Raw genomic sequence first — 479,394 nt, 5'->3', positions numbered from 1 at the left:
ACACCACCACTCTGCTACTCCAAGTCATTCAGGGTGTTACCAAACCTCCCTCTCCATCCCTGACCATTTGCTTTTTATTGAGACTCATGTTGCCTACAGACATATGTTGCCTATGTGATTGTTCAGATGTCTGAAATGTGATGTGTATGTCAGAAAAATTCATCTTCCCTACTACCCATCTCTTGCTTCCTTTTTCCATTTTCTCAAATTTCATTACCATTGATCTTCTCTTGGTCCTTAAAGTAACAACCTCCTTACATAGAATGGCCTCTCCTTTTCCCCTCCCTCTCTCCCTTCAACCTTTGTTACCAGTATCTGTGTTTCTTTCCTTCTTTCCAACTTCAAACAAACATTTGGAAAGTTCTCCTGGTTTAAACTCAAAACTTTATTCCTTCCTCAAGTCTGTTCTTTCAAAATTACTGCTCAAGTTATTTAATACCAATCAGTTACATTATCACAAAAGTACTAGTATACCAAGTATTATTTTTAAAAGATAGATTTAGCAGAACAATGACAACATTTCAAAGAGATGTTTGCTAGTGATTATACATTTAAATAATAATGTTCTGTATGCATGTACTTCTTGAATTCGCAGTCCACTCAACAAAAATGGTATTAAAATTCTAAGGTATTGTTTGAAAAGTAAGTGGATGGAGAACAGCTCTGAGTTGAACTTTAACATGTATTCAGAGATTTTCCTAGTTGTCCAGACGTTTATCCTTTCCTCCTTCAAATACTGGAACCACCTAAATAAGTCCGTTGAACCAAAAATCCCATAAAATGATCACATGCTGCTGAATTCAACTGGCTGATTTTCTACAGATTTACCTATTTACCTGTAAACCAATACTTTTTTTTTTTCCTTAACAACATTTCTTTACAACAAAATAAGTCAGAGATTCCTTGAAGTTGTTTATTTCTCCCATAATTGTCCAAGGCAGGTGTTCCAGTTTGATGGCCAGGTCCTTCAGCCGTCTTGTGACTCTACCATCCCCAAGGCCTTGCTGTTAACTGCATCAAGCCTGAAAAAGGGGACAGAGCATGGAGGAGATATGTCTGCTTCTTAAAGGCCTCAGCCCTAAAAGTGGCATGCCTGACTTCTGATAATAGTCCATGGGCAAGAGCTGGTCACATGGCCACCACAAGATCCAAGGGAGGCTGGGAAATACAGTCCCTGGCTGGAGAGCCACTTCCTGGTCACCACTGTATCACAATCAATGAGTGGGATTTGGTAGACAACAACTCTCTCTGTCACGTAGGGCATTTGGACAAGTTGACAAATAATTACAGTATGGCAGTAAAGAATACGTTTAACTCGGTTAACTCAGACTGGGGGACAGGTCAAGAAAGGCTTTGGGGAGGGAGTGGCATTTGAGCTGTGTCTTAAAAGAAGAGTGAAAGTTAACGAGGTGAAGAAGAGGAAAATGATTTTAGGCAGAGAAACCATGTGAAAGATAAGGAGGTATAAAAGTATGATTAGGAGAACAAAAGTAGTGCAGTATAAGTGGATTGCATTGCAGAGCTGTGATAAGGTAAGCCGAAAGACGTGGCTAAAGAGGCTTTAGATTCAAAGGAAAACTTGCGTATTCAAAATATTTTGTAGGATGTAGAATCCACAAGGTTTGGATGGGCGATGAGGTCTGAGATAGTGAGAGGTCATACCACCTATGGCCTTGTAACCACGGGGGAAATTTTGGATTTTATTGTAAATAAGGCTAAACTAAGGACACACATGTATTTATTCAGTCACAACAACCATATTCTGCCCCTACTCCCCAGAATACAACATTTCCTAAATGGTACATGCCAACGTAGTGTACTAGCATGGGACTCATTATTTTAGAGTGACATTGACATGTTTTTTTGAATTAATGTTCTCAGCTGAGCTGTCTCATGGTGAGAAAAAGTTCACATGCAACAGAAATAAAGACAACAGGTATAGGGAGAGGAGAGAGAATGAAAATAATGCCAAACAATGCTAATGTGAATTTTTTCTAAAATGAAACGTTTTGGGTATGGTTTTGCAAAAGCCAAGCCAAGATTCAATGTTGGGGGTAGTCTCCAAAAGGAAAGTTTTCTTCTCATTTAAGATAATGGTGCCATTTCCCTCAAAGGCTGTGGTCCGATTCTTGTGGTGTCTATGACAGGCACTGGCCCAACAACTCCATGCAGAGGATTTGGGGAAGAGTTCAAGAGAGGTTCAAGAGAATTTATATTAGAAAACTCCTGCTTCTAAATAAGAATCTGGGACATGATAATCTGAAAATGCACTTTTCAAAAGAGCCCTCTTTAGACTCGAGGAAAAATTTTAGGAAAGGGGAAGGTCTCAGAGTTGAAGAGCAGACTTTGACACAGTTGCCTGTAGGATATGATATGAGAGGCATTTCTGAGAGGATTTCCTATTCAAAATGGCAACGTAGCTAATTTTGAATGGCTAATCCCCGGACCCCTTGCTAACCCCAGGAACTTTCCAAAGTGCTTCGTATTAAAATGTCATTCCATTGGTTGGGGTGAGATTTTTATCTCTTAGAGTACAGTGGAATTGCCTTTACCCTGATACGGCGGATGCATTAATAGCCGAGTAACAGACAGGAATCCCATTTTGTAGAGTGTCTCCTGAAGCACCTAACTCCACCCACAGCAGGTGCCCCTTCTCGCCCACATGAGGTATTGCAACACTTCAGTGGACAGCTCAGCTCTCCTCTACCATTTTCCTTACTTTCCTTTCCCCAAGCTCAGCAGACAACCTTGCTTCATAATTTAAAAAAAAAAAACAGTCAAGGCTATGAGGTGTTAATTTCTTGATTTTCCTGCCCTCTTATCTACATATTTACCTCCCTCTGCCCATTTCTGGGAATTTGTTTCCTCCACTCACTGAGGAAAGACACACAGATTCTACAGAATGTGTCCTGAATTTGTAGACATCTAGGCAAAAAGAGGATTTCCAAAAGGGAGGGAAGCAGGTGGCGGTGCTGTGAGGAGAAAACTGACCTTGCCCTTGGGCCCCATCTCTGGAGGGGAGGTGGTATAGGCTGGTGGTGACCAGCCAGGGTTTTAGCTGGTTTCAGTTTTGAATCGTCTCTCCGTCCCTTACTGATTGTGTAATTTGGAGCAAATTAATCTCTGAGCCACCTCTTTTAGCTTCACTTTTCTTCGGAAAATCGGAATAATGTCTACTTTGTAATGAGAATTAAATGAGATCATACAAGTGTGGAGGAAAGAAAATGTAATTTAAAAACCTAATTTCAGATGCTTCCACATGAAACGTCCTCAACAGAGGAAAATTTATCCTTTTGATTAGGAAAGCATATTGATGGGCCACCTACTTCTGAGAGGGAAAGTCCAGACCCAACTGGATCAGAGAGGTTGGGATACAGTGGGTATAAATGTAGCTTGCTCTGAGTAAAGAAGAAGTGAGACTCAAATTTTCTCCCTGAAACCCAAGGAAAGCAGTTTGGACCCTGGAACTAGAGAAAAAAGCAATGGGGGAATAAGCCCAGAGTGCTCTTCCCAACAGGCATAGTAGATAATAAAGTGATGGCTGCTTTTTCTTTGGTGCTCCAGTTTCTTGTAACCCTTTCCTGTGTCTTCAGTGAAGCTTTGCAGCTTCCTTAGGTTTGTATTAACACTGCCTTAAGGAATCAGTGGAAGGTCATGTTCAGAGCAGGCTGGGGCAGGCCACAGGGTGTCAATAGGGGATCAAGTGTTGTGTCTAGGGACTGGGAGCAAGTGGTGAGAAGAACCACCAGGAAAGTGTAACTTCCTCTCTGGCACTCCTCAGAAATATTAGGAAGGGAGCTGGACTCTCCTAGTTATCCATTTATTTGCATTTTGTAGTCTTTGTATCCCTTTGAGCCCAAAAACCTGGAGGACCTGGGGACAAGTGAAATACACTGAGTACTTTGTACTGCCACCACCTTAGAATAAGCTACCACCCCCTCTAACCTGGACTACTACAATTGCCTCTTAACTACAGCATCTTCCATTGTCACTTCCAATCCATTCTTCATACAATTGCCAAAAGAAGGTATTTTAAGCATAAAATGGATCAAGCTACCACCCTTCTTAAATCTTTTCTTTGGCTTCCCACTGGATAAAATCCAAACTCCTTATCTTGACCTATTAGGCCTGCATGTTTCCATGAGCCGCCTCGTGTGGTATCCAATGGCCCCCTTCACTGATAGTGCTCCAGGCCCCTCAGGGTCCGTACACACCCTTCTGTCTTCTGAAGTCCTCCTCCTCCTCTTCTTCACGTGTCTGGCTCATCCCACTCAGGTCTCAACACCAGTGTCACCTTCTTGGTGCGATCTTCCCTGGCCACTCTAGATAAATAGGTCTCACCCTCTGACCCTTGCTATTATCTGTTGTGATACTCTGGCTGTTTCTTCATCACACTTACCCAGTTTTGTGATTATCCATCCTTTTGCTTTCTTATTTACTATCTGTCTCCATGAGGGCAAAGGCTTTGAGTGCTTCACAAACCCCACCATGCATCTAGCACCTGCTTTAGTGCCTGAACCCTAGTATAGGCACTCAATAAATATTTGAAGGATGGATGGATGAATGAACATGCGTCCAGAGTAACACCATTCAATAGAAATATAATGTGGGCCACATATGCAATTTTAAATTGTCCAGTGGCTACATGTAAAAAGAAACAGTAAAATTAATTTCAATAATGTATTTTATTTACCCAGTGTATCCAAAATCTTATCATTCCAACACATAATCAACATAAAAATTATTAATGAGAAATTTTACATTTTTTTGTACTGTCTTAAAAATCCATTGTGTATTTTACACTGTCAGCACATCTCAATTTGACCTAGCCACATTTCAAGTGCTCAGTAGCCACATGCGACTCTTGGCTCCTGTACTGGACAGTGAGGTCTAGAGCATACTAGGGCTTAATATGTGGTAGCTGTTAGATGATAAAAATAATGCAAAGCTTCAGATGAAGAAAGGCTCATTTTGAGAGATGCAGAGAGGAGTTGTACCTACTGGCCAAGTCAACAATATACCTGAGGCTTCATTCACCTGCTAGCATCTGGAACAACAGGGAGACCTAGCGTGCCCTAATGGATGAGTAAGGCCACTGGAAGAGGAGTAAGATGGACATCCGTGCAAAAGCCCTGGCCTTCCAGACGCCACGAGCGAGTGCAGAGAGGACAGCAGAAGAACAACAGGCTTGCTGAATGGGTGGGAGGACACGGTGGACAGCAGGCTTTGCCGGAAAGGTCTCTGCCAGCAGAGTATCTCAGAATGGAATCCATCCAGACACCATCAGAGATCTTGCAGAAACATACCGTTTCTGGGGTTTGTTGGTAACAGAGGATGTAACGCTGATTTTTTTTTTGGTGATTTTTTTTCTTATGATTAAAACTTCCTTTGGCTAATTTGTGGCCAGCATGCTTCCAGTTAGGAAGTTAGAACCAGCCAATTAGGCTGTCTACTGAAGAGTTTTAACCAGTTTTCTGGGTAGGAAATTGTCTCCTAAAAAAGTGACTTTTAGATGAGAGCCTCTCACTAGATAATATCCACCACTGCATCCATGGCACAGTGCTTGGGAGAAAAATCCATTATGTATATTTAAAACTCAGTTGTAATACTCTTGAGAGTAAAATGTGTGTAGTATAAAGAGGTAAGCCACTTACTGGTATCCAAAGCAAGAAATGTCTCCCACCCACATTACGTTTCATCGCTCAATGCCATTATCATCTCTTGTCACTGTGAGTTCCTGAATCAGGGGGACAATAGGGCAATTAGTGCCAAATCACTGAGCCCACCTCTTTGCTCTTACAGAGCAATCTGGGTAGTGGATTCTGAATCGTTCTGCACAGAGAGTTCCCAAAGACGTCAGTGGAGATCTGTAAAGCAGGAGCACGTTTATGGATATTTGAGAATTCCGCAGTGCAGGTCTGAGAACCCAGCCCACAGTCCAGAGTGAACAGTTCTAACGTGTTGACTTCTCCTGAAAATGAAGACCCATTCTTTGCAAGTGTCAAAGAATATCTGCCAGTAATATTTTGTTGGAGATCCATGATTTACAAAAGTTCCAATAATTCTGGTGAGAGGTTTCCATAGTGGGGTGAGGAAGGTAAGACTCTTTCCCCAGCACGAAGAAAGCTGCTAATTTGATAAAATATCAGCTGTGTTTGACAACAAACAGAAACACGCCATGAAAGCACAACTGTTCATTTCAGACTATATTAATAGAAAAATCTGGTAAACAAAGAAGATTAGTACAAGAATGTTCTACCAAGTAGATCCAATTTCTCCAAGGAAATGTTAATCCATACTCGCTACAGGCTTTCACATTAAAAATAAAAACTGAGTCATCATTGTCTCACTGATTATTTTAAGAGATTTTATAAAGGTTAACGGGTGTTTGAGTCAAATGAGTCTTCTTTTTTATTTCTTTTTCTCCCCTTCAAATACTTATAATGAAACAAAACATTAAAATATATTTTTAAGTTCTTAAGGGGCCCTTGCCAGTTTCACTTCTCTTTCCCTCTTAAACTATATTATTATGTCTGAGCTCCAGTATATTTTCTACTTGCTATATATGCATGTATCCAGAGATAAAATACAGTATTGCCTTTACATATTTTAATTTTCAAATAAATGGTAACTACTGCTAATACTTTGTGTCTTCTTGCAGAAATTTCTGTGAACATACAAGCATGTATAATTTTTTACATACATAAGCTCATATACACATTTCCACACCTTGTGCTTTTCACTTACTATGTCTTAGATATCTTTTTATATTTACCCATGTAGAGCTACCTCATTCGACTTGACAGCTCTGAGTATTCCATGTTAGATGTACCTCAGTTTATTACCCCAATTTCTTATTAATGGGCATTTAAATTATTTACTTTCTCCTATTGCAAAAATTCCTCTATTACACATATTGCTGAAAATATTTCTGTGTACTTACAAAAGTATATTTATGAACTAAATTTCAAAGGCTGTGTTCATTTTAAATTTCAATAGTCATAACTAAATTGCTCTTCAAGAAGTATGAGAGTGTTTGTTCCCCCCTATTCTGGGTATTGTCAGATGATTTGACATTAGTCAAGCACTGGTGAAAAATGGCATTTTATTGCTTGAATTTGCAATTTTCTAATAATGTGTGCAATAAAAGCTCTTTTCATCTGCTTATTGGTCCTTTTTTATCCTGTGAACTGCCTATTCATAGCCTTTTCTCATTTTTAAAATTTGATTCCTTTTTCAAGTTGCTATACAAGTGCTTTTTTATATTAGGGAAATTCAACCCATTCTCGTATGTATTGCAATTTTTTTTACCAGTTTTTTTTTGACTTTGTTTATGGTATTGTTTAAGTTACAGAACTCTGCAGAATTTGATTCTTTCTTACTTCTCTTCCTTACTCTAGTCTGGGTCCTTGCCACTCAAAGATTTCCCATTGAACAATTACAGAACCAAAGCGGGGCATTACTAATAAACCTGCCTCACAAAATTGAGGAATCGCAGACCTTGGAATGGTTCAAACAGGCACTAAAATTTATCTGACAGGACTGTTGTGTGGAGGACAGGGAGACTGGATTTGAAGATATTAGAGTTCCTTCCACTTTTCAATAAAACCCATGGTGCTATGCAGAATCTGCTTGGAGTCATTTTCTGGAGTCTTTCAGAATGAGCATTTTTGAGTTCTCTTTATTGTCTGTAGTTACTTGCATTTACTGTAGGAGACTTTACTGTCTTGGCTGCAATTTATGCCCGTGTGGCTCTCTGGAAGTAAAAGAGGTTGGAAATGCGTGACTCGGGCTTATGGCCAACGCTCCCCTCCCCCACTCCACACCTCCTCTGCCCTCGAAGGTCCCAGCACCTCCGTGGCCCAGGTGGGGAATGAGGAGTGGGTTTGTGTGACCTGTGAGGCCTCCAAGGGCTGTTGTAGGGCCATCTGTTGATCAGCCAGAACGAAATGTACCCCCTTCCCAGCCCACATGTAGCGTGTTTGCCAGCTTCTTCTTGAAGATGGACACATTCCCTTTTCTGTTTACGCCATAGACACTCAATAAGCAGCAAATGTTAGTAGTCATAATAATCCATGGTTGCCCTGAAAAACAACAAACTCTTGAGTAAAATCAGCATCAGTGGACTCCAAACAACCGTCACGTCTCCGGCGCCTCAGAGTGAGCTTGCTATTTGGTAGCCAATGACCTTTCAGTGCCATCCTGCCCCTGGGTGTTACTGGAGGGGGACCAACTGCTTTCCCAGAGTGCTCCGGGCAGCTTCTGACAGCTGTGTTTGCCCAACTGTTTGATGTCACCTTCCTATTTAGTCTGTGGACTACATCTGAGAAAAGAAAACACAGCACAACAGCAAGTCCTAAACTGTAAATATGACATGGCAATAAAATGGCTTGTCTGCTTAGATATTGGGGATGCTCCATAGAGACCAAAACGTTGGAAGGGGGGCTAGGATAAGATTTGGAATCCCCATTTCTAAATTAAGGCCGTCAGAAGTCTGGATTTGTTTAGCATGTAAATTCCTTAGAACTGGCATTCCTCAATTGATTGGAGAGTCTGAATCTGGGCTGCTGACAGAGGGAGAGGCTAGAGGAAAGCTGATGGGTACAACAGAGTGATTAATCATCTCATTTCTTTAGAAATGGAAACAAAAGATCCTCCATCATTGTGCTGTGGCTTAGTGGTAAGGGATCTGGACCGTATCTGGAAACAGTTCCCTAGTTCTGGCACTACCTGGGCCAAGACATTTTATCTCTAGGCTTAGTTTATCTCACTTTGCCCATCTGTGTAATGGGAGGGTCAGACTTCATTAGACTGTCCCTAAGGCCTTTTTTGGCCTCTGACTCTAAGAGCTTCAGTAACCTTTGCAAAGTTAAACAGAGACCAGAAACTATCCAGGAAGCCTTGACTTTATCCATAAAAAGGGCTTATAAAGACTTTTAAAAATGTCCCCTGTGAATTTTATATAAATTTTGCCACTCCCTAAATCTTCTCTATCTTTCTTTGGAAACTAACTCCAAGGAGGGTTAGTTTCATGAATCTACTCACAGGAGCAAAGGGAATTTGACCAGCTGGAATAATTCCTCAAACTTTTAAACTCTGAGTCCAGATCTTGTCTATCACTGTCATTGATAACAGAAACAAATATATATTGAATATTTACAGTAAGTAAGAAACTTACTTTGCCAGGAACTTGATTAAAAACAAAATCGGCCCTATGCCTGACAGACAGACTCACATGGTCATTGTAGAGGTAAATTTCAGATAACAAGGTAAAACACAGGGGTGGCATTTTCTGGATTTCAGTGGAAAGTGGCATCAGGATGCCCTGTGGATGGGGAGAGCCCTGACAGGAGCCTTGAAAAAGGAGGCCTCAGTGTAGTGAAGTGAAGCTGGGAGGTACTCCAAGCCAGGAGGAATGATGCACAAGGGCACACAAGAGCAATATTTGGGAGACACTGAGCAGATGAGCCTCTGAAAGACAGGACCAGTGAAAGCGAGTGGCCAGCAGATTCGGCTGGAAGTGAGGTTGGAGGTTTTGGCAGACACTGCTAGTTACTTACTCTGATATCTTTTCTTCTCCTCCTTAGTAATCCAACCCTGATTTTTAGCTGAGCTTCTTATTGGTCAGAATTAAAGATTACTTTTTCCAAGTTCCTTTGCAGTTAAGTGTGAACATGTGGATGAGTTCCGGCCAATAAAATATTGATACAAGCAGAAATGTTCTGGGGGACTCTAGGAAAGTGCATATTTATCTTTCCCCTTTTTTCCTGCTACTTGGAATGCAGACGAAGTGGCTTGAGCTCTAGCAACCATCTTGGACCAGGAGGTGATTTGAGAATGGGTATCACATGCTAAAATTTGTAGAGAAAAAAGGAGGAGACTGGATCATTAATAATGCTTGGAAGCTGCACACTAGCCCAAGACTGCTTATCTTCAGACTTGTTTTACATGAAAGAGATTTTTAGGGCATAATTCTTTAGTATTTTTCTTTAAAAAAATTCTTTTTATTAAAGTATAGTTGATGTACAATATTACATGTTACAGGTGTACAATATAGTGATTCACAATTTTTAAAGGTTATGCTCCATTTTTAATTAAATATTGGCTATATTACTTGTGTTGTACAATATATCCTTGTAGCTTTTTTTTTTTTTTTTTTGGCCGCACCATGCAGCATGTGGGATCTTATTTCCCCGACCAAACCTGCGCCCCCTGCAGTGGAAGCTCAGAGTCTTAACCACTGGACCACCAGGGAAGTCCCCCTTGTAGCTTATTTACTTTATGCATAGTAGTTTGTACCTCTTAATCCCCTACCCGCATCTTGCCCCTCCCGCTTTCTCTCTCCCCACTGGTAACCACTGGTTTGTTCTTTATATCTGTAAGTCTGTTTCCTTTTTTATTATACTCACTAGTTTGTTTTATTTTTTAGATTCCACACATAAGTGATATCATACAGTATTTGTCTTTCTCTGTTTAACTTATTTCACTTAGCATAATACCCTCCAAGTCCATCTGTGTTGTTGCAAATGGCAAAATTTCATTCTTTTTTATGACTGAGTTGTAGTTTCATTGTGTATGTGTATATATATACGTATATATATATATACGTATATATATACACACTTTCTTTATAGTAATTTCTAATAAAGTTCAATGAAGTTAAGAATAATAATAATAGCTAACCTTTTTTTTTTACCATGTGTCCTGTATTGCAAAAAGTATATCACATGTATTATTTAATTTAATGCTAACAGTAACTCTATATGCTAGGTACTGTTGTAATCTCTATATTTCACATGAGGAAACTGAGTCTTGGAGAAGCTAGTAACTTTCCCAAGGTCACACAGCAGGTTCACAATAGAAATGGACAATACTTCCCTACTTATTTAAGCAGAAGGTTAGTGAGTTCTCTCTGTCGCCCCAGACAGGTGTAAGCTGAGTCTGGGGTGCTGAGCAGAGATTTCTAGGCTAATAGGTGGATTTATCTGGCTGGTTCAGAGAGCAGGACATCAATTTTGACTCCCAGGGGTTTTGAGGACATTTTGACTGTGCCGTCCAAGCATACTGTCTGTAGTGATATTCTTTTTAAATATATCACAGGAGAGAGTTAAAATATGAGAAATACATGTAAGTTAAAGGCAAAAAATAAACCCCCTGTTTATAAATTTATCTTCTTTCTTACAGATTCAAACAATGCATTTGGGGTATGAAGATAAAAGCTTTGCTTATGAACCATGTGTGAGTCACAGTGACTTTAGGAAATGATGATTCAGCAAATGATTCAACGAAAGTTGACAGTAAGCAAACTATTTCAAGTTCTCTTAGAGTCGTAGAGTTGGAAGGACTGTGGGATGCTGAGGGCCCCCCAGCATTCCTAATCAGAGGTTGTACAGCCGTCTTCCATACCCTTTGAGTTACAGCAACTATTACCTCACCAAGCAGGCTGCTCCTTCGTCAGACAGCTCTAGTTATAAGAATGTCTCTGTCTATGTTAACCCCTAGTCTACCTCTCTGTGACCCCCCTCGCCCTCCCTTGAGCCTCATTCTGCCATTTGGAGCTGCTCAGGGATTCTGTCTAATCCCTCTTCCACATAATATTAACCTATGACTGTGTTTCCAAGTTCCAACTCTGAACAAAAACTAAAACTCTGTGTGTGTGTGAGAGAGAGAGTGTGTGTATGTCTGTGGCATTGAGGGGAGGAAGAAGAGAAGACCAAGTCAGATCACCACTCCAGGACCAGCTGGTTCACTCTGGTGCTTGAACATGCACGTCCGAGCCTACATTTGCTCAGTGCTAGCTGGGCTTGTTACTTTCAAAGGTGATTTTGCCTAGTGCTTTCTAGCTTAGAACATCCAACTGCTCTTTCTGTTGCCTGTGAGTTAACGCATGAGGGAGGATGAGAGTGACTCCTGGGAAAGGTGTGTGTCTTCAAGTTTACCTCAGTCCATGGAACCCTCAGAGGATGGGCATCCAGATGAGCTATCATTCCAGGAAACACCTCTCTGCCCACACACTCCCCTCAACCCCCAGCACACATACCCTGAGCCCTGAATCAAAGGTAGGGCTGCTGCCACAAAGCTGCTGAGGGACAGCTCAGTGGCTCATTAAGAATCGGAGAGGCTACAGCTTACCACAGCTCCAGAGGCATCACAGTGACAGGGATACTCGAAAGGAGACACAGAGTCTGATGCTGGCGGTTCGATGTGGGAGCCCAGCCACACACATAGGAGAGAGGGCTCTGGTGTCAGCGCTGCAGCTAAATAGCCATCTTCCTTACCTTCTCTGATGGCCAGTGTCCTCATCTATCAAATTTGGTAGGAATCCCTGCCTTGCAGGCCTTAGCACCAATGTTTACTTAGTAGCTCTAAACTTCCTTCCTTTCTTGGCTCAAAATGTTAAGGTAGGAAATAACTTACTGAATATCATTAACTTGAGATTTCCTTTGTGGTTCATTATAAGGAAAAGAAGGAGAGAGAGAGAGAGAGAGAGAGAGAGTGGATATAAATGAATCAAAGGCAGCTGGGTTTGGTAGGATGAACATTGGCCCAGAAGAATCAGGACCCCTGGACTTCTAGCCCCAGGTTCTGCTGCTAACTGGCTGTGTAACCTCGGGCAAGTCAATTGACCTCTCTGGGTGGGTCTCATTTTTCTCATTTTTAAAAATGAATGCCATAAACTGGGAAGTAATTTCTAGTGTATTATACTCACAAAAATTCTAATCCTGTTCTCACTCATTCAAGTTTGTTGTGTACCTTTCACACACCGGGAACAATTTCACAGCCAGGAGCAACTCCCGAGGTCCCTGCTCTCAAGGTGCCTGTGTCCCGGGGAGGGATACAGATAATGAATAGACAGATACATGGTGATGGCTAGTTGATGATGAGAACCACGAGGGACAATAAAGCAAGGCAATGTGATGGAGAGTGGCCGGGCTGGCAGGCGCTGGCCAGCACACAGTGGAAGGAAGTGCTATTCGGGCAGCTGCTTAATGACGGGAGGAAGGGAGCCCAGTGACTATTTGGGGCAAGAATGTTCCAGGCAGGGGCCACAGCAGGTCTGAAGCCTGGAGCTCCCAGTAAGAAGGCCAAGGGGATTGGAGCCCACTCTGGGGAGAAGTGAGCCTGGAGGGGCAGGAAGCAGGCCTATGCAGGAGATTGGATCTCACTCCAGGCGTGGGGACTTTCATTCTGTTTTGGTTCTCAGAGCTGTTCAGTCCATGTGTAACAGGGAAAAACTGCTTCTCCCAGCTCCCTCCCATCTCCAGTGGTGCTGAGAGGTGAGAGGTGCTGGAGGTGAGAGAGGGAGGCTAGGGAGGGAGGTGGGCGGGGCAAGTGGGCATGGTAGGGCTCCTTGGAGAAATTGTGAAGTTGATGAGTGAAGGCAGGAGGCTGGCAAGAGAATGGCTTCCAGTTCATCTTGTATTTTCAAACTCTGAGTTCACTATTTAGAATGAAGAGAGAAGCCCTATCACATCCCACCTTTCCCTTTTCCCTTGTATTTTCTCCTCTGTGAGAACACAGGGGCAGTCAATGGCAGTGCCTATACTTTGTCTCCTAGCTTTTTTTTTTTTTTTTTTAAATTATTAGCACCTTTAATTATTATTTATTTATTTATTTATTTATTTATTTATTTAGCTGTGTTGGGTCTTCGTTTCTGTGCGAGGGCTTTCTCTAGCTGCGGCAAGCGGGGGCCACTCTTCATCGCGGTGCGCGGGCCTCTCACTATCGTGGCCTCTCTTGTTGCGGAGCACAGGCTCCAGACGCGCAGGCTCAGTAGTTGTGGCTCACGGGCCTAGTTGCTCCGCGGCATGTGGGATCTTCCCAGACCAGGGCTCGAACCCGTGTCCCCTGAATTAGCAGGCAGATTCTCAACCACTGCGCCACCAGGGAAGCCCCTAGCTTATTTTTAAAATATTTGCGAAGCCGAATAATTATGTGTTGTGCAGAAATTGTTCCCATATTATCTTCGGTCTTTATTTCAATACAACCTTTTGAAAGCAAAGAAGTAAAACCATTGCTTTCCTGGCCTCGGTGTCTCCCGGGGGCATGGCTGCATGGGCTGATACATGTGGACGTCTGCTCTCCAGAGGGGCAAGTTCAAGCCCTCTAAAACAAAGAAAAGAAATAACACAATAAAACAAACTGATAAATGAGTAAAAAGAGCCAGTCTGGGACTGGATTCATGAATCTAAAGCAAAAAGGGCAGATACTAACGATGGACACGGATCAGCTACTTCCCAGACCTCAGGTTAGCTGTCGGTTCGCCCTTCCTTACCTACACTTGGACCAAGTTGAAAGACTCGTGTTTTGCATTTTGTCTCCTCTCCCCAGTTTACCTTTCCTAGAAGTCTATTGAGGAGGGACAGCTCCTGAGGGGGGGAAGAAGGAGGAAGGAGAGAAACAGTGGGCAGAATGATGCCCACTCCTGAATTAGCCCCAAGAGACTGGGATTGGAACTTACTCTCTGCAAGGAATCTGCAAGGAATGGTGGCCCTCTGGCCACCTCTGAAAAGTCTGTGAAAGACACCCAATCTTCAGAACTAACGCCCTTTCCAGGATTATCGATGTGGACCACAGTGCACATGGCTGTCACTCCCTGACTCATAACCTTCCAAAAGCATAATCAGGGCCCATGGGGTCTGACTCTGATGTGTTCCTGAAGCGTTCCCTGCTAATCTCCTCCATCAATCCCTTCCAGCCTCCTTGGCTTGGCTTTTGCTTAAATAGGTCAGGCATATTCCTCCCTCAGGGCCATTATATTTGCTGTTTCTTCTGCCCAGAATGGTCTCCCTCAGACACTCACATGGCTCACTCTCGTTTCACTGAGGCCTGTGCTCCAACTTCACCGTATCACAGAGCTTCCGTGGCTCTCCTGACAAGCTTGCCTCACTGCCCTTCCCTCTCCTCTTAGAACTTTGATCTGTCCCCCTGTGTACTATCTGTCTTCCTCACTGGTATGTAAATTCAGGAGGATAGAGACTTTGTCCTTTCAGTCATCACCATATCCACATCACAATTCCTAGCACATTAATTGGCACTCAATAAATATTCACTGGATGAATGCTTTGGTGGGGCAGAGTTGTACTTGCTGGTCCAGCAATGTCTCTAGCACAAGCTTCGTTCATGAGCCTATGTATATCATCTGCACTAATTATATGCCCTGGTTGTGTGTGTGTGTGTGTGTGTGTGTGTGTACATGTGTATACATTCGCATGTTAAGAATAGCTCTAATAAAAGTGCTACATTTTTTGATTTTTGAAAATTGTAAAATAGGCATGGTGGCAAGTTCAGGAACCTATGTGGCCAACAAACAGAGGAAACGTTTAGGACCTCAGCCTTGAAATCTTTCACTAGGGCTCGGGTTGGCATGCCTTCCTGTTGTCCTGCTAGCACAAAGGGGAGATGCCATCCAGAACGCATCTGGCCTCTGGGCAGTGCTGAGGGTGGATCTCAAAGAGGGATCCAATTAATTTAAAAAAAGAAAAAGAAAAATAAATAATTTTTTTAAAAAGAGGGGATCTACTGAGCTAGTGGTGATAGGAACTGTGTATTGACCCAGATCTCTTTGGGGTCCTCATATCTCCCAAACAGCCTCAGGGTTCTCTGTGGTTTCAGCCACATTGGGTTGAGGAATTTGATTGCTTTTTAGCTTGATTTCTCTGTTTACATGAAGCTGTTAAAAGTCATGAAAGGACCTCAGCACCTCTGAGTTTCCTCTCTCTTCCCCAAGAGGACTAGTCCATGCTGCATGAAATACCCATAAGGCAGTACCAAGAGGAAAGTTGTCACCCGTGTGTCATTCCTACAGCTTTTGTTGACTAGGTCTTTTTAGTCTGGCTTGCATTCATAAGCAGTGACATCATTTAGCATCTGTTAATCCAAAATTCACTAAGCACATATATTTTGAATCTATTGGAACATTCAATAAATATTTACTGAGTAGCTACTATAATGCATTAAAATGAAAACCCAAATTTTGCCTTATCAGGAGTAAAATTCCAATATGTAAAGGAGGGGGAAAAATGGAGAAATTCTACTGTCAGCTATTCCTGGGGTAACCTCAAGAAAACTCCTTCCAATCACCCAGGGCCCCAAAGACCGTGGTCAAAAGACCACGGTCAGGAGAGTATTTTTAAATGTTAAAAAAAAAAAAGTGTTCTCAGGTCTATAACAATAGCTGATTTTAAGGGACTTCCCTGGCTGTCCAGTTGTTAAGACTCCGAGCTTCTAATGCAGGGGGCGTGGTTTCGATCCCTGGTCGGGGAATAAGATCCCACAGGCTGGGTGGCATGGCCAAAAGATTAAAAAAGAAAAAAAAAAAGCTGGTTTTTAAGTATTTAACGTATCTCAGTTTAAAAGCCACAGTCTCTTTAACCCTCTGGCAAACTATTGAAATTCACACTGCTTGGCAGGTAGACAGGCCAGAGTGTCGATTCAGAGAAAGGAAGGCCCGTGGTAACCAAGTGTCACATCTAAAACACCTGTGTGGGTAAGTGTGCACCTAGATGGGTCAGAGTTCTCTTGGTTTTCTGATACCGTTTATACCACTGTACAAGACAATCAAGATTCTGACCATTGAACACGAGGTGTATTTACTGCAGTGTGGTCAGTTTAGCCAGCGGCAGGAAGCACTTCTCTCTCTGGTGACTGATTTGAAGCCCAGCTGCCCTGAGAATTTGGTTTTTCTGGATCTTTTCTCAGGAATATGGGAAACAGATGGTAAGCACATAGTCGTTCTCTTTTCCATCTGATCCTCTGAGCAACTATTGAGGTTGACTGGATGGTTCCAGTGTTCAAGTCATGATGGTTCTGTTAGAAATAACTCAATTTGCATCTAGGGGTAAATAACAAAATACAACTTTTTCTAGTGAGGTATAAATTGGGTATCTTTGAAGTTATACATTTTGAAGAATTTAAAATGTCCGATACTTCTGAAAACACATAACCTTTAATGAATTGATTTTTGTTTTACCATTTCTTTTCCTTTTGTTACATATTTCATCTTTCCAGAACTGACATGTTTAATGGTAACATGATTATTTTCAACCAATGGTTGTGTAGTAATCATTACAGTAGCCTAATTGTAAAAGTCATTGAATATCAACTTAAAGACTGTTGACACCAACATCAGAAATTTATACACACACCTACACACACATGTACTTGTGTATGTGTGTGTGTTCACATGTGTGTGCGTTATATATGGAGGAGGAGAAACACTGAATTACAGCTAATATCTCCCACATGTACACTGGACATTGAGGTGATACTCATTTTTAGTTTCAAGGAGTTGTTTCCCAGGCAAATCAGTAAGGCAATAACTTACTTTTTAAAAGACCCCAAAGTGTGTGACTGAAGGCTACTCAGAGGTAAGGGGCAGATCTGAGGACAAGACTGTGTGACCAACTCAGTGTCTCAGATCCCACAGTGTCCTCCAGGGCCATTTGCTGCTGCCCTGGTTTCTCATGCCTAGCACCTTTGTATACCTGTTAAGTTGGAAAATAGTTCAGTATTCAAGGGCTGGAGGCTGAAGGTGGACCAGCAGCCAAGGTGAATCCCAGAGGTTCTTTGAGATTCATTCATTCAGTCAAACATGCATTTATCGAGCAACTATTATGTGCTGAGCTATAGATGAATAAACACCACCACTCCTGCTTATAGCCCAGTAAGAGAAGACAGACATAAGGCAACACATGGGATCCTGTTCTAACACATGCCTGGATCATCTAACAGAGGCTGTGAAAATAGAGGGAAGATGTAACCTTGTGTAATAGTTTCCTAGAGCTGTTGTAACAAAGTACCACAAACTGGGTGGCTTGAAATAATAGAAATTTACCGTCTTACTGTTCTGGAGGCTGGAAGTCTGAAATCAAGGTGTTGGCAGGACCATACTCCCTCTGAAAGCTATAGGGGAGAATCCAATCTTGCCTCTTCTTGCTGCTGGTGTTTGTAGGTAATCCTTGGTTCCTTGGCTTGTAGATGCATCACTCCGATCTCCGCCTCCATCTTCATGTGGCCATCTTCTCCTTTGTGTCTCTGTCTCTGCACATGACAGTCTCCTCTGTGCTTCTCGTCTTTTTGTGAAGACACCAGTCATACTGTTTAAGGGCCTATGCTACTCCAGTATGACTTCATCTTCACTAATTACATCTTCAACAACCCTATTTCCACATGAGGTCACATTCTCAGATCCTGGGGATTTAGAACTTCAACGTACCTTTTGGGGGTGGTTGTGGGGGGGATACAATTCCACCCATCACATCCTGATGTTCATTTTGTAAAAGTTAATGTAAAGCTTCAGGAGACTCAGTGCCTGGCCTGTTCCACTTTCTCTTTGGAGACTCATAATCTAAAAAACAACTCTTGAAAAAATTTTGTATCAGGATTGCAAGATTATAAATATTATGGGATACTTAAATGTTTTCAATCAACAAATTAACTTATAAAACAAAAACAGAGAGCAATATAATTATGTTATTCATGAGATAATTGCAGAACTTACTTAAAAATCTTAATTTTGCAGTGTACTCTAGGAAGTGGGATCCAAGTTTTAAGTTCCCTGATGAACGGCAACTTATTGTAATCCTGTCAGTTTATCTTGGTCAGCTATTGTGTAACCTCACTAGACTTAACTTCAGAGGCCTCCTCTTGAGGCCCTTTGTGAAAATGAGGCTGGGCCTCACAGATAACACAGCCCCCCTTGAAAAGAAGCCATTTTTGATTGAAATGTGCTTAGTTCCTTCCCTTCTGCCCACTGAGCCCACACACACTGCCTTTGCTCAGGCTTAGTTTTCCTCACACCCTCATGCCCCTGACTCCTTGCCAGAGGGTGGACACATTCTGTCCAGCCCACAGGTGGCTGCTATTTGCAGCAGTGAGCTCCGTGTTCAACACTGTGTTGACCCCAGGTCTTGAGCCTGTTTGCTCTTGTCTGATGACCCAAAGACAGCTCAAGGGCTCAAGACAGTTTTCTAAGTGCGGCAAGCATTCTCCAGAGACATTGTGATGGCTCCTATAATATATTCTTCACAGTTTGGTAGAGAATATTGCTTTACCTCACCACATTGCTACCACTCCCCAGAGAAATGATAATAAAAAGAACCAACATTTATTGAACACTTACCACGTATTAGGCACCGTGCTCACCTTTTTACAGAAATTCTCTCAATCTGCAGAAAATTTTATGAGGCCAATACAAATGTCTAACTCATTTTACAGGAAAGGAACCCAAGGTACAAAGCAGGTAGGTTACTTGCTCAAGGTCACACTGTTAGTATCTTTGCACTCAGGTGCTCCAGCCTCAGGGACAAGACTCTTCACTGCTCTGGCCACCAATGGAGGACAATGAATGGATGATCAGTGAGCAGGTAGATGGATGGACGGACGATAGAGCAATAGATTGGCCCCTGTACAGTGAGCTCAACTGGCCTACCCTAGAATATGTCATGCCCTTTGGATAATGTCACATCCCCACAGTCACAGACATGCTCGTGAGGCAGTAGCACACAGGGGTTAAGAAATTGGGCTCTGGAGTGACACTACCTGGGTTTGAATCCTGGCTCCATTACTTCTAAATAATGTTGGGCAGGTTGTTTGCAATTTCTGCTGCCTCTTAAGTTTCCTCTTATGTAAAATGGGATTATCATAGTATTTTACTCATGGAGCTTTAAAAGGATTAAATAAAATGATGCATTTTACAGTCAGATTAGGCCTGGAAAATAATCAGTGCTCACTAAATGTTGGCTAGTGTTAATTGTTTCAATTATTTAACAGCAATACCTTACTTTTGTCTTGTATTGATACCTCAAAGCTTTCAAAGCTTGTTATAAATGTTTTCTCATTTGAGCCTCATCCAGCCCCATGTGATACACAAGGCAAGCATTTATCTCTAGTTTACGGAGGAGGAATTCATCTCAAAGAGTTTAGGGACAAAATAAATCCTAGAGCCAAAGATAGTGAATGCAGAATGGGCTGGAAAACAGGTGGCCTGACTGGGCCCTGAGGGGTAAGGCCTACCCGGAGGAAAACTGAAAAAGTAGAGAAAAATCTAGCTTTGGCCCCTCTGTCCTCCTTTTCTCTTCACCCCTGCAGCCTGAGTTGCTTTAGGCTACTGATCCCTTCCAAAATTTGATATTGTCTTGAAGGGTTGTTTTTTACATGCCTATGGCTTGTTTAAGGAGGGCCCTTGTGGGGTTTTTAAGACCCTAAGGAATGTAGCTGTGATAGAGATGGTTCAGGCACTACCTGAGGAAGTGAAAGGGGAGGTGCACTGTAGGTACTTTGGTGTGTCTGAAGTCCAGGAAAAGTTAGGCAGGAGCCAAATCACAAATGGCCTTGCATGAAGAGCCTAAGGCTCTTAAACTTACCTTTGGATGACAGACTGCAGTGGAAGCATCTGAAGCACTAGAGGGACACAACACATTTGCATTTTAGACACACACACATCTAAGGGCTGATGGAGAATAGATGGGAGGCACGGATTCAGGGAGACCAGTTGGGAGACTGCATTGATAATTCAGGTGAGACGTATGGATTGGCCTGAATTAAAGCAGTGGCAATGGAGAAGGAGAAAAGAGGTCATCATGAGAGAGATTTACGAGGTGGCACTGAGAGTTTGACTGAATAAATGTGGAAGAGGGTAAGAACTGGAGTTGGAGGTTTTTACAGTCAGATTGTGGGTGACAGGAAATGCTTCCTAGAACAGTAGTTCTCACACTTCATCGTGCATCAGAATCACTTGGAGGGCTTGTTAAAATAACGATGCTGGGCTTCTACCCAAGAGAATCTAATTCAATAGGCTGGGGTAGGGGCCCAAGAATTTGCATTTTTAGCAAGTTCCCAGGTGATCCTAATGCTGCTGGTCCTGGGACCATACTTTGGGAACTATCCTAGAGAATGGTATAGTTACATTTTGATGTAGCTTCTAGGAAGGATTTAGACATAAGTTAGCTGAGAAGATGGAGGAGAGCATTTTAGGGGGGCTCAAAGGCATAGGCGAGGCAATCATAAGAGATCATGACTTGCTCACTGGAGTGGCCTTTGGAGAGCTTCAGCATGTTGGAGGTGAGATTTTCCTTGACAACCATGCCCCTTTGCAGTATAACCTGTTTCTGAGAACTTCCCTTCCTCATTGTGAAATGGCCATTGGATATAACGAGTCTTAGTGTGGGTTTTCCAGGTGCAGACACTGAAGATGGATTTAAGTGAAAGTACTTTATTTAAGAAGCGCAAGCAACTCCAGTAAAGAAAGGCATGTTATACAGGGAAGGGAAGGCGGAACTATTAAGCCTCAGGGAAACTGGGATCAGTGCAAAGCACACACCTCAAAATTATTCCTGCCAAGGTGAGAGGGAGATGGGGCATTTATACAAAAACTCCTGACAGGCACTATTGAGTGTGGTAGCTGGTGACCTGGGGTGGTGTGTTAATTCCTTGGCACTTCTGGTCTGCAGCTTGCTGGGCAGTACAACTTCCCTTAGTGCTGAGGAAAAGAGCCTCAGGGACAGAGATGCAGATATGGCTTTAGAAGTGGTGGAATATGTCCAAAGGGGCAAGGGACAGACTGTACATTGATAAAACACCACCTGGGGGTAATCTTGAGTTGAATGCCAAAAAAACGGTCTCTGATAAGTCTCCCAGTCTAGGCCTTTAGGCAGCGTGGCAAAGCAACAGTTAGCCTTGTAATTCAGTGTTTATTTTCATTTTGTGCATCTGGAGAAAGAGAAAGTCAGGAAGGTGAATTGAACTGAGGTAGGAGGAAGGATTTCTTTGGCTGGCTAAAGACGGCAGGAATTTTAGCCTCTGGGAATAGCACATTTTAGAGTTAATATTCTCTACCTATTCCCTACATGTAGGACTATTCTTTACCTACTCCTTATCTGTAGAACTATTCTTTGCTTGTTTCAAGAAGCAGAAGTCAGTTCCAAACTGCTAATGGGGTTTGAATTTTGTTTTGGATACTCACTTGAGATTAACACATTGCTAGCTTATTATCTCATAGTTTCTCATTATTACTTTTTCTCCCTGAAAATACCATGACTTAGGTATTTCTTTAAGTGTCCTTCCCTGAAAACCATATTTTCTTTGGCATCTAAATTAGATTTGCATTTTACTTTTGGTCCTTCTCAGTCTCTGCAGCCTTAGGTTCATTTTTAGATCAGCTGGTGTTTAGACCCTTTTGTCATCATTCAGAATTAAGCAAAATAACAGAGAAACGAAATGGTTCTGCTACCTGTTAAGCTCCTGGGGTGGTTAAATGAGGCACACCTGTAACCAATCAAGAACTGTACTAATCACATTGAAATGTCTTTTATTGGTTTCATAAAGAAAAAAGGAAACAGAAATTTTTTAGGTAAAAAGTCGTTATTAACCCCAATGGCCCCTGGGATAACTCTAAGGTGCAATGAGATGCCTCTTGGGTGTTGACCTGTCCAGAGAAATTGCTTGGTAAGTATTGGTTAGTTTTAAACTTATTATTTTTAAATAAAAATCAGGACTGTCATTCATACTTATTAAATTAAAAATATGTCGTTGCTTTATAGTGTAATATAATGGTTTTTAAATAGTGTAAAATGTTTTCTTTTGGAGATCAGATTGGTCTTGTTTGAAAGTTACTATGTGTCAATCTTCAGCTATAAATTCATCCTGAGACCCAAGATATGGAACATCTATTTATGGAAGATTAGCTGTGGTGCCTGTCACTCAGCAGCCCAAGGGGCAGTGGTGAGGTCAAGTTCTAAAGTGAACCTCACACACAGGAAGATATTTCATGCAATGCAGAGCTGAAAGGGTCATACAGCTTGCTCATTTTACAGATAAGGAAAATGAGTCCCAAAGCAAGGGAAGGATTTCCTAGAGTGAGACATTTAGTTGTCAATTAAATGACATGCAGGTCAGAGATGGGAAGGTTGGTAAACTGACTCTCTCTTCCCAGCCTTGGGTGCCAGTTTTTTTCTGTGCCAGTCCTCAGGGTATGTTTAGACCAAGGCAGGTCTGGAATTGCCACACTGGATAAATGTTAATGTTGGGATTCACAAAGTATATTCAGTGGGACAAAGTTAACTTAAATATATTGTACTATGGTTGAATACTTTTCAGACATGCAAGGAGAAACCAAAGAAGCCAGTAGATTTCTTTTCCTTCGAGGCTCTGTTTCTTGGAGCCATTACAATTGAATGTGCCTGCAAATCTCATAGAGGGGTTAGAATGCTCAGCACTTCCCACACTTCTTGACAATGGAACCCTCTTCTCATGGACCAACTTATAAGACATGATTCTCAAGAACTCCTACTGGGAAAGGCCAGTCACAATTCCCTTGTTTACTTTTGAGGAAAGGAAGCCACAGAGAAGTTTTATGGGATAAGCTTCTATTTTGGAAAAAACTAATCTCAGGGGACTTCCCTGCTGGTGCAGTGGTTAAGAATCCACCTACCAAAAGAAGAAGTAAAACTGTCACTGTTTGCAGATGACATGATACTATACATAGAGAATCCTAAAGAGGCCACCAGAAAACTACTAGAGCTAATCAATGAATTTGGTAAAGTTGCAGGATACAAAATTATTGCACAGAAATCTCTTGCATTCCTATACACTAACAACGAAAGATCAGAAAGAGAAATTAAGGAAACAATCCCATTCACCATTGCAACAAAAAGAATAAAATACCTAGGAATAAACTTACCTACAGAGGTAAAAGACCTGTACTCAGAAAACTATAAGACACTGATGAAAGAAATCAAAGATGACACAAATAGATGGAGAGATATACCATGTTCTTGGATTGGAAGAATCAATATTGTGAAAATGACTATATTACTCAAAGCAATCTACAGATTCAATGCAATCCCTATCAAATTACCAGTGGCATTTTTTACAGAACTAGAACAAAAAATCTTAAAATTTGTATGGAGACACAAAAGACCCCAAATAGCCAAAGCAGTCTTGACGGAAAAAAATGGAGCTGGAGGAATTAGACTCCCTGACTTCAGACTATACTACAAAGCTACAGTAATCAAGACATATGGGACTTCCCTGGTGGCACAGTGGTTAAGAATCCACCTGCCTAATGCAGGGGACACGAATCAATCCCTGGTCCGGGAAGATCCCACATGCCACGGAGCATCTAAGCCCGTATGCCACAACTACTGAGCCTGCGCTCTAGATCCCATGAGCCACAACTACTGAGCCTGCGTGCCACAACTACTGAAGCCCGCACACCTAGAGCCTGTGCTCTGCAACAAGAGAAACCACTGCAATAAGAAGCCCGTGCACTGCAACAAAGAGCAGCTCCTGCTCGCCACAACTAGAGAAAGCCCACGCACAGCAACGAAGACCCAATGCAGCCAAAAATAAATTAAAAATAATTAATTAAAAAAAAACAAGGACAATATGGTACTGGCAGAAAAACAGAAATATAGATCAATGGAACAGGATAGAAAGCCCAGAGATAAACCCGTGCACCTATGGTCAACTAATCTATGACAAAGGAGGCAAGGATAGACAATGGAGAAAAGACAGTCTCTGCAATAAGTGGTCCTGGGAAAACTGGACAGCTACATGTAAAAGAATGAAATTAGAACACTTCCTCTTAGAGGAAAACATAGGAAGAACACTCTTTGACATAAATCACAGCAAGATCTTTTTTGATCCACCTCCTAGAGTAATGGAAATAAAAACAAAAATCAACAAATGGGACCTAATGAAACATAAAAGCAAAGGAAACTACAAACAAGCTGAAAAGACAACCCTCAGAATGGGAGAAAATATTTGCAAACGAAGCAACTGACAAAGGATTAATCTCCAAAATATATAAACAGCTCATGCAGCTCAATATTAAACAAACAACCCAGTCCAAAAATGGGCAGAAGACCTAAATAGATATTTCTCCAAAGAAGACATACAGATGGCCAAGAAGCACATGAAAAGCTGCTCAACATCACTAATTATTAGAGAAATGCAAATCAAAACTACAATGAGGGGTTTCCCTGGTGGCGCAGTTGTTGAGAATCTGCCTGCCAATGCAGGGGACACAGGTTCGAGCCCTGGCCGGGGAGGATCCCACATGCTGTGGAGCAACTAAGCTCGTGCTCCACAACTACTAAGCCTGAGCTCTAGAGCCCGCAAGCCACAGCTACTTAAGCCTGCATGCCTAGAGCCTGTGCTCCGCAACAAGAGAAGCCACGACAATGAGAGGCCCGCGCACCGCAACAAAGAGTAGCCCCCGCTCGCCGCAACTAGAGAAAGCCCACGCACAGCAACAAAGACCCAACACAGCCAAAATAAATAAATAAATAAATTTATTTATTAAAAAAAAAAAACTACAATGAGATAACACCTCACACCAGATAGAATGGGTATCATCAGAAAATCTACAAACAACAAATGCTGGAGAGGGTGTGGAGAAAAGGGAACTCTCCTGCACTGTCGGTGGGAATGTAAATTGATACAGCCACTATGGAGAACAGTATGGAGGTTCCTTAAAAAACTAAAAATAGAACTACCATATGACCCACCAATCCCACTACTGGGCATATACCCAGAGAAAACCATAATTCAAAAAGACACATGCACCCCAGTGTTCATTGCAGCACTATTTACAATAGGCAGGTCATGGAAGCAACCTAAATGCCCATCAACAGACAAATGGATAAAGGAGATGTGGTACATATACACAATGGAATATTACTCAGCCATAAAAAGGAACGAAATTGGGTCATTTGTAGAGACGTAGATGGCTCTAGAGACTGTCATACAGAGTGAAGTAAGTCAGAAAGAGAAAAACAAATATCGTATATTAACACATATATGTGGGACCTAGAAAAATGGTACAGATGAACTGGTTTGCAGGGCAGAAATAGAGACACAGATGTAGAGAACAAACGTATGGACACCAAGGGGGGAAAGTGGCAGGGGGTGGTGGTGGTGGGATGAATTGGGAGATTGGGATTGACATATATACACTAATATGTATAAAATAGATAACTAATAAGAACCTGCTGTATAAAAGATAAATAAAATAAAACTCAAAAAAAAAAAAAAAAACTGCCTGCCAGTACAGGGGACACAGGTTTGAGCCCTGCTCAGGGAAGATCCCACATGCTGTGGAGCAACTAAGCCCATGTGCTACAACTACTGAGCCTGCGCTACTGAGCCCGTGTGCCACACTTCTGAAGCCAGCACGCACAGAGCCCATGCTCCGCAGCAAGAGAAGCCACAGCAATGAGAAGCCCATGCACCACTACGAAGAGTAGACCCCACTCGCTGCAACTAGAGAAAGCCCGCATGCAGCAACGAAGATCCACTGCAGCCAAAAATAAATAAATTTATTTAAAAAAACCCAAACTAATCTCAGGGGTAACCAAGCACCAGTCATGCCCACTCTAGGCAGCTGTCTACTGAAATGATAATTCCAGGGTGCAGCTATTTAGGCACAGTTTGGATCTGAGATTATCTGTTTAATTCAAGATCTGCAATGCCATCTTGGCCCTCCCTAAAGCATATCTTGAGTCACTGGAGAAGATAGAATTGACCCAGTTTTTCAGTGACCTCCAGACCACCTGTGTTCAATAGGTCAGCTAGACTGCCCATACCATGATGAACTGGATTTCAGGAATAGACCTGCAATTCAGGGTCTTCCTGGGGCTACACTGCACTTGAGAATCAATGGGACAATTATTGTCCACTGTTTACCCACCCATATTTGCTATATTGTCAAACATTCCAACTTCCAATGTTATGTGACTAACCATGAAAACATTGCTGATAAACTCTCTCCTCTACACTTTCCTTCTTGAAAAACAAACTGTTCTGGTCCCGCTGAGTGACAGAAAGGTGAGTTAGATATTAGTTCAAACTCTGTCAAGTGAGTTAGGCATTCCCAGACTGCTCATTACCTCACAAAGAGCGTTAAGAACTAGTTAGCTTTTTTTTTTTTTTAAAAAAAAGAACTATTTAATAAATCACTCTCAAAGGATGGCTTAGGTAGGTTGGTTTGGCATATACAGGACCTCATAAAACGCCACCTCCTTCACATAGCCTTTTCTTGCTAACTAGAAAGTGATACAGCAGCTTCCTCCCCTAAGACCAGCTCATACAATCACTAATGGACATGGAAATGTATATTCAATTTAAAAAATTGTCATCTAAGCTAGATGTACCTTTTATGTTGTAAATTATAAGGCTGCCTCTCTGTTCATATTTACATATACATGTATACACAAATACATGTAATAAATAATTTTTGAACACTAGACCTTATTTTTAACAACAACGTAATGACATATATTCAAACTAGTATTTGGGAAGTCATTTTCCTGGAAAGAAATCCACACAGACGTACATACACACACATATGCGTGCAAGGATGCACACACACATACACACGTATATTTGTGTGTGAGGGCAGGAGTTGGAGGTACTGACTATGGAGTAAGTTCAAAGCCACACAAGAAAACCAGCTTTGCTATTTCATCTTTATATCTCATGTTGGAAACTCTTTAGGAATCAGCAATTTAAGGCTGACATTTTTTGAGACCCATTCATTTGCGAAGTTTGGTTGGCAACGGACAGTAAATTGTTGTAAATTCTGATAATTTACTCCATAACAATTGAATATCTATGGGTAGTGTGTTGAAAGGACAATTTTGGGCTAGGCTGTGGAGAGGGGAGAACAGAAGCAAAACAATGAAAGCCCTTGGCTGTTCTCATTGCAATGCAGAGATCCAGAGACCCGCTGCTTCAAAGTCAGGACTCTCGGAACAAGGAAACTTAATGAAGAACACACTTAGAAGATAAACCTATGTCCAAGACCTCCAAGGAAGCAGGGACAGGAGAAAGAGAACCTAGAAATGGATCAGAAGGTAATTTTAAAAGCTCCCTCTTCCATGTTTATGTGTTTTTCATCGTAGGGAGCATCAGTAGGAGGAGGTAGGAGTATTTAGAAGGGTGAGTAGGCATATTGCTGAAATTTAGTATGTCTGATATGGATTTTGGAAAGCAAATAACACCGGGGAGTTTTGATAATTTGAGAAATTTCTTATTCATACCTACATATCCTGCTATGTTATTGAATCTGCATGTTTTACAATTGAATGTATTTAATTGTATACTGTATAATGTATTTCTGATGTATATTTGTTTAGCTACTGTCTCTACACTAAAGAGACAGTAGCTAAAGCTCTACACTATGTAGAAGAGAATAGCCATATGGCAATGTCAGAACATGCCATTTTCCACTGCTTAGCTCAGCATTCAGGGTCCTCCACAGCATAACTTCTACTTTAGAGTCTTCCATTACTTCTCTACATATACCTTACTTGACCTAAACCAGATTAATCTTCATTCCTCAAACATGCCACACACTTTCCCACCCCTATGTTATTGCTCATACTATCTACTAATGCTGGAATGCTCTTCCCCCTGTCATTTCTGGATCTTAAAGTTGTATCCAAAATTCACTCAAAAATGCTGTGTCCATGCTTTGGATTCAAGATGGCTGACTGAGCACACACATTTATTTCCACCTTTCTCAAAATCCTAATAAATTTTATGAAAAAGTTATTAATAGTAATAAATGACAAATCAATAACAGGAATAAAACATAGTATCTACTAGAAAGTCTATACAAAATCTAATTTACAGTGAAGATAAGTGCTTTAATATACCTAGAAATACACTTATACTATTAATGTGCAAGACCTATATAACGAAAACCATAAAACTTTAGTAATGGATGTAAAAAAGAATCTGGATGGGAAGATTACATTATCAAATATCAATTCTTGCAAAATAAATCTACAAATTCAATGCAATTATTAAAAAAGAATCCAAAGGTAATTTTCATGGAACTTGATAAACTTATTCTCAGTACTTCTAAAAGAACAAAAGTATAAGAATATCTAAATGAATTTTAGAAGAATGAAGGCAGCTTGCCCTACAGATATCAAAACATACAAAAGAGCTACAATAACTAAAACAGTGTGATACTGATTTAGGAAGAGTCAAATAGATTAATTGAATGAACACTTTTTAGGGAAATTGATAAGCCACTTCTAAAATTTATATAGAATATCCAAGACAGGTAGAGCCAAAACTCTCTTACAGATAATATGGTGGGAGGACTTGCTCTTCCAGACATCAAGGCAGATCATAAAGCTACAGAATTACAACAGTGTGATATTGTAGACCAGTGGATAGAATAGGGAGTCCGGAAAGAACTCATACATATATGGATAAGATTGATACCAGAGGAGGAATTTCATCAGTGGGGAAACAATGGAATTTTTAATAAAAGGTGCTAGCATAATTGGCTATCCATATGCAAAAAATAAAATTAGATCTCTTGTTCATTATATAAAAAAAAATTTCCAGATAGGTTAAACACAAATATGAAAGGTAAGACTCCTAGTATTTAGAAGAGTATACAGGAACACATCTTCATGATCTTAGGGAAGAATTTTTTTTTTTTTAATTGGAGTATAACTGCTTTACAATGTTGTGTTAGTTTCTGCTGTACAATGAAGTAAATCAGCTCTATGTATACCTATAGCCCCTCCCTCTTGGACCTTCCCCCATTCCCACCCATCTAGGTCATCACAGAGCACCGAGCTGAGCTCCCTGTGCTATACAGCAGGTTCGCACTAGCTATCTACTTTACACATGGTAGTGTATTTATGTCAGACCTAATCTCCCAATTCATTCCACCCTCCCCTTCCCCCTCTGTGTCCACATGTCCATTATTGAAAGCACTAGTCACAAAGGAGAAAATTGATGAAGTCGACTACATGAAAATTAAGAACTCCTGTTCATCAAATGTCAGTGTGAAACTAATGAAAAGAACCACAGAGAGGGGAAGATATTTATAACATATATAACCATCAAAGGATTAGTATCCTTTATAGGATACTAATAGATCAATGAACAGGGGCCAAGAACTCAACAGAAAAATGGGCAAGAGAATTAAACAGACACTTCTCAAAAAACAACAAAACATCCAAATGTCCAATAAACATAGGAAAAAGAGTTCAACTTTACTAGTAGTCATGGAAATGCAAATTAAAACCACAAGATTACATTATTTCACACCCATCAGACAGATGAAATTTAGAATGCTTAATCTTAAGTGGTGGCCAGGTTAAGAGCATACATGCAAAGAATGTAAAAAATTCTTATCAATTTACATGATAAGAATGTAAATTGGTACCAACTCTGGAAAACAGGTAGCATTATTTAATAAAGTTGAAGATAAGCATACTCCTCGACCTATAATTTACCTGCCTACTTACATACTCTGGTCGGTTAATTGTCTATGAGTACCAGAATACACGTGCAACGATGTTCATTTCATCTTTGCTCTTAACTGACAAAAGCTGGATATACTCAGTTCCCCCTCACCAGCAGAATGGATAAATAGAAGTATTGTCATATTGTACAATAATTAAATTATTACACAATAATAAACATTATTATATGATAATATTATACAATAATAAAAAACAATGACATTAAGTGAAAAGTTAAGTTATAAAAATTACATACAGCATGAATCCATTATATAAAATTTTAAACAGACAACACTAAACTATATTGTTTAGGCATGCATACAGAGGTGGCAAAACTAAAAATAAAAGCAAGGAAATTTTTACTCTCAAGGTCAGGACAGAGATGACCTTTTTGTACCTGAGTGATAGTTATATAAATGCTCACTTTACCACTGTTTGCTAAACTGTACACATAAGCTTTATACAGTTTTCTGTATATTATACTTCACAACAAAAACAAAATTAAAGTAAAAAACAAAACCCCAGAAAGTAAAAGGAAAACAAAACAAGAAAAAACACAAGAGACTAGAAACAGACATCCATGTTAATTCAATAAGTGCTAAAAGTGGCATTTCAAATTCAATTTACTTGTTAATAGTGTCGAAACTGGAAAGAAGAGATTGCCTGATTTGACTGCATATGGATTTAAAACATCTCTATGGCCACACACACCACAAACAACTTGGAGGAAATACAACACACAGAAGAAACACATGGCCAATAGCTATAATATAGTAAGAATGACTGGGGCTTCCCTGCTGGCGCAGTGGTTAAGAATCCGCCTCTCAATGCAGGGGACACAGGTTCGAGCCCTGGCCTGGGAAGCTCCCACATGCCATGGAGCAACTAAGCCCGTGTGCCACGTCTACTGAGCCTGTGCTCTAGAGACAGCAATGAGGACCCAACACAGCCAAAAATAAATAAATAAATTAATTAATTAATAAAATTAAAAAAAAAAGAATGACTATAAATCAGTGTAGGTAGGGAGATATGGGCCAATAATACACCGATCGATAAACATATGAAAAAATAACCAACTTTATTAGTAGTTGGTAAAGTGCAAAATAGAAAAAAATAATATATATATGCAGGAAAATTTTAAATACAATGTAATTGTGCAATTATATATTAAACTTATTAAATTATAAAATAATTACAAAATGTAAAAATTAAGGGGATTATTAAAACCTGAGTCTCCTTCTAGCTTTACCTTTCTTAGTGTATGACTTACACCCTCATGCTCTGCCCACAGACATTACATCTGTGTCCCAGGCCTAGAGAAGGGTGGAATGGCAAGAGGAAAACAGTATATGCCTGCTGAATCTGACCCAGCTCCTCAGTAAAATCATACCTTTCCCAGAAGGCTTATTCTCTAGAATTACACTTAAATCTTATTGGCAAAACTATGTCACAGTTTTCCCCTAACATTTAAGGAATTGAGGAGGAATGTATTTTTTAAATTAGCATATTTCTGTCCCAAACTAAATTGCAGTTCTGTTAAAAAGCAAGAAGTGCTTAGTGAACTCCTGCTGCAGGATGGAAGCACCTAGAACAGTGCCTGGTACATTGTACATAATAAATATTAGTTAAAGGAATGGGAATTTTCATATTATAATCTACATAATCCCCAGAATGACAGTGAGGGGCATCAAGATGAGACCTGAGTACCAGGAAATTCGGTTGGATAGAACAAAAGGCTCCCTGAGAGATCTAAGATGAAATGCATATAACTATAAAATGCTACTTGATGTCTTTGAAAACACCAAGAGCGGATTTAGACAGAAAGTTTGAGGTAGTGATAAGCCTCTAGAATTGTGCTGTTAACACCATAGCCACCAGCCCCACGTGACTATTAAGTTTAAATTAAAAAAATATATAAAAACTCAGTTCTGCAGTCATGCCAGCCATATTTTGAATTCTCAATAACTGCATGTGGCTGGTGGCTACCATCTTGGTGGTGCTGGTATAGAACTTTTCCATGACTGCAGAGAGTTCTATTGGATACTGCTTATTTGGAAAAATGATGCCGATGGAGAAAAAAAAGGAGAGAGAGAAAACAAACAACAATAACAACAACAACAACAAAAACTATCAACTTGCAGAAAAACAAACCCTTGTGCAGGAAAAGAAAAATAATCATAATATATATATGAGGTTCAGCTATGAATGGCCTTTTGCTAATCATAATAACGTAAACATTGAATTCTGAATTACATAAATAGAACATTATTGGGAGGATAGAGATGGGAGATGAGGCTTGTGTCTGGTGAGAGTGGGGGTTATATAAAAGAGAACTAAAGCCTGATCTTCCAAGGTGGGAACCTGACAGATAATACCAATGACTGGAAAAATCAGAAAAGAATAATATAGACCTTTTGTTGAATGTGTAGAGATAAATAACAAAAGATTCAGTTAAAAGGGTTAAAATTATTGTTTCCAGGGTGGGAAAAATAAAGGAATAGTGGAAACAGGAGGCACTGATTTTAGTAACAAGCCTTGCAAAACTATTTGATTCTTAAATGATGTGCAGATAAAATTTGGTTAAAATAATTAATAAAATCAAACTGCAGCAACAAAAACTCTTTTACAATGCCATTTCCTGCATCAAATCTTTTCTGGTCCCCAGACGTGACACTTCTATACTTTGATATTTCAGAAAGCATCATCTGAAGCTCTGCTATTGGTACCTAACTGTACCCTGCTTTGTTTTGTAGCCAATTATATAGGCTTATAACCAAACTCCTATTGATTCATAAATTCTTAGACTAACTACAGACTGGTTTCAGAAGCTTCACAATATTTTGGTATTTCAGTCTAATATAGAGTAAAGAGTAAAGAGTCCAATAAAATGTTTAAAGATGTAATAATAATTTTAAAATAATAATAGCTAACATTTATTGAGCACTTACTATGTGTAAGGCATATGATAAGAAGCTACCGATAGATCAAGGTGTCAATTGATTCTTTTTCCACAGAAGAGGCCATTGATAGGCCAGAAAAATAGAGGTGCTCTTTCATCTCGAGGGCATAACTCCAGATAAGCATTAATCTATGCCTATTTTTTACTTTATATATTTTTTATACTATATATATATTTTTAAAGGCCTGTATTATTTTTCAATTTAACACCATCTTTTAAAAAGCACATAATGAATAGTAAGTCATAATTCTTCTAGTTTGCAGCTGCCAGGTGAATGATCTCATAATCCACACAAATATTCCTTGGTCATAAAACCTATGGAAAGAAAGTGAACAGGTATAATTAATTCAGATTATAAATGATGTTCAAATTTTACCACCATATGAATCATGGAAGGGGGAGAGGTACGTATGTTTGAAATGTGACATTACTTCCTAACATTTAACCAAAAAGAACTATAACAATATGTTTAGTTTCAAATCCATATCAAGATGTGAGTGACCCATGGGGTTTTTGCCTTAGTACAGGGAAGTGGAAAGGGATTCAATCAGTGAAAATTGTCTTCAGGTAGAAAATTGTTGGATGATTTATACAAAGTCAATGTCTTACACTCTGACTTGCATAACAGAGCATTATCTTCTAGTAATTTACTGATTTCCATTTTATCTGCCCTTGCTGTTCAGAAATTGAACCCTTTTGTGCCTGCATTCACACTTTGCTTCTAGGAGGCATTTGAGTAAATAGAAAATCAGTAACCCAGTTACATATGAGAGAGGCTCTGCATTCCTAGCAGCTAGGAATGCCTAGAAAGGGAGAAGGTGATGAACATGATTTGGCATCCTCCCTGCCTGGTTTAGTAATAGAAAAATGATGGGGCCTAATCTCTCTAATTACGCCCTGTGGATACCTTACCAGGTGTCACCATCAAGTATTTTCACCAATCACTTCATTTTATCACATTTTTAAAAACTGGTTTTGCCAACTTGATGTTTTCTGGATCTTATCCCTCTGTTTCTTTCACATCAACACCTGTAACTTATCTGTGGCTCACCTGGTGAGCTGTATATGAGCGAGCATATTTATGTCCATGAAGATTGGAAAATTGACAGGAAGAAAGCAGTTGCAGAAGGTTAAAGCCCCTCAAAGTCATGCTGATTTTCTTCTAAATTCTTTTGCATGAATATGGTATTAAACAGAGCTGTAGGAAATGAGAGATTAAACATAAATTTGAACCCCATACTCTGGAAGTTAGGTAAAATTCCATTACATTTGAATACTTCTATGCAAGCAATTTGTTACCCTTTATCCTTTAGTGGAATTGATGAACAGGTGGTTTTCAGAAGATCACTCAGTATATTTAGCTCCTGAAATTTGAGCGACTCGAGATCTGATTGGCTGCTCTGGCCACATGATAATTCGGAGCCCAGGCTCCTCGCTGGCTCTTGCCTGGGGTTCTCAGGAGGGGAGAGTTGGGAGAGGCTTTGCTGCTGAGGAAATTTATTTGGTAGATTGAAGGTAAGGCAAATTTATGGCTTTTTCTGTAATATTCTTTCAGGAGATGTTCCACAACTTCCCTTGAAGTATTTTCCAAAGTTTGGGTTATAACTGGGGAAATGAGTGATGCAAATGTGACAAGGAAAGTCTGTAACCCCTTTGCCCTACTCAGACCTTACTAATACGTAACATGTAGTGTGTGATTAGAGTCGAGTCCTATATTAACCAATTTATTGCTTGACTGAGTTGGCTCTCTTGTCTAACAAATTTTTTTTTTTCATTTTTTGCCTTTTTTTTTTTTTCTAAATATATTAGTACAAAAAGGATCTATGTTCTACATTCCTATATTTATCTGGTTCTACTGGGCTTCATTTGCCTCAGAAGGAGCAACAGTTTTGCTAGCGTAACAAAACCAGCCACAGCTGGGGTATTGATTTACATGGCAAATATCTTTGGGCGAAGGGACAGCTGCTCCAAATCATCATCCACTTTTATCAAGAGAGAGTCCTACTCTCTGGCGTCAAACTAAGAAGGCCTTGGGAGATCCTTTTGCTAGTTCCTGAATTAGAAGCTTAGGCCAAAGACCCACCATCTCATATGTACTTCAATCAATGCTTTAACAATTTGTTATTTTTCAGGTTTGAACAGAGCTACAGAAACAAAACGGAAAAAATCCACACAGGCCAATGGTGTTCGGGAAGAGAATAACCCCATTGCCTTGAGGTTTCTATTTTTTCTTTTAAAGTCTGTTGACAGATTTATTTTTATGTGTTCTAATTTGAAGCATAGGATCTATTGCATGCAATGTAGTAGAACAGGATGGAGACCTAAGGCAGCCCTCCTAGAATTTTGGTGCTACCAGGAAAAACTCCAACTTTTTCTGAAAGCCAAGCTGAACTTTCACTAAAATTTTTGCTTGAAATTTTACTTGAAAATACTGTTCTCCAAGTATCTGGAAATGTAAATACTCTGTACCTTTGAATCCAAACCCTTTACCTCCCTTACCTCAGCTTCCTTTTACAACTTTAGCTAAATTGATCATGTAGCTAGAAGTAGCAATACGAAACATATTCCTGCAGGAAGCAAGAGAAAGAAATTTGAAGCCTCAGTTTTTTTAGACCTGTATTTAAATGTCTTTTCTCACTTAGCCTGCAAAAGTATATGAATATGTAGAATGGATTAGCCTTAAATTCTGTTTTTAGCATGTTATAAGATGGTTTCAGTCCTGGGGATAGATTCTAATGTATTTTCTAGTGTATAGATTCTAATGTATTTTCATTCGTCTGGAACATGAAAAGTTTGTAGGTGCCACTACTACTCTGGGAAAATGGCAGATGACGAAGAATATGAGGAGGTGGTGGAGGTAAGATTTTTTAAAATCCTGACTCTGACAGCAGAGAATTTTATGTGGCGACAATCAAAACCGTGTAGGTGAACTAATCATTCGAAAAACATATTGTCTATTATAACTTCTCAAGGAGTCATCATTAAAGCATAAGAAAGGAATATTTTACGTTCAGTTTCACTATAATTATGTGGGAGTAGAACTGAAAAGAAGTATCACTGTTTCCCACTTCTGCTTTTCTTTAAACTCTCAGAAAAAAAAAAAAAAAAGTGTGGGGTAAAGGCGGATTTTCATTTGTCTTCTGAAGCTACATTCTTCCCCACTTCCCAGACCCCATGATCAAAGGGACTGAGGGGATGAAGAGAAAGTTCTGAGAACTGAACTCTATTTCTTAGTGTCTGCACAGCCACAGAGGAAAAAGAGCTACTTACTCTTTGCTTCAATCAGCTAATTATCTACGTATAGGGCGAAATGGACCAAGTGTTCAGAATAATATATATATGAGCTTATAGACATATGGGAGATTTTATATATGTTTATGTGCACACACATACATATATAAAAGCAAACTCATGAGTTTATTTTTACTTGTCTCACAAGTGACCGCTGGAGCCACACTTCCCCACCAACTCCAATATATTTACCCAAGGGAACAAGACTAGCTTTTGCATTTGAATTTTGAAAAAAAAACAAAGATCATAGTGGGCATCTTGAAATATTCCCTCAAGATTATTGGTGGATATCTGACATGAGTTATATAAAGTTGTTAATTGTTTATTTTATATTTATATATATATTTTATATTTATTTTATTTTGTTTTTATTATGTTGTGGGTTTTCTTTACCACTTCTTGCCTTTAGCATCCATGTGATACATTGCCATTGAGTCTGAAGCTCCTTAATAATTACCCATTAAGCATGATGATCTACACATGTGAAAATCTCTAAGTGCCCAAGTTACATGGAGGCAGCTTTGAAAATCTGTGCTTTTTAATAAGAATGAAATTAACTTTAAGAGTTACCCAGAATCAAATTCAAATTGAACATGCCAAAATTTGTCTTTGGAAGATTATTTTATGGAGCAGTTTATATTTAGGTCAAGAAAATTTTATTCTACAAATAAAATTGCTTTTATTACTGAAGGATATGAAGAAGAAGAAGGAAAAGAAAAAAAAAAACCCAGACTGAGCCTCATTCAATATAATGTTCAACTTCTCTGGCTTAAATGCCAAAGGTCATGTCTTCAGTGTTCAATATTATCACTAGTGCATTTTACATACATCCCTGATGGTCAGAATAATTACTATGAAGCACTAACAAAATTATAAATTAAATTGCCTTTCCTATGATGGTAATACCAGGAATACTTTTTAGCCTCCAACTTAAATATACCTTGTCTTTCTTAAAATAATTGTGTTCATTGGTCCCTGGAAATTGTCCTTAGTGCTAGATTTGATGGATTTAACTAGATGTCATAAAAATGGAGGAGGCTATTTTTAGGCATCTCACCCTTGCCATTTTGTTCCCATTACTGCTTCTGGGTCTGACCAGCAGGTGATAAACTAATAGACTTTCTGCCAGAGAGAATTGAACCAAGGTCTCTCTGACCTCAAAAAAGATGCCATGAGAATGGGATGGTGGCAGATTTAAGAAAATGGGCAGGGAAGAATTCACAAAACAGACAGGAACTAGCTTTAAAAATATATCTCCTGGGGATCTTAGACAACTAAATAAAATTGTACTGTCATTCTGTACTCAAACTTAAACTTGGAAAGAAAGGAAAAGGCAAAGATGTACTATCTAATTAGTGGCACAGCTCTAAAAAAAAAAAAAAGTGAGATTTGGCATGCAAGTTTATGCCAACCATTTGGATAATGTTGCCGTTTTTGGTAAGCTTTTTTCTAAGACATATTTACTGATGATGAGAGCCCAGCAAAGGTAAAATTTGATGGCTACCAAAGAGCTGCTTTTACTCGGATGCTAAGAAAATCCAAAATAGTTGTGAATCATTCACTTTAGTTTAAAATTTCTTTTCAAGTCACTGATGTTTTGTGTGGCCAGAAAAATGGTTCCATGTAGATCAGCATCAAACAGCATTTCCTAAAGTGTCCAAATGATAGTTCCCATGTGATGAAGGCACAGCACATAAAAGAGATTCTCCGTCCTGTAAGAGCTTGTGATTTATGTTGCTATGTGTAAGGACACAGAGACAGAATTAGATTTCAAATTTTTGAAAAATAGTACGGGAGCAAAGAAAGCACAGGAGTGGGGGACGTTAAGCAAGTTTTATGCTAATTTTACTGCAAGTGAAACAGACCATGTGGCCTACTGACAATGGTTAAGTAATTTGATGAGAGTTCACTGAACCAAGGGCAAAAGAAAGGCCCCCGAGGGGGATTTTGCCTTCAGTGTTTTTTCCTCCCCGCAATAATATGTTTTGGTGGTAAAGAAAATATGAAGCATAAAATGTTATACATTTTGTTAACTGAGAAAATGAACCAAGTGTTTCATTTTTATCCCTTTCCTTGTATGCCTCAGCCTAAACTAGTGTTTCCTTCTGTTAACCCAGCAAAGCTGGGCGATGCTGGGGGCAGGATTCCACTCTCCTTAGGCATCTGAAACAAAATGTCAGCCAGTTCTTATCCACGTCTATTTATTGCTAGTGATGTCAGAAGTAGTTCAAAAGTAGATTTGACTTCATATCCAGCCTGCAGGCACCTCAGAGCCATCAGTGGCAAATCGCTGCCTAACTTTCCCACATTTTGTTGATGAGGAATTTCACCGTAGCAACCCTTTACAGGACCATCATGCTACTAGAAGTGATTTGCTCATCACTACAGAAGAAACTCTAATTACTTAGTACTCAGGGTGGTATAGGGATAATTGAGATATGTCTATGCCTTCGGATCTATCATTTCCATGATAACAATATTTTAAAATTTTATTCACACTGAGGTTTCTGGTTTTCTTCTTTTTTATTGTTAGTCAGCAGTGAGTTTTATCACACACAGTTCCTCTCTGCCAACCCACACACTCAAGATATTGTTTATTTTGTTTGTTTTTTAAAATTTATTTATTTTATTTATTTTTGGCTGCGTTGGGTCTTCGTTGCTGCGTGCGGGCTTTCTCTAGTTGTGGCGAGCGGGGGCTACTCTTTGTTGCGGTGCACAGGCTTCTCATTGCGGTGGCTTCTCTTGTTGCGGAGCGTGGGCTCTAGGTGCACAGGCTTCAGTAGTTGTGGCACGCGGGCTCAGTAGTTGTGGTTCACGGGTCCTAGAGCGCAGGCTCAGTAGTTGTGGTGCACGGGCTTAGTTGCTGCACAGCATGTGGGATCTTCCCGAACCTGGGTTTGAACCTGTGTCCCCTGCATTGGCAGGCAGATTCTTAACCACCGTGCCACCAGAGAAGCCCAAGATATTGTTATTATATTCTTTTCTCAGCAAACTCTATCTAGGGTACCATAAGAAAGAATTTTACTTGTCTCAAGTAAAATAGCTTCACCAGATAAGTAGCCAGCGTCAGACACTTTTCTCATCATTCTGTCTGCATCTCCTTGTCCAGTCTGAGGGCTTTCACCGTAGCTACCCTGATGTTTCACATAGTTGGAATGCGTTCCAAAATGTCAACAGCCTCCCTCATCTACTTCCTTCCTACAAATATTGAAAACCAACTGGACTAGTGAAATAAGCCAAGTGGTTCTACTGAGGCAGAGCAGAGGTGATTTCTGCTTTGGTTCTCATGATAACTTTGTTCTCTATTTATAGTATCACACAGGGGAGACAGTCTATGAAGAGGTGTGGGGGGAGGTAAGACCCAGCCCACACCTGCACAAGCTGCATGCTCATTAAAGCAGAAGGAGCCTTCTCCTCTCTCAGACTCCCAGGGCTGCCGAGCTGGCAAAAGGGAGAATCTGGAGGATCACTCACCTGTGTGCCCAGCAGCCGGTGTTAAAAGAATGAACGTTACCTGTTTTTACTATTCAGTATATCCAAGATGGCTAGGGATGGTTTCCCCTGTTACTCGTGTTGTATTTTTGGTGTAGGTGATGCTTATTAGAATAACGTCATTGGCTATCACCACTCTCTTGACTGCAGCAAAGGTATTGCCTTGGACTTGTGATTTGCACGGGGACCAACAGTTTTATTGTGTAGTGTCATAACTTCTGGGGCACCAGCTCTGCCAAAAGAGATGGCACCTCCAAGCCTTTGTTCTTGATGATACAATAAAATGCTACTTAGATTTTGGCACATTAGGAATTCTGAGAAAGTCATTTCCATAAATATTCCAAGTTGGAACTTTTCTTTTTCAAGCTCTCTCATGCTTCATTTTCTGCATGGAGCTGTTTCTCTTGAGCATGAGAAATAGTGATATGGATGGCTAACCCTGAAGCCTGCATAAAAACTAACATCAGTAGATGTTGTAAATTGGTTAGTTTCTCACCATCAACCATACATCAGTAATAATGGGCAGAGAGCAACCTATTAACAATGATCTGACAAGAGTAGGGGTAGTTGTCATAGATGTACAATTTCCTTATCATTTAGGTTTCTATTTTCATAATTGATGCTGGAACTCTTCCTTTGGTACAGATGATATAAGCTGTGAAGGAAATTTTACTATGAGATGGATTGAAGATTTAGCTACTTATCTTCTTTTCTTACATACTGTATTTTTAACCTTGGACTAGACCCAAACTTTGGACCTTCGTTTCTTCCACTATAAAGCCTGTTGTAAGAAACAACAATCTCCCACCTACCACATACGTAGGACTGTTGTGAGGCTAACCAATTACCCCATTATGTTGTCATCATTATTCTTGTCCACGTAAGCATTTATTAGTGTAAATGGCACTCCAGTTCACATTCATTTTTTTTAAAACATCTTTATTGGAGTATAATTGCTTTACAATGTTGTGTTAGTTTCTGCTGTATAACAAAGTGAATCAACTCTACGTATACACATATCCCCATATCCCCTCCATCTGGTGTCTCCCTCCCACCCTCCCTATCACACCCCTCTAGGTGATCACAAAGCACCGAGCTGGTCTCCCTGTGCTAACTGACTAAGCCAAGAGAATGGTAATCACTTGTAATATTGATGTGATTCATTTTTTCAAGTTTATCATTCTTTGTCTCATACTACAGAATGCTTAAAACACCTGCAGAACAAGCAACCAACTTTTTCTTAGAATCATTTAAAAGTTAATATTAAAGTCAAGAATTTGAGCTTTATTTGATTGTCTTCATTTTTTTGTTCCCTGATCCCAGTTTGCTTTTACTTTACCCATGCAGTTTAAGAAGATTTTTAAATGTTTGAAAATATTTTTACTTTTGATTTTTTTTTAATTTATTTTTTATTTTTTTAATGCTATTCTTGTCTGCTTACATTCCTTTTATTTATGTATGTATGTATGTATGTATGTATGGCTGTGTTGGGTCTTCGTTTCTGTGCGAGGGCTTTCTCTAGTTGTGGCAAGCGGGGGCCACTCTTCATCGCGGTGCGCGGGCCTCTCACTATCGCGGCTTCTCGTTGCCAAGCACAGGCTCCAGACACGCAGGCTCAGTAATTGTGGCTCACAGGCCGAGTTGCTCCGCGGCATGTGGGATCTTCCCGGACCAGGGCTCGAACCCGCGTCCCCTGCATTGGCAGGCAGATTCTCAACCACCGCACCACCAGGGAAGCCCTTACTTTTGATTTTTATCCTATCTTAAAGTGTTCCTTTAGGCAAATGGAATTTTAAGGTAATGTTGCAAGTCAGTAAAGAGTAACCATTTTATTCCATGCAATCTGACACAATCAGCATTCAGATTTATGTCACACAATATGCCTTCACATGGATATAGCATGTGATTTCCTGCTTTGGCCTGCTTTAGATGTGGAGAAGTAACACCAGGGATATCAGTCTGACTTGAAGTTAGAATAATGTATATATCAAGACTATGGTATCTCAGTTTTTACTTTCATAACAATGTTGTCAAATTTTAACATAACTGCATGTCAAATTTTCAGACAGTAACAGAAACCTATGAAACTACGACAACAAAGACATCTGACTATGGGCAAGCAGAAACTTCCAAACCGGCACGGGCACAGCCAGTACCAGGAAAGCCGGTGGAGAGGAAGAGAATCATTCGAAAGAAGATGGACTGTTCAAAGTTCATGACCCCTTACATTGCACACAGTCAGAAAATGCAGGATCTCTTCAGCACAGTAAGTTTCAAACAACTTCTGCTTATCTGGTTTTATTATTGAGAAATTACTGATCTCAACCAACTCTGTTTTGGATGCTGGCTGGATTTTGCTTCTCAACCATGTATGAGACAAAACTTATTTTACAGAAACATAATGTCTTGTAACTCTTGAATTCTGCTTTCAGGTAATTTACTTGCACCATTGCAGCATCAGGGGAAGCTGATGAAATTATCCCCACAAAATAAGCATAAGGCCAACTATAAAGCATTTACTGGATTTAATCACTATTTGTTAGCCAGTCTAGAATAATGAAATCATAGTTATAGATTTATAGATTTAGATATAGATTTATAGATATAGATTTAGTTGAAATCAGTTCACAGAAGCTAAATAGCACTTATCTGCACTATGTCTGAGCATGATGCCCTTCAAGTAGACTAGCTAACAGTATATAACAAGGTCTCTAGGAGATATAGTGAAAAAGAACGTGTAGTTTAAAAAACCAGGATCAGACTAAGAACTCATGTGAAACTGAGGATCAGAATGTTTTACTGTACCTTGGAACAGCAGTTTTTTAACTGTGGCTGCACATTGGAATTCCCGAGAAGCTTTAAAACTACTGATGCCCAGGCTGTTCTAGTTTAATTGGTCCAGGCAGGCCTGGGACCTGTAGAGGAGGATTTTTAAAAGCTTCCCAGCCTCTAATGTGCAGCCCAGGTTGAGAATCACTGCTTTTGATGATCCCTGGTCCTTACATTTCCATGTACAGTTCTGTAAGTTACACTGACTGGCAGCAGGTTTAGACCCCTTTGAATGGATCTAACTTGTTGATTGTCCAGAGTAGACTGAGGTCTCACTAGGTGGCCTGATTGCACATCCTCTGGAGGTTTGAAAAAGATGAAAGGTACTCAGGGGAACATCGGATTATATAGGATTAATGCTTATGTCAAAAGCATCCTTTTGTGGTTGGCCAATAAATATTCATTTCTGGTTAAGTGTTAACTACTGGGGACTATTTGGTAAATTTCTAGTTCAGATTCTTGAACGATCTAAAATTTAGGTTTTCTAAAATTTAGATTTCTAAAAACAAGATTATCGTGCCTCTTTTATCACAGTCGTATTCAGCAAAGATAGAAAAATTTATCTGTCAATTTATTGCCATAAAAATCTCATTAATTCAGACACTAATATTCAAGAATTTCTGATGGTCTGAACAAAATGTTGGCAAAGGCTTGTAATATGTTTAAAGTGATTAGTAATGAAATCAATAGTATAATTTAGATTGTTGACTATTCCACTTGAGTCTTCCTGAAGCATTAATAATCATAAATTATGCATATTATTGTTAAAGCAAGAACTCGTATATTTAGCAGAAATAATAAAATTGCATTCCTTTTCAAAATACTCATAATTTAGACTTCCCATTAATTCAGCTGGTGTCTCAGTTATCTAAATTACTGAGATTTAGCTGCAACTTCTGAACTGAATATTTTTGCATTGTATTAGCAATCAAATCTTTTCAGACTTGACTCAATTTCTATACTTATTTCCTAAAATTATTGAGGTTCCAGCTTTTTATGTGTGAATTCAGACAATAAAAATATTGAAAGAATCATTTTAGGGCATTTCCAAGACAATATTTTATAATAAAATTTCTACTGTCTCCAGTATTCAGCCATGTTTAGGAAGAACAATTAACATATCTATTTTAGTTTTTGTTGAGAATCAGGGTAGGGGACAAAAAGAGAGCTATTATAATTGATAATTGTTATAACCTGCAAGATTAAAAAAAAAAGATGGGGATGTGTGCATTGCCTGAAAGCTCTGCTGCTGTGTTGTTAGGTTTTAGGCTAATATCTGATATTCTTTTTAGAATAAATACAAGGAGAACTATGAGAAAGCAAAAGGACAGCCATACGCCATCACAACTGATACCCCAGAACTTCGCAGAATCAAGAAAGTACAAGATCAACTCAGTGAGGTGGGCTGCATTGCTAAAATAAAGGAGAGAGACATTTCAAAAATATGCCTACTACTGGGAATTTGAGGGCTTTAAATAGGTGCGGAGAGAATAAGGGGTCGAATTACTATGAGCCAGTCCAGAAATCTAGAGGAAGCAACGGCCATAGATTATGCTGCTGTAAATGTGAACCTAAAGAGATTTCTAAAAGCTTGGCTTAAAGGTGATGTGAGATGGGAGTTCCAGCTCGCTGTGATCCTCCATACTGGAGCACAGGGAGGCTGAAATTTGCCCGGGAAAGCAGACACGCAGTAAATACAGGTGCTCTGTAGATCTTTGGAGATCACAATTTTCTACCTAAAATGCAGAAACTTGGCTTTGCGATGCAGACATAGAGTGATTGGGTCAGTGCTCTTTATTATAAGATATTCTTTAATATACTCATATGTTCATGCCTGTCATGAGTTCTAATTTTACATTATTTTTGCAGGTTAAGTATCGAATAGATGGCGATGTTGCTAAAACTATTTGTCACGTAGACGAAAAAGCAAAGGACATTGAACATGCAAAGAAAGTGTCGCAGCAAGTCAGTAAGGTAAGGTCATGGGATGGTTAGCTGGGGTACTAAATAGCATGTGCATTGTCTCTGCCTGGCCTTAGAGGAGAAAACTGGACTGGCCAGATCCTGCTCACCAGTCTCACTTGAACCCATAGGCATGGTGGGCTCTAATGGCAACACGTGTCAGGGAGGCTGCACAGGTGACTGAAGTGGCCAGTCAGAGCTATGGGAGTTGGAAAGCCCAGGCCCTGCCACTCAGCTCCAGGCAGGTGCTGCACAGAATGCGGTCCCAGTGTCACCAGAATCTCTTATTTATTTTTTAAAGAAGTTGGGAGGTGAATTTTTATGAGAAATCTCCAAATTTCAAAGGTAGGCAACTAATTAAAACATTAAAAAAAAATACCATCTAAGTCAAACACATCTACCATCCAAATTCAGTGAATGACTGACAGGTTGAAACCTTTGAAAAGAATCCCTAGAGAATCAGAATCATGATTTAGTTTACAAAATTAGGCTTTTCAAGTAAAAGCTTACTAATGCAGGCAAATTATCATGGGATGTCGACATGGTCAACGTTTCCATAATTGATGCTGGTGGCACATCAGCAGGCTTTGCATGAGGACAGCTTGAGTTTGAAAGACTCTTCATAGTGCTCTCCTTTGTGCTCTAAATCCTCATGCCCTTGCGGGAGACATCAAACCAAGGTCCTCTGTTCTTTCTGTCCAGGTTTTATACAAGCAGAACTGGGAAGACACCAAGGATAAGTACCTGCTTCCTCCTGATGCCCCTGAACTTGTCCAGGCCATCAAGAACACAGCCATGTTCAGTAAGGTAAAGGCCTCTGCTCTGTCGCCACTTCTATCTTCTCGTGTCCTCCCACACGTCATGCAGAGGGATACCCCGTAAACCCTGGCTAGTCTGGAATATGGTTCCCCAACCATTTTGTGAGTAACCTTGAGACATGTGGGCCTGCAGGGATAGGGCTGGCCAGGAGGAACTGAGAAGAAAGCTCTTGAGCCAAGTAGAGGAGAGGGTCTGAACAACCGGGGAAAACAAAGATGCACCTGAGAGCCTGCTGTGAGACCCACAAAGACCCACAGAGTGTAGAGCCTGTGCTACATTTTGGATATTCCCAGCTGTCACTCTCATTAAAGCTTTAATTTTCTCACTCTTATTAAAGGTTTATTAAAGGTTTAAGCACAGCAATTATGCTAAGTGCTTCCTGGCTCCTTACATTTGCATTAGTACTTGCTGCAGGAGGCAGGTGCAGTTACAGAGGGGAGATGAAACAGAATCAGACACATCTGCCTTTCTGTAAATAAGACTTGTCAGGAGAAGCTGGAGAAGCTATTAATAAATATGACTTGGATTGAATGGAATTTGTGAATTCCACTTACCTTTGCTCTCACCTTGCCCTGGGTTCTTTATGCCATTGATGGATGAATTCAAAATTATATATTTCAAGTAAGTGTGTTCTCACGTTCTCATAACTTTCATTTTTCCCTGATTTAGAAACTTTACACTGAAGACTGGGAAGCTGACAAAACTTTGTTTTATCCATATAATGATAGCCCGGAGCTGAGGAGGGTTGCCCAAGCCCAGAAAGCTCTCAGTGATGTAAGTGCAGTGCAGTGTGCACATTTGGGAGTGTGGAATCAGGACACCTCGAATTATGTCTTCTAGCCAGAAGTTCATTGCAACTCCTCCTATAAAAAGACTAAGTGCTATTATTTCAAAGGAGTATGTATAGAATCATTATAATTTATGATGTCTAATTTAAATTAGATTTTATAATTTATATTACATATAAGTTAGTCTAATGCCCTCTTCTTACTGGTGAGGAACCTGAGTCTAAGGTCACATAAGTAGTTAGTGGCAGAGCCCAGACCAAAAACCTCGTCTTGTGATCCTAAGACCAATGTTCTTTCCGCTAGAGCATGTGTCCTTCTATCCCGCTGGCTGGAGTTAAGTTTTTCTGTGACATTAGAGTGGCATTTAAAAAAACTTATTGGGATTATAGCCACCTTCCCAAATGTATTAAGGGAACAATGTTATTGAAGGACTTTGATTTGCTATCCTAATCATAAAGTCTGAACTGTGATATGTCCCCTACTTCTGCACGGGGCACCTGACTACGTACTTGTCCAAACATCTTTGTGTGGTTATCTCACAAAGAGCTCTCGCCATTGAGTGTACATAGAGGTTATTTCAGAGTTAGTGAAAAAAAAAAAAAAAATTCAGCAGCCCCACTGGCCAGAATTTTAGTATCCTAGACCTTGAAATCTTTATTAGAGGAACTTAAAAGGCATAATAGAGCTCTTAGAATTGAGAGCAGCAGCGGCAAAGATGACCACTTGGGTCCAGCACTAGCCCTTGTTTTGAGGTAATTTATTTCTTGACCCCTTGATTTGCTAGAGGCCATACTGAAAATAAGACTGCTCTAGGCTTCAGGAAAACACTGTATTATAGAATGAGACATTGTCTTTCATTCAATAGACCCCTGAACCTCTTATGTTCAACATAGACTTAAGTCACTTGGCATCTTGAGACTCATTAGAATGCATCCTAGGATCCTATCTTGCCCTGAACTGAAGTTATACATACTCATTTGAAGGTATCTCCAACTTTTGAGCTCTATTTTTTAATTCCTATCATTTGATATCAACTGCAAGTTTAATAGACATATTTCTATCCCAGTTTGCATATAATTGATTAAAATATAGCACAGATATAATCCTATCCTTCCACATGGTAAACTAGGAAATAATGGAGGCATAACAAAATTTTAAGGCCAGCTAGTAAATGGCAGCAATTTTAATGGGAACCTTCTGCCTCTCTTTTAAGATTAGCTGTTTGGTTTTGAATCTCATAAATGTACAATGTTGTTGTGTGGCCTTTATCAAGTGATCAATAATTTTTTTTATTGAAAGTCCATTATGCATGCATACCTGGCAGGATGAAAAAGTACAAGAAATTTTCATCCTTTCCCCCTGAGAATTTAAAACCAGGCTGGTAAGACGAAAGTGTTATATAACAAACAACAAGACAAAAATAAAAAAACAAAAACAGGAAAGCCAAACCCAAACCCTACAGTCTAATATTTGCTAAGAGAAAGACAGGACATGTGTGAATAATCAGAGAAAGCCATATGGAGGTGGTGATCCCAAGGGAATAGGTAGTGATGAACAGGAAAGGCATTTTGAGGAGAGATAGTACTGGACAAAGGGACAGAAGTGAAATGAGTCTGGAGTTTCAGGGGACAAAGAAAGTGAATGCTTGCTGTGATAAACCATAATGGAAAAGAATATAAAAAAAGAATGTCTCTATGTGTATAACTGAGTCACTTTGCTGTACAGCAGAGATGGGCACAACATTGTAAATCAACTCTACTTCAATTTTAAAAAATTGAAAAAAAAAGAAAAGAAAGTGAATGCTGTGAGTGTTCAGATAGGAAGGCGCTTGTAAGAAACTGGTAGCAGGACCTTGAAAATCAGACAAAATAGCTTTGATATAATATGGTAGGCAATGAGAAGCATCATAAGATTTTAGAGAGGAAAACAACATGATAAAAGTAGAATCTCAGGAGGCAGACAGCAGAAGCAAGAAGAACTACAGTCCTGCAGCCTGTGGAACAAAAACGACATTCACAGAAAGGTAGACAAAATGAAAAGGCAGAGGACTATGTACCAGATGAAGGAACACGATAAAACCCCAGGAAAACAACTAAATGAAGTGGAGATAGGAAACCTTCCAGAAAAAGAATTCAGAATAATGATAGTGAAGATGATCCAGGACCTCGGAAAAAGAATGGAGGCAAAGATCGAGAAGATACAAGAAATGTTTAACAAAGACCTAGAAGAATTAAAGAGCAAACACCTGAAAGTAGAATCTGGAGAAATTTTGATGGACCATATGGTGGATTGAGACAGGGAACATCATGATTTGTAGAACATTATTTTAGTAACACAAACAAATCAGAGGGATGATGGAGACAAAGGAGAGGAAGAAAGGAATCTGAAGGTGGTATTTAAAAAGTGTTAATGGCATTAGATATTGGAGATAAAGGTGAGAAAGGAAACATCCATGAGTTTATGACAGACTGGTAGTCTGGGTGAATAAGGGTATAAGTGGTAAAGGTGCCTTTAGTGAAAAGAGAAATAGAGTTGAGATAATGGAAGAAACATTCAGATCAAGGCATTTGATAAACTAGAAATTTAGTTCTATTGCACAGGTGTGAGATCAGGACAAGAGATTAATATTTGAGTCAAATAATTTTTTAGAACTGACAGCTGTAGACATGAAAATGTATGAGGGAGGCAGAACAGTGTATGGCCAAGGGCAGAGTTCTGGAGGACACCCACACTTAGGACACCTGGAGAGGAGCCAACAGAAGAATGACAGAACAAAGGTCGGAGAAGTTGAAGGGGAACCAGGAAATGCCATGTTGTGTAAGCCTAGGGAGAAGTTTCCAAGAAGACTCTTAATCTCCAACTGTCTCCTTTTACCCACAAAATGGAGAGATGAAGGGTCACCTCCATGCTACTTTAGTTCTATGGACTTTGAACAATTAAAGTTGACCACATTTTTTGAGATATCTCAATAGAAGACATAATGAAGAAGAATTTATAATAACGAAGTAGAATCTTCCCATCCTTGCCTCAGAAAGACTTGGCAGTTGAGGTATGGCTTTTATTTTTGCTGCAGACCAAGTATCAGATTACCAGCATGCCTATTAATACTGTTGTCAGCACCATGAACTTCTACAATTATTGGACACAGGGCCCCAAACAAGCTGTTGTCCACAAACATACCACTGGGTAGGTTCATAGATTTTGAGCTAAGGATTTGGTTTCAGAGCCTCTCTCTCCCTCTCTGTGTCCTTAACCCTACTTACCATGTTTTCCTTATTATCTAAGTAGAGACAAATGACTTTGCAAACACTGAGAGTCTTTAAGCCGATCCAGAGTACTGAATTCTAACTAGACAGAATTCTGAACAAAGGTTCTTCAGAAATTAGGACTTCTAGATCAGAAAGTTCTTGACAGCATGTCATACTTAGTAAGCATTTCTCCTGGCAGAATGTTGCTTTCTCCTTAAGGACTTAGCTAGTCATGGAAAATACAGGTTGGTCTATGCCTAGAATAAGTCTTCACTTATTTAAAAGAAAATAAGCCATGGAATTAATACAAATACATTTTAAAATCTGTCTTTTGTATCCCAATCAACTTAGTATTTGTGAAAGCGTTTATATAGGCACTAGGTAGATATTTTTAGAATAAGATATAGTTAGACTTGGTTAAAGTATGACGAAGATGACTGTGACCTTGGAACTATCCTACCTATTTACTTTATAAATAAGGATACTGCCACATGGAAGAAGAAATCATTTGTAGAAGTCTCACAGCTGAGTAGTAGAAGAGCTGGGAGGATAATTCTCCTCTTCAGATCTCCCCTGATGGCCTCAGTTTGTAAAACACACATTCAGAAATCAGTCATCAAACCCTCGCTCCAGTCAGGTACTAGACAGGGAACAGGGTTCCCAAATGAGAGGTTGCCATCCCAGAGCTCACAATCCAAGGTGGGACAGACATGTAAACAACCAGTTACAGTGTCATCCGATAATTCCTTTAAAGGAGGTAAGGGCCAAGTTGAGTGAGATCCCAGGAGAAGGTCATCAAGACAAAAAAGGCTCAAGAGGTGAAATCATGCCTGTCCTGAGACATGAAGAATGAGTAGCAGTTTGCAAGCCGATGGGGAAAAGGTGGAGTTGGAGCTTCCAGGGAAAGGGAACAGCATGTCTGAGGTTCAGAGGCATAAAAGGACCTTGTGTGTCTGGGGATCTGTGAATGTTCTACATTGTTAGAGGCAGGGGTCAAGACTGGTGGAAGAAAAAGCCAGAGAAGTCAGTAGTGAAGAAAAAAGGGAGAACAGGAGCCATGGGGATGCATAGTTAATGGGCACAATGCTTATTTTAAGGTTAGAGAGGCCTTTTGTAGGCTGAAGGAAAGAAGCTAATGAAGAGGGAGCTGTTGAATCTGTAAGAAAGAAGAGGGGTGGCTTCTAGAGCTGGGTACCCAGGGCTACCAGAGTGAGCAGCACCCCATGTGCAGGACTCATGCCCTGCAAGGGATGCTTCCTCTGGGCCATGCAGGGGCTGGGAGAGGCAGGGATGAGGATAGATAAAGATAAGTGTGTAGCCTGTCTTTATGAAAGAGGAAGCTGAGAGGAAAATGGAGCGGATCGGACAGTGTTGGGGTTTCAGACGAGTCACTGGGAGTAGAGACCGACCAGAGACACAAAATGGGATGTTCAAGCTTCAATAAAGGCAAAGTAGCAATTGGGTACCATAAATGCAGAGTTTTAGGCACAGAGCACCAAGCAAGTAGCTGTTCACAGAACATACAATTGGGTAGACACATAGATTTCAACTAGAGGCTTGGGTTCCAGAGGCTTCCTCTCCCACCTCTGCACCTTCTTCCAGTGTCCCTTTTAACCCTGCTTATGGTGCTGTCATTACCTAATCCATAGAGTTGTGTGATTTTCCTCAGCAGCACTCAGCATCCTGGATATAAGAACAGCTGAAGTGTGTGCTTGACTTTTCCAGAGCTGGGAGTTTGTGAGCAGGTGTGATGTAAAGACAAGAGGATGGGAGTTGACGGTGCTAGTTAAGAGAATAACTTTAGTTGTAAATCATGGTGTGGAGACAAATGGAAGGGGATGGATGTAAGGCCAATAGTCTTGGAGAAGGAAGACTCAAAGAAATTGAAATCACTAGTAAAGCTGAGAGAAAGGGCCTGTAACATTTAAAAGGATAAATTACGGTACACTAAAATGTAAGACTTCAAATAAAGTGGAAAACATAGCCTTTTCTAAAAAATGCCAACAAATGGAATGTGGGAAGTAGATTAATTTGCTATAGCTCTTGAACATCCCTGTCTTTTATTTTGTCAGATTGCCTACAAAAAAGGTCACACTGAACAGCAAACTCAATTCACATCTCTGCCGGATCCTCCAGATATAGAATTTGCCAAGAAAGTGACCAATCAAGTGAGCAAGGTAAGTAAATAGGGCTGGGACACTGTTTCCCTTGAAAACTCTGCTGAATAATCTCAACCATCAGAGAAAGTAACTAAGATCAACCTAAAAACACAACACAAACACTAAGAGTATTTGTGTATATGACCGGAAAACTCTACAGCTAAAGAAACACATCCATTAACACCATGGAACCATGTTAATAAATACTCAGCCAGCTTGATGACTCAGTGATTGATACATGGGAAAGTGTTTTGAGAACTGAACCCACGTCCTGATGTCCTTTGACATTTTGACTTATGAGAGGGATACTAACAGAGTAACCAAGTAACTGCAAATTTCCACAAAGGATCTGATTGTTTTAATTCAGTGCAGACCCTGTATAGTTTTATGCTCAGAGTCAGACTTGGAGAAAATAAGAGTGCATGAGTGGTCTCTCAGATGTAGTTTGGTTAGACAGCCCTGGGAAGTGCACCTCATAATTTTTAAGGCCCTGGCAAACAGCTTAGTCTGTCTGTATTTAGTCTGGTAAACTAGCTCTGAGGAATGCAGCCCTGACAGGGAATGCAGAGAAACAGATGTTCAACTGATGAATAGATCCATGCTAAATTCCCATTTTAATTTGGCCCAAATCAGGCCACTTTCTCCTGGGATACTGCTGCTTTTAAATACTTTCCTTTGCCCTCTGTGGAGTTGACTGTCAGTTTGGTCTTCTGCTTGAATTGTGATGGGACCTCAAGATTTCTATCTTGTTTAAGTATTTTGGGGGAAAGTATGTCTCCAGTAAAGGAGAAGGAAGAAGATTACAGATGATGAAGTCTATTCAGCAATATTTTTTAGTGTCTGATATTGCAGATTACCTACTGGTGTAACCAAGGGCTATTTGGATAAAAGATCTACTAAGTACAGTAAATTTTCACTGATAGGAATACCATGAACCTGAAATTTTGCCCAGGCAGGGCTAAGCAGATATTAACTTTAGAACTAACTATTCACAAATAGATGGCCTCCTAAAAGTGTTGCTACTGTAAATAAGATTGGAGAGAAGGGCAATTAGAGAGAAGGATGGTTATTTATTTATTTTTTGGGGGGAGAAAAATAAAAAATGGCTTTCAAGTAGTCATTTAGAAAGAAAAAAATCTATTTTTAATATTTGCAACATTCTTTTACCTCATTTGAGTATGCGGGGTGGGTACTTGAAAGTGATTTTAAAAAATCTGTTTCAAACTCCTCTATAATCAGTCTCTCCACTAATTTAGGCTTGCCAGTTAGTCTAGAGCTGCACCCTTTTATTTTTTTTTTAACATCTTTATTGGAGTATAATTGCTTTACAATGGTGTGTTAGTTTCTGCTGTATTACAAAGTGAATCAGCTATATGTATACATAAATCCCCATATCCCCTCCGTCTTGCTTCTCCCTCCCACCCTCCCTATCCCACCCCTCTAGGTGGTCACAAAGCGCCGAGCTGATCTCCCTGTGCTATGCAGCTGCTTCCCACTAGCTACCTATTTTACATTTGGTAGTGTAAATATGTCAGTGCTACTCTCTCACTTCGTCCCAGCTTACCCTTCCCCTTCCCCGTGTCCTCAAGTCCATTCTCTATGTCTGCATCTTTATTCCTGTCCTGCCCCTAGGTTCTTCAGAACCTTTTTTTTTTTTTTTTTAGATTCCATATATATGTGTTAGCATATGGGATTTGTTTTTCTCTTTCTGACTTACTTCACTACGTATGACCGACTCTAAGTCCATCCCCCTCACTACAAATAACTCAATTTCGTTTCTTTTTATGGCTGAGTAATATTCCATTGTATACATGTGCCACATCTTCTTTATCCATTCATCTGTTGATGGCCACTTAGGTTGTAGAGCTGCACTCTTAACAGAGTAGCCACCAGACACATGTGACTATTGAGCACTTGAAATGTGAGGGTATGAACTGAGTCCTATATGTGTGAAATATACACTGGATCTTGGATCTTGGACACTTGGTATGACAAAAGATAAAATAACTCATTAATTATTTTATATTATGTTGAAATGACAATATTTGGCATCTATTGGCTTAAGTAAAATATATTATTAAAATTAATTTCCCACCTGTTCCTTTTTTACATTTTAAAGTATGGCTACTAGAAAACTTAACATTACAGTGGTGGCTTGGATTATATGCCTATTGGATTGCGGCAGTCTGCTGGATGCAGAGACAGCATTGGGTACTTTGAAAGCATTGCTACAACTGGGTTTGCTTTGTGGAATAACAATATGATCCAAGGGGAGGAGGACTGTGGATGAAGGTCGTTAGATTCAGCCATGGTGATAGTTATTCATCCCAGTCTCATCCAGATTTCCAACTTCTTAATGGCTGTTGTGCATCCAAAATAATAGTCACATTGGGAAGAAGTGCTTGTGATGGGTAGCAGTCCATCCAACAACAAACCATCCAGTAAGAGAGGTGTAGGGCTGCCAGGGGTGACTTAGATGTGGGACTTGCTGCCTTTCTTTTGAAGTCTTCCTCACTCTCAAGCTGCTTTGACCCATGTGTCAGTATCATTTCCTTTCTCTCCAAAAAGGTAAAATCTCCTTTATCTACTCCCTTTCGTGCTTTAATTTCTTTGCATTTCCTTGTCGGATTATGTCTCCCAGATCCACCCCTTTGTCTTACAGCCTCCAGTTCAGATTTTAACATAAGGAACACATATCTGTAATGATTATATTGCCGTTACATTCTGTTTTCCATCCTTCCTTACTATACCTTTCGGAATCAAGTCTCTCACCTTTGTCTTTGGCCAAAGCCATCAAGTACATGCCAGCACCTCCTCCTGGCTCAGCACGTTTTGTAGAGATGGGTAGGCAGGCAGGGCTGTTTGTGTACACCGTGCCTACTACAACCAGCTGGGGTTGTTACAGGAGGTTCTGTAAGAAACACTGGGAAGTCCCTTTAGCTTCTCTGTGCCTGCTTCTCTGCTTTCTTCCAGACTCGCGATAGGAAAGATATAAGATTTCAGGTTGGAATTTCCAGTTGACACTAGGTCTGGACCTGAAAGGAGAAACTGGGATCTAGAATGTTAACCTTTTGAGAAGAAAGGATGTAGGGTGTTAGAGAGAGGGCTGGGCTTCCTATAACTCAAACTCTCTGGCTCTGCGTTTCACTCATCCTTGGTACTTGTTCTTTAAAAGTGTAACAGAAAATGACTTTCTTTTTCTTTGAAGGGCATGGTGCGGGTATAGGCAGGCAAACACTTTGAGACCCCCTGGTAATGTCTGTGGACACATTCTATGAGCCAAGGAGGGGAAATTGCTCTAACCCAGCTCTGGCTCGGGCTCATGTCCCAAATTTGGGGTTAATTCTATTCCAAGAACATTCAAGCCAAGGTAGTCAGTATATCATGGACTAGGTTCAATTTAACGTAGTTGAACATACATTTATGTGGTAACTTCTGCGTACTGCATTTTGTGTTAGATCCTGAGGATTCAAAAATGAAGAAGATGTAATTCCTCTTTCCAAGGAGCTCACAGCCTAAGATTCAGGTGGTGTGGTGTTTGTGAGTTAATATGGGACAGCAGTTCAATTTTTTAATTACTTGTCAGTTCTCATTAAAATTTCTTTAAGTCTAAACCAGGAAGTCTTATTCATTGGCCTACATGCCAAATTTTGTTGTGGTGTTGCTTTCTGGATAACTAGGAGTTTTGGTAAAGCTCAGAAATTAATGGCGAAGTTCATCGGGCATGAAAATCTGGGGATGAGTGGTTTTATTATAACTATGAATTATAGAAGGAAGATGCACCCGACTCTCTCTTCCCTCAAACATCAGGGACCATCTGTGAGTTCTCAATGAACTAAGTCTCTAAACTCAGCAAAGGGAGGATTGATACCTCTATCCCCCGCACCCAACTTTCTTTTGGGTAAATTGACACTATACTGGGAGATTTGAAGACATCTGTTAAGCACCCAGGAAGGGCCTGGTCAAGATATTTTTAAAAGCCAACCACTACCACTTAATTAGCTGCCTTATTTGGCAATTCCCAGATTTTGCTTGTCTTATTTTCTTTCTTTTTTTTTATCCTAGCAAAAATACAAGGAAGACTATGAAAATAAAATCAAAGGCAAATGGAGTGAGACACCTTGCTTTGAAGTTGCAACCGCCAGAATGAATACTAATAACATCAGCACAGTAAGTAGGAATGGATCGCCAGATGTCCTTGGGTTGAGAGGGTGACCCTTTCCTGTATGACTTCTAGCCACCTGCTGCTCCTGCAATGGTACTGGAACATTTGAATCTAGGCACCTCTTCTTGGGGGTAAGACCTGTGTAGTGTTCCTATTTAGAAAGAAATTCCACAATCTTTCCTTCCTTTTGAGAAATGCTGTTTTTATTGGATTCGATTATTCTTGCCTCGGTTTTCATAGGAACAATATGGTTTCAAAGTGAGTACAGGTGAAAGGGACCCTTTTAAGTTTATTCTGTGCCTGGGCACTCGAATGGTACATTTATGAAACTGATTAGTTTCTTCCTAGATTCTCCTCCCTGGAAAACATAAGTCCTCTTTTTCTCTTCTCTTAAGTTATCTGCCTCTGGCCTTTGAGAGCTCCTTATTTGAGGTTGTCTTTCAGCCTATTATAATTTTCCCAAGTCTCTGTTAAGTTGCTAATAGTTTTTGTGATGGCATCACATTCTATCATTTGTAATCTGATCTGCAGAAGCTAAGAGGAGCATGGCTTTGGGTAACATCTCCAAATGGCCTCTGTCCTCCCGTATAAAATATTTACGTAGTTTGTTCCCACCGCAGTTCTCCAGCATGTTTAATGTCTTACAGAGGAAATACCAGGAAGACTTTGAGAAGATGAAAGACCAGATCTACTTCATGCAGACTGAAACACCAGAGTACAAAGTGAATAAACAAGCTGGGGTGGCAACTAGCAAGGTATGGGGACATTCTCTCGTTTATCTTGATGGTCTCAGTGTGGGTGAATTTCTTACAACTCTTACTTTTGTATATAATGGGAAAAAAATGTTCTTAGGGGAACAATAAGAAAAATACTTTGGGATTACAATAGGGCTACCAAATTTTTTTTAAAAAAATTGCCATGTAGGAGAATTCACAATACTCAATTACCATCTTCAGCATTTCTTAGACTAAAGGACGTTCTGATACCCAGAAGTAGAAAGGACAAAAGAATTACTCAAGAAAAAGCAACTGGCAGCCTTATATGCATATAGACACTTCACACTTAAAACTACCATCATTTTTCTATTTTCCTACTAACTGGTGAAAATATAGTCAGACAAGATACTTGAATCCATGGATCTGCTCATATACTCTATAGAGTGACTTTGGTAAATAGTCTACTCCTAGGCATTCTAAAGCACTAGAAAGAGCAATAAGTTCAAAGCCAATCAGACTTGATTCTAACCCTGGTGCTGGCTCTGGTGGAGCAGTGAAAGCAGAAAGATCACATCACTTAGGAGGCTATTTCAGTATCCAGGTGCAAGACAGTGATATTTTGGACCAGGAGGGTAGCACAGAAAGTGATGAGAAGTATTTTGAAAGTAAAGCTGACCTGATTTGCTGATGGGTTGGATGTGGGATATGAGAGAAAAGTTTTGGTCTAAGCAACTAGATGGATGGGGTTTCCCTTTATCAAGATAGGGAAGATGGTGGAAGGAGTAGGTAATTTCTTTTTAGAGGGGAGACCTGAGCTCTTCAGATATGTTAAATTTGAGATGCCTTTGAGACACCTAAGTGGAAATGTCAAGTGGGCATTTGATTACATGAGTCTGAAGTTTCAGGAGAGATATCTGGGAAGGCTGTATAAATTTGGGCGTCAGTAGCATATGGATTGTATTTAATGTCATAAGACTGGAGGCCATCAAGGGAGCAAGTGTAGACAGAAAACTCTAAGGACTGAACTCTGGAGTGCTTCCATGTGAAGACATCAGTGAGATGGGATTAGAGCAAAATTAGGAGAAAGTGATGTCTTGGGAAGCAGGTGAAGAAGGAAGGGAGTGAGCAACTGTGTCAAATGTTTCTGAAGTGGATTTATCAATGTATAGTCTCTGGTGAACTTAATAAGAGCAATTTGGTTGAATCTGCTTAGAGAGGGTTCGTGAGTGAATGAAAAGAGAGAAATAGAAGAATATGAGTGTACTCGACTCTTCCAAAGTATTTTCCTGAAAAGAAAAGAAGAAAAAGGGGTAGTAGCTGATGGATAAGTAGGTGAAGAGGGGATTTTTTTAGGTAGGAGACAAAAATAGCATGTTTCTATGCTGATAGAAGAAAAATCCAGTGTAGTGGGAAAATGTGATGATGTTGAGGGCCGGGGGAAGAAAGTGGCTGGAGTGTTGTCCTAGAATAGGGGAAAGGGGAAAGGACCTGGCGCTTAAGAGGAGGGGATGGCTTCCCCAGAAACAGGAGAGGAGGTTGAGAATCCCAGATGAAGATAGGTAGATAGTAGGGTTTGTGAAATTTCCTTTCTGGTTGTTTCCATTGTTCAAGGAAATAGATAATTCTATAAGATAGAGAGGTTATCTATATCCTCCACTCCTGTAGAACACCCCCTGCGAGTCCCCTGTCTGGGCTCTAGGGGGTGGTGCATCTGTGTTTCAGAGTGTATCTCCTGCGTTTGGATACCAAGATGATTGTATTTGTTTCTGAGGTTCTTAAATGTTGGCAGATTATCTAGGATTCCATCAACTTGTCTATATTCTCACATTACATTGCTTGAACAAATGGCTGGCACTGGAGATCATGGTCAAGATTAGGACCAGTTTCTTGTTTTCTTTCCTTTGGACATGCGCCTGAAGGGGGCTTTTGTGCCCTCACTTAAAGCTTCTGTCATAGCTGGAATTGAAGGTGCAAAGCAGGGAGGGCAGAAGGAGAAGATGAGGTTGCCAGCATTCATCTAGCCCCAGCCCCTTCCTCTTCCTCCTGCGTGTACATTAAATACACGCGTGCTCACACACATAGTCACGGATGAGGCATGAAGCTTCTAGCTTTTTTCTTTAAAAATGTGTTGGCACATAGGTAGCTGGAGGTTAAGAGATGAATGAGGGTTCTGGAGCAGCAGGTATCTGGGGCATGATATACTGTCATTATTATGATGTGCATCTTTCTTTTATTATTTCTGTCTCTCTCCCCCCACTTCCCTCCCTCTCTCTCTGAGGGCAGGGACCATGTGTTACTCTTTCTTGTATCTGTCCCATAGCCAGGAACGTAGTCGATGCCCTATGGATATTTTTGAATGAATACATGAATGAGAAGAAAAGATATCCTGAAAATGTATGCAGTTTCCCTGCTGCTGTCATAAGTTACTATGAATATTTTGTTTATGAAATGTCAAGCTGCGATTTTTCTAAAGAGAAAACCGATTTGTGGAGCTATGTCATAATATCTGTAATAGAGACGAGAGCAAAAATAACCTGGAGAGTTACTTTATCACTTTATTTCACTCCTACAGGTAAAATACAAAGAAGACTATGAAAAGAATAAAGGAAAAGCAGATTATAATGTACTTCCTGCTTCAGAAAACCCACTGCTCAGGCAGTTGAAGGCGGCAGGAGTTGCCCTAAGCGATGTAAGTATATTCTTGTCAAAAGTGTGTTTTTAACCTTAGCAGCAAGAGAGATGAAACTTCTCTCCTTCTATAATGAATAAATGCAAATAGAACTTTGCAAATACTTTAAGGTTATGGTGTAACAGTTTCCCTGGAGCTGTGTAACCACAGGAAGGCATTAGTGCCTCTGAGTATGATGTGTGTCAATTTGGGGAGCCTGTGGACTTAGTTCAGTGCGCAGGGAAATCCTCATTTACTTATAAGCTCCAGGAGCCTATGCCTTTGTGTGGGCAAAGAGTACATTGTAGGAGTTATGTTGTGATTCTGACAGAGGCAGAAGGAGACTTTGAAAGGGGAGGAGAGAAAGCTGAAGCCATTTAGTGCCCTACCCTTGTGCTCTTCAAGCCTGCTGCTAGGAGAAGAAGCAAAAGGTCCTGTGTTTCACAACTTCTCTCTACGAACTCTGCCATTTTCTACTCAGGTCTTGGCCCCAGAAACCATCATTTGCAGATAGCAGAACTTGAAAGATGGCTCCCTAAGTCTTCAGAGGAATTTCTACTTGTGGAATATTAAGAGCTTGGCTAATCCATTAGGTTTCAAATAGATTATATAAGTGAGAACTGGGCCTGACATTAAAAGACTAACAGCCTAAGACCACTTTGATTATATATCAATATATAAAGAGACTGAACATAAGATCAGTTGAGTTTTTCCCTTTTGGTTAGGCGGTAAAAGTTTTCCAGTATTTGAGGATTATATGTAGCTCTCTGTGTGAGTTAGTTGTCTTTTCTTTGTCCCTTGAATTAAGTCAGCACCACAGAAATGTGTACATGTGACTGAGGAGTGGGGCGAGTGGAGTGGCAGGTGAGAGGATGTAAATGGATCTGTTCAAATAGCTCTACTGGGAAATCAATGCAAAGCACATCTCCTGCTTCCTAAATGAAGGTCATCTTTATCAAACGTATAAAAACTGAAGTTCAAATCCATTTTGTTGAAAAAGACAGCAATATAAAAATATTGAAAATGAATAGCACTATTTACAATTTCAAAACCGAACATGAAAAAATCATGTTGTGCACTGTAAAATCCAGTAACTTTTAGAGCTAAAGATAAATCCTAGCAGAGAAGAGGAGTTAGTAGACTCTTGTATATACCTTATTTTTAAGGTGTACTGTCTGTTCGTATGATAAGGGATTTTTTCCTTGGTGGAAAGAGGAAGAGCGTGTATTTCTCTGTGTGCTAGACTTTTTCCATGAAGGTTTGTTTAAAAAAAATGAAAAATTTGCTTTTGCTCAGAGTATTCCTGTTTATTGGGGCATCACTAGTGAGGGAAGAGTATTGAGTTGGGAGGTCTAAAAGGCAGCAATTCAGATATGCAAGAACCTCTGCAACTAAGGTCTTGGTCTGAGGCAGTATAGTGGTTTCTTAATTTTTTGGAGAATATTAAAAACTTAGGCTTTACAATAATTGCTAATAGAAAAGGTTTATCATTTATGACACTCCAATGTTTGATTGTCAGTTTTTAGACAGTTGACAGGTAATATCTTTTTTCTTCTTCCTTTGTTTAGTGTTGGAAAATACAAGTGTAATAATCAGGGTGGGAGTGACAGGAATCTACTTTAACTGATTTTTTTTTCTTTGACAGAAACTGTACAAGGAAAACTATGAAAAGACAAAGGCAAAGAGCATAAATTTCTGTGAGACCCCCAAATTTAAGCTTGATACAGTTATGCAGAACTTCGTTAGTGATGTAAGCCACCCCATGGTCATTTCCTCTGTTAAATCAAAGACCCATCACTTTGCCAATAAACAAATGAAATATGTTTTGTCTTTCAGACTAAATATAAAGATTCCTACTTAAAGAATATTTTGGGACATTATGTAGGCAGCTTGGAGGATCCATATCATACACACTGCATGAAAGTCTCAGCTCAGAACAGTGATGTAAGTTCTAAGGCAATTGTTTGACTTTCCAAATAACACATTTTTAGGGCATGAATACACTGGTTGCATCCTTATGTCTGATTTCGTTTCCTCATAGAAAAACTACAAAGCACAATATGAAGAGGACAGAGGCAAAGGCTCCTTCCCCCAGACCATAACTCAAGAATATGAAGCAATCAAGAAACTAGATCAGTGTAAAGATGTAAGTCTGTAGTATAAACTGTGAATGTTACCACCCTCCACAGTATCTAGTGATCAAGATGTGTTTAATATTTTGACACTTTTGCAAACAAATGCAAGCAAGGAGTCTGTAAGAAACACAATTTATTTTTCCCTGTTGTCACCCACATGTCTCAAATGCTAATTCTAGCTCATTTTCCCAAAGAAAAGTAATCAGGAATCTGAAGATATGGGAAAGTTTCCTATATAGATGTAAGAGCATCTCTCAAAGAAACTGAAGTCTAATTAGAAAAAATGTGTTTTGCTTACTGCAAGTTTCTTTTCTTTTGGGGGATGGGGTTCTGCTTGCTTGGCCTATAGGCCAACTCGGATTTGACAAGTGATACTACTAAACGTGATTCTCTCTCCCCCACAGTACACCTACAAAGTCCATCCAGATAAGACAAAATTCACTCAGGTCACCGACTCTCCTGTTCTGGTGCAAGCCCAAGTCAATTCCAAACAGCTGAGTGATGTAAGTTCCCCTAAATATCCAAGAAATCCAGTTAGGAGGGATAGCATATCATAACTCTATACGTGAAATCCAGTGACTTGTCACATTTATAAAAAAGGCTACATAACTTTTAACAAGTTTAGCTTGTATATATTTGTAATCACCTAAAATACTTTCCTATTTAGTTACCTTACATCTTCTTGGGTGGATAACAATTATAGTAAAAGAGTTCTGCAAGGGAAACTAACGTAGCTTAATGCACTGGAAAGAACATGAGTTTTCGAGTCAGACAGAACTAGATTCAAATTCCAGCTCTGTCATTTATGACCTGGGGCCTAGGAAAGTTGTTTAACCTCTCCATACCTCATAGTTCCCTTTGATAATTTGTGGTGGTTTTGAAGATTGTGAAAGAAGATAGTACACATCCTGGCCCAGAGCAGGTATTCAGTACATGGGATTTCTCTGTCTCTCAAATAAGTTTTTGGGAAATGGAGTCTTTGAGATACATTTTATCATATGAATTTTCAGTGTGAATGTCCAAACTTGTGTTGAACTAAAAAAATGAAAAATAAAAGTAACCTCAGTAGATTATGGCCAGAAATGAAGGCTTCAGTTAGAGTATCCACAAACCATAATGCATGTGAGGGGACATAACCAGATTTGTTAGAAAAGATTTTCCAGTGAGTGAGCGTTGACAGCAGAAAGGAAGAAAGGCTGTCACTCTCAGAACCTACAGGACCAATTGTGATATATAAAGAGGGGAGCTCCCACGTATGAAAGTGCCACCTCTTTCCATTAGGGCCCTACCACGGTGACAGATGTGATAACAGCTTCAACTATCCACCATGCAGTGTCAGTAAGGCAGAGTGGCCCACCCTAGATCTGGATTTCTCTTTTGATCCTAACGACTCTGTCAGTTGTTATTTAACAAAATGTATTTTACATTTTATCTCATGAAATGTACCACACAGGATTTTTTTTTTTTTTTGTATTTTGGAACAATTCTTCTTCTGAATTGAGAACTAATTGGCTCATTCTCTCTCTCTCTCTCTCTCTCTCTCTCTTGCTCTCAGCTAAATTACAAAGCAAAACATGAAAATGAAAAGTTCAAGTGCCATATACCTCCAGATACTCCTGCCCTTATCCAGCACAAAGTCAATGCCTATAACCTGAGTGATGTGAGTTCCTCTTGCACTATGCCATGTGTTATACTGACAACTATGCTTTTATTTTTGAATTGCCTCATTGAATAAATATTTCAATATTAAAGATGGGAATAACACTTAACATTTGTATCGTGTCCCTATGCCTCTGCCAGGGTAACTTTAAACTCACCTTATAAAATGTGTGTAGCAATCTTGTAAGTAGCTTCATACAATGAGACAATCTTAATATATTTTAACCAACCCTCAAAATACCACCATTCATGTATGTCTAATTGCAAATCTTAATGTAAGCTCTTTTAGCCATATATCCTTTTATACTATACTATAATTTTCTTTCAAGACCTCATACTTTAAGATACAGTTTCATTTTGTTTATTCCCCAGGCATATAAAGTCCCTTATTTCACAGAAACGATACTTATTTCTACATGTAAGAGAACTTGCACTAACAAAGATATAGGGTATTCAAAAGGCATAAGGCCAGGTATCCATTGCTATCTTTCATTTCCAAACTTAATTTTATAGAAAAGTCAAATTACCCTTGAGGGTTTCAATTTCTTCAACAATTCTTTAAATAAGTACTAAAATTATCCAGCATCAATGAGTATTGCAATGATTCATGAAATAACCTTTTCAGAGGACTTTGAGATCAAATGAAAATGGTGCCTTTATATAATACAGAGTAAGTTAACTATAGAATATTTGTACCACTCTATAAAATATTCAGTGTTAGGAATCAAATATTAGTATGATAACTAGAATGAAGTTAATATAATGCAACATTCTCATGGAGAGTAGAGAAGCTTAATCTTAGAGAATTGGAAGATTCATCTTGAGGAGAATTATCTAAAATATGCACAATTTCTTAAACAAAGAAAATGGTCTATTTATTTTATATTAAGACAAGGTATTGGGTTACCCTCTAGTCTTTAAAGTGTGATAACATGCATATTACTTTTGCCCATTCCTGTGCTGAAATTTTTCTGTCCAGAATGCTTATAAGTATGACTGGGAGAAGACCAAAGCTAAGAAGTTTGACATTAAGGTGGATGCCATTCCCCTGCTGGCAGCCAAAGCCAATACCAGGATCACTAGCGATGTGAGTATGGCCTGGGCACCTGGACGGGGGGGGGCCTCAGCAATCTTCCTGATGAGTGAGATCTGGCACATGTTATGTCTTTGTAGGTGATGTACAAGAAAGACTATGAGAAAAGCAAAGGAAAGATGATTGGAGCCCTCAGCATTAACGATGATCCCAAGATGCTGCACTCTTTGAAGACGGCCAAAAACCAGAGTGATGTGAGTGCTTTTGTGAACCTGTCTTGTTTTCAAGATTGTGTCCCAGTCAACATGCCCAAGGGTAGTGATGTAAAAAGATTCCATATCCATGGGCTCTCTCAGTTTCACAACAATGAACTGCTGAGGAGAACTTTAGAAGTAGAATGATTCCCCAGGCTCTTGCACCTCTCATGTTTGAGGAGAGAAATTAATGATTTGTACTTGATCTCCATTTCACTTTGAAAAAACCTGTATTCATATTTAGTAGAATATTGATTGTAATTCTCAACACCTTTTGGAAAACAATGTTTTCATATTTTCTAATTGAAAAGTAACTTAAAATTGTGGTTTAAAAAGTGACTATTTTGGAAGAAAATCATGAATCAGAGATAAAAATCTTAGTATAGCTAACATTGCTCTTTACTGACTTTAGTAATTAGTATTGGCCTAGGTCTAAGATAAATATTCCATTAATTATAGGCCCAGTTGAGAATCTGATAAAAGATCTGGTCCATCTCTTTAGGAAAATGGAGTTTTTTTCACATCTTTTGCCTGACTTTCATAGAGAATTCATGGATTCCCTAAGGATTGCCTTTAGGATATCTATCATTTTCCAGTTAAAATTCTTACCATAGAGAGGCAAACATATACTATTGAAAATTACAATATATACTGTGTTTTAAAATGTTTGGAGAATCCCTTAAGAGTGGTAAGAATGTTCAACATAGCTTGCAAATATTAGCTTTTCATGATGAAAGAGAAGGGTGTTTGTATCATTTACTTTCATTTTAGCCATGTGTTCATATTGTGAGCTATTAAACCTTCTTTAAATCATTTCACATTTACTATATAGTCATATAGCACTTTAAACGTCTTATTTAGTTATTTTCTCTAGTAAATTCACACTGAATTAGGTACAGTGTGATTATATACAGTCAGTAGACAGTGCTCACATTCATAATACTATCTTCTTCACCAGTTCCTTATTTTGTCTCAACTCAAGAAACTTATAGCTCCCATTGACAGCACATGTATGTTTATCTTTGGTTTTTACCCTACCACAGAACCCATTAGAACGCTAAGTTATTAAGTGCATAATAAGTGTTCAATAAGTACTTGTTAATTGATTCATGTTGGCAACCAAAAGAGATAGTCAATGATGAGTCATTCTCAAATAATATTCAGGCTAAAATCTAAGCTGCAGATACAGAACACACATCGCTTTTAAAAAGAGTCTTTTAAAGCCATTTGGGACTAAACAACATGCTACTAAAAGACCAGTTAGTCAATGAAGGAATCAAAGAGGAAATCAGAAAATACCTCAAGACAAATGAAAATGGAAACACAACACTCCGAAATCTATGGAATACAGCAAAAGAAGTTTGAAGAAGGAAGTTTATAGTAATATAGGCCTTCCTCAAGAAACAAGACAAATCTCAAATAAATAACCCAATCTACCACCTAAAGGAATTGGAAAAAGAAGAACAAACAAAACCCAAAGTCAGCAGAAGGAAGAAAATAATAAAGATAAGAGAGGAAATAAGTAAAATGGAAATTTAATAAAACAATAGAAAAGATCAATGAAACCAAGAGCTGTTATTTTGAAAAGAGAAAAAAACTGATAAAGCCAAGATCACCAAGAAGAAAAGAGAGGACCCAAATAAACAAAATAAGAAATGAAAGAGGACAAATAACCAATACCACAGAGATACAAAAGTTATAATACTATGAACAGTTATATGCCAACAAATTGGGCAACCTAGAAGAAATGGACAAATTTCTAGAAACATACAACTTGCCAAAACTGAATCAAGAAGAAACAGATATTTGAACAGACCAATTGCTAGTAGTGAAATTGAATTTGCATTAAAAAAAAAAATCCAAGCAAACAAAAGTCTAGGACCAGATGGCTTCACAGGTGAATTCTACCAAACATATAAAAAAGAACTAATACCTATCCTTCTCAAACTATTCCAAAAAATTGAAGAAGATGGAACACTCCCAAATTCATTCTATGAGGCCACAATTACCCTAATATCAAAACCAGAAGAAGATACTAGAAAAAAATTACAGACCAATATCTTTAAGTATAGATGCAAAACTCCTCAACAAAATATGAGCAAACTGAATCCAACAGTATATAAAAAGGATCATATACCATAATTGAGTTGGATTTATTCCAGGGAGGCAGGATGGTTCAATATTTGCAAATCAATGTGATTCACCACATTAACAAAAAGAAAGGATAAAGATCACATGATCATCTCAACAGATGTAGAAAAAGCATTTGACAAAATTCAATATCCATTCATGATAAAAACTCATCAAAGTGGGTATAGAGGGAACATATCTCAACAAATAAAAGCCATTTATGACAAACCCACAGCTAACATCATACTCAATGATGAAAAGCTGAAAACCTTCCCTCTAAATTCAGGAACAAGCAAGGATGCCCATTCTTTCCATGTCTTTTTAACATAGTATTGGGAGTCCTAGCCACAGCAATCAGAAAAAATAAATAAATAAAAATAATAATAAAAAACATCCATATTGGAAGGGAAGAAGTAAAATTATCACTATTTGTAGATGATATGATACTTTATATAGAAAACCCTAAAGTCTGCACCCAAAAACAATTAGAACTAATAAATGAATTTAGTAAAGTTTAAGGATACAAGATTAATATACAGAAATCTGTTGCTTTTCTATACACTAATAATGAACTATCAGAAAGTAAAAAAAAAGCCACATTTAAAATTGCATCAAAAGAATAAAATAGGAATAAATTTTTTTTAAAATTCAAACAAAGTCACAAAATTATAATCATCCTCATCAGTTCACTCAGTCCCATGTAATTAATGTTTTTTTCATCTTGATCTTTTGTTAGCACTTTTATGAATACATCAGTTTTCCATTAGAGTTCTGAAAATGCTTATTCATTCAGTTCAGCAGTATAGTCAGTTACCAGAAACCTGTACTCGTCAGAGTCTTTGCCATGAATTCCTTGAAGATGAAATCCTTTTATAGGTACATTTTTGCAAAAGCATCAGAGTGCACCCTGAACTGTCTGTAAATGACAAAAGACTTAAAAATGACCGTGGTTTGATGAAAGTTTTGATGAAACTTGAAAACTTGAAAGATTTGATGAAAGTTCATAATAATGCAATTGACAAGGAAATTTAGTTATTTCTGAGATATACATTTTAAAGTAATAACTAGAATTATGACTTATAACATTATACCAGAACATATAAGAGTTTTAGAAATTTCATGTAATGTCTGAAACATTTATATTAACATATTTCCATACAAATAACCCAAAGAAAGTTTAGTATTAGTTGTTTTTTGTTTGTTTGTTTGTTTGGTTTTTTATACTGCAGGTTCTTGTTAGTCATCAATTTTATACACATCAGTGTATACGTGTCAATCCCAATCGCCCAATTCAGCACACCACCATCCCCACCCCACCGTGGTTTTCCCGCCTTGGTGTCCATACGTTTGTTCTCTACATCTGTGTCTCAACTTCTACCCTGCAAACCGGTTCATCTGTACCATTTTTCTAAGTTCCACATACATGCGTTAATATACGATATTTGTTTTTCTCTTTCTGACTTACTTCACTCTGTATGACAGTCTCTAGATCCATCCACATCTCAACAAATGACTCAATTTCATTCCTTCTTATGGCTGAGTAATATTCCATTGTATATATGTACCACATCTTCTTTATACATTCGTCTGTTGATGGGCATTTAGGTTGCTTCCATGACCTGGCTATTGTAAATAGTGCTGCAATGAACATTGGGGTGCATGTGTCCTTTTGAATTATGGTTTTCTCTGGGTGTATGCCCAGTAGTGGGATTGCTGGGTCGTATGGTAATTCTATTTTTAGTTTTCTAAGGAACCTCCATACTGTTCTCCATAGTGACTGTACCAATTTACATTCCCACCAACAGTGCAAGACGGTTCCCTTTTCTCCACATCCTCTCCAGCATTTGTTGTTTGTAGATTTTCTGATGATGCCCATTTCTAACTGGTGTGAGGTGATACCTCATTGTGGTTTTGATCTGCATTTCTCTAATAATTAGTGATGTTGAGCAGCTTTTCATGTGCTTCTTGGCCATCTGTATGTCTTCTTTGGAGAAATGTCTATTTAGGTCTTCTGCCCATTTTTGGATTGGGTTGTTTGTTTCTTTAATATTGAGCTGCATGAGCTGTTTATATATTTTGGAGATGAATCCTTTGTCCGTTGATTCGTTTGCAAATATTTTCTCCCATTCTGAGGGTTGTCTTTTCATCTTGTTTATGGTTTCCTTTGCTGTGCAAAAGCTTTGAAGTTTCATTAGGTTCCATTTGTTTATTTTTGTTTTTATTTCCATTACTCTAGGAGGTGGACCAAAAAAGATCTTGCTGTGATTTATGTCAAAGAGTGTTCTTCCTATGTTTTCCTCTAAGAGTTTTATAGTGTCCGGTCTTACATTTAGGTCTCAAATCCATTTTGAGTTTATTTTTGTGTATGGTGTTACGGAGTGTTCTAATTTCATTGTTTTACATGTAGCTGTCCAGTTTTCCCAGCACCGCTTATTGAAGAGACTGTCTTTTCTCCATTGTATATCTTTGCCTCCTTTGTCATAGATTACTTGACCATAGGTGTGTGGGTTTGTCTCTGGGCTTTCTATCTTGTTGCATTGATTTATGTTTCTGTTTTTGTGCCAGTACCATATTGTCTTGATTACTGTAGCTTTGTAGTATAGTCTGAAGTCAGGGAGTCTGATTCCTCCAGCTCCGTTTTTTTCCCTCAAGACTGCTTTGGCTATTTGGGGTCTTTTGTGTCTCCACACAAATTTTAAGATGATTTGTTCTAGCTCCATAAAAAATGCCATAGGTAATTTGATAGGGGTTGCATTGATTCTGTAGATTGCTTTGGGTAGTATAGTCATTTTCACAGTATTGAGTCTTCCAATCCAAGAACATGGTATATCTCTCCACCTGTTGGTATCATCTTTAATTTCTTTCATCAGTTTCTTATAGTTTTCTGCATACAGGTCTTTTGTCTCCCTAGGTAGGTTTATTCCTAGGTATTTTATTCTTTTTGTTGCAGTGGTAAATGGGAGCGTAAAATAGGAATAAATTTAATGAAGGAGGTAAAATACCAGTACTCTGAAAACTATAAGACATTGATGAAGAAAATTGAAGGTGATACAAAACAATGGAAAGATATCCCATTCTCATGGATTAGAAGAATTAATGTTGTTAAAATGCCCATACAACCCAAAGAAATCTACAGATGTTATGCAATCCATATCAGAATACCCATAACATTTTTCACAGAGCTAGAACAAATAGTTCTAAAACTTATATGGAACCACAGTAGATCCTGAATAGCCAAACCAATCTTGAGAAGAAAGAACAAAGCTGGAGGTATTATGCTTCCAAACTTCAGACTATATTACAAAGCTACAGAAATCAAAACAGCATGGTCCTGTACAAAATCAGACACAGAGATCAATGGAACAGAATAGGAAGCCCAGAAATAAACTCATGCCCCTATGGTCAATTAAACTATGACAAAGGAGGCAAGAATACACAATGGAGAAAAGACAGTATCTTCAACAAGTGGTGCTGGGAAAACTGGACAGCTACATGTAAAAGAATGAGATTAGAACTCCATATACAAAAATAAACTCAAAATCAATTAAAGACCTGAAACCATAAAACTCCTAGAAGGGAATATAGTCAGAACACTCCTTGACATAAATCTTGGCAATATTTTTTTGGATCTGTCTCATAAGGCAAAAGAAATTAAAACAGAAAAAATGGGACCTAATTAAATTTAAAACCTTTTGCATAGCAAAGGAAACTGTCAACAAGATGAAGAGACAATCTATGAAATAGAAAATATTTGCAAATGATATGGCCAACAAGGGGTTAACATCCAGCCTATATAAATAGCTCATGCAGCTCAGTATGAAGAAAACAAACAATCAAAAAAGAAAAAGAAAATGGGCAGAAGACTTGAATAGACATTTTTCCAAAGAAGGCATACAGGTGGCTGACAGTCACATGAAAAGATGCTCAGCATTGCTAATTATTAGAGAAATACAAATCAAAACAACGAGATATCACCTCATACCTGTCAGAATGGCTATCATCAAAAAGTCTACAGATAGCAAATGTTGGCAAGGATGTAGAGAAAAGGGAACCCCCCTACACTGTTGGTGGGTGTGTAAATTGGTGCAGCCACTGTGGAAAACAGTATGGAGCTTCCTTAAAAAACTAAAAATAGAGCTACCATATGATCCAGCAGTTCCACTCCTGGGTATATATCCAGAAAAGACGAAAACTCTAGTTCAAAAAGATACATGTACCCCAATATTCGTAGCAGCATTATTTACAATAGCCAAGATATGGAAGCAACCTAAGTATCCATCAACAGATAAATGGATAAAGAGTATGTGGTATATATATACAGTCGAGTATCACTCAGACATAAATGAGTGAAATTCTGCCATTTGCAACAGTGTGGATGTACCTAGAGAATATTATGCTTGTAAAATAAGTCAGACGGAGAAAGACAAATACTGTATGATATCACTTATATGTGGAATCTAAAAAATAAAACAAATGAACGTATATAACAAAACAGAGAGAGACACAGATATAGAAACAAACTTGAATTGATAGTTACCAGTAGGGAGAGGGAAGGAGAGAGAGGCAAGGGGTATAGGGGTATGGGATTAAGAGACACAAACTATTATGTATAAAATAGATAAGCAATTAGGTTATATTGTACAATACAGGGAATTATAGCCATTATCTTGTAATAACTTTTAATGGAGCGTAATCTGTAAAAATACTGAATTACTATGCTGTCTACCTGAAACTAATATTGTAAATCAACTATACTTCAATAAAAAAATATATCAGGGAATTCCCTGGTGATCCAGTGGTTAGGACTCCGCACTTCCACTGCAGGGGGGCACAGGTTCCATCTCTGGCTGGGGATCTGGGATCCCACAGGCCACACGGTGGGACCAAGTAAATAAATAGTAAATAAATAGATAAAAATAAAAATAAATAAAGCCATTTGGATCTTTGACAACCTTTTATATGTGCAGGCATGTGTGAGCTTATCTGAACTTGAACAAAAGGGTCAAAACAATTTAGTCAAAAACACTTCCACACACCAACTGCTATTGCAACATTGCTTTATCCGTTTATTTCTTTTTTTTTTTTTTTTTTTTTTATGTATTTATTTATTTATTTATGGCTGTGCTGGGTTTTCGTTTCTGTGCGAGGGCTTTCTCCAGTTGCGGCAAGCGGGGACCACTCTTCACGGCTGTGCGCGGGCCTCTCACTATCGTGGCCTCTCTTGTTGCAGAGCACAGGCTCCAGACGCGCAGGCTCAGTAATTGTGGCTCACGGGCCTAGTTGCTCCGCGGCATGTGGGATCTTCCCAGACCAGGGCTCGAACCCGTGTCCCCTGCATTAGCAGGCAGACTCTCAACCACTGCGCCACCAGGGAAGCCCTATCCGTTTATTTCTAATGAAGACAAACTGTCTTTATTTTTTTTCAGTGTTCTTGCATGCCATCAGAAAGTTTCCATATTTTATTTTCATAAACCAGGGCCTAGATTTTACAATTAAGAGAGAAATTTATTCTGTGAAACTGACTACCCATGATGTTTTAGCTGGAAGACCATATTCCCTAAGAAAGTTAAAAGATTGGATTATTTGTAAAAGGAATTTCTGCAGGAGATTTATAATGCACATCTATACTTGCTAGCTTGGATCACTGTCTTTAGAGCTTATGTGATTATAGGGAGATATAATAGGTTTAGAATCTTCCTAAAGGAAAAATTCTGGGTCAGAATTTTTCTCTCTTTTAAGGTAATTGGTGAGCAGACATGATGAAGCTGGGACTTTGACCTAATTAACACCCTGTCTAATCATTCCAGAAAACCAACCGATGAAAGTGCCTTCTGAGGCCAGTCAGGACATTTGGTTTATGAGAACACTGTATATAAGGGCCAAGGTTACTTCAGTGGCTCAATTTCATAAATTTTTCTCCTTTGAGGTCTTATAACTGCTGAAATCTGAAACTTCTTTTAAATTGTTACCAAAATTAAACTTAGTATGAAAAAACCTCTGGGGTTCTCAGTGGGGCTTATCTCTTGTCCAAAGTAGAATAGTCAGGTTGAAAAATCAGTAACTGTTCACTTAAAGATGACTTTAGAAAAGTCAAGAAGTCAAGTGTACAGCTCTATTTATGAAGTAGTCATTTTATAAAATCAGAAGTATGGAATGATGGTCATATGATTTTTGACAATTTAAAAAATACTTCTTTAATGGAAGACTCTTCAAAGGTTAGATTACCTTAGCAGAAATCATGCTTGCTAGTGGTCCTTGAAAAACCCTGTTTTAAAATAAAATAATAGCTGGCTGAATCAGAAGCTGTGGCCCATTCCTACTGTCTGACAGATCCTCTTTGATCTAAACAAAGATTTGAGAAGATCTGTCCATGCATCTGCCCATGATTTTGGGAGGGGCGGTTTCAATGATGTGAAACATATGATCAAATTTTAGGAAAAAATAACTAACTAGAAGGAAAAAATCTCTATCTTGTATTTGTTGTTTATGAGAGATCTCTGTGCTTTTCTGGAAATCCATTGAAGATTTGTGCTAATAAATGGTAATTTCCTATTCACAGCGTGAATATCGTAAAGACTATGAAAAGTCAAAAACTATCTACACGACACCTCTTGATATGCTCCAAGTGACTCAAGCTAAGAAATCTCAGGCAATTGCCAGTGATGTGGACTATAGGCACCTCTTACACAGTTACAGCTACCCGCCGGACAGCATTAACGTGGACCTTGCCAAGAAGGCTTATGCACTGCAGAGTGATGTGAGTAACCCGATTTTTTCTCTTCCCTCTTTTGAAGGTAGAAACTGAAAAGGATTTCTAAGTTGAGTGATGTTTTTGGCAATTCTCAGAAGTAGCTGCATTGTCTTCTGTATGTAGCAAGTATGTAATGGGAAAATGAGCCTTGGGATTCTATGAGAGCACGCCCCTCAGAGTTAGAGAGGCCTGGGTCTGGCAAGCACCCCATCACACTTTCCTTTTGGGAAAGTGATCACCCTTGCTGAGTTTAGAGTCCTCCTTGCAAAATTGGAATAATACAAAAGAATTGTTTTCATTATTTAAATGCATTCAAAATACTCTTAGCATGGTGCTGGGCCCTGGTGAATTCTCAGTAAACATTCACTATTATCATCATCACCATTATCATAATTATCACATTCATCATTACCAATAATTTTTTGTATAGATTGCTATCTTGCTGAAAATAAAATATATTATTTATAGCATTACTTTTTATAATAGCTGGGTTTTTTTTCCTGCAGATCAAAACTTCTTTAGGCAAATTAATTTGTCTGAGCTCTACAATTGAATACTTTATCCTAACAATTCTATTTTTTTAAATGGTAAAATAGACATAACATAATATTTGCTATCTTTACCAGTTTTGATAGTACAGTTCAGCAGCAGTTAATTACATTCCCATTATTGTGCAACCAATCTCCAGAACTTTTTCATCTTGCAAAAATGCAACTCTCTGCACATCAAACAACTCCCCATTTCCTCTTCCCCTCAGTCCCTGTCAACCACCCTTCTACTTTCTGTCTCTGTGAGTTGGACTACTCTAAAGACCTCGTATCAATGGAATTATGCAGTGCTTGTCCTTTTGTGACTGCTTTATTTCACTTAGCATAATGTCCTCAAGGTTCATCCATGTTATAGTATGTGTCAGAATTTCCTTCCTTTTTGAGGCTGAATTCTATTCCATTCTATGTGTATACATTTGGGCTATCCATTCATCTGTCAGTGAACATTTGGGTTGCTTCCACCTTCTGGCTATTGTGACTAATGCCACAGTGAACATGGATGTATGAATGTCTTCAAGATCCTGCTTTCAATTCTTCCGAGTATATACCCAGAAGTAGAATTTCTGGATGATTTGGTAGTTCTATTTTTAATTTTTTGAGGAATCACTGTACTATTTTCCATAGCAGCGGCACAATTTTACATTCTCATCACTAAAAATTCTATTTTATGCATTATCTTATTTGTTTCATTTTGTTATGTTTCTTCCTCCCAAATAGATCATAGGTTTTTCAAAGGCAGGAACCAATGGTTTCTTGATTTTTCATTCCAGTTGAAAGGCCCACACTAAAGAACAATCATCTGAATTTTGTATCTAGAGTACATGTTTTAGGTATCACCTATAGACAGACAACAGCAGTAGGTCATTATTTTAATAGCATCAAGTAACTGTCTCCCAGATAGTTCCAATTCCAAATGATAACTGCTCTCCATAAGCAAATTATTGAATATAACTATATTAAAGTGTGTTGTTAGCCAATGTAGAAACACTCTTAAGCTTACCATTACACATGAAGGGCAATATGTGTAAACACTTAATACAAATAACTGCTATCAAGTCTTATCAGAAAATGAGCAAAATTATCCACCTTCAATATGGCCTTCAGTTATAATTTGACCATAGAAACATAATACATAATATGTTCTAGTGAGCAAACATCTCACGTTTGATGATCTAAATATAACAATTTCATTTATTCTTTGAAATACAGCTTTGAATTTAGCAGATTGGAATTATAATTCCACATACTTTGGAAATAAGGATGAAGTAGAACATATGCCAACTAGAAAGAACAGTGAAAACCTAAGGGCTGCTAAAATCTCTCCCCAAGGGAATGTTTAAAATAACCTAAATGTATGGAATAAGGAAACTGGTCAGAAATCTTAAAAGCATTCTTTTGGGGAAAATGTTAACGATTTTACGAAGAAGGATGATGCTGAGTAAAGAAATGTAACCTGGGGCTTCCCTGGTGGCGCAGTGGTTGAGAATCTGCCTGCCAATGCAGGGGACATGGGTTCGAGCCCTGGTCTGGGAAGATCCCACATGCCGCGGAGCAACTGGGCCCGTGAGCCACAATTACTGAGCCTGTGTGTCTGGAGCCTGTGCTCCGCAGCAAGAGAGGCCGCGATAGTGAGAGGCCCGCGCACCGCGATGAAGAGTGGCCCCCGCTTGCCACAACTAGAGAAGGCCCTCGCACAGAAATGAAGACCCAACACAGCCATAAATAAATAAATAAATAAACAAATAAATAAATAAATAAATATTTTAAAAAAAGAAATGTAACCTTTCCCTTGGTGTTTTAGGTCACATACAAAGCTGACTACAACAGCTGGATGAAAGGTTGCGGCTGGGTACCTTTTGGATCCTTAGAAATGGAAAAGGCAAAGCGAGCTTCAGACATTCTGAATGAGGTAAAGCCATCATATCTCTGTGTGTCACAGAGATAGATTTGTGAATGTAACATGGTAAAACTTCCCAAACCATGGAAAATGCCTCCTTTACCACTTCATTTTCTAGTATTGTTGCTGAGGAAAAAAACCCCAACTTATCATGTGCATGAATTATCTCGGTAGATAATCATACCTCTTCACATCACCAAAGTCGTTTATGTTAACCACTCATGACAGAAATATTTTTAACAGCTTTATCGAGGTATAGTTTGCATACTACAAAAATTCACATATTTTAAGTGTACACCTTGACAAGTTTTAATAAATCCATATAGTTGCATAGCCATCCCCACAATTGAATTTTTTTTAACTGGTAAATGCATCTTTATTTTTCAGAAGCAATATAGAAAATGAGTAGTATATTATGAAATACGCAATATAGGAGTGAAATCAGCATGGTCAAGGGAGGTTGGACTGCAAGCTCTGTTAGGCTGTTAGATGCAGTTGGTATCAAGAGATTAGGTCAAGGTTGCTTCAACTTTGGCCTTGGGTTTCATGAGATCCCCCTACTAGTTAGGAATGGTTTTAGCAGCAAGAAAAAGAGAATACTTGAAGTTATGGAGGCTACTCAAATACTTTGCCTTCAAAATAGTCAGGAGGGAGTTGGCTGCTGGCGTAGATTCAGGGGCTCAGTGATATCAGACCCACAGTTGAATTTTAAGATGCTGCTAGCACCCCCAAAAATTCTCACTCCCATTTTCAACCCCAGACAACCACCGATCTGCTTTCTGCCTCTATAATTTTGCCTTTTCTAGAAATTTCTTTTGTATCAGGATTCTTTCACTTAGCATAATGTTTTTGAGGTTCGTCCATATCTCTACATGTGTCTGTAATATTTTCCTTTTTATTAGTGAGAGTAGTCCTTTTCACGGCTATATCACGCTTTGATTGTCCAGTTACTGGGCATGTGGATTTTTTCCAATATTTGGCAATTGTGAATTATGCATATAATGACTATTATAGAAATTTTCTTTGAAGTATTATTATACCTTATGCTATATTCTTGATGACTTTGAAGTAGTAGATATGTTGTTATTCAGTCTAAGAAGAAACAAAGGTGATCTTGGGGCTCTTAAAGCAGTCACTTCTCTGACAGCAGTTGAACATTCCCCCTGCTGTCAGGTGAATCCGTCATCCAGGAAGTTAGACCACATAAAGAAGGGTCAGAGGTGCTAAGTGAGGGTTGTCTTCCACACGCAAGTTTTTGTTGTTCTTATTGTTTTGTACTTCTGTTTGTTTTTGGTGAAAACCGCTTTATCTACTCAAGAGATCTTTCAGAAAAAATTCTGGGTTAGTGGTTTTCAGAAGTCTGAAGTTGAAAGAGGGATGCTACTATATACACAAAAGTGGGATGTATAGTATGCAAAAATGAAGAGAACTAGGAGAAGAATATAGGAATAAGGGTAGCTAGATGTTGCCAGCTCCCAATTGAGACATCTTCCCCATGGGCCCTCTCCTATGTCTCCTCAGCACTTTAGTGATAACTTATGTACTAACCTCATTAAGGCTTGCAAAGCAAAAGTCCTTCTTTTCTTATTAATAATCCATAGCAATTGCCCTAGTTCCTCAATTCCTCCTCCCTCAACTGGAGAGCTTCAGTTGCTGATGGAGTGACAAGGAAAATGACATTCCTGGGAGCTTGTTTAGTGTCATGCAAAGATACTCCAAATGTTCTTGCATGCTTTTCTGTTAATCCTTTAGAAAACTTTGTAATGTTTCGGGATTCTGCTGAGCTTTCACAGTGCCTTCTTTCACATCATAAGCAAGAAATTAAGAGAGTAAAGTCGTTCCTGAAAGTTATATTTGTCTGTACTGCCCCAAACAATCCAAAATTAAAACAATCTCTTTAAATGTTGGTTTTTGTATTGTATTCATTTTTTCCCCCAAGCCAGCAAAGAATCAAATATTTTTACATTTTAAAATCAGGAAAATTTCTTGTCCCTCCAAAATAAATTTAAAGTATTTTGATTTATTAGCCTTTGGTGAAAGTATTATTAACTTTCTCTTTTTAATTTGTCAAACAGAAAAAATATCGCCAACATCCAGATACTCTCAAGTTTACTTCGATTGAAGATGCTCCAATTATAGTACAGTCTAAGATCAACCAGGCCCAGAGGAGTGATGTAAGTGTTAATTCTCTCTGTATTTAAATGTTAACTAATACAAATACATTTGTATTCTAAATGTAATGATCACCTGTACTTATTAGGCAATCTAAAGAGACTCAGTTATATGAGCAACTGTATAATTCCCCAGGTTTTCATTAAAAAAGCACACCTAATTCATATCTTTAGAGGATTATATATATTTCAGTGATTGGGCATTGCTCTCGAGGAAAAGGTAAGAGGAGCTTCTCTTGATAACCAGAAACACAAGCCTATTTCTAGGAAAGATCAGGAAAGTGATTATAGATACTACATCATATGAAGGGGTTATATTTAAAGTCAGAGGTAAGACAAAAATCATGCTTAGTAAAAACTACCCCTAAGTCCCTTTAGTCACCCACTGCCCACAAAATATAATATAGATAGTTGGTAAATCCCACCCTATTAACTTTTCCTATGCTCAGGAAAGTGTCTGCAGGTTAACTTTGTCTTTGGGTCACTTTCCTGGGCTCTTAGCTAGGTCCCCCTACCTTAGTCTGGAGGTTCTTAACACATACCAAGAGACTTTTGCCAAGGCTAAACAGGCACTAAGATCAGACCCTGTGCAATTGCATAGGAGATCTTAAATGCCTACAAATATTTTCAGGGGAATGTGGGGAAGGCACAGAGAGTGTCTTTCATTAAAAAAACTCCTCTGTGCAATGTGATCTGCTCCAAAATTATTCTCCTGTGCCGTTAAACACTTTCCCCTACTTTATTTGTTTGTTTATGTGTTTTTTTCTCTTCCAGATTGCCTACAAAGTCAAAGGGGAGGAATTTATTCACAAGTACAGTCTGCCGGGGGACGTGCCCCAGTTCATTCAGGCTAAAGTCAACGCCTACAATATCAGTGAGGTGTGCATGTGGGCTCAGCTGCTCACTGAGGGTTAAGCCTTTTCTACACGTGGTCTGAGTTATCTTCAAATGACATTTTTCTTTCAGAATATGTACAAAGCAGACTTGAAAGACCTGAGCAAGAAGGGATACGACCTGAGAAACGATGCGATCCCCATCAAAGCTGCCAAAGCTGCCAGGCAGGCGGCGAGTGACGTAAGTCCAGCTGGTGGTCACCTGTGTGTAACCAGAGAATGGGGGCAGGTGGGCTTCTTATCCAAGTCCCCATGTCTGCTGTCCCTGACTGGAAGCAAGCCAGGCTGAAACTATTTAGAGAAGAAAGTTCCCTAAACAGATCTGAATTTTCTTGGGGGTAAGGATTTGTATAACCTTAACCAATCTGTTCTAATCAAGCCCCCTAATTTAAAATTCTCATCTATATTTCTGCAGAAATTCACATTATTTCTCTTATAGAAATAAAGACGTTACCTGCTATTGACATCATAATAACCTCCTGATGGTAAACCTTTATCTCAAAACTTGCTAAATTTCTATGAATTCCCTCTTTGCCTTACCTCTCTTTTCACTTCATTGCTTCTACAGACTGATGAATGGGCTTCAAGTGTCAGAGCCCCTAAGAGTCAGTCATTAGGTTGCATTAAAGTTAAGACTTTTGTTTCTTTTCCTATCTTACTTCAACTCAGATATGAACTGAAGTCACTTTGCTCTTTGAGATTTAAATAAAATGGACTCAAGCCCCCTCCTGCTGTCCTGCAGGAAGTGGGATTCCCTCCCCATGCTTGCTGCATTCTCTGAGGTTTTTGCTTTTCCGATCACCTCTGGCTCCTGGTTTGCACATGATGGTTTTGCTCTGGCTCACCTGGGCTCTCCTCCCCTAGATTTATTCTCTTTCTGCTCTGCATGATCCAGAGATGGAACTCAGCCCCTTCTTTTTGGTTTCCCTCCAAATCCCAAGCACAACTTTAATGATTGTTTGAAATGGAGTTGTCACTGCAGCAATGTAAATACATTAAGACTGAATAATGAATGTCCGTGTCCTAACAGCCCTGCTCCAGAATTTCTCACTGATCCCCTTTCTCTGTGGGTGATCTCCTCTAGCCACCCCACCCCAGCATACACACAAACCTTCCCTCACATCTCTGCTTCTCCGTTTCCTGGGGTTCTTCCCAAGTCTCCTCAAGGACGCTTAATTCTCCCCACTTTATTATTCAGAACCAATTAGTGTTACACACTACTGGTTCTGGGTCTCCCTTTGAATATCCAAAGACTCATTAAAATTGTACTATTACTACTACTAGTATAATTCTACTAATAAAATAGCCAGCTATTTGGCTTTAGAAGCACAGTATAATTGGTAGAGTTTGTGAAATATTTATCTTTTCATTTGTCTCTATCACTGTCCAAGTGGAACAGAACTTATTTTACTGTGTCACTGATATAAATTATAGTAACATCCCCACCCCAACCTCCCTTGGGTGGCAGAAGCAACCACAGACAACCAAATGGACTCTAAATAACATTTTAATTTTAATAGGCTCCATTTCAAATATATACAAGCAAATATCAAATTGTTTGGTTATTGAAATAATTTCTGGGAAGCTCAATTGCTCAAATCATGGTCTCATTGTTCAGTAAAACCTTCATAACTACATTAAAAAATATGCCCACCTTTGTTTCCAACAGGTTCACTACAAAAAAGATTATGAAAAAGCCAAAGGGAAAATGGTTGGCTTCCAAAGTCTCCAAGATGATCCTAAACTGGTTCATTATGTGAATGTGGCCAAGATACAGTCGGACCGGGAATATAAAAAAGACTATGAGAAGACAAAGACCAAATACAACACACCCCATGATATGTTCAACGTTGTGGCAGCTAAGAAAGCGCAGGATGTTGCCAGCAATGCCAACTATAAGCATTTGCTTCATCACTACACCTACCTGCCTGATGCCATGGACCTGGAATTGTCGAAAAACATGATGCACATACAGAGCGATGTAAGTGACATTTACTCCACAAGACAGTCCCCCTCTAAGGAGGGAGCCTGCGTGAGAGAACCCACTGCCTGGGGCACTCACTTCTCTCTTCTCTCTTTGCTGTAGAACGTCTATAAGGAAGACTACAACACCTGGATGAAAGGCATAGGCTGGATACCTATTGGCAGTCTGGAGGTAGAAAAAGTTAAAAAGGCAGGTGATGCCCTGAACGAAAAGAAGTACAGGCAACATCCAGACACCCTCAAATTTACCAGCATCGTGGACTCCCCAGTTATGGTCCAGGCAAAACAGAACACACAGCAAGTCAGTGATGTGAGTACAACAAAACAGAGGGTGCAAAAGGATGGAGGGAGGCTTCAAAAGATCAGCTCATCATTTTTATTCTCTGAGCCTAATATCTTTTCCTTTTAAAATTATTATTTTATTTCATTTAAAAATAATAATTACAATTATTTTTAGTTTGGGCACTAACATTTTCTTTTTTTTTTTTTTTCTATCTTGCTTTTTACCTTCCTTTTAAAAATGTCTTCCTTTTTAACTGCCTATAAATACTGTGTTATTGGATAAAGTATTTGAGAAAGTGCAAAAAGTTCTACCCTAGAACAACACACACACAAACAAAACTTAAGCTTAAATCCCATACACCTTATTGTGGCAAATGCATCATATTCAATTCTATATTAAGTTGCTCATATTTGCTTTTCATATATAAAATATTAGTACAGGGAAATAATACACATGAGTAGATGATTTCTCTCCTCAGAATTCATCATACACAATTATTATAGAGACTTTTCTTTACTTACGTCTTCGAGGAGATTAGTATATTGTTTGCCTGCCTGTCCATGAGCAATGTATACGCTCTGGCTAAAGACAGCTCTCAAGGAAAATTTGGTGTATGAAAGAGCTAAAGGGACACCAAAAGCATTCATTCATTAATTCATTGAATGAATGTTTTTGAACACCTTCCATGTGCCAGGCACTATATTATGTGCTGATGGTGTAAAGATGAAACAGACGAGGATGAATGGGATACAGGACAAGAGTATAAGACAAAGACATGGATAGAAACAGCATCATCATATGGAGAGACGAACGCTACAGGAGAGGCATGTGCTAAATAAGTATAAGAGGAGAGGGTAACTGCCTGCCAGAGCTTCCCTGGCAAATAAGGGAAGGCTGCATTACTGGCAAAAGGAAAAACATAATGACAGTCAAGAAGTAATGAATGGAAGGACAGTGAAGGATGAAGGATGAAGGATTGTAATCCTTCAAGACCTGATTATTGAGGGTCTTGAATGTTAATTTATACTCTGGACATTATGGGGTAGGTAACAGGAAGTACTGAAGATTTTTAATCCATGGAGTTGCATTATCAGGTCTGTGTTTTAAAAGATAATTGGCAAAAAATGCAGAGAATATATTGGAAAGGGGAGAGATTGAAGGCAAGGAGATGAATTAGAAAGCTGCTACAGAAATTCAACAGAAGCCTTATTTGGACCTAACTCAAGCAATAGCAGTGGGAAAGGAGATGTTTAGAAGGTAAAATTAACGAGATTCTCTGAATGCTTAGATGTGGTTTCTAAAGGCAGTGAGGGAGTGAAGATAGCTCTTGGATTCCTAGAAGAAATTATTTAGTATTTGGAGATTCATTTAGATATAAGCCATTTCAGATTTTACTTGTGATACATGCACACCAGTTTACATATGGTATTCCACACAGACATGCCTGGGAAATGGAGATATATATGATAAATGACAATCAAGAGATTAAAAATCTACTTGGGATTCCGATTCTGTTTTAGTTTTAGAAACTGAGCAATTTCTTTCTTTTTCATTACCAAGAGGAGGATACAGTATGATTTCTACCCCATGCACTTTGGTGTCTTTCAGACATCTTTAAAATGGCAAAATAGGGTAAATATGAAGTGGTAAACCGTTTGCGTAGGCTGGATTTACATATAAGCACCTTTATATTATGAGGAAATTATTATGTGCTTTTACTGATACAATTATAATTGGAAAGTTTTTAGGGGAATTGAAAGACTCATTCTAACTACCTCTTTCTCTCTAAGAATAAAAAACCAAAAAAAAAAAAAAAAAACAACCAAGACTTTAAGAACTATTAACTCCACTAGCAAAAATGACCTTTTCTGGCTTTAGTGAATTCTGTTATCCATGTTAGGGTTTCACATTTGAACTCATTTTTTATTCATCTCTGGCAAGCAAAGATTTCTATTTTCTTAGGATTTTTTTCTCTCTATTTTAATACAGAGTTTTTGGGTCTTCCTTAAGATAATGAGATTCTTGAGTTTCTTAAAATAGGAAGATGGCTTTGATAATTTTAAGTAATAGAAATTGTGGGGGATTATGCTAGGAATAACTTCTTTAAGCGTGTAATTAATGTATTTTCCTTTTTGTACCATCCATAATGCATTTTATTTTTGTGACTATGTTGCAGATCTTATACAAAGCTAAAGGAGAAGATGTGAAACATAAATATACGATGGGTCCTGATGTTCCTCAATTTCTCCAGGCCAAGTGCAATGCTTACAATATAAGTGATGTAAGTAGGGTTTTTGATGGGGTGTGAAATCCAGACCTGATGATAAAATAATAGAATTTTAGTGTATGACAGGGCTTTGACAACTTAGGTCAATTTTCTCCATAGCCCCCATTAGAGCATATCCCATGATGATGGTTCTGTACCTCTTGAGTCGGCCTTTTCAAGTATAGGACAACTCTAAAGGGTATAGTATTCTTCTTTGTGTCAAGCTCAACACATATTCCTCTAGTTTTCCTAGTTCTGCACATGGAGGAAGTTTTTATCCTCCAGAAAAATAAGGATAAATGAAATCCCCCCCCTTTTTTTTTATAACAACAACCCTAAAATTTCTAAAGCTAACCACCAGGTCTTTCCTGGACCTTCCTTTCTTAAGATTGAACTTCATTTTCTCCAGTTGGTTCTCACATACTGTGGTTTCCAGAACCTTTATTATTCTCCTCTGGATCCACTCCAGTTTCTCAATTTCCCTCTTCAGTATATGCCCAAACCAGACTTTGGTGAATGGTTAGTACAGAGTCTAATAATTTTATGCTATACAATTTTATGTATGATGTTTTGCTAATGTGACTTCTTTTTTTTAAATTGAAGTATAGTTGATTTACCATTAATGTGACTTCTTAAAACTGTGTGCTAAAGGAGATTCTTCTAGCTTCTATCTGGAAAAGAACAAAGCAATCCCAGCTGTTGAGGAATCAGTGTAGCTGATTACCCCACAGCATGCTGACATCCTTTTTCCTTTTCCATCGCAGGTCTGTTATAAACAGGACTGGCATGATTTAATAGCCAAGGGCAACAATGTGCTGGGTGACGCTATACCCATCACTGCAGCCAAAGCATCAAGAAACATTGCCAGTGACGTGAGTAAAAATTTTAGGTGAAATCTGGGTGATTGTCTTTTTCACAAAGTAATCAAACGGGTGCTTGTTAAAATGATGCCACATTGAAAACAGTATGTTGAATTAATGACATTTAAATTCTCCACAAAATATTGTTTTGAAAACCTGTCACTTTTTCAATGTTTTGTGATTCTTGTCAGTTGACCCCACTTGGTAGAACTGTCATAAATCTGACAGTGGCTTTCTCTCCTGATTCATAGCCCAAATTACCTTCCCTGACACATTTCCCTGACAGCCCACATTTATTTTCAGGGAGAATACCCCACCTGACGCTAACACGTTAAATTCAGATGACTGCCTGCATTATAATTGTATTAAGAAGATTGAAAAAATGTTAAATAAAATGTACAGATTTTATAAACCAAATGGGAAAAAGCCCACTTTTCTAGAATATAATTTTGATTTATTTCATCTGTAATAGAAAAAGTGTACACTTATACTTCTTCTTATCATTGAAAAACAAAATTTTCCAAAAGCACGCACACCCCATAGATTTCACTGTCACACACTATTCCAGAGGCTACACTCTTTGTCTGAGACAAGAAAAGAAAGAAACCACGTGTACAGACCATGTGGAAGATAGGGTGTAAGAATTCTACAGCCTTCCATGTAGGGATGGTACTGAAAATGTGTTCCTCAAAGCTTTGCACATCACTCTGAAATACATTTCTAGTTTAAGGAGAAAGTGACAGTCTAAAATATGACATTATCATTTTTATTTTTAGCCCTTACACAGAACTTTTTCTAACATGCCTAGAAATTACTTGATAATTCTTTTGCTTGCTAAACTCTTGTTTATAAATTTGTGCTTAAATGGCAGGAGCAGAGTGTCTTCAGAGTTTGGGTGGATTTGAATTCTCTTACATAAAAATTGAGGTTTTGATCTGTTACCTACTGTATAGCTCAGTCTACACCCCATTGCCGATCTCAGCAGTGAGAGACCTTGGACCGCAGAGCTTTTGCAGTCAGGCTTTTACTAATGAGGAAAGGTCTCGGTGGTTCCTGCCCTTATTATATAGTTCCTTAATTCATCTGCAGCTGCTTCAGCAGTGAGCTTGGAGAGTAGCTGCTGAGAAATGGGGTTGGGTGAAAGCCTAGCTACCTGCCAAAGAAGAGGTTTTTTTTTTTTTTTTAAACCATATTAGGTCAACTGAGACAACAAACATAGTAATATTTTCCATACCCCACCCCAAAGAGATCTGAGTATAAACGTCTTGCATGTACAGTTCTTTAGAGTTTCTTCTGCATCTGTTGTGTACATATCCTGGGCCAATCAGAATCGAAACCAGAAGTATTTCTAGTATTCTGTGATGTGAACTAACATGTTGGATTAGGAAAATTCACATCCCTGGAAAACCAAGAGATATATTTGGAATGTAGTCTTATATTTTGGAATATGTTATGTTTATATTAAGTGTGAAAACTTAATAGAGTTGGCTCTATATAAAGTTCCACATGCAAATCATCTATAGCATTCGTAGCAAAGAAAAGAAACTGCTCCTGAATTTATCATGATACCCATTTATAACCCAGCAGTGTTGGAAATAAATGCTTTCAGTCTAAACTTCCTGGGGTTGGGGGACGTGGGGTGTGGACTGTATTTCTTGTACAGTCTTCCAGAAAGTCACAATATTCTGAATGCCTTTGTGTGTGAATATAATCGCTCCACCTAATGTTCCCAATGCTTAGGACTTTGCTAACCAAATTCTGCCTCCACAGTATAAATACAAGGAAGCTTACGAGAAGGCAAAGGGAAAGCATGTGGGTTTTAGAAGCCTCCAGGATGATCCTAAGCTCGTCCACTATATGAATATGGCAAAGTTACAGTCTGATCGTGAATACAAGAAGAACTATGAAAACACCAAAACCAGCTACCATACCCCTGGGGACATGGTTAGCATTACAGCTGCAAAGATGGCCCAGGATGTTGCCACCAACATCAACTACAAGCAGCCGATACATCACTACACATACCTACCTGATGCCCTGAGTCTTGAGCATACCAGGAATATGAATCAAATTCAGAGTGATGTGAGTATGTATAACATTATAGACCTAGAGATGCTGGTACTGAACAGGTGATCATTTCTTCCTATTTTAGTAGACTTCACAATACAATAAGGTATTTGAAAAATGCACTTTAAAATATACAGTCATCATTGAAAGAGTAACAAAGGCATGGTAGACACGCTGTGTTTTACTAGCTTTCTGTGCTCCTATCGCAATCATTGATATTATCTTTATTAACTTATGGATCGAAGATAAAGCCATGTTCTACTAAGTACATAAGCCACCCTGGTTCTCAACAAAAAGAAATGTTTGCTCCTGGTGGGCCTGCTTCAACGGCAATATGTATAATGCAAAATAGGAGCATTCTCTATTCTTTCTGAATTCAGGAAAGTTCTTTTTTTTTTTCTTCTATTTTTGAACTCAAGGTCACACTCTCATGCATGTAAATCTATGTAACGAGTCATCTAAAATGAACCAGGAGGGCTTTGTGATTGCAGCATGACTCATGGAGAGCTGCATGGGGGAGGGTGTTTAATATTCAGAGCATTTCCTGCTGCAGGAGCCAGGTTTTTGTAAGAATCATCCTTGGTAAAGGGGAAACATTGTGTTCCTTTATTGTGGCTCAATGAGAATGTCTCTCTCCATCTGAGATGGAGGAGCCCAGGTGGACGGTGTGGGTGAAATTCAAAAGTTGTGGAGATTTCAGTGAAATCAAAAGGAAAGCCCAATTTATTGTCAAAAGAGACACTTTTTTTTTTTAGCAGTACCCGTGGAAATATGTGGCCTACATTCTCTCCTGGAATGTTAATGCACTCTAACAACAGAACTGCTTTTTCTTATGACCAAATTCTGGGTAAGAAGCTGTGTGGCAGAGATAACCAAAAGCTCCAGTATAGACACAAGCATGCTGACAGGTTGCTCTTCATTCCCCCCTGGATAGAATTACAGATTCCAGAAACAGCTCTTGAGTATGCACTAGGATATCTCCTCATCTGAGATTACTCTTTTACAGAATGTATATAAAGATGAGTACAACAACTTCTTCAAGGGCGTTGGATGGATCCCTTTTGGTTCTCTGGAGGTTGAGAAGGCCAAGAAAGCAGGCGATGCATTAAATGAGAGAAAGTACCGACAGCACCCAGATACCATCAAGTTCACAAGTGTGCCTGATTCCGTGGGCATGGTTTTGGCTCAGCACAACACAAAGCAGCTAAGTGACGTAAGTGGTTTTCCTTCAAACAGTTTTGTCCATGAATAACCCCATGACCAGTTACTCTACAATCCTTCTTAATTCAATTCATGAGTGTGCATCTATGTTAGCAAATCATCTGCTTTCAGAGGTATATTCAAAAGGTTTTACTTTTGAAGCAACTTGGGACTTAAGAAGAACAGGGAGGAGAGAAGGACGATGTTCCAAGTTTGCTTTGTTTTCCAAATGTAGAGAGTCTGTGTTATTTATAAGCAGACCCCTACACTATACATATGAAATAAAATTATTTCTATTATAATCTATGACCTTGTCTGAATTGCAAACCAAGATATTTATTGCTCTGAGTTGCAAGAGTTCTACCTAGCCAGATGAGGGGAAAGCTAATGTCCTAATCCCCTTGCAAAATCAATAGGGCGATATTCTGAGAGAGAGAGACGCCTCTGGGGAAGAGTTAAGCAGTTTGCTTTCGGAGTCATCCAGCGTCTTTTTTCTGAGCCCAGGTCTATCTGGACCCTTTTTCTTAGTCAGAGGCTAATTACAATGCTCAGTGCTTCACCTCATTTGATAATTTCAGAGTTCTAAGATACCTCCCCCGGAAAGACTGTGGTAAGTAAAAAACAAAGAAGAGAGGACTTTTTGTGTCTTTAGCCCCAGATATTCGAAGGTGGGGAATGCATTCTTTGGTTCAGATTTGAGGGTTTTCTGGATTTTATTTCTCAGACCAGTCCCACATTACCTCAGATGTTTCAAGATTAATTCTATTCTAGTGGTACTAAATGGTGTAGATTGTTCTGATTTCTTTTGTACTGACCGAGGTGTCACTTCTCCCTGTGTTTTTCCAGTTAGCTAGGAAAACCCTAAACTCACTATATTAAGTCTTCCTCATCCCAATAAATGCCATCAACATCTACCTAGTTACTTAAGCCTGAAACCTGGCAGTCACCATTAACACCTCTCCGTGTGAACCCCCTCATCCAACGCATCTACTGAGTTAGCCTCCCAAATCTCTCAGCCATCCTGTTGGAGCACTTCTCTGTCTTTCAGCTGCCACCAACCCTAGTTCTGGCCTCCATATTTCACGTGGACAACTGTAATAATCCATTACCTGGACTTCCTGCCTGGGGTCACATTAAAACCAAAAAGACTGTCTTAAGACATAAATCAAATCATGTCCTTCTTATACTTAAAACCCCTTAGTAACTTCTCCTTGAACTCAAAGTAAAATCTAAACTGTTAACTTGGTTGAAAAGGCCCTCAGCTCTGTGGCCCTGCCCCCCTCCTATCTAATCCTCCTGGGAACCCGCTCAGCACTTTCCAGCCCAGTGACCTTCAGTCCCTCAAGCTGGCCATGCCTCTTCTAGACCCAGGACCCTGAATGCTCTTCTTCTGCCCGGACCCTTCCCTTTTCTTCAAGTTTGGATGTAAATGTTACCTTTTTAGAGAGCCTTTGCTGACCCCCCACCCTGACCCTGTTCATTTCTTTCCTAAAGTTATTTTATTTACAACACATCACGAATTCTAGCTCTGTCTTACAGTTTATGTGCTATTCTCTGTTTCCTCTATTGGACTATAAGCTCCAAGAGGACAGTTCTGCCTTTTTCTTTTTAACCACTTTAAACACAGAACCTACCATGCTGCCTATTGATCAGACTGCTGTCCAATAAATATGGGTGGAATGAGCAATGAATACGTCTGCCAACACTCCCTCTGTGTGATAATGTAGCTAATTGCCTTATAAATGGAAAAACACAAACGATAGTCTTCCTTTTTAAAGGAACGTGTGCTAGATGAAACTTACATTATGTTAGCTAATACAATTTGCACGCTGCCTCCTTTGTTTTTAGTTTAACTACAAGGTGGAGGGAGAGAAACGGAAGCACAAGTACACTATGGACCCTGATGTACCGCAGTTTATTCAAGCCAAGGTTAATGCCTTCAACATCAGTGATGTGAGTATTTGGCCTGGTGCCCGTCTAGTATTGCTTACATGGGCCTCTCCTTTCCAGTTCTGTATAACTCTAGCACTGGGAATTTTAGGGGGAGCAAACTGAGTGTGGACCCTTTGAGTCTTTGATGGAGGAGGTCATTGAGAGGACGTGATTGCCAGGTGACCCTTGAGCTGGACCTGGGCAATTGGAGGCTCCTCACCCCCTCCCGTCCTTGGAATTCTGCCCACTGTTCCCACAGTGGGAGCCATTTTCAAGGACACAGCCTTGAGAGACCAATGTGTTGTTGAGACCACTTGCACTGAATCCACTTGAGGCCTAAATAAACTTGTAAGGTTCTGGCGGGCGGGTGTGAAGATCTACTTGGCTTGTGACTGCCCAAGACAACCCTCGAATGTAAGTTCCCTTGTTTAGTAAACCTGCCGCCTACCAAGCTGGAGAGGTCAGCCTGTTTTTTCAGTCTCTCCTTGCCCTCCATGTATGGGGACCAATTTGCGAACCAACAGTCTCCAGATTGGATCCTTATCATAGAATATGAGACTAGAGGCTACCATACATTTCACTTAATGCAGACTTTTCCCAACTGTGGGCTATGACTCATTAGTGGGTTATAAGATCAAGCTAGTAGGTTGTGTTCCATTTTTTAAAAAGTAAAACAAAATGGGGCAGAGAGGATTGGAAAATACAGGAATGCATAGTCTGTAGTAAGGATAAGTATTGCTATTTCTATAACTTTTGTTTCAGTTATTTGTTAAACTTCTAAACTTCTAAAAAAGTTTACCGTGATTTTCTTTAGAAACTCTTCTTTGTATGTGACTAGCATCTCTCTCTAATTGGTGGCGATGTTTAAATTTACTATTATGAATTATTTCCTTTTGCTTTTAAAGCAGATTGGTAAATTCTAATTTAAAGACATAATCCAACCTGGATAAAATTGTTCATTTCTTAAAAGATGATTTAGTCATTCTTCCTAACATTTTAGGCTCTCTTTTATCTCCAAATAAACATTTTTTTAAGTACTCATTTCTATGCTTTTGGTTTATTTAAAACTTTTTCCTGCTTTTATAAGTAATATTTAAACATTAATATTAATTAAAGCCGGGTGGTACTACATCTGAACTTTTAATTTTAGTACCCACATCTTTCTGTAAGTTTAAAATGTTTCATTATAAAAAATACAAGAAAATAAAAGCATTACATATGCTTATTATAGAAAAATTGGAAAATATAGAAAATTATGAAAAAATTAAAATCTTCTGTTATCCCACATTCAAAGCAATACCTTTCCATTGCTTTTTTAAATGCACACATATACATTTTTTACAGCAGTTGAGATCATACTGTGTATGTAGTTTACTGATTTTTTTTTTTAAAGAATAATAGATTTCTAAAAGATGAACTAATAGAAAGGGATATATTATGACATGTTTTATAAGAAAGATTTGGTTTCCTGTTTCATTCCTCTTTTAATTATGTCAGATAATAAAATAATCTTTCCTTTTTTCAAGGCTAATTATAAAGCAGATTGGAAGAAAACCCTTGCTAAGGGCTATGATTTGAGACCAGATGCCATTCCAATTGTTGCTGCAAAAAGTTCAAGGAATATTGCTAGCGATGTAAGTCTAATTTGAAAGTAGTAAACTCTCTTTATATTTAAAAAATATTTACATGGTGTATGAGGTTATATGAGCTATATTAGGAAGCAAATAAAAAATTGTAGTATAAAAATAATTCCTAATATCTTATGTACCAATGATTTTTTTATCTTAAAAATATTTAAAAACTCAGTAAGTTGTTACAAAGAAGATATTTTTTTTAACTGTCAAATACATGGAATTCTCATTAGTATTATTATTATGAACTTGAAAACTGCTTTTTATTTGGATTTTGTTAAGAAAAAAGCCTTGGTATACTAAAATATTACTAAATCAAAAAAGTCTCCCAGTATTTTAAAAGAATACAATTTTTTGATAATATAATTTCCATAAAAAAAAAAATGTGATATATGGAAAACCAGGAAGAATTATATATTAAACGACAGCATTTCAGTTACCTGCTTACTTATTTACTTAATTAATTACTTTTTATAAATTAAATTATATTTTCTTTAGGAATTGATATACCTTGATAGAGTAGAAACTCATTCATTTGGAGTCCAATATACTAATTTTTATAATGTCTTTGCTGCAAGTTACTCAGGATTATGCAAATACTTTATAAGTAATGCAAATTAATCATAGAAACAGATAATAAAAACTATGTACACCAAATACTTAATAAACTTTTCAGGAACCTTTGATCGTATTCAAAGAATCCACTTATGAATAATCTAGATATAAACTACAATTTATTCCATTCTTAATTATCCCCAGAGCAGATCTCAAGACCATCCATTGGAAATATTTTGCTAGTTGTTTACTTAAAAATACTCAAAAACTTAGGTGTTACCTAGATTCAGACTGAATTTGGCTATTGCTTAATTTGTGATATAAATTCAATTTAACACTTTAGTATTTCATACAATCTACCCTATCAAACTTCCGTCTGCCCTTCTTTTTCATATAGTTCAAATATAAGGAGGGCTATGAGAAAGCCAAAGGCAAACAAATTGGATTTCTCAGTCTTCAGGATGATCCTAAACTGGTTCACTACATGAATGTAGCCAAAATACAGTCAGATCGTGAGTACAAAAAGGACTATGAAGCCAGCAAGACCAACTATCACACCCCCTTGGATATGTTCAGTGTGACAGCAGCCAAGAAATCTCAGGAGGTCGCCACCAACACCAGCTACAGACAACCCTTCCACCACTACACCCTGCTGCCTGATGCCTTGAACGTGGAGCATTCCAGGAACGCGATGCAGATTCAAAGTGATGTATGTAGCAGTCATGAGATTGTCAGCATAAAATTAGTTATCCATTTCTAGCTGATGGCTAAGAAGAACTAGAAATCGGCAATTCCATTTACTCCATCCTAAACCTGGTTGGACTCACTGTAATCAGGGATCCTCTCCAGAATTTGGAGTTTTAGGATTTCACTCATTTGAACTATATATATAGTTTTCTTTAGTTATTATGTATATATATATACTCTAACTTTGGAAGTTAGACCCAATATATGTTGTATTCTGTGAAAGACTAACAGGTCCAAATGGGTGCTATATAATATCCCTTCCAGTGCAAAATTCTGTTAACGTTCCCCCCAAGAAAGTTAAATTTTTAAAGGAATTATTGGGTCGGGATTTTCTGTTCAAAACCACCGTGAATACAATCACTTTTATAATTAATTTTTCTCTGAAGGATAGTAGGGAATAAAAAGCAGGTTATTCTCCCAGTCCCCCCATCCTTTTTTTTTTTTTTTTCCCTCTTTTTGAAAATGAGCAAATCATCTGGTCAAAGAAACCCAAGCCCTGACTCTTTCTGAAACGAGAATTTCCTTTTTCGTTGTGAAGAACCTGTACAAATCCGACTTCACCAACTGGATGAAAGGAATCGGCTGGGTGCCCATAGAGTCACTGGAGGTGGAGAAGGCAAAGAAAGCAGGAGAGATTCTTAGCGAGAAGAAGTACCGCCAGCACCCTGAGACGCTAAAGTTCACGTACGCCATGGACACATTGGAACAAGCACTAAACAGAAGTAACAAACAGATTATGAACAAGGTAAGAACTCACCTGCTGGCCTCAGCCTCAGAACCACTGCAGTGCTCAGACCATTGAACCAGGCGGTGCCACTTTGACTTTCATCAGCGTTTTCATCTTTCTGATGGTCGTGGTCATGGCGGTGGTGGTAGGAGGGGGCAGGCTATAACCATCATCGTGTCTAGAGAGCTCCCACTTATACCAACCCCAGACTGTCTGTCAACCTCATGCTGAGTGTGTGCTAGAACCACAAAACTCTATGTAATATGTGGTTGGAGCAAGATAGCCTTTGTTGTTTCAGTGGAAGAGGACTCCCTTGTTTGATGATTTTTAAAATCATGTGTCCAGTCTCATCAGCCCATCTTCTTGCTATTTCATTCATTTTCCAATATCAAATTTAACCTCTTCTACCATGGAGATGTGAGTCTCTTCCTCTTGATAGCACATTGTAGATTTGTCCTGCTGTACAGTCATGTGCCTGCCTTCCTTGTTGTAGAGACTCTACAGTGAAAAATGGAACAAAGACAAGACCACCATTCACATCATGCCTGATACTCCAGACATTTTACTCACCAGAGTCAACCAAATCACCATGAGTGATGTGAGTAGATTAACAACAACAACAAAGATGCAGGGAGCGGGGGGGTGGCAGGGGGAGGGAAGAGTTTGAAGGGAACTAATAGTTGTGGAATATCTGTCTTCCACATGACAACCACTTTAAAATTAGGGTCCCCATTCTAACGCGACTAACAAGATGCTGGTGTTTTTCTACTTCATCATTTAGAAACTGTACAAAGCTGGCTGGGAAGAAGAAAAGAAGAAAGGATATGACCTGAGGCCTGATGCCATCCCAATAAAGGCTGCAAGAGCCTCCAGAGACATTGCCAGTGATGTAAATGCTTCCACTGATGCTTATTTAGTCTAAACGAGAAAAAGAGCAAATGAGCCAAGCTCATGTGTATGCAGGAGCTGTAATCAGCTCTGTCCAGTGTTGGTGGGACCACTGTCCCATGTAACACACAAGACACCTCCCTTCACCCAGTCCAAGGATGCTCTAATTATTTGTTCATCATTCAATGTAAAAAGTGACAGGGTCTTGTTAAAATAAGTTACTTTTAGAGTGCTTAAATTGTTTATGGGCAATTCCTAGCAAACATAGGGATGTGATCTATGCACTTTACCCGAAGATCCATTACCAAGCTCTTTCCTGAATGTAGAGGTGCACCATGAAAAGTGGTGCCTGCAGCCTTTTCCGCTGGTTACACAGCAGAGTGGGAAAAGCTGCTTTCTAAATAACCCTAAAACAACTTATTTACACATCACTTTGATTAACTCAGATGATTTTTTTCCCTCATGGACTCAAGTCTGTCAAGAAATTTGAAGTAAAAATATTTTGCTCCCAGTCCTCCCACCCCGCCAACAACTCCTCCCTTTGTAAGTTTAGAGTAGCTCTAAAACCCTACACCTATGACAAAGCTAATGGCACGTAGTTAATTATATTTTGTTCTCTTTCTTTCACTATCTTCATCACCATGTTTCTTTTCCATCCACAGTACAAGTACAGGCAAGCCTATGAACAAGCCAAAGGGAAACACATTGGCTTCCGGAGCCTAGAGGACGACCCCAAGTTGGTGCACTTCATGCAAGTGGCCAAGATGCAGTCAGACCGGGAGTACAAGAAGGCGTACGAGAAAGCCAAGACATCCTTCCACACCCCGGTGGACATGCTCAGCATGGTGGCAGCCAAGAAGTCTCAGGAAGTGGCCACCAACACCAACTACAGGAACGTGATCCATACCTACAACATGCTTCCTGATGCCATGAGCTTTGAATTGGCCAAAAACATGATGCAGATTCAAAGTGATGTACGTGACAGCCACAACATTTGCAGAGCATTTACTTTGGATAATAAGCAAATCATGAAAGACCATAAGTAATGACGTTTTGAAAATCCTGAAAGAAATTCATATGTAATTTCCCAATGAGGTGTTTCATTTTTTACCTTAGATTGCATTTATTTTTTTTAACACAAAAGGGATGAACCCTATCTATTATTGTTGTGAGCATTACTGGATGCTAGATCAGCAATAACACATGAAATTTGGTTTCAGAAAGAATGTGTTGAAGGAAATATATCTAGCAGAGAGAGTCAGAAATATAAAAAGTTCCTGATTAAGGAGTAAGAGGTAAAACAGAAAATCAGGTAACTTGAGAGGTACTGCCCCTCACTCCCAACCAGCTTTCATTTCCAGCTTTATAATTGCCTATCTTACTTACTGATGAACTAGTAAGGAGGTGATGGCTGAAACAGCTATTAGAATAAATGTGAGGAAGGCACAGAGAGTATAAAGCCAAGAATTCAGCCATAGAGGCCCTTTGGTGGCTAGGGAAAGTGAATATAAATTATGAACCAAATGCAGGCCATGCTGAGCCTGTATTTCTCTTTGGAAATGTAAGAGATGAGCTATAGCTGGGGAGGTACATAAGTACCCAAATGAAAGCAACCATGGTACAGTTATAGGGGGAAATGTCTGATTTGAGGGGAAAAAAAATGAAATTTGCACAAAGTATCAATGAGGTTTCTGGCATACCCGAAGGAGTTGTAACCATGGTGGCTGCTGAAAGGCTTATAGCAAAAGAGAGAAATGGAGTCCTCTAAGTCTTCTATTAACCAAGGGGACTTGGGGATTTTTGTAAGAAAGTTAGTCCAGCATGGTCACCTTTCTTGAGATAGTAGTCACATGGTAGATTGATCTATTTGGTATTTCTTAGCACTTTTTCTTTATGAAGGCATTGAGAGAAACAAATAAATCACAAAGATATTGCTGCTTGTTTTAAATTCCTCATGCAAGGAAATGTAAAAAAAATAAATAAATAAAGTTTAGGGATAAAAGTAATTAAAGTTGAATATACTATCGGTTGAAAACTGAAGTGGAACTTATGGAATATTAAATACCCACTCATGGTTCTTGGAAGATTTGGTTTCTTCTCATCCTCGGACTTTTCCTCTTTTGCAGAATCAGTACAAAGCTGACTATGCTGACTACGTGAAGGGCATTGGATGGCTCCCTCTGGGCTCCCTGGAGGCTGAGAAAAACAAGAAAGCCATGGAGCTTATCAGTGAAAAGAAGTACCGCCAACACCCAGACACTTTGAAGTATTCCACCTTGATGGACTCAGTGAACATGGTTTTGGCCAAGAATAATGCAAAAATTATGAACGAAGTAAGTCTTTCAATAATGTAGTGTTTCATAAGCATCAGGAATAAGCCAGGCATATCTTACATTTAATCTACAGTTTTTGATAACAGTTTTACCGCATCATAATTAATGTTTCCTCTACCTTGATAAAGGGTCTTGTAGTTAAACAAACAAACAAAAAAGATAGAAATCAGTCCTAATAAGTGCCCTCTCCAAATGCTCAATGAACCACCCTACCTAATAGACATAACAAAATAAGTATGGACTCTTTTCTTTCAATGCAGATCTTGAAAATGAGTCCCATTTGTCTAAGGCGAAGTTAGTAGAAGCTCATTATGCTGGATCAGTAGACTGTAGGGCTGATAACAGCTGGGTGTTGCAGCCCACCCCTGCTTCCTTGCTCTTTTGATGGAATAAAAGAAAACTCCTAGATTACATGGCTGTAGCAGCATTCTGAGCCAGGACCTTCTCTGGGCAATGCTGAGAGCGATAGCTCTCCACCAGTAGTTCCCTGGATCATTAATGACTCCAGCCTGTAGAAAAGCCTTACTGTAGTTTGACATAATTAGCCATAATTTGATTTCAGGACCAACAAGTACATCACCCTTGGACATCTGTTTTTAAGTTTCAAATAATAAAATAATTGCAACAACATTGGTTATATTTTGTGGATCATAATTAGAAATGCCATTGATTAACCAAAAAGGGGAAAAATAATTTGGACCTGAACATGAAACGATTGCAGAAAATGGTGTAGAAAGATAGAGCTGTATTACGCTAAGTCTCTGAGTAAATCCTCTGGAGTCTTCTGAGAAAGAATTTTGTCAAGAAGACCAACCCCTTTGAAAGGGACTTGTTGACACAAGGCAAAAATCTCAGTGCCCCTTTTAAGACTTAGAATTTAAACTACCACAAACATACATTTACTTTTTAAATATTAAATTAAGCCTTTCATTTTTTCAATGTTAAAGATTACCATTTTAAAATAATCATGCCAAGATGAGAATCACAGAAATAGCAAATGCTAACACTGAGAGGTATCTTGGTGGTCATCAGGTTGCATCCCTTCATTGCAGAGTTGAGGAAAGTGTGGCCCAGAGAGGCAAGGCACCTCCTTTAAAGACACACAGCAGGTCAATGACCTGGTCTGGACTAGAACCAGTACTCTAATGACTAACTATTGCTCTTTCCATTAGAATTGTGCTTCCAATACTATAATCACTAGCCACATGTGATGACAAATCTCAATTAATTCAAATTAAATAATATTAATAATTTGTTCTTCATTCACATTAGCTACATTTCAAATGACTGATAGCCCCGTGTGGCTAGGGACTATCGTGTTGGTGACACAGATGACAGAACAGATGACACAACATTTTCATCATTGCATCGTTCTGTTGGATTGCGCTGGTCTTGATCAGAAGTCAGAAAATTAGTTTTTGTAAATAAAATTTTATAGTAACACAGCCACAGCTATTCATTTGCGTATCATCTGTGGCCGCTTTTGCACTGCAACAGCAGAGCTGAGTAGTTAATAACAGAGATTCTGTGGCCCACAAAGCCTAACATTATTTACTATCTGGCTCTTTACGTTTACTGACCCCTGATCTAGAAGAAGACTCTAGCAGAAGTTTTGGTTTTGTTTTTTAATCAAACCTGGCTAAAACAAAGAGATAGCATTTTTCACCTATAAGATTTGCAAAGATTCAAAAAGTTGTGTGATATACAGTATTGGAAAGGGAGTTAATGTAAACTTCTAATCAACAGTTTTTGTTAATATTTGTTAAAATTAAAACTTCAGTTGCACAGTACCCTTCAGAAATCCTCATGTATGTGCAAAGATATACACACATACATACACACGGTAATATTTTTTGCAGGTTAGGGTCCCCAAAAAGAGATGCTGAGATGGAATTTGGAGTACAGGGCATTTTTCAGGGATCAGTACCAGTGAGGGGAGGACTGGCAAGAGGGGTCCGACTGTGATGCCAGCCCTACAAAGCCTATGCCAGTGCCCCAGAAGGCTCTTGAGTATATACGGCCCGCCGGAAGTGTCCTGAACTGGATGGAATGGCCAGGTCTTGGTACCGCCACTCTGATGAGTAACTGGATGGCCACCAGGGAAGAGTGTGCTCTTGAGTGAGGCAACAAAACCTTGAAGCAAGTGACAATTTGGAGGCTGTCTGCCAATAGTTGCTGCGACCAGTCCTCCCTTGAATGAGTGTCTGGGTTGTACATCTCCAGGCCCACCACAAAGATCATGGCATCATTGCTTATAGTAGCAAAAACTGGAAACAACAAATTAAATGTCTATCAATGGAGAACTGGTTAAATCAGTTGGGTTACACCTCTTCATGGAATACTGCACAGCTCTTTAAATGAATGAAGTAAATTATTAAGAGGGCTAAAAGATGTCTAACCTATAATATTAAGTAAAACAAGATGTAAAACATGTTTTATATAACCTCATTTATATTAAAAAAAGGACTATATGTGGCCTTTAATATGCATAGAAAATTTTAGGGTGGAGATGCTATATCCAGGCTATAAAATAGGAAGGCAGGACATTTTACTTTCCATCTTACATCCTCTCCACTGTCTTGTTTGAATGAGCACCTTTTTCCTTTAAATTTTTAAAAAATAAGAGCCGGCTAATAAAAATACATAAAATATTGATATTTGTGTATAATAATATATATGTACTAAGTGACTTCCTTTAAAACTTTTAAATATTAACTTCCACTGGTTTTTTCCTTCTCTTTTCTTTCTTTCTTTTTTCCTTCCTTTCTTCCTTCCTTCTTTTTTTTTTTTTCTTTCCAGCACCTCTACAAACAAGCATGGGAGGCTGACAAGACCAAAGTCCACATCATGTCTGATATCCCCCAGATTATTCTGGCAAAGGCAAATACAATTAATATGAGTGATGTGAGTATAATTCCTCCAGTTGTCATCTTTCTTTCCTACCTATTTGAACCAATAAAAACAAATTAACTAATTAATGTCTCGATTTTGAGAATGACTGTTTTGACAATGAGTGGGAACCCACAAATGAGAATCTTTCTAATCTTGCTTTGCTAAGAGTAGGAGTAGGCCTGTTGATGGGACAGCAGTTAGGAATTCAAAGGGCAGTTGGATTTTGTTCTAGGAGTAGGTACTTCTTATCAAACTAAGAGAAGTAAAGAGAATGGTTTAGAGCCCAGGATAAGAGATAAAGAAAGAGTGAATCCCAGGACTTTCTTAAAGAGTCCCTCTACCAAGCTTTTGAAATGATTCTAAAGAGGCAGTCTTGGGAAAAGTTAAATGGAAAGGGAAGAATAACATTTTGAAGAATTTAGGTCAAGCCCCGTAAGGAATGTGCAACACTTACTGTTAGAAACTGCATAAGTGTTTTATTTCACTTCCTTCCTCATCCTAACCAGTTGCCAGGAAACCCTCAAATCCTACCAGTTTTTTTTTAAAAAGATTTATTTATTATTTATTTACTTATAATAAATGCCGCATCGTGTCTTAGTTGTGGCACGCGGGATCTTCATTGAGGCGTGCGGGATCTTCATTGCAGCACACGGGCTTCTCTCTGGTTGTGGCGTGCAGTTTTCTCTTCTCTAGTTGTGGCATGCAGGCTCCAGGGCGGGTGGGCTCTGTAGCTGTGGCACATGGGTTCCAGAGCGCATGGGCTCTGTAGTTTTGCCGCTTGCAGGCTCTCTAGTTGAGGTGCATGGGCTCAGTAGTTGTGGCATGCGGGCTTAGTTGCCCCGCGGCATGTGGGATCTTAGTTCCCTGACCAGGGATCGAACCCGGGTCCCCTGAATTGGAAGGTGGATTCTTTACCACTGGACCACTAGGGAAGTCCCCCTACCAGTTTTTTTCTTTTGTTTGTTTGAATTACACAGGGATTTGGAATTGTTGACTTCTTTTTGGATTGTAGTATCCACACAATTATATACATGAAAGTGTCAATTGCAAAACAGTGAAGTCTTTTGATGTAAGAACATGGCTATTTTGTATTCTTCTCTTGACTCTTATTTGACAAAATGCATCAGTAAGAATCTACTGGGCTTTCACATTTCTAAAAAGCATATTTACAACCTAATAGAGACCAGTAGCTCTTACTTTTTCTGGTGGTTTTTTGAAGATGTTTTAATTTGTAATAGATTTTGTTTTCAAACACAGTTATGTTACTTGTGAGAGCATTTAGCCCTTGAACCACCAATGAAGCATTCTGCTGAAAGATTTAAAAAAAAAAAAAAGATGCTGCAGTGCCAGTTTACTCTTTTAAAATAAACCCAGACTTTCCTATTTAGAAGAAAACTATTTCCTTTGCCTCTCTTTCCAGAAACTCTACAAACTTTCTTTGGAAGAGTCTAAAAAGAAAGGCTATGATCTCAGAACTGATGCCATTCCTATCAAAGCTGCCAAAGCCTCAAGAGATATTGCAAGCGATGTAAGTCTGAAGGAAAGCGGTCACCTGACTGGGGGTTTCTAATCTACCAAAATAATAAGGGCTGAGTTCTAGAAACACTGAGTGAATAAAATATGAGAGAGAAAGCATGCCTGCTAACAATAGTCCCATTCTGTTCTGTGAATGCTTCTTAGCCTTGCTCTTGTGTTTTCTCTGGTATTCTGAAAAAACAGAATGCCAGCCACATTATGACCACCTTTGTACTCCATCACCAAGGCTATGGCCGGTAGAAATCCAAAGCCCTTCACTAAGTTTTCTTAAGACTTGTGTTGTTCTTGCCTCCTGCCTCTTAGGCTCTGTCTTCCTAACAGGATGTCCCAGGAAGTGGTGTGCTGGGGGTCCTGATCTTTTGTGCTCATGATAGCTGATTATTAAATAATCATGAGTTTTACAAACCTTCTCATAATAGTTTAATAGTTGTTAAACTATTGGTAGCTTGATATCAACCATAATGGGAGTACTTATACCACAGAAATTGGCAAACACTACAAATTAGGGCTTTTTTCCCCCAGAGAGCTGGTGTGCCAACACACTGTTGCCATAAATCATCACCTTTATGAAACTCAATTCTTTCATTTGGTTGTTTCCACAAGAAATCCACTCACAGTGAACATTTAATGATTTGGGGGTAATGAGAGGAGCACATTCAGAGCACTCGTTCCTTAGCCATCCCCCAGGTCTACTTTCTCTTTCCTCTTCCACCTCTGCTCTTCATTTTTCCTACCTACCCATCCCTATCCCGCTCCTACATTGTCCTGAGAACTCCAGACTTCTCCCTCTATTGTGCTGGAGTCATTTGGCTCTCCCAGCTCCTAACCCCTAACTTGTACACCCGAACCCACAAGAGATAAGCAGAATAAGAAGTTTTCCATGCATCAGGATCTCCCCATGAAAGAGGGAACTTGGTGATAAATAGTAAAATTTCTTCCCCATTATACCAGAGTAGAGAGTCTTAAAAGAAAAAAAGCTCCACAAAAATAAAGCTGCCCTAAAATTATACTGTGTATCTCATAACTAAGCCTCTTCTCATCAGTGAAAGACTGGCTGAATGATTTTTCAGGGCAACATTAAACTGCTTAGAACATTCTGCTTTTTCTTCTCTCATTTGCTGTACACTTATTACCTACTAAATGTTCTTTAACAACTGTGTATGTGTGAAAATCTGGGTGGTGTATCATCACAAGATCTATGTTCTAAGCTTTAATGACTTTAGCAAGTCACTCACCCCTCTGGCCTCAGCTTACTGTTCTCTAAAATGGGGGCAGTAACAATAACTTTGCTGTCTACCTCACAAGGTATAGTTGTGATGATCAACTTACACAAATAAATGTGAAAAAAGTGTTTTGTGAACTGTAGAATTCTATAAAAGTATCCCTTTTTATGAAATACAGAATATTGACACTAGAATGATTTCTGGTCAAGGGAACTGCTCTGACTAAATATTCAAATTTTTCTTCACAGTATAAATACAAACACAATTATGAAAAGGAGAGGGGGAAGATGGTTGGTTTCCGCAGTCTTGAGGATGATCCCAAATTAGTCCATTCCATGCAAGTGGCCAAGATGCAGTCTGATCGGGAGTACAAGAAAAACTATGAGAAAACCAAGACCAGCTACCACACCCCTGCCGACATGCTCAGTGTCACGGCCGCCAAGGATGCCCAAGCCAACATCACCAACACCAACTACAAGCACCTGATTCACAGTTACTTCCTCCCTCCAGACTCCATGAACATCCAGCTGTCCAAGAATATGAATCACATACAGAGTGATGTAAGGCTCTCTTCTTTCTGAGTGATGGTTGCATTCTTAGCATGAGAAGGGAGATTACAGGCTCCTGTGCCAAGTTTTGTATCTAAATTGATAAGGTAAAGTAGAATGTGCTTCTTCTCTTTATAGAATGTATATAAGCATGACTACAATGAATGGTTCAAAGGGCTTGGCTGGAGTCCAGCTGGTTCCCTAGAAGTGGAGAAGGCCAAGAAAGCAACTGAAAATGCCAGTGATCAGAAATACCGCCAGCACCCTAGCAACTTCCAGTTTAAGAAGCTGAATGACTCCATGGACATGGTTCTTGCCAAGCAGAATACGCATACCATGAACAAGGTAGACAGAACAGCTATCCTTCCTTGTAGCTCCCAGCCAGACAGGGCTAGCAGTCTCTGGTTCTTGTTTGGGAAATTTAGTTTGGGCCCACCACTTCTATGCAGTGAGAAACAGTACCAGAGCACTCCCCTACACCATTTTATTCTGCTCCCTACCTCTTATTTTTATTTTACTTGCCCTTCTAATTAAGTTAGAAATTATTTGTTCTTTTAAATTATTTTTTTAAGTCTGAGTTTATTTTTGGTGTCTTTTCTGAATCATATACTACTTTAGTTACTAAATTAATTTAATCTAATTCAAATTGAGTTCATTCAAATATTGTTATATTTTTTTCTTTCTTGTTTGTCCTAAAAACTTATTAAATTTTAAATGTATGCTTTTTAACTTTCTAGTACCTATACACCGTTGATTGGAACAAAGATAAAACCAAGACTCATGTGATGCCAGATACACCAGATATTTTACAAGCCAAGCAAAATCAAACACACTACAGTCAGGTAAAGCTACATAAAAATTTTGCTTGAAACTAATTGAACGTTTTAAATGATGTCATGGTATATAATTGATGTAAATGCTGAAGCAGTGGAAATGAAGGACTCAAACTGGTTAGCGTAGGGATGTTGCAGTTTATGGTGGTTTAAAGCAAGGGCTTCAGCTGTGATTATATATCCCATGGAGTAGGCATTGTGCCTGTTTTGTTTATTTCAGTACTCATTGTGCGTGGCGCAGTATAGAAAATTGATAAATAGCTGTTGAAAGAAAAAATGGCTGTTGAAAGAAAAAATTGCACCAAACACCTGGTATGAGCTTTGGCTTTGCCATTTATGAATTGTGTAATATTGGGTCTAAACCTTAGTTTCCTCATCCCTAAAACTGGGACCATAAAAGTGCCTATGACGTTGAATTGCTGTGAGGACCAAATGAGAAATTCCATGAAGGGCTTTCATCACAGCGCCTGGCACATAATAAGCACTGGATGACCTTCAGCTATTTTTATTATTGTCCAGTTTTAACATATGTACATCCATTCAATGAATTTGATTCAAAAAGATTGACTTATTTATTGCACTTTACAAAAGGCATTTCATTATCTATTACTTTTATCATTTAGATAATTAAAATATGTTACCTGACCCTTTTTTTTTTTTAAATCAATTTAACATCTGTAATCAAAATAGTGAACCTAGACTGTACTTAACTGCAAAGGGAATCTACCTAATATACTTGATATGACCATATTGTGTCTGAACAGAAAAGGACGTGATCAACTACACTACCAAGGAGGTGGGGAGTGAGTCTCAGAGGCAAAAAAAAAAAGAAGCCAGATCATGTGATGCTAAGTCATTGCTCTATTAAACAGCTTGCTTTGTTTTTATCCATATCTTTAGAGATAAGATAGATGATGTTAAAATCTGATGTCTACTCTTTAGGTACACTTTTGTTCAATAATCTGTTTGGGTTTTAATATACACTGAATAATGCTAAATAATTTCTTTAATTTTCAGAAACTCTATAAACTTGGATGGGAAGAAGCTTTGAAGAAAGGCTATGATCTCCCAGTTGATGCAATTTCTGTACAATTGGCCAAAGCTTCAAGAGACATTGCTAGTGATGTAAGTATTGTTTGAATTCTATGAGGATACACTGTTATCTGAATCCAGTACCTTAATGCTGGTAATGATTTTCACAGATAGGCCCTAACTTTCAAAATGTAATGCCGTCCCCTTCATCTTCTCCTACCCTCTTCACTTACCCCAAATTCACTCTTGTTTCTCACTGATTGAATATCAAAAAAGGGGCTGCCTGGACAGAGACTGAGCCAGAGGACCTACAAGATGCATTACACTAAGACATGATGTTTCTAGACATTACAGAAGAACCAGAGATTTCCGTTTTCCCCTGCTTGCTTGCAAATAATTTTCCTGGTTTCTATTTGTCTATTTTAGACAAATTCAAAGTGCCAGATAATAAATAACCTCAACAACCTAATGTTAATAGATTTTTCTTTGCACATATTTAAAATTAGCTTCCAGTTCTTTTTATTTAGTCCATCCTTGCATTTACACAATTATAATAAATTGGCTCAGGGTATAGAAAATACAGAAAGTGGCAGGAATTTAGGTTTAAGATCCAGAGGACTTAACTTTCCCCTGGGTATCTGGTCGAAAGTTCATAAAACAAGGATATTCACTCTCCAAGGCAACTTCTTCTGTTTTTTTTTTTTTTTCTGGCCGCACACAGTTTGTAGGATCTTAGTTCCCCGACCAGGCATTGAACCCCAGTCCATGGCAGTGACAGTGCCGAGTCCTAACCACTGGACAACCAGGGAACTCCCAAGGCAACTTCTATTTATGATTGGAAAGGGTAGTAAATTTGGTAAATAAACTGGATATAGTTCCTATTGATCAATTAAATTTTTATAAGTATTCAACTTAGATATTCTGCAAACACTAAAACATATAATTTTGTTAACCCCAAAAATTAAGCACCAAAAATTCAGAGAACTTTGGTTATAGAGAATAAATTACCAGAATTTCATAGGGAAGCACAACCTCTTAATCAAAATCTTTGAAACAAAGCAAAACAAGTATTTGGTTTGGAGAGAAAGCGTGTCTAAAGGCAGAATCTGACATAAAGAAGATGTGGTACATATATGCAATGGAATATTACTCAGTCACAAAAAAGAATGAAATAATGCCATTTGCAGCAAAGACCTAGAGATTGTCATACTGAGTGAAGTAAGTCAAACAGAGAAGGAGAAATATCGTATGATATCGCTTATATGAGGAATCTATAAAGAAATGATACAAATGAACGTATTTACAAAACAGAAACGGACTCACAGACTTAGAGAATGAACTTATGGTTACTGGGGGGAAGGGGGGAGGGAAGGGATAGTTAGGGAGTTTGGGATTGACATGTACAGACTGCTGTTTTTAAAATGGGTAACAAACAAGGACCTACTGTTTAGCACAGGGAACTCTGCTTAATGTTATGTGGTAGCCTGGATGGGAGTGCAGTCTGGGCAAGAATGGATACATGTTTATGTATGGATGAGTTGCTTTGCTGTGCACCTGAAACTATCAACATTCTTAATGAGCTATACTCCAATATTAAAAAGATTAAAAAAAAAATAAAGACAGAATCTGACAATAAATTCTAAGAATATAAGGGAAGTTTGTCTCTAATTCAGTTAATCTGTGGCACTCCAGAAGTGTTGAGAATTAATTAGATGGCGTGTTATTACCCACCCTCCAGCTTGCAGGTCAATACTTCATTAAAATGAATAGATGTGGTAATGAACCTAAAGCAGTAGTGATGCTTGAACAGTCCCCAGAAAGTAAACTCATTTTTTCATTTAATGTTAGTGCTCCCCAAGAGGTAAAGATAGTTTAGGAAATGAAATTGTGTCAATACTTTCCTAACAACATAATATTTGATAGTACCTAATTTCTTTTCACGTAAATCTGTTAGAAACTTTCGAAATCTTACCCTAAAATTAAATTACCTATAAATGAATTTCCCACCATTGTAGAGATTGTATCTCCTCTCAGTTTCAAATGGTTCTTGTATCTATACAATCTAAGGAGAGTAGAGCTATTTTTTATGAGTACTCAATTTAATAAGTTAGAATCATAGAATTTAGAGTTAGAAGATAACTTAAAGGTTATTTAATCTAATCTCCCACTCAGCATCCTACCTTCTCTCCATTCCAACTGGTCTCTGGATACTGACAAATATAAGAATTTTTGTGTCCTTAAGGGCAGGTTGTTTCCTTGCTGGACCATCTCTAATTGACGTTATCTATTTCCTTATTTCGAACATGTTACTGATCAGCCCTAGGTCTGTGTTTTAGAACACCACAAAAGTAGCATATTTCCTCTTTCACCTGATACCCTTTCAAACATTTCAAGTTTCTTACTTATTCTCCTTTGGTTTTAGCTTTATAGGTCCTTCAATCCTCTGATCATTCCACTTGTGATTTATTCTATTTTTTCAAAACCCCTCTCAAAATAGAGTGCCTCAAAACTCGGTGTTGTTTTCCTGTTTCAGGTCAGGCCAAGCAAATGAGCTTCTGATTTGCCTTTATCTGTACTCCTACAGAATCTCTTACAAAAATCTACTTTTTTAAAAGCAACTTTGTCAGATTGCCCACATTGAGCTTATAATCCACGTAAACTCTTGAGTATTTTTAGTAGACATAACCATGAAGCTGGGTGTCAAGAGAAAGTAGAACCTACTTCTGTGAAGTGTAATGTATGTTCAGCATCTGGTATCAAGTAAATGCTATTATTCCTCTCATTATTATTATCCCTCTTGTCATTGTCATCCAACAATAATGCAGTTTTTCCCAATTGAATCTAAATACTAGATTTCACTACTAATTTCTTACATTTATGTAGTTCGTTTTGACCTATCTTGGCAATATGTTGAGATCTTGTGGAATTTTGTTTCTAATTTAACATGTTTAGCTGTTTTTATGTGCATGAAGATATGGATCCCGAACAAGCCAAGTTTATGTGACAAAACTATATGGCAAACCACTAAAAAACCCTGCTGCTTATTAATAAATTGATCTACACTATTAGTCCTGTTCATCAAGTCCTGAATCTTCCCAATTTTTTTTTTTTTTTGCCATTCAGCCATACTTTTCCATCATTCCCATAAGGATATCACAAGAGCTTTATCAAATGCTACCCTAGAGTCAGCATACACAATGTCTAGCACATCCCAATATATATTTCTACCTCTAGTTGAATTTAATTTCTCATCATAACCTGTCCTGATACTCAGCTACATTATGTTTTTTTGGAAGCTTCCACCTAAGTTTTCACATTTCTTATTAAGTTAAATGAAATTCTCAGTTTTGGAAAACAAACATGCAAACAAAGCAAACTGAGTTTAACTTGCCCTGTGTTTATGTTAATAAGAGAACTGTTTTCTCCGATTTCAGTTTAAATATAAACAAGGCTACCGCAAGCAAGTCGGCCACCATATTGGATTCCGGAGTCTGCAAGATGATCCAAAGCTTGTGTTGTCCATGAACATAGCCAAAATGCAGAGTGAAAGGGAATACAAGAAGGACTTTGAGAAGTGGAAGACCAAGTTCAGCAGCCCAGTGGACATGTTGGGAGTGGTGCTGGCCAAGAAGTGCCAGACTTTGGTCAGTGACATAGACTACAAGAATTACCTGCACCAGTGGACCTGCCTGCCCGACCAGAGTGACGTTGTTCAAGCTAAAAAGGCTTATGAACTACAGAGTGAGGTCAGTTTCTACTAAATCTCATAGTTTATGTAGTACTTCATATCTCATAGGAGTAGCCATTTAATCGTAGACAGACTGAAACTAGATAGATAAATTATTATTGAATATCTAAAATGCATCTGTTTGTAATGCATAGAATCACTTGAGTCAAGGGTCCAGATGAGGATGGAATTTTGATGGCTTGCTTTGTATTTTCACAGAATTTGTATAAGTCTGACCTTGAGTGGCTGAGAGGCATAGGATGGAGTCCCCTGGGTTCTTTGGAGGTAGAAAAGAACAAACGGGTTTCAAACATCATCAGTGAGAAGAAATATCGCCAGCCTCCAGACAGAAACAAGTTCACCAGCATTCCTGATGCCCTGGACATAGTTCTGGCAAAGACAAATGCCAGAAATAGGAGTGATGTGAGTAACTCTTCAGAAATAAATAAAAGAAATTATAGTGCCTGATACCTGGTAGGTGCTCAATAATATTTGCTTAATAAATTAGTAGAACAGCACAGCATCGCATCACACAGCATAATGTTTTTTTATTTGGTTACTTCATTTGAATTATCAGTTACCCTACACTGGATCATGTAAAAATGGGTTAGTATAAATTTTGTCACCCAAATCTTGCTTGCTTATTTATTTATCCAAATCATAAAGAAAAAACTACTGAACGTATTTTTTTTCTTTGAAACTTTAATGAGTGCATTAAAGACCCAGATTTTGTTGGGATAGAGTATATGAGAGGGAGATATTCTGAGTACCTTACACAGGCACAGTGGAAATGTCATAAAGAGTATATAGTTATCTCTTTATCTGGTGGTTCCCAACCAGGGACAATTTTGTCTCACAGGGGACATTTGGCAGCACGCAGAGACCTTGTCATAACTTGAGGGTGGCATGCTACTGGCATCTAGTGGATAGAAGTCAGGACAGTTCCCTCACAACAAAGAATCATCCGGTATACAACACCAATAGTGCTGAGGTTGAGAAACTCTGATCTTTCTTAATCAGAAAGGTTAGTCCAGAACCAGGATAAAGGTATATGGAAATTCACAAGCCTTGGTTTGTTGTAGTCCTGAATGTCTTAATTGGCTCCTCTGGGTTACATGGACCATAGTAAGCATGTTCAGGAAGGAGAAAAGTGCCAACCCCTCACACTCCACACTGCACACCTCAAAGGGAAATTGATAAGTCCAAGGAACCAATGAGACTTTAAAATCTTTTTATATTGAAATAATTTCAGGTATACAGAGAAGTTGAAAATAGTACAAATAATTCATGTATGTGCATCTTTATACATACATATATCTTTTCACCCAGATTCTGCAATTATTAGCATTTTGTCACTTTTGCCTTTTTCTCTTTCTCCCCCTCCCACCTCTTTCTCTTTGCTCTGTGTGTGTGTGTGTGTGTGTGTGTGTGTGTGTGTGTGTATGTATAAGTTGCTTCCTGATGCCGCTCTATCCCTAAATGTGTATTTCCTGAAAATAAGAACATTCTCTTAGATAACCACAGTGCAATGATCAAAATCAGGAAAGTAGTGTTGAAATAACACTAGTCTACAGAATTTACTCAATTTTACCACAAGTGTCCTTTATAGAAAGTAAAAAATCTTTTCTGATCCAGGATCCAATCCAAGACCACACGTTGAATTTACTTGTCATGTCTTTAGTCTCCTTTAATCTGAACTGGTTCCTCACTTCTTTGTCTTCCAAGTCCTTGACATTTGTGAAGAGCACAGGCCAGTTGTTTTGTAGAACCTCCCTAGATTTGGGTTTGTCTAGTGTTTCCTCATGATTAGATTCAGGTTTTGTGTTTTTGGCAGGATAGCACATGTTGCATCCTCCCCCATATAGGCACATAATATCAATCTGTCCCATTACTGATCATTTTAACTTTGATTACTTGGGTGAAATGGTGTCGTCAGCTTTCTCCACTGTCTGGTTACTATTTTGTCCTTTGTAATTGATAAGTATCTTGTGGGAAGATTCTCTGACAATGTAAACACAGTTTTTCATCAGACTTTCACCCCCTAGTTTTAATAAATCAATGAGATTTTTGTTTGGGTCCCTCTGTCTTCTGTTGAAGAAAGACGGATGATGATCCCGGGACATACAAGAGGCTTTGATAAATCTCATACAAAATCCTTTGGGGGAATCCTAATCCTCCCAAGTAATTATGAGGTATAACTATATAATAAACCACATAGGAAATGAGACTCCCTAATATATAGACATACCCTGAATATGTCATCTTTTCAGAAGATAAGGGCTGTCCCCCAGTTAAACACTGAGGGAGACTTTTACAATCCAACAGGTGGAGAACTGCTGCTCCATTTGATGATGTTGGCAAAGGCTTTAAATACTTGGGTTGATTTCTTACAGGCAGGTTAGTTGTAACTTTGAAAAGGTAATCCATAATCTATATTTTTGAAGGCAGTTATGTCTCAGATGAGTCAAAAAATACTATATTTTCTGCTTATGTTATCTGCTTATGCTCTTGTAATGCTTAATTTAGATGAATCAGTAATACTGTTTGAAGTTAACTATGTCACTCACTAATCTTACAGCGCCACTGAAAAACACTTATTTCTCATTTTAGAGACTTTATAGAGAAGCTTGGGACAAGGACAAGACTCAAATCCACATCATGCCTGATACACCTGGCATTATTCTGGCTAAAGCAAACTTAATCAATACAAGTGATGTAAGTTTCCAAATTCAGCATGTGTTTTCAGAAAGCTCATTTTATTTTTATTTTTTAAAATATTTATTTATTTATTTATTTTTATTTGGTTGCACTGGGTCTTAGTTGCAGCGGGCGGGCTCCTTAGTTGCCGCACACGGGCTCCTTAGTTGTGGCATGTGAACTCTTAGTTGCGGCATGCATGTGGGATCTAGTTCCCCGACCAGGGATCGAACCCGGGCCCCCTGCATTAGGAGCGTGGAGTCCCAACCACTGCACCACTAGGGAAGTCCCCAGAAAGCTCATTTTAATTGCGCCTAAGGCAGTGAATTTATTTGGAATTTATTTTGAATACTTGAATCATTTTAATTAACAAACTACAAGTGACTTAGAGTCCTCATTTAGTGGTTTTAAGCCTGAACATCCAAATAATTGGCACTCCCTATGTCAGATAGAGTTGGAGGGATGTGCTCTCTGTTCATTATAGTCCATTATTACACATGTTGTCATAATGTAATGGTTTGTATAACTCTTCCCTATGTGGATAAGAACTTCTTGGGAGCAGAGACAATTCATATTTGATCTGCAGTGCTTAGCTAGTATAGTGCCTGATATACATGAAATTCAATAAAATTTAAATGAGTGAGCATAAAAAACTGTTGCACACACACAAAAAAACTCAGGCACACACAAAAAAAACTCATGCAGGATAATTTCATTTTTATTTTTATTGTCATCATGGCATAATCTCCTGAAAATTATGGATGTAAAAATTAATATTTTAAAGACAAGTTCTAAATTCTAATACAAACACTTTAGCTTAAATAATGTTCTGGAATAATGACACAAAGGACTAAAATATAAAAACAAGTCCAAAATCAATAGGCACTTTAAACAATCTGGTTTCTAAATGAAATGCATTAAATTAGATTCTCAATTATTTAATTATGTAACAAATCTGAAGAAGCACATTATTTCACTTAAGCTTTTTAAATTCAATATTTAAACTTTCCTCAAAAAATCTTACATTTTAAAAATTATGAAGGACTTTTGTTTCTTACCTAAAAATGTGTATCCTACTTTTGGACAGCCCTGTATTGTGAAATAGACTCTGTTTCACAATGTGTTAGCTACATAGTCCGTTAGGTGTGATTTTCCCCCACTAGAGGTGTTAGATGGGAAAAGGCATTGCTCTTAGGCTTCCCTGGTGGTGCAGTGGTTGGGAATCCACCTGCTAATGCTGGGGACATGGATTCAAGCCCTGGTCCAGAAGGATCCCACATGCCACGGAGCAACTGAGCCTGTGCGCCACAACTACCAAGCCTGCGCTCTAGAGCCCGTGAGCCACAACTACTGTGCCCGCGTGCCACAATTACTGAAGCCCATGCGCCTAGAGCCCATGCTCCGCAACAAGAGAAGCCACCACAATGAGAAGCCCACGCACCGCAATGAAGAGTAGCCCCCGCTCGCTGCAACTAGAGAAAGTCCGTGCGCGGCAATGAAGATCCAACACAGCCAAAAATAAATAAATTAAATTAAATTAATTTTTTTAAAAAAGGCATTGCTCTTTTCTAACAAAAACTTCTAATGAAACATTCAAAGTTAATTGGAAAACAGCACCTAAATGATAATTTCATTTCATTTCTCTACCAATTTACTTCTGTCTGTCTCATTCTCATAAATATTTGGGAAGAGCTGACATTTAATTTTATTGATCTAAGTAATTGAAGAGCTTTCAAGTTTAAAACAGGATCATCAGCAATCAATGAGCATAATTTCCAATTACATTTGAGTATTCTAGAGCACATATTGTACTATCCTCATGAGCTCTTAAAATATTTAGCACTTTGGATTCATTATGATGCAGATGTTTATGGAAAACAGCTTTTTTCAAAGTGATTTTCATCTCTTAACAGAAACACTACCGAATGGGTTATGAGGAGCTGAAGAAAAAAGGTTACGATCTTCCCGTTGATGCCATATCACTCAAAGCAGCAAAAGCATCCCGAGAAATTGCCAGCGAAGTAAGACTTTATCCCTTGTTTGTATTGATTGAATTGCAATTTTCACTTCAAAGCAGTCTCAATTTAATTTTAAATTGAACAGAGTCCTCCAAGTAACAAATTAAAACATAGTGAAATGATCCCAGGGATGCAGTGTGGGATGAGGATAAATTCAAGGATGCATTTATTATGTATGGAATTTTGTAGGATTTAGCCTTTAATCTTTCCTATTAAAAAAACCTTAAATCTGTGGCTCTCTACTCTTGGTGATATTTGGAATTAATGTTCTCTTTAATTTGCCACAAAGATAGTAATATAAGTTAATCTCAAAAAGAATAAGACATGGTTTCTTTTTTTTTTCCTTTAGTACAAGTACAAGGAAGGTTTTCGCAAGCAGCTTGGCCACCACATTGGTGCCCGAGAGATACGTGACGACCCCAAGATGATGTGGTCCATGCATGTGGCCAAGATCCAGAGTGACAGGGAGTACAAGAAGGACTTTGAGAAGTGGAAGACCAAGTTCAGCAGCCCAGTGGACATGCTGGGGGTGGTGCTGGCCAAGAAGTGCCAGACCTTGGTCAGTGACATAGACTACAAGAACTACCTGCACCAGTGGACGTGCCTGCCCGACGAGACTGACGTCATGCACGCTCGGCGGGCCTACGACCTCCAGAGCGATGTGAGTACTGAGGATCATAGTGACATGCAAAGGTGGGAAATCAGTGAATTAACACCCCTTGGATAAGTGGCACCAAACTCACCAGCCCCTGCAAGTGGGGCATAACATTTCTTCTTTTCCTGTGAGTGTTAAATGTCAAACCCTCCAGACCGAAAAGGAATATTGTCTGATACCCTGCCTGTCCACCAAACTATGTTTTCAGGAGTGTTCTTACCTTATTTCATATCCTTTTGATGAAAATGTTTTCTCAAGCCAGAGATAAATATTTATTGGCTATATTTGTATCAACAGAATGTGTACAAGTCAGATCTCCAGTGGCTGAGAGGCATCGGCTGGGTTCCCATTGGCTCTTTGGATGTGGAAAAATGCAAAAGGGCAACTGAAATTTTGAGTGATAAAATCTATCGCCAACCTCCAGACCAATTCAGGTTTACCAGTGTGACTGATTCTCCGGAACAAGTGTTGGCCAAGAACAACGCCATCACTATGAACAAGGTGAGCCTTCAGAGTTCAGAGAACCAAGGTAGGACTCCTAAAGCTAAACCAAAGGAAAAGAAGCATGATCAGGAGAAGAAAGAAATAGAGCAGTGAGCAACAAAAGATATCTGTCTGTCTATCTTTCTATATCTATCCATATCTGTCTACCTAATGTCGATGTCATTTATATTTTAACATTTACTTCAGTAGTTATTTCATGGTTTTGATAAAACGGTACCTTTTTATGGAAAATCATCTCTGCATAAAAGATATTCTAAATTTCCTTTTGTTAACATACAATTCAGAGTATCAGAAGGCACTCATACATATCTGTTCTACTATGAACTGGTTACTTTACTTGAAGATACGTGTAAAATACATAATGTGTATAAAATACGTAACCTTTTGTTATTTCTCTTTATAAAGTTCTTGTGGCCTTGAAGTTTCGATTAACAATACACTGAAGTTTTTTCCTGATGACATTTTATGTTCTCCTTGCTAGCGTTTATATACGGAAGCCTGGGACAAAGACAAGACCCAGGTCCACATCACAGCAGACACACCAGAAATTACGCAGGCGAGAATTAACAAAATCAACTACAGTGAGGTGGGAGCAGATGCTAATTCTATGACACTTGCATGGCGTTTCATATTTCAATTAATCCATTCCATGGTGATGTAATACTAAATGACAACTTTGTAAAGAATGTCTTTTCTTGCTCCGTGTGAATACCAACTCTTTCATTTCTCGCTTACCTAAACATCAGTCTTCAAGTAACACATATTATCATTTCGGAAGTGCACATTATAAGAACGAATGATTTAAGCAGTAACCAGAAGATTAATTAGACCTTCCTCTTTTATTAATTTAAGAAATTAACAAATGACCAAAATACGTTTATCTCCTCCTTATGCTAAATACATAGCTGTGCTAAGTGTATTTTCCATATATGACTTATTTTTCCTAAATTGTACTTTAGGGTCAAAATTTAAGATTTTTAATGTACAAGCTTTAAGTCAAGGATTAAAATCACAGTACAATCAAATAACACCAAGAGACAGACAGACAGAGACAGAGAGGATCTGTCAATATATAAATATATTAGCAAGCCCATTTCCTATTCACTTTCTGTGAGCATAGAGCCGTGTGCCCCCATATCAGAAGCACAGATGTTTAGGCTGAGAGGTCAGTCTCCTCTAGTGCAGGAGTCCCCGCCCAATAAGTCGTCATCCTGCCTTTGCTTAAGTGTTCTCAGTGACGAGGTGCTTATCTCATAAATCAACCTATTTGTTCTGGAAAGTTCCTTTAGAAGATGCTTCTCATGTATTGGGTCAATGGTTTCTCTCTGTAGACCCACATAATCCTCTAAGACCATGCAGAACCAAACTGTGCCGACTCCATAAGCGCTGTGTGCCTCCGCTGCCACTTCACCCCAGGTTCTCTTTCTAGTCCAAACATCCCAAGCTCCTGGGCATTCCTCACATGACATCCCTGCTAGAATGTGACTCTCAGAACCAAACAAAATCCTGTGAGTGAGGAATGACTAGTGTAGATAGAGTACAGTCGACATTGCATTTCCTCTTCTGGACATTTACCCTCCATTTCTGCACTCTGTGCCTTGGGGCTCCTTGGGGCTATGTCACCGCTGGTGTGCGTGGGAGTTGGGGTCAACCAAAACCCTAAGACAACTTACATGGGCTTAAACTAGGTTTCCTCTACCTTGTATTTATACATTTGGCAACTTAAATCTCAGTTCAAAGATTGACATTTATCTCTCTGCATTTTTTTCTTAGAATGAGCCTATTGGTTTAAGCCTGTGGAGATTTTTGTGAATCTAAGATTCTGTCCGATGATGTATTAGTTATTTCTTCCAGCTTTGTGCTACCAGCAAGGAAAATATTGTTTCTTTGACAGCATAAATCAATAGCGTGTTACTCTTCTGCAGACTATAACTGAGAGAATTTAAATTGATTAGCCACCACCTTAAGTCATTTTATTTTTCAGGGGTGCAAACTATAATTTTAAAGCTTATACAACTAGCTCTTAATTGTCACCCCAAACTAAAATTGTCAAGTCCCACTCTCAAATCAAAAATAAGTGAATTTTCAGCTAAACCTGCACTATAGGTCCCATAGTGTTACAGGAAAGCGTGTGCTATATGAGCAGATATTTTAAGGGACAAAGGGTCCCTGTAACTAGCCACTCAGCCTTTCTAGAACTGTCAACTCTGTCTTTGCTGCAAAAGCTCAGAGATGTTGTATGTTGCCCTTGGTTTGAAGAGGCCCAGGAAGAATGCCTGAACTGATTGCCTAACCTGCCTGGTCTGCTTTCTCTGACTTTTCTCTATCAGCTTAGTTCAATTCTATTGTGTTTCTTTCTCATTTAGGATAGGAAGATACAATGCAAATTTGATGATGTCACTCTTCCTCAAAGATTGTTGTTGGTTTCCCTTTTCCTATAGGATTAAGGACAAAGTTATCTTAGCACCAGGCCTTCATAGCCCGACTCCCAATTCTTTTCAGTCCTGTCCTGCCACTTCCCCGGGCACTGCGCGCCCCCCCTCCCCCCCCCCCCCCCCCCCGCTTGATGCCCCTGCACATTCACTCCCCCGTACTTTGATTCATGGAAGTTCCTCTGCCCTTGACCACCATCTCAGTCTATTGAAACCATATTTATCACTCAGGGTCCAATGCCAAGGTCATGCCCTCTGAGGAAACTTCCTGATTTTCAATTCAGAATAAATTGCTCCTTCCTAGAGCTCGCTCCTTTTTTTTTTAACGTTCAATCTTTTTTTTAATATTATTTATGTATTTATTTGGTTGCGTGGGGTGTTAGTTGTGACAGGTAGGCTCCCCAGCCGTGGCTCGTGGGCTCCTTAGTTGCGGCAGTCAGGCTCCCCAGCTGCGGCCCCAGGGCTCCTTAGTTGCAGCTCTCCGGCTTCTTAGTTGCAGCATGCAGGCTCCCCAGCTGTGGCATGCAAACTCTTAGTTGCGCCATGCATGTGGGATCTAGTTCCCTGACCAGGAATCAATCCCAGCCCCCTGCATTGGGACCGCGGAGTCTTGTCCACCCCTGCGTCACCAGGGAAGTCCCGTGGAGCTCGTTCTTAATAATATGGTTAAAGCACCTTTCATGGTCTGACTTTTTGGCAGCTTGTTCCTCAGGTTATCAGTCTTTCCATCAGTTCTCCCAGAAACCTTGAAGATGGGAGAGGCCTCATATTCATCTTTGTTTCCCAAGTACCAAGCACAGTCATGGCACAGAGTTGGTGCAGAATAAATGAGGATCAAATGAGTTTCCCTCCTGCCCACATTTTGCCACCCATGAGTTTCAGCTTAATTTTTCCACTTCTTTCCAAAACTGATTCATTGTTATAACTAAAAGTTTTAAAACCATGAATAATGTCTGTATATGGCTAATGTAACATAAGTTTTAAAATAAAAAAACAAAGGTGCCATATTCCATATAGGTATCCTGTTTAAGTCTCAACTTCAGCCAAAACCGCAGAAAGCTTAGAACTCTCAAAAGTGAGATTATTACAGGCACCTACCCGTGTAGAACTTGGTGAATTATTTTAGTCCTCTGTCGTTTTTGGATGTGAATGTCAACATGTAACTGATTTTTTTTTTTGCCCAAATTTAGAGTCGGTATAAACTCGCCAACGAAGAAGCAAAGAAGAAAGGCTACGACTTGCGAAGTGATGCCATCCCGATCGTGGCAGCCAAGGCCTCCAGGGACATCATCAGTGATGTGAGTTGTCAGTTTTACTCCTAGTATGTGGTCAGGCTGAAGTGACGTTTTCACTGAACTAAATCTTCTAAAAGAACTTTCCTGGCCCTTTGGAAATATATCCTGATGTATTTGTGTAGGGTTTTTCAAAAACCTAGCTTTGAGGGAAATGAAAAATTTGATGTTTACAAAAAAGTTTTATAACCACTAAGTCACAGTATCTTCAGTGAAAGCTGATCCACCAAGAATAGAGAAAGATCCATTCATGTGGAATTTGTTAGAGTGTAGCTGCAGGCTTGGAGATGCTTGTATAAAAATTGTCATAGTGCTTATAGAAAGTGTGACTCATAAACTTAAGTTCTCCCAGTGAGAATCAGGGCCTAGCTTTATATAGCATTTTAATATACAATATTCAAAAAATGCATATGACACTTGCCATTACAATTCACCCTTGTAAGATCATGGAAAGAAGGCAGTTGATCAGTGCCAGACTAGCCCAAACGTGCACCCTTAGCACTAGCTCCTGGCTTGTGGCTTGTAACTCCCAGAATAAAACCATCATCCTTTCCTGGTACCTCAGGGAATTCTTGAGGAACAGACCACTGCTCTAAAAATCAAGACCCACTATTTGGGAATATGGTAATACGCTGCCCTTTATTTTGGAAGATCATATTAGTGACTCACTTTAGTTTACGTATGTTGGACCTTTCCTACAAATGGATTTATGCCAATAATAATATATAACAAAATAATAATAACCAAGAAGTGTTGAGAAATCTGTGCTAAGAATGTTATATGCATTATGCCACTTATTTTTCATAATTACCCTAGGATGTAAGATTGTGATTATCCCTGTTTTATGGGTTGCTTAAGCAACTTGTCTAAAATCAAACTCTTAGTAGGTGATGCAGTTGAAACTCCAGGCAACCTCATTCCTTCCCACTGTACTATATTGCCTCTGCTGACTCGTTTATACTTTCTCACTCAATTATCTTTGAGACTAGAAGCATGTATTTTGGATAATTGGCTCGGATTCCAGGACAACGTCTTTGGACATGGAATAACAACACTGTTGGTCCATGAGAGATGAGAACCCATGACTTTATTAGGAGCATGCTCTAAGCAACTGGGCTGCTAGGACAGCTTCCCTAGTATAACCAGTTTCCAAAATGATGCCAAAATTTGCCACCACCACTGAATGCCTGGATCCATTATGAAACAGGAAATTCTCTTCTGTTGCTACTGCAAGTAGTCCTTGACCTTGACTTCATCCCCATAGGAACCGGACACTCATTTTACTACTTATTAAACACATCTTGTCACCAAGTGCATCTCTTTTCTGATGTACTTTTAGTGCCTAACCCATTTCTCCAAGTCCCTTGGTCCACATGGCCTCTCCACTGTGTGCATTTGCTGCCCCCGGAACTATTCCTTGTTACCAGGCCATAGGTGATTTGGGGCATACACTACAATTATATGAATTCCATCTATTTTATTACCTCTATAAGCTTCTAGGGGAAAGGAAGGATATTGCCTTGAGTTAGTGCTTATTAGCAAAAGTCAATGTACAACAGTGATATAAGCAAGATGATTTTGTACAGGCTTGTGACCTCTACAGGCTTATAATAAAAATCTGATTTGTGCATTTTCATCTCAGTACAAATACAAAGATGGTTACCGCAAGCAGCTTGGCCATCACGTTGGAGCCCGGGACGTGAAGGATGACCCTAAGATGATGTGGTCCATGCATGTGGCCAAGATCCAGAGTGACAGGGAGTACAAGAAGGACTTTGAGAAGTGGAAGACCAAGTTCAGCAGCCCAGTGGACATGCTGGGGATGGTGCAGGCCAAGAAGTGCCAGACCTTGGTCAGTGACATGGACTACAAGAACTACCTGCACCAGTGGACGTGCCTGCCCGACCAGACTGACGTCATGCACGCTCGGCAGGCCTACAACCTCCAGAGCGACGTGAGTATAAGATTTTCCTTTGGCCAACAAAACACCATGTCTGCTTTCCTAAGTATCAAAGTTCCCCCAAGGTGAGGGGAGTTGAGTTTACACAACTGAGTTCTAACTCCCTGGACTAATGCCAACTCTCTATCCAGTCACACAGACATCTGAGAGCATCATTATTTCCAAAAAGAAAGAACCAGCAAAGCACCGATTGCTTTGATGGAAACCTCTAGATTATTGATCTAGTAGAGTTGGGTCGTTCTCTATGTTCTGTTTAAAATGTTTTTCAAAATAGGTTTCTAATCTGAATATTTTGTGGATTCACAAGACATAGCAAAATGTTTAAATTTCTCAAGAATCCAAGCATTGAAATATATATGTAATATAATATAATGTATTATAGTTCAATTTTTTATTTCTTTAAGGCATATCATTATGCTTATGTTTAGTGGTTTATTACTTACAATTTCAGAATTTGTACAAGGCCGACCTTCAGTGGCTCAGAGGCATTGGCTGGTTACCTAGTGGCTCTCTTGAGGATGAGAGGAACAAGAGAGCTACCCAGATTTTGAGTGACCATGTTTACCGTCAGCACCCAGATAAATTCACGTTTTCCAGCCTTATGGACTCCATCCCAATGGTTTTGGCAAAAAACAATGCTATTACCATGAACCACGTAAGTCCTTTTTTTACTTGAGCAGAGTATCAATTTTTGTACGTGTGTATGTAAACACTGAAATCTGTCTTGATAAAAGAAAAATCACATTCAATTATTTTGCTTGGTATTAAAGTGGTTTTTAAGTAAGTGTTGTGCTTCTTACTGATATGAGACGCCTAGAGGTAAAGGTGTCACAAGTACTGACGCACAGAGCAGACTCTCTTTACTCTCATTAAGAACCAGATTCATCACTGGCCTGTACTTGTCACATCCTTTTTTTGTTTCTTTCAGCATCTCTATACAGAAGCTTGGGATAAAGATAAAACCACTGTCCACATTATGCCAGACACCCCTGAAGTTTTACTCGCTAAGCAAAACAAAATAAATTACAGTGAGGTAAGCAATGTATTCATGGTGCATGATATATTTTTTCTTGCACTGCACTTTATAGATCAAACTTACGATGATTTATGTCCATTTCAGAAACTCTATAAACTTGGCCTAGAAGAAGCCAAGAAGAAAGGCTATGATATGCGGATAGATGCCATTCCCATCAGGGTGGCCAAGGCCTCCAGAGACATTGCAAGTGAAGTAAGTGCACCTGTAGAGTTCTTTGCTCAGCTTTGGCTCAAAGATTTCTTTCTCTCTCAAAGATATGTAGTAGAGCAAGTAAGCTATGAAGTTAAGCTTCTAGCTAACAGTTTTTTGTAAGTAAATAGTTTAAAATAATGGTAATAAAACTCTCAACATAAAGGTTAACTTCTAGCTATGACTGAGTCCACAGCAACATCCATTTCAAAATACTGTCTATGCCCTGCTGAACAAAAGCACTGGCTACTTGACTATAGCTCAGGCAGCCTTTTGGCTTTTCCACATGATGTGTACTTATATACAATTGAGCTCATCATAGGATCCCTTCCAAACCCAGCCCATTCATTCCCTGTAAACCAATGAACCTACAAGGGCTGAAGGAATGGGACACATTATTCTGTTTAAAGTCCAACCATCCACGCTCACCATGTGTTTATCTCTGCATCCTGGGATTGGCTGCAGATATTTACTTACTTCAAAATATGGGTTTGCTCACATTTCTAGAAATGTTTGTCCTTCTATTTCTTTTGTCTGTGAAGTCAAAAGAATATTTTCCCTTTATATCCAAAATATGGGAAGTAACTGTCATACTTTAAAAATAAATGTTCAACGATCACAGAATGGTTAAAAGTATTAATATATACCAATATAATGGAATACCTGCTGTCATTAAAATTCATGTTTGTAGGGAATATATAATGACACAGGAAAATGTTTATATAATAACTGAAATGAGCAGGCCCCAACCCATATACAGTATGACTCCTAATTTTATTCTCTCTCTCTCTCTTTCTTGCACACACACACAAAAAGCCGTTTCCATCAGCAGTTATCACTGAATGGCAGAATAATGTCTTAGTTTTTATTTCCTTTTTTTTTTGCTTTTTATTTATTTATTTACTTTTTTAACATCTTTATTGGAGTATAATTGCTTTACAATGGTGTTTTACTTTCTGCTTTATAACAAAGTGAATCAGCTATACATATACATATATCGCAATATCTCCTCCCTCTTGCGTCTCCCTTCCACCCTACCTATCCCACCCCTCTAGGTGGTCACAAAGCACTGACCTGATCTCCCTGGGCTATGTGGCTGCTTCCCACTAGCTATCTGTTTTACATTTGTTAGTGTAAATATGTCAATGCTACTCTCTCACTTCGTCCCAGCTTACCCTTCCCCTCCCTGTGTCCTCAAGTCCATTTTCTACGTCTGCGTCTTTATTCCTGTCCTGCCCCTAGGTTCTTCATAACCACTTTTTTTTAGATTCCAAATATATGTGTTAGCATATGGTATTTGTTTTTCTCTTTCTGACTTAGTTCACTCTGTATGACAGACTCTAGGTCCATCCACCTCACTACAAATAACTCAATTTCATTTCTTTCTATGGCTGAGTAATATTCCATTGTATATATGTGCCACATCTTCTTTATCCATTCATCTGTTGGTGGACACTTAGGTTGCTTCCATGTCCTGGCTATTATAAATAGAGCTGCAATGAACATTGTGGTACATGACTCTTTTTAAATTATGGTTTTCTCAGGATATATGCCCAATAGTCTGATTGCTAGGTCGTATGGTAGTTCTATTTTTAGTTTTTTAAGGAACGTCCATACTGTTCTCCATAGTGGCTGTATCAATTTACATTCTTACCAACAGTGCAAGAGGGTTCCCTTTTTTCCACACCTTCTCCACATTTATTGTTTGTAGATTTTTTTGATGATGGCCATTCTGACTGGTGTGAGGTGATACCTCATTGTAGTTTTGATTTGCATTTCTCTAATGATTAGTGATGTTGAGCATCCTTTCATGTGTTTGTTGGCAATCTGTATATCTTCTTTGGAGAAATGTCTTTTTAGGTCTTCTGCCCATTTTTGGATTGGGTTGTTTGTTTTTTTTGATATTGAGCTTCATGAGCTGCTTGTAAATTTTGGAGATTAATCCTTTGTCAGTTGCTTCATTTGCAAATATTTTCTCCCATTCTGAGGGTTGTCTTTCCGTCTTGTTTATCGTTTCCTTTGCTATGCCAAAGCTTTTAAGTTTCATTAGGTCCCATTTGTTTATTTTTGTTTTTATTTCCATTTCTCTAAGAGGTGGGTCAGAAAGGATCTTGCTGTGATTTATGTCATAGAGTGTTCTGCCTATGTTTTCCTCTAAGAGTTTTATAGTGTTTGGCCTTACATTTAGGTCTTTAATCCATTTTGAATTTATTTTTGTGTATGGTGTTAGGGAGTGTTCTAATTTCATTCTTTTCCATGTAACTGTCCAGTTTTCCCAGCACCACTTATTGAAGAGGCTGTCTTTTTTCTGCATTGTATATTCTTGCCTCCTTTATCAAAAATAAGGTAACCATATGTGCACGGGTTTATCTCTGGGCTTTCTATCCTGTTCCATTGATCTATATTTCTGTTTTTGTGCCAGTACCATACTGTCTTAATTACTGTAGCTTTGTGGTATACTCTGAAGTCCAGGAGCCTGATTCCTCCAGCACCGTTTTTCTTTCTCACGATTGCTTTGGCTATTCTAGGTCTTTTGTGTTTCCATAAAAATTGTGAAACGTTTTGTTCCAGTTCTGTGAAAAATGCCATTGGTAGTTTGATAGGGATTGCATTGAATGTGTAGATTGCTTTGGGTAGTATAATCATTTTCACAATGTTGATTCTTCTAATCCAAGAACATGGTATATCTCTCCATCTGTTTGTATCATGTTTAATTTCTTTCATCAGTGTCTTATAGTTTTCTGCATACAGGTCTTTTGTTTCCTTAGGTAGGTTTATTCCTAGGTATTTTATTCTTTTTGTTGCAATGGTAAATGGGAGTGTTTTCTTCATTTCTCTTTCAGATTTTTCAACATTAATGTATAGGAATGCACGAGATTTCTGTGCGTTAATTTTGTATCCTGCTACTTTACCAAATTCATTGATTAGCTCTAGGAGTTTTCTGGTAGCGTCTTTAGGATTCTCTATGTATAGTATCATGTCATCTGCAAACAGTGAAAGCTTTACTTCTTCTTTTCCGATTTGCATTCCTTTTATTTCCTTTTCTTCTCTGATTGCTGTGGCTAAAACTTCCAAAACTATGTGGAATAATAGTGGTGAGAGTGGGCAACCTTGTTTTGTTCCTGATCTTAGTGGAAATGATTTCAGTTTTTCACCATTGAGAACGATGTTGGCAGTGGGTTTGTCATATATGGCCTTTATTATGTTGAGGTAAGTTCCCTGTTTGCCAACTTTCTGGAGGGTTTTTATCATAAATTGGTGTTGAATTTTGTCAAAAGCTTTTCCTGCATCCATTGAGATGATCATATGGTTTTTATCCTTCAGTTTGTTAATATGGTGTATCACATTGATTTGTGTATATTGAAGAATGCTTGCATTCCTGGGATAAACCCCACTTGATCATGGTGTATGAGACTTTTAATGTGCTGTTGGATTCTCTTCGCTAGTATTTTGTTGAGGAATTTTGCATCTATGTTCATCAGTGAAATTGGCCTGTAGTTTTCTTTTTTTGTGATATCTTTTTCTGGTTTTGGTATCAGGGTGTTGGTGGCCTCATAGAATGAGTTTGGGAGTGTTCCTCCCTCTGCTATATTTTGGAAGAGTTTGAGAAGGATAGGTGTTAGCTCCTCTGTAAATGTTTGATAGAATTTGCCAGTGAAGCCATCTGGTCCTGGACTTTTGTTTGTTGGAAGATCTTTAATCACAGTCTCAATTTCAGTGCTTGTGATTGGTCTGTTTATATTTTCTATTTCTTCCTGGTTCAGTCTTGGAAGGTTGTGCTTTTCTAAGAATTTGTCCATTTCTTCCAGGTTGTCCATTTTATTGGTATATAGTTGCTTGTAGTAGTCTCTCATGATCCTTTGTATTTCTGCAGTGTCAGTTGTTACTTCTCCTTTTTCATTTCTAATTCTGTTGATTTGAGTCTTCTCCCTTTTTTTCTTGATGAGTCTGGCTAATGGTTTATCAATTTTGTTTATCTTCTCAAAGAACCAGCTTTTAGTTTTGTTGATCTTTGCTCATTTCCTTCATTTCTTTTTCCTTTAATTGTGATCTGATCTTTATGATTTCTTTCCTTCTGCTAACTTTGGGGTTTTTTTGTTCTTCTTTCTCTAATTGCTTTAGGTGTAAGGTTAGGTTGTTTATTTGAGATGTTTCTTGTTTCCTGAGGTAGGATTGTATTGCTATAAACTTCCCTCTTAGAACTGCTTTTGCTGCACCCCATAGGTTTTGGGTCATCTTATTTTCATTGTCATTTATTTGTAGGTATTTTTTGATTTCCTCTTTGATTTCTTCAGTGATCTCTTAGTTATTAAGAACTGTATTGTTTAGCCTCCATGTGTTTGTATTTTTTACAGAATTTTTCCTATAATTGATATCTAGTCTCATAGTGTTGTGGTTGGAAGAGATACTTGATATGATTTCAATTTTCTTAAATTTACCATGGCTTGATTTGTGACCCAAGATATGATCTATCCTGGAGAATGTTCCATGAGCACTTGAGAAGAAAGTGTATTCTGTTGTTTTTGGATGGGATGTCCTATAAATATCAGTTAAGTCCATCTTGTTTAATGTGTCATTTAAAGCTTGTGTTTCCTTATTTATTTTCATTTTGGAAGATCTGTCCATTGGTGAAAGTGGGGTGTTAAAGTCCCCTACTATGATTGTGTTACTGTCAATTTCCCCATTTATGGCTGTTAGCATTTGCCTTATGTGTTGAGGTGCTCCTATATTGTGTGCATAAATATTTACAATTGTTATATCTTCTTGGATTGATCCCTTGATCATTATGTAGTGTCCTTCTTTGTCTCTTGTAATAGTCTTTATTTTAAAGTCTATTTTGTCTGATATGAGAATTGCTACTGCAGCTTTCTTTAGATTTCCATTTGCATGGAATATCTTTTTCCATCCCCTCACTTTCAGTCTGTATGTGTCCTTAGGTCTGAAGTGGGTCTCTTGTAGACAGCATATATATGGGTCTTATTTTTGTATCCATTCAGCCAGTCTATGTCTTTTGGTTGGAGTATTTAATCCATTTACATCTAAGGTAATTATCAATATGTATGTTCCTATTACCATTTTCTTTGTTATTTTGGGTTTGTTATTGTAGGTCTTTTCCTTCTCTTGTGTTTCCTGCCTAGAGAGGTTCCTTTAGCGTTTGTTGTAAAGCTGGTATCCATTCAGCCAGTCTATGTCTTTTGGTTGGAGCATTTAATCCATTTACATCTAAGGTAATTATCGATATGTATGTTCCTATTACCATTTTCTTAGTTATTTTGGGTTTGTTATTCTAGGTCTTTTCCTTCTCTTGTGTTTCCTACCTAGAGAAGTTCCTTTAGCATTTGTTGTAAAGCTGGTTTGGTGGTGCTGAATTCTCTTAGCTTTTGCTTGTCTGTAAAGGTTTTAATTTCTCCGTCAAATCTGAATGAGATCCTTGCTGGGTAGAGTAATCTTGGTTGTACTTTTTTCCCTTTCATCACTTTAAATATGTCCTGCCACTCCCTTCTGGCTTGCAGAGTTTCTGCGGGAAGATCAGCTGTTAACTTTATGGGGATTCCCTTGTATGTTATTTGTTGCTTTTCCATTGCTGCTTTTAATATTTTTTCTTTGTATTTAATTTTTGATAGTTTGATTAATATGTGTCTTGGCATGTTTCTCCTTGGATTTATCGTGTATGGGACTCTCTGCGCTTCCTGGACTTGATTAACTATTTCCTTTCCCATATTAGGGAAGTTTTCAACTATAATCTCTTCAAATATTTTCTCAGCCTCTTTCTTCTGGGACCCTATAATTCGAATGTTGGTGCGTTTAATGTTGTCCCAGAGGTCTCTGAGACTGCCCTCAATTCTTTTCATTCTTTTTTCTTTATTCTGCTCTGTGGTAGTTATTTCCACTCTTTTATCTTCCAGGTCACTTATCTGTTCTTCTGTGTCAGTTATTCTGCTATGGATTCCTTCTAGAGAATTTTAAATTTCATTTATTGTGTTATTCATCATTACTTGTTTGCTCTGTAGTTCTTCTAGGTCCTTGTTAAAAATTTCTTGTATTTTCTCCATTCTATTTCCAAGATTTTGGATCATCTTTCCTATCATTACTCTGAATTGTTTTTCAGGTAGACTGCCTATTTCCTCTTCATTTGTTTGGTCTGCTGGGTTTTTGCCTTGCTCCTTTATCTTCTGTGTGTTTCTCTGTCTTCTCATTTTGCTTAACTTACTGTGTTTGGGGTCTCCTTTTCGCAGGCTGCAGGTTCGTAGTTCCTGTTGTTTTTGGTGTCTGCCCCCAGTGGCTGAGGTTGGTTCAGTGGGTTGTGTAGGCTTCCTGGTGGAGGGGACTAGTGCCTGTGTTCTGGTGGATGAGGCTGGATCTTGTCTTTCTGGTGGGCAGGGCTGTGTCTGGTGGTGTGTTTTGGGGTGTCTGTGACTTTATTATGATTTTAGGCAGCCTCTCTGCTAATGGGTGGGGTTGTGTTCCTGTCTTGCTAGTTGTTTGGCATAGGGTGTCCAGCATTGTAGCTTGCTGGTCATTGAGTGGAGCTGGGTCTTAGTGTTGACATGGAGATCTCTGGGAGAGCTTTTGCTGCTTGATGTTACCTGGAGTCGGGAGGTCTTTGGTGGACCAATGTCCTGAACTTGCCTTTCCCACCTCAGAGGCACAGGCTTGACACCTGGCCAGAGCACCAAGGCCCTGTCAGCCACACGGCTCAGAAGAAAAGGGACCAAAAAAAGAAAGAAAGAAAGAAAAGAGAAGAAAGTTATTAAAATAAAAAATAGTTATTAAAAATTAGAAAATTAAAAAGTAATAAAAAAAAGAAAGAAAAAAGAGAGCAACCAAACCAAAAAACAAATCCACCAATTATAACAAGCACTAAAAACTATACTAAAATAAATAAATAAATAACCAAAAAAAAAAAAAAAAAAAGAAAACGGATAGACGGAACCGTAGGACAAATGGTAAAAACAAAGCTATACAGACAAAATCACACAAAGAAGCTTACACATACACACTCACAAAAAGAGAAAAAGGAAAAAATATATATATATCGTTGCTCCCAAAGTCCACCGCCTCAATTTTGGGATGATTCTTTGTCTATTCAGGTATTCCACAGATGCAGGTTACATCAAGTTAATTGTGGAGATTTAATCTGCTGCTCCTGAGGCTGCTGGCAGAGATTTTCCTTTCTCTTCTTTGTTAGCACAGCTCCTGGGGTTCAGCTTTGGATTTGGCCCTGCCTCTGTGTGTAGGTTGCCTGAGGGTGTCTGTTCTTTGCTCAGACAGGACGGGGTTAAAGTAGCAGCTGATCGGGCGGCTCTGGCTCACTCAAGCCGGGGAAAGGGAGGGGTACAGAATGCAGGGTGAGCCTGCAGCGGCAGAGGCCAGTGTGACGTGGCAACAGTCTGATGCAGGCCATGTGTTCTCCCGGGCAAGTTGTCCCTGCATCACGGGACCCTGGCAGTGGCGGGCTGCAAAGGCTCCCAGGAGGGGAGGTGTGGATAGTGACCTGTGCTTGCACACAGGGTTCTTGGTGGCTGCAGCAGCAGCCTTAGCATTTCATGCCCATTTCTGGTGTCCGCGCTGATAGCCACGGCTCATGCCTGTCTTTGGAGCTCGTTTAGGTGGTGCTCTGAATCCCTCACCTCGCGCACCCCAAAACAATGGTCTCTTGCCTCTTAGGCAGGTCCAGACTTTTTCCCAGACTCCCTCCCAGCTAGCTGTAGTGCACTAGCCCCCTTCAGGCTGTGTTCACGCAGCCAACCCCAGTCCTCTCCCTGAGATCTGACCTCCGAAGCCCGAGCCTCAGCTCCCAGCACCCCCCATCCCAGCGGGTGAGAGACAAGCCTCTCAGGCTGGTGAGTGCCGGTCAGCACCGATCCTCTGTGTGGGAATCTCTCTGCTTTGCCCTCTGCACCCCTGTTGCTGTGCTCTCCTCCGTGGCTCCAGAGCTTCCCCCCTCCGACCCCCCGTCTCCACCAGTGAAGGGGCTTCCTGGTTTGTGGAAACTTTTCCTCCTTCACAGCTCCCTCCCAGAGGTGCAGGTCCCGTCCCTATTCTTTTGTCTCTGTTTTTTCTTTTTTCTTTTGCCCTACCCAAGTACGTGGGGAGTTTCTTGCCTTTGGGGAAGTCTGAGGTCTTCTGCCAGCGTTCAGAAGGTGTTCTGTAGGAGTTGTTGCACATGTAGATGCATTTCTGATGTATTTGTGGGGAGGAAGGTGATCTCCACGTCTTTCTCTTCCGCCATCTTGAAGGTCTCCCCTCATTTATTTTTAAAATAAGTTTATTTGCAATCTGGTGACAACATAGCTTGTGTAATCTTCAAACAGAGACCTTCTGAATATATGAGTTCACTTTTCTGTGTCTTAGTTCCTTCATCTTTAACCCGTGCTCCCCGGGGCCTGACGGTGCATGCACGAGGCCACCCAGTGGTGACATGCTGACTGCCACCCCCCTCTGGAGCAGCACCCAGGGCCCTGCGGAGGCCGAACACATGAGGGCGCACGCTGGCTGAACGCAGGGTGACGCGGGGTCTGGCCGGGCACAGGGCCCTATTTTCTTTTTTGTATACATATACAAGCTTTATTTTCTAAATGGTTTACAAGATGCAGTCACACGTATTATTATTTATATATTCGGGAGGAAACATGTTTTTAATGAATAGGAAAATCTGAGCCTACTAATCATTTTATACTACAAGTTATACTAGGTGACAATCAGTACTTTTCTTCTTCTAGTTCAAATACAAAGAAGATTATCGTAAGCAGCTTGGCCATCACATTGGTGCCCGAGCGATACATGACGACCCCAAGATGATGTGGTCCATGCATGTGGCCAAGATCCAGAGTGACAGGGAGTACAAGAAGGACTTTGAGAAGTGGAAGACCAAGTTCAGCAGCCCAGTGGACATGCTGGGGGTGGTGCTGGCCAAGAAGTGCCAGACCTTGGTCAGTGACATAGACTACAAGAACTACCTGCACCAGTGGACGTGCCTGCCCGACGAGACTGACGTCATGCACGCTCGGCGGGCCTACGACCTCCAGAGCGATGTGAGTACTGAGGATCATAGTGACATGCAAAGGTGGGAAATCAGTGAATTAACACCCCTTGGATAAGTGGCACCAAACTCACCAGCCCCTGCAAGTGGGGCATAACATTTCTTCTTTTCCTGTGAGTGTTAAATGTCAAACCCTCCAGACCGAAAAGGAATATTGTCTGATACCCTGCCTGTCCACCAAACTATGTTTTCAGGAGTGTTCTTACCTTATTTCATATCCTTTTGATGAAAATGTTTTCTCAAGCCAGAGATAAATATTTATTGGCTATATTTGTATCAACAGAATGTGTACAAGTCAGATCTCCAGTGGCTGAGAGGCATCGGCTGGGTTCCCATTGGCTCTTTGGATGTGGAAAAATGCAAAAGGGCAACTGAAATTTTGAGTGATAAAATCTATCGCCAACCTCCAGACCAATTCAGGTTTACCAGTGTGACTGATTCTCCGGAACAAGTGTTGGCCAAGAACAACGCCATCACTATGAACAAGGTGAGCCTTCAGAGTTCAGAGAACCAAGGTAGGACTCCTAAAGCTAAACCAAAGGAAAAGAAGCATGATCAGGAGAAGAAAGAAATAGAGCAGTGAGCAACAAAAGATATCTGTCTGTCTATCTTTCTATATCTATCCATATCTGTCTACCTAATGTCGATGTCATTTATATTTTAACATTTACTTCAGTAGTTATTTCATGGTTTTGATAAAACGGTACCTTTTTATGGAAAATCATCTCTGCATAAAAGATATTCTAAATTTCCTTTTGTTAACATACAATTCAGAGTATCAGAAGGCACTCATACATATCTGTTCTACTATGAACTGGTTACTTTACTTGAAGATACGTGTAAAATACATAATGTGTATAAAATACGTAACCTTTTGTTATTTCTCTTTATAAAGTTCTTGTGGCCTTGAAGTTTCGATTAACAATACACTGAAGTTTTTTCCTGATGACATTTTATGTTCTCCTTGCTAGCGTTTATATACGGAAGCCTGGGACAAAGACAAGACCCAGGTCCACATCACAGCAGACACACCAGAAATTACGCAGGCGAGAATTAACAAAATCAACTACAGTGAGGTGGGAGCAGATGCTAATTCTATGACACTTGCATGGCGTTTCATATTTCAATTAATCCATTCCATGGTGATGTAATACTAAATGACAACTTTGTAAAGAATGTCTTTTCTTGCTCCGTGTGAATACCAACTCTTTCATTTCTCGCTTACCTAAACATCAGTCTTCAAGTAACACATATTATCATTTCGGAAGTGCACATTATAAGAACGAATGATTTAAGCAGTAACCAGAAGATTAATTAGACCTTCCTCTTTTATTAATTTAAGAAATTAACAAATGACCAAAATACGTTTATCTCCTCCTTATGCTAAATACATAGCTGTGCTAAGTGTATTTTCCACATATGACTTATTTTTCCTAAATTGTACTTTAGGGTCAAAATTTAAGATTTTTAATGTACAAGCTTTAAGTCAAGGATTAAAATCACAGTACAATCAAATAACACCAAGAGACAGACAGACAGAGACAGAGAGGATCTGTCAATATATAAATATATTAGCAAGCCCATTTCCTATTCACTTTCTGTGAGCATAGAGCCGTGTGCCCCCATATCAGAAGCACAGATGTTTAGGCTGAGAGGTCAGTCTCCTCTAGTGCAGGAGTCCCCGCCCAATAAGTCGTCATCCTGCCTTTGCTTAAGTGTTCTCAGTGACGAGGTGCTTATCTCATAAATCAACCTATTTGTTCTGGAAAGTTCCTTTAGAAGATGCTTCTCATGTATTGGGTCAATGGTTTCTCTCTGTAGACCCACATAATCCTCTAAGACCATGCAGAACCAAACTGTGCCGACTCCATAAGCGCTGTGTGCCTCCGCTGCCACTTCACCCCAGGTTCTCTTTCTAGTCCAAACATCCCAAGCTCCTGGGCATTCCTCACATGACATCCCTGCTAGAATGTGACTCTCAGAACCAAACAAAATCCTGTGAGTGAGGAATGACTAGTGTAGATAGAGTACAGTCGACATTGCATTTCCTCTTCTGGACATTTACCCTCCATTTCTGCACTCTGTGCCTTGGGGCTCCTTGGGGCTATGTCACCGCTGGTGTGCGTGGGAGTTGGGGTCAACCAAAACCCTAAGACAACTTACATGGGCTTAAACTAGGTTTCCTCTACCTTGTATTTATACATTTGGCAACTTAAATCTCAGTTCAAAGATTGACATTTATCTCTCTGCATTTTTTTCTTAGAATGAGCCTATTGGTTTAAGCCTGTGGAGATTTTTGTGAATCTAAGATTCTGTCCGATGATGTATTAGTTATTTCTTCCAGCTTTGTGCTACCAGCAAGGAAAATATTGTTTCTTTGACAGCATAAATCAATAGCGTGTTACTCTTCTGCAGACTATAACTGAGAGAATTTAAATTGATTAGCCACCACCTTAAGTCATTTTATTTTTCAGGGGTGCAAACTATAATTTTAAAGCTTATACAACTAGCTCTTAATTGTCACCCCAAACTAAAATTGTCAAGTCCCACTCTCAAATCAAAAATAAGTGAATTTTCAGCTAAACCTGCACTATAGGTCCCATAGTGTTACAGGAAAGCGTGTGCTATATGAGCAGATATTTTAAGGGACAAAGGGTCCCTGTAACTAGCCACTCAGCCTTTCTAGAACTGTCAACTCTGTCTTTGCTGCAAAAGCTCAGAGATGTTGTATGTTGCCCTTGGTTTGAAGAGGCCCAGGAAGAATGCCTGAACTGATTGCCTAACCTGCCTGGTCTGCTTTCTCTGACTTTTCTCTATCAGCTTAGTTCAATTCTATTGTGTTTCTTTCTCATTTAGGATAGGAAGATACAATGCAAATTTGATGATGTCACTCTTCCTCAAAGATTGTTGTTGGTTTCCCTTTTCCTATAGGATTAAGGACAAAGTTATCTTAGCACCAGGCCTTCATAGCCCGACTCCCAATTCTTTTCAGTCCTGTCCTGCCACTTCCCCGGGCACTGCGCGCCCCCCCTCCCCCCCCCCCCCCCCCCCGCTTGATGCCCCTGCACATTCACTCCCCCGTACTTTGATTCATGGAAGTTCCTCTGCCCTTGACCACCATCTCAGTCTATTGAAACCATATTTATCACTCAGGGTCCAATGCCAAGGTCATGCCCTCTGAGGAAACTTCCTGATTTTCAATTCAGAATAAATTGCTCCTTCCTAGAGCTCGTTCTTTTTTTTCTTTAACGTTCAATCTTTTTTTTAATATTATTTATGTATTTATTTGGTTGCGTGGGGTGTTAGTTGTGACAGGTAGGCTCCCCAGCCGTGGCTCGTGGGCTCCTTAGTTGCGGCAGTCAGGCTCCCCAGCTGCGGCCCCAGGGCTCCTTAGTTGCAGCTCTCCGGCTTCTTAGTTGCAGCATGCAGGCTCCCCAGCTGTGGCATGAGAACTCTTAGTTGCGCCATGCATGTGGGATCTAGTTCCCTGACGAGGAATCAAACCCAGGCCCCCTGCATTGGGACCGTGGAGTCTTGTCCACCCCTGCGTCACCAGGGAAGTCCCGTGGAGCTCGTTCTTAATAATATGGTTAAAGCACTTTTCATGGTCTGACTTTTTGGCAGCTTGTTCCTCAGGTTATCAGTCTTTCCATCAGTTCTCCCAGAAACCTTGAAGATGGGAGAGGCCTCATATTCATCTTTGTTTCCCAAGTACCAAGCACAGTCATGGCACAGAGTCGGTGCAGAATAAATGAGGATCAAATGAGTTTCCCTCCTGCCCACATTTTGCCACCCATGAGTTTCAGCTTAATTTTTCCACTTCTTTCCAAAACTGATTCATCGTTATAACTAAAAGTTTTAAAACCATGAATAATGTCTGTATATGGCTAATGTAACATAAGTTTTAAAATAAAAAAACAAAGGTGCCATATTCCATATAGGTATCCTGTTTAAGTCTCAACTTCAGCCAAAACCGCAGAAAGCTTAGAACTCTCAAAAGTGAGATTATTACAGGCACCTACCCGTGTAGAACTTGGTGAATTATTTTAGTCCTCTGTCGTTTTTGGATGTGAATGTCAACATGTAACTGATTTTTTTTTTTTGCCCAAATTTAGAGTCGGTATAAACTCGCCAACGAAGAAGCAAAGAAGAAAGGCTACGACTTGCGAAGTGATGCCATTCCGATCGTGGCAGCCAAGGCCTCCAGGGACATCATCAGTGATGTGAGTTGTCAGTTTTACTCCTAGTATGTGGTCAGTCTGAAGTGACGTTTTCACTGAACTAAATCTTCTAAAAGAACTTTCCTGGCCCTTTGGAAATATATCCTGATGTATTTGTGTAGGGTTTTTCAAAAACCTAGCTTTGAGGGAAATGAAAAATTTGATGTTTACAAAAAAGTTTTATAACCACTAAGTCACAGTATCTTCAGTGAAAGCTGATCCACCAGGAATAGAGAAAGATCCATTCATGTGGAATTTGTTAGAGTGTGTAGCTGCAGGCTTGGAGATGCTTGTATAAAAATTGTCATAGTGCTTATAGAAAGTGTGACTCATAAACTTAAGTTCTCCCAGTGAGAATCAGGGCCTAGCTTTATATAGCCTTTTAATATACAATATTCAAAAAATGCATATGACACTTGCCATTACAATTCACCCTTGTAAGATCATGGAAAGAAGGCAGTTGATCAGTGCCAGACTAGCCCAAACGTGCACCCTTAGCACTAGCTCCTGGCTTGTGGCTTGTAACTCCCAGAATAAAACCATCATCCTTTCCTGGTACCTCAGGGAATTCTTGAGGAACAGACCACTGCTCTAAAAATCAAGACCCACTATTTGGGAATATGGTAATACGCTGCCCTTTATTTTGGAAGATCATATTAGTGACTCACTTTAGTTTACGTATGTTGGACCTTTCCTACAAATGGATTTATGCCAATAATAATATATAACAAAATAATAATAACCAAGAAGTGTTGAGAAATCTGTGCTAAGAATGTTATATGCATTATGCCACTTATTTTTCATAATTACCCTAGGATGTAAGATTGTGATTATCCCTGTTTTATGGGTTGCTTAAGCAACTTGTCTAAAATCAAACTCTTAGTAGGTGATGCAGTTGAAACTCCAGGCAACCTCATTCCTTCCCACTGTACTATATTGCCTCTGCTGACTCGTTTATACTTTCTCACTCAGTTATCTTTGAGACTAGAAGCATGTATTTTGGATAATTGGCTCGGATTCCAGGACAACGTCTTTGGACATGGAATAACAACACTGTTGGTCCATGAGAGATGAGAACCCATGACTTTATTAGGAGCATGCTCTAAGCAACTGGGCTGCTAGGACAGCTTCCCTAGTATAACCAGTTTCCAAAATGATGCCAAAATTTGCCACCACCACTGAATGCCTGAATCCATTATGAAACAGGAAATTCTCTTCTGTTGCTACTGCAAGTAGTCCTTGACCTTGACTTCATCCCCATAGGAACCGGACACTCATTTTACTACTTATTAAACACATCTTGTCACCAAGTGCATCTCTTTTCTGATGTACTTTTAGTGCCTAACCCATTTCTCCAAGTCCCTTGGTCCACATGGCCTCTCCACTGTGTGCATTTGCTGCCCCCGGAACTATTCCTTGTTACCAGGCCATAGGTGATTTGGGGCATACACTACAATTATATGAATTCCATCTATTTTATTACCTCTATAAGCTTCTAGGGGAAAGGAAGGATATTGCCTTGAGTTAGTGCTTATTAGCAAAAGTCAATGTACAACAGTGATATAAGCAAGATGATTTTGTACAGGCTTGTGACCTCTACAGGCTTATAATAAAAATCTGATTTGTGCATTTTCATCTCAGTACAAATACAAAGATGGTTACCGCAAGCAGCTTGGCCATCACGTTGGAGCCCGGGACGTGAAGGATGACCCTAAGATGATGTGGTCCATGCATGTGGCCAAGATCCAGAGTGACAGGGAGTACAAGAAGGACTTTGAGAAGTGGAAGACCAAGTTCAGCAGCCCAGTGGACATGCTGGGGATGGTGCAGGCCAAGAAGTGCCAGACCTTGGTCAGTGACATGGACTACAAGAACTACCTGCACCAGTGGACGTGCCTGCCCGACCAAACTGACATCATGCACGCTCGGCAGGCCTACAACCTCCAGAGTGACGTGAGTACGGCGTCCGTAACAGGGCTGTGTGCAGACATAACTTGAACCATATGAACGTTATCCTTTGTAAACAACCCATTGGCCTACTCAAGCTAGGATTTCTTGTCCATTGAATGAGATTTGAATCAGAGTATAGTTTTATTGCTTTATTGTGGATACATTACTAGGCTTTATAAGGAAGTGAAGTTTACCAACTGGACTTGGTCTATAAAAATAAGACTGGAATTAAGCAATGTTAGAATTCAAGGTCCAACACAGGAAGACGTTTTATTTTATTCTTTTAAGGGGGAAAGAAATAACACATTTCTATTTTTAAAAATTACTCTGAAATTTGTTTTTAGCTTCCTTGCAAAACAGATGGGGTTATCATTAGCAGAATACTGCTACAACACTAATCGTTACTCTTATGAAATAAAAGAAGTCGCTGTGTCTGGAAGCTGTTGGGTCATTTCATTGACACTTTGTCCTCTCAGCACAGCTCTCTTTGTGGAGAGGTCATGTGGTAATGACAGAACCGGTATCTATTAGAAACAGAGGCACCATCTCAAATCTGGGTGTGACAAGCACATTTCCTGCAGCACATATTTTATAGATGTTTGAAGGAATTATTAAGCATTAGAGGACTTTGGAGAATAACATGAATTAACCATAATTATACATTAAATGGCTGTTCCTAGAAATTGTACAGCCTACCTGTGGAAACTCCCACATCTGTTCTGTAGCTTTCCACAACATGCAGAACCCTGTGTTTTGCAAAGAAAGGCTTTGCCTGCATATGAAAGGTTGTTAAAAACGGTTAATGTCACCCATAGAGTGACAGCATTGACAGACTGCTTGCCTCTGTCTATTTGTCAAGTGCCTTTTTGAGATCACCTCCTTCTCACGGTGACACAGTCTTAATAATGTGGGAAGCATTCGAAAGTTAAGAAGCACTCCAGAAGTGTAAAATGTTATTGGTTTCATTCTTGCTGTTGTTATTTAAGGGGCAATAACTAGTCAGCATAAGGCAATTCCAATAGGCTTTTAGTCTAGACAGTAAAATAGCTGTCTGTATGCTCTACCTAGTTGCCGTTACAGGTAAAATCCTTCAAATGATCTGGGCAAAGGTCCAATTCCACCGTTGGGAAGTAGTTATGAATACCTAATAAGTACACAAAAGTCTTTAGCAGAAAAAATGACTTAAAGTGTTAAATAAAGATATGGAAAGACAGTTCTGGAAAGGAGTCTGTGCTTCCCATCCTGAGAATTTGGTGGGGAAGAGACGGGTTCTGGACCAATAAGATGGTCATTTATTGCCCTGAATCTTGGACAGTGTTGAAGTAGTCAAAGGTCTGCCTCAGGGCTTCAGAGGTTCTATGTCATTATTACATTTTAACCTCTCTTTTTTGTTGTTAAACCAAGAGCTTTACAGATATTTTGAAATATAAGAAAAAATACACAGAAAGCAATAAGAATCCAACATAATCCAACCACTGAAAAAGCCCACTCCTGCTCATGTAATTTATATACAGATTGTTTTATGTGCTATTTTTTCGTTATTTTAACTTCGTTACATTAATGACGTTTCTACCAATCATTGATACTCTTTAAAATGTGGCTTTTAATGGCTGCAGAGTGTTTCATTTGACTGGACCTAATATTTATTTACTGACAGCCTGTAGGTCGACATATGTGTGGTTTCTCTCACTTTGGGTTGGCATTCTTTTCCTGTGGACACGAACGGTGAACATCCACTGAACTGGCTGACAGAAGATATTCATTTGGATTCCTCCTGTCTTAACAACCTGAAATATTCTATCATTTTTTTGTTACATTTTTGGGTCATTTTTGAACGTACTTCCTCTGTTAGTCTGCCTAATACAGTGAGCCAGTTTTCTATGAAACCAACAAGAGCAACAACCAGAATTGTACTTTACTGTCGATTCTATTTGCACCTTGACCCTAAATCTTTCAGTCTTACTGAAGAGTTTCTGCCTTTTTCCTCCTCACAGAATGTTTACAAGTCTGATCTCCAGTGGCTGAGAGGCATTGGCTGGGTCCCCATTGGGTCTGTGGATGTGGTCAGGTGCAAGAGAGCTGCAGAGATACTGAGTGACAACATCTACCGCCAGTGTCCAGACAAGCTGAAGTTTACCAGTGTGGCTGATTCTCTGGAACAGGTGCTGGCCAAGAACAATGCCATCAACATGAACAAGGTGAGCCCCAGCTGCCTCAAGCTTCTCCAAGATGCCAAAAGAGGTTTTTAGACTTTAATGACTAGTGGAGTTAAAATTATCCATGCAGGTGTGGGGTCACGTTTACCTCCTAAATGACGTACTTGAAATCCTCTAAGTAATTTCTATTATCCCCAGTTGTAACCCTGATAACTATCGTTAAGACTTAAACCTCCAGCTGAATACTTTATATCCTAGTGTGGTTTATTTTTCCTAATTAAATCAATAGCATTCCTGCTTTAATTGGCTTTTTGTAATTTCTATTTCAAATGGTTTTCTTTTTTTTTTCAAATGGTTTTCTATCAACATATTCTTTGATAGCACTTATACACAGAGGCCTGGGACAAAGACAAGACTCAAATTCATATAATGCCTGATACCCCGGAGATCATGTTGGCGAGGCAGAACAAGCTCAACTACAGTGAGGTAGGGGCAAAATCCTGGGGGACCACGCTTGTTTTGTTGTTATTTTTGTTGTTATTGTTTGTTTTCTACACTTTTGTGGATATTCTGGGACCTCAGCTATCATGGTACGTGCAGCTCTGTGATATGAGCACTCAGCCCATCCAACCTTTCATCTGTGGGTTGAATATCATACGCTATAGGATTCCAGGGGCAAACTGAAGTCACATTATCTTTTCCATTTATGGTCTTTAACAGTGTGGGTCAGTGGAACTGAGGAGTATTTTTGGCATTTCCAAGGCGTAGGATAACCAGATATAATACTAGCTTATTATTTATATGAAAACATTATTTGTTATTTATCTGAAATTCAAGTTCATCTGGGCATGCTATCTTTTTATTTGCTAAATCTGGCACCCCTACCAAGGGGACCTCTAATAATATGCACCTCTTTCCCACCTGGATCCTGAATAAAATTGAGAAGTAAAACAAAGGAGTGGAACTAGAAGTCAAAATCTCACATCTCTTACTACTAAAGTTAGGTTCAAGGACACATTTGTACGAGAGCCCAACAAACCTGCTAAGTGAACCTCAGAATTAGGTTCCCCATCCAGGCACAGGCCACACTGGAGCAGGACAGTCAGCTCTACCTCCCTCAGGGGTGAGTCCTGCTTCGCACAGAGAAGCAGAGGAGGGCACTGGGCATGTTCCTAGAGGAAGGAGGTCAGAGCTGAGCTGGACATGCTCTGCTATCCCATCCCTACCAATTAGATACATCAGGAAATCACTGCACCTCTCCAGGGTAAAGAGAGTAAAGGGGCAGAGATGAAATAATCGAGCTCCTTTTATAGAAAGAGAACCACAGGCATGGGGAAAAAGTGCTCTCCATTAACAATACTGATTACTATTTTTTTTAAAGTAAAATGCAGTTTTATAGGTGCATGTTTTACTAATATGATCCAGCCAAAAATTAGAATCATAAAGTTGTGATTATAGTCAAGTTAACTATGTTTTAAATTGTACTTTAATTTTTTTCTCATTTGTTTTTTTAAAAATCATAAGATATTACATGATTTTCAAAAATGTTTAAGTAATAAAGAACTAGGTAAAAGTATATAAATATATATTTTATATACAAATGAATAATATTAAACACATTGTTCTGCAATTTTTTCATTTAGAAATACGTATAGATTGATGCTTTGCCTATCAATCTATATTACTAGATTATATTAACATTAACATTATATTATGTTGATATGCATAATGTATCATATAATCTACATATTATATATATATTAATCTATAATGATATAAATAATAGATTACTCTATCAATCTATGTTAATGCTCATTGATATATTTCATTTGTTTCTAATGCTACATAGTTTTTTTTGGTAAAATATAATTTATTTACTTTCCAATATTGCTAGAAAGTTAGATTGTTTCTGGAGCCTATCCTTTTTTAAATTTTGTGATATGTCACCTGTTAGACTCCAAATTGTTGCTATCAAAACTTTGCTTAACTCTGACTTTCCTTCTATAGACTCTGTATAAACTCGCCAATGAAGAAGCAAAGAAGAAAGGCTATGACTTGCGAAGCGATGCCATCCCCATCGTGGCAGCCAAGGCCTCCAGGGACATCGTCAGTGATGTGAGTACCAACACTCCACATATGTACATGGCTGGATGGGGGTGGGGCAGAATCAGTATTACAACAGCAAGATACATCCTGGTGCCAGTTAAAGCACATTTACTGTGCTTTAAATGAAATGTTTTTCATTTGAAAAGAGCTTTAATAATTTAACTCCAGAAGATTTTAATATTCAGGTCCCATATGCAGAGGGGGTATCCTAAACTTCAGTAAAAAATGGAATTTGAATCTACATTTGTTTATATCTATAATTATAAGGCATTCATCTGCATATTTTGAGCACATAGAAATAAGAAAATGACAGAAGAGTTGGGGAAAAAGCTTGGGTACGTGTATTGGTTCAACATAAGAAAAAGATCTGGTACAGCCAGGTTCAGGAAAATTCACCCGTCCCCAAACCTGCTCTGGATTCTTGCCAACCCTTTCTTTGAAAAATTGCCTTAAGTGCTTCCTTTGAGTTCTTTTTATTTTTTATTTTTTTTCCACACACACACACTGTATTTTATTTTTACAAGAGATAAATAGACTGACACCAAGCATTGTACATGGATGACCACAACAAAAGCAACAATGATTGCAATTACCAAACATGAAACACACTCATACTATGTCATAATATTGACATTCAGTCCAGTAATCCTCCACTGTAACAGCTCCTTTACTTTGCAGTGTTGAGTTCTTTTTAAATGAAAAAAGAAAAAAAAATTTTTATAACAACCAAAACCAACAAAATAGCCTGATTTCTCTTTCCGCTGTCTCCGAAAGAAGTTCCTTTGGTAGAGAATTCAGACTTCAGTAAATATATGCTAGGATTTGTGTAATTTTGTTGCCTGAAGTGGAGAGAAGCTAATCCAGAGCCAGCTCTTACCATTGCCACCAACAAAACACTTTCTTGTAGTTATATAATCCGTTTTTTCTCCACAAGGAATCCCAACAAACCTCACCCAAATTTGGTGTCCAGTAGAGCCAGTATACAGGATGGAAACACAAGCCAGTCTATTTCAGGCATCCTGTGAAAGTTAGCAGAGCCAGATTTGGGAGAGGCGGGGTGGGCAGGGGAGTGAAAAGTTTCCTCTGAACTCAGGAGTTGTTCTGAAAATCATGTGTAAAACTTCCGGGTTAATGATTTCACTGGCCCAAAAAGATTTTTAAAAACGGCAGTTTACAACTCCGATTGATTTTCTAAAAAGTGCTGCTGCCTTTATTTCCAGAGACTTAATGTCTGCAAACCATAGAACTATGTAGTTTGGCCTGCTCCCCATTAGAGTATTGCTGTGAAGTCTCATCAGAGTTTAGGATGAGGAGATAAGTTGATATTCAGAAGATTTATTTCTCTGCAAGAATTACCAATTTTAAAATAATAAAGTTTTATATTAATAAGACTTTTAGCCCTTTTCATTCATTTTTATTTTTTAAATGACTACTGTTATTTCAGTACAAATACAAAGATGGTTACCGCAAGCAGCTTGGCCATCACGTTGGAGCCCGGGACGTGAAGGATGACCCTAAGATGATGTGGTCCATGCATGTGGCCAAGATGCAGAGTGACAGGGAGTACAAGAAGGACTTTGAGAAGTGGAAGACCAAGTTCAGCAGCCCAGTGGACATGCTGGGGATGGTGCAGGCCAAGAAGTGCCAGACCTTGGTCAGTGACATGGACTACAAGAACTACCTGCACCAGTGGACGTGCCTGCCCGACCAGAACGATGTCATGCACGCTCGGCAGGCCTACGACCTCCAGAGCGACGTGAGTACTGAGACCCATTAAACACCACTGTTGACCATGCTCATGATGATAATACATAGTAATATGCAGATAATGGCCTAGGATTAGGTAAAGCCCTCAGAAAAAAAATAATGTTTTTTCCTCTCCACCCTTAATTTACTGTGCCTTACTTTTCTTTTAGAGAGAACATAATACCATGAACTATATCCAATTGGGCTTCATATTTTAAAAGACATCAACATGAAGTTTGGCTATCCACTTTTTCCAGTCCTTTTCATTCATTTTTGAAATCAAGAGTCCTAACAGCTTCAGTAATCCTTGCTTTTGTGTTTGATCTCATCAGAACATTTATAAATCAGATCTCCAGTGGCTGAGAGGCATTGGCTGGGTCCCCATTGGGTCTGTGGATGTGGTCAGGTGCAAGAGAGCTGCAGAAATATTGAGTGACAACACCTACCGCCAGTGTCCAGACAAGCTGAAGTTTACCAGTGTGGCTGATTCCCTGGAACAGGTGCTGGCCAAGAACAACGCCATCACTATGAGCAAGGTGAGCCCCCAATGTGGGGGAAAATAAAACAGGGCTGTATGTCCTTGAGAATATCTATTACTAATAAGTTCTTTTGTTTGGTTGTTTTATCTAGCTGCCATCCTGTGTATGGTGATTTGATTGAGTTCTCTATTAGGATTCCCCAAATATATGTGGGAATTTCTGCTTTGACATTTCTTGTGAAATAGAGTTAGGAGTAGGACAGCTGTTTGGTGTTTAAATTGTTTTAAATCTATAATAGTTATACATGTTTGGTATCAAGGTTTCTTTCTCGTTGGGTACTTAGTAAGTATAGAACAAACAAGTCAGGTGCAAATCTTCATAACATTTATCAAAAAGAAATCTAGAGGTGGCATATCCAGGTACATTTGCAGTTAACAAACAGACAGACAGAATCATGGGAAGAATTTGTTGATACAGCCTCAGTACATATGGACGTGTATACATGCTTGGAAAATACTTGCTTTTAATTTAATTGGAGTGGAGGTGATCTTGTAACGAAACACACACACATTTTCTTTTCATATCTTAATCTACACTTATATTTAGTGACAATAAATATCTTGTAACATCAAAGAGATTGAAGAATGTTGATATACAGCAGACAGCCCAGATAGTCAGAAGGCTGGCTTTCAACTTTGTCATGATCTCTAAATTGGAAACCTCCGTTTACAGCAAACGTTGTTGTTCTAATTCATTAACCTTTTTATCCTTCACAGCGCTTATACACAGAAGCCTGGGACAATGACAAGACCCAAATCCACATGATGCCTGATACACCTGAAATTATGTTGGCGAGACAAAATAAAATAAATTATAGTGAGGTAAGACCATTTGTTTTGACCTGGCCACGTTATTTTGCTGATGTAGTAGAAAGGTCGGAATTATGGATTTAATTCTCATGTTGACCAATTATTTATTTATTTTTGCCATAACCTACCCTGAATATATGTATCATTATATTCAAGAATAGTTACAGCAGAAATTAACACAACATTGTAAATCAACTATACTTCAATTAAAAAACTACATAGGGAAATGTATAAATACAAAAATATCTCCATGTCAGGAGGTGGGGAAAATTCTCAAAGTCAACTATTAATGATAGAATCATATTGTAATTTTAATTTAAAAATAATTATTGCTATTTATCAGATTAGTACTTGCTTCAAAATTTGTTCTATGAGTTTTTCTTTAGTTATGTCATCTGTAAAATGAGATAAAAATGTCTATCAAAGAATTTTTGTGATGGCTAAATGGGGTAGTATATATAATATGCCCAGTGTAGAGCCTGGCATAAAGTAGCTGCTTAATAAACTTTAATTTCTTCCCTTTACTCAAGTCACCGTGAAGATTAGATTTATTTAATATGCTCAAAATAACTTCAGTTTATTTACAAGAACTGAAGTAAGAATTCTTAAATTCATCCATCTCAAAATTGCCTGAGGACAATTAAAAAAACATTTTTTTTTTACATACTATCTCCAGCCCCACTAAACTTGTCATCACAAATCTTTGCAGAATAGAAATACTGCCGCAGAAAAAGCTTCTTGCCCAATTGTTCTTGCCAAAGTCAAGAATTATCTGGTTCATTCAAGATGAATATTGATTTCTTACATGTTTTTTTGTGTCTTCATTAAACAGAAAAAAGGGCAGACTTCCCTTTAGTTTGAGAACATTGGAAATTTTAAATACTTATTTTCAAGACTTGACCATATTATTATTTTACCCCTGTTAATTACTTTTGCCTATCATAATGTAGCCCTAAAGAAGAGGCATGACAAGTGAAATGAAGAGGAGACGATTTCCTTTTGTCTAGCGTTATAAAACAGACCCAAGGACAAGCCTGATCACAAGGATTTGATTGACCTTGGCTTCAGTCATTTTTGAATGAACAATTTTTCTCTTGGCCACAGAGCTTCTCTGTTGGATTATCTTTTCCCAGACATTCTGCCTCACCCCAGACAGATGAAGTTAGTTTCTATCCCAAAGGGATAATGCTTTTAAGCCTCTCCCTTTTATTAAAATTAGGTCAGACGAGGTAGGGTATTTTTTTTTTCAGACTGCTGAGAGGAAATTGGGCTATTTTTTTAATTTCTAAAATTTTCATCTGGATTTATTTCTTTAAAATTGCATGATTATGGTAATTCCCTAAAGACTGTCTCCTGAAGATTAGATTTCAAAGCGGCCCACTTGAATTTCTTCTCAACCCATTACCAATGGTACCTTCATTCCATACTTAGCTCAGTAAAGTTTAACAAAACAAAGTAACTATATCTTATTTTTTTTCCTCTTAAACTCTTATTTACCTATTCTAGTTCTCTTGGGTAAATAACTTACCAAACATTCTTTAAAACGTAGCCTTGATGATAATAAAAGTGTTTTCTTTGAAGCCCTGCATCTTTTTCTAATGTTGAAAGAATGAAAAAAATTTGTTTGGCCTGAAGCCGCAAGATGATTCAAGCACATTTTTTCCCACTTATACATAAGGATAAACTTGAGAATTTATTCTTCAAAGGAAAAATATAAAGTATAAAAGTATTTGACTCTAGTTACAAAATGAATATTTCTAGAAATTTTTTTTTTAATTAATTAATTTATTTATTTTTGGCTGTATTGGGTCTTCATTGCTGTGCACAGGCTTTCTCTAGTTGCAGTGAGCAGGGGCTATTCTTTGTTGCAGTGTGAGGGCTTCTCATTGCAGTGGCTTCTCTTGTTGCGGAGCACAGGCTCTAGGCACGAGGGCTTCAGTAGTTGTGGCACGTGGACTCAGTAGTTGTGGCTCGCAGGCTCTAGAGCGTAGGCTCAGTAGTTGTGGCACACAGGGCTTATTTGCTCCGCGGCATGTGGGATCTTCCTGGACCAGGGCTCAAACCCGTGTCCCCTGCATCAGCAGGCGGATTCTTAACCACTGAGCCACCAGGGAAGTCCCTAGAAATTTTTAAGAAGAACAAATGCCCTTGGGACTTTATCTCAAATACATTAAATTTATTCTTATTTACTTTAGCTTTTCCTTGTAAAATCTCAACATGAAAAGAATGTGAATTGTCATACATTAATAATCTACATTAAAAACATTTAATGACATCCTTCTCAGACTCTAAAGTCATTTTAAAATTATTAATAACAAAGCACTAAATTCTTGTAATGGTTCACAAACAAAAAGACTGAATACTACTGGCATAGATGATTTGTTTAATGCAGTGGTTCTCAAGCTGTGTTCCCGTGGAACACCTGTGTTCCACCTTCTGTGTGCATCTGTCCTGCCACAGAAACTGAACAGTGGGTATTTCCCAATTCATAAAGAAATTATTATAATTTCATCAATTTTGTCCTTTTGTCTCATAAATATCTGGTACCTGCTATCCCTCTGTCTGCTAGCAATTTCCGGCAATTGACAAAATGAATAGAGAGCAAATCAGTATTAACAAAGATGTTCAGAAACAATGGATTATCCTCAGTTTAGCACTATTTGAATACAGGTACATGTTCATGGTGGTAGTGTTGTTGTTAAATAATCATATTCTCTGCTAGTAAAATTGGTCCTAATTCAAATTTGCAGTTAAATAAATAGTCATTTCTTGGTTATTTCATGAAAAGAATAAGTGCTGAGCAATCCAAGCACATTTCAGAGTTAATGACTTAATGTGTAAAATCTAGAAGGATTTATGCAAGGAAAAGTTGTGTTAGACCTGCTGAAAGTAAAATCTCAAGTTAAATAAATAGCTTGTATATGTAGGAAGTAAAAAGAAGAAAGAGATCTTTTTTTTAAAATTTAATTTATTTGAGGCTAAACATACTAGTGTTGTTCTGCATCCAAAAGTAGTCTTCCTTTGACAGAAATACATTTTTAGGGTGAAAGTGAGCACTGTATCTAAAAGCTACTACTTCTTCCTTCAGAACCTCTATCGCCAGGCCATGGAAGAAGCCAAGAAAGAAGGCTATGACTTAAGAAGTGACGCCATTCCCATCGTGGCTGCCAAGGCCTCCCGGGATATTGCCAGTGACGTAAGAGTTGATCACATCCTTACGTTTGTTACCCACAGGCCAGCCACCTGCATAGGGAATCACACTCTTGGGACACAGCTGGAAGTCTCTGTAGTCATCATCTGTCTTAACTGCCTTCATTGCACAGGCAGATAAATTGAGGCTTTGAGACAGTAGGTAGCCTGCCCAAGATTACAAGTTTCATAGAGACACACTGGGATATGGTTCCTTTGTTGCTCATCTTTTGGTCTTTGCTTAGTAAGACTGAGTGCCTTGGTCAAAGTTAAATGGACATTATGTTGAGCTACTCATGAAACCTCATGAGCTCTCCTCAGGCTACACTCAAGGCAAAGATGCCAATAAAGAAGCAGGCTTAACTGAGTTCCCCATGACTTGAGGAAGGACATAGGATAGCAAAAAAGTTAAATGTCTCTTTGCTATGGGGCCCACGAAAATCAACATTCCTTTACCCTAAAAATTAATGCATCAGGTTCCTGGACAACTTAAATATTAAAATATTAAGAATAGCAAAATTGTCCATTTTGGTAGGTTTTTCTTTGAAATCATAATAAAAATACATAACAAAATTCACTATCTTTACCATTTTCAGTATATAGTCTAGTAATATTAAGTATATTTACACTATTGTACAACAGACATCCAGAACTTTTTCATCTTGCAAAACTGAAACGCTATGCTCATTATCAACAAAAATTACCCATTTTAAAACTACTCCTTCCAGTTTATTTGTGCAGAGGACAAATTATTTCTCAGAATGCCTTAAAAAAAAGAAAATTGATGAGCCATGTAAGCACATCCCTCTGATATGTTCTCACTTGGGTCCACTCACATGACCGACTTCTGAGAAACTGCTTGTCACTGTAATTGAGCTCATTCAGTGTTCACTTTTTAATCACTTTTTTTGTGATTAAAACACATAATTTTCTAGCATAATATAAAGGAATCAATGTGGAGTTATCCTCTATAGAGGTGTGGAAATGAGCACCATATCTTCTTTTTTGGGTGAAAGCATGCCCCAGTGTGTAGCATCACAGCATCATGTTTGATGAAATTCTCCTGATGTCTTGAGGATTTCATAGAAAAGCATCATCACAGAGACAGCAACTGGGACCAGCCCTTGCCGCTTCCTCCTCATTTACTGGGTTCTTTCCTTTCAGTACAAATACAAAGAAACTTATCGTAAGCAGTTGGGTCACCATATTGGTGCCCGGATGATACATGATGACCCCAAGATGATGTGGTCCCTTCACGTTGCCAAAATGCAGAGTGACCGTGAGTACAAGAAAGATTTTGAAAAATATAAGACCAGGTTCAGCAGCCCAGTGGACACGCTTGGTATCGTTTTGGCCAAGAAATGTCAGACTTTGGTCAGTGATGTGGACTATAAACATCCTCTGCATGAGTGGACCTGCCTGCCCGACCAGAGTGATGTTATCCATGCTCGGAAAGCCTATGACCTCCAGAGTGATGTGAGTACCCCCAATGCTGCTTCTGCATACTAGTGTTAACAATAACAATAATAACAACAGCAACAATAATACTAGTGCAATAATAATAATACAGTTAGCATGCCCTATTGAGAGTAAAATAAAATAAATAATTAGGATATATCTAATATATTATCTCTAGAACACCGCATTACATACTTTATATTTTGTGATTTTGAAGATGAAAATAAAGGCAAGAGTTTTTTAAAAATCTCCCGTCATAAGAAAAAAAAGTATAGGTATGTGTGGTGATAGATCTCAACTAGACTTACTGTGGTGATCATTTCGCAATATACACACATACTGAATCATGATATTGTACACCTGAAACTAGTATATGTCAATTATATCTCAATTAAAAATGCAAATCAAGAGCATGATTTGTAAAACTTAACATTACTATGTGTTGAAACTCACAACCATAGTTGAATTTCACCTCTTTTCCCTTTAAAAAAAAAAAAGGCAAGAGTTTTTGTGACTGCAACACTTACACAGCATTGGTCTAAGTATGTGGTCTTTTGGGGAGCTATTAGAACACATTTTCCAAAGCTAAAGAAACTCTGCTCTTGTGTAAAAGTCTTGTAATACCCTCAAGGGCAGGACTGTGTTTTTACTTTTCAAAAAAGATCTTTCATCATTCCTAGTACAATCCTCTGTGCCAAAAAATGCTTAGGAAAAAAATGTACTCAGGATTCAGTAATGCTTGTTAATGAGTGATTGTGATGGCAGCTTTACCTGTTCATCAGTGCTTTTGTGTTTCTCTAGTATGATCCATTTTGTGACTGTGAATCTGAACAACTAATTAATAAAAGTGTTTCTTGTCGGTTGATTTGAAGAATTTGTATAAGTCAGACCTTGAATGGATGAAAGGCATTGGCTGGGTTCCAATTGGCTCCGTGGAAATAGTTAAAGCCAAGAGGGCCGGAGAGATACTGAGTGATAACATCTACCGCCAGCGTCCAGACACACTGAAATTTACCAGCATAACTGACTCTCCGGAGCAGGTGCTGGCAAAGAACAATGCGATAAACATGAGTAAGGTGAGTCTTCACTCCTCACCATCAGGTATAGGAATTTACCATAGAATGAAGTAAAAATTCTGACATGTTACTACATTTTAAAGATTCCTATAGGATTTACAATACCTTTTTAAATGATTTTCCCATTATAACACCATAGTTACTTAGTAATACTTCAGAATAGTAAACTGATGTTAAAAATACCATGTGCTGTAATTATTTCACAATTATAGATACTAAATTCTGCAGCCCAATTATACTTTTCAGAACTGTTCAAAAATTTTAATAAGAAACAGCAAAAACTGAGTCAATGAAATAGTAAGCTAAATACTCTTGGAAATAGTAATTTATCTACATGAAAGGTAGGAATTTATGCAACTTTAGTAATTTTATTTCTACTTTGTACAGAAGAGAGGTGACTGACACAATCAAAAGAAAAACTGTCTGTGAACTCCAAAATAATTTTCCTCATTTTTTTTTCATAGCATTTATATACTGAAGCCTGGGACAATGACAAGAAAACAATCCATGTCATGCCTGATACACCAGAAATCATGCTAGCCAAACTCAACCGAATAAACTACAGTGATGTGAGTAAACTACTGATCATATCATGAAGAGAAAGGCAAAAATGAACTATTGTAATAATATCCTTAGTGAAATCTTTTGACTAATTTATTGTACATGCTCCAGAACAACATTGTCAATAAAAGAGATAGTTCTCCCTTGATTCAAGAGATAGTTTTCCCTTGATTCAATTTTGGTCTATGTGGTAGGTCCACAAAGTAGACTAGCCTTTTATGAAGATGACACCAGAGAATGAAATGCTTTTGGGGCAGTATCCCAATAGGGAATATACTCTTAAAGCCTTCCGCTACAGGTCAGTGTGCTTATCAAGTCATTATTTTATTCAACAACGATTTAGCAGGCAGTCACTAGGTTAAAACACAGTGAGTTACCGTACTGTGTATTCTTTTGCCGCTTCATTGTGTTCTGGTTACCATTTAATGCTATTTGCAAGCATTTTCCTAGCCATCTCTTTCAGGACCAACATTTTCATCAGAGTGAGGATTCTGAAACCCTAGTCTACACAGATCAATCAAGTTCTGTGATGATAATCCATGGTAAAATGGGAGAAAATAAGGACAACGCATTGAGTTGTTCACAAATCCAAATATATTCAATTTAAAAATACTGTGTTTATTCCTTCTCCTTCTTTGGCATAAAAATGGCCTTCCTTTTATATTAAGATCGTGACAATAAATAGCTGGGTTTTTGTTTTTGTTTTTGTTTTTTTTACAGTTTTGCTTGCTTGGCAAAACAAAATTTTAGCAACCTGATGCTGATTTCCCCAAAAAACTTTTGAGATTTACTAATCAATAAAACATCAAAGTTTAAACCATGTGCCTTAAAATCCTTGAGCACCTATGAAAGTTTTCTGCAAACTCACACTAATACTTAATTTTGTGTAGTTTAAATGAGGACAGAGAAAGCTTAGTAATAAATAGCTAAAGTTTTTACGAAAGGAGTAATGATTGATCAATTCTTTTTTCTGCAGAAACTCTATAAACTTGCTTTGGAAGAGTCAAAGAAGGAAGGCTATGACTTGCGCGTGGATGCCATTCCAATCCAAGCAGCCAAGGCATCAAGAAATATTGCTAGTGATGTAAGTTGATGATTTTGAAGAGGCATTTCTTACTCAAAGATGTTAACAAATGGCAGCTTTTACAGCTTTTCTTGCCAGAAATTTAGCCTGCAAGTCTCAATTTCCTTTAACGATTCCCCCATGTACAAAGTGGCAAATGAAAACAAAGAAAACAAAAGATACTATATCCAGTATACCTGCTAATCTGTCAAAGATGGAGTTATGTTCTTTAAAAATAAGTATTTTATGAACACTAAAAATGGGCTTATATTTTTGAGCCTCAGAAGTTGAGCAGCTGATGACCCAGATGTTTGTAAAAACCATTGTTGTTAAAGACATTGGTAGCACATGTAAATCAGCCAACATAAATGTGAACTCTTTCCTACTACTTCTATCCGTTTACTCTGGCATTAAGAGAAGATGTTAATTATGCATACGTTTTAGAGTTTTGTTTAATCCTTTGTTGACCTTTAGTGAAGTTCTCCTACCAAGATGCCCATAACTGGACACAAGAACAAGTTGAGAAGTAAGCAAAGCTTTTACTCAGCACCCACTTTCCTCTCCTCTCTAGTCCTTCCCGTGTCATGAGAAACATCTCCTGAGGGTGTCCAGTACCCTCATTCTGTACCAGGGCTCCTTAAGACCCAAAGCTAGACTTTCCTTCTTCTGGAAGTGTCCCAGACCTTAGACATATGCTTCATTCCTTCCATTATAAAAACTTTTTCTGGCTGTTAACCTGGAGAAGCCCACACTGTGACCATCTCATGGTAAAATGGACCATAAAGTATTATTCTTTTTTTTTTTTTTTTTTTTTTGGATATTCTTTTTATTTTTTTTTTTTGCAAATATTTTCTCCCAACTTGTGACTTGTGTTCAGATTCTCGTGACGTTGTCTTTTGCAAAGCAGACATTTTTAATTTATTTTATTTATTTATTTATTTATTTATTTATGGTTGTGTTGGGTCTTCGTTTCTGTGCGAGGGCTTTCTCTAGTTGCGGCGAGCGGGGGCCACTCTTCATTGCGGTGCGCGGGCCTCTCACTGTCGCGGCCTCTCTCGTTGCGGAGCACAGGCTCCAGACGCGCAGGCTCAGTAATTGTGGCTCACGGGCCCATTTGCTCCGTGGCATGTGGGATCTTCCCAGACCAGGGCTCGAACCCGTGTCCCCTGCATCGGCAGGCAGATTCTCAACCACTGCGCCACCAGGGAAGCCCAATAAAGTATTATTCTTGAATTTTAAAAGTAGATAGAGTGTTAACCCAAGTTATTACTCTCTCAAGGTTGAAAGTTCAATGACATTGACAGGCAAATAAGGGAGGTATTTCCTGGTGAAACTTTCTAAATGTAGCCTGTATCCTTGACCATGGAATTCACTATAAATTCTGATTACAAGGGAAATATTCTAAAATAGTCATCATATCGAAACATTTTTAGAAAAAGCAGTCACATGTTTAAATTAAGTAGATGCTCTTTTATTATTTTTTTTATTTTTATTTTTTTAGATGCTCTTTTAAATTGTACAAGATGTTTTATCTTTACTTGTTAAGCAAATGTAAACTAGGCAGTATAGTTTAGTGGAAGGGGAAAATATTAGGAATCAGAAGCTCTCCATTCTAGTCTCAGCCCTGCTACCTGCTTATGATGTGACCTTGAACAAATCACTTAATTCCTGGAGGCTTCAGGTTTCTATTTTATAAAATGGAGTTGATAATATTAAACTTTCTCCCTCACACTAGTGGTGGGGAAAATCAAAAGAAATAATGTGTCTATGAAACTATGAAATGTGATATAAATAAGATGTCCTTATCATTAGACTTATATCTCTATTCTTTTTTCAGTACAAGTACAAGGAAGACTACCGTAAACAGCTTGGCCACCACATTGGGGCCCGAAATGTTAAGGATGACACCAAGATGATGTGGTCCATCCACATGGCCAAGATCCAGAGTGACCGGCAGTACAAGAAGGACTTTGAGAATTGGAAGACCAAGTTCAGTAGCCCAGTGGACATGCTGGGAGTGGTGCTGGCCAAGAAGTGCCAGATCCTTGTAAGCAACATAGACTACAAGAAACCCCTTCATGAATGGACCTGTCTGCCTGATCAGAATGACATCATTCAAGCTCGGAAGGCCTATGACCTTCAGAGTGATGTAAGTGGGTTTAATATTCTTTAGCAAGGTTTCAAGAAGGGGTTCTAACTTTTGTGCTGTGGAATCTTTTGCCAGTCTGGTGAAACCTATGGACAACTTCTCAGGACAGTGTCATGAGATGCATAAAATTACACACACACACACACACACACACACATACACACACACTGGTTTCAAAAGAAACCGATTACATTGAAATATGGTTATCAAAATATTATACTAAGCAAGGGGAGGGACAAATTAGGAGTTTGGAACTAGCAGATACACACTACTATACATAAAATAGATAAATAGCAAGGACCTACTGTATAGCACAGGGAACTATATTCATATCTTGTAATAACCTATAATGGAAAAGAATCTGAAAAAGAATATATATATATATAACTGAATTATATATAACTGAATCACTGCTGTATACCTGAAACTAACACAATATTGTAAATCAACTATACTTCAATAAAAAATAAAAAAATAAATTAAAAATAAATAAATAAATAAAATTAGATTATCAGGAGAAAAAAATTAAACTAAATACGTGATGTAGTAATATAGATGCTTTTTTATTGAAGTGTAGTTGATGTACAATATTATGTCACTGGTGCACAATATAGTGATTCACAATTTTTAAAGGTTATATGCCATTTATAGTTATTATAAAATGTTGGCTTTATTCCCTGCATCGTACAATATACCCTTGTAGCTAATTTTATACATAATCGTTTGTACCTCTTAATCCCCTCCCCCATCTTTCCCCTCCCCCCTTCCCTCTCCCCACTGGTAACCACTAGTTTGTTCTCTATATCTGGGAGTCTGCTTCTTTTTTGTTATATTCACTAGTTTATTGTTTTTTTAGATTCCACATATAAGTAATATCATACAGTATTTGTCTTTCCCTGTCTGTCTTATTTCAGTTAGCATAATACCTCCAAGTCCATCCATATTGTTGCAAATGGCAAAATTTCATTCTTTTTTTATGGCTGAGTAGTATTCTGTTATGTATATATATAAACGTCTTCTTTATCCATTCATCTCTTGATGGACACTTAGGTTGCTTCTATATATCTTGGCAATTATAATAATACTGCTATGAATGTTGGGGTACATGTATCTTTTCGAATTTGTGTTTTTGTTTTTTTGGATGTATACCCAGAAGTGGAATTACTGAGTCATATGGTAGTCCTATTTTTAGTTTTGTTTGTTTGTTTGTTTAATTTAATTTTATTTATTTTTTTATACAACAGGTTCTTATTAGTCATCCATTTTATACACATCAGTGTCTACATGTCAATCCCAATCGCCCAATTCATCACACCACCACCCCCACCCCCCACCGCTTTCCCCCCTTGGTGTCCATACATTTATTTGTTCTCTACATCTGTGTCTCAATTTCTGCCCTGCAAACCAGTTCATCTGTACCATTTTTCTAGGTTCCACATATATGCGTTAATATATGATATTTGTTTTTCTCTTTCTAACTTAACTCTGTATGACAGTCTCTAGATCCATCCACATCTCTACAAATGACCCAATTTCGTTCCTTTTTATGGCTGAGTAATATTCCATTGTATATATGTACCACATCTTCTTTATACATTCGTCTGTCGATGGGCATTTAGGTTGCTTCCATGACCTGGCTATTGTAAATAGTGCTGCAATGAACATTGGGGTGCATGTGTCTTTTTGAATTATGGTTTTCTCTGGGTATATGCCCAGTAGTGAGATTGCTGGGTCATATGGTAGTTCTATTTTTAGTTTTTTAAGGAACCTCCATACCATTCTCCATAGTGGCTGTATCAATTTCCATTCCTACCAACAGTGCAAGAGGGTTCCCTTTTCTCCACATCCTCTCCAGCATTTGTTGTTTGTAGATTTTCTGATGATGCCCATTCTAACTGGTGTGAAGTGGTACCTCATTGTAGTTTTGATTTGCATTTCTCTAATAATTAGTGATGTTGAGCAGCTTTTCATGTGCTTCTTGGCCATCTGTATGTCTTCTTTGGAGAAATGTCTATGTAGGTCTGCCCATTTTTGTATGGAGACACAAAAGACCCCGAATAGCCAAAGCAGTCTTGAGGGAAAAAAACGGAGCTGGAGGAATCAGACTCCCTGACTTCAGACTATACTACAAGGCTACAGTAATCAAGACAATATGGTACTGGCACAAAAACAGAAACATAGATCAATGGAACAAGATAGAAAGCCCAGAGATAAACCCACGCACCTATGGTCAACTAATCTATGACAAAGGAGGCAAAGATATACAATGGAGAAAAGACAGTCTCTTCAATAAGTGGTGCTGGGAAAACTGGACAGCTACATGTAAAAGAATGAAATTAGAACACTCCCTAACACCATACACAAAACTAAACTCAAAATGGATTCGAGACCTAAATGTAAGACCAGACACTATAAAACTCTTAGCGGGAAACATAGGAAGAACACTCTTTGACATAAATCCCAGCAAGATCTTTTTTGATCTACCTCCTAGAGTAATGGAAATAAAAACAAAAATAAACAAATGGGACCTAATGAAACTTCAAAGGTTTTGCACAGCAAAGGAAACCATTAACAAGACGAGAAGACAACCCTCAGAATGGGAGAAAATATTTGCAAATGAATCAACAGACAAAGGATTAATCTCCAAAATATATAAACAGTTCATGCAGCTCAATATTAAAACAAAACCAACCCAATCTATTTTTAGTTTTTTGAGAAACCTTCATACTGTTTTCCACAGTGGCTGCACCAATTTACATTCCCACTGACAGTGTAGTGATATATATGCTTTTTATTAACACATTAAATAAAAAGATCTAGCAGTGGGTGTAAAACTAGCTTAATTTCAAAGAACTGATGAACATAAATATGCAAGATGTCTACAACAACTATAACAGAATATGAAAATATTTATGACTTCTACTGCTGATAAAATTCCATGTAGTGTTAATACTACCATCATCTGTTGCCTATAGTTATAGCTAAAAGAAATGCTATGTTTCAGTTAGAGGTGAAAATAAAGATGTTTTTTCTATCTAAGTTCATTGATGCCAAGTTAAGAAATCCTGATTTAATGCAACCTGATTTTCCAAATGAATTTATTGCATTATCATTTTTCTGACTACTTAACTTATAGGAAATATCTATTATAGCTTGTGGAAGGAAATATAAGAATGAGTTATATATATCAAGACAATTTTTCTAAGAAGCTGAAAACAGTATCTCCCTAGAAATATGTTAAGTATTTTTGTTGTCAGCCAGTAGATTGTCCTTGGGACTCAAATACTACCTTATTGGTATAGTAGCTCCTTGTTTTTTTGATCAGCTCTGACAAGTAGTCACTTTTGGAAGAATGATAAAAGTGGTGGCATTGTAAAAAAGAGTTTCCCAAAAAGCCATAAAAACAAAAAGAATTGTTACTCTTACTTATGAGAAAAACTCTCCTTCAGCCAATTTATTTAAGTTCAAAGAAGAAACATGAAAGCGGGATAAAATATCTTTTTTTTTTTACTTGAACTACAACACAAGAAGAGGGACTGTGGATAAAATAAGTAAGAGTAAAAATATATATACTCTTTGGCTTAGAAACATGAGTATAGAATCATCTGAAAAAAGATCCCTTTTTGTTGTCCCGAGAAAACACGTGGATTCAGCGTGTGGAAGTGTTCATCCTTTCTTTATGTTATGCAATGGCTGTGAAGGCCCCTGCCCAATGAGATAGGAACAAACTATACTCTAACAGAGAATTATTCCCATACAAAGAGGTATAGGCAATCAAATCAGAGAATAAACACTTTGTATCAGGAGGCAGGCAGGAATTTCCTTAAAATGGTTTTTCATTGATGAAATCACATATTATTAGAGATTTCATAGGTCTTTAAAACAGCAAACATTGACTACCTTCAGGGACAAAGTGCTGGACTAGCCATTCTACACCAAAGTAAGGCAGTCCTGTGTCTTCCCTGAAATTTACACAAGATGCAGAATTATACACCATCTGTATACACCATGCTAAATCAAGATTAGACATCAGGCTGTGGAGGTAATTTCTACACATATTTGACATTGTTTCATTTTCAGGCTATTTACAAGGCTGATCGTGAGTGGCTGAGAGGCATTGGGTGGGTGCCCATTGGCTCTGTGGGGGTCGAGAATGTGAAGAGAGCGGGAGAAATCCTGAGTGACAGGAAGTACCGCCAGCCTGCAGACCAGCTCAAGTTCACATCCATTACAGACACCCCAGAGATTGTCCTGGCAAAGAATAATGCCCTGACCATGAGCAAGGTGAGTCTCCAGCTTTTGCCAGTTGCCTGTGTCATACCTTCCACAGACTGGGCTTATAAAGTGAGAAATGTCTTGGAGGATTTCCAGAGAAAGGAGAGGTGATGGGCTTAATTCTCATGTAGGCCTTCAACAGAGCATGTGCTTGAATCCTAGTTGGACCTGCATGCTTCTCTCAACCCTGTGTCCCCTCATTCTCTGTGTGGGTGAGGAAGTACAGCCTAGGACAGTTTCTCTGGAGTAAGGCATACACTCCTCTGAGCAGTGACCTAGAGACATCCACAAATGCACTACTTTTCTCTGCACATTCTCTTTGGCAGAGCAGACTCAAGGCATCAGCATCTCTTTATCCATCCTGTAAAAAAATATGCGGTCATTTTGCATTTTGTTCAGAAGTCTTGGAAACACAGTGTGCATAGCAGTGCCAGTGCACAACTCAAATTACTTGCTTCCAAAACCATAGGTTGTAGAAATCCCACTTTGGAAAGTGAGATGTGACTGCTGCTTTCATTTTTATTGTACAAGATCGATGATCGCTTTTTTCCTCCCTAGTGCTGGCAATCTTTGATACTCGGCTAATTTCTTTATCCAGTAGGTAGGCCCTTAATATGCACAGCTGAGATTGAATTGAACTTTTCTGAATTCTCCCACACCTGCCTGAATGTCTTCCAGATATCTGGATAGTGAGAATGAGGGCTCAATGCAGAATATGAAATTGGCTCTCAGATAGCAAACTCCAACGTTTGGGGTATTAAAACTCCAGAAACTCTATTCTATACCACACTCATCAACAGCAGTCACAGTGATAATAACAATAGGAAACAAAAAATTTGTTGAGTGCCTACTATGACTCAAGCACTTTACATATGTTACAGTTAATCTCGAAAAAATACTCAATAAAGTAATACACCAATTTCACCTCAACTTAAAAAAAAAAAAAGAGATAAGTATAAAGTTAAAAAAAATACTTAATGAAAAAGATATGATTATCCCCCTCCAAAAAATGAAGCATGTGAGGCTTTATGTACCTTTCTCAAGATCACACAGCTTGGACATAGGGGAGTTGGGTTTGACCTTGGGATTGATTCTGAAGTCTAGGGATTTCTACTATAACATAGTTCTATAGCCAAGCTCCATCCTTGAAGGTTCTGTGAGTAAGCTTGAGAGTCACTGGATGAAAAGAATCAATAATTGAGATCATGATGTTGCTTTACATTGGCTATGAAACGATCATATGTCTGTTTAAATATTGCCATGATTTACTCTCCCCATACCCTTTTGCTTCCCTCACCTCCACATAAGTTTTCAAAGGCTATTTTACAGTTAAATGAGTTAAATTTTATAATAACTGCAATGTATTGGCTTTAACAAAGGGTTTTACCTCACCTCCCCCATAGCATTTATATACAGAAGCCTGGGATACTGACAAAACCTCCATCCACGTGATGCCGGACACCCCAGAAATCATGCTGGCCAAGAGCAATTCTGCCAATATCAGCCAAGTAAGAGATTTCCTGATTGTTAAGTCAGCCTTTAGTCTAGGAGTAATTAAAATACTTTTTCCATCTTACCACCTTCCTTACTGGAAGTGGCCTATTAACTTTCTATAACTCTTTTCTTTTTCTGTTGTGTATTCTCCTCCACCTAGAAACTTTACACCAAGGGATGGGATGAATCAAAGATGAAGGACTATGATCTGAGAGCTGATGCTATTCTCATCAAGAGTGCCAAGGCCTCGAGGGACATTGCCAGTGACGTAAGTGCTCTCTGTCTAACCCCCTCGGTCTCACCTTGCTGAACAACCACAGTGCAGCTGGTGGGCCACACTTTGTAACTGCTTCCTCATATACCCCTCCAGTCACGCTTCTTACCTTCCAAGACCTTTCCCTTTGTTGTCTCGGAGAAGAAAAACACATTTTGAAATTGTAGTTAGAGTTGTTGCAGAAAAAGTTTTCAGCAGTGAAGATATATGATTCCACTACTGTTACGTTTATGACAGCATAAAACATTAGTTTAAAATTGTTCAGAGATGTCAAAATTATTCAAAATATGAAAGTCTTGTCCATTTGCTTGTGGGTTTTCATGTTGTCTAATTGTCAGCATGCATATGGTTTTAAAACTGGGCTTTTAAACATATATTCCTTATGTTTTAGTACAAATACAAAGAAGCATATGAGAAACAGAAAGGCCACCACATTGGAGCCCGGAACGTTGAAGATGACCCCAAGATTATGTGTGCCATACATGCAGGGAAGATTCAAAGTGAAAGAGAGTATAAGAAGGATTTCCAGAAGTGGAAGACCAAGTTCAGTAGCCCAGTGGACATGTTAGGCATCTTGCTAGCCAAGAAATGTCAGATTCTGGTCAGTGACGTTGATTATCGAAATTACCTGCATCACTGGACGTGCTTACCTGATCAAAACGACATTATCCAAGCAAGGAAGGCCTATGAACTACAGAGTGATGTACGTAACGTGAACTTTGGGAAAGGAGGAGTGGGAGGACATAGATTTGTTAATTGTACAGACAGTGCCTCTGTGAACAGACTCATGGGTTGCTCACTGCACAACCTCAGGGGGAGCCATTCACATTCCTAAAACAAAACCCATATTTAGGAGTTATGTTATGGGAATCAAAGAACATAGATGAAGAACCCTACTTAGGTCATGTCCTCCCTGGCCTAGATTCCAGACTATTTTCTTCATGTCCTTTGTACTGTCTGGCAATGAAAATATATTTCAAACAAACATAAATTATCTGAACATTTAAAAAATAACTGCCACTATTGTACTATATCCAAAACGCTAAACAGAGTTTCACCCTATTACAGGATGAAAATGAAATGAGATATGACAAAATATCTTTAAATTTTTTTTCAGTTATATAATTTCTTTGAAATATCAAATAATTACCATGAAATTTAGCATTATTACCATTTTATCCTTATTCATGGCTAGCATAAAAAATTATGCTTTTACAAATTACTCTGTCATGGATATTGAAACCCCTGATTCATGTAAAATCTCAGGTCCTACTTTTTTGGAACCACTATCTTCTGTGCTTATCAACCCCTCAACCCCGTGGACTTACTTTCCAAGGGATGCTATGTCTAGCACTTGGAACAATATTTCTGTCTAATGTCTCTGTAGAATGTGTACAAAGCAGACCTGGAGTGGCTGCGTGGCATTGGCTGGATGCCAGAAGGCTCAGTAGAAATGACCAGGGTGAAGGGTGCTCAACACCTGCTGAATGAAAGACTCTACAGGACACGCCCAGAAGCCTTGAAATTCACTTCCATTGTCGACACGCCAGCGGTTGTCCTGGCAAAAGCCAATTCTCTGCAAATGAGTGAGGTAAGAACCATCCTACCGCCAGGCTCTCCTTTAGCAGGACTCTCTTCTCAGAAGATGCCACCCAAACGGAGCATCTGTGGATGAAACAGAGAATGTAGATTGTTTCTCTTCAAAGACTTAAAGTGCTTGGAGCAACTCTAAGAATCTCTTAGTTTAGTTCAGTGAAGGCACATGCTAAGTAGAACTCTGACAAATGCCAACGCGCCTTTCCCCTACCTCACACACAGACTTGGAAGCACTAAAATGGAAAATGTCACTCCATTACAACTCAGGAAAGCAAATACTTATTACAAAACCTGTGGCATAATGCTACACGTTAAATGGTAGAACACTGTATTAGTCAGGGTTCTCCAGAGAAACAGAGCTAATAAGGGGTATATGAGAGAGAGATTTATTTCATGGAATTGACTCACATGATTGTAGAGGCTGGCAAGTCCAAAGTTTGCAGGGTAGGCCAGCAGCCTCAAGACCCAGGCAGGAGTTGCAGTTCAAGCCCAAGGTAGTCTGCTGGCAGAATTACTCTTGCTCAGGGAAGGTCAGTCTTTTTTCTCTTAAGGCCTTCATCTGACTGAACAAGCCCCCCACATCACAGAGGGTTATCTGCTTTACCCAAAGTCCACTGGTATAAATGTTAATCTGATCTAAAAAATACCTTCACAGAAACATGTAGAATAATGTTTGACCAAATACCTGGGTACGCTGGCCTAGCCAAGCTGACACAAAAAACTAACCATTGCAAACATATAACAAAACATTTTCCCATGTTAAATAGTTGCTAAGGCTTAATGTTCAGATATCCATCTCTATTGCTGTATTAAAATAATATTTTCCTTCTCTCCACAGAAACTATATCAAGAAGCCTGGAATAAAGATAAAAGCAACATAAGCATTCCTTCTGACATGCCAGTCATATTGCAGGCCCAAATCAATGCCATGCAAATCAGCAATGTAAGAGGCATAAATATGAAGTGTAAATGTCTTTATGGGACAATATCTGTCAGCTTATGGGGTGTGTTATAATGGACAAATTACCTGCCTTAGAAATGTTTACAGCTTTGGCTGCTAGACACTTCCTCTTTGGCTACCATTCCCAATGCAGTACGAATGGAAATTCTCTTTCAAACATTAGTTTAGATACATATCTGGGTCCCTGCATTGCAAGAGGTGGGATACCTGAATCTCATTGGTGTCCTTCTTTCAACCTTGAAATCATTGTCCTATATTCAATGTCCACAGCTCAGTTTCATTGTATATTAATTGAGAGTAATGAAATCCCTAGTAAAGTGCCTCTTACACAAGTAAGTATAAGAGATAACAGTCTCTATTGTCTTTATAGGTTCTTGGTTGATCCAGAACTTTCTTGTTTGATATTTCAAGGCCATAAGAAAAGTCAAACTTTTAATTATATGCGAAGTGTAGGATAGGTATGATATCTATGTCACATCCCTTTAGCAGAGACCTTTGAAAAGTCAAAGGCCAACATTGGGAAAAAATCTTTATCAAGTCTTATATGGTAACTTGATGAAGGTCCTCTAGGTTCACAGTTGATTCTTAGTTCCCATTACTGTATAGTGGGATATTTTCACATTGTACTATATTGTGGTGAATGCAAATAATTCAAATATTAGTAGATTTAGATGTTTAGCTTTAAAACTGTAGTCACAAGTACCCTGCACTCCACAAAGTAAATAGGCAATAACCAAAAAAGGACTCAGAAGTGACTGTTTTTTCTTATGCTGCCTTCATTTACATTGTGCTTTGTGATTCATGTCATGACTACTTTGAATATGTCTACTGATTTTCCATTCTTGTAAGCAAACCTGTGTTTTCCCTCAATAGAAACTCTACCAGAAAGACTGGGATGAGGCCAAGCAGAAAGGCTATGACTTGAGAGCAGATGCCATTGAAATCAAGCATGCCAAAGCCTCCAGAGAAATTGCCAGTGAGGTACAGCTCCTTCTATTTCCTTGTGGATTGTCTTCTCTATACAACAAATAGGGAGAATATTTTTCAAGAATTTTGATTTGGTTTGTTTTTTTTTTAATTCTATGCAAACAATTGCATTTTGCCTTGTGCTAAAGACTTTATTTTAAAATATTAAAATGGGATGAAAAACACTGAGGTAAACATAGGTGAAGTATATGTGTAAATAACTTCTAAGCTGTTTCTAAGTAGAAGTAAAATATCATGAAGATCTATACCAAATTCTTGGGAAAAATTCAGGAACCAATACAATGTGATTTTATCCCCCAAATCTTTAGGACATTCTCCATAAATGTAAATCACAGATGAAAGTTTTATACAAGACTTAAGACCGAGATCACATTTTATATACAAGATTTTATGCTGGAGGCATATGTATACTCCTCTGAGTAACCCTTTGAAGTTCATTTAACAGTAGTTTTAAAACTTACCAGCAGTCAAAATAGTTATTCTACCAAGGCCCCCCAGCTCCAAATCTTTAAGCTACCTTTATTCCTTTTCTTCAAATTCTTCTCTAGTTTTTATCTTAGTATCCAGCTGTCTCTTCCTTCTTATTTCTCATTTTTATCTCTAAAAAGGCATAGCCAATCCATACTATCTGCCTTATTCCCAGCTGTCTCTCTCTCCCTTTTGTCCAAACTTTCCTATGTTATCCAAATATAGGAAAGAAACAGAAATGATCTTACTCTTGTCCTAAGACACTGAGAACAAGTGTGGAATAGATGGAAACTCTTATCCACAGGCCTTTTGTTGTCATCTTCTGATTCAAACCAACAACCTTGTCTTCCATTCCTGAAACATGCTCCTTTCTTGTCTGTCTCCAAAACCACACATATGACTTTTTCCTACCTGAAGTACCTTCAGTACCCTTGAGGACCATCTAACCTAATTTCCACTTGCCAGGCAACCTTAGGGACAATGATTATCCCCACTGTGCCTTACTTTTCCCATTTGAAATATGTGATAATACTAATATCCACATCATAGAGATGTTCTGAGGATTAAATGAGGTTATAATTGCCACGATTCAACTATTTTTAACCAAAAAATTCAGCAGTTGCATATGAATCAACCTAATACATTTGAAGCACTCATAATAGTGTCTGACATATAGTGATTGCTAGTAAATGTTAGTTATTATTTTTTTATTACTCTTGTTCACCATACTATTTCCCTCCTGATTTGTTCGTGTCCTCTGTGAAACTATCTAAAATAGCCCTAATTTCTTTAAAGGGAACTAAAATATGTAATAACTACCAATTTGAGCCAATTTACATTAAGGCTAAAAAAATATTCCAAAACCATTTAATGAAAAGTCGTCTTCATACATTATGTCCATATGTCTTTTTATCTTATTTTTTACAACTTTAGTACAAATACAAAGAAGGTTACCGTAAGCAACTGGGCCACTACGTGGGTTTCCGCAGCCTACAAGATGACCCCAAATTGGTATGGTCTATGCATGCTGCCAAAATCCAGAGTGACAGAGAATACAAGAAAGCTTATGAGAAGTCTAAAGAAATCCACACTACACCGTTGGACATGATGTCCATTGTTCAGGCCAAGAAATGCCAGGTTCTGGTTAGCGACATTGATTATCGCAATTATCTGCACCAGTGGACGTGTCTGCCAGACCAGAATGATATGATCCAGGCGAAGAAAGCCTACGAACTGCAGAGCGATGTGCGTATCCTGTCTCCAGACTCTTGGGGAGATGTGTGTCTATGTGTTTAATCACAGAGTATTCCTTAAGGATGTAATTTAAACAGTAATCTTAATAGAATCTAACATATTCCGTATTTTTCTGTAGAGTTTTTCTGAATATTTTCTATCTTATGGAGGATTCCTTCTTATAAGGCCTTATTCATCAGATGAAAATCACTCTCTTATTCTATGTAACTAAGTAGAAAATTTCAATCCCAGTTGTCCTGATCCATTACATTTGCATGATCAGGTATCTAAATGTCAGAAACAGATGTAAGCATAAAAAAATGTTGGATTTCAAGTTTATCTGACACATATAGGAAAAATCTGTATATATATATATATATATATTTAAATAATATGTTTAGAGAGAGAGAAAGAGGAGAGGTGTACATAGATATAAGTATGTATTTTGCTTTTCATTATACATGCTTCTAAGAAACTTTTTCTCCCAAATTCCTACAGAAGTTATCCCCAGTGTCACATAAAAGGCAGATTTCAAGTAGTGAGCACAGAAGCTCAACCTTGCATAAAAACAAAATTATGTGCCATTGCTGTCTGTCATTCCACAAGTGCTAGTTGTTAGCCCTGCTTCAGTTCCTGTAGGATACTCTGAACTTCTGCCAGAGATGTTAACACTCAAATATTAACATCTAATGTTGATTCTTGAGTTTCATGGGACTGGCCACCCAGCTGGTTTAAGTAGAGGTAGTGTGTGGTTTGCTGGCATCGTGCTCTAGTAGGCAAATTGACTCCTTTGTACTCTGTGGTCCTCTCCTTCTTGTAGAACGTGTACAAATCCGACCTGGAATGGCTGAAGGGTATTGGATGGTTGCCAGAGGGTTCCGTGGAAGTGATGAGAGTAAAGAATGCCCAGAATCTCCTGAATGAAAGGTTGTATCGCACAAGGCCTGAGGCCCTCAAATTCACCAGCATTGTTGATACCCCTGAAGTTATTCTGGCAAAGATCAATGCTGTACAGATCAGTGAGGTAAGTCAATTGATGCTCTGTTCAGAAACATTGAAGAAGTCTCAATAAAAATTATAATTGTGAACTTTAAACTGCTAACACCAGGATTAGAATCTTGAACATTCATGTATCCAGATAGAATTTCATATAGCCCATCAATTAACAGCATCCACATTTCATTTGTTTAGATAATTCTGTGGTCAATATAAGTGTGGTAGGCATCTTCATGTTCCATATTCTCTGAAGTACACCTTGAACACATTTTGTAGACCTTGCCTGTAATACAGGTCCACCAGTTAATACAATGATCACAATGATCACCTTTTTACTGCTATTCAACGGTGAAATAAGTTGAAAGGTCCAGGGGCAGCCCCGATATTAGACATTATGACAGTTATTTAGGCCAAGAAAGCCAGGACTTGATTTGCAATGTGGATTATCATAGTCACCTGCAATGAGAGCTTACCTGCCAGATAATTACATGTGAATAAATAGAAGAGGATCTATTTACTATCATGCTTCTGACTCGTTTACATTTATATTATAGCACACATGAATGTATTCTTCTTGCTGAAGTCACTTTTGGCACCTTCTAAATAAAAACACAGATGAAAAAAAAATGTGATCTCCATTTACATCTGAACACATCCAAAGAAAACCTCTAATTGTACCTATAATTTTATTCATGTGGTAATTGGCTTATTTACTCATCACAGATCCTTTGTTTTTCATTTTTACCAGCCATTGTATCGTGATGCCTGGGACAAAGAGAAGGCAAATGTGAATGTACCAGCTGACACTCCATTGATGCTGCAGTCCAAGATCAACACCATGCAGATCAGCAATGTAAGGCCCTGCACATCCACTTGCTTCACACAGTGTTCTCTGCCTCACCAAACCTCTCGTCAAAATGCTCCAGAGAGCATTTAGCAAAAGGCATTTCCCTAATATTCCTTTTACTTCTAGTCTTTAATGATAAGTGTCGTTTGTGTGTGCTCGCACACCTACGTATGTGTTTATAATATAGAGACGTGTGTCCTTATCTTTGTTGGAAGGAAAAATGCCGTGGTTTATGCCAAACACACGACATCAAAACATATATATGCATGTATAGTAATACTTAGTTCTCTTTTTAGTGGCCTATCATTGATTTTTCCCTTTAAAAGCCAAACAATATGTATAATTTTTCTCATTTTCACATGATTTACTATCTTTTAAATTCCCTTCTTTAAAAAAAAGTTACCAGAAGAGAACTTTACTACATGTCATTAAAAATGTGCTGGAGCTTAAGTTCAGTATGAAACCAGTCTATTTTATAAGTCTTAAGGGGAGATTAATTTTTCAGTGTAACTGTTAACATATTCTTGAACACATCAGTAATGTGGGCTCAGTAGCTCCCTCTTCATATTGACTGTGGCACTGCAATCTCCGTTTGCAGAAACAGTATCAGCAAGCTTGGGAAGATGTCAAGATGACCGGCTATGACCTGAGAGCAGATGCCATCGGGATCCGGCATGCCAAGGCTTCCAGGGATATTGCCAGTGATGTGAGAGCTCCTCCTTGCCCGACCTTAACAAACACTAATTCATAGACACTCAGAGAGTTAATACTGTACTAATCTTTAATTCCCCAGGAATTATATCTAAGTAGAATGAAGGGCATTGTTACTAGTGTCTTGCTTTAAAATCCCCAATTCAAGAACAACTTTGACAACAATTTGATGACCCACTTAACTTCTCTGCTTGATTCTGCTCTTCGTATGTTTAAGCACAGATTTTTCTTTTCTTTTCTTTTCAATATCTTCTCAATATCCGTTAATGCATAAACACAGAGATCCAGTGGGTACAAAGAATTCTACTGTTTCTTGAAGTGCAACATGCATAGGTGGTTCCTGTGATAATTTTATGCAGTACATGGACAAACATTTTTTAAATAGTTACGTTGGTTTTAATGTGTGCTAGAAAAATACTGATTTTTTTTCCCATTTAAATAGGACTATAAATTTTAAAATAAAAATATTAAATAAGTTTAAACTTTAAAATATATTTATTTAGACAAAGAATCAAGTTGACAAAGTAAAGTATGAAGTACAGGTGGTGCTTTGTGGCAAAACATGTGAGAATGGCAAACAGTGACTGAAGTCTGGGAAACAGTGGGCAACCCTATATTGGAATCCAGAAGCACAGAATCCAGAAGCACAATTCTTGCCTTTGAGGTGTTCACAATGTTTTCATGCTTACAGAAGACAAACCAATGTATCAAAAAGTATAAAACTTATAGTATGAATTCAAAGAAAAACAGTGCCCCAAAAAGGGTAATGTAAGGGAGATGGAGTTATTTGAGCAGGCTGTCTAGAAAAAGTGAGTTTGGAGAAACAATTCTTCTTTCTTCTGTTCACATCCACCAGTATCTATACAAAACTGCTTACGAGAAACAGAAGGGTCATTACGTTGGGTGTCGCAATGCCAAGGAAGATCCTAAACTGGTCTGGGCAGCACATGTGTTGAAGATGCAGAATGACAGGCTGTACAAAAAGGCCTACAATGACCACAAGGCCAAGATCACCATCCCGACAGACATGGTGTCCATCAATGCTGCCAAAGAAGGCCAGGCATTAGCAAGCGATGTGGACTATCGCCACTACCTACACCAGTGGTCTTGCTTTCCTGACCAGAATGATGTGATCCAAGCCAGGAAAGCCTATGACCTGCAGAGTGATGTAAGTTGTTGCTTGTGGTGCCCGAGGGGTGAGCTATTGCCCAGGAAGACAGCCTTCCACAGCTTTGCCCGTTCACTCCTGCCAGTGCTCAGGAAAACGCAATTCTCCCTGCCTAAGCACTTACTTCCCTGTAGTACTTTACCAAGTTAATTAATCACAAGCCTTAATGCCGGGCTTATTCAGAAAGTTTTCATCTTCATTGCTAGTGGTGCTACCAGAATTTTTCTATAGATTTGTTAATGTGTGTACTGTTTGTAGTTTATTAAACATAGGCATCTTCATGGTTCTTCAATTGAATGACAGGGACTGTCTTCCTTGAAATTAATTTGAAAGGTTAGCAGCATGCTCCAAACTCACTAGTTTCCCTTAACTTGGTATTCTTCACAACATTGTTTTATTAATTTACCTAAAGTATTTTTAGATTTACTTATCTTTTTGCCGATTTAATCTTTTGAAAATGATGAATTCCATCAGGATGTTTGTTTCTTGTACAGAATTAATACCTTCTTTTAATTATCTAAACTTGGTTGCCTTAAGCTTCAAGAGATGCTTTCTCATAATGAATGAGTTTGTTATAGAAAAGTATATCCATCATTTGAAATGAATTGCCAACTGGTGGATTTAGTCCCATTTCTAGATAAATGCAGTCTCTTCATTATCCTGAACCACATTAGTATATTAAGGAATGCATATCAATCAAGTTCTTAAAGAATGAGGAAGGGAAGCTTCAAAATCTGTATGTAATCCTCTTCAAGAATCCCTTCTTCCAAATTTTGGGTATCCACAATACTTTACACACTAAAACATATAACATTCTTCATTAAGGTAGAAATTTCCCTACATTTTCACTCCTCTTCAACTCCCTATTTTAGTTTGATATTTGTATCCTATTAAACAGTTACTAAAATACCATTTCTGAAGACCACAGTTTTTTTTTATGAAATTAATAACTGGTGTTTCACATAGAGCAATTATATCTGGTTAACCACTTAACATATACCTCACAAAACAGGTTTAGATAGCCAAGAAAATGCAAATTCCAATTCAAAGGGAAGTGCTATATTCGAAAAAGAAAACTCAGTTGAGATCAAAATTGTGGAAGTAGGGATTACATTCTTAATTATCCCTTTAAAAGTAATTATTAAACACACCATGTGCCAGGTCTTGTGCTAAGCACTAAAGGTACAATGGGGAATAAAGAAGAACAAGACAAACTTCCTGACTTTAGGGAGTTCACACTGATAAAAAGGAACAGATGTTAACTAGAGAATATCCATAAAAATGGGATGACTGAGAAAGAATGATCATGGCACTATGAAAAATGAGGTGGGGAAAGCTTCTCTGGGAAAGCACTGATTTAGGGGTAAGAAGGGAGAGTATGAGTTTGTTCCATGAGGAGGACACAGGGTGCATTCCTGCAGAATGACCAGTGTATGCAAAAGGAGTGGTATGCAAACCACAAACTGAAAGGCCAATGTGGTCAGAACACATGGGTAAAAGGGAAGCACATATAAGATGAGGCTGGAAGAATAGGTAGGGACTGATGCTAGACCATCATCACCTTCTAATCTATGTTAAGATTTTGATCTTTATCGTGAGACCAGGGAGAAACCATAGGTTGGGGGGATGTTGTGACATCAGATCCGAATGGTGAATTTTGTAAAGATTATTCTGGCCGTTGTGTGGAGAACTTGCTGGAGAGCCTATTATTATTGATTTAAAAGTCCACCTTGGCTAGTGTGATGATTACCAAAATATTCAAAAATCTTCCACACATCCCCTAAGCAAAGCACTCCTTCTGCATCCTTCTGCTTTCTAGACTACGCATAGGCACCCCAACACAGAGCCCCCTGCCACGGAAAACAAAGTAGGACAAAACACTGCTATGCATATGAGGAATTATTTTTGTCAGGCCCATGCTCGGCTTTATCATTGTTTGTGGAAGAGAAAATGCAACATGAAAAACTGCTTCCTTACTTTACCACAATTTAAAAAAAAAAAAACCCTGCCTCTCCTAACTTTGTTTTCTTTCCCAGGCCATCTATAAGGCTGACTTAGAGTGGCTGCGTGGCATCGGCTGGGTGCCCATAGGGTCTCCCGAAGTACTGAGAGTGAAAAATGCCCAACATATCCTACAAGACAGTGTCTATCGGACACCTGTAGTGAAACTCAAGTACACAAGTATCGTTGACACACCTGAAGTTGTCCTTGCTAAATCAAATGCTGAAAATATTAGTATTGTAAGTCACATTTTTCTTCTATATTAAAATTAAGTTCATGTTATAGAAAATGATAAATAATTAACCTGGTAATCTATTTGTAAGATAATAATATTGATGATAGCAAAGATTTTAATAAGTAATATTGACACGGTTGTTTTGTTATTGCTTACTAATTTTAAACCAAAACTCAAAGTATGAATAAAAGGTATTAATACAGATTTCATATCAAATTTGAGTAACTTATGTGAAAAGATTCTGGAAATTTTTACCTTAGTATGAAAAGATTTTGGATCAGAAAAATCGAAAGTTGTGCACTGCAACTAGCAAAATTACAAACTGTGAAGTAATTTTTTTTTTTCTTTTTTTTTTGTGAAGTAATTTTGTTATCGTTGGTTCTTTCCATAGCCAAAGTACAGAGAAGCTTGGGACATGGATAAAACTTCAATCCACATAATGCCAGATACTCCAGAAATTAATCGCGCTAGAGCCAACGCTCTTAATGTGAGCGATGTAAGTACTGCAACAGACTCCCTTTTTGTTTGGAAAGTCACCCAATTGGTATGAAGATATCACTAGGGAACTCTTCATAGCCAAGGAAGAGAAGATTGAGTGGGTAAGGAGGCCCTTGACCAGGAGTGAGGAGAGGGGCAGACCCCTGGCTCTCAGTCACTGGGCAAGGCCAGTTATGGTGAAGCAATGTCAACATGACAGAAGAGAGAAGGGAACAAGGAGAAGAAAGATAATGAAAGAGGAATGAAGAGACACACAAAGAAGAAAGGGGAATTAACAACAGATTCAGACGAACACAAAATAATTATGAGAATTCTTTTCACAACTTTATACAAATTAATTTTAAAACCCAGATCTATAGGGGATTTTTAAGGAAGTTATAAATTACTAAAATTGAGCCCAGAAAAAGAATAAAAACATATTGCAAGAAATTAATAGGTTATTAAAGACTCTCCTTCCTCCTCTCTGATATCAGGGTCACCCAGAATGATTTCATAGGGGAATTTTTTCCAAACCTCAAAAAATAAACAAACTGACAGAGAGCCTAATGAAAGAAGGAAAGCCATCACCGTTATCAAAACTTGTCAAAGAGAGTTCCACTAATGAAAACTGTAGACCAATAATAATGGGGAAAATCTTAAATGAAATATTAACAAATCAAATTCAGTAACACATGAATATGATATGATACAAACAACTAGGGTTCATTCAGGAATGCCAAGAGTGTTCTGTATTCAGAAACCTAACAATGTGATAGAACAAAAGAGAAAAATCGTATGCTCATTTTATTAGATTTAAGAAGACATGTGGCGGGGAGGAGGAAGGGTAAGCTAGGACCAAGTGAGAGAGTGGCATGGACTAATGTACACTACCAAATGTAAAATAGATAGCTAGTGGGAAGCAGCCGCATAGCACAGGGAGATCAGCTCGGTGCTTTGTGACCACCTAGAGGAGTGGGATAGGGAGGATGGGAAGGAGACACAAGAGGAAGGGGATATGGGGATATATGTATACATATAGCTGATTCACTTTGTTATACAGCAGAAACTAACACACGATTGTAAAGCAATTATATTCCAATAAAGATGTTAAAAAAAAAAAAAAAAAGATGTGTGGGACTTCCCTGGTGGCACGTGGTTAAGAATCCACCTGCCAATGCAGGGGACACGGGTTCGAGCCCTGGTCCGGGAAGATCCCACATGCTGCGGAGCAATTATGCCCGTGTGCCACAACTACTGAGCCTGCGCTCTAGAGCCCGTGAGCCGCAACTACTGAAGCCCACGCGCCTAGAGCCCATGCTCTGCAGCAAGAGAAGCCACTGCAATGAGAAGCCCACGCACCACAACAAAGAGTAGCCCCCGCTCACCACAACTAGAGAAAGCCCCCGTGCAGCAACGAAGACCCAACACAGCCAAAAATAAATAAATAAATAAATAAATAAATACTGATGAATAAAAAAAAATTTTTTTTAAAAGACGTGTGACCAAGTCCAATATCCATTCTTATTTTTAAAAATAAAATCTTAGCAAGATAAGAATAAATGAATATTTTCTTGTCATAACTAAGAATAAATCTCATATCAAAGGCCAGGCTCATCCTCAAGTAAGTAAGCTTCTCAGTCAAGTCAGGAATAAAACAAGAATGCCCATAACATTACCATTTATTAATATTTGCTGGAAGTAGTTAAGTGATAAGCTTCTTATTCACAGCAAAATAATTACATAAGAATAAGTATAAGAGATAAATATTGGAAAGAACAAGGCAAACTTATCATTATTTGCAGAATAAATCATTACATGCCCAGGGAAAGGAAGAGAATCCACTAAAAAGTCTATTAGATAAAAAGAGAATTCGCTTACATGGCTAGCTTCACAGTTTAAGAAAGTTCAAGAAATGTACCACCTTCATGGATCACAGAGATTTTACTGTGTGTAGAACAAGTATGACCTTAGAAGAAGGATACTACCTTAATGCAGTCCACCATGGCTTGGAACTTTGCATCTTTCAAAACATAATAAATCTTTGTGAGAGAAGGAGCCTTCCAAGCAAAGATTACTCACCATATGCCAAACTGCACCACCAACTCTATTGTAATGAGCCTCTTGGGAGCTAATTTTTTCCAAGGGCTGGGAAGAAAACAACATTTTGAGGCACTGGTACATTTTTTGTTTTGGACCAGAATCAGTATGTGGTGCAGTGTACTCTTATTGCCAAGTGACTGGATGGAGAAACAGCCAGCTCTTCACTGCAGTATAGACTCCTCCGCCTCTTCCTTCTGAGCCATAGGTATCTTTGGCAGGGGAATTCTGGAAAGTCTCATGTGCTCTCTTTTACATGATAAATTTCTCAGCTGGAAATACTAGAAGCCTACCATTAATATCATGATATAAACAAGACTAGTAATTGAAACTATGCCAAAAGTAAAGTTGTTAAATTTAGATATTTAGATACTAATGAGAATGACTTTTGTTTTGGAAGAAATCAAACATCCTATTTGAATGTTAACCAAAATATACACTTTCTTCATACATGATGTTGCCAGTAGTATAATCTCGATAAAATCCACTATTTTAAATTATTTCTATCATTTAGAAAGTACAACTTTTGCAGAATATTTGTATATCATTTTATGGGTAACCAAGCAAATCCATGTTAAATTAACTCATTTAATCTTCACACTAATCACACGGGTAAGACTGTTATTTTGTCTTTATCATATGGGAAACTTGAGACTTAAAAATATTAAGGAATTTGCCCACATTCTCAAAGTTAGTAGGTGAAGAAGTTAGGTCTCAAGCCCAATTTTTTTTGTAGTTCAAATAAAAAATATATTTGACCACATAAACAAAAAAAGTATATTACATAAGAAAAAATAGTGTAACAGTATATGTAATAAAACAAAATAAATTTTAAAAGTTTAAATAACATAATTACAAATTTGCATGAAATATTCTCTAGTATAATACATTTACATGTGGAGAACACTTTTTTCTTTTGTACAAAAAAAGTCAAATGTTAAAATTGGACCACCCAAGATTCATACAAAAACTTGAATGAAAATTCATATAAAACTTGTCCATTACAAGGACAAAATTTATCTAAGCACTCATTTTTCAAATATGAAAAGGCCATGAAACTGTCAATGATTGAAATTCACTTCTCCTTTCTGCACTGTTCAAGCTCCCATAGTGATAGGTATGATTTCTGATTTACACATTTAAATTACTCTTATTTCTGAGTCTTTCTGACATCGTCAGTACAGAAGGTATCCACTTAAATGTGAATATATTTTTAGAAGGCTATTTGTAAATCAGTCACTGCTTTAACTGACTTCTCTTTACAAACAAAACAGTGCTACACTTAGAAAATAGCGGTTACATCCAATGGTGCTTCAGAAAGAAACTCTAACATTCCCAAACAATATGCTTCATCAGTCGTATTAGAAGATCTAAGAAACCATACAGAGAGGAAAAAATCTCAAGTGTAAAAAGTTTTTAATTCTGAAGATTAAAAATTGAATTGAATTAAATAAATAGAATTATTAAACTAGAGAAATTCAATACTAGCCTGCCAACGTCTGAACTTAAACATATCCCAGTGCTACTAATACACCAATACAAGAAGCAGATAAACCCTTTTACATAAACCATGAACAACTACATCAAAGCTATAATTCAAAAAAAAAAAAAGAAAAGAAAGAACTCTTGTCAAGCCCAGATCTTTGGATTCCAGACATGATTTTGTTCTCCAGTACACTGGTACAGAATGATTCTTTCACCTATTCTCTTTTTTTAAACTGGTTCTGGGACTTCAAAAACTGCACCCCTCTGATATTAATTCTACTCGAACCCTTGGAGTCATTAGTAACTTTGAATCTGGAACGATACCTTATTTTTCCTCCTCTTCAGAAAATTTACCGCGAAGGTTGGGATGCGATGAAGATGAGCTGTGATGTACGGCTGGATGCCATCCCCATCCAGGCCGCCAAGGCCTCCAGGGAGATCGCCAGTGATGTGAGTGTGGCCTTGTGTAACTCCTCAGTTTCTCAAACAAATGCCCTGGGTGCATTGAGAGTTCGTGCTGTGATCCATCTGCTTTGTTTTTCTGTCTCCAGTATAAATACAAGCTTGACCATGAGAAGCAGAAGGGACACTACGTGGGTACCCTCACAGCCAGGGATGACAACAAGATCCACTGGGCCCTCATAGCTGGCAAGATTCAGAATGAAAGAGAATACCGGCTGCACTGGGCCAAGTGGAAGTCTAAGTTCCAGAGCCCTCCGGATATGCTTTCCATCACGCACTCTAAACATTGCCAGGCTCTGGTCAGCGACATTGATTATCGCAATTACCTTCACCAGTGGATGTGCGTGCCTGACCAGCGCGACGTGATTCAGGCCAGGAAAGCCTACGATCTGCAAAGCGATGTGAGTGGGCTGCATTTTAGCCTGAGCTCTTGCATCATTTTCCCATGACTCCCAGAAAGTTTATGTCATTAAATCCTTGCAGCATCACTTCACATCTTTATATAGCGAAGAATTTGGTTTTGGTTAGACCTTATAGTATGGTATCAAAATCACCAGAGCCATGAAGGATCTGGACTTTGTATCAAGAAGTAAGTGGTAGTGTGAATATAGTTCTTAACTGTTTCTGGTTAAAGACAGCTACTCTGAAAATATTATTTTAATAGAATTTAAGTAGCAACAGAGGTTTAAATTGTAACTGAAATACCAGCAGTCCATGGGCAGGATGTAGTCACAGATATGCTATTTTAGTTGACACAGTATTTTTAAATTTTGAATTAAGTTGCCAAGGTTTTTAAATCAGGGAATTTTGTGTACAAATCTAGGGGTTCCCATTTTTATTGAAAAAAAATCAGAGGATGCAGCTCCAGACATGCATTAGCCCTTGGCAACAATAACCTGGAGCTGAATTGAGGCTAACCCCCTTTAAATAGCAAATATATCCCCAGGTGGTTTGTCATACCACCTGGCCTCATAGTTAATTTACTTATGTTACTTGTCTGGCTGCTTGAGTATGTCATTCTTAAATTGCATTTCTCCATCAGACCAATGGATAGAATAAATATGACCAGGGTCACTGACTTCTTCCTGGTCTTATTTTCACAGGCTATTTACAAGGCTGACTTAGAATGGTTACGTGGGATCGGCTGGATGCCAAATGATTCTGTTTCTGTCAATCATGCCAAGCACGCTGCAGATATCTTCAGTGAGGTATTCCAGGGTCTTATCCTGCCGTTCAGCACATTTCCTAAGAGACTGAACAAAAAATATACGAGCCAAAATGCAGTCATTCTCTATCAGCAGTTTTAACAATTTCAATTGCTGTCATTTAAGCCAGACATACATTTTTCCAAAATAATCCTGTACTGTCCCTTTCACATTATGGAATCACATCCATCTACACTCAACAATGCTTAGAATCGTATAAATAGAAAACTTCTTTTGTCAGCAATAGCAATACACTTCAGAGAAATTTGTCCAGTTGAAAAAAAAATGCACTGAGTTCACATAATGATACATTACACGGCTTTGGGAGCTAACCAAACCTGCTACTTTAAAATCTGTGGAAGGTGTAAGAAGTCAACCCATTTGTTAAAAAATAAAATGCTAAGAAGAAAGCCAAATTGCCAGGAAGATGCCATTGACATACGGCATTCTATGCCTCTAGTAGAGAAGGGTCCTTAAATGCAGCATATCTTTATCAACTCACACAGGACCAGAGACTACAGCTATCTAAAAGATATTTTCTTGCCCATAGAAAAAATATCGCACAAAAATAGAAACTCTCAACTTTACTCCCGTGGATGACAGAGTTGATTACGTGACGGCAAAACAAAGTGGTGAAATCCTAAATGATGTAAGTATATGACTATCATTCTAAAATTGCTCTGTTGGGAAGATATCATTTCCAAAGCTTTTCCACGTACTTACACTCAGCGTGCAGTCATCGTCTGAGATACAGATTGTAAACGCTGAGATGAATGATGCTAGCATTTGCTTGGACAACATTATGTTTTCTTAATATCAAAGAACCTACCAACTTTCTTCTCATTTCTAGATTAAATACCGAAAAGATTGGAATGACACCAAATCAAAGTACACCCTCACAGAAACCCCTCAGCTGCATGCTGCCCAGGAGGCGGCCCGAATACTGGACCAGGTATGGATTTTACCTGGGTGCCTGGCACTTTGTATGGGGACAGAGGACCACAACATAACAACAGGAGACTTCTCCCTCCATTCTGACTCCTTGGTTTAACCCTTTGTCATGGCTCTCTGTCTTTTAGTATCTCTACAAGGAAAGCTGGGAGAAACAAAAAGCCACCAGTTACATTTTGCCTCCGGATGCTGTGCCGTTTGTTCACGCCCATCACTCTAGGGACGTTCAGAGCGAGGTAATTTATTCTGATATGAGAGTGCTTTGCAAAGGCTGGACCTTCCCTGTGCAGGAACCCATTTATGCTAAGGCATGTAGCGTAATGGAGAGTTCCTGGTTGGCTGGCAGGCCTGACCAGGCTTGGGGATGGTCAGAGTACCTGCTCCCTTCTGGTGCTTTTCCCATGGGCTTTTGGCATTCTTCATCTTTTTTTTCTTGGCTTCTTTAAAAACTATCGTTTGAAGTCTTTGTTTTTTCTTCTATTCCCTGCTTCCCTAAAATCTCTAAGCCTTCAAATACAGTATTGCCGGCATTAGAAAATAAGTGTATATTTTTCTATTTTTAAATTGATATTTATTCATCTCTATCTATTTATTTCAATGTTTCTGTTTTGTTTTGTTTTTTAGCAAAGTGGTAAAAATAGACTTTATTTAAAAACTATAGCAAAAGGGGAAAAGCAACCTCATTACAGAACTGGGCTCAAGTCCAAATACAGAAAGGACAATTGAAGGTTTATAGCCAAGGAACAGTGAGGGGTCCAGTGGACAGAAAGTTACTAAAAGGAGATATCAAGGATAGGGGGATTCCTGCTAAACTCTGCTAAAATTTAACAGAATTTTTGCTAAAACTGGGCTATGCAGCCCCAGCAAAGATAGAGACCAAAGTGGAGTCCTCATCAAGAAGAGGGCCCAGGGGAGCCTGACTAAAGTTTGAGCAATGAGAGAGTCTGTCAGTACTTACGTGGTTCTCCTTAAATAATTACATCTACTGAGCGAAATAATGATTATTTTATTTCTATTATTTTATACAAAAGATTTATATATAATCTTGCAATTATTTCGTGCAATCTTGTTGCTCTTTCTCTTTTACTTTTTTAAAAAAATATCTTTATTGGAGTATAATTGCTTTACAGTGTTGTGTTAGTTTCTGCGGTACAACAAAGTGAATCAGCTGTATGTGTGCAGATATCCCCATATCCCCTCCCTCTTGAGCCTCCCTCCCACCCTATTTCAATGTTTTTTGATATTTATTCTTGGGGGAGTAACACAAAAAGCTGGGGGACTGAGTTTGCTGATGTTTCAAGCCCCCTTTGCCTTGTGTGCTTGTCAAAGCTGATGGGATCTCTGTTCCTCTTCCCACCAGCTGAAATACAAAGCTGACCATGTCAAGCAGAAAGGTCATTATGTTGGTGTCCCGACAATGAGAGATGATCCTAAACTGGTTTGGTTCGAGCACGCAGGCCAGATTCAGAACGACAGACTATACAAAGAGCACTATCATAAAACAAAGGGCAGAATCAATATACCTCCTGATATGGTGTCGGTGTTGGCGGCCAAGGAGGGGCAGGCCCTTGTCAGTGATATTGATTACCGCAATTACGTGCACCAATGGACGTGTCACCCTGACCAAAATGATGTTATTCAGGCAAGGAAGGCCTATGACCTACAAAGCGATGTAAGTGATTTTTGTTTCTTAATGATCTAGAAACGTATGGTCTACTCTGAGAATCATAAGCAGCATTCTAGAATCACCAGTCTATGACACTTGGGACCATAAATACTTAGTTTGCTCTCAGAAGGGAATGAAGACTGGATATGAAGTAGAGAAAGGTTGGGAGCAGTGACGGACAGCTCTGCCTACTGACTGTGCATTTCTGAATAACTTTCACAGCCAATTTTTTAAAAATCTGCTTTTGTACCATCTCTGCCATCAACAACTCCTCACATTTGCATGGAAAATTATCAACTGATTTAAAATAATAATTGGCTGGGGTGGGAGCTGAGATGGAGTTGGGATTTTGGCTGTATTAGATGATAGTATAGTCAAGGACCTGGGAATGCTTCCTTCTTGCTTTGCTGAGCATCTCCTTCCTCGTGGCATTTATGAAGGAGTTGCTTACAAGGAATCAAAGCAAAGAGGACACAATGTACCGATGAGTTGCATGAGGCCCAGAATCCCTTAGGCAGAGTTTAAAGCTGGGATAGAGAATATATCTCAGGCCACCTCCCACTGAAGCCTGAATCAAGATCTCTACCTGCCGCCAGCACTCTTTAGGGAACAGAAACACAATGCATTGATGTGATGCTCAGGTGCGCCGAGGAGCTAACCCTACCTGGGTCTTCTCATCATTACCAAAACAGAAGCAGGATGTCAAAGACTGCCTGCAGCACAGGTGGTGAACTTGAACATCCCACCTCACTGGTTGCTGCAGGAGGATGACCACTGTGGAACTTTAATCAGATTAGCAACTCCTCTTCATTTGGTATAGGATGGCCTGAGAGAATTCAGGAAGTGAGGGGGAAGGGTAGAGATGAGCTGGAGGGATGCTTCCCCCAACCCTACAGTACATGAGCATTTACTTGTGTGATTTCCTTTACTTAGTCTAAATGCCCCCATGTATTTCTATGTAACTATAACTTCCTTGGTAAAACCTTCTCTTATGCTCACAGATGAAAACAATGGTCCCTTACCCTCAACTCCCACAGCATCTGCATGGTCTTCCTCTCATAGCCCTTAACCACTTTGCACTTTATAAGTAACTTCTCTTTACACTTAGAGGCCTTCCTTATACTTATCCCTCAAATAACCTTCCATAGTTCTTCATTTATAGTAACAGGCTCAAGAAATGTTGCTCAGGTGTACAGATGAAATCATGATTGAATCAATGAGACAACAGCCACTAGAGAGAAAACCCTAAAAAGCTTCTGAACACATTGTTTCTAACCTGCTGCCTGTCATCCTGTGCCTGAGTCATTTATACCTGCATCATGTCTCCCTTCCTGCCCTCAGAATGTCTACAAAGCTGACCTGGAGTGGCTCCGAGGCATTGGTTGGATCCCCCTGGATTCTGTAGACCATGTGAGGGTTACCAAGAACCAGGAAATGGTGACTCAGGTAAGCAAAGCCTGTTCTTCTTACATAAGGCCTGGTCTCCTTACCTGCCATGTGGGGATATGTACCTATCCCCATGTTTGGGGGGGGGCGCCAGGGGACACCTGTCTTGATCGTCTCTATTTCTTTGCAGATAAAATATAAGAAAGATGCTCTTGCCAACTATCCTAACTTTACAAGCGTGGTGGATCCTCCAGAGATTGTTCTGGCCAAGATTAACTCAGTCAATCAAAGTGATGTAAGTTTGCTTTGTGTATAATGAGATACACAAACTGGAGACTTAGTTGTCTGTAGTTGAACAGGCTTGTGTAACTCCAGATAACTGCTTGTGAGATGATGGGGAGTAAATTATAAGAAAATCTTTGGGGGAGAATGTCTTAAAAGTCACTAGTAGGTGGTATACTGTACCCACTTTTAGATAATATCTAAATTATTATCCAAAACTTTCCATTATATTAGTTATAATATAAATTATATATCATATAGTGAAATTTAACCAGTTGGTTAATCTCTAAATGTAGACTAATTATTATCTACTAGGTAGATCTCTTGCTAGGTAGATCTTGTGAAACTTTAAATATACATTTAGAATAATCAAAGGTTTTGTTTTGTTTTCTCCCCTCAGGTAAAATATAAAGAAACATTTAATAAATTAATAAAGGGCAAGTATACCTTTTCTCCAGATACACCATATATCACCCATTCCAAAGACATGGGAAAACTCTACAGTACCGTAAGTTCCATTTTATGTGACATACAACTCAGTTCCGAATTTTAAGCTCTTGTCAGTATTCATATTCTTGGCTTATTTTGTGAGCAACTGAACTTATAAGGAGAACTATTGTTTTTGTTGTATTTAGTCTTGTTTATTAGAAGTAGCGTATTACTCAGGGCAAATAGTGTTTATCCAGCTGGTGTTGTTTGAGCCCCTGTGATGTGCCAGGCCCTGTGAGAGGCACTGAGGAGCTAAAGATCAATGAGACAAACCCTCCAGGAGCCCCTGTAAGTGAGGGAGACATTCAAATAAAGAGAGAGACAATAACCTAACAAGTTAACCTAACAAGCTATGTCACTTCTGGGCACACATAGGACCAAGCAACTACCAACAGAGAGAAGAGAGGAAAGGCTGGTCCCTCTTTAGCAATCATGTACATATATCTCCAGCCAACAAGTGGTGGACTTGCCCTCCAAATTTTAATTCAGCTAATCTAAAGGTGATGTGTGTGTAGCGTATATGTGTATATGCCGAATGGGAAGCCATCTTTGGTGATTCTCTCTCTGTGTGCAAATTTGTTTTCACTTTTATTAGAACTGTAAATACAGTTAAACTCTGTTATAAAATGCCTCAGGGTCTGTAGATTTAATTTGCAACAAGCCCAAAGACTCTGCCCTGTTCTTAGGTACGCACACTAACAGCTGTTAATGAAGATTTAACCCTTGCCTTTAAACATGAGTAGTTTACGTTGACTTTACCATTTTCTTTCGAGTGGCATCTGAAAGAAGTTGAATGCAAACTTTTGTTGATACAACTTTCTTTGTCCTAGATACTGTATAAAGGAGCATGGGAGGGAACCAAGGCCTATGGCTACACCTTAGACGAACGCTATATTCCCATTGTTGGAGCCAAGCATGCCGACTTTGTGAACAGTGAGGTCAGTAGGACTTTTTCCTTTCATAAGTTTGAGAGTCTTTCCAGCCACAAAGGGCTGGTTAGAAAGTCCCAGTGATTTTCAATGTTGCACCTATTTCACAGCTTAAATACAAAGAGACCTATGAGAAGCTGAAGGGTCACTACCTGGCTGGAAAAGAAATCAGTGAGTTCCCCAACGTGGTTCACAGTCTGGATTTCCAAAAGATGAGGAGTGCGGTAAGCAAAGTTCACTGTAACAGAGGATCTGCACACTTAAGTGTAATACTAGTCTGCCTGTTTATAATCTGCCCTTTGGTTCAAGATTAGCTGGGGGGTGGGATGGTGAGGAATGAGCCAGTCTTGAGACTGTCCCCCGCCCCTGCCAGTGAGCCCTGTGCACCTCTGATGGCTGTGAGTTTTCACCCTTTCCCTCCTGCCTCCTCCAAACACAGTGAGGGCTCTGTATTTGGAAAAAGGAGAAAATAAAGTCACTCTTCACCCTGTGTTATAAAAGGATGGGAAATTTTTAAAGAAGAAGAGTATATTCAAGTGTCATTTTTTAACCTTAGTCTATTCTAAAGGTATTGATCTATGTTGAAAATAAGACTCTAAAAGAGATTGATCAGAATAATTTACATTTAATTCCTTTCTTATTTTTGTCTTCAAAAATATATTATTCTTTAGTTGAACTACAGAAGACATTATGAGGACACCAAAGCAAATGTTCATATCCCCAATGATATGATGAATCATGTGCTGGCTAAAAGGTGCCAGTACATCCTCAGTGACCTGGAGTACCGACACTACTTCCACCACTGGACATCTCTTCCAGAAGAACCCAATGTTATTCGGGTCCAAAACGCGCAGGAGATCTTGAGTGATGTATGATGTCCTTTCCGCAGGTTGACTAAGTTACAGGCTTCACCCAGCCCTGCTTGGGGCCCCATGCTCTAATTGTCCCTGTATTCCTAAACCCTGCTGCTTTTCCATACAAAGTGGCATGAGTAACCTTTTTTGGTGTAAGGATCCCCTTGGAGCAATGAGGCACCTATGTTAAATATTTTATCTGTTCGACACTAGGCTAAAACTTAGCTGTTGCTCTCTTCCTAAACTTCTTTAGGCCAGGGCATTAAAGACCTTCCAGGTGTTGAGAAACCCACCCTATGACTGCTAAGTACTAAGCACAGCCAAGGGCTGATAGGAAATTATCAAATGCTCGATTGTAAATTCAGTTAGTACCTGTCACCTTTCACAGTTTCTTCTTTCTTGCAGAATGTGTATAAAAGTGACTTGAATTGGCTGAAAGGCATTGGATGCTACGTTTGGGATACACCCCAGATCCTCCATGCCAAGAAATCATATGACCTCCAGAGTCAGGTGAGCCATCTTCTTAGAGGGACTAGCTCACTGTGGATTGATGGGCTCCATGGTGCTCTCAGGGGAGTGATAGCAAGGCTGTCCCTGTGCCCCAGAGAAAGCAGCTTTGACAGTGCATGATCTAAGGGAACCAAAGGCCCCTGCCCAATAAAACCTCTCTGGTGGCCTGTTCTGGTGCTGGCCTTCCTCAGTTTGGGTCTCTCCTGTGATTTAAGGCTATAGACATTTACAGCAGAAAGTTATCTGGGAGGTGTTTCAGAGTGAACTACTCTCAAGCATTTACACCTTAGTTGATCGGGTTAACTGGCAGGGAGTAGAATGCACATGCATACTTTGACCATAAATAGTTAAGTCTTGAAGTAAAAAGTAGACATTTGGGAAATTTCCCAGCAGAAATTCAGCTTGGATAGGGCAGACTAATGGAATGTTGAAATTGAGGGGCTGCTGTCAGGGATGGAGTATAGGCATGGAAAAACAACACAAGGAAGAAGGGACGTGGCAAAGATCTAGACTCCACTCTTGGTCAAGAGAAACTTAGTTTTGACAGCCATGCAAAGTCTCAAACTGTACAACGTATCCTCTGTTAGGATTAAAGCAGAAATCCAGAAATAAAGGTACATCTAAGTAGGCACAAACTGCTAAAGCTGATGGAAGACCTGCATTTTACCATTTTCAGTGACTTTTCTTTTTCTTCACAGATACAATACACGGCAGCAGGTAAAGAAAATCTAAAAAATTATAACCTGGTCACAGATACACCGCTTTACGTGACTGCTCTTCAAAGCGGCATTAATGCCAGTGAGGTGCGTCTTCCTTGTACTTCTCTCCCAGGACAAGCCGTTATTGTCTTTACACATTGTCAAACAATAGAAAAGAATAATCCATCCTTTTTGTCTGTAGGTGAAATATAAAGAAAATTATCATCAGATTAAAGACAAATATACGACAGTTCTAGAAACGGTGGATTATGACAGAACCAAGAATCTGAAGGATCTGTATAGCAGTGTGAGTTGAGTTCTCTTTCTTTTCTCTGTATTTGAGTTACCTTTTTCACCTTTATAGACAATAAGAGATGAAAAGGAACAGACAACCTTACGCCCAAAGGTCTTTCCAATCTTTTTCCCGGACCTTTAAATTCCTACTTTATCTTGTAAGTCCTCATGGTTACAAGTAAATCAGCCCCGATTTGAATATTGTTCTATTTCATGCAGTTGACACAAATTCACCAACTCCTTCCTTATTGCAGACAGGTACTGTTGAAGCTCTTCTTTGTTGACCCTAGACTTGTTTTTCCGTGGCTTCTCCCTTGGCCAGTGACTTACAGACCAACAGAGGCACACTTTTTTTCCTGCCTCTGAATTGGTTACATTTTTAAACTTCATTTTGAAATAATTTTAGATTTACAGAAGCACTGCAAAAATAGTACAGAGAATTTCCTCATACTTTTCTCTATAGTACAACTATCAAAACTAAGCAATTAACATTGTTACAATGTTAATTATAGGCTTTATCCAGACTTCACCAGTTTTTCCACTAACCTGCTTTTCTGTTCCAGATGCCAATCCAGGATCCCACATTGCATTTTGTTGTCGTGACTCCTTAGTCTCTTCTAATCTGATAATTTCTCAATCTTTCCTTGTCTTTTTCTGATCTTGACACTTTTGAAGAATACTAGCCAGTTATTTTGTAGAATGTTCCTCAATTTGGGCTTATCTGATGTTTTCTCATGATTAGATTAAAGGTATGCCCTTTTCTTTTTTTTTTTGCAAAAGTAACACAGAATTGAGGCACCCTTCTCAGCACACCATAGCAGGTGGTACACAATGTCAATAACTTGTGATGACCTTGATCACTGTTGCTCTCTGCCGAGATGCTCCACTGTAAAGTTACTAGTTTTACCTTTGTTATTAATAAATATCTTGGAGGAGATCCTTTGGGACTATGCAAATATCCTGTTTGTCCTTATACTTTCTCTCGTATGTTTTAGCATCCATTGATGGAGTTGCCTGCAAGAATTATTACTGTGGAATATGCCTACTAGTGATTTTCTCTTTCCCTTTTTTCTTCTATATCCATTTATTAACTGGAATTCTTCTGTAAGGAAGAGCTGTTCCTTCTCCGCTGTTGGTTTGTTTACATATTTATTTATATCAGTGTTGGCTCATGGGTATTTATTTTATTCTATGGTAGAGTCTAATGTTATTGTTACTTATTTTGTTGCTCAAATGGTTTCAGCTTTGCTATGGGGAGCTCTTTCAGGGTGACTCCTGTGTCCCCTTGATACACCCAATCACTGTGTTTTTTGAACACTTCCTTACTGCTTGGCACCACAGGATGTTCCAGGCTCATCTGTATTTTCTCTGTTCCAGACCTGGAATCAACCACCTCTCCAAGAAATCCCAGTTTATTTTATTGGAGAACGGTATTTTGAACCAAGATTTAAGCACTAAGTGTGCTCATTACTACTAGGATGTCATTGTTCCTAGGCCCTCTAAGTGGGCAGAGCTTAGAAATCTATGCATGTATACTAACCCATGTATGCATACATATCTGTATCTATTTCTATACTTACCTAACTGTATCTATATTTTAAAACCATGGGTTCATACTGATACCTTCAATGCAGTTCAGCACCACAAGGTTCATTCTATCCTTCACCCTTTCCTTATGTGTAACTTATTTTTCCAACTTGTGACTTTCTATTTCCTTTCCAGTGAAAAGCCTGGCTCTCATTATCTATGATATATCTACTTATTTGTGCAACCCTTGTATCCACATAAAGTATTTTCAGAATTTCTAACACATGCCTGTGAGAAACAAATTTACTAACTAGAGTAGGGTATTTTTTTAAAATAAATTTATTTATTTTATTTATTTATTTTTGGCTGCATTGGGTCTTTGTTGCTACGTGTGGGCTTTCTCTAGTTGCGGAGAGCAGGGTCTGCCCTTCGTTGTGGTGCACGGGCTTCTCATTGTGGTGGCTTCTCTTGTTGCGGAGCAGGGGCTCTAGGCGCGCGGGCTTCAGTAGTTGTGGCACGTGGGCTCAGTAGTTGTGGCCCGTGAGCTCTAGAGCACAGGCTCAGTAGTTGTGGCGCACGGGCTTAGTTGCTTCGCGGCATGTGGGATCTTCCCGGAGCAGGGGTCAAACCCGTGTCCCCTGCATTGGCAGGCGGATTCTTAACCACTGCGCCACCAGGGAAGCCCTAGAGTAGGGTATTTTGTGTGCGGTTATATTTGCCTATAGCCTTAGAGTATCCAGTCAAGTTACCATTTTCCAAATTTACTTAAGTCAGTTGTTTTCTTCGCCACTTCCTTCACTGTAGTCTTATTATACATTTGTATTGCAATCAGATTTATTTGCTACAGTTTGTATTCCATTTTAGTTCCCTCCCCCATTCTGACTGATTCTTTGGTTGGTTGTTCTAATTTGCATACATTAAATTCCACTCTGTGGTATGTAGTACTATGGCTTATGACAAATGCATAGAGTCATAGAGTTTTCACCATTATAGTCAAGATACAGAAAAATTCTGTATTACCTCCACATTGTCCCTTTGCTGCCCCTCTCCTCTCCCCTGGCATCCACAGAGCTGTTTTCTGTCCCTATAGTTTTACCTTTTCCAGAGTGTCACGTAAATGTGATCACAGTATATGATATGTAGCCGTTAGGTCTGGCTTCTTTCTCTTAGCAAAATGCATTTATGTATTACGCACATGCTGCCTAAATCAGTAGTTTATCCTTTTTATAGCAAAAACAATATTCCAAACCACAGTTTGTTTTTCCTTTCACAGCTGAAGGACATCTGAGTTGTTTCCAGTTTTTGACAATTATGAATAAAGCTGCTATACACATTTGCATATAGGTTCTGTGTGTTCATAACTTTTTATTTCTCCTGGGTAAATAAATACCTAGAAGTGGAAACAAACATTTTTTAAATCTTTTTTAATATATATATATATATATATATATATATTCATATATATTTTAATGTTAGTGGTTTTCATCCTCCAGGAATCCTAGACCTATGAGGGAATGAATATGGCATTGAAACCTCTGATAACTGTCAAACTGTGATAAGTGCTATGGTAGAGAACAAAATAATGGACTCTGAAATTATGGTCATGACATTAAACCCGTTATTCACTTAGGAGTACTTGGCTCCTACAGAGTGAGAAGATCTGGGGATTGCTAGGAAGTGTCTGAGCAGGACAAAAGCAGAGGAAAAATCCGCTGCTGGAAGCTAGCCAGATTGCATTTTTCTGTGTTCACAAGAAGATTTTTAACCCCTATAGAACCTGTACAAGGAGGCCTGGGATAAAGTGAAAGCCACCAGCTATACCCTGCCTTCCAACACCGTGTCCCTGACACACGTCAAGAACCAGAAGCATCTGGCCAGCCATGTAAGTCAAGTACAAATATGATAACCTTCCCACCGCCCTTTACCCTTCCCTGCCCTCCACTTCCAAAGTGTTTCTGGCTGATTCCTGTGTTGCCCAGAAGGACCCCCAGCATTTGCAAAGGGGCACACCAGCAAATAATTCCAGACACTTGGTCATCACAAAGTCTGTGCACTTATGCTTCCTCTCAAGGGCCCTGAAGTCCAGAGAGAGTCACAGACACTTACATGAAGGACAGCGATGTGACCTTTTAGGCTGCCTGCCTGAAAATGACATGGATGGATACACTCTATTTTAGCCAGAAATGGGAATAGGTAGAGGACATAATATGCCATACAAAATACTCTTTTCCAATAGAATTATGTGGACATTGCTATAAAAAATAAACCAGTGATGTACAGCAGAAACTAACACAACATTGTAAATCAACTATACTTCAATAAAAATTAATTAAAAAAATAAAAAATAAATAAATTGTACCCTTAAAAAAAAACAGTGAATGTGGTAACTAGTTATTGCACCAGACCCAAATACATGATTTAAAAGTAAATCATTATCTTTATCACTATGAAATATAAAAATTTAAAAATCTTGAAATTCAATTTTTTAAAAACAGAACTTTTCTTAGGTATAGACGTAATTTTTTAAAAAATCCTAAATCACATGAGCTGTTTAAATATAGTATAGTATAAAATCTTAGCACTTTTAACCCTTTATGCCTAATATGTTCTTAAGTAAAACTTGTTGTTGTAAAATTCCCTATAACCTTCACTGCAGTTCTAATAAGGCTAATTCTCTTTCAGAAACTTTACTTCTATTAGAGACTTTTTTTTTTTTTTCTATTAGAGACTTTTACTTCTTAATTATGAACATTTTATGTAACACTTTAGACCAGTATTTCTCAAATCTTTTTTTTGACCATGACCCACACTGAGAGATTTATTTTGTACTGCAAGTCAACACACACAGACACACACACACACACACACACACACAACTGAAGTTTTTGTGAGTGCCTTCTGATATAAGCATTTTACAGAAGAGTACTTATCGCTACACTAAAGGCAGTGCATCCTGGTCTTTCAATTCTATTCTCTTCACTTAAATGCTAATGACCCAGGAAACTGATTTCACTGCTGTTTAATGGGCCTAGAGAGTCATAGTTTAGAAAAAGACTTTGTTAGACAATATATGGAATTAATTTAATTTTTACCCACAGGAAAAATTAAATCTGTATGATTTTTCCCAGAGCCAACTCTATTTGGAAGATTGCAAACAGACTAGCCCAAAGGAGCAAGCTTTTCATTTGGGAAGAGAATTTTTGTAGATAGGATTCAGAAAGTTCAGCAAAGACTTCTTCCTTTAGTCATGAAAAAAGTCACAGAATACTATCTTCTTTATAATTGAAGAATAGCTTAGATGTAAGGAGTATGTGAACTAATGTTACGGAAAATTCTGATGGGAATTTTGTTTAGTTTCCAGTCATTGAAGGGCTTTACTGGAGTTCTGTATATATATACATATATACTCCCATCTTTCCTTTCTTTTTTTTTTTTTTTTTAACTGAGATGTGGGTCTCTGAGTTGTGAGAGAATTGTTATTTTATCATGTGCTAGGAGATTGGATCTTAGCCTCTGTAAGGGCCTTACTTCCTAATTCATGAAATCATGAAGCATTAATTAATAGGCAATATGGCTTAAGAACTAGACACTGGTTTTCCCACAGAAGTTAGTTGCACTGTATTTTTGGAAAACCTTGTAGAAACTGAAATTCAAGGATTGAGTCTCTTAAGCATCAGGCTTGTCAGTTATTAAAAAACAAAGAAATTCCTGTGTACAATTTTATCTTTCACTTATGGTTAAGAAAAACAAAACCAATATCACAAAAGAGATCATTTAAAAATTACATAATCTTTAAAAGTAGTTGTGGTAACAGTAGAAGTACCAGTATTGGTACAAGGGTTTTAAAACCGGTACCTAAAGAACGTTTACACACAGTCTGCTCTAATCCTCAGGTAATCTGGAGGCAGGCACTGTGCCACCTCTGCCTGTGGGCACGGAAAAGGAAACAAGCTCAGAGAAGTGCTGACCCCAAGGTGGCCCATCTTAGAGTCGGGTCCTTCTGTTAAGTCTCATGCGTTTTTAACAATCCAGATCCATTACTCTTCAAAACTGTGTTTCTTCCTTTGTATTTTCTCTCTATAGAGCAAATATCGGGAAGAATATGAAAAGTTCAAAGCTCTTTATACTTTACCCAAAAGTGTTGAAGATGATCTGAACACAGCACGGTGCCTCCGAGTTGGCAAGTTTAACATCGATGTAAGTGACCCCAAAGGCTGGCTTCAAAAGTCAAGTAACGGAGCCATGAACTATAAATCAGAACATGTTCTGTTCAACAACGCGTATGGCATTGACCATGCACGTGTGAGGAAGCTAAGTGTTCTTTCAGCCCATACTGCTTCCCCCACCGCCATGAATCTGTAGAAAGTGTCAGAAACTTCCAGTCCCCACCCTGCCCCCAACCAACTGCTGTAAATTGGTTCCCCTGACCTCTCTGGTGTCTAAGAAAGGCACGTATCGCCATGATTCCTTGCGTAATTCCCTGTGTAACTGGCATGTTACGTTATCTTCACAGCGCCTGTACAGATCTGTTTATGAGAAGAACAAGATGAAAATCCACATGGTGCCCGACATGGTAGAGATGGTTACCGCTAAGGATTCTCAGAAGAAAGTCAGTGAGATCGATTACCGCCTTCACCTCCACGAGTGGACTTGCCACCCTAACTTGCAAGTCAACAGTCACGTCAGGAAGGTCACAGACGAGATCAGCAACGTAAGCCCATTGCTTTTGAAGATCTCCCCTCCCCAGGCCCATACGCCCACCCTGAAGAGAGACTGACTCACTGGTTCTTCACCTGGTTCTTCAGCTCAGCCCTCTTCCAGTATTGCTTTTCTGTACACCCATAGGTCTGTCAGGGATTCGGAGCCATCCTTGGAAGCAGGGCTCTCTATGCCGATGTCTCCAGGACACCCAGGGCCTCAGGGCATAATGTCTTGCTTTTCATTCCACAAGGTCATCCTGGGTCCGGAGGGTGTCCATGTCTTTGGTGTTAAAGTTACAGTAAAGTTTTCTTTTTCTGACCCCCTCCATCTGATGCAATCCCCTAGATTGTGTACAAAGATGATCTCAACTGGCTGAAAGGCACCGGTTGCTACGTCTGGGACACTCCTGAGATTCTCCATGCCAAGCATGCTTACGATCTACGCGATGATGTGAGTTTGCCTTGTTTTTTTAGCTCTTTAAAGTATGTTTCCTTCTCTGTGTAGTCTAGGGTCAAGGGGAGAGTATGTAAAGTATAGACATTGTCACACCCAGCTGCGTCTCAAGTGGTGTTGAGGATGGCTGAGCTGGAAGAAGATGCTGAGGAGCAGAGCACCCATTTCTCAGGAGTGCAAACAATGCAGATGAGCCGTCCCCTTGTCCTCTGGTGGAGAAGGGACCCCTGGCTCTTCTCACCACCTCCTGAACTATTTTGGATATATTAATGCACACATAATCCTCATTATGAGAAAAAACTCATTTGTTAGGAGTCTTTGATGCCATAGACGGGGTCTATTTGTAAAGAGGATTAGCTAGGCAAAATCATACTGTAATCAAGATTTCAGTAAGAAAGCTTAAACATTCCTAGGAAAGCAGTTGTCAAGCCTCCTAGAAGACTCAAAAAGATCCATGTGACTGTAAGCATTGATTACGCCGATTGTTATAAAATTCAAGTGCATGTTAGTCTGTTGAATAAGGGCTAATGTATGTAAATACCATGAGTTAAAAGCAACCAAACCCTCCGTGAAAACCAGCAATTTCTAATATAATGAATGGTCTAACACAGGCTTCTTTTCTTCCTTTCGGCAGATCAAGTACAAAGCTCACGCGCAGAAAACAAGGAATAACTACAAGCTGGTTACTGACACTCCCATCTACGTTCAGGCTGTCCAAAGTGGGAAACAACTAAGTGACGTAAGCGCCCACTGGGAAAGTTACTGCTGGGAGAGTAAAGACAGGGCCACTGCTCCAGCAGAAGTGGGAAAAACCAAAGTAGGGCAAGGCCAGGCCTTTTCTCAATGGGAAACCAGAGTTGGTGCCTTAGAAAGTACTTGAGTCTGCTCTTATTTCCTAAAACCTGATATGTTCCATCGGTTTCCTGGGGTGGCCTTGTAAGTGATCCAAATCTATGAAATCCATGGTGTTTTAGAGCTTCCAAGGTTGCTTTTGTATCCTTGTGTTGTAAGCAACGGTTTATGCCTCGTAGTATCAGCCTTCTAATACATTAGTGCTCACTGTGGTAAGATGAGGAGGGGAAGGTCTCTGCAGTTACAGATGTGGCCTCTACCACGCATAATCGGTGAGGCTTGAGAGAAGCTCTTAATCCCCCAAGCCTCAGCATCCTTATGCGGATGACTAGGAAGTGGATAGGACGCACCCCCCGTAATGGCACAGTGACACAGAGCAGGCTGCCCGTCTTTTTTTATTAACCCCAAAGGTTCATAAGCAAATATTAAATCCCACCAATGAGTCAGGACGTGAAAACTTATTCTTTTGGAATAGGTAGTGGTAAAATGCCCACTCTTCCTCTTCTTATGCCTGAGCTGACTCTTCCACTGATTTTTCAGTGTGGGGTCCATACCCTGGCTGTGGTCCTGGTGGACAAAGCACAGTATATGAGATAGAGTTCTCAAGGCAAAGGGGAGCAGGCTATTATTTTTTTATAATAGGAGACTTGGGTTTGTGTTTACTTTGCTTCTTTCTAACCCTGCTGCCGTAGTCCACTCAGCTCACTCTGCTTCTCTCTGCACCCAGGCCGTCTACCACCATGACTACGTGCACAGCGTCAGAGGCAAAGTGGCTCCAACCACAAAAACTGTGGATCTGGACCGGGCCCTTCATGCACACAAGCTCCAGAGTGAGGTGAGAAATGAGATCTGGACAGAGTGCCCAGCAGAAATCCAGGACTCAGCTGACGAGGGCCAGGCCTCTGTAGAAGTGGCCTTGGCTTGGGCATCCTCAGCCTTTACAATTTACATCCTGACCTTGTAAATTGTAAAGGCTGTTTCATTCACATGAGCTAAATAAAACAAAACAAAAAACAGTGCACTGCTTGTCTTCCCTCTTGGCTGAGAGCAAGCAGTGGGCATTTTTGGAGCAAGGCTTGCATAGAAGTTACATAGAACAGGGTCAGTCTACTATCTCTGCTCTCAAAAAGCTTAAAATCCAAGACAAGATGACAAAGACAAGGCATATAATCATAAAAGACTCTTTATTCAGTACAATAAGAGAGAAAGCTAGAAATTGCTGTTGGAATTCAGAAGAGAAGGAAACTAGATTCCACTCATGTATTTAATATCCCTGTTCTTTGTTATCTGGTGGTGCTACTTTGGTCTCACCTTTCATGCTACTATCCTATACTGAATGTTAAACGTAATTTGGTTTTTAATATTTTAAATACTATTCTTACTCCTTTAGCGCCCCTGAGAGACAGACTATTTCAAATCACAGATAGAAACTCCTTTCCTCCTTCTGCCAGGAATAAGAGCCTCCCGACCTGACAGCCTAAGATCAAGACACTGTATTTATGGGGCCCTGGGGGCTTCCAAAGAGGCATCGTATAATTACGGCTATCTCGGGGATTGGTGATGGCTTGAATATCAGCTAAGGGTGGGGTTAACCACAGAGTTGGCACCAGCTGCCTATTTACTTTTCCCAAATTCTTGCTGGTTGCCATGCAGTCAACCAGGCATATGTTTAGAGACACAGAAGAATTATTTTCTATAAACCCCTTCACTCATTGCTCTTTTTTTGAAAGCAATATGTTAAGAGTAATTGGATTCATTGCTTGGCTCTTAGAATTTAGTTAATTTCTTCTTGAAATCAATTCAGTGAGTGTAAGTACACTAAGTATCAAATTGAAAACCTGGATCTGACTTGTTTAACTTAGATCAGTCATTTGATGTAGCTCTCATTTAACCTGCTCTTCTTTATCCTGGCAGAATCTGTACCGAAGAGCTGGCCTGCACTCCCTGCCCACTGGATATAGGCTTCCGGTTGACACCCCTCACTTCAAACACACCAAGGACACCCAATACATGAGCAGCTATGTGAGTGGTCTCCTCTTCATTAAGATGGGGCTTAAAGTGGGAAGGGGGACGCTTATATTTGTTAATATTCTATTCTCATCCCCCTAATCACACCCTGAAGTTTCAACATGATACGATGATGGGAGCAGGGAAGGGGAGACGGTGTGTTTTCTAGGGGTGCTGCTCCTGCAATTCGGCAGTGCCTGGGTAGCCCAGTGGGTTAGCGTAGGATTTTCATGGGGTTGTATCTGCATCACTCAGTTACCTTGGCTCAGGGATCATGGCTGCCATGATGCCTCTACTTCTTTTGGCCTTAGCACAGAAGCATCCTGAACTATCCCAAGCCATCTACTGGAAATGCAACTTCATACATGCACTACTGCTGTGTAGCGATAGTGTTGTCTTCCTTCTGCAACATTTCATTGCAGAAGATACAACATCCCCGCGTGTTCCTTTGAAAGGAAAGGCTCTGATACGTGCCTCACTACTTACCCTCTGTGCCCATTTCATAGAAATCTCAGAGGGGTAGTTAGACTCTCACTACCTGAGAGCATTGCCCAGGCATTAGCTCTGATACCAACCTTTCCCACTAGTGTCAGGTTCGGACTTGGTGAATAAGGCCTGAAGAAACGTAGGCTATCCCAGTGACTCTGGCCTTCAGGCCATACCCACAAACCAACCATCAGCTGAAGAATGAGCTCTTCATTCCGCATTGCCCTCCAGAGTCCTGGGAATCAAACCTGCTGACCAGCAAAGTCCCATAGTCTGTGGCCCAATAATATGGTTTCCAAAGCAGAGTCACAGATTTAATCATCTAACATCATTTTTTAAATAGTCTATAAGGCCATTCATCCATCAGTCTTACAATTAGTCTCTTGTTTCTGCTTTGCATTTCTTAATTTCCTAGCCATATTGGGACTAAAAATACAGGTTTTTCTTGCATTTTGCATACCTACTTACAAACAGATTTAATCTAGGCAACCCTAAGTTGTATTCCTTTCTGGACCTGGCTTTATTAGCCAACAAATATTTTTCAAGACTCAGATTATTACAAAAATTTTGTCAATGACTTTTTTTCATACTTAATGCTTAGAGAGTAATTTTCAGATGAAAGCGACAGCCCTTTTCCATTTAAGAAATGTGATGCTTACTCTCTGTTCACCCATCAGTGATCTCATTCTCACTTTGCTTCTGCAGTTCAAGTACAAAGAAGTTTATGAACACATGAAGGCAAATGGGTATACCCTTGGACCCAATGACGTCCCATTTGTCAATGTCCGAAGGGTCAACAACGTTACCAGTGAGGTACTGTAAATGTTAATTCTGTGGAGGAGTTTCAAAGACCTTGGCTTTGTTTGAAATGCATTAAGAATTCATTGTATTTCAGCTATAAACTTACACATCAACAAGGAATAAGGAGATCCTTTTTGTCACCATTTTGATACTGATATCCTGTGGCAATGTTTCTTTTATTTTGGTAATGCCATTGTAGAGACCCACCCCATCCATAGATTATAATGCAAATTAATTCCTTCTTTTGACATTTGTATTCAAAAATCTTTAGTAAGGTTGCATGTTAGTCTGACTCATGAACCTGGTTTTCTACATAAACTATCTGATAGAAAGTGGAAAGACTGTGCTCAAAATTCTTCACCCAAACAAAATATCACTTTCTATTTTTTCTAATTTCAATCATTTTCTGTATCCTTAATCTCACTTCTCATGGCTCTTTAAATATGTACAATATTTGATTGTTGATTAGTGTATAGATGCCCTCATCATCCTACACTAACCATCTGGAATGGTTTTCCCTCCAATGTAGAGACTGTATCGACAGTTGTACCACAAACTGAAAGACAAGATCCACACAACTCCCGACACACCTGAAATCCGCCAAGTCAGGAAGACACAAGAGGCTGTCAGCGAGGTGGGTATTTTCTTAGGAGAGGGGGGAGGCCATGGAACCCAGGGATGAATGTCAACCATTCGGTCTCTAATTTATGTGTTTATGGGCATTTTTTTCCCTGTAGTTGATTTACAAATCAGACTTCTTCAAGATGCAAGGCCACATGATCTCTCTGCCATACACACCCCACGTGCTCCATTGCCGCTACGTGGGAGACATCACCAGTGATGTAAGCATCTCATAGGGGTCTTTCTGGAAGACTCTTACCAAGAAGCAGGCTTGCTCTCAGCATGTAAGCCAGCCAGTCTTTGAGCAGCCTTTTGCATTGAGTAAACTTCTAAACTGAGTGTAGAACTTGGAGGTAAAGCAGTGTGGAAGCAAGACCCCACATTTCTCCAGCTATGGAAATAGTAGTAAGAGGACCACTTGGGAGATACAAGAATGGCTGACCACCATTCTACATTCAACACCAAATCATTACCAACACCTCACTCCAAGTGGCCTCTGTCCAGGTCATGTTTAGTATCTTTCTCCTACTCACCCCTGCTCCCACCCACTTTAGCTACTTCCTGCTGAAATTTTTTTTTTCTCCTTGAATGTTTACTTCTCATAAAATACCACTCCATTTAATCTATGGTATTTTTCATCCATATAATAATAAAATAATAGCCATATCTTCTTCTCAGTTCAGGGTTAGCAATTTAAATTTTAAAAACCTATGGGACTTCCCTGGTGGCGCAGTGGTTAAGAATCCGCCTGCCAATGCAGGGGACTCGGGTTCGAGCCCTGGTCTGGGAAGATCCCACATGCCACAGAGCAGCTAAGCCCATGCGTCACAACTACTGAGCCTGCACTCTAGAGCCCCTGAACCACAACTACTGAGCCCATGTGCCACAACTACTGAAGCCTGCATGCCTAGAGCCTGTGCTCCACAAGAGAAGCCACCACAATGAGAAACCCACACACTGCAACAAAGAGTAGCCCCTGCTCGCCGCAACTAGAGAAAGCCTGAGTGCAGCAACAAAGACCCAATGCAACCAAAAATAAATCAATAAATAAGTTAAAAAAAATTTTTTTTAAACCTATGACTTATTTGAGTTCAAGCAAACTCAGAGTACGGGGTGGATGTGTTGAACCAAAATGAAAGATCCATCACTAAAAAAGTATCACTGCTCTGTCTTATTTGTTCTTGATTTATATTTGCTCATGACCAGCTATATTTCTATGTTTGTGACACAGATTAAATACAAAGAAGACTTGCAGATCCTGAGGGGACTGGGCTGTTTCCTGTATGACACTCCTGACATGGTCCGCTCCCGGCACCTGCGGAAGCTCTGGGTGAGTGCACACCGTCCTAACACGCAGCTCCTCCTGCACAGCTTCACAAAGCTGGGCAGAAGGAATCTTTGCCTGTAGCTTCTGTTAAGGGGAAATTTGCCATTAACTCACTGAGCAAGTCATGACCCACTCAAGATGATCTGTGCTGCCTAAAAAAGGTAATGAGCTTAGTTAAATGACGGTTGTTTTTGGTCCTGCTTGGGAAGACCTCCAGGACACAGGGAGGGTCAGTGTGGCTTGCACATGCCAGCCGTTTGAAAGACAACATGTGACCATGACATGCAATTCCTGAAGTTATTAATCAACTTGTATTTCCATTGTTGTTTTTTTAAGTCTAATTACCTATACACCGATAATGCAAGGAAGATGCGAGACAAATACAAAGTGGTGCTTGACACTCCAGAATACAGAAAAGTGCAGGAATTGAAGACACATCTGAGTGAAGTAAGTAAACCTGTCACCACAAGGGGCTCCTTCCTCTAGCGATCATTTTTTAGGTAATTATATTGGGCCAAAATCTCCCTTCTGCCTTTAATTACAGAGTGGCCACCCTGTCTAAACAAGTCAGTTGACCTCATTTTGCCTCCATTTACTTATTTTGTCCCTCTTTAATAAGATGAGGCTATTGATACTTGCCCTATCTATGACTAGGACAGCTGAGAGTTTACATGATTTTATAGATTAGAGAGTCCTTCTGTCTTACACTATTGTTGTCTCCAAACTGAATTTATTTCAAAAATTTCTCTCTCATTAATTCCTGCTGTCAGGAACCCTAATCATGGCGGTGCAATCTGAAAAGTTTTTCAATGGCTCTCTGCTCTGCTGCCCACTCAGGAAATTCCAAACAACTTAGTTTCATTTTCATCTGCCCCACCTGGCACCCAGGCTCCTGATTTATTGCCATTAGTTGTGCATAGATCTGATCCTCTCACCTATGTTGGTCCCTTGAGGGTTGGCCCCCCCATCTTATTTAGATGTGTATCCTATAGTGCTTTGGCCATAACAGATGTCCGTGTTTGCCAAGGACGAAATGTGCTTTCTAAAGGTAAGGGCATCCCACAAATGTAAATGGTTGCTCGTATTATAGGTCAGTGGGCCATTCTCATTCAACTCAGTTTGTCTTGTGGCCTCATTTATCAGACTTCATAAAGCTGTCAGGCCACTTCATGGACTCCCCATTCTTAATAACTCTGATGGCTGCTGTTTAGGGATCACTTATGTCCTTAGACTTAAAGAGGCCTTGGCAAATCAAGCGTTGTCCTCAGTGGAGAGGATGTGCAGCCTCCTACACTTGGAGTGAGCCAGGGCAGAGGATGATTCATTCTTCAGCTTTTACAAATGCTACATTGAGCACATTTGCTTTCCTGAGCACTTCCCTCTATTATTTCAACCAGTGCTAGCACTCAGATAGGAATGCGTATGGGGTTTCTTCTCAGTAAAGGTGCCTCTCCACACTGGCTAAGTATCAGAATCATCTCTGAAATATTTTAAAACTACCCTTGAGTGGGCTCCAACCTCAAGCCCCACACTAGATTCTCTGTGTCTGGACATCTGCATATTTTTAGCTGCCTCACAGATGATTCTAATATTCAGGCAGTGTTGGAAACCACTGCTTTAAAGTATCACATCTCTCCTCCAGCCAATAATTAAATAATTAAAAATTGTTTGATAACTTAAAGTGCTTATTGGCATCTTTTGAAATACCTTTACTTCTCTCAGCTGTCTGGGTTCAGAATTATCTAAAACTTTAATTTCTCTTCTTCCCAATTCCTATTGGGATTTTGTGCATATTATGCAACAACATTGAGGAAGAAAAATAGATATTTTTTAGTAGTGCAATTTCTCTCACACTTGCCTCACTGTAGAATGACCTGAGCTTGAGAAAATACCGATTTGAGCTACTACCCTGGATTCAGAAGGTCTGGGGTAGAGCCTGCAAATCTGTTCTTACTAAGGGGTTTTTAGGATCAGGTGAGTTTGGGAAACACTTGCTTAGTAAAAAGTTTGATGGCCAAAAGTTCAAGTTATTGACTTTTGACTTGTCTTTAAATTGTGCAGATTCTTGACACATATATATCTGTAGTACTAGGAAGCAGAGATGTTGTCCCAAGGAGTATAAACAATGCATACCTAAGTACAGGGGAAATACACTTCAAAGGGAATCATAGAAATGGCATGGGAGAGGTGGGTCTTAGTTCCAGATTTACTTCCAATTTGTTGTGTGACTTTTTCTAATTCACAACTTTAACACCCTAATTTCCTGAGCTAGAGAATTGGACTAGGTAATGATTTGGGCTTCTTTTAGCCATAAAATTCTATGATTTTGTCGATTTGATTTATTCAAAAATTTAGCCTGGGAGAAACAGTACATTTCTGTTTTGTTTATCTCCTTTCTTTCATTGGTAACACCAAAAACAGCCCTAAGCAGATGAGCTATATTTTGTTTCACCTTGCACTTGTATATAGTTTAGATGTAAAGAAATGGACACGTACATACATGTGCATATACATATTATTTATTTCCTACGTTTTATCTGTTCAACCAGCATTTTTATCCATGATTAGGATTTATTTGTAATCCATTTAGACTTTCTCATTTACCTCATTATATTAAATATCCTCAATATTTATTAGAGGACTACTGTTTTTCAGATCTTCTATCTAAATATGAGGTGATAAAAGAATGATAAAACTGAGCTCCTGCATTCCATGGGCTCATAATCTCTGGGAAGAAACAGACATCAATATGATAAATGATATCCTATAGGAATGATCAAGACAGTATGGACTCCAGGAGTTCTCCAGGCACATAAGAGTGGGAAGAAAATTCTAGGTAGAAGGCACAGTATGTGAAATTGGCCATAATGAGTTCTAGAAACTGGGACTAGTTTCAAATATCACATGGGGAGTGTGGAAGACTGTTGGGAAATGATACTGGAGACATAGGATAGAAGAAGCCAGGTTATGAAGACTCGTGGGTGATATATTAATGATCTTGGACATGATGAAAAGTCATTGATGAATTATTTCTGAGCAGGATAGATCTGAGCATTAACATCTAATTAGACCTGAATTCTAAGAAAACCTCTTTCTTGGGCTTGTGAAAGATGGGTAAGCCATGTGAAGTGTCCAATAGAGGATTTGGGAAGGTGGTTTAGAGGCTCTTAAGGATGTGTAGAAAGAAACAATACAGGGGGCTGAACTAGGGCCATGGCAGTGGGAAAGGAGAAGAAGGTCAGATTTAAGGAGTATCACAAAGTTAGGAGCCCAGGATTCATGACCATTTTGATGTGGGAATGAGGGAGAAGGGGTCTAGGATGACTCCCCAAGTTTCTGGCCTGCATGACTAGGATATCAAGGAGCCATTTAACAAATTTGAAAACCATCAATCTCAAATTGATGGTTGAGGTCCTGGGTAGAGATGAGGTTACCCAAGGAGAATGTATAGGGTAAAAGGGGCCAACCCTTAACTCTAGCTAATAGCAGCCTTTGGGGGAGCGCAGAACCACAGAAGGAAGCTGAGGAGTGCCTAGAAAGATGGGAGGCCCCCTAGGGGAGAATGGGGGAATGGAAGGCAGAGAACAGAGTTCAGGAATGAAATTGCTGAGCAGTTACAGTTGCTGCAGAAAAGCATTCTAGGATGTAGCAATTGTAATTGTTTGTGGTAGTCTTAATGAAATTCAATTCATTGGAGTGGTCGGGTGGAAGCCAAACTATTGCCTTGTGAAATTAATCAAAAGAGAGAAAAAGGCAAAACACATAGTTTGCTTGGTTGTGAAAGAAAGGCAAAAGGCCATTGGCAGAACTTGGAAAAGGCTTAATGAAGGGAGGGACTTGGGTCTGTTTGCAGAAGAAGGGAGAGGGCTGGAACATCGGGAGGGTTGAAGATATAGAGAGGCAGAGGGTAACTGCTAGAACAGGGTCCTAGAAGGGACAGGTGAGAAGGGAACAAGAACACAGCAGATGGCTTGGAACTTGGACAGGCTGCAGAATGTCTCTAATTTTGATACAAGGAAAAAAAGAAAAGGAAGGCTAAGGAGGTTAAAAAAATGTATCGGTTTATTGGACAGAAACTGAGATTGCTGCAGTGGGAGAGGCCCTGCTTTTTCTCTGAAGTAAGCAATAAAGGCATCTGCAGAGCATAGAATGTATCAATGAAGCAGAAATGATGGTTATGACTGTTTTATGTCCAGCTGGTGTACAGAGCTGCAGGCAAGAAGCAGAAGTCAATCTTCACTTCAGTTCCTGATACTCCTGACCTTATAAGAGCCAAGCGAGGGCAGAAGCTTCAGAGCCAGGTAACATTCACACATGAAGATTCATAAACCTGCCACAGGGGGTGGTTCTGTGTGCCTGACCACTCCTGCCAGTGGCAGAGCCTCACACTTGGTCGTCCTGATGCTGCCTCATGCCCTTTAACTTCAAGAAGCTGTTTTCTTTGGGGCCGTCTTCACTAGGGTATGTTTTACATGAGCAGGTAATGCCATGTCTTCTATTCTAAGTTCTGTACAATTTTAGTCATTGGATGAGTGGTCTGTGGATTCCAGGTGGTGAAAATAAATTTTTTAATTCATTCCATAGGACCTATATTTTGTCCACAGATAAATGAAACCACAGTTCATGCATTCAGGCAAAAATGAAAAAAAAAATATGTTGAAGACTATCAGAATCCTCTCATTCTTCTATCAGCATTTTTTATCACGTGGATTTAGACTAGACCATAGTCAGCAGCAGGAATGTTAGATGACTGGAGCGCGTATATGTGTTTCCTAATGTGAGACAGAGGGAGAAACAAATAAACAGAAACACACATAACAATAACAACAACAAAAAATCAGGACAATAACAAGTCGACACTGCCCTCCCATCTTAGGGTTAGAAATGAGTAAAGAGGACTGAATACTAAATAAGGGGTGTTTTATCTCTGTAACATCTGATCCCTATTCTTTGTTTTTAATTTTTATTGGAGTATAGTTGACTTATAATGTTGTGCCTATTATCATTTAGTATCTGTATGTTGAACTTGCCACCAAAGAGAGACCACATCATCATGCTGGAAACCAGACCACAGCCTTGAAGCATGCTAAAGACGTGAAGGACATGGTCAGTGAGGTAAGTTGGGAATTCAGCACCCAGGCACTGGGCTAAAGAAACAAATCCTTTGTTAAAACCTTCACCTGCTTGGGAGTTCCCTGGTGGTCTAGTGGTTAGGATTCGTTCACTGTCATGTCCTGGGTTCAGTCCCTGGTGATGAACTGAGATCCCAAAAGACATGCAGCGTGGCCAAGATAAAAATAAATAAATAAATTTATTAATTAAAAAAAAAACCTTCACCTGTTGCCTCTGATCAGAGAGCTCATTTCTATAAGTTGTGCTCAACAGCATCAAGAAACAGAAGGCAGAGCTATTCTCTTAACGAGCATGATCCAGTGTGTCCCTAGGCTGGATCTGTTCCATGGTTGTGAATTGGGAGGGATGAAAACACTTGAACTTAAATTTCTCTCTCTTCCATCTTTATTTCTTAGAAAAAGTACAAAATTCAATACGAAAAGATGAAGGACAAGTACACTCCAGTTCCAGATACGCCAATCCTCATCAGAGCCAAGAAGGCTTACTGGAATGCCAGTGATGTATGCATCCCTCCCTTCTTTCTTCATTGTGATGGGGCAGCTGAAGTGGAAACACCTAAGAAGCATAAGATATTACAGTCATATCCGTAATTCAAAGTCCTGGCCCACAATACAGATCAGGAAAGAAACAAAAACACAAAAGCCAAACAAACAGGCACAAACAGTACCATTTGGCAAAGTCGCTAAGAATAATGCTGAGAGATGCTGAAAACCTACTGCTTTTCTCATTGCTCTTCCAAGCAAAAATATGACCCTTTCTTCTAATTCTTTGGTGGCATTTCCTAGGGATACTTGATGTTGCTTATCCATAAAATGTTGTTCTTGGAAACAGCCAATCACGGTTTCAAATCCTGATGCTGTGATTTGCCTGCTGTATGACTCCATATAATTTACCTAATTCTTCTGAGCCTCTTTTCTTCTATGTGAAATGAGGATAAGAATTGTGATAATTAAATTAGACTAAACAAGACAACAGATACACGTTTCTAGCACAGTGCAGGGCTCTTAGTTGACACTCAGAAAATGTTTGTTCCTCTCTTCTCTTGATCGCCTAAATCATGTGAATGACATGTTTGTTAGAATTCAGAGGGACAGACTTTCATTTCCCATACCACGTGATCAAGGACAGAGTGCCTTTCAACGGTAATGAGATTATCTGTTAATGAAGATATGAAATGAATCAACCCGGTTAGATGGCCAGTCCTTACCAGTTTTGTGTCCCAGAGCCCAATTATGAATGCATTGCACCTATTACCAGAACCAGGATCTCTGGAGGACTGGTTGGGACTTAACCCAGCCAAAAGCTCAAGCAACCCCCTCACCCTCAACTTAGCAACATAGCTCTAGGATTTGAAGCATCTTAAGTGGTTACAGTAATCCCTAAGCAGAATTGTGAAAGTGTACAGCAAATTGGAACAATATCTTAGTTCCGTAATTTTGTCAGAAATTTTCAGTTGCAGCTAAAAGGAGTCTGCTAGTTGGAAGAAGACCATGCCAGTTTGCTTAAAATATAAGCTGAAAAAATTATATGCTACCCTCAAAATCTATTTGCTAGGATAGTTTTTGTCTTCTTGTGACATCCCCATCTTTATCACTTCAAGGTTACTGTCGAATATTAATTTGAACCAAGCTTGCTCTGCATCACCACTTCTCAGGGATGTCCACACAGTGAAATTGGCCCCTGGAGCTCATTATACACCACTGGACAGCCCTATCCCCAGGGCTTTGTCAGTACCAATACTGGTAACTCTAACCTTTGAAATAGTCCAACTGGGATGTGGCATTAAATTCAGCCTATCTACCGTGGCTATCCCCACAAGGAGAGCTAAAGGATCTTAGATTACCCATCTGAAAAACAAAGTTAAAGTTAAAGGCCTCTTTCACTATGTGTTTGCTCAGCTACCCAAAAAGAAAAGATTCGTCCGAGATTGAAAACAGAGTGCTCAGAGAAGTACTCATTTTGTGTAGATGAGATGAATCTTCTATGATACTCTTAGGTTAAAGTCAGAGCTATTGACTTTTGAAATACCACAAAGATAAAGATTGAAATGAAATAAAATTTTAGGACTGCTCCATGGAAAAGGCATTTTAATACCAGGAGTTAGAAACTAAATCTTTCTCCTTTTTCCATGTACATTAGTATGTCCCGGGCTCAACAAAGTTATGCTTCTTTTTTTTTTTTTCTCCTCCCAAATGAGCTTTTTGTCTGCTTGTTTTACGTTTAAATAAACTTTTTATTTTAAGTAGTTTTAGATTTACAGGAAAGTTGCAGCGATAGTACAGAGAGTTCCCATATAGCCTATACCCAGTTTCCCTTGTTGTTACCACCCTACAATACCATGGGACATTTGTCACAAATCAATATTGATACATTATTATTACCTAAACTCCACACTTTATGCAGATTTCTTTAGTTTTCTCTGAATGTCCTTTTTCTCTTCCAGGATGTGAAAGAGGTTTTTAATCTCTCCCAAATTTATTCAAGGGAAAACATAAGAGATAAGACTCAGGAGAGTTCAAGGTTAAAAGAGCTTAGTTATTTAACTTGGTAGTTCTTCATAATCCATGTGCTTTTCCTCTTTCCAGCTTCGCTATAAAGAAACATTTCAGAAGACCAAAGGGAAATACCACACTGTGAAGGATGCTCTAGACATCGTTTATCATCGCACAGTCACAGACCACATCAGTAAAGTACGCCCCTATATATTTCTACTTGTGTTGGGCTCAATAACCCACCATAATTTTTTAAAGTATCCTCCCTTTTCTAAAACTCTCTGGAGACAAACGGACTTTTTTACATTAAATTTGGGTAAGACGTTAAAGCTGTCTTTGTGCTTTTACCACAGATAAAATACAAGGAGAACTACATGAGCCAGCTGGGAGTCTGGAGGTCCATTCCTGATCGCCCTGAGCATTTCCACCATCGAGCAGTCACTGATGCAGTCAGTGATGTGAGTCTTGAAATCTTCTATTTTTACATATAAATTAATATGTCCACATGACTTAACGAAATCAAACACTGCATAAAAACTGATTAAACACTTGACTAAACTTTAGCTCTTGTGTATGGATGTTTAAGTCATAAACCTCATTGCTAAATAAGTGAGCTTCAACTCGGGAGACAGAAAAATATACTCAAATTTATAAACCTAATTTTTCTTCTAAATGTGTTACATCATAATACATGACTGGAAGTGATATACTTCATGTAAATGATAACCTATTTCTGAGCAACTGAAGAGACAACTTCATGACAATTAAGCAATTAAGACACATGACAATGCTCATTTAGAAAGAAATTTCAGCTCTTTATATGAAAATACAGCTGCCGAGCTAATGATATACTCTCTAGGCAAGTATGCCTGTTAAATTTGAATTGCTTTACTTGGTATTAAAATGAAAAATTCCATATGCAATTCAGTACACCATAAAGTGAGCAGAAATCAGTATTATTGGAAATGTCTCTTAAATAATTATTTCAATACTTTATTATTTTATATACCTTAGTGGTCAGACCTTCTATTTGTTCTACTTGTATCGATCCTAACCTACTGCTATTTGGAGGTAGGTACTTAAAACTCTTTGGTGATATTCTTCTCCCAGGTAAAATATAAAGAAGATTTGACCTGGCTTAAAGGCATCGGTTGCTATGCCTTTGATACCCCCGACTTCACTCTGGCTGAAAAGAACAAGACTCTCTACAGCAAGGTATATATCTACTCAAGCGTAATGGCCACATCCATGAAATGTACTCCAGTGCCCACAGAGAGAATTAGTACTGAGGAAACAGCTTCTCATATTTCCATCCCTATCCTTGCTTCTAGACCCTAAAGTTGGAGTATATACTACATTATTCACTCTACTCAGAAATTATTTTAGTATCGGCCTCATTGACAATAGTAATCATTTATTTACATCACTCATTTGAATTTGATAAAAGGCCATCTCAGTACAACTCCTCATGGCTCTTCCAGAATTTCCTAATATGTCTCTGGGTGATTTGATATGGAAGCAAATAGAAAGTGAGAGTATTTTAATCTACAAACTTGATGTGTGACTTGAAGCAAATAACTTTGTTTTTATGGCCTCATTTTCCTACTTACAAAATAAAGCAGTTGGATTAGCTTCCTTTGAGTTCTAAAATAGAAGGCAGCAAACTTTTCTGAAAGGTTCCAGATAGTAAATAGTTTACACTTTGTGGACCACATTCATTCTGTCACATATTCTTTGTTACAATCCCTTAGTACTATATAAAAAAGTTTTTTCTTAGTTCATGGGGCTATTTAAAAACAGGTAGTGGTCTAGATGCTAGCATACCCCTGCTCTAAAATGTTATGATTATCTGATTCATTACTGGAAAACTACTTCTAATTAACGGACTAAAAACTGCCTTCGAGTGCACATGGAAATACATTCAAAGTAAAATAATAATCACTATGAGTATTGAAACAAAGAAGAAACTGATTTGGATTTTTGTCCAATATGGAATATAGATCTATATGACATCCATTCAATGAAACTATGTATTTGGGGGCTAGTTTTTAAGACATTGAGGTGGGTATACCCTTCATTGCCTTGGGAGCCAGAGTGTGTTCAGTAATTACTTGTTATCTCTATGAATGAATTAATCACAATTGTATACAATAAATGGCATGTCTCATTCTTAAGATAATCACAGCATGCTATCAAGTAACCATGTTCTATTTTCTCTAGTATAAGTATAAAGAGGTATTTGAAAGGACGAAGTCAGATTTCAAGTATGTTGCTGATTGTCCAATCAATAGGCATTTCAAGTTTGCAACTCAGTTGATGAATGAGGTATGTATGACCTGATCCAATTGAGCCTATTAGCGTCCCTTTAGAAGTCTATAAATGAGGTTTGATTAAAACCCAATACCTAAAATGACAGGAAAGCCATTTTAGTGTTGATTCAAGATTACGCATTGGGAAGGCTCTTATAATATCACTATCTGATGAGCTCTGCCAAAAGCATGAATAAGAACAAAGGAAGGGGCTGTCCGGATTGGAGTGAGGTCCCCACAGCCAGCACGGCCTCTGCTCGCACTAGCACAGGGCAGCACAGCCCTTTGGGTGACAAGAGCAAAGAGGTAAAGGTTTTGTTGACTCTCAGCTGAACTCCCTTCAACAGGGAGTGTATAGGATTCTGTGTAGAGTTGGAAGACCCAGAAGTTCAAAGTTAACTTAGTATCCCTTACCAAGGCACAGAAATGGCAGCCCTAAGCGGGTAGTTGTGATTCACGCCTTCAAATGTATTGCCACTGTGACTCATACATTGGTGCAGAGAAGTGTCCATTTGCACTCAGAATATTCCTTTACCTTCTACCCAGTTTTTCCTGGAACTGTCTTTGCAATAGTTTAAGGTAAATTTAGCTTAAAATGATGAAAGAAGCAAGCTATGAATTAATGTATGTGTGGATGGTTTTTACATTTAATTTCCTGTCTTTGTATTTTCCACAGATTTACATAAATTCAAAAACAATGTTAGAAAATTAGTAAAATGTGTCAGAAAATGAAAATGTAGCCAATGGTATATTTATTTCAATATATAACTTTTTTGTTGTTTTTGTTGTTTATAAATTTTTATTTATTTTATTTTATTTTTTTACTTATAACATTATACCAGAACATATAAGATTTTTTGTTGTTTATAAATTTGATTTAGTTTATTTTCAGTAGATTTCCAGGTGGGATGACTCTGAAGAATTACTGTTGGTAGCTTCCTAGGGAGACAGTCTTGATATATTTTGTTTCTATTTTTCTAATTCATGAAGGATTTCCAGGTCTCTTTTATAATCAAATAAATTAACTAGCATATTAGAATGTGTCCATGAATATACCTTTTGACTCTCACAGCCTAAAGTAGTAAACCTGTAGCTTGTCAGTGCCTTATTTTAAATACAATGTAAGATGTCATAAAACTTAACATTGCTAATGACATCATATGTAAAGATGGAACATGTTTAGGTACAAGGTACTTCAATTTTGATGTTATAACTAATCTAGTCCAAGCCCCAGCCTTCTCCAGGCCATCTTCCTTTGCTTAATTCTCTTCACCTCCCTATTTTCATTACCCTGGATACTTTGGGAGCCCACCTCTAGAAAGCACATTTTTCTGGCTCTCTGAAGTATCTTGGGACATGTGTGTATAGCCTTGAAGTTGTACTCTTGCTATAATTTGATATGATGTTTGAGCAGAAAAAATACAGAGCTGATTATGAGCAGCGGAAAGATAAATACCACCTGGTAGTCGATGAGCCTAGACATCTGCTGGCTAAGATCGCAGGCGACCAGATCAGTCAGGTACTGTGATAGGGCCGCCTGGACGGCCAAGCAGGACTGTGCTCCAAGTTTCTCATGAGATGTCGTCCCGTCTGCTGCAAGGATGTCATAGGTTCTGCCTATGATATTGGGATGTTCTGTTCCAAATTATCTGTCTAGCCACCCAAAGAGCCCACGAGCTCTTTGAGTGTGCCAGTCCATGCTCTGTGTCCTCACGTGTGCTGTGGTGAACATGAGATGCACAGCTGGGTCCTCACACCCTTCATCCTTCAGGAGGGCCTGTGTGTAAACTGCAGTTGTAAAGTGCGAATTAAGGTGCAAACGCAGAAACAAAGAAACAAATTAACGGAAGGAAAGAAGACAGAACTCCTTACTGTGTTTTTCTATTTCACTGATGTCACCTTTTCTATAAGGCAATTTTGGTGGGACTGGCTCTATTATTCCCCATTCACAAGGGCTGTGGGTGGTCAACTGCAAATATCACATCACCCTGCTTGGCATTATAATGCATTTGGTTGTCTTCACCCCCACACACGTGAGAACACAAAGTGTGTGTGCCTACATCTCTTCACTCAGAGGTGATCAGGATATAGAGCTATGTTCTTTTCCGTCTTCACAAGTCTCTTTTGTGCTTCACTGCTCTTTGCATGAACAGAGAAAATATAAATCTAGTGCCAAGATGCTTCTGAAACAAGGATGTAATGAAATTCTGCGTCCAGATATGTTGACTGCCCTCTACAACACATACATGTGGAGCCAGGTAATGTCTGATGTGATGCGAAGAAGAGATTTAGAAGCCTTGGGGGCATTCACCTCTATGCTTTCCCTGATTTCCTTCCCTGGCCCCCTGACCAAGCTGGTTTCACATGACAAAGCTGCATAAATATTCACTCCCTGTAAATGAACTCTGGATGTGGCCAAGTGTGGTGCTGTAGCAGCCAACATTTGTACGTCTTCTGACGCTTTTGGAATTCCAAGTAATATTAACTGAGGCTATTTCAAAGTTTTTCAAACTTTTCCAAATTGGTATAACTTTATGTTTTTCAATATTTGCCCCAAAGAAGTAGATTTCTTAGAGATAGAGGATGTTAAGTAAATTTGACAGTATTTAAAAGATGTGAATATTTAATGTTTTTGTCTAATGTGTCCATTGCTCAATAATGACTACACTGTACCATTTTGGAGAGATGAGGATGACAGCACAGCTCTTTGAATATTGTGCATATTCATGGCCCCTCTTGAGTTTGATGCTGAATTTGCTAGGTTATTTCCAGCACATCTGTCCTCACACACCCTTGTTAACAGCACTGCTGATCACCTTGCCTTCCTACAAGGTCAACTGAAGCACACACCACCACCTTCCCGTCATATGTGGGATGGTAAATTTGAAGCAGCAAAAGACAGTGATAATTGCTTAACTACCAGATACGATGTTAATAAAAGGCCATTGTTCCCACACGCAAAGAAAGTTTTTAATCAGTCTTTTGTATTAGCAACTTGTTTTATCACTTTAGTTTGACACCAGATCAACACATGAAATGAGGAGGATGAGGTCTTCCTGTGAACATTCTCTTTGCCTGAACTTTTACCTTGGTCCCGATATGATCATCAGATAGTTGTGCATGGCACTTTGCTGTGTTCTCAGTGTCTGTACTGCTTGAAACCGCTTATGTGCATGAAAAAAAAAAAAATCATGACTTGAAAATTTCAAAAATGAATGTCTTTAAAAATAACTACTTCAAACTCTATGTATTCATTCTTTTTACCTGTTTCAGCTTTGATATGGAAACATACTTAAGAGATCATATATATTCGACGTAGCATATTGTGAGCGAATCATTACTTGCCAGAGTCCAGAGAACATGGGTCTAGTCCTGGCTCTGAGATTCGCTCTATATGTGCCCTTAGCTCATACTCTTAACCTCTCTGGGCCTCAGTTTCCACATGGATAAAATATATGGAAAATATTTATTATTATTATTATTATTATTAGCTCACTCTGTTACACTGTTGCTATCAAATACAGATTTATATAAACATTTCCAGTTAAGAAAGCATGGCATCATCCCGCACATCAATGGCTTATATAACAATCCTACTCTGCCGTGGGACTCTCTCAAGAGGAAAACTAGAGTCCCTGAAAGCCCTCTCTTCTACTTCAAGTTAACTTGTTCTTCTCCTCTACAATTTAGATCAAGTACAGGAAAAATTATGAAGAAACAAAGGACAAGTTTACCTCAGTTGTGGATACTCCAGAACACCTACGTACTACAAAAGTCAACAAACAAATTAGTGATGTAAGTACAAGAAACACTGAATGGATTTTTGGCCTTGGGGGGGCACTTACAAATGTGGAAGGGGCATTTTAGATGGTCACAATGTTTGGAAAAGTTTTTTTTTTTTGGCTGGATTAGGTCTTCGTTGTGGTGCATGGGCTTCTCACTGCGGTGGCTTCTCTTGTTGTGGACCACGGGCTCTAGGCGCGCGGGCTTCAGTAGTTGCAGCACATGGGCTCAGTAGTTGTGGCACGCGGGCTTGTGGGATTTTCCTGGACCAGGGATCGAACCTGTGTCCCCTGCATTTGGAGGCAGATTCTTAACCACTGCCCCACCAGGGAAGTCCCTGTTTGGAAGATTCTACTGCCATTTAGAGGGAAGGAGGCAGGGACAATAAGTGTCCTACTATGCTCAGGACTCTTCTTTTACAGTAAAGAATTGTTCCAACCAAATTGGCAGACACCCCATTGTAGAGGCACTGGAGCCTTAGCAGAAAGCATGAAAGCACCTGTTGAGTTTATGGAATTCTCTTTCCTTTATATACACTCAATGAAAACAACAACAATGTTGCCTTTATATGTTTACGTTATGTTACAGTGTCAATTGAGGTACATAAAGTTGTCTCTTTCTGCCTTTTCATCTCCTTCAGATACTGTATAAGCTGGAATACAACAAGGCCAGACCCAGAGGCTACACCACAATCCACGACACGCCCATGTTGCTGCATGTCCAAAAGGTCAAAGATGAAGTCAGTGATGTAAGTTACCAGGATGGCTTTACAGCCCCTCTCACTTTGGCCTCTTTGTAATGCGATATAACAAACCCAGGTCCACTTATCTATTCCTGTGTAACAATCACTCTAAATGTAGTGGTTGGAGACAGCAGTCATGCTTTTTTGGCTCACAGTTCTGTGAGCTGTGAGCTGAGTGGGCACAGTTGAGTGGATGCTCTACCCCACGCGCTGCAGCTCAGGTGGGAAGGCTCACTCCCAGAGCTGGCTCCCGATCACGGCCGGGCTGGGAGCTCAGCCATTGTATAGACAAGAGCCCTTGTACGTGGCCTTTCCGCATGGTTTGGCCATCTCACGGCAGAGTGGATGGGTTCTAAGAGGCTGGAGTAGAAGCTTCCAGACCAGTCTGAAAAATGCAGTGTGCCATAAACTCTATTAATACTCTATAAGTTTCGTCTTGGCTAAGAGGAAAAGGTAGCCATTAAATTCTAATACTCTGAATTTGAGGAGAAATTACATTCGTATATTTTCATATATATAGCTAGATTCTGTGGTGGAAAACTATCATAATATTGGTTAAAAAATAGATTAAATATTTTAATGGCTATATGGGCACCATAAAGAATAATGAAGGCAACTATGGAATCCCTACCCGAAAGCCTTGACTGAGGCTGGTGCTCAGGAATTCTTTGGTAGCTAAACAAATGGGTTCACACTATTGACTCTAAGTTGCCAAGAAAAATGCTAAATACGTCAGTGCACTGTTTATGAAGGCAGAAATGTATAAATCATTTTAAAAATGTTTTTAATATTTTTTTATGTTAAAATAAATTTTGACACTTTGAACATGAACATCGGGTATTCATAAACATCTATATGGTAGATCCCTTATGTGGAGCAGCCCTTTCCCTCTCAGTGTAGAAAAATGAAGCAATTCTGCATCCGTTTCCCTAAATTTCTGATTGTAACAATAACCTGAGATGTTGATGAAAAATATGAATTTCCAAGTCAGTCCCCTAAAGCTACTGATTTACTACATCTATGGTGAAGCACAGAAAATTGTGATTCTTATGATCAGGCAAGTTTAGTAAGCGCTACTATGGCTTCCGTAGAACAGTTTTACTCAGTCACAGTAAGACCTAAGATCCTTCCGCAATAACTAGTGAGAAGTCCCAGATGGAGTCCCAGGGCCCTGAAATTTAAAAGGAGCAAAAGTGGGTGAAGCTAGAAATTCCAGGCTAGACATGAAAAAATGAGCAGTTGGGCTCAAAGAGGCTAAGCCTTCCCTTTTCTCCTCCTCCCATTCAAACCCACACGTGCCCAAACTTACCAGCGATGGCTCTAGCAATGACAGTAGTGACGACAGCATTCATCCATCAGTTCATTCATTCATCAAATATTTATTGGGTTCCTAAGTGCCTGATGCTAGGAATGAGGTGATGAATGATGCACAATCTTTGCCCGCAAGGGATTCAGCTCAATGGAAAGAATAGACAGATAATTATAACACGACATGATAGCAGCTACAACTGTAGGGGCATGGAAGGAGGGCAAGCCTGATCCCATCTGGGTGAGCCAATGGGGGAAGGCTTCTCTTCCATCAACAGTTTTCAAGAGGTTCTGAACTCAGGAGTCTCTGATTTGGGGACAGGAGAACACACTTGGATAGCTGTCCAGCTGCCCCTTTCAGCACAAGCTCAGAGGACATAAATTCTATGGTGACACTGGTGAACATACACAATGTGTCCTGGGGAGTTGGTTTTAAGATCTGAGACAGGATGGTGCGTGTCACATAGCTGCATGTCTGCATCCTTTCTTCACAACAGACTGATTCAGTCTTAAGGAGTATCATGTACTATATTATGGTTTTAATTTCTTGTTTTTTAAGATACTTGTGGGCTGCTATAAAAAAAAAAATTGACCTGTGTTTCCTCCCACAGCTGAAATACAAAGAAGTTTACCAGAGAACTAAGTCCAACTGTACTATTGAGCCTGATGCTGTTCATATCAAAGCAGCCAAGGATGCCTACAAAGTCAACACCAATGTAAGTTCCAGAAACGTCCCCAAGCCTAATAGGGGTTCATCAGCTTCTGTAGGGCACATGGCCTCTTTTGACATCTTTTCAGGTGATTGAGCTCTAGTGAGTCCAGATCAGGGGTTGGCCCCTCAGAGCATGAGTGATAACACTGACCTCTAAGTGCTGCCCATGGTTCTCACAAAGGAGAGTGGGGAAGAGCAAGGACGGCCCATGGATGTTATACCCGCTCAGCCTCCATGTTAGGATGCTGAAAAATGGGGGATTTAATTCTGAAATGAAGGTTACATTTTCGACAGTGTCTCCAGTCTCCATGTTCTTCTCCTGCCACAAACTCTAGAGCCTACTTCTCCTGAAAAAAAAAAAGAGAACACTTGAGCTGCTTGGTGCTGTCAGGAGTTGGCCTAGACCTCCCTCCTGTTCACATCTCCCTGCGCTGACTCATTTCTTTGTGATGGGGCATCTTCAAGCCTCAACCACAGAAACACTTTTGTGCATTTAAATGAGTATCGACTTCTTAAAAATATATAAGTGGTTATATAATGAAATATTATAAAACCCAACTAGTGCCTACTAGTGCTACAGAGAACTTACATTTATTAGGGCCAGCAAACTGAAAATGCCTTTAGGGACTGGCAGGTAGCGTACAGGTGTCCTGAGGATGGACAGAGGGACGGGTAGCAGGATTGATGTGGGACAAAGCAAATGCAGTAAAATGTACGTTGTAGAATCTAGGTGCTGGGTGTATGGGTATTCTCTGTAAGATTCATGCAACTCCTCATGCATTTGAAAATTTTCACAATAGAATGGGGAAAAGTTGGATCCATTTTTAACTTATAAAACATGTTTATCTTATTGTATATCGATTATACCTTGACCAAAAAAAGGAGAAGGAAAAAGAGTGAGGAAAGAAATGTGCCTGATGATGAGGGCTCTTCCCAAGGACACTCACTTCTGTGCCTCAGATTCAGCCCAAGGCAGCCAGTTCTCCAGCTCAGATGCAAGTCTAGCAAGTCCACAAGCACCTCTGATGCCTGGCTGCCCAGGTTTGAAGCCCAGCTCCACTGTTCACTAGCTGTCTCACCTGGGCAGCTTACTTAGCCCTTCTAGGCAGTTCCTCAGCTGCTGATTTCATATAGTTGTGATAAAGAGTAAATGAGTTTATATATATATATATATATGGCACTTTCAAAAGTGCCTGGCATGAAGTAAATACTGCAAGTGTTTAATACTTTTTTAAAAAATCTGAATTTAGTTAGAAATTAAAAGTACTTGACTCTGAAAATGATTAGACTGCACTGGCAGAGTGAGTTTGAAGAATCGTTTCGCCAGGAGCCTTTAAAAATTTTAGCCCCTATTTTGAGGCCAAAGGGTCCCACAAGAGGACAACTTGTGTGGCCAACTAGTTGCATCCATTGTACAGAAATTTTACTTGGGGCTCTCTCTTGCATAAAGAACCATGACTTGTTATATGTTAAGATGCAAGATGAGTCCCTCTGTGCCACGTGTGCGGTTGTGAATTCAGGCCACTGAATGAAGTGACTTGTTTTTGTCTTGTTAAAAACAGCTGGATTACAAGAAGCAGTATGAAGCCAACAAAGCCCACTGGAGATGGATCCCTGACCGACCGGACTTCATCCAGGCCGCCAAGTCATCCCTACAGCAAAGCGATGTGAGATAAGAGAGGCAGTCAGAACTGCATGACATACCTGAGACAGAAAAATTAATCTTTATTCATAATAACCACTGTCACAGCTGTTAACCTTAGCTCATTTGAGATCCAAGGACAGGAGGGTTGTAAGGCGTGGAAGGCAAGCTCAGGAAGCAGACCTGGCCACAGAGCCTGGTCTCCCATGGCTGGGCCCAAACACTAATGGCTCAGAGTCCTGAGGGAGGCGGGGGAGGACCAGGAGGGCTTTGTCCTGGCGTCGGGGCTGGAAAGGAGGAGCCCAGCTTGCAGTGGGCCCAGCCAAGAAGCCCCTGCCCCCATCCTGGTGGCAAATCCCCATAGTGCCCTTAAGGAGGGGACTCCCTGCAAATTTAACCAAATACCAGCTTCCTCCTGTGCCTGTCACCCTTTCCCATCTTCCTCTGTCTTTCTTCTGTTACAGTTTGAATACAAGCTGGACCGGGAGTTCCTCAAGGGTTGCAAGCTTTCTGTCACTGATGATAAAGACATGGTGCTGGCCCTGAAGAATTCTATAATAGAAAGTGATGTAAGTATTCAGTCCCTTCCAAGAGGCCTAACCTCACTCAGGGCTGTCTTCTGCAGCCCAGTGCCCAGGGGCGCGCGGGATAGAGGAGGCTGCTGCCCACGGTCAACACCAGTGACTTGGCAGAGCAGAGCGGCAGCAGTGGGAAGCTGTTACAGCCAGGTGGCCGCTCCTGATCTATACTGCACCTCAAGATAATCCACACGCCGCAGTGGGGACTCTGAAGGCCTGGTTGGACTCTATAAGGAAACGTATTCATTTCTGTGGGGTCATACGCTTCCTATGCTTCCTGTGTTTCCTCATCTGGAAAGGAGGAATAATAATGCCTCCCAGGGTTTGCAGGAAGGTCCAATGACATATTTGAAAGTGCTGTGAACTAAGGCTGTATGTATAAAGATTCATCGTAAGATTCATTCTGATTGTTATTAAAGCCTCAACTTGCATGAGATAAAGAAAATCCTTTTTTGATATTTCCCAAGATTTCCAAGCATCAGATCTTTTACTGAGTTTAATGATTCTACTCCGTCAATGATGCTATTCTCCCAGCTCTATTTAGTAACTTGGGAGCTTAATAAAAATATGCAGGAGACTCAGAGGAGCTGAAGAAATGCTCTTTTTCACCCCTGCAGCTGAAATACAAACAGAAACATGTCAAGGAAAGAGGAACCTGCCATGCCGTGCCCGATACGCCTCAGATCCTCCTGGCAAAGGCAGTCAGCAATCTGGTGTCTGAGGTAACCCTCCAGCAACCCATAGGCTTGCCTTCCGTCTTGGACTGATGCCCCAGGCAGGCATTTAAACAAGCTTTCTGTGCTTTGCCTCAGAACAAGTACAAGCGGCATGTGAAGAAGCACTTGGCTCAGGGCTCATACACAACACTGCCGGAGACGCGGGACACCATTCATGTCAAGGAAGTGACCAGGAACGTCAGTGATGTAAGTGACCAGCCCCAGGACTCTTGGCAGCAGAAATGGCACTTTACTTTAGAATCCAGCAAAAGACTGTAAGCCGCATTTTTGCTTACACTTTCCTTTACGTTACTTCACTCTTACCATCAGTACCTATATGTGAATTTTGAACGCTGGTTTAAAAGACAACTCAATATTTATTGGCTTTCCAATTACGGCAACTGTGGCAGATGTGGGTTTGGCCATAGGATGTATTGTCTAGCAATATAAGATGTCACTAACCTAGTGGTAATAAAGGGAGGGAGCACTGATGGTAAAGATCAGCCTCTCCCATCATCTCCCCTCTCCTTAAACTGCTGAACAATTTTAGAGAAAGTAAAGTCACCTCTTCGTGTCTCAGTAATCTCTGCCCACTACATCCTTACGGATAATGCTTTAATAATCATGGTATTGTATTTTATGAGCCCTGTGTGGTTCCATTTATTTTAAAAAGGTAGAAATGGTAAATGAAAGAGTTTAATTTGTTTGTCATCAGTTCTCCAAAGATTGGTGTGTGGTTCAATGTCAGGTTCCAGGACAGAAATGACAGGGAAGAACTAGAATATGTATCAGAGACCCCAGTTCCAAAATGGCACCAAAATGGAGAGCCACGGATTTTCCTCGAGATCTTCTCATAGTTCTTCAAGTAAAACAATTCTGTTCCCAGCTTCCTCTGCTCACATAAGTAATTCTGGCTCTTTTTAGACAAATTACAAGGAGAAGTTTGTCAAGGAGAAAGGAAAATCCAACTACTCCATCATGCTGGAGCCCCCAGAGGTGAAACACGCTATGGAGGTGGCCAAGAAGCAGAGTAATGTAAGTTTCTCCTCTCACTCTCAGGGGGCCACTTGAGCTGGTGGATCCCACATTGGTATATGCTGGGCTGGGTCCAGTGAGTGGTCACCCTAATTTCTATATCTGGTGGTCTAAAAAATACGATAGTGGGGTTGATTTGGTTTTAATAAAAGGTTCCTTTCAGAAAGATAGCGTATCTCTCAAGTGAGCAAATGTTTTCTTTCTCCAAATAAAGGTCGCTTACAAAAAAGATGCTAAAGAAAACCTGCATTACACAACAGTGGCCGATCGGCCAGACATCAAGAAGGCCACGCAGGCAGCCAAACAGGCCAGCGAGGTAAGGGTGTGTTTAGAAGGTACCCAGTCCCCAGTGGTCACTGCAAACAAGTAGTTGGTGGTCACTGGCCACCTAGAATGTGTTGCCCATTCTGCTTTTCTTTGATGCAGGTGGAGTACAGAGCCAAGCACCGCAAGGAAGGCAGCCACGGGCTAAGCATGCTTGGTCGCCCAGACATTGAAATGGCCAAGAAGGCAGCCAAGCTGAGCAGCCAGGTAAAACAGATGGGCAAGCAGCAGCTCTGATGTGAGGAGATGTTTAAAGACCTTGCAGGAAGAAGTGATTCCCAGAATGAAAGTGCAGTATTAGCAACCAGAGAGATACTGCAGCACTCCAGAGCTTTGAAAATTATATCACGAAAAGCTTTGAAAAGTTATATCAGATGCAGTCACTTTTATTTTTTCATTCAGCAAACATATATTGAATGCCTGGGCTAGAAACTAGAGGCAGTAGATGTCCTCAGACTATATGTCTATGGCTAAATAATTACAGTTTGGGGTTGTAAGTGTTTGATCGAGGTATGCGCAGGGAGCTGAGGGGGAATGCCTAATTCTAGCAGATTTCATATTATTGAGTAGATGGACTTAGAAATGTGTCCAAACTTGATTGCCCCATTACCTAATTTCCCTTGTGAGACCAATTATCTAGAATACTCCTGAGTTATGACAAGTTTTCCGACTTTAGATCAGAGACCTCAGGATCAACCACCAGATCTTTCAAAGACCAAGTTTTAGTCCCAAAAGACGAGCTCAGGAATATCTTATTTCTTCTCCAATTCAGAGATCCTACCTTCTTTTCATTGTCTGTTTTCTCAAGTATTTGTTTGAAGAAATACGTTTAGGATACCTTTGGTGGTTGTATGTATGACTATCAGCAATGCCAAATGTGGGATCCCAATCTTTTGGAAGATACAAGTAGTAACATCAAGTGACAAAACAGGAAGGAATTATGAGGAGACAAAAAGTTCAGATGACTGATGACAAGCAAATACTATTTTTAAAAAGTTTTTGAATTTAAAACTCCTGTGCGGTATTTTTATTACAAGTTAATGGAATTGTGTAAGTACTCAAAACCAAGATATGAAATCACCAGCAAGAAACAGTGGAATCTCTAAGAATAATGACATGTAACATGAACTTTTCAATGTAAAAATTTTTAATATGTTTTTAAATCTCCAAGGTCATACCATTCGCAAGTTAAAAACAAGTTGAAATTTTGAAGACTTTGCTGGTTTTACAAATAGAGAGGCCTGTATTTCTAACCCCAAGTGAATCCTATGATGTGGAGAATGAGTCCCAACCAGATCGTTTTATGAGCTCCCTTTCCTGGGTTTACTTCCTGGGAAAGGCTTGCCTCAGGATTGACAGCTTCATGGTGTGGCCCCTGGTCCAAGGAGACTTCCCCTCTGTGTGGGCCCTCCCCGTTCTGACTTTGCTGTCTTGCTGGTACTCTAGGCGGAATACGTCAAAGGCCAAAGGAGAGGGTACGGGCACGGCGCCGCATCTTATGACACCCCTATGATGAGGCAGCTTAAGAAAACTAATGTGCTCATCAGTGATGTAAGACTGGCACCAGTGATTCCATATATCTGTCTTCCTCTTTCTCTCGCCTGTCTTCTTAGCCTTGGTCAGGGGACTGACCAAGTCGCACTCTTTTCTGTTGGTTTTGTGTTGGAACGTGTAGAATGCTGTGGAAATTTGTCAAAGGATATACTTTTGCACACACCTGTCTTTTCCTGCATGAAACTTTCCCTCTGGAACATGCCTTTGGAATAGGAAGGTAGAGTAGATTTGGAGATGGCCTCCTAACTTCTTTAGGCTGCTGACACCAATCAAAAGGTGAAAACAGACTGAGAATCTCATCTGCAACCACACAAAGAAAGCCTCTGCTGGTTACCATTGCTGGTGTTTAATACATTTAAGACTGGTATTTAATACAGTCTCTCAGTTCAGACATACTCTGAATCAACAGTATACACTGCTCAAAATGTGTTCACTCATAGCTTTCACCCTGTTTTACAGTCTCAGTGGCACGACATGTTCTAATTCTTGGACCTGCTCTTCAGTCTTTAGAAGCGCCAATATACAGTTCAAGTCCCTGAAAAGGAGCAGAACAACTGGATGTTAGATCTTTCAATGTAATTGAACTTTGAAAGAATAATTGGTCGGAAACCATTTTCTCACACTCTCTGAGCCCTTTGGGGTAACGGACACTGGGACTGCCGTTTGCTGATACACCGCATTGCGTGGTTGCCTCTCACTTCCCTGGTCAACAAGAAAAAGAGGCCTTTTCCATTCCATGTGCCACGTGAATGTGGTTTTACTGTACTTCCTGCCTCATCCCGCACCTTTCTGAGAATTCTTGGAGTCCTGAATCTGATGTGTGTCCTTATCGTGCAAAATATAGTAGTTCTTAAGATCCAGTCAAAAAGGAAGGTCGAACGTGTTGGCTCAGATTCCCAGCAGCACTTGTGCTCACCTAAACTTGCTTGGGGCCTTCTTGTGGAAAGAGGAGGCACAACTTCTTTTTTTTTAATTAAAAAGTTAGAAATTTAAATCTACTTAAAATTAACAGAAAAGAACTGAAATGAGACCAGTAGAAAGCTGCTCTTCAAATATTTTCTCAGAAATGAGTTATTTTCTAAAAGATAGAGGATTTTTAGCATTCTTCTAAAAGAAATGGATTTTATTCTCATCAGAAATGGGCCTTTGCATCTTTCCTTCCCCAGTCTGACTCTGCACATCTAGTTTACTTTGCTTTTTCTGTGTTTCACTGCTCTTGGGATCGGCCCTAGTCTTATGGGTTTCTGTATCCTTAGGAAAAGTTTTCTCTTGGTTCAGACAACTCACCACCTCTGACTTTCCTTAGCAGGCTTTGCATTTCTTTATTTGGGGAGTGAATTTCCTTTCAGAGAAGAGCCCTTGTAGCATTTATTCACATTGTGTTTTTCTATTATGTTTTCTGCTTCCTCCATTGTGTGTCTGACTCAGTGTGCCTGCATCATGCTGTACTGTTCTGCATGCTTATTTTGTCTACACATTTCCACTGGAGATTTATTCAAAATAAATGAGTCTCAGCACTGTGAATGCTTTTTCTCCGATGTGGCAGATTTCATTGTTCTTAGCATTTGAGTGGTCTCCTTTTGTTCCTGTTCTGCTGGATGTGTAAAGTTGTGGGGAAGTAAAGTGATGAAGCATGAGGGGTACTGATTTTAAATGCCTACAGCGTGAAATACCTGGTGACCAGATCCTGGTGTGCTAACTTTGAATGAGCGCGTCTTTCATCTTACCAATAACAGAAACTCTAGGTGTCCCGGAGCATCAAATATTGCCCTTTTAGCTGGCTAACTTCTAGAAATTGCTCATTTTTCTTTATTCCTAGAGTGAGTAACTAGTAGAGTTCTACTTCTGGATTAATCCTAGTGACAAAGGCATCAGTCTGTTTTTCAATAAGGAAATGTTTCTGTCACTTTCAGTTTATTCTGTTGAATATCCCTATAAGTAAATCGTCATCTTTAGCTATTTTACCTAGGCATTATGACTGTCTCTTTCTTTCTTCAATCAGATCACATTTATTGAGCAAATATTAGTGCCAGGCATTGCGCTTATTTTTTAAATTGAAGTTATTTTGTCCTTTGTGTATTCTTACTTTTATGTATCCTGCAAGTATATTTAATCTTATTTTTCTCATTATGCTAAAGTTATCTCACTTCTTTCCTTCTAGCCTGAAATTATACCGAAGCCATTAACCTCCAAATTCTGTGCTGCTTTTACTCAGAAGTTATGCCAATTATTTTGCCAATTAAAAAAAAATTAAAATGATGTAGCCAAAGTACATAACAATAAATCTCCTGATTTCGATTTAGATTCCTTACTTCTCACCCTTCTTGATCATTTATAAAGCCTCTTGGAACTCCTGGCAATAGACCTAAAGTGTTTTTGGTTTTGCTAGTTAGGAGGACCAAAATGCTCTGAATCAAATATATTAGATCACTTCTCTGAATTTAGCCTGAAGCCTTTTCCCATGCATTTTTATTCTGCATCAAAAAAAGGTGAATATCTTTCATACCTCTGGATAATATAAAAATGAGCAAAACAAATACTATATCACTTGATCTTATTCTCAATTGCCTGTTGTCCCAACATAATTATTAATAGTGGTCACTTTTACTCTTAAAAGTGTCCTAATTTGGATAATAAATTATATGACCCCTTTATGTGTAGCACATACTCTTTTGCATTTACATTTCCTCCATTCCTCAGTCTTCAAATTAATTGATGCTCAGGAATAATTTGGATTTTTGCATTTGCTGTTAGATTAAATACCGAGAAAATTTCAACAAAGAGAAGGGCAAGAGACCAAAATACAATCCAAGAGACAGCCAGCTCTTCAAAATCATGAAAGATGCTAATAATCTCACAAGTGAGGTATGTGTTTGTTTAACTGTGGTAAAATATATAACGTGAAATTTGCCATTTTAACTATTTTTAAATATGTAATTCAGTGGCATTAATTACATTCGCAATGTTGTCCAACTACCACTATTATTTCCAAAACTTTTTCATCACCCCAAACACAAACTCTATAACTATTAAGCAATAACTCTCCATTTCCCCCTCCCACCAATCCCTGGTAACCTCTAATCTACTTTCTGTCCCTATGAATCTGCCTATTAGAGATTTCATGTAAGTGGAGTCATACAGTATTTGTCCTTTTTTTTGTCTGGCTTACTGCATTTAGCATAATGTTTTCAAGGTTCATCCATTCTGTAGCATGTGTCAGAACTTCATTCCTTCTTATGGTTGAATAATAGTCCATTGTATGTTTACATCGCATTGTGTTTATCCCTTTGTCTGTCGATGGACACTTGAATTGTTTCCACTTTCTGGCTATTGTGAATGAGGTATGGTTTTTCACCACCATCCCCAGCATTTGTTTCAGGATGGGACATCTTATTATGGTTTCCATTAATACCATTTTCCATTTCCTATTTATGTGATTTCCTTTTTTCCCTTACTGTTGTACAGGTTAAGTATAAGGCTGACTTGAAGAAACTTCACAAACCTGTGACTGACATGAAGGAATCTTTGATAATGAATCATGTCTTGAATACAAGCCAACTCGCCAGTTCTGTAAGCTCAATCATTTGCTCCAGAAACAGCTTGTTTCACCCATTTGCAACTAAATTCCTTCTCTGAGGTCACTTGCATCTCCTTCTCTGCTACTGAGGCACTATATTTATTAGAAAGCTCTCCTGTTCTCTGAGTGCATTCTTCCAAATTACAACGTTAATCTACCAGTTCTCCACTGACTATAACACCTCTCAGAATATAAAAATGCTTCTATTTTGGGACTATTTAAACTTTTTTTCAATTAACCACTCCCTTTCCCCCTTCTAAAAACATAGACTTACCATTTGGAATAGTTTCTTTCACTTTTAACTTTGCATCTTAAAACCTACTTTGAATAAGCCATATAACCTAAGTGTTTACATCCTTGTATTAACTGACAATACTGAATGTGGATCTTCATCCTTTTAAAACATTTTCTTAACCCCCCTATGTAGTGTTTGCTAATTTTAATTTGGTCTTGGTGCTGTTGCTGTGTAAATATCTAATGTAAAGAGGAAAAATAGGAATGCTGAGCAGCTTTGCCATCAATGTGCCTTTTTTGCCACCTTCCCCTCAGTACCAGTACAAGAAGAACTATGAGAAGAGTAAAGGCCACTACCACACAATACCTGACAATCTGGAGCAGCTTCATCTAAAAGAGGCCACAGAATTACAGAGTATAGTAAGTTGACCAAGACTGACTTTTTTCCTGCACATTCTCCTACAATGTCAAAATTTTTCATGGATTCCACCCCTACCCCCCAAGGATGGTAGTTATAGTTGTAGTAACCATTGCTTGAGAAAATACCCAAAGATATTAGGGGCTTTGAATTTAGCAACATGTTGAAACAAATGTTTATGTTATGAATGATAACAGTATCAACATATGTTGGAGAAATAGTGCATAGACATGCACTATGTGTTATTCAGGTTGCCGACAGGGACTGGTAACACAAAGATTACATCACAGGGGAGACAGACCCCTTAGAAAATGTTACTGAGGATGACAGGGAGCCTTTGGAGCAGAGGAGTGATATGCTCAGGTGACCACTGAAGTAGTCTCTGGGTGTGGAAGAAACTGCAAAATTTGTAAAATAATTAAGATTCTCAGAGGAAAGAACTTAGAGAAGGAGCTTGCTGTCACATGACCTTCTATATCACAAATTCAACACTATTTAGGTCCCCCATTGGGCATTAACCAAGAGGTCTAAATTACTAGAAATGCTCTCCTGTCATCTGTAAAGCAGCCCATGATCCCGGGCCTCTATTTTATTTTATTTTTGAAAATGTGTTTATTTTATTTAAAAATACCTACATCATCCCTTTTATTTATTTATTCATTTATTTAAATTTTTTTAACATCTTTATTAGAGTATAATTGCTTTACAATGGTGTGTTAGTTTCTGCTGTATAACAAAGTGAATCAGTTATACATATACGTATGTCCCCAGATCTCTTCCCTCTTGCATCTCCCTCCCTCCCACCCTCCCTATCCCACCCCTCTAGGTGGTCACAAAGCACCGAGCTGATCTCCCTGTGCTATGCGGCTGTTTCCCACTAGCTATCCATTTTACGTTTGGTAGTGTATATATGTCCATGCCACTGTCTCACTTTGTCCCAGCTTACCCTTCCCCCCACCGTATCCTCAAGTCCATTCTCTAGTAGGTCTGCATCTTTATTCCCGTCTTGCACCTAGGTTCTTCTGACCATTTTTTTTTCTTTTCTTTTTTTTTAGATTCCATATATATATGTGTTAGCATACGGTATTTGTTTTTCTCTTTCTGACTTACTTCACTCTGTATGACAGCCTCTAGGTCCATCCATCTCACTACAAATAACTCAGTTTCGTTCCTTTTTATGGTTGAGTAATATTCCATTGTATATATGTGCCACATCTTCTTTATCCATTCATCTGTTGACCGGGCCTCTAATTTAATGTGTCATCACAAGCAAGAGAGCTGAGATTGGGCTTTGCTATCAAGATGCTGTGTGACACAGGCTTCTGTCTCTCTGTCTTTCAATGTCTCCTGTGTAAATTAGGAATATCTATAGGCTCCCCCCATTCCTGGTCACATGTGATGAGGATAAGGAGATTGTATTTGTAAAATAGCCTTGGGGGTCTTTTTGAGAATGACAGGTTTGTTAGTAAGTCAGTCAACAACTAGTCAACTGGATTTCATTTTTATACCAATCTATATTGGCAGCACTGAATATGTGACCAGTTATGACCTCAATTGAGTTATTGATATATAATTAAAGCTGTATGCATTATCTATTAAATCAAGACCCCAGGTCCCTCATAAAAGTTCTTATGAAAGAAAAACTGGAGATTTTTATCAGAAATATTGGCTGAGGCTCTGGCTAAAATGTTCACATCTACACACATCAAATCTTGGCCAACCTTATCTATGGGCGGTTTCCCCAGGCACTTTCTTGCCTCAAAGCTTCTCTTAGCTGATTCTTCTGCAGTGATTCCTTTGTCTCCTTGAATTGAACACAAATCCTGGCCATGCCTTGCAGACAGTAATGATGTTCTCCCACCAGGCCAAAACAAAAAGCTACTGGATCTGAATCACAACAGGAAACTGTTTTGAGTGGCAATGAGATACCACTCACTGGACATAATGTATCAATTAAAAATACTATTGCTAAACTGGTGTCTGTCTACAAATTGGCCAGAGAAGACATATCTCATAAAGCTTTTCATAACTAGGTGAAATACAAAGAAAAGTATGAAAAGGAACGAGGAAAGCCCATGTTGGACTTTGAAACACCAACATACATCACTGCCAAAGAGTCTCAGCAGATGCAGAGTGGGGTAAGTCCTGCACCAACCCACCACACAGCAAATATACCATCAAGCTGATGAAAACAAGCTCTACCCACAGAAGTATCCAGCCTGTTGTTATCCCAAAGTTGTGGATGATGGGACTCTTTAAAATGTGATGACTAAAATCTTTTCCATCTCACAAATCCTGTGGCTCCATTATAAAAAGAAATGATCTGAATAGTAAACATTTACCATATATGTTTTATTTCAACTATCCTTTTCATAGAATTAGAACATAGAAAACTGTTCCTAACACTGAAACAAATTATTTTGAACATAACATAAATTTTTCTTTGAATGAAAAGTTCTCTCTGTGCAGACCTACTGTTGGCTTTGAATTGCTCTTCTCTTAATAGGAAGCCTCCAGTCCCAAAAAGGAAGACTTTTTTCTTTTAATCAGGATTTTTATCAAAATATCAAGTCAACATGACATATTTCCTATTTTAGAAATGTAAGCAGAGGCATCTAAAATAATTCTTTTAATTTTTAAGCAATACTAGAGAAGAATGAATCTTATTTTGAATCTTAGAAAGTCTCTTTTCATTGGGAAACAGGCTTATTTTGGATTTCTTTTTGCCTCCCCTCCATGGGTATATCTCCAACCATAAAGATAAATGGTTTTTAATAAAAGTAACATTTTGGGGAGCTTCCAGGTGTGTAGAATGCCAAATAATGAAAATTTTTGAAGGATTTCAAACAATTGCTGAATCTGGGTAAAGCAGCTATGGGAGTTCCTTGTACTATTCTTGATACTCGTCTATAAATGTAAAATTCTGTCAAAATTAAAAATGACAAAAATCAAGTTCCAACATCTATTCCAAGCCTCCCAGTAAGACAGCCTCATCCAGGGATTGGAGACGAGATGGGGGAGGTCGTGGCCCTTCCTCTCAACAGTGAGCAAAGCCTGAGAACTTGTCTGTGCTACATTGTTCACCTTATCTGTTCAGTGACTTAAAATAATAGTCATGATTATGAAAAAGGCCAAATTTGCATTTGGTGCCCTCAGGTTCCCCTTCCTCTGGGGTATTTTTGGTTTTTTTCCCCCTTGAGTCACTTCTAATTCAGAAGGAAAATCTTTTGTTGCCTTCAGAAAAATGTCATCAGGAGAGATGACTGTGGATTGAGAGTCTTGGTGGCACATCCATCCTTCCACTCTCAGAGGGCCAGCCCCCATCACAGAGGCAGAGAGATGAATGAGAGGCCACCAAAGTTTCTCAGCCTCTGAGTTTCCTTGGGCCATTTGCTCTACACAGAGTATTTCCAGAACAATCAGGCATGTTTCAAATGTGTGACCATTAGCAGAACTAAGATCAAGTTAAGAGGCCATACACAGAAGGAAAATGTAATTATTTTCTTCCTAGGATTGAGAAAGAAATTGTAATAAACATTCTTAACTTGTCTTTCCTTCCTACTCACTTTAGAAAGAATATAAGAAAGATTATGAAGAGTCCATTAAAGGCAGAAACCTGATTGGCCTGGAGGTCACGCCAGCTTTATTACATGTCAAATATGCAACCAAAATAGCCAGCGAGGTAGTGCCTATTTGGTCTTTTCTTTCCCTCCTGATCCAAATAATTGCACTAATGACACTCATCAACATGTTCCTTCTACCATTTTCACTACCACCTAACTTTTCAGGTTTCAAGTTGGGTTCACATGTGTTTGGTACTACCCCCTAATCTATTACCCATGTTAATTCTTCTAATTTTTTAATTGAATACCTAATAAAATGTGCTTACCTCAGAATTCTATTAATTTCTAGTTTCTTATTTGATATTGAATAGTAACTGATGAAGCTTATACCCTGCCTTTATTCATATCTTTATTTACTAAACTGTAACTCTTTAAAATTAGAAGGATTTTTTGTTTTGTTTTGGCTCTTCACCAAAGAGGAATAATCCAGGCTTTCTTGTCAGCATTGTTGCTTGTATTTTGTGCCATAGAAAGAGTACAAGAAAGATCTAGAGGAAAGCATCCGTGGGAAGGGTCTCAGTGAAATGGAAGATACGCCCGACATGCTAAGAGCAAAGAATGCCACTCAGATCCTCAATGAGGTGGGCACACAGCCAACTGCATGCACAGAATCAACCCAGCATCTTCTCCTTCTTAGCCAAGTTGCATTAAAAAACCAGAGAGCAATAAAAAGAGAGTTTTTGAATTTCAGATTCCATATTCAACATTATTATTAACCATTAAATAAAATATCTCGATTTTGGATGTGTTGATATTATAACAGTCTGTTTCTGTAGTGGCTATTGTAACCTGTTATTTATCTAATATTATTTGATTTAACCTTGATACATTTGTTGTGCCCATTTAAATAAAGGTACCACACTGGAGTGGTGGGCACCTAAGTATAATCCTTTACATACCAAACCAGATTTAAAGTGTGCTTTTATACTTTAATTTTCTAAGTAGAGAATGCTAAAAAGCATTCCAAAGGAGGCCTGGCATGAATAGAAGTTTCCTAAAGTGGTCTGCTGTTGTCACCACTCCATCCTGCCACAGGGAAAGGTGAAGGTGACATCAGCAATTGAGGTGGCATGTTATGTGGATCTGTATTCACTCTGCACATTTATTACCTAGTCATGAGTTAAGTAACTTTTTTTTTTTTTTTTTTTAATGCTACTATAGAAAGAATATAAGAGAGACCTGGAGCTGGAAGTCAAAGGAAGAGGCCTGAATGCCATGGCCAATGAAACTCCCGACTTCCTCAGAGCCAGGAATGCTACAGATATTGCCAGTCAGGTCAGTGTTACTGTTCCCATGTCAGTCTTTCAACAAAAAAAGCAGCTGTGATTACAAGGACACAGTGTTGTCCTTCTGTTGTCTTACTTGTTGATCAGTTACAGTTAAACACATATAGTGGCATCCCTAAATATCCACATGGTGGAATACATTCTGATGAAAGGATCAGGGGCCCTTTGCCAGGGCTGCTTTCATCTGTCCTTCTCCTAGCTCTTCTGTAAACAATTGATGCCTTACTATCTGTTGATTATCTCTCTCCTTCTGCTTTCCCATACCCTACCCAACACCACCCTGCCCCGCCCCCAACTAGATAGTAAGCCTTTCAACAGCTAGGACTCAACCTTTCTTTCTGAATCTCACTCTTTAACACAATAGGGAAAAAATGTTGGCTAGCAAATGAATGAATCCTTTTGGATAAATATTAATCACTTCTTAGTCAAACTAAGCCAACAAATGTGCACATTGTAAACATTTACCCAACTATTGGATATCCTTTTGCAGATTAAGTATAAGCAATCAGCAGAAATGGAAAAAGCCAATTTTACTTCTGTGGTTGATACTCCGGAGATCATTCATGCCCAACAAGTCAAGAACCTTTCAAGCCAGGTAAGGACATTCATCAGAATATCACTTATTGACCCCAATCATGAAGAACAAGTCTTTCCATTAATACCAAAGAAGATTCTTTCAAATCACAGTTTTTCCCAGTGAAAAAGAAGGGGTTCGTCTATGACGCAAGTTTGAGTTAGAGTTGAGATTTCTGTATCAGAATTTAAATAAAGGGGGGAATTTTAAGGTACTGAAGAACTCTTACATGGTACCACCCATAATTTTTTAAAATTTATTTTTCCAGTTTTATTGAGATAAAATTGACATATATGACTGTATAAGTTTAAAGTGTACAGTGTAATGGTTTGGCTTATATTTATTGTGAAATGATTGCTTCCATAAGTTTAGATAGCATCCGTCATCTCATAGAGATACAGTAAAAAGAGAAAGCAAAACAAAAAGAAAAAATTTTTCCCTGTGATGTGAACTCTCAGGATTTACTCTCTTAACACCTTTCACATGTAACATCGAGCTGTGTTAGAGCTGTGTTCACTGTAGTCGTCGTCGTGTTGTACATGGCATCCCTAGTACTTATTTATCTTATTACTGGAAGTTTGTCACTTTTGACCACCTTTCTCCAGTTCCAACTCACCCTCATCTCCCGCCTCTGGTAACCACAAATCTGATCACCTTTTCTATGCGTTTGTTTTGATTTTAGATTCCACAAATATGTGAGATCATACAGTATTTGTCTTTCTCTGTCTGACTTATCTCACTTAATGTAGTGCCCTCAAGGTCCACCCATGTTGTCGCAAATGGTAGGATTTTCTCAGTTTTTATTCCATTGTACATATATACCACAACTTTTTTATCCATCATCTGATAGATGCTTAGGTTGTTTCCATGTCTTGCCTATTGTAAATAATGCTGCTATGAACATGAAAGTGAGGGTATCTTTTCAAGTTAGTGTTTTCGAATCCTTTGGATATATTCCTAGAAGTGGAATTTCTGGATCATATGGTAGTTCTGCTTTTAATTTTTTGTGGATCCTCTATACTGTTTTTCATAGTGTCAAAACCAGTTTACAATCCCACCAACAGTGCACTATTCTCCACATCCTCACCGGCATTTGTTATCTCTTGTCTTTTCGATGATAGCCATTCTGACAGGCATGAGTTACCACCCGTAATTAAAGAATCAGTCTCATAATGTGGATGTAAAATTTGTGTGCAAATCTGGAAGAAACAAAGTAGACTGCCCACATTTGGATTATCAATTTTTTTAACAAGATTGAGATTATGTCATCAACACTAACCACACAATCTAACCCTGATTCCTCTTATGATGGGTAACTCTCCATCTTCCTACAAATAGAGAGATAAAGAAAAGTAAGATGTCCTTCATACACCAGGATATACCCCCATTTGTTTTAATCTTCACTGCTGATCAGGAATCTGCAATTTACTTGAGTAGCCCCAAATTAGAATTTTTGCTTGTCTCCTAATCAGTGAGTTCTAAAGCAGTAGCTGCCTGACCTGACTATACTTTGTAAACACCTGGGAATGTAGATTTCCTGGTCCCACCCTGGGAGCTCTGGCCAGGAGCCTGGACCACACCTGCTCACAGCTCAGTGAAAATATCCTCATCACCAACCAAGGACTGGCATTCAGGAGGCCTTGCTGATGGCTCTTAACCCTCCTGCTTTTCTCCACCTGCCTGTTGAATAGTCTGGCTCCATCCAGTTCACTGTAGACATCCCCAAGTCCCTGCCAGGAACCTCAGGGGCTGTCACCCTCCCTCGTGTGGACCAGTCCACAGGGGCCTCCCTCTGCCAGCTTTGCCATGACAATAGGTCCTATTAATTGCCTGGGCTCAGTTCTCCTAGAAAGAAAAGGCGTGGCACTCACTGACCCAGAGGGCTCTGTTTTATAACTCCCTAACATCCTTAAATAGTCAAAAAAAATATAAAGGACTTCCCCTCTGCTGAGCAGGAAGGGCTATTTTAGGTCCCATTGGCCCATATCCCTGTGTTATCCCCTATCCTTATTTCTTGGAATCTATTTCCAGAAAAAGTACAAGGAAGATGCAGAGAAGTGCATGTCATGTTATGAGACCGTTTTGGACACCCCAGAGATGCAGAGGATCCGGGAGAACCAAAAGAACTTCAGCCTTGTGAGTTGTTATTGAATCTAAGACACAGCTCACTGGTACCTGGGATGAGGTGGGGCCAGAAGGAAGCCTCTGGGCACACGTGCTTGCATATCTACCTGCAGCAGCCCTCCACCCCTCCCCCCCCCCCCCCCACCACCCGGGAGCTGTGTGCTCCTGTCTCCTCTGGGCTCAACCTTATATCTCAATCCCGACTCACAGTATGAAAGACCCATCTCTCACTTTGTTGGTGGTTTCCTGTCACTGAATATGAACTATCACCATCTTCCATTGGTGGTGACATCTTTTTCAAAATTAATTCTAGGCAAGAGATATATATATATATTTTTTTTAAAAACTAGTTTTAGGGCTTTAAAAATTTAGTTTCTTCACAAAATTCTTATTAAAGAAATTCCCGTTGGCTATCTGACTATGATTATTGTAGCGTAGAAATTGTTTTAAAAATATAAGGTTTTAACTTCCTTTACACAATATTGGACAATACAATATATAAAATGTCAAACTCTTACCAAGATGTTTGCTCTTTTTTCATAGCTTCAATACCAGTGTGACCTTAAAAACAATAAAGGAAAAATTACAGTTGTTCAAGACACGCCAGAAATACTGCGTGTTAAAGAAAATCAAAAGAATTTCAGCTCGGTATATTTACTATTTATTTTCCATTTAATGCTAACCTAATAACATCAGTCTCCTCTTTAAAAATATACTAGCCGTACGTTGATTCAGACAATTAACATCTAACCTCCTCAGTTAATGCTAGCAGTTATTTGTTAAAATTCCACATACTTTGCTCTAAAATCATCACCCCAGAGACCATTTGAAATAACAACTTAAATCTGCTAACAAAGGAGCTTTTCTTTCTTTTTAACTTTTTTAATCCCAGATCAGTAACATGTGTTGTCTTGCTCCAGAAGACGGATTTCTTTCTGACACTGTGATTTATTATCCTTTCCCAAAATAACTGACTGACTTTGTATTTCTTTAATGGATTTTGTGTTTCACATGGGAGGGTTTTTAATCGACATTTTCTGGTTTTTCTCATCATGTATTAATACAGTATGATAATCTTAAAAGAAATCTCAAGATCTGGCAATTGAGACGTGTGCTGTATGCATGGTTTGAGTTATTGACGCTGATGCAGAAGACAGTCCAGATACTCCAGCACTTGCCTAAGAACATTCTCTAGTGGCTTCTGTTTTCACAGAAGCCAAGTTTCCTAGTCTTTCTTCAGGAATTGCTGGGTTTTCCTTTCTTCTGTGTAACACTGTCCCGATTCTGAATGCCCAGGTTTTATATAAAGAAGATGTCTCACCAGGAACGGCGATTGGAAAGACACCTGAGATGATGAGAGTGAAGCAAACCCAGGACCATATTAGCTCGGTAAAGACAGCCACTGGGGACTCACTTTCAAAATTTTCTGCTCGCCTTTGACGATTTACACTGATGTCTGAGCTGCACTCATGACTTTTGTCACCAGAAGCAGCTTAAGTTGCTAAAATAAGGGTCATCTCATAATGCAGTGCCGAGGCAGTTTTCATGAGGGCTGGTTACATATAAAAAATGGAGAGCCCTGTGTCAAAGCAAACCAGAGCTGGACAGTAGTTTAAGCAGTTAAAACAACAACAACAAAAAAGATTTTTATTCAGGACAATTGCGATATAGGGGAAAAGAGATCTCAGTATAGAGCTGAGCTCGATTCTGAATACAACAAGGGAAAGGAGGGACTTATGGGGGCGGGGATGGACGGACAGGGATGGGAGGATGGGGAGGGCGGGGTGTGGGGAAAGGATCAGTGGATGGAAAATTACTCAGAAGAAACATCGGGGGTAAATGGGGGATTCTGCCTAAACCGACCTACCAGGATTTTTGCTGGAGGCAGGTCAAGGTGATCAGACTTCTCCTGGGGGACTGGGTGGGGAGGGCATTAAGGAATTTGATCAGATATCAAGGATGATGAGACATCCAGGGTGGGGGATTTTGGCTAAACTGACTTAGCAGGATTCTGGCTAAAATTGGGAGGTGCAGAGATGGTCTCGGAAGTCTGAAGGTCAAGGCCTAGTTAGGAAGAAGGTTCAGAGGAGCCTGACTCAAGTTTGGTCAAGAAGAGACTCCTTGTCACCTGTAAGAAAGTAGCAGTTGTGAGAGTCAGAGAATGGCTCTTCCTGGGTGTGTATATGTGAGTGTGTCCATCCTGGGCCAACGAACTGTGGCTGTAAGACATGGGAGACCCCAGGGAAGAGAAGGGGCTTCAGTCTGAGTGTGGACCCCAGCCCCAAAGAGACCAGAGAGAGCCCAAATGTCCGTGTCCTTGGCACGGACCCAGTATCAGCATGTGGCCCCCTTCCCCCTAAGTATAGGTTTTGTGCTGTTTAAACTGCGACTTCGCATATCGCGGGGCTACTAATCAAACGCATGCACACGTTCCCACTTTTACACCTGCAGGTGAAGTATAAGGAGGCGGTTGGACAAGGAACCCCCATCCCAGACCTGCCTGAAGTGAAGCGCGTCAAGGAGACACAGAAGCACATCAGCTCGGTAACGCGCCCCCGGCCCCTCCCCCATGCTCAGCCCTCCCCCCGCCGGCTGGCTTGTCTCACCCCGTCTCCCTTCTGCTGGGCTTCCTAAGGCCGGGGATGGCGCGAACCCTCCCTGCCCTGTGAGGGGCGGTGCGGTTTGCAAAAGCAGATGAGGAAGCTCTGTCTTTACGTAATCAAGGAGCACAAGGCACTCACTAGGCTTCGTGATTGCTCATCATACCTGCAGTTTCTCAAGTAAAATGTGCCGACTGTAGTAATAAGTTTATTGGGATGATCTCAAGGTAGTTAACCAAAAGCATATACATATAAACATAAAAGTAATAGAAAAGAAATATGTCTACATGCATGGATGTATATACCTCAGGGCATTCTCCACGGTCCGGAAGACCCTAGGCAGCCCAGCAATGTCTCCGCAGCCACCTCCCCTCCCTCGCCCTGTGCCCTCTGCTCTCTCCTTGTAAATACAGCGCGTGTTGAAGGCGCTGGCTGTCATCTACCCACAAGGGTATATTATATCTTAACCCTGTTCTCTAACAGAAATCGCAGGCACCTGTGCCCTGTGTGTGTTTTGGCGGAGGTGGGATTCTCCCACACCTGAAATATCAGGTTTAGCACACATTTCTCCCGACCTTCTGTCCTGCTAGCCCCGTCTCCGCCCACCCCCCCGTCCCCCTCCCCTCCCCCAGCGCGCACGCGCGCCGCCCTTCCATCCGGAAGCAGTGTCTAAGCAATTGCTGGCTACTAGCAAAAGATTGTGTGAAGTTTGGGAAATAGTTTATGGCCAATAAAAGGTGAGGATCTTGGTTTCAGAGATCCGCCTGGCCCCTGGAGGCCTGAACTCTCATTTAATTTCCATGAGAAGACAGTTGCTGTTTCTCTTGCTAGTCGTTTGTATTATTTAGACCTCATTCCCTGCTTATACTCTGGCTCCCAGTGGTACAGACTGCATTTAGAATTACATGTCCACTAATCCAGGAAAACCAGCCCGCATCTCCTTTGCTGCTTCTGATTGCAACTTCTTGCCTTTCTCTGATTTTGTTTTGTTCTGTGGTCCACGATCTGTTCCGTTGCCTTGCCCAGTAAAGAAATACAACTTTGTACCAAGATGGTAGATATTTAAAGATCCCAAAAGGTTTCCTAGCAAAGAAAAGATATCAACACTAGTTTGTCAGTGATTTTAGGAATTAATCTGTGACACAGACCCCTAGGATGTCTGTGTTGCTCCCCAGCCTGTGCTCTAGTGCAGCATAGAATCCATCCATTTAAAAAGAATTCATCCCTTCCTTTAGGCTGAAAATTCTTAACATTGGGAGGGAGGGAGGAATGGAAGAAGCTAAGAGGCTCTGGAAGGTCCTTACTTGTTTCTTTCACATTTACAGTCCTTTGACACTACCCAGAGCAAATAGGGACTTTTCCCTGTTCAAAAACACTAATTGGCAAGATCCAGCAATCATCAGTAAAAATTTCAGAGAAAAATGCTCTTCCTGGAAAAATAAACTGTTTAAGTCTCCTTGCATTAAGGGTACATGCAGACTAAAGGCCAGCTAGGAATTTTCAGAAGAAAATACAAGACAAACAGAAAATTCTCAACAACTGTGAAGGAATAGAGGATCACATGATTAGAAAAATCTAAGCCAAGCCACCTATTTATTGAAGTACAAACCTATTGTGGACCCACTATATTCAAGGGACTAATACTAGATGTTATGAAATGGTTAGACTTTTTTCATTGTTAAATTCATTAGCACTATTTAATGCATTTTAGGAATGTACTAAATGTTGACTACAGAAAATGCATAATTTAGTACAGTCTTCAAGGTAGTAAAATTACTACTTTTGAAGAGAGAACATAGATATTTGTGGCATTTCCTTCCTTATTCCCTGAGTGTCGTGTTTGAAGGCTAGATTGCTTTTATGAGTTTCCAACAAATAGCCCGCATATAGCTGTAATCCAAAGGATTCGTGGTCATTTTACTTTTTTAGATGTTCTAATTATCTTCTACAGGTTTTGTACAAAGAAAACTTGGGAACAGGCATTCCAACCCCTGTCACTCCAGAGATTGAGAGAGTCAAACGCAATCAAGAGAACTTTAGCTCGGTATTTACAAATATATCAAATAAGATACTTGATTTCCCATTAAAAAATTACTGGAATAACCCATCATCCTTTTTTAAAAAGCAACATCTTAACACCAATTTTGTGTGTGTCCGTGTGTGTATGTGTGTTCCGCCTGACCAAGACCATCTGGACTTACACAAAATGACTCAATTTTCTGATGGTATTTTAACACTTTTGGCGACTGACAAGTGTGAGCACTTAGGTCTGAAATACTGTAAATAGAATTAACATAAGATTCCTCATCATTCTACTCATATGCTATAACTCAACGCTTTCTGTGGTACCTTTTCATGCCCAGAATTAGCATTGTAGAGTTTATCCTTAAAATGTGAAGTAAAAAATAAAAGCATTATCCTTACTAAATACTACTCACTAAAAAATTCCCTCCTCACACCCACCCCCTGCCCCCCATCTTCTCTCTTCCCTAATCTTTGTGCTTGTTTTGAATGTCTTTTGGGTACTTTCTTGTATCTCACAGGTTTTGTACAAAGAAAATCTGGGGAAAGGAACCCCAACCCCTGTCACTCCAGAGATGGAGAGAGTCAAACGCAATCAAGAGAACTTTAGCTCGGTATTTCTTAGGGGCCAAAAAATTAAATCCCTTAATTTTTATTTAAAATAATATTTTTAACACATTACCAATATATAATTTTCTTCCTGTAAAAATACTAAATTCATATAATGAAAATAATGATACCAAATATTACCTCAGTTTTCAACCCAAATCTGATTTAGTATTTATTTTAGTTCTGCTGTGAAATTTTAACTATGTTTTTCCTAAAACGTAGCTATTGATCATGTTCCTTAAAAACCTGTAATACTTAGTGTTTCCTTCCTCAAATTCCCCTTGAATAACAGTAGGTGTTTCTAACTGGTGTGGCACAAGTCAAAAGTAAAATCTAACATGCCTCCGAAAGGATAATGATAGCTAGAATTTTATTTGTATTTATTGTGGCGCTGTTTGATGTATTTTGTGTTGCAACTCTTCTTAAAAGAATGTGATTCTTGAACATTTTCATTCCAAAGACAACACAGCAATTCACAGTAACTCAGAAATACAGATTTACTTGGCTCAGCTATTTTTCGCATATCACAAGAGAGATAAATGAGCTTTCCTTGGAATAGTTTCAGGATCATTGAAAGCTAATATTTATTTAGCTTTTAATACTTATTTATTTTATTCCCCCAACCCCCCCCCCCTTTTTTTGGTTCCCTAATTTAGAGTTACCAACAACTCATGAGGCATGTAAATTTCAGTTAACTTGAGTAGTCTCTGATAAGGCCTAGTCCTTGTCTTTGAGAGAAGACCTATAGAAGTGACTGACTCCTCCTGCAGCCTGGCAGCTCTGTCGCTATTAATGCCTCTTACAGATAGACCTCATACTGGGTGTGATGAAACGGCCAAAGGTGATCTGTACTTGTTCTAGTTCTTAAAGTTATTTAGGCCAATTTTATGTCATTATGAAAACAAACAAGCAAAAATACTTTTAGAACCTATTTTAAAAGCTAAGTCTTCCTAAACAATGGTTCCAGGCTGATTTGATTGTTGATTTTGTGCACACAGATTCTGTACAAAGAGAACTTGAGCAAGGGGACTCCTCTCCCTGTCACTCCCGAGATGGAGCGGGTCAAGCACAACCAGGAGAACTTTAGCTCGGTATTTGGGAGAAAGCTCTTTTAACTCGTATTAAAAAAAATGATAATACCTTTCTATAAAACAGAACTTCTGTTAGTCCCTTTAAAATAATCAGTTTAACACATTTTTCTTAAAAAAAAAATCTCATCAACTAAATTTTTCTGTTTTCCAGATCTTTTACTCACCATTTGATTCTAACATTTTATACTTCCTATAATAGTCCCTTAAAACTTTTCATTGATTCCTTTCCTTCCCTTTTCTTGTTTTATGGGACTTTTGAAGTTAATTGATGTCCAAAATCCCCAAACACTATAGCTTTATTTACTTGGGACTATTTTTATTTGATATAGCTGCGTTAGCATTGAAAGAAAAGACACAGGACTTGAGGCCATATGTAGAAATAGTGGCCCTTGCTGGGGACAAGGTTTAGCTTAACATAGATCCTATCTGGATAAACAGAGCACAAAGAAAGAAAATCACTCAGTATTGGAACCCAAAGCAATCTTATCTTGATACTTGTTCTAAACAAGCCATTCCATGAATAGAAATTCAGATCTTCTGATCTTTTAAAAAATATACAAAAAATATATATATATACAAATTAGATCTTGAGTCTATATTTAATGTTATTTTCTCTTTTATTAATACTTTTGTTGCTAAAAAACTCTATACTACTCAATAGCCTGTGAAACTTTTATATAAGGAACTTAGATTTACTTATGCCTGAGATGGAGAATCAAATGTCATTAGGAAAATTTAGCTGGATTTTTTTTGGGGGGCTGGGGGGTAGGTAGGGCAAGTTTTGCTCCAAAATGTTTTTTAATTGTCCATTTAAATATTTTCTGAAAGTTTGATTCTTTCACACAATTAAGTAACTTTCTTTGGTCCCACTGTCTTTTTGTTTTGTTTTGTTTTTCTTTGTTTTTAATTACCATTCACTAACAAACTTTTGATTTTATTAAATTTTTGGTATAAATTAATATTATTTTTGGAATGTTATATTCACTGTTTTCCCTATAGGTTTATATTATTATTATTATTCCTTCTTTTGGAAAGGTTTACATTAATTTTCAAAACTATTTAAAAATCATTTTCTTCTGTATTAGAGTAAGTATATTATTGTTCATATCTATTTGAGATATTAATGATCCTGATGATCCTGGACAATTTCTTTCTTTTAAATAACCATTTGTGTTAATTTTTACATAGGTTGCATTTAGACAATTTTTATCCACTGGTGCATAGAGCCTTTAAGATTCTATGGAAGATAAACAGTGCTATGTATTTAGACTTGACCACCTCTATAACTTGAATTTACCCAACAAAGACCAATTTCCTATATTGCATAGATTTGACCTAGGGTTTAAAACATCTGTTATTCTGTAAAACAGATGTTCTGTGTAGGGAAAATAAATATTTGCCCATCTAATTAAAAAATAACCTTTCTATTGTACACTAAGCATTTTAGTAATTTTATGAAATTAATTTGATTTCTTTTTCTTAATTCCTAACACAGAAAGCCAACATTTAATATATGAGTTAGCTTAAAAGTTGAACATCAAATACACTGGCACGTTAGCCAAGGAAATATGGAGCATGTTTTCATCCAGATCTGTGCTTGAAAAAACAGATTGACTTGGTGAATTTGTCTTTCCTGTTTGACGTCTGTGTTTCATAGTACGTTCCTTACACGATAGATGAAAGGGCTGTTTTTGACTGCTCTTGTTTTTTCTGGATGCTTTCTTGTATCGTACAGGTGTTGTATAAAGAAAACATCGGGAAAGGGATTCCAGTTCCCATCACTCCAGAGATGGAGAGGGTCAAACACAATCAAGAAAACTTTAGTTCGGTATTTAAAAAGCAAACAAACAAAGACCCTTTAACTAATTTTAAACCATTTTTTAAAAAGATTAATGGCTATATTTTAAAACCTAATCAACTTATCCCAGTAAAAACTTTGACATGTCTTGTGTCTTGTTTGCAACTTAATGCTGCCATTTCCCATGAATCAGTTTCCCCATTTTGGTTAAACATTAACATCACTTAAAAAATGTTCAATATGATATTCCAACCTTTAAAAACATAGCATTCCCAGTCTCTAGGCACCCACTTATCCTGCTTTGGCAACTTTCATTTGAACGTAAAGCTTACAAAAATTTATTCTGCAAATAAATTTAAACTGTTGGCTTCATTTCCTATTCTAACTTTTCTTGGTCTCTACTGGTATTTGTATAGATATTTTCAGGGTTGTTTTTTTTTTAGCATTTTGTCACTGTTCTCCATTTAAATATAATTAATTCTTCCCAATATGTTCACCTAAACTAAAAATTAAATACCTTGACTTCTTTTGAAAATCAGCAAAAGAAGACGTGTGTATGCATCTTCATATATGCAATGTTTATAAAACCTAAATATCCTTATGTGGTTTATTAATAACATTTCCAAATCAAAATCTCTTCCTTGGTTCTCCTGCTGTCTCTGCCCTTTCTTTTTTTCCCCAACCTCACAACAAGCTGGGGGGCGCAACTCATCGTTCCCTTCCATGGTGCCCTCCTTTGCTCAGTGATGCAGAGACTAGTTCAACAAAACAGTAAAATTCTCCTTTCAAATTTCTTAGTCTCCCTGTTCCTTCCTGCATTCCCTTGCTTTTAAGGATGTCTTTAGGCTCCTACAGGTTGGATCTAGAAGCTTCTGGTATTTCCCTTCCTCTAACTTGTTCTCTTCCTCTTTGTCCTTCTACTCCCAACTGCTCTGCAAGAAGGGGAGAGTGGTTGATTGCTCTTTTTGTTCTGGATGCTTTCCTTTCACACAGGTGCTATACAAAGAAAACCTGGGCACAGGGATCCCAATCTCCATCACTCCAGAGATGCAGAGAGTCAAACTCAATCAAAAGAACCTTAGCTCGGTATTTTGGAAAGAAAGGGAAAATAGATGCCATTTAACCTCATAATTAAATTGATTCTTAACATTTATTCTTCTTTTAAATCCACTTCCCTTCCTTTGCTTCTAACATACCTCACTTAGCAAAAGGAGATACTTTCACATTTCTGTGGTACTACTATGGATTCTTTTTTTTTTTTTTCAAGTTAATTCTGATTTCTGTTCCATCTGGCATTTAAAAAAATATTTTTTGAAACCTTTTTTCTTTTAGTTTGCTTGGATAACAACACAACCAAGTTCTAACCATCTCAAATCCCCACGTGACTGTTTGGGAGGATAACTCCAGTCTTTCCCCAGCAACTAAGGGCCCTGCTACCCCAGATACAGTCAGTTTCCTAATCCCAAGAGTGGCTCTCATTAAATTTTTTTGTGGCATCTTGTCAGCATATAACTCCTGGCTCCTCGGACTACTGTGTCATTTGATAACAAGGAAGTTGAACTGACCCTTAAAATCTCACAACAAATGTAATGTTACTTATGGTTGTTTTTCTGGATGCTTTCTCATCACACAGGTGTTATACAAAGAAAACATGGGCAAGGGAACCTCTTTACCTGTCACTCCAGAGATGGAGAGAGTCAAACACAATCAAGAAAATATTAGCTCGGTACTTTGGCAAGAAAAAAAAAAAAGAAACTACTTCTTTAATGATTTAAAATAATACATATTAATCCTACTTTTCAAAGACAACTGAAATTTTGTGAATTTCTTAATCACATTTATCCTTCTTCCCTTTAGAGCTACTCCTAGACTTAACCGCATAATAAGGTTGCTTTAATCCATATTTTAAAGTTCTAATATCAGAAACTAACAGATTTTCCAACAAATCATCCTTTTGCTCCTCTCTCCCCAAACTTACTATCCATTACCCCTAAGGTCTCTTTGTTTTACGTACTTGTGAAATTTGGGGAGTGGCGTAGTAGGTGTGACAGGGCTCTTTCTAGGCATTGGAGTTGTGATTTTGTTGTGTTTTTGCACCTCACTTTAGGTTCTAATTTACCCTGCCAGATTTGGACAAAGAGACCTTGGGGAAAAATAACCCCTAATCCTCTCCTTCAGGGAAAGCGACATAAATTAAGATCCAGTAGTGGTTTTGGCAAATGAATGTCAATTTACTTAAAAATGAAAGTGTCACTCGAACTGTTTTTTGTTTTACCAATTTTAGTTCACTTTGTTCTTCTGTATTTATCATGGTCTTCAGCTGCTAATTTTAGTAAGCCGTTTTCTGTAAGCCTGCGCTCTGTGATATTTTACGTTTATAGATTGCCGGGGGATTGGGGCTTGTGTGGGGACATTAGCGTACGTAGTGAAGCGCCAGCGGCCCTCCGCATCTACACTGTCTGCAGGTTCCTCGGATACTGGAACGCAGGGCTCCTGAGACTAGTGTGCATCAGAATCACCGGGAACCCCACGCTCTCTCATTCTGTAGATCTGGCGTGGGCCAGAATGTTTGCATTTCCAGCAAGGTCTCAGGTGATGCTGACCTTGCTATCCAGGGACCTCAACTTTGAGAACCACTTCTTTGACAGAATTCTTCCTCTTGAATGCCATATCCCGAAACTCCTGTGACCCCAAGAATGACACTGAGGTGACAGTGAGGCTGGGAATTTGTCACGATGTTTCCTATTGACTTACCATGATAGTGATCTAATTGCTGAAAACATTTTTCCTTACTACGTATGATGATGTACTGAACTAAAGCAAGAGGCAGATCACAGATGATAGCAAGGATACATTTTCCTGATGTGTCTATGTGAGTTCAAGTGTGGCAAAAGGGTCCAGTCTCCCTATGCTATTTAGGGAGCAGCCTTCACCTTCTCAGTGTTATTCAAACACGTGCCCCTAAGTCCTGTGAGATGACCTGTCAGGAGCTTGACATGCGTAGATTAGTGGGAGAGTGAAGGCCGTTTCCCATCCCTGCCCCAAATCCCGGAACTAGGCACAAAAACTGCAGTTCTGTCTTGCAGGCTGTAAGGATTTCAGGGCAGGGTCCTACCTAGAAATGTGTGTCTTGCTGTAACTACCTCAACTTGTTTTGGAAATGTATTTCTTTCCATCTAACCTTATTGCCCAAATGGTTTAGCACCCTGAGCCTCCTAACAAATGATCTGTTCTGTTTAATCTTTTGGTAACTGTAATTCTTTTCTTCTTTTTGGCTTTTTGGATCCATTGGACTCATGTAGGTTTTGTACAAAGAAAATGTGGGGAAAGGCACCCCAATCCTTGTCACTCCAGAGATGCAGAGAGTCAAACGCAATCAAGAGAACATTAGCTCGGTATTGTCTTGAGAAATGAAAGTGCTTTTAATTTTGCAAAGTAACCCCTGCCGTTTGACCTGCTCCTAACTCCATCCCAGGTTAAAACAAACAAAATGCCAGCTTTTTAGAATCTCCCCTAAATGATATACATTTACTGTTGCCATTAACTGTTTTTTAAGCTTTCTTCTAGAGAGTTGTACTCACTAATAGTAATAGATTAAACCTGGAGTTTTCTCCCCCAAATTGCATCATATTGAATAGCCTGAATACTGCCTCCTAGTGACTTTCAGGTCCACCTTTGTATCTCACAGGTGTTATACAAAGAGAACCTGGGGAAAGCTACCCCCGCACTCTTTACTCCCGAGATGGAAAGAGTCAAACGCAATCAAGAAAACGTTAGCTCGGTATTTGAGAGAGGAAAAAAGAAATGGTGACACTTTTAACAAGCCTGGCAAACATGGTTATACCACTAATTTATCTCACAGTTTCCCCAAAACTTTTATCTTTTAAAATTCTTCTTTACCTACTTAAAAATGACATACCAACCCCACCGGCTCACCTGATTTAATTCTTTCTTCACTTTTTGCTTTATACAGTAACATTTTTAATGGCTTTCTCTTCTTGAGGTGTTTTTTATAGAGTGTGACATAATTGAGCCATAACAACAGCTAGATGATGGTTTTCAGAATTGGGTTACTGCTCTCTGATATCTGGATGCTCTCTTGGCTCCTCTAGGTATTGTACAAAGAGAATATGAGAAAAGCAACTCCGACACCGGTCACTCCAGAGATGGAGAGAGCTAAGCGCAACCAAGAAAACATTAGCTCGGTATTTTCTAGGACTAAAGAAGGAGTAGTGCAACAACTTGGAAAATAACATTTTAACATCATAAAAAAGTGTCTTTCTCATTCAACTGAAAAACACACTAAAATGAAAAGAGAGAGAGAAATGCAACATCTTGGAAAATAACATTTTAACATCATAAAAAAGTGTCTTTCTCATTCAACTGAAAAACACACTAAAACGAAAAGAGAGAGAGAAATGCAACATCTTGGAAAATAACATTTTAACACCATAAAAATGTGCATTTTTTTTATTCAACTGAAAATTCACACTAAAATTAACATAACTGTGCTTTTAAATTCCAAATGATTGTACTAAGACATAACAAGTTAATTGCCAGTGTTTTCCCTTTTACTTTACTCTGAGGTAGTCTTATGTAACCAAGTGTAACAAATTGAATTCCTAACATCCTCAATCTTCAGCAATACTTTGTTAAGATACTTTATGAAACAGCTAATACTCTGAAATGGATGCCCTCTCTGACTTTGATATTTTGGGTTTTTCATTTCTGAGACTTTGATTTCTGTATTAGCATATTGGTTTATGAAATCTGGACATAATCCTTCAAAAAATGATCACTTGTTTTGAAGGATAGTTCTTTCAAATGTCAGTATCACGTTTAGCTCCAAATATCATCCAATGTGCTGGTGCTACAATTCCCAGCAAATTCAAGAGATCACTTTTTCCGCTTCCTTTCAAAATTATACTTTGCCCTGTCTCCTCAAACTCAAAAAAAATCCTTTGTCTCATTCAAGCCCTGCCTGTCCACCCTCATGCTAACTGTTCCTCTGTCAGTCACGGGCTAGCTGGGGCTTTTCAGGTGACTCAAGCTTCCCTCCCCAGCTCCTTTCACCTCCATCTGTTGGAAAGGTTTTGAGGCTTCAGAATTAGGACGGTACCACAACCTGTCCTCATTCATGGTCTCTCCTCTGCCAGGTGCTTTATTCTGATAGCTTCCGGAAACAAATACAAGGCAAAGCTGCCTATGTCTTGGACACGCCAGAGATGAGACGGGTGAGGGAGACCCAACGCCACATCTCAACGGTGAGTCAGGAATTCCTCAGATTGGGTGGGCGGCCTGTTGGAACACGTAAAAAAGGAAATGATCACACCATCCTATTTTCACCAAGTGAATTCATGAAATTTCAGGTGAAATATCATGAAGACTTCGAGAAACACAAGGGTTGCTTCACACCAGTGGTGACAGACCCCATCACTGAACGAGTAAAGAAGAACACACAGGACTTCAGTGACATTAACTACCGAGGTATTCAGAGAAAAGTGGTAGAAATGGAACAAAAACGGAATGACCAGGATCAGGAAACTACTACAGGTAATTGGGGCCTGGGGAGAAAAATCAACGTTAAGTTAAGGAAGGTAGAAGAACGCAAGTGACATTATCTAGAGCAAAGCAAAGGCCAGAGGACCTCAATCTGTGTTTTCATTAGATGTGAAAGAAAACCCCTATCATTTCACTGTTTGCAAAGCTGAAATCTACTTTATGCTTTGTTCCCCTCCTAGAACTAAGCTCAATGAGTGTTATTCAATCCGCCTGTGGTTGTTTAGGTTCATGCCTTGGTCTCCAAATTATCGCAAGCGTCCAAGAACATCTGTGCTGATCCTGAATCTCACTTTCAGGTTTACGTGTCTGGCGTACAAATCCTGGCTCAGTTTTTGACTATGATCCAGCAGAAGACAACATTCAGTCCCGAAGCTTACACATGATTAATGGTACGTGATGCCACAAAAGGCTTACGATGTAAACATCACCATTTAGTGGGCTAACGCCAGTGGCTTTTAGGCTCAGAAGTTCGTCTCCTCCAGGGCTTTCAATTTCCTGAGTTACTCATTCAGCATAAGAACACCTCCTTGACTAGTGGGCCAAGCTCATTTTCTAGACAAGTTCAAGTTAGGAAAGGTTGTTTCACTGCCTAAGGGTAAGTCCCCCTCAGTCCCCATTATTATCATTTTTTTTTCCCTAAAGAAAAAAAGGTAGTACATCTTTCTGTTGGAGAAATAATGAAAAAAAAAGAAATACATAAGCAAAGGGAAGAGAATGGATTGACCTTTAACAACTTTCTCAACTCTCTTATGTCAAGGAAGATTAGCCACTCAACGAAACAGGCCACATGACTTTATGCCTTCTTCTATTCATGTTAAAAGTAAAATAATATGTAGTGCCTATAAATCTCAAAGGATTTATACTCTAGTCCACTGATGAGGAGAGACCAGTAAATCAGTGGTTACACCCTGACATGAACAATTTTAAAGGTCTGCACACAGATTGCGGAAACACAGAGAAACTGTATCTAAATAAATTTGGAAGTTAGGAGGCACTTTCTGTAGAAGTTGAAAGGTGGAATTTGTGTACCTTACTATCTGTTCATTTTAGTGAGCCCGGAAAATGAGCAGGATAGAGGGAAGGAGTAGTAGTCAAGGACAGACTCCGGGATTGGAAGCCTGGCTGTACCGCTTAACGGATAGGGGACCTTGGGTGATTAAACTGTCATCTGGAAAATGTATCCTAAGAGTTTTTGAGGGTTTAATCCACAGAAATCTACTTAAAACCATGCATGCATGACAACAAACAAAAGCCAACTGAGAGTCAATTACCGTTAGGCATTACTGCTATAAAAAGTTTCGCCTCTGCTCCCTCTCCAATGGATCTTACCTCTCCAGCACAAGCTCAGCGCCGGAGCCGGGAGCAGTCTCGATCTGCCAGCGTGCTGAGCATCAGCGGCGGCGAGGAGAAGTCCGAGCATTCAGAAGGTGCCCACCTCTCCACCTACAGCGACGGGGGCGTCTTCTTCTCTGCAACCTCACCAGGTACAAGTGGATGGCCCTGACCTTGACAGCCATGGCCGGCCAGCTAGCTCCCTGGAGGTTACTGTTAAGAGATGCTTTGAGTAAAAACAAAACAAAAAACATCTGGATCCTTTCTTCTAATGAGAGGACTAGAATTGTGGAGAGGTACATGCAGTTAGCTATTTCATTTTCATTCCTCCTTTCTTGGAAATCATTCTTTTTAAATTAGGGGGAAAAGTGCTGCTCAGTTGCTAATCACAGATTAAATGAGGTCTAGTCACGTTTTCTCCTAATAAACTATTTTCTCCCTTCTTTTCAGCTTACAAACATGCTAAAACCACAGAGCTCCCACAGCAACGATCATCTTCAGTTGCTACCCAGCAGACAACGGTATCCTCCATCCCATCTCATCCATCTACTGCTGGAGTAAGTAACAATAACTTACTCAAGTCATTCTCACTTTTTGATATGTGCAATAATGATTATAGTATTCTGATCTTTTTTTTTTTTATTAACCGAACCTTCTATTTTACATAATGCTCTTTTACTACACATCTCATGCTAACAGTCATAAATTATCAGAAAACCTTCATTAGCAACTCACATTAATTAAAAAGCATTATTCGGTGATTGAAAACAAACACACCAAAAAAAAAAAAAAAAAACAGCCTAAAGCAGAGTCATCATTTTGGTCTCATTAGACCCACCCACTATCTTAAAGCAAAACATCTGTGGCTTGGAATCATTCTTCCAGAATATATTGGGCTGGCCAAAAAGTTCGTTCGGATTTTTCCCTATCATCTTACAGAAAAACCCGAACGAACTTCTTGGCCAACCCAAATATATGTGTATGCACATGTCACATACGTAATCTGGTCATATCTTAGATATCTCCTATTAATATACATTGAAGATAAATGTCAAATCATGTTCACAATTCACCAGACTACTTTAAAACTCTCAGTTTAAAACCCTGGATCTCATTCATAATATTACAAAAACATAATTCTTTAGGATTGAAATGAACAATATTTGTATGTAGAAAACTATCTTTACTAAAGGACATAAAGATTTAAGTAAGTATTGAGACCCATTATAGTTCAGGAAGGGAATCTTGAAGTCATTTCTCCAGAAATAAATCCATAAATTCAAGGCAATTCCAATCAGATCCTAGTAAAATTTTTGAATATTTATACATTAATCCTATAATTTATTTGAAAGAGTAAAGATGCAAGAATAAGCAAATTTTGAAAATGATAATAGGAAAGGACTTAACCATATAAGAGCAAAATATGCTATAAAGCTATTATAATTAAATATGAATTTAGCATGAGAATAGATTTTAAAATAGATGAAGTCCAAAAATGGACCCTAAAAGAATTACAAATCAGCAGAGGAAAAAAAAAAAGGAAAACTAAAATACTACGGAAAAATAGAGACTACTTTTATAATTGGAAATGGTGAAAGCCTTCCTCAGCAGGTTCCAAAACCTAGAAAAGTAAGGGAAAAGACTGACAGATTTGACCATAAAAGGTTAAATGTTTTTATAGCAAAAAGAAATGTCAAACTGGGAAAAAATATTATACTTAACAAAAAGATTAATATCTAAAAAAGCATGAAGTATCCAAAGTTCATTGACATATTATCTCCCTTCCCTTCAAAATAAAACCTGGAAGCATATGAATAGACAATTTACAGCAAAAGAAATAAAAATGGCCAACAAAAAAAACATGTTCACTATTTGACTACTAACCAGAAATATGCAACAATAAAGTATCAGAACATTATAGTAGTGAACTTTTTGAAAAAACTTACTTAAAAGGCACATGCCTTTGACCAAATACTTTCACTTTTAAAAGCTTTCTTTTGAAATATCTGCCCAAAGACAAACACTATAGGGTTAGTGGATGAAAACATGGTGACAATTAAACGTCCAGAAATATAGAAATGGCTAAATAATTTGCGATAGTACTAAAATATGGAATTCTCTACAGCAGTAAAAAAGAATGTGATCAATCTATATTTATATGGAAAGACTTCCAAGCTATATTAAATGGAAGGAACAAGTCAGAGTACTATTTATAGTAGTATTCCACTTATGTGGGGCAGGGGGGAACCTATCCTTGAATGTGAATATATGTTGTGTATATTTCAGAATGCTAGGAAAAAATATGTAGGTCTCATACCAAATTACTAACCAGTGACTGCTCCTATGAAGAAAATTTGGGCGCTTTCAAATTTTCTCTAAATTGTTACAATTTTTAAAAACCTTATTTCATTGTTGTGAGAACACATGAGATCAACCTACCCTTATATTTTTAAGTATATAATACATTATTGTTTACTATAGATTCAAGGTTGTGTACAGATCCCTAGAGATCTCTAGAACAGATCTCTAGGGTTTATTTATCTTGCTTAACTGAAACTTTATGCCTGTTGATTAGTAATGCCCCATTTTCCTTTCCCACCATGCTACAATTCTTTTTTTTAAAAAAAACATTGTGGAGGTTAGCTTTCCAGAAACTTTTACTACTGGTATGCTCCCAAATTCCCAAAGTGAGAAAAACATGCAATATTGCTATGATTTTTCAAATTTTTTCTCCAAAACACTAGATTAGTACATCCACTAATGTACTTTTTGTATATATTTGCCTATTTGGGATATTTCATATAAATGAAATCACACAATATGTGGTCTTCTGTGACTGGCTTCTTAATGTTTTGAGGTTGTCCATGTTTTATCATTTATCAGTACTTCATCCCTTTTTATTAGCAAATATTTCATTGTATGGGAATACCTTTTCTTTATTCATTCATCAGTTGGTGTGCATTTGGGCTAGTTCTACTTTCTGGCTGTTACAAATAATGCCGTTATGAATACGGGTGTACAGGTTACTATGTGGACTTATGTTCATTCCTCTTGTGTATATACCTAGGAGTAGAATTGCTAGGTCACATGGTAACTCTTTTAAAATGGGAAGAACTTCCAAAACTGTTTTCCAAAGTGCCTGCACCATTTTCCTTTCCCACCAACGGTTTATAAAGATTCAAATTTTTCCATATCCTCCCCAATACTTGTTACTATCTTTTCGATTATCACCATTCCAGTGTGTGTGAAGAGGTATTTCATTGTAGTTTTGCATTTTCCTGATGACTAACGATGTCGAGCATCTTTTCACGTGCTTATTGGCTCTTGGTTTATCATCTCCTTTGGAGAATTCAGATCCTTTGCCCCTGTCCCTTTTCAGTATTGAATTATAGGAGTTTTTTTATATAGTCTGGATAGTGATCCCTTATTAGATATATGATTAGCAAATATTTTCTCCTAGTTTGTGAGTTGTCTTTTAGTTTCGGTGGTAGGTAGTTGCACATTCTGTTTTGTGCAAGTTAAGCTGGTGGAAACTAATTAGGTGTTCGGGTTAATTGTTGCAAATCTAATATATATTTCCCTTTTTGGTCTTTACCGATAGAAAATCTTCCGTGCCATGTATGACTATATGGCTGCAGATGCAGATGAGGTGTCCTTCAAAGATGGAGATGCCATTGTAAACGTTCAAGCTGTTGATGAAGGTTGGATGTATGGCACCGTGCAGAGGACTGGCAGGACCGGCATGCTCCCAGCCAACTATGTTGAAGCTATTTAGGAACTTCAAAGCACTGCACCTGTCTACAGCACCTACAAATCTTGCCGTCAGTATTTCAGTTTAGACTCTCCACTATTCCCCGAGTTCTGAAGCTGCCTAGTGGTTTTTGTGTCAATATGATTCATGGTTGTACCATCCCTTAACTTGTTTCTATATGTACCCCAATAATTCACCAGTAAAACAAAGGTTAGTACAACTAATCTGTCCAATTATTAAACTAGACTTCTATCTTCTGGACTTGCACATAAAACGAGACATTAAACCCATAGGTCTTTTAATTGCCATTATTAAATTTTCCTTTGGGTTTTAAAATGTTTAATTTCAGAATAGACATTTTTAAAGTTTCTGCATTGTTGTTATTTTATTGCTGCATCAACCCAGAATCTTTCTCCATTATGAAAATGTTTAACAGTATTTCTTTTCTAAATCAAGAGTTCTAAACAACATGTTAAAAACACATTTTTAAAAAAATGGCAGATATTCACCTTTTCCTTGCTGACTGACTGCTGACAATCTTATTTCTAATCCAGTTCTGAAGTTAGTTATAAAGCTGATAGACAATATAAACTGGTGTTAAGCTAGTAACTAATAAAATCTGCAACAAACACCACTGATGGATGAGCATTATTTATTTTTAAAGATCTACAAATAAAAACTTCCAACAAAAGCAAACCCCTTACACTAGACTTCACTAAAAAAAATTAAACTTAAAAAAAAGTACTGTTAAATGCACCAGACACAACATTGTAGATCAACTATACTTCAATTAAAAAAAAAAATGCACAAGTGTAGACTTTCTCAAAACTCTATCCATACTTGTGTTCAGCAAGCTTTCCTTATGGCTTGGCTTATAACGCTTTAGAAATAGCTGTGGGATCCAATCCTAACCTCAGGGGATCTTCCCCGTCTGTATCCAGTGGGCTGGCAGTTTGTGGCAAAGGCATGGGCAAAGGGTGGAGTGCCAACCAATAATGGCTTGTGCTTAAGTTTATAGAGTATCCTTTCTAAAAAGCAAAAGATCTGTCCCCATTAGTTTAGAGCCATAGTAATACTGCTGTCCTAAAGCTTCTTAATGTGTGTCTGAGACTCAAGAGCAAAGAGTACATATGAAAATGAAGGCAGAGACTGGGGTGATGCTTCTACATGCCAGGAAAGCCAATAATTGCCAGCAAACCACAGAAGCTAGGGGAGAGGGATGGAACAGCCTTCCTCACAGCCCTTAGAAGGGACCAACACTTGCTGACAACGTTATCTCAGACTTCTAGCCCCCAGAACCAAAATAAATTTCTGTTATTTAAGCCACTCAGCTTGTGGCTGTTAACAGCAGCCATAGTAAACTAATACAGTATTTTTCAACATCACTAAGTATTTCGGGTTTTTTTCCCCCTTATTTTAAAAGTATGGATTTACAGTCTCCTCAGGCAAAGAAATAAAAGCAAAAATAAATGGGACCTAATCAAACTTTAAGCTTTTGCACAGCAAACCATGAACAAAACGAAAAGACAACCTCAGAATGGGAGAGAATATTTGCAAATGACGCAACCAACAAGGGGTTACTTTCCAAAATATACCAACAGCTCACACAACTCAATACCAAAAAACCAAACCACCCAATCAAAAAACGGGCAGAAGATCTAAACAGAAATTTCTCCAAAGAGGACATACAGATGGCCAACAGGCGAATGAAAAGATGCTCAAAATTGCTAATTATTAGAGAAATGCAAATCAAAACTACAATGAGGTACCACCTCACTCTGGTCAGAATGGCCATCATCAAAAAGTCTGCAAATAATAAATGCTGGCGATGGTGTGGAGAAATGTTGGTGGGAATGTAAATTGGTGCAGCCACTATGGAGAACAGTATGGAGGTTCCTTAAAAAACTAAAATAGAACTACCGTATGATCCAGCAATCCCACTCCTGGGCATATATCTGGAAAAGACGAAAACTCTAATTAGAAAAGATACATGCACCCCAACATTCACAGCAGCACTATTTACAATACCCAAGACAGAAACAACCCAAATGCCCATCAACAGATGATTAGTTTAAGATGTGATATATATATTTAAGATCTCACACACGCAATGGAATATTAGCCATAAAAAAAGAACGACATATTGCCCTTTGCAACAACATGGATGGACGCAGAAAATATCATACGAAGACAGAGAAAGACAAGTATTATATGATATCACATATGCACAATCTATAAAATAATACAAATGAATCTTTATACAAAGCAGAAAGAGACTCACAGGCATAGAAAACAAACTTACGTTTACCAAAGGGGACAGGGAGGGAGGAAGAGGGATAAATTAGAAGTATGGGATTAAGAGATAAACTCTACTATACATAAAATAGATATGGAACAAGGATTTACTGTGTAACACAGGGAACAATATTCAATATCTTGTAATAACCTATAATGGAAATAACCTGAAAAACATATATATAACTGAACCACTTTGCTGTATACCTGAAACTAGCACAATATTGTAAATCAACTATACTTCAGTTTTTTTTAAAAAAAAGTATAGATTTAGAAGTGTGTGGAACCCATAAGACTATGAATAAAATAGAGATCCTCTACGGTTAAAAATAGGCCATAAAAGAGGGGAAGAATATGAATGGTTCATGTGCTCGTGGAGGAATACAAGGCTCACTTTTAGGTTGGTATCTGGATTATGTTCTTCTCATTCATTTCAGGAGGGCTCACTGAAACACAAAAATTAAAAAAAACAAAAACCAAAGAACAACAAGTACCAGAATTTTTTTTTTTTAGTTTTATTTCAGGTTAAAGTGCATTTCTTTAAAAATGTTTCAATGTCCAGTTTCAATTGGCAAGTGATAACAGTCAACTCTCAACAGATTATGAAAGTTTTACTGTGGATCAGACACAGATTCTCCCTCCCTCCACTCAGTCATAATGAACCTGAAAATACAGTTTTAGTATAGGTCTACCTGCTTCAAACGTTGTATAAAGCATTACATAAACAAAACTGACTGCACCCGTATTTCCCATCTACTAGTACAGTCAATTGAGGAATGAACAGGTACTTCTGTGAAGTTTCAACTTAAATCATTTGACTTATCAAATATAAATGCTTTCTGAATGTAAAACTAAGCTCTCTTAGAGTTTATCAAGTGATGAAAACAAAAATATTACAGGGCTAATAAATGACTGACTTGGCTTCTCTCAGTCCTTTTCTAAGTGCACATTAGTCAAGTCTATCCACAGGAGGTAGTGTTTATATTGAAAGTGATCAATTACTCAACAACACAGAAAGCAAACTCCCCAAAGCCCCAATTGTTTTACAGGTGTGATTTAACCAATTAGTGCCAGATGCCCTTCCTTCACACATCAGGTCCCTTAATATCCATGGCAAACACAGAACAATGTTTTAAGAGTTTGGGAGAAAAAGGCGTACCTAAAAAGTACTAGTATCTCCTAGTATATGTGTATTTGAGCTATGGTAAGATATAAATGGAACCAGGGGAACCCATTTTATAAAATAAAATCTAAATAATGGCAACAGAAATTAAATCAATATTCCTATCCTGCCAGCCAGAAGTAACCAAACTGCCATGTATGAACAAATCTATCCCTTATGTCAAGGACTGGCACACTTTATGTAAAGTGTCAGATAGTAGTATGTTTGATATTACAAGCCACCACAGTCCTTCAGACTACTCAATCCTACCACTGTAGCTGGAAAGCAGCCAAATATGTAAATAAGCATGACTGTGTCCCAGTAAAACCTTATTTACAAACAATACAATTTTAATTTTATATATTTTCATGTGCCACAAAATACTATTCTTTTGATTTTTTTCAACCATTTAGAAAACGTAAAAACCACTCTTAGCTCATTAGATGTAAAAAAGAGGTGGCAGGTTGTAGTTTGTCAACCTCTGCTCTTTAAACTTACTAGGCAAAACTGCCATCTTTCGTTTCCTATACTCAAAATCCATTCTTAATTCCATTTTTCTATTAGAAAATTTCCATTCCATAAAAATAAAAAATTCCTCAGACCCCTGTTAACTATTCAACCAAGTATCAAAATAGCTATTAATACATTCCATTTTCGGTTCCATGACATTTTATTTTGAAAGTGAACTTCCTAGTTATATGCAGCTTATCCATCTAAGAAATAACACTGTCTTTTGTTGGAAATTATTTACTGATGGGGGGGTCAGAGTATTAAATAATAATGTATTTCTAAATAATTATTCAAGGGCTTTATGAACATTAATTATGGTACTGTATTATGTATAGGATAACTCAGGGACCACTGGCTGCCAGTTATTTTCAAAATACACAGAACTGTTTGTCTCTATACTTAATGACCTAATTTGCTTTATTACTATTTCAGCTCAATTTGTCTTTCCCTTTCTCTTCATTTTACCATTTATCAGTGCATCAATCTCTATCAACATATAAGTTTGCCATCTGATAAGCTTAGTTTCATCCAGTTATAAAATGGTACACTGTAAAGATATTGTTCCCTCTACTACAAGCAGAAGACCAAAAGCTATGTAGGTTTTTTTTCTTCCATGTGACATCAATTTAAAATACTGTCTTTAATTTTATACTCACATGTAAGGAGAGAGGTTATCTTTTATTCTAATGGTGTATTTCAGGGGAGTAAGCATTTACAGTTCGGCACTTGGTTTTAACTGTTCTTTGGTGAAAGGATTGGCATATGAAGAAAAAAAACGGTAAAGACCACATTGTAAAATTTAATATTCTATTCCAAGAACTAAGTAGACACTCATAATTACATCAGACTACTACTCTATTAAGTATCTATAGATCTTCAAATCCAAATGACTCAGATTTTAATGGATACTTTCAAGAAGCAATATACAAAACCTCGCACATAATAGACATATCATTAATTGGGCCATGAGAAACCACAAAGATCAGATTTGTTTCACAGATTGAGCTATCAGTAAATTTTGATAATCTATTTTTAAAACCCATTACTTAACTTCTGGCGACATTTCCTTAAGTGCTTTGGATGAGGGCAGCTCTTACAATAAAAGTATTTAAATATGAAGGAAATATAACATCTTAACAGAATGCCAAGAAAAACTCATTTTGGAAAATCAGATTATTCAACTCTTTCAACTCCATTTTACAACAAAACAGGAAGTTTTAACCATGTAATGTCGCAGCAGTCACCAGAGGTCTTCAGTAAAATGATTATAAGGCACATTTGTCAGAATTGACTTACTATAGCACTGCTAACTTTACTGCCAAATTAAACTTAGTTAGGGGTAGTCTGTTTTCAAGGTTTATTAATGAAATAATGAAGTCCCATAACTTAGTCTCTAAACGAAATCTTGCCTTCTAAATGCACCTCTAATATTGTGAAAATTTACCTTTATATTAACAAAAAATTCAGAACATAATCCACATATACTCGTAAGACTCCACATTGTCCAAACTACTTAATAAGGTTCTTTATAACATAAAATATTTATCTTCCATACTTAAAAGGCTCCAAATGAGGGAAAATTCTACCTTTTACAATTTTATTTAAATTTTTGAACTGTAATTTGAAGTCTTCAAGACCAATCTGAATCCTCAATTCAGACATTTGAAAAAGTTTCTTTAAAAACGACTAGCTTTTATCTTTTGTGGCAATAATTCTAAGGACTTAAATCTGCTTGGGATACCAAAACCTAATTTAATTTAGATCTTGAAGCCTCTTATGCCGACAACCACAAATGCAGTCCACATCAGCATTTGTATGGATCACATGGGAACTGTCAGAAATGAACTATTAGGCCCCCATCACAGACCTACTGAACCAGAATCTGCATTTTTACAAATACATGCAAGTTTGAGAAGTACTATGTTAAGAGTCAGAACTTCACTCTAATGTTTGTATACAACATACAAGACCTTTCTAATGGCTTAGGGATAAAATGGACATGTGCTGAACTAATGAGCAAGCAGATAACTCCCCTGACTCAAGTCTTATTAGCCAATAATTATTAACAACTGCTATTTTATGGCCTCCAAGCCTAGCTCACAAATTATCTCCCTGCAAATCAATTATGAAGAATATGAGATGGAATCTAGGCTTTTCTTAGTGGATTATAAAGTCAAAGTTGGAAGGAATGGCATTAAGAGAAAAATGTGACACCGTAACTCGTATTTTTGGTAAATTTCAACTAAGCCTGCCTTTGAAACAGCACTTATTTTTACTCATTCCTTTAAAAACAAAACTCTACTTGTATGTTTTCCACATACTCCTCCCATTTTTCCAAACTTTTGTTTCTTGTCCTGCCACCTTTATTTAAGGCAAGATATAACCCAACTTTCTTGACATTTTTTTGATTCTTAAATATATAACAGAATCCCTGACTACTACACCAAGCTGCACAGAAAGAATGAATCATGGGCAATGTCAGGGTTACCATACTTTTAAAGTTCACATTTCAATCTTATTTTTGACTGTATTATCCTACTGCAATTATTACTTGAGCAAAAGCTCTCCACTATTCAACAATGGCTTTCAAACTTGTTCAAATAGCAGAGCATCTTTAATAATGGGCTCACTGAAATAATGGAAATTTAAATCCACTATGAAATCCATTTTGGAACATGGAAAATTATACTATGGCTCTGCATTCAACTAGATTCTTTATAAATGCATAAAATAAGAAATCACATTTGAGTGTTCTTAGTAATGTTTGCCATGTTTTATTAACCATTAGGAATTATTTGAAAAAAACTGATTTCACTTTAATAGTGAAACAACACACATTGGAGCTGATCAAGGAATATTAATGCTTTCAGCTCTTCCGGAATCACTCAGGAAAAAATTTGCAGAAAATTTTAAGGCAAGAAAATTGAAAATAAGGTGCTTCACATACACACTTGTAACTATATCAACAATGAAGACTTAGCAAACTGGTTTTTGCCCTCAAATATTTTAAAATATATCCTTATTAAACCACAACGTTTTAAAATTAAAATCTGTGCTTGCATCAAACTCAGTGACTTAAGTAAACGGTAATCATTTTGGTCACATTTTCTGCTATACTGTTCACCTTCCCAAGAACTTCATTCCACCAGCAAGTAAGTTTAGTTCACACAAATAGTTAAGATACGAAGTCATGAAATGAGCTAATTCTGACTCCTCTCAACACACGTACACATCCCTTCTTACACATGTTCGCAAAAACATATATGCCTCTTTACTGTCAAATACAATTGGGAAATAAATGACAGACAATTTAAACCACAATTATAAATGTTTCAAAAAAATTCCTGATTTTTCATTAGTTATTTCTTCAAGCTACAATCCTCAGTTCAGTGGTCCCAGAATTTCTTTTAAAATCATCCTCAGCATATAAATATCACACTTAGACCCTAAAATATTTGCAACGTACTGATAATGGATTTATTATTAAAGAAAAACCAACTTTTACTGTGACTGGGTGGCAGCCCCCTTCTGAATGTAAAGCTAACCAAGACACAAGGATTAAACTTTCTATAAGTTGCTGAAGAATGTGTGCCTTTTCAAGTAAGGGTTAGTTCTGAATAAGTCTGCAACTGAGAAGATCACTCGCTCATTCTATTTCGAAAACAAATGAAAATACTCTCACTGTTAAAAAGATGAAACAAATATGGGAAAGTCAGGCACTAATACCAGTTGGTAAAATCTACAAATGGTTTAATTATATACACCTTACTTTTTTACTCGGTAAAACATAAGTATTTTGAAAGAACAGTTTCACATTTCTCCCAAGTTTGCTTTAGGTATAGGTAAAAAGAGCAGATAAACTCTAGATTTCTTATGGTCCAAGTTATAATGAAAAGACTCAAGCTAAATCCCCATTAAAGAGAAATGTAATGAGGCACGCTTTCTAGTGGCTGACACCCTCTTCTAAACCAAAAGGGATGGGGGCTGCAGGGGAAGGTTATGGGAATGAATGGCAAAGTTGTCATGTAACACTTTCTCATTTCTATTACTTTACTCTTTCTGGTTACTTCAGAAAATAAACTCATGTTTTAACTAACACTATTAACTAAGTACAAAACTATTTGTTGTTTTATTTGTAGAGAAAGAATCCTACAAACATCTGCAGCAAGCCCATGAAGCACTTCTACCATCCATACTGATATCTCAGTATTCAATATATACAAAATTATGTTTCTATTAAACAAAACAAAGGTATTCACAAGCTGCAGAAAAAAATTCATGCGATTAACGAAGACTGAAATTTATAAATTAAAAACTTAATCTATACATAATGTACAAATAGTCGTGCATTTTTAAATGAATATTATATGTCTCATAAGAGTATATTTTCACAGGCAAATGCTGCTGAACAAATATTTGCTAACGCAAATGAATGGAATTTTAGTAAATTCTGCTTTAATATTTAACCCCAAAAGTTGAAACTTTTGATATTTTTCTTGAAATATAAATATTTTCTTGTCCAAATAAAGTTGATGTCTGCGAAAAGCGTTTCAAAAGATTCTCTTGCATCTCATTTGGGGTGTTTTACCAAGAACAAATTTCTTAAACCTCAGGCATAACAAATATAAATTTAAAAAAAGGAAATCAAGTATAAATACCTTATCAGTTCAGCAAAAAGTTCAAATAAAAATTTTCATTTTTACTTACTTAGAACAGGTATATTACATAAAATGTTCCATTAAAATACACATGAGTAAGTGAAATAAAATGTATGCTATTTAGTTTTTGCTTTCACATTTCAGTAAGATATTTAAATTTTTGGAAAAACTACGCATAGCAGCCAAGAAAACATGTTATACAGGAAAAGATGATCTCACTTACAAAATTGACCTTAGTAAGATATTGCCCTTCAGCGTTTGAAATGTTACCAACTTTGCAAACATTCAGTCTGAAATTGTGCTATATTTCAGAACTTACTTTATGAATCAACAAATCCAGTGATTTTTTTTTTTAAAAACTTCAATTTTCTCTTAAAACACTAAATAGAATTTTCATGGGCTGGTGACCTCCAACGTGACTGCAGATTTTTAATTATAGAGTTTGCCATGCTACCAAGTTTCTCATGCATTTCAAATAGCTGGCTTCCTGAATAATTATGGAGATCTTCTGAATCTAGTTGAAGAGCAAGTGCACTAATCTGGGTCACAAGATTTTTAGATAACGGAGTCTCTAAAGCAACAGGATCAATTAAATCTAAAAGAAAGGAAAAAAGCACAATTAAATCTATTCCAGATAAATCTTAAATTATATCTCTCTCCTTTTAAGGTAATAAAAAATTTAAGTGCCCAGGTTTCAAATTAAGAGTGCAGGCTGAGGTATACCTGTTCAAGATCAAGAGAAGAGGCAACAGAAAAATTACCATAGCTTATCCTGTGCCATTAAAGAAATCATGACTACTTCATTTTTATGAACAACTGGAATGCAATGTTTATAGTTTATATCTTCATTTGAGACATTGATAGAGTAGAAGTTGACAATTAGAGAAAAAGCAACTAGACATATTTGAAGTCATACCAGTTATTTTTTTCACATACTTGGCAACTATTACACAAAAAAATACTTGTCTCATTCACAGGGCACGGTCAAATTAAAACTAAAAGCACAATAACAAAATATTTCTTCAAGAAAGTCAGCTGATCTTATAAAATTGTCCCACTTTGCTAAAATATACCTGAGGCAAGTCTTTCTTCATCAGGAGAAATAGATTTATTTTCCATTCCATTTACTGTTTTTTCGGAAATATCAAAAACTGGAATCTCTTCTAGTCCACGAGACTTCACCTTGATTTATACATTCAGACCAGTAAAAACAAAAACAAAAGTGACAAACTGAAAGTAATTTTTAACAGGACTAACAGTAACAGGACCACTAATGCTGGAAAACAATCTGACATACTATGTTTCACAGCCCATTACATAAGCTTAGCTAATACTGCTAAGAACCCATGTTCTCCTAACAACACACAAAAACAGCATTACACAGTACTGTTTTCTCAAAGAAGTGGTTAAGGGGTTTATAATATTTCCTAGTGACTTGTCAAGAAGTATTGCAAATAGTAGCCATGAAAAGCTACATTATATTCCCCAGGTTCAGGAACACGGGAAAAGCAAATCTAAGGCAGAGACTTCCAAGTTTAAATGATATATGGACTTCTTTTTTTAAAAAAGAACACAATTTTCAAAGGTGTTCCCAGGGCTTACTGATTGTTGAGAAAATACTAATTTCAGAACGTTAGAGTTACCATATGACCAAGCAATTAGATTCCTACATATATACCCAAGAGAAATAAAGAACGTTATGTCCACACAAAAACTTGTATATGAATGTACCTAATAGCATATTCATAATAGGAAAGTGTGTAAACAACCCAAATGTTCATCAAGTGATGAATGGATAACCAAAACGTTGCACGGTCATAGAATGGGATATTATTTAACCATAAAAAGGAATGAAGTACTAATACCTGTGAACCTTGAAAACATTATGCTCAGTTAAAGAGGTCATTCACAAAAGACTACAGGTTAATGATTCCACTTTTATGAAATGTCCACAATAGGCAAATCTACAGAGACAAAGATTAGTGGTTGCCTTGAGGGTGAAAATGCAGAGTAACTAGTAATGAGTACAGGGTTTTTTTTTCCCGGGGTAATAACAAATGTTCTAAAATTAGGTCTTGGTGAGGGTTGTGTAACTTTGTGAATACACTAAAAAAACCACTTAATTGTGTGTTTTGGGTGGGTGAATTTTATGGTATGTGGCTGGATCTCAATAAAGCAGTTGAAACGCTTCATCTATCAGACTGAAAATTACTAATAGTTTTTTTTTTCCACTGGTTAAATGTTTTTAAAGGTCAAGTAAAACTAATACTAAATCAAGGACTTTCACGAATACAGCAGAAATCTTCAGTAGTCTGCAAACTCCAGTCCCAGAAATTCTAACAGAACACTGGCCTTCACCCTTAACAAACCCTATTTTTCATATATTCACAGTTTTGCATATAGTATCAATGAATACATCAAGGGTTTCTAAATGGGTTTCAGGAGAGTCTGTGAATTCTTCTGAAATGATATACAAAATTTTCCGTATATTGATACATTTTTATAGGGCAAAAGAATCTTGGCTTTCATAAGAATCTTGAGAAATGTCCATGACCTAAAATGTTTGTGTTAAAAGTTGATAGGAAGAACAAGTAAAAAAAATTGGTCTCAATTGTGTTGGATATCAAAATCAAAATACTGTTAACTACAAATCTGCAAGACTTTTGTAAATGTTTAGATTTGAACATCTAGGTTTTAGAAATGGCAGCCATGAAACCAATCACCTATTTGGTGGAAATAAAAGAGATAAGAGGGTAGGAAAATAGAATTCAAAGAATAAAGAGGTATTATACACAATAACAGTACAAAATGAGCAAATCTACAGAATTATAAATGAATCTTTTAAGTTACTCTTAACTGCAGGGGAAGGGAAGATAAGGCATCATATAAAATGAGTTTTTAAGCAAGAATAGTTAAAATGCAAACTTCCGTAACTGTACTGCTTGATCATTTATTTATACATGATGTTATGACTAATATCTAAGTTTTTACCTGCTGCTCATGATATACTCTGAGAGCCTTTTTTACATTAGACACTTTTGGAGAACGGATAGGAAGAGTTTTTATTTCAGATGCTGTAAGAGTACTCAAATCACCAATTGTTTTTATATTCTTGGCTCTAATGAGTTGTCCCAGTCCTCTTGCCCTAAAGAGATGAGAGAAACAGGAAAAATGTCATATAGTTTTATATTTATTCTGTTTGTAAGGGCCTATCCAATTGAATTTCCTGATTTAAGCTCAATCATAACTGAATTTATATAGACCCACCTAGCCAACTCTGTGGACAGGCACACGTGCATTTACTTTAAAACAAAATTTGAATCTGATGTGTATACCTGGCTTAAGCAAGATTAACCTTTACAAACATAAAGTGGAACTAATTATACTCCTTATAGTATTTATATTAGGATTGAATAAGATAATGTATGCAAAACCTGGCAAATATTAAGCACACAATTATCTTAGCCATTACTGTATTATGATCAATGCTTCTATTATTGTCATATCTCACCCATCTTCCCAGCTGCATTTTCATTTATTTCTAAAACAAAGTGTGTGAAAGTACATATAAATCAATTCTAAACATGAGAACCTTGATCATTTAAATATTCCTCTTAAGTAAGTGGCATCTCTAGGTATAAGCCAGAAGCCTAAATAACCACTTACCACATGTTGGACGTAATCTGAGGTAAAATGATGTCAACTGGTGCTACACAGTTCACCAAAGCAGGGTAAACACTTTCTGTTGGACATGGCACAGATTCCTTAGCCATTTCTGCAATCTTAGAATAAATTTCAAAAGCTGTTAAATAGAGGTCACCTGACTGAACATGAAAATATAAAGTTGCATGAAAACTAAAGCACTTCTTACTAAACACTTCTTTGAGCTCTTAAATTTAGGGCTACGTGATCCTGGGGACAGAAATCCTTTGGCTGAAGTAGTATTATGCTAGATAGAAGAAAGGAGAAAAAAAAAACTCAGAACCCTAGGTAACTGTAAATTTTACAACTTTATTTTCACAACTTAAGCCTGCAGTAATGTCTTAAAATTTTCAGAAAATGTAAAATGTAACAATATTACTGGATCAATGACTTGCTGGATCATCACTGCCTCTTACCACCTCTTCTCGTCATGTCTGCTTACCAAGTAAGCAGACAAAAGAACAGTAAGCCAAACCAAGTAAGTTTCATTTCTTAATTAGTTAATTTTAAGACAAATTACCCAACATAATTCTGTCTGCATGTGTATTTTTTAAAGCCTACAGCTTACCTTAGATTGCGCAGTAGGTGAAGTTTTAACACTTTTTACTATGGGAGAACTACTTGAAGAATGGCACCTAACAATAGAGCATCGCCTATCAATGTCATCTGCCAATCCTGCTTGGTATATAGGATCTGCAAAGGAGACACGGCGAACCTGAAAACATAGGTCATGTTTTTATTTAACAAAATTAAAAGTTAAAAAAAAAATAACACTGTAAATTCTCATAAGGTTAGCCAAAAATAGATTGTGAAGCTTAATTTATTTCACTAGAAGCCAACTGCACATAGTTGTAGTTCTTCCTGGTGACTGCTTTCACAGATATTACTCAAGACCAAGGGTCATTCCAATTATCTATGGTCTAAACTGCATAATACAGCAATAAGGAGAGTGAAAGAAGGATAGCAGCAGAAACTTAATGAAACTGCATGTGAGAGTTAAAATTGTATAATCAAATTCTATTAACCTTACAGGCTTACTATGGACTGTAAAGAACAAGGTAAAGAGGCAGAGACAGTACTAACTGGCCTCTGGTATATCTTACTAAGTTCAGTTCTTAACTCTTTGAGGGTACAAGAGTCACAGCAATTGGGTGGCTTTTTTTGTCTTTCTTAGCCCAGCGCGAAGTCATTTTGGCCTCTTCTAAACTCTTTATCCACTCATTCAGCTATCTGATATAAGTACACAACAGAGCACTTAAACCATTAAATATGTATATAAATGCCTCCTGGTCTTGATTCCCAAAAGACTGGGCAGATTTTGTACATATCTGCTACAGAAAACTACTGTATGTTGTACTGTTGCCTAAATAAAAATTAAATGAGCTACTATCAAACAAAACATGACTAGTTAACTGATATTAACAATCTAAAGTATGCTGAAGAAATCAAATGCATTTTACCTTATGGCCTATTTAAACTTAAGATTAAAAAATAATAATAATAGTAAGAGCCTCAAAACAAAAGCAAAGCAAGACCAAATTGAAAAAACCTCAAGTGGTGTTAAGTCTTCCCAAGAACTAATCTCTGAATTCTCAATATGAGAATTTTCAGTATATCTTGGGGAAGTCTTCACAATGTGCTGGCTAAAGGCAAAATTAACTGCCAGTATAATTATATTTATATATACACGTTTGTATACATAAACACATGTATTCTACAGTAAATGGTAGGTTCAGTTTCAAAATTAAGTTAAGGAATGCCTACATTGTACTTTTTCGAAACATCTACTTTGCTAGAGAGGACAAGTTGAGTTATGTAAGCACATGCAACTTTTCCTTTTTAAATTGTACTTATTCAACAAATTATGTGCAAGTCACAGGGCCAGGGGTTAAAGTAGATACATAGGTAATCCATATGTTTACAAACCAAAGTAGATAAACTATAGTGAAGAAGATGGGAACATAAACAAAATAATTACAAATGAAATCATATCCAGAAATTAATGAAGGCACAGCCTAAAGAGATTTTTCTTTTTAATTAAACAAGGTCTGAAAATGTTTATATAAATACTTAATGTGAAACAGATAGCATAATGTCCTAGTACATAGTAAGTGCTAACTAAAGCTACTTGATCAGTTTCTAAGTGTCTCCTCATATATTATGGTACGAAGAGCAGAAAAAAAAAATCACCATGAGAGATTATTAAGTTTGCAAAAAGTGAACAATGGTGATGGTTGTATGATCTGTAGCTTAGTGTCCTGAAATAAAGGAATATCTAAAGGGCTTCAGGGACTTCCCTGGTGGTGCAGTGGTTAAGAATCCGCCTGCCAATGCAGCAGACACGGGTTCGAGCCCTAGTCCGGGAAGATCCCACATGCCGCGGAGCAACTAAGCCCGTGCGTCACAACTACTGAGCCTGCCCTCTAGAGCCTGCAAGCCACAACTACTGAGCCCACGTGCCATAACTACTGAAGCCCATGGGCCTAGAGCCCGTGCTCCGCAACAAGAGAAGCCACCAGAGTGAGAAGCCCGTGCACTGCAATGAAGAGTAGCCCCCGCTCGCCACAACGAGACATAGCCCGCGGGAAGCAACAAAGACCCAACGCAGCAAGCAAGCAATAAATTAAATAAATAAATTTAAAGGGCTTCAGTCTCCTTTCTCAACCTTTCCTTCTACATGCCCTTTTCCCTAGCCACCATAGTAAATATTCAAAATGAATAGTCATATAAACCTAATATTCTGTCATTCACCAGGTATCACCATATGGCCAAAATATTCTAATTAAACATGGACTCATTAATATTCAGCCTCAATCCCCCTACCTTGTGAACAGGTGATGAGATTTCATCTTCTTGGGGTCTTTTTAGTCCTCTCTTTAAAATGCTGGTGGATGGAGAAGCCAAAGGAGACCAGACACAGCGTGTCTGCATGCCACTAGGACTGTCATTTGCTGACATGAGTAAAGGATCAAGATCCCTTAATTTTTGAGGAGACGTATTATTGTCTTCTGATACCAGTTCAGAAACAGCTGTTTCAGCTGTCAGAGGTTGTGGTGTCTCCTCCACTTTTTCTGAAGTATGGTGAACTTCCGGTAAAATTCCATCATTTCCCGCTACCATCTGATTGTCATCTAATTTTGTTTCCTCAAATTTATTAGGTTCAATATTTGTTTCAGTTTTATTAGAGTCAACCTCTCCTTCTTCAGCGCTCATCTCAAGTGTGTCGGGAACAAAGCTATCGATTTCTACATTCAATCTCTTTGTTTCAGCTTCTATCGGCTTAGAGGCTTTGGTAGTTAAGTCCTCATCCTCTGTTTCATTCACACGGTCAGTTTCAGCAGTCACCTCACCAATCATTGTTTCTTCACAATTTTCCATTTCAGCATCCATTTCTCCAGATGAGCCTGGATCAGATTCATCACTTCCTCTGTCTAGTTCCCCAACTGCTATTTGTTCAGAAATCTCTAACTGAGCACTCACTTTTACAGGTGTGGTATTATCAGAATGACCAATACCTGAGTTAAATTCCTCAGTTATTGCTTCGTCAGCACTCAGTTCTTCAGGTGCATCCGTTCTTTGACTGTTTTCCTCTGTTACCTCTTCCTCTGAAATATCAGTTTTGACACTCTTTTGTTCAGAGAAGCTAGCTTCAGATTTATCATTTTCTGCATTCAATTCCATAGCATCTACTTCTCCTGGATTCAATTCTGCATTTGCTTCAACATTAGCAAGGTTCTCTATAATACTCAATTCCTTTTTGGGGATAGCCTCTGGCTTTTCTTCTTTGGTCTCCAAAGTAAAACATTCCAGTGAAATATCTTTGGAGTCACCTAAACATGGGTCAATAGTTTTACATTTTTTATTAGATGGCTCCTGGCTTTCAAGAGATATTGCTTCCTCAGAATCCCTATCACAAGTTTCTTCTTTAAAATTTACCATTTCAGAAGGAAGAAAGTCTTGAATAGTATTTTCTTTCAACTCAGTTTCAGATATAATTAATGAATCATTAATAGTATCATTCTCCTCCTTGAGATCCAAATGAAAATTCACACTATGATGCTCATCTGAAAGTTTTACTTCTGAGTACAGATCAGCTTTAGAAGTTTCTGATATAGTTACAGGTGTCTGCACATCTGTCTTTTTCGTTTCGCTGACTTTTACATCATAATTCTCTGTATTCTTTAACCCAATGAATGACTTTTCCTGAGGTTGTGATTTTTCTCCACAGCAATCACAACCTTTAGATCTCCTCACCCTCCTACTTCTCTTGTGTTGGCATTCAAGTATTTCAAGAGTTTTTTCAGAAAGCAAAGAAATGTCTGATGTTTCTGTTTTTGAGGACTCACCCACACTATTTTCTAGAGAATCTCGCTTATGTAATCTTTTATTGGCATTTCTAGTCCTTAGATTTGATTCTGGTACAGAAGGATTTGAAAAGGAATGTTCTGCACATTTGTTAGTTTTACTTTTTCCCTCATAAGTATTTGATACATCACCAGAAACTTGTAATAATTCTGAAGATATTGTAGAATCTTGAAGAGTTACAGTATTACTTTCTTCTTTTTCACAGATCTGAGATTTTGTATCTTTGTCTACTTCAGAATTCCCTTTATAATCATGTGTCTGACTTTCAACCTTTATACATTCCTGTTTTACCATCTTCTCTTCTTGATCTTCAATGTCAACATTGTCACTGCTTTTGTTTTTCCATTTTCCAGATCTTTTCTTTTTAGAACCTTCTTCTTTTGCCTCAGAACTATCAGATTCTGAGTTTTCAATGCTGGAAAGTAAACCCTGGCATGCTCTTCTTGTTTGATACCGTGTTCGTCCCCTTACTGGTTTCTCAGAGGATTTATCTGCAATGTCCTGGGCACCATCTCCCTCAGATTTAGTAGTCTCAAGATCTGGCTTTCTTCTATTTTCATCAATTTCAGCATTAGCACTGGTTTCCCCAGAAGTCTTCTCATGTAAATTATTTCCTTTCTCAATTAAATTTTCCTGTACAGTTTGTTCAGAAATCAATTTTTGCTTAGGTAAAACATCATCTTTTACATGCAATGGACTCCTCTGCAGAGTCTTTTCTTCTTCCTTACGTCTTTCCCTTTTTTGATTATTTTCTTTATCTTGGCTATCAGTGGTTGGCTCTGCTGTTTCTGAACGTCGCCTTAAAGATCGTCTAAGGGTTTTATGATTTGGAGTTATCTGAACATGACTATCCTCAGTTACTGTTTGATCTGTTGTTATTATGGCTGGGGGTGTGTTTTCTTTGGATTCCAAGTTAATTTCTAAGGTTTTCTCCTCTACGGTATTGTTTTCTAATAGTATAGTATTTTCTATTGTTGGTTTAAGCATCGTATCCTCATACTCCACTGAAGACTCAGAGAGATGAACCTGATTATCTAATACACATTCTGTTTGATTAAGCAAACCAGGTGGGTTATTTTCTAAGGCTACCATGCCATCAACAGATTCCCGAGTACTTTTCTCCTGATCAGATCTCATCAAGGGCTTAGACTTTTTATTCCCTATTGGTTCAGGCTTACTTGACCTTCGGCCTGATCTCTTAATCCCATGCACTGTTTTTTCAGAGTCAGATTTTGAAAGAGCCACTTCTCTTTTCTTTGCTTTTGGTGGATTATCTGTTTTAGCTGTGCCTTCCTGGTTATTTTTCACTATAACAGCTGATGACATGTTATTCAAGGGGGATGGACTAAAGGGTCTATTTTCTGAGCCATCAAACTTCTCCAAAGTAATAAAGGATTGCCTTCGACTTGTAGGCTGTGGGGAAGGAGTTCCAGAAATAGTGGCATTAGAAACCGAGCTACTGCTGACACCAAATGTATTTTCTGTACTAGATGCACATTCAGTTGGCGTCTTCTTTGATACAATTAAAGCCTTTTTTCTGGCATCAATACTGCTCAGTATTTCTGGATTGGTTTCCTCAATAGAACCACACTCATTATTCGAAAGGGAAGCCTTTTCAAGGTGTTCATCCATACCACAGTTTTCCGTGACATGTTGAGGAATGACAATGTCACTCTCCTTTTGTTCCTCCTGCACAGAAATGTACATATACATATAGATTAACCAGCAAACAAGTCTGACTTTCTGGGGAAATTTTTGTGTAAAGCTTTAGTAATTCAAAGGGCAATTTGACTTTCAATATTTTGCAAATTTTCCAAAGGTGATGGTAGATGCCCATTCGTGTTTCCAATTGTTAAGTATTTAATAAAGCCAAATACATTTAAACACACATGCAGTCACACACAGATGCAGACCCACACATATAATGACTATAATTCTGCTAAAGTCTGCTAAGGAAAGTTAAGAGATTATACAATAAATCTTAACATTAATATAAGAGGCTCCATAATAATGGAAGGGTGATTCTAAAAACCCCAAAATATGAAATACCAAATATACCTTAAATAATATCTTGGAATCTTCCTTGGATTTTTCCGTTAAAGCAGGAATTTCCCTGAAATAAGTAAGTGCATAAATTAGAATACTGTTAATTAAAAATTAGAAAACCAGGTACTTCAACAACTTCCATACTTACATAGACTCTTCCTGACTATACTGAGAAAATAAAGTATCTTGTGAAACATCCAGATTATTATACATGGCAGGAATATCACACCTGAAAAAGATTTTTTATAAGCAACTTGAATATCTGCTATTCCTACAACTAGAAATTAAACTTGTAATTCTACATCTAGTTACATTTTAAGAACAATATAAAATCAAGGTTTAAATGCTTATTTTCCAGATTTTCCATGAAACCATCTCCCCTACCTTTTCCTCCCATACCTCAATAAAGGAATTGTTTAGAAACATTTAGCACATTTCAAGGCAGCCTTATACATTATGAAATGTAGTTATGCAGAGTCTCTTTCTGACACTTAAAATATAGCACAGTATACACAGCATCTTAGTTATAAACTCAAAATTATGGTTTGCCGCATGAAATCTAAATGTAAATATGGAATACTCAATTCAAGATAAAAGTACTACAAACCTCTTCGTTTTGAATACTTCTTTCTGGTGTTCAGTTAGTATTCTTTCCTTTGTTTCTTTTCCTTCTGGAGGTATAAACACAAAGTCAGTAGACTTTTCCTCTTCCAAAGGCATTTCACTCTTTGCTTTTGGAGTTGAAGACTCTAGTTTCAACTGCAAATTGAAAACGTTAATGTGCATTTTGAGTTTCCAAATTATTTTCCAATACTTCAATCCCTCTTCAGGCACTCTGATAAAGGTTTTTGATAATGACTAGGAAGTTTGAAGTTCAATACTCCTGGTTAATAACAATTAGTACCATGTCCTTAACTTTCATTCTGCCTCTATTAAATACTCCGAAAATAAAAATTATTATACCTCTTTAAAAAGTAGGCAAGGGCTTCCCTGGTGGCACTGTGGTTAAGAATCCGCCTGCCAATGCAGGGGACACGGGTTTGAGCCCTGGTCCAGAAGATTCCACATGCCATGGAGCAACTAAGCCCATGCACAACTACTGAGGCCTGTGCTCTGGAGCCCGCGAGCCACAACTACTGAGCCCACATGCCACAACTACTGAAGCCCATGTGCCTAGAGCCTGTGCTCTGCAACAAGAGAAGCCACCGCAATGAGAAGGCCACGCACCACAACGAAGAGTAGCCCCTGCTCGCTGCAACTAGAGAAAGCCAGCGTGCAGCAATGAAGACCCAATGCAGCCAAAAATAAATAAATAAAATACATAAATTTATTAAAAAAAACAATGGATCTCCATTTCCTTTAAAAAAAAGAAAAAAAAAAAAAAGGTAGGCAAATGTGTGCTTACCAAAAAAGCATGGGCAAATGTTTTTCAGGCCAACACATAGAAATCAAGTGTTTTGGCAGGAGGAACATGTATCTGCAGTTTCAAGTTGAAGCACAAACTACTCAAATTAAGTAAAAGTTGCCAAAATAATATGTCCTACATACCAATAATATTGGTACCATAATGTCATTTTTACACATTTTCAGCACAGTTGTTTTCATTCTACTTTTCAGTTGCTACAAGACTGTGTCAAAGTTATTCTTTAAAAATAACATATTTCTTTCATTTTGCCAGGGCCATGTTCTCAAGATTCTAGAACACCCCTTTACTGGAGGTCCTGGAAGAAAGAATTATTATCTGAAAATTGGTTAATTGGCCACTAGATACTAGATATTTAGCTTTATATATGAGCTTACAACAGATGTCTTGCGGATGCATTCTCTTTCTATTCAATAACAGAAGTTCTAAAACAGTCTCCTTTCATGCTACCTATGTTATAGTTAATCTTATTTAGCTTCATTCCATCTCAAGGGGGCTGCTGCGTCAAGTAACTATACTAAACAAATGCTCAGAGTTATGCAGACTTAACTTTACTAAGAAGTAATCATCTCCCAAGGCTTCTAGATTACCATGTCATCTTAATAGTCTTCCCAGGCCACAATTTATTATTTCCCTACAATCCCATCTTTTATTTAGTCTTTAACAGGTTTTTCTTCAGAAGTTGTATATTTGCAAGCTACCATATACTTTAATTTTAAAAGTTCTATTAAATACACTTTGAAAAACATACTTTAACTGGTGGTTTCATATTGTCTTTTGTATCCTTTGTTTGTGCCAAAAAAGAATCTCTTTTTCCACTTGAGGTTCTTTCCATGCCACTTATCTTCGTACTTAACTGTGAATTTTCTGTCTGTTTTTGTAAAAGTAAAACAATTTCATTATATGCAAATGTTCTTTTTTATTTATCCTTTTCACATTTTGATAGTTACAGTCTAATCAATACTCATTTCAAATTTCTTTTGACTATTCATATCTACTAAGATCATGTCAAAGAAAAGAAAGCCACTGTCTAATGCAGTAACAGCAAAGATTTGTTGTCTCCAACTTATATAGCAATAGTTGTTTTGCCTCCTGAAAATAAGATATATCAAATAAACACTATAAAAATGAATCAAATTATTGGACTCAAATACCCCTCTTATTACTGGAAATTTTTTAAAAAGAAAAACCAAAGCCATAAAACTTCAAACAATAAAACATACATGACAGAAAATACTATCAGGTCCCTCCCAACAGAATATATGGGTTTTTCAGGCCAAATTACACTGAAGGAGTCTAAACAAGTCTAGATAATTATCTGATAAGAATTTTTATTTTACCCAAAAACCAAAACTAAGTAAGAGCAAATCATTTAGCTAGTTATAACACTTTTTCTCTTAAGGTTCTAAACAAAAAACGGTGAGACTCCATTTGTTGTTGAATAGGAAAAAAGTGCCTAAGGGTGTTCTACCTGATGAGTATATAGTGCTTGTATCTTTACTCCTTAATCTTTAGACAGTAATCAAGTACCATCAGCCAAAGTAACCTTGGTCCAAATGGATAATGGGATATCAAGGATGTGTTTCTCTGGCAGAATGAATGAGATTCAATGCAAAGAAATGAGAAAATGAAGTGTAGCTCTTGCTTACATAGGGATTAGTAACTAGTATTCCCAGTTTATATAAAGCAACATTTAACCATATATTTCAATAATTCCAACCTTTGCAAAACAATACACATGAGGTGCCATAGTTAAATAAAAAAGATCATTAATGAACAAGAACCAGAGATTATTTAAATGAGACTCCATGGTGAAATTTACTGCCCTTAATTCATAAGTTTTCTAGGCCACACAACTAACTTTATGGAAAACTCCTGTTATGGAACACTTCTGCTCAGGTTTTACTTGTTTATCACGTCAGTAAACCATTCTAAGCTTTTGTCCTTTTTAAAACTACACTGAAACGCAATAAAAGAACTACTCAAACATCATGCAAAAGTAAACAACGCCCCCGCCCACAACTTACTGTATCTGAGTATGGTCCACTGGATTCCTCAATAATTTCAACATTTTCCAAACCAGGCAACAGAAGCAGAGATTTTTGTTTGGCTTGTTTTAGTATTGGTCTTCAAAAAAATACATAAATATATATGCCTTAAGTAAGTAGTACTGATGACACATTAACAAGAACACTTTAATTATAATTTTAAAGTGGCAAAATACAGCCAACTTAAAGACTGTTTCTTACTCCACATACATAAAACTGGGAGAAATTACAGACAATATCTGAATTTTTCACTAAACTCTTCAGTTTCTGAATTTTATTCTTTAAAAAGTTTTCCAATTTTCCAAATTTTAATCATAGAAAATTTTGAGCAAAAGTAGACTGTTACATTAAGTACACATCACTTACATTTAACAGCCATCAATTTCCTGCCTTTTGCTGGAAATTTCTTTTGTTAAGGATAATCTGAAATTGATTTTTATGTTCCTAAAACTAAGGTTACTCTAAGGACCAAAGCAAAGGGTCAAATAATTTTAATAATCATCATGTACTCCAAATAATATTTCAACTAAGAAATCCTCTGCAATGATTCCTCATAAGGAAATTTTATGTTAAAACCAAAATGTCAATACACAATAAGAACAGAGTAACTGTATAAAAGAGTTTTGTTGTTAGCATACTTTAACTCCTCAGGATAAATCAACATCGTCACTTTAGCAAATGTGGCATTCCAGAACTGAGCACTTTGTTTTCTAATCTGTTTATTCTTGTGTGAAAATACTATGCATAATAATGGCGAGATCTGTTCAAGAAGTTCACTGTCGTAAGTCCCAGTGTAGCTGACGTGTAGACAAGCAATAATTTCTCCTAGTAGCTTTTCTAACTAGGAAAAAGAAAAAGTTTATTAGGGTAACACTTAGAAATGTTACTTTCCAAACAGAAAAAATAAAAAGTACAAAGCATACTAAATTAAACTCACAGAACATGCTATTATTTCAATTTTTTTTTTAAGAGCGCCCATCACCTTCAATATATCACACTCTTTATAGGCCGGCAAGAACTTACTTTATCGATACAACGGCTTCAATTCAAGCTTATTCTCCATTAACAGAAAAAATTATGTTTTCACGTAAATTATAAGAGATTAATAGTTGCCTACAGAAGTTTTACCTATAAAACTGTGGAACCAATTACCTTCATGTATAAAGGGATGAGACAGGAGATGAGTTATATGAATTTAAAGCAATATTAAATCTTTCTTTAAAAAACTATCCTTTGATTATATCCACGTCTTGTTACTAAAAGTTCATTAAATTAAGGTGTAATAATAACCCTTTAAAAAAAAATCAGCAAAATTATATTTAAGGAAGACAATTATTTAAATCCTAAAATTTTTATTCATGAAAGTGTATTTTATGGACAATGTCTATTTTTACCTTGTTGTTCATACAACTATACACTTTAGGAACTTCTTCAAACCTATGAAGAAAAACACAGAGTACCATTTATATTTTAGAACATTAAACCTAGAAATATTGTAATGCAGCACAAAAAAATGAGACACATGTAGTGATATACAAAGGTGCCCCAAGACCTAACAAAAATTGTCAAACTGCAAACATTTAAACATGAAACAAACCTGTCTTTAAAATAGGAGTTAAAGAAAAACATCTGGAATAGACCTCAAAGTATTAATACTAGTCACTTGTTTCCATGCTTTTAAAAAAGCATTATTATTTTTGATGAAGCTTAAGGACTAAAAAAGATTTGCAAAAACTTAATGAATTTGGAGTTCTATTTTGTATTTTATAAAATCTGTTCCTAAAGCTTTCTCTGTGAATTTATGAAAGACAGGCTGTATTATAACTGAACCACACAAGCTTGCTATAAAGAACATTAATGAATTCTTCCCAAATGCTTCTTTCAAAGTAAGTTACTTGGGATTTTTTCATGCTGTTTTTTAGGCACCGCTTTCTTTGGTTCAAATGTAAAAGGTAATGTAAATTAATACAAACTTTTGGAGGGTAATTCAGAAATTTAAATGCATATACCCTTTGAACCAACCATTTCAATTTTAGGGCCCTGTTCTGCTATTTAGCGGCAAATGATTTATGCACACATATGTTCAAATGTGATACTGTTAGTTATAAGGAAAAAGACTAGAAAACATATGTCCACCAGCAGGAAATTGGGTAAAGTTCCATGAAACCCTACGCAGACATTAAAAACAATGAGATTCTTAGGTGTATGATGCAAGATGCATCCAATATACTAAGTGCATACCATATATAATACTTAACTGCAAAGTAGTGTGTCAAGTCATATGAATCATACATTTAAGAGGTATGCTTTTTGTATTAACAGTTCTGAAAAGGCATGCACTAAAGTAAAAAGAGGGTTGGATTAATCATGAAAAATAAAGTGACTTCCAATTTCTACCTCATACTTATTACTTGAACTATCTTTTTAACAAAAGCATAGTTTCATATATTACCCTTTCCACTAAACTTTAAAGATTAAGATCTTTAACAGCAAAGCTGATATGAAAACAATAAACGTTTGCTACCCAAATCTAGTTATATATGTTTAATTCAAAGTTATTAAGCCAAAATACTTACTTTGAGTTTTTGTAAAATAATGCCAGAGGTCTTGTTAAAGTTGCAAACATTTTTCGGATCATAGAAGGCAAAGAAATATGTCCAAGTACATTGGAAAGAATGCTGGTGATTGAGTTGCCAATAGCGAGGAGAGTATCAGAATGTACTTCCTTGAGGCTCAGAGTGTGGAAAGGATAGATCACTCTCACAATAAGTTTAAATAAAGAAGCCAATTTCCCCAAGGGCTCCTTCTTCTTTTTGGACCAATCCGAAGGTCTCTGTGGTGCTAGGATAAAATTAAACTTATTAAAAACTCAAGTGTGTTGAAAAGTGTCACTGTTCATCTTTACAATTTATGTCTCACATTTACATGACATCTACATCTAATACACGTGTTTCTGTACAGTGATACCCACAAATCTTAAAATGAAATACCATTAGTGGATAAACATCACTACAACATTGTCTCTAAAAGAGAATCAGAGAAAAGGGAAAACTGTTTGACATAGCTAGAATAAGAACTCCAGAAAAATGACTCTATTTTCTCTAAGGAATTTTTAAATGCATTAAAATTTTTATTTTATAGTCTCAGAATTTCAACAACTAATTTGTAAGAAAACGCTGAATTATATAAGCTGTGCTCCAAAATTAAAAGTTTAAAGTCCATTTTAAAAATAAGAAACAAGATTTCCCTTAGAATCATTGCTTCCTGGCTCATCTATAGTACACCAAACCCCACAAATTAATACTGAACAAGTCAGAGATCCAAATCCTCAGAAATAATACAAGGGAAAAAGCCTAGATTTAAAGAAAAAGATGTATCTGTCCAACTTTCCTTTGTACCCTTCTTAGACTCCATCTCTCTCCAGGGGTAAACCCATTATGTCTTGTCAAGAAAATCGTACCTATTCCGAAATTACCTTTGTTTCCCTCAAAGAATCCATTCTTTTAAGGTTAAGGTATTTCAGATTTAAGAGAAAACTCTAATTCAGTGCTTATTAATTAAAAATATCGGGCTTCCCTGGTGGCGCAGTGGTTGAGAGTCTGCCTGCCAATGCAGGGGACACGGGTTCGAGCCCTGGTCTGGGAAGATCCCACATGCCGCGGAGCAACTACGCTCGTGAGCCACAATTACTGAGCCTGTGCTCTGCAACAAGAGAGGCCGCTACAGTGAGAGGCCCGCGCACCGTGATAAGGAGTGGCCCCCGCTTGCCACAACTGGAGAGAGCCCTCGCACAGAAGCGAAGACCCAACACAGCCATAAATAAATGAATAAATAAAAATTAAAAAAAAAATATCATGTGGTGAAATGAAAAACAAGTGTTGCTACTGAAAGGAAGTCAACCTTCTTCCCTAGAATCAGTTTCCCATACATGAATAATTTAAATTGGAAAGGCCACCCAGAAATTCTTGGCTAGTATGTTGAGGCTGAAGACAGCCCGTAGTCAGGGGAGCAGTTACATACAAGAGACTGATCAAACAGTATATATACTGAGGCAGGTAAACAGAGAAAAGGGATATCCAAAACTACAATAAACCTTATGATATGAGAAAATAACTGAAAGTAAATCTAGAGAAACAGGTAACTGTGCAGTTCACAAACACACCAATGTATTTCCCACCTCTGTCCACTCAGAGATCCAGAAGCATTGACACCTTAATAGCAATGAACAGATTTTGGTTTCTAAATGCCATTCTCAGCTAAAAGGAACCATATTCCTTGGAGATATGGCTGGTTCCAGGCTGAGGCAGGGAAAAATATAAACATCTTATGTCAAAGTTCTCAAAGAATATTAGAAACATATGAAAAGGTCATAGATGCCAACAAGAACATTAAACATTAAATTTTAATAATAAATTATAGCCTACTGAATAACAGAAATCCATGCTGATAAAAACAAAATAAATAGGGGACAAAGGAAGCTATATCTTACATTAGGATGTCACTTGCATCTGTAAGTGTCTGGTGCTTAGTGGCCTGATAAATAATTGTAGAATGGTTTATTATGGGAACATAATGAGATAAATAATTAAAATGGGGACAGCTTTTAGAATTAATGTAATTAAAGCAAAGGAGATAAACTCCTTGGTACAAAGTAATGTAACGTAATTAAATGAAACAATATGAACTACCACTTTGGGAAACATCATAGTGTTTTAAGCAAGAAGCATCAGTGGCTGAAAAACTCATGGGTAAAAGTATGCTGGGTTAACAAGATATTTACATGGTCTCAAAGTACCTGCCACAAAACATTAACTTATTAATTATAAGTATTTACTAATTAACTTTACAGTGCAAAACCTGGCAGATACCATCTTAACCAAATAGTAAATGTTAACATCATTAATAATGGGACAAACTGACTTGTGTTCCTGTTGACATAATGCACTGAAAAAAATACTTCTGTAGTATCCCCGTGAAGAAATGAAATCTCAATCTAATCTTGAGGAAATACTGACAGAGCCCAATTGAGAGACTCTCAAAAAGTAACTTTATTTGTATTCTTTGCTTTTAAAAAAAAAAAGATTTATTAATTTTTTAAAAAATAAATTTATTTATTTTATTTATTTTTGGCTGCCTTGGGTCTTCATTGCTGCACACAGGCTTTCTCTAGTTGCGGTGAGCACCGTTGCGGCGCGCGGGCTTCTCATTGCAGTGGCTTCTCTTGTTGTGGAGCACGGGCTCTGGAGCGCAGGCTCAGTAGTTGTGGCGCACAGGCATCTTCCCAGACCAGGGCTCGAACCCGTGTCCCCTGCATTGGCAGGCGGATTCTTAACCACTGCACCACCAGGGAAGCCCTGTACTCTTCACTTTTAAAGGTTGTGAAAGACAAGACTTGGGAAATGTTCTAGATCAAAGACTTGTCTACAAGTACTTTGAAATGGTTCCAGAAAATAAAAATAAAAAGTATAAAGGGGAGTGGGGGATGAAAATGATAAGACAAAAGCAATCAACTGATAACTGAGGAATCTGAGTAAAGAATGTTTAGTGTCTGTGTATAATTTTTGCAATGTTTCTCTAAAACAAATTACAAAATAAAAAGTTATCCAAAAACTCTCAAAGTGATCCTTATGCATATTTATGAATAATAATAATTTTCTTTCAACTAGTTCTAATTTTTGTTTCCTTTCCTCCTCAACTTTTGCTGGCAGATTTTAGAAATCTCCCCTAGTTTCCATAAATTTAAACAGCAAGAACACCTCTTGCAAGACAAGGAATGAAGACAAAAGACTTCTAATTCTGGGTTTATAGATCATGGATAGAATGGATATTCAGTTAATTCTAATTTTTCAGAAGTAACAAAATAGGTAAAATTATGTCAACCTGGAGCTCATTGTCTTGCCTTATCAAACTTCGGTGGCTTACAAAATAATTTCTGATATCATTTGTTATATAACCTTTTTATAGTTAAGATATTTAGAGAATTTTATTTTTCGGACAAAGAGGTAATCAGAATAAGTGTTGCTCAGCCCAAAAGGGGGCTGAGATTAAAAAAAACAATTCAAGCACATCCATTTCTGTGGCATCGAGGCTGGGATGCTCTGACCTGTAATACAGTTCAGTCACATAACATGTTTCTCTACATTACTATTTAGTTAAAACTGAAACACCCCCCAAAAAAGCCAAAAACTCCCCACAAAAAACCCTAAAAATATTTTATGTTCTAGTCATCTTTACATTAATTCATCAAAGATAGATCTTATTAAAAGAAAACTGAGGGATTTCCCTGGTGGCACAGTGGTTAAGAATCTGCCTGCCAATGCAGGGGACATGGGTTTGATTTCTGGTCCGGGAAGATCCCACATGCTATGGAGCAACTAAGCCTGTGCGCCACAACTACTGAGCCTGCACTCTAGAGCCCGCGAGCCACAACAACTGAACTCGCGTGCCACAACTACTGAAGCCCGCGCACCTAGAGCCCATGCTCCGCAATGAGAAACCCGCACACTGCAGCAAAGAGTAGCCCCTGCTCGCTGCAACTAGAGAAAGCCCGCACGCAGCAATGAAGACCCAACGCAGCCAAAAATAAACAAATAAAATAAATTAAAAAAAAAAAAAGGATATGAACCTTAAAAAAAAAAAAAAACCCAAAAGAAAAGAAAACCGAGTATGTGCCCAATCTTTAAACAGGAAAGGTAACCTTTAAACATCCACCTTTTTCATTACTGGAAGGTTCTTTCCTACACAGTATGAAAATATATAATCACTGGTAGAAATACATAAGTTCAAAGAACCACTTAGTAGAATAAAATAGCTCAGTATTTATTACAATATAATTTAGAATTAACCAAGGAACATAGTTATAAAAATAAGACAACTTGTTATGATTTCAATTGTCCAATTTTATACAGTAAAAATTGAGTTAAACTTTTAGCATCATTTTAAATTTCCTGTGAAACCATAACTGATTAATCACTGCCATGATTTTCTATGCAGTTGAATGTCAACTCAATGATTATTTCAAATCAGGCTACCAAATGAGAACATTTTAACAAACGTCAAAGTTTTCTGTCCAGATAATCCCTTGTACCAGATGGAGTAAGTAAAATCATCTGTATTATTAGACAATCTCTAAATAGGACAATATTTATGTTTCTGCATCATAAAAAGGAGTTAGATTGGGGGGGAGGGTGAGAGAGACACACACACAGAGAAGGAAAGAGAGCAAGCATGTGAGCTACTAGCATAGTAACTAACATGGTTACACAGCATCAAAAGTAGGTAAAATGAGATGGGAAAAGCTATTAGGATTTGCCCTGACAACAGTTCAGAGAGCCATGTTTATGATATATTAGGTAAGCAAATAAAATACTTACATTTAATTTTGGGCTGATACTTAATATTATATGGTGAAAAGTCGATGCAATCAACCATTACAGTAATAATATGAGTGATCCTATCCAAGAACAATAAATTCTAGGAAAGAATAATTAAGTATTATATTAGAATCTTTTAACTACTGGCATGATTTATATAAAGTGTAAGCATGAACAAATATATAAGACTTTAACTCCCACATATAACATATAGTAACACACATGTCATAGCTTATACCATTTAAGGTACATTAAGTATATGGTTATGAATATTTCCCAGTTAACTGCTGTGTGCCAAGTACTATACCTTTTCGTTGTTTCTCAATATTTATGGAAAATAATTCAGCTTTAAGATGCCCACAAAACTCAGCATATAAACCAATAAATTGAGATTGGAAGAGCTAGGTTCAAAATTAGATTCTTTACCAAATTTCTCTTCAAAATTACAGAAGTGTTCACTAAACCCAGCAGAAACAAAACAAAATGTGAAATGTTGCTAAAGCTCCCCGATACCCTTTCCTCCTCCCTCTTCAAATCCAAATGAAATAAAAATAAACCCTTAGAAGCATCAGACATCTTTCTGGAAACTTTTTTTTAAAGACAGGGGGGCAAGGGAGACTGAAAATAGAACAAAGGAAATCCCAGCACCATGAGTCAAAGAACACCTCAAAAATAGTGAGCTTTCCTAGAAGAAACTGAGTAACAGAAGACACAGGGAGGGTTCTGAGAAAAAGATATGATGGTCATTAGAAAAATCAAATGGGTAATTAAAAGACTACTGAAATTAAAGTTCTATAACACAGTTGCTCTTCTTTTATTCTCCATTACCTTTCACTTGTCCAATTCACTGCCTAATTGGACTAATTGTCTGAATTGGACTAATTCACATGTCTGCCACTAAAGACAAGCTCCCCCAGTCACTTTAAGGACCGAGAGGAGGAAGGGAGAGCCACCAGTTAACCTAAGAAAACCACAAGGAAGGTTCAGTACAGATGATGGCCTACACACCCATATAGAAAAGATGTTAAAGCTCCAGTGCTTCCTTCTTGCTCACAATTACAAGGCGAAGCTTGCTTGTAACTACAGTTGGCTACCAAAGTCAGAAAAACAGGGGATCTCTCCTGGGTTAGAAAACACATTCCAGCTACCAATATTGTTCAATATTAACCTTTATTGACAAATATATGAAGAAGGTGTGCTAAATACCAATAGAACTAATCCATGAGGAAAGAGGTAATAAAAGAAACAGAAGAAAACTACTATCTTCAAAGAGGAAATCATATCCACTTAAAAACATAAATGTAAAAATAAAACTATTATAAAACACCTCAGCATTTAAACAGAAAAAGAATGGAAACAGAAGTATCAAGCTCCCAGAAAGCAGTACCAAAAATAAAGCAAAACACAAACAGATATAAAGAAAGAAAAGTAATAGACACAGAAGATGACACCTGAAGATCTAAGCACTCTTCCTGAGATGAAGGCACAGCTCTTTAGATTGAAAGGGTCTACCAAGTACTTAAAACAGTTTAAAAGATGCCTCAAGACACACCATGGTGAAATGTCTAAATTCTAAAGGCAAGAGGAAAACCCCAGAACTTTACAAACTAAAAAAGAGGTTAATAACAAAAAAGTTAAAAATTAGTGGGACTTCCCTGTAGTCCAGTGGGTAAGACTCCAGGCTCCCAATGCAGGGGGCCTGGTTTTGATCCCTGGTCGGGGAACTAGATCCCACGTGCATGCTGCAACTAAGAGTTCTCATGCCACAACTAAGAAGCCCGCATACCATGCTGCAACTAAAAGATTCCCACATGCCACAACTAAGACCTGGTGCAGCCAAAATAAATGTTTTAAAAATTATTAAAAAAAAATTAGTATCAAACAATGCATTTGTAACAATAGCAGTAACAAAAATAAGAATAATCTTAGATGCATATTTTGTAAAAATGAAAAATTTTACAGAAATGAACAAATGAACAGTATCTTCAAAACTGTGATAAAAAATTTTCTGAAACCTAAAAATTGTAACTAATTACTTATTTACATATTTGACAAGGAGTTATCAGTCACATACATGTCTGTTATTCCCAAAATACAAAAATTGGACAATGAGGAACTCCAATCTCACTAATGAAGATACACGCAAAAAATTTTAAAACACTTATCTACAATGTTTTAAAAGATTTTCACTGTGACCAAGAAGGGTATCTCAAGGACACAAGTTTGGTTTAACATATGGAAATGCACATTACCAACAGATCTCATATACTCCAGCAGCAACCAAATATGGGCAGCGAAGAGACCATACGTAACAGCTGAAAAACAGCTTTAAAACTTCCAAAAAATCGGGACTTCCCTGGTGGCGCAGTGGTTAAGAATCCGCCTGCCAATGCAGGGGACACAGGTTCAAGCCCTGGTCTGGGAAGATCCCACATGCCGTGGAGCAACTAAGCCCATGCACCACAACTACTGAGCCTGCGTTCTAGAGCCTGAGAGCCACAACTACTGAGCCCACGTGCCACAACTACTGAAGCCCGTGCGCCTAGAGCCCGTGTTCTGCAACAAGAGAAGCCACCGCAATGAGAAGCCCGAGCACCGCAATGAAGAGTAGCGCCCGCTCGCCTCAACTAGAGAAAGCCAGCGCGCAGCAGCGAAGACCCAACTCAGCCAAAACAAATAAATAAAAAATAAATAAATTTAAAAAAAAAAATTCCAAAAAAACAAGCAAGCCTGGTTAAGTTTAGAGTTAAATAAATATTCCTTAATAGAAAAACTCAACATTATAAAGATGTAAATTCTTTTCCAAATTAATCTATAAATGCAATATAACCAACCAATGACAAGCAAAATCCCAACAGGGTATTTTATAAAACTTGATTCTACATTTCTTGCAGAAGAGAACAAAGATGTAAGCCTACCCAAGACAATAATTTAAAGGTGAAAACTGAGGGTCAAGCTTCTCCCTAACAATTATAAAAGCCTTCAACAAATTCACTGTCTAGGTGGCCAGATAAAAGCCAGGGATATACATCAACAAGACAAAAAGTCCCTAACCTCATGGAGTGTGGGGGAAGTTACAGAATGAAGTACACAAACGATTCTGATAACAAGATGCTCAGATAGAAATGAACAAGACTAATTAAATAAGATTCTTTGAAGAAGGAAGCACAAGCTTCAAGGGCAGTTCTAAGCAGTTCAGATTTTTATTCCAAATGCAACAAAAAGCTACAGAAGTGTTTTAATCTGATTTACATTTTTAAATTCGCTCTGACAAATACTATAGTACCAAAATTCCATAATCAGAATTATGTCAATATTTTTAAAAAGAGAATATTATAAATACTTCTACTCTTCTCCGCAGGGGTAACCACTATTAAGAGCTAGAAATCTATCTTTTCAGATGGAAAAAAACATTCTTCAGAGTAATAAATAAATTTCAACTGGCTAGAACACTGTATTCATGTACATATGTGAGTATAGATATGTAACTTATGGGTAGAAAGAGGTCTATTCTAGAATGATACATACCAAACTGCTGACAGCAGTTGTTCTTTTTATAGAGTAAGGGAAAGGAGTGAATAGGAACCTACATTTTTAGATCTACAAACTTCTAGAGGGTAGACTTTAAAGAGCTAACAGATATGCTAAAGCAAGGTCCAGGACAGTAAGGTCCTTGTATGGTTCATCTAGAATGGCACAGACACACAACAGAGTAGTAAAAGCACATCACTGTTAAATGGTCCTGATACATGGACCTTAGAGTCCAAAGACACAAAACTGTCTCGCAAAGCTGTTACTCGTTTTATACACTAACTTCATTACTTATAAACTAAAAGCATTAGTAAATGACAGTTCACAAATGTTATCTCTGTTTACTTGAAAAGAATACTTTACATGCAAAAAAGGTCAGTATCAGGATAAACTCACTGAAAGGCCTTCATCTTCCAAACTGGACATTATCTTGGAAGAAAGTTCCTCACAGCACAAATTCTCCTCTGCAGTTGCCACCAAAGCTGCACAGCGAGCAAATGCTCTATATAATTCTGACCAAGTTTTAAGTAAGGTCTTCATGGTGGCCTAGTAACAATAAAAAAGAAATTTAGAAAACACATCTACACATCAAAACACCTAACAGAATACATCTTTAACATTTTAAAAACATGGTAACATTTAAGGTGTCAAAGAGGACACTAGTAGAGGGTAGTGAGTTTGCCCACCTCCACAGAGCTCTAACTGAAGAACTGTATATAATAATGCCACAATACCAGCAATTATCAAAGGTTCAGAGGAACTTCTCTCTTCCTTCACCACTTTCCTTTCTCCTAAGCTGATTATAGGTCATAAGAAAGTCTTGTTTTAGGTAAAATTACTGTAGGGGTTCATTATAAAGGGTGACATAATATTTTCAGAAAAATGCAAATTCATCAACTAAAACTTTGCCTTACCGCTGGAATTTTTTGTGCTGAAAAAATATGGTTTATTGGTAAAGTCAGTGCACAATAGATGGCACTAAAATTATGTTCTAAGGCATCACCTTGATTGACTTCATTGGTCTGAAACAAGAAAAATGAAGAAGTTAGACAAATTACCATCTAATTCTAGCCCGAAGTAGTAACATCTTACTATGTGTAGTGAGTAGAATTGTGTCTCCAATGTTGACATGTTCAACAGATGGTGAACTCGTAACCTCTGTAACCTTTGGAAATAGGGTCTTTGCAGATGTAATCATGCAATAATGAAGTCATGCCGGTTTAGGGTGAGCCCTAATCCAATAACTGGCATCCTTATAACAAAAGGGGAAGTTGAATAGACAGAAGATACTTTGAAGAATGCCATGTGAAGATGGAGGCTGAGACTGAAGTGATGCATCCACAAGCCAAGGAACATCAAGAATTACTAGAAGCTAAGAGAAGCATGGAACACACTCTCCTTCAGAGCTCCAGAAGAAACCAAACCTGCCAACACCTTGATTTTGAAATTCTGGCCTCAAGAGCTATAAAAAAATAAATTCCTATTGATTTAAGCCATCAGTTCATGGTAATTTTTTAAGCAACCCTGGGAAACAACACACTGTGTTTTAAGTCCTAAAAAAGAATCCCAAAGGTGACTCCAAAATCTTTTACTATACACAGAAGGTAGATTCAAGCAAGGACTTATAAAAAGGGCCTCTAGCATCCTTTAAACAGTGGGAAACTATTTAGGAACATAAACTTTTTTCTTCAGGAAGAATATGTTTAATGGAGTGTTGGCTCGAGCAGCCAAAATAAGGGCTACTGTATAACCACACAATAAATTCTTTGGAGTCTTCACTCCATTTGAGAGTTATAACAGACTATTTCCCAAAGAATAATTCCATTTAAAGACTAATAAAGCAGCTGATGAACTATTAATAGTGGCAGAACTTGAGCTCCATACCCTGCCAATATTGGCGCTTTTTAAAGTAATTAAACGTAAGGGTTAGTCAACTCTCAACAATTAATGATTTAGGAACTACAATATGGTTTTGAGGTAATCACCAACATAGGATCCCATCGACCATGAGATCCTAAGAATATACAGTCTAGTCAAGATACCCATATTATTCCCCATAGTACAAATGAAAGAATCCAAGAAATAAACAGGGGAATCTGTATATATCACGTAAGCCTTCTGGCTTTTTAATTACTGGAGAAAATGGACTGTTTAGTCCCCACTAAGTTATATTTTCTTGAATAAGGCAGTAACATGATGAAATCAACTAATCTAAAGAGTAGAAAATTAACCAATCCTGCAGAAAAAAATATGCAATATCTTCCATTCAAATACAAACTTCTATTCATATACCCCTGTGCTCTAACAAGGAAGAAAAAAAGGGAAGATATTAAATTTGGGGGAAACATGCAGCTAACTTATATCATACCTGATTTATCAATTCAGTTAATGGGGTGACTATAATACTCCACATTCTCCAAAGATGCTCCTTGTTTTCCAACTGCTTTGCATTTTGATTAATAACATTTAAGACAGAGTCACTGAAAGCTAGTGGTGAAGTTGGACCAGAAAGAACACAGCCTACAAGTGTTTCCAGGTTGAGAAAAAACCTGGAGAAAAAAATTTTCAACTATGCATTAACTGTACTTTCTTCAAAAATACATTAATTACATTATAGCAAGGTTATAAAAATAACTGACAAAAAAACAAAAAATGAATCCCAACTCTTATTTTGATTTTTAAAAAATTTAAGAGTGTGTAAGTCAAAAGAATATCATTCATCACATGACAAACTTTCCAAGATAAACAAAATAGTTTGTTTAAAATTACCTTTCATCTTCTACACCACATTCCAATAGATTATTATTGAAAATTAACTGAATTAAGAACAAAGCAGGAGTTCCCTGAAGAAAGATGGGAGATGGTAATCAATCTTCTTGTTACAAACAGTATACTCTTCTTGTTATACTTGTTTTCTACAATCGATTATGTGAAATATGACCGTTTTAAGCTTGAGAAATTTAACTTTCGAAATTACTTAGGAAATGACAAAAATGATAGCAAATGTACGTCCACAAACTACACACAAAAAGCAAGCTCTTTATATTTTAATCATAGCTGTTACATCTATGTGAGCAATTGAAGAACAGTGAGAGATTCCAGATATAAAAAAAATGTTGACTTAAAACTTGCTGGATCAACAATACCTACATCCAAAAGATATTAAATATATTTCACCATAAGTAACCCAATGTTACTAAGCTTCCAAAATTTATAACAGTAACTAAAACTATTATTATATAAAAGCAAAGAGAAAACTTTCCTTCTAGAACCCTTTGTTTAATCCAGGAAAATAGTTCCATTAATAGTGCCATACTTAATTCTTCACATTAATTATAACGAGTGTACCTTGTTTTATTGTGCTTTGCACATATGGCATTTTTTACATATTGAAGGTCTGTGGCAACCCTATGTCGACCAAGTCTATTGGCACCATTTTTCTAACAGCATTTGTTCACTTCATGTCTCTGTCACATTTTGGTAATTCTCACGATTTTTCAAACTTAACATTATGTGTCCTGACTGCTCCACTAACCAGCCATTATCCTGTCTCTCTCCATCTCCTCTGGCCTCCCCATTCCCTGAGACAGAATATAGAATTTAGACTAACTAATAACACTACAATGGCCTCTAAATGTTTAAGCAAAAGCAAGAGTTGCACGTCTCTCACTTTCAATCAAAAGCTAGAAATAATTAAGCTTAATAGGGAAGGCATGTCAGAAAGGCCCAAAGCTAGGCCTCTTGCGCAAGTTAGCAAAGTTGTGAACGCAAAGGGAAAGTTATTGAAGGAAATGAAAAGTGCTACTTCAGTGAACAGACGAATAGTAAGAAAGCAGAACAGCCTTATTGCTGATATGGAGAACGTTTTAGTGGTCTAGATAGATCAAACCAGCTACAACATTCCCTTAAGCCAAAGCCTAATCCACAGCAAGGCCCTAACTCTTCAATTCTGTGAAGGCTGAGAGGTGAGGAAGCTGCAGAAGAAAAGTGTGAAGCCAGCAGAGGTTGGTTCACAAGATTTAAGGAAATAGCCCTCTCCATAACATCAAAGTGCAAGGTGAAGCAGCAAATGCTCACACAGAAGCTGCATCAAGTTATACAGAAGACCTAGCTATTTAATTAATAATGATGGTGGTTACCCTAAACAACAGATTCTCTACCTGTTGATAAAACAGCCTCGTATTGGAAGAAGAAGCCACAGAGGACTTTCACAGCTAGAGAGGAAAAGTCAATGTCTGCTTCAAAGCTTCAAATGACAGGCTGCCTTTTATTAGGGGCTAATGCAGCTAGTGATTCTAAGTTGAAGCCAATGCCATCTACCATCCCCAAAATACTAGGGCCCTTCAGAATCATGCTAAATCCACTCTGCCTGTGCTCTATATAAATGGAACAAACCCTGGATGACAGCTCATCTGTTTACATTATGGTTTACTAGGTATTTTAAGCCCACTGTTGAGACCTACTGCTCAGGGGGAAAAAAAAAAAAGAATCCTTTCAAAATATTACTGCCCATTGATGATGCACCTGGACACCCAAGCACTTTGACGAAGATGTACAATGAGACTAATGTTGTTTTCATGTCTGCTAACACAACATCCATTCTGCAGATCAAGGAGCAATTTCGACTTCCAAGCCTTTTTCAGAAATACATTTCGTAAGGTTATAGTTGCCATAAAGAGTGATTCCTCTGATAGACCTGGGCAAAGTAAACTGAAAACCTTACGGAAAGGACTCATCATTCTAGATGCCGTGAAGAACATTCATGATTCATGGGAAGAGGTCAAAATATCAACATAAACAGGAGTTTGGAAGAAGTTGATTCCAACCCTCCTGAATGACTTAGAGGGGTTTAAGACTTCAGTGGAGGAAATAACTACAGATGTGGCAGAAACAGCAAAGAACTAGAATTAGGATTAGAGCCTGAAGATGTGAAAGAACTGCTGCAATCTTATGATAAAACTTTAACAGATGTGGAGTTGCTTCTTATGGATAAGCAAAGAAAGTGGTTTCTTAAGATGGAATCTACTCCTGGTGGAGATGTTGAAGACTGTTGAAGCAACAACAGGATTTAGAATATTACATAAACTTAGTTGATAAAGCAGCAGTAGGGTTTGAGAGGACTAACACCAATTCTGAAAGAAGTTATACTGTGGGTAAAACGCTATCCAACAGCATTACATGCTACAGAGAAACCATTTGTGAAAGGAAGAATCAATCACAGCAAACGTCATTGTTGTCTTATTTTAAGAAATTCCCACAGCCACCCCAGCCTTCAGCAACCACCACCCTGATCAGTCAGCAGCCATCAATATGGAGACAAGACACTCCAGCAGTAAAAAGATGACTCACTGAAGGCTCAGATGATAGGTAGCATCTGTTTAGCAATAAAGTACTTTTAAATTAAGGCTTTTTTTTTTTTTTTTTAGGAATAATGCTATTTACTCACACTTAACAGACTACAGTATAGTGTAAACGTTAACTTTCACATGCATTGGGAAACGAAAAATTTCATGTTACTTTCTTTACTGTGATATTCACTTTCTTGGCAGTGGTCTGGAACTGAACCTGCAGTATCTCTGAGGTACGCCTGTACTTTGTCTATCATTTTTTCCTTTAACATAATCAGCGTATTCAAATTCAATTCTCTTGGAACTTTGTAATCTAAGTTTCACTACCTTAAGAAAAAAAAATACCATGGATCTTTTTGTTTATTAGCTAATTTAGTATCATTACATTTAAGATACTTGCATTAAGAATATCCATATTAGCAACCTGATATGCTGGAGAACCTAATACTTTCTGAGGAAGTCCTTTAATTGTAATTTCCATGAGAACCTAAGAAAGACAAAAGGTTTAACTGTACATTAGCCATAAAAGTAGTACCTTACTTAGTAAAAATCTTATAGTATTAACTGTATTTTTAACAATTTATTATAAGTAATGTTTGTTCATTAATGTAAATACATTCTCATTCGCTTAAAATGTTCAAATACAGAAATATAAATAATAAAATGATGAAGTCCTTTCTTATCTCTAGGAATAATCAATGTTCAGTTTGGAGTTTATTTTTTAGACCTAAATTTCCATATATGTAAGTACAGAGAGAAACATAACTTCCTAGGCTGGCTGTCTTGTACCTATTGTTTTATACCATTAATGATATTGTACTGTAAGATACTCTGGGAACTAATTTTCTTCACCTGACTGTGTTACAGAGTTTTCACATCAGTCTATGTAGACACATTCTTAACTGATAAATGTGCAGTTTGTTCAAACTTTTTAAAAATTAATGGTCCTTGAGGTTGTTTTCATTTTTTATACTACAAAAAGAAATTCTGCAATCAATTATGTACCCACTAGTGCCAGAAGTATTTCAAAGAACTGCTAACTAGAAGCTGTATCTAAGACATGCCTCTCAAATGTGACAGAGATTACCAAACTGCCATCCAAAAATATTATTATACTGGTAATTAACCGGAATTATATAACGTAAGTGAATAACATGACAAAAATAACTGTTAGTGAAAATAAGCTTTCACATATTCTCATTTGAACAGACACTAATGATAATAATTAGCATTCATTGACACATTTATTTTGTTCCAGCCCCATAATGCTCTGCATTTATCAACTCATTTAATTATGAACTACTACTACATCTCTTCTTTATAGAGAGACAAGAGAGTAGACAGAGTGTCTAAATTCATGCAGTTAATAGCTGGGCTGAGGTTCAACCTAGTCTGTACCAGAGCCCTTGCTATTAATCACTATCCTCTATTGCCACAGTAGATGTGGTTGTCATGGCACATAAAGGAATCACTCAGAATCTACCTACAGGTGTGGTTTGTTCCATCTGCAGTTTATTTTGGGAAACTCACTATTACAAAAAGTATATCCAATTCACTTTTTCCCTCTCTATTATATAGGGCATATTTTAAATGCAAAAGCTCGCCAAGATTATTACCAGATTTTTTTTTAAATGTACATACTAACAATCAGTGGAGCTCAGCAATCTTGTCACAAAATTAGTGTTCATCTGAGTTTCTTCAGTTCAAGTTTCATGCCCCTTATCCCATTTTCTCTGTGCGGCCTATTCTTTTTCCTATCACACTGGAAGATTTTTGTAGTTGCCACTGTCATCATTTATTTTATTAAGAAGGTTTCAAATGACTCTAGTCAATGGAACAGCATTTATTACAGGGGCAAATTGCTGATAAGTACTTGATATAAAATATCTTCCCAAATCCTGATCTGTGGTAGTACCTTCAATATAAAATTCAATTTCAGAATATGGTTTTAAAATTCCAGCACATATAGGTCTTATACTTACCAGTGTTTTCAATACAGGAAATACTTCTGACTTCACTATGCTTTCCAAAGATTTTAATAGAAGAGTCAAAACTTCAGAACCTGGTCTCTCTTTTTTGTTACCTATCAAAAAGGAAAAGGAGGGGTACAGTCCTAACATGTATTTTTAGGGGTGAAAATACAGTCTCTTCAGGGGTAAAAATATATACTCAGAGAGCTATTAAAAAGTAATTTTTTTGTTTTTATTTACTAAAGTGCTTTGTTTAAAGGTAAAGCCTGGAAGATAAGATACTTCAAAAAATGATTTTAAAATTAATTATATATATGTAAGCCAAACAATTCACTGAGTGCTATAAAAATCTTTTGATCATTATAGTGCTTACCAGATTCAATAACTGACTTCACCAAGCTAACTAGCTCCTTCCAAATAGCATTGACAACTGCATCTGCCAAACAAAATAAAAGGTACTTTAGAATGAAATAGATGTGACTACAAAAGCTCTCCCTTTCAAGCTTATACTACAGAAATAAATTGAGCAATACTTAAAAATTTAAAATATAATTCTCCTTGTAACAGTCAACCTTGTAATCAGTTTACAATATACTATTCACCTCATTTTTGTTTAAAGAAAGAAATGTTTTTCAAAAGGACTGTTAACATACTCAGGGTAATTCTTTTTTTTCATCGACTGTATTTTCTGTGTTGAACACCTTTCACTTTTGAGACAAGGATTAATAAAGACTGAGAAGGATACCTGAAAGCCACTAGAAAAAAATTTTCCAACCAGTACAATAGCAAACTATTTAATTTTTAAAACCTGTCATCATTACTTGATAGGCTTTAGAACACAGGAGTTTAGGTGTAGATACTAAAATCACAGAGCCTAGGTCTGAATCATAGCTCCATCACTTACTATGTAACTCTGCACAAGTTATTTACTTCTCAGTACAACACAATCCTTTATCTGCAAAATAGGCTAACACAGAAGGTTGCTGTGAGGATTCAATGAATTATATGTAAAGCTCCTGCAGCACAATCTGGAAACAGGTGGCACTATATACATATTTTTTTTTTTTAAACACAGGTTTAAATAATAAAAATCTTTTCTTAAATATTTACCAGAAGCATCTTTTCTAATTGCAAAGAAGCTATCATGAACAGCAGTGATAAATGTATTTGCATGTTTGGAAAAAAAAGAAGAGCTGGTGATTAACGGATGTTCAAGTCGCTCTAAAAGAGAAAAAAAGACAATTATGCAAAACCAAAGCTTTATGAAATAAATTTCTCGATGTAAAATGTTAGGTGGTCTGATATGTTTTCTATGAAAAAGATTTAGGGACTTCCCTGGTGGCGCAGTGGTTAAGAATCTGCCTGCCAATGCAGGGGACACGGGTTCGAGCCCTGGTCCCAGAAGATCCCACATGCCACAGAGTAAATAAGCCCACGCTCAGCCACAACTACTGAAGCCCGTGCGCCTAGAGCCCGTGCTCCGCAGCAATGGAAGCCACTGCAATGAGCAGCCCGCGCACCACAAGGAAGAGTAGCCCCCGCTCGCCGTAACTAGAGAAAACCCGCGCGCAGCAATGAAGACCCAACGCAGCCAAAAATAAATAAATAAATAAATTTATAAAAAAGATTCATAAAATCTCTTTCCTCACCCCAAAGTACAGTGTTCTGAACTGTGTTAGTAATTGAAATGATTTTTAAAACAATTAAATACCTAAGCTCAGCGTAAGTTTGTTTTGCTTAGCAAAACTCAAGACTTCTGGACCCAACAAAAAATGAAGCAACATTTCAAGCCCCAAAACTTGTATAGAGGGGATTGTGGCCATTCCACTAAAATTTGAACTCAAGTTCATCCGGGGAGCTCCATATGGAGAAGCACCTTTAAACAAACAAATAAAATTGTTAAGTTATGTACGATTAAATTAGCTACCCAAATAAATATATTTTGTTTACTTCATTTCAATGCAATATACTTTTAAAAGTAAATAATTTGTTTTTCAATAAAAGTTGAAGAGTTTTTGTTCAAAGCCCACAACAGAGTTCCTAATTAAATACTAATCTTACTGGGTTAAGAGTAAGACTAGTGTCACACACCATTTAAATGAAGATAATTCTCAGACATTAATCCATACCTTAACATTAATATGCAGGCATTCCTAAAACTTAAATATAAAAATTTGACTCAGAATAGTTAACGTAAAATAGGAACAGCAAATAATTTTCTTACACTGATATACATACTAAGCCACATTCCTTACAGCTGTTAAGATCTGATATTTTTAATTATAACTCTAAGATTCTAATTCTGAAACAAACATAAGAGTCTGTAATGCACTTCACATAACGTAATGGAAAAAAGTTGATCTTATCCAACTACAATAATGCAATGACAGCAGTACACAGTAACACATACAGAAAACAAAACGATTTTGTGATAAGGCAGCCAAAATTATGTGAATTACACGGTGCAAAGACTTAATTCAAAGCCATTTTGTAAAAATAAAGGAAAAAAACCCCAAGTAGGTCTATCTCTTACCTTTGTGTACAGGGGTCGCAGGATTTAAAGCTGGAGAAGTAGCTACACGAGATGAACTGCCTTGAGGTGAAGCATTAGAATCAATGCTTATTGTGCTTTGAATCAGAGGCACACAGACCTATTGGGGTTTAAAAAAAAAAAAAGAGAGATGGAGGGAACTGAACCTGTAACTATGTATAACTGTCATATTTTTTAAAAGTCTTGCATAATACAATTAAATATCCTTAAGAAGCAATCTCAATTGTTTTGATATGTTGAAATTTTATTGGCCTTTTTGATGCACAGGGTAAAAACTGAAACTTGGAAAAGTGAAAATTTTTATTACAAATATATTTGCCCTAAATATGTACTATCTATAAATTTCAACTCTACATTCCAGATGGAAAATTATACACATAAATAGCCTTTACAGCTTTTACAAATAACATCTGCATGAGTTTTAATGCTACTGGTAGACAGACCATTTTAAACATTTTAAAAAACACCTTAAGAAAATATGAACTAAGACAACTCCAAGCTTATTTCTAAGATCATTCCAATACCTGTCAAATGTAGCCAATGAGTAGATTATGCCAAGGAATGAGTGGGACAACTGGGTAAGATCAGCCTACTAGGAACTTAAAATGGTAGAATTTGAAAAAATTATGACCCCAGTTACAAGTTACAATCAATGCCCAATTTTAATCAGTTCATGCTCTATCAAGTTTAAAAACTTTAATATATTAAGCAATTAAAAATTTAAAGAGAACTTGCTAAAAAAAAAAAACCCACGTATACTTGAGGAAGAACTGATAAACAAATTCAGCAAGGTATGCAGGATACAAGACTGACATACAGAAATCTGTTGCATTTCTTTACACTAACATTGAAATATCAGAAAGGGAAAGTAAAAAAAAAAAAAAAACTTTTAAAATCACATCAAAAAAAATAAAATACTTGCTGTACACCTGAAACTATCACAACATTGTTAATCAACTATACTCCAATGTAAAATAAAAAGTTAAAAAAACCCCAAACACTTAAGAATAAACCTGACCAAGGAGGTAAAAGACCTATATGCCAAGAGCTATAAAACATTAATGATGATTTAAAGAAATGGAAAGATATCCCATGCTCTTGGATTGAAAGAACTAACATTGTTAAAGTGGCCATACTACCCAAAGCAATCTACAGATTTACTGGGATCCCTATTAAATTACCCATGGCATTTTTTACAGAACTAGAACAAATAATCTTAAAATTTATATAGAACCATAAAAGACCTAGAATTGCCAAAGCAATCCTGAGGAAAAAGAACAAAGCAGGAGGCATAACCCTCTCAGACTTCAGACTATACTACAAAGCTACAAAGTTATCAAAACAGTGTGGTATTGGCACAAAAATGGACATATAGATCAATGGAACAGAATACAGAGTCCAGAAATAAACCCACACTTATGGTCAATTAATCTTTGACAAAGGAGTCAAGAATATACAATGGAGAAAAGACAGTCTCTTCAGCAGGTGGTGTTGGAAAAGTTGGACAGCCACAGGTAAATCAATGAAGTTACAACACTCCCTCAACACCATACACAAAAATAAACTCAAAATAAAGACTTACATATAAGACATGACACCATAAAACTGCTAGAAGAGAACACAGGCAAAACATTCTCTGACATAAATTGTAGCAATGTTTTCTTAGGTCAGTCTCCCAAGGCAATAGAAATAAAAGCAAAAATAAACGAATGGGAGCTAATCAAACTTACAAGCTTCTGTACCGTAAAGGAAACCATAAACAAAACGAAAAGAAAATAAAGAATGGGAGTTTGGGATTACCAGATGCAAACTATTATATATAGAAGGCATAAACAACAAGGTCCTACTGTATAGCACAAGGAACTATATTCAATATCCTGTAATAAACAACAATGGAAAATATGAAAAAGAATATATATGTATGTATATAACTGAATTACTTTGCTGTACACCAGAAACTAATACAACATGTAAATCAACTATACTTCAATAAAAAATAAATTAAAAAAAGATAAAAGGAGTTATCAGGGCTACCCTTTTTTACTTAAACAAAAATAAGATTAAGCTTTTATGTTTAAATGCAGCAAGGATATCAAAATCTAAAGGAATCTGTAAAACTCATGTGTAACAATAATGAAAAGCTACAATGGGACTAAATGATTGGTTATCACTATGTAGCCTAGAAAAAGGAGATACAAAAAATTAGAATTGATCCAACTCTGTGTAGCACATGATTTCTATTTCAGTAATGCTGACTCTACTCTCAATTTTATATTCTAAGTCACATGCAATTCCTTTAAAAAAAATCTTTCATAATGCCTCTAGAATAAGAATAGATATTTGAGTGTTACTGATTAAAAACGTTTTAGATGCTCCATTTCAGACAATTGGAGAATATCCTTTGAGGAAAATGAACTCAAGTTCTGTGTCTGGGTGAAAAAATCTTTTATATAATGTGCTCTGCTAACACAGCAAAAACAGCACTGAAAGATTAGACTGGTAAGAATCTAAGAACACATTAATAAAAAAAAAAAAAACACATCAAGTATTGTAAACAACACTTGTAATGTTACCTGTTCAAAATTAGCAGGAAGATAAGGTCCTAGTCTCGTCAATAAATACCACCAGACTTCTAGTTTTGTCAGCGCTAGAGATTCTGTTCTCACATGGATAGAACTCAAAGGCTGCATTAACAACTTCAATCTTTTTGCACTACATAGTATTTCTTAAAAAAAAAAAAAAAAAAAATTAGCACCCAGGTAAAAACATTAAAGAGGTAAAGATTAAACTTTAAGAATGATAGTATGCAACAGCCTACTATAGCAAGAGAATAGATTTAAAAGAAAAATTTTAATTACCGGCTGTTCCTGTTCTACCCAAAATTTTCATCTTGACAAACTTTAGTACAACCAGGTCACAATACTTAAGGCTTATTTTAAAAAATAATAACTAATATTTATTAGATACTGTGTGCCAAGGGTGATTTTTCCACCATTCAGCAATGTCTGCAATATTTTTGGTTATAACTGAGAGGCAGGGATACGGAGACTGCTACTCATATCTAGTGGGCTGCATCCCAGGGATGCTGCTAAACTTCCTCTAACGCACAGGGCGGTTCTCCACAGCAAACTGTCCAGCCTGATATGCTAAAATGTTGAGAAACTCTTTCTAAGCTGCTTTAGTATTCACACTATCCCCATTTTACAGATTAAAAAATAGAGGCATATTTTTACCTCAAAAAAAGTTGTCATTTAAAAAATTTACTAGTAATTTATTTTATCAAACACTTTAACTGTTGGTGCAATTAATGAGATTTTGGAAATCTAAATATTCATTTATATTTAGGTCTACTGTACATTAGCGATAATCAGATTGCTTAAATTCCACACAAACACTAAATACTTCTTTAAACACAATATTTATACCAGAAGTGTTTACTATATCAGTGACAGGAGGATATATAAAATAATACAGTCTGTGCTCAATCAACTTATCAAAAAGACTTAAAAAGGATTGTGAAGCATCTGTCAAGTCATGTATTTGGTGGAACAACACTGATCAATGTTTCTTACAAGTATTCTGCCATTTGGCTTTCAATTAACATTTTTATAAGAAGAAAATAAAGTCAGACCACTGTGGAAACAAATCCTCTAATCCTTTCTGAACTCCTATCTATGAGAGGAGGAGAATACCAACAACTGCTGTGCAATACTCCATTCTTTTTTAGTTACAAGATCTGCCTTCACTCAGAACAGTGATGGGTGTCTACTCTTTGACTACCTTATCTAGTTTCCCATTTAGCCATTCTCCCAATGAGATTTTTAAGTGGAACTGTATGTGGAATTTCTGAAATGTTGTTTACAGATGGCTGACTCAGCTGCGAAGAAGCTCATTTTTGCCCCTTCTGCCTTCCCCTCCTTCCTGTAGTCTGCAATTAAGGCATACTGAAGATAACAACAGAAAAAGACGGGCATCTGATTCCTTAACGACTTCCTGGATCCATAATACCAGTCACAGACTCTCTAGCTCTTGACTTATTTCAAATGAGACAGCATTTTATTTATCTTCAAGGCACTCCTATTTTACGCTTTAACACAACTATACATAATTCCAACAGATTTAATCCTGGATACCTCACACTGAGGTTCATAAACAATAACCAAAAAAAGGTGACATTTCCAATTAAAATCTGTGTCTGGCAATATTTTCAGTAAAAGTAGTTGTAGTTAATGCAAATAGTTATTTACAAAACACATTTTAAAAGGGATTAATGGTCTTTGGCAAGGGAAAACATAGGATGAAATCAACATTATTTAGCAGATCTTGTAAACTATCAATTATACCTAAGATTAACTACCCAGTTAAGGAGGTACTCATACTGACCCACTTTTGGGTGAAATACTTTCTCACATATATATATTAAGCACCTCCAGTGGACAATAAAAAGATAAGGGTAAGGTACATCAAAAGGAATCACTTCTACATATTAATGTTAGCCCACTATCAGGCGCTGTTCTAAAGATCCTGAAAACAAGTTCCTCAGTCTTTGATACTTTGATTTCATAGCAATCACAATTGTTTGCTATCATCTATTGGCTGTGTGACCTTTGATGAACTACTTAATCTTTCGAAAATAGCAATAATGCTTACCATCTAAGGTCTACTGTGATGATTAAATGAGAAGTACGTAAAATGCTCAACTAAGTGCTGGAATTCACTAAGAAAGCCACAAACAGCATCTGTCACTTTGTTCAGTTTTTGAAATAGTGATAGTGTAAAATAAACTTTATATCTGTGATTTTCAATAATGCCTGGCCTTTGAATTCTACTTTTAGCTACAAATTTATTCCCCTAAAATAATATTCAATGATAGGTAAATATTCAATATAAAGCCCTCCCCCCAAAAAAATCAGAAAAGCTTCGTTTTTCATCTTAAGTCATAAAAAATCGAATTTTTAAATATTACTTACCTGGATTTAAAGCAAAATTATCTATTAAACTCTTCCAAGCAATAAAAGCTATTTTTTTAATCATGGGTGCTCCACTACGAAATCCCAGTTCTTCTAGCTGTAATAGAGAATTGATGAAACTCCCACTTCGATGCAAGGTCTAAAAAGGAAGAATCATTAAGAAGTTACTTACCTACCTGAAACAATATATAGGCACTATCATCATTCATTTATCTAACTCACCCAGTGTTAACTATGTAAAATCTAAGGAATTTAAACTTTTTAAAGTACTGAATTTTGTATGCATATTCAAAATTCTAGATCACAAAATATAAAGCTCCATGAAATAGATAATGCATAATACACAACATTTCTAAAACATCAGAGAATATCAGAAATGTGATAAATTCCAAATTTTACCAACATATTAAAAAAGGAATTCATATGAAAAAATCTGAATATTAAAGAAAAATAAGAAACTCAAACTAATAATCTTTTCAAATACACTGGAACAGGCAGGAAATAGTTAAGTAAAAGATGTATAAATGACAAGTAAACAATGCATCCCAAGAAAAAATACACAAAAAGAACATTAATAGTCATAAGTGACTATAGTCCACACATAAGCTGAACAGCATATAAATATAACAAAAACAACTGGCTTAGAAATTCACAAAAATCCACAAGAAAGCTACTAGAGCCAATAAACTCATTTCAGCAATGTTGCAGAGTACAAGACCAACACACAAAAATCAGTTGTGGTTCTATACAACAGCAATGAATGATCTAAAAAGGAAATCAGGAAAGCAATTCCATTTACAATAGCACCTAAAAAAATTAAACACTTAGAAATAAATCTAATCAGAGGTGAAAGACTTTTAAACTAAAACCTACAAAGTATTGTTGAAAGAAATTTGAAAAGGCCTAAATAAATGGAAAACCATCCAGTGTTCATGAACAGGAAGATTTAATATCGTTAAAATGTCAATACTACCCAAAGCAATCTACAAATTCCACATAATCTCTATCAAAATTCCAAAGGCCTTTTTCACTGAAAAATAAAAGCTGATCCTCAAAAATTCATTATGGAATTGCAAAGAGCCCCAAATAGCCAAAACAATTTTGAAAAAAAAATTATAAAGTTGGAAGACTCACTTCCTTGACTTCCAAATCTACTGCAACAGTAATTAAAGTATATGGTAATGGCATAAGGAGAAACATAATAGACCAATGGAATAGGGATCCAAAAATACTCTCACATACACTGTCAACTGATTTTCAACCAGAGTGCGAAGACCATTCAACAAAAAAGTCTTTTTAACAAATGGTGCTTGGAAAACTGAGTATCCACGTGCAAAAAAAATGAAGCTGGACCCTTGCCTTACACCATATACTAAAACTCGAAATGGATCAAAGATCAAAATTTATGAATTAGCAAATCCAGGGAAAAAGCAGAATGGAGGTTACGAGGGGCTGCAGAGGGAGGGACAGAGGGAGTCACTGCTTATGTAACATGTATAGTTTTTGTTGGGGATGATGAAAAAGTTCTGGGTGTAGACAGTGGTGATGTTTACACTACTGTAAATGCTTTTAATGCCACTGAACTGTATACTTAGGATGGTTATGATAAATTGTTATGTTTATTTATCACAATAAAGAAAATCACAACTCCACCCCCTCAAAAAAAACCTGGCTTAAAGATAGAACATACAGTTGATTCTCATTATTCACCATAGTTATGTTCTATAAAGTTGCCTTGACACTGTATTAGCAAATACTGAGCCATGGCTTCTAGGGAAAATGCAGGGTTAGGTTCCTGCAAGCCTCTGATCACATTTTCATCAACCATTTGACACACAACCTTGTTTTATGTTTGTTTTGGTTTAAAGACATCTTATTTAATATATATTGTTGATTCACTAACATTGAACTCACAGCAGACAGCACTGTAACTCACGCCTGAACAAAGTCTATCTAACACATGTATTTCCCCCCTAAAGCACATCACAGCCTTCCGCTGCTTAGCAACCACAGACAGCACTTCAGCACTACACTTTGCGGCCATTTAAAACTGAAATCACCAAGAAAAAGCACGAAACGTGAAAAATGTGGCATTAAATGGATCATGAAATGGACATTTGTTTAAAGGACATTAAGAATTGAAGCAAAAAGGCAGAATGTAACCTTGCTCAACCTCAGCTGGGAACATGCATGCTGTAGGACTCAAATTTTTTTGCCACTACACATGCCTACAATTGACTGCAAAAGCAGCACAAATACTGATGTTGGGTTAACAAATAAATTTCAGTAATTTTCATATATGGCATGTATGAATAATGAGGATCAACTGTACTATGGAAAGTTAAGAAATTAAAGGGTCTGGCATGTAAAAACTGTTCATTAACTGTGTACTTACCTTCCCAAGAAGTCTGACAAACAAAGGCCATAATTTTAACACATAAGTCTCATTTTTACTCATAAATAGCTTCTGGAGTTCCGAAAGTAATTTCTGAAAACCAAAGCAAAAATATTTACCAAAAAGACTCTTGGCAAGAAGAAGAATGCAGTATTAAATTGATCTTCTCAGCCAAGTAACTTTTCCCAGTATTTTATCAGGAAAACTTCCACACATATAGCAAAGCTGATAGAGTTTTACAGTAAATATCCAAGTATAAATACCATTAACATTTTACTATGCTTGTCTTACCACATATCTGGCCATTCTTCCATCCATCAACACAGTTTTTTTCCCTACCAATATACTTTCCCCTAAAAACTTCAGCTTGCATATCATTAGAGTTCAAATGATAATGCTTTAACCACTCAAACTTTAAAAATTAATAGCTTCATGGGTAACACATCTGAGAAAATTTAAGTTCAAATTTATTAAGAATTTTATACAGTGGACCCTTGGACAATGTGAATTTTAACTGTGTGTTCTACTCATACTCGGATATTTTTCAGTAGTAAATACCACAGTACTGCACAGTCCGTGGTTGGTTGAATCCAAGGATGCAGAGGAACCACGATTACAGAGGGCCGACGATGAATTATACAAGGATTAAACTCAAGTTGTTCAAGGGTTGACTGTATATGCTCTTAAGAAATTAATAAATTTATCAATAAAAAAACTTACAAAGACACTGGCGTCACTTTTAGACTCCAAACCTTACCATGAGGCATCCTGAATTTTAAAAAATTAATCAACAAAACCCCAGGTTTTAGAATCTGGACGTCTCCACCACCTCCTGGATTACTGTAATGTCTCCCAACTAGTCTCCCTGCTCCTACATAGAGTTTTTTCTCAACGCAAAGTGATCCCTTTAAAAACAAAGTAAGTATGCATATCACTCGTAGACTCAAAAGCTTCAAATATGGTTTTCAATATAACCCAGAGTAAAAACCAAATGCCTTAAAATGGCCCCCAAGGTCCTATGTGATTTGGCCCTGTTTCTGGTATCATCTCCTCCTCCTCTCATCCTCATCACTCTATCCTACTGCCCAGCGTTCGCTGAACACAACCAAGTTCTCATATCAGAGCAAGGCCTTTTGCGCTCGTGGCTCCTCCCACCTCAAATGAGCTTACTGCATATTATTCAGGTACCTAACTCCTATACCGTCTTCAATCACCTTTCAAATAACCTATTCTTTTTCCTTCCCGGACCACCTCACCCTTCCTCTCCGATGGCACTTTCCATCCAGTCCTTGCTGTTTTCCATTAATGCTCTTTACTAAATATACTATATACTTTATTATCTCTCCCACTAGAAAATAAGCTCCACAAGTTGCTTTTGTTCACTGCTATACACACAGTACCTAAAACAATGTCCAGTATATAACAGGTGCTCAATAAATGTTGAGAAAGGTTGAAAAACCTAAAACCTGGGGCAAGTAATAACTTTAGGTAACTGTACACACTAGATGCACTTGTGTGCATTAAATTTGTATCTACTGGGATTATGCTATAACAATCCAGATAGCGATGAATCAGTTAATGTTCTCCCTTTTCCAAAAATGCAATTTCTTGCAATCACCATTCTTTGGGGACGGGGTAAAATGCCTGGATTGTAATAACACTGAATAGACAGCTCTCTTCCTTACTATAATATAGGATCAGTGTGACTACATTAACTTAAACAATTATTTGTTTTAATTCAAAGAGGAACTTCCTAGATCACAGAGCAATTACACCAATATGAGCCCTCAGCTTGGTGCAAAACCTTACAATGCAGTATCCAAAAAATCCTTAAAGTATTACTTACGGTAGTCATAAGCTGCTCTGTGATAGATGCTATTTCTTGTTGTTTCTGAAGTAACAACGGCATTCCCATCTCTAGAGCAGTAGCTCCCCGCAAATGTACCTTTTGGGCCGAATGAACCACTAAAGGTATGACCAATTTTGCCCATCTAATTGACTCTTCTCCCATTTGAATTGGGGCTTGTTCAATTAGCCTATGTAGAGAAAACAATGACTAAATTAGTTTGACCTCACCTTTTATGTCTAAAGTACCAGGAAAATATACAGTACACAAGTACGCAGAAATATGCATAGTATGGTGCAATTGTTTTACAATACTATATACACATATATACACACACAAAAATAGATCTAATTTTTAATTGCTAATTTGTAGACTTCCCTATTACTTTTATAAACTTTTCAAATAAGGAGAACGCATCATCTTTCCTTCAGATTAAAAAAATTTAAATACTAATTATTTTTACAGAATTAAATTCAATATTCTTATAGGACAGGACAGCTAGAGAACCATGATACACTGTGAACATCAATCAGGGCATCAGAACACTAAGTAGTTAAAACATATAGCTCAACAACTAAAGAAAACTTTCAAAGAATGAAAAACAAGTTAAGACAAAGCACATCAACAGTTCATGCTGTCAGCACATCCATTATGAAAAGCACGGATGTGTAGGAAGAAGATAGGGGATTTTCCTGTTCCCCTCATCTGCTGCTAGGAGTTGTTTAATGTTTTCCTAAATGCCCGCTACAGCCCACGTAAAAGTCTGTATTATTTTTTAAACTCTTGCAAAAGCTTTAACAGAGATAATTTTTAAAACCAGAACTGTGTTAGCAGCAGCAGCAGAACCAAGGCTGTATTTTAAAGACTGTCTCAGTAAAAATAAAGAAACCTAGTAACTTATGCACATCTACTTCCTTCTTCCTGTTACTTTTTGACTTTTAGTCTAGAAAACATTTCCTTCTTTTAATGTTTAACTCAAATTCAAGTCCCAAAAGACTACTCCTTAAAGTAAACTCTAAATTTACTGAAACTTCTTCTAAATTCCATAGCATCCAAACTCATACCTTATGACGACATTTAATGCTTCATAATCCACAACAGCAGAATGCATCTCTCCTCTATTAAAGACTATTTCTAATGAATCAATTATACTAGATACCTGAAAGACAGAACCAAATAAATACAAATCGAATAAGTCTGAATTTTTTAACTGGCATGTGGTTAAGAAGACATATACAAAAACTATACTCACTACTTTGCCAACAACTTCAGTGGGAAACGTCTGTTTGGATATCACCCAAAGTGCCCTAGTACGTACATTTTTATCTGAATTCTTAACAATATCATTCAGTTTTGAAAGCAGTTCTTGAATATTTGTCTCTGAAAAATAAGCAGTTTTAATTATGTGGAATCATTTACATCCTTTAAAATCTCTAACAGTAAAACAGAGAAAAATCCTGTTCCCTTCAGTGTCAAAAAATTAAATGCATATCCAGAGAAAAGGACCAGAGAACCAATGTTGATATCAAACTTCTTCCCAAAACACAAAACTCAGGTCAGAGGGAAGGTATTCTCAGAGAAAACAGATAGTAGCCTCCAAATCTGATATTTTTCAACTAAAATATTTCTGTAAGGTCTTATTATTAGGTATGAACATACAAGTCAATTTTTGGCACGACATTATGAATCCTATATCTCTGCTCCAAAATGAACAACTCCTACTTTAGATTGCTAACATTTCTATATATAAAAAAAGCCGAAACTTTTTCCTTAGAAAAAAAGATGGTAACAACTTTCTGATATCCTTAATCCCTATTCCTAATTTCCTCTCTCTAAAGATCACCTCCCAGGTTTCCTTTACCATGACAAGCTACTTACAGAACAATAATTAAGATTATAATCCTCCCCTGATATCCATGGGAAACTGGTTCCAGGACCCCCTCTCAGGAATATCAAAATCCAAGAAATGCTCAAGTCCCTTATGCCTTCCACATCCATGGGTTCTGCATCCAAGGATACAGAGGGCCAAGGATGCTTGAAAACTCAGAAAAGCATCAGATCCTGTGCTTTCATTACCACTTTTAGCTCCAAATTATCTCATTTACCACTAGGTGAAAGAACTTTTCAAATTACAGCATGTTCCTTAACACATGCTTGTGTAAAATAAATGACCATCTAACTTCCAAAATTAATTCCATCTAATTATAAACTTCCAAAGCAGGTGTGTTTTTATAAAGGACAAGGTTCAGTTTTCTCAACAATTATTTTTAAATAGCCTTATTTTATTTTTACAGCAAACTTCATGGTATCAAAGCCAGAACTACATCTAAGGAAAAGAAACCTTCCAACAATGATATAACCTAAACACTTTCTCAAAAGCAAATCCTAAACTACAGGTTATGAAACTAATAGAGAGGTAACAGTACTTTTAACAGTATCAAACTATAAACTCTAAAAATATTGTATCACAATAAATTTACCTGATAATCCAGAGGTAATTTTCGGATTATATAAGCAAAACCCCAAGGCCTGCAGAGCAGCACTACTGAGCTCTGAGTTTGGACTGGCAATGTGAGTCTTCGAAAACAAAATAACATTTGTTACAAACAAGTACAACTGTAAATTAATTTTTAGACAGCAAAAGTTGATTAAAAACAAAAATTACATTTTAATCCCAATAATCAACAAATCTTTGAGAGCAGATTAAAAAGGAGTAAGATCAGGAGGCCATGGATACACCTTGGCAAAGAAAGACGGAAACTAGGTAGAGATCAGCTAAATAAAGAATATTTTTCTTAAAAGGAAAAGAACATCTCCACACATCTGAAAGCAAAAAAAAAAAAAAGCCAACAAATGGAAGATGTTGAAGACACTAGACAGGAAACAAAGAGTAGGAGCAAAACCCTTCCACAGAAAGAAAGCAAGACTCAAAGGCAAAAGCTGACATATTAGCTATGGAGCAGAGCAACACCTCTAGCACAGAGAGGGAAGGAGCTGGAGTGTAACATTTACTAAGTAGCTGAAGTGCTAGGACCTTTAAGCATTATCTCAATACTTCACAGACAGGAGAATTTGAGTCCATGACCATCTGGAATAGATGGAATTCAAAGCCCAATGCATATTCTATATGTGAAAGTTATAAAATCCCAAACCTGTCAAAGGGAGTCTTGCCATATGCCCCAACCCTACATTTACTTGTAACCCTGCATTCTTGGGTACCATTTCCCATTCCAAAGTGATTTATCTTCAAATCCCCCCATTTCTCTGAATCCAATATCCAAGGAATCCTTGACTATCTGCTACTCTTGACAGAGAAGAATGATAAATGTTAGTAGTCAAATATAAGAACAAGACACTTGCTTGGAGCACCCCTTTCATAATTAATCAAACCAAACATCCAAAATACTAAACCCTGAGATACAAAGTCTTAAACACTTAAGACGATGAGAACTACTACTATATCTCCTAGATAGTAGCTAACATGTGTGTGATCAACTTTTGATTTTCCTATCATTAACCACCCACATGCTTCTAAATAATTAGGCATTTTAGTTACAAACCCTATTTACAAACAATGCAACTTGACTCAAAATGCATGCAAATGAGTTTCTGATCCTACATGCTCTCAAATACCAAATACATTATGCATGTCTTCATCACAACAAATACACTACCAGAATGTGGAAAATGACAATGAAGAAAAATGGGACAATAAATAATATCTTTAATATTGTTTATACTATTAACAAGTCTTGACCTACTACACAATAAAGTTCTTGCTTACATGAACAAAAACCACTGATGACTATAGCAGGAATACTTAAGGGTAGGCAAGGCAGTACCCCCAATGCCTCAACATTTGGCCCGAAATCATGGTAAAATGTACAATGAACATCTTGACAGAATACTTCCGTTTAAAAGCACAAAAACAGGGTCATAAAAATAAGAACTCAAAGGGACTTTGGAGATTTAGTACAACCTCTTCATTCTAGAAACAAGGAAATTAAGTTACATGTTAAGGAAAGTCAAGTCACAAAGGCACAGTATACTCAAGTGACGACAAGAGCATACGTCCTCAGTTTGATGTTAAACTACACAACCTCCCTATAAACAAGCAAACAAGATAACCATAGCGGTTTGTTAACTAAGCAAGAGTGGCAAAAACTAAGGGTGAGTGAAGATAAAAAAATGAATGTTACCCATACAGTAGACCAATGACAAAACTACAGATTCATTTTATTTAAAAGTACATTCCTACAAAAGGAGAAAAAAAACAGATTAAATAATCTCTGATCACTGTTTTCCTATCAAGAGTGCAAGTTTTGGATTCAAGTGGCCACGGCCGACTTTAGGCATGTTAAACTAATTTCTTCTGCAAAGTGGGGATTAAAGACTAGCCTCACTGGGACAGGGAGGATTAAGTGAGAGAAAACAAGATAATTAAGATAGCACCTGATACATGTAAGTCCTCAAGTAGTACTATAATAACCCTGCTGTCACTTTATTTTAGACTCAAAGTTTGAGTTAATTGGCAAAACCTGTTTTTCCCCACAAAGTAAAAACTATTTACTATTTACAACAAAGATACATACCTTTAAAACTCTGAATAGCTGAGGAAGTTTCTTCTCAATTTCTATAATGATTTCTTTTCCATCTTCTCCAGTCATACGACTTCAGAAAAGCAGAAAGAACACAAATTTATGCAAATAGCAGACATAAAAACGAACTATAAAACACCTGCATAATCTTTTTAAACATTATGTTAGAACACGGGCAAATTAACTGACCCAGTGCTTAAGAACATATAAGAATATAAATGCGAAGAAACCCTCAGAATAACTTGTGCATCCACACTGTACACAGGTTTTGACAGCTTCCCTATGTGAAGAGGGAACAGGGAAATCTACCCCTAGTTACAAACTTAGAAACTTACTAAATCTTTATCGTTTTGTACCAGTTGTTACCCTTTCCTTGCAATTTCCAAACTACATTTAACTCAGAAAAACATGGTCTGCAGGGAGAAGAAAAAAACGTGGGAAGCATTTGCGATTAAAAGAGAACTAGGTTTATCGCTCTCTATTAAAAAACCAATTGTGGGTTCCCCCACTGTGCCGAAACACAGGTGACTTACGCTGAAAAACCACTACTCCAGCACGCTCCCTTCCAACCAAACTTGTCTTAACCCTTCGCTTGCAAGACACACGTACAGGCTTCCTCATTCCAAACTTGCACCTTAAGGGCAGCAGCCCCCGCAGCCGGGAACGTCACCTAGCACTCGCCACCCCGGCGTCCCCGCAGCTGCCAGACTTCCAGAATACACAAACTCGTTTCGCGTGCCCCACCCGGACTATCTCCTCCCCAAGACCCGCCAGGGCGCCCCACCCCAAACCCCCAGCAGGCCTCACCTGGTCAGAGTCAGGTAAGCGTCGGTCTGCTCTCCATGGGAGGCGGAAGGGTCTTCCAAAGTCTCCAACAGCGGCACGAGGGGGCTGCGGCCCGGGGCCGTCATGTCGGCCCCCCGCTGAGGCCCGGACCGGAAGAGGAGACAATCCAGTGACCGATGGAAACAGCTCCGCGGCGGCCCCGCGTGAGTACGGGCCCCAGACCCGCGCGCCCGCCCCCGCCCTCCCAGAGCCACCGCGTCCACGCCCCGGGCCCCTGGCGCACAAACCCAAGGTCCTAACCTCCGCCTGCGCGCCGCAACACGCACCCAGGCCCACGCCGCGCTCCGCCCAGGGCCCGCTCCCGCCACCAGTTTCCCGGGCAGCTTTCAACAGCGGGAGAAGACCGGCGCGGCGGCGGGAGAAGCCCGGGGAGCGAGGCGTCTCACCGCGAGGGGGCGGAGGTTGCGCCAGGCTGACGGTTCCCCGCGGCCTAGCACCGTGACCCCGATATTCACCCCCAAGTACGAAGACAGGCCTGCGTCCTCTCTGCCGCTGCCCTGCAGCACCCGGACGCGGCCCGACCTCGACTTTCCCGGCTCCGGCTGTTTACTCACGCGTGCGGCCCGCTCCCTCCTAGACCAAGATGGCGGCGGGGGCGGGCCCCGGAGCGCGCGGGAGTAGGACAGGCCTGGCGGGAGAGGCTCGAGCCAATCCAACAGGCAGCGGCGCGCCGGAGTCATCGATCGCCGCCCTTCCACGCCTGCTGCCCAGCCCTGCCCCTCAGGTCACCTTACAGGTGGGGGTGTTTTGGCCCGTATTTAACCCGCGAGGGGCTTGAAATTCAAAATGTAAGTGAATCGTCCAAGTTTACCAGACTAAATTTAGTGGGTCTTCAAACTGCAAGTCCAGTACTTGTTGAAGTATTAGCAACAAATCATTTAGCAACAGGAGATAACTGTACTGTGCTGTTTAAGAGCTGCGTTTAGATTGGTCTAGATTCCAACCCTAGTTCCGTGTGGCCGTAGCAAGTTAGTCAACCTTTTTATGCCTCAACTTCCTGCTCTGTAAAATGGGGATGATAATAATACCTACTTCAGGTTCAGGTGAAAGCTAAGTGAGAAAAGGTTGGAGAGTCCAGAGGCTCTCAAGTTTTAAGTATACATAACAATGGCCTGGGGATATTCATGATTAAACTGCTGGCTTCTGGGCCCCGCCCTTAGACATTGTGATTCCGTAGATTTAGGATCCGCATTCTTTTAATTGGCCTCAGGTGTTGAAGGGTGGGACTTGGCTAACAGTTAACACTTGGAGAAACTACAGTATACCCTTTTTGTTTTTGTTTTTGTTTTTGTTTTTTGTTGTTTGTTTTTCAGAGAACTTTAGTGCAGAAAATACACGAAAAGATTTGTACAAAATTTCTGATGTTTTGAACGAATTGGAAATTGAGTACTCATAGGGAACAAGTTTTCCATCAGTTGTATACGTGTGACTTCATTCATAACAATGAGTGCGATAACTATTTTACTCTATGAAAATCTGATTATGGTTAATACGAAAAGATACAGGTTGAACCTTGTCCAATGAGATTGGTGGGCAGTGGACTTCTAGGCAGATAAAACCTTGCACATGGATACTCCACCTCTCAAAAGGCATTTGCCGCCCGTGGGCTTAACCCGCGGGGCTAATGAAGTTCGCGGCAAATGACAAGTAAAGCAAGCGAGCGATAACGAAAGTGTTAGAACCAAAATGATGCTCTTATGTTTTGTTTTGTTTTTTTTTTTATGGCTGTGTTGGGTCTTAGTTTCTGTGCGTGGGCTTTCTCTAGTTGTGGCAAACGGGGCCATTCTTCATCGCGGTGCGCGGGCCTCTCACTATCGCGGCCTCTCTTGTTGCGGAGCACAGGCTCCAGACGCGCAGGCTCAGTAGTTGTGGCTCACGGGCCTAGTTGCTCCGTGGCATGTGGGATCTTCCCAGACCAGGGCTCGAACCCGTGTCCCCTGCATTGGCAGGCGGACTCTCAACCACTGCGCCACCAGGGAAGCCCCTCTTATGTTTTTTTAAGTATCTAATGTGCATGACTTTGAGTGAAGACGACAAAGTGAACAGGAACGCTGAATAATCCCCTCCTAAATGGCCTGTAAAAGTCCTTTGAAATTGTCAGAAGAAAATAATACATACAGTATACCCTTAATGAAAGTCAATTCTTACCTTTTTATAGACCTCTGAGCACTTTCCACAGCACACAGAATTGTATCAACTTTAAACCAGGCATTTAAGGCCCGACAGCAACTGGTCCTTCCGCTCTGGCCTCACAGGTTCCAGGCACCTGGCTTGAGCCTCTACTTATCCACACACAGTACAACTGCTTATCCACACAGTTTCAGAATTCAGGGCTGTGGTTTGCCCACCTCTGTGTTATCTGCATCTCGCAAAATGTCTGCCAAACCAAGCACTCAACACAGAACATGTATCAAACAGAAAGATGAAGGAAGAGAGGGAAGGAGACCTGCAAGTTTTTGCGAGCCTACCTCTGGAAATTAAAGACTCAAGAAATGGTGAAAAGCTGTGTCTGGGTGAGGTGTAGAGACACTAGAAGTAATGGCAGACACCGCTTTTCAGTTCAGCCTGATAACAAGTTCTTTAACCTTCGGAGGGGAATTTGCTCCTCATTTTCTGGACTTTGGCAAGACAATATTTAAGAAGGTAAAGAGGTTATTAGACAATGAATGAAAAACATGGACAGGTTTGCAACATTGAGGTTTCACTATAGTGGAGCTGTTGTGTTGGAAAGTGAGAGAGGATCTTGAAACCCTATTATTTTTTATGGTGGCTACAAGATAAGTGGAAAGAACATTGAGTTTGCCTTTAGACAAGTACCTCCACTCAATCCTTGTGTGCCTTACCTGGCTTTACTCTTCTTTCTAGCACTTATCACAATCTGATATTACATTGTATATCTATTTTTTATTGTCTGCCTCTCCCCACTGGAATGTAAATTCCTTGTGTATAGGGCCTCTGTTCTATTCATTTTTTTTTTCTTCTAATTTCTCATTTATAAAGAAGAGGTTGGGGTGGTCATCTTGCTCCTCTTTCAAATGTGTAGAACAGTGATCTTCCTAAAATGTTATGTAATATTTTATCATTGTCACTCCCATGCCTGAGATTCTTTAGCAGTTCCCATCAATCAGAGGATGAATTTCAAAACTCTTGGCATAACATGCAAGCCTATTATTATTGGGCGACTGCTTCACCTCCAGCCTGACCCCCGCTTCAGCCAGGTTCTGAACAGTCTGCCAGGATCTCTAACTTTTCTATGTCTTTGAAGGTCTATGTTGTTCCTTGTGTTTAGAATATTAAGTCGATTTTTCAAGTGTGATAAATGAGTCAACTAAAATCATACCTTTTAATGAAATCCTTCCCTCATCTACTCTATCCCAATGGAGAATTAAATGTTTCTGCCTCCATGCTGACATAGCGCTTTGTACATAGACCTGTTAAAATGAGTATCCCATTGATTTGGTTTTATACGTCTGCAGTGGCAGAGTTATGGTTAGCCTGAGGGAAATTAGTTCCAGCCATTATCTCAATCAGGGCCCCTTCCCTGTTCTTTAGTATTTTCTGATTTAAAGTACTAAGAGATTATAAAGTCTAGACAAATCTCATTCGCCACCTAGACCCTTTTCCAGACACCCTTCCAACCAGATTGCTACTCCCAAGCTTCTCTTTTATAGGAATTGTGAAGCCACCACCATGGACCTGCTCCCACTGAGCAATAAATCTGTATTACCTGACACTCAATGAATATTTTGAGTTAATTTGTTGATTTGTCCATGCATTAATTCATCCATCCTTTCATATATTCACTCAACTAATATCTATCTGCTTTGCCTCTCCCAATCCTATATCTTTGTTTCTCCTCAGAACATCTCCCTCAGGATGAAAAGTTTTGCAACCTCAGTCCCATATTCCTGCCTAATTTCCCCATTCTTGTCTTTAATCACACATTTTGCAACAAAGATCAAGCCTATAATCTCATATCTATCAATGACTCCTTTCTCCTACTTGCCCCAGTGGTCCTAATAATTCTTCTTACCTCATAATTCTTAGATCTGTCCAACTAGGATCCCAGTTTATGGCCTAAACATATCATTTCAGGATTATAATATTGCTTTTTTTAAAACTGTTTTTACTGAGTGCTAGATGTTTTAATAGATGATCTCATTTCTTCCTCACAATGGTTCTAAGATGAAGTACTTTTCCTGGATTTACAAATAAGCAATGTGAAGCTTAAAGAGTAAACTAGGGAACTTTACTGTAGTCATGTGTAACCCAAAACTAATCTATTTAAGCTGCATTCATTCATCAACATTTAATGAGCTCTGCCCTGTGGGGTATGGTTTTCATTGGTAGATTTATTCTTGAACATTGTAAGAAAAATTCAATATAAAGAGTCCTATGAAAACTCACTATTTACTATAGTAATCATTTAGTAAAATAAAGTATCCATCTGTAATCCAAATTGCTAAAGTTAATGCAGTGCACCCAGTTTTGGAGTCAAATTGGTGAGGATTGAAATACTGCTTTGCCACTGTGCAACTTAAGATCTGCCCCCAAAATGCTTAACTTTGCCCTGTCTTCATCAGTAAAATGAGAAGAAAAACACCAACATCAAAGTCCAGTAAATGATAAATATTATTACCTAGTGCCTAGCACAAATCCTGGCACATAGTAGGTATTTAATTGGTGTTTATTACATGACTACATGAATACATTACATTAATTGAAAAATCACATTTTGGTTTTTTTTTTCTGAAATACATGAGCTAGTTTAATGTTTGTCATTTAAAAATTGTGGAGTATGAGGGTTCTGAGAGACATTTGAAACATTACCCAACATGATAACTATTTTACTGGATTCATTTAAAGAAAGGCAGTCTTTGAGATTGTTTTAGCTTTTTAGTCCTGTGTTGCTAAAAGATCTCATGATGGACTTTTCAACAGTTAATAGATGGTAAAAGAAAATTTTTTTAAAGATTATTTCATCCCATCATTAGTTCAGATACAATAAAAATATATCGCTAATAACATACCCCATGACCATCACGAAATCTACTACCTTTGCATTCAGACCTACTCCACAAAATTATACAATTGTATTAACTAAGAGGTGCTTTTAATCCTTTAACAGACCAAAGGCTTTATCTGTACATATAGTTACACGCTTTCCAGTGAACTGTGCAGAGTTCCTACCATTTAGGACCAAGCCAACTCCTTTTCAGATGAGAAAATTGAGCCCCTTCAAGTTAAAATGAAAAGAGAGGGGCAACATAGTATAACAGAGGCTGATTGCTAAGGTTTGAATCCTGACCCTACAACTTCTTAGCTGTGTGACTGTCAAGTCACTCAACCTCTGTGCCTCAGTTTCCTTTGCTGCAAAATGAGAGTAATTGTACTTGCCTCATGGGCTTGTGAGGTATATGTAAGTTAATATCAATTCATGGAAACTGCTTAAACAATGAGTGTGTACATACTATAAATATTCAGAAAATGTTAGCCATAGAAACATTGGTTTCTCAGGTTTAAGTAAAACAACATGTTATAAAACCATGAATACTTCCCATCCCCTCCAAAAAAAACCACCACTTTTTCACTGAAATGGGTTTCCTAGCCCACATTAAAAGCATGAGACTACAGTCCATCAGCAATAATTTAATGTTATATTTCTCAAAGTGTGGTTCCAAGATCATTGCATCAGAATCACCGGAAAGCTTCTCTATATGCAAATATCTGGTCTATACCTCTCAGACCTACTGAATCAGAAGTTCTTAGACGAGTCCAGTAATCTGCATTTTTTAAAAAAAATTATTTATTTATTTATTTATTTTTGGCTGTGTTGGGTCTTCGTTGCTGTGCGAGGGCTTTCTCTAGTTGCGGCAAGCGGGGGCCACTCTTCATCGCGGTGCGCAGGCCTCTCACTGTCGCGGCCTCTCTTGTTGCGGAGCACAGGCTCCAGACGCGCAGGTTCAGTAGTTGTGGCTCACGGGCCTAGTTGCTCCGCGGCATGTGGGATCTTCCCAGGCCAGGGCTCGAACCCATGTCCCCTGCATTGGCAGGCAGACTCTCAACCACTGCGCCACCAGGGAAGCCCAGTAATCTGCATTTTTAATAGGCACCTGAATGATTCTTTTCAGTACCAAAGTCTGAGATTCCTACTGTGTTCAAAGCACAAGTTTTCTTTAACTTTTTTAGGACAGCTCTTAACTATTATTTGTAATTGGAATACAAAAAGCTATTTTTGAAAAAACCCACCCATGTATGGCAGAAATTGTTTGCCTATATTTCAAAGCAGATTCATGGAGAGAAAACAAGTCTTTAGAAGCTCAAGAGCTACAAAGGTAATTGAAACTGACAGCCTTGAGGAGCCAAAAGGGATAGTGACTGATTGTTATGCTTTAGGCCTTTTTGGAGAAAGAACATAATCACAAATTTAGAAAATTAATCCAGTTCAAATTCATCACCAGGGCTACTCATGGGCATGATTAAATGCTCTACTTTTCTTGATCACTGGATTAAGGAAATTTTTCTTAAACTGCCTATTCTAGTAAGCTAATATAACTGAAAAATTTAAATCCTCGAAGTGTACTATGGATAAAACAGAATTTTGACCTAAATTTGTAAGCTTCGTTGTCAGCCCTCATATGATACTGGTAGAAATGTAAATTGGTACAATCTCTTGGAAGGACAATTTGCAGTATTTATCAAAATTACAAATTTCCAGAGTTTTTGATGCAAAAATTCCACTTCTAAGCGATTATCCTACAAATATGCTCATTCATAAACAAAATAAAGTTTAGAGACATTTCATTGCAGAATTGTTTGATTTAAAAAAAAAAGAGATTAGAAACAACCAATGAGGACATGTTAAATAGATTATGGTACATCTATATTATATAATACTAGTCAGCTAACTATATACTTACTAATATGTAGTGAAATCCAAAATATTTTAATGGAAAAAAAATGTTTCACTAAAAGGAATCAGACATCCTTAGAGAAATGACTAACACCAGGGCTGGGCTTGAGAAAGTATAAGAAGAGCCTGGAATATCTTTTTCGTGCCAGAAAGTAAACAAGTGCTTAAAAATGTTGGGAACATGTTTAAAGGACTCAGGAGCCAGCTTGAAGGGCTCCCACTGGCTGAATCTGGAACAGTGGATTATAAACCATTGAATAAAAAAAAAAAGAATCCATGAGCCCATACTGATACTTAAAATATAAATAAATAAAGGGGGGAGAAGGAATGACAGAGTTAGGAAATTGCCGTTTTGCAACCATGATAGTAATAATTGATTCAGGCAATAATCATCAGTAAGTGTTAAAACCATTGAGCAAAAGTCTCATGGGGAGCACAGTCTCAAAGTATCTCCTCATAAGCAAATAAGAAGAGATAAATGTCAGCTTTACTGTGGAGACACCTATGAAAATCACCAAAACTTGCACAAACTAGTATCACTGAGATTCCCTGAGGTAATTCACTGGGGAAGCAACATCACTTCTATGGTGTGCCTACCAAAAATTCATAACCTGAATCTCTCCATGAGGAAAGAATCAGAAAAATCCATATTGAAGGATGTCCATTAAAAACAAGTCAGGGACTTCCCTGGTGGTGCAGTGGTTAAGAATCGGCCTGCCATTGCAGAGGACACGGGTTCGAGCCCTTGTCTGGGAAGATCCCATATGCCGTGGAGCAACTAAGCCCGTGCGCCACAACTACTGAAGCCCGCACGCCTAGAGCCCATGCTCCGTCACAAGAGGAGCCACCGCAATGAGAAGCCTGCGCACCACAATGAAGAGTAGCCCCCGCTCGCAGCAACTAGAGAAAGCCCATGCGCAGCAAGGAAGACCCAATGCAGCCAAAAATTAATTAATTAATTTAAAAAAAAAGTCAAACAACAAACTGGCCTATATTCTTCAAATGACAAGGTCATGAGAAACAAAGGAAAGCAGAGGAACCGTTTCAGAATAAAGAAGGTACAAGAGCCATGACAACTAAATGCATGCATGATCATGGATCAGTACATTTTGGAAACAATAAATTTTGCTTTAACTCATACAACTCAATATCAAAAAAACAAACAACTTGACTAAAAAATGGGCAGAAGACTTGAAAATACATTTTTCTAAGAAAGATATACAGATGGCTAACAGGCACTTGAAAACATTTTCAGCATTGAATAATTATTAGTGAAATGCAAATCAAAGCCACAATGAGATATGACCTCACACTCATCAGAATGGCTACCATCAAAAAGTCTACAGAGGTTGGCGAGGAAGTGGGGAAAAGGGTACCCTTGTATACTGTTGGTGGAAATGTAATTTGGTATAGACACTATGGAAAACAGTATGGAGGTTTCTCAAAAAACTAAAAATAGAACTACCACGTGATCCAGCAATTCCACTTCTGGGTGTGTATCCAAAAAAAACCGAAAATACTAACTCAAAAAGATACATGCACTCCAATATTCATAGCAGTATTATTTACAATAGCCAAGATATGGAAGTAAGCCAAGTGTCCATCAACAGATGAATGGATAAAGAAGATGTAGTATATAAGATGTAATATATATATACATATACATATACACAATGCAATATTATTTAGTCATTAAAAAGAATGAAATTGTGCCATTTGCAATAACATGGATGGACCTAGAGGGTATTATGCTTAGTAAAATGTCAGGCAGAAAGACAATACTCTGTTATCACTTATATGGGGAATCTAAAAAATAACACAAATATATATAACAAAACAGAAACAGACCCACAGATATAGAGAACAAAGTGCTTAAAGTGGTTACTAGTGGGGAGAGGGAAAAGGGTAGGGACAAGATAGGGGTATGGGATTAAGAGATACAAACTACTATGTATAAAATAAGCAAAGATGTACAGCACAGCGAAATATAACCATTATTTTGTAATAACTTTAAATGGAGTATAATCTATAAAAATATTGAATCACTATGCTGTACACCTGAAACTAATATTATATTGTAAATCAACTATACTTCAATTAAAAAAAATTTTTTTGCTTTAAAGGAGTAGTGAAATTTGAACAAAGATATGTTACAACAAATACGTTTGATAACTGTATTGTAGTTATGTACGAAAATCAGAATGAGAAATTCTCAGAAATTTAGGGAAAGATCGATTTTTCTGTAGCCATAGAACGAAGTCACAATCAGAACACATTCAGTTGATAAGCACAACTCAACTCCATGAACCTGCTTTTGTAAGCCAACTGATCATCATTAGCCTCTTGCGTATTACAGTCAGCTGATCAGGCATGAATTCACTCCAGAAAAGCCGCCTTTGAGTACCAACCAGTCAACAATAGTCACTCAAGTAACCAAGCTTTTAAGGATCACGCCAACCCTTTTATGCCTCTCAAAGGCCACGCATCCTGAACTCCACGCCTCCTAAAAACCCTATGAGTCCAGTAGTTGGCTTTGCTCAGGCTCTGCCTGACCAGCATAGCTCTAGATTACTATAGTAAGCAGTAAATTTCAGCTTTGTCTTTTTATTTCAGATATCAATGGCAGTCTCATTATCCTTTGGTAATTCTGGAATTTCCACCAAGATTGTTTTAAAAACTCGTTTGGCAGTATTCCAGGTAAGCTCTGGGCCAACAGGTACACTTACTGGTCCAAACTTTGTCATTAGGTCAGCTGCCAGATGAGTCAGTCTCAGTAACCACCTGAGCTCTACTTTCATTGAATTCTCATTACTGTGTGTATTCTTTAGCCTGGGGTGTATAACCAAGTAGTTTTTTTGCATAAGATCATTATGCTTAGGTCTTTGTTCTAAGTAATTAGACCTTTTGGTTTGGAATAGAGCCATTTGGTAGTTACACTGAGAAGTTTAATAAGGTTAATAGACCTTTTGCTTTGGAGGTCTACCATTTGAAAATGTTTGCCATTAACCTGCATATTCTCCTGCTGCTTACTTTGGTTTTGTTTTGTTTTTCAGAAATTTTTAAATATTTACTTTTAGAATTCATTTAAAAAGAATAATGAGCCCACTATATGTTAACATAAATATTATATTTTAATTACAACAAGATTTTATGAAAAAAATTAGAAGCATGGCATTATGTTTTACTTTTTTGTCTGGTTTAATAGAAGACTGCTAAGTTCTCCGAAAGGCTTCTACCTTTATTTTATTGTGCTGTGTTGTTTTGTTGAAGAGTAGGAAGAAAATCCAGCCTGGCATAGGTATGTAGTTGGAAGAAGAAGCAGTATTTTAATAGCCTTTTCAGATAATTGTGGATATTCTCCTTTTATGTAATGCCAAAACTTGACAAGCAATAGTTTCTCAAAGATTAATTGCAATGCGGAATCTGAAATCATACCAGTGAACTTTTTATACTCTGTTACATTAAAATACTTTGGTGTATCTTGAATTTTGAATGGATCTTTTACCCACGCATGATTTTGTATTAGTATGCATTGGTCATTTGAAAAATATTGTCATTGAATAATGTGCATCTTCCAAATGTTGACACATTTCGTTATACGTTACCAAATATCACCTTTGTTAATATCACTACTAATCTCATCAGAAAGTTCTTTCTATTGGTATATACTTAGTGGAATTCCTGGGTCACAGGAAATGAGAACGTTTCACTTTATAAGGCTATGACAACTTGTTTTCCAAAGTACTATTCCTAATTTACAATCCTACAAGCAATCTTATAGGAGAGCTCAATATTTTTTCCAGCATTTGATAGTTTTGAACATTGGCGTAAAAGAGTAACTTGCGGTGCTCTTGATCTGCATTTTTCTTTCTTTTTTTTAAAAATAAATTTATTTATTTATTTTTGGCTGCGTTGGGTCTTCGTTGCTGTGCACAGGCTTTCTCTAGTTGTGGTGAGCGGGGGCTACTATTCTTTGCAGTGCGTGGGCTTCTCGTTGTGGTGGCTTCTCTTGTTGCGGAGCATGGGCTCTAGGCGTGCGGGCTTCAGTAGTTGTGGCACACGGGCTCAGTAGTTGTGGCTCACAGGCTCTAGAACGCAGGCTCAGTAGTTGTGTGCACAGGCTTAGTTGCTCCACGGCATGTGGGACCTTCCTGGACCAGGGGTCGAACCCATATCCCCTGCATTGACAGGAGGATTCTTAACCACTGCACCACCAGGGAAGCCCCTGCATTTTTCTGAAAATGAATTTGAGCAACTTTTCATATTTATTCTATTTTGTGAAATAGATGTCGTGCCTTTCATTTCTCCCTTTTTTTCTAACAGCTTTATTGAGATAATTTACATTCCTTACAATTTACCCATTTGAAAGGTACAATTCAGTGGTTTTAGTATATTCACAAATTTGTGCAACCATCACCAAAATCCATTTTAGAACATTTCATCACCCCCAAAAAAACTCTATACTTTTTAACTACCACCCCACTCTCCCCCAAACACTCCCCTCTCACTCCCAAACAACCACTAATATTTCTGTCTCCATAGATTTGTCTATTCTGGACATTTTATTTAAATGGAATCACATAATACATGACCTTTTGTGACTGGCTTCTGGCACTTAGCATTTTGTTTTCTAGCTTCATCTATATTATATAGCATGTGTTAGTACTTCATTCCCTTTTATGGCCAAATAATATTCCATTGGATGGATATACCACATTTTGCTTATGCATTTATCAGTTGATACATGTTTGAAGTTAAATTAAAATCCTAGTGTATCAGTTACATCTCAATAAAAAAAATCCTGGTCTAGAGCTAAATTAAGGGCCATACAGGCATGCCTTGGAGGTGTCGCAGGTTTGGTTCCAGACACCACAGTAGAGTGAATATTGCAATAAAGCAAGTCACATGAATTTTTTGGTTTCCCAGTCCATTTAAAGTCATAATTACACTATACTGCAGTCTATTAAGTGTGCAATAGCATTATATCTTTTAAAAATGCACATCCTTAATTAAAAATCAATGCTGTTGAAAGAATGGTGCCAATAGACTTGCTCACTGCAGGACTGCCACAAACCTTCAATTTCTAAAATATGCAGTATCTGCAAAGCTCAATAAAGTGAAGTGCAATAAAATGAGGTATGCCTGTAATTAAAGAATTTCCTAATCTCCAGCAATACAGGCAAATTTTTGCTATAGAATCTGGAACTCTTAAAGATACTTATTATCATGGGCTACAGATCTGTACCAACTAATTTAGTTACTTATAAGCCCTTCCGAAGGGAAAAATGTCTAAAATCATAAAGGCATGAAAGAGGAGATTTTTAAAAACTCAGCTATGAAAATTTTTTAAATATAAAAAGAAAAAATATAAAGCAATTAATAGAAGCCTCTATTTTAAGGGCAGACTGGACAAAGATTCAATGCTTAACTTAAACAGACTTCAGGAAACTTTCAAAAAGTATTCTGGGTTACATTCAGTATCTGGAATTAAAGAAGCCTTGTCTTCTCTTTTTTGTAGATTTAATAAAAAATAAATTAATTAAAATGTAAAATTGCTAGTTTAGAAAATATCTAATATGTGGCTCAACGTTTCCAGATAGCTTTAAAAAGTAAATAGGCTAGAAATCAATATATCGTATGGCTCTGTAGATGAAATACCCCAAAGTGTCTCTGTTCTCTAAGATGTGAGAGCCTATAGATAAGGATACGTGTAAATATAGTGAATAGAAGGACCATTAAAGAAACTATGTACCATGCCAGCTAAGAAACAGGACAGCTATTCGAAAATCTATCCAGTGATATGGCTCCAACGTAAACAAGAGCACCCAACAATTACCAATCTTTTTTCTATTTCCCTATATTTTATATAGTTATCACTTTATCAGTAGTTCCACCTCTATATCAGAGTAAAAGATTGTCTAAAAAGCAAGAAGAGAGGCAAATTGACTTCTCATGAAAAAAGAAAACAAAAAATTTTGTATTAAAGTAAAAATGAGAGTGCCGTGTTGGTTTTTTTAAAAGAAGACAAGAAAAATTTGAATGTATATAGTAAATTGTGGAAGACTTGAGAAGAAATAAACTTTATTTACCTTGGTTTAATAGAACCACTCAGGTAGTCAAAATCTCTAATAATTCAGTGTCTCAACTATAGCTGATATTTTGAGATCATTATCAGAGGGATATTCTTTATTCTCTGTGATACAACATTGTGAAGAAAATAATCAACAGAGCAGGACTGAACTGCTATCCTTGGAAAAGCCTGTTTGCAAGGTTGAGCCTTGGCTGGCATCCAGGAACTTAAATTTCAGGAGGGTTCCCAACATCAACTGATGAGAGTGACTCACTAAACTGTTTGTACAAACAATATGGTTTCTGCTGAACCTTGCTTTTCCTTCTGGGTGTGTGGAATTTGGGTACATGCCAGACAGTGGGGCCTACGTGATTAGCCCCCAGTAGAAACCCAGGGTACTGAGTCTCAAGCTTCTGTGGTTAGCAACATTTCACACAACATTTCATACATGTTGTCACAGCTCATCGCTAGGGAAATTAAGCATGTCCTGTATGACTCCATTGGGAGAGGACCCTTGAAAGCTTATATCTGGTTTCCCACAGACTATGTCTAAGTGCCTTTTTCCTTTGCTGATTTTGTTCTAGATTGTCTATATCCCTTAGCCATGAATACAACTATATGCTGAGTCCTCTCAGTCCTAGTGAATCATTTTACCTGGGGTGGTCTTGGGGATCTCTAACCCAAACATCTATAAATGTAGTAAGATCTACTTTTAGACAAAAATATACTGCATCTCTTATACTTGATTGGATTATAGTTCATCTAGATACGGGAATGTATACCATATGTGGTTCTAGTAAGTACCAAAATGATAGCTATGGTACCAGAATTCTTATGGATGAAAGATTCCACCAATATAGGCAGATTAACTTGGAGCAGAGCCCATAAGATTACAGATTGAGTTTTTTTCCTTAATTGCATTATTTATTTATTTATTTGTTTATTTACTTTGTACAAACATGAAAATGTTAGGCCATGCTCTATGGATTTTAACTCACTAAAACACCATTGCCTATAAAACCTATCTCTTAAAGAAGCAAAATAAATAAAACTCTGTGCCGCTGAGTAATTACAGGCCTCAACTAATAAGTCAAAATAGCCTCAGATCTTCTACTAGGCCTTTCAGTCTAATGGTGGTACACGTACTCAATCACTATTGCTAGCAGAAACCACTCATTTTTTTACTTATTGATTAACTAATTATGAATTATCATTTCCTCCTTCTCATGTAACCAAATACTGGTGAAGCCCCCCCTTTTTTTTTTTTAAACTTTGGGTTTATTTATTTATTTATTTATGGCTGTGTTAGGTCTTCGTTTCTGTGCGAGGGCTTTCTCTAGTTGCGGCAAGTGGGGGCCACTCTTAATCGCGGTGCGCGGGCCTCTCATTATCGCGGCCTCTCTTGTTGCGGAGCACAGGCTCCAGACGCGCAGGCTCAGCAGTTGTGGCTCACGGGCCCAGTCGCTCCGCGGCATGTGGGATCCTGCCAGACCAGGGCTGGAACCCGTGTCCCCTGCATTGGCAGGCAGATTCTCAACCACTGCGCCACCAGGGAAGCCCTGGTGTAGCACTCTTAATCCAGCAACTCCATAACCCTGTGAAGGAGAATCCCGTACTTGTGTTCCTGTAATTCAAGAAGACAACCATGATCAGAACAGAATTTTTGACGCTATAGTATCAAATCCTTACTCAGTATTGTTTGTTGAAGGGTTTTATGTTAAAAATATGAAAAAATATCAGGCTAATATACAAAAAACAGTCCTGTTTCTCTTATAAAATTTCTTACCAAAAGCCAAATTGTTCACATATCTGAACCATGGTTCTTTCTAGGGTGTATTAAATTGTTAGTATAAATGTGTATATATATATATTACACTAAGATTAGTAGCTTTTAGAATAATTCACTTCTTTAAAAGGATGTACAAATGCAAAGATTTCTAAGGTATCCTGTAAAATTGAATAACAAACACATCAATTACCTGATGTCTTCATGTTAAAACAATTGTTGTCATAAAGCCAGACACTCATAGTAGAAGAGATATTACAGAAGTTAGTATACTATACTATAATCATTATGGAAATATTTTGCATATACAGAAATACATTAACAGATTGTCATGCTAAACAGATTTCTCTGATTAAAATCATTATACAGGGACATCATTAAAACATCAAAAACAAAAATAGTAACAATAAATTGATGTAGAAGTTCAAAGATTTCATCATAGATAGGCAAAATCTGGATACCCGAATTCTGAAGATAAACACTGGGAATGATTAAGTTATAAGATCTATGAAGATAAAATCTGGCAAATCCACAATGGCCACCTGATAAGCACCCAGTAACACCCCAAATGAACACTTGTGGAAATCTTCCATCAAACAACCCATCCACAGTCGGGATAAATTGGCCACAGAATCAAACCATTATGAGAACACTTCCAGGAACAGAGGATTTAGCCAGTTCATGCCCTATCTGAAAACCAATTAACCTGGAAAAATTGTAAAGATAAGGCAAAGACTAAAATCATGCCCTAAAAGATCCTTTGAGATCACTGAATGAACTGTAGCAATTGCTTTCCTCTATCATTTATGAATGTATACTATTAACAGTACATTTGTTTCCTGGGTAGGTTAAAACATTTGCTTGTTGAAAAGCCACAGCATTCACCATGGTTAAAATATTTACCATTAGATCTTGTATTTCCTGTGTAGAACATTTTGTCTTGTTTATCCAGCAGTATGGGGATACATTTAATTAGAAGTTATTCATGATTTTTAGTAACACAGGATTTTGCTTACTCCAAAACCTTATTGTCTGTATCACTGACAATCCTCTAGAAAAATATAAAGGACCTTGACACAACTGAAAAGTTACATCTATTGGAGATCCTAAACTGACATTCTCCAGAGACCCTCCAGAAATTGATGGTTCCTGAAAGTGGACTGCTGATTCAAGATATTAAGAATAAGCTGGTAACTACACACTGTAAAATGTGTTTTCACAAGACCATTGGGGGAGTTCCCTGGTGGCCTAGCAGTTAGGATTTCGGGCTTTCACTGCCGTGGTCCAGATTCAGTCCCTGGTTAGGGAACTGAGATCCTGTGAGCTGCATGGCTAAAAAAAATAATAATAATAATTCCCCAAACCACTGGGACAATATTCTTCTATATAACACCCTCTTTCTTAAGTACTTTTATATAATTATGCTTTTTATTCTTTAGTGATTTAAAGTTGTGTACTTTTGACTCAGTCTATTATGTTACCCTAACCAATAATAATGATGTGCTTATATGTAAACTTTACCAAAAACAGTCACCACCTCTACTCAATAAAGCTGGAAAAGAATAAAATTAAATAAATAAATAAATATTGTTTTTAATGCTGGAAAAGAAAAAAATTAAAAATAAAAACGATCACCTTTCTAACTCTGTAATTGAGCTCTCCTAAGCTTGGCTAATACAGCCAGTTTGAAAAATAATTGAAGGTATGTTACATAATAAAACTATAATAATTTATATATTATAAAATATATTTTATATATCAATAATTATATTAAAGTAATAACTATATATCAGTTAACAATATTTAAGATAGTATATTATATAAAATTATATTGCTATATTATCTATAATATATAAATGAAGAAAAATATTCTTTTGCTGCAAGAGAGGGATATAACTATTCTTGGGCTGTAGCAGTAACTGTTTCTCATCACTACACCCAAAGACAGTATATCTATAACTTCAAGATTGATCGTACCTTTTGGGCACCTCCTGGATTCTTTTTCCCATGTGAAAATCAGTGTCTTCAGTGCTGACCCAGAACCAAGGCTGTACAAGTGTTCTGTAGGGCTTTTTGTGAGACCATCCATGAATTTAACTCCCCAACACTCTGAATGAACTACATTTCTTAAAAAAGAGTCTGAAAGATAAAACCCTTTGTAGCAAAAGATTCCCCCAAATATTTTCCCCCCACCCACAAGCACAACTTGAGATGGTAATTAAAAATTTGTCCCGTCACACTGGCTGAGCCCTACAGGCAATAGAATAGCATAGCCTTAATTTTTTTTGGTCAGCCAGGAGGGAGTCTGTGCCATTACTAAGACTTCCATACAGGGACTAACACTTTGGGTGAGATAAAACAATCTATAACCAAGCTGAAAGAAAAAACAAACTGACTAAGGTAGACTCAGGGAGTCGTTAGGCCTTGTTTTATTCCTCAGGCTTTTAAAATCTTGGTTCACGGTTATGGAGTATCTTCCTTTCCCTTTTATTACCAATATGACGGTACTTATAGTTTTACTTGTTTGTCTCACTGCCGTTCAGTGTCTGTTGTCCAAACTTTAAAATGATTCCACACAGCCACTGGGCTAACAGTGATTCAACAAATGATTCAAAGACAAAAACAAGATAAAATCACAATGATGAATGTGCAAATTGAAAATCATGTCTCCATAAAGGGAACCTCAATATTCAAGAGCCATGAACAACAGTGGTGAAAATCTGGACTTTTGGTCCTTTTTTCAGCTTTGGCTGAATGAGGACGAAAAGAGAAGACTGAGAATAAAGGAGTCCCCACAAATGCAGGAAAACACTGCTTACTCAGAAGCCATGATACTAAGCGACCATCAGAACTGGTCTTAAACCTGTTCGATTGATCAGCTACTCACCTCAGTGAACACCAAACTAATCAATGTCGGGTCCTCACTTCTGACAGTCAGCCAGCCAGGTATGAGCTCAGTCCAGTAAACATGACTTAGAGCGCCAGTCAACAACAGCCTCGCTAAGTCACCACACTTCAATTGCTGACGTTTATCCACGTACGCTTCTGAAAGCCTGCCAATCCCAAACATCCTATAAAAAAATCTCTTTCTTTAGTAAGCAAGAAATTCAACACTATTATATAGAGTGTTGGTCGTATCATCATGGGATAAATATCACGCTGTTTTAAAGGATTTTAGAGTAAAACATGTGATGTCTGCAATTTAACTTCAGATGGTTCAGTATACTTGTTTGTATCAGAGACAGAGAGGTAAAGCAAATGTGGTGAAAGTATTAACAATATTTTGTGAGTACATCTAGGTGAGCATTCATTATAGTAGCCTGTAACTCTTCTGTAAGTGTTACCGAGTCCAACCTCGCCCTGCTTGCCACCCAACAGGCCAATGAGTTGGAGACGAGGTGTTGAGGCAAGAAGTCGACTTTATTCGGAAAGCCGGCAGACTGACAAGATGGCAGACTAGTGTCTCCTATAAACCATCCTATCGGGGTCTGGATGCCAGTTTCTTTTATAGAATCAGAGAGGGAGAGGTGGTGAGGAAGTAAAGTAAAAAGGCAGAATAGAGAGGGAGAGGTGGTGGGAAAGTAAAGTAAAAAGGGTCATCATTCTTAACAAAACATCTCCTGGAACGACCAGCCTAGGTGAGGGGATGTGTTAATTTCTTCTTTCTAGCAGCCATTCACAGGTGGGCAGGGTCAGATTTTCTCCCTGGGAGCTGAACAGAGGCACTTTAGTTTAACATTGAGGCAGGGTTCCCTGAGGCAGGCCATTACGTATGATTATAATAACAAAAGCTACGAAAAGCAAAGGTTAAAGTAGAAGAAACAGACCAAACATGGAGTCCAATTTAGCTCTTCCCTGTTATATAAGTTTAATTTTTCAAAATTAAAAATGTAAACAAGAGCAGTAACATCAGCAAAAAGGTGGAATAGGAAATTCCAGGCCTTTGCTCCCCATGGAGACACTGACTTAACAACAATATAGGTGCCAAATTGCCTTTATGAGAATTCCAGAAACCAGGTAAGAGGTTGCAACATGCCAAGTGAATGCAAAGCCAAGAAGAGACATAAGGAAGCAGGTAGGAAAGTTCTTCTTATTTGCCTGTCCTAGCTCCTCCCCCTCCCCCCTCACACTCGACCCCCAGTAAAGCACCAGGCACTCCCAACTCTCAGATTCTCCCTTGGGAGGGAAACAGAAAAGTGGAATGTGCATCCAAAGTTCTGGCTTTTCAGAGGGCTGCCCAAGGGACTGGGTTCTGTCTTGCCCGAGTCAGTGTGCTGATGGGAAAAGAATGGATGTGTACTTTGAATACCAGGTTGGGGGCAGCTGAAAACAATGGCCAGCACAACAGCTTGTTACACTAGAAAGACTGCAGTACTGCAGACAGACACTAGGGAGAGAAGGAGATTATGGGCTTCTGAGAAGCAGCAGAGGCAAACCTCTTTAACTGGGAAATCACTTGCACAAGTCCAGAGAAGACGCATACCCAGAAGAGGTTTGAGAGGTTCCCAAATCTCTAGCTAAGCTGATTCATTTTTCAGATGCCCAGATCTCAACAGATGAGCACAAGGCATACAAAGAAACAGGGAAACACGGCCAAATCAAAGGAAAAACGAGAATAGCCAAAACAATTTTGAAAAATAAGCAGAAATTTGTAAAACTTTCTGATTTCAAAACTTATTATAAAGCTTCATGGGACTTCCCTGGTGGTCCAGTGGCTAAGACTCCGCACTCCCAATGCAGGGGGCCCAGGTTCAATCCCTGGTCAGGGAACTACATCCCACATACCACAACTAAGAGTTCGCACACTGCAACTAAAGATCCCACATGCCACAACAAAGAGCCTGCATGCCACAACTAAGACCCAGTGCAGCCAAATAAATAAATAAATAAACAAACAAACAAATAAATAAATATTAAAAAAAAAATAAAGCTTCAGTAACCAAGTGAATGTGGTATTGGTATAAAGATAGACCTATAGATCAATGGAACAGAGTCCAAAAATAGACCTACCCATGTATAGTCAATTGAATTTCCACAAAGATGCCTATACAATTCAGTGGGAGAAAGGATACTCTTTTGAAGAGAGATGCTAGAACAATTGGATATCCATATGCAAAAGAAAGAAAGAAAAAAGGAAGGAAGGAAGGAAGGAAGAAAGACCATTACCTTATACCATTTAGAAAATTAGCTCATATTAACTGACCTAAAGGTCAAAATAAAACCTATGAAATTTCTGGAAGAAAATATAGGAGAAAATCTTAGTAACTTTGGAGTAAGCAAATATTTCCTAAATAGGACTTAAAAAACATAAACTATGAAGGGAAAATGATACATTAGACTTCATTAAAATATAAAACTTTGCTCTTCCAAAAACACTGTTAAGAGAATGAAGAACAGACTGATAGAAATATTTGCAAAACATACATCAAAGGACTTATATCCAGAACAAAGAACTCTTAAAACTCAATAATAAAAAAGACAAACAAATAAAATTTTTAAATGGGCAAAAGAATTGGACACTTCACTAAAAAAAAGTATATGGATGGCAAATAAACACATGAAAAGGTGCTCAACCATTGTTAGCCATTAGGGAAATGCAAATTAATAGCACTCGATATTTGCTAGAATAGCTAAAATTTAAAAAAAAGAAAGAAAGAAAAAAACCCCACCACACCAAGTTTGTTTGTTTTAGTATTTATTTATTTGGCTGCATCAGGTCTTAGTTGCGGCATGTGAGATCTTTAGTTGCGGCATGTGGGTTCTAGTTCCCTGACCAGGGATCAAACCCAGGCCCCCTGTATTGGGAGTGTGGAGTCTTAGCCACTGGACCACCAGGGAAGTCCCACCACACCAAGTTTTGATGATGATATGACCAGCTAGAATTTTCTTCATTGCTGGTGGGAATGCAAAATGGGTAGACATTTTAGAAAACAGTAAGTAGATTCTTAAAAAGTTAAATGTAAATTTACCATACAACCCTGGAATTTCAGTCCTAAGTATTTACCTAAGAGAAATGAAAATATCTGTCAACATGAAAACTTGTATATGAATGTTCATAACAGCTTCATTCATAGTAGCCAAAAACTGGAAAAAGCACATGTCCATCAACTGGTGAATACCAACAAATTGTGGTATGCAGTGGAATAGTACTCAGCAATAAAAAAGAATGATACAAACAACAACATGAAATAATCTCAAAAACGTTGTGCTAAATGAAAGAAGCCAGGCACAAAAGACTACATACTCTATGATTCCATTTCATTGAAATTCTAGGAAAGACAACTGTAGTGACAAAAAGAAAAAACTCAGTTATTGTCAGGGGCCAAGGGATGGCAGGGGAGGATTGACTACAAAGAGGCACAAGGTCACAATTTTAAAAGATAGACATATTCTACATCATGTTTATGGTGGTGGTTATATGAGTATATATATTTATCAGGATTATTGAATTATACACATAAATTTGATTAATTGTATGTTATGTATAATATAAATAAAATTAAGATAGAGAGGAGTGTGTATAATATGCTACAAAAAAAGTGGAGTGGGGAAGGGAAAAAATATGCATTTACATACACTGTCTTTTGAAGGATATTGAAGACACTGAAAATAGCTCTTGAGGACCAGAAATGGGTAGACGGAGAAACAGGATAGGAGGAAGAATATTCATAATACATCATCTGTAAATTCTTAAGTTTTGTTAATATGAGCAGATAAACTAGCCCAAAATTAAATTAAATTGAGAGCAAAGAGAGAAAAAGAAAAATCTTAGTTGACTAGATGGAGAGCTGTATTAAGTAGATGATCAACTGTGCTGAAGATACTGCTGTTTAGGCAGAGCGTACATGTTGCTTTTCCCCATAGCAGTAACACTTTAGCTGGAACACTGATGTTTATCTAGCACTGCATTGTCCTCTATAGCACTTTTAACCTTGATTACCTGTAACTTTTAAATTGAAAAAAAAAAAAAAAACCAACTCATTACAATTCTAATCATTTTTACCTTCTAACCTTGCTCTTTCTGGTTTTGCAAGAAACAACTCATATACTGGAGCAATTTTTCCTACTTCTGCCTACAATATGTGAATAAACTGTTGATGAGGCATACTTATCAGGTATATAAACATACTTGTAAGTGATTCCTATTCACTGTAGCAGGCATAGAACTTCAAAAAACAATATGAAAATTAGTTTTCGTACTGTATTGTACATGTAATTTTATTTTAAGTGAACGTCTTGATTCAGTTAAATCTAATACCATGTAACTTTTCTTTTGACATCATGAGAACTGCTGTGAGGTTACTAATACTTAGGCAAGTATAGTCCTATTTATAATTGTTTGACAGTCAAATAAGTGCTCAAAAACTGTTTTATATTTTATGAATATTGCTAAGGATGTGGCTTTCCCAGTGGAGGCCCAAGAGCCTGTGTTTCTAGGGAGTTTACTTTTATATATTGAGGTTTTGTGGGATGTGATTTCTTCTTGTGGTTTTCTTTGCTGGGCATTTGTTCAGAAGGAAATTAAATAGCTGTGGATATATATTTTAGAAATTTAAAAACAGCACAAGACATGAAAACAACTTGCCTTCAAAATAAAAATAAATTTTTTTTGAATAAGCTGTAAAACATATTCTGAAAAAACTTCCTTTCCAAAAAATTTTCTTCAAAAAAATCTGAACTCAAATGTTATATTAAATAAAATATTGAATATGTATGTATGTACATGTATAAACATTAGTCAATTTGTTTTATTTTCAGAGAATGATATTGATATCAAGATCACATTCAATTGAAAGTAAGTAAACTTAAAAAAAAGGAACCTCCCAAACCCACACATAAACATGACAAAGAAAAAAAAATAGAGAAAAAAACCTACAGATACATCTAAGCAGGTATTAAACTGAAAACATTCAAATAAAGTGGAATTGCTACAACATAAAGAATACTAGAGTAGACATGCAAAAGATGCTAAATTGAATAAAGAAAGTCAAGTTTTTAAAAATGTTCTACAAGGTCACTTTTTTTTACTAAAATTATTATTAAAAATTATCTATATATATATTATAATTCTTCCTTTCCAAGTATTTCTATAGATCTTAGAATATGATCATAATGTACCCTAAATCTCAGTAGGAAGGCTTGTAAATAATTCAGTCAGATCTCTAGAAGTCATTATAACCCATCTCTGATCCTGTGTATAATATTCTCATATAATACTCTCACTACACCATTGAGATATAGGGGAATCTGGGTCAGTGGTAATAGATAACATTTAATATCATTCTAAATATTTCATACATCTGAATATTATTTTCAGGAAAATCTTAGAGGATTTATATTCATTATCATCCATAATAATACCTTATATCCTAGAGTGCATTGTAATTTTCAAATTAACACACATTCTTCAATTTACTATTTAAATTCCATTATCAAAATTTCCAAAGGAAAAAAAAAGTTGATTCTGATAAAGAGCAAAAAGCCTGTGGAGGGAATATAGTCAATAATATTGTAATAACTTCGTATGGTGACAGGTGGTAACTAGACTTAAAATGGTAATCATTTTGTAATGTATAAAAATATCAAATCACAAAAATATCAAATCACAATATTGTACACCTGAAACTAATATAATATTGTAAGTCAATTACACTTCAATTTTTAAAAACTGGGGGGGAAAATGACCAAAAAGACTATGGGTGGGAGGAAAAGAGTAAAAAAAAAAGTGAAAAAAAAAAATTCATGATCAAGGAAGTAAAAAAAGTTCAGATGTAGACAGGAAAACATATGAACAGAGAAATGTTATACTAGCCTTAAATAATATTCACCTAAATTAATTTCTCTGAGTTTAGAAAATAGCTATCTTCTGTTTACAGCTTCTTCTTATTTATGCTTTGTCATCTAGAATTAGACTTTTATTCCTAAGTCTAACCCTGCATGAAACTGATTAAAAGGTGTATTACCTTTATATCACTGCTCCCCCCAAATTGTAACATACATAGTAGCTTAAAACAACATGAATTTATTATCTTACAGTTCTGTAGTTCAGAAGTCCAATGGGACTCTTTGAGCTAAAATCAATGAGTCAGCAGGGATGCATTCCATCTGGAAGTTCTAGGGGAGAATCTCTTTGCCTTTTCCAGCTTCCAAAAGCCACCCACTATCCTTGGCTCATGGCACCTTTCCTCCATCTTCAAAGCCATCAATGTTGCATCTTTCTGACTTTGCTTCTCTTGTCACATCTTTTTTCTGACTCTCTTTTTCTTAAGCCTCCCTCATCCACTTTTAAGGACCCCTGTGATCACATTGGGCCCACCTGGACAATCCAGGATAATATCCCATTTTAAGGTCCTTAACTTAATCACTTGTGCAAAGTCCCTTTTGTCACATAAGGTAACATATTCACAGGTTTTGGGGATTAGGATGCAGACATCCTGGGAGGGAACACTCTTCTGCCTGCCACAAAAGGTTATATTTAATATCTCATTCTCTGACCACTACCTACTAACTCCAGTGCGTCCCCTTTCATACTCTGATTTGACAATTCTTTGAGCGCACCACTTTTTTACTGTCCCTCGTTTCCTTACTGTCCTCTCTTCACCCCTTATCAAACTAAATTCCTTGGGTTATCATTGCAATCCCTTCTTACCCATATCCTCTACTCCCTTGCCCCTGTCTTATCATACTCACTTGGCAAAACTGACCCTGCTGACTCCTGCTCTCTCACTAATCTGTCTTCGTCCCGTGTAGCTGAACATGGCCAGAGGAAAAGAGACTCGCTGACCAATTTCCTGTTAAAGTCCATACCACAAAGTTCAAATGGACCCTTAATGCTGCTGGTTAATGACCTGCTATTTTCCTAGTCCATTCACTTTCTCGCTTCCCTAGAGGAGGCCTTTGTCTGCTGAGTGAGTAGTGCAGCCCACCAGCTATCCAGCCCACCACCCACCCCATTAGTGTCATAAAGTCCAGCTTATCTCCCTCAAAAACATTTTTTTATTTTAATTAATCTCTGACTCAGTAATTCTACCTCTAGGACCCTATCCCAAATAATTAGAGAGCTGTACAAATACATTTATGTCCAAGGATGTTTATTGAAACAATATTTATGAAAACTACCTATAATTCCCACAATAGAGACAGGTTTACATAAAGTATGGAACAATCGTAGCACGGACAGTTTACAGAATACCGTAAATGAAATCATGTTCAAAATCATGTTTTTGCAGAATACTCAGTGATAGGGGAAAACGTGTACACCATAAAGTTCAATGGTAAAAAATCCAAGATATCAAATTGTACATAGAGCAGCATTCCAAAGTTTGAAATACAAATACATATAGATACATATATACATATACCACAAATCAAAAAATGACTAAAAGAAAAATATATGAATGTTAATGCTTGTTATTTTTATGCAGTGGTATTATGGGAGATTTTATTCTCTCATTTAAAGTTTTCTTTATTTTCCAATTTTTCCCAAATTATCAGGTATTGCTTTCACATTTAGAAAAATAATAAATAAATGTTAATAATAATAATAATATAAAAGTGAGATCAAAGGGGCTCCAAAAGATAGAAACATAAATATGGAATGTCTTTCTTTGCTTTATAAATGGCTAAATCTTCCAGCTAAAAAGTTTTTATTTCCAGGAGAAGTAGTACTTGTATTCTTTCCTTGACTGGATTTGGATAGAGGATCCACTGCAACATATTTGATTTGGAAACCTCCTGCTGTCACTGAAGCATCACTTAGAAACTTCAGGGTCATGACATTTCCTGGGGAGGAGGAGGATGCAAAAGAACCAAGATGTTACTCTCCTTCAATTTGGCTGACAATTCAAAGACTCATTCTCATAGGAGAATATAAAAATTCATGAACAAGACTCCCAGAATTCAGGACTAGATTCTCAAGCTGTAGAGTCTGTAGTTTCACTGCCAACTGGGACCAGGACTGTCATATTTTTTCCTGTGGCTCTCCAATGTGTCCTAGAGGAAATTTTGTCTATTCTGTTTTCAAAGGGATTCTTTGTAGAAGGAACATCCATAGAATTACAGGAGAATGGCAGGCAGTTCAAACCATTAAGATATGGATGGATTATTTACTAAATGATGGCAACAAGCCTTGCATTTGTTAAAAAAAAAAAAAAAAAAAAAGCCCACAAAGCTAGATCCCTTTACACAAAGCACCTAACTACATTTTACCTGCATTAAAGACCAAAATGTACCAAAAACAAAAAGGGAAAACGTTATTGTATAAAATAAATATAGGAATACTTTTCTTTTTCAGGAGGGAATGACCTTCTTAATCCAGATCACAAATCCAGAATTCATTACAAAAACCCCATATATATATATAAGATGAAAGGCACAGCTTTAAGTGCCTTTCATCTTATTTTCCAAAGCAACACTATGAGGTGGATACTATTAAAATAGTCATTTTTATAGATGAAATTGAGGCACAGAAAACCTGAGTAGCTTGCCCAAGGCCACAGGGTTATAAGTGGCAGAACCAGGTTTGAGTTCAGAGTTCATGCTGTGGTCCACTGTACTTTTCTCAAACTTGAAAGAGTTGTTTAAATTAAAAAAAAAAAAAAAAATTTTTTTCTTTAAATTAATTAATTAATTTATTTATTTTTAGCTGTGTTGGGTCTTCGTTTCTGTGCGAGGGCTTTCTCTAGTTGTGGCAAGCAGGGGCCACTCTTCATCGCGGTGAGCAGGCCTCTCACTATCGCGGCCTCTCTTGTTGCAGAGCACAGGCTCCAGACGTGCAGGCTCAGTAGTTGTGGCTCACGGGCCTAGTTGCTCCATGGCATGTGGGATCCTCCCAGACCAGGGCTCGAACCCGTGTCCCCTGCATTGGCAGGCAGATTCTCAACCACTGCGCAACCAGGGGAAGCCCCCCCAAAATTTTTTTTTTCAGATTACTCAACTGGTTAAAATACAAATTGGCACTGTAGGGCTAGTGCTAATTTGGTGACATCTATCCACATCTAAGTGCACATCACCTATGACCCCAACATTTCACTTCTAGAAATTTACTTTTTAAAAATAAAATTGCACTACAAAATAGAAGTTTAAAAATGTCTAGTGAAATGTTCAATAGCAAAAGAAAAAAAAAATCTGAACCAACCACCTTCAGGATGTTAAATATTGGTATATGACAAATTATGGTACCTATTAGGTAGTCATTAAAAAGAATTAGAATGATCTAAATATTATACTCTGACTTGAAAATAGCTCCATGGTCTCCATGTATTGATATATAATGTTTGTATTATACAGGAAGACATCTGGAAGGATGGTCACCACATAGTTATCCAATGCCTTTCTTGGGTGGGGAGAGATGAGAAGGGTGGGCACATTCTTTCTTTATATACCTTTTTTTAAAGTGGTACAGTAATGGGTAATTTTTAGTTTATTTTCTGTTTTTGTTTTTTAATATAAATATCCAGGGGTGAGTAAGTATATATTTAAGAAGAAAACTAAATCAAAATGTTAACAGCATTGTGCTTGACTGATAGGATAATACTTTAAACATATTTTATATCTTCTTTTTCTATTACTTTGTATCAATGTATTCTTCCCGCTGTTTTGCTAAATCTTTGGCTTTTTATTTAACTATGCTCTTTTCTGTTGATTTGTTTCTCTTTGAGTAATAAATTGTGTGGGTTTTTCTTTTTTTAGTTCCTTGCAGTTGTGCAAGAAAAACACTGATTTGGTGTTACATTTGGAGTAAGTTTTGTCTGTTTTAAACAAAACAAGAAAAATATTAAGTTTCAGACTTCTTTTTGACTCTCCCTCTGTTTCATTTTGTTTGTTTTTTTTTTAAATAAGATTCTCACCCCCCAACTACCTCCTACATCTCATAAAATGTCTTCTTTTAGTTTTCTGTTAACATAAAATATGTTCTCAAGTAAAGAATAAGAGATAAATAAAAAGTTTAACAGATTACTCTTCCTAGGGAGACTATAACAGAGTAATGAATTAATAAATTTTAAGCATTAATCATTCCAAGACTGAACAAGAGTTTCCATCTCTTGTAATGATTCATAAATGAGAATTGCGTGCACTGCAAAGCTAGGGTGTGGGACTAATTTTAGCTAATAGTATCTCAGCTTAAGGACTGCTTAGAAATTGCAACTCAATGTAGGTTTGTTGTTTTTAGTTGGAGAAGTATTGTGATAATTTTTTTATGATGTGGAGGAAAAATAGAGCAAGTCAGAATGCCAGGGACTTCCCTGGTGGTGCAGTGGTTAAGAATCCGTCTGCCAATGCAGGGGACACAGGTTCGGGCCCTGGTCCGGGAATATCCCCCATGTCACGGAGCAGCTAAGCCCATGCGCCACAACTACTGAGCTTGTGCTCTAGAGCCCGCAAGCCACAACTACTGAGCCCACGTGCCACAACTACTGAAGCCAGCGTGCCTAGAGCCTGTGCTCCACAACAAAGAGAAGCCACCGCAATAAGAAGCCCGCGCACCACAACAAAGAGTAGCCCAGCTCGTGGTAACTAGAGAAAGCCCACGTGCAGCAACGAAGACCCAATGCAGCCAAAAATAAATAAATTAATTAATAAATTAAAAAAAAATAAAAAAAAAAGAATGCCAATTACTGGTGCTGGTGATGAAAATAAAAAGGAAAATGAAGACATCTAAGAAAGTAAAAGTTCTTAGAAAGTAGCAGTTTGAGGCAATAGCAATGGTATTGCTTATTGAGATAAATGTATGCTGCTACAGGGACCTTTCTTGGGGTACATTTCAAGGAACAAAGTCACACAAAATAATTAGCAAGAGGAAAAAGATTTGGAAAACATTGCCTACTATAGCTAGCCTTTTTAGATTTACTATGCATAATTAGCATAGTAAAAGTTCTCTGACATCTTCTAATAAAGAAAGCTGTTTCACATTGTTTAATCCAATATTTCCCAAATTTACTTGACCTTAGAGCCCTTTTCTCATGTAATATCTATTAAAAACATCTAACAGAACTGTGTTCTTCACAAGACTCTCTGGGGATTGCTGTACTAATGTGAAAATGCAATAAATATGATGTAAAAATTTTTTCAGTGATAGAAAGTATTTTAACAACTTTACAAATTACTTCAATCCTTTATCAATGAAAAGTTTGGACCTTTTATTACCACATTTTATGGGAATTATAAGCTACAGCAGTATTTATGGATTTGCAGATTCAAGACTATCTCAGACTGCATTTCCTGCAAATAACCAGAGAGTACACATTTTTAGTGCAAGGAGTTGATAAAAGTCTTTAAGTATAAATAAGCACTTCTTTGCCTTTTACAAGCTAGCAAGCTATATCTGTCTTCAGCTCTCTCAACTTTAAAAACTATATAGTAATAACTACTGGGTCCTTCATTTTCACTGATACTGAGAAAGCAAATCATAGTTTTGTTCTTCAATTTAGAGCCATTACCTGTACTAATGATGTCTTCTGGAAGCTCATCTCCACAGTATCTGAAAGAGAATTTTTTTAAAAAGAGAGGTCACATGAATGATTATTATATAGCTATTGCAAGTGGCTCTTACTGATAATTGACGTACTTTATTTCCCCTAAGTAATGGCTCATTTTTCTATTATTTTACAACATTTTATTGTTATATTTATTTATTTTTACTTGAATTTGTAAGAGAGAAGAGGGGTTAAAACATTGTTTGAAATATGAAGTATCTCAGCTTAAGCACTGCTTAGAAATTGCAACTCAACGTAGGTTTGTTGTTTTTAGTTGGAGAAGTATTGTGATAATTTTTTTATGATGTGGAGGAAAAATAGAGCAAGTCAGAATGCCAGGGACTTCCATGGTGGTGCAGTGGTTAAGAATCCGCCTGCCAATGCAGGGGACACGGGTTCGAGCCCTGGTCCGGGAAGATCCCACATGTCATGGAGCACCTAAGCCCATGCGCCACAACTACTGAGCCTGCGCTCTAGAGCCCGCGAGCCACAACTACTGAAGCCCACACGCCTAGAGCCTGTGGTCCACAACAAAGAGAAGCCACCCCAATAAGAAGCCCGCGCACCACAACGAAGAGTAGCCCAGCTCGCCGCAACCAGAGAAAGCCCACGTGCAGCAACGAAGACCCAACTCAGCCAAAAATAAATAAATGAATAAATTAATTTTAAAAAAAAGATACTCTGTTGCAGGAGAATAGATAAACTGGAAAATCAATGTTGTAGGGACAGATGGAGAGAAATAAAAGAAACATCATGCAAAATATCGGATGTTCATTAGCTTCCTGTATGGAGAAACAATACATACCTTCCCACAAAGCCATGGACATCATCGTAACTGTCATATATTTCAACATAGTCAGCCAAGCAAGCTGGGTCATCTTCAAGGTCAAAGTCCAAAAAACTCAGGTGAATACGCTGACCATACTTGAGTCTAATGTGCCAGTAGCAGATTTGGTTATCATCATACTCATTTGGGAAGCCTGGAGATTTAAAAATTTGCTTTGGATCTGTGAAGACACCACCACACTCCTTTGCTGAAATGAGGGGAAAAAAAATGATAAGAAAGCATTTTTAAAAAATGATTCCTACTTAAAAAATGATATTCATTTCTTAGTGTCCATCTATTTAGTACTTTTTATGAAATAAAAATAAAATGATTTAATATATAGCATCCATAGTATATCGTGTGTAACTGTAGCTAAAGAATAAATGTTTTTTCATTAATAGTTGCTAAATTCTCTAAAATGAACATAGACCACTTGTGAATTTTTTTTTGTTCTAACTTTTTAAAAATTAATTTATTTTTGGCTGTGTTGGGTCTTCGCTGCTGCACGCGGGCTTTCTCTAGTTGCAGCGAGCGGGGGGCTATTCTTTGTTGCGGTACGTGGGCTTCTCCTTGGGGTGGCTTCCCGTTGCGGAGCACGGGCTCTAGGCGTGTGGGCTTCAGTAGTTGTGGCACGCAGGCTCTAGAGCACAGGCTCAGTAGTTGTGACACATGGGCTTAATTGCTTCGTGGCATGTGGGATCTTCGAGGACCAGGGCTCGAACCTGTGTCCCCTGCATTGGCAAGGAGATTCTTAACCACTGTGCCACCAGGGAAGTCCCCACTTGTGAGTTTTTTTAAAAGTAAAACAGCAAGAAGGAATAATAATTGTGCTCCTGTTGACATTTTTGCTCTGTTTACGTTTTAAGCATAGGATGCATGTCTTATGTGTACACTTAAATGTGTTTTGACAAATATATATGCCCATATTACCAACAGCCCAATCAAGATGACAGGGATTTTGTTCTGTGGTGTCACCACTGTGTCTTCAGGGACTCAGACACTTAGAATAATGAGTCCAATAAATTCTGTCTGGAAAATCATTATAGAATATGAAGATCACTTAGGGAATTTGAAGGTCACTCTAATCCAGTTAAAAGGAATAATTTATAATCATTCTATACTCCTTTTACTGGTTTAAATTAGCACCTTAATCCTCATACTATTTGAGGATTTGGTGAAGATATCCATGTTGGTTTTTTCAAGTCATTTACCATTTCACAGATTTCTGTCCTGTCCCATAACCTGTTATAAGAACAAACAATCTCTGCCAGAACAGTGATTTTACAGTATGCCTAGAGAGAAAGCTGTGGAAGGGCCCCAGTTAAATTCCATATCACCTAAATGTCTAGTGTCTTGAAAAAAAGATACAAACTGGAAACTCAAAAATAATCTGAGTGGTGGTGATGGTAGTGGTGACTCTGGATAGCATTCAAAGGTATTTTTTATTATATCAATTAAATTTGTTTTTTTTTTTTTTGGCTACGCCACGCAGCTCACAGTATCTTAGTTCCCTGACCAGGGATCCAACCTGTGCCCTTGGCAGTGAAAGCGCCGAGTCCTAACCACTGGACCGCCAGAGAATTCCCCAATTAGAAGTTTTTTACAAGAATATTCTCCTTTAAAATAACTATTACAATAAAAAATTGTGTTAGAATCCTTAACACCATAGAAGTAAAGGAAGCTTATCACCCCAGGGCAGAATAGGCTCTTAGAAAGGCAAGGAAGTGACAAAAGAGGGTCAGGGATCTAGTCTGAGCTCTGCGTCCAGTCTATACCTCTGTTTCTTCATTGGTAAAATAAATATAGTCATGCCTCTCCTGTTACCTCCCTCACAGGACTATTCTGAGGATAAAATATAAAGGATAGCTTAAGAGTATTATGCAAAGTGTAAGCTATTCTTATTGTATTATTAAATATTATATAATACATAGTTTATATGTGCACATAAGCATGTACAGTGCCCGCTTTGGGAGTGATTTTCTCTGCCCCATAGCATCCTATCTTTGATGTATATATCATTAGATTAGGAAAAAAATTCAAATATTGAACTAATTTGTTTTTATATTTAGCTATATCTATTCAGCTCTGTATTTCATGTTACATATAATTATTGCCTCATCTCTTGCTTATTTAGAAAATGACAGATTCATAAAGCAGGCTGGGTCCCTGAGGACTGACAGCTAGTTGGTTAAGAAGTATTCATACAGGAGGCAGTCGGCATCATGCCACACATTCAGAACTCGAATGAGCAAGCTGACTTCTGAACACTTCTGAATGACCCTATTCTTCCTTGCTTCAATCAACTCTAACTTGGTGATATTGATTAATTAATAATCATTGCTTTATTTTTCTGATACCATTATGATTTTTTTCATTCCAATTATTTTTCAAGGAACTGTTCTCCCATTGCTAGTTCAGGTGGCCCCCAGTCCCCTTCAGGTTGACCACATCCTAAATAATCAGTATATCACTGAATCCAAAAGTAAGCTGAGACTTGAATAAGCACAGGTCTCCCAGGATTCTGTACACATATTCCCAGAGTAAAAAGCATTCAGCCTCTGTGAGAAACAAAAGCAGCTTATAAAAATTTGTAAGTTAAGGTGGCATTCTTATAAAAGGGCAATGAAATACTGTAAGAATCTTTCCATTTGTACTTCTACATCTTCCTTAGACTTTGACCTTTGGAAATGATTGAGTAGGTGCTCAGAGATCCTGAAGTTTATCTAGCAAAAGAATCAGATAATATATTTGGAAATAGAAGTTACTCTTAAGAGTAAAAAGAGAGTTGCTTGTATAAATATATTTAAGAAAAAGGAAGAGAGGAAGAGAGAAAGAGAGGAAAAGAAGATATATGAATTATTAACAATGACTAAATATAGGACTAAATATAGTATACTATAGGCTTAAAGTATGTCAAAGTGATTTGAAAGTTATAGTCTATATGAATGCACGTTATTCATATTTTTTGAATTTTATTTATTTTTTTATACAGCAGGTTCTTATTAGTTATCTATTTTATGCATATTAGTGTATATATGTCAATCCCAATCTCCCAATTCATCCCACGCCCCCATTTATTCATATTTTGTCTCAAGTGGGAATAGGTGACAGCTCTAGGAAAAATTCTTTTCTACTTGGAGTATACATTATTGTGAAGTATAGGTTAGTTGCAAATGTGAGAAACTGTTCTCCAATGGTTAATATTATTATTTAATAATATTATTAAATAATAAATTCTATAATAATATGCTAGAACTTCACTGTAATCTCCTACTTTGTCATGGACATTCTCTAAGGTAGATCCAAATGGGACACCACCTGAGGATGTTTATGATCATATATGTGGGAAATACTTTATAACATGTTGTAACACTTTGTAATATTATCCTGGGGGAAATATATCCCAAAACAACCGTCTACTTTTTTCTCCAACAGCATGGACCAAGAATTACTGTTTATAGTAATTATAATGTGTTAATTTTCTCTTTAAAGTTTTCCTAGCTGCAATCAACCATGGAAAAAGAATATGAATAAACAGGTACTTACAATAATAACTAGCATATCCAGTATATATTTGTTAAAACAAACCACAGAGTGAGGGTTGCTTAGTTTGGAAGTTTAAGAATTTGTGCCCAAAAAGAAATTAGGGAAAAACTTTGTTTATTCTGTCTCCTTTTCTCATTCTATTAAAGGGATAATTTTGAACAGTTAACATTTGGTAGTACTACTTCATAGTTTTAGCTAATTAACTGTGACAAGTTTATAATCTTTTTTTTTTTTTCCTTTGTAATCAGAAAGTTCCCTGGCACAGAAAAGAGTTGTCTTGATCTCACCTGCCTACTAATTACTGGCTGTCTGAAAGTTACTTAAGCTCTTGAACTTTAGTTTCCTGAATTCTAAAATGGGTATAACAATAAAGTGACAGTGTGGATGAAGAGACATAAGTCAGTGTGTGGCACAACATAATCATTCTATGAATGGTAGTTGTTATTAATAATTATCGTTACTAAATTGCTCTCTCTCTGGAAGAAGAAGTCTTTTCTTTTTACTAACCTCTTAGTAACCTGTACCTGTTTTTATATAGTATAAAATTATTGTTTTTGACAAACCATGTGGGTTGTAGCAATAAGCATCCCATCTTTCACTTCTGTTCAGACGGACTCCGTAATCAATAATACCAGTTTTTCCAAATCCACAGTTGGGCCCCGGCTTCACAATGGGGTATCCAACTCTGCCCTTGGCCATCCACCCAGCAGCACAGATATGAAATCCTGCAAGAGAATGGAAGGGTAATGGCTTAACTGGTTATTCCCTCAGCTGAGTGAAGGTCATCTCAACTAAGATGGCCCCTTGCAACAGGGACAGTGTCTTAACTGCCCAAATCCAGTTCATATAAAAGGAGAAGAACTGTTTTCTTAAAAAATAAAGTTTGAATATATATAAAAGTTCTTGTAACATCTGATTTTTACTAGAAAATGACATCTTACTTGGAGAAAAAAAAAAGAAGCAGATGGACTAGGAAATAATAATACCATGGATATGAAAACAATCCAATTTCAGAGCTGGCTTCTTTTCACAAATGACCGAGCTAGTGCCATGAGTTAATTTCTGGAATTACCATCAATACTGAAAAAATTTTTTTCAGATGATAATTTCTCCTTCAGGATCAATTAAGATATCACTAATATTTAAAAAATTTGACTAGGGATAAAAGTACTCATACATTTCAAACAAAGCCTCAGCCTTGTTTTCCTTACTCAACTTTGGAGGCTGTTTTAATATTTGCCAATGCCATCCAAGAACGATTTGACTACAAGTCCCCCATGGCTAGTAATGTCTCTGGCCTTTGTATACAAGTCCCCCATGGCTAGTAATGTCTCTGGCCTTTGTATACATCATTCCATTTACTGCGTCACACAGAGCCCTAAGGGTATAGACTGAGCAGTCATCTGGGGAGACTTTGGGGCATTTTCGAGAACACCTTTATTTTTGTCTTGGGTAATGTATAGTAATAGTATGAGCTTTGCCAGGTATGTTCCTATCAGCAAAGGGATATCTTCAGTGGAGAAGAAAATTCTGAATTGGGGTGGCCTTTTGGATTCTCCTGAAAGTCCAGGAGAGACAGTAGCAGCCCGGTTTTTTTAATATAAAGAAGCAAACAGCATTTGTTAATTACTGGGTTTTCACCAGGTGTCCTGACATCATCTTCCCAGTTTCTTTCATCTGCCTCCTTACAACTTGCTTATCCTACTTTTCCTCATGGCTTTTGATCCTAAAGTACAAATGCATTCTCCCACTTAATGTAAAAAAAAGAAAAGGAAAAAATTGAAAATAATTGAAAAAAAAATCCACTAAATTCACTATTTCTTCTACCAAGTAAATTTCTTTGTAAGACACACATAGTAGCACCATTTAACAGCTGAGGAAAATGACACATAGACGTCAAGAAGAGATAGGATGATATTAAAAATGAGTAGCAATGGCATTAAAATTAATGAGGAGTTTAAATGATATCGAGATAATGATGTCTTCATTTTCTTTTGATGTTTATTTATCAGCTCCCAATGGGGTGTGACCCCAACTAAGTTACTAGTAGTAGGAATTGTCTACCAGCTCTAGGCAGAGAAGATAGGAGAAGCCGGAGGAACTATTAGCAGGGGTGGAGAGAAAAGTCTTAATAAGGGGTTGCAGGAAAGGTGGAAAATTTTTTTTCCAAGGGTGAAAAAGAAGATTATTGTCAAAGCCGTTACCAATTTTTCTGGCTGCCTCTAACTGCTTGTAGGTGGCAAGATGGCCACCTTCATATTCACACACCGCCTTCGCTTCTGCGTAGGTGAGCTTGTACTTGCCAGACCGCGCTTCTCTGTGGTACACGCCTGCTGCTTGTTCTGTGAATTCACAAAATGTCGTCAATGCACTATTATCCATTCTTGTGGAACAAGGGAAATTTTGTGGCCTCAGTTGGAAGATTACATCAGCTATTGTTCCTGCCAAAGGGTTCCCTGGGTCAGCTGCATTGAGTGGCTAAGTTTTCATTGTTAGAAAGCTTTGGAAAAAAAATATGAATGAGGGGAATTTGGGGGGACATAGATAGAAACTTGAGGCTAAATTATTTTTTGAACTGAAAACCTGAAAGAAAGTTTTAACACAACATTGTATTTCTGCATTATCCAAAGGTGATAGAGTTTTGACTTTTTTTTTTGGCTTTGTTTTAAAAACTTAGAAAGGTAAGCAGTAGGAAAAGAAAAGGAGTTGAAGGCAAAAGAAACCAATGAAAATTGGCTCACAATGAAGGAGAAAAGTAAGCCAAAATAGCCATTTGAGGGAAATGACTAATGCAATATAATTGAGAATTTAGTAAACAAATCAAAAACTGAGGAAAAGTTTAAAGGAATCCAAAGCAAGCAAATATTACATTGAAGAAAAGAAAAATAGATTTAAATACAGCAGAGAAAAAGTGGGACACACCTAACTACCAGTTCCTAAGTTCTTCAGCTGGTTTGTCTTTTCGGTTCACATTTGTTCCCAACGTATTTTAGATAGTGTTAAGTCATACATGAGCTGTCTCCCACTAGATCACTGTTTAAAATGATTGTTTTGAGTTTGGAGTGCATTTTGCCATAGAAACAATGTGAAAAGATTCCCAAGACAATAATCATAACATAGCTCTAATAGTTCTATGTTGACTGTCAGATTATTGTTAAGTCTTTGTCCCCTGACCTGTGCAATCAGCCACCATCAAGACCATTTCCAACGAGAATGTATGTTTCTTGGCATGCAGCAAGATATGAATCCAGCAGTATTAGAAATACTGTTCTTTACTCTCTTCCCCAAGCTGAAGTTGGCAATGCCACAGTTCAATAGGAGATGCTGCTTGGCATTTTTCTGGACTCCATGGGATACTGCTCTTATACCTTATATGGAAAAAGCCTGTCATTAATACACAGTACCTTAGTGCATCTGATACTTATAGGTCAGAGAACACAAGGAACATCAGTCATTTTCCCCTTTGAGAGTCACCTACTTCCCAAGTGTCCTTCATAGGGTAAAGCCTCATTAACTAAGCTTTTACTCGTTTCCAATTTGGTTGTTTTAAGAATATACCATGAGGTACTTTGATAGGTGCTGGGGATCAAGCCCTATTCTCAAGCAACTCAAGCACTAGTGGGCAATGCAAGTACATCTATTTTGAAGTACAGGGGTACTAAGGCTTCTAGTAGAGAAGGAGACATGTAGTGCTTACTAATGTATTGTGATGGAGATCATTGTTACTTTTTTTAAAAATTTTTATTTATTTATTTATTTATTTATGGCTGTGTTGGGTCTTCGTTTCTGTGCGAGGGCTTTCTCTAGTTGCGGCAAGTGGGGGCCACTCTTCATCGCGGTGCGCGGGTCTCTCAGTATCGCGGCCTCTCTTGTTGCGGAGCACAGGCTCCAGACGCACAGGCTCAGCAATTGTGGCTCACGGGCCTAGTTGCTCCGCGGCATGTGGGATCTTCCCAGACCAGGGCTCGAACCCGTGTCCCCTGCATTAGCAGGCAGATTCTCAACCACTGCGCCACCACGGAAGCCCTATTGTTACTTTTTAAAAGTGTTAAAACTGTATCTGTTCTCTAAAAGATCTTTATTTGAAAAAAATTTTTGTATGAATTATTTTGTCTGCCAAGGTTTCTCAAACTAAGATTTCCGTGATATTTTACTCCAGAAATAAAAATATGATGTACTAAAAACACGACAGCAAGCTCCAAATGGAGTCCCTTATGCTAAGCCCCACATCACCAAACCAAGACTTAAGTATGGTTTCGGCTCACCCAGAAATGGAATCTTAAACCAGTCAGTCAGAAACCTCCTGATCACCACCAGTTAGGTCATCTGCCTGATAGACCCCTGCCATCCCCTGAAGGAAAGTAACCTTGCCATAACCAACCTGCTTTTTCCCCTAGTAAAACTTCCTTCTGCCTGCTCCCTTCTGCCTATGAAAGTCTTGCATTTTGTACCACTCCTCGGAGCTCCTTTCTATCTGTTAGATTGGATGCTGCCAAATTCAAATGGATTTTTGCTCAGATAAACTCAAAAATTTAAGTATGCTTCAGTTTTTCTTTTAACAGATGTTTGCAGGAAAAAAATAAATTAACAGAAAAAATTTTAAAAATAATTTTAAGTTTTCTTCCTGGTAGTTTTTCTTAAACTTTTGGTACCTCTTAAACTTGTCTAGTAATAAGGTAGTAACTTAAATAGCAGAAATGTCTATACTATAATTTTTAGTTTATTAAATAATATTAATATTCCACACTGTTCCTGAAAGAGACCCAAACTTCCCATTATTTTGCCTTATGAACAAGTTGAGTACACTTGGCATGTGTACTTGACAGGTTTAAGCACACATTTATTTTAAAGTATTTCCCAATTCAGAATTTTAAACTACTAAGATGGTCCTTTGTACAATGAGTCCTAATCTAAAAAATTTCACCTTTCAGAGGAAGTAATAATTTATTAGTTTTTCTAGCTGTCATTCACTGAAATTGAAAATCTATTTAACCAGTAACTTCCTTTTCCTTTTAGTAAGTGGTGACACAATAGTATGTTGGCTCTGATTTCTGTTTCTGGTTCTACAGTGGACCAGTTGTGTGACCTTGTATAAATCACTGCCTGAGCTTCAGTTTCTTCATCTATCAAATGAGAATAATGACAGCTATTTTTTGGAATATATAAACCATAAAACCCATAAGCATAGATTCTGTATCCTAGTAGGAGCTCATGATAATGTTACTTTTCCCTTCTCCTTTTTTGGATTCAATACAATGGCTAAAAAGAATTGCTTATCTGTACATTTTTTGATCTTCATAATCCATTTAAACTAGTTGAAGTCTCTTGTCCTTAAGTGTCTTAAAAAATTACTATCTAAGGAATTAGAGGATACAAGAGTTAAAAATAAACCTTAGGGGTCCCCTACTTCAGACTTCTCATTTTACCAGTATGGGACTGAGACCAAGATTTTAAAGTGCCTTGTTCTTGATAGTTGCTAGCAGATTCCTGCCTTCTAATTCAACTTTCTTCCCTCCCTAAATAGTTTTCTACTACTGCATTGGCCTAACCAACTGTAAACAATTTATGCTAGGCTGACTGGTCAATAATTTGTCTCACATTGAAGCATGAAGCACTGTGCAATCACTCTGGGCCTCAAATGTGCAGTATGCTATTAACAAACATTTGTGTTTGCTCCTCTCTATCTCTAGGACAGAACTCCTATTGTCTAGGTTTATATTTTGGTGATATACAACATCACTTAAAAAAAAAAACCAGCAACTCCAAATTACTTGATCATTAGCAAATTTGACAGCATTTCAGTTTATCCATGTGGGTTTAACTCTTACTAGCTTTATGATCATCTTTGTCATTTCTGACAAATAGGTGTATATTTCCCAAGTTTGATGGTGTGCAATGAAAATAAAGAGACTTGCTCATTCCTCTAGTAAATTCCAGACCCCATCTTGGCCAAATGGATTGCACTGTTCAGCATGAAAGCTGTTCACTGGCTCAAACTGAAAAAAGAGGCTGCAAGGCTGTGCATTGCAATCGAGCTTTCTAATGAAATCCGCATGGCTGCAGTTATTACCAGAGAGAAACATGCTGAAAGGGAAAATATTCTATAACTATGTGCTGCTTAGCAAGCATAACATCAAAATCTAGGTTAATTTTGCTTTCTCTTTATTTCTCTATTTTATACAAGGATCTGTCAGTTTTCTTCTTGAGCAATTCAAATTTTTTTCACTATCAAACACAACAGTGAACATAAAGCAGTATTAATTTGTATCATGAGAATTAAAGCATTATTAAGAGTACTATATGGGGTATTTTGGGTTTTCTCTATTTAGCCTTTTTTGGTCTGTTGTTTATATTCACAGTTAGGTCTATGTCATTCCTTACATTTAACAAAACAAAACAACAAAAGAAACTTTCCTTTTCTAACAAAAGAGGTAGAAAAGTATTTAAATGGATAGCTCAAACAAAAGAAATCAAGTGGTAAGAATGCATCCAGAAATACAAGCTTTTTTCATTTTTTTCTATATTACAAGCTGGCTTTATCAAACTAGTCAAAAGATGTTTGGAAAAAGCATGATATACACTACAGGTCAGAGTACATGGAGCAATAATTATAAAATTATTGTGTATTCCAATTTACCTGTTGTAATTCTCTTATGGTTACCTGTTATGAAATCTGACTAGAAATGCATTGAAATGAAAACAAAATAATATATTGGTGGTTTTATTTTGTTAAGGAAACATTCTGCACTATACCACCACATCTTCTTTGAAAATTTTAAAGCATATTTTCATATGGAATATAAATATTAACCTCTATTTTCTACTGAACAGTTCACTTTATAAAAAGCTATTTTAAAATTTTAGAAGGCAGAAACACTTTTTAAAAAATGATATATGCATTCCAGTAGCTATCTTTCCCAAGCATTTTCTTTGAAAACATCAGCCTTGAACAGAAGAGAAAAATTTACAGCTTTGATTCACTTCTCCATGAATTCAGAGAAGCGACTTTCCCAACAAGAAGCTCATGAGTGAAGTTTCTTACCAAGCCATATGGAGTTATGAAAAATTCCATTCTTGAATCCCCATCCGTGAGCCTCTTCCCACAGCAAGACAAATAAGTAAATTAAGATGACCATATCTCAGTTGTAGAGAAGGAATAGCCTGTTAGGGGCTGCTCAGGATAAATTCCCAGAGAAGAGGCTGAAATGTGTCTGAAACATCTGGTTTCCACATCTTTTAAATGGTTTTTCTTTTTTTTTTTTTTTTTTTTCAGCTGTGAGGTCAGCAAGTACTCTCCAATAGCATTTTCCTCTGTAGAGTTACACAATTAACTCACTGTCTGAGGCAAATTCTCTGATTCATTTGCATTGGCAACCAAAACTAAGGATATAGAATGATCATCTACATTTTAAAATTCACTTACTTTGAAAGGGGATCATTTATTCTATCTGTCATGGACACTTTTCTCTTAGGAAGTTTGTTTAACTTGGTGCAGATTCAGCAGTGGTTTCAAAACAACAAAAGAAAGACACCAGTAGGAATTTTAAGAGAAACCCTGAATACCTTATTTGCAGTAAGTCAATTATGCGGTATGGGGTTTGGGGTTAAACACTAATCTTGAACTTGACCCTGGTAATGTTACTTTAGTTTTCCTTAAACATTGCCAAGCTTGTATAGAAAGTTTGAAACAAAAAGTGTACACAGCTGGCAAACTCTAAACTGTCTCCAGTGATGTAGCATTTCTTTACCCTCTCCTCTGTCTGCTTTTGTCCTGGGTGGTGTCTGTTGCAGTCCTTGGTTTATTGTGGTCAGTAGGTAAATACATCAGTTTCCAGAAAAGTAGTTCAGTTTCAGAGACTTAGGACATTCCAGCATTTTGGGGCTATCTTATAATACAAATTTTTCCAGGCCACAAATCCTTGATTTTTTGGGAGGAAGGTGAGTGGGTAGATAGTCATAAAGTTAATTAAAATATGGCCTTAGGTTCCCCGAACCCCTCTAACTTTGAAGATGATCGAAATCATAGGTAACAGTTATCATAGAAAAGTCACCATGCCTTGAAATACCCCAAATTTTCCTCTCCTTTTGTGCAGGGTCCTTGGGGAACCTGTCTGGTAATACCCCACTGCTCTGATGCTAGTGGTGTTTCCTGTTGATTGACAGCCATTTTTTTCCCGCAGCTTTGGCTTCTCTTTCTCATTTGTCATTCTTCGCTACTTAGCGTCTCTACTCTTGCTACCAAACTGCTTCCCATTTGCTCCCATTATATTCATTTCTCATGCTTTCTTAGTTCCACCATTGATATTGGAATCTGGATTTGCTCTGATCTTAAAGTTAGCCTTGAATCCCTTAGGCATCTTTGTGTTGCACATCAAAGGCTTAGACTGATCTTATCTCTCCTGGAAGAGCAGTTGTGGGGGGTAGGCTGAGGGTGCAGAATTTACTGGATACTCACTGAGATGCGCATAAATCTGTTAGGGTTCAAAACTCTCTATTTTGGATCCACAGCAGATGAGAGATGAGGGGATTATATCCCAGTTCACTGACAGAATTAGAGGGTTTAGGTTTGGTGCAAAAGAGGATCTAGTCTAGACCAGGTAGGCGTGACTACAAAGAAGATAGGCATGGTCGGCGGGAATAGGATAAATAGAGAGTTGGAAGGAACAAACCACGATATTTCTCTGGAAAGTGGAATTATATGAGTATTTTTTAAAATTAATTAATTTACTTATTTATTTTTGGCTACGTTGGGTCTTCGTTGCTGTGTGCGGGCTTTCTCTAACTGCAGCGAGCAGGGGCTACTCTTCGTTGCGGTGTGCGGGCTTCTCATTGCAGTGGCTTCTCTTGTTGTGGAGCACGGGCTCTAGGCGTGTGGGCTTCAGTAGTTGTGGCACACGGGCTCATAGCTGTGGATCGCGGGCTCTAGAGCGCAGGCTCAGTAGTCGTGGCGCATGGACTTAGTTGCTCTGCGGCATGTGGGATCTTCCCGGACCAGGGCTAGAACCCGTGTCCCCTGCAGTGGCAGAAGGATTCTTAACCACTGAGCCACCAGGGAGGTCCTATATGAGTATTTTAAGTTCGTGGTTTAGGAAGTAAATATAACTTTACTTGTGCAAGCCTACAGCAGAACCGTCACAGCCTTCCCCATTCTTTTCCTGGTCATATTCTCTGCCCATGTGCTTTCTGCATCTCTCTAAAGTACTCAGTTCCCTCTAGGTCTCATTTATCGAAAATTACTCTCAGGAAAGGGTTGGAAATTAATCTTTACTTAGGTCAAATAACGAACAAGAGATACCCTTCTTTGTTCATCTGCATTTTAACAAAGCTTCAAGTATAACAGGGTGTAAATGTTCAACTTGTTTTAACATAACATTTAATGATTAGTTTGATGGATTAACCCAATCTAGGGTGGAGGATTTCTTTCTCCCCCTCCCATTTCCCCATGCAATTCCCCCCACCTCTGTACAATGTTTGGAAACCCTATCATTCAGCAAAGAGAAAACAGTGCCTAATCGTGTGGGCTCTGGTTTTGAGGGGGTGTTCAGTTCTACTGTGGAAGAAAAGAGGAGAATGAGGGTTTTGTATGGAACAGATGCAGTGGGTGTGGGTGGGAATTCAGAGGAGAACCAGAGGGAGAAGGAGAGAGGAGAGCAGAGGGAGTTTTGTTTGTGAACTTACCTTGGAAGTTGTCCAAGATAATAAGCACTCCCTGCCCACCCCCTAGTACACACTACCCAGGATGTGTCTGAGGAGCTGAGAGAAGATACACTGATGAAAATTCCTTTCAAGGGCTCAGAAGACTTGGCCAGTCCAATGCTCTGCCTTCAGGGATAAATGTCACCACCAACACCCCCTGCCCCCAATCTCTTGATTGCACCCACCAGTCACTGTCTGAAAACCCAGCAGGACTGCTTTTATGCAGAAGTACCTCCCCTTTCAACTGCTTCCCCACAGTGTTCCAATGCCCATAAGTCTAAGCAGCTACTAGACACCTAAAGACAAGGAAGGGACAAGTCTACACTTGATTTGGGCTAAGACTGCACTGAACAAGCTTTAAGATCTCCTAAGCTGGCACAGTGGTTTAGTGATGTCACTATTCCACAAATTTAAAGTAAAAAAAAGAGACTCTAGGGTGGAGTTTCAAATATCTGTCAGAGGAAGAAGAAGACATTTAAAATCCTTTCAACATGCTCAGCCTCAGCTGACCGGGAAAAGGTATGGAGAAGTGTCAGGTGGATGTGGACGGAGGGGGAGAAAAAGGAAGAGAGGAAAGAGAAACACGTTCTAAGAGATCTCATGTCTGATTATACTTTAAAAAGACTGGATTTCAATTTCCAAGCAAGACATTGTGGGAAAATGCAATTCTTTGGCATACAGTATGAAAACTAAAACATAAATTATATCATTTATTGATTAAATCATATATTTTGTAATCTTGGAAAGTGAAGGAAAGAGAGGAGAAGGTAAGAAAAGAGAAGTGTGGAGCTCAGTGAATTACTAAATATGTCAGTAGAGGACATCTTTAAGAACACTGCCAGTAAGGCCATTAAATTACAATACAGGAATGCCCTACTCACCCCAAGAGCTCCATATGGACTATGGTATGAATAAAGGTAATAAAAGAAATAAAGCTCACTTCCCTAGTGCACGATTTAAAACAGTTGGAGAGAAATTCTAATGCATGGCATAGAGCAAGGTTTAAGAAATATGTGGCATTCCACTCATTCATACAATAAATACTTAATCTTCACATAGAATGCTGCCAACTTTTACAGGGCCAGTAGGCTGGATAGAGCCTATGTAGAACAATGTGAAATATATGGAAAAGTGAAACATTTAATTATTTTATATCAAGAAGTTTTTAGAAAGTGAATATGACACTGAACAGAACAATGGGCTTTCAAGTTTATGGGAAAACAGAAGTCAGAAAGAGATCTGAAACTGACATTGAATTTCCTGTAGGTATATGGTGTGACATTCATTAGTAATACCCACCAAGTATTTCTGGTTCTCCACCAGCACTTTGGTAGCATTGTACCCTGTGACCCTCTGTGGTTTGGTGGGATCATGTGACTAATTCTGGCCAATGAAATGTAAGCAGAAATTAGATATGTTATCTCAGAGATGAGCATTTGATTGCTGATTCTCCAGAACTCTCTTTCCCTCCTGTATGGAGGGAACTATTTGAGATGTGGCTGCTCTATCACTTGGATCCCTGGTTGAGCCTGATGTTATGCAGCATGAATGAAATATAAACCTTTATTGTTTTAAGTCATTGAGATTTGGAAGTTGTTCATTACTGTTAGCATAACTTAATCTGTCCTGATTTATAGGAAGAAGTGAGTGTGTATGGGTATTTAAAGCAAAGGATGACTTCAGAAGTCTGGGAGTCTAGGGACATTCAGATGCAAAAGCTGAAGCCAGGAGAAGAAGGAGAAAGAAGAGCAAAGAGAAGGAGATAATGATTAATGTACTTAATATCCTTCCTCTCCCCACCCCACCTCCTTATAACACACAACTCCCCAGTTTGCCTATGATCTGCCTTCCAAATTTATTTATGCATTCATTCCAATCAAACAATTCCCTATACCTCTGATAAATCTTGAAAACTCTTGCCTCCTCCTCCATACCTCTTCTCTTCCCTTACTCTAGTTCGAGAATCACAGAACTCATTGCTGGGGACTTAGAGACCAACTGGTTCGAATTCTACCTGTGTTGTGACTGCCTGCTACGCTGCCCTTACTTATGTTGACCTGAAATCCTTTTAGTTAAACTTTGACTCATTTGCGTTATTGAGGTTCACAGAATAAGTCTTACCTATATCTGCTTTCAGGAAAAATTGCCATGATCTATGAAGCTGGAACAAAGAATACATATTTGAAAACAAATTTAAAATATGCTCACTTAGAATTTGCTTTTTAAATATTTTTTTTAAAGTAGGTCCAGAGGGCTTCCCTGGTGGCGCAGTGGTTAAGAATCCACCTGCCAATGTAGGGGACACAGGTTCGAGCCCTGGTCCTGGAAGATCCCACATGCTGAGGAGCAACTAAGCCCGTGCGCCACAACTACTGAGCCTGTGCTCTAGAGCTCGCGAGCCACAACTACTGAAGCCCGCACACCTAGAGCCTGTGCTCCGCAACAAGAGAAGCCACCACAATGAGAAGCCTGCGCACGGCAACGAAGAGTAGCCCCAGCTCACCACAACTAGAGAAACCCGCACACAGCAACAAAGACCCAATGCAGCCAAAAATAAATAAAATAAAATAAATAAATTTTTAAAAAAAGTAGATCCAGAAACATTAAGTTCAGAGTGATCCTATCTTGATAAAGGAGGGATATGTGTAAATATATATGAAATGAAAAGTCCAGAAACTATACATACAAATGCCAGATATCTCTGCATGGTTGGGTTATGGCTATTTTCTATTTTCTTCTTTTTGTTTTTTTGTTTTGTTTTTTGTTCAATAAATATGTATCATTTGTATAATGAAAAAAGTTGTGATTCATATACATATATTTAAAGGCATTAACTTAATTGACATGGCAATGAAACTGATAAAGAATACCAAGAAAATCATGACTAGAACAGAATATAAATTCTAAGAAAATTGAGTATTGTGCATCTAACCAGGTAAATGAGTGAAAGGATTAAACAGTCTTTCCAAGGAGAATGAGTTTAGTCATAATGGTATCAAAACTGAAGCCAAACCATAGTTCATAAATTTGTACTGAGGTCACATGGCATACATGCTTGCTTTCAGGTAACTTGATATGTATATAATCAATCTTGACCTTAGCCTACCCATAAATATTTAATTTTTTACAAATGTTTACAGAGGGCATAGTTTATGTTAAGCATTATACTGTTTACTATGTGGGGATATAAAGATTAATAAGAGATGATCTCAAAGAGTTCACAATTTCCTATTTAAAAAGTTATGAAGTAGGCTTGATTCTTTTTTTTAATTAATTAATTAATTAATTAATTAATTTTTGGCTGAGTTGGGTCTTTGTTGCTGCACGGGGGCTACTCTTCGTTACGGTGTGCGGGCTTCTCATTGCGGTGGCTTCTCTTGTTGCAGAGCACGGGCTCTAGGCGTGCGGGTTTCAGTAGTTGTGGTTCGCGGGCTCTAGAGCGCAGGCTCAGTAGTTGTGGCGCATGGGGTTAGTTGCTCCGCGGCATGTGGGATCTTCCCGGACCAGGCGGATTCTTAACCATTGCGCCACCAGGGAAGCCCCAGGCTTGATTCTTTACCTGGGAGTTTTTGGAAGGGGTGTAGTTAAAGGTAATACTATGCCCATTGTCTTTGCACATTCTCTGACCCAGTGAAGGGAGGATCTACCAGGAAGATTTTTGGTCTTAGCATCTTCAGTACTGATAATGCTGGCAAGACTAGCTGCTGCTTGCTGCCACCAAGACTAGTGGCTCTGCTCACTAAGTATTAGGTATAATTAGACAGGTGAGTACATCCTTCTTCAAAGAAATACTTTATATCATCAGGGACAGATTCCCTTTAGGGTAACTTCCTGCCTTTCTGCCTTTATGTTCTGCTCAATTGCTATGGGCAAAATCTTTTTGTCTCCTTCCATTCATCCTCCCTCACAATAGGTGAGGCTACAGAAAGGTGAGGAATCAAGTATATATCCTAAATCTTGGTGACCCCTGTTACCAAGCATCACTAGTGAGAGATTCTGAGGCTTCCTTCTTTTTTTTTTTTTTTTCAATTTTTATTGGAGTATAAGTGTTACAGTGTTGTGTTATTCAGGTGTACAGCTGAGGCTTCCTTCTTGATTCCTCTCTTCCTTTCATCAGTTTCACCCAATCCATTCTCACAGCCTGTGATCTCTACCTCCAAAACAAAATGGCGGCAGAGATTGTTAGATGATTACCAAACCAGGTTCCCTTTCTACCTGGGCACAGTCATAGACTACATTCCTCTGCCTCCTTTGCAGTTAGGTGCATGGAGAATGTGGCTAGTTTCTAGTTAATAGAGTGTGGGTTAACAATGTATAACAGTTTCAGACCAGGCCCATAACAATCTCCCACAGGTGGTCATGCATTTGCCATCTCTTGACTGAATGAGGAGGACTTTCATGGCCCTGGAGGAGAGTGCAGTCAAAAGGTAGAAGGAGCCCCATTCTCTCTGTACCAGATAGAAAGAAGCACACCAGTCAGGAAGACCAAGAAAATTCTACTCTGTTAAACCACTGAGATTGGGATTTACTTGTTACCCAAACTAATATAATACAGTTATATTGTATTATATCTGCCTTTTTCTGTCTCTCTGCTTCTACCCTAGTCCGTGACACCATAATCTCTTGCTTGGACTATTACAATAGCCTCCTGTGTCCTTCCACATTTGCTTTGTACAGGTCATTCTCTGCATAGCAGCCTGAGTGATCTTTCAAAAGCATAAAACAGAACTTGTAATTCCCCTGCCTAAAAACTTAAGTACTCCTGTGGCACGAAAATAACGTCAGTCTCCTGATCTTGGTTTCTAACCTCCCCCATGTTCTGGTTCTTGTTCACATTTCCAACCTCACCCGCCCTGCTCTAACTTGAACATACCAAGCTTATTCCCACCATAGAGATTTTGCAAAAAGGCATGCCTTTCCCTTCATCTTCTTCCTTACATTCAAATCTCAACTTAATTATGACCCTCTCAGTGAGGACTTTGTTGCCCAATCTAAAGCAGCCTCCTATAGCTTTTTATTGTAGGATCCTATTTTCTTTTTTTATAAATTTATTTATTTACTTATTATTTATTTTTGGCTGCATTGGGTCTTTGTTGCTGCGTGCGGCTTTCTCTAGTTGTGGCGAGCGGGGGCTACTCTTCATTGTGGTGTGCAGGCTTCTCATTGCGGTGGCTTCTCTTGTTGCAGAGCTCGGGCTGTAGACATGCGGGCTTCAATAGTTGTGGCTTGCAGGCTCTAGAGTGCAGGCTCAGTAGTTGTGGCGCATGGGCTTAGTTGCTCCGTGGCATGTGGGATCTTCCCGGACCAGGGCTGGAACCCGTGTCCCCTGCATTGGCAGGCAGATTCTTAACCACTGCACCACCAGGGAAGCCCTATGATCCTATTTTTTAAAGGTCAAGTTTTTCAAGATTTAATTCACATAGGGCGAGTCACCCTTTATAAGGTGTACCATTCTATGAATTCTGACAAACATATACAATTGTGTAACCACCATAATCAAGATGTAGGGGATCTCAAAGAGTGGATACATGTATATGTGTAACTGATTCACTTTGCTGTACAGCTGAAACTAACACAACATTGTAAATCAACTATACTCCAATAAAAATTTTTAAAAACATGTAGGGCATCTCCATCACCCCAAAAAGTTCCCCGGTATCACCCTACTTTAGATCTATCACAACCTAATATTCTTAAATACACTTATTGCAATCTAATATTTTTCTTGTTTATTTACATATTTGTTTATATTTTAACTCATTTGTTTGTTTTATTATTTGTCATCTTCTGCAAGGATATAGATCCATGAAAGCAGGGCCCTTATCTTCCTGGTTTACCTCTGTATGCTGTGCCGAGAATAGTACCTGGTACATCACAGATTCTGAACAAATATTTGTGAAAGGAAGGAAGGAAGGAAAGAAAGAAGGAAGGGAGGGAGGGAGGAAGGGAGGAAGGAAGAACCTCTTTGGGTCTTGCTTGACATATGTTTTCGTATGTCCAACGGGGGTATGTAATAACATCCCTTTTAGAGTACTCGTGAGGAGAGGAGGAGAGGAGATGTTGACTATAAGAGCCCCTAGCATCATGCTGGCATTTAGTAGTGTTCAGTACATAGAGTTCCTGCGAAGTCAGTTCATCAGTCTTCCTTGGCCTGTTTGACACTTTCAGTTAGACTGGTCTTATTTTTACTTTTGCTATTTTGTTCTGTGATGCTGCCCTCCACGGGTCCAGGGCTTCTCTCTCACTAGTGTCAACTCTTCAGGTCAGGGTGGTCAGTGACCTCCCTCAATAGCCTCCATACTAGCAGAAGAGAGAAGAAGCTTCCAGATTTCTTCCTGCTCTGGCCAGTAATTACACATGTTTCTTTCACAAGACCCACAGTGCTATTATGAGGAGCAAGATAAGGGATTCTCTGTTGTCTCCTGTCTTTATGGTTCCAGTGACTCAGCAAATAGAGTAGCTCACCTTACTGTGAGATTCTGGGCTCTCTCAAGGATTTACTCCCCACTCTGAGCCCCCTTTAGTGCTCAGCCTTGGCCCAAACCTCAAGAGAGTCAGCACCCTACGTGTCAGCCCTGACATACTTTTCCAAGGGACCGCTGCCCACAGCTGATGTTCATCTAGCTCCAGGTTACAGTTGTCAGATTTCAAGTGAAAATGCTTTGTCACTATTCTCTAGCTTCCATCTCAAGGGGGCTTTTATCTGCATATACTGGAGACCTTTGTTTTAATGCTTCTTAGCCAATGTATGGTGGGAACAAAGCTCAGAGCACAGACTTTGCTGTAAGTAAAGCAGATACATTAGAAACTATACAACTTCCTACTAGGATGTTCCCTCTAACACCGTGTATAATAAGACAAATTAGAAGCAACTGTGATGTAAATCGACAAAGGAATGATTAAATAAATGATGGTTTGGCTATATCTTGGAATACTGTGCAACAGTGTAAAGAATGAGAAGGAAGAATTCCAAGACTGATGGGAAACATTTTTCATTAGTATTATTATTCGAGTATTTAAATAATAATGTTGATTACTGAGTAATTAAATTAATTCAGAAAAAATTTTTTTAATTTATTTGATCTGTTACCAAATTTGAAACCTGGGAGAGAGGTGGAGGAGCACCTTTCTAGCACCCTCTTGTAGAGAGTGTATCCTCAATGTAGAAACAGAGGCCCAGAGAAATTATTGCATTGGCCAAAAGGTTCGTTCGGTTTTTTCTGTAAGATGGCTCTAGTAGCACTTAGTTGTCTTTAATTTCATTCGAAACAATTTTGTTAGTTTGTATTGTGACAGCTGTCATATCAACATGCATTTAAAAAAACAATCAAAATTGGTGAATTTTTGTATAGCCATTTTAATATTGAAGATGGAAGAAAAACAACATTTCTGGCATAGTATGCTTTATTATTTCAAGAAAGATAAAAACACAATTGAAATGCAAAAAAAGATTTGTGCAGTATATGGAGAAAGTGCTGTGACTGATAGAATGTGTCAGAAGTGGTTTGCGAAGTTTCATGCTGGAGATTTCTTGCTGGACAATGCTCCACAGTTGGGTAGACCAGTTGAAGTTGATAACGATCAAATCGAGACATTCATTGAGAACAATCAACCATATACCATGAGGGAGATAGCTGACATACTCAAAATATCCAAATCAAGCATTGAAAATCATTTGCAGCAGCTTGGTTATGTTAATCGCTTTGATGTTTGGGTTCCACATAAGTTAAGCGAAGAAAACCTTCTTGACCCTATTTCCGCATGCGATTCTCTACTGAAACATAATGAAAACGTTCTGTTTTTAAAACAAATTGTGACAGGCAGTGAAAAGTGGATACTGTACAACAATGTGGAATGGAAGAGATTGTGGGGCAAGCAAAATGAACCACCACCAACCACACCAAAGTTTGGTCTTCATCCAAAGAAGTTGATGTTGTGTATATGGTGGGATTGGAAGGGAGTCCTCTATTATGAGCTCCTTCTGGAAAACCAAACGATTAATTCCAACAAGTACTGCTCCCAATTAGATCAACTGAAAGCAGCACTAGATGAAAAGAGTCCAGAATTAGTCAACAGAAAACACATAATCTTCCATCAGGATAACACAAGACTTCATGTTTACTTGATGACAGAGCAAAAACTGTTACAGCTTGGCTAGGAAGTTCTGATTCATCTGCCATATTCACTAGACATTGCACCTTCAGATTTCCATTTATTTCAGTCTTTACAAAATTCTCTTAATGGAAAAAATTTTAATTCCCTGGAAGACTGTAAAAGGCACCTGGAACAGTTCTTTTCTCAAAAAGATAAAAATTTTGGGAAGATGGAATTATGAAGTTGCCTGAAAAATGGCAGAAGGTAGTGGAACAGAAGGGAGAATACGTTGTTCAGTAAAGTTCTTAGTGAAAATGAAAAATGTGTCTTTTATTTTTACTTAAAAACTGAAAGCACTTTTTGGCCAACCCAATAAACTGTCTTGGCTTGTCAAGGTCATATTTATCAGAATCTGGATTAAGACCCAGGTCTGTTGATTCCTGTTCACACATCATTAATAAAGCCAACATGTTTTCTCCCAGAGAAGGGAAATATGGTGTTTTCTGAAAGCCTTTATACCTATCTAACACCCTGCCACTGCACGGCCAACGCTCAGAAATATTGATGGCCTTAGGATCAAGGGGAGGCTGACACATAAATCATGCTCTGGCATCCTTGAAAAGGAAGATAATATTGCATATAATGGGATGAAACATGGTAGCTAATCACAATAAACACATTATCAGTTGGAGTCTTTAAACAAAGAATTATCTTTAAACAGTGTTAATATTTGGATGTGATAATCTTGCCAGGGCCAAAATGTTCTAAGCAGAGGAAAATACACATGTGGAAGTTCAGAAACCGAAACAGCTGATTCCTTTGGGGAACAGCAAGTTCTTCAGTTTAGCAGGGGAAAGGGGCATAGTAGGAGATGGAGAAGTGATCGGAAATGAGGCCAGAGGGAGGCACGAGCCAAGTCTTCTTTGCAAACCTAAGGAGTTTGAATTTTTATCCTGAAGTTAGAGGGCACCTCTTAAGGGCCAAGAAACTGTCTACAGCATGTTTCTTTCCATAATTACTTCAACCTTCATGACTCTTTTCAGGAGTCCTCTAGTTCATGAACTTCTATGACTCCTTGCTCCAATTAAATTCATATATTTGAGAGAATTAAGGACTGCAATCTATTTTTTTAAATAAATTTATTTATTTATGGCTGCATTGGGTCTTCGTTGCTGCATACGGGCTTTCTCTAGTTGAGGCGAGCAAGGGCTACTCTTCATTGCGGTGCGAGGGCTTCTCATTGCGGTGGCTTCTCTTGTTGTGGAGCACAGGCTCTAGGCGTGCAGGCTTCAGTAGTTGTGGCACGTGGGCTCAGTAGTTGTGGCTCGTGGGTTCTAGAACACAGGCTCAGTAGTTGTGGCACACGGGCTTAGTTGCTCCATGACATGTGGGATCTTCCTGGACCAGGGCTCGAACCTGTGTCCCCTGCATTGGTAGGCAGATTCTTAACCACTGCGCCACCAGGGAAGTCCCTGCAATCTGTTCTAAAGGAAGAGACTTTTTAATTGAATGGCAAAATGTGTGTGTGTGTGTGTGTGTGTGTGTGTGTGTATGTGTGTTTGTATTACCATATATTTAGTATACCTTGCCATTAGGTGCTATTGGGAGAATAAATAAATAGAAATAAATATGTACAAGAACACACACATATATACAAATTTTTGAAATAATTATTTATTTACCTATGTTTCAATAGCACTGAATGTGTACCATTAGATTTAAAAGTCTCCTCCATGAAGTAAGTCAGACAGAGAAAGACAAATATTGTATGGTATCGCTTATATGTGGAATACAAAAAACAAAAAAACAAAACACGTACAAATGAACTTATTTACAATACAGAAACAGTCTCAGAGACTTAGAGAATGAACTTATGGTTACCAGGGGGGAAGGATGGGAGGGAGGGATAGTTAGGGAGTTTGGGATTGACATGTACACACTGCTATATTTAAAATGGATAACCGACAAGGACCTACTGTATACCACAGGGAACTCTGCTCAATATTATGTAACAATCTAAATGGGAAAAGAATTTGAAAAAGAATAGATACATATATATGTATAACTGAATCACTTTGCTGTATACCTGAAACTAATACGACATTGTTAATCACCTATACTCCAATATAAAATAAAAAGTTAAAAAAAAAGGTCTCTTCCATAAGGATCAGATTGTAGCCCTTAACGCTCTTCTTTATAGAAATTCAACAGCAGCCACAAAATAAAAAAATTTAAGAGAAAAATGCATTCATAGAAGGACTAAAAATCAGGAAAATGCCATCATCAAGCAGAAATTTTGAAAAATTCCAAAGAGAAACAGATACGGTTAGCTAAGTAGAGGAAAATACATAAGCAGGAAAGTGCTTCTGCTAAAGGTGGGATTGGCTTCGGGATTGCTCTGAACACATAGCAGTGACTGTAAGGAATAGAAAGTGTCCCTTCAGCAATCATTAGTATGATTGGGGAAGCATCCAGAATGGTCAACCAGATCAGCCCTGGCCAGGCAAGAGGAAGACAGCAGAACTGTTCCCTCCTAACTGGAACAGTGAGGGTAAGCACTTGGGCCAGAGGCAGGGCACTACGCTGGGTGACTTTTTACCCTCAGAAAGAAGCTGGTATTTCCAGAAGATAAGCTACTGTAACATCCCAGTAGGCATCAGATTCAACTCTTTCCCAACAATAACTGGTGCAGACTCTGTTGAACAGAAGCAGAATTCTCAGACAGGCAAATGTGGGATCTCAAAGACATAGAGGAACTGAAAACCAAGCATCACCAACCATTAAAGGAATAATCACAACCATGAAAGGGAAGCACTTAACTCAGCTAACATCTGTGGAAGTTGAATTTATAGACCAAGAGGTAAGAGTGGGTTGTAACCATGAAACAAGAACAGAATATTATGAAAGAGAACCAATGAATAATGATGGTAATGAAAAATATGATCATTGAAACAAAAACTCAGTAGATGAGCTGAATAGCAGAATGGAGACAACTGAAGACTGAATAAGACCTGGGGTATAGAAAAGAAGAATTATCTCGAAGCCTAATAATGCAAAAGGACAGAAACATGAAAAGTATGAGAAACGTTGAGAAATGTCTTATAGCCCCATAGATTTCACATTTACTTAGGTAGATCCTAAAACAGTGAGGTTGAATATATTCTTGTATGCTTATTCATCATTTGTATTTCTAGCTCGGGGACTCTTTTTTTATGCTAGGCTGAACTACTAAAACCGGGTGGATTTTAAGGATTGGTAAGAATGATGACTCAGACTTGTCTGAGTTTACCTTTGCACAAGGTCAAGGATACAATATTGTAGGGATGCTCCTTTCTAATGCACCTCATAGTTATGAAAGCATGTCTAAAGTTTGGTCATCTCTGCTACCTGTAAGAATGTGGAATTCCTCAGATCAGGAGATCCCAGAACTGTGGACTTGTTATCCCTTTTTAGCTTGGGGAGGAAGAAATGAAAGTCAGGAATGTCAGCACTCCTGAGTCTACTTTATGATCATTTCCAGGACTACAAGGACATATTTCCATGTTTCATTTTTGCTGTTCCATTGGATCTGCTCAGAGTTTCAGTGCCAGAGACCTGCACATTGCTTTTCACACAACTTTTGCCATTTTTCATTGGGTGTTGATATTTGCCATTTCTAAATGTACCACAAACATCTATGTTTCCCCTTCCTCCACCAGAAAACAATCTATTCAAAATTTTGTTCCCTCTCCCTCATGTAACCTTCCTTTATCCTCCACAGGTAGAATGAATTTCTCTCAGACTATCTTAAGAGTTCATTTTTATGATAACATTTTCTGAATCAAGAGTCAATTCAGGACATATCATTGTCACATTGGTAAGGTTTGTTGAGCAAATGAACAAATATATTCTTGAAAACAACCCTGTTTTGGTAAAGCCCTGCCACAAACAGTTATTCCATTGAATTCACCTTCAACCTGAGAAGCGTACCCATCATAATAATAATGATAATTTGTAAGAGAGAGACAGTGTGGTACTGAGAAGAGAACAGATTTGAAATCAGATGGATTAGCTTTGTGACCCTGAGCATGTTTTTTTTTTTTTTTCTGAGCATGTTTTATCTCATTGAACTTCAGTTTACTTGTTGTAATATGTGGGTAAATAGGTTGCAGGGTTCCTGTGAGATTTCTGTGAGCTAGCACATGAGAAGTACCAGGCACATAACAGGCACTCAGTAAATGCTAATTCCCTTGGTGCTTTATAGCATATTTTTCAAAGAAGTCCACATTGACTATTCCATTGGAGTATCACAATCCAGGTAACATTCTTAATTTTGGAAAATTAGTTATGGTACATGACTACTGGTCCCAGAATATATAATTTGCAAATTAGAATAAAACATAAATCTGTATTTTAAAAGGTCTTCCATTTAAATTGTCATTATCCTTATATCTCTCCCCCTCACCAATAGAGCAGGGTGGAGATGGCAGCAGAGGTGCAAACCAACTGGTAACTGAATAACTTCAAATTCCCTCTCCCTCCCACTCTCCCTCCCTTCCTCCTCTTTCTCCTCTTTCTCTGTCTGTCACACACACACACACACACACACACACACACACACACACGTGGCTTGAGGAAATAAAGAGAAGAAAGACATTCCAAGAAATAGTGTACATTTAGGACTCTCCAAGTGGAATTTCCTCTCTTTCCCTTCTTGGCTTTTATCCCTCTCAGCTAGTCAGAGAAAATGTGCACAGCTGGATGTGAGAGGCAGGGGAGTCCTGTGTACTCTGACTGCTGGCCCATCCCCTCCTCTGCCTGGGATTTCCCAATTAAGAAGAGATGAGGAGATGGAAGAAGAAATTTTTAAGGGAGGACAGAGAAAGTTACTCTAAACCAGGGAAAAGGAAGCAGGGAGACTCAGAATGCAGGCAGATGTCTACTGCTCTCTTTTCTTTTAGTTAATAACAGTTACTGCCAGCTGTTACTGCTGCATTCAGATCTTCCTGGGTTTTTAAAAAATGTATCTCAGGGACTTCCCTGGTGGTCCCATGGGTAAGACTCTGCACTCCCAGTGCAGGGGGCCCGGATTTGATCTCTGGTCGGGGAACTAGATTCCACATGCAAGCCACAACTAAGAGTTGCATGCCTCAACTAAGAAGCCCACATGCTGCAATGAAGATCCTGGATGCCACAACTAAGACCCAGCACAGCCAAAAATAAATAATAAATAATTTTTTTTTAAATGTATCTCAAATTTTCCTTATTTCTGTCATCTTTCCTGGTGTGCTTGTGGTTATAAAAGTTCATTTGTAAAAGTGGCAAACATGACTACTTAATTAAAATTGACTTTTTTTTCAAAATAGTCAATATATTATAAAATAAAATTATTTTATTCTTAAATATTTAATATAATTATAAGTGGTAGTGTGGCATCTCAGGCTACTTGCCACTACCAGCCCATGCCCACTCCTTGCTAACCTGGCTGCCCTTTTGCTTGGAACAAATTCCACTTTAGCTTCCTAAATATTTGTCTCTATGTCAGCCTTCTTGTTTCATCTTCTTTTTTGCCAGATTAGGGGTTTTTGGTGATTAGGGGGAGGGAGTGCTGCAGATAGGCAATTGTTTAACTTGTCTCTACGTTACGATTTTAAAAGCAATGTCAGGAACTGTCTCCCACCTCTCCAGACACATCGAAAGTCTCACTATTGATGAGTATGCCTTTCCATGCTGCTGTGTTTTTGCATAGTGATATGTAACTCTGGAGAAGTGTAACTTCTGAAATTTTTCTCTCTGACAGATGAACTTTTATTACTTCTTCAAAATCCTATCCAAATGCCATCTCTTGTGAAATGATCTTTGCTTCTTTTGAGCAGTTAATTTCTTGAATCATTTCTACTTCTCTGTTCCCATAGTGCATGGAACACATTTCTACCATGCATAGTATTGTATCCTTTTCATTTCTGTCTCCTCCATGTAGACTGTGATGGGTCTGAATGTTTTAAGGACTTTTAATACATAATACCAGCTTGCTCTCTAGAAAGGTTTGCACTAATAAACACTCCACCATCAGTATGAGTACCATTTTTCTTCCACTCCAACAAACACTAGATAGAATATTTTTTAAAATTTTTGCTAATTTGGTAGACCAAAATGGGCATCTCATTATTATTCAAACTTATATCACATTGTGGTGAAACATTGAACAATACGTTTTGTGTAATAATGGCTATTTGTGTTTTGAACTAGTCATATTTTGAGGTCGATTCAATTCTGTTATTTTATTATTAAGCATCCCACCCACCCCAACCTCTTACCCCATTCTGTTTAGCACTCCTGGGGATTATAGTACTTATTTTGCAAAACATCGCACTATGGTGATCTGATTAAGTTACTTCATGGGAAGGTACTATTAAGGCCATAACATTTTCCTGGAAAACAGCAGTGCTGACTTAATTCTTAGTGCTTATCTCTGCCCAGTCACACTACTTCTGAATTACACATCACTACCAGCAAGTCCAATAAAAATTTATTCCAAATGACGTATCACTAATAAATCTGGAAAGAATTTGAAAAGTCCCTGGAATCAGTGGAAATATTTTTTTATGCTAATAAAATTTTATAATAAATTTTATGTATTTGTGTTGAAGAACCTTATCAGGGAAAGAGGAAGTGGATTTAGAAAATGGTTAGAAAGTTTGTCAGTATTTGATTTCACATGAATTTTAATAGTTCCCTGTTAATGACAATAATGATAGTGAACTAACAATAACAACAACAACAATAATAACTAAGGTATATTGAGTGTTTAAAAGGTGATGGGCATTGGGAATTCCCAGGCAGTCCAGTGGTTAGGACTCTGCACTTTCACTGCCAAGGGCGCAGGTTCCATCCCTGGTTGGGGAACTAAGATTCCAAGCCTAGCAGTGTGGCCAAAAAAAAAAAAAAAAGATGACAGGCATTATTCTAAAGGCTTTACACATTTTAGCAAATTTAGTCTTTATAACTTATGGGCATTATTCTAAAGGCTTTACACATTTTAGCAAATTTAGTCTTTATAACTTACTCTACCCATCTCCACCCTACTCAGTTTCCTGAGAGCTGAGGTTTACAAACAACATTGTTGGAGTCACTTGCCACCTGGCCTTCAGGGTGTCTGGCCAGTGGGAAACAGGTAGGAGATTGGAGGGAGGCAAGAGGAGGGAGGCTGGGGCCTGTATTTCCTGGCCTCCTTCCCGTCAGCTTGAGGCAATTATCCGCATCCTCTGCTAAAGGATGCAGCTCTTGTCTTGTAACCATTTGCGAGAATCTACCCTCTGCATGCTAGGAATTCATTCTTCCCTTTGTGCCCTGGTGGTAATAGGCTCTGCTCAAACCTTCACAGCCAGTTCCTTTATTAAAACTTCTCCATTATCCTCCTGGAGTGCACCCTCTCTTTTCCGGCCAGGATCCTAGCTGATATGCTTGACTGATAATTTATAGAATTCTCAGTTAGAAATTATCCTCCTCAGAATTTTAATGATATCACTTCATTGCATCAAGCTTTCCAGTGTTGCTGTTGAGAAGTCTGATGATATTTTGATTCCTGAATTTCTTTCTCCCCAACCCCAGAATCTTGTTAAATCTTCTCTTTGTCCCTGGTGCTGTGAAATTTCATGAAGTTGTATCTTCTTGAGAGACTTTCCCCACCATTGTTTTGGATGGTGGGCTCCTAGGATCTGGAATACTCAAATATTGGGAATTTTTCTTTTTTTCTCTTTTTTTTTGGCCATGCTGTGCGGCTTGTGGGATCTTAGTTCCCCAACCAGGCAGGGATCGAACCATGTCCGCTGCAGTGGAAACGTGGAGTCCTAACCACTGGACCGTCAGGGAAGTCCCTTGGGAATTTTTCTTGATTATTTTGCTGCTTTCTCCTCTCTGTTTCTCAAGTTCTCTCTTTCTAACATTCATATTACTATATATTAGATGTTGGAGCTTATTGTCTTATCCTCTAGTTTTCCTGATCTCTTCTTCTGTCTTTCACACTTGTCTTTTTTGTTTGCTTTTTGAGAGATTTACCTAACTTTATTTTCCAACACTTCTATTAAGTTTTTCATTTCTGCCATCATTCCTCTCCCTGCTCCACCCTCCAACCCCCAGAGATTGCTTTTCTTCTCCTGGAATGAACCCTTTTAAAAGTAGATATTTATATTTCATGGATGTACAGTCCTTTTGACTGTATAAGGATATTGGTTTGTTGGATTTTGAAATTTTCTTCTCTCTACTTAGTCTCTGTTGCCTCCAAGTTCCTTTTGTTCATTTGTTTTCATCACTGTTTTTTGTATTAGATGCTTTCTCAATTTCTGGTGACCCTTGAGTGTTTGCTCATACTTGAGAATTGGAAGTAAAAAAAGGAAGACCCAGAGTACACAGGTGAATCTTGTTGGCCGGGATCTTCATTTTAGGGTGATTTGGCCGGGCTGTGTTGTTGTGAAACATAGCTTAGGTCTGAGCTCTTAGACTGGTCCTATTCCCCAGATAAGAATCTTCCAATGACTTGCTTGGAAGAGATAGTCTGGCTGCCATACCTGGAAGCCGAGTGGGGAAAGAAACCAGGGCCTCATCATTCATTATGAAAATATGCACTTAATCCCTCTGTTTTGAGTACATTACTTCTGCTCTCTATTGTAACTGATTTTGTCCTGTCCAGAGATCCTCTATTTCAAAGGGGGAAAACAACTCTTGAGTCTTCTATAGGAGGAGAAGAGCAGTGATTAAGCTGATCAGAGTTGGGGCATGGATCTGGGAGTTATAATGATTACTCAACACACTTTCAACCAATTCTCACATTTTTACCACTTATGCAAGTATATGACACTACCAATTTTTGAGCATTTTTCTTTTTCTCTACAGTGTAATGGTTACTTCTCAGATTCCCTCACTACTAAGACAGGATCTAGCTTCCTTGTTCTGCTAAGGTAGTTGCCACTCTCACATCTGTTTTCTAGCATCCGAAATCTTCATATTAGATAAAGATCTTTTAAAATATATCCATTTAGTGTCATTTTAATGGGATTTCTGGAAGGAGAGAATAGTAATGCATTTGTTAAATCCACCATGTTTACCTATTTAAACCTAATTATAACTTTCTATGGCTGAAAAAAAAAGAGATCCATAATAGCTTGTTGTTTGCCTTCTATATACTTTAAAACGCTTCCTTCCCCAATATGTGGCTGTTTGTTGATTGCTAATGAAACAAGACCACTTTACAATTGTTGATACTGGTAAGTTATATTATTCTTATATGCAAATGAGTGATCTTGTGGAAAAGCAAGGTAACTCAAGAACTGTGCTCTGATATCGCTGTGAGAATATCATATTAACAAGTTAATAATAGTCCACAATTTTGCCCTTAGCCATGGCCACCATGCAAACTGTGGCATTTTGTTCTAGCACTCTCATCTACCTTTTGAGAAATCTCCCAATACATGTATTTTCAGTGGGAGATAGTAGCCAACTTGGCCTTGACAGATTCAGGGGACATATGGCTTTGGATCTTCCTATTGGACACTGTTCTGCACTTTGTCATGCAAGGTTGTGAGGTCAGATTTATCACAGAGGCAGAGGCCTTGTTGTCCTCTTAGGTGACAATTGCCATGGTTTCTGTTGCTCAGCCTGGTCATACTGTCCACCCTGAGATTATTCCCATTTCTCAAGTGGGGCCATCTGGCCTCTCATCAATTCGGTCAGCCCTGATGACCTTCTAATAAATTTCTTTTTTGCTTAAGATAGCCAGCCATGATTCAGTCACTTGCAGACAAAAGCCTTGACTGATAAACATGGCAACCAAAGGAAGGCTATTTGCAAGTGCCACCGGAGGCTGGATGCTGGGATGGATAGACACAAGTTCAACAAGTCTTCAGAAAATAAATTGAAAATTCTTGCCCCATTAAGAATGGATGGCCAGTATCCCCTGCCTATGAAAATGATGGTCGACTTTTTACAATCTCTGCTGCTTACAGTCTAATAAGAGTAGATCAATGCTCACTTCTGTGCCTCTAAAATCCCATGTTTGTTTTATCAGAGCCAAAGAAAATGACTCACTAATGAGCACCAGATTTGCCTTTGTCTAAAACGCCAAGAGAGTTGTTTAGTGATATGTGGGAACAATCCCTGAAAAACAGCATAAATCTAAAAGAGTCCGTAATAAATTAGGTGGGAAACAAAAGTCATTTTTGGTCGGCCAATATTATATTACTCCTAGACATTCAGTTAAATACATTCAATTTGACTTATGATAAGAGTTACTTGAGGTTGGCAGCAATCTAAAATGCACACACAGCATCTTAAAATATTGCAAGTACTAAAGAAATTCATGAAACGAGCTTAATGTAAAAATAACTTGAACAATACAGAAATATATAAAGTGAAACCAGAAAGGCCTCTTCCCTAATGCTCATTCTCCCCAGTCTACCTCCAACCCCATTCCCTCCCCATACGTAATGTATATGTTATTCCTACATATCTCTACACACCTTTGTAGATCTACATTTTTACGTTTGTAACCTTATTATATGTGTTACTCTGTGACATGTTTTCATTTATCCAATACATCTTAGTGATCTTTTCATGTAAATACATGTAGATCTCCTCCATTCTTTTTAATGATTACAGAATATAAATAATATGGCTAAACACAATTAACTTGGTGAGTCCCACATTTATGAACTTTGGGTTTTTTTTGTTTTTTTAAAAAATTAATTAATTAATTTATTTATTTATTTTTGGCTGTGTTGGGTCTTCGTTTCCATGCGAGGGCTTTCTCCAGTTGCGGCGAGCAGGGGCCACTCTTCATCGCGGTGCGCGGGCCTCTCACTGTCGCGGCCTCTCCCGTTGCGGAGCACAGGCTCCAGACGCGCAGGCTCAGTAGTTGTGGCTCACGGGCTTAGTTGCTCCGTGGCATGTGGGATCCTCCCAGACCAGGGCTCGAACCCGTGTCCCCTGCATTGGCAGGCGGATTTTTTTTTTTTTCGCATACTGTATTTTATTTTTACAAGAGATAAATGGACTGACGCCAAGCATTGTAAATGCATGACCACAACAAAAGCAACAATGATTGCAATTACCAAACTGGCAGGCGGATTCTTAACCACTGCGCCACCAGGGAAGCCCAACTTTGGTTGTTTTGATTTTTCTCTATCCAAACAACGCTAACGTGGATATCCTATGTTTTATATTTCTATATGCATTTAAGTTTTCTGTATGATAAACTATTCCCAGAAGTAGAATTGTTGGTTAAAGGCTGTGCATGTTTAACACTTTGAAAGATCCTTCCCCCCCCAAAAGATCTCCTATGACTTTAATTTGCATTTCTATGTTTACTAGTGGGTTTGAGCATCTTCATTCATGTCTTTGTTTGTGAAATTGCCTGTTTATACTATTTGTGCACTTTCCTGTTGGGTTGGTTATCTCTTTCTTGTTGATTCGATTGAATAACATATTTATAATGAACCATGTTCATTCTATGCAGTAGAAGTCTATAAACAAATGGCAGTTTTACCTCCTTACCCCCATTTGCCTTAACTGAAGCAATATAAAAGCCTAATGGCTTACTCAACTTTTTAAACTGCAATGTCAAGGGGTCAATCAGTGCCAGCCATAGGCATTAATCCAACTTGTACTATATGTCTCAAAGTAATTTAAAAAGACAAAAATATGACTGAAATAGTATTCTCTAGATAGCTCTTTTAAATTAATATAATTAATTTAAAAATTAGGGTATTTGGAGACCTAGATAAATTTATTCTAAAATTTATATGGAAAGGCACAGTCCTAAAATAACTAAAAGCATCTTGAAGAAGATGAATAAAGTGGGAGGACTCACTCTATCTGATATTATGGCCTACCAAGTAGCTATAGTGATCAAGGCAATGTGATACTAGCTGAGGGGTAGACACATAGATAAATAGCAGCCAGAAATAGACTCACAGAAATATGTCCAACTAATTTTTTTTTTAATAAATTTATTTATTTTATTTTTGGCTGCGTTGGGTCTTCGTTGCTGCGTGCAGGCTTTCTCTAGTTGCAGTGCGTGGGCTTCTCATTGCAGTGGCTTCTCTTGTTGCGGAGCACAGGCTCTAGGTGCACAGGCTTTAGTAGTTGTGGCTTATGGGTTCTAGAGCACAGGCTCAGTAGTTGTGGCGCATGGGCTTAGTTGCTCTGCAGCATGTGGGATCTTCCCGGACCAGGGATCAAACCCGTGTCCCCTGCATTGGCAGGCGGATTCTTAACCACTGTGCCCCAGGGAAGCCCTGTCCAACTAATTTTTGACAAACATGAAACAGTAATTCAATTGAGGAAAAATAGGAATAGACTTTTGTTACTGAACCAGGCTTGTTTTGCCTGATGCACAACAAGGTTTGCAGCAAAGAGAGGGTTTATTCGCAAGGCAGACCGAGGGAGGAGAGACAGGAGAACAAATCTCAAATCCGCCTGCCCGAAGGCCGGGGGCTTGGATCATTTATAGGGTAAAGAATAAAGAAACAGGGCAGTCTGAGGTATAGGGAGTGTGGGGAATGTGGGGAAAGGTGACTGGGAAAAGGTGTAATAATCGTGGTTCTGTACAAGCATGACTAAGCTATAGGCCTCTGCACATCCCAGAGGTCACCGAGTGGACACTCTTGTGGGCCCAATTGAAGGGTTGGTGGTCCCATCCAGTCTTTTTTTTAAAATTTTATTTATTTATTTATTTATGGCTGTGTTGGGTCTTCCTTTCTGTGCGAGGGCTTTCTCTGGTTGTGGCAAGTGGGGACCACTCTTCATAGCGGTGCGCGGGCCTCTCACTATCGCGGCATCTCTTGTTGCGGAGCACAGGCTCCAGACGCGCAGGCTCAGCAACTGTGGCTCACGGGCCTAGTCGCTCCGCGGCATGTGGGATCTTCCCAGACCAGGGCTCGAACCGGTGTCGCCTGCATTGGCAGGCAGACTCTCAACCACTGCGCCACCAGGGAAGCCCCTCCCATCCAGTCTTAACCAGCTCAGCTGGAACTAGACACAGCTGACTCTTGGCTTAACTCAAACTAGCTGCAGCTGACTCCAAGTTTGTGGAATGATTACTCAGGCAAACATCTTTCTGTTTAGGCTATATGCAGCTTGGAGGACATGCACGTCTTTTGCAGCAACAATTAAAATCCCTGATTAGTGAAGGCATGTTATAGGGGAAATGGATTTAACTAATGACTACCCCCAAAATGGTGCTAGAGCAACTGGATATCCATAGGTCAAAAAAGGAACCGAGACTTAAACCTCACATCTTATTAAAAATTAACTCAAATGGTTTATATACTCAAAGGCAAAATGTAAAACCAGACTTTTAGGGAAAAAACAAAACAAAAACAAAAACACAAGAAAACCTTCAGAATCTAAGACTAGGCAGAGACTTCAGGATCAAAGGACTAGATCTTAGATGGGACCCTAAAACACTATCTGTAAAAAGGAAAAACTAGTAAATTGGCCCTCATCAAAATGAAAAAATTTTTCCTTTGCTCTAGGAAAAATGCTGTTAACGAGATGAAAAGACAAGCTACAAACTGGGAGAAAACTTTGGAATTCATATATCTGACAAAGGACTAGTATCTAGAATAGATAAAGAACTCTCAAAACTCAATAGTAAAAAACCAAATAATCCAATTAGAAAAATAGACAAACATATGAATAGAATGTATAACTCACTGAAGGAAGTAGATAGTTGGCAAATAAGCACATTTAGATGTTCAACATCATTAGCCATTAAAAAATACAAATTTATGGGCTTCCCTGGTGGCGCAATGGTTAAGAATCTGCCTGCCAAAGCAAGGGACACAGGTTCAAGCCCTGGCTGGGGAAGATCCCACATGCTGCAGAGCAACTAAACCCATGTGCCACAACTACTGAGCCCACGTGCCACAACTACTGAAGCCTGTGCGCCTAGAGCCCATGCTCCGCAACAAGAGAAGCCACGACAATGAGAAGCCCGGGCACTGCAACAAAGAGTAGCCCCCGCTCACCGCAACTAGAGGAAGCTTGCACACAGCAACAAAGACCCAACACAGCCAAAAATAAATAAATAAATAAATAAATTTCTAAAAAAAAAGAAAATACAAATTTAAAACTGCAATGAAATATCACTATACATCTATCAGAATGACTATAATTAAAAATAATGACAACACCATATGCTGATGAGAATGCATATAAACTGGAACGCTCATACATTGCTGGTAGGAATATAAAATGGTAAGCCCGTTCTGAAAACAGATTGGTGGTATCTTATAAAATAAAACATGCAAAGACAACCCTCAGAATGGGAGAAACTATTTGCAAAGTCTAATAAAGATCTAGTATCCAAAATATATAAAGAACTCTTACAACTCATCAATAAAAAGGCAATCCAATTTAAAATATGAGAAAAGGATCTGAACAGACATTTCTCCAAAGAAGATATACAAATGGCCAATAAGCACATGAAAAGATGCTCAATATCACTAGTGATCAGAGAAATGCAAATCAAAAGCACGATGAGATACCACTCCACACCTACTAGGATGGCTAGAATTAAAAAGTCAGATAATAACAAGTGTTGATGAGGATGTGGAGAAATCAGAACCTTTATAATACTGCTGGTGAGAATGGCAAATGGTGCAGCCACCTTGGAAAACAAGGTGGCTGCACCATTTGAAGTTCCTCAAAAATTTAAACATGGAATTACCATATGACCCAGCAATTCCACTCCCAGGTATATGCCCAAGAGAAACACATATATATGCTCATGCAAAAACTTGTACATGGATGTTCTTAGCAGCATTATCCATATAGCATAAGACAGGAAGAAGCCAAATGTCCATCAGCTGATGAGTGGATCAACAAAATGTGCTGTATCTATATAATGGAATATTATTCAGCCATAAAAGGAACAAAGTACTGATACTTGTTAGAACATGAATGAACCTTGAAAATATGCTCAGTGAAAGAAGCCAGTCACAAAACCCCCACATAATTACATATATATGAAATGTCCAGAAGGGGCAAATATAGAGATAAAATTAGATTAGTGGTTGTTTAGAATTGGAGGGTTGGGGACACTGAGGAGTGATAGCCTAGGGATGTGGGGTATCTTTTTGAGGTGATGAATATGTTTTAAAATTAATTGTACTGATGGTTGCACAACTCTGTGAATACACTAAAAATCATTGAATTGTACAATTTAAATGGGTGAATTATATTTCAATAAAACTGTCACAAAAAATACCTAAACATGCAACCACTATATGACCCCAAAATTGTACTCTTGGGCACTTATCTTAGAGAAATTGGAAGTATACGTCACTTAAAAATCTGTACCAAAATGTTCACAGCAGCTTTATTTGTAAGAGCCAAACCCAGAAAGAACACTTATGTCCTTCAAACAAACTGTGACACATCTATTCCTAGGAGTACTACTCAGGAATAAAAAAGAATGAATTATTGTGAATCACAGCAATTCAGACGAATCTCCAGGGAATTATGCTGAATGAATAAATCGAATCCCCAAAGTTCACATACTGTATGATTTCATTTATAAAAAAATTCTATAATGACAAAATTATAGAAATGGAGAACTAATTAGCCATTGCCAGGGGTCAGGGGGTGGGGTCGGGGGAGACAGAGGGAGCTGGGTATGGCTATAAAAGGGCAATGTGAGGAATCTTTGTGGTGAAGGGCCTGTCGGTTTCTTGACTGTATCAATGTCAGTATCCTGGTTGCGATGTTGTACCATAGTTTTGCAAGATGTTCCCATTGAGGGAAACTGGGTAAAGGGAATATGGGATCCTTCTGTATTATTTCTTACAACTGCATGTGAACTATAATTTTCTCAAAATTAAAGTTTAATTAAAGAAAAAAAGACTAGGCACAATGAGGGCAGGAGTTTTGTACAATATTTAACAGAAAAATCGATTAGTAAAAAAATTATGGTAGATATCTTCAAGTCAACTATCTATTCAGAGAAGTTCCTTCTTGGAAAGGAAACATTCATTTCAACAACCTTAATTTCTTTTAATTAAATTAATTGTTTTTTTTTTTTGGCTGTGCCATGTGGCTTGTGGGATCTTAGTTCCCCGACCAGGGATTGAACTTGGGCCCTCAGCAGGACCACCTAACCACTGGACCACCAGGGAATTCCCTAAATTTAATTTTAAATTTTTACAGAGTTTAAAAAGTCAGACAGTTCTAAGGGCTTCCCTGGTGGCACAGTGGTTAAGAATCCGCCTGCCAATGCAGGGGACACAGCTTCAAGCCCTGGTCCGAGAAGATCTTACATGCCGCAGAACAACTAAGCCTGTGCAGCACGACTACTGAGCCTGCGCTCTAGAGCCCGCGAGCCACAACTACAGAGCCCGCGAGCCACAACTACTGAGCCCGCATGCCACAACTACTGAAGCCCGCATGCCTAGAGCCCATGCCCCACAACAAGAGAAGCCACCACAATGAGAAGCCCATGCGCCTCAATGAAGAGTGGCCCCTGCTCACTGCAACTAGTGAAAGCCTGTGCGCAGCAACGAAGACCCAGTGCAGCCAAAAATAAATAAATTAAATAAATTTTTTTAAAAAGTCAGACAGTTCTATAAGACAAAATATAGCGATCTCTTGCCTGACCTCTCTTTAATCTAATCTGCCCCACCCCTTCAATTCCTACTTTGAGTCAATCATTTTAGATACTTTCAGTAGTTTCTTTAGGTATTTACCTCTGCCTTTCTATTATAAAATGCTTATAATACTATTTCTTAAGCTTTTACTTTTAGTTATTATCCATTGATTTTCTACCATAAAAAATAAGGATTTAGCTCTCGTATCTCCTTCCTATCATCTCCACACTTCCCCACCCACATCCTCCCAATATAATTATACCAGAAATATAAACAAATATTTAAGTGCTTACACTATTGTGACTATGTAAATACTCTCCTTAGCTGAGCCAGGTAGTATACTATGGTTAAATATCCATTCTTGTACACGGTGGATATTTTCTCTGAAGATAACATCAATACTTGCCTTTTTTCCTGTTTGTTTAGTTTTCTCTGTATATATTGTTATTTCAGCTCTAAACTTCCCACAGAATAATAAGGCTGCTTTCAATATAGGCAAACATATTAACTAAACTATCTGTTCAAATTTGCTTGGAGACATCTCTCCTAAAGCCCTCTGCAGAGGAGGGAAGGTCTGTTACCTGGCTGTGCAGGGGTGGTGAGGAGATCTAGTGGTCGAACTGCATTTATGCAAGCCACCGACCTCTTGTTTTCAGCCTCATCTGTTTCCCACATTCAGAGACAACTTGTGGCTCTAATTTCTGGGCTTTGAAGGATTTGGCAGCCTAATCAGCATGCTTCTTGGCATCGTCCATCCTCCCTCTTACTGCACATTTCACTTCTTCTTCCTCTAAGTCAGTTATCCTAAGTCTGTTTTGTTAATGTCTCTTAGCTATTATCTCCTCTCTCATCCTCACTATGCTTGTAAATTTTTGAGGTTTTCTTTTAAAAATTTTTTTACCATGATTTCAGTGAGATTTTTGGGTAAGGACAATGAGGGTCAATACGTGTTTTGCTTTGCCATATTTGAATGGCAGTCCAAACTTCTTGCATTCTAATATGAATATAAATGGTGATTGCTTCCCAATGATCAAGTTTATGGAACGCCTACATTCTTAGGGCATCAGAAGACAACTGTGGCCCTGCCTGCTAATTGTTCTTCACGGATTTCTGGCCAATGGAAAATAAAGAATTTATGAATACTAATTCTGGCACATAGACATGGACAACGTGGATGAAGGAAGCACCCTAGAGATGGCAGAGCAACAAAATAAAAAATCTGGATCCTTGACACTATGATGCTCTCACATACTTGTGCTTGGAAAATTATGTGGGAGAGAGGTTTACTTTAACTTCTGTTTTATACAGACTTCTCTCATTGCTTTTTATTTAGTTATTTGGTTGGTTTACTGCCACCAAACCAGTATCTTACATAATGAACACAATATTTTTTGCTAAGAAAGTCAAGGATATGAGAACAATCATGAAGAGGAAGGCAGAAAAAGAGAGGGAGAAGGAAAAAAGAAATATTAAGAATAAGTTTTTCCCAAAAAAAAAGAGGATAAGCATATGGGAGGCAGGGCAGTGTGGTAGAAATGAGTCAAGTGGAGAGTGGGAAGCCCTTGGGGTCATAGAGACCTAAGTGAACCCCATCTCTGTCATTCATGGGCTCTGTGGGGCACAGTAGCTTACCCATCACAGCAGCACAGTACCATTCTTGGGCAATTCACTCAGCTAGAGGGTAGCTGGAAAGGTGTTTTTAGAGAAAACTGATGGGGGAGAGGCTTTCAACTACTCTTACTTGTATTGTGGGCTTCCTCCACTATTGCTACCATTCCTGCTTGTTCCTAGGAAAATAAATTGTGAAATGAAAAAATCTAAATAAAAGAAGTAAAATTTAAAATAATTAATATTACAGAAATAAAGAAAATATCTGAAGGATAACTTTAACCAGATTTTAAACTCTGGAATAAAAAGATTAAAATCAGTTAAACATAAAAAATGAAAATATGTCATGACATAAAAATAAAAATTAGATAAATTGAAAGATAGAAACTACAAAGATAATTAAATCAGAATAAATTATAAATACAATTTTTAAAACAATGTAAATGTGCCATGGTATATCCTCAGTAATAAAGAGTAAAATCATAGTTGAAAAAAAAATTCTTTTCCTATGAGTGATTTTATACTTCATTAAAATAAAACATCACTCCTTTAAAATTTAGAGTATGAAAATTCTCATTCTGCTTTTGGAAATCTTTCTAAAAAGATCTCTGTGCACCATGTAACTTTGATTTTTTTCTTTAATATAAAAATATTGGAGAAAAAATAGCATCATGTTTACTTGGTAGTTGACTAATCTTAGGTTTATTTTTATTATTAGTGAAAAATGGAACTCTTTCTTCCATTCCTATATCTTAGTCAGACATGATATCATGCAAGCTGATTACATTAAAATAGTTTTTCTCTGGTGATTCATCATCTTTCTCATTTCTTGCACCACCATGTCTAAGTTCTTGGGTTGGAAGAAGATGACGTTAGACTGATACGTTTTATTTAACATTGATTAAAAGAGTTCAGATTATTGACATTACAACTTTTGTTTTTAAGAACTAAGCCTAGATTACGTTTATTTTTATTTATTTATTTATTTATTTTTGGCTGCGTTGGGTCTTCGTCGCTCTGCGCAGGCTTTCTCTAGTTGCGGCGAGTGGGGGCTACTCTTCATTGTGGTGCATGGACTTCTCATTGTGGTGGCTTCTCTTGTTGCGGAGCACGGGCTCTAGGTGTGTGGGGTTCAGTAGTTGAGGCACACGGCCTCAGTAGTTGTGGCTCGTGGGCTCTAGAGCACAGGCCCATGGCGCATGGGCTTAGTTGCTCCGCGGCATGTGGGATCTTCCCGGACCAAGGCTTGAACCTGTGTCCCTTGCATTGGCAGGCAGATTCTTAACCATTGCACCACCAGGGAAGTCCTAGATTACTTTTTAAAGACATGTTTATTTTTGCTTTATTATTCTTTTAATGGAGGTATACTTTACATAAAATGCACAGACCTTAGGTGTCTTCTTCAGTGAGTTTTGACAAAACAAGACACAGAACATTTTCAGCTCCGCAGAACTCTTCCTGATGCTCATTTCCAGGCAATACCCTTCAAACATTCTGAGTTAAACATTGTTCTAATTTCTGTCATCACAGCTGAGTTTTACCTGTTTTAGGATGTCATATAAATGGAATCATATAGTGTATATTCTTTTGCAGCTATTTTCTTTTGCTCAACATAATTGAGTAAAATTTTTGAGATTCATCTATGTTTCTGTGTGTATCAGTAGTTTGTTCTTTTTTTATTACTGAGTAGTATTCCATTGTATGAAAATAATACCATTTAAAAATCTATTTTCAATCAGTATTGTGAAAATGACTATACTACCCAAAGCAATCTACACTTTCAATGCAATCCCTAACAAATTACCAATGACATATTTCACAGATTTAGAACAAAAAATTTTACAGTTTGTGTAGAAACACAGAAGACCCTGAACAGCCAAAGCAATCTTGAGAAAGGAAAATGCAGCTGGAGGAATCAGGCTCTCCAACTTCAGACTATACTACAAAGCTACAGTAATCAAGACAGTATGGTACTGGGACTTCCCTGGCAGTCCAGTGGTTATAACTTTGCACTCCCAATGCAAGGGCCCAGATTCGATCCCTGGTCAGGGAACTAGATCCCACATGCACGCACAACTAAGAGCCCTCATGCCGCAACTACAAGATCCCATGTGCTACAACTAAGGCCCAGCACAGCCAAAAAAAAAGACAATATGGTACTGGCACAGAAACAGAAATATCGATCAATGGTACAGGATAGAAAGCCCAGAGATAAACCCACTCACCTATGGTCACCTAATCTGTGACAAAGGAGGCAAGAATATTCAGTGGAGAAAAGGCAGCCTCTTCAATAAATGGTGCTGGGAAAACTGAACAACTACATATAAAAGAATGAAATTAGAACACTCCCTAACACCATACACAAAAATAAACTCAAAATGAATTAAAGACCTAAATGTAAGACTGGACACTATAAAACTCTTAGAGGAAAACATAGGAAAAACACTCTTTGACATAAATCACAGCAAGATTTTTTATGACCCACCTTCTAGAGTAATGAAAATAAAAACAAAAATAAGCAAATGGGACCTAATTAAGCTTAAAATCTTTTTCACAGCAAAGGAAATCATAAACAAGATGAAAAGACAACCCTCAGAATGGGAGAAAATATTTGCAAATGAAGCAACGGACAAAGGATTAATCTCCAAAATATACAAACAGCTCATGCAGCTCAATATCAAAAAAACAATCAAAAAATGGGTGGAAGACCTAAATAGACATTTCACCAAAGAAGACATACAGATTGCCAACAAACACATGAAAAGATGCTCAATATCACTAATCGTTAGAGAAATGCAAATCAAAACTACAGTGAGGTATCACCTCACACTGGTCAGAATGGCCATCATCAAAAAATCTACAAACAATAAATGTGGAGAGGGTGTGGAGAAAAGGGAACCCTCCTGTAATGTTGGTGGGAATGTAAATTGATACAGCCACTGTGGAGAACAGTATGGAGGTTCCTTAAAAAGCTAAAAATAGAACTACCATATGACCCAGCAATCCCACTACTGGGCATATACTCTGAGAAAACCGTAATTCAAAAAGACACATGTACCCCAATGTCCATTGCAGCACTATTTACAATAGCCAGGACATGAAAGCAAGCTAAGTGTCCATCAACAGATGAATGGATAAAGAAGACATGGTACATATATATAATGGAATACTACTCAGCCATAAAAAGAAATGAAATTGGGTCATTTGTAGAGGTGTGGATGGACCTAGAGTCTGTCATACGGAGTGAAGTAAGTCAGAAAGAGAAAAACAAATACTGTGTATTAATGCATATATGTGGAATCTAGAAAAATGGTACAGATGAACCTATTTGCAGGGCAAGAATAGAAATGCAGATGAAGAGAACGGACGTGTGGACACGGGAAAGGGGAGGGTGGGATGAATTGGGAAATTAGTTTTGACATAAATACACTGCCATGTGTAAAGTAGATAGCTAGTGGGAATCTGCTGTATAGCACAGGGAGCTCAGCTTGGTGCTCTGTGATGACCTAGATGGGTGGGAGGGGGAGAGGAGGTCCAAGAGGGAGGGGCTATATGTATACATACAGCTGATTCACTTCATTTTACAGCAGAAACTAACACAGCATTGTAAAGCAATTATACTCCAATAAAAATTTTTTTTAATCTATTTTCCATGGATAGATGTGGTAGGCAGCTTCTGGCATGGTTCCCAGTGATCCTCACGTCTTGATATTCATAGTCTTGTGGAATCCCCTCCCTTCAAGTGTGGGTTGGACCTCGTGACTTTCTTCTAATGAAAAGAATATAGCAAATGTGATGGAATGTTGCTTCCAAGAGTTGGGTATAAAGGACTTGACTTCCATGTCTCTCTCTAGTTTTTCTTGCTTGCTTGCTTTAAAGAAGCAAGCTGCCATGTTGTAAGCTACCCTATAGAGAAGTCTACATGGCAAGGAACTGAGGGAGACCTCCCACCAGCAGCCAGTGAGGAACTCTGGCTGTCATTCCAACAGCCTGTGAGGAACTGAATCTTGCCAACAACCATGAGAATAAGCTTGGACATGGATCCTTCCCCAGGTCAAGCCTTGAGATGATGGGAGCCCAAATCAACACCTTCATTGAAGCCTTGTGAGAGAAAAGATGACTTCTTTTTGGTGAGATTCTTTATCCACAGAAACTGTGAGATAATAAATGTTGTTTTAATCCACTAAATTTTCAGGTAACTTGTTATGCGGCAGTGGGTAACTGTTGCAATAGGCATTTAGGTTGTTTCCAATTTGGAGACTATTATGAATAAGACTGCTATGATTATTCTTCTAGACTTTTTGTGAATATGTTTTATTTAAAATGTGTTTCTTGTAAATAGCATAGAGTTGGGTTTCCTTCCACCTCCTCTGCCCCCCGCCACCCTTGTCTGACAATCTCTAGCTTTTAATTGGCGTGTTTAGTCCATTTGAACTTAATGTAATTATTGATATGGTTGGATTTAAGTCTACCATTTCATTATTTAGTTTCTATTTGTTTTAGTTATTTTATGTTTCTCTGTTTCTCTTTTTTTGCCTTCTTTTAGGTGATATCAATTAGTATTTAATATTTCATTCTTTCTAATCTATTAACATTTTTAGCTACACCTCTTTAGTGTTATTTTTTAGTGGTTGCTCTAGAGATTAAAATATTCATGTTTAATTTACCTCTAACTTCAAATAATATTTTACTGTTTAACCAGCAATGGGGGAATTTTACAACTGTGTAATTCTATTTACTATCCCTGTCTTTTGTGGTTTTATTGTTGTATGTGTTACTTCTACAATATATTGCTCTACTTTTTGCCTTAAATATATATAAAGTATATTTAAAGCAAAAAGAATAACAATGATATATTGCTTTACATATATTTAAAGCAAAAAGTATAGCAATATATCATGGGATATAGATATAATTTATAGCAAGTATAATAGCAATATATTTAATTTAAAATGGCATTTTATATTTGCCTAGATATTTATTGTTTCTGGAACTCTAAATTCTATCTTGGAGATCCAGGATTCCATCTGATAACATTTTCCTCAGCTTTTAGACTGAGTAATTTCTCTTAGCATTTCTTATAGTGCAGATCTATTGGACACAAATTCTATCAGCCTTTGCTTTATTTTGACTTCATTTTTGTATATTTTGAATTCTGGATTGAAAGTTTCCCTTCCCTCCCCATTTTAAAGATGCTATTCCATTGTCTTCTGGCCTTTATTGTTTTTGATAAGAAATCAATCATAATTCATATTTTGTTCCCCTGTAAATGATGTCTTTGTTTCTACTTTGTTTTTAAGATCTTCTTGGTTTTTTCTTTTGTTTTGTTTTGGTTTTTTGTTTTATTTTGTTTCCAGCAATTGGACAATAATGTTCTTAGGTGTGTTTTCTTTGTATTTATCATGTTAAGTTTTACTGAGTTTCTTGTATCTGTGGGGTCTTTTTAAAAATTAATTTTAGAAAAAATATTTTTTAAGGATTTTAAATAAATTTGAACTTTATTTATGACAACAGTATCTCCATTCCCCTGAGAGCAAGTAGTCTAGATATGTGTTAGATGTATTGTCATTTCTATATGTAGACAGGACTTGGTGCCTGAATGGATGCAAGAAACCCATGATAACTTCTGCATTCACAGGTTGGAAAACTTGGTTCTGAATAAGGTTGCCAGCTAAGTTCCTTCTTTTCTCAAAGTGTTTTTGGTCATACTGTTCTTGTACTTTAGTGCAAAACCTGAGCCAAGAATTCTGGCAGGAAGTGCAAAGAAAGAAATGCCAAGGAGTGCAATGCCTCTGGAAAGCAATTTTCCCAACCAGGTTAGGGGAGTTTTGTCTCCATAGCCAATACTGTCAATGCAATAAGATTACCAGTTAATTTTAAAAGGATATAACTCAGGAATAGCCAGATGATAGAGATGCATAGGACAAAGTATGTGGGAAGGTGCAAGGAACTTCCAGGCTCTAGCCAGGGGTCCACTCTCCCTGAATCTCCACGTGTTCACCAACCCAGACTCTCCTTAGAAAATTCTTGACCACTATCTCCTCATATACTTCTTTACCCCCATTCTTTCTCCCTTTCTTATGAGGGTACAATACATATATGTTAGACCATCTGTTGCTGCCCAAAGACTCTTGGATTCACTGTTCCATTTTGTTCGCTCTTTTTTCTTTTTGTGTTTTCACCTGTATTTGAGTTGATCCTTTCCTCTGCTATGTGCAGACTTCTGTTGAGCCCATCAAATGATATTTCATATTTTTTATTTCAGGTATTTACAATAAGTTCTTTATTTAGCTGGCTGCGTCGGGTCTTAGTTGCAGCATGCAGGATCTTTTGTTGCGGTGTACCGGCTTCTCTCTAGTTGTGGCGCACAGGCTCTGTAGCGCAAGGGCTCAGTAGTTGCAGTGTGCAGACTCTCTAGTTGTGGCGCGTGGGCTCCAGAGTACGCAGGCTCAGTAGTTGCAGCACACGGGGCTCTCTAGTTGTGGTGCATGGGCTCTAAAGTGTGCGGGCTTAGTTGCCCCATGGCACGTGGGATCTTAGTTCCCCAGCCAGGGATCGAACCCACATCCCTTGCATTAGAAAGCGGATTCTTAATCACTGGACCACCAGGGAAGTCCTGTACAATAAGTTCTTTTTTATAGGTTCCATCTCTGAAGAAATTATCCATTATTCATGCATATTATCTAATTTGTCTACCAAATCACTGAACATGTTTAACACAGTTACCTTAAAGTTCCTGTCTCTGATCTATAGTTTCAACTTTGAGTTTGCTCTCTTGACTACATTCTATCTTGACCTTGGGTCACATCTTGCTTCTTTATGTGTCTTGTAATTTTTTTATTGTATGCCAAACATTTTGTGTAGAGTCTGAAGTAAATTGTATTGCCTCCTCTGTTAGGCTACTAGTCTGGTTGACTGAATCAATCTGATCTGTGGATTTCTCCTTCTCCCTCTGGTCTGCTAGTAATTAAAGCAGCTGTGGGTCTCATCTTTTCTAGAATGGGCTTATCACTTTCTACAATTTAGTTAGCTTAAGGGGTTTTTTTTTGAGGGGAGGGTGTTCTTAGTTCTCTGATAAATATGTATTTTAATTGAGGTGTAATTGACATACAACATTATATTAATTTCAGGTGTTCTGGTATGTTTTTTTTAAACTATGATTTTTCTGGCTAATATCTTGTTCTTACCAGTAGAGTAGAAGCAATGTCTCTCAAGACTTTGTAAATTTTAATTTGAAATGGAATTCCCTGTTTTTTTCTTAATATGTTTAACTGTGCAAATGACAGGCAAACGTGGATCAATGTAGCTCAAAAATCAATTTTTCTCTCCCTTTAAAAGGTCAGAAAAAATTGTGAAAAACTTTAAGTGAGCAAAAGTTTACTGGTGGCATTTTCAATGGAAAATTAGGTATTGTATATTATACTCTCTAAGTTAACAGACTTCATAGATAATTTTGCCTTTCATTATCTTTGAGCTATTTCACAACTTTGTAAATTAAATAAAACTGACAGTACTGCAAACTATTCTTGTCCATACAGATGTAAATAAAGTTGTCCAATGGAGATACAATTAATTATTGTCCTGTGGATATTGGTCAGTTTTGTGTCTATTAGTTAACTAATTTCAGCATTCCTGATTGCCTGTATCTGTGTCTGCTCTTTGGATTAGGCTTTGGACTGTTTTTAGTTAGGTTTTCTTTCTTTTTTTTTTTTGGCTGTGCCACGCAGCTTTCAGGATCTTAGTATCCGACCAGGGATTGAACCCGGGCCCACAGCAGGGAAAACACGGAGTCCTAATCACTGGACCACCAGAAAAAATCCCTAGTATTTTCGTTTGTTTGTTTGTTAACATTTTACTGTATTCCTGATTAATGAGTTAGATGAAGTATGTGTTCATTTTATATTTTATTGAGAGTTATGACTGTATCTTTTATAAAAATTATTTTTTAACATGGGTCACCTTTCTCTAGTATGTTGTTAGTCTGGAATCCTGTACTCTCTCTGCTGCTCCAAGTTGCACGTGGACCACTTTGCTGCCATTTTCTGGGCTTCTTGGGCACACACTTTCAACAGCATGTTATTCCCTCTGATTGAGCATCAGGTAAATGTGTGATAAGCCTCAATTCCACTTACAGCTTTTTTCCTTTATTTTCCACAACACCGCCACTTAAGATCATAAAAGGTTTTTACACTTTACTGAAGGATTTGGTAGGTAGCAGACATCTGTCATTTGTGACTAATAGGAATCTTTTGAATACCTTCTTCATATTTTGATAGTTACCTACGGTAGAAATCTTTCCATCTTAATGAAGAATCCAAAAACATAATTTCCAGCTTCCTTGCTGCTGGGTACAGATGTTAATTATGCCAATCAGATATATCACATGACACTGGCACAGAAATGAGTTACTTGGTAAAAGAGGCAGGACATAGATCATCCATTTTACTGGCATAAAACTAAGCAGGAGCAGTGTTGTTTTGGGGCTGGCTGCTGTGACCAACTTCTCAATCATGACAGATGCAGCAATTGCCTATTTTACATAGGGCTGAATGAATGTAATAGAGTATTATAATAATGACCTTCAATGAATCATGCCTCTCTGTGTCTGTGTCCCTGTGTAATGTGATCTTGCAATCACTACATCAGGAAATGAGCCTATTTCTCCACTGTCTGTGACGTGGGTTGGCCTTGATCATCATGCTGTGAAGACACCCAGTTTAGCTTACTAGAGAATGTAGGACCTCATAGAGGAAAAATGAAGTTCCTCAGCTGACAGACAGCATGACATTCTCAGAAATGTAGTAAGGCCATATTGGACTTTCCAGGCCAGCCTGACTTCCACTTGGAAGGAGTCATATGACCAGCAGCCCAGAGTCTAGGTGAGACCGGCAAAACCATCCAGAATGCCAAACTGCAGAATGATAAGAAAGAATAAATTATTATTGTTTTAAAGTCCCTAAACAATAATGAGGTGGTTTAGGGTATTTTGCTGTGCAGCAATAGATAACTGAAACAGGAATCTGGCTGCTGCTGCAACAAAAACCTAAAATAGTGGTTTGGGGATCAGGCAGTAGGCAGAGGCTAAAAAGGTGGCAAGGAGACTGTTAGTAGAGGCTGGAAGACCAGTGAGGGTAATTGTTATTAAGGCTTCAAAAAGGGCAACTGGTATAACGTAGCAGTGGAAAAATTAGTGACACTGTCACCTTCTTTAACTCGTAAATTAGAAAATGTACCTAGTAAATTGGAGCTGGCTGATGAGAACATGGAAGGTGCAAATGGCTTCTTTTAGCTTTGGATAAAAGGGTGTTGTAAAACAGAGAGGAACTAAAAAAGGAACCATTTTATTTGCAAGCAGAATGCAGAAATGTGGACAGCCACAACTTGCTAGCAGATGCCACACATCCACTATTTCCTAAATGAATTTATCTTCCTCTTTCTAAGCCTGCCCATATATTGGTAATGGTATCAGTAACACCAGATGTCCACACTGGAAACTGGGACTGACTTTAGACTTTCCCTTTTTTATTCATTCATCCATTCATTTATTATGAACTCAGATACTTTGTGCCAGGGGATATAACTGTGTCTATCAATCCTGTATCCTCACAGACCTCATAGCCTGAAAAGCTCTAATTGATCACCAAGCCCTCCTACTTCTGCTCCCTAAATATCCCTGGAATCTACCCTTTCCTCTCCATTCTCTCAGTCCCTACTTTAGTCCAATTGTCATCATCTGACTATTCTGTATTCTGCCATATTTCCCCCTTTCATTCATTTGTTACTCTGCTGCAAGAGTGGTCATTTTACATGCAAGCCAGAGAGTGTCCTCCCTTTCTTAAAATCCTCCAGAATAAAGTTTAAACTCCATAATTTTATGGTAACCTATATTTTCCACCCTGCCTGAAGGTGTCATCTTCTTTCTCAACTCTCTGTGTCTTTTGCCTCCTCTCTCTAAAACACATTTGGTGAATTCATTCTTCAAGGTGACAGGTGAAACCTCATCTTCCCTGTGTAGCCATCCCCAACCATTCTATGCACATTTTTAATATAACACTTAGGATAGCATATTACAAATCTTTTCTTGGCTATATTCTCCTCTCTTGAGTAGAGGAAATCTAAGTACAGGAGGGTAAGAATTTAGTTATATTTGTCTTTGTTTTCTGAAATAGTACCTGGTATATAATTAATTCAATAAATGGTTTTGAATAAGTGAATGAGTGAATGAGCCTGTGTAATGGATATAAGATTAAGCTCACCAACTCTGGAGTGACAGTCACCTTCTCTCACACATTTAGCAAATTTATTCAGCACTTATTTGTTTCATGTCTGCTTTGTCCCAGACATCAATCCCAACATAATAATGAATGAGACATAAAAAGTCACTCCTTTTGTGGAACTTACATTCTAGTGACTGTGACAGATTAATAAAGCAATAAATAAATAAATGAGAACATCCTCAGGTAATAAGTGCTTTGCAGAGACACAGCAAGATGATATGATAGAGAAAGACTGAGGAGCTTCTAGAAAAGAAGGTCAGGAAAGGCCTCTCTGAGGAGGTGAAATTAAAGCTTAGATTTGAATGATGTGATTTTTGCCAGCCATGCAAAAATCATTGGCCAAGTGTGCCAGATAGATTGAAAGGCTGGAGAAAAAGCTCTGGGGCAAGAATGCACTTGGCCTGTTCTCCAGGAACAGAAAGGAGACCAAGGTGATGGAGCTTAATGAGAGGGGAAAAGCAGGCAATGGCCAGTACTATGTGGTTATGGAAGCCACTTCAAGAGTGTGGAATTTAGTCTATGTGCACTAGGAAGCTACAGGTAGGGGATGCCATGATTTAATCTATGTTTTAAAAATATCCCTTTGGAGTCTCTTCAGAGAATAACTCGTGGTGGGTTAAGAGGGAAAACAGGAAGTCATGTAAGGAGGCCACTGCAGATGTCCAGGGAGAGAAATGGGATGGTGGCATAGGCAGTGGTGGTAGCAATAAAGAAGGGGAAGAAGTGTGCTGATTTGGGAATATTGTGGTTTGGAGGTTTGCTCTTGAATTTGGTGAGCAGAATGAGAGGATAAGAGCTTTCAAGCATAATTTGATGAATCCAAGTCCTTTATTCACTTTTGTTACCAGTTCTTTCTTGTGTTCATCATGAGAGAAAAGCATGTAGAAGAAGACTCAAAGATCTTGCTTATGGCTATTGAACAGAATGTAAAGGTGGAAAAGAGTGTGTCCTTGGATGGAGGATGTCCATGGAAATACTGAGTCTTTCTTTGAGGAAGGGAGTGCCCTGGCTACCAATATTTAATAAGTCCAGGACACCAAAACACATCAGCAGGAGGTACATGGGATCTACCCATGCCAGCAATATCAGAAGTTAAAGATTCCAACACAAAAAGAGCTCCTGGGCTTTTCCTTTAGGTGCATCAGTGACTGTGAGGTGTGGAGAGACAGTGGGACTTGGGTAACCAAAGTATTTTTGAAAACACCTTCTAAGAAAAACATCAGGTTGCCTACTGGAGCACTTTTCTAGCCAAATAGGAAAAGTGTGAGTGCCTTGAGGGCAAGGATCGTGTCTTAGTCATCTCTGAATTCCTACTCAAGGCTTAGCACCATGCTTGACATTCAACAAACCCTAAAGTTCAACATGTATTGAATAAAGGAGTGGGGTGGAGACTCAAGCAAAGAGAAGAACGACAACTGTCTCAGATGATACCTCAGCACTTTGTGCTCTGTTATCTTCAATATCAAATTTATGTATTGTGGTTTAGTTTTGATCCTGTTAATACTAATCTCTCTGTCCTTGGAAACAGGAGGCCATCACCAATTCCTTCACTCCATTTGTTTTGATTAGACCAAATTCTCCCAGGTACATTTCAAAATTAATTCATGTTTTTTGTTCTGTTTTATATCATTAGATAACTAATCGCCACTTCAATTCTGTTCATTTGTGAGAATAAGCATACTTTATAGATACTTTCCTCATTTATTGAAGAAAAAATAAACCTTAATTGAATAAAAATTAGAAGATACAAATAAAGGTAGAAAATAAAGAGCACCCATGACTTTACTTGCATAGAAACTTTATATATTTCTGTAGGGAATTTTTTTCTATGTATACACACACAGGTACACACACATATTTGGGAGGGGACAAAAATGGCATCACTGTAGACTTAATGTTTTGTAATTTGGATTTTAATATTGTTTTAAGATAAAATTAATAAGTGAGAAAAACCTGACTTTTAGTTTAGAGTGTGTTTATTTTTTCTTTTCCCTCTTTTTCCTGAAAGTTTTTTTTTTTTTTTAATTATTCTATGAGCCCAACTGAAACAAATGAGTGAAAGGTCAAGTAAGTAAGATGCCAGCCCTACTGAAGGAACAGTTGTGTAGAGAGGAGTCAAGCATCTGGCTGACAGTTGGACCACATGACCTCTGAATTCTCCAACTCTGAGATTCTGTGAATGAAGACAGGAGACAGGAATTTCTAAGCCTAACCAGACTGAAATGGCTGAAGTAAGCTAGTGTAAGGGAGTTCTGGGAAATTAGATTGGAAAGTCAGATTTCAACCTGGTTGCATTTATATCTTGGATCCAAAGCTGGGTACGCAGTCTGTGTGTGTGGAAACTTGTGGGAGTGAATTTGCATGAAAGAAGATTGCTAAGGTGAGGAGTCATTTTCTTCCTCTTCTTCCTCCTTCCTCTTCTCTCTGTTCCTCTTCCTCTTTTATTTACTTTTCCACGGAATGAACAACATTCTGAGCCTCCTCTTTCTTGAATTCCCATATGAAATAACTTGAGCTCACTTCCCAATAATGGGGAGTTTAATGCTAGGCACAAATCAGTCTTCTTTTTTCCCATCAATCTGAAAACAGTAAAACAGTGATTGATTTTACTCACATCATTTTACAATGTTATACAAAAACTCACATGCAAATAGGACTACAGTTTTTATTTTTAATTGTGGTAAAATACATAAAAGTAGAATTTACCATTAACCATTTTAAGCATACATTTCAGTGGCATCAAGTACATTCACATTGCTGTGCAACCATCACCACCATCCACTTCTAGGACTCTTTCATCATCCCAAACTGAAATTCTGTACCCATCAAACAATAACTCTCCATTTCTCCCATCCCCCAGTCCCTGGCAACCATGATTCTACTTTCTGTCTCTATGACTTTGACTACTCTCAGTAACTTGTATAAGTGGAATCATACAATATTTGTCCATTTTTGACTGGCTTATTTCACCTCACATAATGTCCTCAAGGTTCATCCATGTTGTAGCTTATGTCAGAATTTACTTCCTTTTTAAAATTAAATAACATTCCATTGTCTGTATATACTGCATTTCGTTTATCCATTCATCTTACTAAACATTTTCTAATGATAATCCTGTAACCCACAGTTAAGGCCTTCTTCTGCTTTTTGGGCCTGGAAAAGTTACTACTGTTTCACTTGAAAGTTTCCCAATATTTCCAGATTTTGACAACCTAGAATTCTTTGAGTTGTTTTTTTTATTCCTCTCAGACATAGCTGCTGTTCTCCCAGGGAGCAGGGCATCTTAGAGCCAGGGCTGTGGAATAAATAGGTAAAGAGTGAGGTCAAGGCCATAAGTTGGTTCATATTACCTTATTCAACAAGTATTCACAGGTCACTTCTGTGTACAAGGCATCACCTTAGTCACTCTTCCCACAATGGCCAGATATCCATTTGGTGGAGAGAGTGGACAAAAGTGCTAAAACGGTAGGCTTAATACTACTTCACCTCTGTGCCCAATAACCAAGACAGATGGTTGGAGAGAAGTTGTGTGTTTCACTCACACACAGGGATTGCCATAAATCAAGAAACAGCAGAAGATAGTCAAGTAACTCTTTGCTCCCCCCTCCCCCCACCATCCCACCCTCCTCACCCCAACTCCTTGCTTCCTATAACTTGGATTTGAGAGCTTGTTGTAAATTAGTTGCACAAAAGCAGGGAAATTGCTTCTCCTGACGCTCTTTTTCTGCACCACCCGAGCACCCCTGAATCTTACATTATCATCACAGTATTTTTGGTGAGGATACACCCACATGTGGTGCAGGGCACTGAAGAATGCTGTAGAGAGAATTCACCTTTTCTTTTCAGACACCTCAATATCTCATCACAGTCGTCAAAGCAGTTGAAAACTAGGGCTGCTGCTGAGTCACAGCCTCATCTATCGCACATCCTCTCTTCTGCGTGTGTCCAGAGAATTCATGTAATTTCTCCAAACAGTTCTTGGAAAATATCTACTGTTTTTTGTGCCTCTCAGTAATATTACTTTGGTCTATGGCCAGAAAAGCATAGGTTGACTCTAATTTTTTTAAATTTATTTTTATCGAAGTATGGTTGATTTCCAGTGTTGTGTTAATTTCTGCTGTACAGCAAAGTGATTCAGTTATACATATATAAACTTTTTTTATATATTCTTTTCCATTATGGTTTATCACAGGATATTAAATATAGTTCCCTGTGCTATACAGGAGGACCTTGTTTTTATCCATTCCATATATAATAGTTTGCATCTGCTGACCCTAAACTCCCACTCCATTCATTCCCCACTGGGCCCCCTCGGCAACCACAAGTCTGTTCTCTATGTCTGTGAGTCTGTTTCTGTTTTGTAGATAAGTTCATTTGTGTTATATTTTAGAGTCCACACATAAGTGATACCATATGGTATTTGTCTTCCTCTTTCTGACTTATTTCACTTAGTATGATCATCTCTAGTTCCATCCAAGTTGCTGCAAATGGTATTATTTCATTCTTTTTTATGGCCAAGTAGTAGCCCATTGTATATATGTACCACATCTTTTTTATCCATTTATCTGTTGATGGACATCTTTTTGTGTGTATGAATTAAAACTTATTTTTTTAACTTATTTTTTGAGTTGGTACCAATATTTATTTTTTACTAATTAATTTTTTTTGCTGGAGTATAGTTGATTTATAATGTTGTGTTAGTTTCTGCTGTACAGCAAAGTGAGTCAGTTATACATACACATATATCCACTCTTGTTTTAGATTCCTTTCCCATATAGGTCATTACAGAGTATTTTTTATATACATATATATTTTTAAATTTTATTTATCTATTTATTTTGGCTGTGTTGGGTCTTTGTTGCTGCACGTGGGCTTTCTCTAGTTGTGGTGAGCCGGGGCTACTCTTCGTTGTGGTGCACGGGCTTCTCATTGCGGTGGCTTCTCTTGTTGCGGAGCATGGGCTCTAGGCGTGCGGGCTTCAGTAGTTGTGACGCATGGGCTTAGTTGCTCCGCGGCATGTGGGATCTTCCCGGATCAGGGCTCAAACCTGTGTCCCCTGCATTGGCAGGCGGATTCTTAACCACTGCGCCACCAAGGAAGTCCCATTACAGAGTATTGAATAGAGTTCCCTGTGCTATTCAGTATATTCTTATTAGTTATCTATTCTATATATAGTACTGTATATGTGTCAATTCCAGTCTCCCAATTTATCCCTCCCAGTTGGCTCTAATTTTAATTAGCATTTATTGACCTATTCTTCCATATTATTGGCTTTTGGGGTTCTCTTCACTATCCACGCCTAATGTCTTTGTAGTAGTAGTGAGCTCCAAGAAGAAGTTTCTGACAATGGGAACCAATCCAAAGATTAATAGTATGTAAAAGATTTTCTACTTTTTCCCAAGAAGTGAAGCAAATCAGTATGAAATATGAGCTAGTGTAATTTTTCTAGACTCTCATTTCTCTACCATAGCAGGCAGCTTCCCTTCTAAATAAGTGCTCTTCTTTCTTCCAGAAAGAAATTTATTACAGGAGCCTAGTTAATTGCCTTGGGGAGTTGATGGAAGTCCCATCTCTTTGAGTCATGGTGCGTACCTCGGTGGGAGTGAATTCCACACAGAGTTTTAGTGACGATGATCTCACTATTTTATGCCTCATGTCTGCTCTTTAGTTTATGTGCCAAGACTGCTTTCCCTGAGGAGCAAAGTTCTGTCTAAGGCAAAGTGATCTTGCCTCTTCACTTGTCCCTTTCCCCCTTAGTTAGCCACACTTTGGCATGTGGTACCTGTTAATAAATTCAACCACAGATGGTTCCACTCCGGATTGTTACTGGCATTTGTCATCTGACATCTACGAGTATAACTGATAATGAGCGCACTTTAGCTGAAACCTTAGTCAGCAGTACCATATTCCTGGGGGAGACTGGACCACTACGGCAAGCCTGTGGGTCCTGCTGCTCTTCTGCCTTCCAGGTAGAGGCAAGGGGATAGCACTGAGACACCATGATCCAAGAGGTGAACTAGGATGAGCTCTTCTAAATAGCCCTCTCACTGGAATACCAAGGTAACACCCAAGTTAAGTCTTTAGTAGCTGTGGGGCCTTGGTGTGGCCTAAGCTGTTCGTCCTGCTCCAAGATGTTTCAAAACCTTATTAAAAATGTTTGGATCCCTCACGAAGCCCTACTGTACTCAAGTTTACCAGGAGATCTGGGTAGGAATGGGGTTGATGGGCTTCATCGTTTATAAAATCAAGAGTGCTGATAAAAGAAGTAAAGTTTTGAAAACTTCAAGTCCTGGGCCTGCTCACAGTCATCATTAACCAGCTTTACTTAGAGTGCACATCAGGTGAAACGCAGTCTGGCTGTGAATTTAAGCAAGCTCTGTTATATGGAAACATGGAACATCACTGTACACCTGCACAAGGGCCATTTCCTTCATGGAATGAATAAATGTACTTAGAAGATACAAAAACAAAGCAAAACAAAACCCAGTTAATTCTTTAGGTTGATGTTCTGGTTCTGTAACATTCCTTTTAAACCACAGTCCTTAACCTAGATTCCATGGACTCCCAGGAATCTATGAATGGCTGTAGGGGATATGTAAGACACCTGAAATTGTATGCACGATTTCATGTTGCTATGGATATTTCTGAGAAGAAAGTCTCTAGCTCTTATCAGAGGCTCAAAGATGTCTGTAACTCCCTCACTCTCTAAGTGAGGTCATTTGAAATGACCACATTATGGTGTATTGGTTCTCAGTTACTCATTCAATCGATTTTCATTAATAAATATAGGATAAGTAATTGCCCAAGAAAGGCACTATATTTGACATTTAGGGAGAGACAAAGATACAGTACAACTCTTGTTTTGGAAAAGATTACCATCTTTTGGGGATGAATTGCACAATAGTCCCCAAAAAGACAATTAACAATGCAAGGTTATGAATGTACCTAGTAAGTGGTATGGGCAAAACATGCTAAAATAATTTAGAGAGGGAGGGATCACTACTCCTGGGGTTGTTGGACAGGAGCTTAACTTGAGCCTGGAGATGCAGCAGCAAAGCCTGACACTGGTGTTCAGCCACTGTACCCCGGGTGTTCATATCAGATGTTAAATAATGAAATATTTCTGTGCCAGTTGGTTGCAGTCTTCCCCCAAGCCCACCCCAGTGCCTCTACTGCCCTGACCGTATCTCCACCAGGAATTCCCAGCACCCCCCCCCCCCCCCACCGCCACCTTCTAGGATCCAGTAACTGTAGGATTAATGCCTGGCCCAGAAAGATCTTCTAGGACACCACTCCAGCCTTCTGGCTAGAGCTCTTCTGATGGTTCAGTGTCCATACTGATCAGTTATTGATATCTTGAATATCACCACTGCCTTTAAGGTATGACATGTGTTTGTTAGAAGTTCATGTGTACAATCGTATGACTGAAATAATAGAAAGGAGAAGGAAAGCATCTCAGGAAAGGGAAATGGTAAAAGAAAGAAGACCAGTTGGTTGATAAGAGTATTCTGGATTTAGAGGATAGCCGACTAATTTGTTGGATACAGAGAAGAAGAATAGTGAATGATAAAGTTAAAAAGACAAGCTGTAGCCAGCTTGTTGTGGAAACAGTTTGGGATTGGGAGCATGGGAGGGAGGGTAGGTCCTGCCCTCTGGAGTTTGGGCTGTATATGTTAGATGTCACCTGTAAATGCTTAAGGTGTGGAATGACATGATGACAGCAGAACTTTTAGAAGAATAATATGGCAGGGGTGTGTAGGATGAAAGGACCAAAGGAATCATTAGCAAGGTAAATTCTAGATGTAAATTAGCCATCATGACAATCTTCCTGTGAAAATTAGACAATCAACTATGAATTTTAATGTGAGAGGGTGTGGAGGAAAAGACACACTGGCTGTGGCAAAGAATGAAACTGGATAGACTATGTGAAAAGGAGTCTTAAGAAACCTGGGCCATCTGGTTACCGTGTCCCTAGGAGAGGGCAGATCAGGTTAGCGACCACAGAAAGGAGCCAGTGAAGAGCAGGGAAAATCGCATTGCTGTTCGGGATACGTTCAGGGTAGTAGGATAGAGACTAGACCACAAAAAAAGCCACTCAACAATTACCTGTCTGTCTTATGTAAAGTTCATAAAATAACATGACAAAATAGTTGGGGGAGAGAGAGAGAGAGAATATGATTGAATCTTGGACTTAGTTGACTGACTTGTTCTTACTTGTTCTATCTAATTCTAGACCAGCAATCAAGCAAGTCTTGGCAGCCCAGAATCGCTCCCTAGCACGCACTGCACATTTTCAGGGAACACCAGGGATTTCCAGGGAACACACTGGATGTGAATTTGTAGTGTGACCAGTGTGACCCTGTAGTAAGGGTCAGAGCAGAGACTCAGCCCAGTTCTCCTGGTGATTTTAAGGTGGTGCAATTTCCATGACAAGCCAGCTACAGCTCTTGTTCATCCACCTGAGAAAGCTTTGCTTTGAGTCTTGGCACCAAAATTAGAGTTCTTATTCTTCAAATGGTTGAAAAACAGCTGAGGTCAACCGCCCAAAAGGCCATAGTGTTTCTATTTCAATGCATAAAGTCACCAAGCAATAAGATCTGAAGGACACTTCTTTGTTTTATTTGTATTGGGGATGAAGACTGTTTGTCTTTTTAAGTTTTCTGGAGGAGTTTAAGCATTTAGAGGGATGAATTACCTCTGGCTTTATGTGTCCAACATCATCAAACTGCCCCATGAAGATATTTTGTTGTTAAAATGAGCCCTGTGTGTGAGGTCATTCTATCTTGTTACACCGGACACCAGGGCAAACTATTTAGAGTAAATTGGAATGAATAACTAATGAAAGAGAAAAGAATATTCCTTTCAGGGTTCCTGGATATACTAGTCTTGTTCTTTTTTTCTGGCTTCTCCTTACTTCTTTCCACTTTTGCATCATTTTGACCCATTCACCCTCATGGCTTATTCCTTCCTTTCCATTTCAGAGTAGCTGTAATGGCAGCCTAGCTGCAGACAAGGAGCCTTTGTCCTCTGAAGGAGATGGCATGAAAGACAGGAACTGCTCTTGTCCTGTCTACCATGGACGTCAAGAAATGCCTTTTCTTCTACTCATGAACCTAGGCTACCAGGCTGGCAAACAGGAAGAGGCCCTGTGCTCCCTGACTGAGCCACACAGCACACAGTACCCTGACTCTGGAGTGAACGTTTCTGCTCCCTCTTTGTTCTTTAGGGAACTGGTTAGTCTACAGCCTTGCTATTCAAAGTATAGTTCAAGACCCAGCGCCATCACGCCACCAGCATCACCAAGCAACGTTCAAAATGAAGAGCTTCCACCTCAAACCTATGGAATCAGGATCTGCTTTTTTTTTTTTTTTTGGCGGTGCCACGTGGCTTGTAGGATCTCAGCTCCCCAACCAGGGATTGAACCTGGGCCCCAGCAGTGAAAGCGCTGAGTCCTAACCACTGGACCGCCAGGGAATTCCCAGGATCTACATGTTAACAAGGTCCCCAGCTGATTCAGATGGGCATTAGAGTTTGAGAAGCACTGGTCTATAGGACGTCCTCTTACCCACAGACACATTTTCCCTTTCTGGTGAGTTTGGGACACAATTCAACAGAAATCATACACTATACTGAGATATATCTTAGTAGAAATTATGCCCTTACATATACCTAGGTACACTAAGAACAAATTGAAAACAAATTTAACTTAAAAAGTTGAGCTCTTTGCCTGATATGTTTTTAATACTCTGAATAGACTGGTGAATTTCCTTGTTGCAATGACTTGACACCTTTTGTGGAGAACTATTCAAACCAAGGAAATAATCAGAAACAACTTATCAAACACCAACCCAAATCTTGCTACTTGGCAATTTTTAGAACTCCTCAGGCAAAAACAAACTACAAATTCCCTAGTCAAAAAACATAGATAGTCAAGCAAAATAAATTTCTTTAGTTGTTTTCACTATGTTTGTGCATATTCTCTTAACTGCTGAGCTCCCTGGGAAGCTACATTGATTTATTTGGATGCTTTGCCCGATTCTTTCTCATTTGGGATTTTTGGTGAGAACATAATCAGAATTTAATATTTTGATTTTTCCAACATTCCAAAGCTATGTTCTTTTTAAGCATTCTGAGAATCTCAAGGCTCTTTAAGCTTTTTCCTCCCCTGTGATTTTAAGTTCAAGCCAAACAATTGGATTTATCCTACTATCACTTCACCCTGAGAGAATTCTGTCAGAAGCAGTATTCATTTTTTTTTTTTTAACTTTTTATTTTATATTGGAGTATAGCCAATTCAGAAGCAATATTCAGGGGCTTCCCTGGTGGCGCAGTGGTTAAGAATCCACCTGCCAGTGCAGAGGACACAGGTTCGAGCCCTGATCCGGGAAGATCCCACATGCCGAGGAGCAACTAAGCCTGTGCGCCACAACTACTGAAGCCCGCGTGCCTAGAGCCCGTGCTCTGCAACAAGAGAAGCCACCGCAACAAGAAGCCTGCGCACTGCAACAAAGAGTAGCCCCCACTCGCCGCAACTAGAGAAAGCCCGCACACAGCAACAAAGACCCAACAGAGCCAAAAATAAATAAAATAAATTAATTTTTTAAAAAAAGCAGTATTCAGTTTGCAAGCAAAGCAGGAAAACATCAGCAGTATTCTCAGATTCTCTTAAAATAATTTCCATAATATAATATTGAGGTTTACTGCTTGATGTCTTAAGGATATCAAGGATCAATTTTTATTTTTGAACCTCTGTTTCATGAGCAAAACACTCAAGTGTTCTTTCCAGCATTGTCCAAGGACAGTAGCTTTATTCTCTAAATACTTTAACAAAACAGAATTTTCTGACTGATCAAGTATGTTTATATGATAAATCAGTGGCCCAGGCATGATTCAAGAAGGTAATGTCCTTTATTCTTTAATTTTATTATTGTTATTTTACTTGGATTAACTTCTATTATAAACTTCTATTTATAAATATTTGATCTAGCTCACAATATTTTGTTCACTTATACAAACTTATTCATACACTAACATGAAAACCTATACAAAGGGGTTATAATATTGAGCCTAGAGTATTTGACTCCTATTCTTGTATCTAACTACTAGTTAGAAATAGGTATAATATTTATATTGCATGTACTAGGTATAGTCATTTTACTAGTAACTGCAGGTGACACAAAAGAAATAAAAAATGGTCTTTGTCTTAAGTGTACTTTTTCAGGTAGGAAGACAAAGCAGAAGAAATGTGCAAGAAGAAAATGGAAAAAGAATCTCACCCATGTATAAGATGGTAACAGCTACCTGGGCTACCAGTGTCAAGCTACTTGAATGCTTATCCTGGGTAAGGCACTGTGCTTAGACCTTGACATGTAGCAGTATCTCATTCACAACAGCTCCATTCTACAGAGGAGAAAAATGAGGCTGGGAAACTTCTGTAACTTGAAATTGGTATTCAAACCAACAACTCATATCAAAACCATGCTCTTAACTATGTAGTACTGCCTGCCTGATAGAGAGTAAGGGATAGAATATTTATTTTCCTTTGCTTTTTAAAAAACCTGTTGTCTACTATTTTATTTATTTTTTTTACAGCTTTGTTGAGATACAGTTGACAAATAACATTGTGTGAGTTTAAGGGGAACAAGGCATACAACATACTGATTTGTTACACTTATATATTGTCAAATGATTACCACAGCTAATACCTCCATCATGTCACGTAATTATCATTTCTTCTTTGTGGTGAGAGTATTTAAGATCTACTGTCTTGGCAACAGTCCTTTACTCTTGATATTTCAATTGCAAACCTCTTGAAAATGAGAATGATGTTACCTAATTCCTTTGTGTCGCCCAGGACCCTGCACAATGCTGGGCAAAGTTTAAATGTTGCAACTTCCCCAAGGACGAACTGCAAACAGGATTACCAAAATCTTGGCAACTAGCAGCATAAACTTGGTGTGCTAGACCTTTTCTAAAAGAAAGAGCATAATATAATAGATATCAGGTGGTTTTCTCATGGTTTGCATATCCACTAAACTCATGGTGCCTCTCTGGGATTTTTCATCTGACCTTTGGTCTCAGTTCACTTCCTCTACCTTTAAGAGTCAACTCAATCTTCACCTCTTCTGTGGAGGAAACATTCCCTGACTTCCTGAAGTAGAGGGGACTGTTTTCTCCTTGGTGTTCTACTACTCCTAGTATCACACTTCATAGCACACATGGTACAGTATGTAACACTGGTGAGTGGGGGGATGGTGCATTTATAGTGAAGCCTGGGAGAAGCCCATTGCCATCTGGTGGGGAGATAAATTTGTAACACAATATACATCTCATATCATGTCAGTGTTGATTTACATGACATGTTCAAGGCATCTCATGTGTGATATAATATTTATTGAGTGTGTGATAGATAGAAGATGATAGATAGATAGATAGATAGATAGATAGATAGATAGATAGGTAGATAGATAGATAGATAGAAAGAAAAAGTTTTCCTTGACCCTCTTAGGGTTCCTGGCTGGGTCTGAAAATGAAACTGACAAAGACAGATGAAGAGGAGAAAAGCCTACAAATTTATTTAACGTAAGTTGTACATGACACAGAAGTCTTCGTAAGGAAATGAAGACCTATGGAAACAGTTAGAACTGAGTATTTTTATGCTAGGTTTGATGAAGAGAGGATAGTCATGGAAGAATATGATAGGTCAGAGAGTATGAGGTAATTGAAGTAAACTGGAGAAAACTTAGCAAAGCTGGTTTGTTAGGATTCTTCTCTGGGTCCATTTGTCTTTGGAGATAAGAATGCTCCTTTCCTACAGGTATAGGGTGAGCACCTCTCACAGGAGGCTTTTTGAACTATTTCAGAGAAGGATGGTCATGGGGGGGGGATGGTCAGAGTGACTGTCTTGCTTCTACTGTTTCTCAAACTCCTTCTACTTAAAATAGTCAATATTCCAAGGTGCCATATTTTGAGGAAGCAAGTCCTGGACCCCATCATTAGTAAAGCATTACTCAAATTGCCCCACTAGAAACTTGTCAAGATTTTAATAGCTGCTCCTTGAAAAAAAGGCTTTAGTGGTCAAATGAGTTTGATAAATTCAAGATTAAATAAAGTTAAACTTTTAAATGTATGCTATAATTTTTGCCTGCAATACTTCTCAAAACTCAACATGTGGATGTGCATTGTGAATCTCCCAAGTGTGAATCCAGTATGCAGCATTTCCTAATCATACTTGCCCATAGAATTCCCTCTTTTTTCATGCCCTGTAGAACATAGTGTGGAGACTGACTTCATGGTTGAGAGTAGAGAAAGATATCAATGCCATCACGGGTTAATTGCCTGGTTTTGGATCAGCACTTTAAGCCATAGTTTCCTCATCTGCAAAATGAGGATAATACCTATATCTCATATTGTTTGCAAAACAAAAACGGTTTATAAAATGCCTAGGAGTTCTCAGTAGATCTTCGCAATTACGATTGTTAACAATAATATATCTGGGAGCTGGGACTTCCCTGGTGGCGCAGTGGTTAAGAATCCGCCTGCCAATGCAGCAGACACAGGTTCGAGCCCTGGTGCGGGAAGATCCCACATGCTGCGGAGCAACTAAGCCCATGCACCACAACTACTGAGCCTGCGCTCTAGAGCTCACGAGCCACAACTATTGAGCCCATACGCCACAACTACTGAAGCCCACACACCCAGAGCCCATGCTCCGCAACAAGAGAACCCACCGCAATGAGAAGCCGGCGCACCACAATGAAGAGTAGCCCCCGCTCGCCGCAACTAGAGAGAGCCCGCGCAGCAACAAAGACCCAACGCAGCCAAAAATAAATAAAATTTAAATATATATATATATATATATATATATATATATATATATATATATATATATATATATATCTGGGAGCTGCCTATTCATCTTCGGAACCACTGTGCTTTGCAGAGTACTGGACCTGAAGTTAACTTGAGTTCAGACTGTTACACGTGGCTCAGCTTCAGCATGTGAGTGGCCCAAAGGCTTCCCTACTAACTGTATCCTTTGTCCTTTAACAGGATTGGAGTCAATCTTAGATGAGTCCTGTTCTGGTCATGGTCCTATTGCTTAGTATCTTCTTATAAAAAACAAAAATAAGATAAAAGAAGAAATGAGGTTTGAACTAAATAACCTCTAGAGTTCATGTTCTCTAAAACTATAAGGGATGGAAGTTTCCTGCCGGTCCAGTGGTTAGGACTCAGCGCTTTCACTCCCATGGGCCAGGGTTCAATCCCTGGCCAGGGAAATAAGATCCCTCAAGCCTTGCAGTGCAGCCAAAAATAAAATAAAAGGGGCTTCCCTCGTGGCGCAGTGGTTAAGAATCCGCCTGCCAATGCAGGGGACACGGGTTCGAGCCCTGGTCTGGGAAGATCCCACATGCCAAGGAGCAACTAAGCCCGGGTGCCACAGCTACCGAAGCCCACGCACCTAGAGCCCTTGCTATGGAACAAGAGAAGTCACCGCAATGAGAAGCACGCGCACTGCAACGAAAAGTAGCCCCTGCTCGCTTGCAACTAGAGAAAGCCCTTGTGCAGCAACGAAGACCCAACGCAGCCAAAAAATAGATAAATTAAATAAATAAATTTAAATAAATAAATAAAATAATAAAATAAAAAACAAAATTTAAAGAAACAAAATTTTAACCCAACGCAGCCAAAAATAGATAAATTAAATAAATAAATAAATAAATTTAAATAAATAAATAAAATAAAAATTTTAAGGGAGACCAAAAGTAATTCTCAGGCTGCCACAATTAGAGTTTTGGTACTATTTTGACTGGGCTGATGGGTACAAGTGTCTATGCACCACTTTATTTTTTTCACTTAGAAAGGCCACTTTAAACTGATTGCCATCAATATTCTTTTTTTTTCACATAGAAAAGGTGAATATTTAATACACCTGTAAATGTTTATTTCCTTTTCCCTTTGCAGAGCAAACCACTTTTTAATTCAGGAGTGGCATGCAATCAAAACCTACTGATATTTACATCATTTGGAAATACCTCAATGTATTACTTTATTTGAAAACGCATATAATATTCTTGATATAAAGGAATTTGACTTTGGTTAATCTTTCATTTTATCAGATTATATATCAGTTATATATGAATATACAGCACTATAAACTAGAATTTATTCCTGGGAGTCATTTTGATACATCTCCTCCCTGACCTCTATTTACCAGCCAGTGCAGCTGTGGGGTGGTTCTCTGTGTAGGATTCAGAAACAATGCAATTTTTGAAGTAAACCAGATGTTTTCCATTTCAAAGGAAAAGATCACACTCAGTGAAGTATTTATTTATAAGCTTCACAACAAAACAAAAGATTATAAGAAAACTTTCAAGGGACACGGGTCATAGAAACCAACTGAACACCACAGCTTTCCCAACTTCCTGGGAAGTTGCAAAAGAAATACCTGTACACAAAAGTTGACCTTGTGCTGGCTGCAAAGATTTGTAGATTAAGGTTGTAATGACCAATAAATTACAATGAGAGTTACCATTACAATCTGATGAGAGACTCTCACTTTGGCTTTATTTGGTTTCTATCCACTTTTTCCAAAAACACATCCTGTAATACACATACAAAGGAGTGGTTTTTAAAGCATGTCCTAAAATGAGTGTCTATGGAAACTTAAGGAATACTTTGGGAATAAATTCCCTCAAAACAAAACCAAAACCAACACGTTTTAAAAATCGAAAGTGAAAATAGGTGTAACTTGTTAGTGACTAATCATTGGAGACACCAGGTTTGGTATTCGAGCAGTGGCTAGATTTAAAGAAAATCATCATTTGAGTAGTTTTCTTCTCCTTTTATTCTTTCTTTCTTTTTTTTAAAGGAACCAAACTGTTGATTTGGGGGACACCCACTTGAAAAAGGCTCAAGGCGCTTCTGGACAAGGCAGCGCCAGCCGGGCCCGGAGGTTCCAGCGACTCCCGCGGACGCTCCACCTGCGCGCCCCCAGCGAGGTTTCCGGGAACCGCGGCGCGGCGCTCGGCGGGCCGAGGCGGGTGAGTGGGTGCCCCGTTCCCCTCCTGCCATCCCCGCTCCTAGTGGTCCAGGGCTGGAGAGGCAGTGGACGGCGACGAGGCAGGTTCCGCGGGACTCGGGACCTCCCGCGGGGAGACGCCCGGCGGAGAGCCGGGGGCGGACGGGGGCGGGGCGCAGAGCCCCAGCGCCGCGCCCCTGCGCTGCCCGCTGCCGGGGTCGCGGGGACCACACAGCCGCCGAGGGGACGCGCCTGCTCCCGCCCCGCGGGGCCTTCTCTGTGCCGTCCCGGCCTCTGACCCTGTCTCCTTTGCTTTGCTTCATTTTGGAAATTGAAACTTAAAATGGTTTGTGTTTCCCCACTGTTCTTGTAGTGTCTCTGGAGATAGTTGTTAGGAAAACAGATTCCTTCAGGACATTTACTCTCTTGGCAGGCGCAGGTTTTGGCAATCGTGCCTCACTTTTCAGAATATGCAGGGGTTTTCTTGAAAGAGACATCCAAAAGAGAATGCGATGTTTCCCTATCTATACAACAAGCAGAAGTTTAAAAAACAAAAACAAAACAAAACAAAAAACAACTTTGTGCATCACCACCTCCTTTTTCCTTTCTTCTCATTTCCTTTCTTTTTGACGCCAGGCATGCATATGGGAAGATTTGCTTCTATCAGGCGGGGCACCAAGGTGATGTGAGTATATTAAGGGAAATAGGTAGTGAATGGGTGTAGGTGATTTGTACCGGTTTTTTCATTCGCTGCCATAACAAATCACCACAGACTTAGTGGCTTAAAAGCCACAAGTTTATTATCTTAAAATTCTGCAGGTTAGAAGTCCAACTGGGCATCACTGGGCTAAAATCAAGGTGTCTTCAGGGCTGCCTTCCTTTCCCGAGGCTAATGTGGTGAACCTGTTTTCTCGTCTTTTCCAGCTTCTGTAGACTGCTCACCTTCTTTGGCTCAATGGTGCCCTTTCTCCATCCTCAAAGCCAGCAATGTTGCATTTCTCTGACTATTCTTCTGTTGTCACATCTTACTCTGATTCTACTCTTCTGCCTTCCTCTTTCATTTTGAAGAAAGACCCTGGTGATTACATTATTTCCCCACCAATAATCCAGGAAGATCTTTGTATTTATATATATGTATATATATTTTTGGCTGTGTTGGGTCTTCGTCGCTGCACGCAGGCTTTCTCTAGTTGTGGTGAGCAAGAGCTACTCTTCGCGGAGCACGGGCTCTAGGCACGCAGGCTTCAGTAGTTGCAGCACATAGGCTCAGTAGTTGCAGGACACTGGCTCAATAGTTGTGGTGCACAGGCTTAGTTGCTCCACGGCATGTGGGGTCTTCCCGGACCAGGTATCGAACCCGGTTCCCCTGCATTGGCAGGCAGATTCTTAACCACTGCACCACCAAGGAAGTCCAAGATCTTTATATTTTAAAGTCAGCTGATTAGCAACCTTAATTCATTCTACAACTTTAATTCTCCTTTGCAGTGTAACCTAACATATTCACAGATTCTGGGGGTTAGCATGTGGGCATCTTTAAGGGGACCATTATTCTGCCTACCATTTGACTGTATAAAAGGAAAGCTATTACTGTACATCCCATTTATGCAAAGGAGGAAAGTATCCAGATACTAGATATGCTGTAAGAAGTCCTGGGAACATTATGTAGTAGACCATTCATATGAGTTAAATATATTATTGAGAGCCTTTATTACAAGCCTTTATTATTATTCTTAGTCTATATTAAAAATATAGACTAAAAAAACAGTTAAATAATGTTGCAGTTTCTGCTTTCTGGAAATGTAATAAGAGAACTTCACATGCCTGGGATGTCCTGAGCTGAATAGATACCTCAGTCAAGATACTGCACAATTCTATAAATATTGAGTGTTTTCAGTGTGTGAATGTGTATTGTGCTCTGAATGGATACAAGGAAGAATGGACGTGGTCCCTGGCCTAGAAGGTCATGACCATCTAGTCATGGAAAATGACACAGGTACACAAATAAAGCTCCCCAAAAGAGATAATAGTGGGAGAAGTAAAATCATTTGGGGGAATCAGACAAGGCTTCAAGAACTTGGAGGGGAATTTGGGATGGATGTTGAACAGTAGGGTTTCATTAGGTAGAGGTTAAGGTTGGAAGGGGAGGAAGGATGTGACATTGAGGGACAGGAGGGAGAAGAGAAACCCTTAGAGTGTTCAGTGTGGTTAAGGGACTTGGTCCAGGAGTTGTCTAAATAAGACTAGTTGGGGTTAGATTGTGTTAGACCTGAGATGAATACCGTTATAAGGACTCTGCAGTTGTTAACACAATAAAGAGCTACTTATATATACCTTTTTTATTTTTAAACTCCTCAAACTTACAGAAAATCTGCAAGTAAAAATTGTCTTTTTCCTGAGTTATTGGAGAGTAGGTTTCATGACCAATTACCCTGGAATTCTTGAGTATTTATTTCCTACAAAAAAGGTGTTCTCTATGTAACTACAATACAGTGATTAAAATCAGAAAAATTAAAATTGATACATTATGCCATCTAATCCTTGGATCTAATTTGAATTTTGCCAGTTGTCCGTATAATATCCTATAACAAAAGGACCCAGTTCAGAATTATGCATTGTGTTTAGTTGTGATGTCTCTTTAATCTCCTGCCTGGGACAGTTTCTCAGTCTTTCCTTGGCTTTCATGAACTTGACACTTTTGAAGAGAACAGGCCAGTTTATCTCATGTTTCCTCATGTTTAGATTCGGCTCATGCATCTTTGGCAGGAATATCATAGGAGTCATGCTGTGTTCTTGGTGTGCCTATCATATGTCAGATGATTTTGATGTATCTCATTATTTACTTTGATTACTTCATTATGGTGTTGTCTGCCTGGCTTCTTCACTGTAAAGTTATTCTTTTCCCCTTTGAAATTAGTGTTTTGTGGAGAAGTATTTCTTTTGTTTGTTTTGTTTTGAGAAGCTTTATTCATAATAGCCCCAAACCAGAAATAACCAAATAGCCACCCACGAGAGAATGGATAAACAACTTGTAGGCTATCCATGCATGGAATACTACTCAGCAATAAAAAGGAACAAACTACTAATACATGCAATAACATGGACAAAACTCCAAAACATGTTGAGCTTAAAACTCTAGCACATATGAAAGGGTACATACCAAATGATTCCACTTATATGAAGTGCAATAACAGTTTGTTCAGTGTAAGGAAATTTTAACTCAGTTAAAAACAATCATGGGCTTCCCTGGTGGCACAGTGGTTGAGAACCTGCCTGCTAATGCAGGGGACACGGGTTCGAGCCCTGGTCTGGGAAGATCCCACATGCCACGGAGCAACTAGGCCCGTGAGCCACAACTACTGAGCCTGCGCGTCTGGAGCCTGTGCTCCGCAACAAGAGACGCCACGATAGTGAGAGGCCCGCGCACCACGATGAAGAGTGGCCCCCGCTTGCCGCAACTAGAGAAAGCCCTCGCACAGAAACGAAGACCTAACACAGCCAAAAATAATAATAATAATAAAATAAATAATAATATAAAAAAACAACAAAAAAAACCCCCCAAAAAACAAACAAAAAACCCAATCATTTCTTGAGTATAGACTATATCCCTGGCACTCTTTCGGGTACTGTTAGGGTAGCGTTCTGGATGAACTAGAGCATACTTTAGAGAACAAAACAAAAATCATAGCCCTTACAGTGCTTATATTCTTGTAGGTCAGCTTGACATGTTCAATGCAAAAGGGCAAACTGATATTTATCCCCATTGAAGTTGTTGATCTCCTTCAAGGGCTTGTCAATGCCAGGACTGGTAAGTGCTCAGAACACCTAAATGATTGAGACTGCACTGGATTTTGGTTTGCAGTACTTGTGAGTAAGTATTTTGAAACTAATTAAATGGTCCTTTCCTCACAAGAATATCAATTTATCTATCTATCTATCTACCTAGCTAGCTAGCTATGTTTACCGACTCATAGTTCTCTGTTTTGCTCAGTGGATTTAATTATTACTGTCATTATTTATTTCCGTGCTTAATTGATTCCCAGATTTGTCCAGTGAGAGCCTCATCAAGGTGGACTCTATGTTCTTGTGACATATCCTCATCATTCTTTGAGCATTTCTTGCTTTCTGGCATCATAAGATGCTTGTCTTGTACTTTTCCTCTCCCACTTCTAGAAGCAGCCATTTCTCTGAATAGCCTTGGTTCCTAGTAGCTGAGAATGGTACTGGAAACTAAATTCTGGGTGCTAGATGTGCCCACTGCTATTGTCTTTGTTTCCAGGCCCTTTTAGCAGACAGAACTGGGGAATATCACACATTCACACACTTATATCTGTATTTAAATTTCTGTACTTCTCTATCAATCTATCAGAAATCATGAGATTATGCTGATATCTCCAGTTCCAATTCATAACATTCATTCTATTTTTCTCCCTTTGCATATTTATAATCACGTTCTCTGACAATGAAAAACCTGACTCCTGTTATCCTCCATATATTTACTTACTTGATAAATTGTATTTATGTACCTTTGCCCACTGGGAGCTCCAGGCTCATCTTGTATATTTCCTGCCCCAAAGGTAGAATCAGCCATTGCTCAAAGGAACCCTAGTTCCTTTTATTGGAGAATAGATTGGAAACCAAGGTCTGGGTGCTAGATGACCCCTTCTTTTTTTCTAGTTTTATTGAGAAATAATTGACATACGCCACTGTACAAGTTTGCAGCATGATGGTTTGACTCACACATATTATGAAATGATTACCATAATAGGTTCAGCTAACGTCCATCTTGTCATATAGATAACAATAAAAAGAAAAGACGGAAAAAAAATTCTCCTTGTGATGAGAACTCTTAGGATTTATTCTCAACAACTTCCCTATATATCATAGCAGTGTTAGCTATAGTCATCATGTTGCACATTACCTCCCTACTACTTATTTATCTTATAACTGGAAGTTTGTACCTTTGACCACCTCCCTCCAATTCCCCCTCCCTCTACCCTCTGCCTCTGGTAACCACAAATCTGATCTTTTTTTCTATGAGTTATTTTTTGTTTTTTTTTAAGATTCCCCATGTGAGATCATACAGTATTTGTCTTTTTCTGTCTGCCTGAGTTCACTTAGCATAATGCCTTCAAGGTCCATCCATGTTGTTGCAAATGGTAAAATTTCTTCATTTTTTATGGCTGAATAATATCACATTGTATATACCACAATATATATACCACAATTTCTTTATCCATTCATTCATCCATTGATGGACACTTAGGTTATTTCCATGTCATGGCTATTGTAAATAACGCTGCAATGATCAGGGGGTACAGATATCTTTTCAAGTTAGTGTTTTCTTTTCCTTTGGATATATTCCCAGAGATGAAATTGCTGGATCATATCAAACTAAAAAGCTTCTGTGCAGCAAAAGAAACCATAAACAAAGTGAAAAGACAACCTATGGAATAGAAAAAAACATTTCCAAACCATATATCTGATAAGGCTTTAATATCCAAAATATATAAAGAACTCATAAAACTCAATACCAAAAAAACAAATAACTCAATTAAAAAATGAGCAAAGGACTTAAATAGACATTTCTCCAAAGAAGATATACAAAAGGCCAACAGGTACATGAAAAGGTGCTCAACATCACTAATCACTAGTGAAATGTAAATTAAAACCCCAATGAGAGATGTTTAAAAAAAAAAAAAAGGAGAACAAAAAAAAATAAAACCCCAATGAGATACCACTTCACATTTATTAGAATGGGCATCATGAAAAAGACAAGAGGTAACAAATACTGGAGAGGGTGTGGAGAAAAGGGAACCCCTGTGCACTGTTGGTGGGAATGTAAATTGGTGCAGCCGCTATGGAGAACAGTATGGAGGATCCTCACAAAGTTAAAAGTAGAACTACCATATGACCCCTTTTTTTGGACACTGCCTGTGTTCACACTGAGTAAACTAAGCCATGACTAATTTTTTGCTAGTCTTCTATTTTATTTTTAAAGAAGAATACATGTCTTTTCTGTTTCTTCTATAGGAATAGTGAGAATTTAGCCACTTGAAATCTTGGAAGATTGTGTTAACAGACACATTATTTAATGTGCTTCTAAAACAATAAAAACTGTTGTGATAATCCTTGTGTCATTTGATCTGGGACAACTCCATCTTAGTAAATTAATATGCAGGCAAGGTTTCTTAACTTTTTTGTGCCAGTCTGAAAAAGCTTGTGGGCCTTTCTCAAAATAAAAAAGTTTTTAAGTTGTATAAAACAAAATACATAGAATTATAAAGGAAACAAATTATATTGAAATATGATTATCAGGTTATTTAAAAAGCAAATATTTAATATAGTAATATATATCAATATACTACAGTTTATTACAAGACCTAGTCGTGATTTTAATAACTATCATAATTTTGAAGCAGGGTTAAACACAAGCAATGTTTCAGGATATCTGGAAGAGTCAAAATATTTTATGAAAATATCTGTACCGTCTTGGTGACTTTTGTCACAGGGGCTGCAAATACTATGTGGCTTGTTGCCTATATTCATATTTGAAGAGAATGCTAAGTTTCAATCAGAGGTTATTAGAAATAAAGATGAAGTTTTTTTCCTGTCCAAGTGTATGAACTCAGGGGAGGGTTTGTGAAAACCCCTGTACGCATAGAGGAACGGTGTTTGGAGGTCTTTTTACTCCATTCCATTTGGGGAGTATAATAGGGAGAATTAAATATTTAAATAAAAACCTTTGAAAAAGTCTAGAAGACCAAAATAATAGTCTTTTAAAATGGAGCATCATATTATGATTGAAATGAGAACTACAAAGGAATGTTAATACCTATTATTTTCTCTTATGGTGTTGAAAAGCAAAGGATTTTTAGAACCTTTTTATATGTTTATAGATGTGAAAGTTATTTGAAATAGAGACTTTGGATATAATCCACATGATAATAAAGACTTCGGTGATAGGAAAAAACATATAGCAAAGAAGAGATGTTTCTTCCGTAAGAGGGTAAAAGTTATTTTTTCTTCTTGAATTTGTGTGTTTGTACTAATTTTAAAGTATTTATTTTTTATAATAATTAGGGAACCATGGCAACTGATGAAGATAACAAAAAACAAGTTCTTAAGGAGTATGGGCCAGCTGAAGAATTTATGAAAGATGAACAAAACCAGGTAAAAAGGAAAAATTACTGAGTACTATTAAAGATTAACTTACATCTATTAGTTTTGCAGTGAGGCATGTTTCATATGTCTTTGTCCAACATTATATTGAATGTGGAAGAATATTAGGGTTTTCAGGGTTTTTTTACCTCTATTATTCAAGACTGACAAGAAGAATCGTATTTCTTTTCTTTCTCTTACACAGCTTACAATGTTAGCTGCTTTTTCACTTCCTCTCTCGTTTCTTTGATTTGCACCTAGAAGTTAAGAGCTTCGTTAGCAATTATCCAATTAGACCTAAGAGGGAATGGAGGCTCAGGTAGTTAAACCACTTACTCAAGGCCATATGTCTGGCATGTCAAGGCAGCTATACTGTGGGAATCACAGAAAAAAAAATTTTTTTAATTGCCCCAGAGTAACATATGTCCACAGTTATGGTGCAACTTAAAAGTCATATTGGAGTCACAAATAGTTAGGAAGGAATTGACAGAGCACTGAACTAAGATCCAGAAGATAGGGGTATCAATCCTTGCTCTACTATAAACATTTCTGTGACTTTGGTTTAGTGTGAAAGGTGGTTTCCTTTTTTGTATAATGGAGATAATAATCCTTGGTAGTGGTAAGAAAGTCGACAGGTGATGATGTAAAACATTTGACAAAGGTATTATTCACGTGATCATATTTATTCTGAGACTGTCTAATGTCTTTCTTTGCCTTGTTCAAAGTGAGAGAAATTTTGCTTCTTTAATTAATTAGAAAAATGAGGTCGGGCCTGGGACTTCCCTGGTGGTCTAGTGGGTAAGACTCCACGCTCCCAATGCAGGGGACCCGGGTTCCATCCCTGGTCGGGGAACTAGCTCCCACATGCATGCACAACTAAGAAGTCCACATGCCGCAACTAAGAAACCCACATGCCGCAACTAAAGATCCCACATGCTGCAACAAAGATCCCGCGTGCCGCAACTAAGACCTTGTGCAGCCAAAATAAATAAATATTAAGAAAAGAAAAGAAAAATGAGGTCAGGACTGTTTAAATTTTGGGTGTTATTTTATTTCCTTTTTATTTTTAGAAATTAATTAGTGAAATTGAAAAGGAAAATACTCAGTTAAAGGAGGAGATCCAAAAGCTTGAAACTGAGTTGCAAGCGACAACCAGGAACTCCCAGGTACTTCTTTAATTATTTTATGTATCTCATTTTTCACAGACCCCATTTTTCAGGAAAAGCAATTTATCGGTACAGAATTCATTTCTAAAACATTATGGTCATCCCTGGCACCACTGTTTGCAACAGCCCCAAACTGAGAGCAGTAGGATGAATTAATAAATTAGGGTGTATTCACACAATGCACTACTACACAACAATGAGAATGAACAGGCTACAACTGTATGCAATAACATCGATGAATTTCATAAACACAGTACTGAGCCAGAAAAGGAGAAAGAGGGCACACCATATGCTTCCATTGAAATAGAGCACGAAAGCACGATGTTAGAAGTTAGTATGGTGGTTACTCTTAGAGGCAGGTAGGAACTGGAAGGGTACCCAAGAGGACTTCTGGGGTGTTGGTCTTGTTCTGATTATTAATCTGGGTGCTGGTCACAGGTGTGTGATCACTGTAGAATTTCATCTTGCTGCACACTTATGCTAATACATGTTTTAATATTCATGTATATGTTAATCCAAAACTACCCCAAAATGATGGTCATTATCAATCACTTTTGGATCAAATTCTTGGTCTTCTCAACAAGTTCTTTTATTGTTCTCCTCATCCAAGTAATTTAAGTGAGTTTCACAGTTAAAAAAAAATTGGGTGAGTATCTTCACCATTTAAATTCTTTCTTAATTTCTCCTGTGTTTGAGTTAGACATAGCTTTCACTCCTTTTTTCTTCATAACAACCCAGGTTGTTAAAAAAAATACTTCAAACAATTTAAATGCTTAAAACATTGTCACTTTTTGTTTCTGAAATGGGGGATAGGATGTTGAATATCAGGAAGTGAAGTTTCCGGTGTTTGTGAGATTTAGAGAAGTCTCTGTTAAGATTCTGGATACTTCTCAGGCTGGAGCCAGAATCATTTAGTCCTACAACTCAAAGGGCCTTGGGAACCCAGCCAGCTCAGTTGATTCACTTCACAGAGGACTGAAGCTGGGGTCTAGAGAGCATAAGTGAATTGCTCCCTGCCGCGGTGTACTCAGGACTAGAAGCAGGCATTCTCACTCTCACTCCGGAAAGCTCTTGACTTCTCAGGGTATACTGGATGTTTCTACATTATTGGGAAACACTCTGCCTTTTCTCAAGACACTGCAGATCGTTTTGAAATCAGAGTTATGGTAATCAGACCAAAGTTATGGTAATCTACCAAAGTTACATGTAGAATAAATGTCAGATTAGATCAAATGACTCACTTGATATTTCTAATCTCTTTGCGATAACACCTTTTCTTGCAACATGTAAAATAACCATGGGAAATAGAAATGCAAACACTCGATTCATTTGTGCATTTATGTGTGGTTGTACTGACTGTTCATCCCAGTGATTTTAAGCAGCTAAGTATAACCCCTTAACTTTATCCTCCAGATTACAGATCTTGCTGGTAGTGTCCCTTCACATTTTTATAAACCTAAGTTGTGGTAATGGTTAAAAAGTTGATGGGCAGGTGTTGAGGAAGGGGGAATTTAAATTTGATAAATTTTAAGTCATTGAATTCAGGAGTCTTTCTTTTTGGATGAAGTTATCTGAGTTTGCCATCAAAATAACCATAGTATACACCTGACTCTATTTCATACCTCTTTGCAGTGAGGGTAAATATACTGTGCAGTGATTTCTTTGTGAGATAGCCTATTATTGGCACAGTTGTTTAAAGGGTATTTTTCTACAGGAATGATGTAGGCTTTAGACTCAAAACACCACACAATATTGACCAGTTTAAACACTTAGAAAAAGTGAGAGATTATATATTTACAATTTCATCTGTGAAATAATATTAAAGGATCAGCATCTGACTACATTACTGAGTACTTCCCTGGGAAGAAGCAATTACTAAAGATATTAAATAAGACCACGCTCAGTATTCCGTGGGCTCTGAAGTCAGTGGAGAGTGAATTATTGGATGATCAAATCACATTATCATTGGAAGGACTTAAGTTATTTCTTGTCTTGATTTTAATCAAACATTTCTGTTTGAATTAGATTAACGAGGATATTCCCGAAACAAAGATAAAGTTCACAGCTGTAGAGAATCCTGAGAGTGACAGCCAGTTTTCAAATATCTCCTATTCGTGTCAAGTGAGCTCAAAAGTCCCTTATGAGCTACAAAAAGGACAAGCACTTATCACCTTTGAAAAAGAAGAAGGTATGACTCACGTTCAAAAATTTGACCATGTTACCTTTGGAAAGCACTGGGACTTTCAAAGAGTTTTTGTAGATATTTGGCCATTGCTTTACAATTTTTACATTTATCATTTCATCTCATCCTCATAGTGACACCCTGAGGTAGGTATGATTATCCCCATTTTACAGATGAGAAAACTGACTCTGAGACGTTGAGTGACTTGAACATGATCACTCATTCAGAACGTGACAACGCTGGGACTCAAGCCCAGGTGTTGTGATGTCCAATACCAATGCCTTTCTACTGCAACTGCTACCTGCAAATGATAATACTAGTGATAATGTTTCAAGGTTTTAAAGCTCTACACCATTCTCAGAGAGTTCTCACAGACATTATCTCATTGTATACTCACATGAATCCATGAAAGAAATAAGATAGAGAGTTAGTATTTACATTTTGTAACTAAGAAAACAGATTCGCAGGTGTTTAAGTGATTTACCTAAGTGCACAAGACCTGTGAATGGCAAGAGCCCTGGAGTCAGAGATTTGGGGGTGGGACCTGATGTTTGCCAAGTCTGCCGTGGTGTGGGACCCTCTTGAGATCTGGGGGCACCTTAATGAGGAGAATCTGGCTTTGAGTGCCAGCTGTGCCCCTTTCTAGAAATGTAATTTGGTTGGGTTCTTTATAAATCTCAATTTTTTTATGACAGGTTTTGTGGCAGTACCTACCTCAGGGGGTTGCTTTGAGTATTAAATGAGAAATGTTGAAAAATACTTAGCACAGTGTCTGATACGTTATAAACACTTAATAAATGTTAGCTGTCATTATTGCTACATGTTAGGAATTTTTCAGCTAGAGAAACAGAAGCTTACCTAAGATAAGGAACTTGCTCAAGATCCGTACAGGTGATAAATTGCAGAGCTGAGAGCCAAACCTCAAGTACCCTTGTACTTTCTTTTTTTTTTTTTTTAATAGTAATCTTTTATTTATTTATTTATTTTTATATTTATTTTTGGCTGTGTTGGGTCTTCGTTTCTGTGCGAGGGCTTTCTCTAGTTGCGGCGAGCGGGAGCCACTCTTCATCGCGGTGCACGGGCCTCTCACTATCGTGGCCTCTCTTGTTGTGGAGCACAGGCTCCAGACGCGCAGGCTCAGTAATTGTGGCTCACGGGCCTAGTTGCTCCGCGGCATGTGGGATCTTCCCAGACCAGGGCTCAAACCCGTGTCCCCTGCATTAGCAGGCAGATTCTCAGCCACTGCGCCACCAGGGAAGCCCACCCTTGTACTTTCTACTGGACCAACATTCCTCTGAGCAGGCCACCATCTGGGCTTTTTGTTCTCATATTTTCCAAGTTAGATTAAGTTATGGGTGGGGTCAGATGGTCTTCACAAGTCCTTCCAGTGTTCAGATTCTGGGAATCTATGATTATAACTCATGTCTCCTTGACGCCTGGTTTGTTACTATAGCCTGAAAATAAATAGAAAGACATTCTGGCAGGTCACTATATGCACATACGCTTTGTCCACCCTGGGTCCGCCCCTGCAGCTGAGGGTGAAGGGGGAGGCCAAGAGCCCTGTTGGCAGTTGGCAGTTGGCAGTGGTAATTGGGATATAACTGAAGGATAGAAGTGAGGATTTGGGAAGCAAGGATTCTGCATAGGAATTACCTGGGGATGCTGGGAACAGGATTTTCTTCAGAAACAGCTGCATCACTGCTTCCACGCTTGGCATGGCTCTGAGGTCCTGCTCTTCTGGACAACTTTGGGTTTCTACACAATTAAACAGGAGTTGGCTTTTGACAGAGTCACAGAAGTTGAAACACAAGTAGGCCCTCTCAGCTGTGTCAGATCACCAGATGTTGGAGGTTTGGGGTGTGGGGGAGGGGTGGGGATTGGGAGGGAAAGGTCATCATCTAAGTATTACTTACAGTTGATAATCTCTATTATTTGTTGCCTGTTGTCAATAACAACAACAACAAAGCTGTAATTCAAGTTATAGAGCCATATCATGGTACAATGAGTCTGAACTCCCACATGACAACGCCCTGTTTTCTAGCCCTGTTTCTCTCTTCCTCCAGCTGTGGTGTGCTATCTGGTTGTTATAAACACATGTGAGGTTTATAAGACCGGGACTAATTTGTCTCTAGTCTTTATGACATTAGAGTAAGCAGCTCCAAATATCTACAACTGAAGGGTTATAAACTCTTATGTCACACAATTAAAAATAAACACATACCCACATGCATTTTATTTTGGTTTTTTATTATTCTTATTTATTTATTTATTTTTGGCCACGTCTTAGTTCCCCGACTAGGGATTGAAACCCAGGCCCACAGCACTGAGAGCACCGAGTCCTAACCACTGGGCCACTAGGGAATCCCCCGCACATTCATTTTAAACTGTCATGTAGTTGCTATTGGATTGCTAATGATTTTTGGCATAATTATATTACTAAGCCTTTCCCATTTGCATGGCTAAATTAGACTAGATAGTTTTGTGATCAGTATATCAAGACTATCGACTTTTTAATGAATGATCTCAAGAGCATTTTAAGGAAAGTAGAATTCTTCATTAAATATGACCAAAAAAAAAAAAAAAAAGACTCACCCTTTGGTATTCAAGTCTCTGTGGTCTTTAATATGTAATCCTGGGGAAAGACAGAGACAAGAACAAATATTTATTTCTTTGTTGCTTGTAACATATTAAGGAGTGACAAATGATAAATAAGATTAATTGTCAGAATGACACTGACCTAAAAAGTTTTCCCAGCTTACTCAACATGGAAGAAATTTCTGGCTGAGCTTTAATGTACTAAGGGAATTCTCTGATAATTCTGTCAACAGTGGAAAGGAAGGGTGTGTGGCTGTTCTGAAGTAATACATGAATTTCTGAAGGACCATCAGGCTCAGTCTCTTAAGAGATGAACCTAGAACTTGATGAGAATTTCTACATTGTAATTTTTTGCTGATGTATTTTTTTTTAAATTTTTTTATTTATGTATTTATTTATGGCTGTGTTGGGTCTTCGTTTCTGTGCGAGGGCTTTCTCTAGTTGCGGCAAGTGGGGGCCACTCTTCATCGCGGTGCGCGGGCCTCTCACTATCATGGCCTCTCTTGTTGCGGAGCACAGGCTCCAGACGCGCAGGCTCAGTAATTGTGGCTCACGGGCCTAGTTGCTCCGCGGCATGTGGGATCTTCCCAGACCAGGGCTCGAACCCGTGTCCCCTGCATTGGCAGGCAGATTCTCAACCACTGCGCCACCAGGGAAGCCCCCTGCTGATGTATTTTGACATTAATATATCCTACTATGGTGGCAAGACCATCATCACTTAGAAATCCTAAGAAAAATGTAAAAATTAGATCCCTTAAAATTAAAGAAAATTTTAAATATTCAGGATTATTTGTTGTTAAACGAAACATGTAAAAATGTATTGAAATATTGGAAATTAATACTTCCCAAATTATTTTGCAGTTGCCCAAAATGTGATCAGAATGGGGCACCATCATGTGCAGATACAGGATGTAAATGTGAAGGTGATGGCCAGCCCGGTTCCATTAAACTCAGGAGTCAGATTCCAGGTAACACGGTGATTAAAGCGTTTCAGAATTCCGTTAAACACGGACACTTTTCTCATCCATATTTCTGAACGTGAAACGATTTCCCAGGTTCACGTAGAAGTGTCTAAAATGAAGATCCACGTTACTGACATTCCTGATGAACTGCCTGAAAGTCAGATGAGAGACAAGCTAGAACTGAGTTTTTGTAAGTCCCGCAACGGAGGCGGAGAAGTGGACTGCGTGGCGTACGACGAGCAGTCCCGGAGCGCCGTCGTCACGTTTGTGGAAAGTGGAGGTATTCCCGCACTGAGAGTTAAACAGTGCTCTAGCCTTTATATTACGTTCTGCCATGTCTGAAAGTATCCCTTTCTACTGCTTTTATCTGGAATTTATTAGACAGCATAATAACAGGGGATTTTTTTTTTAACCTTATGAAATGGTAGAGTCCTGAAAATGATTTCCCTGAGTGCTACTGAGAATGATAGGATTACAGATATCAAGTACCTACATCTTAGTGCATTCCTATCACATGCCAGGCATGGAGTCTTTGGTATTTTATACATATATCTGCTCAGATCCATAGCACAGCTCTGGATGTAGGAGTTACACTCATTTTATTGATGAGGAAACTAAGGCGTACTCAAGGTAAGCAGCTTACCCAAGATCACACAGTGGGTGTGTGGCAGAGAAACATTCTGAAAATATATATATATAAAACTGTCTCTTCATCTCACTTACTGTGATTGACAAGGATCTCAGGTGGAGGTAATCGATTCCAGGAAGAAAAGGGGGTAATAGAGAGAACAGACTCTTACCAAATCATCTTAGGGAGGTTTATATTCTTATAATGAAAAATAGAAGATTCTCCAAGTTCTTTTGTTAATATGTTCAAATGATTCTCAATGTAAAAATCTCTTCCTCTAGTTAATCTAGTTCGTAGGGCTTCTCCTGGGTTTGCACATATGATAGAAATCCAAATATACAATTAAAAACCATTGACTGATTTAAGTTTTTTCATAATAAAGTAATACATACTTTTTAAAGAAAATTGAAATAATAGAGAACAACATTAATTTAATAAAAATTGAGACATTTCCTTAAATTTCCAAACTTCCCTTTCTCCTGCTATGTAGCTAGTTATGGTTAGGTGAATGTCTTTCCAGATCCTTCTGGAATTGCTGGATAATATGGTAATTCTATGTTTAATGCTTGAGGAACCGCCATACTGTTTTCCACAGTGGCTACACCTTTACATTCCTACCAGCAATGTACCAGGGTTCCAGTTTCTCCACATCCTTGCCAGCAAGGATCTACACTCTTAACCACTGTACTATATTGCTAATTCAAGGTGGACTGGTGAGAGGAGAAAAAAAGTGATTGGATACGCTTAAGAACTGTTTCTGTTAAACTCTATGCAATCTTGACATATTACCTTTTTTCCCTCTAGGAGAAAAAAGCTGCTAAAAATAAATCTGGTTATTTTTTGTGTTGGAGAAAATTGATGAATTTTTGTTATTTGCCTTCACTTTTTTTAGATAACATTCAGCACCCCTCCACCTTTGATTAACATCATTATACAGGTTTATTGAATGTCATGTATTAGTTACAGGACAATTAAGTAATTATATATATATAATAATAATATAGTACTTTGCTATATATATGTATGTGTATATATATATATATATGCACAGAAAGAGAGAGAGAAAGAGAGTATTCTAATCGTAATTTGCATGTGTACTTCTTGAGAGATTGGGAAACACTGGGTTTTGTTAGAATGGCTGGGTTACTTTTTGCAAATGGTTATCACATTTTATGTAGCTCAAGGTAGGTCTATCTGAGGACATCGCAGCTCACTGTGCATTGATTGACTGATAGTTTAAGACAGATGGAGCTGTTTAAATCTCATTATCATTTGGTCTTATGTTTTTCAAAATTATGTACTGTGAATTCTTTAAAGTGGACTGTAGAGTTTCTTAAAAATTAATCACTCAAGCCACTGTTTACTCTGACATTCTGTTTGAAGGAGGTTTTAACTTTGGTTAAAAATGTTTGATATAAAGGAGAAAATAATTTTTAAAAATTTACTTCTAGTTGCTGACAAGATTTTGAAAACAAAAGACTATCCTCTTTATATAAATCAAAACTGCCAGAGAGTTACTGTTTCTCCATACACAGAAACATACCTGAAAAAGTTTCAGGTAAAGTCCTCTCTTTTCTTTCATTTTGGAAACTTATTGCCCAGCCCCACCCCACAAAAAATAAAAAGTTGTGATTCTGTTTCCGTTTGAATCTTATTAATTAACCTAGCCTACCATCCTGAAAGCTAGAACTCATGCCTAACTCTTGCTTTCGCTTTCCCTCCAGCATTCATTTGGTTACTTGATCTTGTCACTTCCACCTCTCACTACCTCTGTAACTGGTCTCTCTGTCCGTAGAGTTGCCCTCCTTTCCTCTATTTGTCACAATGCCACCAGAGTTATCTTTCTGAAACTCAGATCCGACTCTGATATTCTCTTGCTTGAAAATCTTCCTGAGGCCCGTTGTCTCTCTCAAGATAACATCCAAAATATTAAGCAGAGCTTATAAATGTAAAGTTTTGTAATTCAAAGCGCTTGGAAAATTTTCTGTTTATCTTTTTATTTTGCTTCTTAGGTATTTTCAGGAGTATCTAAGAAGACAGTGCTTCTGACTGGACTGGAAGACCTTCAGATAATAGATGAAGAAACTGTAGAGGATTTTATTAACATTCACTTTCAACGGGAGAAGAATGGAGGTGGAGAAGTCGAGGTAGTCAAGTGTTCCCTTGGGCAACCTTACATAGCATACTTTGAAGAATAGACTCATGGAATCATATGAAAATTAGAGCTTTTGAACCCAAATCACTGTTAATGCTTGACAAAAATGAATATCCTTTTCCTTAAAAAAATGAAAAATTTAATTCTTTAGTGTTTGTTTATTCTTAGATACAAAATATATTTCTGTTTTTGAATTCTTTGTTTCCACCTGTGCTGCATGTTTACAAATGCAATAACTATATTAAAACAGTTTTGTTCATAAATTTTGTGGCTGGGTGCCATGTCCATTGAAATGAACCATAAGTGATCCAATTGTCCGCCTGCCATGTTGGCTCATTCTGTCACGGTCTGAGCCAACAGCAGAATTAAATTCATATTAAAATGCTGGCAGAAATGAAATGCTTTTAGAAAAGATTCTAAACCTAGACCTATCCAATGCTGCCTGCCATCTAAAATAAAGGGAAAAGCTAAAAAGAAAAAAGGCTTGGTTTTGCTTCTGATATTTTATTTTTAGGTTTTCAAGTTGTTATACTACCATCAGAAATACTCATTACTCTCACATTTCTCTTTGGAATAAGAAATGTTGCCTATGGGGCTTCCCTGGTGGAGCAGTGGTTGGGAATCTGCCTGCCGGTGCAGGGGACATGGGTTTGAGCCCTGGGCCGGGAGGATCCCACATGCCGCGGAGCAGCTGGGCCCGTGCTCCACAAGTACTGAGCCTGCGCCTTTCAGCCTGTGAGCCACATCTACTGAAGCCCACTGCACGCCTAGAGCCTATGCTCCTCAACAAAGACAAGCCATCGCAGTGAGAAGCCTGTGTACTGTACCAAAGAGTAGCTCCCGCTCGCTGCAACTAGAGAAAGCCCACATGCAGCAACGAAGACCCAACGCAGCCAAAAATAATAAATTAATTTAAAAAATATATTAAGAAGAAAAATTTAAAGAACCTCATTTAATTTCGATTGGTACAGTCTCACTAGCACAGAGGGTGTTATATTTAGTCTGTGGCAGACTGCCAATTAGAAATAAATTTTTCCTAATATTTAGGACAAAGTTGGAAGCAGTCACTTTTGTTCCTTTTGGGGGCCTTCCTCAGGCAGTAAAATAGATAATTTCATTTGATTTAAAATTTTCACAATGGTTTTGATAAATGTTACTTATCCTAGAAAATTATGCTTTTTCTTTGGGTTCCTTTCACCATTCCACCTGTGTGTGATCTGACGAAAACTCAGAAATCAAGCACTGGCTCTCCTGCTTATTTCCAGAGTTTTACAGATTTTATAGGAGGAAAGTTTTCTTTAAAATATACCAAAAGAGGGCTTCCCTGGTGGCGCAGTTGTTAGGAATCCGCCTGCCAATGCAGGGGACAGGGGTTCGATCCCTGGTCCGGGAAGATCCCACATGCCGTGGAGCAGCTGAGCCCGTGCGCCACAACTGCTGAGCCTGTGCTCTAGAGCCCGTGAACCACAACTACTGAGCCCGCGTGCCGCAACTATTGAAGCCCACGTGCCTAGAGCCCGTGCTCTGCAACGAGAGAAACCACCGCAATGAGAAGCCCGTGCACTGCAACGAAGAGTAGCCCCTGCTCACCGCAACTAGAGAAAGCCTGTGTGCAGCAACGAAAACCCAACACAGCCAAAAATAAATAAATAAAATAAATTAAAAAAAAATACCAAAAGATACTGTATTGACTATTTAACGTATTGCATGTTATGGTAGGAAGCCTTCAACTATGTGTCCAGGATGAGCTATCTCCACTTATTAATGTGTGAAAAGACTTTGTCATTATATAAGTCAGGAAAGACAGATAATGTGGAATTACAAGTCCCTTTTGCTGTTTGTAGATTTATCAGTCAGGAGAGACTGGGTTATGCTGTGATAGCACAACCTCCCAAATCTTGGAGACCTAGTAAATAAAAGTTTAATTCTCACTCATGCTGAATGTCCAACAAAAGTTGGTAAGGGACTCTGTCTTTATCACTTCAGACCCCATCTTGAGACATGCTTCCAGAATCATGCAGGTGGGGAAAAGTGAAATCTGGAGAGTCTTGTACCAGCAATTAAATGCTGTGATCCAGAAGTGACCTGTGCCATTTCCTCTCACATCTCATTTGCCAGAAATAGTCATATGGCCTCACTGAAACATAAAGGGGCTAGGAAATTCCCTGGCAGTCCAATGGTTAGGACTCCTCGCTTCCACAGCAGGGGGCATGGGTCGGGTCTCTGGTCGGGGAACTAAGATCCCAGATGCCATGCGGTGTGTCAAAAAAAAAGAAAAAAAGAAAAGAAAGAAAATATAAGAGGGATAGAAAATTCTGTCTTGTAAAAATTAGAAGAACTAGATATAGTTGAGCCAGAATAATAAGTGTAGTATGTCCTGTCCTACTGGTCATCAATATGTTTTTTTTTTACCATCTTTATTGAAGTTTAATTGCTTCACAATGGTGTGTTAGTTTCTGCTTTATAACAAAGTGAATCAGCTATACATATACATATATCCCCATATCTCTTCCCTCTTGAGTCTCCCTCCCTCCCACCCTCCCTATCCCACCCCTCTAGGTGGACACAAAGCACCCAGCTGATCTCCCTGTGCTATGCGGCTGCTTCCCACTAGCTATCTATTTTACATTTGGTAGTGTATATATGTCCATGCTACTCTCTCACTTCGTCCCAGCTTACCCTTCTCCCTCCCCATGTCCTCAGGTCCATTCTCTACATCTGTGTCTTTATTCCTGTCCTGCCCCTAGGTTCTTCATAACCAATTGTTGTTTTTAATTATTTATTTATTTATTTATTTATTTTGGCTGTGTTGGGTCTTCGTTTCTGTTCGAGGGCTTTCTCTAGTTGCGGCAAGCGGGGACCACTCTTCATCGTGGTGCGCGGGCCTCTCACTATCGCGGCCTCTCTTGTTGCAGAGCATGGGCTCCAGACACGCAGGCTCAGTAATTGTGGCTCACGGGCCTAGTTGCTCCACGGCATGTGGGATCTTCCCAGACCAGGGCTCAAACCCGTGTCCCCTGCATTGGCAGGCAGATTCTCAACGACTGTGCCACCAGGGAAGCCCCATTTTTTTTTTTTTTAGATTCCATATATATGTGTTAGCATATGTTATTTGTTTTTTTCTTTCTGACTTACTTCACTTTATATGAGAGTCTATAAGTCCATCCACCTCACTACAAGTAACTCAATTTTGTTTCTTTTTATGGCTGAGTAATATTCCACTGTATATATGTGCCACAGCTTTTTTATCCATTCATCTGTCGATGGACACTTAGGTTGCTTCCATGTCCTGGCTATTGTAAATAGCGCTGCATGGAACATTGTGGTACATGACTCTTTTTGAATTATGGTTTTCTCAGGGTATACTCTCAGTAGTGGGATTGCTGGGTCATATGGTAGTTCTATGTTTAGTTTTTTAAGGACCTCCATACTGTTCCCCATAGTGGCTGTATCAACTTACATTCCCACCAACAGTGCAAGAGGGTTCCCTTTTCTCCACACCCTCTCCAGCATTTATTGTTTGTAGATTTTTTTAAAAATTTTATTTATTTATTTATTTATTTTTGGCTGTGTTGGGTCTTTGTTGTTGCACGCGGGCGTTCTCTAGTTGCGGCGAGTGGGGGCTACTCTCCGTTGCGGTGCGTGGGCTTCTCATTGCGGTGGCTACTCTTGTTGTGGAGCACGGGCTCTAGGCGCATGGGCTTCAGTAGTTGTGGCACGTGGGCTCAGTAGTTGTGGCTTGCAGGCTCTAGAGTGCAGGCTCAGTAGTTGTGGCACACGGGCTCAGTTGCTCCGTGGCATGTGGGATCTTCCCAGACCAGGGCTCGAACCCGTGTCCCCTGCATTGGCAGGTGGATTCTTAACCACTGCGCCACCAAGGAAGCCCATTTGTAGATTTTTTGATGATGGCCATTCTGACTGGTCTGTGTTGATAGTTCATTGTAGTTTTGATTTGCATTTCTCTAATGATTAGTGATGTTGAGCATCCTTTCATGTGTTTGTTGGCAATCTGTATATCTTCTTTAGAGAAATGTCCATTTAGGTCTTCTGCCCATTTTTGGATTGTGTTATTTGTTTTTTTGATATTGAGCTGCATGAGCTGCTCATATATTTTGGAGATTAATCCTTTGTCAGTTGCTTCGTTTGAAAATATTTTCTCCCATTCTGAGGGTTGTATTTTCCTCTTGTTTATAGTTTCCTTTGCTATGTGAAAACTTTTAACTTTCATTAGGCCCCATTTGTTTATTTTTGTTTATATTTCCATTTCTCTAGGAGGTGGGTCAAAAAGGATCTTGCTGTGATTTATGTCATAGAATTTCTTGTTCGAGTTCTTTGAAAAATGCCCTTGGTAGTTTGATAGGGATTGCATTGAACCTATAGATTGCTTTGAGTAGTACAGTCATTTTCACAATGTTGATTTTTCCAATCCAAGAACATGTTATATCTCTCCATCTGTTTGTATCACCTTTAATTTCTTTCATCAGTGTCTTTCAGATTTTTCATCATTAGTGTATAGGAATGCAAGAGATTTCTGTGCATTAATTTTGTATCCTGCTACTTTACCAAATTCATTGATTAGCTCTAGTAGTTTTCTGGTAACATGTTTAGGATTCTCTGTATAGTATCATGTCATTTGCAAACAGTGACAACTTTACTGCTTCTTTTCCAATTTGGATTCCTTTTATTTCTTTTTCTTCTCTGATTGCTGTGGCTAAAACTTCCAAAACTGTGTTGAATAATAGTGGTGAGGGTGGACAACTTTGTCTTGTTCCTGATCTTAGAGGAAATGGTTTCAGTTTTTCACCATTGAGAATGATGTTGGCTGTGGTTTTGTCATATATGGCCTTTATTATGTTGAGGTAAGTTCCCTCTATGGCTACTTTCTGGAGGGTTTTTATCATAAATGGGTGTTGAATTTTGTCAAAAGCTTATTCTTCATCTATTGAGATGATCATGTGGTTTTTCTCCTTCAGTTTGTTAATATGGTTTATCACATTGATTGATTTGGGTATATTGAAGAATCCTTGCATTCCTAGGATAAACCCCACTTGATCATGGTGTATAACCCTTTTCATGTGCTGTTGGATTCTGTTTGCTAGTATTTTGTTGAGGATTTTTGCATCTATGTTCATCAGTGATATTGGCCTGTAGTTTTCTTTCTTTGTGACATCTTTGTCTGGTGTTAGTATCAGGGTGATGGTGGCTTCGTAGAATGAGTTTGGGAGTTTTCCTCCCTCTGCTATATTTTGTAAGAGTTTTAGAAGGATAGGTGTTAGCTCTTCTTTAAATGTTTGATAGAATTCGCCTGTGAAGCCATCTGGTCCTGGACTTTTGTTTGTTGGAAGATTTTTAATTACAGTTTCAATTTCAGTGCTTGTGATTGGTCTGTTTATATTTTCTATTTCTTCCCGGTTCAGTCTTGGAAGGTTGTGCTTTTCTAAGAATTTGTCCATTTCTTCCAGGTTGTCCATTTTATTGGCATATAGTTGCTTGTAGTAATGTCTCATGATCCTTTGTATTTCTGCAGTGTCAGTTGTTACTTCTCCTTTTTCAATTCTAATTCTATTGATTTGCGTCTTCTCCCTTTTGTTCTTGATGAGTCTGGCTAATGGTTTATCAATTTTATCTTCTCTAAGAACCAGCTTTTAGTTTTATTGATCTTTGCTATTGTTTCCTTCATTTCTTTTTCATTTATTTCTGATCTGATCTTTATGATACCTTTCCTTCTGCTAACTTTGGGGTCTTTTTGTTCTTCTTTCTCTAATTGCTTTAGGTGTAAGGCTAGGTTGTTTTTTTGAGATGTTTCTTGTTTCTTGAAATAGGTTGTATTGGTATAAACTTCCCTCTTAGAACTGCTTTTGCTGCATCCCATAGGTTTTGGGTCATCATGTTTTCATTGTCATTTGTTTCTAGGTATTTTTTGATTTCCTCTTTGATTTCCTCAGTGATCTCTTGGTTATTTAGTAGTGTATTGTTTAGTCTCCATGTGTTTGTATTTTTTACAGATTTTTTCCTGTAATTGATATCTAGTCTGATAGCGTTGTGGTTGGAAAAGATACTTGATACAATTTCAATTTTCTTAAATTTACCAAGGCTTGATTTGTGATCCAAGAAATGCTCTATCCTGGAGAATGTTCCATGAGCACTTGAGAAGAAGTGTATTCTGTTGTTTTTGGATGGAATGTCCTATAAATATCAATTAAGTCCATCTTGTTTAATGTCTCATTTAAAGCTTGTGTTTCCTTATTTATTTTCATTTTGGATGATCTGTCCATTGGTAAAATTGAGGTGTTAAAGTCCCCTACTATGATTGTGTTACTCTCAATTTCCCCTTTTATGGTTGTTAGCATTTGCCCTATGTATTGAGGTGCGCCTATGTTGGGTGCATAAATATTTACAATTGTTATATCTTCTTCTAGCATTGATCCCTTGATCATTATGTAGTGTCCTTCTTTGTCTCTTTTAATAGTCTTTATTTTAAAGTCTTTTTTGCCTGATATGAGAATTGCTGCACCAGCTTTCTTTTGATTTCCATTTGCATGGAATATCTTTTTCCATCTCCTCACTTTCCGTCTGTATGTGTCCCTAGATCTGAAGTGGTTCTATTGTAGACAGCATATATATGGGTCTTGTTTTTGTATCCATTCAGCCAGTCTATGTCTTTTGGTTGTAGCATTTTAATCCATTTACATTTAAGGTAGTTGTCGATATGTATGTTCCTATTACCATTTTCTTAATTGTCTTGGGTTTGTTATTGTAGGTCTTTTCCTTCTCTTGTGTTTCCTGCCTAGAGAAGTTCCTTTAGCATTTGTTGTAAAGCTGTGTTGGTGGTGCTGAATTCTCTTAGCTTTTGCCTGTCTATAAAGGTTTTAATTTCTCCATCAAATCTGAATGATATCCTTGCTGGGTAGAGTAATTTTGATTGTAGCTTTTCCCCTTTCATCACTTTAAATATGTCCTGCCACTCCCTTCTGGCTTTCAGAGTTTCTGCTGAAATATCAGATGTTAACCTTATAGGGATTCCCTTGTATATTATTTGGTGCTTTTCCCTTACAGCTTTTAATATTTTTCCTTTGTATTTAATTTTTGATAGTTTGATTAAGATGTGTCTTGGCATGTTTCACCTTGGCTTTATCCTGTATGGGACTCTCTGTGCTTCCTGGACTTGATTGACTATTTCCTTTCCCATATTAGGGAAGTTTTCAACTATAATCTCTTCAAATATTTTTTCAGTCCCTTTTTTTTTCTCTTCTTCTGGGACCCCTATAATTCAAATGTTGGTGTGTTTAATGTTGTCCCAGAGGTCTCTGAAACTGGCCTCAATTCTTTTCATTCTTTTTTCTTTATTCTGCTCTGCGATAATGATTTCCATTATTTTATCTTCCAGGTCACTTATCCGTTTTCTTCCTCAGTTATTCTGCTATTGATTCCTTATAGGGATTTTTAATTTCATTTATTGTGTTGTTCATCATTGTTTGTTTGCTCTTTAGTTCTTCTAGGTCCTTGTTAAACGTTTCTTGTGTTTTCTCCATTCTATTTCCAAGATTTTGGATCATCTTTACTATCATTACTCTGAATTGTTTTTCAGGTATGCTGCCTATTTCCTCTTCATTTGTTTGGTTTGGTGGGTTTTTACCTTGCTCCTTCATCTGCTGTGTATTTCTCTGTCTTCTCATTTTGCTCAACTTACTGTGTTTGGGATCTCCTTTTCACAGGCTGCAGGTTTGTAGTTCCCGTTGTTTTTGGTGTCTGCTCCCAGTGGGTAAGGTTTGTTCAGTGGGTTGTGTAGGCTTCCTGGTGGAGGGGACTGGTGCCTGTGTTCTAGTGGATGAGACTGGATCTTGTCTTTCTGGTGGACAGGACCGCATCCAGTGGTGTGTTTTGGGCTGCCTGTGAACTTATGATTTTAGGCAGCCTCTCTGCTAATGGGTGAGGTTGTGTTCCTGTCTTGCTAGTTCTTTGCCATATGGTGTCCAGCACTGTAGCTTGCTGGTTGTTGAGTGGAGCTGGGTCTTAGCATTGAGATGGAGATCTCTGTGAGAGCCTTTGCCGTTTGATGTTACATGAGGCTGGGAGGTCTCTGGTGGACCAATGTCCTGAACTCGGCTCTCCCACCTCAGAGGCTCAGGCCTGACACCCGGCAAGAGCACCAAGACCCTGTCAGCTGCTCAACTCAGAAGAAAAGGGAGAAAAAGAAAGAAAGAAAGAAAGAAAGAAAAATAAAATAAAATAAAGTTATTAAAATAAAAATTTAAAAAATTATTAAAAATTTAAAAATTAGAAAGTAATTTAAAAAAGAAAGAAATAAGAGAACAACCAAACCAAAAAACAAATCCACCAATGATAACAAGCACTAAAAACGATACAGTAAAAAAAAAAAAAAGGACAGACAGAACCCTAGGACAAATGGTAAAAGCAAAGCTATACAGACAGAATCACACAAAGAAGCATACACATACACATTCACAAAAAGGGAAGAAGGAAAAAATATATATATTTAAAAAAAAAAAGGAAGAGAGCAGCCAAATCAATAAACAAATCTACCAATGATAATAAGCTCTAAATACTAAATTAAAATAAACATAAAACCAGAAACAAGTTAGATGCAGAAAGCAATCCCCAAGTCTACAGTTGGTCCCAAAGTCCACTGCCTCAATTTTGGGATGATTCGTTGTCTATTCAGGTATTCCACAGATGCAGGGTACATCAAGGTGATTGTGGATATTTAATCCACTGCTCCTGAGGCTGTTGGGAGAGACTTCCCGTTCTCTTCTTTGTACGCACAGCTCCTGGGGTTCAGCTTTCGATTTGGCCCTGCCTCTGCGTATAGGTCGCTTGAGGGCATCTGTTCTCCCCCAAGACAGGATGGGGTTAAAGTAGCAGCTGATTAGGGGGCTCTGGCTCACTCAGGCTGGGGAGAGGGAGGGGTATGGAATGTGGGGCGAGCCTGCAGCGGCAGAGGCCAGTGTGACGTGGTAACAGTCTGAGGCATGCCGTGTGTTCTCCCAGGGAAGTTGTCCCTGGATTACGGGACCCTGGCAGTGGCGAGCTGCACAGGCTCCCGGGAGGTGAGGTGTGGTTAGTGACCTGTGCTTGCACACAGGTTTCTTGGTGGCTGCAGCAGCAGCCTTAGCGTTTCATGCCCGTCTCTGGTGTTTGTGCTGTTAGCCGCCGCTTGCACCCATCTCTGGAGCTCGTTTAGGCAGTGCTCTGAATCCCCTCTCCTTGCGCACTCTGAAACAATGGTCTCTTGCCTCTTAAGCAGTTTCAGAGTTTTTCCCAGACTTCCTCCCTGCTAGCTGTGATGCACTAGCCCCCTTCAGGCTGTGTTCACGCAGTCAACCCCAGTCCTCGCCCTGGGATCTGACCTCCAAAGCCCGAACCTCAGCTCCCAGCCCCCACCTGCCCGGGCGGTGAGCAGACAAGCCTCTCAGGCTGGTGAGTGCTGGTCGGCACCAGTCCTCTTTGCGGGAATCTCTCTGCTTTGCCCTCTGCACCCCTGTTGCTGCACTCTCCTCCGTGGCTCCGAAGCTTCCCCTCCGCCCACACCCCATCTCCGCCAGTGAAGGGGCCTCCTAGTGTGTGGAAACTTTTCCTCCTTCACAGCTCCCTCCCAGAGGGTCAGGTCCCATGCCTATTCTTTTGTCTGTTTTCTCTTTTGCCCTACCCAGGTACGTGGGGAGTTTCTTGCCTTTTGGGAAGTCTGAGGTCTTCTGCCAGCATTCAGTAGGTGTTCTGTAGGAGTTGTTCCACATGTAGTTGTATTTTTGATATATTTTTGGGAAGGAAGGTGATCTCCACGTCTTACTCCTCCTCCATCTTGAAGGTCGTTCCTGGTCATCAATATTTGGATCACTCTTCTTCACACACAAAGTACACTCACACTCACCCCATCCCCAAGGGAGAAAACCCCCAAATCTCACCCAATCATAACAACATACTCAAAGTGCAAGAACTCTAGGTGATATGTGGAAGTTTCTGTATCAGGGCTGAATGTTACTTTTCTTTATCTAGAGACCCCCCAATATACAGTGGTGGGACCAGAACAAGATAACTGCAATCAACTCTTACATTTGAAAAAGGGAAGAATGGGAGACACATAGCAGTCACTAGGCCAAAGCCATTCTGAAATCCCGTGGAGTTATTGGGTCGGCTGGGATTCCACTCTCTGGAAATTCTTCTCTTACTCATTGTCCTCATAGCTCCTGGACATTCTTCTTTTTCCATTATTTTCCTGGGCCATATCTAGAATGGAGATTCATAATATATTTTTCTTGGAGGCTGAAAAGCTTCCTCACTTGGCACACTTCCTATGATTAACGTTTGGGACCAAGTTTTTAAAGTTTTGAACAGTCATAGTCTCTTTACCTGGGCCAGTGGCAAGTTAGGTGGTGTAATTCAAAAACTTAACAGGCTTCTTATCTATTAAAATAGACTAAGGTCTGGTCAGCTTACATATGCCAATAGCCACACCTACAGTTTTTTTTTTTTTTTCTAGACTTCTCTTTTTAGAGTAGCTGTAATTCTCTGATTTCTTGGCCCCCGTCTCTCCCTCTCTTCACTTGATTTGAGTCTATCAGGACACTTATAATTTCTTTTCCCTGAATTAGTCTAGTTGAAAGGGTTTATTGAATTCCACAATCTTACTTGCTGTTTTTGCTCTGAGGGACCTTAGCTTGTTCAGAGATTTGAACCTTGATTTGATCATTGATTTGATCCTTGCTGTAAAGCAAAGTTCTAATCAGCCTTTTTTACTCCAAGTTCTTCTCAGTTTTATCATTTGAGAATGAAAAGCATTGTTTACATCCAACCCTGCAAGTTCCCATATTTCTGGACTTTATCTGTTCCCTGTTATTCCTGCTTTCAAACTGGCCAAATTCTTTTCTAAGCTCATTTCTTTCTTATATTACTTTGTTAAATGCGCCAAGACATATGCTACTATTTTGGTTTTCACACTTTTTTTTTAAAAACCTACAAGCTAATTAGGTATATTATTTGCCTTCCAAGCTATCATGTGTGACAGTTTTACCAAGTGTTTTTCCACTACATAATACGGATCAGCATCCTAATCTCTGATAACTATTTTCTAATCACCTGCCATTTGGTCTCTGAGCTAAACCCTGTATTTTAGATTGTGTTGTGGATTTTCTTTTCTTTTGTTTTCTTTTCTTTCCTTTCCTTCTCTTCTCTTCTCTTTTCCCTTTCCTTTCCTTTCCTTTTCTTTTCGCTACAACAATACTCCACTTCAGAATACCAGTTTCTGTATCAGTTGGGATAGACTATGTGATGCTGATGTGACAGATTATCTCTAAATTTCAGAGACCTAAAACAACAAAAGTTTACTCATTGTTCATGCTGCATGTCCATGTTGGGTCAACGAAAGGAATGCTCGTGGTAGACACTCAGTGAACCAGGGTAACAGCCGCCACCAATTTTATTGCTAGATGCCATGCCAGAGGAAAAGAGTTTTGAAGGGTCTTGAACTGGCAATGAAATTCTCGGTCCAGAAATGTTCCTTCCATTCACAACTCAACCAGAACTAAATATACAGTTCCACCCAACTATAAAAGAACTTGGATGTTCAATCCTATCATATGCTTGGAAGGCAGAAAGCCAAAACTGTATAGTGAATAGCATTAATGATATCCTGTTGGTATTTGCAAAGAAAAAGATGCTTATTCTTGAAAAATACACAAAGTATATTGAAGATAATAAAAATCACCAAAAATTCACCCCCACAGATAATGGTAAACATTTTTATGTCCTCCTTTCCAGTCTTTTTATTTTTTAATCATGTTACATTTCACCTTGTGAAAGTATCCTATGAAAGTATCCTATGTTATTTTTTCCCTATTGTTGGACATTGATTGTTTCCAATTTTTTCATACTTATAAGTGCTAAGGTGTACATCAACCTTTATATATCTTGTTATACACATCTTTTTCTGAAGTTCTGACCTTATTTCAAGGTGATACTAGTTTGACAGGTGATACTAGTTTGACAGAAGGATATAAATTCTTTTAAGGATCTTGATACATATGGCTACATATGGAATAACAGGGTGATACATATGCTTTCCAGAAAGGTAGGCATCAGTCTGTACTTTTATAAATAGTGCAAGAAAGGACTATTTCACTGCTCCCTTTCAGCATTGACTGCTACACCTTTAAAAATAACTTTCTTTTTATCCTATTTTTAGAAATCTTTCCAATGAATGCCACATCTTATGAAAATAAGTAATTATCAAGATACAGGTGAAACATCTAGTAATAGGTTTTGTTTTTGTTTTTTCGGTATCACAGATTAAAAATATTCAGGAAAATGTTGACCAGTTTGATTTTACTTAAGCTGTGAGACAGAAAAAAAGTATAGAGAGATAGGAGGCCTTCTAATTGGGGCTGTGAGAGATTAAAATTTTTTCTTTTGGATGTAGTTTTAGTAATAAGTTGCTAGAATTATTTTGGCCACATTTGGACTCACGCTTCCTCAGAGGCAGTTTGGCACTGTGCGGGGGAAGTTTTCCTCAAGCCTCTTAGGGTCCCTGTTTGGATCTGGAAATTAAACTGACAAAGACAGATTAACGGGAGAAAAGCATACACATTTATTTAATATAAATTTTTTGTGACATGGGAAGCTTCACAAGGAAATTGAAACGGGAAGAAATGGTTAAACCCGAGTGTTTCCATGCTAGGGTTGATAGTAATGTGGTAGAAAGTAGAAAATGATAGGACATAGAGTATCAGCTAAGTGTAGTAAACTGAGGGAAGCTTAGTAAGGCCTAGTCACTCAGATTCCTCTCTGTGTCCCTCTGTCTTTGGAGATAAGGATGTTCTTTTCCTGTGGGTATACGGAGGGCACCTCTCACATGAGGGTTTTATGACCTGCTTCGGGGTGGTGGGGGGAAGGTCAGAAAGTCCTTCTAGTACATGCCATTTCCTTCAGTTTGAAATATTCAGTATGCCAAGGAGCCATATTTTGGGGTAGCATGTCCTGAATGCTGTCAGCACATACAAGTTGGAATAGTTGGCACATACAAGGTTAAGGGTCACCCTGGGTCAGATTTGATCTCACAGATGAGTAGACCGGCATTGTCGACTCTAATCTGAGATCTCTCATTATTCCCTGGAGAGGATCCCAGTTTGGATTATGGTGCTCATGTCCATTTACAGTTAATCTTTGTTTCTGCCTCCAGCCCAAGGCATCACTGTTCTACTTTCTCTCTTCACATATTTGTCTTTTCTGGTTAAATGTGGCCACTATATGGCCTTTTGTGTCTAGTTTTTTTGTACTTAGTATGATTTTTTTGAGCTTCATCCTTGTTATAACATGTATCAGTATTTCATTCCTTTTTATTGCCAAGTAATATTACATTGTGTATAAATGTGTGTATGTGTATATATATATATATAATATACATATAATATATATATTATGTACATACTATATATATATATATATATATATATATATATATATAATGCATTTTATTTATCCTTTAAGCAATTGATGGCCATTTGGGTTATTTCTACTTCTTGGCTATTACGTATAATGTTATGAACATTTGCTTATAAGTCTTTGTTTGCATGCATGTTTTCATTTCTCTTGGGTAGTTATCTAGGAGTGAATTTTCTTGGTCATATGGTAAATTTATGCTTAACTTTTGATAAACTGCTCAACTGTTTTCAAAGGTGGCTGTAACATTTTGCTTTCCCACCAGTGATGCATGAGAGTTCTCATTTCTCCACATTCTTAACATTTGCTGTTGTCTGTCTTTTTGATTACAACCATTTTAGTCAGTATGGAGTGGTATTTCATAGTTTTAATTTGCATTTCTTTAACGACTAATCATGTTGAGCATATTTTCATGTGCATATTATGAATTCATGTATCTGCTTTGATAAAAATAGCTATTCAATTTTTGTCCATTTTTAAGTGGGTTATCTTATTTTTGAGTTGTAAGAGTTCTTTGTGTATTCTGAATACAAATCCCTTATCAGATGTGTGATTTGCAAATATTTTCACGGTGTTCTTTTTTTCTAACGGCTTGGATATATTAGTCAGAGTAGGCTAGGTGATATTGCTGAAAAAATGTTCAGTGGTTTTAAACATCAAAGTTATTTCTCATTCACGTAAATTTTGTTGTGGGTCCAGGCAACTCCCTCTTGCAGCTGTGTTCTATGTGTTGGCTCACTGATGCATGTTGCCTTCAATACATGCTTCTCTGTGCACCAAGGCAAAGAGAGTGTTGCAGACTCTTGCACTGGCAATGAAATGCTTCCATCCAATTATGAGACATGTCAATTCTTCTCACATTTCATTGGCTGAATGAATCATATGGCCATGCCTAACATCAAAGGGAGAAGGGCGATCCCTCCACATGGGATTGAATTGACAACAAGGAATGTTGGTAAGCAGCACTACTGTTAGGGGAACCACTGACCAAAACCATCTGCCCTGGCCAGGCCCTACTGTAACCACTTGCATGAGTTATCTTACGACAGGAGGTCCTGGTAAGGAACATGGAACTAACAAGCTACCATCAACCAGAAGAATTCGGGAAAGGTCAAAAGGAGAGAGGAGACACCAGCCCATATGTCCTACAAACCTCCCAGGATCCTTCTCGCTGGAATCCATCTTGGCTGAGCCATGCACCCGCCACCGGGAAGGACCCTGAGTCAGAGTGATTGGCCAGAGACAACCCGGAAACTAACCCCATCACCATAAAACCCGAGGCTGCGAGCCACGTGGCAGAGCAGTTCTCCTGGTTCCCTTACCCTGCTGCTTTCCACCCGAGCGCCTCTTCCCAATTAAGTCTCTTGCTTTGTCAGCACGTGTGTCTCCTCAGACAATTCATTTTTGGGAGTTAGACAAGAGCCGACTCTCGGGCCCTGGAATGGGTCACCCTTCCTGCAACACTACTGTCTATTGTGTTGAGGGGGGTGACAGGTAAGAAAAAATAAACAAATGTATCTTCATATTTTTAGAAAGGTGTGAGTGCTATTAAGATGGAATAACAGGGTGATAGAATAATAACTGGGGGGACAAATTTAGACTGGGCGATCAGAAACAGTCTCCCTGAAGAGGGCTCATTTGAGCTAAGGCTCCAATGACAGCAATGAGCCAGTTAAGTGAATATCAGGGAGGAGCCATCCAGGCCATGACGTAGAAACAGGGCAGGGAAAAGCCCCCTTGGTGGGGAAGTAAATTTTATTCAAAGTGCAATGGGAAAATAATGAAGTGTTCAGACAGGGATCAAACCTGATTTACATTTAAAAAATATCATCCTGGGTGTGGTATCCAGAATGAATTGAAGGGGAACAAGGCCGAAGGCGGAGGATGCAGTTGATCTGGGTGGTAGAGATAAAGTTGGAGAGAGTGTGCAGTTTATGGAATGTACTAACGGAGCTAAGGAAAAGAGGAGTTAAGGAAGACAAGTGAGTTCTGAGTTTAAGTTCCTCAGTGGGTGGTAGTGCTATTTACTGAGAGGGAAGAGTGGGAGGAAGGTCCTATTAGGCCTCACATGCTTATCAGACATTCAAGTGGGCATTTAAGTGTAGGAATCTGAATATAAAATATAAATTGGGGAATTACATATAGATCTACCTCATTGTTTTAAAATCTTCATAGCTTTAGGCCTTACAGATGTGCCATCGACCATATAATAAATAGTTCTATTTCATGGTTTAACTGGGTGGATCCCAGACTTTCCGAAAAAAATTATTGTATTACAAGCAGTGCACAATTAAAATCTGTACAGTATCTTAGTTCTACTTGTGCACTGTAACTTCAGTTCAGTTCTGAAAGTGGAGTTGCTAATTCTGAGGATATATATGCATTTTTACTTTTTTTTTTTTTTTTCACTTTACATTTTTGAGAGGGGCCAAAATCCTTAGAAATGCTTACACCTATCTATGCTTGCAGCAACACTGATGTTTCCTCACACTCTGGCTGACACTGGGTATTACCAACACTTTTTAATTTTTGCCAATCTAATCATGGAAAAAGGGGATCCTGTTATGATTTCAATTTGTATTTCTTAGGAGTGGAATTGAACTTCTGCATACTAGCCAGCTATTTGCTTTTCTTACTCATGCTCTCTTTGACTTTGAAGCTATGTATGTAGATTCCCTGTGTCCCTGTAGGTGCCAGACTCAGGAATCTGAGCACGGGATGGCCAGGATGGTGAGCTCTCTTTTAGCAGGGACCTTTCATCCTGTGCCCTGCGCACCTGGCCACTGGTCCTGGGCAGGGGACGAGAGGAGAAACAGGCGTGGTGCGGTGAGAACACAACTAGGGAGATAAAGATGGCGTAGGAAGGACGATCCAGATTCCACTGCCCACAGGACAGACACAGCACCCGGAGAATCCCCGCTTTCCCGCCGGGAAATCCCCCCGAACTCTCTCCAGCTTGATTTCAAAAGTTGCGAAACTACCGAGGGCTTCCGGACAGCAGCCGCCCCAGATCCGGGCTCTCATCCCGAGGCCCCGAGGCCCGGATGCCGCAGAACCGCGGGGTGGGGTGGAGGGGCTGTTTCCAAACGAGCGGGAACAGAAAACCGAAACCAAAACCAGTCAGCCAGCTCCCGCCGCGCCGCCCGCGCTGCGCTAGCTCTGGGCGCCGCCGGCTGCTGAGGGCGCGTCTCTCCTCGGCCATGGCAAGTTGCTTTTGCTTTGGGTTTTGCAGGGCGGAGTGGTCCTCGTCCCGTCACCACGGTCCCCCAGGAGGACGTGGAGCCGGGCAGGACGGGCGAGGGTGCGGGGTGACTGGGGAGGCGCGGGGAGGAACCCCGAAGGCAAACCTAGCCCGGTCTTTCTGCACCTGCACGGGTGGCAGTTCCGCGCGCTCCTGAAATTCACCGCAGGCCAACTCCAAAAGCACACATCGCCGCGGCCTCCTCCCGCACCTAGTGCCTGGTTGTCAGGGACACAGCTGTTTGGTCGACGAGTGGCCTCGCAGCCTGCGTTAAGGCTTAACTGTTGTCCTGCCACACTTTGGGAGCAGGAGAGGAGAGAATTGCCCAGAAATGGAGGCCACCGTTTCCTTTTGTAAAGGGCCAGCAAGAAGGATTTGAGCCAAGGACACAAGTTGCGAAAGCAGCCTGACGTCTTAGCGGGAATTCTTTTCTCTTGTGGCCTTAGTTCTTTCTCCAGACACAAAGGGCTCTGTGTTGTCACCATCTTTGCCGCCTAGCAAGAACAGTTAGCAAATTTAAGATTTAGGCTTCCGTGTTCTTTGAATCAAGCGCTTAAAAGCAGTGGCAGGGCCTTCAGTTCCCGGTCAGAAGTGCCCAAGCAGTTGTGAGGTGCAAGTGCGACTTTGTTTACCGGTGGCGGTAAAGGCAACGTGAATGAAAATAGACACCTAATTTTGAGAAAAGGAATGTAAGCGAACGCAGTGAATAAATTTAATTATCTCTTCCAAGTGCTTTACTTACAAAAATAAACTCACAGTTTTTCTTTTTATCTTTTTGCTTTCTGATACTATAGTCAAAAGTCTCTTAAAATGTATCATTGATGCAGGGAAATTGCCGTCATTTTAATACCTGCCGACCAAAATGCTGCTCATGTTTCAAAATCCTGTATCCCCATATAATAACTCTTGAAAGGGCTATCTCCAAGACCTCTCTTTTTCTTCTTAACGGTGGATAGAAGAGATTAATAGCCATCAAGGAGAAGTTTCTTTGATTTCAAAGATAAATGTAGACATTTGAATAAAGAAATGTGGCATTAGTATTGATGAGGGCGGAGGCGGAGTAAGATTTTCCGAATTTAAATTGATTTAAAGATTTTCTTTGACACTGATGAAGAAAAGGAAGCTAATTCACCAGCCACTTACCCGTGGAGGTTGGTGTGGGCTGTTAGAGCCAGATGTATAGTAAATCAAGACAAATCTCACGTGAAACAAAAATCCCCTGAAAGTCTCAAATATCTGTCTTTTTATTTTTTCCTTTTCTAGAAAGAACTATTTTGGGATAATTACATCTTACCACTTGGGGCTATGGTGGAGGAACACATTTTTATATTTTTACTGTTTCCTGTGCAATTTATTTGTCCCTGAATATTTTAAGAAACTGTTTTCCTCCGTTAAAAGTACCTCCCATAACAAAGAGTCCATAATTATTATCAGTTTCCTTTTTAGGAGACACTACCTTTGCTTTATATGTCTCAATATGAACCATTTTCATCCTCCATTCCTCTGTCCCTTTGCTTTTGCTGTGAACTCGTTTGCATTTTTAATTAAATTTGACCATTAGTTAAAATTCAACCTCAGCCTTCAAGGTCTCTCTTTCATGAAGCCTTCTTTGACTGCTTTAGCCAGAATTAATCTTGCTTCCTAATCCTAAGTGACCTTTATTGTGAATGGTCTTGTATCCTTCTCAGATTTTGGGGTGTTGGTCTGTTCTTCTTGTAGAGAAGTAGACCTTCCTCTTTTTTGTGCCTACCAAGCTCTGTTGAAATGATTTATGTATGTGCCTGCCTCCTCATCCATAACTTAGAGGCTCTTTTTGTGTGTGTGTTGGTAATCTTAAGGCCCATCCAGGTGCCCCGCACATAATAAATGCTCAGTAAATTTTTATGGTGGAACAATTTCAGGGCGAGGGGTGTGCTTTATGTCTTTGTATGTGTCATCTTTGGTACCCAGCATATTGCCAGATATAGAACACTTGCTTCATTAATACTGTATTTGTTAATTGATTAACTAATTGACAAGATACTCTACATTCTAAGAAATGCAGGTACATTTTTGCCACCTTATTTTAATAACCACCAGCTGAAAAGTCAAAAGAGATGCTGAGAGAGTGCATATCCTGGGGTGACTTTAGGCATTTTCTATTATTGAATTCCTGCTATGATAAATGAGGATTTCACTCAAGTAAACTCTGACTTCTCCCACCTTTCAAGCTTGAAAGTTTTAGTAATATTTTAAATTCTCCTGTGGACTATTTTTGTAATTTTCATAATATACTTAAAATTTTGATGGTATTACATGGTTTTCAGTAGTATAAGTATAGATTTTTCTTTCTATCTTTTTTTCTCAACTTCTGTTAGTTTTGCCTTTATTCTTACATTGACAGGGTTGAATGTTTCCATTTTATTCTGTAATCATATTTAAGTCTTTGGTGTTTTGAAGATTTAACAGAATTAGTCTAAAAGATAAAAACCAATGAGAGTGTCTATATTATTATGCAAACAGTAAATACTGTTTACAGCAGGGCCTAACAATAGTGTGCTGTGATTACTTTTTCTCCTTTTGGTCCAATGTCATGTGTATTTTTCCTTTTTCCACTTACAGAAAAATGTTCCTCGCAGCTGTGTCAAATAGATTCTCTTTTTTTGGTGTTCTATAATTTACTGAAAACATGCACACTTTAATTTACTTACGATCTTTAGGCTTGGGCCCTTTCAAATGCCAGAAAGTGGAGGGGGAAAGGGCTTGCTCTGGGGTGCCAGCACCCATACTAGCAGGTCAGATTCTCCCTAGAGTGTCCATTCAGTTTTGTTTTGCCGCTAGCTTTTCAACTAATCTTTCTGGTTTTGGTCCCTTTTTTCATTTCTGAGGTTCTGCCATGAAAGTTGTCACCTTTCCATTGCAACCCCCTTTTCTTTATTCTGGATTCCCTCTGTCTTATCCTTCCACATACTTCTGTGTCTTTTCCGTCTTCAAGAAATTGTTGAAATCTCCCCTATGCTGCTGATTGCTCCCCTTAATTGGGTTTATTCTCTTTTTTATTCTTCTACTTTCATTTTAAGATGCTCCTGGGTTAGATTGGACACTGTGTGTGTGCTTAGACTGTTTTCTTGATCCGGGAGGTCAGAAGCTGTTTGCCTATCCCCAGGGAAGTCCTACTCTGAGTATATAGAGTCCTCTGAACTGAAAACTGAAACATCTTTATGATCTATTAACCATTACTTGGACCTGTGAGACATCTTGTCCTCCCTGTGGGTAATTTAGGATAGATTATGTCTGAGCTCTGGTGTAATCAGGCTGGACTACCTATATAAGCATTGGGAGAAGTTTATAGGCCCACTTCCCTAAATGAGATGGGGAACAAATTAAAACCTTAATACAAGAAGTTCACAGAGAGTGAGCCCAGGGAAGGATCTACTTGCACTTGGTCCTCTGTTCCCAGGGTGGCACTGTCTACAATAGCATGTGCTCTCAGTGGTTGAATTCTATTTCAGATATGTGCTGGAAGGCAAGGTTTACTTCACTGTAGCTCCAAAGTTATTGCCAGGGTTTTATTTTTTATGGTGACTTTTTCCTAATTTTACCAAGAAAAAAAAAAAAGGGAGAATGTGTTTTTTATTACCTTATGTACTTTCAACTCTACAATCAAGAAAACATACAGCCAACTCCAAACTACCAAATTTTGTGGTTAGCTTGACTTTTTTTTTTTCTTTTTTAACATCTCTATTGGAGTATAATTGCTTTACAATGGTGTGTTAGTTTCTGCTGTATAACAAAGTGAATCAGCTATACATAAACATATATCCCCATATCTCCTCCCGCTTGCGTCTCCCTCCCACCCTCCCTATCCCACCCCTCTAGGTGGTCACAGAGCACAGAGCTGATCTCCCTGTGCTATGCGACTGCTTCCCACTAGCTATCTACTTTACATTTGGTAGTGTATATATGTCCTTGCCACTCACTCACTTCGTCCCAGCTTACCCTTCCCCCTCCCCATGTCCTCAGGTCCATTCTCTACATCTGCATCTTTATTCCTTTTGTGCCCCTAGGTTCTTCATAACCAATTTTTTTTTTTTTTAGATTCCATATATATGTGTTAGCATACTGCATTTGTTTTTCTCTTTCTGACTTAACTTCACTCTTTATGACAGTCTCTAGGTCCATCCACCTCGCTACAAATAACTCAATTTCGTTTCTTTTTATGGCTGAGTAATATTCCATTGTATATATGTGCCACATCTTTATCCATTCATCTGTTGATGGATACTTAGGTTGTTTCCATGTCCTGGTTATTGTAAATAGAGCTGCAATGAACACTGTGGTACAGGACTCTTTTTGAATTATGGTTTTCTCAGGGTATATGCCCAGTAGTGGTATTGCTGGGTCGTATGGTAGTACTATTTTTAGTTTTTTAAGGAACCTCCATACTGTTCCCCATAGTGGCTGTATCAACTTACATTCCCACCAACATTATAGGAGGGTTCCCTTTTCTCCACACCCTCTCCAGCATTTATTGTTTGTAGATTTTTTGATGATGGCCATTCTGACAGTGTGTGGTGATACCTCATTGTAGTTTTGATTTGCATTTCTCTAATGATTAGTGATATTGAGCATCCTTTCATGTTGTTGGCAATCTTCATGTTGTTTTGACCTTCATGAGCTGCTTGTAAATTTTGGAGATTAATCCTTTGTCAGTTGCTTCGTTTGCAAATATTTTCTCTCATTCTGAGGGTTGTCTTTTCGTCTTGTTTATGGTTTCCTTTGCTGTGCAAAAGCCTTTAAGTTTCATTAGGTCCCATTTGTTTATTTTTGTTTTTATTTCCATTTCTCTATGAGGTGGGTCAAAAAGGATCTTGCTGTGATTTATGTCATAGAGTGTTTTGCTTACGTCCTCTAAGAGTTTTATAGTGTCTGTCCTTACATTTAGGTCTTTAATCCATTTTGTGTTTCTTTTTGTGTATGGTGTTAGGGAGTGTTCTAATTTCATTCTTTTACATGTAGCTGTCCAGTTTTCCCAGCACCACTTATTGAAGAGGCTGTCTTTTCTCCATTGTATATTCTTTCCTGCCTTATCAAAACTAAGTTGACCATATGTGTGTGGGTTTATCTCTGGGCTTTCTATCCTGTTCCATTGATCTATATTTCTGTTTTTGTGCCAGTACCATACTGTCTTGATTACTGTAGCTTTGTAGTATAGTCTGAAGTCTGGGAGCCTGATTGCTCCAGCTCCGTTTTTCTTTCTCGAGAATGCTTTGGCTATCTGGGGTCTTTTGTGTTTCCATACAAATTGTGAAATTTTTTTCCCTACTTCTTTGAAAAATGCCATTGGTAGTTTGATAGGGATTGCATTGAATCTGTAGATTGCTTTGGATAGTATAGTCATTTTCACAATGTTGATTCTTCCAATCCAAGAACATGGTATATCTCTTCATCTGTTTGTATCATCTTTAATTTCTTTCATCAGTGTCTTATGGTTTTCTGCATACAGGTCTTTTGTCTCCTTAGGTAGGTTTATCCTAAGCATTTTATTCTTTTTGTTTCATTAGTTAGCTTGACTTTTTTTTTTTTAAATTTTATTTATTTATTTATTTATTTTTGGTTGTGTTGGGTCTTCGTTTCTGTGTGAGGGCTTTCTCTAGTTGCGGCAAGCGGGGGCCACTCTTCATCGCGGTGCGCGGGCCTCTCACTATCGCGGCCTCTCTTGTTGCGGAGCACAGGCTCCAGACGCGCAGGCTCAGCAATTGTGGCTCACGGGCCCAGTTGCTCCGCGGCATGTGGGATCTTCCCAGACCAGGGCTCGAACCCATGTCCCCTGCATTGGCAGGCAGACTCTCAACCACTGTGCCACCAGGGAAGCCCGGTTAGCTTGACTTTTTAAAAAATTTTGATTTAAAAAATTTATATCTTGGGACTTCCCTGGAAGTCCAGTGGTTAAGACTTCCCCTTCCCATGCAGGGTCCCTGGTCAGGGAGCTAAGATCCCACGTGCCTCGGGGCCAAAATCCAAAATATAAAGCAGAGGCAATATTATAACAAATTCAATAAAGACTTTAAAAATGGTCCACATCAAAAAAAAAATCTTAAAAAAAATTTATATTTCCTTCTTTTCCTTTGTGATTACAATTATTTTTAGGTCTTTCTAAAATCTGACAAATGTTAACCAGTGTTTTCCATTTATTAAAAAAAGAGGTTTCCTTTTTACATTTTAATTCTCAAATTTATATAGCGTTTATGCTGGCATATGGTATGAGGCCAGGCTCTAACCTTAATATTTTTTTCAAGTATCTAATCAATTGCAAGAGCGCCTTTATTGAATAAAATAGCTTTTCCCACTGGTGTGTAACATGGCCTATGTTAAGTAGAATCCTATATATTTGAAGAGTATCCTACTATTTTTTTGCAGGCATCAGTTTTGAAGGTCAAGGAATCCGAAGCTTCTGAAAGAACCATTGTAGTTGCTGGTCTTCCAGTTGGTTCCGTCACTGATCAATCGCTGACCGTATTAGTGAAGAGTCACTTTCAAGATATTGAGAATGGGGGTGGAGTTGTTGAAGATGTGATATATCCAACAAGAACCAAGGGAGTTGCATATGTAACATTCAGAGAAAAAAAAGGTATTTCCCAATCAAATTTTTCTAATCTTAGAAACACTTCTGTAATGAAATTAAAAATTGAATTTCATTAAAATAATTCATGAGATTGGTAAAGTTCAAAGTGTATTTAAAAAGTAATAATTCTATTTTTTTTAACATCTTTATTGGAATACAATTGCTTTACAATGGTGTCTTAGTTTCTGCTTTATAACAAAGTGAATCAGTTATACATATACATCTCTCTTCCCTCTTGCATCTCCCTCCCTCCCACCCTCCATATCCCACCCCTCTAGGTGGTCACAAAGTACCAAGCTGATCTCCCTGTGCTATGTGGCTGCTTCCCACTAGCTATCTATTTTATGTTTGGTAGTGTATATATGTCCATGCCACTCTCTCACTTTGTCCCAGCTTACCCTTCCCCCTCCCTGTATCCTCAAGTCCATCCTCAAGTAGGTCTGTGTCTTTATTCTCGTCTTGCCCCTAGGTTCTTCATGACCATTTTTTTTTTCAGATTCCATATATATGTGTTAGCATACGGTATTTGTTTTTCTCTTTCTGACTTAGTTCACTCTGTATGACAGACTCTAGGTCCATCCACCTTACTCCAAATAACTCAATTTCGTTTCTTTTTATGGCTGAGTAATATTCCATTGTATATATGTGCCACATCTTCTTTATCCATTCGTCTGTTGATGGACACTTAGGTTGCTTCCATGTCCTGGCTATCGTAAATAGAGCTGCAATTAACATTTTGGTACATGACACTTTTTGAATTATGGTTTTCTCAGGGTATATGCCCAGTAATGGGATTGCTGTGTCGTATAGTAGTTCTATTTTTACTTTTTTAAGGAACCTCCTTACTGTTCTCCATAGTGGCTGTATCAATTTACATTCCCACCAACAGTGCAAGAGGGTTCCCTTTTCTCCACACCCTCTCCAGCATTTATTGTTTGTAGATTTTTTGATGATGGCCATTCTGACCGGTGTGAGATGATATCTCATTGTAGTTTTGATTTGCATTTCTGTAATGATTAATGATGTTGACCATTCTTTCATGTGTTTGTTGGCAATATCTTCTTTGGAGAAATGTCTATTTAGGTCTTCTGCCCATTTTTGGATTGGGTTGTTTGCTTTTTTGATATTGAGCTGCATGATCTGCTTGTAAATTTTGGAGATTAATCCTGTCAGTTGCTTCATGGCAAATATTTTCTCCCATTTTGAAGGTTGTCTTTTTGTCTTGTTTATGGTTTCCTTTGCTGTGCAAAAGCCTTTAAGTTTCATTAAGTCCCATTTGTTTATTTTTGTTTTTATTTCCATTTCTCTAGGAGGTGGGTCAAAAAGGATCTTGCTGTGATTTATGTCAGAGAGTGTTCTGCCTATGTTTTCCTCTAAGAGTTTGGTAGTGTCTGGCCTTACATTTAGGTCTTTAATCCATTTTGAGTTTTGTTTTGTGTATGGTGTTAGGGAGTGTTCTAGTTTCATTCTTTTACATGTAGCTGTCCAGTTTTCACAGCACCACTTATTGAAGAGGCTGTCTTTTCTCCACTGTATATTCTTGTCTCCTTTATCAAAGATAAGGTGACCATATGTGCATGGGTTTATCTCTGGGTTTTCTATCCTGTTCCATTGATCTATATTTCTGTTTTTGTGCCAGTACCACACTGTCTTGATTACTGTAGCTTTGTAATATAGTCTGAAGTCTGGGAGCCTGATTGCTCCAGCTCCGTTTTTCTTTCTCAAGATTGCTTTGGCTATTCGGGGTCCTTTGTGTTTCCATACAAATTGTGAAATTTTTTTTCCTACTTCTTTGAAAAATGCCAGTGGTAATTTGATAGGGATTGCATTGAATCTGTAGATTGCTTTGGATAGTATAGTCATTTTCACAATGTTGATTCTTCCAATCCAAAACATGGTATATCTCTCCATCTGTTTGTATCCTCGTTAATTTCTTTCATCAGTGTCTTATGGTTTTCTGCATACAGGACTTTTGTCTCCTTAGGTAGGTTTATTCCTAGATATTTTATTCTTTTTGTTGCAATGGTAAATGGGAGCGTTTTGTTAATTTCACTTTCAGATTTTTCATCATTAGTGTATAGGAATGTTAGAGATTTCTGTGCATTAATTTTGTATCCTGCTACATTACCAAATTCATTGATTAGCTCTAGTAGTTTTCTGGTATCATCTTTAGGATTCTCTATGTATAGTATCATGTCATCTGCAAACAGTGACAGCTTTACTTCTTCTTTTCCGATTTGGATTCCTTTTATTTCTTTTTCTTCTCTGATTGCTGTGGCTAAAACTTCCAAAACTATGTTGAATAATAGTGGTGAGAGTGGGCAACCTTGTTTTGTTCCTGATATTAGTGGAAATGGTTTCAGTTTTTCACCATTGAGGACTACATTGGCTGTGGGTTTGTCATATATGGTCTTTATTATGTTGAGGAAAGTTCCCTGTATGCCTACTTTCTGGAGGGTTTTTATCATAAATGGGTGTTGAATTTTGTTGAAAGCTTTCTCTGCATCTCTTGAGATGATTATATGGTTTTTCTCCTTCAATTTGTTAATATGGTGTATCACATTGTTTGATTTGCGTATATTAAAGAATCCTTGCATTCCTGGGATAAACCCTATTTGATCATGGTGTATGATCCTTTTAATGTGCTGTTGGATTCTGTTTGCTAATATTTTGTTGAGGATTTTTGCATCTATGTTCATCAGAGATATTGGCCTGTAGTTTTCTTTCTTTGTGACATCTTGTCTGGTTTTGGTATCAGGGTGATGGTGGCCTCGTGTAATGAGTTTGGGAGTGTTCCTCCCTCTGCTATATTTTGTAAGAGTTTGAGAAGGATAGGTGTTAGCTCTTCTCTAAATATTTGATAGAATTCGCCTTTGAAGCCATCTGGTCCTGGGCTTTTGTTTGTTGGAAGATTTTTAATCACAGTTTCAATTTCAGTGCTTGTGATTGGTCTGTTCATATTTTCTATTTCTTCCTGGTTCAGTCTCGGCAGGTTGTGCATTTCTAAGAATTTGTCCATTTCTTCCAGGTTGTCCATTTTATTAGCATAGAGTTGCTTGTAGTAATGTCTCATTATCCTTTGTATTTCTGCAGTGTCAGTTGTTACTTCTTTTTCAATTCTAATTCTATTGATTTGCGTCTTCTCCCTTTTTTTCTTGATGAGTCTGGCTAATGGTTTATCAATTTTGTTTATCTTCTTAAAGAACCAGCTTTTAGTTTTATTGATCTTTGCTATCATTTCCTTCATTTCTTTTTCATTTATTTCTGATCTGATCTTTATGCTTTCTTTCCTTCTGCTAACTTTGGGGGTTTTTTGTTCTTCTTTCTCTAATTGCTTTAGGTGTAAGGTTAGGTTGTTTATTTGAGTTGTTTCTTGTTTCTTAAGGTAGGATTGTATTGCTATAAACTTCCCTCTTAGAACTGCTTTTGCTGCATCCCATAGGTTTTGGGTCATCATGTTTTCATTGTCATTTGTTTCTAGGTATTTTTTGATTTCCTCTTTGATTTCTTCAGTGATATCTTGGTTATTAAGTAGTGTGTTGTTTAGCCTCCATGTGTTTGTATTTTTTACAGATTGTTTCCTGTAATTGATATCTAGTCTCATAGCGTTGTGGTCGGAAAAGATACTTGATACGATTTCAATTTTCTTAAATTTACCAAAGCTTGATATTTGACCCAAGATGTGATCTATGTTGGAGAATGTTCCATGAACACTTGAGAAGAATGTGTATTCTGTTGTTTTTGGATGGAATGTCCTATAAATATCAGTTAAGTCCATCTTGTTTAATGTATCATTTAAAGCTTGTGTTTCCTTATTTATTTTCATTTTGGATGATCTGTCCATTGGTGAAAGTGGGGTATTAAAGTCCCCTACTATGATTGTGTTGCTGTCGATTTCCCCTTTTATGGCTGTTAGTATTTGACTTATGTATTGAGGTGCTCTTATGTTGGGTGCATAAATATTTACAATTGTTATATCTGCTTCTTGGATTGATCCCTTGATCATTATGTAGTGTCCTTCTTTGTCTCGTAATATTCTTTGTTTTAAAGTCTGATATAAGAATTGTTTTGTCTGATATGAGAATTGCTACTCCAGCTTTCTTTTGATTTCCATTTGCATGGAATATCTTTTTCCATCCCCTCACTTTCAGTCTTTATGTGTCCCTAGGTCTGAAGTGGGTCTCTTGTAGACAGCATGTATACGGGTCTGCTTTTGTATCCATTCAGCCAATCTATGTCTTTTGGTTGGAGCATTTAATCCATTTACATTTAAGGTAATTATCAATATGTATGTTCCTCTTACCATTTTCTTAATTGTTTTGGGTTTGTTTTTGCAGGTCCTTTTATTCTCTTGTTTCCCACTTAGAGAAGTTCCTTTAGCATTTGTTGTAAAGCTGGTCTGGTGGTGTTGAATTCTCTTAGCTTTTGCTCGTCTGTAAAGGTTTTAATTTCTCCGTCAAATCTGAATGAGATTCTTGCTGGGTAGAGTAATCTTTGTTGTAGGTTTTTCTCCTTCATCACTTTAAATATGTCCTTCCACTCCCTTCTGGCTTGCAGAGTTCCTGCTGAAAGGTCAGCTGTTAACCTTATGGGGGTTCCCTTGTGTGTTATTTGTTGTATTTCCCTTGCTGCTTTTAATATTTTTTCTTTGTATTTAATTTTTGAGAATTTGATTAATATGTGTCTCAGCGTGTTTCTCCTTGGGTTTATCCTGTATGGGACTCTGTGCTTCCTGGACTTGGTTAACTATTTCCTTTCCCATATTAGGGAAGTTTTCAACTATAATCTCTTCAAATATTTTATGAGTCCCTTTCTTTTTCTCTTCTTCTTCTGGGACCCCTGTAATTCGAATGTTGGTGCATTTAATGTTGTCCCAGAGGTCTGTTAGGCTGTCTAAGTTTCTTTTCATTCTTTTTTCTTTATTCTTCTCTGCTCTAGTTATTTCCACTCTTTTATCTTCCAGGTCACTTATCCGTTCTTCTGCCTCAGTTATTCTGCTATTGATCCCTTCTAGAGAATTTTAAATTTCATTTATTGTGTTGTTCATCACTGTTTTTTTGCTCTTTAGTTCTTCTAGGTCCTTGTTAAACGTTTCTTTTATTTTCTCCATTCTGTTTCCAAGATTTTGGATCACCTTTACTATCATTATTCTGAATTCTTTTTCGGGTAGATTGCCTATTTCCTCTTCATTTGTTTGGTCTGGTGGGTTTTTGCCTTGCTCCTTCATCTGCTGTGTGTTTCTTTGTCTTTTCATTTTGCTTAACTTAGTGTGTTTGGGGTCTCCTTTGCTCAGGCTGCAGGTTTGTAGTTCCCGTTGTTTTTGGTGTCTGTTTCCAGTGGCTAAGTTTCGTTCAGTGGGTTGTGTAGGCTTCTTGGTGGAGGGGAATAGTGCCTGTGTTCTGGTGAATGAGGCTGGATCTTGTCTTTCTGGTGGGCAGGTCTACGTCTGGTGGTGTGTTTTGGGGTGTCTGTGGCCTTATTATGATTTTAGGCAGCTGCTCTGCTGATGGATGGGGTTGTGTTCCTGTCTTGCTAGTTGTTTGGCATAGGGTGTCCAGCACTGTAGCTTGCTGTTCGTTGATTGGAGCTGGGTCTTGGACTTGAGATGTAGATCTCTGGGAGATTTTCACCGTTTGATATTATGTGGAGCTGGGAGGTCTCTTGTGGACCAGTGTCCTGAACTTGGCTCTCCCACCTCAGAGACACAGCCCTGACGCCTGGCTGGAGTACCAAGAGCCTGTCATCCCCACAGCTCAGAATAAAAGGGAGAAAAAAAGAAAGAAAGAGAGAAGATAAAATAAAATAAAATAAAATAAAATGAAATAAGATAAAATAGTTATTAAAATAAAAAATAATTGTTAAAAATATTTAAAAAGTAATAAAAAAAAAGAAAGAAAGAAAGAAAGAAGAGATCAACCAAACTAAAAAACAATCCACCAATGATAACAAGCACTAAAAACTATATTAAAAAAAAAAAAAACTAAACAAAAACGGACAGAGAGACCCTAGGACAAATGGTAAAAGCAGAGCTATACAGACAAAATTGCACACAGAAGCATAGACATACACACTCACAAAAAGAGAAAAAGGGAAAAAAATGTATCATTGCTCCCAAAGTCCACCTCCTCAATTTGGGATGATTTGTTGTCTCTTCAGGTATTCCACAGATGCAGGGTACATCAAGTTGATTGTGGAGATTTAATCCGCTGCTCCTGAGGCTGCTGGGAGAAATTTCCCTTTCTCTTCTTTGTTCGCACAGCTTCTGGGGTTCAGCTTTAGTTTTGGCCCCACCTCTGAGTGTAGGTCGCCTGAGGGTGTCTGTTCTTCACTCAGGCAGGACAGGGTTAAAGGAGCAGCTGATTCGGGGGCTCTGGCTCTCTCAGGCTGGGGGGAGGGAGGGGTACGAATATGGGGCGAGCCTGTGGCTGCAGAGGCCGGCGTGATGTTGCAACAGCCTGAGGCGCGCCGTGTGTTCTCCCGGGGAAGTTGTCCCTGGATCACGGGACCCTGGCAGTGGCGGGCTGCACAGGCTCCCAGGAGGGGAGGTGTGGATAGTGACCTGTGGTCGCACACAGGGTTCTTGGTGGCTACAGCAGCGGCCTTAGCGTCCCATGCCCGTCTCTGGGGTCCACGCTGATAGCCACGGGTTGCGCCCGTCTCTGGAGCTCCTTTAAGCGGTGCTCTTAATCCCCTGTCCTCATGCACTAGGAAACAAAGAGGCACGAAAAAGTCTCTTGTCTCTTCGGCAGCTCCAGAGCTTTTCCTGGACTCCCTCCCGGCTAGCTGTAGTGCACTAGCCCCCTTCAGGCTGTGTTCACGCAGTCAACCCCAATTCTCTCCCTGGGATCCGACCTCCGAAGCCCGAGCCTCAGCTCCCAGCCCCCGCCCGTCCCGGCGGGTGAGCAGACAAGCCTCTGGGGCTGGTGAGTGCTGGTCGGCACCGATCCTCTGTGCGGGAGTCTCTCTGCTTTGCCCTCCGCACCCCTGTTGCTGCACTCTCCTCCGTGGCTCTAAAGCTCCCCCCCTCCGCCACCTGCAGTCTCCGCCTGCGAAGGGGCTTCCTAGTGTGTGGAAACCTTTTCCTCCTTCACAGCTCCCTCCCACTGGTGCAGGTCCCATCCCTATTCTTTTGTCTCTGTTTTTTCCTTTTTCTTTTGCCCTGCCCAGGTACGTGGGGAGTTTCTTGCCTTTTGGGAAATCTGAGGTCTTCTGCCAGCATTCAGGAGGTGTTCTGTAGGAGTTGCTCCACATGTAGATGTATTTCTGATGTATTTGTGGGGAGAAAGGTGATCTCCACGTCTTACTCTTCCGCCATCTTGAAGCTTTTCCTCAATAATTATATTCTTGAATATAAAAGTGGCACAATAGTGTGTTAAGCAAGAATAAATGTGAAAATGTCTCATGATAGAGTTGTCAATAACTGGCAGTCTTAAAGACTTCTTTTTTTCTATATTTTAAATCTGTCTATATCTTGAGATAAAGGTGATACGTTTTATTGTAGAAAATTTGTAAAATACAGAAAAAAACCCCACAAAAGTTATCTATAATCTCACAAAAAAGATAAATACTTGGAGAATTTTGAGGTGGCTTCAGCAATATAATTATACCATTTGCTTCTCTTTGATCAAACCAACAAATGGGTATTCTCATATAGTATCTGCTTTATTACTGGGAAAGTTGGACTGAAGAAATATGGCTTGGATCTGAGGTCAGAGTGAGCCATTCTGTTCCCCACCTCCAAACTGACATAAGTGAGGAATTTGGGTCTGCAGACCTATTCACCCCTCCAGCCTCATGGATGGGGCAGCCTTCTGTACAGCACAGTGGCTGGTAGAATAAATTGCCAAAGAAAGGTGAGTCTCCACGCCAGCCTTTTGGAGGTAAAAGTACTACGTAAGAGTAGGAGCAGAAGAGACCTTGCTCTACTTGTGGGAAGATAGGGTCCAGAGAGAGATCCAAAAGACTGTGGGTTATCAGTACCTTTATCTCTCACCATTAGTTATGTCATTCCTTCTCAATGGGGATGTTCAGGTAAGGGATGGCGGGAAGGGCTCCTTATTAGTTCTCTAAGGGGAACGTAGAAGTTAATAATTTTATATTACTAAGGGGAATTATTAATTTTATATATTGCATTGGTTAACTCAGAGAGAGAAAGAGAGGACTCATTCATTCATTTATTCACAAGTATTTATTGAGTGCCTATTACTTTTCAGGCACCATTCTAGGCCTTGAGGTTATACAGCAATGAATGAAATAGGCAAAATGTTTTTTTTTTCATGAAGCATACATCTGTGGAGAGATAATAAACAAGCCAATAAATGAATATATAATTGTTGTGTGCTTTATTTGTATATTTATATATACTTATATATTTATACATATTAATATATAATATGGTGCTATAAAAAATATAAACAAGAATAAAGGGATAGAATGTGATGGATAGTGCTACTTTAGATAAGAGTGGGTAGGAAAATACTCTGTTTAGGTGACATTTGAACAGAGACTTGAATGAAGTAAGGGAATGACTCATGCAGATAAGGGGAAAGAAAATTCTAGGCACAGGGAAGGACTGGGAAAAATTCTCTGAGGGGTAGCCTGCTGGGCGTTTTGAAGAACAGTGAGGAGGTACGTGTGATGAATGGAAAGAGCAAGGAGGAGAGAATAGGAGATGTGGTTAGATGGGCAGCTGGGATCAGGTTATGTTAAGGAGTACATGGGTCAAAGCAAGGTGTCTGGATTTTATTCTAGGTGACATGGGAAGCCATTGGAGGGTTTTAAGCAGAGGACTGACAGAATGTGATGGCCTTTTTTAACGTGATCCATCTGGCAGCCATGTGGAGAATAAGAGCTACTAGTCGGTGTTGGCTTTGACTAGGGTGGTAGCAGGGCAGGTGATTGAGAACTGGTGGGTGTTCAGAATTTGTAGATGGACTAAGTGTCATTTTCTGAGATGCTGAACACGGGAGGAGGAGTACTTTTGGAAGGGGGCTAGTTATTAAGAGTTGAATTTTGGTCGTTGAGACATCTATTCAGATAATGAAGTAGAGATTTCCACAGGCAGAAGGGAGAAAGGTCGATGTTGAAGAGAGGATTTTGGAGGTGATACATAGATGATGTCTAAAGCTGTGGAAATTGTTGACATCACCCAGGGGGTGGGTGTAAGGTTAGTAAAGAGGTGTGAGGCCTGAGGCGGTGGGGCAGGGGTGTTGGAGGGGGCATGCCAAAGCCTAGAGAATGGGGAGAGAAGGATAATTAGCGAAGGAGACTGAGCAGGTCAGCCTGTGAATTAGAGGAAAGCAAACCAGGACAGTGTGATATCCTGGATTCAGAAAGGTGAAGTCTCCTCATGACCATAATTAACAGAGCGGTGGGGGATTTACTTTTAGGTGTCTGTTATGTATTATATATAACATACAAAACATGCAAGTGTTTTACGTATGTATGTATACATATATATGTATAAATTTTAATGTGTTAAAGTAGAAGGAAAAACTATGTAAATGCTGAATTTAGAGGAAACAGAAAAAATCGTAGGTATTTTAAAAGAATTGAACATCTCTATTATTATTAATTAAAATAATTATTAGTGTATTGTGCCACAAACACTTCTGGGACCCTTTTTCCACTTAGTTGCAGAGAATGTCATCAGAAAAAAGAAACACTATCTAGCAGAGATGGTCAGACCCGCTCAACTCACCGTCTCCCATTTTAGTGAAAAGGTAAGTGTAATGCTGATCATCTGGATCCCATTTCTTCTGCAGAGAATCTCCTCTACGTAGGAGGCACAAAGCACCCTCATCCCATGACTTCTAGAAAAGAAAGTGCAAACTCCTGTTAACCTGAGTCGGTGTTAAAGGTCAAACCTGTGTCTTGAAATTTTTTGTTTATTGCCTGGTCACTTTTATGTTTCTCTATGACCCTCTTAATGCTTTTAAAGTGACAGTGTGCTTTTATGCTGTCATGGATGTCAGGCATCTACCTAAAGACTTCCTTTGTGGGGGAAAAAACAATTAGGATGAACATTAAAAAGGAGCTTTGAAGACACAGTAAAGGTGGAAGTAAGAGGAAAAAGTAAAATTCAAAGCATTGTTTTAAAACTTTATTCTGTAAGAAACCTAGGATTCTGTGCAGCCATCTGAGGAACTTCTAACTTGGAGGGCTCTCTACGGGGACCCCTATCCACAGAGCAGAACCAGAACAGTGTATTTCTCTGGGTTCTGCTTAAGACTTTGTTTCAAAAAAGCATTCTGCCTCTGAAAAAATATTTGACCACCTCTGTTTAGGGTAATCCAGTGAGAAATGTGAATCCCAAATCGAACACTGTGGCCTTGATAGGGTTGTGGCATCCGTTTGATGGGCAGCTATGGCGCAAGAAGCCAGCTGTGCTAGGCAGTTGAGGCCTGGTTTAGGGGCTACTGCAGGGGAGACCGAGAAAGTGGCAGAAAAAGAATGTGTTTATGTAGTCTGCTCCACTAGGTGGTGCTGTTTTAACTTCTCTGTTTAATTTTAGGTCTTCAGCTCTGTAAATGCTGTCCTTGATCTTTCGGTTTTTCGGAGTCAAATTGGTCTGAGAAGTCTGGTAATGGACCTGAAAAGGGAAATCCCAGCTTTATGCTTCAGTCCTTTGGAAGCCAATGGAAGAATCTCCGTTCAAGGATCATTTCTGGCTATCAAGAAGCTCAAAGAATCTTTGCTATTAAAAGCAAGTTCTCTTTTAGAAAAAAACAGGAATAGACAGAGCCCCAGAGGGAGTACATGGAAAAGTAGTCACTCTTTAAAGCCACCCAGGTCCTCAACACCTGAGACTATGAGAAGAGGAGAAAGGCTTGTTCTCGACACAGATATTTTCCTTTACCTGAAAAAGACGAGTGGATTTTATGAAAGCACACTGAAAAAATTTCATGCTCTATGTCAAGAGACAGTGGATGGTGAAATTACCACACTTTGTATAAGGAATGCTGAAGGTGGTTCTCAGCCAAACAATGAAAAACAGGTAAAAGAGCTCATTGAGAAATATTCACATGCTCTTCACTTCGAGCTTAGAAAGGAGACATTTATTTTGGAAGGAAAGGAAAATAGAGAGAAAAGAAATATTAAGCTGGCATGTGAGCAACTAAGTTCGAGGTACCTTCAGGTTCTGGTTAATTTTTATTACACGCACATTGACATTATAGGATCTTCTTCTGACACGTACTCGTTTAAAAAAGAGGTCATGAAATTAATAAGGCAGAAAGTGAGGTAATAAAATCCTCAGCAACAGTAACAAGAATGGCTGCTGCCTTCCCTTACTGAGCAGTAGTGATGTCATGAGTGATCCCAGCTTTACAGACATTATCTCATTTAATTCTTTGTTTGTTTGTTTGTTTTTTGGCTGCACCGCACAGCTTGTGGGATCTTAGTTTCCCAACCAGGGATCAAACCTGGGTTCCCTGCCGTGGAAGCGTGGAGTCCTAACCACTGGATGCCAGGGAATTCCCTATCTCATTTAATTCTTGTGACCATCTTTCATCACAGGCATTTCCATCCTCATATTATAGGGGAAGAAACTAGGATTTGAAGAGGTGAAAACACTTGTCTGAAGTTATCTAGCTGCCCATCAGCAGGAGTTAAACCCAAAGATAATATCTAAGGTATAAAACTTCGAAAATTATAAAACTAAATTTAAAGAAACTTCACTTTCTCTGCAACCCCAAATTCTTAGAAAAAAGAGGTAGCCTTCATTCTAACATATAAGAAGTTTGGATGATTACTATGCCATTGGCAATTTCTTAATATTTACAAAATTTGCATTTACTCCAAATAGAATTAGAATCCTAGCAAAACTCACTTGAGAAGCTACTTAGATGGTATTTCTGATGCAGGTAGTCATTACTTGACCAAATCCCATATTAGTATAAGGCTATTGGACATACAGAACATTTTTACTGCTGCTTACTTAGCCTAAGTGCTTACATAAAATGCTGGTTCTCCTGTTGGAATTATGAAGGGAGTATAATGTCTACTTTATAATTGTATTGTAAAATTAAAAACATTTCAGGAATAAGATCATGGATGATAAGAATAATAGCAAACACTTACTTGCTAGGCATAATTTTAAATGCATTACATACCTTTACTCATTCAGTCCTGACAGCAGCCCTGTGAGTTAGGTACTATCTTTATCGCCCTTTCACACATGAGGAAACTGGTGCCTAGTGATATAATGTAACTTGCCCATGGCTCTGATTACCGAACGGTGCTTCTCCCTTTTGTAGTCTCTCACAATTCTACTTAAAACAATTGAGAAATGTTTCCTTAAAGATGACAGAAGGATTTGAAAATTCTTTACTGAAGGGAAGCCAGAGCTTGTAAGTCATTTGGTTGTCTGTGACTGACGTGCATTTAACTTAGCATTAAGCCAATTTTAAGTATCGGGGGCACTGCAGAGACCCTCCCAGGATAATAAAATGATACATCTTGCTCATCTCAAAGTAAACAAACATGGTTATGGTAATTTGAACTGTTTATATCAGTAGAAAAGCGTAAGAAAAATCTATATGCTTTCATTTTTCTTAGCTACCTAAATCCCAAATATGTAAATGATTTCTATTTCTTTAAATATGTTATTTCATTTCTGTATGACTAAACTTTTTGCCATGGGAAAATTCTCTTTATAGGAAGTGTCCAATAAGGTATCTTTAAAAAGGTGTTTGACTTTCATTTTGCTTCTGGGGATTTGTCTCAGTCTGGGTCCAGTCGGGAGAGAGAAGGCACACAGTAATTTGAACAGGGAAAGTTTAATATAAAGAATTGTTAACTATGACGGGATTGGAATAATGAGGGATTGGCTCGTAAGAAACAGAGAAAACTCTACCAAATACAGGAGTAGTTTAGACACAGCGCCCAGGGAAAACCTCCCCCACCCACCCTACAGGCCCCAACTTAGATCCAGACTTTGCCGTAGGGTTTGTGCCAGGGAATCTTGCTGGAAATCCATCCTCTAGGGTACTGGAGGAATCTGGTTAGAAGGTGTCTCTCCAGCGGCCCTCCATTACAACATGCCTGAGGGGATTACTGGGGGGAGCTGCTGGTGGCCGGGTGCTGCTGGCCATTTGGTACTATGGGCGCTCAGTGCTGGGGAGGCCTTGGGTGTGGGCGTTGGACACTGGAGCAGCTGCCTATGGTGCGCGAGCCTAATGCTGGAGAAGCTGCGTATGGGGGAACCTTCCTCTGCCGGGGACCTGGATTCTGAGGAGCCTGCTAATTGAACACACTGAAGGAGGAACAAGGCTCTTTCCTCCTGCAGTGCCTCTCCAGCGCCCTCTACTGAGAAAGCTTAATATCTTGCCAGATACAAAGGAAGGATAAAAGGCCCAAATTTGTTTTTACTGAGTAGGCATATACGATGAATTTAAAGCTGAGTCAATAAATTGATAACTGGCAGTTATATGATACCTACCAAGGCTTTCATTATTACCACAAATTTAATACAGATAGAATAGTCTTTCAGGGACTTCCTTGGTGGCGCAGTGGTTAAGAATCCGCCTGCCAATGCAGGGGACACGGGTTCGACCCCTGGTCTGGGAAGATACCACATGCTGCGGAGCAACTAAGCCCATGTGCCACAACTACTGAGCCTGCGCTCTAGAGCCTGCGAGCCACAACTACTGAGCACGGTGTGCCACAGCTATTGAAGCCTGTGTGCCTAGAGCCCGTGCTCCACAACAAGAGAAGCCACCGCAATGAGAAGCCCTCACACTGCAACAAAGAGTAGCCCCTGCTCACTGCAACTAGAGAAAGCCCGCGCGAAGCAACGAAGACCCAACGCAGCCAAAAATAAATAAATAAATAAATAAATGAAAAAAAATCCTATTAAAAAAAATAGTCTTTCAACAAAGAGCTGGATCAGAATAGTGAGGCTCATTCCTTGACTCAATAGACACTGAATGCTAATTGGTTTATGGGTATGAATATAGCATCTTCTGCTTGAGAAGATTATGTATTTCAGGTGTTTTACATATTGCTGTCCATTTTAGAGTTCATTTAACAGCACTGTCCTTATAGTATGCTAGTCGTGTAACCAATTTCTATCCTTAATAAAAACTGACATTTTAATTTTCAAAATGGTAGTAGTGATTTTTATTAAAATTTATTTTTGAAGGTTACTGATGTTCAGGAAGATGATGTGAATTCTATCCTGTTCTAGCCTAAACCCTGTTGTGTGTCTGCCATTGGGAGAAAAACTTATCATTTAACTAGATAATAAGTTGGTACTTTTCAAAGAGGTTGCAGATGGTTAAGAAAGCCATTCTCAAGTTAAAAGAGAAGATGTGGGAGTTTCAGCTTATGATGAAAAAGAAGAGTGGGAGAAAGTGGGGGAGAAAGGAGAGGCATTTTGAGTATGAAACTCATTCAGGGATTTTTGTTGAGCTCATCCTCTGGGTTCTGGAGACAACAGTGGGACGTAAGACAGAAATGTTCAGTGACTCCTTAGAAGTTACTGCCTAGTCTGGCAGAGAAGGCAGGCAAACAAGCCATTACAATAGTGCTTGCTATAGAAGCACTACTTGGGGTAGGGTTGGAGGGTCAATTCTTACTTGGGATATATTAGTCATTTCAATATTATCAGCATAAGCCTCAGAAAAAGACGGTAAGCATAAATTAAAGTTTTATTTACCTTATTATTAAGGAGTAAACTAGCAGAACGACAAAACTGGTTCAAAAAGAAAGAAGTGAAATTAAAAAGTCAATAGGAAAATGCATGTTAGTAAAAATTGCTAAATTAGAAACAAAACTTGTCGGTGTTATAAAACTGATTTGGAAGGTTATTTTCTCTGCTAGACAGAAAAGAAAATAATCACACTTTATCGTTTTTTAAAGAAGTTAAACTTATAATTTTACAGAGTTGTAAAATGTCATTGCCCTTATCAACTGTGATATTAAGTGAAACGAACTTAACATTCCTCAAAAGAGATGACCCACAAGTGGGCTTATTAGAGCTTGTCCAGCAGGGCATTAAAAGGTCACAAAATTATTTTTTGCCTTACTTCTGTGTTTTGAGTAATTTTCTTTAACAAGCGTCAGAAGAAGCTCCCAGAGGCTGAGAGCCTGTGGATGGGTTAGCCCAATGACGGGATGAAAAGGCAGGACAGCTCTTGGTTTGGCAGATGAATGCCAAGTTTAGGGATGGCTGAATTTTGATAGCTTAGTTTTTACAACTTTTAACTGAGGGACAAGATTCCTTGATTCCTCAATAGAACACACACATAAAAAGGTGTAAAGGGAAGGAAAGGTCAAATTTGCCTTGTGAATTTCTCCATATAAACCATGTTAGCAACAATGTATAGAGTTTCCCAAAGACAGTAATTTAAGGAATGTAACTATCCTGCCAAGATTTTGTTACTCTGGGATCATTTCCTGGTATAAATACTGGCCTAGGAAACTCGTGTGGGCGCTCTTCCATATTCTCCACTCACCCCTTCTCTCCCATCTTTCACCTCTTCTGAACTGAGGGATTCTGAGAAAGTTCCTCACTCCTCTAGCTTCAGTGTTCTCAGCTGTAACCTGAAAATAATACCTATTTTGCAGGGTTCTTGTGAGTTTTAGAAAGCATGTTACATAACAGATGTTCAAGAACAGTAGCTATAATCTTAAGAACTTGGTAATACCAACACCCCAAGAAAAGCTCCCTCTGCTTGGAATGCCTTATCTCAGAGCTGGCACCAATATGTCATCCATGCTGGAGAACACAGAGTCTTTCTGGGCTCCTTCCTCTTCTCTCCATTTATATGGCCACAACCTTAGATCAGGCCTCTGTAATTTCTTGTCCGGTTTAGTGGGTTGAATAGTATTCCCTCAAAATTCATGTCTTCCTGGAACCTCAGAATGTGACTTTATTTGGAAATAGGGTCTTTGCAGATGTGGTTAGTTAAAAGTGACGCCCTAACCCGATGACTTGTGTCCTTATAAGAAAGGGAGAGGACGCAGAAGCTCAGAGAAAACGGGAAATAAGTTCATGTGATGACAAAGGCAGAGGGTGGAGTGATACAGCTACAAGCCTAGGAAGGCCAAGGATGGCAGGGAGCCACTAGGAACTGGAAGAGGCAAGGAAGAATTCTTCCCTGGAGTCTCCAAATGGAGCGTGATCCTGTCAGCACCTTGATCTTAGACTTCCAGCCTCCAGAACTGTGAGAGAATAAACTTCTGTTGTTTTAAGCCACCAACTTTGTGGCAATTTGTGATGGCAGCCCTAGGAAACCAATACACATGGCTTTCCTTCAAAAAATTCCTGTGACCCCCTGATCCTTGCAGCTGGCTCTGTGTGTGGGATCCTGTTGTATGCTCTATAACACCCTCTCTGTGACAGCATTTCACAGTGCTTTTTGTTTGTTGGTTTCTTGTCTTCCTTTCCCACTACATAGTGGTTTCCATGAGGACAGGAATTTTGTCTTTTTTTCTACTGTATTTATCCCCTGTTTATAACAGAGTGCCTGGCACAAAGTAGGCATTCCATAAATATTTATGAAATATATGAACAATTTTTGTGTTAGCCACAGAATTTAGTACTGGGTTTTATACTGAAATAAGTGTCTTATAAATGTGTGTTCATTGGAATTTTCTGTCTTTTGATACAGTCTTCCCACTTGCCAACATCATAAAACTAATACTATCTCTTACCCTCTCTTCAGGATATGTCCTCATTTCTTACTTGTATCATTTCCTCCAATGTAGGAAATTCTGGCAAGACCAACTCAAGCAGCTTGGCCAGTTACTGCCCTGGCAGGAAGGCCCTGGGCATGCTCCCTGAATTCCCTCCATTTGCCTAGTTCCTGACTAGGTTTCACCAGTGAGACAAAAGTCTCTTGTGACTTAATTTGATAGTTATGAAGATTCGTGGGGTCTGTCCATGCTGGTATCTGGTTGTTGTCAGCTTTAGCAGCTCACTGGAGAATTCTCAATGTCTATAAGTTGTCTACCCATTAATGCTTGAGATAGTAAAGCGTTTAATTAGAAGAAAATACTATACAGCATGCGTAAGTTTGTTAAGACCATCCTTCAGTTAACAAATTTCTGAGAAAAGCAATAGGAGTAGAATATACCTCCTTTTGATTATCTATGAAATTTAGTGCTAGAGGAAATTAGTCTAACAAATATTTTACTGATTCAGATATTATAAAAGTATTAACTTAAAAAGTAGGGACTTTTAGGGAGTGGGTGGGAAGAGGGATATAGAATATAAAGGTTCTTTTTGTTGTTGGAGGAACTTGTTTAAAATAAATAAGTGATTTCATGAGGGCAATAAAAAGATAAAATGTAAAAATGGTAGCGTTTTCGAGGGATGTGTATGAAGATTGGGAGGAACAACTTGCTCCTGGTGAAGATAGATGTTTATGGGCTAACTGTTTAAGGTTTATCAAAAATGTCAGCCAAAGTAGACAGCTCACTCCCCTTCTTTCTTCCTGGCAAGGTTCCTCTTAGATGGAAAACCTCACAGTTTCCTTCCCTCACCAAGCATTTTGGATTCTATCTCCATATCATCCTTTGTATTTGTTTCCTCTTTTCCATTCTCAATGACACTACTGTAATGAGCTCATACCTAAGCTGTTGCAATATTCTCCTAATGGGCCTTCCTGGCTCTGCCCTTCCCACCCCCAATGCCCTCAATCTGCTTTATATGCCACCACCAGATTAATGTGTCTATAACGATTAGTGAAATTTGGGAGGCTTCTGCTGTCTGGCTGGAAGCCTAATTAATTGTCCTACACTGAAATTTCATTGCAACATTTAATCTTATGTTCTCCTTATCCCTTTATAGCATGTGTTTTCTGATAGGTATATACTACTCATGCTCATAAAAGATGAGTGTTTTGTCATATATTAACTCATATTCTTTTTTTTAATGTCTAATATTCAGAAGCAAATAAGTTTTTCTTTTCTTTTTTTTAAGCTAGAGCTAGTAAGCATAACTTACTTATAGGCAGTGTTAGGGGAACCACTGACTGAAACCATCTGCCCTGGCCAGGCACCATAGTAACCACTTGCATGAGTTATCTTACAATAGGAGGTCCTGGTAAGGAACAGGAACTAGCAAGCTACCACCAACCAGAATAATTTGGGAAAGGTCAAAAGGAGAGAGGAGACGCCAGTCCATATGTCCTACCAACCTCCCAGAATCCTTCTCGCTGGAATCCATCTTGGCTGTGTGATGCACGCACCACCAGGAAGGACCCTGAGTCAGAGTGATCGGCAGAGATAATCCGGAAACTAACCCCATCACCATAAAACCTGAGACTGCGAGCCACGTGGCAGAGCAGTTCTCCTGGTTTCCCTTATCCTGCTGCTCTCCTCCCGGGTGCCCCTTCCCAATAAAGCCCCTTGCGTTGTCAGCATGTGTGTTTCCTTGGACAGTTCATTTCCGAGTGTTAGACAGAGCCCACTCTCAGGCCCTGGAAGGGGTCCCCCTTCTTGCAACAGTAGCACTGTATCAGGAGAACACTGCTTATGTGGTAGTCAAATGGCATAGAGATTGAGAGCATGGGTTTTGCAGCTTGATGGGTCTAAGATTGAATTTTAGCAACACTACTTACTGACTTGTGACTTTGGGCCTTCAGTTTCCACATCTATAAAATGGGAGTAATAATTCTGACCCAATAAGATTTTGTGATGATACGATGAAGTTCCCAGCCCAGGGCTTGGCTCCCCGCAGCAAATCGAAGCCATTTCCGTCACTCCTGTCAATCAGAGGAGAGGACTTGCAGTGGTTCAGACTAAATACAGTAAGATGATTTAAAAAGTATTCCTTATATTTGCTTTTGTTTCAGACCTTTAATAGGAGGAACATGGGAAGGAAGACACTGCTTGATATTAAAAAACAGCTCTTATAAAAGAGAATGCCCTCCAAAGTGGTCTCCCCATAGGTACGGAGGTATAAGTGAAGCAGGCTTCATTGTTTCACAGCGTAATCTTGGGAGGGAATATCAGAATGTCTCAATATTTTTCATGCCCTGAGGGAAAGAGGAAGTGGCTTCTGTTCGGGCAGATGACAATAGGTGACTCGACCTCTCACCCACTTAGAGGGCTGAGCTCTGGCTTTATTATGTTAAGGGACGCGACTTTCAGTAGCTTTTAGCCTCCAGGAGCCTGGACCAGCTAATAGATTCCTGTAGTTTTCAAATTTCCCCCTTGATTTTTTTGCAGGGGTGGGGGCGGAGGGAGGGTGAAGGTGTGGGTGTGGGCAGAGGTGGGGGGCACTGGGAGAGGGAGTACTGGAGTGTACACCTGCAGTTAGTTGTATGTCATCAACCACTACACCTGGGAAACTGCTTTAAACCCTTTTTTAACTGATCTGTTTCATCACATCGGGGTATAAGATTAGACTCTTAAAATATTTAAATGAATGACTCCAATCCTTATTTTTTTTTCCACAGTGAGAAGGCCTTTCTTCTTTTTCTGGGGTCCTCTCTGTCTCTGACTCTAAAATGCCAGGAGGGTCAGACTTGAAGGAAAGACAACTGGTAAGCCCGCCCAGTTTGCCAGAGGAATTCATCCTGGTTAACAAGTTGTCCCAAGTGGTCTGTCATTTCAGTGTGTCATCCTAAATAAAGAGGTAAACTGAGGCAAGCTCACATCACCAGAAACTGAATTTTTACAGGAATAACCGAGAGAAATTGCAATTCGGGAAATGCATTTTATATAGCAAGTACGTTGAGGGTTTAGGGCTGGCTGTTATCTATGGGCAAGTAATCAGAGTCCAAGCAGTAAATTAGTTGGCCTGAAGTTGGGGAGAGATTCTTGGGGGATGCTCACTGGTCAGCAGATAAGTCCCGGTCTCCTGTCAATCAGGCGTTGATGGGAAATCAGTCTCAGTTGGTTGGTTCCGTTCTTCCGAGGGCGCATGGGTGAGAGCCGCCATTTTTTTCTCCTCTGGGTCCGTTTTCGACTGACGCCGTTTCACAAGTGCGGTCCTTGTCCTGAAGGTGGCTGAGACCAGTGCCCAGCACTGTTCCGGTAGCAGTTTCTGCAGGTGAAGAAAGCAGCCTGGCAGGTGTCATACGCGGTCTTCACGAAGGTCTTCACGACGCGCCAAGGTAGGCCGCCTCCTGGGGAGTTGCTTCTTCAGGGGCGGAGCTCGCTCCTCTCACACAGAGTCGGTTGTCATTATTCTTGGATTCTGTATTTACAAATTCATCTACGCTGTAAAATTTATCTGTAAGCCCCATTCCCAGACATGCGCGAAAGCTCACAAAAGTCGCCTGACAGGCATGTACCCAGCTGAGGGGGAACAAGGTGACGCGCTAGCTTCCTATTTCAGCTCTGTCACTGTCGACAAGTGTCATTTACGCGGTATTTAGTGCCATGTTTTTCACATGTCTGTGCTTTTTGGGGGGTGATTTTGCCTTTTAAAGTGGCCCCGGTGGAGAGCTGCAGTACTGTCTAGTGTGGGTTAAGTTTGAGAAGGCTGCCGTGGGCTTTACCAGAAGAGACGTGACGTGTGGTAATAAACTTATTTCAGGCAGGACTTAGCTGTTGGACATGAGTTCAGTGTTAATGAATCAACAACAGATGTTAAATAAGGCACCTTTCAGCAGAAGCACACATAAAACAAGGTTATGTATTGATGGCTTGACGAAAATGCTGAGACCAGAGGCTTGCAGGAATCTAACTCTGTATTTGCCTAGAAGTGATGGCTCAGTCCCATCATCTGTTTCAGTGTTCACCAAAACTTGATAGGACAAAACTACCCTCGATAATGAGAAACGGCGGTCTGGACAGCTGTTTCTCTAAGATGTGCCCATGGTGCCAGGAGGATGAGTCAGAAGTGGTCCTTCTGTAAGACGTGTGGAAGGACCAGACTCTCCTAGGTTCCACAGGGGTCAGCCCTGGCCCTCTTGCTGTTCTCCACTGGGGTGGAACCCACACGGGGGCTGTGTCTTCCTTGTCACGGCCACTAGCTGGGGTGGGGCAGTGAGGGTGTGGCCTAGGGCAGGAGGGTAATCCAGAGATGTGACAGTGCAACTCACCTTCGCCTCTGTGGGCAGCCTTCCACCAGCCCCACTCCCGTGTCTCTCTTTTGAACTCAGCTATGGAGAAAATTCCTCTTTTTGGCCTCAGAATGAATTGTAGTGGGAATATCTACTGTCTTTGCTCTCATCCCCGCAACATGTAATTGCAAAAATAAAACAACCAGACGCTCATCCATTTCCCAAGATCTGAGCTATCCAGTTGAAGCCAAGGTCACCCTGATAGAGAGTGATGTAAACACTAAAAACAGTTATCCATCGGTCCTGTTTCTATCATTGCTAGAATAAAACCTGAGGCCTCAGTGGAGAGTGAGAAATAAATCAACATTGCCTGCAGTCAAGTCAGGTTTGAGCTGGGCTAGAGATTGAATTCATGTTTAATCAAAATTATATTGGATTTTGTTGTTGAACCTTAGCTTTTTGTGAAGAATTTGAAGGTGGCAATGTTTTCCTAAATTTGGCATTCTCTTGACACAGTTGAAAAGATTTCTCACATGTGTAAGAGACCAGTCTTGAATAGCTAAGTTACTACTACCCTGAGAATTTCTATATGAGGGACTTTGGGGGTGTTCGCCTGGTATTCAAGAGATGGGGTATAATTTATACCCTGCCTCCTTTTCACTTTAATTCAGCTTTACTTTCTTCTTTCAGGAATGCATTTTTAAAAATGGCTTGTGGCAGAACAGTGACAATTTTTAAACATAAATAAACAAAAATACCTTTAAAGCTTAGCATTTTGGCAGAAGAATGCATGCCTATCCATATACTTACTCATAGGTGTGAAAATTATTCAAGGCAAACAAATCTTACTTGATTAGGTGTATCTTTTCTTACCCCTTTTTTTTTTCTGAGACATGCAGATCTTTTAGTGTTATTCTCCTGTTGTTTTTTTTTTCTCCTTTATTTTATTTTATTTTAACATCTTTATTGGAGTATAATTGCTTTACAATGGTATGTTAGTTTTTGTTGTATAACAAAGTGAATCAGCTATACATAAACATATATCCCCATATCTCGTCCCTCTTGTGTCTCCCTCCCACCCTCCCTATCCCACCCCTCTAGGTGGACACAAAGCACCAAGCTGATCTCCCTGTGCTATGCAGCTGCTTCCCACTAGCTATCTATTTTACATTTGGTAGTGTATATATGTCCATGCCACTCTCTCACTTCATTTTTTTTTTAATATCAATTATAACACTTTGTATAATCAATTATTATTTTAAAATATATTAATTTAGCATATGTTGATTATATATAATATTGTCTATGCCTCTGTCTTCCGGTGCTGCCTGGTGCTTTCTCCCAGTTTTAAGGATTGTTATAATCTGTTTTTCTTTCATTGTATCTCTCTCTTCTGTTCTGTCTTTCATCATCCTATGCAATGACAAAAAGAACTGTAAGACATTGAATTGCTTTTAGAGAAACCCCTGTGTACCCTCCAAATATAGTAATGTATAGCAAGAAACAATAGCAGTTTGAAATAAAGGTGCTATTAAAACAATAGGGGGATCCGGGAGGAGTGGGAGAGGAGCAGAGGGTGATTGCCCCTCCCACTCAAGCCCAGGAAGCCTGCTGAGCTCCCAGGCCGGTCCCCTGCCCTCCAAAGCCGCCTCTAGGCCGCATGGGTCCTTGAGGGCAATAGGAAGGAGGCTGAGGGGAAAACAGGAGAGGCAGGTGGGAGGGGCCCTCTGGGAGGAGCGGAGGGCGATTGCCCCACCCACTCAAGCCCAGGAAGCCTGCTGAGCTCCCAGGCCGGTGTCCAGCCCTACAAGACCACTCTCCCCCCAGCCACATTGGTCCGGGGGGCATAGGAGAGAAGCCGGGGAGATTAGGAGAGGCAGGTGGGAGGGGCCCTCCCAGACTGGAGGAGCAAGAGAGGAGAGGAGGGTGTTTGCCCTCCCCACTTGAGCCCAGGAAGCCTGCTGGGCTCCCAGGTGAGATCCTCTGCCCTCTGAGACAGGGGTGGGGGCATGCCTGGGCCCCTCTGTTCCTTGAGCCTAAGCCCCACAGCCCCCAGGCCCTCTTCCAGCCCTGTGAGTCCTGAGCATAGGCGCCGCCCACTGCCCAAACCTTGCCCTTGCTTAGACCCTGCCCTCCACAGCCAAGGCCTTTCCCCCCACCCCCTTTTTTTACTTTTTCTTTTCCCTCCTCTTCTCTTTTACTGTAGTGGTACTGATGTACCTTCCAGTTGTTGATTCATCTATATTTTTATTTTTACATTCTTTCTAACATATCTGTTAGTTTCCTAGTCTAATTTTATTTTTTACTTTGTTATTGTTCTTTTTTTTTTTTTTTTTTGCTGCCACACACGGCTTGCGGGATCTTGGTTCACAAGCCCGGGGTCGGGCCAAAGCTCCTGCCGTGGGAGCTCCGAGTCTGAACCACTGGACGAACAGAGAACCTCAGACCCCAAGGAATACTCATCGGAGTGAGGTCTCACGGAGTTCTTCATCTCAGCACCAAGACCCAGCTCTATCCAATAGCTTACAAACTCCAATGTTGGAAGCCTCAGGCCAAACGACCAGTAAGACAAGAACACAGTCCCCCTCATAAAAAAGATGGACAACACAATAACTGAAATGAAAAATACACTAGAAGGACTCAGTAACAGAATAAGTGAGGCAGAAGAACGAATAAGTTAGCTGGAAGACAAAATGGTGGAAATAACTGCTGAGGAGCAGAATAAAGAAAAAAGAATGAAAAGAATTGAAGACAATTCAGAGACCTCTGGGACAACACTGAATGCACCAACATTTGGATTATAGGGATCCCAGGAGAAGAAGAGAAAAAGAAAGGGTCTGAGAAAATATTTGAAGTGATTATAGTTGAGAACTTCCCTAACATGGGAAGGGAAATAGTCACCCAAGTCCAGGAAGCACAGAGAGTCCCATACAGGATAAACACTAGGAAAAACATACCAAGACACATATTAATCAAATTAACAAAAATTAAATTCAAAGAAAAAATATTAAAAGCAGGAAGGGAAAAACAAAAAGTGACATACAAAGGAATCCCCATAAGGTTATCAGCTGATTTTTTCAGCGGAAACTCTTCAGGCCAGAAGGGAGAGGCAGGATATACTTAAAGTGATGAAAGAGAAGAACCTACAACCAAGATTACTCTACCCAGCAAGGGTCTCATTCAGATTCAGTGGAGAAGTCAAAAGCTTTACAGACAAGCAACAGCTAAGAGAATTCAGCACCACCTAACCAGCTTTACAACAAATGCTAAAGAAACTTCTCTAAGGGGGAAACACAAGAGAAGAAAAAGACCCACAAAAACCCAAAACAATTAAGAAAATGGTAATAGGAACACAAATGGGAAAGAAGAACAAAGAAAACTCAAAGTCAGTAGAAGGAAAGAAATCATAAAGATCAGAGCAGAAATAAATGAAATAGAAATGACGAAAGTGATAGCAAAGATCAATAAAACTAAAAGCTGGTTCTTTGAGAAGATAAACAAAATTGATAAACCGTTAGCCAGAATCATCATGAAAAAAAGGGAGAAGACTCAAATCAACAGATTTGGAAATGAAAAAGGAGAAATCACAACTGACACTGTAGAAATACAAAGGATTATAAGAGACTACTACAAACAACTATATGCCAATAAAATGGATAACCACAAAGCAATGGACAAATTCCTGGAAAGGTACAATTTCCAAGAATGAACCAGGAAGAATTAGAAAATATAAACAGACCTATTGTAAGTAATTAAATTGAAACTATAATTTAAAATCTTCCAACAAACAAAAGTCCAGGGCCAGATGGCTTCACAGGCGAATTCTATCAAACATTTAGAGAAGAGCTAACACCGATCCTTCTCATACTCTTCCAAAAAATTGCAGAGGGAGAAACATTCCCAAATTCATTCTACGAAGCCACCATCACCCTGATACCAAAACCAGAGAAAGATATCACACAAAAAAGAAAATTATAGACCAATATCACTGATGAACATAGATGCAAAAATCCTGAACAAAATACTAGCAAACAGAATCCAACAGCACATTAAAAGGATCATACACCATGATCAAGTGGGATTTACCCCAGGGATACAAGGATTCTTCAGTATACGCAAATCAGTCAATGTGATACACCACATTAAGAAATTAAGGAATAAAAACCATATGATCATCTCAATAGATGCAGAAAAAGCTTTTGACAAAATTCAACACCCATTTATGATAAAAACTTTCCAGAAAATGGGCATAGAGGGAAACTACCTCAACATAATAAAGGCCATATTTGACAATCCCACAGCAAGCATCATACTCAGTGGTGAAAAACTGAAAGCATTTCCACTAAGATCAGGAACAAGACAACAATGTCCACTCTCACCACTATTATTCAACATAGTTTTGGAAGTCCTAGCCACAGCAATCAGAGAAGAAAAAGAAATAAAAGGAATACAGATTGGAAAAGAAGAAGTAAAACTGCCACTGTTTGCTGATGACATGATACTATACATAGAAAATCCTAAAGATGCCACTAAAAAACTACTAGAACTAAACAATGAATTTGGTAAGATTGTAGGATACAAAGTTAATGCACAGGAATCTCTGACATTCCTATACACCACCAATGAAAAATCAGAAAGAGAAAATAAGGAAACACTCCCATTTACCATTGCCACAAAAAGAATAAAATACCTAGGTATAAACCTACCTAAGGAGGTGAAAGACCTGTACTCAGAAAACTTAAAACACTGATTAAAGAAATCAAAGATGACATAAACAGATGGAGAAATATACCATGTTCTTGGATAGGAAGAATCAATATTGTGAAAATGACTATACTACCCAAAGCAATCTACAGATTCAATGCAATCTCTATCAAACTACCAATGGCATTCTTCACAGAATGAGAGTAAAAAATTTTACAATTCGTGTGGAAACACAGAAGACCCCGAATAGCCAAAGCAATCTTGAGAAAGAAAAACAGGGTTGGAGGAATCAGGCTCCCTGACTTCAAACTATACCACAGAGCTGCAGTAATCAAGGCAGTATGATACTGGCGCAAAAATAGAAATATAGATCAATGGTACAGGACAGAATGCCCAGAGGTAAACCCATACACATATGGGCACCTATTTTATGACAAAGGTAGCAAGAACATACAGTGGAGAAAAGACAGCCTCTTTAATAAGTGGTGCTGGGAAAACTGGACAGCTACATGTAGAAGAATAAAAGTAGAACAGTTACTAACACCATACACAAAAATAAACTCCAAATGGATTAAAGACTTAAATGTAAGACCAGACACTATAAAATTCTTAGAGGAAAACATAGGAAAAACACTCTTTGACATAAACCACAGAAAGATCTTTTTTGACCCACCTCCTAGAGTAATGGAAATAAAAACAAAAGTAAACAAGTGGGACTTAATTAAACTTAACAGTTTTTGCACAGCAAGGGAAACCATAAACAAGACAAAAAGACAACTCTCAGAATGGCAGAAAATATTTGCAAATGAAAAAACAAGACAAAGGTTAATCTCCAAAATATACAAACAGCTCATGGAGCTCAATATCAGAAAAACAATCCTGTTAAAAAATGGACGGAAGACCTAAATAGACATTTCACCAAGAAAGACATACAGATGGCTAAGAGGCACATGAAAAGATGCTCAGCATCACTAATTATTAGGGAAATGCAAATCAAAACTACAATGAGGTATCACCTCATGCTGGTCAGTATGTCCATTATCAAAAACCTATAAACAGGGGCTTCCTTGGTGGTGCAGTGGTTGAGAATCTGCCTGCCAATGCAGGGGACTCGGGTTCGAGCCCTGGTCTGGGAAGATCACACATGCCGCGGAGCAGCTGGGCCCGTGAGCCACAACTACTGAGCCTGCGCGTCTGGAGCCTGTGCTCCGCAACAAGAGGGGCCGTGATAGTGAGAGGCCCACGCACCGCGATGAAGAGTGGCCCCCACTTGCCACAACTAGAGAAAGCCCTCGCACAGAAACAAAGACCCAACACAGCCAAAAATAAAAATAAATAAATTAAAAAACAACAACAACAACAAAAAAAACCTGGGTCATCTTTAAAAAAAAAAAACCTACAAACAATAAATGCTGGAAAGGATGTGGGGAAAAGGGAACCCTCCTGCACTGTTGGTGGGAATGTAAATTGATACAATCACTATGGAAAACAATATGGAGGTTCCTTAAAAAACTGAAAATAGAACTACCATATGACCCAGCAATCCCACTACTGAGCATATACCTGGAGAAAACCATAATTCAAAGAGAGACATGTACCACAATGTTCATTGCAGCACCATTTACAATAGCCAGGACATGGAACCAACCTAAATGTCCATCGACAGATGAATGGGTAAAGAAGATGTGGCACATATATACAATGGAATATTACTCAGCCATAAAAAGAAACAAAATTGAGTTTTTTGTAGTGAGGTGGATGGACCTAAAGTCTGTCATACAGAGTGAAGTAATTCAGAAAGAGAAAAACAAATACCGTATGCTAATGCGTATATATGGAATCTAAAAAAAAAAAAAGGTACTGATGAACCTAGTTGCAGGGCAGGAGTAAAGAGGTAGACATAGAGAATGGACTTGAGGACATGGGGTGGGAGGGGGAAGCTGGGGCGAAGCGAGAGTAACATCGACATATACAGACCACCAAATGTAAAATAGTTGGCTGGTGGGAAGCAGCAGCATAGTACAGGGAGATCTGCTCCGTGCTTTGAGATGACCTAGATGGGTGGAATAGGGAGGATGGGAGGGAGGCTTAAGAGGGAGGGGATATGGGGATATGTGTACGCATATGGCTGATTAGCTTTGTTGTGCAACAGAAACTAACACAGTATTGTGAAACAATTATACTACAATAAAGATCTATTAAAAAAAAAAAACAAAAAAACCAATAGGGGTATCTTAGAAACAGCAGCGAGACATTCTGGTGTGAACAATCGTAATGTTACTTTGAATGATGAACTGTGACATCTTCCATGATAGGAAATATCATGAGGAATTGACTCTGTATTCGGCATTCAATAACTTAGATTTCATCATTAAAAGGAAGAAATAATTCCTTTCTTATCGTAGTATGATGTAAGAAATACGCAGCTACAAGCACGGAACTGTTTTTTACAGTACGGAAATATTTACATCAGGATTACTTTTCTGTTTCTTAATTGGTTTGAGAATCAGTTACAGTTTGAAAAAAGCACTAGAGGGAGACAGACCCCTTTCTGATGAATTCTTCTTTGTCCTGGAGTTGGAGCACAACATTTAGATCAGCTTGTAAGCTTGTGAACTTAGTGCTCATCTCCGTCCAAAGACGTGATTACATGGGTATTTGAAATTTAAAAATCACAGATTTTAGAGAGTAAACTTTTATACATTAAAAGGGACTTAAGAGACTTATCATCTAAATGCAATCTGTGGACATTGTTTGGGTCCTGATTCAAACAACCCAACCTAAAAACGATGTTTGTGGGACAACTAGAGAAATTTGAACAGGCATAAATATTACATGAGGGAACTATTGTTAATTTTATTAGGTGTGATAATGGTATCTTGGTAATGCCAAAAAATTCCTTTTAAATCCTATTAAAGATACATGCAGAAGAATTTTTGCTTGAAATTATATGATGCCTATAATTCATTATAAAATATTCTGCAATATAAAAGTGTGTGTGTGTGTGTGTGGGTACATGTGTGTGCGTGTGCATGTGTGTGCGTGTATGTGATAGCTGATGAAACAAGACTGACAATATCTTGATAATTTCTGGAACTGGGGTTCATTATATTATTCTACTTTTGTGAGTGCTTGACATTTTTTCATTAAAAGTAAAAATAAAAAAGCACAGACATTTTCTCACAGTTTATATTTATGATCTAGTTTATGATCATTTATGGCTAATGCATCTTTCTTACAAGCTCAAGTATTCAAGAAAATATCATCTTTTCCCCTGAAGTGTGGCAGAATATGACACTCCAAACTGTGACTGTAGGAGTTTAGGACATTCCATCCCAAAATATGCTGCTTTGGCTTATTGATTATTTGAACTGTAGGCACTTGACAAACAGCAAATGCAGGGAGGGGCTTTCTCCTAACTCCCCTTTTCTGCTTAAAGACAGATCCTCCCAAAGGAACTCAATTGTTGTAAATCCCCTCACCAGGAAGGAGTTTCATCAACCGGGGAAGATTGACTCTTATCACAGGAGAAGAGACCAGAAGTCAGCACCACACCCAGACAAATGTTGTCTTGAACTTTTATACCTCCCATCTATTCTTCAAGGGCCCATTCATCTTTCCTAACAATCATTTACTCTGCCCCATGAGGCTTACGTGCCCCCTCCTCTTTCCCTATTAAGATGGACTTTAACCTTGAATTCTAAGCCATCTCGGGGAGTTACTCATTTTTCCCTGGCATCACCCAGGTATATATGAGTATACCTGTTAATAAATGTCTGTTTGTTTTTCTCTTGTTAATCTGTCTTTTATTACAGGGGTCTCAACCAAGAACTCAGAAGGGTAGAAGGATAATTATTTTTTCCCTCCCTATACCCCTCATAATTTAATTTATCTTTTGAATTTCCATTCTACTAGATATCAGAAACTAAATATCATTTAACTCAGCATAATCTCACATTGCACTGAGTCAAAAACTTAATTCAAGGTGAACTTAGTCAATTTTGGATTTTCCCTCCTCCATCTGCACGGCAGGGTCTAAATCTAGTAGAATTGCTCGGTGAAAGCCAGTGAGTGGGAGGTGGTGATGGTGAGGGGGGGTGCTGGTCCTTGGTTGTCACCTCTGTAGTCAGACATCCTGAAAGACAACTTCTGTCTTCTCTCCTGTCAGTTTGTCCTGCAGATGACAGTCATGTTGCTGGATAGACTTCTGCAAGGGCCTCTCCAGAGCTGCCTCTCCTCAGGGTGGCCAAACCTCTTGGAATGGAGGAAAGACCCAGAGGTGGTCCTACTTGACTCTGGCTTTCTCACCCTGCTTGGCCATTTCAGCTCTACTTCTCCTATACCATGTTTGTCATGGAAGGTTCTGAAAGACTTCCCTGGGACACTTGACACTTTCACAGGTTCTATTTGGGGACAAAAGCACAGGTACTTTCTGCTTTTAAAACCCTTTACAAATCTGGGGGTTTTGGGACATACTCCGAAGAGAGGGATGCACACAGGCCACCTTCTTAAGGAAATATCACAATATCTAATATTTCTCCCTGAAGCCCGTAGTGTCTGTCTAGTCTGATGGGAAGGCCAGCACACAATTTTCTATAATGATTGCTTATAGCATAAACATGCCCAAGTCCTTCAGAGCTCTGGATGCAGAGAAGGGTCAGGGATTAACAGGGATTAGGAAGAACATTTTTGATCAAATTAATATATAAAATGTCATTCTACTGAATAATTTTAATTCTAAACTTACTGCTTGCTTCTCATACAGAAATGAGGGGAAGCAGTAGGTAAATAGTGGTTAAGCATGTGGGTCCTGGGCTTAGATAGACCAGTGTTCTAATCTTGCCTCTGTGTCTTTTTAGTAGGGATCAGCACGAATTTGTTAAGGTTTTTAAACTTCAGTTTCTTATGTATAGAGCAGAGGCAGTTAATATCTAAAATGTTTTGGGGAGAGTTAAATAAGAATATATAGAGAGAGTGCACAAAGAGAATTTGGCCCTTTGTTTAAAACCTGTAAATAACAACGATTTTTATTAAGAATAACATAAGAACAAAAAGCCCCATATGGAGTTCCCAAGTTATTAGATCAGGTCTTTCAGGACCACATGGGAATTTGGGTGCTGCCCCAGAAAACTGAAACTACTACAACTTAGAAAAAAATTATCTTTCTTGTATACAGAGCCTACATTCTCTTGGTATTTTAAGAGTAACTGCTTAGCTTTCATTCCCAGTGTGGCCCATCCTTTATGAACTGTCAGTGGAAATGAAGCAGATGAAAGGAGGAATTCCAAGTGTCTAATATCACCATGGCCTCATGAAACAGGGGAAAAGAAACCAAACAGTTTATAGTGGGCAAGCTTCCAGATGTTTATTGCCAGGACCTTCTGCTCAGAGCGAAAAGAAAATCCAAACAGATGCCAGGTCCCTCTCCTGTAGTATAAGAAAAAGCAAAGTTACTTTACTCACACTTTAAAAAAAAAAAATTCCCCCCCCCCCATTCGATTTGGTGTTCTGGATAGGAGGGGAAGGTAAATTGCTCCTCTGTTTTCCTGGAGGGACTTGACAGTGATTCTATGTTGAACAGATTTCTGATTCCTCTTTGCTCTTGGACATTGGATTCCAGCCCCCTTGGTAGAGATGTCCAGCTCTGTAATTGGCCTCCTTCTAGTAGTAGTATGGTGATGGTAAGGTGCCAAGAATTGGTTTGGAGTCAGAAACTGCCGTCTCAGATATATACAGTCTCTTTATTCAAATACAATCTATTAATTAATATTCACTGAGAGTGTTACATTAAATTTTAATGCTTTACTGATTAAAGTCAGTTCTGTGAAAAAATGTGACTCATATTCAGAAATCAATTGATCTCACACTACTATTTAACACAAAGCTCTTAGATCCAGCGTATTTTAAAAAAGTGTCCTTGGTGGGTACTTACAGTAGTTTCTATTGCCACTGTAAACCCTGTGAAGGGTCCACCCAGATAATTCCTCCATTTCAATATCCTTAACATAATCATATCTATAGAGTTGCTTTTTTCTTATATTCACAGGTTTTGGGGACTAGGAGGGATATCTTTGGGGACCATTATTCTACCTATCATGGTCCATCTTCTATCCCTTCCAAATTTACTTCTGTCCCACATGTAAAATACATTCACCTCCATCCCAGTATCTCCAGGAATGTCAACCCATTGCAACGTTAACTCAGAGTCCAAAAATCTCATCTAAATCTCATCAGCTCAAAAGTTCTAAATCTCATCAGATATGGGTGAGGTTCTGGGTAGTCATGAGGCACAATTCATCTCCATTTGTGAATCTGTGAAACTGAAAAAGCAAATTACCTGCTCCTCAAACACAATGGTGGGATAGGCCTAGGGCAGATATAAATATTCCATTTCAAAAGGGGAGAAAATGGAAGGAATAAAGGAGTCACCGGTCCCAGGCAACTTTGAAATACATCCATGCAAATTTCATCCATCCATGAAATTAGGTTTCAAGGCCTGGGAATAATTTTCTGTGGTTCACAACTCCGCCCTCTGGGCTTGAGGCTCTCCCTTTGGAGTCATCCGTCTTCATGAAGGATAGCATGTATTTGCAGTTGAGTAGTTTCATTGACCTGTTTCTTGCCTATATAGTTCTGGGAATCTGACAATCTTCTTTTATTTCATCCTCTCTCTGTCCCCTTTAGGGTGACTTTTAGACACTGAAAGTCAGTTTGGGCTGCAAAAAACATATTAGGGATTAACACCTGAGGAAGGGAATGAGCATGGGTAGAGAAAATGTTTGGACTTTGATGCAGGCCTGATAAAACCTTGGCCAACTCAAGGCTAATTGCTATCAGAGTTGTCCTGTGTTGGGCCAGAATGGTCAAGCTTTTATACCCCCACCTTGCTCAGCCGCAGAATAGGTGTTAACTACAGTCAAGCAGCTTTCTGCAGCCGAGGCAGACTGTGAAAGAGCCAACAGTTGGAGGCCGTCTGCTGATCACCCTTGAAGGGTGATCTGGATCATGCATCTCTGTATTTATCACACGTTTTGGGTCATGGTGAGTATGAAAGAGATTAGAAAGTAGGCTTATTAATTCCTGCAGTCTTTGACTGTTGAATTGGAAGCTTCTCCTGGACCACCTCTTAAGTCCTGAAACAGTAGTGGCAGAACTATCATGGTATTTAGGGCAGCCGATTAGCTTAGGAAAGAGCTCAGTTGTGTTCCAGGGACCAAGGGCCATTATGGAAGTTTTTCCTCTAGGCTTAGCCCCTTCCACTTGGAGGTAGGTTGTTGGGGGAGTCTAGTTTATTCAGGCTCAGACATAACCCTCTATCTTCATGCCAATAATTACTGTCATCATTAAATTCCACATTGCTATTATTTATTGAACACTTACTCTGTATCAAGCACTGTGCTAAGGATTTTACGTATGTCATTGAATCATTTCAATATGCCTCTGAACATTTCAAGGAGTAATTGTGGGTTAAGTAAAGGAGCATAAAAATGTTCAATTCTGTGCTCAACGATCCTTCCTGAGATGTTATATCACGGCTTAGCAACAGTAACCTCCTCCTGGTCAGCATTTACTTTTGCCCAAGTCCTGACATTTAACTGCAACATGTAACATAGTGGCGTGGGGTCAGTGAGATAAGTTGTTTGCGTTCTAGAATGCTTAGGAACCTTGCCATTCAAACAACTGACTCTGTCCTGGTGAGTTCCAGATGTATTATAATTCTGGAGGCCAGAAATCCAAAGTGTGTCTTATAAAATAAAGGATAAAATCAAGGCCTTGGAAGGGCTGGTTCCTCTGGAGAGAGTGAGGAGAATCCATTCCTTGCCATTCCAGCTTCTAGGGACTTCCTGCATTCCTTAGCCCATGGTGCCATGTCACTCTGACCACTTTTTCCTTTGTCATATCTGTTTCTCTGGCTCTGACCCTCTTGCTTCCCTCTTATAAGGACCCCATGATTACACTGGGCCCAGCTGGATAATTCAGGATAATCTCCCCACCTCAAGTTCCTTAACATAATCATACATGCACAGTCCCTTTTGTGATGTATGGTGATATGTGCCAGGTTCGAGGGATTAGGTCATGGTCTTCTTTGGTGAGCCATACTTACCTTGTATCCATTCATATTGAACCTCCCAACTAAAATGAGTCCAGCTAGACAGCTTCAATGGCTTCCTACTTCTTCCCACATCAAATCCACATTTGGGAATGCCTGCCCTTCAGTCCATCTAAATCCTACTATTATTTAAGGTTCATGCTCAAAGGTTCATGTCTTTTATCTGAGACTTCCCATGAAAACCTCACCTTCTTTGGTTTCTCTCTTCATGGTCTTCTAAAGCATTTGTAGATCTTGCACACAAATTTTGTATACATGTTTATAGGTACAATATTAGTCTTTTGCTGTTACTTCACTTGTGTTTTCCTTGCCTCATTTTGATTATAAGCTCTTTGAAAGTAGGAAAAATATCATATTTCTTTTGCATATTGAATCACTCTTAGCATGGTGCTAAGGACATGGTAATGTCAAATAAATATTTGCTCTGCCTCATTTGGAGTTCTCTTTTGGTAGGTCCATGCCTTTCAGAAACTTCCACTTAGAATATAAGAATATAGATCTCAACTTAATATCTACTGAATAAGCAACAGAGGATTCTGTACGGATCCATTCCATAACCTACTGTAAAGCTATTTTTCTTCATTTGCATTTTAAGATCTTTGATTTATAATCTTTATAACAACTTTCTCCACATTGCGATAAAATGGCGTACAGTGCAGAGTGCATACTCTGTCCCAGGGTGACTTAGCTCTGTGTGTTATTGTAGTACCCCTTTGGTTTATGGAGGACTGTGCTGCCTTTCCTGAGCAGATTGCGTCCTGCTGTCAGAAATTTGTTGCATTGGCCTCAGAGTGAGTCTTTCATGCAAGGGGAATTTTGGAGGGCTCGAACACAGAGAGTGGGGCTTTTTCAAACTTAAAACAATAGATCATGTGGCTTTCCTTGTGTTTGCTTGCTAGTAATTGATGGTGCATTTGGTAGAATTTTGCCTGAGACTTGTTTTCATTTTAATACTCTACCAAGAAGGAAATTGTGGAGAAGGGGGAGATGCTCCCCTTTATTTCTAATTGTGGAGTCTGTTATCAAGGAGGATTTCATCATTTACCAAAAGAACCTGACGATTGTTGAATGGCCAATTTGGCTTGGGTCAGTTTGCAATAACAAACCTAGGAGAAAGATATTATTATTATTGCCTTCATTTTATTGATGAATGTACTAAAGCATATGAAATTAAGTAACTGGACAGTGATGGAGCTGGATTTGAATCTAGGCAGTCTGACTTGAAGGTATTTGCTTTTATCTTTACACTAAACAACTGGGGTATGTTTATGTTCCCCCAGGGTAATTGGCAAACCTGATATATGAAGAATATAAACTGACATATAGAGTAGGGCCAGAAAATGTTCAAAGACTTGAAAGTGCTGAAATAAAAATGGCTTCTCTTCTAGACTAGAAACATTTAAAAGCAAGGTACATCTTGTGCATGTTAAATAGGCTTATTTTGTTTCTTGCTTCTGTTGCTATGGAAGAGAGGGTAAGTAGAAAGGAACTTATTGATTTTCTCCAAGGCAAACTTGCTAGTTGCACTTTGCCTGCCCAGATCTCCCAAGGTGGTGTAAAGGACTGTTGGCCTGTATAGACAGTGTAGTTGTTTACATAGTAATCAATTCCTGAATATATAAAGCATATGTATAGAGTATATGTATATGGAATATATATATATATAGAATATGTATATTCTATAAAGCTGTTTGATTAATTTCAGTCAGTTCATTTTTCTCTATTTTGAAGTCTCAAATTATAGAACTGTTTCACATATTTTTTTAACTAGAAATACTTAAGCCTTCAAGGAATATAAATATTGACTATAGTGAAATACCAGCATGTTGCTTCTACATCTGTAATAATTAGGATGGATATTAAACAAAAATTAATTTTAACCAAAGCCATTTACATTGGGGTATCATTTTCAGTAAAATTTATGAAACACTTGACAGAGCAAAATAAAGAATTTGGCTCTTAGCGGTAACTACTGATGTCTGATTTAGGCCCTGTGAACAAAATATGAAACAGCTAACTGCATCTCTATAGTTTATGGAAGATTAGAATAATAATAAAAAAACTACTTTTTAGAAAAGATGCAACAATGCAAAGTGTCTGTCTTTGAAATTTTTTTGTTTTACTAGCTGGTAGACTTATCTCCACTAGGGAACATCTTTAATCATCATCAAATAAATAAATTCCTGCTGTTACTCATCTTGGAGCAGAATTCATAG

General features: G+C 38.5%; 5 protein-coding genes across 41 annotated transcripts; 3 read left to right on the top strand and 2 right to left on the bottom strand.

Moving 5' to 3' along the window:
* Positions 1-34,658: 34,658 nt before the first annotated feature.
* Positions 34,659-250,325, top strand: NEB (nebulin). 21 transcript variants are annotated; one of them, XM_059927863.1, is made up of 161 exons: positions 34,659-34,752; positions 35,370-35,454; positions 36,030-36,094; positions 42,086-42,286; positions 44,142-44,249; positions 44,719-44,823; positions 45,514-45,618; positions 46,300-46,404; positions 51,739-51,843; positions 55,891-55,995; positions 56,638-56,745; positions 59,279-59,395; positions 61,020-61,124; positions 61,211-61,318; positions 61,416-61,520; positions 61,914-62,012; positions 63,065-63,169; positions 64,148-64,255; positions 64,342-64,455; positions 73,145-73,342; positions 75,686-75,793; positions 77,857-77,955; positions 78,727-78,831; positions 78,919-79,026; positions 80,515-80,826; positions 80,932-81,138; positions 83,288-83,392; positions 84,142-84,249; positions 86,008-86,319; positions 87,311-87,517; positions 89,353-89,457; positions 90,963-91,070; positions 92,020-92,331; positions 92,908-93,114; positions 93,590-93,694; positions 93,878-93,985; positions 94,647-94,958; positions 96,111-96,317; positions 99,117-99,221; positions 100,630-100,737; positions 102,217-102,528; positions 102,655-102,861; positions 103,254-103,358; positions 104,367-104,474; positions 107,816-108,127; positions 108,328-108,531; positions 110,719-110,823; positions 112,719-112,826; positions 113,173-113,484; positions 113,776-113,979; positions 114,464-114,568; positions 117,605-117,712; positions 119,349-119,660; positions 120,118-120,321; positions 120,595-120,699; positions 120,787-120,894; positions 129,615-129,926; positions 130,218-130,421; positions 130,906-131,010; positions 134,050-134,157; positions 135,796-136,107; positions 138,099-138,302; positions 138,642-138,746; positions 140,268-140,375; positions 141,811-142,122; positions 142,445-142,648; positions 143,368-143,472; positions 146,549-146,656; positions 147,814-148,125; positions 148,980-149,183; positions 149,648-149,752; positions 150,721-150,828; positions 152,645-152,956; positions 157,037-157,240; positions 158,635-158,739; positions 158,886-158,993; positions 159,391-159,702; positions 160,387-160,590; positions 161,434-161,538; positions 162,430-162,537; positions 163,945-164,256; positions 165,065-165,268; positions 165,989-166,093; positions 166,686-166,793; positions 167,655-167,966; positions 170,003-170,206; positions 170,594-170,698; positions 174,607-174,711; positions 174,813-175,124; positions 175,827-175,931; positions 176,479-176,577; positions 176,779-176,880; positions 177,008-177,115; positions 178,240-178,551; positions 179,887-179,991; positions 180,122-180,226; positions 180,614-180,721; positions 181,533-181,640; positions 181,742-181,855; positions 182,303-182,500; positions 182,891-182,995; positions 183,694-183,798; positions 183,896-184,000; positions 187,289-187,396; positions 189,598-189,711; positions 190,028-190,225; positions 190,561-190,665; positions 191,303-191,407; positions 192,248-192,355; positions 193,435-193,542; positions 194,719-194,826; positions 195,344-195,448; positions 195,552-195,656; positions 196,667-196,765; positions 197,099-197,209; positions 200,959-201,063; positions 201,773-201,877; positions 202,291-202,395; positions 204,481-204,585; positions 204,741-204,845; positions 205,498-205,602; positions 206,608-206,712; positions 208,111-208,215; positions 208,850-208,954; positions 210,387-210,491; positions 211,120-211,227; positions 213,141-213,245; positions 214,804-214,908; positions 215,348-215,452; positions 216,079-216,183; positions 216,274-216,384; positions 217,102-217,212; positions 217,427-217,528; positions 217,639-217,743; positions 221,845-221,955; positions 222,556-222,660; positions 223,217-223,321; positions 225,353-225,457; positions 226,891-227,001; positions 227,413-227,523; positions 228,104-228,217; positions 228,719-228,823; positions 230,834-230,938; positions 231,470-231,574; positions 232,223-232,315; positions 233,378-233,470; positions 235,478-235,570; positions 236,070-236,162; positions 237,156-237,248; positions 238,984-239,076; positions 240,040-240,132; positions 240,680-240,772; positions 242,349-242,441; positions 242,735-242,827; positions 243,159-243,251; positions 244,203-244,310; positions 244,416-244,599; positions 244,905-244,997; positions 245,946-246,092; positions 246,391-246,497; positions 249,542-250,325. In XM_059927863.1, the coding sequence occupies exons 3-161, from the start codon at positions 36,059-36,061 to the stop codon at positions 249,713-249,715; spliced, it is 22,518 nt and encodes a 7,505-aa protein (XP_059783846.1). In that variant the 5' UTR covers positions 34,659-34,752; positions 35,370-35,454; positions 36,030-36,058; the 3' UTR covers positions 249,716-250,325. The 21 variants fall into 21 exon arrangements, with proteins under 21 accessions (XP_059783846.1, XP_059783847.1, XP_059783826.1 ...); XM_059927864.1 differs by lacking the exon at positions 208,111-208,215; XM_059927843.1 differs by lacking the exon at positions 208,850-208,954.
* A 2,160-nt stretch (positions 250,326-252,485) lies between these two features.
* On the bottom strand, positions 252,486-307,912 carry RIF1 (replication timing regulatory factor 1). 7 transcript variants are annotated; one of them, XM_059927826.1, is made up of 36 exons: positions 307,883-307,912; positions 307,290-307,405; positions 306,477-306,555; positions 304,365-304,461; positions 303,137-303,264; positions 302,949-303,043; positions 301,885-302,074; positions 300,039-300,131; positions 297,644-297,782; positions 295,247-295,398; positions 292,656-292,773; positions 291,834-291,998; positions 291,233-291,343; positions 290,496-290,558; positions 290,135-290,235; positions 288,553-288,639; positions 285,574-285,647; positions 285,173-285,353; positions 283,719-283,826; positions 283,201-283,350; positions 279,274-279,373; positions 274,477-274,741; positions 273,295-273,337; positions 272,539-272,741; positions 271,880-271,979; positions 270,604-270,723; positions 269,037-269,188; positions 268,578-268,658; positions 268,442-268,496; positions 264,842-268,072; positions 262,587-262,733; positions 262,188-262,265; positions 261,983-262,098; positions 261,308-261,461; positions 259,390-259,498; positions 252,486-258,911 (listed from the first exon to the last, which is right to left on the bottom strand). In XM_059927826.1, exons 2-36 carry the CDS (start codon positions 307,391-307,393, stop codon positions 258,697-258,699), a joined length of 7,404 nt encoding a protein of 2,467 aa, XP_059783809.1. In that variant the 5' UTR covers positions 307,394-307,405; positions 307,883-307,912; the 3' UTR covers positions 252,486-258,696. The 7 variants fall into 7 exon arrangements, with proteins under 7 accessions (XP_059783809.1, XP_059783810.1, XP_059783808.1 ...); XM_059927827.1 differs by having other exon boundaries at positions 288,577-288,639; XM_059927825.1 differs by having other exon boundaries at positions 307,784-307,891.
* NMI (N-myc and STAT interactor) lies at positions 307,198-420,560 on the top strand. 9 transcript variants are annotated; one of them, XM_059927834.1, is made up of 14 exons: positions 307,198-307,471; positions 316,855-316,938; positions 392,750-392,821; positions 396,219-396,826; positions 397,527-398,135; positions 398,446-398,578; positions 403,109-403,280; positions 410,339-410,428; positions 411,487-411,582; positions 413,608-413,770; positions 417,221-417,327; positions 417,415-417,601; positions 419,401-419,507; positions 419,962-420,560. In XM_059927834.1, exons 8-14 carry the CDS (start codon positions 410,345-410,347, stop codon positions 420,145-420,147), a joined length of 930 nt encoding a protein of 309 aa, XP_059783817.1. In that variant the 5' UTR covers positions 307,198-307,471; positions 316,855-316,938; positions 392,750-392,821; positions 396,219-396,826; positions 397,527-398,135; positions 398,446-398,578; positions 403,109-403,280; positions 410,339-410,344; the 3' UTR covers positions 420,148-420,560. The 9 variants fall into 9 exon arrangements, with proteins under 9 accessions (XP_059783817.1, XP_059783822.1, XP_059783823.1 ...); XM_059927839.1 differs by lacking the exons at positions 392,750-392,821; positions 396,219-396,826; positions 397,527-398,135; positions 398,446-398,578; XM_059927835.1 differs by lacking the exons at positions 307,198-307,471; positions 316,855-316,938; positions 392,750-392,821; positions 396,219-396,826; positions 397,527-398,135 and adding an exon at positions 307,912-308,116.
* On the bottom strand, positions 332,669-348,136 carry TNFAIP6 (TNF alpha induced protein 6). Its single transcript, XM_059927139.1, has 6 exons — positions 347,986-348,136; positions 343,148-343,285; positions 341,507-341,668; positions 337,377-337,605; positions 336,536-336,576; positions 332,669-332,879 (listed from the first exon to the last, which is right to left on the bottom strand). Exons 1-6 carry the CDS (start codon positions 348,077-348,079, stop codon positions 332,710-332,712), a joined length of 834 nt encoding a protein of 277 aa, XP_059783122.1. The 5' UTR covers positions 348,080-348,136; the 3' UTR covers positions 332,669-332,709.
* Positions 420,561-436,367: 15,807 nt separating the features above from the next.
* RBM43 (RNA binding motif protein 43) lies at positions 436,368-462,854 on the top strand. 3 transcript variants are annotated; one of them, XM_059927824.1, is made up of 5 exons: positions 436,368-436,759; positions 443,197-443,407; positions 453,035-453,123; positions 453,915-454,397; positions 462,811-462,854. In XM_059927824.1, the coding sequence occupies exons 1-5, from the start codon at positions 436,601-436,603 to the stop codon at positions 462,811-462,813; spliced, it is 945 nt and encodes a 314-aa protein (XP_059783807.1). In that variant the 5' UTR covers positions 436,368-436,600; the 3' UTR covers positions 462,814-462,854. The 3 variants fall into 3 exon arrangements, with proteins under 3 accessions (XP_059783807.1, XP_059783806.1, XP_059783804.1); XM_059927823.1 differs by lacking the exon at positions 462,811-462,854 and adding an exon at positions 454,919-456,325; XM_059927821.1 differs by lacking the exon at positions 462,811-462,854 and having other exon boundaries at positions 453,915-456,325.
* The last annotated feature ends 16,540 nt before the right edge of the window (positions 462,855-479,394 follow it).

The sequence above is a fragment of the Balaenoptera ricei genome, chromosome 7 (genome assembly GCF_028023285.1).
Source record: "Balaenoptera ricei isolate mBalRic1 chromosome 7, mBalRic1.hap2, whole genome shotgun sequence".
Lineage (NCBI taxonomy): Eukaryota > Metazoa > Chordata > Mammalia > Artiodactyla > Balaenopteridae > Balaenoptera > Balaenoptera ricei.
The sequence above is the reverse complement of the archived record's forward strand: the minus strand, read 5'-3'. Positions and strand labels throughout refer to the sequence as shown.

Bases quoted from the DNA above. Each gene is read 5' to 3' on its own strand.
- NEB (XM_059927842.1), top strand. From the start codon at position 36,059: ATGGCAGATGACGAAGAATATGAGGAGGTGGTGGAG. The intron at 93,695-93,877 runs GTGAGTAGATTA...TTCATCATTTAG, and splicing joins ACCAAATCACCATGAGTGAT to AAACTGTACAAAGCTGGCTG. The intron at 225,458-226,890 runs GTAAGTCCTGCA...TACTCACTTTAG, and splicing joins CTCAGCAGATGCAGAGTGGG to AAAGAATATAAGAAAGATTA.
- RIF1 (XM_059927826.1), bottom strand. From the start codon at position 307,393: ATGACGGCCCCGGGCCGCAGCCCCCTCGTGCCGCTGTTGGAGACTTTG. The intron at 303,265-304,364 runs GTAAATTTATTG...CTTATTTTTCAG, and splicing joins AATTACCTCTGGATTATCAG to AGACAAATATTCAAGAACTG. The intron at 291,999-292,655 runs GTAAGAGATAGA...GTTTGTTTAAAG, and splicing joins TGCGACCCCTGTACACAAAG to GTGCTTCTCCATATGGAGCT.
- TNFAIP6 (XM_059927139.1), bottom strand. From the start codon at position 348,079: ATGGTCATCTTAATTTACTTATTTGTCTTGCTGTGGGAAGAGGCTCAC. The intron at 341,669-343,147 runs GTAACGGCTTTG...ATTCTCTTGCAG, and splicing joins AGAGGCAGCCAGAAAAATTG to GATTTCATATCTGTGCTGCT. The intron at 332,880-336,535 runs GTAATGGCTCTA...CCTCCTCCCCAG, and splicing joins AGAAGACATCATTAGTACAG to GAAATGTCATGACCCTGAAG.
- NMI (XM_059927832.1), top strand. The intron at 413,771-417,220 runs GTATGACTCACG...ATTATTTTGCAG, and splicing joins CACCTTTGAAAAAGAAGAAG to TTGCCCAAAATGTGATCAGA. The intron at 419,508-419,961 runs GTAAAGTCCTCT...TTTGCTTCTTAG, and splicing joins CATACCTGAAAAAGTTTCAG to GTATTTTCAGGAGTATCTAA.
- RBM43 (XM_059927821.1), top strand. From the start codon at position 436,601: ATGCCGCAGAACCGCGGGGTGGGGTGGAGGGGCTGTTTCCAAACGAGC. The intron at 436,760-443,196 runs GCAAGTTGCTTT...ATTTTTTTGCAG, and splicing joins CGCGTCTCTCCTCGGCCATG to GCATCAGTTTTGAAGGTCAA. The intron at 443,408-453,034 runs GTATTTCCCAAT...TTTTCCACTTAG, and splicing joins AACATTCAGAGAAAAAAAAG to TTGCAGAGAATGTCATCAGA.